Raw genomic sequence first — 576,716 nt, 5'->3', positions numbered from 1 at the left:
TTACATTCCAGATGATAACTTGCTAGCAATTCTTTGCATTAACCTGGGCTAATCAAAGTCCTTCCAAACATTAATCCTGTCAGTCCTCGGAATACTTCTGGGGGTGTAAATAGGAGTATCATCATGTAATAGAGAAGAAACAGAAGCTCAGGAATCACAGGAGTAATAATAATAATAAGAGGAATAGCTATAATTTATTGAACACTTATTATGTATCCATCCAGTATATATTTATCAAGGGGCCCATTACATCAGGAACTGGGCTGGGTGCTGGGGACAGAATGGCAGATTAAACAGAGCACAACCACCTAGAGCTTAGATCTGGGGGAAGGGCTGGGGAGGGACAGGGGAAATAAGCAAGTAAACGATCAAATCAATGTGTCATTGCAAACTGGGCAAGTGCTGGGACAGGAGCAGAAATCAAGTGGGACCCCCTTTGGGAGGTCAGGAAAGTAGCACTGGATCAGACCCAGGAAGAGCTGCCTCCCCACTTGACAGACAAGGAAACTGAGGCTCAGACAGGCAAAGGAAGTGGCTGAAGGTCACCCAGTTAGTGAGCAGAGGAGCCTGGATATCACTTTTGTTCCCCAGTGGTTGGCACCTGCTCTGTGTCCTGTCTGTGGGACTCCAGAGGACCCCTCTATGCCTACGCTGAGTGTCACTCGGGAGGGGGTGCAGAGTCAGGGTGGGCTCGGGCTCCTGACTCACTGCTCTGTTTCTTATGATCTAGCCAGGAGCTCTCCAGAGGCAGTTTAGGGACCCTGTGACCCACAAGGAGCCTCTGGGTGTCCGTGGAGAATTTCTCACACACCAGGTGCTTCTGACATGACTGCAAATTCTAGCCACTGTCATAAACAACTGCTTCACCACGGGCCTCTAGTCTGAGTAATAATTTACTTAGGAAGTTTAATCAAAGCCAGCCCTCATCTTGGGAATTCCCTGGTGGTGCAGTGGTTAGGACTCGGTGCTTCCACTGCAGGGGACACGGGTTCCATCTCTGGTTGGGGAACTAAGATCCCGCAAGCTGCATAGTGCAGCCAAAAAAAAAAACCCTAAACAAAACCAAAAACAACAACAAAAAAACCCCAGCCCTCATCTAATTAGATGGTTCATCAAAAGGAGCCCTGGCACAGATGTAGAGAACAAACGTATGGACACCAAAGGGGGAAGCGGTGTGTGTGTGTGTGTGTGTGTGTGTGTGTGTGTGTGTGTGATGAATTGGGAGATTGGGATTGATACATATAAACTAATATGTATAAAATGGATAACTAATAAGAATCTGCTATATAAAAAAATAAATTAAATAAAATTCAAAAAAAGAAAAAAGCAGCCCTGGTTTCCCGCTAGTCCTGGGGCCAGTTTTGTGTGTGTTTGAGAGTGGGTGGGGTGTCAGACTGTGTGGCTCCCAGATGGGAAATGTCCCCACCAGGAACCCTGGCTACCAGGATATGTGTGGCTGAGTAGCCCTTGTCCCTGGGATCCAGGAATCTCTGGGCTGTAAGCTTACAAACAGCATTTAACTCACCCCAAGTCTGTGTCTTAGTGCCCACACCAAGTGAGACCCAGTTCCTGAACAAAGAGTAGAGGCCAGCTTTCTCTCGGGCAGGTCAAAGTTGATTCAACTTATTTCTTTGTTTTTAAGCCTTTTTTTTTTATTGTGAACATTTCCAAACATACACAAAAGCAGAGAGGGGAACTGACATCCCAGCTTCAAGAACCATCTGTATTTTGCCAGACTATTATTTTTTTTCTAATTTTTAAATTTTATTCTTTTATACAGCAGGTTCTTATCAGTCATCCATTTTATACACATCAGTGTATACATGTCAATTCCAATTGCCCAGTTCGTCACACCACCATCCCCACCCCTCCGCGGCTTTCCCCCCTTGGTGTCCATACTTTTGTTCTCTACATCTGTGTCTCAATTTCTGTCCTGCAAACCAGTTCATCTGTACCATTTTTCTACGTTCCACATACATGCATTAATATACGATATTTGTTTTTCTCTTTCTGACTTACTTCACTCTGCATGACAGTCTCTAGATCCATCCACGTCTCAACAAATGACCCAATTTCATTCCTTTTTATGGCTGAGTAATATTCCATTGTATATATGTACCACAACTTCTTTATCCATTCGTCTGTCGATGGGCATTTAGGTTGCTTCCATGACCTGACTATTGTAAATAGTGCTACAATGAACATTGGGGTGCGTGTGTCTTTTTGAATTATGGTTTTCTCTGGGTATATGCCCAGTAGTGGGATTGCTGGGTCATAGGGTAATTCTATTTTTAGTTTTTTAAGGAACCTCCATACTGTTCTCCATAGTGGCTGTATCAATTTACATTCCCACCAACAGTGCAAGAGGGTTCCCTTTTCTCCACACCCTCTCCAGCATTTGTTGTTTATAGATTTTCTGATGATGCCCATTCTGCCTGGTGTGAGGTGATACCTCATTGTAGTTTTGATTTCCATTTCTCTAATAATTAGTGATGTTGAGCAGCTTTTCGTGTGCTTCTTGGCCACCTGTATGTCTTCTTTGGAGAAATGTCTATTTAGGTCAGCTGCCCATTTGTTGATTGGGTTGTTGGTTTCTTTAATATTGAGCTGCATGAGCTGTTCATATATTTTGGAGATTAATCCTTTGTCCGTTGATTTGTTTGCAAATATTTCCTCCCATTCTGAGGGTTGTCTTTTTGTCTTGCTTATGGTTTCCTTTGCTGTGCAAAAGCTTTGAAGTTTCATTAGGTCCCACTTGTTTATTTTTGTTTTTATTTCCATTACTCTAGGAGGTGGATCAAAAAAGATCTTGCTGTGATTTATGTCAAAGAGTGTTCTTCCTATGTTTTCCTCTAAGAGTTTTATAGTGTCCGGTCTTAAATTTAGGTCTCCAATCCATTTTGAGTTTATTTTTGTGTATGGTATTAGGGAGTGTTCTAATTTCACTCTTTTACATGTAGCTGTCCAGTTTTCCCATCACCACTTATTGAAGAGACTGTCTATTCTCCATTGTATATCCTTGCCTCCTTTGTCATAGATTAGTTGACCATAGGTGCATGGGTTTATCTCTGGGCTTTCTATCTTGTTCCATTGATCTGTGTTTCTGTTTTTGTGCCAGTACCATATTGTCTTAATTACTGTAGCTTTGTAGTATAGTCTGAAGTCAGGGAGTCTGATTCCTCCAGCTCCATTTTTTGCCCTCAAGACTGCTTTGGTTATTTGGGGTCTTTTGTGTCTCCATACAAATTTTAAGGTTTTTTGTTCTAGTTCCATAAAAAATGCCATTGGTAATTTGATAGGGATTGCATTGAATCTGTAGATTGCTTTGGGTAGTATACTCATTTTCACAATGTTGATTCTTCCAATCCAAGAACATGGTATATCTCTCCATCTGTTGGTACCATCTTTAATTTCTTTCATCAGTGTCTTATAGTTTTCTGCATACAGGTCTTTTGTCTCCCTAGGTAGGTTTATTCCTAGGTATTTTATTCCTTTTTTTGCAATGGTAAATGGGAGTTTTCCTTAATTTCTCTTTCAGATTTTTCATCATTAGTGTATAGGAATGCAAGAGATTTCTGTGCATTAATTTTGTATCCTGCAACTTTACCAAATTCATTGATTAGCTCTAGTAGTTTTCTGGTGGCACCTTTAGGATTCTCTATGTATAGTATCATGTCATCTGCAAACAGTGACAATTTTACTTCTTCTTTTCCAATTTGTATTCCTTTTATTTCTTTTTCTTCTCTGATTGCCATGGCTAGGACTTCCAAAACTATGTTGAATAATAGTGGTGAGAGTGGACATCCTTGTGTTCTTCTTTCAGTTTTTCACCCTTGAGAATGATGTTTGCTGTGAGTTTGTCACATATGGCCTTTATTATGTTGACGTAGGTTCCCTCTGTGCCCACTTTCTGGAGAGTTTTTATCATAATTGGGTGTTGAATTTTGTCAAAAGCTTTTTCTCCATCTATTGAGATGATTATATGGTTTTTATTCTTCAGTTTGTTAATATGGTGTATCACATTGATTGATTTGCTTATATTGAAGAATGCTTGCATCTCTGGGATAAATCCCACTTGATCGTGGTGTATGATCCTTTTAATGTGTTGTTGGATTCAGTTTGCTAGTATTTTGTTGAGGATTTTTGCATCTAAATTCATCAGTGATATTGGTCTGTAATTTTCTTGTTTTGTAGTATCTTTGTCTGGTTTTGGCATCAGAGTGAGGGTGGCCTCATAGAGTGAGTTTGGGAGTGTTCCTTCCTCTGCAATTTTTTGGAAGAGTTTGATAAGGATAGGTGTTAGCTCTTCTCTATATGTTTGATAGAATTCACCTGTGAAGCCATCTGGTCCTGGACTTTTGTTTGTTGGAAGAATTTTAATCACAGTTTCAATTTCATTACTTGTGATTGGTCTGTTCATATTTTCTATTTCTTCCTGGTTCAGTCTTGGAAGGTTATACCTTTCTAAGAATTTGTCCGTTTCTTCCAGGTTGTCCATTTTATTGCCATATAGTTGCTTGTAGTAATCTCTCATGATCCTTTGTGTTTCTGCAGTGTCAGTTGTTGCTTCTACTTTTTCATTTCTGATTCTATTGATTTGAGTCTTCTCCCTTTTTTTCTTGGTGAATCTGTCTAATGGTTTATCAATTTTGTTTATCTTCTCAAAGAACCAGCTTTTAGTTTTATTGATCTTTTCTTTAGTTTCCTTCATTTCTTTTTCATTTATTTCTGATCTGACGTTTATGATTTCTTTCTTTCTGCTAACTTTGGGTTTTGTTTGTTCTTCTTTCTCTAGTTCCTTTAGGTGTAAGGTTAGATTGTGTATTTGAGATTTTTCTTGTTTCTTGAGATAGGCTTGTGTAACTATAAACTTCCCTCTTAGAACTGCTTTTGCTGCATCCCATAGGTTTTGGATCGTCGTGTTTTCATTGTCATTTGTCTCTAGGTATTTTTTGATTTCCTCTTTGATTTCTTCAGTCATCTCTTGGTTATTTAGTAATGTACTGTTTAGCCTCCATGTGTTTGTGTTTTTTACATTTTTTCCCCTGTAATTCATTTCTAATCTCATAGCGTAGTGGTCACAAAAGATGCTTGATATGATTTCAATTTTCTTAAATTTACTGAGGCTTGATTTGTGACCCAGGATGTGATCTATCCCAGAGAATGTTCCATGCGCACTTGAGAAGAAAGTGTAATCTGCTGTTTTTGGATGGAATGTCCTATAAATATCAATTAAATCTATCTGGTCTATTGTGTCATTTAAAGCTTGTGTTTCCTTATTAATTTTCTGTTTGGATTATCTGTCCATTGGTGTATGTGAGGTGTTAAAGTCCCCCACTCTTACTGTGTTACTGTCGATTTCCTCTTTTATAGCTGTTAGCAGTTGCCTTATGTATTGTGGTGCTCCTATATTGGGTGCACATATATTTATAATTGTTATATCTTCTTGGATTGATCCCTTGATCCCCTGAGAGAGATATTATTCCCTCCCTGCCCCCCGCCGAGTCACAGACACCAGAGAGGCAAGTAATTCGCCCCTAAGTCAAATAGGTAGCAAGCAGCAGAACTGGGTTTTAAACCAAGCACTGCTGGCTCCAGAGTTATCCTTTTCCCTGCTTCCCATGCTGCCTCTAGAGGCAGAGGAAGATTGCATCCTCAGTGGGAAGGAATTTGGGGGGATGATTTATGGAGAAGGGCGCCCCAAGGCCAGGGTGAAAGCTCAATGAAAGATTGTACCTTCATTGTGATTAGCTGGAATAAATTCTGCTTCCCAAGATCATGTGAAATGGGGCTTAAACAAGGGAGAAAGAGATGGGAAAGGTGAAACACTGACCTCGTTTTATTCTTAAGTGTATATGTCTCTTTGTTTTATTCAGGGTCACATGAGAGCTGGGAGATGAATAGTGGGTCAGAATATGGGGCTTTACAACAAAATTTTCTCTGTGGATTAGCCATATTATTTGAGTCGTAAAGGACAGAAACTCACCTCTGATGGACTTAAGCAAAAATTATTTACTGGCTCAGTTAACAGAAAAGTTGACAGGTATAGTTTCAGGCACAGCTGGATCCAGAGGCCAAACAAATTGAGCATCACCAATACACCAGGCACCAAGGCAAGCTCTTTACACAAGCTCTTTGTGATACTCTTAACATCCTTCCAAGTAAGCATCATCATTTCCTATTCTACAGCTGAAGAAGCTGAGGCTCAGGAAGATTAAGTGACTTTCCCAAGGTTGATGCAACTAGAAAGTGGCAGAACCAAGACTTGAACCCACTTCTGCCTTGAATTTGCCTGATTTCGAGGCTGGATGGACCTCTTGCCACTAGGCAAATACTGGCTCCCTGACTGATGTAAGTCCCTGTGACTATACTAGAGGCACCACAAAAGCCCATGGCAAGGCTCGCTTAACAGATCTACATGTTCACCCCAAGGAGCTTCCTCCTAATCCAGTTTCCTTGCCCCCCCAGGCTATGGAAAGCACAGGCGTCCTCACTCCATCCATTTCCTAACCTCTGCTAACCATGGCAATTTTCATTATTCTTTAGGGGCATTACGTTCTGGGGGAAGCAAAGCAAAGCACCAGTTTGCCATGCTCATCTGGTGATTCACCTAACAATCATTAATCGAGCACCTACTGTATACCAGGCACCTGTACTAAGTGCTTTCTATGTTGTAACTCAGATCAGCCCCATGAGGGCTGATCATTGCCCCCATCTTACAGATGAGACAGAGAAGCCGGGAACTTGCCCGAGGTTGCACGGCTGGTAAATGGCAGAAACGCAATTCGAACCAGGGAGTCTGACTCCAGAGCCTGTGTATTCTTTTCAAAGAGCTGACAATCTAGTGAGAAAGATGGAGACGTGAAAAACGAGTGTGAAGGGGAAACTTCATCAACACAGGGATGGTGAAGCCAGCTGGGGTCTGGGCACGCTCTGCTGTGCTGTGAAGTAGATAAACAGAACATGGTGGGTATTGTCACAGATGGAGTTTCTGGGCACGCTATCAGTGAAAGATCAAGCTGCAGAACGACGCGCACAGCGTGAGACCACTTACGTAAAACTAAATACTCCGGTTGAGTATGTTTGCAAATGTACTGAAACAAATCTGGGGAAAACCACATCAAACAGTGCGGCTGGTTGTTAAGAGGATTTAAGGCTCACCTGCAATATTTTCAGTTTTTACAAGAAAAACGCATTCGTAATTTTATTTTGCTTTTTATTTTTTTTATTTATTTATTTTTGGCTGCACCGGGAGGCTTGTGGGATCTTAGTTCCCTGACCAGGAATTGAACCCGGGCCCTGGAAGTTAGAATTTGGAGTCCTCACCACTGGACAGCCAGGGAATTCCCACATTCTTTAGTTTATTATTTTTTAAAAATTTCTATTCAGATTCTCTGCCCATCTTCTTTTTCTTTCTTTCTTTTTTTTTTTTTGCGGTATGCAGGCCTCTCACTGTTGTGGCCTCTCCCGTTGCAGAGCACAGGCTCCGGACGCGCAGGCTCAGCGGCCATGGCTCACGGGCCTAGCCGCTCCGCGGCATGTGGGATCCTCCCGGACCGGGGCACGAACCCGTGTCCCCTGCATCGGCAGGTGGACTCACAACCACTGCGCCACCAGGGAAGCCCCTTTTTTAAAAAAATATTTATTTATTTATTTGGCTGTGTCAGGTCTTAGTTGCAGCACATGGGATCTTCACTGCAGCGTGCGGGCTTCTCTCTAGTTGTGGTGTGCAGGCTCCAGAGCGTGCAGGCTCAGTAGTTGCGGTGCACGGGCTCTCTGGTAGTGCCGTGTGGGCTCCAGAGCAGGCGGGCTCAGTAGTTGTGGCATGCAGGCTCTCTAGTTGTGGCACATGGGCTCTAGAGCGTGTGAGCTCAGTAGTTGCAAGGCACAGGCTTAGTTACCCCATGCCATGTGGGATCTTAGTTCCTCGATCAGGGAGCGAATCCGCGTCCCCTGCACTGGAAGGTAGATTCTTTTTTTTTTTTTTTTTTTAACATCTTTATTGGGGTATAATTGCTTTACAATGGTGTGTTAGTTTCTACTTTATAACAAAGTGAATCAATTATACATATACATATGTTCTCATATCTCTTCTCTCTTGCATCTCCCTCCCTCCCACCCTCCCTATCCCACCCCTCCAGGCGGTCACAAAGCACTGAGCTGATATCCCTGTGCTGTGCGGCTGCTTCCCACTAACTACCTGGAAGGTAGATTCTTAACCACTGGAGCACCAGGGAAGTCCCCCACGTTAACAATTTTAAAAGGACAAAAGACAACCTTCAGAATGGGAGAAAATATTTGCAAATGATGCAACCAACATAGAATTAATTTCCAAAATATACAAACAGCTCATACAGCTCAATATCAAAACAACAAACAACCCAATAAAAAATGGGCAGAAGATCTAAATAGACATTTCTCCAAAGAAGACATACAGATGACCAAAAGTCCCATGAAAAGATGCTCAACATCGCTAATTATTAGAGAAATGAAAATCAAAAGTACAATGAGGTATCACCTCACACTGGTCAGAATGGCCAGCATCAAAAAGTCTACAAATAGGGGCTTCCCTGGTGGCGCAGTGGTTGAGAGTCCGCCTGCCGATGCAGGGGACACGGGTTCGTGCCCCGGTCCGGGAAGATCCCGCATGCTGCGGAGCAGCTGGGCCCGTGAGCCATGGCCGCTGAGCCTGCGCGTCCGGAGCCTGTGCTCCGAAACGGGAGAGGCCACAGCAGTGAGAGGCCCGCGTACCGCAAAAAAAAAAACAAAAACCAAAAAACGTCTACAAATAATAAATGCTGGAGAGGGTGTGGGGAAAAGGAAACCCTCCGACATTGTTGGTGGGAATGTAAATTGGTACAGCCACTATGGAGAACAGTGTGGAGGTTCCTTAAAAACTAAAAATAGAGCTATCATATGATCCTGCCATCCCACTCCTGGGCATACATTCAGAGAAAACCATATTTCAAAAAGATACGGGGACTTCCCTGGTGGTGCAGTGGTTAAGAATCTGTCTGCCAATGCAGGGGACATGGGTTTGATCCCTGGTCTGGGAAGATCCCACATGCCGTGGAGCAACTAAGCCTGTGCGCCACAACTACTGAGCCTGAACTCTAGAGCCCGCGAGCTACAACTACTGAGCCCGTGTGCCACAACTACTGAAGCCCGCGTGCCCAGAGCCCGTGCTCCGCAACAAGAGAAGCCACCTCAATGAGAAGCCCACTCACTGCAATGAAGAGTAGCCCCCGCTTGCCACAACTAGAGAAAGCTCGCACACAGCACGAAGACCCAACACAGTCAAAAAAAATTAAAAATAAAAATAAGTAAATAAATAAATAATAGAAAAGATACATGCACCCCAATGTTCATAGCAGCACTACTTACAATAGCCAAGACATGGAAGCAAACTAAATGTCCATCAACAGATGAGTGGATAAAGAAGATGTGGTGCATATATACAATGGAATACTACTCAACCATTAAAAAGAACGAAATAATGTCATTTGTAGCAACACGGATGGAGCTAGAGATTATCATACTAAGTGAAGTTAAGTCAAACAGAGAAAAACGAATATTGTATATCACTTATAAGTGGAATCTAAAAAAAGATACAAATGAACTTATTTACAAAACAGAAACAGACTCATAGACATAGAAAACAAACTTATGGTTACCAAAGGGGAAAAGGTGGGGGGAAGGGATAAATTAGGAATCTGGGATTAATATATACACACTGTTATATATGAAATAGATAAACAACAAGGACCTACTGTATAGTACAGGGAGCTATACTCAATATTTTGTAAGAACCTATGTGGGAAAATAATCTGAAAAAGAATCTATATCTATATAACTGAATCACTTTGCTCTATACCTGAAACTAACACATTATAAATCAACTATACTTCAATAAAAAATTAATTAATTAAAATAATTTTAAAGGACAATCGACATAATATGTTATATATACTAAGAGAGAGGGGAAAACTCAGAATGCTATGGGTACCCAATCCAGTTAGGAGGAGGTGGTAATCAGGGAAGGCTTCCTGGAGAAAGGGACTCTGTGCTGGGTTTTGAAAAATGAGTAGGTCTTAACCAGTTAGAAGCCTGGATGAAAAGTGTTCCAAGCAGTGGGAGCAGCATGTGCAAAGGCCCAGAAGGGATATTAGACACAATGTCAGACAGGACCAGGCTAGCCCTTCTTAAAGTATACTGCTGAGGGTTAAAATGCAGATTTCCAGGCCTCACTACAGACTCTAGGGAGGCGGGTCTGGGAATCGGCTTTTTGACAGATGCTTTAGATACACTTTTTTTCGATATTCAAAAATCAATTGTGTTTCTATACATCGGCAATGAGAAAGATGAAAAGGAAATTAAGAAAACAATTCTACTTACAAAAGCACCATAAAGAATAAAATACTCAGGAGTAACTTTAACAATAGGGCAAGACACTGCTGAAAGTAACTGAAGACCCAAGCAGAAAGACATCCTATGTTCATGGATAATACTCCACCAAATTGATCCACAAACTCAGTGCAATCCCTACAAAACCACAGCTGGTTTCTTTTCAGACAAGCTGATCCTAAAGCTCATATGGAAGCTCGAGGGACCCAGAATAGCCAAAACAAGCTTGAAAAGTATTAAGCTGGAGGACTCATACTTGCGGATTTAAAAATTTACTACAAAGCTATAGTAAAAGCAGGGTGGTACTGGCACCAAGAGACATTTCTCCAGAAAAGATATGGAAATAACCAATAAGCACATGAAAAGATGCTCAACATCATTTAAGAAATAAAAATCAAAACCACCATGAGAGACACACTCACACACAGTAGGATTACTTTAATCAAAAACAATTATTGGAGAGGATGTGGAGAAACTGGAATCCTCTTACACTGCTGGTGGGAATGTAAGATGGAGCAGCCCCTGTGGCAAACAGGTGGGCAGCTCCTCAAAAAATTAAACACAGAATTACCATATGGTACAGCAATTCCATTTTTGGGGTAGATACACTAAAAAACGGAAAGCAGGGATTCAGACATATTTGTACATCCATGTTCACAGTTGCACTACTCACAATAGCCAAAAGGTGAAAGCAACTCGAATATCCATCAAGGGATGAATGGATAAAGATTACGTGGTATAGCCATACAATGGAAGAGTATTCAGCACAAAAAAAAAAGAAGAAGAAATTTAGTACTGATCCATGCTACAACATGGATGAACCTTGAAAACACAATAAACGAATGAAGCCAGACACAAAAGATCATTTAACTGTATAGTTCCATGTATATGAAATGTCTGAAACAGGTAAATCCATAAAGATGGGAAGTAGATTAGTGGTTGCCAAGGGATGGGAGGTATTGTGGGAAATGGGTATGAGGCCGCTGAGATGATAAAAAATATTCTAGGAAAAGATAGTGGTGATAGTTGCACAACTCTGAATATACTAAAGCCCACTGAATTGTACACTTTAAAAGGGTATGTGAATTATATCTCAATACAGTGTCCTTCCTTTCATTCTTCCTCCCGCCCTCCCTCTCTCCTTCTTTCTTTTTTAAATATCTGTGAGCCATCAGGAGAAAAGGGTCTGGAATTAAAGGCTAGAATAGAGATTTGGGGGTTCTTAATTTGGAGGTCAGAGGCCCCAGGGAGCCCTGTACAGCCCTGATATTTTGTCTCAATAGCGTCCTAAGAATAATCATAGTAAAGACTCTTTACTAACTGTAACTCTTATTTTTTGAGCATTTTACAAGTGCCAGGCATGGTGGTACCGGGCTTAATAAGTTATCTCTTTGCATTCTCACTTATTCCAGGGGGAAGTAAGTACTATTATTAGTCACATTTAGCAGAGGAAGTCACTGAGGCCAAGAAATGTCAAGTCACTGTCCAAGTGGTCAAGTCTACTTGACACCCACTCGGTCTGAGCTGAGCTAGGACTCGGACACTGGCGGTCTAAGTTGCGGTGGTGTCGTGTGTGCTCGCTAGGTGCTTGGTTCCATTTGAATTACGGTGATTAGCTCGAGAACTAAGGCGTGGGGGTGAGCACAGGGTGCGGAAACACTTACGCTCCAGTGAGAAGGAAGGCAGCGCTGGGTGAGGGCGTGGGATTCGCTGGGGGAAATTTAACAGCTGCATGTAGGTAAAATCCTTGCGCCGGCCTGTCAGTCGTTGGGGGCGCCTCCCAACTCCTTCCTCCGACAGCCTCAAAAGGACCCGGGTACCGCAGCAGGACGGAAGCGGCAAGGCTGAGATGGAAACCAGACACTCTCGCCGCGCGCAAGCGGCGTGCGCACGCGTGCGCCAGAGCGTGTGTGTACCCTCGACCGTTCGCGGGTTCGCCTACTTCCGTGACCGCGCGTGGAGCGTTAGCGGGAGTGGGGAGAGTAAATCATCGACACGGTGTGCGTGCGGGTGGAGGATGTGATTGGAATCGGGCGTGCCTGTGTCGTGAGTATAGTTCTATTTTTTAACTCTACAAGTGGTCGTGGAGAGCTCGCCCTGTGCCAGTCCCGTGCGGGGTGCCCGGGATACAGGGTGAGAAGGCAGTTGAGGACCTTGTCCTCCCTGCAGGAGCTGACACTAAGGGGAGGCAGAGTGTTGAGGGGAGAAATGGGAAACAAATCAAGGCAGGAAGAAACATTAACTTCCTGGGTACAGGTGTCTGGGTCTGGGAGATTGTGTGTGAGCGCGTGTGTATGTATGTGCGCGCACCTGTGACAGGTGAAACGGTGGTTCTGGAGCATCCACTGTCCAGGGTTCTGTCAGCGCCACGGAGTCGGAACCAGCAGCTGTGGATCTTGCCTTGGGGATGGGAGAGGCCGAGCCTTGAACCCGTCTTAAACCCCAGAGGTCTGGGCCCCGCGTCCAGCGACCACTCGCCTGGCAACTGCTCCTCCACGGCGGACTGGATGTGACCGTCCTTCTACACAGCACCCCCATGTCCGCCTTAGGGATCTGCCTTCTGAGCTCAGGCTGAGCCAGCTCCCCAAGACTCTCTGAAGGCCTCTGACTAAGCTAACATGGGGGCCGAGGGACACCACCTTCCGCATTTAACCTGTGAGGCGCACAGAGGGTCGGGGCCTGTCTGCATCACGTGGGGAGTCAGGGCGGATCTGTGGCTTGCACTCGGGCTCCTGTGTCCTCCACTCCGGGACTGCAGGGTGCGTCATTCTACTTTAGGGCCAGTAGGTGGCGCTAGAGGCCAGGGCTAGGCAGGCGGCCCTCAGGCCTTGGGGCTTTGGACTCGGGGGAAAGACCAGACAACACTGGGGCAGTCACAGGCCGCTTGCTGTGTGCCGGACAGGCGCTGTGCTGGGGCCCTTCGCGCATTCGCTTGTCTAACCCTCCTGTTATCTTGTTCCCCATCATCCCTTTTTACAGATGAGGAAACTGAGGCTCAGAGATTCCTTTTGAATAACTTTCCTATGGTCACTCAGCTTTGTACTGGCAGGACCATGGTCCAAGCCCAGTTCAGAGGACCAAGTACAGGTGGGGGAAGCAGGGGTTGAGAGGTGCCCCACGTCTTGCTGGGAGTGGGTTGGAGGCAGGCTATGAGCTGGTCTCTGATGCCAGCGGATGTGAGCTGAGGGGCAGAACTGCTTCTGGAGCAGAGGATGGGATCCTGGGAGGAGGGGTGGCGGGAAGGAGCAGCAGGGGGGCTGAAGCCAGGCCCAGCCTCCCCTTTCCTGGGCCTCCCTGGGTCTTACCACATCCCACCTTGGGGTCTTGGACTTGAGGGCAAGGGGCGGTGCTCAGCCTTCCCTGTGATTCCCACCCCATCCGCCGATCTCCCCGCCCAGATGTACCTGTGTACCCTGTTCACAACACAGCTCCCCGGGAAGCCTTCCTTGGCCACCGAGGCCCAAGAGTGCCTCTGCTCCTACCTGCTCCTGGAGGGGCGGTCCAGACACCGTCTCGTAACAAGCTCCGCCACGTCCTAACACACGGCCGGGGTGGCACCACGTCCTCCACGCCAGTCCCTAGAGTTTCACTGCTTGCGTTTCTAAATACACCCACCCAGTCTGCTCTACCTCAGTGAGAAGCACATGGGCTCCTTAGCTCAGGGATCCTGGCTCAGCTGCCCTCAACCTGCCCGCCCCCGCCCAGAGACCAGGACGGTGGCTCGACAGGTCCATAACCTCATCCTTTCGCCCTGCAAATTGCTCTTGAGCCCCCATCAGGGGCCAGGCACTGTCCTAAGCACTGGAGAGGGACAGTCAGCTCCCTTCCTCATGACAGAGGCAGACAAGAAGCATATGATACAAATTTCAGTCTGTGATTAAAAAATAAAACAGAGAGGGACTTCCCTGGTGGTGCAGTGGTTCAGAATCCGGCTGCTGATGCAGGGGACACCGGTTCGAGCCCTGTTCCAGGAAGATCCCACATGCCGCGGAGCAACTAACCCTGGGCGCCACAACTACTGAGCCCGTGTGCCACAACTGCTGAAGCCTGCGTGCCCTAGAGCCCGTGCTCCGCAACAAGAGAAGCTACCAAAATAAGAAGCCCGTGTGCCACAACTAGAGAAAGGCTGCCCGCAGCAACGAAGACCCAACGCAGCCAAAAATAAATAAATAAATTTATTTTTAAAACAAAATAAGTAAAACAGAGATATGCTAGGGTGACAGTGGGGTGGGAAGGCCTCTCTGGGGCGTGACTTTTGAGAAGAGACCTGGAGGAGGAGTCTTTTGAAGATCTTGGAAGGGGCTTCCAGACACAGGAAGAGCCAGTGCCTCAGTCCCAGGGTGACAGCATGGGGGTGGGTGCTGTCTGCAAGGGAAAGAAGGCAGGCGTGGCCGGAGCAGGCTGAGTTCAGAGAGGTGGGCAGGGCCATTTGGGCAGGGCGCGGTTTGGAGTTTATTCTAGAGTAGAGGACGCCCCCTGGAGGGTCGCCAGCAGGAGAGTGAGGTGCTCCGTTTAGCGTTAATCTCTCTGACTGCTGGTAGTTCCGTTGAAATCAACCTCCCGCCCCCACCTCCCGCTACAAGAAGTCTGAAGCTGAGAACCCTGGGGCAAAGCTGGTAGTCAGGGTGCCTGACCCGGGCCAGCCCAGAGTCTGCAGAGTTAATCCTCTGGGCCCCGAGTGGCCTCTGATTAGTAAGCCCTGCCACTCCTGGCTGATAAAGCCCCAGGCAGGCCTCTGGCTGGGAGAAGAGTGGAGAACTCAAAGCAGGCAGAGGAGGGGCACACTCCAGGAGCATCTTAGGCGGGCTTGCCTCTCCCGTCTTAGGTGGTGAGTTTCCTGGGTGAGAGGCTACGTACGCATTTGCCGCTTGCACAGCCCTGTCTCAGTCAGGGCCCCGTGTGCATTTGATGGGGCCCTGCTTAAAGAAGAGAAGGCAAAATTGGGTGCAGGGCTTCAGAAGGGGCCCTGGGTGGATGGGGGACCCTGGATAAGTCTCATTAGCTGCACGGTTGGCGTCCCCCTCTGATCTTCCATCAGGGGAGGAAGCCCCACATGCAGATGGGGAAGCCTGCTAGATATAGAGGGAGCAGAAGCATCTCTGTGGCAGGTTTCCTGACTCCCTGTCAGTTCTCTTTCCACTACCCCAACCCACCCAAAACACGGCTGCCCTTTCTCCTCACCTCAGGCCACAAGGGGGAGGGTAGCCCAGGGCATCGTGGAGATGGGTGGGCAGGTGGCTTCCTGGGGAGGGAAAGGGCTCATCTTGGGGCCGTGTCACTGTTGCGGACAGGGTCCTGTGTGGCCAGGACCCCCATCTGCCTGTCAGACGTTCCAAACCCGCACATCTGAACCAACTGGGTTCAGGGGCCCAAGGACCTCGCTGAGGATTAGAATCCCCAGGAACAGGTTAAAATGCATTTCCTGGGCCGAATCCAGACCTGCCGGGAGAGGCCCAGGACTCTTTCTACTGAACACACTTGCCAGGTTCTTCTTCAGCACAGCCAGCGCTGGGGACCACTGATTTGGCCATTGGCCCCGAGTCCTACGTGTGTCAGGTGGGGCCTCAACAGGGGTGACGAACAACAGAGGTGGTGAGAGAGAGAAAGAGAGAGAGAGAGTGTGAGTGTGTGTGTGTGTGTGTCTAGGGGAGGAGGCCAATTGTGCACACTTACAGCACGGCAGCCTCCGCTGTGGCCAGGATGGCAGTGGGCAAGGAGGACCAGGAGCCGGGCTTGGAAGCAATGGACTTTGCCTGGGCTTGAATCTTGCCTCTAGTGCTCAGAGTGGAACCATGTGGTGTTCTCTCTCTGCTCACCTCTGGACGGTTCATGAGACCCAGCACAACTATTAAAACAGTCATTATCCTTCTGGCCACCCTTTAGAGAACGTGTGCTGTGTGCCGACATCGTCTCATGGGGCTGGTGAGAGAGACTGTCGTTCCCAAGGACAGATGAGGAGGCTGGGGTCCTGAGAGGGCAGGGAGCTTGTCCGACATCACCCAGCTAGTAACCATCGAGACTAGAATTTGGGGCTTCCCTGGTGGTGCAGTGGTTAAGAATCCACCTGCCAATGCAGGGGACATGGGTTTGATCCCTGGTCCAAGAAGATCCCACGTGCCACGGAGCAAATAAGCCCGTGTGCCACAACTACTGAGCCTGCGCTCTAGAGCGCATGTGCCACAACTACTGAGCCCGCGCACCTAGAGCCCGTGCTCCGCAACAAGAGAAGCCACAGCAATGAGAAGCCCGCACACGGCAACAAAGAGTAGCCCCCGCTCGCCGCAACTAGAGAAAGCCTGCACACAGCAACGAAGACCCAACGCAGCCAAAAATAAATAAATTAATTAATTTTTAAAAAATGACTAGAATTTGAACCTAAGGCCATCTGATTCCAGGCCATTCTGTCCTGTTTGCACACTTTTCACCTCCGGTCTTTCTCTCCTCACCGACGTGCACCGAACACCTCCTATGTGCCAGGTGGAAGGGGAGTGTCATCCCTTCACCCCCACCCTGTCTCTGTGAGGGTCGAATCAGCTAGGGTGCATGGCTGGGCTCTGGAATGGCTCACCATGCCTCATTCACAGCCTGACTGGGCTGGGGAGGGCTGTCTCTGGCAGAGACGGTCTCAAAGTTCAGGGGGCATCAGGGTAACCTGGAGAACTTGTTAAAATGCAGATTGCCAGGCCTCACCCCCAGTGATTCTGATGTAGTTGGTCAGGGCAGGGCCTCGGACTGTGTATTTTTGACAACCACCCAGGCTCTCTGTGGCAGGTGGTTTGAAGGTCACACTTTAAGATTGTCACGCTGTACTAGAAAGACTAATGTCAGGAGAAAGGCATAGAATCTGATGGCCTAAGTCTCAGATGATGCAAGGTAAGACTTTCTTCATTGAAAAATAGACAAACCCATGTATACACAAGATTTTGCAGTTTCAGGGGGCTCCAGGATCCTTGAAGGTCAACCATGGGTCCTGGACCCCAACGTAAGAACTGCCCACTGCTCTAAATGCCAAGTCTAGGCTCTCAGGTCACCTCTGCCATGCAGCCTCCCCAGACAGCTTGACAAAATTGCTTCTCCCTTGTGCTCCCACACGCTTGGTGAGAACATAACTCCACTGGGATAGCTGTTTGCATATTTGCCTCCACTCCTGGACTGCGGGCTTGTGGGCATCATTTTCCTTCTCCCTCTGGGCACTTACTTTTGAGGTTGGGCAGAACCACGTGATTTACTGTAGCCAATAAAATGCTGGTGACACAAACTTTACAAGCAGGTGTGTGATTTGCCGTATACTCTCTGTCATCCTGCAAATGCACGTCACCCTGTGGAGGGTCTACCAGCTGCTGTCCTTGAGTGACTGGGTGAACAGAAACTCCTGCCCACCTGCACTGGACATGTAGCATGAGTGCAAACTAAGCCTTTGTTGCCCTAAGCACAGGGACATTTGTTATTGCAGCCTAACCTGGCTTGTCCTAACGGTGCTTTGAAGGCAGAGCCCCTCTTCGCCAAGCTTCGGGTCTCCGGTTCCTAGCACAGGCTGGCACAGAGTAGGTGCTCAAAAATCACAGCAGCTACTGTTTATTAAGAACTTGCTAAGTGCTGGGCACTGTTCACTGTTATCTCATTGAATGCTTTTCTCCCAGGCCAGCTGTGGCATGTAAAGTGTTCTACACAGTGCCTGGCATGTAGTAAGTGCTCTGTTAGCTATTATTTCTAATTATGATGCTTCTCTGCCTCGGATGAAAATTGTTTGGAAGAACAAATGAATGGAGAAGGGTGGAGTGAACTGGCAGCTGGGATAAGGTGTCTGAGGACACATTAGGGGCCAAAAAGGAAGTTTGGCTTTTTAGTTCTGTGTCCTCAACCAATATTGGTGGTCAGCTTCTGTCTGCTGAGACCCTACTGGGTGCCTGGTTCTGTGCAAGATGTATTGCACTCACTGGCTTATTTAATTCTTACTGGACCCCCATGACGGAGGTGTTGTTATTCATCCCCATTTTACAGATGAGGAAACTGAGGCTCAGGGAAGTCAAGGATCATTCCCAAAGGCTCACTCTAAGAAGAGGCAGAGCCAGGGGACAGGCTGACTCTAAAGCCTGGAATATGAACCTCTTATTACACGTGCTGCCCCTTCCTAGGGGAAAAAGAGGGGAGAGCAAGACGGTGGCTGAGCCCAGGTCCTGGGCTTCTAGTCCATTGCTCTTTTTCCTCTACAATTTCTCTCCTCTTACCCGAAAAGTGTGAAAGTGCACACGCATCCCCCCTCAAAAGAAAGCAAGCCAAGGAAACCCCCTAGTGGCTGTGGGCGGCCCCTCCCTGCCCAGTGCCGGCAGCAGCCCTCCCCATGCCAGCACAGACTCCATGTCACCACCGTGATTGGTAGACTAAACAGCTGGAGCAGAGCCGGCCTCCTCGCTCCCTCTCGCCAGGGCGGCCGGGGGGCTTTCAAAGACCGGCCTCGGCTGCTATCTCCCCCATCAGCTCCAGCAGCATTTAGCCACTTTCTTCAAACACCCAGCCAGAGCATGATGGTTAATGTCAAATCTGGCAGCAAGTCATAACCTATAGGGCTGAGACATTTATCATGGCCCTGGGGCCCCTGGGGACTTCAAAGGGGCCTGAGGGGTGGGAGTGGGGGGGGGAGGGGGCTCTGAACGGGGATTTTCCTCCACCCGGAGCCTCAGATCCCTCAGAGCTGGAGGGATCAAGGGGCTACCTCGGTTGGGCAGCCCAAATAATAATAACAATAATAATAAATATTAATGACTAATAATAGCTGTTCTGTATTGAGGGATTATTAATTACCTCCAGGGCACTTTACATGTCTCATTTAATGCCCATAGCCACCCTGTGGAGCATTTATTGTTATTTTAATCCTTGCTTTTAGAGATCAGGAAACGGGGCACAGAGAGGCTAAGCCACTTGCCTAAAGTCACACGAGTCATAAAGAAAATGACATCAACAACGATAATAATATGTCATTTATAGAGTGATTACTGTGTGCCAGGTGCTTTGTGTGTGACCTCATTTAATCCCGCAAGTTCTCTCTGAGATAAGCACTATTATTGTCATTTCAGAGGTGAGAAAATAGTCTGAGATGTGAGATGGCTTTCCCAAGGGGACACAACTGGTAAGTGGCAGAGCTGGGATTCAAAAGCAGACCTTCTGCTCCAAACCTGGCTCCCAACCATTGCACATTACGGGCCTCCGGGGGCTGGGGGCTGGGGGTGGCCGTCCTCCTCATCCTTGTCACCGCCTCTGTCAGGCATCCGGAAGCAGGAGAGCGGTCCTGCTGTCAGCTCCCGGGCCTGATGGGAATCCTTGGCGTATCGTGGCACCTTCCACCTGGGGGAGTTCGAGGCTCCCTGGGGGCAAGGTAGAGAAATGGAGGGGCCGGTGCTGTGCCTCCATCTAGCTGCCTGCCCAAATCTGGGGGTTGGGGGGGAGAGCCTCTTTCATGCAGGTGGTCCTCAAGGCTTTTTCTGGCTCTTGGCCGACAGTAGGGTAGTCCCAGCAGGTGTGGGAGAATGCTGTGGGGCTTAACACCCGCCCCCCCACCCCCCCCCTCCACCGGCTGGGATTCTGCCCCAAGTCAAATTCTAGTGCGGGGAGAGAGCTCTGCCTAAGGTGGGGATGAGCTTCCTTACAAAGCTCCCTGGGGCCAGTGCACAAATTGATCAAGCTCCACAAACACTATGTTATACCCACAAAGCCCAGCTATCCCAGCGCCGATGAGAAAGAGCAGAGTTGAATGGGTGTTTGAAGCAGGGAGCAAAAATGGTCCCTGCTCACAAGGATTAAACTCCCTCTATGAGGCCATATATGGCGAGTGTCCCACGAGAGAATGCTCCAGATGGCTTCCTGGAGGAGGTGATGTCTGGGCTGAGAAGAGATGGGGATAAGGTCTATGCAGAGGAGCAGGGCTAGTGTATTAGTCAGGATTCTCTAGAGAAACAGAACCAATAGGAGATATATATATATATATATATATATATATATATCTCCTTGGATGAGACCCACCTACATTATGGAGAGTAATCTGCTTTACTCAAAGTCTCTGATTTAAATATCAATCATATCTAAAAAATACTTTCACAGCAATATCTAGGCTGGTGTTTCACCAAACAACTGGGCACCACAGACTAGCCAAGTTGACATATAAAATTAACCATCAGAAAAGACAAAAATTATATGATTCCACTTATCTGAGGTCCCTAGAGTAGTCAAATTCACAGAGACAGAAAGCAGAATGGTGGTTACCAGGAGCTGAGGGCAGGGAGGAATGGGGAGTTCTTATTTAATAGGTATAGAGTTTCAGTTTGGAATAATGGAAAAGTTCTGGAGACGGACTGTGGTGAAGGTTGCACAACACTGTGAATGTGCTTAGTGGCACGGCATAGTTAAAATGGCAAATTTTATGGTATCTATATTCTCCCCCAATTAAAAACAAAATTAGCCATCACAGGCAGTGAGGGCCTGAGCAGCAAATGGTGATGGGGAAGCAAGGACCCTTGTGAATGAAGTGAACTCATTAATTTCTCACCCACCTGGTATTGAATGTTAAGCCTGCATGTGACAGCACTGTGCTAGGGCTGGAGAGACAGCAGTGAATGACAAAGTAACTCCTGCTACTATATGCTGCATGTGGTACCAGGCCCTTTACATTCTTTATCTCATCTCATGATCACAAACAGCCCATGAGGGAAGCATGTCAATGGTCCCATTTTAGAGAAGAGGAAGCTGAGGCTCAGAGAGGTGCTGTAACTTGCTCAAGGTCACACTATAACCCAGTGGTAGAGTGAGGGCTGAAATCCAGGTCTGTCCAACGACCAAGTCATTCATGGGGGCGCTGGCTGGAAAGGACACATAGAATCCTTTCTGCCCCAAGAAATTTGGTGGTGAAATAAAGGAGAAAGAGGAAGTGGTAGCTTGAAGGAGAAAAAGAACTGGGGAGGGTTTTCTTTGGAGAATGGGGAAAACTGGAGAATGTTTGTGGAGCTTGGGGTAAGAGCTTGCAGAGGGGGAGGGAGAAGGGGTAGGGTGGGTAGCTGAGGGGGGCACAGTTGAAAGGAAGATGGTAGTACATGAAGAAGCAGGGAAGTCTTGAAGAGAGGTGCGGGGCAGCGGCAGCCACTTTGGGCCAAGGCCTCTTCTCGGTCAAGTAGAAGCCCAGGGCTCCAGCACAGAGTGTGGGGGCAGGACAGGGCTGGGGTTGAGGAGAAGGGACCCAGGGAAGGGATGTGGGAGGAACAGGGTAGGAGCATGGGCTCCAGAGTCAGAGGAATATAGGCTCAGAGTTCAAGTCGCAGCTCTTGCTGCCCCAAACTCTCAACAGTGAATATCTCAGAGTAGAGAGGAGGGTGAGAGGCTCATGGGAAGAATTTCACTTTATATTTCTTACCCCTCAGTTGGAAAATTAGCAACACTTTGTGATCTGCAAAAATATTTCTGTTGTGAGAAAAAAAATTACTCAACTGTATTTCCTGCCTACTTCCAGGGCATGCAAACGGGATCATGGGTGAGAAGGTCCTTTCTGACATGTAAATTGTGAGAAAACAAATGAGAGAAAATATCAGCATTAACATTGGTAGAGCACTGTTTCAACACTGCAAAGAGGTTTCAGAGATTAAAATCAGACCCCACGCTTCCACCAAGCTGCTTAGTACACCTTTCAGTTCATTCAACAAATGTTTATTGAGCGCCTACTGTGTGCCAGGCCCTGTACTAGGTGCTGGCAATAGAGGAGTGAGCAAAGCAGAGGAAGCATCTGCGCCCATGAAACTTACATTTGATGGGAGGGAACAAACAAGCAAACAGATATCTACTAAGCTAGGGAGTACTAAATACTGTTAAAAATATAGGCGGGCACATAGTCAAAGAGGGTTCTATTTTAGATTGAGCAGTCAGGGAAGGCTTCCCTGAGGAGGTGATATTTGACCAGAGCCTTAAATGAAATGAGAGAGCTAAGCCAAGGGAATATCTTGGAGAGTAATCCAGGCAGAGAGAACCCCAAGGGCAAAGGTCTGGAGGTGGGAACTCACTAGGCAGACACCATTCATGCACCCGACCTCCAGCCACACTCTCATCCATCCACCCATCCACTCATCCATCCACCTACCTACTCACCTGTGTTTCCATTCTGTTTACCTGTCCATCCACCTATCTATCCATTCATCCATCCACCCACCAAACCACCCACCTATTCACCTGTCTATTCATTCTATTTACCTATCCTTCCATCCATCTATCTATCCATCCATCCATTCACCTCTCCCATCCATCCATCCATGTATCCGTCATCCATCCATCTATCCGTCCATCCACCCATCCATCCATACAACATGTACTGAGGATCTGTTACCAGTCAGTCATGGGGAGGCATAGGGGAGACTTCGTGAAGAATTAGATACCATCTCTACTGATATGGAGAGACAGGTGCAAACCATTAGTGTACGGGATGGCAGTTGAAAGGGCATCCTCCATCACTCACCATGCACTTTTGCTAAGGAAGCTCTCTCAGCGTTTCCCCACTTTCATAGTTTTAGGAAATCTTGCTTGGGTTTCACAGCTCAAGTCCCAGCCTCTTTCTCCATGAGGTTTCTGGTACTTCCTATTAAAATTCACCACCCCTTTTACTTTGGATCTTCATTCTGCACAATAATGCTCCATCCTCATTGGAGTTCCTTGTGTGAATTTGTGTCCCCACCACTGGTTCATGAACTCCTTAAGATCAGGGTAAAAACTAATCAATCGATAGGCTACCACTTACTGAATGCTTAACTACACATTTGGCATTGTGCAAAGCATATCTTTAATACACTATTTGTTATTCAAAACATACAGAAGGGGACCTGCCCTCATAGGAAGGACTTGTTATTATTAGTGCATTTTACAGATGAAGACTAACTGAGGCACCGAGAATTAAAGTGATTCATCCATGTCACAAGCTAGTAAGTGGCTGAGCTAGGACCTAAATCCTGGCCTTTCCAACTGCAAAGCCCGTATCTTAAATGCGCCACTTTACCGCCTTAGTCAACTCCTCTCCCCATCACACCCCTGCCTGTGCACTGAGAGAACAGAAGGAAGAAGTAAGTTCCTGGCTCTAGCAGCAGACTGCCTGGTTTGAATTGCACCTTCATTACTGGGATTCATGTTTTGTGACCTTGGCCCTGGTCAAGTCAATTCACCTCTCTGTGTTTCAGTGGTTTCATCTGTAAAATGGGGGTAATCTTATAGGTCTATTGTGGTGTAAAATGATGATTCATGTTTAAAAAAAAAGGTCGACAGGTACCTGGCACATGGTATAAGTTAGCCATGCATTTTGTCTAATACAGATCGTAACCTCAGTTCCCTCACAGTTTGGTTTCTTTGTTTTTTAGCAATTTGCCTGTCATATTTTATCATTCTTACTTTGCACTATTTGATGGAGACGGGCCCTAAGAGCACCAGATGCTTTGCCTTTGGAACTCTTCAACTAGGCCAGGAGCCTGCAAGAAGAGCAGCAGATTTGAACAGGACCGTGGAGTGACTCACCGGATGGGGGTGGTAGAGCAAGAGGTCCCCATCACCAGCCCTCACTGGGATGGGGACGTGGGCCGAGGGGGCTCAGGCGGCACTTATCTGCCCCTCCCAGGGATCCACGTCAGCCGGGCCTTCAGACCTTCCAGGGCCTCCCCGTAAATCACCCTGGATGATTTATAGGGAGACGCCCAGTCCGCTAATCCAATAAACAGGATAAGCAGGGTCCAGCTGGATTTATGGGCTGCCAGAAGGGCCTTTCGCCGAGGGAGACGTGTGCACTGTGACCCTTCTCCTGACCGCCGGCCTGAAGCACGCTGACGGGCAGGGGTCACACGGCCTGGGCTCTGGGCCTCACGCTGCTCCTTCAGCGGCTGCTGGTGATGTTGGGCGTTCCCGCTCTAGGCTCCAGGTCCCCGAGGCTCAGGTGTTCATCGGGCACTTGGCACATGTGCAGTCAGCATACAGGGAGCCTAAAGGCACTGTAAGCCAGGCCCTGATGTCCCATGGTCGGGGGGCGTGGTTTGGAGCACAGGGATGCGGCTTACAGGTGCCAGAGCCAGGCTGGCCTGTGTTCAGATGCTGGCCGGGATATTTCCTAACTTCTCTGAGCCTTAGTTCCCTCGTATGTACATTGGTAAATAATAGTAATACATTTTCCACAGAGATGTTATTATAATAATAGAATGCAGGGCTTCCCTGGTGGCGCAGTGGTTGAGAATCTGCCTGCTGATGCAGGGGACACGGGTTCGTGCCCCGGTCCGGGAAGATCCCACATGCCGCGGAGCAACTGGGCCCGTGAGCCATGGCCGCTGAGCCTGCGCGTCCGGAGCCTGTGCTCCGCAACAAGAGAGGCCGCGATAGTGAGACGCCCGCACACCACGATGAAGAGTGGCCCCCGCTTGCCGCAACTGGAGAAAGCCCTCGCACAGAAACGAAGACCCAACACAGCCAAAAATAAATTAATTAATTTTAAAATAATAATAAATAAATAATAGAATGCAGACCAAGTGCTCACACACCACCTGGCAATTAATAAAGGGTCCATAAGTATTAGCTAATCACAATTATATCTCATGGATACGTGCACTGGGAATATCACAGAGATCCTCATGCAGACAGGCTGGCCCAAGGGGGTGTGTTGCAGCTTTGCTGTGTTCATGTGAAACTGGAAGGAACCGTATGTCCTTCAAAGGGCAGAGGATGGGTAACCATGAGTGAGTAGCAGAAGTTAGATATGACAAAGGCAGACCCAATGCTCACATAGCAACATGGATGGATCTTGAAAGTAAAGTGAAAAAAGATACAGCAATGACACAGCACCCATATAGATTCAATACAACACCTATAAAAATCTCAACAGTATTTTTTACAGAAATAGAAAAGCCCATCCTCAAATTCATATGGAATTTCAAAGGATCCCAAATAGCCAAAAACAATCTTGAAAAAGAACAGGGACTTCCCTGGTGGCGCAGTGGTTAAGAATCCTCCTGCCAAGGCAGGGGACACGGGTTCGAGCCCTGGTCCGGGAAGATCCCACAAGCCGCGGAGCAACTAAGCCCGTGTGCCACAACTACTGAGCCTGCGCTCTAGAGCCCGTGAGCCACAACTACTGAAGCCCAGGTGCCTAGAGCCCATGCTCTGCAACAAGAGAAGCCACTACAATGAGAAGCCCGCGTACCGCAACAAAGAATAGCCCCCACTCCCCGCAACTAGAGGAAGCCCACGCACAGCAACGAAGACCCAACGCAGCCAAAAATAAATAAATAAATAAATTTATATATTAAAAAAAAAAAGAAGAACAAAGTTGGAGGTCTCGTACTTCTTGATTTCAGAACGTACAAAGCCACAGTAATCAAATCATTTGTGATACTGGCATAAAGATAGACATAGAAGCCAGTAGAATAGAAAAGAGATCCCAGAAATAAACCCTAACATATATGGTTAACTTATTTTCCAACATGCCAAGACCATTCAATGGGAAAAGGACAGTCTTTTCAACAAATGGTACTAGAAAAACTGGATAGCCACATGCAACAGAATGAAGTTGGACCCTTAGCTCCTACCATGTACAAAAATTAACTCAAAATGGATCAGAGACCTACACTTAAGAGCTAAAACTACAAAACTCTTAGAAGAATATACAGGGGGAAATCTTCATGGCAACTATTTTTAAAATATTACATAAAAAGTACAGGCTATGCACATACAAAAGAAGATAAATCAGACTTCATCAAAATTAAAAACTTTTGTACATCAAAGTACACTATCAAGAGAGTGAAAAGAAAGCCCACAGCGTGGAGAAAATATTTGCAAATTATATATCTGATAAGGGATTAATATCCAGAATATATAAAGAACTACAACTCACCAGTAAAAAGACAACCCAGTTGAAAGATGGGCAAAGGACCTGAATAGACATTTCTCCAAAGATGATATACAAATGGCTAATAAGCACTTAAAAACATGCTCAACATCATTAGTCATCAGAGAAATGCAAATCAAAACTACAATGAGTTACCACCCATACCCACTAGGATGGCTATTTTTAAAAAACCAACACCAAAACAGAACAAAACCAGGAAAATAACAAGTGTTAACAAAGATGTGGAGAAATCTGAACCCTTGTGCGTTGTTGGTGGGAATGTAAAATGGCCCAGCTACTGTGGAAAACTGTTGGCAATTCCTCAAAAACTTTAACATTGAATTCCAATTTGACTAGCAATTCCACTCCTAAATACATACCCAAATAATTGAAAACAGGAAGTGCAACAGATACTCGTACACCAATGTTCATAGCGGCATTATTCACAATAGCCAAAAGGTGGAAAGAAGGCAAATATCCATCAACAGATAAATGAATAAAAAAAATGTGGTGTATACATACAATGGAATATTATTCAGCCATAAAAAGGAAAGAAATTCTGATACATGCTACAACATGGGTGAACCTCGAAAACATTATGCTAAATGAAATAAACCAGACACAAAAGGACAAATATTGTATGATTCCACCTGTATGAGCTATCTAGAATAGGCAGGTAGAGAATTCATAGAGACAGAAAGTAACATAGTGGTTACCAGGGACAGGGTGAGGGGAAAGTGGGGGGATATTGCTCATGAGTACAGAGTTTCCTTGGGGTGATGGAAAAGTTTTGGAGATGGATAGTAGTGATGGCTACCCAACATCATGAATGCACTTAATATCACTGAATTGTACACTTATGTCACTGAATTGTACACTTTAAAACGGTTAAAATCGTAATTTTTAGCTTATTTCTCTTTTATCACATAAATATGCACACAGGCAAAATAACCATGTATATTTCATTTTAAAAAATGGGTAAATTAAACCAACAGAACATTTGCCTTTGTGTGTGTGTGTCTTGTGTGTGTGTGTGTATGTGTGTGTAGGATAGGAATGGGCAATGAGGATAAAAGGGAATAGAGAAAACTGGGGCTTCCCTGGTGGTGCAGTGGTTAAGAATCCGCCTGCCAATGCAGGGGACACGGGTTCGAGCCCTGGTCTGGGAAGATCCCACATGCCGCGGAGCAACTAAGCCCATGTGCCACAACTACTGAGCCTGCGTGCCACAACTGCTGAAGCCCGTGGGCCTGGAGCCCATGCTCTGCAACAAGAGAAGCCACCACAATGAGAAGCCTGTGCACTGCAGGGAAGGGTGGCCCTGCTCGCGGCAACTAGAGAAAGCCCGCGCACAGCAACGAGAAAGCCCGCACAGAGCAACGAAGACCCAACGCAGCCAAAAATAAATAAATAAATAAATAAATAAATTTTTAAAAAAAGAGGCCAACTGGCCGTCCATTAGGGAGATGCCTCGGTAAGAAGAGAAGATGGGGCCTCCCTGGTGGCGCAGTGGTTGAGAGTCCGCCTGCCGATGCAGGGGACACGGGTCGTGCCCCGGTCCAGGAAGATCCCACATGCCGCGGAGCGGCTGGCCCCGTGAGCCATGGCCGCTGCGTCTGCGCGTCCGGAGCCTGTGCTCCGCAACGGGAGAGGCCACAACAGTAAGAGGCCCGCATACAGAAAAAAAAAAAAAAAAAAAAAAAGAAGGGAAGATGGATTTTTGAGATATTCTTCAAACTGGAGGCCACGACCAAACAGGTTTAGGATTTAGGATCCAACCATAAAATTAATAACATAACCACTGAATACTAGTTGAATTAGTAACTGAATAAATGATCCCTTCAACTCCCATTTTCTATGGTTCTGAGTTGCTTGGTTGACCCCCAAAAGGCCTGTCATTGGGCCCCGAGATATGAAGGTCCCCAACACGTTACAGTCTCAGACTTGTTCTGGGGAAGGAGCGTTGGCTGGAAGTAACAACCTCAAGCATTTCCTTTCCTGCCATCATGGGTTTCAACAAATAGTTCCTGAGCGCTCACTATGTTCTGGGCTGAGCAACAGGCACTGAATTCTCACCACAGCCCTGTGAGAGGTTCTATAGTAGCTCTGATTCTAAGAAACTTCCTTCTGTCATCCTTTGTGGTCAGTGTGAGGGGGCCTTCGAATTCTCTCCTGAGGACCTCAGGAGATTTTCACTTGCATGAGTATTTCTGATGGAGGCTGAGCTTAGGAAGTTCTGGAAGAGAACTTGCCAAGTTCTCTGCAAGTTCTGAGGAAACCAAAAGGGGGTCTGGGGAGGCTGAGGAGAGGGCTGTGTGAGGAGGGTGTCCTTGGAGCAGAGTGGGGTGTGTGTGCATGTGTGTGTGTGTGTGTATGTGCGTGTGTGTGCATGTGTAGGCATGCGCACAGGCGCACTGGCCATGCTTGGAGCACCATGTCATTCAGTGACACAGTCTCCATTTCCAAAAATGGACTCCAGGTCACTCCAAACACATCCAGAATTCAACCCTGTGAAGCAGAACTGGTAAATAGCAACAAGAAGGTTAAATAAAGACAGCGGTGGGAATCATTTTTTGCGCTTTCCAAACACTGGCAACAACTCTTAACACTGCGGATGGATGGCAGGGTTCTAGTCTCCATGCATCCCTGTGCTTGCTTCCCTTCCGCCTACTCAGCGCTGAGTCCAAACCCACAGTCCCCAGAGTTACATGGGGCTCGTCTGCCACATTTTCTGGTCCCCAGGTTTGGACAAAGCTTCAGTGCATTTCTCCTTGATTCTTTTGACCAAATTTGTGGAGAGTTTTGTTTTTTTAACTTTGAAACAAACTGTAGCTCGGGGGAGAAAGGGTGTTGCTTAATTTCAAGCTCAGTTCTGTTTTTCTAAGATTTAGTTCTCTAAAAAGGTAAGATAAGGGACTTCCCTGGTGGCACAGTGGTTGGGAATCCGCCTGCCAATGCAAGGGACACGGGTTCAAGCCCTGGTCCGGGAAGATCCCACATGCCGCGGAGCAACTAAGCCCGTGTGCCACAACTACTGAGTCTGCTCTCTAGAGCCCGTGAGCCACAACTACTGAGCCCATGCGCTGCATCTACTGAAGCCCGCGTGCCTAGAGCCCGTGCTCCGCAACTAGAGAAGCCATCACAATGAGAAGCCCACGCACCGCAACAAACAGTAGCCCCCGCTCCCCGCAACTAGACAAAGCCCGCGCGCCACAACGAAGACCCAATGCAGCCAAAAATAATAAATAAAAAATAAATTAATTAAAAATTTAAAAAAAGTAAGATAAAACAAATATCTATTTACCACAACTAGGCTTTCTAATTAGCTCCCCTGTGCCCTCCGCTTAAATTCAAACCACCTGTCTCCATATAAAATCTCCCATAGGTTCCTCCACTAACACCCTTCTGAAGGAAGGGCCAGCCCACAGCTGGCAACCCCTGGCTTGTGGGCTGCAAGCCATGGAACGTGTGGGGCTGGGACAAAGGCATGTGCAGATGGAGTGTGGGATCCCGGCTGCTTGAGAAGGCTGCTTTGTTGAGGTTGCAGAAGTCACTGACAGGGAGAAAACATCTGGGGGACACAAAGGGCCTCAGGCCCAGAGCTGAGAGGTCCCAGAAACTTCGAAGCAATCTTGGCAGAAGATGTTCGGTGCTCAGAGGGAAAAGAATCCATTTCCACATTCTTCTGCCCTGGACGCCCACTAGATGTTTATACATCCCTGGGAGAGGTTATCTGCTTTTGACTTGAGGCAGGCCCCAAACCAGGCCTCCGATGGTTGGACCTGGGGGTTGTTGTGAAAGATGCCTGGGAGTGTGAGTGTGTGTGTGTGTGTGAGAGAGTGTGTGTGAGTGTGTGTGTGTGTGTTGGAGGGCGGGAGTTCAGAAGAGAGGCTCCTTGGAATCCAGAGACCCACAGAACCAGCTCGATGGCAGGCCCTTCTCCATCCACCCCTGCCAACAAATGAAGGGGTCTTCTCGTGGAGATGTCAATGTTTGGAGGGGCCCACCTCTGCCCTCGATTAGTTGTGTGACCTTGAAAAAGTCACTTTTCCTTGTCCTAGGCCTCATTTCCCCAACTCTGAAAAAAGCCTGTTGGGTGATGGACTTGAACTAGTGGTTCTTAGCATTTTGGAGACACTGGCCTTTTGGCAGTCTGATGTCAGAGTGTCTCTCTAGGAAGGACATTTTACAGGTGCAGATTCCAAATTTTACTTACACCTTCAGGGATTCTTAGGGCCCTGGAAGTCCCTCTGAGGACCGGCCATTAGAGCCCCCCGTGGTGGTCTCCAGGGTCCAAACACAGACTGCACATGGTTGGTGCTTGGGAAATGTCTATGGAATGAACAAATGATCCCTTCCAACTCTCACTTCCTATGAGTCTATGATTCTAAGTGCCTGGCCTTGATTTTGCTTAGTCACATTCTGCAGATGGAAACAAAGGTACGCAGGAAAGACTCTTGTCTGACTGTTAGAGGCACACACACATGCACACACGTACACACATGTCCTCCAACTGACATTCCTTTGCCATACATATTTTATCAAGCCCCTATGTGTGCTAGGCACCGGGGTTATGGTGATGAGAAGGATAGACCCCCGTCCCTGCCCTCAGTCTAGCCGTTCTGGGCAGAGCTCTGTGCTCGACCTGGATGCACAGCGAGGCACAGACACAGCCCTGCAGTCAGGGCCGCGTTAGGACTTCCGTGGGCCTTGAGCACTTCCGCCTTCATGAGCCCTTTCCTCCATCAAAAAATATTCTAAAGTACCACTGTGTTGGTATAAAGATGAATTCATTGTTTTATATGTTCATTATTAGTATTTTCATGTTTTTCTTCTCATTTAAAAAGATATTAAAACGTTTTTGTGGACCTTGACATGTATCGTGAGCTCTCAGTACTGTGCCTAGTGGATAAGTCGGCCCTGCCTGCAGCTCAGCTCTACCCACCAGATGATGCAACATCTCAGGCTGCCAAGCATGGGTTTCACAAAGAGAATCCATAAGATGTCAGGGGAGGAAGAGGTCAGGGAAGACTTCCGGAGGGAGATGGCTCTTAAACAGAGTCCTGGAGGGTAAGCAGGACTGAACTGATGAAGCAGAAGAGGCATCTGGACCGGGGAGAGATCAGAGAGGGCAAAGGCCTGGCAGGAGGACCATGCAGGCAGCAGAGGCGGCCAGAGTGCCAGTGCCCCTCAAAGCTGGACCTGGGGGGCGTTCAGGGTCTTGCCAACAGCCCCACCCTGACGTGCACCTCATGGCTCCCACTCCCACTTGTGGACTCTCAGAACGCTGAGGAGGATGAGATAACCCCCACCATAACCCCCGTTTACTGAGTGGGACCAGGTGCATGGAGCACTTCATCATTATCCCATTTTATAGATGAGAAAACCAAGGCTCAGGGCGTTAAGTACCTTGCCTGCAGTCAAACAGCCAGGAAGAGTCAGCTGGATTCACACAGGTCCATCTGACTCTAGAGCTCTAAGCTCTTACCCCTACATCATACTGTCTCTCCAAGAGGCTGAGGGAGACCCCCCCCCATCATCCCACAGATGGGCCAACTGAGGCCCAGGGAGGAGATATGATTGGCCTAACAGCACAAACAGAGTTGGGAATAGAATCTAGGGATCCTGGCTCCAGCCCAGGGGCCCTTCCCAGCGGCCAGGGAGATCAGTACCCTCTGAATGATTCCATTAGCATCATCAGCCTTCTTCATCCTCTCAGCTTAAAAAACACAAACTTGTTTCCACAACAGCCTTGCCCCTTCCTGGTAAGTCCTTCCTACCTGGCCTGTCCATGCGGGTTCCTGAAGACCCAGCTTCTGTAAGAGTCAGGCCGAGATCCTCCTTTCTCAAAAGTTTGTCCTCAGAAAGGGGAGCATCTTTTCTTGATGTTCCTCCACTCCCCGCCACAGGACAGAATAGGTTTCTCTGTGTCCCAAACCCACCCCTTCCATGCAAAAAGCACCTGCCCCTCAGGCTGCCTGTGCAGATGTTATCATGGGCCCGAGCTGATTCACTTTTGTGACAGCTCAGCGCCCTGGGCAGGAATGCAGTTCTGGGTGCCACAGTCTTCCAGGGGTAGAGACACACTGGAGTGTGTCCCCACATCCCAGGGTGGGGTGGCAGGAAGGCCAGGGGCCTCCATGCCATGTCCCCTGGGAGGAGGCGTAATTGCAGGAACTGGGCTGTAGAGTCTGGGGGTATAGAGCTGTCATCAGACCCTGGGAGAGCATCCTGTAGAAGGGTGATAAAAATTGGGGGTCCTCAGGGAGAATTTGGATTCTTAGTGGAACTGACGGGGTACAGGTCCATTCAGTTCAAGATGTTATCACAGTCAAGGCTGACCAAGGAGGAAGTGGGTTGTCTAGGGCAGTAATGAGCCCCCATGTACTGGTGATGTGGAAGCAGAGGCTAGGCAGAGATGCTGGGAGGAGATTCAGGTGCCAGATGGGAGATGCAGGAGTCCATGGCCTTATGGATTGGAGGGCTTTATGAAGCGTATGCCTCTTCTCATTTTCTAGTGAAGCAACATAGTTGAGTGGAAAGAAATACCTCAACCCTTGAAATCAGAGAGTCCCTGTTTAAATATCTGGTTTCTACTACTAAGAAACGCTTCACCTCTCTGTGACTCAGTTTCCTCTCTGTAAAATGGAGACAAACACAAGGGCTGTTGTGAGAGTTAAGTAAGAATGCATATAAAGGTCCTGGCAGGGACTTCCCTGCCAGGGAAGTGGCGCAGGGGTTAAGAATCTGCCTGCCACTGCAGGGGACATGGGCTCGAGCCCTGGTCCAGGAAGATCCCACATGCCACAGAGCAACCAAGCCCATGCACCACAACTACTGAGCCTGCGCTCTAGAGCCTGCGAGCCATAGCTACTGAGCCTGCGTGCCACAACTACTGAAAACCATGCACCTAGAGCCTGTGCTCCGCAACAAGAGAAGCCACCGCAATGAGAAGCCTGCGCACCACAAAAAAGAGGAGCCCTCGCTCACCGCAACTAGAGAAAGCCCGCACACAGCAACGAAGACCCAACACAGCCAAAAATAAATAAATAAATAAATAAATTAAAAGAAAAAGGTCCTGGCAATAAATGAGTTTCTCTTCCCATTTTACTGGGGGAGGGAACAGAGTTTGGAGCTGTTAAGTGACATACTTGGCCAAGGTTAAATGGCTGGTAGGGGCAATTGATTTAGAATGGGAACCCAGGTCTCTTCCAGAACAGTGGGCTGTGTCCTACCTGTTTAGGTCCTATTTATTGAGCACCTACAAATGCTTGAGCTGAATGGTGTTCCACTGAGTACCTGCTCTGTGACCAGGTACAATTATTATCCTTATTCCACAGATGAAGCTCAAATAATTTTGCCAGTTGCTCAAGATCTCACAAATGAAGAAGCAGCAGAGTTGCGGTGCCAATTAAAGTCTGACTCCCAAGCCCGACTCTTAATCGGGGGTTGGTAAACTACGGCCCATGGGCCAAATCCTCCCTACTTCCTGTTTTTATAAATAAAGTTTTATTGGAACACAGTCACATTCACTTGTTTACGTGTTGCCTGTGGCTGCTTTCACGGTACAATTGCAAGGGGAATCACTGACTCGCAAAGTCTGAAACATTTACTATCTGGCTATTAACCAGAAAACTTTGCCTAGCCCTACTCTTAACCACCATTTTATATAATAGTTTTTTCTTGAGAATTTAAAAGGAGAATCTGCTTAACACCAAGACACATTTTCAGGCAGGTCAGTAAGTATTTGACATGAATTCTGTGATAAACAGAGACTGAATTACCCTGGCTCTCCTTGCAAATTTCCTCCATCTCCCGCTAAGCAGATCTTCTTGGTCGAGGGGATGGGCTGAGTAAAACAAAGACAAAGGCATGTGTCAAACACATTAACAAGGCCCTGTGTTTTGCATCTGTATATTTTGATTTAATCAGGGGATTTTAATTGTTTTATTTAAAAATTTTTATTATTTAAAATGATTTAATTGTATTACTTTTTTTTTTTTTTGCAGTACGCGGGCCTCTCACTGTTGGGGCCCCTCCCGTTGCGGAGCACAGGCTCCGGATGCGCAGGCTCAGCGGCCACGGCTCTCGGGCCCAGCCGCTCTGCGGCATGCGGGATCCTCCTGGACCTGGGCACGAACCCGTGTCCCCTGCATCGGCAGGCAGGCTCTCAACCACTGCGCCACCAGGGAAGCCCTGTATTACTTCTTAATTGATGTTTACAGCTTATTATTAATGCTATTTATTATAAATGTCAGAACTGTATCTTTTCTCCTTTAAAGTATTTATTTGGCTGCTCCGCACGGCTTGCAGAATCTTAGTTCCCCGACCAGGGATTGAACCCGGGCCCTCGGCAGTGAAAGGGCGGAGTTCTAACCACTGGTCGGCCAGGGAATTCCCATCTTTTCTCCTTTTAAATATTACATGATTTCCATCGTGAACGTATAATATCTCAGGACGACTTCCTTCCCCAAGCGAACAAGTGGGGTTTTTAGCCACGGCCAGGGAGATAGTAGATTTCGATATGCCAGAATTAAAGAACAGAATCAGTAAACGAATAAAAATATCAATCTGAGCAGAAAGAGTACTGAATCAGGAGTCAAGAGACCTTGGTTCTAGACATAGCTCCATCCAATCAGCTGGGTGGTTTGGGTTTCTCATAAGCCCTCCTATGTCTCAGTTTCCCCTTATAAAATGGGGCTACTGGACCAGATGACTGCTAATGGCTCTTCCTAGTATAGCAGTGTATTCCCATTAAAAAAACGCACCAAAATAAAGCCTTTGGGGCAGTTCTGCCTAGAAGGAGAGGCTTCACAGAGATGACCATCGATCCCACAACAGGGTTCTCTATTCTGAACCTAGCAATCCCTTTGGGAGTAGGGGACAGTCGGCGTGCACCAGGCACCTTCCCAATCATTTCTGGTTTTGTCACAGGATCCAGGACTCTTTTATCAGAAGAAGGGGAATTTAGGTCTGATGAGGAAGGAGTTTCCCTGGTGGGGGCAGTGGGTCAGAAGACGCCAACAGTTGGAGGAGGGGGGGAGCTGAAGGAAGCGGTGACCCTGTCCTGTCATCTTCCCCTGTCCTCGGGATGGCTTGGGGAGCAGGACAGGACGGACATGTCATCGCTGTGAGGGGCGTGGATGTCCCCACCTTCCTGCTAATCCCTAATCATGATTACCCTCTCCCTAGGCAGGAATGAAAACCTTTTGGTCTTTATTTCATATCACTTTTTACAATTTTATAGGCAGAAAAGGAAATTTCACTGCTGTTTTAATTTGTCTCTATTTGATCAAGAAAAAGATCTTTTTCTTGTTTAGCTATTTGTAGTTTTACTTTTGTAAACAAAATTATTTGCAGCCTTTGCTTTAATTTTTTTCCTATTAGCAATATTTATCTTTTCTCTTTTGAGTTTTTGAGGTTACATACTTAATGTGTAAATGTATCCTTTGTTTTGTCAAGCTTTTAGAAAACCAACAAAACTGGGTGTAGTAGGAAAATGTTAATAGCCTCTTTACTTCCTCGGCAATTCTGAACTCCAGAGGAGTCCATTGATAATTAACATTTGCTGAGTAACTGCTGTTAGTTTTCTGTATTTATACAAACTAACTCAAATACATATATATGTATATATCTACTTTTTCATTTTTTTATGAGTAGAAACCTGCTATATCTTTTAATCTGAAAACTCTTTTTAAAAATTCTACATTGTAAACTGAACTAGCCCTGTCTTAGATTCCTATGCCTCTTGTGTATTTCACAAACTCTTTCTTGTCATCGTCACTACAAGAGTTAGTCAAGAATCATTAGGCCAGAGTTATAGATTAGAGAAACTGAGGCCCAGGGAGGAAACGTGATTTACCCAGATCCTTCAACAGTTCAATACTGGGGGGCTTCCCTGGTGGTCCAGTGGGTAAGGCTCTGCCCTCCCAATGCAGGGGGCCTGGGTTCAATCCTTGGTCAGGAACTAGATCCCACATACTGCAACTAAGACGCCCACGTGCCGCAACTAAGACCCGGAGCAGCCAAAATAAATAAATTTTAAAAGCCCCAAAAACAATTCAATAGTGGGACGAGAACCCCAGGATGAAACCCTCCTGATTCTGGAGGCAGACGCCTCTCTATGCAGAGTGAATCAGACCTTCTGTCCCGAGAGTCACCCTCCTGAGGGGCACAGGCTGGAGTTGGGAGTCAGAGAAAGTGTAGGTACTAAGAGAGTACATGACGGCAGAAGAATTCAAGCTACCCCCAAGGCTCTCCTCAATTCCTGACATGCTAGGTGACCTTGGGACGAGCGGTCGGCCCTCTCTGGGGTCCCAGTGCCCATCTACGAAATAAAGGCTTGGGCCTAATCAGAGGATTTCAAACTGTGCTCTTCGAAGCTGCAGGGAGCCTCCACAAGTTACTGTCCCTCAAAAGTGAACACGGGGAGCACGTTCTGGGATGCTCATCACAGCACCCGCTGTGTCGGTGAAAAGTTGGAAGCAACTGCAATGTCTTACATGCAACAGGTCATGCATGTGTTCATCCCTTCTTTCGTTCGTGGGACAGTTATTGAGTAACAACTGCCAGGCCCTGTTTTAGACACTGGGAATCACCGCTGAACAAGATAGACCAAGTCTCTACCCTCTTAGAGCTTACCCGAAAGGCCGGGCCACCCGACCGTGAGCTGAACCCCAGTAAGGTGTAACCAGATGTGTCCCTATGTCACAGCATGGATGGGTCTCCAGGCCACAGGGCTGAGTGCTAGAGGTGGTACCAAGACCTGGGTAGGCTGATTCCTTTGATATAAACCCCACCCCTTCTGGATATCTGGCTGTAGGTGGACAGATACATTAAAAGGTGCTGAGGAGGCTTTGCAGGGTGCATCTCCAAACGATGGTTTTGTTTCTGGAAAGAGAGGGGAGTAGTCCAGGATTGAGGGTACCTTGTGTCGGGCACTTTATCTGTATTTTTTAAACAAGGAAGACATTCAAATATTGTTTGCAATTAAATATATATACATATATATATGTGTGTGTGTATATATATATATATATATATATATAATGTCCAGAGAGAGGGAAGGACAAAAAGAAACTTACAAGTTTCAGTCTCACAGAGTCCTTCAAAATCTAACGTGTTCAGGCTCCACGCTCTACCCAAACCTAGTAAGTGTCTTGGTTTGGGGATCAGAGATTTTAAGTTAAACCAATGATGAATATTGCCGGGATCCAAGGCTAAGCCAGCTTCATCATCGAGGCAGCATCCACTGTGTTCAGTCCCAGCTGATTCTCCCTTAGCTACTTAAAAGCTCATCTTGGCATTGCTGGATGGGAAAGCCTCCCCCAAGATTTATTTTACAAGTGAGGAAACCTCTTTTCTTTTTTTTAAAATTTATTGAATATATTTGACCTATGACGTTATGTAAATTTAAGGTGTACAACATGTTAAATGATTTCTTATTTTGCCAAGGACTCGATTAACGGTAGAGCCCAGATTACAAAGCAGGAAGCCAGCCTGCCCTGCCTCCAGATCCTGGGCCCAATGCAGGGGGGAGGGGTGGGGTGGGATGGAGGGGGAGGCCATCCTCCAGACTCCCACTGGAAGCTCCAATGATGAGTCCTGGTGTCCAGCACATGCTGAAAGGAAGCCTTGTCAACATGGAAGGAGATCAAGGTGGCCAGGGGGTGCTGAAACCTCCTGTCGGGTCCAGCATCTCTGAGGAGATAGGGACACTTCGTACACTGCCCCTGTCCCCGCCCCCTCCTCGAGCTCTCTCCACTCGAATTCCGAGGGGCTTTGGAATCACTAGACTGTCTCCTGCTCCCAGGAAACCCCAGGCTTCAGTGGAGCCAGGCGACTGGCCATCCATCATCCTTATCTCCCGGCTCTGGCGGCCCCAGGTCCCTGGCCTGGATGGGCCCAGGGGGCCAGGAGGGCGGGGGGGAAGGATGGGGGCAGGGGGGCCTCGATCACAAGAAAAGCAGCTGTTCCCTGGGGGAACTTCAAAGTGCCTAGAGCTGAAATTTATGGGCAGAGTTGTTCACATTAGGGGCCAGAGGGCCATTCATCCTGTAAATATTTATTGAGCACCTACTGTGTGCCAGGCACTGGGCTGGGGGAATCTTATGGGCCCAAAGAGATTTTGTTGTTTGTTAGGTTAACATGTCTACCTCAGTGGACTAGGTTTGATGAATGAATCAGTTCATTAATTCATTAAGTATTTATTAAGCACCCACTGTGTGCTGGGGGTTGCTGGAAATCCAAGGCTGTTGGAACAGTTAAATAAATACGCCCCCCTACTGTGGGCAGGGTCTGAGATCCACTAATGCAGTTGTCCGGAGCTTCAGAGTCAGGCAGACGGGCAAGTTACTAAACCCTCCTTGGTCTTTGCTTTCTTAGCTGTAAAACCAGGGTAATAATCGCACCTATCCCATAGGGTTTGGGAGAGGAGGAACTGAAACAAGAAACTATAGGTCTAATTCTTAGCCTGAGCCTGGTAAACGGTCATCTTGTACCAAAGGTGGCTATTTTTGTGACTGCAAATGATCGGCACCACCATTTATTTATTACGTGTGTGTTGAGTGCCTGCCATGTGCTCGGCAGCTGCTGTCAGGGCAACTGGCAAGTTGGCTTGGGAGGGTTTGCCAGAGTCCCTACCTCTCCCCTGAGGTCTCTCATTGGCTGAGCCTTCGGGGTGTTAAAGAGGGGTTTATGTGGCCCAGAAGAGGCATTTGGACTTAACCCCTCAAATCCCTGTCACCCCAAGACTCTAAGGGCCCATGATCTTCCTTCCAGGCAGGGTCCTGGATGGGTACCTCCCTACCTTCCAGGCAGCCCATGAGGAAGCCCTTCCTGCTGCGGAGCTGAGATTTGCCTTGTGGAAATTTTCCCCATTAGCATCCCAGCTTTGTCTTCTGGGCCCTACCCCAGCTCTTTGAGCCTCAGTTTATTCATCTATAAAATGGGAATAGCAATAGTTCCTATCCTATAGGGTTACTGGGACGGTAAAATGAGATGAAGATGGTAAAGCACTTGGGACAACCTCTGCAAAATGAAATCCGTGATAAGGGGCAGCAAATAACAGCAAACAATAAAATAACGAGAGCATCTGGGAGTCAATGAAAAGAGGAGGTGGAGGAAGAGGAAGACGAAGGAGAAGAAAGGGAACCAGAGCTGTCCTTTCTGGGGTAGGAAGTCGTCCTCAGGAAACCTGAGTTTGGCAAAGGAGAGCACACACGATTCCCAAAGATGTTTCCCAGCTCACAAGGTCTGGTAAACACGGAAGGGAAGGCGCTTGGAGTTAGCGTTCTTCTCCACGCAAGGGGGGCAGTGATTCCACTTCCACTCACAGAAGAGCAAGTGAGGCCGCCGAAGGGGACTTGATTTCCCAGGGTCAGGGAACAGGGGGCACTGGGCATCCCCAGAGCTCGGTCTCCTCTCTCACTCCCCTCAAGAGAGCAGTGGAGGGGGGCTCTCCATGGACAGTGCTAGGGGCTGAATTGTGTCCTTGCCCTAAAATTCATAGGTTGAAATCCTAACCCCCAGCACTTCAAAATATGCCTTTATTTGGACACAGGGTCTTTAAAGAGGTAATCAAGTTAAAATGAGGTCACTGGGGGGGGTCCTCATCCAATACACCTGGTGTCCTCATGAGAAGGGGAAATTTGGACACAGAGTGATGCAGAGACAAGAGACAGGGAGAAGACAGCCATCCACGACACAGGAGAGAGGCCTGGAACAGAACCCTCACAGCCCTCGAAGGAACCAACCCCGCCTGCACCTTGATTTTGGACTTCCCGGCCTCCAGAACTGGGAGAACACATTTCTGTTGTTTAAGCCGCCAGTCTGCCGCACATTGTGCCAGCAGCCCTGTGGCAGTGTGTGGAGTGCCGCACGGAATGCTCTGAGGGCTTGCTTCCCTGCCTGTCCCAGGGGGGCGGCTCTTCTCCAGAACCCTGGGATGTTGGTCAGAAGGCGCGTGGCAGGCCCGGCAGTGTCTGACCACAAGGCCGTGGTCTTTGCATTGATCTTCCCTGTTCTCGTCGCTCCCTGAGAAGTGAAAACCCATTTTCCTGGTGCCTTCCGGTGATGACTGGATTAACCTCACCTGCTGCTGTCCTCTGCGAAGACCTGCCAGGCTTGCTCTGGTCTCCCTGGGACTGGGGATTTGTCAGAGATTCTTGGAATTACCAAGTCAGCTGCATCCACTTCCTCCTCTCTCTCTGATCTTTTCCCTCTTCCCTCCTTCCTTCTTCGGCACCCCTCCTCCTGGCCTGTGCTCACCCCACGCCCACCCACATCCCATCCCACGACTGCTTCCTCCTGATTCCCCATCCTCCAGGCCACCCTCACCTGGTGGCCCTCAGCAGAGCAAGGGGCAGTCCAGAACCCAAGGCTGCCCTGGAGACAGAGGCAGGAAAAGTCTAAACTCACTTCTTTCGAGCCGAGAAGAAGTTATCCAGAGCTGGTTTCTCCTCCCACCTTCCAGGAAGCCTCGTTCTTGTCCCTGGCCTGGATACATTATTATATTTTGCTTTAATTGCATTAAGGCAAATGACTATGTCACCCTGTGGTTTCGATCAGGTCAGGGATCTGATAATCGATCCTGGCACAGTCTAGACAGGAGTCACTTTGAAGCTGTTTTTAGCAGGATGAGAACAAACAATTTTTCCAAAGTGGTCACATTAGGCAACAGGCTGGTGGGTCATCTCTTTGGAAGGGAGTGTGCCCTGGCTCCAGGCAGCCTGCTGACTGATTCCAAGGCCCCTGGGGAGGAGACAGGACTGCACCCCCTGGGATGCAAGGAGCTTGAAGTAGAGATGCCACAGGCTTAGGCCTCCCTATATGTGAAATCTGGTCCAGGTGCCTCTTCCAGGAAGCCAATCCTGACTGACACCACCTGGCTCAGGGCACAAAGATAGCATAGTGCAGTGTGAGATGGCTGGCTGGAGAGATGGAAGAAAGATGGAATTCATACAGGGCACTGGTAGAGGTGGGACCACGTCCTGCAAAATTATTCTCTCTTCAACTCTCTTTCGATTCTTTGAAGTTCATCAAGAGGAAAGCCTCAGTGTGGTCTAGTCTGTCTCTAATATGGTTCTAATGTTTGCTGATCTCCCCTTTTAACAAGGAGAGCAGGCCTTGGTCTGCAGGGTGCTAAGATATAGCTAGATTTCAATAACACTGTTTTGTTATCGTTGTATTTATTTCCTACAGTCTCTTTCAAGCAGTACTGGTTTTCCCCCAACAGAAAGTGAACCATTGTTCAAGCACAGTAAGGTAGAGATCCTGAAGGTGGGAGCTGAAGGAGGACTTTGGGAGACAGTGCTGGGGGATCTTACGCACAGGACCCATGCCAGCTCTGCACTCGCTTGCTGTGTGACTGCAGACAAATTGCTTTGCTCTCTGAGCCTCGGTTTCTCTGTGTAAAATGGAGTTGATGATGTACTGCGTGGGGCCATAGTGAGGATTTTCTGAGAACGTAGGCATGTAAAGCACCAGTGTATGCATGGCGGGCGTGGGGTCTGCCCTCTGCCTGGTGGCCTTGTTCTTTACATGGGCCACTGCTCCCCTCAGCCAGTCTCAGAGCCTTTGCTGGTCCCACGGGTGAAACTGACGAGATTCCAGGTTCAGAGGAAACGAAAGGAGCTTGGAGGCCCGAGCTATGCCCTGGCTCCAGCTCCCTGGCCTTGGGCTTGCTCCATCCCTCCACTGGCCCACAGTTTCCCCACCTGTCAGCAGAGGCTCTGACCAAATGATTTTAAGACCCTTTGCTCTGACATAAGGATATTTTGGAGTTACAATGCCACAACAGAAGAATCTCTGTTTTAAACAAATATATCTTGTGGTCCTCCCTACTTGCAGACTTGGCCATGGACAAGTGGCATCGGCCTCACTTGAGAGCAGGTAGAAATGCAGATGCTCAGGCCCCACTCAGATCTCCTGAATCAGAATCTGCATTTTAGGACTTCCCTGGTGGCGCAGTGGTTAAGAATCTGCCTGCCAATGCAGGGGACACGGGTTTGAGCCCTGGTCTGGGAAGATCCCACATGCCGTGGAACAACTAAGCCCGTGTGCCACAACTACTGAGCCCACGTGCCACAACTACTGAAGCCCGCACACCTAGAGCCCGTGCTCCGCAACAAGAGAAGCCACCGCAATGAGAAGCCTGTGCACCGCAACGAGTAGGCCCCGCTCACCACAACTAGAGAAAGCCCGCGCACAGCAATGAAGACCCAACACAGCCAAAAATAAATAAAGAAATAAATAAATTAAAAAAAAAAAGAATCTGCATTTTAACAAGATGCCCAGTGCTTGAAAAGCACTGATTTATATCACCCAGTCTGAAATGAAGAGTTTTAAATGCTTTTACATCTTCAAATATATTTATATATATTTATACATTTCTCAGGGATTTTAAAAAACAATGAACATGTCATTTTTTTTCTGAAACAATAAAGGTGTTATGAAAATGGTAAATGAACCCAGGCCAGTTCAGAGACGAAATGATTTATGTAAATCTGGTGAACAGTTTTTCCCAGGAAATTTTCCTTCTGAGTAAGGTAGGGTCTCCCACTTTCCATAAGTTGGCCTCTTCCCAGCAAGTGTCTCCCTCATGCCTGATTCCTGGAAGGCTGTGTGTGCGTGTGTGTATGTGTGTGTGTGTGTGTGTGTGTGTGTGTGTGGTGTTGTGTGACTGTGTCTTGCAGCTGATCCACTGAGCAGGGACTTCAGCCAAGTCAGCAAAACCAGGATGGAAAAAAAACTAGATTCCTAAAGGCTTCAGGGTAAGCCTGGGGAGCTTGGGCAACCATCCCTCAGATAAACTGAAGCAGCATGTACTGTGGATTAGTCAGGCATCCTGGCTTTCCAGTTGGGCCCACCTCCTAGAGGGCTTCCTGCCTAACCCTCCTGTCCAGCTGGGGTTCTCTGTTTCTCCTCATCTCCAAAACAAAAGCCCCAAACACCATCCCATCCACTTCGGGAATTTATCCCAAAGAAGCGATCTCGAGGTAGGCAAAGATCTTCCTAAAAGAATGATCATCACATGCTGTTGATAAGAGTGAGAAGCCAGAAAAAAAATCCAAGTGTCCAAGAATAGGGGCCTGAGGTTACTTCATGATGTATTTCAATCCTGTGCCTGCCTGGGAGCAGGTCAGCAGTTATGGGCAGGAGTCGGCAGGTCTGGACTCGAGGGATAATTTAAGCAGTTTATTTAGCCTCTCCAAGCCTCACTTTCCTGAGCTGTAAAATGGGAGTGATAATAATACCAAATGCCTTCTCTTGTTTTGAGGATTAAATGAGGACATACACGGAAAACATTTAACACCACGCCTGGTGCACAGTAAGAACTTGGTAAATGGTTGTTTGCTGTGTGCCGGTTCAGATACAGACAAATGTTGGCGGTGAGTATTAATGACAAGGAAATATATATATGGCACAGTGAAAGTGAAAAAAACAGATTATAACTCAGCATGATCCATTTTGTAAACATATGTGTACATATTCACATTTAGCCTTGTATGTAATTGATAAACATGAAGTGGAGATGTAGTTGCTACAAGAACAGGAAATGTCCGGCCACTGGGGAACCCTTTCTCATTTCTCAGGCTCACTTCCATACTCTTTGCCTGAGAGTGCCAGGGAAAATCAGATTTGGACCTATCGTTGATAAGGACCATAATGAAAAAACAAAAGTGGTACCACTTGAGTGCTTTCTAACAGACAGGCACCTTCTAGGTGTACTACTAGCTCATTTATTCTTCACAACCACCTATGAAGCGATACTATTAATATTCTCATTTTACAGATAAGGAAACTGAGGCACAGAGGGGCTGAGTAGTAATCTGTCCAAGGTCTAACAGCCAAAAAGAGGTTAGAAGATCGTTTCAAACCTGGGCTCTAATTACTATGCTATCCCACCCCCCCGGCCTCTCATTGACAAAGAAGGAAACTAAGGCCCAGAGAAGCAGGACACTGGCCCAAGGCCACACAGCAAAGCAGTGTCAAAGGAGGAACTAGTACTAAGCCTCCTGAAGCTTTGAGGCTCCTCAGTGCCCCCTTCAGGCAGCCTGAGGATGCACTGGCTACCTGATTCCTCCAGGCTGTAGGAAGGGCACCTGCGCAGCTCATCGTTTGCACTCCTCTGCGTACAACCGGCTGCTATAAGGAAGTACAGGTCTTTGGCGAGCAAAGGAGATGACCCACAAACTGCCTGCACCTTCCCCTGAAGCCCTGCCTCCACCCTCCAAATCCCGTGTCACTTAAGGCAAATGTAATCCATATGGCTCTGATTCATTTACAGGTAAATCTGCAAGACACTGGGTTCTAAGTGCTGTTACTTACAAAGCCTTCAGAACCTGTTAAGTGAGATTCAGCTCCCCAACTCCTCCTCTCCACCCCTACCCCCAGTCCAGTCTTCCTCCCCTTCCCCCATCTGGACCAGAGTTCATACCAGCATCTGGCAGGGCTGAAAAGAAACTCACAAACTCAGACTTGGAAACTGTGTGTGGGGGCACAGGACCAGTTATTAGGATGTTCAGAGTAGCATTGTTTGTAATCCCAAAAGTTGGAAACAATGTATATGTCTATCCATGGAAGAATGGATGAATAAAGTGTGGCAAATTCATACAATGTGACACCACACAGCAGTAAAATGGACAATCTCACAAAAATACTGTTGAGGGAAAAAAACAAGCAAGTTGCAGATTAATTCATAATATGATACCAATTGTTCAAAATTTAAAAACACTGAAAAATCATTATATGCAAATATATAAACTACCTTGGTAAAGTTTATTTTTTAACCTGGTAGTGGGTACATGGATATTTGTTCTAGCATATATACATTTTTGTATAATTTTGAAAAGGTACATAATAAAATTTTCAATAAACCCCTAGATTTCACATCAGCAAAGGAAGTTAGCCTATGTGTTGAGTTCAACTCCCTCATTTCACAGAAGGGGAGAAGGAAATAATTTGATATTTGTTAACTACGTAACACTTACTAAATACTCACTTGTCAAGCACACCCTCATTTCATGTAAGTTCCAATCCCCTGCATGGTAGCATATGCTATTACTATTCTCATTTTACGGATGAGGCAGCTGAGGCTCAGCAACTTCCTCAAGGTCATGCAGCTTGTAAACCACAAGGCTGGAATACAAGTCGTGGCCTTCTGGCTCCCAAGGCTCACACACCAGACCACATGCTGTTGAGGCCAGCACTGCTTTTTTTTTTTTTTTTTTTACATCTTTATTGGAGTATAATTGCTCTACAATGGTGTGTTAGTTTCTGCTTTATAACAAAGTGAATCAGTTATACACATACATATGCTCCCATATCTCTTCCCTCTTGCGTCTCCCTCCCTCCCACCCTCCCTATCCCACCCCTCTAGGTGGTCACAAAGCACCGAACTGATCTCCCTGTGCTATGCGGCTGCTTCCCACTAGCTATTTTACGTTTGGTAGTGTATATATGTCCACGTCACTCTCTCACTTTGTCACAGCTTACCCTTCCCCCTCCCCATATCCTCAAGTCCATTCTCTAGTAGGTCTGTGTCTTTATTCCTGTCTTACCCCTAGGTTCTTCATGACATTTTTTTTCTTAGATTCCATATATATGTGTTAGCATACAGTATTTGTCTTTCTGTTTCTGACTTACTTCGCTCTGTATGACAGACTCTAGGTCCATCCACATCACTACAAATAACTCGATTTCGTTTCTTTTTATGGCTGAGTAATATTCCATTGTATATATGTGCCACATCTTCTTTATCCATTCATCCGATGATGGACACTTAGGTTGTTTCCATCTCCTGGCTATTGTAAATAGAGCTGCAATGAACATTTTGGTACATGACTCTTTTTGAATTATGGTTTTCTCAGGGTATATGCCCAGCAGTGGGATTGCTGGGTCATATGGTAGTTCTATTTGTAGTTTTTTAAGGAACCTCCATACCGTTCTCCATAGTAGCTGTACCAATTCACATTCCCACCAGCAGTGCAAGAGTGTTCCCTTTTCTCCACACCCTCTCCAGCATTTATTGTTTCTAGATTTTTAGATGGGACCTAATGAAACTTCAAAGCTTTTGCACAGCAAAGGAAACCATAAACAAGACCAAAAGACAACCCTCAGAATGGGAGAAAATATTTGCAAATGAAGCAACTGACAAAAGATCTCCAAAATTTATAAGCAGCTCATGCAGCTCAATATCAAAAAAACAAACAACCCAATCCAAAAATGGGCAGAAGACCTAAATAGACATTTCTCCAAAGAAGATATACAGACTGCCAACAAACACATGAAAGCATGCTCAACATCATTAATCATTAGAGAAATGCAAATCAAAACTACAATGAGATATCTCACACCGGTCAGAACGGCCATCATCAAAAAATCTAGAAACAGCACTGTTCTTTGATCTTACCCCACAAGTCTCTGAGTTAGGTTTATTACTGGTTTTAGAGGTGAGGAAACTGAAGCTCTGAGCAGTCATCTGCTAACGCTTGTTCAGGGAGTTACTCCACAGAGACCAGACAAGGGAGCTTCCTGACTCCTAGTCCAGTGTTCTTTCTCTATCAGGCTTTGTCTGGAAGACCTGGTGGGGGGGAAAGTATGGCTGTGTTTACCCTTACCTTCTACTCCTTAGAAGCTCTATGCAGTTCGAGTACTGCCAAGGGGAACGAAGCTCCCAAAGTCACCTTGGCCAGGTTTGGGGCACAAAGCTGTATAGAAGGGGAGGACCTGGTGAACCCTGGGTCTTGCAGCCAAAGAAGCCATCCTTAACTCCACTTTCATTCACAACCGGCATCCAATCTATCAGTCAGGTCCCTGCAGGAAACAGGTGGCACACTCAAACTGGGTGCTTTGAGGAGAGTTTAATAAAAGGACTATGCACAAATTTACAGGCAGGGTTAAGAAAAAACAACCACTTACAACGTGGTACTCTGGGGCTGGCAAGAGCAGGGAGTTGTCACCACTCAGGTCTGATGGGCAAAGGGAGGAGCCATTATCCACCCCTGAGGAGCAGCTTTTCTGCGTGGGCTGCCTGATTAGAGCTGTGCCCTTGGTAGAGGGCTCAGCCAAACCGAAAGGAGGCAGTCGAGGAAATATACCACAACCTCACACTTCTCCTTCCGTCAGATCCCTTGCCAGTATTCCTTTTGGCCAAACTCAGTGGGAAACTCCTTCGGCCAAACCCAACAGGAAACAGGACAAAGACTCTGGATGGAGTTCATACAGCTCAGTCTCCCAGGGCATAGAGCAGGGTGGGGAGAGCCAGAGACTGAATCCAGAGGGGCAGGCAGAAGAAAACAGAAAACACTGGCTTTCCTTCAGATAGACTCAGACTCTGGTGGTATACTGCATACCACCTCCATGGCTAGCCCCTAGTGTGAGCCATCATCACCCCTAGGCTGTATTTCTACAATAGACTCCTAGGTGATTGCCCAGCTTCTACAGTCTGTTCCTAACAGTCAGTGATTCTTGTAAATTACATGTCAAACCATGTCACTCCTCTGCTCAAAATCTTCAAGGGAAGAGCAAAAGCCAAAGTCCTTACAAAACCTCGCAAGTTCCTGCACAGTCTGTCATCTGTCCATCACCCCTTGACCTCATCTCCCTATTTTTCTCCAGTATTCACTCTGCTCCAGCCACATTGACCTTTCTCTTCTTTGATATACAAGGACAGTTCCTGCTTTAGGGCCGTTGCTGATCTCTCTGCCTGGAATGTTCTTTCCCCTCCATCCTTTACCTCCATCAAGTCTACTCAAGTGTCTCCTGCTCAATGAGACCTACTCTGACCCTCCTTTGTAAAACTGCAAACTGTCTCCCCCATCTCTCGCCCACTATCCCTGATCCCCATCAGCCTACTCTAGTTTCCTTTTCCCTATATCACTTGTCATCTTTTAACATGCCACATCATTTACTTATTTGATATTTTTCTTTTTTCTTTTTTCTTGCGGCTGCGCCAGGTCTTAGTTGTAGCACACAGGATCTTCATTGCAGCATGCTTAGTTGTGATATGTGTGATCTTTAGTTGCAACATGTGGGCTCTTAGTGGTGGCATGCGGACTTCTTAGTTGTGGCATGCAGACTCTCAGCACTTTGAGAGGTCGGGGTCTAGTTCCCCGACCAGGGATCGAACCTGGGCCCCTGGCACTGGGAGTGTGGAGTCTTACCCATTGGACCACCAGGGAAGTCCCCTACTTACCTGTTATATTTATTATCTGTATCTTCCCACTAGAACACAAGTTCTGCAAGCATAAGGCTCTGTTTTGTTCATCAGTGGATCTCCAGAACTTGGAATTTTGTAGGTGTTCAACACATACTTGTTGAATGTTGTTGAATGACTGAAATGGGGATGAGGAAAGATTAGGCTTGGAATTTTCCAGTTAGAAAAGGGTAGAGGATGGGTAGAGCCAGTGAGAAGATTAATGGGTCCTATATGAGGGAAAGGAAAAAAAAAGTCAACATGGAATTATTCATTACTATATACCTGTTAAAAGTTGTATCTTACCAACAGACATCAAAGGCCTGAACATTTTGTAGACCCTTTGTCCTAGCAATTCCATTTTCAAGAATTTGTACAAGGAAATTGTCATCATTTTTTGGTAAAAATGTAGTAATAATGAAATTCTTCACAGTGAAGTGAAGAATAATGAAAAATTGGAACCAAAGTAGCCATCTAACAATTGTGAACTGCCTAACTATGGTACAGCCATGGGTGGAATACTATGCGAACATTAAGTGCATTAATTGACCTGAATGATATTTATGATAATTGCTTAATGAGAAAAGCACATTATAAAACAGCATTACATTATAATCTTGTTTTTTTGCGGTACGCGGGCCTCTCACTGTTGTGGCCTCTCCCGTTGCGGAGCGCAGGCTGCGGACGCGCAGGCTCAGCGGCCATGGCTCTCGGGCCCAGCCGCTCCGCGGCATGTGGGATCTTCCCGGACCGGAGCACGAACCCGCATCCCCTGCATCGGCAGGCGAACTCTCAACCACTGCACCACCAGGGAAGCCCTAATCTTGTTTTTTATTAAAATATACAGCTGTCTCTTGAACAACATGGGTTTGAACTGTGCAGGTTCACTTACATGCAGATTTCTTTCACTAAATTTGTCCTATAGGACTACACAATCCATGGGTGGTTGAATCCTCGGATGTGGAATAGTGAATACTGAGGGCTAACTGTGAAGTTACACGCAAATTTTTGACTGCATGGAGGTCAGCACCCCTAGTCCCCGTGTTGTTCAAGGGCCAACTATATATGCATTTTAAAAGTTCGAGAAAGCTATAACCCAAAATATTAATGGCACTTATCTCTGGATGGGCACCATACAGGTATTTTATTTCTTTTGCCTCTATTTCCTAAATTTGCTTCAAGGAACTTAATTATTTTAAAAACTAAATTTATATTTTATAAATAGCAGTTATTTATGAGCTCTTGGACAAATAACTTGACTTCTCTGTGTAACAGTTTCCTCATTTGTTTGTTTGGGTTTTTGTTTGTTTGTTTTTGGCTGTGCCAGGCAGCTTGTGAGATCTTAGTTCCCTGATCAGGGATTGAACCCCGGCCCTTGGCAGTGAAAGCTCCGTGTCCTAACCATGGGACTGCCAGGGAATTCCCTTCCTCATTTTTTTTTGTTTTATATTTTTGTTTTTAACATCTTTATTGGAGTATAATTGCTTTACAATGGTGTGTTAGTTTCTGCTTTATAACAAAGTGAATCAGCTAAACATATACATATATCCCCATATCTCCTCCCTCTTGCGTCTCCCTCCCACCCTCCCTATCCCACCCCTCTAGGTGGACACAAAGCACAGAGCTGATCTCCCTGTGCTATGCAGCTGCTTCCCACTAGCTACCTATTTTACATTTGGTAGTGTATGTATGTCCATGCCACTCTCTCACTTCATCCCAGCTTACCCTTCCCCCCTCCATGTCCTCAAGTTCATTCTCTACATCTGCATCTTTATTCCTGTCCTGCCCCTGGGTTCTTCAGAACCACTTTTTTTTTTTTTTCAGATTCCCTATATATGTGTTAGCATACAGTATTTGTTTTCCTCTTTCTGATTTACTTCACTCTGTAGGACAGACTCTAGGTCCATCCGCCTCATTACAAATAACTCGATTTCGTTTCTTTTTATGGCTGAGTAATATTCCATTGTATATATGTGCCACGTCTTCTTTAACCATTCATCTGCTGCTGGACACTTAGGTTGCTTCCATGTCCTGGCTATTGTAAATAGTTCTGCAATGAACACTGTGGTACATGACTATTTTGAATTACGGTTTACTCAGGGTATATGCCCAGTAGTGGGATTGCTGGGTCATATGGTAGTTCTATTTTTAGTTTTTTAAGGAACCTCCATACTGTTCTCCATAGTTGCTGTATCAATTTACATTGCCATCAACAGTGCAAGAGGATTCCCTTTTCTCCACACCCTCTCCAGCATTTACTGTTTGCAGATTTTTTGGTGATGGCCATTCTGACTGGTGTGAAGTGATACCTCACTGTAGTTTTGATATGCATTTCTCTAATGATTAGTGATGTTGAGCATCCTTTCATGTGTTTGTTGGCAATCTGTATATCTTCTTTGGAGAAATGTCTATTTAGGTCTTCTGCCCATTTCTGGATTGGGTTGTTTGTTTTTTTGATATGAGCTGCATGAGCTGCTTGTAAATTTTGGAGATCAATCTTTTGTCAGTTGCTTCATTTGCAAATATTTTCTCCCATTCTGAGGGTTGTCTTTTCGTCTTGTTTATGGTTTCCTTTGCTGTGCAAAAGCTTTGAAGTTTCATTAGGTCCTATTTGTTTATTTTTGTTTGTATTTCCACTTCTTTAGGAGGTGGTCAAAAAGGATCTTGCTGTGATTTATGTCATAGAGTGTTCTGCCTATGTTTTCCTCTAAGAATTTCATAGTGTCTGGCCTTACATTTAGGTCTTTAATCCATTTTGAGTTTATTTTTGTGTATGGTGTTAGGAAGTGTTCTAATTTCATTCTTTTACATGTAGCCATCCAGTTTTCTCAGCACCACTTATTGAAGACGCTGTCTTTTCTCCATTGTATATTCTTGCCTCCTTCATCAAAAATAAGGTGACCATATGTGTGTGGGTTCATCTCTGGGCTTTCTATTCTGTTCCATTGATCTATATTTCTGTTTTTGTGCCAGTACCACACTGTCTTGATTACTGTAGCTTTGTAGTATAGTCTGAAGTCTGGGAGGCTGATTCCTCCAGCTCCGCTTTTCTTTCTCAAGATTGCTTTGGCTATTTGGGGCCTTTTGTGTTTGCATACAAATTGTGAAATGTTTTGTTCCAGTTCTGTGAAAAATGCCATTGGTAGTTTGATAGGGATTGCATTGAACCTGTAGATTGCTTTGGGTAGTATAGTCATTTTCACAATGTTGATTCTTCCAATCCAAGAACATGGTATATCTCACCATCTGTTTGTATCATCTTTAATTTCTTTCCCTTCCTCATTTTTGAAATGGAGTTAAAAACAGTTTCAAGTCCTTCCTATTTGATAAGAGCTGCTCTTAGATGTATACTGGAGAAATCGGCCAAAACTATAAGAGAAAAAAAAGAATTAAGAGATGTAAAAATTGAAAGAGATAAAGCTAGCACTATTTGCAGTGACTATATTTATTGACTTTGAAAAATCAAGCTCAAGCTATAAAAATTAATAACCATCTAGAAAATGCAATTTAAAAATATAGTACCATTCATAAATGGTAACAAAAACTACGACGTCTCTGGGAAGTAATGAATAACAAAGCCAAGATATCCCCTTCTGTAACCAAACAGAACACTATGAGGCCTTCCAGAGACAGACACCCCCTCCCCCATATCCTCTTCACTGAAGTGCCTAGATAATATAATATCTGATGTACATTTCCTGAGTTGTTTTACAGATGCTAAAACCACCACCAAACAAAGAAATTAACTACTTGATGACCAAGAACATGCAGCCCCCATACCTACTGGTGCCTAAGGATTGATAATGTTAACCTCTGTGACACCACCTTGTTACCTCACCATCAACCAATCAGAGAATTGTGCATGAGCTCATCACATACCCTGGGATTCCCCCTCCCTCGCCATACCTTTAAAAATGCTTTCCTGGAACCCATCAGGGAGCTTGGGTGTTTTGAGCACTAGCTGCCCTGGATTCCTTGCTTGGCGTCCTGCAATAAACACTGCACTTTCCTCATCACAACCCAGTTGGCTTTACTGTGCGCAGGTGAGCAGACCCAACTTTGGTTTGGTAGCACTTTCACCATTTCTATTCAACATTAAAATCGTTATTTTATCCATTGAAATAAGAAAAGAAAAATTAATAAAGGCATACAGCTTGGAAAAGGAGTAAAACTGTTTTTTTTCCACAGATGATATGATTACGCGTGGAAAAACATAAGAAATTTACAACAGAAACTATTAAGCTCAGGCACAAGGTCAATATTAAAAAAATTTAATTTTCACTGTATAGTAGCACAGACAATTTAAAAAATTAAGTAAAAAGTATTATTTATAATAGCTCCAAAACCCATAAAATTCTTAGAAATAAGTGTATCAAAAGATGTGTAAGACCTCTACACTAAAAGATACAAAATACTGATAAAAGAAATCAAAAAGACCTAAACAAAGGGAGAGTTATACCATGTTTATAGACTGGAGAGCTCAACATTGTTGAGATATTAATTTTCTCCAAATGTATGTATAGATTCAACACAATCTCAATCAAAGTTACAGCAGGATTTTTTTAAAGTACAAATTAAGTCTAAAATTTATATGGAAATGTAAGCAACCTCAAATATTCAAATCAATCTTGAAAAAGGTTGAAGGACTTATCCTACTTGATTTCAAGATTTAACTATAAAGACACAATAGTCAAGAATACATATACGGGGCTTCCCAGGTGGCGCAGTGGTTAAGAACCCGCCTGCCAATGCAGGGGACATGGGTTCTAGCCCTGGTCTGGGAAGATCCCACATGCCGCGGAGCAACTAAGCTCGTGTGCCACAACTACTAAGCCTGCACTCTAGATCCTGTGAGCCACAACTACTGGAGCCCACGTGCCACAATTACTGAAGCCCACACGCCTAGAGCCCATGCTCCACAACAAGAGAAGCCACTGCAATGAGGAGCCCGTGCACCACAACGAAGAGTAGCCCCCCAGTCGCCGCAACTAGAGAAAGCCTGTGTGCAGCAACGAAGACCCAACACAGCCAAAAATAAATTTAAAAAAATATAATAGATATACAGATCAATGAAACAGAACAGTGTCCAGAAATAGATCCACACATGTATATGGCCAACTGATTTTCAACAAAAGTTCCAAGGTAATTCAATGGGGAAAGAAAACACTTTTCAACATATTGTGCTGGAACAACTAGATTTTTGTGAGGAGAAAAAAAATGAATCTCAATCCCTACCTCATACTATACCCCCAAATCAATTCCAGATGAATCAAAGAACTACTTGCAAAAGCTAAAATTATAAAGGCTTTAGGAAAAAACAGGAGAATATTGTCAACCTTGGGGTAGACAAATATCTCTTGGAGTGATCTCAATAGGCAGGATTTATAAAGAGAATGAGAAGACAAGCCACAGACTAGGAGAAAATATTTGCAAAAGAGTTATCTGACAAAGAACTATTATCCACTCTGTTTCTCCAGCCCTAAGAAGAATGGCTAGGATATAATAAAAGGTTTCTTGTGGCTCAGAGTGTAATCTCACAATGATTGATGTGGAAACCGAGTCACAGAGAAATTGAGACTTAAAGATAACACAGCTCATGTGTAGTGGAGCCAGATTTTGAATGCTGCGTGAGACTTCAGAGCTGATAACCACGTGGCCAGTCCACCAGACCATGCTGGAGGTGGTTTTTTAATTACCACTCTACCTCTGCCCCACTTTGCTTGATACCTCAGAGAAAATAATACAGAGATGGCTTTTTCCAGCTGGACTTATCTGAAGCAGACAACCTACTCCTTCCAGGACAGGAAAGGGTACCCAGGACACAGACCTCTTCCCTGGAGAGAAGAAAGTACAGTCCTATGTACTGCTGGCCTATCTCAGAGGCCAGTAGTTGCCAAAAACAAACCAACCAGCTGATTTCCCTGGGCATGGAATGTTTCAACATCCTCTGTCCCACTTGCTCTGCTATATGTTAACTGCAGATCTGTGGCAAACTGCAGGGCACTCATTGGAGATGAAGTTGAGGCAGAGCATGGAGAGTGTGCTCTCTCTGAGTTTTCAAACAAGCAGATACAGGTAAACCACAGTGAAAGTGAAAAAGAAAGGGGCCCATTGGGGTGGCTTATGAGCAGCTGCTCAGTGAGCTCACAGGGGACCCACGGTGGGGTGCGCCTCCCTCATGCCTCAGAGCCCCTCTCTGCCTCTGGCCTGTGCCTGTCCCCTACTTTTAGCCAGTGGAAAGGATCTCAAGCTGGGAGGAACAGAGATCTTTCTTATGTTCTAGTGGGGCAAGGGAATTGAGTTCACTGCAGAGAAGTCAGCAGTGGGAGGCTCATGACTATTTCAGTGACCAGAATATCTCCACCCCAGGTAGAGGAAGGTGCTGTGGGAACGCAGGGTTTTAGCCGACTACTGAAGTGTTGGCTAAAGTGTTGTTTGTCTGTGGCTTTTCCCTTCTCTCCATCACAATCTGGGAACAGTACCTTGAAGCACTGTCCTTGATTAATAAAGTTTTCTGCCCTATGATGATCCCCTGGATGGAGGTGGTCAGAGGCAGGAGAGGGTGAGAATACTGTTCTTGATTATGAAAACCTATTTCCATTTTGTGTATCCCTGTATAATTTTAGTCTCCTAAATTGATCTATTATTTTTCACACTGTACTTTTGTAGAAAATAATTTTCCAGAAGACATATAACACTGTCCTTAAAGACCGATGTAATCCCTGTACATAATACATGTCATATATACACTTATAAATGTATATATAATGCTTAAGAATAAATCATTCTGAGTTTTTGAAAAAAAAAAAAATGAACTGTTATCCAAAACGTACAAAGAACACTTGAAACTCAACAATAAGAAAATGAACAACCTAGGACTTCCCTGGCGGTCCAGTGGTTAAGGCTCCACGCTTTCACTGCTGAGGGCCCGGGTTCAATCCCTGGGTAGGGAAGGAAGATCCTGCGTGGTGTGGCCAAAAAAAAAAAGGGCGGGGGGACTTCCCTGGTGGCGCAGTGGATAAGAATACACCTGCCAATGCAGGGGTCACGGGTTCCATCCCTGGTGGTCCGGGAAGATCCCACATGCTGCAGAGCAACTAAGCCCATGTGGCACAGCTACTGAAGCCTGCACGCCTAGAGCCTGTGCTCCTCAACAAGAGAAGCCCCCGCAATGAGAAGCCCACGCACCGCAAAGAAGAGTACCCCCTGCTCGCCGCAACTAGAGGAAGCCTGCATGCAGCAATGAAGACCCAACACAAGCAAAACTAAATAAATAAAATTTAAAAAATAAAAGGAAATGAACAACCTGATTAAAAAATGGGCCAAAGACATGAACATATACTTCAGCAAAGAAGTTATACAGATGGCAGATAAGCATATGAAAAAATGCTCACCATCATATGTCAGTAGGGAATTGGAAATTAAAGCAACAATAAGATACCATTACATACCTATTTCAATGGCCCAAATCCAAAACACTGACAATACCAAATGCTGGCAAGGATGTGAAGCAGAAGGAACTCCGATTCATTGTTGGTGAGAAAGCAAAATGGTACAGACACTTTGGAAGACAGTTTGGCAGTTTCCTATAAAACTAAACATGCTCTTACCATATGATCCAACAACTGTGCTCTCTGAGTCAAAAACCTATGTCCTCACAAAAATCTGCAGGGATATTTATAGCAGCTTTATTCATAATTGCCTAAACTTGGGAGCAACTAAGATGTCCTTCAGTAGATGAATGGATAAATAAACTGTGGTACCTCCAGACAATGCAATTAGTGCTGAAAAGAAACAAGCTATCAAGCCATAAAAAGACATGGAAGAAGCTTAAATGCACATTACTAAGTGAAAGAAGCAAATCCGAAAAGGCTACATACTGTATGATTCCAACTACATGACATTCTGGAGAAGGCAAAACTATGGAAAGAGTAAAATTACAGGTCAGTGGTTGTCAGGGGTTAGGGGGAGGGAGGGATGAACAGGCAGAGCACAGAGGATTTTCAGGGCGGTGAAACTATTCTGTACAAAATTATGGTGATACATGTCTTTATGCATTTGTCTAAATCAATAGAATGTACAATATCCAGAGTAAACCCTAAGGGAAACTATAGACTTTGGGTGATAATCATTAACGTGTCCGTGTAGGTTCATCAGTTGTAACAAATGTACCATTCTGGTAGGAGATGTTGATAGTGGGGAGGCTGTGCCTGTGTGGGAGCAGTACTCTCTGTACTTTCCACTGATGCTTTCAGCTCACTTTGCCGTGAGCCTAAAACTGCTCTTAATAAATAGTCTATTAAAAATTGATAAATTAGACTTCATCAAAAATATAAACTTCTCATCAAAAGACATCATGGATAAATGAAGAGATGAGGCAGATGGGAGAAAATACTTTCAATACATATACATCTGACAAAAGACTTGCAACCAAAATATAAAAAGAACTCCTACAACTCAATGATAAAAAGGCAATCAATCCAAATTAAAACAAAAAGGGCAAAAGACTTGAATAGACACCCTGCAAAGAGATATAGAAATGGCCAGGAAGCACATGAAAAGCTATTCAACATCATTAGACATAAAGGAAAAGCAAATTAAAGCCAACATAAGATACTACATATCAGAATGGCTAAAATTAAAAACATGGACAATATCAAGTGTTGGTGGAGCAACTGGAACTCTCTTACATTTCTAGTTGGAGTGTAAAATGGTAAAACCACTTTGGAAAACTCTCTGGCAGTTTCTTTTGAAGGTAAAATACACCTACACTCTGACCTAGCAATACCACTTCTAAGAATGAAATAAATACATATGTTAGAATATTATATTCATAGATAATGAATATATGTATATATAAATATATATACACACTTATTTTTATATATATATATATAAATACATACATACAAAAGGTTTGTATGTGAATGTTAACAGCAGTTTTATACACAATAGCCAAAAGCTAGAAACAGCTCTGATGTCTATAATTCGCTGAATGGATATACAATTTCTTACAATGTTATACTATTCAGCAATAAAAAAGAACAAATTACTAATATATGCAATGACACAAATAAATTCAAAAAACACACTGAGTGAAAGAAGCCAGCCATAAAATGTGTGATTCCATTTATATGAAGTTCTGGAATAGGAGAAGCTAACCTACAGCAATGAACATGAGAACGGTATTTGCTTTTTGCGGGGACTGAGTGGCCAGTGGCCAGAGGGAAATGTCTGGGGTGATGGAAGTGTTTTATATCTTTATTGTGGTAGTGTTACATGAGTGAGGATGTCCAAACTCATCCAACTATACATTTAAAGTCTGCACATTTTTTGTGTGTACATTATAACTCAATAAATATTATGTAAAGCTAAAAAGCACTCAACACACAGAAAAAGAATATAAATATATCAAAATTAAGGATTTTAAAATGGAGAATAACATAGATGTAGTAAAGAGATGACAGATTGAAGGACGATAAATTGCACTGTTAAAACCTAACAAGGGGCTTCCCTGGTGGTGCAGTGGTTGAGAGCCCGCCTGCCGATGCAGGGAACACGGGTTCGTGCCCCGGTCCGGGAAGATCCCACATGCCGCGGAGCAGCTGGGCCCGTGAGCCATGGCCGCTGAGCCTGCGCCTCCGGAGTCTGTGCTCCGCAACGGGAGAGGCCACAGCAGTGAGAGGCCCACGTACAGCAAAAAAAAAAAAAAAAAAAAAAACCTAACAGGAATAAAAAGGAGCTCTTGACAATTGACAAGAAAATGACCCTTAATAGAAAACTGGCCAAGGGTATGGGTTAGCAGTTCATAGTTCTTAGTTAAATCAGGGGTGCATATATATTATCTAACCATTCCATTCCCAGCTATAGATTCTAATGAAATTTTCACACAGGTCCATAAAGGACACGTGCTACTACATTGAAGGTGATATTGCTTGTGGGGCAGAGTTGAAGCCAATCTGGAGTCCATCAATTTGATGGTAAGGAGTTACATTAACTCTACCCTTTGTACCTAAAGTCTCACACATAAGCACACACACACATTTATTGAGGACATACTATATTCCAGTTATTGCATGTTACAGCAACTAATTTAGGCTTCGTAATAAGGAAGAACTACTGTCACCACTCCCCATTTGATAGAGAAACCGAGGCACAGAGAGGTTAGGTAAGGTTCCGAAGGTCACACAGCTTATCATTATAGAACCAAGATTCCAACCAAGCAAGCCTGAAGCCCACACCGCCTGCTCACTCTGCCTTTCTGTGCTTCCTCTGTGTGCGTGTGGAGGAGGACACTCAGAACTTGAGGCCTAAGGCCCAGGGCTATCTGCCAAGCAACACGAAAGCCCCTAAAAAAAGGTTAACCTGGAGCAAGCCGTATCTGTGCCTTCCGCCCCAATAAACATCCCACGAGCATTTCCTCAAATTCAGCCGTCGTCGCAGGGAGGGAGCCAGGTGGAGCCCACGTGGTTTTGACAGAACATCCATTCAAGTGGAGCTTTATTATAGTGGCACTGCTGGCGCAGTAAAATTTAAGGATCTGTCAGTTTATGATGAATTTTTATTTTTAAGGGTTTCAAGTAAGCAGTAAACATTCACTCCAGACTGAAATTCCCCCCATTTGACACCTGGAAGGGGCAGGGTGGGAGAGCAGGGGTGTGGGTGGTAGGGAATTGAGCAGGGAAGAGGTGAGAAGAGGCCGGGCACCGCGTCGGGGGAGACTATTCCCACCAATATCTCCAGGCAGGGGTGTGAGGGGCTTCGTGCCCCATAATGAGGGAGGCCGAATGCTACCCCAAAGGGAGCAGGGCTGCTCTCTTTGTGGCCCAATTCAGTTTTCCTTTCCTGCTTCCCAGCAAAGCAGGACCGTAATGGGCATTTAAGAACCACAATCCTTTGGGAACTCTGTGCAATCCGCTGCCAGAGGAAGGAAGGAAGTCGGCACGGTATGCACATAAAAATTACGGACATAATTTTTTTTAATGCATATATGTATAGAGAAAAGGGGCCAGGGCTTCCCTGGTGGTGCAGTGGTTAAGAATTTGCCTGCCAATGCAGTGGACACAGGTTCGATCCCTGGTCCAGGAAGATCCCACATGCCGTGGAGCAACTAAGCCCGTGCGCCACAACTACTGAGCCTGCGCTCTAGAGCCTGCGAGCCACAACTGCTGAGTCCATGTGCCACAACTACTGAAGCCTGCGCACCTGGAGCCCGTGCTCCACAACAAGAGAAGCCACCGCAATGAGAAGCCTGTGCACCGCAACAAACAGTAGCTCCGGCTCACTGCAACTAGAGAAACCCCCGTGCACAGCAATGAAGACCAAACGCAGCCAAAAATAAAACAAAAACTAAATTTATAAAAAGAAAAAAAAGGGGCCAACATTTTATAGGATTTTTTTTTTTTGCATTTTGGGTTTTTTTAAGAGATTTGTTGTAAACACGCATAGCTTTTGTGATCACCAAAAAGTCATTGCTAAACAAACAAAAAACAAACTACAGTGAACGTGCTACCAGCAGCTGTTGACCTTTTCTGTACTTTCACCCCGTGCCAGGCCCTGGGCAGCCCCTCTTTATCTGCTCTCCCATTTAATCTTCATCCTACCCTCTGCAGTGTTACTATTTTTAATCCCCATTTTATAAACAAGGAAACTGAAGTTTAGGGAGGCAAAGTACCTGGCTCAGGGATATACAGCTAGGAAGTGGAGTGGCTGAATCATGGGTATAGTTGACTGAAGTATAGTTGATTTACAACATCATGTAAACAGGGAAATCTTGTTGAAGACTTTTTTTTTCCCGGCCGTGCCCCACGGCTTGCGGGATCTGAGTTCGCTGACCAGGTTTTGAATCTGCGCCCTTGGCAGTGAAAGCAAGGAGTCCTAACCACTAGACCACCAGGGAACTCCCTGTTGAAGACTTTTTAAACAGCAGTTCAGCTCGACCCTGAGGTAGCATCTCATTCTCGTCTTTAGCAGCACCTAGGGGATTACCTCCAAGAGATGGAGGGCAAACCTGGGTCACTTGGTCTCCTCCTGAGGCCACTTCCCGCAGAGGAACCCTGTCTACCAGTTGTATGTACCCTCCTTACCTCTCCCACAGCTCCATTTGCCCAGAGACAGTTTGGCCTCCTCATGAGATAGAAGGATGTAGAATAAACGACACAGGAGAGAGTTGTTTAATGTGAACCCTCTGACACGGGGGCCAAAATTTCACACCAAAGTGTGTATGTCTGTGGGATGAGAGACTGGGACTGGGACTTTACCTTGGAAAAGGAAACAAAACACTGCAGAAATATGTTGAATTGAATTTTTGGTAATTGTGACTATGTGCTAATTCTTAGCAGGAGCAAAGAAATCAAGTGCTGCTTGTTTTAGCTCTGGTGGCACATTGTTTTCTAATCAAGTCATATGACAATGGCTTTCACTTTACTTTTGTCTCAGCGTGATTTATGAAGAAAATCATTAGTGTGAAAATATTCAAGGATTTTATCAATTTCCCAAAGGGTTTCTAGTCATCCTTTAATAGTCAAACTGTTCTCTTTTGAAACCCCTGGTGTCATTTCCTCTTTTACAATGTTAACGGGCCTAACTCTGCTGTGTCCCACTTTGTCAACGACATTGCAAGGATTTGAGCAGTTCAAGACCATTATTTTCACTGATTTTGTGAAATCCACATATCTCTATATATTTTAACAATATTTGCAATTTCACTCAATCTCCAAGTTGTACTATTATTTTGTGTCTTTATAAAGACCAGAGAGAAACAGTTGATGCAATGGGAGACAGAAATCTGTATTAAAGCGGCCTGTGGGGAAAGGTGACTCATTTTTGGAAGGATCAGTTCCATTAGTGAATTGTTTCATGTTTCAATGCACTATTGCTTCCTTCTGCAAACTTGTAACCCTAGGGACCTTGGATAATGAATATTCAAATAACAGGGGACTCCCTATGTATACACAGGGGACTCCTTATTAATTATATAGCATACTTTTAAGTATTAGGTATACACCCCTGTGTCTCAAAAATGCATCCACCCAGGCAGTTGTTGTGGGTAATGGTTTCTCTTTTGAGGTAACAGAGCACTAGTTCTGAGGGCTGAGGTCCATGCTTGCTGCCAGTGAGATGAATCACTTTGATGTGTCCCAGGAGATGGAGCCTGAAGTCAGTCTAGATGTTTCTGTGATGGGGAAGAGGATGGCCAAGGAACTGGGGTACCACACAGCATGGCCACCTGTGGCACCCCTCTGTCTTCTTCCCTGTGTCTATTCTCCACATTGGCAGAGAACCTTCTGCCTCTGGTTGGAGTATGTGGATGAGGATGCACTGGAGGATAAATAGGGACAAATGACAACAGCTCTCATTTACTGAGCACCTCAAGTGTGTCAGGTACTCTGCCGATATCATTTCTAATTTTAGCAGCAGTCCTATGAGATAGGTATTATAGTTGTATCATTTGGAATTCTCTGATTTAAAATGACAGAAAAACCAATCAGGACTAATTTAAGGAAATCAAAGAAACCTATCAGCTGTTGCTACACAATAAACTGCCCCCAAGTGCAATGCTTAAAATAATGAGCATTTATTATTGCTCATAAGTCTACAGGTCAGCTGGGTGGGTCTTCTGGTCCCTCTGGGCTCAGCTTCGGTGGTCAGCTCTGCTGATCTTGGCTGGGCTCTCTCATGCATTTCCAGCCAGCAGGCTGTGGGCTGGCCCAGGATGCCCTTGGCTGGGACAATGGGCTCTCCTCCATGTGTCTCTAGTCCTCCAGCAGACTAGCCCAAGGTGGTTCATAGGTCCAAGAGAGTGATTGTAAGTGCACAAGACCCCTGGAGGCCTAGGCTTGGAACTGGTCCACTGTCACTTCTGCCATGTTCTGCTGGCCAAAGCAAATCACAAGACCAACCCAGATCCAAGGAGTAAGGAAAAAGACTCCACCTCTTGGTGGGAATTACTTCAAAGCCATGTTACAAAAACGTGAATACAGAGTGGGGCGAGGAAGCGTGGCCATTTTTGTAAATAATCTTCCACAAAGCTTGTGTTGGTTTGTGTATCTGGAAAGTCAAAAGAATTTGGCTTCAGGCACAGCTTAATGTAGGCACTCAAATAATATCGCCATCTCTGCGCTTGGCCCTGCTCTGGGGGGTTGTTCCATTCTCAGATATGCATTTCCTTCATGATAGTAAAACAACAAAAGTCACTTCATATGGCACATTCTCACAGCTTTACACACACTGAAAAGAGACAGTGGCTGTCCCTCACAGCTGGACTCTCATTGGCTGGAATGGGTCGCGTGTACATCCCTGAACCCATCACTGGAGGGAGGGGTGAGGGAAGTGTGGGTAGCTGAGTCCCTGAGTGGAGGGTGCGGTTGCCTCCAAACCATATGGGCTGAGGGTGGAAGAGAAATGGTGCCCTACAGGTACCAGGTGGAAGGTGGAAGGTGGAAGATGGAAGGCTGCTGGGCAGCAAAAAGCACAGCTGTGCACTGTATTCATTACTTCTGTTTTATGGAGGAGAAAAGGGACGCTCAGAGAGGTTAAGTGCCTTGAGGGAGGTGATCCAATGTCAGAACAGGACTGTAATCCATGCATCCCAGAGCCTACATGCTTTCCCCAAGACCTAGCTGCCTTTCAATCTAGAGGGAGAAGATTCCTTAACCTGGGCTGCTGCTAACTCCACTCTCCAACTTTGGGTCATCTCTGCCCTGACCTCAGAAGGCAGCAGTCAGGATGAGGAGAGGGCTAGAGCCCATGTGATTTGGGGAACTGCTGAAGGCACTGAGTGGCTTGGAGAAGATATGGGGCTGAGCGCAGCCTCCAACATCACAGGGCCTTCCTAGGAGAAGCCCGGGCAGCTACAAAGGGCAGAGCTGAGGCCAGTGGGTGCAAACCACAAGGAGAGACATACAAGAAGAATGCAGGCACAGTGAGGACGCTCTTGGGGGGGGAGGGGGATAGAAGGGGGAGGGGGCCGGGACGAGGAAGAGGAAACAGGGAATAAGGACGGGGAGGGATGGGGAGAGAAGGAGCGAACAGGGGCCCACTGGGTACCCTGAGTTGCCCCATGATTCCAGGCATCTTGTGCATTGAATCCTTAAGGTCAACTCTGTGACATGGGATTCTCAGACGGTGACTGAGCTAAGTCAGGGGCAAAACCCAGACAGGAAGAGTCATCTGCTAATCCTCTGTCTCTGAGCCAGGAGACACTTCCTAAATTGCAGCCCAGATGGCTTCTAGGGAGCCTCAGTGACAAGAAAGCGTAGTGGTGAGACCATAGACTTTGCCTCTGTTAGAGTGGGTTTGAATCCTTCCCGGACACTCTCCAGCTGTGTAAGAGGGAACAAGCCGCTTCACTTCTCTGAGCCCCTGGTTCCTCATCTGAAAATGAGAATAATCCCAACCTCCCAGGGCTGCTGTGGGAACACAGTGAGCTAACGTGTGCCCACGTGGAGTGGAGCCCAGGGCACCTGGAGCCAGTGTGCATCTGCAACCCCTCGGGGGTCCTCCCCACTTCAGGCCCTGCACAGCGCCCCCTACTGATGCAGAAATGGGATCCAGCTGCCACTTTCAGGAAACCGAGGGGCCCTGAGGGGGCCCCCTCCCCAGCCCTCCTCTAGCCTTCTTCTCTGTCCTCCTCCTCACCTCCTTGTGCCCACGGATACACAGATCTCTTTCACCTCCAACTTCAAGAACCCAGCAGCTGATTTAGGAGTGTGCTCAGGGCCCAGAATGTAAATCGTTTCTCACCAGGAATGTGTAAACAACCCATAAAGCAAAGGATTTGGGCCCGGGTCACGTGGCCCAGCTGCTCATAAAACCACAGCATTGATCTCCACTCTCCAGCAAGCCTCTAAGCCACGGGAATGATGGAGGGGCTGCGTCTTAGAAACCTGTAATCTCCCACCATACATCTGAGGTGGCGTGTTTGAAGTCCCAGGATGAGTTATTTACATCATTTTTGCAATGTGTACTGAAAGGGCATTAGCCCAACTCCTGGCAATGGGGCTTTATGGGAACCTGGCTGCTTAAAAATATAGCGGGGTGTAAAAGGATCCCTCTGGCAAGTCACTCACAAGCCACAGTTTCTCTGGGCGGCCATGTAATCAAAGCCAGATCATCTGGCCTAGTCTTCTCCATGGCCGCTGTAGGACCACCTTCTCAATTTCTGCCACATCCTAGCACCACCTGATCTATTATTTACTTAATGGTGTTTACTTTCAATCGTTACCTTTTTACTTAGCTACATTCCAAACAATACCCATGAAATCATGCATTTGGTATCTGAGTTTTATTTTTTCCTCTTATACATTACAATATATTCATAACCTAAAATGACACACGTTCACTTTGTATCACGTATAATCGTCCAGCTCACCCACCAGTGTACCACAGGCGGGGAAACACTGACCTAGTCAAACACGTCCACTGTACAAATTGGGAAGCTGAGGCCCATAGATAAGGGTCACTATAGAAGGTCATAGATAATAGGTCACGGCTATTTAGGGGAAGAAATGAGAGCAAAAGAGGCTAATAATAACAGCTTCCTATTCACTGAGCATTTGCTATGCCCTCAGCACTGCACTGAACCTTTTACACATAATTCCTGATTTACATAACAACGAGATTGTGTCAGTCACTGTCCCAATTTTGCAGATGAGGGAGTTGAAGCCCAGAGAGGTTAAGTGTCTTGTCCAAGGCCACACAGCTAGTCAGTTGCTCAACCAGCCTTTTAACTCAGGTCTGCCTGACTTCAAAGGCTGGCTCTTAATCATCCAAGGGAAAGAGGGAGAGGCAAGAGGAAAGAAGAAATGGTGTATTTATTAAGTGCTAGCAACTTTTACATCTATTGCTGTGTTCTTCTCTGGTCACCCATTCAGTGTCCTTGTTCCATAAAGTCTTCACCATAGCCTAGAGTTGCCACAAAGAGGAGTGTCTCGCCCTCAAGGCCTTTGGGCAAAGGAACAGGTGTTTAGAATCCAAGGCCCCAGGGGTGGATGCCCTCCAACTCTCATCCTCTCCACAGAGGCCGCCACAGAGCTGTGGTTGTGGGTGCTTGCGCATGCTTGGGAAAGTTGGGCTTTGGCTCAGTCAGACCTAAGATCAAATCCTAGCACCTCTGCTCCCTAGTTAAGTAAACGGGGCAAGCCCCTCTACCTCTCTGAGTCTCAGGGCGCCGTGCATTCAATGGGAATAATGTTAACACCTACCTCATGGGATTTTACTGAAGGTGAAAGCACTGCTGTGTGTAAAGCGCTTAGCACAGTGCCTGGGACATGGCAAATATTCTTGAAAAAGAAAGCAGGGATCATATTGGGGGGGACAATGAGGAATGACCTCCATCTCCTCTGGGACCCGAGAGCCGATGTGCAGCAGGAAATGCAGCTGCAGCCACCACGTAGACCATAGTCAGGGTGCTGGACCAAGAGATGCTAAGGCATGGAGAAAAAGAGCACAGGCTGGGGAGTACAAAAGATGGGCCCGGCACCCAGCTCCACCACCAAGGAGCCAGTGTTTTGTGCCAGTCACAGGTTCTTGCCAAGCCTGTTTTCTCAACTGCGAAATAACGGTCAACTGGGTCTCAAGTTTAAATGACCATCTTTATGTTCATGGAAATGACTGAGTCCTTGGCTTATCAGGGCCGAAGATGCTATCCAAGGCCATCAGGACTAACCACTAATTTTACAAATTCGGGGACTCTTCATGCATGAGCACGCATACAAAGTGCTGTGTGTGTGTGAGGGATGGCACTCAGGGATCTGGGGCTCTGATCTTACCTCCGCCATTACTCTAGAAAGTGCTGGCTTTGTTAAATCTCAGTTTTCCCGGGTGTGAAATGGGCACATTCAAATCCTCTTTTCTTTTTTTAATTTTTTAAACTTTAAAAAAAATTTTTTTTAAACTTTATTTTTTTTTTTGGCTGTGCCACACAGCTTGTGGGATCTTAGTTCTCTGACCAGTTTTTGAACTCGGGCCCTCGGCAGTGAGAGCGTGGAGTCCTAACCACTGGACCACCAGGGAATTCCCCAAAGCCTCTTCTTAAAGAACTGTCTTGAGGGTTATATGGATGAAGTTTACAGAGCACTTTGTAAAGTGCCTGACATATGGTAAAGGCTTAATACACAAGCTACTGTTCCTTGTTTCTGAGAAACACATTTTCGTGGCCCAATTAGGGAAATAAAGAACTGGGTTCTTGAACAGAGGAAAGTAAAAACGTGGATTTCACCAAAAACATGGATGGTCAAATAAATACTAGCTGCAAGATTGGTTACACTTCCTTCATTCAACATACAGTTTTTTGAATACTAAGTGAAGGTGCAAGGTGCCTGGCACTGGGGCAAGAACCCTGAAGACACCGCCCCTGTCCCCAAGGAGCTCAACCCTCCCAACTAGACAGGAAGACATCGGGCAAGCAGCATACAGTTTGCACTGTTAATAACACTCTGTCAATGGGGGTGCTGGGAAAACATGAATAATTCCAACCAGTGGGATCCAGTAATCAGGAAGCAGCCTTTGAGTTGATCCTATAAGAATGGGAAGAATTTCCCTTTTTTAAAAAAACGGAAGATAAAAAAATAAATTGCCATTGTCCATGGCTACATGTCTAAATTCCACCCATCCTTCAAAAGTCACCTCCTCCCAAAAGCCTTCCCGGAGCACTCTTTAATGGAAGTGTCCCCTCCCCCCTCTTTTGAAATTCTATTTATCTGCCCAGCTCATTTGGCCCTTATCACCACTACTATTTGGTATTTATGTATTTCTGGGGCTCTTTAAGGAAAATTCCCTGAGGGCCTCTCTGGCACCCAGTGGGCACTCAATAACCGAACTGGACTGAATGGACATGTGTGTTCTAATGGCCAAATCAGGACACTGAGACAAAAGCCAGACTGAAGGTCCCTGGGCTACAGTTCTCTGCCTGTACACATCCCAGTCCCAGGCTCCTCCCAGAGTGGCTTGGGCTCTGCAACAACAAACAAGATACTTGAGCCTCGTCTCCCACCCTGCCCTGGACCTTCTCCATGCCCCACCTTGCCTTGATGATCAGAGCATCCCAGGCCCTCAGCCTCCCCTGGGCAAACCCCCAGAGCACATGGTCTTTGGGGGTGACAGAGAGGCCCTACCAAGCAGGCTCTTGCTTTTAGGTGGCGGCTTCCTGGCTGAGTTATTTAGGAGTGAAAGAAGGTGATGGGCACATTCTGCTGGGCATCTTATATATTCCTTCATTTCATCCCCACAGTTCTGTGAAATATCATTCCTTAGTTTCCAGGTGAGGGAATGGAGGAATTCAAGATCACCCAGTTAGTAGCAACCTGGAAATCTTCTATCACCACCCCACAAACCAACCCATTCCCTGTCCAGGCCATCTGCTGGGCGTTTCTCAAGCCCGTCCTTTTGTCTCTATGCTCACTGTCAGCCCCTGGTCCAAGTCACCATCTCCCCTCCCTGCTAAAGGGCACAGACTCAGTGGTTAAGAATCTTCCTGCCAATGCAGGGGACACGGGTTCGAGCCCTGATCCGGGAAGATCTCACATGCCACGGAACAACTAAGCCCGTGCGCCACAACTACTGAGCCCGTGCGCCACAACTACTGAGCCTGAGCTCTAGAGCCCGCGAGCCACAACTACTGAAGCCCGTGCGCCTAGAGCCCATGCTCTGCAACAAGAGAAGCCACCGCAATCAGAAGCCCACACACCACAACGATGAGTAGCCCCTGCTCGCCGCAACTAGAGAAAGCCTGTGCACGGCAACAAAGACCCAACGCAGCCAAAAATAATAAATAAATAAATAAAGGGCACAACCTCCCAACCGGTCACCCTGCCACCAGGCGGTCCTAATACTATAGCCAGTGACTTCTTGTTTTAAAAATCTTTTAAATATGATTTCTTTATGTGTATGCCCACAATACATACACACATACATATAAATACGTACACATAAAATTTTCTGTGAATACCTTAAAATGATCAGAAATATACTTCATTTAATCAGCACAGTTTTCCTTCTTTCCTTTATCGTTTGGCTCCTCTTTTTCCATCTCTTCCCCTCACCACAGCACCCCACACTCCATGTCAACAACCTAGTGTGTGTCCTGTGTTTTAATCTGCTCATTCAATCCTAAATAGAACTCATTCAATTCTAAGCATGTACCTGTATCCACATTTACATATACAGAGTTTGTCATTATTTCTTCTTTTTAAAAATGGGACCATATTATAGTTTTCTGCTCTTTGCCTTCTACACCCACCATTACTTCATAGACATCTATCTTTTCAAGTCAGCTAGCATAACTCTAATTTATTCTTTTTAATGGCTGCCTAATATTCTGTTCTGTGGATGGACGAGTTTATTCAGTTGTTGCCTTGTTGATGGTCATTCCCTGCGTCCAGCTTTTCTCCACTGGGAACAATGTTGCAGTAAGTGTCAGGTAGGGTTCTAAGAAGCCATGGCAGCTTAGCCTGTTTGAGCTGGAGGCTCAGTTTCTAAGATCAAATCCCTAAACTGGGGCTTCCCTGGTGGCGCAGTGGTTGAAAGTCCGCCTGCCGATGCAGGGGACACGGGTTCGTGCCCTGGTCCGGAAAGATCCCACATGCCGCGGAGCGGCTGGGCCCGTGAGCCATGGAGCTGGGCCTGCGCATCTGGAACCTGTGCTCCACAACAGGAGAGGCCACAGCAGTGAGAGGCCCGTGTACCGCAAAAAAAAAAAAAAAAAAAAAAAGCCCTAAACCGCACCACAGAATAGCCTGGTGAATTCACCAGCTGCGGTCTCACCAAGTCGTGCCCTCACCCCACTGCCTGCCATCCTGCACCTAGAGCTCCACCTTGCAGCCCCTGAGAGACTGTCCTTGGTACTGCAGCCACCAGAGTTGGACTCCCTGTTTGCCCCTGCACCCACAGAAAATGAAGGAAGCCTTGGGAATTTCCTGGTGGTCCAGTGGTTAGGACTTGTCACCAGGGGCCACTGCCAGGGGCCCAGGTTCGATCCCTGACTGGGGAACTACGATCCCACAAGCCACGCAGCACAGCCAAAAATTTAAAAAATTTTAAAAAGAAGTCTCACTGGGTGCATCTGATTGGTGGAAACCCGCTGGAATGGCCATACCCAAGCAGCAACTTTGAGATTCTTAAATTGGGGAGGTGGAACTCCAACTCCAACACAGGGATTTCCCCAAACGTCAGAGAAAGGCTATTCAAAAGGTGATGGGCAACTGTAAGTATGACAGCATCTACTGTAATATTCTTACACATAAGTCCTTCCTTATCAGGGTCTTTATTCCTATGGGGTAGATTCCCAAGAGTTGAACTGCTGCTTTCCAAACATCCATCACACTTCACATTTCCACCAGCAACATGTGGGAGTACCACTTTCCTTACGTCCACACCAGCAGTAGGTGTTACAGCTCTGACAGATGCAAAACTCTATCATATTGCTAGACTTATTTAGGTTTTCCTGACTACTTGCATATGTACATTTTTCATAACCTTTTTTGGCCATTTAATTTGCTCAGTCATTTTTTATCTAATCATCCCCTTTGCCCATTTTTCCATTGGGGTGTTCTCTACTTTCAATCTATATGCTGGATGTCTTCCATCTGCCCCTCCAGATCCAGGCTCTCTGACTTTATCCATTTGCTTGGGGCCTCGTACACCACAGGGACTATAAAGAGCTCCCAGTCCTCAGCTTCCAGTTGGGTTTGGCCAATGGGAGGCACAGCTGGAAGTCACTGGGCAGGAGGAAAGAGAGGTTGGGGTATTTATTCCCAAGCTCTGCCCCCTCCTCCCACTGGGCACAGGTCCTAGGTAGAAATGATTCCCTTCTGATACCAGCTCTTGTTCACCTCCCTGGGTGTGTTTCCTCAACCCTGCCCACCCCTTTCAAACAGTCCCTTTGTATTGTCCCTTCATGACATCTCCTTAAATGACTCAATTCTGGTGTGCCACCCACCTCCTACCAGGACCCTGATACAAGATAGGAATCCGTTCTCTGCTGTCAGTGTTACACTTCTTTTTTTCAAGTTCTATTTTTTTGCCTAATGACTTTTTTAGCATCTTTTGCCATACTAAAGATCGTGTGTGTGTGTATATATATATATATATATTTATATATATGATTTAATATATATTATATATAATATTACATTATATATATAAAATAATATTCTATTGTATGGCTATATCATATTTTATTTATCCATTTATCATTGAGGAACAGTTGGGTTGTATAGATTTTTTTTTTTTTTTTTTTTTTTGCGGTACGGGGGCCTCTCACTGTTGTGGCCTCTCCCATTGCAGAGCACAGGCTCTGGACGCGCAGGCTCAGCAGCCATGGCTCATGGGCCCAGCCGCTCCGTGACATGTGGGATCTTCCCGGACCGGGGCATGAACCCGTGTCCCCTGCATCAGCAGGCGGACTCTCAACCACTGCGCCACCAGGGAAGCCAGGTTGTATAGATTTTATATATATTATGTAATCATGTATCTTATATATAATATCATATATACCAAATATATATATGACATATATGACCATATATAAAGTCAAATTTAATTTTTAAATAAGATCTCTTTTCTTTTATAGCTTCTTGATTTTCAGCCTTGAAAGGTGAGGTCTTCCCTGCCTCTAGATCATGAGTTGGCAAAATTTTTTCTGTAAAAGGCCAAGTAGTATCTATTTCAGATTTTGTGGGTTGTACAGACTCTGTTGCAACTACCTGACACTGCCATTGTAGCAAGAATGCAACCATAGACAATATATCAACAAACATGTTCCAATGAAACATTATTTACAAAAACAGGCAGCAGCAATTCTGCTCCTAGGTATCTGCCCAAGAGAAATGAGAGCATAGGTCCACCAAAAACCTGTACATGAATGTTCATAGCAGCACTAATCATAACAGCCAAAAGGTGGAAACAACCCAACTGTCCATCAACTGATAAATGGATACATAGCCATACAATGGAATAGTATTCCTTTATAGAAGTCCTGATCCATGCTGCAACATGGGTGAACCTTGGAAACATTAGGCTCAAGGAAAGAAGTTAGACACAATAGGTCACATACTGTATGATTCCATTTCTGTGAAATATCCAGAACAGGCCAATCTATAGACAGAAAGTAGATTGGTGGTTGCTGAGGGCTGGGGGAGGATAGGAGATAGGGGGTTGATAGTTAATGGTTGTGGAGTTTCTTTTTCAGGTTATGAAAATGTTCTAAAATTGACTTTGGTAATGGTTGTACATATCTATGAATATACTAAAAATCAATGAACTGTACACTTTAATTTTACGGTATGTGAATTGTATCTCAATAAAGCCGTTATGAAAACAAAAACAAAAGTGAAAGGCAGCCATGGATTTGGTCCCTGGGCAGCAGCTAGCTGACCCCTGCTCTACTTTACACATGCAGTCTCCTAGAATCTCTAACAATATATTGTATTATTTTAATTCTTTCATTAAATTTTTTTCTTTTTCTTTTTTTTTTTTTTTTTTTTTGCGGTACGCGTGCCTCTCACTGTTGTGGCTTCTCCTGTTGCGGAGCACAGGCTCCAGACGCGCAGGCTCAGCGGCCATGGCTCACGGGCCCAGCCGCTCTGCGGCATGTGGGATCTTCCCGGACCGGGGCACGAACCCGCGTCCCCTGCATCAGCAGGCGGACTCTCAACCACTGCGCCACCAGGGAGGCCCTCATTAAATTTTTTGATCCACCTGAAATTCAGTATTTGATGGTGTACGATGAGTATTCATTTTAATTTATTCCAGCGGGCTACATTATTGGGCCTGCACCATTCGTGAAATAAACTATCCCTTCTTCTGCTGAAATGAGGTACCTCTTTTGTCCAATATTAACACCTACATCTTGGGATCTAATTCTGGATTATTTATCATGTTCCATGGATCTATTTGTCTATGCCTTTCCCAATATCAGACTGATCTGATTTTAGTGACTTTATTGCATGTTCTGGTTTCTGTAAAGGAAGTCTCCCCTCATGTTCTTTTCTTTCACACTTGACTTGCAGCCAGTGAGCTTATCACAATGGATATCACTCCCTGCTTAAAAGCCTTTAATGGATTTCCACTGCTCTTACAATTATAGCCCAAATCCTAACTCGCCCTTGAGTGCTGCGTGCTTGGCACTGCCTAGCTCTCCAGCTTCACTTGGCCGAGGACGCTTCACCTGGGACTCTGTACCATAACCATGCTAAAGTAATTCAAGTGCTCCTGTTTCCTCCTACCCCAGGGTCTTTGCACTGGCTGTTTCCTCTGCCTGGAATACTTTTCCATCTCTTTTGTCAACTCCTCTTCTTCTTTAACCTCAGTTTGATCATCATTCCTGGTCAGCCTATGCTGACCTCCCTAACCAGAACAAATGTCCCTCCCCATATTGTGAACCTATGCCATGCTGAACTTGTAACATTACATTTATTTATTGGACTAACTTCTGCTTCTTCCAGCCCCCCTGTGCCTTCCCAGTATTTCACACTGCGTCCTACACATAGTACTCCAAAAAAAAAAAAGAAGGCGTGAAATAAACAGGTAGAGACTGAACTCAGGCACCTCCCGCCTGGCTCTGAAACCCACCCTCTCCCCTTCCTCGGTGCTGTGTGCTGCCCTGAAGCAAGCCTGGGAGGGGATGTCAGGAGACCTGGGCTCTGGACTTAGCTCTGCCTCTCGTGGAGACAACACCCTAAATCTGTTTGCAAGGTGCTCTCCCCTTCCTTGCCTCTGGCTTGCAATCCTCACAGCCACCCTGGGAGGCGAGCGGTGTGGGGAGAGATTTCTCCTTGATTTTATTTTATTTATTTTATTTTTTAATTTCTTTTGGCCGCACCATGATGTCTGTGGGATCTTAGTTCCCCGACCAGGGATCGAATCCCGGCCCTTGGCAGTGAAAGCGCAGAGTCCTAACCACTGGACCACCACAGAATTCCCATCCTTGATTTTGCAGTAGAGATACCTGAAGTTGGGGATGAGGTGGCTAGCCCAGGGTCACACAGTCAGTCAGAGGCAGAGCCAAGAGCCCTGCTCTCTGGGTCCCCAAGCAAGTGTTCATCTTAGCAAAGACCCTTTCCTGAGTTGGGCCTCAGTTTGCCCGTTTGTAAAATGGAGACGAAGGATTTGGACTGAATGGTGTCAACGGTGTCACAAACCTCAAGCACCCAAGGTGTTGCCACACCTGAGTTCCACCTGTATGATTATTGACTTAAAATCTTTATTTAAAGGGCTTTTAAAAAAACTTTAAATTACCTTCATTTTTTAAAAAAAATTAATTAATTTATTTTTGGCTGTGTTGGGTCTTCATTTCTGTGCGAGGGCTTTCTCTAGTTGCGGCGAGTGGGGGCCACTCTTCATCGCGGTGTGCGGGGCCTCTCACTATCGCGGCCTCTCGCTGCGGAGCACAGGTTCCAGACGCACAGGCTCAGTAGTTGTGGCTCACGGGCCCCGTTGCTCTGCGGCACGTGGGATCTTCCCAGACCAGGGCTTGAACCCATGTCCCCTGCATTGGCAGGCAGATTCTCAACCACTGCGCCACCAGGGAAGCCCTACCTTCATTTTTAAATTTATTTTTTGGAAAAGAAACTTCTAAAAATAAGGAAAAGTTCTTTTATTACATCTGTTATTCCATTGTAACCGCCGGTCACATTTTATCTAAGACACATTTCAGTGAACATGTACGTATACAAGTCAGCCTGGCTCATCTGGGAGCTATCGACAGTCCTCTCGTCCCTCTGGCAGTGGAGGGTCTGTGCTGTGGGAGAAACTTGCTCAGTGTCTCTGGCAAGAGCACCAGGCCGGGTCCTGCCACATCAAGGTGGGGCGGGGGGCCGGCCAGGGGCCGTCTGAGGGAGGCATGGGGAGCACCGCTGTGAGCTGTCTGGCTGATGCCCATGTCGGAGCATACGTGCCTGCCGGGCGTGTCTGCCCACGTCAGCATTCATGTGTTTCTGTACACACACCGGCCCACACGCCCTCCTCCCCGGGCTCCCACCACAGCCCGTCCTTCCAAGGCCCGAGCTGGGGTCAGCTCATGTGACTGCCAGGGAGGGGTCTGCTTTCTCTCAGGCCCAGAGCTGTGGAGTGAGTGAGACAAGGGGGGCCACCAAGGCGGGCACCTCGGCCCCGCCAGATCGCCCGGAGGCCAGTAAGCAAAGCGGGCCCCTCAGGAGTTCTCGCAGGGACCAAGCCACCCTGGACCTAGAATTCTGGAAGGTTCCTGGTCTCACCCTCTCATCCTACCAGTGTGGAGATAGGCCCTGACAGGGGAGAAGACTTGCCAAAAACACTGAGCATGCGAGTGGCAGGCCCGGGCCTCGGGGTTCTCTCTGACTCTCTGTGCCTTCTCCACACACTCCCAGGGTTTCAGCCAAGCCCTGTCTGCTGCAAAGGTGACTCGAGGAGAAAACCAGTATTACAAAATAATTCAAAGAAAAGCTCATGTGTATTGAGCGCTCTACTCACTGGAGGGTAGGCACTGCTTTAAACACTTTACGTACATGAACACATTCAGTCCTCCAACAACTCTAAGAGGTAGTATGACACTATTATTATCCCATTTTCCAGATAAGGAAAGCAAGGCACAGAGAGGTTCATTAACTTGACCAGGGTTGCACAGCTGATGAGTTGGCTTCATGGCCAACATTCTTTGCTTCTACGTTAAGCAGAGAAGGGGCAGAGGCCTGTGGATAGAAAGACACCTTTCTTCATCTTACACTGAGTTGAGAATCACTGGAGCCCTTCTGCCGTTCCATGGTATGTTCTTGAAGCCTAAGCTTTGCCTGTGCTGCCTGGCCTCACTTCTCAGAGGAGGAGAGCAAGTTAAGGAGGCAGAGTTATATATGTGCTCAAAATCACACAGCTGTCCCCGGGTCCTCTCACCACTTGCCATCATTGTGCTGAACACTTTCCCTACTTTGCTTAATTTAATCTCCACAACAACTATATAAATATGAACTACGTTCTCCCCATTTTATGAATGGGGAAGTGGAGGCTCTAAGTGGTTAAGTAACTTGCCCAAGGGCACACAGCTAGTAAGAGGCTGAGGCAGTACTTGAACCCAGGTCCCTCTAATCTGAAGCCTGTGATCTTAACCACCAGTGTCTCCTGCCTCTCGTAACCATGTGCAAGGAGGGAAAGGCACAGACAATGCCCCATCTTACAGAGGAGGAAACAGGCAGCTGGCCTGGGAGCACACAGCCAGTGAGCACGGGAGCTGGGACTCAGAACTCCAGGTCCCTCCGACTCCTTGGCTAGTCCCCTTTCCTTTGTTCCTTCAGGAATACTCCAGAAACGGCCCCATCTCTATGTATGTCTGTGGTCAGCAATGCACTGTTGCCAGTGATGCTTTCCAAAGTAATTTCTCACTTATTATCCCACAAGTCCATGAAGGTCAGAATATGCTCCATTTCACAGATGGGCAATTAGAGGCCCAGAGAGGGAAACAGCCTTGCCCAAGACCTTGAACTAGGGTCCTTGACTCTAAGTCCAGTGAGGGAGGCCCTGGCCAAGGGGTCCGCCGGGCAGGCTCCAGCTAGCTGGTCTCTGCTCTGGCCAGAGGCAGGAAAATGAGGTTATGGTCTTATCAGGCTAATTGCCACCCTGAAGTCAAATCCTGCCACTCAGCTGGAACCTGCAGGAATGATCTCGGAGACAGGAGCTGTTATTGTCCAGATGAGGGGACGGGGGCAGGGAATGGGGCAAGCTGACCCTCTAAATTCCCCATGAAGCAGTTTGCTTTCTCAAAGGCCTCTGGAGAAAGACATTTCTCAGGCTTTCTCTTGGGCAGGAATGAAGCTTTCTACTGCTTTTGTGCACAGTTAGCCGAGACGCCGGCCATAGTAACAGAAACAGCATTAAGACCACGCGCTTCCTATAAATAGACAAAACAGGGCTGCAGTACACGCAAGTGGCGGCCGTTTCTCTCTGATGCACAGGAGTTGGTCACTGATAAGAGTTGAGTAACAGAGCTTGGAAAATGTTAGCACAGGGTGACCCTGCCCAGCTGGGGAAAGCCCTAAGGGCTGGTGTTGGTGGGCCATGGGTCGGGGCAGCGTAACCCTGGATGTTGAAAGGAGGGACTGAGAATCAGAAGGCAACAATGACACTCATGGAATAGCCAGCATGGATTTAGTGTGGCCAATGTTCCTGGCACCGTGGGCTTTATAAATGCAAAATGTTTGCATCTTGGGTGCCCCTCTTGCCTCATCCTAGAGGTGGCCCTGTTGGCAACTTACTTTCCCTGTCTGAACTCCAGTTCTGTCCTTATTATGGGGATGAGAACAGCAGCTCCTACCTCGGAGGGCTGTGAGGAGTGAGAAGAGGCAGAGAAAGGGCTTAGCACGGAACTGCCATGGTCAGCATTCACTATTTTAACACAGGGGAAGGTGCAGTTGCTGTGTGCTCAGCGATGAATAAGGCTGGGATGGGCTGAATGTTTGCGTCACCCTGCCCCCACCCCAAATTCATATATTGAAATCCTAATCCCCAATGTGGTGGTATTAGAAGGTGGGGCCTTTGGGAGGTGATTAGGTCATAAGGGTGGAGCCCTCATGAGAGGGATCAGTGCCCTTATAAAGAGACCCCAAAGAGCTGCGTCATGTGAGGCTACAGTGAAAAGTCAACACTCTGCAACCTGCAACCAGGAAGAAGTTTCTCACCAGAACCCGACCCTGCTGGCACCCTGATCTCAGACTTCTGGCCTCCAGAACTGTGAGAAATAAATTACTGTTGCTTATAAGTCACCCAATACTTTAGTACTTGGTTTTAGCAGCCTGAACGAACTAATAGAGAAACACACCCAATCCCTGACCTCATGCTGCTTACAGTAGACCAGGAAGACATCAGGGATAGACTGTGATAAGAGATGATGGGGGAGGAGGAGGGAGCCAAGGAAGACATATCAGTGAGATGAGAAAAAGAAAAATCCCCTTCCCCAAAGATGGTCCCTTAGAACCATGAAAAGTGTGTTGTTCTCACTCTGAAAATTACCAAAACCAGGATGACACCCTGCATCTCACGCTACTTATTTACCCCTCAAAACAATTTTGAGCTATCCTCATGGGATGAATAAAGAAACAGACTTAGAGAGGTGAAGTGATTTGCCTCAGGTCACACAGCTTGGGACTCAAACCCAGGCCTGCCTGATTCCTCTACAGCTTGACTCTGCCACTAGCTGGATGTGTGATCTCAGGCAAGTTACACCTCTTTTCTCAAGCCTCAGCCCGGTCCCGCTGCCCCACCCTTGCGCACGCGTGCACATACACACACACACACACACACACACACACACACACACACACACCATCAAGGTAGAAGGTGAGGGTCACATGAGGCCAAGGGTATGGGAGTGCTTTGGACATTGCAAGCTACAGTCCATGACTGAGCATTATTAGCGTAGGTGATGCAGAAAGCACCAAAGGGCCCCTTATCTGTGATGAGCACCCTGGGGGCCCCATTTCCTCCCACAGGATCTTCCTGTGAGTCAGGGTGCCGAGTATCCCCAGCCCTCTCTTACATCCGTCCTGCTCTTAGGAGTAAAAGCATATGGAAGCATTTTAATCAGCAGTTGTGACTACCAGCTCCCTGTGGGAAAAGTGTTCTTGGCTCCTGTTTAACAGATGAAGAAATTGAGGCACACACAGTAAGGTTAAGTCACTGCCCCAGGGGATACAGTTTGTGGGCGAGGGGGAACCTGGGAGCAGACAGCAGTCCCTAGACACCCCGTACTGCGATTTCCAAGTGGGTGAGATGCTCCTGGTCAGCAAGCCGGAGGGCAGCACTTGAAGGATGGGGACCAAGGTACTGCTCTGCTCTGGGGGTGAGGGGGGGAAGATAGGCCAGCTCCTTCCTTCCACCACCGCCCCCTTTTCTGGGGCTGGAGATTTCTTGGCCAAGCCAGCCCTTTCCCCACTATGTAAATACCCCAGGCCCTTTCAAGCTTCATTCTCACCTGCTTGTGAACACTTTAACCCCACACTTTGGTTGCTTTCTTATGGGGAAGAGGAGTCCGGGGCAGAGGGCCAGTCAGATTTAGGGATGGGTTCATGATGGAGGTGGCTGGGCATGGGCGGTTAGGTGATGAAAGAGACCCCCAATCTAGCCAGGCTGACACCCTCATTTTTTAAAACTGCTGGAACCCAGAAAGGGGTCTCACAGTAAGTCAGGGGCAAAACCTGGGCCTGAACCTGGGTGTCCTGAGCTCTAAGTCCAACAACCTTGCCCTCCCTTGCTTTGAGCTGTGACCTTCCGATGGCAAGAGCCTTAGGTATCAGTAGGAAAGAGGCACAGAAAAATACTTGTTGTACATGAATGAATGAATGAATGAATGGATACCGGTCCCTCCTCTAGGGGGAGTATGGGGGTGCAATGCTGACTCCTCTGTGGGACCCCACTTGGATAGGCAGGGCTTACCTCTCTAAAACCATCCCTCCTTCCCTTGGATTTTCACCAGGGTTCCTTCCTTTCCCCAGAGAGTCGTGCGCCACCTAGAGGAAGATGGGTGCCCAGCAGCCTCATCTCTTGGGGAGAGTGACGAGCACTTCTAAATTGGCCCCTACCTCCTTCCCAGTCTCTTACCTGATGCCAGGAGGCATCATTCTGGCCAGGCTCAGCTTCAGTAAACCTCTAATGAATGAGGACATTCTTGCAGCAGAAAGGACTTAAAGTAGAATAAGCCACATACGTTCCCACCTTGGTGTTTTCTACTCAGAGACTACTGTTAAGACCTTTCTCTTCCCCCTTTTGCACCTCCTCGGTTTCCTTACCTTTAAAAAAAAAAAAAATGCAGGGCTTCCCTGGTGGTGCAGTGGTTGAGAATCTGCCTGCCAATGCAGGGGACACGGGTTCGAACCCTGGTCTGGGAAGATCCCACATGCCGCGGAGCAACTAGGCCCGTGAGCCACAACTACTGAGCCTGCGTGTCTGGAGCCTGTGCTCCACAACAAGAGAGGCCGCGATAGTGAGAGGCCTACGCACCGCGATGAAGAGCGGCCCCCATTTGCCGCAACTAGAGAAAACCCTCGCACAGAAAGGAAGACCCAACACAGCCATAAATAAATAAATAATTAATTTTAAAAAATGCAGACAGGAGAAACAGCATCACATCTGTGGTGTTCCTTCTGCATAACTTGAATCTAATCATCAGATGAAACACAATTAAGGGACATTCTACAAAATAATTGGCCAGTAATCTTTGAAATTGTCAAGGTCGTGAGAGTCAGAAAGTCTGAGGGATTGCTCCAGGCTGAAGGAGACCGAGTAGATGCAACGACGATGCCACACCTGATTCTAGCGTGGTGCACAATCGCTGACAGGGTCTGAGGATTCTATGGCAGGAGCGTGTCAATGCAGTGATGGCTATATTATGGTTTGCAGGAGATGGTCCATGTTTGTTGGAGATAAACATGAAAGTGTTCAGGGGAGGTGGGGCATTATATCACCAACTTATTCTCAAGTGGTTCAGGGAAAAAAACATCTATGTACTTTACTCCCCCCCTTCCCATACACTTGAAATTGTTTCAATTTAAAATACATGTAGCATTAAAAATAAATCAAATTAATGTATTATAGAAAAAAATGCAGACAGTAATACCTCTTTCTTCAGATTGGAATGGTGGTGAAGTGGAAATCTGTAATCGTGATATCATTTATTGAGCTCTGACTAAGGGCTTTCCATACACCCCCCCATTTACTTCTCACCTCTCTGTCTGTGAAGTAGGTATCATCACCCCCATTTTCAGGTGGACACAGAGTACCCCACCCCTGTGGACACAGAGACTGAAATCATCAACAATCAAATACACATATAATCCCAAACTGACAGGGGCCATCACAGAAAGAAAGGTGCTATGACAGCAGGGTGACAGCAGGGCCTCTGGGGAGGAGACCATTGCGGGCACCAAGGAGGCAGGGGGGACACACTGGGACAGGCATGCGGCCGGCTTGCTGGAGGAGCTGGGAAAGCAGTAGCTTGAGGGTGGACGTGCCGGAGAACGGTGGGCAGGGGCAAGATCCCACGGGACCAAGGCCATTTTTAAGGAAACTGATCTTGACTCAACTGCCAAGGAAGCCACTGGTGGGCTGTGAGGAGAGATTTACATGTTTAAAAGACCACTCTGGTGCAGCTGTGGAAGATCAGAGGGGACAGGAGTGGAAGCAGATGGGTCCTTATCTCTCCCTCCCTGTTTTCTGGTCGAGTTCGGGTCTTATCTTGCTTTCTAGAGAGCTGCTTGAGGCCAGGGAAGGCATCTGTCTCGGAGGTTGCCGAGCCCAGGCTGTCTCTCTGAGGCCTGGCCGGAAGGCTCCGTCTCCGGGCCTCAGCTCTGTCCCTGGGGACGATCTGGGACACGTTCTGCTCTTGGCTCCCTGGGGCTCTGCGGCCCCAGCACGGGTGGAATGTTTGACAGAGGAGTCCACGTGTTCTCCAAACAGACCTTGATTCATGCTTCCAGGAGAAACTTACAAACAGACTTCTGCCGGCTGCATCCATCAGAGGACAGATGGGCTCTGTAAACAAAGGCCCATAGGCTGTCTCCAGCTTACAGGCAGACACCCTTCCCTGTGGGTCCCTGGCAGAGCCCTGCCCCACCCTGGCCGCTGGGGCCACACTCCATGCCAAGGCCCTCTCTAGAGCCACAAAGACATACTGCCCCTCACTGCCCCATTTTGCAGGTGAGAAAACAGAGGCTCAGAGATGTTAAGTCAGTAGCCCAAGGTCATGCAGTCAGCCCAGCTACTACAAGTACTCTACTGTGTTCTCCTACTACACTATACCAGTAATAAAAATAACAGCAACTAAAAAAAAGAGAGAAAAAGACACCCCCCCAACCCCCAAATTACAGCAATTCACATTTACTTATGAGTAGTCAGGTGCCAAGCACTGTTCCAAGTGCTTTATCAGATTAACTCATTTCATCCTCACAACAACCCTATGAGGTAAGGAGTCTTGTTTTCCCATTTTTCATATGGAGAAACCAAGGCAAAGAGAGGGTGGCCAGCTGACTGTCCAAAGTCATGCTGAGAGTCAGTAGGGGAGGTAGGACTTGAACCCAGGCACGGTGAGTCCAGAGCCCACAAGCTTCACCCCACCCACTGCTCCCCTGGCCTCCTGGGAGCTAAGGGCAGGCCCATTTTTCTCCCGCACTTCTGTCTCTGTTTAAGAAGTGAAGGCCCAAAGAGGGAAGTTTCTGTGTCCCAGCCACCTGGCTTCCATGGCAATGGGGCCTGGGGTCTGTGGGCTCTCCTTCTCAGAGGCCAGGATAGGAGCCGGGGGCCTGGTTCTACTCCCAGCAGTGCCACTGCCTTGCTGTGTGACCTGCACCAAGTCACATCCCCTCTCTGAGCCTCGGTTTCCCTATCTGCTCAATGGGAAAGACAATTCCAGCCGTTACCCACATTATAAAACAATAAGTGAAGGGTGGTGGGACGGGATGAGTTTCCTGGCCTGGATTCCTAGCCCATGAACGGAATATCCAAGCAGCTGTTCATTCTGGGGTTGAAAGCCCCAGGGGTGGGACTGGGTTGTGCCGCCTCCATTGTGAGACCCCCCACCTAGGGCTCCAGCCCAAATTGCCAGACAGAGACCTGAGAGGAGGGGCCCCCTCCCGGCGGGGGTGACCAGGAGCCAGCCGGCTGGCCATTTGTCCACAGATGGGTGTGCAGATAACAGGCGTCTGGAGATAAGGCAGGGCCTGCTTGCAGCCTAGGGGAGAGCCAGGCCGAGCCCCAGGGCGGCTGGGGCAGAGGGGGCTGGACCCTGGCCCTGAGGCCTGGGACAGACTCTCTCTCCCACCCCGGGAGCACAGGGCTAGTGCCCTCCACTCTTCTGGACCTGCCCCCGCCTCCCACCAAAACAAAACAGAATAAAGCAAACATATAAACAACCAGAAACATATACTTTTATCAGAAGTGCTGCACTTAGCCGGAAACAGCCCTGAGTTCCAGCCCAACCCTGCCACTGACTTCCTGGACAGCCTGCCTGCATCAAGTCGCTGGTGGACTCCAAGTCTTAGTTTCCTCATTCGGGCAGTGGGCACAGGGATGCTGCTCCCTCCTTCCTCACAAATACAGAAAAACACCAGTAACAATGAGCAGCTGACACCGTGCTAATGCTGTGAAGTGGGTACTGTTATTATCCCCACTTGACAGATGAAGAAAGGGAGGAGTGGAGTGTTAGGTCATGCAGTCTGTAAGTGGTGAAGTCAGGATTCCAATTTAGGCAAAATCCGATTCTAAATGCTTAAAATGTCACTGCTAATTTTATGAAAGGAACAAAGTAAATTGCAATTTGAGCCCATTTCACTTTAAAAATACACATATTTATATTCGTATATTCATAGACATTTTAGGGAAAATAAACCTGCAGATACTTACGGCATCAACCTCTGGAGCAGGGTTTTCAGCCTTGGCTCTATTGACATTACAGGCTGGATAATTCTTTGCCTAAGGGCTGTCCTGGGCACCGTAGGATGTTGGGCAGCATCCCTGGGCTCTATTCATTAGATGCCAGTAGTGGCAATACTTCCTCTCCCACCCCCCTAAAGCTGTGACAACCAAAAATGTCTCCAGACATTCCAAAACGTCCCCTGGGGAGCACCCCCCGCCCTACCCCATTGAAAACCACAGATCTAGAGGATGTAACTAAGAATGATGCTCACTTTCTAAGCCCTACACTAGAAATGTTGCCATGTGCCAGCACTACACCTTGGAATGAGAAGAAACACCAATAAAGGTGAAAAAAATAAAATCATTGGAGGATGGATGGATGGGTAGAAGGATAAATGAATGTGGCTCAAAGGAGCCAGATGAAAATCAGAGCCTAGGTGTTCTGGGGGAGCATTTTGAATCCAGTCAATCCCTGCGTTTTACAGAGAGGAAAGGGAGGCCCACTGAGGGAACGGGCTTGTCTGAATGCACAGAATGAGCTGCCGCAGCGGGAGACAAAAGGCTGGTGTGTTGACTCCTGGGCCAGTGCCCTCAACCCCAGAATGTGAACAAGCAAATGAGAGAACAGGCAAGTTGAGGGCAGAGCTGCCACCCAGCCTGATGCTTTCAGCTGATGGCTGGAACATTCCAGAGGCAAGTGACTCCACCTGTGACCTGGCCCCCATGGGGCCCTCATGTGCAGGGCAGACATGTGCACACACACAACAGCTTGTGCCAAGGGTCAAAAGACGGGGCGGGGGGGGGAGTCTGCTCCACGGCCCAGTGTGCGCACAGTGTGAACAGGAGACTGTGACAGACTGCGGTCACCCGAAGCCCCTGGAGACAGTGGGAGCCCTAGGGCTGCTGAGGGTGGGATGACCCCAGGGGGAAGCTGTGGCTACGGTTTTGAGAGGAGAACCTCTCCTAGAGATGGCCGTAGTGAGGGTGACAGCTCTCCTTCACTGAACACTTACTATGTGCCCACTGTGTCCCCAGGGTCCAGAGGCAGGATTCAAGCCTGGGTCCCTCTGGCTCCAGAGCCTGTGCTCTCAGCCTCGCTGCTCTCCTCCAGCGCAACCATTAGGAAGGAGGTGGCACCAGCACTCAGGACAACAACCAAGAGGCGCAAGCAACCCGAGTGTACGTGCATGGACAAATGGATAGCAAAATGTGGTCCATACATACAGTGGACTAGGATTCAGCCTTAGTAAGGAAGGAAATTCTTACACACGCCACAACATGGATGACCCCTGGGGACATCATGCTCAGTGAAATCAGTCAGTCACAGAACGACAGATTCTGTGTGATTCCTCTCATAGGAGGTATCTAGAGGAATCAAATTCGTAGAGACAGAAAGTAGAGTGGCGGTCACCAGGAGGAGGGGGGAGTGGGGCTGGTTCTTAAATGGGTGCAGAGTTTCAGTTCTGCAAAATGAACAGAGCTCTGGAAATGGGTTGCACAACAATGTGACCGTACTTAACGCGACTGAACTGTACATTCAGGAACGCTTACGATGGTAAGTTTTATGTTATGTGTGTTTAGCACAATTAAAAATACAAAGGACAAGGCAGAACATGGGTGAAAGACTCAGGATTCCCTCAGGGAAACAAAACCACTGTGATTTCTGGAACAAGGGGCTTTGTTATGGGGGAACAACAGAGGGAATGGGGATTCAGGAGAGACCCTGGTGGGTAAAAGGTACCCTGTGATCTGAGGAACCAGCAAAAGGGCCACCCTGGCAGGGCTGGAGGACGATGTGCCTGGGTGGCTGCATCTCTCTGGTCCACCCTGATCCTCTGGGTGGTGGGTCCCGGCCCCTGCCAGTCAGCTGGTAAGAGGAGGTGGTCGTGAAGAGAGTGAGGAGAAGCTGCCACCGGTGGGGCATCTGACCGTCACAACCTCGAGAGGGATGGCCTCTTTGCTTCCACCTTCTAGATCTCCACAAACTCCTCTTCTGGCCGACTCTAACCAGACACCCTACAGTGAAGGGCGTTTGGGGAAACAAAGTTCCCGCCTTGACGAAGGTGACCAAGAACAGATCACCGCATGGGGCGGTGGTGGAATAACGTACTAGACACACCATTAACTGAAAAAGACGGAGGAAAATATGCATGGCAGGCACATTATAATTATTTTTTTTATGATTATTTTTTAACTGTAGTAAAAGACACATAAACTTTACCATTTTAACCACTTCTAAGTGTACAATTCAGTAGCATGAAAGACATCCACAGTGTTGTGCAACCATCACCACTATCCTTCTCCAGAATTTTCTTATCATCCCAAACTGAAACTCTGAGCATATCATTTTTTCAGGACACACACACACGTGCACACACACACACTCGTGCACACACACACAGGCACCCCTTTACCTCTGTGTGCACAGAATCTCTCTGGAAATATACTCAAGAAACTCGCAGTGGTTATCTCTGGAGAGGGAGGCTGACAGGCACGGGTGGGAGGGAGATTTACTGTTAGAGACCATTTTCACGGTTCATTCTTTTGTACCATTTGAACATGTATTTTTATTCATTTTTCCTCCTGGAAGCTGCTCTCATCCCTTAATTCTGATTGAGTTTAGAAGGAAGGTATCCTCCCCCTTATCCAAGCAGATCAGAGAGCTGCGGTTGCCCGTCCCCACCCCCCTGCCCCCGGGAACACACAACCTCTGGTACAGTTTGGTGTGGAATAAAGATGGCTGGCCTGTGTGACTCACGGTGTGGCCTTAGGCCAGCCCTTTCCCTGCTGGGGCCTCAGTGTCCCCGTCTGTACAAGGAAAGGCTTGGAATCAATGGCGCCTAAGAGTCTGTGATGCTCGGGGATGTCTTGATTTAATCAAAGTTGCAGAATTCGCCTGGAGGCTGGGTCTCTGCACTAGGCGAGGAAGCAGAGATGCAGGGTGATAGGGGACTTGCCCATAACTACCTGGAAAGGCAGCAGTGGGAATGGAATGAGAAACAAGAGTTCCCAGTTACCTTTTGCTCAGAGACAGCCAGGGGCTGGCCCCAAACAAACTCAGCTTCAGTAATGGAAGCAGCAACTCCCATCAAACAATCATGGGACACTGCAGGCTTCCTTGTCACCCTCGTTTTATTTCTTCTCTTATATATGAAAATACATTCCTAACTATTAAAACAACAGATGCTCACTTTGTATGATATAAAATTGTCGAGTTTACCATACTTGGGGAAACACCGATCTGGTCAAATGCGATAACTGTACAGCGGGTATGTCTGGTGCCCTGGAGAGGGCAGCACAAGGTGTACACTCGGGACTTAGGCAGATTACCATTTCACCTTGCCCAGCACACGGTAAATGCTACCCAAGTGTTAGCCATTGCTATTACATGCTGTAAAATGAAATGATTACACACTGTAAAATGTGAAATAAAAAATGAACTTATATCTTGTGTTTAAAAACCAAGATGGATATCACCGATACTTAATTAGGCATAGAAAACCTCCAGAAAGATGCAAGGGACATTGAAAGATTCATGAGCTGCCTCTAGGGAAGGGGTTGGGGGTTGGGAATGTGCTGCACATTCTATACTTTAGAGAATGGCTTGACTCTTAAACCTTACAACTGTACAGCTTTTAAAATATAATTAATGGGCTGATTCCAGGCCAGAAGCAGGAAATGCACAATCTGAGCATGGAACGTCTTAAAATTAATACTACAGAGCAAGGAAGCTCTCAGAGAATACTGGGGTCATGCTAAACTGAAGAGGCTCCCACTGCCTAAAGACAGGAGGGAATAAAAAGGAGTATTAATAAGGATAAATAACTGCAATGAATCATTAAGAAACATAAACCAACCAACCAACAAATACCTCACTGGTCTCCTGTAGAGGATGCTGGGTTTGGCTAATGGCAAAAATGGACCCAATTCTTCACCCTTCCCTGAATCTATGGGGAATCTGCAGCTCCTTCTATTGGGAGGTGCAGTCTTTTTCTTTACCTTTGAAGTTGGGCTAAGTGACTTGCCTTAGCAATGGATGCTGGTGAACATGACCCAGCAGAGCGGTGAAATGTACTTGCATGGTTGGGCTTGCTCTTTAGCTCCTGCCCTCAACACGCAGACTTGTCCTGGGGTAGCCAACTGGCCGCAAGAGAATGAGTAACATGGAAAAGATCGGAGCCCAGCGGCAGCCTGTGGCCAAGCCCCATCTACTTCAACCAAACCCAGCTGCTCCAACCACATGAGAGAGAACCAGCGCCTGCCTTCTACACCACTGAGTCTGGGATGCTTTGTTAACTCAGCATTACTATGCATTAGGTGACTGATACAGATGTGATAATGGTATTGTAGTTTACTTTAACAGAAGACCCTACATTTTAGAGTTGAAAACTAAAATATTTTCAGATGAAAAAATGAATTCCTTTTCAGAGAAAAACTGTACTCTGTTGTCAGACCACATGTCAAACCGTGTGTCCCATCTTGAGTTTACTCAAGTCTCAGCGCCCCCGAGGCACGTGTCTTCTCTCCTGCAGTGATTCTAGGGGTCTGGAGTCCTGGAGGGTCAAAGTGAGGAAGGACTTTGGACTATGCTGTCTGTGTCCTCACTGGGGGAGTCTGTGGACTGTGGAGGTGAAGCGACTCGCCAAAGGTCACTGTGAGCTGAGACTCCCATCCTGGACTCCTTACACCTCGATTTTCCGGCCAGCTCTCGGCACCTCCTCCCCTTCCCAGACTCCGTCTCTGACTCAGCCCAGAAAAACCCAGAATTGCCAATGAGCACAAGGAAGTATCTTCCAGTCTTCACCCTCTGGCTGAGAAAAAAAAATCCCATGCAAAGGCCTGTCCAGATCCCGGAGGGCCTGGTGCAGACTCAGGACACCCCCAGTCCCAGGAAAGGGAGGGCTGGTTCTTAAGCCGAAGCCCCGCTGTCCCTCCCCCACCCCTCTGTTCCCTCCAAGCCCCACTGGGCCCCACCATCACAGGAACAGCAGCCCCGCCACCCCTGCTAGGCTTTTGATGCACAGGCTCACGTCAGTTGGGAAGTCATTCCAATTCTGCGTGACTGCAGGAGCCACATGACTCCCCACTCCCAGTTTTGTTGACGAGGATTACGGAGGCCTCCAGGGGCCTTCCAAAGTCTCCTGGGTGTCAGAGGCTGTCTAAGCACCTTCCGTGAGGGCCCAGGGCAGCTCGGCAGGAGCAAGCGCTTCACTGTCTGCGGCTGGGCAGTTTGGGCTTCACTGACTGTGCCTTCTGTGCTCTGAGTGTCCTCCCCCGACACCTGCACAGCTGATTTGCTCACATCCTATAGGTCTGTGTCTCAGAGCTGCCCTCCTACGAACCTTGAAAACATGATGCTAAGGGAAAGAAGCCAGACACAAAAGGCCACATGTCGTAGAATTCCACTTATATGAAACGTCCAGAAGAGGCAGATCCGTAGGAACGGAAAGTAGACCAGTAGCTGCCAGGGACTGTGGGGGAAGGAGGAAGGGGAAGTGAGTGCTGCCAGGTACAGGGTTTCCTTTCGGGGTGATGAAAGTGTGCTGGTATTAGACTGTGGTGATGCTCACACAACTCTGCAAATATACTAAAGCCCACTGAATTGTACACTTTGAAAGGGTGAATTGTATGATACACAAACTAGAACTCAAAGCAATTTTTCAAAAATGAAAATAGAAAAAAGAGTGTCCCTATGAAGGAGGCTTTCCTATTTGAAACTACAATCCCTCTTGGCCTCTCACACTTACCCTCATTCTGCTTTATTATTCTCTAACACATTTCCACCACTTGCCATGTTACCTATGTTTTTTCTTTTCTCTCTGCTCCACCAAAATTTCCATCCCTCAGCACTGTACCTGCAGGACCTCGAACAATGCTTGACATGCAGTCAATTGTTGGTGAGCTCACTAACCAGCCGAGTCCTGCACCAGGTTCCCCTCCCAGGTCCCTGAGAAATGATGCCCTTTAAGCATCTCGGAGCCAAAATGTTAGAGTGACTCTCCCTCTGTAACCCACCTGCCTCCCTCCCTCTCGTTCCTCCTGCCCAGTCCCATCCACCCTGTGAAGGAAGGCCCTGCTGCGAGACTTTTCTCCTTCCTGACCTCTGCATCCCTCACCTGGACGGCATGCCACCTAACCCTCTCCCTCCTCCGCACAGCACAGTGACCTGAGAGCAGGTGCAAGTCTGATCCACACAGCCCCTTCTCTAACCTCTTCTGTGACTCCCCACGGCTCTCAGGGTCAAAGCCTCAGGTTCACAGCCCTCTGTGACCCAGCTCCTGACACGCTCACCTCAACCAGTCTCCCTCTTGTCTACTGAACTCCGGCCTCACGAATGCCTTTTAGGCCTTTGAACTCAAAGCCCTCTCTCTTGCTGCTGGTCTCTGCACACTGTTCCCTCTGCCTGGAACACTTGTCCTGCCCCACCCTCTCCTTCAGGGCTCAGCTTAAGTGTGCCTTCCCCCGCGAAACTTTCTGAGCCCCGGTAGATTCAGCGACACCCAGGAAGCGCTGTGCACCCGCTTCTCTTTTTGTCTGTTTATTTATCTGTCCCACTCCTTACGACTGGGGGGTCTTGTCCAGTAAAGGGCCCTGCCAAGGCCTGCTGTATAGTAGGTGCTCATTAAACATTCCCATCAACAAACAGGGGAAGGAATGAATGCACCCTTTCTTCCAGGCCTTCCCTCATGCCATTCTTCCTGCCTATAGTCCCTCCTTCCTCCTTTCCCAATCCTGCCCACTTGGCCAGATGCAGTTGGAGTTCCACCTCCTCTGGGCTGGGGAAACCTTCCCTGATGACTCTAGCAGAAATGCAGCTCTCTCCCTCCTGCTTCCCACGGGCACTGGCGTGGCACACCCTGAGCATCGGGGCCACGCCTGCTCTGTCTTCCCCTTCACACTGCCAGCAATGTGAGGGAAGCAACTTGGCCATCCCCAGCCCCAGAGGCTCGGGGCTTAGGGAGGACACAGTTAAGGCGCTAAGTACAAAGGGTGGTTGGGAGACACAACGGAAGATGTTCAAGCAAGTGCACGTGCCACACAAGAGTCCACGTGTCACAGTCAGAGGGGCTCACAATCAGAATAGATATGACACCTGGCCTCCCAATGCATCACACCTGGCCTCCCAATGAAGGAATTTCATCAACGATTGTGTAATGCTCACTATCTGTCAGGCCCTGGCTGAATTCTTTATCACAGCATCTCATATAATCATCACAACTGCCTTATGCATTAGGTACTACTAATGTCCTCATTTTACATATGGAGAAAGTGAGATTCAGAGAGGTATAGTAACCTCTCCTGGGTCACACAGCAAGCAAATACCAAAGCAGAGATTCTTAATTTCTCTTAATGACTAAGGCATATACCACCTGGACAGCATTGGCCACAGATAAATATCCAGCCTCCACTTGCATCCCATTGTTGTCAGAGAGCTCACTACACACTAGGTCATTCTTTCATTTACTCTTTCAGTTAATAAGTATTTATTGAGCACCACTGTATTTGTCACTGGGGATGAGAGATGCACGAGTTATCTGCTCTCAAGGAGCTTACAGTCTACAAACTAGAAGCAGGTAGAGGACAATGAAAAGTAAAAATGACAGTGCTAAATTCTAAGCAGAATTAAAACAGGCTGAGGTGACTGGTTTCCCTGAGTGAAGAGTACTTGTTAGGGACTCAGAGGATAGGGCTTGAGTCTGTGTGACCTTGGATGGGTACCTCCATCCTCTCTGGGCCTCAGTTCCCCTATCTCAACCTGAAGGAGCTGGAACTTGTTCCCTAAGTGTTTCCCTGGCTTGAGATGTGAGTCCACACCTCCCCCTCAGAGGTCTGGTCCCATACAGGACTCTGGGAGGTGGGCAAAAGGAGGACTGGGAGGGCTTCCCTGGTGGCGCAGTGGTTGAGAGTCCGCCTGCCGATGCAGGGGACACGGGTTCGTGCCCCGGTCTGGGAGGATCCCACATGCCGTGGAGCGGCTGGGCCCGTGGGCCATGGCCGCTGGGCCTGCGCGTCCGGAGCCTGTGCTCCGCGGCGGGAGCGGCCGCAGCAGTGAGAGGCCCGCATACGGCAACAAAAAAAAAAAAAAAAAAAAAGGAGGACTGGGGGGCCACAGCTGCCGCCAACCCAGGGCCTCTGCTCCTGGGACCAGAAGCAGAGATGCAGGAAGGACCCCAGCCCTGATGTTAGCAATGCATTCTACCTCCTGCAGGCCCTGTTCCAGGGGGACCTTCCCCCAGAGTTGCCAATCCTATTCCACTTCCCTTAACAGCCCAAAGCTGAAAAGAAGCCGGCGAGAGGTTCTGCCCCTATCCGATGGGTAACCTCAGGCAGGCCCTTCACTTCTCTGGGCCTCAGTTTCCCCAACTCGGACCTTCCTCGCATCCAGGAAAGCCTCTCTCAGTGGGCCTCTGGGCGGCAGCAGGGTTGCCATGGTGACAGGCTGACTTGCATCCAGAGGCCTCTGCGCGGGTCACAGTACCCACCACGCAGGGTGATGGTGCCTCAGTGGGGCCCTTTATCAGGAGGGAGCTGGCAAGGGAGGCCTGGGGAGGGAACGCACTTTACCTACAGGAGCAGGCCCGGGTCGGATTGCGAGTCTGGTTAATGCCTCCCTGCATTAGGCCTGTCGCCCGCTGACAGGATTTTTTGTTTAATTGGAGGCATAAGAAAACAATAACATCTGTCGGCATGAGGAAAGCGGCAGGAGCTCCAGCAGGGAGAGCTCTCAAGGAGGTGGGGATGGGGGAGTCTGGGCTCTGCCACCCGGGCTGGGTGACCCTGGGCAAGTGGCTTCTCCGTGGGTCTCAGTCTTGCTCACTGGCAATGAGCAGGCTGGACCACAGCTGGCTGACTCCAAGTGTGGTCCAAAGAGCACCTGCATCAGGATTTCCCCAGGAGCCTGCTAAATTCAGATTCCCAGGCCTGGTCCCCCTACACTGACCCAGAGTCTCCCAGGGAGGAGGCCCGTGAACTACCAGGTCCTGAGTGTGACTTGGGAAGAACTGCAAGAACTCATGGGGCAAGAATTAGCACTGTGGTTCCTGTATGTCAGCACAGGGTCTGGCACACAGAAAAGGTTAGCTGTCCTTACGAGCTGAAAGTCAAAGGGATATGTACCAGAATGTTAATGGGTGGTAATTCCAGTAATTTCAAATATTTCCTTTTTTCTTTTTTTACTTTTCAACACTTTCTGATTTTTCTATACTGAACATGTATAGTAATGTAGCTGACAAAAATAATTATGGACCAAGGAGGTAAAAGAATTATATGCTGAGAACTATAAACATTGATAAAGGAAATTTAAGATGATTCGAAGAAATGGAAAGATACCCCACACTCTTGGATTGGAAGAATTAATATTGTTAAAATGGCCATACTACCCAAAGTGATCTACAGATTTAATGTGATCCGTATCAAATTATCCATGACATTTTTCACAGAACTAGAACAAATAATCCTAAAATTTATAAGAAACCACAAAAGACCCAGAATTGCCAAAGCAATCCTAAGGAAAAATAAGAATGCTGGAGGCACAACCCTCCCAGGCTTCAGACAATAATACAAAGCTACAGTAACCAAAACAGCGTGGTATTGGCACAAAAACAGATATATAGATCAGTGGAACAGAACAGACAGCCCAGAAATAAACCCACACACCTATGGTCAATTAATCTTTGCCAAAGGAGGCAAAAATATACAGTGCAAAAAAGACAGTCTCTTCAGCAAGTGGTGTTGGGAAAGTTGGACAGCTGCATGTAAATCAATGAAGTTAAAACACTCCCTCACACCATACACAAAAATAAGCTCAAAATGGCTTAAAGACCATAAAACTCCTAGAAGAGAACATAGGCAAAACATTCTCTGACATAAATCGTAGCAATGTTTTCTTAGATCAGTCTGTCAAGGCAATATAAATAAAAGCAAAAATAAATAAATGGGACCTAATCAAACTTATAAGCTTTTGCGCAGCAAAGGAAACTATAAACAAAATGAAAGACAACCTGTGGAATGGGAGAAAATATCTGCAAACGATGCAACCAACAAGAGCTCAATTTCCAAAATATACAAACAGTTCATACAGCTAAATATATAAAAAAATCCCAAACAACCCAATCAAAAAATGGGCAGAAGACCTGAATAGACATTTCTCCAAAGAAGACAGACAGATGACCAAGAATCACATGAAAAGATGCTCCACATCACTAATTATTAGAGAAATGCATATCAAAACTACAGTGAGGTATCACCTCACACTGGTCAGAATGGCCATCATCAAAAGGTCTACAAACAATAAATGCTGGAGAGGGTGTGGAGAAAAGGGAACCCTCCTACACTGTTGGTGGGGATGTAAATCGGTGCAGCCACTATGGAAGTTATGGAACAGTATGTAAGTTGCTTAAAAAACTAAAAATAGAACTACCATATGATCCAGCAATCCCACTCCTAGGCATATATCCAGAGAAAACCATAATTTGAAAATATACGTGTACCCCAGCATTCACTGCAGCACTATTTACAATAGCCGAGACATTGAAGCAACCTAAATGTCCATCAACAGAGGAATGGGTAAAGAAGATGTGGTACATATATACAATGGAATATTATTACTCAGCCATAAAAAAAGAATGAAATAATGCCATTTGCAGCAACATGGATGGACCTAGAGATTATCATACTAAGTGAAGTAAGTCAGAGAAAGACAAATATTGTGATATCACTTATATGTGGAATCTAAAGAAAATGATACAAATGAACTTATTTACAAAACACAAACAGATTTACAGACTTCAAAAACTTATGGCTACCAAAGGGGAAGTGGGGAAGGGATAAATTAGGAGTATGGGATAAACAGATACACACTACTTTATATAAAATAGAGAAACAATGAGGATTTGCTGAATAGCACAGGGAACTATATTCAATGTCTTGCAAAAACCTCTAAAGGAAAAATATTGGGAGAAAAAGAAGATAGATATATACTATATATATATAACCGAATCATTTTGCTGTACACCTAAAACTAACACAATATTGTAAATCAACTGTACTTCAATAAAAAAATAATTATGGGCCCATGAGCCATGGCCGCTGAGCCTGCGCGTCCGGAGCCTGCGCTCCGTAACAGGAGAGGCCACAACAGTGAGAGGCCCGCGTACCGCAAAAAAAAAAAAAAAAAAAATAATTATGGGGGCAAATGACATGGCTCTACGGTTTGGATTATAGTCAGTCTTGGTAGGTGCTCCTGTAATCGTATTTTTTTTTTCTTAATCGTAGGACTTTCAGATTGCAGGCTTACTAAAACAAATAAAATGACAGAACACAAATGTATGCACATGAAGGAATTCCCTGGCGGTCCAGTGGTTAGGACTTGGTGCTTTCACTGGCATGGCACAGGTTCAATCCCTGGTCAGGAAAGTAAGATCCCACAAGCCATGCAGTGTGGCCAAAAAATAGATAGATAGATAGATAGGTAGATAGATAGATAGATCTATATCTATATCTATATAGGCACATGAGAAGTTGTTATCTAGCCCTTCCCTATTCCTATCCCTGAGGTAACCAATGTTAACAGCCGATGGGGACCATTCCACACTGTTCCTCTGGTTCACACACAGACACGTACCCCCTGGCATAGGGTCTCTTTGGGATTTGTTTTGCTATTGTTCATTTTATGGAAATCAAATCATCTTATACACTAGCCTGCAACTTATTTTTCTCTCTTGATAATATTTCCTGGACATCCCTAGGAGAGAAAACCAGCTCTATTTCATTTCTTTTTAGATTCGCTCAGTAAATATTTAATTTTCTTACTTGCCTCTACAAATGGAAATAAAAGCTACTCTGAAACTTCACGGTTCCGGTTTTGAGCTTTGAGCTGGACCCATTCCATACTCATCCCCCTCATCCCCCTTGCAACACACACACACACACACACACACACACACACACACACACCTGCCTTCATTCCTCTCCATGTATTGTTGGTGAACGTGAAATCTCACCCCATGAACCCCTACCTCCTTCAAGAGCAGGAACTGGGTCTTAATCGCCTGGGCTCAACTCACATTATGAAGCCAGATCTTCCTTCTAAAGGAGCGTCTAAAACCAGTAACAGTCAAAGGCAGGAGTAGCCCCCAGACCAGCCCCACCTTCAAGCTCTGGATAAGAACTCTGCCGCTTTGGGGATAGGGCAGCTTTTGCTTTCACACCAATATTGACCAAAGCCTTTAAGCCAGAGTTGCAAATGGAGGCTACATCCGGCTGCAGATGGGTTGAGTTTGGCCCATCAGCATTAAAAGTGTGCTTTAAGTTAAAACCTTTGAAAATTGGGAAATTTCACATAATAACCTAGATTCTCTGCTTTTCTTGAAAACTCCAGGATTTGGCTGCTTTGGGCCTAAACTCCCAAATGGCTACAACGGGCCGACACCGAGCATCGCTGCCCCCTTAAGACAGGGCACTGCCCTCCAGCTCCATACAGCCCCACCTGAGCCACTCCAGTCAACTGCATCACCTGCCTGGCCTCCGCAGGCCTGTAACACTCTGCAGGCCCTTGGGGGGGATCCCTCACAGGTCTACCTGGGATAAGGACAGAAAGCCCAAGAGAACACTGGGAGCCCAGGAAAAAGTCCTTGCTATGGGCCTCTCTGGCCCTTTACTGGCTGAAATGTTTCAAGTCACCCCTGTGTGACAGCAAGTGACAACACAACAACAATTATTAACAGCTACCATTTCCTGAGTGCCCATTACATACTGGGCACCAGGCTAACCACTTTCAGGACCTCCTTTAATCCCCCCCAACAATCCTATCTAGGCATCATGGCCCCCATTTAACTGATGAAGAAACTGGGGCTCAGAGAGCTTAGGTAACTTGCCCAATTGACACCATTACCAAATGGCTGAGCTTGAATTCCAATCTAAGTCCAAAACCCAGGTACTTAGCCTGCACTGCCCCACTGCCTGGAGGAGCAGTGGTGACTCACTCATCTGCATGTTAACCTAAGGGAGAGGAGGTATGGGGGGCTGTGGCTCACACTGGCTTACCCTTCCACGTGGAGATAGCACATCAGAATGGTTTAAAGCAGGGCTTTGCTGTTAGACATGCACTCAAAGTCCAGCTCCTAGTAATAGTATTTACTAGCTGTGTAACCTAAGGCAAGTGACTAAACCTCTCTGAGCCTCAGCTTCCTAATGTACTTAGGATGACTGGAGGATTAGGATAGTACATTTACATGCTCTATCCATACTGTTCTTTGGTGGGCATAAGAAAGGGAGTCTGGCTAAAAAGTGAGCAAAAAGGGATAGAAGGATGTGGAATACTCAGAATCCAAAGAAAATCTGAAGAACCAGAGGAGCTCCAGGAATCAAAACAGCAAGGATAATAGAAAACCTTGTCAGGGAGCCACCATTGGAACACTTTTTCACCTCCATCCTTTATTTAGTGTCCTGGGAGATTGGCCCACCTTGGTTCACATTTCTACCTGTGTTACGCAAGGCTCCCTTGAAGCAGAGCTTGAGAAGTGGATTCTTGTGCGATGTATTTGTTGAGATAGTGCTGTCAGGAGAAGAGGAAGCCCACGACAGAACTAGGCAGGGGAAGAAGCTGGTCAGAGATGTGGTTTCAGGAGAAGTCTAGCCTCAGCTGATCCCAAGGGCAGTGCTGGAGCACGGATTACACCACAGGGTTTGTCCTCTCTTGAGGCCCAGAGAGGCTGGGTTTACCTTACGTTAGTCAGCCATTCACCACTGGCCACCCCAGGTGCAACCTCTCATCCGCTCCAAGTAATTCACCTAAGGCAATCCTGCCTCGGGACAAGGAAGCAGGTGTGAGCCATTAGCATCCAACCTTCACAGCACCTGGGAGACTCCCAGCCCAGAAAGGGAGTCCGAACAGGGCACCATGAGTGGTGCACATCCCATTACTGAATACTCCAACAGCCCACACGCAACAAGGGAGAGGCGACTACCTGAAAAGAAATCAGGACGCTGTTTGCAGAAGAAGAAATGAATACAGAAAGCTGAAAAAAACGAAAAAGAAAATTCACTACAAATGGTCAGCTCTGAGCCTGCCCTATGTATAATAAGCATCAAATTAAGGGTGACTATCATTGTAAGTGTAACAAGATATTAAAGTGGAAGTGGCAGCCGAGAGGCCAAGATATAACAGATGCCACTTCCCAGAGCAAGGTGTAAGCCCGTGGAACACAACTTACAGGGCAGACAAAAACTGGCTGTTCTCAATCCTCGCCCACATTGTGGGCAGGTTCTAAAGGACTGGAAGTAGTTGAGGTTGAGGGGAAAATTTCTGAAGAAAGCAGCTGACGTGCTGTGGGTCCCCCTCCCTGCAAAAGGAGTACCGGGGACACTTCCCCCTTCATCTCCAGATAGGAGACCAGTACTACGAGTAACTACTCTTAAAGCTCAAAACTACCTCCTACGTTTCGGTGGACACAATAGGCTGCTACTTGACCCCTGCCTGTTCCATTTAAAGGGCAACCTTTGCACTGGCCAATAGCTTTGACCGCGGAACACAGGTGCGGTGGCTGCCCTGGGTAGCTCACTCTCAGAATTTATCAGAGCAGGGCTTCCCTGGTGGCACAGTGGTTGAGAATCTGCCTGCCAATGCAGAGGACATGGGTTCGAGCCCTAGTCTGGGAAGATCTCACATGCTGTGGAGCAACTAAGCCCGTGAGCCACAACTACTGAGCCTGCGCTCCGGAGCCTGTGCTCCGCATCAAGAGAGGCCATGATAGTGAGAGGCCCGCGCACCGCGATGAAGAGTGGCCCCGCTTGCCGCAACTGGAGAAAGCCCTCGCACAGAAACGAAGACCCAACACAGCCAAAAATATATAAATAAATAATTATTTTAAAAACCATTTCTACTGAATATCTTTAAAAAAAAAATTTATCGGAGCAATGGCTCTGCCGTCTTGGGGGAGGGGGAGACTCACCAGCTAGAGAGAGAGAGCCAGCAGGGGCTTATTTCAGCGTCTGTCCCACAGGGATTCCTGGAGGGCAAGCAGACAGAGGTCTCGGGATGCCGCAGGCTGAGGAAGGCGAGCGGCCAGGCGATATAGAGATATATTCAGCTTGCCAAGGACCTGCAACGTGAGCAGCTTCAGAGATGGGGAGTGCGGAACGAGTCTCCAAAGGACCCACGGCAAGGCCCCATGAGGGAGTCTGCTGTAGACGCCTGCCCAGTCCACAGCGCCCAAACTCAGCTACCTCGACAGGACGCATCAAGTAAGAACTCTCTCCCGCGCTGCTCCAACCCTGGAGGGTTGGAAATCAAGCCTGTCAAATTCTGAGCGGAGGGGGAGATGCACACGGCGGAAGCTAAAGAGGCGAGGGACCAAATATGCTCCCTCACTGACTGCAGGCTTCCTACTGACTTGCGACCAACCCAGATTGGGGGCGGAGGCCGCGGGGAGAAGGCTCCATTTTGAGTCCAGTGTGAAGATGAGACGATTTGGGGGGCTGAACTGAGGCTATATTTAGTAACTGGAAATGGTTGTAGGACTTTTTGGGACCTAAAATGAACAGAAAACTCATCACTAGCCCCACAGAAAAAACAAAAAGGGACAGAGGGGGCAAAAATTCAGTTTCCTTCCATGTTAAAGCCTATATGTTCCGTGAGTTTCAATAATGGCTACCCGAGGAGAGGCATTGGAAACAACATTTCAGGTATGTGGCCTTGGCAGATTGGGGCTTGAATGTTAGGCCTGAAGGTCTCTTGAGAAAACCAGGCCCCATCATTTTGGGGTTTGGTGAGCCTGAGCCCAAGGTCGTCCTGCACTGTGAGACTTAGGTTCCAACCTGGGCTGAACAGCCCCAAATCTGCAGAATGCGTCTCCAAAGGGTTTAGTCCTTTAGACACATGTCACACTCCTCAGGTGAGAAAAGGGAGTGTCCTAACAGGCAAATGATGTCACCAAGGTCTCCAGGCTGGGGTGGAAGAGGCCTGCTGGCTCTGTAGGCTCCTGACCCTGGATTCTCAAATTCTGGCCATGACATCCTGGCTCCCACGGTGCTGCTCTGACATCACAGGCTGTCAGTGAGCTCTGTGGGTTGTGCCAGCTAGGCCAGGGTGCTGGGGTGACACACAGGGCTTCCCAGGGATGGACCAGGCATTCAAAAATGAAGCCAGAAGCCAAGTGAAGGACCTTCCAGGTCTCGTTCTGGAACCAGTGATCTGTCCAGAGCTGGAGGGCCTTAGAGACCATCCAGTCCCCCAGGACAGTTTACAGACTGGGAAACTGAAGCCAGTGTATGTCCAGGGACTTCAAGGGGCTCAGTCTGGCCCCAGCATGAACAGATCTGAGCCCTTGACCATCCTCTGGAGGGCACTGGGAGGAGAGGCATTGGAGGTGGAGAGGAAACTCCAGCCAAGGCACCAAGAAGGAGCAGTTAGGGCATGAGGGTGGGAAGGGGTGGACATAGGAATTGTTCCATTTGGCTTTAACCACAGGATGTGTGAGGGGGAGACAGGCTGTAGGGCAGGTGTGGACAGGTGCTGCTGAGGGCTGCCTTCCACTGTGAGGAGTCTGTACATTACCCTGCAGGCAAAGGAAAGTCCTGGGTGGGAGGGCGGGGGGGGGGGGCGGTGGCTGAGCAGAAGATGTAATAATAATGGCAAGTATTTGCTGAGTGTTTTCTATATTCTGGGCACTGTTCAAAGCACTTTAACGTGTATTACCTCACTTGATCCTCCCCTGACCCCGTGAGGTAGGTACAGATATCAAACATCCATCTAACAGGGGACTGAGGCACAGAGAGGCTAAGCCACTTCCCCACAGTTACCCTTGGTTGGAGTCAAGATGCCAACCCCAAAGGTCTGACTCAGCAGCTTGCTAAAGCTGGCACCACTGCCCAAGAATGTTTTAGGAGGAGCACCAGAGATGGCCAGAGATAGACTGGGGGTGGATGGCTGGGGTAGGGAACATGTGGAATCTTCTCTAGGAGCAAAGTCAGAATTACAGGGCCTGTGAGGACGACACAGAGTTTGCCAGATTTCCCGGGTTGGAAGAATCACAGAATGGAGTGGGAGATCCTTGAGTCAGCTGGTTTAACCTCCTCGTGTTTGCAGGTGGGGACACTGAGACTCAGAAAGGCAAGATGAGTTGCCCCAAGGACATGCTGCTGGCTGCCTACGCCAGGCTACATCCAGATGGCAGGACTGCAGTGCCAGGAACTGATATTCAAAGACATTAATTATGCTTTCTGGGGACAACATGATATGCTGTAAGAAAAGCCTTTAAAACAGGCATATCCTTTGATACTTTTAGGAATTTGTCATAATATGCATGCAAAGACATATGTAATAGAATGTCTTATTAATAATAATTATAATTATTATAAAAATTCCCAAGAATAGGGGGACTGGTTAAGTGATTTATGATATAACTGCCTGAATACTCTGAAGTCTTTAAAAAAAAATCATGTTGTAGGTTAAGAGTTCTTGACCTGGGTACATGAATGGGTCTCAGGGGACTGTGAACCTCCTAAAATTGTGGATGTGGTATGGGAATGTGGATTTTTCTGGGAAGTGGATCCACAGTTTGCTTAAGATTTTCAAAGGGATCTGTGACCAAAATAGGTGAAAAACTGGTATTACAGAAGAATACTGCAAAAACCTTGTATTTTTAAAGGTAGACAGCAGAGTATCAACAGTTATCAACTTATGGCCAACCTTATTTTCTCTCTACTCCCACTCAATTCCCCCTCCTGTACTATTTTGAAGGGAACCCCAGACATTTGACTCAGAAACTGCTCAGAATGTACCTCTAAAAGCGCTTTTTAAAAAAGAATAGGCACAATGTTATGGTCATATCTAAAATAAACAACCAGGGCTTCCTTGGTGGCGCAGTGGTTAAGAATTTGCCTGCCAATGCAGGGGACGCGGGTTTGAGCACTGGTCCGGGAAGATCCCATATGCCGCGGAGCAACGAAGCCATGCGCCACAGCTACTGAGCCTGTGCTCTAGAGCCCGTGGGCCACAACTACTGAGCCTGCATGCCACAACTACTGAAGCCCACGTGCCTAGGGCCCGTGCTCCTCAAGAAGAGAAGCCACCGCAATGAGAAGCCCGCACACCACAACGAAGAGTAGCCCCCGCTCGCAGCAACTAGAGAAAGCCCATGTGCAGCAACAAAGACCCAACGCAGCCAAAAAATAAATAAAATAAATTTTAAAAATAATAAAAATAAAAACCATTTAAAATAAACTAACAATAATTCTTTCTTATCAAATAAATGTCCAGTAATGTAAATAATATTCATTGACCAAAAAAAAAAAAAGATAGAAAAAGTGTTCACAACCCATCATCGCTAAGTGAGAAAAGTGAACAGGATAGACTCTATGGCCCATTTTGAAAACCATGCACGTCATAATGGTAACATAGTTATTTGGGAGTGGTAGAATTGTTTTCTTCTCTTTCCCAAGTTCTCTGTATTATTTTTTGAATTAAAAAATAAAAGGAAGAATAAGAGGCTAGACCTGTTTTTAAAAGTCTAAATCCCCCGATCCAGCATCCAAGTTTCAAGAGTTTATCCTGTTCCATCCTGGATGAGAAGACCCAGTGCCCTGGAGAAGTTCGGGGTGTAGGCCACAATTTCACAGGGAGGGGAGGCTGTGAAGGGAGAGAGGAGGGTCTGACTGACTTTCCCAGCCTTTTGAGAGGAAATGTAGAAGTGGAGGTTCTGGAACATCTCTCAAGCTCTGGTCCCTGATGTTCTGCCACCTCCATCCTCTTACCTTCCCACTTTTATCAAGCCTCACACGTTTGGGGCACTTTGCTGCTGGAGTTGACAGACCAAACGAAACAGAGGCGGGCGGCAGATAACCAGAGCCCTTTCTGGCCACACATAGGCCTGTTGGCTTGTTGGGCCTGGAAGAGAAGGCGTCTTGTTTCCCCAACACATTCCACAGTCATGTCCCCCAGGCTGCTTGGCCTCCTGGCCAGATGATCCCCGCAGCTTCCCAGGTCTTTCATGGTTGGGGACAAAAAAAGAATGAAAGACCTGACGTTAGGCTCCCCTTTCCAAAGCAAGAAGTCTCCGTTTTGCTGTGTGACCTTGGGCAAGTCTCTCCCCTCTCTGGGCCTAGGTTCCTGCATCTGGACAGGAAGATAGATAATTTCTGAGCCACCCATCCTTCCTCCCACCCACCCAACCCTTTCGTTCAGAAGTCTTACATTTATTAGAAACAGGAAGTAGACCCACCGCACCTCTAAATGTCAGCTTGGAATTTCATGGCTGCCTCAGGCCACAGTGTGAAGGCCAGTTGCTAAAACTTTTTTTGACAGAGTGCATAAGACACATCGTACTGCAAGACCCAGTACACACCCTTGAAATAAAAGTTTCATGTAATAACCCTTACCCTTCCTTTGTGAGATGCACTCTGATATTTTCTATTCTTTTTTTTTCTTTTTTCAAATTTCTGATTGCAATCCATTAAGGCATTTTCCCAATCCATGAAACAGACATGACTTGAACCTTGAAAAACACTGATTCATGCAACTATGCCCCCATTTCTGACAAGGTGGTACCAGTCCAGACAAATACAAATGGATTCTATATTTACTATCTTCAATTACTGGGCTTCCCAAACTTGGAATCTCAACAATTCCCAAACAATCCCTTGGAATGTTTTTAAAAATGCAGATTCTGATTCAGTAGCTCTGAGGTGAAGCTGAGATTTTGCATTTCTGACTAGCCCCTTAGGTGATCCCGACACAAAGTTAGATGAGGGATACCTCAGACATCTGCTTCATTGGTCCAACTATTCTTACCACAGGGATCATTTTTTTCCCTCATGTCTTTTCTTCCTCTCTCCCTCCCTCTTTTCTGCATCCTTTCATAAATGTGTTTGGAGAATCAACAGGTTAAAAAAAAAAATCAAACTCTGCCTCTTACCAGCTGGAGAACTTGAATAAGTTACTTAAATTCTCTGTGCCCCAGTTTCTTTATCTGCAAAATGGGAATTAAAACTGCACTTTTGGGCTTCCCTGGTGGCGCAGTGGTTGGGAGTCCGGTGCAGGGGACGCGGGTTCGTGCCCCGTTCCGGGAGGCTCCCGCGTGCCGTGGAGCGGCTGGGCCCCTGAGCCATGGCCGCTGGGCCTGCGCGTCCGGAGCCTGTGCTCCGAGGCGGGAGAGGCCACGGCGGTGGGAGGCCCGCGTACCGCAAAACAAACAAACAAACAAAAAAAAACCTGCACTTTTTTGATAAAGTACTTTTGAGATAATTGAGATAATCCATGTAAAGTATTTAATTCATTGCTTACCACGTTATGAATGCCAAATAAATGTTATTGTTTTTATTATTTTTGTTGCCAAAGTTGCATTAGAACTTTTTCTTATTGACTATCTCCTGTCATATGAGTAGGTTGTATATTTAGTTTGGAGTATGAATTCTTTTTTAACTATAGAATTATAATTATAAAATACAACGAGCAATACATTTGGAAAACTGAAGGAAAGCAAAAATATCATCCATAATTTCAATGATTCCACCAACAAAGATTATTTTAGGGTGTCTTCTTTCAGGTGCCTACTTGATGGTTCCGGTATTTAGCTGACACCTGAGTGCATCTTCTTCTTTTATAAAACCCAGTGAAATCACTCACTTTTTTTTTTTTTGGCTGCACTAAGCAGCATTCGGGATCTTAGTTCCCCGACCTGGGATCAAAACCGTGCCCTTTGCAGTGGAAACTTGGAGTCTTAACCACCGGACTGACAGGGATTTCTCCACTCACTTTCATTTAGGTGTTGGTTCATGCTATTTTTTTAAAATAAATAAATAAATTTATTTATTTACTTACGGCTGTGTTGGGTCTTCATTGCTGTGTGCGGGCTTTCTCTAGCTGCGGTGAGCGGGGGCTGCTCTTCGTTGCGGTGCGAGGGCTTCTCATTGCGGTGGCTTCTCTTGTTGCAGAGCACAGGCTCTAGGCGCGCAGGCTTCAGTAGTTGTGGCTCGCGGGCTCTAGAGCGCAGGCTCAGTAGATGTGGCACACGGGCTTAGTTGCTCCGCAGCATGTGGGATCTTCCCAGACCAGGGCTTGAACCCGTGTCCCTTGCATTGGCAGGTGGATTCTTAACCACTGTGCCACCAGGGAAGCCCCATGCTATTTGTTTTGTCTTAAAAATAAAGCCTTTCTTATTTTGAAAAAAAAAAATCCCAGTATGTTTAATTTTATACCCTCCTTTTTTTACTCACCATTAGATCATACTCACCTTTTCCCTAAAGATGGGTTCTAAAAGTGTAAATGGAAGTAGGTGCAAAGTATGACTTCTGGAATCAAGGACTGGATGCAAACCTCAAATCATTCCAATGAACTTGGCTGAGGTCTGACTCCATGCAATGCTTGACCTGGGGACGGACACACAATTTAGGACCATACAAACACTAAGACCTTCAGGCCTGGATGATCCTTGGGGAAGATCTGGGGACTGGAATCACATAATGAGGGGCACAGAGCTGAGATCAGAAAACATAGCCTTCCTTATGAAGGAGGCAGCAAGGGACTTAACTAAGATGGAGAATCTATTTTAGTTCTATTTTACTAATTTCGGTGATACTTTATTATAAAAATTCCATGTGCCAGCTCTCTTCCTAAAAGATTATTCCTTCAACCATATCTTCCTAAGCACCCACCATGTGATGGGGTTATATTGTATGATTAAGCTCTGGGTGATCATATCGCCAGAGGCATCTCCCCAGAACTGTCTGTAGTAAGCAAGTTACCATTCATTCACTCAACAAATATTTATTGAGTAATTTCTATGTGTAGGTACTATGCTAAGTGCTGGGGGTACATTGCTAAGTAGAACAATTTGGCTCCTCTCCTCATGGGGTTATAACCTCATGATGATGGATCATCTCTATAGATGCAACCTGTTGAACACCTGATGCTACTATTAAAACTGATGAACATGAACTCTGTGCAGCAGGAAGGATTCTTAGTATATAGTGTTTGTGGGTGAGGGAGTGAAACAGAGTTTCACTGTTTGGGTGGCAGGTTACATTCTTCTTTCATGAGAGTACATTATTGTTAAAGTACTGTTGGAGAACATTTTTCCAAAGAGGAGATGCAGACGGCCAACAGGCATATGAAAAGATGCTCAACATCACTAATCATCAAGAAAATGCAAATCGAAACCACAGTGAGATACCACCTCACACCTGTCAGAATGTCTGTTATCAGGAAGAACAAAAATAACAAATGTTGGAGAGGATGTGGAGAACAGGGAACCCTCGTACACTGTTGGTGGGAATATAAATTGGTGGAGCCACTGTGGAAAACAGGATAGAGGTTTCTCAAAATACTAAAAATAGAAGTACCATATGACCCAGCAATTCCATTCCTGGGTATATATCCAAAAAAAACAAAAACACTAATTCAGAAAGATACATGCGCCCCAATGTTCATAGCAGCATTATTTACCATTGCTAAGATACAAAAGCAACCTAAGTGTCCATTAACAGATGAATGGATAAAGAAGATGTGGTGTGTGTGTGTATATATATATATACACACACACACACATATGCAATGGAATACTACTCAGCCATAAAAAAGAATGAAAATTTGCCATTCACAGCAACATGGATGGACTTGGAGGGCATTATACTAAGTGAAATAAGTCAGAGAGAAAAAGATAAATACTGTATGATATCACTTATATGTGGAATCTAAAAAATACAACAAAGTAGTGAATACAACAAAAAAGAAGCAGACACATACAGAGAACAAACTAGTGGTTGAGGGGGGAAGGGCAGTATAAGAGTGGGGGAATGGGAGGTACAAATTATTGCGTTTAAGATGGGCTCAGGGATGTACTGTACAACATGGGGAATATAGCTGATATTTTGTAATAACTATAAATGGAAAGTAACCTTTAAAAATTGTATAAAAAAATTCAAAATTTAAAAATACTATTGGAGAAATAAAAGTATTTTTAGCATTTTAACTACACCCTTACCCACCCCCTAACACACACATCATTGTAGTAGTTAAAAACAAGCAAGGACTTTGGAGTCAAGGAGACCTGGCTCTGAATTCTGCTTCTCCAATGTCCTAGCTGAGTGGCCTTGGGCATTAACTCCGTATCTATAAAATGGAGTTAAGAGTGTTGCTCGGAGGATTCAATGAGAGTCTGTGTAAAGTGCATGGCATACAATAAAAGCTTAACACCACTGCCATTAACGTTGGTACACTGTGACAGAAGGAGAGGAGCCTGTCTCATGGTTTCAGGAAAGAATTGCACGTTTGTGTTTGTTTTGTTTTGTTTGGCCACACTGCACGGCACGCAGGACCTTAGTTCCCCGACCAGGGATTGAACCCGTGCCTCAGGCAGTGGTAGCTCAGCGTCTTAACCACTGGACCCCCAGGGAAGTCCCAAGAATTGCACATTTGTGAACTGCAGACACCCCACTATCCTGTTTCTGGAGCTGTCTGTGCAATTTTGCTGGAGTCTTCAAAAATCTACTCTGACTGTTCTGTTTGGTATAAGGTGGGGACCGCCCCACTCAGTTCCAATCCACAGTGATGGCTGGACTGCCTCAGGCAAGGACAACGCTAAACTAATATCAGGTAGAGCAAGCAGAAAGCTGTCAGATCAAGTGACAAGACATGGAGAAGAAACACACACATGTTTAAATGTCAAGAGTCCCAGTGACAAATATATCTGAGTTTATGCAATTACATTTTTTTTCCCTAGAGCAGAGAATGAAAAATAGAATGTTAGGGTTGGAAGTAACTTTAGAGATCATCTAATCCTACAGCTTTGTTTAACCAATGATTTCTTTCAGAGAATATTTTTTGGAGGTCCTACTGTGTGCCAGGTGTGTGCTGGGTGCTAAGGGTAGGACAGGGGAACACGAGAGCCTTATCCCCTTTGGGGGTCTATAGGATTCTGTGGAGAAAGCTACAGCCCAGGGAGCTTAAATAACTTGTTAGAATCAAGGAAATTTTGATTTTTCTTCCTATATTTTTCTATATCTTCTAAATTTTCCACAATAGACATTATTATATTTAACTGTGTGTATGTATTCACTTTGCTAGTCACACACAGCTAACAAGACAAAGAATTGATGTCAGTAAGTGGGTTACTCCTGAGTCTCTACCAGAGCGGTATAAGTCCTACTCTCAAAGCCTGGTGCCTGCATCAGAATCCGCTAATGAGCTTTACTGAAAATGCAGATCCCATGCCCACTCCTCCCCTACAGGGTTCCCTACGTTAGAAACCTGCTCAACAAGGGGACTGTGATACCCACTAAACTTTGAGAATGAATGCCTACTAGGATGATTCTCATGTAGCAAAGAAAGCAGCAATGATTTTTCTAAAAAATTGGCCCCAGGAATTTAATGAATTAAGTTCATGAAAACAAAGACATTTATCTCTTATTGGAATAAAGTCAACTCCTCCCGTTTTTTCCTCTAGTGCCACAGCTAATTGCATCCATTATGTGTTTTTAACGGGCGCTATAAATCAGTGTGCCCGTGGAGAGGGGGGAGAGGTACGAGGGAGGGGCAGTCTCCACGTCACAAAATGGAATACAAAACAAGCGGCACATTTCCTCGGAGCAAGCAGCCCAAAGCTCTCCTTTCTGTGCGCTTCTCCCTTCCCGAATGCTAGTCTCCTCTCCCAGCCACCCTGCTTGCCCTGAGTGGCCTGACAACATTTTGGGGTCCTACAAATCACAGCCCTGTCCTAGTTCTTGAGCAGGCAGCCTTTACACTGCCCAGCCTTAGGGTCCTCAGCATTTACAACCTCTCTCTTTTGCAGGTTATCATCCTCTGTCAGATCTGAAATTAAAACAACCAGAAACACGTCAGGTGAGTGGCTGGGAGAGACATTTGGCTGTTAGGAGAAATATTCCATTACATCTGACGCAAAACGTTAGGATGCCTCTGCCAGCACCCAGGTTCCCCTTCTCCGAGGGCAAGCTGATTACTGTGTGGCTCCAACCGATGTTTATCCTCTCTGGCTCCGTGGCGAACGCCATTGGAAAATCCTGGTTCACTTGATGCCTGGTCGCCTGGTACATTCAGATTCATCCAGTTAGGATACCCGGTTTAAGACAGAATGGATTTTGGCGAGCTCCATAGACTGATTGGGTTTTACACACATGCACAGAAAGATTTGATTTCCTCTGTGGAATTTATGGCAGGGGAAAAGAGGTAATTAAATTAATTTCTGCTCTGGTTTCTAGGCTTTTCTTTCTGTTCTTTCTCCTGCTACTTTTGTTGTTGTTGTTTAAAAAAAATAGGCTTGCATGGATGAAAATGAATTTAATAACTAGCAGCAGTTGGTTTAAGTTTGGGAGCTGGGTTCCACTGTGACGTTTTTCTTGTTCTTTGCTCCATGCTCTGAATGGTTTGGGGAAGCTAATGAGGACAATCTTGTGTCCTGTGGGGTGTGTGTGTGAGGTGACATGGCTGTCCACATGGCTAGGGAGAGATGTTCACACCAGGAAAGGTGGCCAAATCCAGGCTTTCTGGAAGGAAACCTGCTCTGATATTTGATAAGGAGATTAAACCAGAGTACACTTCCCCTTTCTCCAGTCACCACTCATGCCTCTTGCCTTTCTTTTCTGATTTCTGTTTTTTCCATCATTCAGTTATCTTCTCATCTCCCCACTCCACAGCAAGGTTCTGCTGCAGCAAGGGGAACGGTAGGGCAGAAAGAGGCTGAAACAGAGAACGGTGCTGGTAAGAAGATCGACAGTGACAGTGAAAATGATCAAGACTCAGTCAGACAAGTTTGCAGGTTCCTACTCCACTCACTCCTGCTTCCCAAGCCGAGGCCCATTGATTCATCCATGACTTTTAAAGGGAGGACTTCTCTCGCTAAAGAGACCCCTGAGAGATTTAGAAATTCAACGGAAACAAAACAAAACAAAACCACTAAGCACTTGACTTCTCTCCCAAAGGACCGGGGAGCCTGCCAATTCCCCAGCAATGCCAGTGCTAAGCATTTTCCTAGCATCAACATTAAATCCCCTTTTTGCTTTTCTCTTGTAAAGTGTGTTTACAATTGACCATTATGGGAAACATGACGGATGTAATCTGGCCCCGTTTAAAATAATAAGACTAATAATGATACCGTTTACTGCCCAGAGGCTCAGTTTCTGAATGCCTATATGCAGAAAGAAGAGTTGGGGAGTTGAAATATTCACCAGTAAGTGTAGTTAGCTGCTGATCTATATGCCCCAACCCAGTCCAGTGCCGAAACTCTTAGCACAGATTTCCCAAGATTAATACCTCGGCCTCCTAGCAACTTTGAAAGTCCATCTCCGGCTCTGGTCCTGGCAGGGGTGCAGGAGAATGTGCGGATCCCACCACTCGTTAGAGCAAGGCCCTTTTGGGTTGGGAGAAAGCAGGCCCAAGGAAGGAGGGCTACCCTCCTCTACCACCCTGGCCCCAAGTTGTAAGGGAGGATAGCAGAAAAGGAGCCCTCTATCCCCTCACCACTTCTGACTCATTCTACCTCACACCAGTTCTTAATCTCCCAGAATAGGCTAGGTTGATCCAGCTGGGTTTTCTCTACCGAAAGGTATTGCGTTTCTTCCAACCAACGCTATTGCGAATAGATCAGTCCCAGAAGGTGGTGGCTGAGGGCTCCACCAGCGGATGGGTTATGAGGCAGGTGGCCCCAGCAGAACAGACAGGTTGGAGTGAGTTGCCACACCACCTCGGATTCCCGCATTCCCACACACCAGGCTGCCGTTAGTGCGCAGAACTGCGTCGCTCCAACGCGCTCCTTTGCCTACTCTGGAGAAAGGAGCGCAACAGTTTTGAGTGAATCGCCAATGCCTCTCCCCGAGATAGCAGCGCTTAGACGGACAAGCAAGGAGCAGAGAGCCTGCCCTCCTCCCTGTGGGTACGCTGCCAGAGTGGCGCTTGATCCTTAGTAAAATTGAGTCGGAGAGACATGGCTCAGCCCTGTGTTTGCAGGAGAAAGCAGACTCGATGATTGCTGGTGAAGGCCCCATGCGTCCAGCTCTGCCTGGACTATGGACTCCCCAGCCTATGGGGGCTGCGGCGCCTGTCCTCAAGGACGAGTTCGCGACTCCAGCTTTTTCCCAGTCCTCAGCTGGGGTAGGCTGGCTGAAGGATTGAGGAAATTGGTGGAGTGGGTTGATTCCATCCTCCTGCCGAATTCAGATTGAACTGAAAGGAAAAAATTTCCCTGACCTGGGAAGCAACGGTCAGGCGGTGAAACTGACCTTCATGACACTGACCAGAGATAAACCTCTTGGCAAGGAACAGTTCGGCACACAATTGATCAATCAGTTGGGGACCAGCGGCTACATGCAACCCAGCACCACGAAACTTACCGGGGTGCACTTAACGAAAAAACCTGACATGCCTAAAGCAGACCGGTGCGCGACAGAACACTGCTAACCGACCACCTGAAACTAATGGCTGTGAGGCTGCCCTGAATGAAATTGCCTGAAAGGAAACTGACTGGGCGAAAGGAACCAGAATGAAATCCACCTGCCTGCTAACACGCCACTAAACCGCGGCAAGGGACTGCAGCACGGAAGCTGAAGAGGGCGGCAGGGTGGAGCCGGGAGGGGGCTCCTCTCCCGGAGCTCCGAGAACCTGACTGGTGCTGCTGCGGGGACTCGACAGGGACTGGGGAGGGGGGTTTGTCCAGTGCTTTTTAATTTACGACCGCCGCGCCCCAAGCCATCCCATAAATTTGGGGACCGTTTTCACCAAAGCTGTGAGTTACGATTTTTCAAATAAATACATTTTCCAATCAGACGGGGCTCTGTTTAGGTTGAACGCGTCCTGAAGCAGACATCTCTCTGCCCGGAAAATACACAGAGGAGGAAGCGGAGCCGGGACGAAGCTCAGACGACATAAAAACTTGTGTAAACACGTTGTCATTTACGGACTTCAGAAGAGAAAGGGAATGGGGGAGGAAAATGTTTAATTCTCCCTTGAATCCTCAGGTCCCAGAGCCGAGGGAAAATTTAATATTCTTTTTCCATAAGCTTGATTTGTGTTATGCATTATACAACGGGCAGCATCAGGTTTACCTTCAACAGATTTTGTAATTTTGAGGCTGTTACAAACCTAAGAACGTACAGGGTTGCACCCCTCACTGCCCCCCCCCCGCCGCCATGCACACATACCTACAATCTCTCTCTCTTAGGTTTTCTTTAGGAAAGAACATGGGGGAGATAAACCAGAAGGGATTATTTCAGCAGGAGGGTCTTCGATTTCTAGCTGTGTGCCCCATCCTCTAGGCCTGCTTGCCACCTTTAAAACAAGGGGGGCCGGGACTAGGAATCAGAGCTCCCCCCCCCACACTATCATTCACACATAATTCTGTGCACAGTTGCAGGAAGCTCAGGGATTCCCGAAGCTAAACGGTAGAGAATGGAATATCAGCTTGTGGCTTGGACCCTCTCTGGCTAGTCCACTCCTCATCCCAGGAAAGGGGGAAACAGGGGAAGACAGAGGCTGCCGTGGAGCCCAGGTCTCCACTAGGTGTCTGGGCTCTAGCTGCGTCTCTGCCACCCATTGGCTGTGGCCTTAGGGAAGCCCCTTCCCCTCCTCCCTAGGCCGGTTCCTCTGTAGGTCCTAACACGAAATCTCAGCCGACTTGCTACTCTCACATACTGGCGAAGGCAGGGAGGCCTCTCACCCCACGAGCTTCTAGGGGAAATCGACCCACTTTCTGTCTCTTCCCTGCCCTGTCCCCCAAACCCCCAGCCCCGCCCAGGCTTTCCCGGCCCCGGGGAGCAGGTTGGGCCAGATTGGAAAGTCCTAGACACTCTAGATACTGCAGAGAGATGTTTAAGGGATTTGCGCGCTCAAGCCGCGGGGTAAATGGCCCGCGGGCTGATTTATGGCGCGTTACTGCGCGACGCGATTCCCCAAGACAGCGAGAATATTTTACACCGCGCTAATATAAACAGGCGGCCGGCCGGGTCCTTTTTATGGAGTTCCTGTAATTACCCGGGCCCTGACAGCTCCTTGATTTACGGCCCTATTTAGATAAGGGGTCCGGTGCGGGGATTGCTGGTGGCGTCAAGGTCACGGGACGCGGCGGGAGAAGGTTTTGCGGTAGGCGCCGCGACACGGGTTCTCCCGGGCCTGCCAGTCCTGGGGGCGGGAGTGAGGGGAGGAGCGGGGCAGGCTGGAGAGGGACCCCGAGGCGTCCGAGGCTTGAGTACAGCCAGTCCACTGTACAGATGGGACAACTGAGTCCTGGAGGAGGCAGGAACTACACCCCCAAACCATACAGCAAAGGAAACGTGGGTGGGTGGGATCTGGAACTGGAATTCAGGTCTCTGGCAACATAATCCCTCCGCACCTGGCGATGCTCGGTCTCCCCCATCTCCAGCCTCCTGACAGTAGGGTTTTGTAGGGGCGGTGGGGAAAGAAGAGGACTCGATGCAGTCCGAAACGGGAGCGGTCAGATCAGAACAGAGCACTGCAAAGGGGATGCCTGGATTCCCTCCCTATCCAGGGCTATGTAGTCATGACTCATGTAACTCCATTTCTTCCCCTGTGGAATTCATATTCCTAAAAACAGAGCCACCATTTATCCAGGTTTACTGTCACTGTGCTAAGAGCTTCACCTATATAATTTCGCTTAATCTTAAACCAGCCCTCTGCGGCGGGTGTTACTGCACCCTAATTTACAGAGGAGGGAAACGAGGATGCGAAGGTTCACACAGGGCAGGATGCCAGTGCTGAGTTTCAGTCCTGGTGGGTGGGCGCGATTCTTCCGCGAGGCTCTCTTAAACACTCCCTTAATACAAAATTTTAACCTCTATGTGCTTAAGAGCCTGTAAAATGGGGTGAGGGTGCTGGCCCGACCTCACTAGCATAACTGGAGGAAGAAGCGTGCATTTACAAATGCTCGGAGCGCCAGACCTTGTGAAGGCGCAGTCCCCACAAGCACCTCGGGATGCGGGTCCGGAGGGGAGGTAGTGGGATTTGAGACTGGTAGATAGGACGCCCCGCCCCACCCCAGAGTCCCAGATTCCCGTTCCTTAGTCTGTTTTCGTGAGCCTGGGCAGGCTAGAGTCTTCAGGCCCCAGAGCCAAGTGCGAAGTCCCAGAGCTGGGAGAGAGGAACCAGAGGGGAGCCGTGCAACAGCCCTGAGCTGGGAATTACAGAACTCCATACTATCAGTCCCCGTTTTTCTGAAAATGGGGGAAACTGAGGCTCAGAGAGGGAAAGGAACACAGTGAGATGCTAGGTAGAGCCAGAACTCAAGGCACATCTCTTGCTTCTCAGCTTAGAAACATTTCGGCCAAACTCCTGGGACCCAGACCTCCCACACCATATAGCCTGGGAAGGAGCGAGAGAACATCGTTACTGGGTTCCCACTGTTGTTCCAAATGCACCTGAGCCACGCTGGACTTAAAAGCACATTGGGGTCTTCCAGAAGGCCGGGTCTGGAGCCTAGGCACCTCGTGTTCTACACAGGCCATCTCCCTGGCGTCCATCCCACTGGAGGCTTCCCAGCCTGGAGCCCCAGTGGTCCTCGAGGGCCAGGCTCCCACAGCAGGCACTGTTTGGAGGACTACTTAGACTCTGTGACTCTGGGTGGAGAGCAGTGCTTTCTGGGGCCCAGGGGACTGCCAGCACCCTGCTCTTTAACCACCCACGGGGGACTGTCGGGGGATCTGGGGGCCCTCAAGGCTGCTCATGGGACTGGGGTTCATCATCCAGTACCGATAATGCGTTCCCTACCACACTAAGCAGGCTGGCTATTTGGAGGGTCTCTATGGGCCCTGAGTGATCTGTGTAACCCTGGAAAACTCTTGGGACACGAGGGTGGGTGCTGGAGCTGTGAGTATGTGAGTATGTGGGTCACTGCACGTACCTGTCTATCCCATCCCGTGCTCCTCGTTCATGGGGGTGGGGTATGTGATACTGTGCATACTATTGTTTCAACTTCATCTCCAGGGCTTGTGATTGTGACTACTGTAGGTAAGACAGAATGGATTTCAACTTGTCTGAGTGTTTGGAATTTGTGTGCCTGTGTGTAATGGGCGAACATGTGAAAACTTCTACTTCTGAGCACCTGTGCATATACTGTAGTAATTGTGGCTGTGTACTTGTGTGTCTTTGTGGGAACTGAGAACACATGAAATGTGGAATGGGGTTTTCAGAAGTCTGTGCTGTGAATACAACTGTGGGACACTGTAAGAAACTGACACAAACTGGTTGGACCTGTGCACAAGTGTGACAGTAAAGAGTATGTGTCAAGCCCTGCAGCTGTGATATTTGTGTAGAATTGATGTTTTTCTGCTGTGATGGTATCTGTATGCATGCCTGCATGGAGGGTTGGGAGTGGCTCAGAGCTGTAACACATCTGAAGCGAGGTGTGTTCCCTGTGGGTGACAGAGAGATAATGTGTAAAATCCTAGGAATGCACGAATATTGAAATGCCGTGTGTCGCATGGGTGTAAATAGGTTACCGGGAGAATACACATATGTTGTGGCGTCTGCACGAATGCATGGACTTTCATGTATGCCCGTGATTTTTTGTGAGGCCGTGTACGTATATATGTGCATGTGTAATGGTGGGCCTGAGGGTCTGCCGGTGGAAATCCTGCCGGACTAGGACCACGGCTGGATGTGTGTCGAGGATTGAGGTCCTTTTCCACAGAGTAATTACTGTCTCTGCCCGCACACCGGCACTCCCGAGAGCCTCCAGGCCAGGAAGGCGCGGGACCCCGCGGAGCCGCGGCTCAACCGGGCGCCGGGTGCTCCCTCCCCGCGAGCCTCCGGCTCCGCGCTCGGCCCAACCCCAGCGCTGCTGGCGCCAGGCGCCCGGGAGAGCAGCGGGTTTCCAGCCGCCTCAGGCAGGAAACAAGGACCTCCCTCCCCCCACGCACCTCTAGGGCCCACAGCCCAGCCGAGCTCCCGCATGGAGAAACGGCTCTGGACTAAGCATTTGTTGGCTTCTCCCTCGCAGTGTCGTCGCCCCTCCGCCCGCCGCCATCTATTTATTCCCTGTACGGGAGGGGAAAACCGCATACCCACTGGCTACCCGACCCCCAAGGAAAACTGTTCATCTTCTCTGGGCCTCACTGTTCCCATCTGTAAAATGAGTTGACCTTTCTCCCCCTGCCTTTGGGCTGCTAAGTGTGCCAGGCACACAGCGGGGGTCAGTAAATACTTGTTGAAGAAATGGGTAAAGGAATGAATTTGCCCTCTAAAAAGAGCAGTCATGGGGGCTTCCCTCGTGGCGCAGTGGTTAAGAAATCCCCGCCAATGCAGGGGACACGGGTTTGAGCCCTGGTCTAGGAAGATCCCACATGCCGCAGAGCAACTACGCCCGTGCGCCACAACTGCTGAGCCTGTGCTCTAGAGCCCGTGAGCCACAGCAGCTGAGCCTGCGTGCCACAACAAGAGAAGCCACCGCAATGAGGAGCCCGGGCACCGCAACAAAGAGTAGCCCCCGCTGGCCGCAAGTAGAGAAAGCCCTCGTGCAACAACGAAAACCCAACACAGCCAAAAATAAAAATAAATTAAAAACAATAAAAAGAGCAGTCATGTATTTCTCTTCTCCTTTCACCCTCGCCTCCACATTGCTTTTGAGAGAAGGGCACATTCCCTCAGCTTCTCTATCTGTAAAATCTAGGTGAAGGCCTTTTTGCTCCATGATTCTAGATTCCTTTTCTTGGGCCCACGGGGAGGGGTGGCAGACGCTGTCCTGGACGTTGACAGGCCACGTAGGGAAGGGGCTTGGCTGGGAAAGGCTGGTGAGGATGGAGGGACCCAGGTATGAGGACATCAGCTGGGAAGATACCCATCGGGAGGTAAGACAGAGAACTCCAACCGCAAGCGCTGCCACCCTGGGATTCCCAGGTCCCAATGCCAGCCCAGAGAAAGGCCCCCGCGGACAGAATCCAACAAGCGTAAGGGCCTTAGCCGGGAGTGGGAATAGCGGACGTCTGCGCGGCCAGGACCGTGGCGTCTCTACGCCAGTGGGTGTGAGATGCCAGGTTTCTCCGGCTGCGTGAGCCTCTCAGAGAGTGTGGAGGTCGTGGTCTCCTCGGTGTGTGTTTACCGCCAAACGCTGACTTCTCGCAGTGTGGCCTTTGGCGCCGAGAATCGAACATTCTCAAGCTGTGATAACCTGCATGGGGTGGCCCAACGTAGCCGAGCTCCGGGCTCTCCGTTCAAGCCCCGCGGGAAGGAGGCTGCCCCTGCATCAGCCTGGCTGGCCTTTGGACTGGATCAGGCGCCCAGGAGGCAAGAAGAGTGGACCTCAAGCTCTGGAGCCCGGAGTAAACCAGTAAATGCCTGTGGGCTTGGAGCCCTCATCCCCCTACTCGCCACCCCTCTCATTCCACCTCCTGTCCCCTGCTTCTTCCCCAGTGGGTGGCCGCCTGCGCCGTAGAGGACAAGACTTGGCCAGTGTTGGCGGGTGCTCTACCGGGTGCAGGACCTGCTGCAGTCCCGCAGAATGGGCCGGTGACTAAGGACTGGGGGTGCTTAGGGAACAACATTGGGGGCCTATCTTGCCTCCAACAGCGGTCTCTCCTTTTCTGGCTCTGAGACCAAGTAGAGCAGATGCCGCTCAGGACTGGGAACCTCTGGAATTTCTATTTTGAATTCTGGAAGGTCTAGAAACAAGAACCTTTCTCCTTTTTTGCACCTCAGTTTCGTTATCTGTAAAATCTAGGTGAAGGCCTTTTCTCTCCATGATTCTAGATTCCTTTTCTTGGGCCCACGGGGAGGGGGTGACAGACGCCGTCCTGGGCGTTGACAGGCCTGTGTCTCAAGTACTAGCCCCCGTCTCCCCCACAGGTCGGGAACTGGGGGGGGGAGGGGCGGAGGCGGGGCCGCCTCCCTGTCCCCGCAGGCGGCCTGAGTCGAGTAGCGCTAGCTGAGCTTAAAACCAGGGACGGCCATCCCCCTTTCCTCCTCCCCGCCCCCCTGCCATTGGCTCCAGGGAGAGGTTGACATCAAAGCCCCAGGCTTATATAAGCCAGACCCTGAAGGGGAGGCCGCAGAAGGGTTAAACAGGTCTCTCGGCATCCTCGTCCTCGCCTGCAACAGAAGCCGGCCAGAAGACGGGCTGCGGGTGTCATCTTCAGCCTTGCCCCAGAATTTCTCCAGTGCCCACCAGAGCGCCGCCCCAGAGCCCACGGGTGGCCCCGGCTGTCTCTGGGGCGCATGGGGCGGCGCTAATCGGTCTGGCGGCGCAGGCCAGGGGCCGCTCCAACATGAACCTCGTGGGCAGCTATGCACACCATCACCACCATCACCATCATCACCACCCTCACCCCGCGCACCCCATGCTCCACGAGCCCTTCCTCTTCGGCCCTGCCTCGCGCTGTCACCAGGAGCGGCCCTACTTCCAGAGCTGGCTGCTGAGCCCCGCTGACGCTGCCCCGGACTTCCCCGCAGGCGGGCCACCGCCCGCAGCCGCTGCAGCCGCCGCCTCCTACGGTCCAGACGCCAGGGCCGGCCAGAGCCCCGGGCGGCTGGAGGCGCTCGGCGGCCGCCTGGGCCGGCGGAAAGGCTCAGGACCCAAGAAGGAGCGGAGACGCACAGAGAGCATTAACAGCGCGTTCGCCGAGCTGCGCGAGTGCATCCCCAATGTCCCGGCTGACACCAAGCTCTCCAAGATCAAGACTCTGCGCCTGGCCACCAGCTACATCGCCTACCTGATGGACGTGCTGGCCAAGGACGCACAGGCCGGCGACCCCGAGGCCTTCAAGGCCGAACTCAAGAAGGCGGATGGCGGTCGTGAGAGCAAGCGGAAAAGAGAGCTGGTAAGTCCGGGTCCCGTACACTCTAGCCAAGGGCGCGGGCGCGGTGAGCATCCGTAGGCCGAGTATGCAGGGGAAGGAGTCTGCGTTGCCGTTCATGCAATTTTGAGAGACTGTGGGGAGTTCTGAGATGGTTTAAATGTGGGATTGTGTGCATGGAGGGAGGCAGATTCATATTTGAATTCATCTGTAATGTGGATAGTGTTTGTAAGGCTGTGAATGAAGACAGAATCTTACAGTTTTCGGACAGGCTCATAGGATCCCTTCTAAGAATCCACTGGAAGCTTCAGACCCCGAGAAAATGCACACACCATATATTTCACTTCCAGTTTCAAGGGGTCCTGATTCATCCCTGGGATCTCCTGGAAGCCAGGTTAAGAATGCTGTAGGAGTTCGTTACTTTAATTTGCCTGAATGTGAATTGATGCATCTGGGCTCCGCTGCTGTTTTCAAAGGGCCTTTGCCAGAGAGGTTGGTCTACTTTCATCATTGTACAGATAGGGAAACTGAGGCCCAGAACGGGACAGGATGTGAAGGCCACCTACCCGAGGAGTTGTTTACTTGGATAAAACAAGTCAGTTTATTCCCTGGAGGAATAAACATCTGGAGGATATTTCACCGCTCCACTCCCCACGGCTGGTTCCTAGGGCCACCTTGATGGTTTTGTGTATAAACGCCGACAAGCAAGTCACTCACTTTTTTTGGCTTTGGAGATCGCAATCCCTACTCGGCTTTTTTCGATCCTCTCCAGTGAGGCGACACTTCTGGAGCTCAGTTTCGCTGGCGCAGGGCTCTGGGACCTCTGAAGCAGTGATTTCCAAGCTGAGGAACTGAACTAGTTTCTCTAGATTGGTGTGCTCAGGAACACCGCGCGTTGGAGACTAGAGAGCCTCCTGGGTTTTATCTGACCCGCAGGGGCTGTGGTAAACTAGGGAAGTCACCTGAGGAGACTGGGAAAGACCGTGGTCATCGAGTCTCTAAACTGCCGCCCTGGGCTGGAGGACATGCAGGCCCAGGCGACGCCCTCGTTGGAAGTAGTTATTGGGCGTCTCCCCACTCCCTGCACTTTGCCGCCTCCTTCAAGTAGCAGGGAAGGGGGATGCTAAGCCAGGTCGACTCCCCCGCTCATTCGTGTAGCCTTCTGAGTGCCCAGAGCCGGCTGCAGAGACCCAACCCTGTATCCAAGCCCAGGCGCTATAAACTAGGTTGGAAAGTGGGATGTGTGCGAGGAGCATGTCCACGAGCAAGGAAGCTGTTGATTCGCACCCCTCCCATTCCAACCCCTGCAGTCTCCCTTCGGCGCCATAAAGCCAAACCTAAGAGCATTCGTTCCACCAGCTGCAGAAAATTCTCACTACCAAACCCCCAGAAGCTGCCCAGCCCATCCCGGCCCCCCCAACCCCGCCCCGGGAACTCGGCACATAAAGGCAAATTTATGAGCCTGTTTGCCTATTTCACAAACAGAAATTCGTCACTTATTTAAAGGCTCCCAGTTACTGCTCCCAACACCTTTTACCCCACCCCCACTTTTACCCCACGCCTGGGCGAGCGGAGCAGAAACATTTAAACCTGTCTCTCTCGCCTCTTTTCTTGTGTGTGTCCTCTGGCAGCAGCAGCACGAAGGCTTTCCTCCTGCCCTGGGCCCAGGCGAGAAGAGGATTAAAGGGCGCACAGGTTGGCCGCAGCAAGTTTGGGCGCTGGAGTTAAACCAGTGAGCCGAGGCCTGCGCCGAGGACCCCGCCACGGCTGCTCGACCCCGGAGCCCTGGGAGCAGAGGAAGGCGGAGGCGAGTGCCAGGCTCTGGGTGCCAGGGGCTTATGGGGAGCATCCCGCCTGGCCTCTGCTGGGGCGCTGGCAGGTCGCTTGGCTGCATCTACACATTTGGATCGCACGTGCAATGTCATTTGAAATTGTTTTTAATACGTGAAGAGAAAGAGAAATATATATATAAAACCCCCACCCCTGCAACCGAGAGGGAGGCTCGTGGCTGCACGATTCGAAAAGGAAGGACTGCGGGACCCAAGCGCGCTAAGACGTACCCTTCCAACCCTTCTGGGGCGAGTTTAGAACCCCTAACGCCTTCCTCACTACCCTGTCTGCCTGTCTTTCTTGCCCCCCTGTCGGCTTCGCGTCAAAACCCTCCTCGAGCTCTCCTCCCTAATTAAAATGCAATAAGAGGAATCAATAGTTTTCTGCCAGGGAAAGAGAACCAAACCAGGAAGATGGAGGGCTGCCTTTGTTGTTGTCCTCCCTCAAACAGTGGTGTTTTTTATTTTATTTTATTTTTGTCGCTGCACTTCCTACTTAGTTCCAAGGGAAATGGCTCTTTCTTTACCTCTCTTTCCTTCCTTCTTGCGTTCTTTTGTTTTTTCTTCTTGCTTTTCTTCCTTTCTTTCTTTTTCTTCCTTTTCGTTCTTCCTTCCTTTGTAAATAAAAACTTTTCCCTTTGTTGAAAAGTTTTTATGTATTAAACTACCTACCATGCCTGCTGCGCTCAGGTGTTTGTTTATCCCCCGTCCTCACCCTTTTTCTACCTCAAATCTATATGACCACTCACTGCCCCCTCCCTTTGCAAAGCAGTATCTATGCTCTTGACTAATAAAACATTTTCTGAAATCAGCAGAAGCCTGTGTGGTATCTTGGCGAGTATCCCCACCCCGCTCCATCGTTTCTGCTAGTTAGAGCACCTCCTGTTCTACTTCTCTTTTGATAAATGCCAAGCCAAACTGCAAATCAAATCAAGGGAAGGGGGCAGATAAAGGACTCCTGGAACAAAGAGTAGAGTTCTCCTTAGAAGATAATGGAGGGGGGCGGGGACAGGATAGATTTAATGAACCCACAGAACAGAAGACTGGAAACGAATTAGATCCAGAGGGGATGAGCTAGGACTTTTGTGGGTCAGCATTTGGGCCTGTCTGTGGGTTAGTAGGCACATCGGTGTCTGCAGGCCACGGTTTGGGGTTATTGGGAAGGGGGTCTGTCACACAAACGAGGGACAACGCGAGGGCAGGGTAGCTCGGAACAGGGGAATGCCCTCGGGAATACTTTCGCGTATGTGAAATTCTGAAACTGCAGTTGCACGTGTCATGGTGCAGGAACTCACACGGAGCCCCGTGGCTGAGCGGGGGCCAACGAGGGGCTGCGGAGCACAGTCCCAGCACGCGGTAAGGACTCGGGAAGGCGCAGCAGCTATGATTTTATACATGAGTGAAAGAAGCGTGTGAGTGCTCACGGTCAAAGTGACGTTTAGGTTTCTCTCTAGCAACAAAGCACTCAAGTATCTGTGAGACTATATGGATTTTGTGCAAAGGGATGGGGGGGCGGTATGTGCAGGCTAATTCGGGCACTTAAGAAATGTGCGGAGAGCAGTTTCCGAGCCTCCACGTGTGCACCCATGGCTAGGTGTAGGGGTGAATAAAAGCGGGTGCATTTGTCAAGGTGCGGGTGCGTGCTGGGCTGAACTGGGGCGGGCAAATGCAGGCGTTTCTGTGTCCCTGAATAACAGCGTACGGACAACCAGTGTGGTTTGTGCGCAACCGTGTGCGAGGCTCTAGGCTAAGCGCTTTTATGTCTCCTAACAGCTCGCACGATCGTCCGAGGGAGCTCATGGTCTGCGGTGCCTGCACGGCCCCCGGAGCGCGCTGCGAGGCGTTAGGACGCGCGCGGGTCTCTCGGCGCTTTCTCGCTCCACATTCGGAGCTGGAGGCCCGGGCTTGGGGCCGAGAAAGGAGACCCTGCGCAGCTCCGGGGCCAGGCGTGCCCCAGGCGCCTCGTCCCGGCATCGGGGTGAATATGGGGCCCCATTAGTTTGGGCTGTAAACACCGTGGCAGTGCTGAGCGGCCACGCGGGCCTTTCCGGACGCGAGGGAGTTAATAAAAGGTGTTTTATGGGCGCGAGGAAACGGCGGCGGAGGTATGACCTTCTCTCTACTCTGACCCCCTACTTTTTCCTTTATTCCCTCTCGCCACCCGCCGCCAGATCAAACAGGCCCGCGATTTAACTAGGGCAACACCTCACGGTAATGAGCAGTCCTGGCACACCCCTCCCCCGGCCTCAGTACCCGGCCCGAGGCCCCAAGGCCTCCCTGGGAGGAGCAGAAAAGAAAAATCGACTTTTCCTTTTTTCATTTTCTTTCCAAGAGCTGGGAAGCTCCTAAGAAATCCGGAGAAAGAGACCCAGGGAGCAAGCCGACTGAGGTGTCCCAGCCCGGAGGGGACCTTTCCTAGATTTGAACCCAGGACTCCAGTTTAGTTTACAGACCATTCACTGGCTAAACACAGAGCACGCCGCCCGCGACTATTTTTAGCACCACGAAGTATCCCAAGCACGGGAAGAATGCGCACCCGGGTCTTGCTTTCTTGTAGCCCCGGCCAGTGAGAGGAGAGAGGGGTACCGAGGGGTACCGCCCGTGGCAGCCAGAGCCAAGTTTGGCATATAAACAGGCCTCCTCCGAAAACCCCATCCGGCCGGGCGCAAACCCTCTTGGAGAAGACGGCGGAGGAACCTAACATTCGGTCCCAGCCATGTCTGCTCCTGATCTCAGACCTAGCACCCAGAAGCTGAGACAGGGGGCCAGTGCCCATTGAGGGGTTCACCGGGATCTCTTCCCAGTTTCCCCAACACTTACTTCACCGCCTAGAACGCCCGTGCCACATTTCCAGCCCTCACTCCCCGACTGCAAAAGCCGAGCCCCCAGCACAGAACAGAGTTGCTCCCGGTTTCACAAACCAGTTTTCGCCAAGGGCTCCAGATTCGGGGTCCAGATCTTCTCCCGGCACCGGGCTCTAACTCCTTTCATCCGTCATTAGCTCTCCCTCCATGGAATAGTTTAAGAGCCTGCCTTTTACTTTCTTATTCTCTCCCAGGTTTCAACGCGGTTCGTCCGAAACCCACCTCCACCTGGCTGTGGCAGATGGTATCATTATTCATTTGAATTAAGGACATAACATTTTTTTTTAATCTGGGGGGTGGGGTAATGGAATGATCACTAACTTCAAAGCAAATTCCAGGAATTTGTCGTAAGGAAATACTAACTGATGTTACGAAGCTTTAACTAAAGGACTAGTCTACTAAAGAGTAAAAAGTATAAAGGGACCTCCAATGTGTTATAATTACAGAACTGTTTGAATAAATCCATCAGTGGGTTACTACTCAGCCCCTAGAAAAAATGTGGTAATTGATATGGAGAGTGTTCCTGATACAAGAGAGGGAAAACAAAACCCTCTCAGCTTACTAAAGCAGGCAGTGACCTGCTTTATGTAAAAATAAATACATAAATATCATTCATGGAGAAAAAGTGGAAGAATATACATCAAAACATTTACACCTCTACCTCTGAGTTGTGGGAATAAGGATAATTTTGACTTTTCCTCCTACTTAGCCATATCTATCTATCTATCTATCTATCTATACTACAATGAATAAGTATTACTTTTGCAATAAAAACTTAAGCTGAAATTTCCTTCTAATTTCTCCTGTGGCCAGTGTAGTTTCAGTACGCTGTTTATTCAACATGCATTAATTGAGTGCCCACCTTGTGCTCGGCACTGTGGGTATAAGTAATGAATAAGAAATAATCCTGATAATTACTATCAATTAATATACCATAGTAAATATTTGTCTTGAAGGGTTTATTATTCCTTCCACACAGTAAATGTAGTCTTTTTCTCACATTTAAAACCTATAATACATGAAATAATAACAACAGTTATATTTTATTAAGGAAATTTATTTAAGCCCTTAGCATGTATTATTTCATTCAAGCCTCACAAGGATTGTGCGAGGTTAATACTCAGGCAGCTGAGGCTCAGAGAGGTGAAGAACTTTGTTCAAGGTCATACATAGGAGGTAAAAGGCAGGCTGGGCTTGGATGAAAGGGCAGGTCTGGCTGCCTCCAGAGACTTGGCTTTTCCCCACATCTTGGAGCACCTCCAAGTTGTGTGTGTGTGTGTGTGTGTGTGTGTGTGTGTGTGTGTGTGTGTTTACAAATACAGCCTCTCTTAGTCTGATCTTTGGTCCCCAAAGTAAGTAGAGAAAGAAAGAAGGGGGTTTGTGAAGGGATCTGGGATGCCAACTCCAGCCTTCCCCTGGAACCCTCTTCCTCTGTCCTGGATCAGAGTGGATCCCATCTATAAAATGAGGAAGGGGTGGGCTTCTTAACCTCTAGGTTCTTTCCTAACTGTAAAACTGATTCTAGGAATATACTTTCTGCTGGTGAAAAACTCAGCACTTTATTCTTTGCACCAGCCTGTGATGTTTGTATAGTGCATTCACCTTTCCTTGGTACTTTCACTTCTTTGAGCACATTTTTCTCCTTATAAACTAGAAGGGAGAAGGGCAGGAATTATGCTCCCCATGGATGGAAGAAGACTCAGAGAGGGAAATGACCAGCTCAGGGTCACACAGCAGTCAAAGACTGAGTTGTCATTAGCTGGCAGTCAGCAGACTCCAGGCCCAGGGCTCTATTGGAAACGGCTCTGTATCCTTCTCTTCAGGCAACCAGCAGTGAAGCTTGTGGTCTTACTAAATCTTCAGAAAAGAAACGAAGCTAAGCAATCAGCCAGTCTCATTTTTAAATGAAAAGTGACTGCTAAGAAAAAATATGCAGGCTCTAAAGTATCTGAAACCAGCCTCCTGATTTAAATCTAATTTGTTTGAAAAAAAATTTTTTTTTCAGCCAAGAGAGTTTTTACAGCTGAGCGCTCCCAAACCCATAAAAACCAAGATTTATATGGGACTTCCCTGGTGGCTCAGTGGTTGGGAATCCTCCTGGAAATGCAGGGGACATGGGTTCAATCCCTGGTCTGGGAAGATCCCACATGCTGCGGGGCAACTAAACCCTTGTGCCACAACTACTGAGCCTGTGCTCTAGAGCCCATGAGCCACAACTACTGAGCCTGCGTGCCACAATTACTGAGCCCACGTGCCTAGAGCCCGTGCTCCACAACAAGAGAAGCCACTGCAATGAGAAGTCCACACACCACAACAAAGAGTAGCCCCCGCTCACTGCAACTAGAGAAAGCCCGTGCACAGCAATGAAGACCCAATGCAGACATAAATAAATAAATAAATTTATATTTTTAAAAAAAGAAGGTTTATATGGGAAAATGTGAGACTCTTAACAATATTACACAGCGTCTAATGTAAGCAGACATAGACACTATATAAAAGCTCCTACAAATGTTATTAAAACAAACAGAAATGCACATTTATCCCCACAGAATGAACAATGGAAGGCATCGGACTTTTGAGGAGTTCCAGAAGTCTATGTTCCCTGAATTGTTCAAAGCGTCCCATCACACTGGGACCTCAAAAATCCTTACCTACCATCCAAACATTTCCCTCATTTTACAGAAGGGGAAACTGCAGCCCACAGAGGGGAGGGACTTGCCCAAGGTCACATGGGGAGTTGTACTCTTCTTTCCCTCTTGTCTACTTAACCTCTCTCCTTCCAGTGCAGGGCATAGAACCTGTCAGTGGCCAGGAGACCCTGCACAAGTTACTGAACAATTCTGAGCCTCAGTTTCCTCATTTACAAAATGGCTGAGATCATTGCCCCAACTTCCTGGGGCCTGTGAGGGTCGAATGAGATAAGGCAACATGGTGTCCACGGCAGAGCTATTTTTATTATTTTATTTAATCCTTGCAATAGCCTTGTGAGGCACTGAGGATTTATTTTGGTTTGCTTGTTTGTTTGCTTTGGAAAGATCAGCACAGAGGTTGCAGTGACCTGCCCACGGGCACATAGCCAGTGAGTGGATCCCCGGTTCAAAGCTCTTTTATCCCACATCACTAAGACAAACCCAGGGGCAGGCAGGCTGAGGCAGCTGAGTTTCTGAAACTGTCCAAGGCAGCACTAAGTAGCATAGTGCTCTTAATATACGAATATAGTAGTATATTTCTCTTAATGCAAGCCACCAATGGGAGCCATGTGTGTAATTACAATTTTTCTAGTAGCACATCAAAATAAAGGGAAACAGGTGAATTTATTATTAAATTTAATATATCACATATTAAGTTTAATATATATTTAATATTAAACTTATTATTAATTTTTTATATATTTATTTAACTCAATATGCCTAAAATTTAGTCTCAACATGTAGTCAATATAAAAATTATTATTGAGGTATTTTACATTTTTTTTCATACTGAGTGAAATTGGGGTGTGTTTTATACATCTTAAAGCACATCTCAGTTTGGACCATATTTTAAACATGCAAAAGCCAGCACACATGGCTGGTGGCTATCATATTTGGACAGTGCAGGTCTAACAGATCACGTAGCAGGAATATTAAATATGGAGCTTTAGTTAGTCATATCAATAAGTAGCCACCATTTACTGAGCACTTCCTGTGTACCCGACAGCAGTGCTCAACCTATATGGACACATCTACTCATCCCAACAACCACAGAGGGTACGTGTGTAATTTATTCATGGTCACATGACTAATACGCGGCAGGCAGACCCAGACCTGGCTGTCTCCCAAACCTGCAGTTTTAGCCGCTGAGTTCCATGATTTCCAGGGACATCAGCAGGGCTGTAGGTGGGGCAGTGAGATATGGAGTGTCCTCTGGAGTGTCCCGCTCAGTGGTGGAACCTTGGGTTCCAGATCCAAGTCTCCCATGAGTCAGGTGACCTCAGACCAATTATCCTCTCGGGCCCCAGTTTTCTAACCTCTAAGATGGGCTAACAATACCTTTCCTCACCCCACTGAACTCTTGTCGGGCAAAAAGGGGGAAAGCTCTTTTGACAGTGTTTTGAAACAGAGAATATAGCATACGAGACGGGGTGAATGTCAACAAGGAGGTTGGGACTGGCCCGCAGGCCTGTACTCACAGACAGATGAGCTTGTTAGATGGGCTGTGTGGCACTGGGCAGGTTTCTTAACCTCTCTGAGCGTTTTTCTGTAAAAAGGAAAGCAGAATAGCTTGCAGAGACATTGTGAAGATCCAATCATGATTAAATAACAAGTGGTAAGCTCATAGGCTGGCCCAGAGTAGGAAGTGGTAAACATGAGCTGTTATCACTGCTGCTGTCATAGCATTTGGGGTTGGACTCCAGGGCCTGGTTAGGAAGCAACGGGGAATGGCAGGGAAGCTGAGCCAGCTCTGGCTCAGCGCAGTATTCTGGCAGTCCCAGGTGGGGTGTGCGAGGTGTTTGGGGGAGTGTGAGAACAGTTAGTGTGGTGGGAAAAGCACTAGGCCCACCGGTCAGGAGAAGGGGGTTCAGCCTGCTCTGTGACTTTGGGCACTTCCTGGCCCCCACTGAACCTTGTTGTCATCTGTAAAATGAGGGGTTGGGACCAGAGATCTAAGTCGCTTTCTGCTTTGACTGTCCAGATTTTTACAGTGGTATGAATCAAGGCATTCACCAAACACAGCAGCTTGTGAGGGGGACAGAAAATAGCCCTGAGCCTTCCTTCCCAGGTGGCCTGCGGTTGCCACTGACTAAGGGGAGGGCGCCACCTGGTGGCCACTCTCCCTCCTCTGAGTTCAATGTAGAGAATCAGCCAAGATTCTCTCCCCTATGCAGTGACCCTAGAGCCCCAGGGCACACTTTTTCTAACTTCCGTTGGCAGCTGATGAGAGCAGAGAGGGGACCCAGAAAGTTCACAGAGCCAGGAGTCCTGGGCATGAGGCTAACTCCCGAGGGACATTAGGGTTTTGCAATCCAAGATCCCCTAAAGTGCCTTGGGGCAGGGGTCTGTGTTTCCCTACTATGTAAAGTCTAAAATGCATCATATATGTATGGGGTTTTTTTTGCCTTTCTTTTTCTTTGGATAGGAGCTACTGAACAAAACATAATCTTCTCTTGGTACCTCGGAATCCTTCTGTCACTATTGCTTTGGGCTAATGGAATGCAGAGGGCTGTTTCCCCCTAAATACCCTAGACTGCTGGGATCCTGAGTTTTTCTAACTGCTTTTACTACTCTTCCATCTCCCCCACACAGCCAATATTCTACTTCCTTCTGGTGGTAGAGGTTGCATGATGCAATGGAGGGGTCAGACTGACATGGGTTCAAATTCTGGCTCATTATAAGGCCCTAGGTAAGCTATTTAACTTTTCTGAGCCTCAGTTACCCCATCTGAAAACTAGGGATGATAACAGCTTCTCCGCAGGTTTGTGTGAGGATTACAACCGTGCACATAAGTATTCTAGCCCAGTGTCCAGCACCTAGTAGGTGTTTAACAAATAAAAGCTACCATTGCTGCAGGTATGTCATCCTGACCACTTTTCCATGTTCAGCTTTGGAAATATTCCTGGATAGAAACATGAATAGTATGCATTTGAAGATGACATTAGCAACCACAAAGAAAACATCCTTATCATTGAAAATGTCAGGGCCTCCTTGGACTGTTTAAACTGGCTCAGTCAAGTTCAACTTCCCCTAGCTGAGCTGTGGCCTCTCCCGTTGCGGAGCACAGGCTCCGGACCATGGCTCACGGGCCCAGCCACTCTGCGGCACGTGGGATCTTCCCGGACCGGGGCACGAACCCATGTCCCCTGCATCGGCAGGCGGACTCCCAACCACTGTGCCACCAGGGAAGCCCAGTCCTCATTCTTTGGGCGGCGCTGAGCTTCATCAGATGATGTCACTCCAGGCGGTTGCTTGTTGACATGGCTGGGTCTGACCCCTGCTCCTCGGACTGCACTGCTCCTTGGGGCTTGGCCACTCTTGCACACCCCATCTCCTGAGCAGGCTGCTCAGAGGGGTCTGGCTGGGCACAGGTGTCCTCCCTCTGCTCACTTAGCAGAGTCTAACCTTGCTGATGGCCATGAGCCCTCAGGAAGTCTCATTAGCTGCCCCAGCTTAATTAAGCTCATTACATTTGCTAAACCTCACTGGCTTCTCCAAGACGGCAGAGCTCATTATGCTTGGCTCCTTCATCAGAACTCAGGGGCTCCAAGGCTTCCTCAGGGACCCTAGGATTTCAGCAGTGGAAGGACTGCCTTCCACCCCTGTCTAGGTATGAACTCCTCTGAAATTCCCAGCTCCTGGAGGGCAGAGTCCATTTCCAGATTCCCCCAGGTACCTGGCTCATGGCAGACACTCAAACATCTTCTTGACCACATTCTGCTGTTTGGTTTGATTTTTAATGATAGCAGATTTGGTGACTCCAAAGTACAAACTCCTCACTCCGGCATGTGGGGCTTTCTGCTCTGGACTGGACTTCCCCTCACCCTTGTCTCCTGTCAAACCTTCCATTTCCCTCGAGGGCCCGCTTAGGAGCCTCTTCTTCCAGGAAGCTCCCTTGATTTTCAGAAAGCCCTTTCCTTCCTGACCATTTCCCCCTTACTCTGAATAATATGGATACAGATATAGTATGGCTATACATGGAATTGGTAGATAGATATTTTGATATACCTACAGATACACCCATAGTCACAGATTCAGGAATGTGTGTGTATATACACATATACACATAAAAATACACACACACACACACACACATACAGTGTGTACAGTCGTCCCTCTGTATCCACAGGGGAATTGTTCCAGGATCCCTACAGATACCAAAATCCATGGATGTTCAGGTCCCTTATATAAAATGGCATGGCACAGTTGGCCCTTTGTATCCTCGATTTGGAACTTGTGGATATGGAGGGCCAAGGGTATACATACGACATATAAATATGCATATCCACACGCATATATATATTCATACAATATGCATACGTATATATGCATATCTGGTATTTCTAAACTGATAGGAACATCCTTCTATGTCATTAAATATTTTACAATTTTGACGTAAGTATAATACTTTTAAAACCAGTCACCTATTATTTGACAGTTCTTCACTGGTCTAAACAATGCTCCCATGAGACGCTAGCTTATCCAATTAGTAGGCAGCAGGACACAGTGGACTCTGGGGTCAGATAGACCTGTGTCTGATTCATCCCCACCCACCACTCTCTGGTGACCTTGGAAAAGCCATTTCACCCTTCTAAACTTCTGTTTCCTTATCTATCAAATAGAGAGAATAATAGTACTTCCAGTAAAGTGCTTATTGTTGGACCTGTCACATAGTTAAGTGCTCAGTGAAAAAACTGCACCAGTCTGGGAGGCAGAAGAGGAGGCTTTGCTTTCCCCACTGACCAGTGACTTTGTACATTCCTATTTTGTAGTGTGTGACAAAAACCCACGGAGGTAACAGGTGATAGCCCTTTATAACAGTTAAGTGCTGCCTTAATTTAAGACTATTATCGTTGTTGTTTTTACTTCTCTTACTGTTTTCTACAGGTTTTAGAAATATGTAACAAACTATGCGAGTGGAGAGTAAATGCTTTGAGAGCACTTTAAAAAAACTGCTTTGCTATTTTACAGTCTTGGTGAAGATGATTCATGCTCATTATAAACAATTTAGACAACACCAAGAAAGCACAAAGAAGAAAGGAGCATTGCAAATCCCACCAACCAGGACAGACCATGGTCCGACCACGGCCTTCTTTTCCTTGCTACCCCTGTGGTGCCCAGGGCGAACCGGGGCAGGCTTCTGCTCTTTAATAAATGTCTGTTGACCTCAACCAGATTGACTCGTTAACAGAGGCATGCTCCAGTTCTGTCCCTCTCCGCCAACCTCTGACAGTTTCATTAACCCCATTAAATCATGCAGGTGCCTTTACACCTCCTGGGCTTGTTAATCTCTGTTCAGCTCTGGTAAGTTAAAACCTGGCTGGAAAGTTGGATATACCTTGTTAACCTCCATTAAACATTATTAAACTTCCTAACTAGAGTCTTAGTGACTTCGAGGAATCCCTCATTGAAGTTTAGTGAATCCAGTTGATCAGGGCAAGGGGAACTGTTGCGGCTGCACTGCTTCAAACCGCGGTGCTCCTGAGTTCTTTGATGGTGGAGTTGACAAGTGTCCCTAGGGTCGGACGACCGTTGGACTCGCTCCCAGGAGTGCCTCCAGCTCCCACTGTTACTTGGGCAGTTCCTCAACCTCTCCGAGCGTGCATTTGCACCTCCATAAACCGGAGTTAATAACAGCTCCTTGATATGACGATGGATCAATGCATGTAAAACTAGTGACAGGTTGTCTGGCACGCACACTGCACTTGATGGCTGTTACTATATCAGGATGTGGAAGATCCTTACAAACTAAAAACCTGTTAAGTAAATGGAAGATTCAATTCCACACATTTGTTGTTTCCTCCTATATGCCAGGCACTGTGGTGGGAACTGTGGATTATTTTCATTCTGCTTTTTTTTTTTTCCAGATGGAAGATCATCTATTCCAATGATTTGTCTTAAAAGTGTCTTTGTGGCTGTGCATGTCACTGTATTTGCTCAGGCTCTGACCTTTCTGAGCTGCTTGAGGTTGAACGTAGCTCCTTTCCCTTCCTGGGCCTAAGGCGGTTGGACTCAGTGCCATCTAAACCTAGATGTGCAAATTCCCCAGGAGAATTTTCCCTGGGCCGCCCTTGAGGAGATTCTCATTAAGTAGGTCTTACTGGGGATTTCTAACCAGTATTCCTGATCAGGATGAAGCTGCTGGATTGGGAAACCTCTGGACCAGTTTAGTACTTCTCAACTGTAATGAGCTTAAGTCTTATTTGGGGAAATTTTAAAAATTCATATTCCTGGAATTCAGCCCCTGAGCTCTGCATACTGAGAATCTGGGATGGGGCCCAGGAATTGGCATTGTAACAGAGTTCGCAGGGGATTCTGATGGGGGTGGGAGGTGGCAAGTGCCACCTTTCAAAGAGGCTGGACCTCAGCTGATCTGATATTCAATATTCTCAAGGTCTATTTTGAAAAAAGGATGTCCGGTTCCTAGTGGAACTTCTGTCCTAATGGTACAGTAAGATATGGTTTCCTCCTTCCATCACAATCAATATCTGTGGATCCTCAAAGGAGGTCGACCCCAGCAGGGGCCGGCCAGTTTGGGGGAAGCTTGGCAACGAACCACCTCTCCTAGGTTCAGTGTGTGAGGGGTTCGAGGCAGCCCTCAGCAGTTACATATGAAAAAAAGGGAGGGCAGCAGACAGAAGAGTGAAAGGAACTACTTATGCTATACCTCAGATCAAGAGGCAACATGGTATGAAGACTAGACCTTCCTTTGCTTTCTAGAGGAAGATGACTCAGACATCCTTCAGCAACAAACCGTCACTGACTCTGTGGGCTCCCAGTGACAGTCAAGACGCCCCACTCTCCTCGCCCCCTAAAATGCCTCCTGAAAGGGCAACCTCCACATTATTTACATGGGAGCGGAATGGGAGAGGGTGAGGGTACTGAGGGGAAGAACCGTACTTTGTAAATTTCTGTTTATAATTTCAGAGCTAGCATGCAGTACTACTAGTCAACTAATATGAACAGAAATATTTACTGCATTTTCCCCCTTTCATGCTGCTGAGGACAGAGATGTGGAAAAGTGACACTAGTGACAGGTCTGAAATGAAAGACCTGTGTGTCTGAGGCTTGGCTGGCCAAGGGGCTTCATCCCAGAGGCCTCCGGGGCCTCCACCAATCAGCTCAGTCAGATAGCCCAGCATAAGCAGGCAACTTGCTGGGGCCTCTGACTTAGTAGCCGGCTGGCGGGCGAGGCAGGGCAGAGATTCTGCAGGTCTAACAAGCGTTCAGATGATGGACCAACTTTAAATACCAAGGCTCTACTGTAGGTGAAGAAATGCCGGCTCATACATTGCTAAATGTAAGTTTTTGAGACAGTTAAACACTGAGATATTTATGTAAAGGTCTGTACTTCCAGTTCCTCTTGAGAACTCGTGAGAACTGGCCACACAGGGCTGGCATTCCCACGTGGCAACAACAGGCTGGAGCTCAGCGGTGGCTGCCCTTAGAAGGGACCTAGATTTTCCATTTTACAGCTCCCCCGCCCCCCGGCCCCCAACAGGCATTTTAATTTGCAACCGTCCATCCAGTTTACTTAGAACTTTTATAGGTGGATAACTGAAGACCAGAGTGAAGCTCTGGGGCCAGGGTACCTGCTATGCTACACAGCACTCAGGCTCAAATCGGGCCGTCCAACCACAGCCAATCTCTCTGCACAGGAGTGAGTGGGAGGGCAGGGTCACACTTCTGTGAGCTGAACTCACATGGTGCGCACTGGGAGTGGAAGGGCGAGTGGAGGACAGATCGCTGTCCCCAGTCACTGTCCTACACAGCCAGGGGCCGAATGTTCAAGTGAAAGCATCTGAGCTCCATGTTGGACATTCAAAGGGTACAACAGAGTGTGTCTCTTGTTTCTCATTCAGATCGTTTATTAAGAGCGAAAGTCGGGCCATCCCATCTGTGTGATACTGCAACATGAAAAGTCACATACATACTAAGGAGACCCCACAGAATTGAGAGCCTTTCAACAGTACAGAGCCATAGATTACAAAATTGAAATACAAATGATCCCCCCAGTTTGGCAGGAAACATGTACAATATGAGGAAGCCTGGAATGGAAGGGCACTTGCTTTTCGATAAGGCAGTTACAAAATGGAAAAAAACCCCAAACCAACCCGCACCCCCAAAACACTCTGACGGGAATAACAGATAATAGACATGTGAAAACAGGGATCCTGTACAAGCCTCTGTCATTGGCAAAGATGTGTTCATTAAGTGAAAGCCACTGAAGGGTTTGCGTTTGAAGATGCGAGCTAGATGAAATGACTGATTGTAGACATTCCTACTCTAAGAAAAGGTCCCACCTTGCCCCCGGCTGGATTCCACCTCAAAAAATGGGATCAACTTTACACTTCCTAACCATAAACTTGAAAACAGTCTGTAATAAAGTGAAAGGAATACAAAGGCATCCCTAAAGCACCATGCTTCCCAGGGCATGATCTTGAGCTCACCTGTCCTTCAGTTCAACTGCCTCTCTCGCTAACAGGGATGGGGGCTGCAAACGGCAGGGCCACAGAGCTGTGTCTGTTCATGTCAGGGTCACCTGAGTGACCCACCTGAAAGGCAAGTGTATTTAGTGAGAATTTAGAGTCTAGGACACCACCACATTTCCCGCCAGGACTTTGGAACCTTGGTCTTAAATTATAGGCTCCTTCTGTTCTTCCCTCCCATTCATTTTGCAAAACTCAACTGACTGCCTTCCCAGTCCTGTCTCACAACCTTGAGCTCTACAGGTTGGTTCCCTGAGAGCCAGGCTGGCCTTGGGAACCTCTGCTCAGGGGCTAGGTCTCAAGGTTCTGAGGGCAGCTCACTGCAGACTGGGTGACAGCTATGCTGCAAGTTGGAAAGTGAACGAGCGCCAGAAGCGTCAGGAGGACAGAAGGCTAGTCCAGATGATGCCACAGCACTCGGGCAAGTCTTTTCAAATCTCAGTTTCCCCATCTCTAAAAATCAAGGACTGGGCAATGGCAACCTCAAAGGACTTTCCAGCTTGAAAATATGGCACTTCTCTGACACTGAGACATGTGGTTCTCCCAAGTTTCTAAGCTTTGTTTTCTCCATAAAAACAATGTGTGACGTACTTGCAGGAATCTTAAGGTACAAGCCCTCAGGGGCCCTATAACCTTTCAACTTCAGACAGAGCAATGATCATATTTTAAAATCTTCTAGCTAAAACTTTTCCTAAGTGATATGAGCATCAGTTTTCGTGAGGCAAGCACAAAACTAAGGCCTCCTCTGTCTTAAGGTATTTTTTTTAGCAGCCTGATGGCACTCCCTCCTACCCTGACCTCCTCCATCAGCTTTAGCAAGATCAAGGGAGTATAATGATGTTATACTTCGTCCCAGCAGGATGACGTTGGGTTACCTCAACATCTCCAATAAGGAACTAATACTCGGGGGGAAGGACAGCCAGGACACCAAAGTGTCTATATGCTAGCTGCTCCTTCCCCAGAGACAAACACTATGCCCTGGGACAGTGCAGCAATTAGGTCCTTGGCCAACTAACTTGGCCCCCATTAGGCAGAGACTAAGATGGAAATTCCAGAGAACATAGAAAAGCCAGAGGTTTACAAAGATAGAACAGCCTTCCCCAGGAGGTAGTGAGTTCTCTGTCCTCAGAGGTGTTTAAGCCCAGACTGCTCAAACCTTGGTGGGACGGTTGTAGGCAGAATGCCAGCACCTATGGGGAGACTGGACTGGATGACTTAAAGGTCCTTTCCCAACTTCTGGATCTTGTCATGGTAATGACTGAGAGCCTTCGGATGATTTCTGTGCAGCAACAACTCTGGGATCCATGGTCGGGCCCCTGAGTAACTTCCCTCTCCTACTTTCTCCTTTCTACCAGGCAGGTGCCCTCCAGGATATTAACAAAAAAGTCCCCACAAAATAAACAGCTGAAATGCCAAGGTAAGATGCAACATTCCAGCTGCAAACAATTATTAATATCTGCTCTCTGGAAGACTAGCTGTGACTATTTAGCTATGACAGGAACGTCTAACAACTTGGCGGCTGTATCACATAAATGAAATTCCTCTTCCTTTTACAGCAGCGGTCTTGAATCCTTTGGTTGCAATCTTTCAAGGGATTCAGCTATGATTTTTTTCACATGATGTTGCCAACCTAAGGGTTTGTTCGTTGAAATAAGAAGTTTGTCCGTTTGTTTTTTAAAAACCTTAAAATGAAGCAACACAAATGGCAAGATGTTGACAATTCCATGTGACACCCTTCAGGGCCTATGAAAGAATCACAGCAGGCTGGAAACTGAGGCAGGAGCTGTGCTGTTTAAGACAGTGCCAGTTCTGGATTGCACATTCCAGTTTTGCCCAGGAGCACCAAGAGGAGAGAAGGCAATGTTGCAACATTACAGGTGGAGAGACACACGAGTCCCTGACAGGTGGTATAAAAAACAGGCAGCCACGATGAGGACTGCTTTCCCCAAGCCCCACTGCTCCCCAAAGCCAGATCCGGTTGCTTTGGAGGGTCGGCCACCCCTGACAGGCAGAAGTCTCCTGCCCCAGATCAAGCCATGGGAGACTGCAGAAGAGGCTAAGGCAAGTGGCTCAGTGGTCTGATGAAAGAATAGATTTCTGCACACAAGGAAAATGTAAGTTCAGAGAGCTCTGCCTTCTCTCTCACCTGACATGCTTTCAACAGTTAAGACACCCATAACCTCCACTTTCCAAAGGACCTCTCCTTAGAGGAAAGACGGCTTGGGACTCGAGTATGCACAGCATCTGGCTGAGAGGGGAAAGTTTCCCCAAGCTTCACGTGGGAATGAAAGCACTCTTAAAGACACACTTGAACAGACGGAGCCTAACACCACAGCTTCTTGTATAGAAGCGTACTGCTGTCTCTCAACTGGGAACACAGATCTGCTATTGAAGAAACAGTGACAAGACCTACACATCCACAATTCTGGTTCAAACATCAGAAAGACACACTTTTTTTCTCAATAAGATGTGGACATTTCCAGAGAGCAGGTTACCAACACCTTAACCCCACCTGTCCCCAAACTCCAGCCTGATGAGAAAACACTCCCCTTGACAAAGGGGGTTTGGTGTTTGACACCTTCAAAGCCTTTCTAACTCAGCTTCTCAGGAAAAAAACCGACATAAGCCACATACTTTAGAGCCTTCCTGATGCTCACACATCAACAGCCTTCAGCTGTGAGTAGCGAGACACTCTCTAAATACCTATTGAATCTGTACAACTAAAAACACGCAGAGAGCACCCTCACGTGCCCAGGTGTATGAAAATAAGATCCCTTCATAGTCTAGAGTATGCTCTATGTACATTCATTTATACATATTTTAAAAGGCTGCAATCTGCTAGACATGCATCGTGAACACTGGTGAAACCTTGGCTACAGCGAACACACATCGTTTTATTTAGTGAGAGTGGTGGCCCTGTCCCCGTCCACGGAATGCATGTTCCACGGAACTGAGACCTTTGGCCACTCCACCACCATGCTTGGGGGCCAGGGGGTGGGGTTGTTCTGACTTCTCTGCGTGGATGCTCAGATTAAGCCGTCAGTGAGTCACTAAAATGCTCTGCCAGGCCAGGCTGTCCACTGCTGCTTTTATTTTATTTTATTTTTTTTTGCCGTACGCGGCCCTCTCACTGTTGTGGCCTCTCCCGTTGCGGAGCACCCGCTCCAGACGCGCAGGCTCAGTGGCCATGGCTCACGGGCCCAGCCGCTCCACAGCATGTGGGATCTTCCCGGACCGGGGCACGAACCCGTGTCCCCTGCATCGGCAGGCGGACTCTCAACCACTGCGCCACCAGGGAAGCCCTGCTTTTATTTTTTAAGGCTTAAGAAAGAACTCAGAATGAAAACTGAGTAAGAAAGTGATACCTTTGACCACAATATATGTCAAGATGGTCAGAAATTAGAATTCAAGTCCTTTCTTCTCTTTCCTTCCCACTCCCTGTCCACACCCTCTGCCCCCCAACACACTGACTAGAAAATTTTGCAAAAGCATACTTTTGGATATAAAGCTTTCTTTTCAAAGGATACTTTGGCTCTGATATAATTAGATAGAGGAATCTGAGTTTTTGAACATAAAAAAAATCAGGTAATTAATACTTAAAAAACTTTAGCAATCGTCCCCCCTAAAAGAGAGGCAAATTGCTCACAAAAATGAACATCGGATGGCACTGACCTGTGTTGCTCAAACCCATGATTTGTTGCTGACCTCCAAGGAGGTCAAAGCTGGTCAGACTTTCTATCCCAGAGCTGGACTTTGGAGCAGGAACCACATGGTCCTTGGCAGCTTTCTTGTGGTTGTGAATTAAGGATTAGTACTTCTGAGAACATGAGCCCCGCACCACTAAATATCTTCATTTGTCAGAGCATTTCTGGCACAGGAGAATGGCTGAAGTCACAATACATAACTTGACCGTGAAGCATGAGGCATGAAGGGGTGAACAAAGAGCCGTGGCTCCCGGGATGGGCTCTGCCTCAGTGTTTCTGGAACCTCCACAGATACAGCTTGGCACATGAGATTGCCCTGAAGTTCTCGTCTGACCTGAAATATCCTGTTGGTGCATCAGGATTTCCTCACACTCCGGAAGTTAAGTGGTGAGCAACAGAAACGGCAGAGGCCTCAATACCTGGAGGTGGGAAGCACAAGGCTGGCACTGTTAGTGACAGCTGGATTAACCAGCAAATCCTGACTGAGTGCCTACTGTGTGCAAAGCACAAAGCTGGCGAGGGACCAGTGTCAAATGGATTTGCTGATAAGCGACAAAGCCTGCAACCAAGAGGGGCGCCTATGTCCCCAGCAGACGGGTCTGCTCATGTACCTCCCCGCCAAGCCGTACCTCACTGCTGGTCCAGGGCTACACCTCACATGTGGCAGCATGGAATTACAAGATGACTACCAAAATATCTGTCATCCCACATTTCCAGTAGAACTGACTTAATGCTTTGCTGAATGTGGCAATACATTGTTTTTCTTTCATTCTTTTTCCGATCTTGTTTTTTTTTTTTAGTCCAGTAGTTGCCTTAAAGTCTGTGTATAAACATGCTGAATCATGAGAATGTAATCCTCCTGACCGAAAAGATTTACAGTATTCATCATTCAAACTTTTTTATTTACAATAAAATTTAACAGTCTTTACGGGCTTAAATGTAGCAGATATCACCTGTGCATTAAGCATTATACTTCATTTCTTGAAGATGTGCTTCATCATCACTCAAGCTGCTTGCCACCCTCTGATTTCTGGTCCAGTCTACTCTTGTTACTCTTCACCATGTAGATGAAGTAAGCGAGCGTCTCCTTTTCATTCACGGGTATGTTCCTGAAGTGTCGGCTGACAGTCTACATGGGGAGGAAAACCAGAGTCCATTAAACCACGTGAACCATGAGGGCCACAAATTCTAAGCTGTGCGAAAGAGGGAACAGCAAGTTGCTCCCAGAGCTATGGAAGGGGTTATGATTACTGCAGAACTTCCTGCAGCGCTACAGGATGCAGAATGCCCTTTCTTCCCGGGTTTAGGTGATTTGGTTTCCAGGCTTCCAAAAGCAACACTTTATTCCACAACACTCCTAAGGTGCAGTTCTGTTTCAGTGGCAGCCAACTGTCCACCATGGCACAGTCTCAAGGTCATCCTCATGGAGCAAGGGACTGGGACTGCAAGGGTTGACCAGCTGCTACCATAAACTCTCAGACCCAGGAAATGGGCAGAAAAGTGTCCTTTTAAAATTGTGTCAAATAAATACCCAATTGAACCCAAAAAAACCATCTAAATAGTACATAACTGCCTCTTGAAAGACACGAGATTTGAAGAAAAATTCATCATTTATTATGTATTCCTGATACTTTATTTCCAAGTCCTGAGAATGCAGGTCTCCTCTTGCCCCATCTCATCCCACCCCTCCCACCAGGGGTGGACACTGGCTAGGGTAATGTTATCTTGAAGTAGGAAAGGCTTGTGTGCTTCTATGGTTTATTTGGACGCTGGTGAAGGAGAGGTTTAAGGAAAAATGATGGATCGGCAAGAAAGCTCTAAAGGGAAGACCAAAAACCAACAGGGATGTGACCCCATAAGGAAATCTCTGGATGGACCGAGGGCACTGGTTCAGATAAAAAGGGAGTCAGAGAACGAAAACTACAGAGTGGTTGTCTCTGAATAGTAGGATTGCATTTTTCATCATTTCCCAAGTTTTCTACAATAGACAGAAAAACACATTTAGAAAAGAAGGATGAGAGGGTACCCACACAAATGCCAACAGGACGGAAGTATCAAGGCAAGGCTGTCAGTATATTAAAATAATGGCCAGTGGAGCACCTGCATCCCCATCCCACGCCCGGAACTGTGTTAGGGACTCAGGGCAGGAGAAAACGTTCTTAGGCTCCGTTCATTGTAATAAACACTTCCAATACCAACATCAGAGTAGAAGAAATCAAGGAAAACAACCAAAGAAAGAAAAATAGCTCCTACAGAACATGAGTAAAGGTTTGGGGATGATTAATCAGACACACCTCATGTGCAGAATGGAACATATCTAGAAAGAATCTTGCAAAACAAGATTCAAACAAATGAACAAACAAAAGAACACTCAGAACTTAGAATCAGGACTCTTGAGATTCCAAGCTACCAACTTGCTGTATGGTTTTAAGCAAGTCCTTTCCTTTCTCTGTGCCCTGGTTTCTTTTATGGAAATCAGGCCTTTCTAGGTCTAAAGCTGGGGGATTCTAAATTGTGCAAAAGAGGAAAGAGGAAGTTGCTTCCAGAGGTATGGAAGGGATTACGTATAGACACACATGGAGAATCAAGGTCACCATCAGAAGCACAACGCTGGCTCTCCCTCTTTAGAGCGCAATTTTGTCTACCTACTTCTGCTAACTGGGCCTTATTGAAGCCTGGTCTGGTCTGCAATTTGTAGTGCCGTTTATAACGTCGGAGAGTGTTCACCTGCAGCTGGAACAGATCAACCTAGAGAGAAGAGGAGAAACACATTATCCATCACCTGACCAGCCACGACTCACTGAGAGCCCACTGTGTGCCTAGCACTACGTTAGATAGGGGTGGGGATGGAGAGACTACAAAGAAGTCTTAGAAATGGTCCACCAAGGACTAATAACTGGCTGGAAGGACAGAAACAACAGTGGAAGCAGAGTTCTGGCGGGGGAGGGGTGGTCCCAGAAGGCTGATGGAGGTTGTGAAGCTTCCGCTAAGGAGAGGCAGGGTTTAGAGAGACAGTGAGGAAAAGAACTAGAGTAGGGAATGAGAGAGAAGGCCATGGGCTCGGAAAGCCATGAGAGGACATACGGGCTAGGGGTCAGAGGCTCTCATGATGGGTTTAAAAGGTGAGACTGGGTGGTAGCGTGTCTTGACAAGCAGAAGGAGAGAACCTAGGTGGAAGGGCGCTGCTCTAGGAAGATGGATCTGTGGTGGTTTGTGGGAAGACTGACTGGGGGTGGAGGGACAGCAGAGGGAGATGCTGCAGCAGTGGTCCAGAAATGAGATGGTGAAGTTGAGCTCTGCAGGGGTGCTGATGCTAGAGGGCATAGCAGGCATGGAGAGCAAAGGTAAAAGCAGACAGACATCCTGGAGGAAGACAGGCCAGAGCTCGGCACAGAGTAGATAGAGGGGCATGACGGAGGACAGTGGGAAGTACTGGTATTCTCAAATAGTTCTCCCCTAGGCTCAGCCTTCGGGTATTAGGATCCTTAACAGCCTTCCAGAGAAAGCTCAAAGCTACTGTAGCAAATGTACAAATCAGCAGGTTAGGGTCAGGGTCTCTGCAGATGACTGGGTAACAGAGGGGAAGGGACCCTCCCTTTTTTTTCTAACAAAGGAAGAGAGGAAAGCTGCACAGTCATGAAATATTGAAGGCCCAGAAAGTTGGGCTGCCTTTACCTGCCTCTAAAAGAGATGTTCTTGCTTCAGGCAGGTGGAGAGCACTTAAAAACAAAATGAATGATCAATATGAGGGACCAAAGTCCTTCTTTCTTTTCAAACATTCCTCAAACCTTTTTTTTTTTTTTTTGTGAAAAGCATTTAGAAAGTAAATACATCCATTTTTTCATAAAATAATAATAAAAATGCTAAAAGCATTAGAAAGATACTGTAAACCAATGCTAGAAAAGGGGACACAGGAAGGGGCAGAGGGAAAGGGCCATATTTTCAAAGGTCTCCTCCACATCTGCAGACAAAGGCCTGCCTACTCTTTCTATTCCTACACAGTCATTTTCACTCTGAGTGCTAACAGGCGGTTGCCTTATGAAATATTCATGCATCAAATATCCAGTGTACATTATAAACGGTTCTTCTTTTGCTGAGTCTTAAGTGAAAACAATCTAGATAGAAAGAAAATTCGATATTCCTCCCTGTAGCCTTGCTTAATAGACACTGGCACCTTGAAGGAAAGGCAGGCTTCTGGTTTGAGAAGCCTAGGGCTCATCATCTAGTGCGACGGTTCTCAGCAGGGGATGATCCTGCCCCCCAGAGGACACCTGCAATGTCTAGAGACACTAGGTGTGCCTGGCACCTAGTGGGTAGAAGCCAGGGATGCTGCTGAACATGCTACGATGCACAGGACAGCCCCACCACAAAGAATTATCTGCCCCAAATGTCAACAGTGCCAGGGTTGAGAAACCCTGGGCCAGTGTAACTGACCTTGGAATAGATCTTTGGGAACAAGCCTGGACCAGGAATCAGAGAGTGATAGAAAATCAGAGCTGGTGTGACCTGACAACTTACACCTTCATTTTGCAGACCAGAAAACAGAGGGGAAATGACTTCCCCCAATCCATATACACTCAGTCTCTAACTTTAAGGGCAAAAACAAAGTTTTTAAAAACTTGACATTGTGGTTGTATTTAGGTATTTCTCAGGGTTTTTTCTGAAGAAAGTCAGCACAGCCTACTGGAAAGGGCACTGGACTGGGGCTCCCAAACTGTGTGTGTGACTCTGAGTGTCTGTAAAATTGTGGGGCAGTCAGACCAGTTGATTTCTAAGCTTTCAGCTCTCAGATTCCATATTACTATGATTCTATTAGTCACTTTTCAAATACACCACAGCAACAAAGAGGAGACTAAAATTACTTCTTAGGCCAGGCCAGAGGTAAGGATCAGGTTAGAATCCATTCTCCCAGCTTTCTTAAGGTAAAGTTTTGGACCTTTACCTCAGGAATGTCAGTGTCATGCTCAGGAGAATCTCCACCATCGTCACTTGTCTTCCTCTTCCTTTTATTTCGTACACTCTGGATGAAATTTTTGTGGAAATCGCAAATATACAGGTGTCTTACCTGTTGGGAAGCAAATTAAAGTCAGAGTTGCCAATTCCATGGAAACAGCAACAGGTATCTGTCAAATTATGGGGATTTTCTCCCTTGCGAGGCATTGGAGACACCAAGGAAGAACAAGATGCAAGCCATCATTTCCACAAGTTTCCTACTGAATTGCACAATGAGAACCCCTCAAAGAGAACGCTAATATCACACCGGGCAGTGCGTTATAAACCAAGTCCCCCCTGAATGATAAATACAACAAATGGTATGGATACAGCAAAGGGCAAGGCCCTGCAGCTGAGCTAGCTAGAGTGGAGGTCCCTGACCAGAAGGGAGGATTTGCAGGTAGTAAGGAAGCATTCCAGATGGGAAAGGCCACGACTTAAGTTTCAAATGAGGCCGATGGAAGGCGTGAGTGAAGAGGCCCTGAGGAGACCATGTCACTTAGATGGAGGCAACTGCCTGTGCAGGAGCATCAGGAGAAATTTGGGGGTCAGGGGCATGAGAACAGCTTAGACTTTCCTTCAAACAAGACAGGGTCGCCCAAGGTTTTTGAAGCAGGGAGAGACGTGACATTTTCAGACCTGTAGGAGTTAGGAACTTATACCTCGCTGGAATGCACTGCCCCGGGAGCAGGAAAGCAGGAAAGCAGGCACTGTGGTAATGGTAGATGGGACAGCCTATATTTACATTGACAACAGTTACTATTGTACGATGACAACCCTCTGAAAAACTATTTCTGTGTATCTATTTATAATGCTTGCATCACCACACATCTAATCCACAAAGAGAAGTGGAAAGAGGTGCAGAAATTCTCACAAGGTGGAACCACATAAAAGAAGCTGGGGGACTTCCCTGGTGACGCAGTGGTTAAGAATCCGCCTGCCAATACAGGAGACACAGGTTTGATCCCTGGTCTGGGAAGATCCCACATGCCACGGAGCAACTAAGCCCGTGCGCCACAACTACTGAGCCTGCGCTCTAGAGTCCACGAGCCACAACTACTGAGCCTATGTGCCGCAACTACTGAGCCTGCGTGCTGCAACAACTGAAGCCCGCGCACCTAAAGCCTGTGCTCCGCAACAAGAGAAGCCACCATAATGAGAAGTCCATGCACGGCAACAGAGTAGTCCCTGCTCACCGCAACTAGAGAAAGCCCGCGCACAGCAACGAAGACCCAACGCAGCCCAAAATATATAAATACATAAATAAGAAACTTTAAAAAAAAAGAAGCTGGATACAACTGCTGCTTTTCTAATGCAGGCTGGAGGCTTATTATAATAGTAAGTGAAGGCGGCAACAGCAGCTAAGATGTGAAGAACGTGTTCTTATTAAGAATATAACTAGCAGGGTTGAATGGAGGATGACTGTAAATGACTTGGGGTTGGTGACACTGAACCAGATGTTGCGCAAATGTTCTTGAGAGACTTCTGAATTTGAGTTTATTCCTCAAATGCTTAAAGATAAAAGTAAGCTGATAGGAAACCAGCGTAATTAACTCAGGCCTTTTCACGGAGAAAATAATGAAAACTGTGTTTTATTCAGATGAATTAGCACTTTCATGTGGTTGGATTAGTGAGTCATGAGTAGTTTTAAGTTTACATTGTGAGGGTGTCTTGCAGATAGCAGGTAATCAATAATGCTGCTGCATCAACACAGCCACCTCCTTGCATCTAAAAGCAGCTTAGGCCAGTAAAAGCCACATTTACATATGGCAACAAATTGGAACATATTGCCAGATTCAACTCTGTCAAAGGACCTGCGGACACAGCACGTGTCACTGTCCCAAAGAATCTCACCTAGTTGATGTATAGACTACTGGATGTGCTTTTATGAGGAAAGAAAGCACACTCACAGCATACCCTACATACCTCACAGGAAGCTGGCCCTCATGTTAGCTAGTTTCACATGTAAGGTCTGAGAGACTAAGCTGTTCCTCAAATTCACAGAGTGACAGACTTGGAAAAAGAACAGGCAGAAGACGTGATTCCTAAAGCTGTGGCTGGGAGATTTCAAGTCAGGACACTAGAATAATGGAATCCTAGATGGAAGACAACTCAGCAATCACCAGTGTAACCCCGCTGGCTCCCATCTCATTTTCTATTGGGATAACCTGAAGCCACCTAGAGTGGAGAAATGACCTGGCCAAGGTCATCCAGACCTTCTAACCCCTGGCACATGTCCTTTCCTCCTGCAATGTTTTCCTTACTCTATTCTCCACTTCTACTTTTCTCCAGAAAAAAGCAGATGTATGTCAATTGGAGGGATGTTTGAAAGCATGTTATATCTTAATAAATCACAGAACACTGCCAATGTTTACATGAAAGGAGTTAAACTGCATGAGTAGGATTTAAGGTGCTATTATTTAAAAAGGTTCTCTGCTAGACCCCTTTACAAGATAAATAGTCATTATTCCTCCTTAACTGTTTTCAAGTACATATTGGTTTTCAGAAATTTCAGAGCCCAGTGGCCTTTACGGAACTGGGGGTGGAGAAAGGAGGGTGGTAGAAAAGGCTCTAGTGTTTTTTTTTCCTGTTTCACTTTCTGCAACAGCTAAAAATTCTTGTAACACAGCAGTTACTTAAAACTGAATTCCTGCCCAAGCCTGTGAGAATGAAATAGAATCCCTTTCAGAAGAAATGACTCCACAACACCACCTTCAAACAAACTGTGAGTGATTCTGCCTTGAAATCCTACTCCTTCAGAAGCATTACCTTTTGGGAACTCTAGTACCAGGCTCAGGCTGCCTCTCTTCTAGACAGCGTGTGTCAAACGGTCAACATAGCCCAACACAGGTTTTCCAGCGGGGTCACCGGGAAAATGGAGCCTCAGTTGCAGCAGCACAATTGTTCAGATGGTGGGTTTAAAAGAACTGGGAATTTCTTTTTTTTTAGTACTATAAAATATTATTATAAGCTGCTCAAGTAAAGGCTCCCAACAACCTAAACAGAAGGTGGGCAGTGTTTCCATGAGGATGAATTCATTACTGTCTTAGAATTAAGCATTTCATTTCCATACATGTCCTAATCCAGGCCACGACAGTGTCTAGCCGACAGTGTTTGCTTAGATGAATTCCTTTCATTCATTTATTCATTCATTGATAGAGATGTGTACTAAGAAAGCCATCAACTCACCCTCAACCACTTAAAAGTAGCATCTTTCCATTCAAGAGTTGCAAATATAATTGTTAACTTAAAAAAAATGGGGGTGAGAGTGAAGAGCGTAGAAGGAAGGGCAGGAAAGAATTTTTTTACTTATTAAACACTTAATCAAGGCTTATGCATGGGGCTTGGAAGTAAATCAGACAACGGATTCAAGAAATTAGCCAGCCTCTTAGGTGCTGTGTGACTTTGGCACTGTCACTTCCTATCTCTGGGCCTCATTTTCAGTTGTAAAATCAGATATGGAGAAGTGGGTGCCCTTTCAGTTTAACAAGCAATCTCTGATTTCCCCTCAAAGTGGAGAAATTTTGGTCCTAAAAGAGAATGGATGTTAACCACCTAATCTCCTAGCTGGTCTACCTGAATATTAAATACCCCTCTAACTTCCAATTCCTAATCACCAGGCAGCCACTTAAGGCTTGCAGCAACAGATGTCAAAACAAACAGTTCTTAACTGGTTGACAATACGCCCATCTTTAGAATAGCTAACTAGAAGTGGTGAAATCACACAGGAAAAGTTTTCTATTCAAATTAAAATTACCCACCTCCACCCTCCTGGGCATTTGTAAAGAAGTTAACCCTATAAAAATGGATTTTCTTCCTTTCCGTCACTTCGACTGCCAGAGCCACCTCCCGAGACCAGATCTTGGTCTTATTTCTGCCACATCCTTGAAAATCCCAGGTCCCCACAGCTGCCTGCTGAGCAGCGAGCTTGGTGACCCTCTGCAGAAGCTGAGGCCGCCCCAGACAGGGACGTAACTGCCACCTTTCTTTTTCTGAAGGAATAACACGGATCCGAGAAGGAGGGAGAAGTTGGAGAAGAGCTGGGTCCCTTCATCACCTCCTCCCTAATACCTGCTCCTCCGTGGGCGAACCAAATGAACCCACCTCTTCCTGCTCCCATGTCTGCACCAATAAAACGAGCTAAAAACTGGTATCAAATCTTCCCAGGCAGGAAGGGTCCTCGGAGCCCCCGCCGCTAACCTCCCGGATTTGGGCAGAGTCCTAGTTAGAGCCCACCAGTGCCGAGCGGCCTTTGCAAGCCCAACTCCTCAGTTTGCAGATAAAGGGCGGCGAGGCCCAGGGCGGGGAGGGCCCCCGAGTCCCGCCCGCAGCCCGGGGCAGCGGCCCGAGAGCTGCCCGGTGCGAGGGCCCAGCCGGGGGCGGGGGCGGACTCACGCTCTTGTCGATGTCCAGCTTGAGTTTCTTCTGCGAGATGCTCTTCTGCACCCTCTTGCTGAAGGAGGCGTTGCCCGCGGGCCGGACGCAGCGCTCGCCGTCCTCGATGAGGCAGCAGCTCTGGCCGTAGCCCGGGGCGGCGGCGGGGGCGGCGGGGGGCCCTTCCCGGCTGTCCTCCTCTGTGCTAAAGCCGTTCATCTCCCCGCCCCGGGCCGGCCCCTCTGGGGGAGGGTCCCCCGTAGGCCACTCCGCGGCCGCGCTCCCCGCGGGGCAGGTTGCCGAGGCCCCCGCACTCGAGGGTCCCAGAGTCCGTCTGCAGCCGAGGCGCTGCCCTGCCCCGCGACCGGGAGGCCCGGCTCCGCTCCGCCGCGCTCCCGCTCCTTCGGTCTCCGGCCCCGCGTCTCCGCCAAACCCCTTCCTCCCCGCTCGCGGCCCCGGGGTCGGCTCCTGCAGCTCGCAGGGCCCCGCCGGGAGTCACCCAGAGGCGCCTTCTGCCGGGGGCCCTTAACCGTTACCCTTCGGCGGGGACGTCCGAGAGGGCGTCCCAGGAAGCAGCCGCTCCCCGAGGACTCCAGGCCCGGGTTGGCAGGGGGTTCCAAGGGCCCCCGCCGGCTCCCGCCTTATTTCGGCTGCGGGGCAAACTCGCCTCCGGGCAGCTCCCCCGGGGTGGCGCGGCCTCCCCGCGCGGGGCCCGGCCTCGAACCCGCGGCGTCCGGGCCCCGGGGCGCGTCCGGCCCGCCCCACCCCTGCAGCCGCTCGGCTGCGCCCCGAGTCCCGCGGCAGCCCCTGGGCCGCCCGGCCGCCGCCCGGCCGCCGCCCGCCCAACGCTCCGCACCACAACAGTTCGCTCCCCCGCCCTCCGCGGGACAGCGGAAGTCCCGCCTCCGCGCGTCCATTGGCCGCGTTCGCACTCTGGGCGGGGCCGCCGCCGCCGCTGGCGCGTCCCATTGGGCGCCATCGCCGCCAGTCCCCGGCGCCTGGCTACTTCCTGGACTCTGCTGGGATGGGTTCAAAGTAGAGAAAGTGGAAGAGGGAAGAGTTCTCCGGGTGAGGGAGGGGAACCGGGCCGCAGACTCTCCGGGCCCGGGAATGGATGGTTAGCAGGGTCCCGGCTGCACGGAGGGCCCGACTCCGGGTACGGAGGATCACTTTCGGGGGACAGAAGTGCAGACGTGGGCGGGGACGCAGAGGGAGAGATACGCGGAGGGGCATGTGAGGGGGGACCTAAAGGGGATAGAGAAACTGTCATGAGAGGTTCAGGCAGGGTGAAACGGAAGGACCACGGCCAGAGGACCCGCAGACCTGCGGGGTAGAAATCGGATAGAAAGACAGTCGTGGCGGGAAAGACAGAGGGACGATCGGGACAGATAACGTGGAAAGACGTGCAGAAGAGGTGATGGGGGTCTGATGGCAGGTCTTGCAAGGTGGTCAGAAGCTTAGGGTGGCGGAGACCCCCCACTGTGGAGACTGGGACTGGCTTGGTCGGCGCGGAAAGAAAAGGAGAGAGGGAAGGGGACCCAAGGGGCTTGGGTGACCCTTCCGCTGGGAAGAATCGGAAGTCGGGATTAGGTCTGGAGGGTGGACTAGGTGAACCGTAGGGAAGAGGAGTCGCTGCGCAGGAGATGTAGAAAAGGCTGGGCCAATCTCGGCGTGGAGAAGGGCTTGTCGTACTTTGGGCCCTCCCTGGAGCTCTGTAAACTGTAGCTTCTAATGCTTTAAGCCTCCGGATTTATCCGCGAGGTGACCGCGCCCTGCGGAGGCCCAGAGCTTGGGGTTCGGCGCCCAGGACGTCAAACACACACTCAGTGCTGTAGGGAAATACTCTAATTTGGCACGCCTAGTCAGGCCACCTCTCCACTGGGTAGCCTGGGGACAAATGAGGGCCAAAGGCCCGAAGGGACTAGCCCAGGGTCATGCAGTCTTTTAGGGCTGGGCAGCATTTTCTCAGGGGGAGGGGCGTGGAGGGGACTGGGAGCGTTAGCTAAAAACGTGTACCTATTTTGATACTACTAGGTGGCATTGAAGAGGCTTCTGGTTTGTTTCTTGTTGAAAATGGGAAGCTACCAGTTTTCATGTTTAGAAGCAGATGTCCTATGATCTTCAGTTTTCCTCAGTGGCCTTAAACGTATTTGTACCCACTAGCCTAGTAATTTCTCACATGTGGGGCAGCCATTTCAGGAAATCGGCCTACCGGAGAATATTTTATACGCAACAGTGTTCATTATGGGATTATTTATAATAGGGAAAATTTTAAAAGAACCAAAAGTTTCACAAGGGAAGATCAACAACCTAACATCTAACATGGTTAGATGTTAACATGGTCCTAACATCTTCAGAATGAGATATTTTGCAGTCATTTGCATTCATAACATCAATGTAAACGTTTTCTATATAAAATAATTCACCACTGACTCTTTAACAAAGAGTTGATGAGTTGGAGAAGTGCTTTATTTACGTTAAGTTTAAGATACAGGATATAACATTGCGTATGGGATATGATGTGTGTACATCTATGTTTTTAAAAAAAGAAAAACAACTATTTGTGCCTAAGAAATACACCAAAGTACCAACAGTAATTATGATGGATATTTTCCTCCCTTTATTCTACCTTTGCATTTTCCCCAGTAAATATTTCTTGCCTTTACAGTAGGAAAACATAGAATAAAAAATTAATGGAAAAAAGGCAAGCTGAGTAAGATTCTTCCCTCAGAGTTCATATATTCAAAAATAAATTATTGAGCATATAATGTATACTCACTTCAGGCTTGGCCATACGAGGAAGATGAAATATAATCCTTGCTTTAAAAGAGGATATCTTCTAGCAGGGGAGCTCAGACATCAACACAGAAAACAGCTGGGTATCTGTACAAGGCAGTGTGGGATGTTGCTTTCAAACTTGATTAGTATGGATAAGAGCTCCTACATTTCCCACATATATTTTTTTCAAAATAGCATTTGCATCCAGCGCCAGTCTACTGCAGTACACACAGTTTCTTCAGCACCAGCTTCCCCTGGCACTACCCTTCTGGTGGGGGAGGGGCAGGGGGTCCTTTCTCCTGGGTCCTCTATCTCAGCCCCAGGAGTATTGTCTGCTCCTTACATCTGCTCTTCCTGTATTCTTTAGAGTTCTCTTTACTTCTTACTGGGCAATGCCTCATTACTACAGTCCCCTGTTACAATTAATAAATCTTTATATTAACCTTTCCCTGTTCAAATTACTGTGCGGTTTCTCTCCTAATTACCCCCAGCCTCTATGTATTTTCTTGGGGGCGGGGCACATGCTTTTAACCATCCTTTACATACAATTTCGTAGTCTTTCTTCAAGGAAAGCTTTCTCATAAGCTTTCCCCATGTTGTTATATAGGTTAGTTCCAAATAGTAACATTTGGAAAACATTCTGATCCCCTTGCTGGGGGAGTAAATCTGTAACTCCAGAGGGGAGATATAAATAAATATTCAGATATTGAAGGAATGAATACAGGAGAGAAGTTTCTGTGATCTTGTTCTGCTTTGTGTAGGATTTAAGATTCTTGAAATGGCCCAGAGAATCTGACTTGTTACATTTGTAACTTTAGGTAATTAATCTACAACATATGGTTAAGTGCTTAGAAAGATCTCGCTTTTTAGATTTGTAAGTCTGCCCTTATTGGACATTTAAAGTGTTTGAGAAAATCAGGCATATTAATTTTGTAACTGTAGTCTGAAATGTCTAAGGAAATTTGATTAATTAAGGCTGTAAGTCTGTTAAATGTTTGAGGACTGAAGCTACTAAATTTAAGAATTAATTTAATAGTAATCAGAACAAGTGAAAGTGATTGTCCTTATCTTCATACAAAAAATTACTAGACTTATAATGGAATAACAAGATTTGTAAGTTGAATTTAAAGCCTTTAGGAGAAGCTACATTTTTAAATGGGCAACTTGAGTCAGTAACTATAACATTCTTTTCCATACCCAAACCGACCCCCAGATATTTAAAATTGCAGGTTGATAACCCCCAGCTTTATAATTCTATCTGAGACCTCTCCTCTGAACTCCAGATAACAACATTCAGCTCTTTGCTTGGAATGTTCCAGAGGCATCACAGACTACGATGTTCAAGTTAAACTTCTCTGACACCCAAATTCATAAATTGCAACCTGCATCACCCGTGACTCTCCCTCCCTCTCACCCCACTCCAAGCCAACCCATCATCAAGGCACTTTCTTCTACTTCCAATAGATATTTAGAATCTGTCCTCTTTGCTTCATTTTCTGCAGCCAGCCGCCTAGCCCAGCCCACCATCATCTTTTGCCTGAAGTGTTTCACTGGCCTCTGAGCTGGTCACTAAGTCACTTGTTCTCTAGGGAGCATCTACACAAACCAGACCATGCCACACCCTCCTTAAGGCCCCTCACCAGCTTCCCAGTGCATTCTGACACTGCCCCCTGCCATCTCTTTGCCCTGCTCCCCGTGCCTCAGCTCTAATTATTCTTCTGTAAGTTCCTCAGAAAGGCCAAGCTCCTTCCTACCTCAAGGTCTCTGCACTGGCAGTTCCCTCTGACTGGAATGCTGTTCCACCTGCTCCTTTATGGCTGGCTCCATCCCTCAAGTCTTAATTTAAATGTCATCTCCCCAGAGAGATTAAGAGCAGTTGGTTTCCCGCGCCCATCTGTTCTCTGTTCAGTGTCTTTTCTTATTCGCATTCATCACAATATGCAATTAATCTCTTTTATTGTTATTCTTTTTGTTGTGTGACTGTCTCTCCCATTACAATATAAGCTCCATGAAGGCAGGGACCATGTCTGTATTATTTGCTGCTGTAGCTCGAGTGCATACAACACTAATTCTCCAATTCTGGTGGCTACCAGAGTAGGGACTCAGTCAACGTTTTTTCAATAAATTAAATATATTCAACGATACCAAGGTATTAAGTGAAAAAAGAAAAGATACAGAGCAGTATGTAGAGTATAAGTTCCATTTGTATTTCAAGAAAATTTTATACGCGCATTCATGCACATATGTATATGAAGGATACACAAACTAGTAATTGTGGTTGCCTCTATGGTGGAGACTGCAGGTCAAGGAAGGAAAGGCAGAAAGAATTTGAAGCTAATAATGCATTTTCCTATTTGAATATTTTACCATGTGACTATATTTCTTTTATAATAACGGTAAGAAAAATACTGTCTTTTGGTATTGTTAGTAGGCGATACAGAATACCAAAAAAGTAGGAAGAATCTCAAAATAAAGGACAGTCATCTAAATGGAATAAATTTAGCCTTATTTTCCTCATTCCACTGAGAACCTGTGAAAGATTCCTCTGGCTCTGGCCCTTGTCTGCAGCCTGGCACTTGACAGGTATCGTGGCTCTTGGCATCATGGATAAGAGCAAGGGCTCCTTACTCTGAAGCACTTGGTTTGAATCCCACCTCTGCCAATTTATTTGCTGTAGAAACATTGACAACTTAAACTATAAGAGCCTGAGTTTTCTTCATCTATAAAATGAGATAATAGTATTTCTCTTATAGGGCTTCTGTGAAAATCAAATGTGATAAATGTAAAGCACTTAGCACAATGTCTTGCATATAGTAAGTGCTCAGTAAGCGGTAGTTATTATTTCATATATTACATGATGACACCTCTAAGCTTCCCATTGAGTTCAGGTTTCTGCATGTGAGGGAGAGACATCAAAGGACAAGAAGGCAAGGTGGCACTGCTTATCTGCCAACTGTTCAGTCTCCGCATGGGTGGTCTCCATATCCATCTGCCTAGCAATGATTGGGAAAGTACTTGATTATTTTATTGCATCTTAATCTCATAAAATTGTGTGAATGGCAAAGTGAAAGTACCAACAGTAGCGATGTGACACATGTGCATATAAAGCAAGTGAGAATGGGAGAAAATGTCTGCAAATCATATATCTGATAAGGGACTTGTATACAGAATATATAAAGAACTCTTACAAGTCAATAATAAAAAGACAAGCCAATTAAAAAGTGGACAAAGGGTTTGAATAGGTATTTCTCCAAAGAGCGTATACAAATGGTCAATAAGCACATGAAAAGATGCTCAACATCACTAATCATTAGGGAAATGTAAATGAAAACCACAATGAGATATTACTTTACACAAACTAGGATGGCTACAGTCAATAAGACAGACAACAGCAAGTGTTGGTGAAGATCTGAAGAAATTGAAACCTGCATCTATTGCTAGGAGGGATGCAAAATGGTGACACCACTTTGGAAAAACAGTTTAGCAGCTACTCAAAATGTTAAACATAGAATTACCAGATGACCTAGCAATTCCACTTTTAGGTATCTACCCAAGAGAAATGAAGGGGTACATCTACACAAAAACCTGTACATGAATGTTCATAGCATTATTCACAATAGCCCCAAACATGGAAACAACCCAACTGTCTATCAACTGATGAATGGATAAACAAAATTCTATCGAGAATATGGAATATTATTCATCTACAAAAAGAAATCAAGTACTGATATATGCTGCAGTATGGATAAACCTTGAAAACATTATGCTAAGTGAAAGCCAAACACAAAAGGTCATATATTTCATGATTCTATTTATGTGAAATGTCCAGAAAAGGTAAATCCATAGACACAGTAAGATTAGCAGTTGCCAACGGCTGAGGGTCTTGGGGTCAGGGGGCCAGGGTGGGGAGTGAGCGCTAATGGGTACAGGGCTTCTTTCTAGGGGGACAGAAGTGTTCTGGAATTAGGAAGTGGTGATGGCTGCACAACCTCGTGAACATACTAAGAACATTGTATTATACACTTTAAATGGGTGTATTACAGCTCAATAAGGCTGTTTAAAAAAGTATGTGTATCATTAACTCTTTATAATTGATATAGAGATAGAAATAATTAGATTTCATGTGGAATCAAAAAATGGTACAAATGAACTTGTTTACAAAACAGAGTCACGGACGTATAAAACAAACTTGGACGGGTACTAGGAGGGAAGTGGGGGGAGGGATGAATTGGGAGATTGGGATTGACATATACACACTACTATATATAAAATAGATAACTGATGAGAACCTACTGTATAGTGCAGGGAACTCTACTCAATACTCTGTAATGACCTCTGTGGGAAAAAGAATCTAAAAAAGAGTGGATATATGTGTAATTATATATGTATATATTTGATTTTTGTATATATGTATAATTGATTCACTTTGCTGTACAGCAGAAGCTAACAACATTGTAAATCAACTCGACTCCAATAAAAATTTTTAAGAGATAACATTTTACTGACTTAAAACTGGAAAAAAAGAGAAATAACTAGATTTATTGAAAGGAATGAATCTTTAGCCTCCACTGGATGTTCTTAAGCCTGCTTTTTGATTTGTGAAGGAAAACAATCAAATTGAAGTTATATTAGTCAAGACTGGATATATATCATCAAAGATTGTGTCCAAAAATGCAAGTGTAATTGCAAGAGTTATACCATATTTTATCACCTAGCAACAGATGTGCTCTGTTGGCAGAATGCATTTGTTGTTTGACTTTTGAGATTAGTCACATTTTCAGAAATGAATTTATGTATGGATATAGGGGCCTGTGTATACTCTGTCATGGGGAAGGCAAAAATTCCCTTAGCCCTCTCCACTTCTTTCTTTAACGCCAGGTTACCAAGCAAGTTTCTAAGGAATAATTCAGCTGAGACTAGGAAACTGCATGTAATTATTTGCCTCACTGGAAAATTCTAATGCCCATGAAAAAAATCAAGTTTTGACTTACCTATCAATCTTCTGTGAGTGTGGTCAGGAAAAAGCCCTGGGAAGCTGTTTTATTTTGGCCCTCACTAAATATGCAACTAACAGTGACATAAATCATGAGTATTAATAAATCTCACAAAACAAAAATTCCAGAGATAGGTATTTGGTTCAACAATAGCTCAACAATTTCCAAAGTCCGAATCAGTTCTGCTAAGAGCTGGGGATAAAATGCTGAGCAGTGCAGAAAGCGCATTGCCCTCATGAAGTCCAGTGGAGGAGAAAGACATCAAACACCTAAATGAAGGGATAAAATGACTAATAATTAAAATAATACTCACTTGCTAATTTTGTGTTTGCAAATTTGCCTACTCACTAAAATGTACTTGTAACCTCAAAGCCGATACTTGCTGCACTTCTGAGGTCACTTCTGGACGTGTGCATGTGTAGAGCGGAGAAAAATTGGAGTCACCCACCACGCATGTTCCCAGCTGGGGTCAATTCAGCTCTCGCACTGTAAACAAAAGTCCTTCTTGCCATCTTATTCTGTGTTGCACTGTTTACATTTTTGTGCTTTAGTTGATGGCTTTGGTTTAAAATGCCCTGTAAGCATAGTGCTGAGGTACTGCCTAGCGTTCCTAAGCACAGAAAGCTGGGATGTGCCTGACGGAGAAAAGATATATGTTAGATAAGTTTCATTGAGGCATGAGTTATAGTGTTGTTGGCTGTGAGTTCAATGTGAATGGATTAATGATCTATATGAAATGAAGTGTCTTTAAACAGAAATGCACATAAAACAAGGTTATGTATTGATGGCTTGATGAAAATGTGGTGACCAGAGGCTGGCAGGAACCTAGTCCTGTGCTTCCCCTAGGAGCGATGGGTCTGTATTCGCTCATTTAGTGTCCGTGGTGACTTTAGAGAACAAAACTGCTGTGAATCACGAGAACGGACTGTGTTATTAGGATAAGTGTGAGGAGGGGGGCTACAGAGGTGCTGAGAATGAGTGAATGATGTGTGTGGGTCTGTTCTTGATAGAGAAGCCTCTTGGGTGAGGTGACAGTTGGGCTGAGACCCAAAGGGTGAAAAGAAACTGCAGAGCAGGTGGAGAACATTCCAAGCAGAGGGACCAGCGGGGTCTGGAGGTGGGAAAGCCTTGGCCTGTGTGGGCACCTAAGCCCTGTTAGGACGTGATGGAGAAGCAGGCAGGGGCCAGCTCCAAAGGACCTTTTGGGCCTGGCTAAAAAGTTTGGGTTTTATTCTAAAGGCCTGGGGTAAAGCTGCAACGTGTAAAATAGTGCAAACTGCAACCTGTAGGCAGTGCAGCGGGAATCAAGTTATTCTCTTCTCACCTGTCTGTGTCCTTGTTTGTTCTCATCACTAGGCTCTAGAGGTTGCAGGTGGTCCCTTATTTACCTGTCTTTTTCCAGGGCCGAGGACAGAGCTGGGATCAACCACTCTGGGCACAGAGCATGGACCACCACGAGCCCACAGTACATGTTTCAGTATGGTTTGTTGATTGAATTCTGCAGCTGTAGCTGTGAAGCAACCGTAGCGAGGACTCTCCTAGAACCTGGACAAATCTGGAATTTAGGCCTCTGCCTCCCAGGCTGACTGATAGGCCAGCGGTGGGGAAGCTGAGCTCTCAGCTCCAGCAAAGACAGACCCGCCATCCCCTTCTCCCCATCCCCAGGCAGGAGCTGGCAGGAGATCAGACGCTGCTTCAATTTCAAGTAGCTCATGAACGAAGGCTGTAAAGTTGCTAAGAAACCTGCTTTTTCTGAGGGCTCACCGTGTGTTCTTTTGTTTCTATGGCGTTGTGTGTGTGAGAGTGGGTGTGAAGTGTGCCCAGGGCTGTCAGCCTGCCAACCTGAATCAAGTCAGACTTGAAGGCAAGAGCCGCAGGCTGCCCTGAGCACCATTCGGGACGCCAGGTATTGCCAAGCTGGGCAGCCCAGGCATTGAGGGTGAACAAAAGAGGAGCCAGCTGCCTGAGGCCGGAGATTGGCAGAGCTGTGAGCAGCTGCAGGAAGGAAGCTTTGGATGCTGAGTCCTGGACCCACTTCACCAGAGGGCCAGAAGCTCGCGGGAGGGAGACACCAATAATAGAACCAGGAGGGGATCTCATCCCGTAGCTGAACTTGGAAAATAAATCCTTAACACAATCTGGGCCATTGCAAAATACTGGATGCAAGATTTGTGGAACTAGAAGATTCCGGGTTGACCGTTATCTAATTTGCTCCCCTTCTTCTCATGGTTGCAAGGAGAATCTGAGGCCCAGGGAGGGGAAGGGACTTTCTCAAGGGCACACAGCATATAGCAAACATGGTAGAACTCACTATAGGATCTGTGGGCTGAGAGTGGAGGAAAAAAAGGCCTGAAGTGTAATCTGAAACTAGATTATTCATCCATTTGTCCATTCATCAAATACTTATTGAATCCTAAGTGCCAGGAGCCCCGAAGTCCCAACCCCACCGCGAGAAGAGAAAAATGCAAACCTTTGAGCACACTGGCAAATTCTCTGAATCTGTTTCCCAATAAGTATGCCAACAACACAAAAGAGCTCCCACTGTGTGTCCGGCTAACCGCTTTTTTACCTTGGATTCTCCTCTCGCTTGCAGACTTGGGAGGATGAGGAACTAACATGGATGAGAAACGTGATCTTCTCCCGTCGCCCGCCTCAGCTGTCAGTGACTTTGAAGAGCACCTGAGGGCCAGTTGCGCTGGATTTGTTTCTCACTCTGCGGGCTCCAGGTGCCTAGTACATGCCTAGCACCTTGAGCAACTCATTCCTGGCTCTAGACGTCCGTCAAAGTCACAACTGACGCTCTCACTCTGCCCAAACCCTTTAATGGTTCCTGCTGCTTTTAAAATAAAGGTCAGTGGGGCTTCCCTGGTGGCGCAGTGGTTGAGAGTCCGCCTGCTGATGCAGGGTACAGGTTCGTGCCCCGGTCCGGGAAGATCCCACATGCCGCGGAGCGGCTAGGCCCGTGAGCCATGGTCGCTGAGCCTGCGCGTCCGGAGCCTGTGCTCCGCAACGGGAGAGGCCACAACAGTGAGAGCCCCGCGTACCGCAAAAAAAAAAAAAAAAAAAAATATATATATATATATATATATATATATATAAAAATATCAGAGACTCGGTAACACGGCCCGCAAGGCCTCGCAGGGCCTGGCTCGGTTTGCCCCTCCTTCTCGTCTCCTCTGTCTCTCCCGCTCTGCTCCAGCTCACTGACCTTCATACCTGTCATGCTCCCCCCACAGGGTCTTTGCCCAGGCTGCCCCTACACCTGGAATGTTCTTCCCTCCCTTTATTTCCTAGTAAAATCTTTTTAAAGAAACCATTAAACTGTTTAGAATTCATGGGTGGTAAAAGATTTTTCAAACAACAACAACAACGAACAACACGAGTTACAAAAGACAGTATCTACCTTCGTGTTCCAGGGCTCAAACCTGCCGCAGTGGCCAGCGATCACAGCCCCCTTTCTGTTAATCAGCCTTCTCCAAGCCGCGGTCCACAGCGCCCTCTAGTGGGCCCTGAACGACAGCACCAGGATAGCTTCTGTTCATGGCCTCCTGCAGCCCCACCCCAAGACTCAGCCACAGGAGCACAGGTGGCGCTGGAAGCATCATTAAAAAACTCACTTCACTGTGTAGAACTGGGACCTAGTTACCGGGCAGGATTTGCCCAAGATCTCACCGAGTCTGTTGCAGAGCTGGGCCAACCAGTGTTCTTTCCACTACATGGTATTACATAATCGAATACTCAGAAGCATCACAACGCTTTGGTAAGCAGGGACTTGTGACTCATGGGTGAACAGAAGACATGAGCTAAGCTTGTCTCATATTTTCACTGAAATCCTCCACTCGTGGGTGTGGTCTTTGGGTGTAAGACCCTTTGTGGGCTACCTCGCCTAAGTCTGTGAACTCCTTCTGTGCCTCCAACACGGGAACTCCTTCCTCCCTCAGGGCCTTTGCACTGCCTGTTCCCTTTGCCCGGAATGCTCCTCCACCAAACTGCCTCTTGGCTCGTACACCCTCCTCATATCATCCAGCTCTCACAGAGGCATTCCCTGACTATCCTACCTCACGTTGATCCCTACCCCAGTCTCTAAAATACCTTGTTTATATCCTTCATAGCCCTATTCACACCTGACATCATCGTGGTGAGTTGTTTGAGGTCTGCCTTCCTCTCTAGAACGATGGCTGTTGGGAATTTATTCTGGACCTAGCAGAGGCCCTGGGCACTGAGCGGGTGCTCGACGAATACACAGGGAACGATGGACTGGAGAATGGCGCAGGACAAGGAATTAGCCAGAGACCACATTAGAGAAAAGTCTGGAGGTTTACTCAACAACAGTCACAATCACAGTTGTACATGGTAAGTCAGGTCTTCACAAAGGCTCACTTTTCCAGGCAGGAGATGAGAGGTTGGCGGTCTCGAGCTTTCTCTATGGAATCCCAGGTCTGACTTCTCAAGTATTCCATGCTTGTAATCCCTTTGGGATCCACCTTCAGGCCTGTAACAGAGCAGGACCCTGACCTTGTTGGCTGGCGTGGCTGAATCAAAGCCATTTTGGGAGTGGATGTTAAGAGGACCTTGTCGCTTGGAATGTAGGTCCAACTCCCACCCCAAAGGTGACAGTGGGCCTTGGCTCAAGATCAAGTTTGAACAAACATATTACTTGGATTTTCACAAAAATGCATCAGTTGAAAGCAGAAAAGAATTCCAGGACAGAACTCACACCTTGCCCTTCTCCCACACTTAAAAATCTTCAGAAAACTTAATTAAAAATGCATTGCCTTCTAAGAATTACAAAGGATCACCCAATCTGTGCAAACAAGGGATCCCTGTGAAGCAAGGAGTCCAGATTTCTCAGTTACGACTGTAAAGTGCTTCGCCACTCTTTTGAAACTTCAGAGACGAAAAGTAGAGATGCACAGAAAGAAATATGGCGCCATCTTCAAGGACATCACCTATTTCTTAAGGAGAAAAAGAAATTCAGCAGGTGGCGAATATAATGTGGACTTTGGGAATCCACCAAGAACTACATCTTCGACAAGAACTGCTCTTTCTCCCCAGGTCCTAAGGTCGTATCTCCCATTAGATCCCTTTTGTGGATGTACTCCCTTCTGCCTCTGAGCTATTTCTTCCAAAAATAGGGAACTGATAGCTCCTGGACTGTTTTAAAAGTTGAAAGCTCCAACTGGAAGCACAAGGTGGAATGGCTTTTCCCACGTGTGCCTGCACACTTAGCCGCCTCCTCCAAGGCCTTGTACTGACAGTGAAGATGCTCTTTGCATTCCAAAATGTTTCTGGAGTCCCCCTTTGGAAAGGCTGCTGGTGGGCCGCACAGGCATGATACTTTCTAGCCACACCCTGTTTTGCGACCCCATGCTCAGAAGAAAGGCTCTAAAGGAAAAAGGGCCCACGTTCTCACACATCACCTGGCTGACAGCACCTCCACAAGCTCCTGGCTGTTTGACGGAGCATCAGCCAGGGTGGAGCAGGGACCTGGATCCTTGAGCCAGGTGGTTTTCCAAAATGAAGACAAAACAATGGATGGCTAGTATGTGCGATCAGTTGGCCAGTTAACAAATGGACTTCTCTCCTTCCTTCCTTGATTACAGGCTATGTCAAGTCTCGGCACCTACAGATGTGGGCTCAGCAATTACAAATGCCAGAGTGCTCAGAGGACCTGCCCATCCCTTGTTGAGGGTGCAAAACCAGACTCAAAAGGAGAACCAAAGGATGGAAAAGAGGACAACTGAGGACTGCTTGCTGCTGCTCCTGCTTCCCACATGCGTCCTGTCACCCACTTGGAGTGGGACCATTTGGAAACCTAGCCATTGCTCCGCCCTCCACCTGGGCGTGGGATTGGGGGCTGCAGGCGTGGCTTCCAAACAGGGCCCTCTCCCAGGGGCTGCTGAGGCCCTTCTTGGCCACAGATTAAATGAGCCATGCAGTTACCCTTTAAATTTGGGGTGTTATTTGCATAAAATGGAATAACTTCTGGCCTCTGGCCCTTGGGAGGCATTGCTGTCTCAGATCCTGCTCTAGGCCCAACGCCTCCTGCTTGAAATTAGACATTAAGAAACACACACTCATCCAACAGGAACTGCACACACCATCAAACATGTTTCCCCTCCCCCCAACCCTGCCCCTTTATGTCTAGCAAGGCACTAGGAAATGATTCAAGTTTAGGGATTGGCTGTACATTTGCATTTTTTCTTTTTAAAAGGCACAGTTTGTATTTTAATGATGCTGAATTACTCTCTGATGATGAATCCTAACTCAGTTCTCCCATATTGCGACACTCTTGTTATCCTAGATTCTGAAAGGGGTCTCATCTTCGACTCCTTCCTACAGAGGGCCACTTCTAAAGATATAGCGCTCCCTTGGAAAAGACACCAGGGATCGACAAGCAGGCTTTGTAAGCACGGGGCTGCCTCTCCTGCGGGCAGGTGGCCAGAGCAGGGCTTGTGCTGAGGCAGAAGTGGAAGTGACACTTTGCCCGCTGCACGCTTAATCGGGGTGGTGGTGGCCGGGAATGTTTACTTCCCTCCCCAGATAATTGACAGCCTTGAGATCAGCCAGCATCTCAAAGTCAGATTCGTGGCTCTGCTCCCAGATTTATGTCTCAGTTATTTCATTGGTAAATAACACAGTCGAGAGGCTCGACTCTAATTGGAATACTGATTCAAGGACTTCCTGGGCTAGCTGGCAGAAGCGGTGGGCTGTAGACTGCGATTTCCATTTCTGAATCAGTGGGTGGCAGGCTGGTTACAGAAACACTTCCTATTAGTTTGGGAGCCCTCTGGGAGGCTGACACATAATTAACAAAGCAAAAGGTAAACACAAAGGACCGGCATGGAGCTAGGTACACGTCTGTTCATGGGACACTGGGATCTGTTCTCCACTGCAGGTGTGACCATGGTGGCAGGTTGGCAGGGCTTTAGGTCTGGGCTGAGGACCGTGTCACACCAAGGCCTCCGGTATGAGCTGATGGACACAGGTCCCCTGCCCCCTCCCCCAGCACCACCAACTTTGGACTTCACAGATTGTCTCTAGGCTGGGGGCTGACTCGAATGTTTTACACTTGGCTGGCTAATCACAGCATCCTAGAAATCCATATTGGATGCTAGAATACCAGAATCCTATGTGGCATTTTAGTTTGTGATCACAGTACAGAGTTCTTTAAAAATTCTAGAATTCCATATGAGAACCAGAACCACAATGAGTCAGAGGCTAGGCATCTGCCCACGGTCCACCCTGGAGGCCTCCGGACCTCACACCTCTGTTCCTCTCCTGAGGCAGGCAATTGGCCGAGACAGAGTGAGAGAGAGAGAGAGAGAGGGGGGCGGGGGCGGGGGGGGGGAGATGGAAGCACTGATGAGGGAAATTCAGCCAGAATTTCTAGTTTGGAGGTTTTCTACTGGGCCCGTGCCACAGGCCCAAGGCCATCTGAAACACAGTCCTGAAAAGCTGGTGGCTGGGCTGTCCTTGTGCCCGAAGAACACTAAAATGGGCATTTCGAGTACCCTGAGAGCAAGGGGAGACATCCCGTCTGTCCACGGCTGCAAAGGAATATCTGCGGGTCGCGCTGCTGCCCCCAGGCCTGGCAGTTGGCCAATGGTCAGTATTGTACACTCGGAGGGCCCGAGGCACGGCTTTCGACTGACTGCATCTCCTGGGGCTGTGACAGACAACAGATGCTGGGCAGGCAAAAATTCAAAGGCTGAAACCAGTGGCCCCGAGAAAGACTTTTTCCTTTCTGCTGCAGATGGGTGGCACTGGTGCTAATAGCTGCCCCCCCTACAGACAGAATTTGCCTCTCTCTCTGCAGGACTGTCATGTATGAGCCACCTGAAGGCTAGGCAGCCTCAGAGGACTCATTTTAGGGTGGTCTAGGGCTGCCCTGGCAGTCCTCCTGCATAATGCTCAAGGGAACGTGGTGACAAAGTTGAAAAGGCTCTCCTGGATTTCCATGATGCCGCCAGGGGTGCAGCAGGCTCTGCTCTTGAGCGGGGCCTCTTGTGGGGTCTGCTCTCTATCCCGGCTCCACCACTCTGGGCCTGCAGGGCCAGGCAGACACCTGGCTCAGCTTCAAGCGCCCCCTCTGCCCTGGCCCGGCTGGTCAGCAGCTTTTATGTGACGGAGTCCGCAGAAGCCCTGCCTCTCTTGGGAGAGGGAGGCTGCAGTGAATGCCGGAGAGGACCCTGCCAGGCCTGCCATGGGAACGTGAAGGCTCAGTTGCTATTGAATTTTTCCAAGACTGTTGAGTTGGTATGTTCAAACAGCCACTGCTGAGTGGGAGAGGAGGGGTTGCAGGTGTTCATGAAGATCCTGTGGTCACGTTCACTGCAGTCCATGCAACTGCCGCTGACGGGGTGATACAGGGTCTGGTCCTGCAAAACAGGCAGGTTATCAGCCGGGCCACGCTGGGGAGGTGAACAAACAGCAGCAGCAGCAACAGCAAGGAGGCAGGGAGGCTCGCAGACCTGTCTGGCTCTCCTCTCGAGCACACAGTGGGCGCTGCCCGCCTCCCTTGCAGCTGGCCTTGTCACATGCCTAAGCTGTGCCCACTGGGATGCGGGCAGAAGTGATGCCTGCCACTTCCGGGTCGGGGCCCTAATCACTGCCCATCTCCAGTCAAATTTCATTGGCTTTCAAGGTGGTTTTTTTTAAGAAATGGGCTCAGCTGCCAACATTTAAGATTCCAGAGACTTAAAATAAACAGTTGAATTTCTGCTTTCTCCTGATGACTGGAGAGTCGGGCATGGTAGGTCTGTGGAACAAACACGTGAGGGAGGGGCTCTGGGGAGCAGGAATGAGGCATTACATTTTTTTTTTTTTTAAATCGAGCAGGCTTCCCTGTTCCCCCCACACCCTGTCTTACTTTGCGGTACTTCCACAGCTGGTTGCCCTTCATGCTGTGGCAGTCGTAGAGGGTGACGGGGCTGGTGTGGGAGATGGCATCGAAGCAGAACTTCTTGGTGTGCTGGGGGTCTCCAGGCCGGATGTCCTCTCTCCAGGTGAAGGTGAACACCTGTACACACAGGCACATCGTGAGATGGACGGCAAAGCTAGGGGACTCTCTTTTTTTGTAATCATGGGGAATTTTAAACACAGGAGTCCAGAAAAAAGTTTACTGACCACACCTGTCCCAGTGACCCAGTGACCCAGCTTCGAGGATTACCAACTCACGGAAAATCTTGTCACAGCTTTCCCTCACCATATCCCACCCACAACGTTATTCTGAAGCAAATCCTGGACACCCTACCACACCAGGTGTCATGACTTCAGTAAATGCCATGATAACAATGAAAAGTTATCACAGAATCTTCCATGTCATCAAATATCTTGAGTTCAAGTGTTCTCAGACTGCCTTATACCTCTCTTTTCACAGTCAGTCTGTTTGAATCAGGATCCAAACCAGGTTCACATATGGCATTTGGTCGATAAACTTTCTTTTCAGCAGCTTTACTGAACAATATTTGGCATGCGATAAATTGCCCACATTTAAGTGTACAGTTTGATACTTTTTTTTTCTTTTGCGGTACGCGGGCCTCTCACTGTTGTGGCCTCTCCCGTTGCGGAGCACAGGCTCTGGATGCGCAGGCTCAGCGGCCATGGCTCACGGGCCGAGCCGCTCCGCAGCATGTGGGATCTTCCCGGACCGGGGCACGAACCCATGTCCCCTGCATCGGCAGGCGGACTCTCAACCACTGCGCCACCAGGGAAGCCCCGTGTTTGATACATTTTGACATAGTTGACACCGTGAAACCATCATCATCATCAAGGTAGTGGATGTATCCATCACCCCAAAAGCACCCTCACGTGCCTCTGTAATCTTTTCCTCCTGTCCCTCTCCACTCCTCATGCCCCTAGGCAATCACTCCTCTGCTTCCCATCACTAGAGATTAGTTCACAATTTCTAGAATTTTATATAAAAGGAATCAGACAGTATGTATTTTTTTGTGACTTATTTCACTCAACACAGTTCTGTTGAGATTCATCCATGTTATAACAACATTTATTAGTAGTTCATTCCTTGTTATGGTCAAGTATTATTTCACTGCATGGTACTCAGTTTACCTGTTCTTGGACATTTGGGTTGTTTTCAGTTTTTGGTTATTTCAAATAGAGTTGCTATGAACACATGTGTACCAGCCATTGTATGGACGTATACATAATTTCTTCCCTCGTGGATAAATCCCTTGAAATGGGATGCCTGGATCCATGTGTAACTTTCTAAGAAATTGCCAAACTGGTTTCCAAAGTGGTTGTACCAGTCGCACTCCCACCAGCAGTGTGTGCCTGGTTCCAATTCATCTACATCCTTGCCAACCCTTGGTATGGTCAGTCTTTTTAATAGATTATCATTTTAATTTCCATTTCTCTAATAACTATGAACTTAAGCATGTTTGATGTGTTTATTTGCCACTGACATGCCTTCTTTGCTAAAAATGTCTGTACATACCTTTTGCCCATTTTTAAATTGCCTTGCTTATTTTCTTATTAAGTTTTGAGAAATTTTATACTCTAAATAAGTTCTTTATCAGATATACGCTTTGTAAACATTTTCTCTCTGTCTGTAGCTTGCTTTTCTATTTTCTCAACAGTATCTTTTAAAGAACAGAAGTTTTTCATTTTGAAGAAGTCCAATTTATCAATTTTTTTCTTTTATGAATTGTCTTTTGGTGTTGTATCTAAGAAATCATGGCTTGGGTTACCAAGGTCACAAACACTTTGCCTATGTTTTCTTTTAAAATATTTTGTTTTAGGTTTTATGTTTAGGTCAATGCTCCATTTTGAGTTAATTTTTGTATATAGTCTAAGGTATTTATTGAAAAAATTTTTTTGCATATGGATATGCACCACTTGTTGAAAAGATTATATTTTGTGCACTAAATTTCCTTTGAACATCTGCAAAAGTTGGTTGTCCACATACGTGTGGGTCTATTTTTGGACTCTCTATTCTGTTCCATTTATCTTTCTTTTTTTTTTTTTTGCGGTACGCGGGCCTCTCACTGTTGTGGCCTCTCCCGTTGCGAAGCACAGGCTCCGGATGCGCAGGCTCAGCAGCCATGGCTCACGGGCCCAGCCGCTCCGCGGCATGTGGGATCTTCCCAGACCGGGGCACGAACCCGTGTCCCCTGCATCGGCAGGTGGACTCTCAACCACTGCGCCACCAGGGAAGCCCATTTATCTTTCTTTATGTCACACCTTTAATTACTGACATTTTACGATACATCTTGAAATCAGTGTTAGTCTTTAACTTTGTACTTCTTTTGAAATTTTGTTTTGGCTATTCTATGTCCTGTCCATTTTCCATATGAATTTTAGAATCAGTTTTTCAATTTTTACAAAAAAGCCTACTACAATGTTAGGATTCTGTTGAATTTATATATTTCTTTGGATAGAATTGATATCAATTATTGAGTCTACCAACCTCTGAACACGGTATGTATCTTCATTTATTTAGAACTTCTTTAGTTTCTATCAGCAATATTTTGTAGTTTTCGGTACACAGGCTTTTCACATCTTTTGTCAGTTTCACACCTATTTCATATTTTTTGTCATTGTAAATGCTTGTTTTTAATTTTAACTTCTGATTCTTCATTATTAGTATATAGAGAAACTGACTTTTGTATCATGCAACTTTGCTAAACTCAGCTATTAGTTCTGGTAGCTTCTCTGTAGATTTTATTGAATTTTCTACATAGATGATCACATACTCTGCAAATAGAGACAGTTTTTGTTCTTTACTTCCCACCTGGATGAAATTATTTTTTTCTTGCCACAGGTTAGAACCTCCAGAACACTGTCAACTAGAAATGATAAGATTGGAATCCCTGTTTTGTTCCTGATCTTAGTGGGAAAGCATTCAGATTTTTACCATGAAATATGATGTTAGCTGTAGAATTTTTACAGATGCCCTTTATCAAGCTGAGGAAGTTCCTTTCTAGTCCTGGTTTGCTGAGAGTTTTTATTAGAAATGGATGTTAGATTTTGTCAAATGGTTTTTCTAGGTGTGCTGAGGTGATCATATGGTTTTCTTTTTCATTTTGTTAATGGTGAATCATATTGATTAATTTTCTAATGTTAAACCAACCATTCATTCCTGGGATAAATTACACTTAGCCATGATGTATTACCCTTTTCATATATTGTTGGATATAATTTTCTAAACTTTTGTTTAGAGCTTTTGCATTATGTTCATGAGGGATATTGCTCTGTGGTTTTCTTATAATGTTTTAGTCTGGTTTTGCTATTAAGGTAATGCTGGCCTCATAAAATGAGGTGGGACGTATTCCCTCCTTTTCCGGAAGAGTTTCTGTAGAATCAGTAACTTACCTTCTTTAAGCATTTGAGAGAATTCACCAGTAACTCTATCTGAGCCTGTAATTTTCTTTGTGGGAATATTTTCAACTACAATGTCAATTTCTTTGATAGAACCAGGGTGTTTTCCACTCGGGCTGGTGAGAACAGGCATTATTCCTGGCCCAGGTCAGTAAGAGGACCGTATCACACCCCCATCATCACTGGCTCAGGAAACCCAACGTGTGAGAGCCCCAGGACTTCTCCAGAACTCTTGGGAAGGACATGCCTTTCCACTGAGGGGCTGGCAGCCTATGCTGCTGGTGGTCACATCTGCCACCACGTGGGAAGACAGCCAGGTTAAGAATGGAGCCAACGGAGAGGGAAGCAGAGCTGAGACCCTAGAGAGATCCTGATGACATCATCTAGACTTTTCAGTGACACCAGCCGGTAACTCCCTCTTTCTGTTGATGGCCACTTGGGCTGGGTGTCTGTCATTTGTAACCAATAGTCCAGACTGACGTGCAGGGTTCCTCTTTCCAAGGTGCTCAGGAGGCTCTTATAATGCGTACCCTGGGCTGACCTGTGATTCATCTTTTTGGCCGTGCTATGTGAGATCTTAGCTCCCCAACCAGGATCGAACCCACGCCCCCTGAATTGGAAGCACGGAGTCCTTTTTAAAAATTTTTGGCTGCGTTGGGTCTTCTTTGCTGCGTGTGGGCTTTCTTTAGTTGCGGCAAGCGGGGGCTACTCTTCGTTGCGATGTGTGGGCTTCTCACTGTGGTGGCTTCTCTTGTTGCGGAGCATGGGCTCTAGGGTGCACGGGCTTCAGTAGCTGTGGCACGTGGGCTCAGTAGTTGTGGCGCGCGGGCTGAGTAGTTGTGGCTCGCGGGCTCTAGAGCACAGGCTCAGTGGCTGTGGTGCACGGGCTTAGTCGCTCCGCAGCATGTGGGATCTTCCTGGAGCAGGGATCGAACCCGTGTCCCCTGCACTGGCAGGTGGATTCTTAACCACTGCGCCACCAGGGAAGTCCCGAGACTCATCGTCGACCCGTGGCCTCTCCCTCCCAGTCCTGACCATGTGAGCACTGCAGGCCGCGATGGCACAGAGAGCCCGACTACTGGTCCTGAGGAGCGGCCCTTACCTGCATGTTGTTCCAGGCGGCCTCCCCTCGGCCCCGGACGCAGCTCTCCAGCCTCAGTGGGGAGCCCAGGGCCCCATGCTTCGTGTCTGCACACAGCCCTGTGCCCACATTGTGGATCTGGACAAGAAAGAAGCAAAGAGTGGACCAGTTAGCCACCTCGAGATACCTGCCTGGGCCCCTGCTGGGGTGGGGGGAGGGAAACAAGGCAGAGGCATCATATGGGCTGAGTGCTGAATTATCCTAATAAAGCTTGCCCTGGGTTGGTGGGTGGGCCCTGAGCCCCTCAATAAAGGAACACAGAGCTGCTCTGCTAAACCCTGCTTTGTCTTAGAGCACGCAGAGTCCTGGGGTGGTGGCGGGTGCCTGGAGGGGAGGGGCTGTTGAAAGGAGGATTCCCTGGCTCCTCTCCCAGAGAATTTGACCCAATAGGTCCAGGGATCAAATTTTTCCCTCATTCCAGGTGATCTAGAGACTATGCCTTGAAAACCACTCTAGAAAAGGTGTAGGGTCTTTGCTGTCAGACCTTGGAGACTGCCTTTTAGGGCGGGTGAATGGGAAGATCCAAAGAGCAACAGTGGTCTCACTAAGATGGGTGGGGGCGTGCGGGGAAGAGCGCCGTGGGAGCGTGGAGGCCCCGGCAATCGCGTGGCCAGCCAGCACGGACAGCAGGCAAAAGCCACCGTGCCAGGTGCTGGCACCACACCGTGCAGCTCCTACTTCACAGACGTGGCTCCTCGTTCGACTGACGGGTAGGGGGTGTCGGGGCTCAGAAAAGGTCAACTCCAATGTCCGGCTGCAGGGGTCTGACCACCCAGCTGCCGTGTTCTGCATCCACCACCGTGTCCGAGAGGAGGCCACGCTCCCCGGCGCTGCCCCCAGCCAGCGTTTGAGGGAGGCAGGCCCACCCCCGCGAGATGTGCACTCCTCTGGCAGATGATTTGGCCAGAAGACTGCCTGTTAACATGGCCAGACTTCAGTAGAGCCTCACTGCAGGCTGGGACCCTTCTTCCCCAGCTTCACGGTCTGACGGCTCTCCCCACCTCCCTGCTCAATTCTTTCCTCAAGTGTTGCCCCAGTAAGTCTCTTGCACGTCTAGTCCCATCTTGGTGTCTGCTTCTCGGAGGACCTGAACAAACACGGGGGAGAAAGCCAATAGAGTGGCAAAGAAATGAAGAGCTTCATGAGGGAAATCAAGATGACACCTTGTCTAGAAAACTCATGCTGGTGTTGGGCGGGGCTAGGCAGATGGCTTAGTTGGGAACGGTCCCTCTAAGTTGCTGTGTGAATCTGAACAAGTAACATCTGATGTTTCTGCCGGCCCAACGCGTGTCTCTCCACCTCTGGTAAAAATGCCCTGATTTTCCACAGGGCCACGGCTCCTGGCCCATCCCGTGGCCAGAGCATCCATCCTACCCTTGCTTCCCCCTTCTTCCAATGGCCACAGTGACTGGTGCAGGATCCAAGGATAAGATTTCAATCCTGGACCTTTGCTGGCTCCACTGGGAAAGAGGTCTTTACTTTCTGCTGGGTTGGGCCAAGCTTGGGATTTCTCAGCCTGAAGCTTCTGGGAGCCAGTCTTGCTACTTGTGGCATGAGGCCAACACAAAAGGAAGCACAGTTAAGCAGGAGAAAAAGAGACTGACATCATTTGAGCTCTCTGGATCCAGGTGTTCACAGCTGAAGCCACAGCTATCCAAGGTTCCTGGGAAGTCCTGTGTTTGGTTTAAAGCTCTGCTGTCACTGTCTTTAACTTTCTAGTAATTTTATCTGTGAAACCTGCAAGTGAAATCTGATGGGGCAATAGAGCATGCACGTGAGCAGAGGTGACACATGCTCTGTGAGCATCTGCCGTTCCTTTCTGCCAAGTTCACAGACAGCGACTGTGAGTCCCTGCAAGCACAGAATCCTGGGGTCCCACATGCAGGGGAGTTCAGCAGGACTCAAAGGGAGAACAGGGTGAGTGTGTCGTGGCTGTGACTCAGTGGGGGCGCTGGCATGTCCCAGCGGCCACGCCCTCCTTTCCAATCAGAACTGGCTTCAGCTGCACAAAGAGGAATGCTGGTCAAAGACACAGGAGGGACTGGGGAGCCCTATCATGTCCTTTCTGTGATGCTTCTCTGGATGAGCCAACTACTTCAGCAGAAGATAACAGCACAGAAGCAAAGGGAAGGAGGGGGGCAATCCACAGTTCCTTTCCCTTCAGTTCTTTCTCATTCATCAGTAAGCCCAAGGTAGAGACAGTTGATAGGACGTGTACATTATCAAGAAGTGAAATAAAAACAGCTGAGTTAGTTTTCTGCAGTGTTTCCACTGCTCTGGTAAAAAATACAAACGCATGGACAAGGTTTGAAATACAGACTGTGAAATTTCACCAACTGTGCACAAGTTAAATGCTCTCATTGCCTTTAAAACTGGCACTGCAGAATATAAAGATGAATGGTAAAATTCACACTAATCATTTAAAGTTTTAATTTTTCTCTACTTATAACATTCAAAAGCAAACAAACAAAAACACCACCACAAGGCTAAGAGACCACCGAAAGAAAGTAAAAAGTTTTATATTTTATACCTCTACTGGCACTTTTTAGATGACGATAAGTTTTTGTTTTTTTAAAAAAATTTTTTACTGAAATATAGTTGATTTACAATGCTGTGTTACCGGCACTTTTTTCTCTGACCTCTGGACCTGGGGTCTGCACGTGCATTTTGCACCGGGCCCCAATTATGTGGCTTGCCTGGCCCTTCAGACTCACCTCACCCCACGCTGCGGCCGGGGGCTCCACAGGGGGGTAGAATTTGGGCAGGTCCCAGGCGATCTTGGTCATAAACCACTTGAAACTCTTGCAGTTAAGGGAGCTGCGGAGCTTTTTCTGTGCAGTTACATCTCCAGCGGAGAGGTGGCGGTACTCGGGCCGGCGCTGGTAGATGTGCTCCGCGTACTCGTCCATCCACACCTCTGCCACTCGCTTCAGGTTCTGGACGGGATAGGCAGGGGCAAGGGTCAGGCTCTCCGAAGGGCCGAGGAGAAAAGTGGGTACAAAGAGTCCTGGAGGTGGAGGTCAACCTTTCTTATTTTATGCTGCATCAAGGACCACAGCCCCACCGTGTTTTTAAGTCTTCTATATTTCTATTTATTATTTATGCATGTTTTAAGGACTCTACAACTTACGGTTGAATAATAAACTGCTGCTGGTTTTCTTGCCCATCTTGCATCCCCTCTTTCTCTACAGATCGCCTCCCACTGATTTACCTTTGGGGACCCACCCCTGCCTCACTATTATCTCCTGTGGCTGAACGAAAGGCATGTGACCCAGCCTGGCCAATGGGAATATAGATAGCCCAGACATAGGGATTGGCCAGCAGTGGGCAAGTGACCTGGGCCAAGCCAATCAGAATCGAGAGGCATCAGTCCTGGATTTTTTTTTTTTTTTTTTTTTTGGTAACTATGGGGAAGAATTGCTGGGTAAGATCTGGTGGGTAAGATGCCGAGAGCTGCTGGGCCATTTGGAAAGCCTGTCCAAGGTTGAAGTCAACCCAGAATGAGGCAGAGCTGAGGGTTAGAACCGGGAACACATTGCTTCTTTTGGTTCCCGAATCCAGCCATGTCTGAAGCCAGAACTACCTCAGAGCTTTCCATTTACATGAGTCAGTAAATTCCCTTTCTGATTAACCCATTTGAGTTGGGTTTTGTCACATTCAACTAAGAGTGCTGCCCAAGTTGCCTGGTAAAAACGAATTATAATTTGCAACCAGAAGGTAAAATTCCCTCAGCAGCTGGAATTTTTAACAATCCTTTGAGGTGTTAAGGTTGCTACTTTGATTACAAAACACAAAGATAATCAATACAAAATGACAACCATATTACTGGCAAGTAGAGGCAGCAGCAGGTGAGGAAACATCCTGTTTGTGAGTAGACTTGGAGGAGAGGAAAAGTGAATTCTTCTGTGTAACTGTGATGAAAATCCCTCACTCCACCTGCAGTGTAGATCCCATCTGCGGAGAACCTCTTACTTTTCTTGGAAGAGCAAAGCATCACGGTTCAGGGGAAATTCCCTGCTCCCAACATCTTCCTCCAACCCCAGGCTGTTGCCAGGATACCTCCCCTGCTTTAATTCTCTAGGCTTTATCATATCATTTTCCCCCTACTGCAATCCAGATTTCCTTCTGAAGGGTAAAAGCAAGTTAGCACTTTAGGCTGTTATCAATCACTCACACCTTAGTGTAAATGACTGCCCTAGAAGCAGAAGGTAAGGCTGCGGCTGGCAAATGTTTTCTGTACAGGGCGAGACAGTAAATATTTTAGGCTTTGCAGACCATGTGGTCTCAACTCTGATGTAGCTATAAAGCAGCCCTAGACACTACGTAAGTGAATGGATGTGGCTGTCAAAAGTTATGGACACTGAAATTTGATTTTTTCATATGTCACAAAATATTATTATTATTTTGATTTTTTCCCCCCTCAGCTATTTAAAAATGTAAAAACCATTCTTAGCTTACGGGTCACACAAAAATAGTTTGCCAACTCCTGAGTAAGGAGGAAGGAAGCTCACAGGAGGAAGGCCCTGGTATCGAAGCCCAAATCCACCAACTCCTCACTTTTGCTGGCTCTGAGTTTGGGACTGGGAAACTACAAAATTTCCTTGCCACTGTCTCATTTTTTCTGAGTGCTGAAGAGGTCAACAGTGGGTCAGAAATCAGTTCAGGAACATTGTTATCCCCCTCAGGCCCCTGCAGGGCAGAGGCTGGGTTTAATTTAAAACTGTGCCCAGAGGAAGCTGAAGGCCTAAGGGGGGCCTGCACATCTGAAGAGTCTCCTTCTCCTGCCTTGCCACCCAGGTCCTCTGGCTCACTGTCTGATTTGCTCAAGCCACAGGGACGATGAGAGACCACCGTGGTTTCTTCTCCAACCACAGGCAAGGATGGCCAATCTGACCAAGGAAAGGTGTTGAAATTCACCAGGATTCTTTTTAAAGGATCAAATCAAATAATATTCTAATTTTAAATGATACTTGAATTACTATTTTAATGAATATTGCATTTTCCAGACATGGCTTAGCAAGTCATTTCTCCCAGATCTTGAACTTTTGTACAGTTACTGGGCCAAAGTAAGGGACTTTACGTTTATTTCTATTACCTCTCCCCTTGCTAGAGTCATGAAAAGGACTCTGGGATTTTAGCAGGCGGTGTGCTCCTCTTATCCCTACTCCTAACACCTTCCTAGTTCTGGGTCCCAGTCCTGTCTGAGGCCCCCCTGCTTTTCTTGAGTTTGGATCACAGAGAATTGTCCAGAATCTTGGAATAAGTCTCCAAACAAAAATCAACTTTTGTTTTGCCAAGTTTGAGTGGGTTTCTGTTACTGCCTTCCCAAAGACCCCTTGCCCAGAGGCAAAGACGAGAAGGATCTTAGCAAATTTAGTAAATAAATTAAGACTGGCTCCTTCTTCTTGAGGCAGGCAAGCTGGTGGCCAGTTCATCCTTCCTGAATTGCTGCTCCACTGCTCCCTGGTTATTTGTCCTTCTGGAATCTGTACACCTTTAGTAAGACTTTGGTTTCCCTCTTTATCTGGCTCTCTTGGGGCTTTTAGGATACCTCTCCTCAAATCTATCAGTATGATGTTCTAGGAGACAACACTCTAGAAGGATCTGGTTGTTAAAACACTGAACAAACATGTAAAATATGATCTGCAGCTAAGACAGGGTAGTTAGATATTGTAATAAAAAGTTAGGAGAGCTTGATTCAGGCACCTTTGGTCCTACCAACCTACATGGGCACTGCTCAGACTGAACTGGTTTAAAGTCAACAGGAGACTGATTCAGTCTGAATCAGGTGAAAAATCAGGTGAAAGAAGGAGTTAACATGTGAAAACACAGAATTCAGATAAGACATTGAAGTCACCTTTCCAGTCTTGCTAATATTGATGCTGACACTAATACTGCTAATGACAATAGCAGTCGCTATTTAAAGGACGACCACTCTGTGCCAGGCACTGGTCAGACCTAAGTGGGTTTGAATTATGGCTCTAGTTTCTTTGTGCCTCTACATTTCACTGTCCTCATCTCTAAAATGGGGATTAAAAACAAGTGAGAACTAAGTGAGGTAAGTATGTAAGATGCTTTGCACAATGCCTGGCTCAGGAAGTTTTTAATGTGTTACTACAGTTCATCTGTGGATCTATGAACAGGAGGTGGTGGTGTGTCTTTACCGGGCGAGTCTTATATCAATACGTGACAGCTCTGGATAGGGAAAGGATGCTTTTGGGAGTGGTCCTGCTCAGGGGTCAGAGGACTGTCCTAATGGTTCCACAGTCCCTAGTAGCTGGAAGAGTCGCAGTCTTGGGCTTACTGAGCGACTCTGCGGTTTTCCCGCGTGGCTCCTTCCTCTGGGGTTGCCAACGGTATTTCAGATGAAACGTGATTCCTGCCTCTCCTGCTGAACTAGACCTCGCACCCCACGTGAGAGGGCTGTCCCAAGCGCGGATGGCTGGTACGGCTGTCGTTGGAATCTTCGACCACTAGGGGGCATTGCTGGCTCTCTTTTTCCTCAACGCCGGTCCCCATAGCAACGCCGGTCCCCATAGCAGCCCCGGCCGCCTCCAGAGCCCAGCATCCCACCCTTGGATGGAGCCCGGGGAGACAGCTGCCTCTCTGAGCCTCTTGGTCTTTCTTGTAAGTCGCAGGACAAGGGCCCTTCCGAGACCCAGAGGCTACAATTCTGCACGTCGTTGATTGTCAGGTGATGGGGGAAGGGGAGGCAGTGGCCTGGGCAGAAGGAGGCTGTGTGGACTGAAGCCAAACAGGCTCGCGGCGGTGGGGTGGGGGGGTGGGCGCTGTCGGGAGGGGTCTTCACGGGTTGAGGTGGGGGGTCTCCAACAGGCAAATCTGTGTGGTGACCTTTCCAGATCCCACCAAACCTCCCTGCGGCTCTCTTTACCCTCTGGGGACCCTCCCACATCTTCGTTGTTCTTTTGGGGTCACCTTGATTTTTTTCAAGACCCTTAAGATTTTAAAATTTTGTTATTAAGGTTTAGTGAAATATTAATAACACAAAACAAAAACTTCTGGCTTACATTCCCGTTTGTAGATAGTGCCACTTTAATTCGACCAATGACTGATATAAACCATCTTAAGGCACTAAAACAGTGTGACACAGAATTTTTGGCATGAAAGTGGAGAGGCGGTGAGAAGAGAAAGACGCTAACATTTATTAACCATTGCTGTGCCAGGAGCTTTTAAGTGCCATCTCAGTCTTTCCCAAACACACCACTCCACCTGTATTAAATTTTACCCAACATGTTTCTTTAAATCATCCCTAGTCTAACTTTGTACCTACTTTAGCTTTATCCTAAGTAATAATGTCAGTGAAATCATGAATTTGCTACACTAATCCACATTAATTTCAACACATGGAAATAAAAATGTTGACCACCTAAAATCACCTTATTGGTCACACTTTGGGAAACTGCATTATCTCCTTAATTCTCCCGGCCATGCTAAGAGTTGGAAAAAAATGAGCTTCCTTGAAGCAAAGGAGTGAACAGAGCCTTAGAGCAACCCTTCCAAGGTCACAGAGCTAATAAGTGACTAAGCAGGGCTTTAAGTAAGTTCTTCTATGTTTATTTATGTTTGCCACACTGCAAGGCTTGTGGGATCTTAGTTCCCCAGCCAGGGCTTGAACCCATACCCTCAGCATTGAAAGTGCGGAGTCCCAACCACTGGACCGCCAGGGAATTTGCATAAGTAAGTTCTTTTAAACTGGATTTCACCTGGAGGGTGGGGGGAGGGGCACATCCTCACTCCTAGGGACCATTAGGCCTAGGGCATGGGGTGTCTCTGCTCTGCCGATGGTTGTAGGCCAACATCTCACCCCCTAGGAAAGCCACCACCTTACCCGGGCCAGGCTGACTCCGGCGGGGACCTTGTAGGGCACGTACTTCCTGTAGATATGGCCCACCCTGGAGCAGGGAATGTCCTCCATGCGGCCTCCACACATCCACACCTGCAGGGTGAGAAGTGAGAGAAGATGATATTTCTGCCTCCAATTCACGGCCTCCTCAAAGGCGAGCGTTCCTTCGTGCATTCATCGGAAGCATCAGCGTGGACTGTGTACCAAAGCCCCCATTCACAGAACTAGGGACGTAGGAAAACACAGCAGTGACAACAGCAGTAAAAACAGCTCACGGCATCGAGTGCTTACTCATGGCCAAACGCTACGATATGGGCTTCGCACGCACAGCTGCACAGAAGCTACGATATGGGCTTCGCACGCACAGCTGCACAGAAGTCTCGTCAGAAAACCCATAAAGTAGGTAGTAACGGAGCTCCATTTTACAGATGAAGAAACCGAGGCTCAGAGAAGCTAAGAAACTTCTCTAAGGTCACAGGGTTGGTACATGGTGGAGCCAGAATTCAGAGCCAGCTTGGGCTGACTCTAGAGTCTGAGCTCTGGACAAGTGTGAGAATTGTGAGGGGGTAGCGGGGGCTCTGTGGGAAAGACTGTGGTGATCACTTCGTGATGCTGTCCGCAGGTATGCCAGGGGACAAGGTGGCACACAGGCTGTGCATTTGCCGACTCTGGCATTAAATGCTGTTGTTTCCTTCTAGATCTTGCTGGGTCACCCTGAGCAGTCCCCTGCTTCCCTGCCCTGACTCTCCTGCAGGGTGGCTCATGGGCAAGGCTGCCTGTGGTGTGGCAGCTGAGGCTTCTTGTGTCTCCCTCCACAACCGGTATCACAGAGATCTCCTGAGTTGGAACCCTGGTCTGACAACAGTGTGGGAATCCTTAACAAGTACAATCAACCCACTGAGGGGCCCAGCCTAAACAGACCCCCTCTGGCAGTCCTGGGTTCAAATCCTGACTCAGCCACTATACAGCTTTGTGAGTTGGATCAAGGCACCTAACTTCTCTGAGTCTCAGTTTCCTCACTTGTAAAGGATTAAATGAGGCAGGCTCAGGGGATGCGGTATTGTAGGTAAGGTGCTTATTAGCACAGGACCTGGCACCCAGTCACAGCACTGTGAGATACTACAAATGATGGGTTCATACATTTGACTGATATTTATGGAGTGCCTGCTACATGCCACACATGCAGCTGGGCACATACAGCAGTGAATAAGTTGGCCAAGGCCCCTGCTCTCATGGAGGCGGTGTGTGGTGGCCAGACTCCGAGAAGCCCCCAATGATCCCTGCCTCCTGCTGTTTGCACCCTCCCAAATGAAGCACATGAGGACTGACCTGTGTAACCAACAGGATACTACAGAAATGACGAAGGACACTGTGGCTCCCACCTTGCTCCCTGGGATCACTTGCTTTGGGGCAGCCAGCTGCCATGTTGTGAGGACACTCAAGCAGCCCCATGGAGAGGTACAGGTGGTGAGGAGCTGAAGCCTCCTGCTAATAGTGCTAACCTTCCCACCACGTGAATGAGCCATCTTAGAAGTGGCTCCTCCAGGGACTTCCCTGCTGGTCCAGTGGCTAAGACTCTGTGCTCCCAATGCAGGGGGCCCACGTTCCATCCCTGGTCGGGGAACTAGATCCCGCATGCATGCTGCAACTAAGAGTTTGCATGCCGCAACTAAAGATCCCATGTGCTGCAACTAAGACCCAGTGAGACAAATAAATAAATAAATATATTTTAAAAAAGTCTCCTCCAGCCCCAGTCAAGCCTTCAGATGACCACAGCCCTGGCTGATACCCTGACTATAACCTCATGAAAGACCCAGGCAGAACTATTTTGCTAAGCCACGCACAAATCCCTGACCTGCACAAACTTTGAGATAATAACTGTCTATTACGGCTTTAAGATTATGTTTTCCTGTGGCAGTAGATAACTAATACAGGGACTTTCAGATGGTGATGTGTGATCTATGGAAGCCAAAGCAAGGTAACTGGATGGACTCACTGGATGGATGGATGGGATGCTGTGCTACCCCCACCTGTCAGGGAAAGCCTCACCTAGAAGGGAGTATTTGAGGCGAGACTTAAATGATGAGAAGGTAAAATAAAATAAAGATCTGAAGGGTGAGAGAGCAGGTGGAGAGAAGAGCGAGTGCAAAGGCCCTGGGGTAGGGAGCCAGAGGCCTGGAGCAGAGGTTGCAAAGACAGGAGTGAGGGGAGGTGAGGTCATAGAGGTGAGTGGGACAATCATAAGGGTCTCTTGCAGCAGAACTAGGAGTCTTCACTGCAAGTCTTCAGTGAGGGAGACAACACAATCCACCTCTCTTTTCCAAAGATGACTCTGTGGAGTGCAGGATGGCCTGTAGGGTACAGGATTGGGGGAGGGAAGGTCTAGGGGACTTTCGTAGATACAAAGCAGTCATGGCTTAGGGTCTGTGGGACTGTGGCGATGGTGGGACACGGCTGGATTTGGGACATTTATTATTAATTTCATTACTGTATTCCCTCATTTGTGGAGTGAAGAGCAGGAGTGGGAATATCTACAACCCCGATGCCGTGCAAAAGAGCCTTTTCCACCTTGAACTGCTTGACAGGATTCTGGGGACTCGGCTCCGTATCTTGATTAATTCAGGGGCTCTAGAAGGGCTCCTTGCACACTTGAGGGGCCTCACTCCCCCATCACTTCCCGCCAGCAACTGTCTCCTCCCCACCCCAGATGTACTCTGTCCTGGGCTTCCCACAGGGGATAGGCACGCGTGGGGCTGCAATTAGTGGAAATGCTGCCTGGAGAAATGCGATTATATTCTGATGTTGGGGGAGAAAAAAGCCATCGAGCCAGTCAATAGAACAGAACATTGGTCTTGAGATAATGGGCTCCTGATGGTAGATTAATGTCAAGGCCAAGCCAAGAAGTTTATTTTCAAAGCAGGAGACATTGATCAGGCGCCAGCATCCTGTAACAATAACTCTCCCTTTATACAAAGTGACTGATGTGGAAGCAATGTTTTTGTCTGGTGGATATTGCCCAGGTCGCCGCTGGGCTGCCCTTGCCTTTTGGAAGGCAGAGTAACACTGAGCAGGTGGAGGACACCTTACCCTGCTCTATTTGTGAATGTCTCCTGGGCAGCTGACTAGGCCGGTGTCCAGCTCTCTCGACTCCATATTAAACTCACATTAGCTAATGAGGCTGTGTCTCTGGCTCTGCTTGGCAGGGAACCTTCCTTTATGCAGACGGATTATCAATTTCCAAATCCTTCCCTGTGCTGTGACCTCGGGTTTCTTTGGCCCTGACCACGCTGGCCATCAGCCGGAAGGTTCCTGAGGGACTAGGGTTTACTCCACGGCTTCCCTGCCCTGGACATGACTCTCTGACGGCTGAGTCAGAACTCGAACTGCCTTTAGAGAGACGCACACCTGTTCAGCAAAAGCTGCTACCAAGCCCTGAGTCCTCTGGGAGCACCTGAGCCGTCTGAGAGGGGCCCAGCTCAGGGTATACTCAACCCTTCAGAACTCCCTCTGGCCCCCCAGAACACATCACACACAGCAGGCACCACCCCCGTGGTGGTTGCTGCTTACCTGGCAGGATCCCCAGACTGGAGGGGACTCTCCATCCCGGGACATGATAAAAGCTGGAGGCATGCAATTACAGCATGACTTGCCGTGGGCTGGGGAGCTGGGCAGATCTGGTCCTGGACTCCAGGTTCAGCTCATGGTCCATGTCACCTACCTGTGTACCTTCAGGCCCACCTCCCTCCCTTCACAGCTGAGGCAGCAGCCACCCAAGACCCACAGAAACCACAGCACTGTTTTCCTATCCCAACGCCACCAGTGCAGCCGTGTGACCTGGGGATGACGGTCACTGCTACCTTGCAAGGCTGCTGAGATGGACTGAGACAAGCTGTGAAGAGCGCTCAGCCTGACGCCTGGCCATAGCAAACCTGATTAATGTTAGTCATTTCTATTTGCGAAAGAACGAGAAATACCACCACCTTGAAATGATACAGTATTTGCCCTTCTGCCCAACACCATGGTATTTTTTTATCCTATGGCCTGATTTCCCAAATGGATAAAGTGAAGCTCAGAGACATGATAGAGTTTTTCAAACAGACTTCGTGGCAGAACCTGCAACTGACCAGGAGAATGACAGTGCCAGGCGGGTGGGGTACCGTCACGGGGCTTGGTTGCCTGAGGGTCTTCGCCTCTCCCCCAAGTAATACACCGGCAGAAGAGCCCAGCTGGTGGCAGAGAGAAGGGGAGCTGCAGAGCTGGCAGCAGCTTCAACCGTGTTTGGCCGGGACCCCATCATATATGGATGGGGACAAAGACAGGCCACTGAGATGACATCTTGCAGCCCCTCTCTGCTGTCAGCTTTCTTCCCTCCCTCCCCTCCACGCCCTTCCTAGTCTCCATCCCCACGGGGGGTGCAGCTGTCTGCTCCGGGAGCCTTGTTCCACCATAAGGAGTTTCCAAACACACCCTGCCATCTCGTTCCTTGGTGCTGTTTTCTCCTGTGGAACAGTCTTCTCCCTGGAAGCACCATGCCACTAGACAAGTACAAATCTAATTGTAAAAGCTTGCTCCCCATTCATTTTCATTGCTGCTTTGATTTACTTTATTAGCAAACTTCTTTTGTGTGATGACAGGCTTCATTACAGTGTCTATAAAAGACAATTAGTCGCTCTTACTTCCTAAACTGAGGAGGAAAGAAACGAGTGGTGATGAGCTTCAAGAAGACACAGTGGGCCCCGGTGAGTGCGTGGCAAAGGGGCCGTCCTGCTGAGCGGACCGCGAGTGAGCGGGGGTGGGGCGAAACCTCTCTCTCAAGGAAACTGCTGCCTGGAAACCAGTCAGTAATGGATGGGCACCGTACCTGCCCAGGGAGGGGAGAAGACACCAGTCAGCCATGGCTTTTGCTGCTGGCAGCTCGGCTGAGGACCCCGATGAAGTCCAAACCCTGTTCAGTTGCACTTGGGAGCTGCACCATTAATATGCAATTAAAAGAATAATCGCCACCAATTATCCTGCATTATCTCTGAGCTTAGGAAGAACACAGCGTAGCCGTGATGAGCTTGGTTCTGGCTCTTAAGCAAGTTTCATGAATCTGAAAGCCTCAGTTTCCTCACCTGCAGTATGGGATGTATTATTGTGCCTCCCTCCTAGGGTTGTGATGAGGCTGGAATGAGGTAATTCTGAAGCATAGACGACTCTGAGCAATCCTAATGGTGCTACCTGGGCACATGGTGGCTGGCGCTACTGGTGGTGGGCGCCACAAATATGCCACGCAGTTTCCCTTCAGGAAAGAAGGAATGGTGTTGGATCCATGTCTTCTGTAAGTTCATATGATTTTGAACATATTAGTTTGTTTTGAACAACAAGATACTGTTTCAGGAAGTCTCACCAGCATGAAAGGATCTCACTCATGTTAATTTTAGATGCTTATACTGGTTACAGGGTACAGTTGGTAAAAGAGCAGGAAAAAACCCAATTTTATTTTTCTTTTAAAAATCCATTTAAATTTACTTCTAGATTAATATATGATTTTATATAATATAGTATTAAGCATATGTGTAGCTAAATTAATAAATTGAATATCTGACTGTTTCAACAGTATCCTGGGGCTTCCCTGGTGGCACAGTAGTTAAGAAGCCGCCTGCCAATGCAGGGGACATGGGTTCGAGCTCTGGTCCGGGAGGATCCTACATGCCACGGAGCAACTAAGCCCGTGTGCCACAGCTACTGACCTGCGCTCTGGAGCCCGCGAGCCACAACTACTGAGCCCACATGCTGTAACTACTGAAGCCCGCGCACCTAGAGGCCGTGCTCGGCAACAAGAGAAGCTACCGCAATGAGCAGCCTGTGCACCACCAACGAAGAGTAGCCCCTGATCGCTGCAACTAGAGAAAGCTCGTGCGCAGCAACGAAGACGAAATGCAGCCAAAAATAAATAAATAAATTAATTAAATAAAGAAAAACAATACCCTGAGGTGTTTTTGTGTGTGTGTGTGCGGCACACGGGCCTCTCACTGTTGTGGCCTCTCCTGTTGCAGAGCACAGGCTCTGGACATGCAGGCTCAGCGGCCATGGCTCACGGGCCCAGCCGCTTCGTGGCATGTGGGATCTTCCCGGACCGGGGCACGAACCCGTGTCCCCTGCATCGACAGGCGGACTCTCAACCACTGCGCCACCAGGGAAGCCCTCCTGAGGTGTTTATAGTCAACTTGGCCAAAAAATGGGGGGTGGTTGCCTTACATTAGGGCTTTTTTTTTTCTTTAATAAATGAATTCACTTAAGTTGCAGGATCTGTTAGGTTTTGGTTCATATTTGAAATAGCACAATCTCCCAACCACCCAGTGAGGGAGGTACTGGCATGCCTCTTACACATGAGGAAAGCGAGGCCTAGCGAGGTCCAGTGCCTTCCCCAGGGCTCCTCAGCTCATAAGTGGCAGAGCCCAGAGTGGATTCCAGGGTGGGGGCCCCCAGAACTAGGCAGATCTGAGACTGCACCTTTGATCTTTCTAAAGCCTGGTCCTGACCCTATCATGGTCTTCCACAAAGACCCCTCTTGGCATTTGTATTATCTGCAGGACAAAGGGGGGGTTACCCTGGGCTTGCAGTCAAGGTCTCTGCCCCCTGCTCTGGTCACCTCCGATCCCCTCCACACCCCCTGGACACCACATGTGCATGCTGCTGAGAGCCAGCTGCAGTGCACTCACATTTCTGCTCTCTTGGGCACATGTGCTTTTCTTTCCATGAACAATGCAGCCCAGTACAAACATTCATTCGTTCATTCATTCATTCACACATAGCCTGGTCACTGGTCAGCCTTGCTCTAAAACCCTATTGGAAGAGATGGGGGCTTCCCTGGTGGCTCAGTGGTTAAGAATCTGCCTGCTAATGGAGGGGACACGGGTTCAAGCCCTGGTCTTCGAAGATCTCACATGTCGCGGAGCAACTGGGCCCGTGAGCCACAACTACTGAGCCTGCGCATCTGGAGCCTGTGTTCTGCAACGGGAGAGGCCGTGACAGTGAGAGGCCCGCACACCGCGATGAGGAGTGGCCCCCACTCGCCGCAACTGCAGAAAGCCCTCACACAGAAACGAAGACTCAACACAGCCAAAAAAATAAGTTAATTAATTTAAAAAAAAAAAGAAGAGATGGAACAGAAACTGGCAGCCAAGGGTGGACCAATGACATAGAGCCTTGAAAGTGGGGTGAAGGTGTTGGTACCTGTGGGCCAACCCTGCCAACCAACCTACCCATTACTCTATCTTTCCACACCCCAGCCTGAGCATCCACTCTGTACAAGACCTTACCTACTGATTACAGCCACGATTTTCAGTCTCGAGTGAGCATCAGAGTCACCCGGAGAGCTTGCTAAAACACAGACTGCTGGGTCCCACCCCTAGGATGTCTGACTCAGCAGGTCTCCGTGGGATCTGAGAATTTACATTTCTAACAAGTTCCCAGATGATGCTGGTGCTGCTGGGCTGGGGACCACACTTTGAGAACTAGTGCCTCCTGGATTAGTGACAGCCTCTCTCAGGACAGTGGTGCCTGCCAGTTCACACTGTGTCTCTAGACAGCCCTGTGAGTTTGGGGTTATTAGTGTCCCTTCAATGAGGAAGTAAAGGTTCAGCAGAAAGGGCAGGTGAACTGTCCCAGGTCTCACTCAGAGTTCATTCCAGAGCTGGGCCTGGAGCCAAGGTCTTTGGCCTCTGTCTTGCCGGCCTCAAAGCTCCTTCCACACCTGTCTTCCTGCAACTGCAGCCCATACACATCGACCACAATGCCAACGTCAACAGCTATCATAATTGATAATTTACAATATGCCAGGTGCTGAGCTAAGCTTTTAACACATTTTGATTAATAGTATGCTCACACCGACACTATGCAATAAGGATCATTCTATTGCCACTTTACAGATGAAGAAGTCCAGAGAGGTTAAGTCACTTTCCCAAGGTCACACAGCCACTAGCTGATGGAGTTTTCACCTGAACCCAGGTGGTTTGATTCCAAAGCCAATGTACTATCCCGCGCCGTTCTGCCTCCTTTTTTCTTTTTTTTTTGCGGTACGCGGGCCTCTCACTGTTGTGGCCTCTCCCGTTGCGGAGCACAGGCTCCGGACATGCAGGCTCAGCTGCCATGGCTCATGGGCCTAGCCGCTCCGCGGCATGTGGCATCTTCCCGGACCAGGGCACGAACCCGTGTCCCCTGCATCGGCAGGTGGACACTCAACCACGGCGCCACCAGGGAAGCCCCCTGCCTCCTTTTTTAACACGAAGGTTCTGATCCAAACAGCTACCACTCACTGACTGCCTTCTTTTTGTCTGTCTCCAGGCTAAACAAACGTTTTATACCATTTTATTTTTTATTTTTATTTTTGGCCTCGCCTTGTGGCATGTGGGATCCCTGACCAGGGATCGAACCTGTGCCCCTGCATTGAGAGCACGGAGTCTTAACCACTGGACTGCCGGGGAAGTCCCTACCATTTAGTTTTTATAACAAACCTCTGAAGAAGTTGTTATCTCCATTTTTAGCAATAAAAGACCGAGGCATGAAGAGATGGGCACGTGGCTGGTTAGGGAGCGATGTACCACAGGTGACCCTCGGGCTTCCGAGCCATCTTCCTGGAGGAATGGTGGGAGGGGCAGGTGCCCACAGACAGAGACACCCATGGAATTTCAAATGGCTGCTCAAAGTCAGGAGCAGAATGCCTTCCCTGTTCTTGGCAGACAGCTCTTAGAAAGTCTGGGTACATGTGGCTGGGAGGAAAATTCTACATGCGGCAGAGCAAGTTCCCAGCATCCTCGGATAACCCAGCGAAGGAAGGAGCTAGCGCCGGGTCCCCGGCAGCGACACTGCAGCTGGTCTGAGTCAGAGGGGGCTGGGAGCGGGTGGTGGAAGGGATGGGGAGAGGCGATGGCAGGCTGGCACTTGCGTGGGGGCCCCGAAGGCCCTCCTGGGTGGCAACTTAACCCCCTCAGGGCTGGTCCTGACTTCTGGGGCCTCCCTGTAGCAGTGGCCTCTCTCTAGGCTGCCCCCTCCCACCAGGTGGAATGAAATGAGCACTGGGCTTAGAGTCAGGACATCTGGGATTTAGCCCTGGCTCTGCCACCTTCCAGCTGAGGGACCCTGGCCCTGTCCCCTAAGAACCTGGGGCATCAGGTCACAACATCACTCCTCACCCGTTTCTGGTGTGCCTACTACTTTCTTTTCATGCACCCTATTTCACTCAACCACCCTGATGACACGTGAGTTCCAAGGAAGGAAAATCTGAGAGTTTCCTTTTTTTAAATCTGCCCACAGCAGTCTGGGGCTGGGTTGGCCTTTGGTAACTGTATCAGTGTTGGGCTGATGTGGTGGGCTTCCCTCTCGGAACAAGGCTCTCCCTCGTTCCCTCGTGTGGCTTTCTGTCACTCCCTTGCTCAAGCGGGCCTGCCCCAAGGGACCTTCTGAACGTCTCCATCTTCCTCTCCAAGGGCAGCAGGCTGCTGCCCTTGTCTCCTGGAACAGACCCTGCAGAGGTGCGCTTGGGGTCTCCATCCTTCCCTGGGGGTCTCCTCACCATGACTCCCTTCTCTGTAGACCTCACTTGGGGAAGAATCTCATCCCTGAACTTGCAAATGGCCCAAACGAAGCACTGGGATGTCTATGGGGCGGAGGAGGGGTGGGCCGGGAGGCTGAAGAAACAACAGTCTTCCCTTCTTCTCGGTTAAAAAAAATATTAATTTTTCTCCTGATTACAGAAGTGATATGTACTGATGATGAACGCATTCAATGTTACAGAAACAATGAAGCAGAAAGGGACAGCCACACTGTAGTCCTCCCACCCCCGATGCCCCAAGGGAAGGGAAGCTTCCGTGGCACCGTGGGTCAGAGTACATCAAGGCAAAGGATCAGTCTGAAGTCAGACAGCAGGGCTGAAATCCCTGTTCCAACCACGTGACATTGTGGAAGGATTTAACCCAAGACTCAGTTTCCTCATCTATAAAATGGGGGGGCACGGGGCCCCACGTTACTGCATGTGGGTGCTCAGTAAACTAGAAGGAGATTCTTCTCAGTTTTTTTTTGTTTGTTTGCATTTGTCATATTTTTAAGATTAAACACGAGACTATATATACATACATAAAAACAAAATTTTCACATCTTTTTTTAAAACTTAATTTTGGAGGCATCTAACTTCTTTTACATAATGTTTCACTGTTGGGATGTGCTTTAACTTATTTATTCCCTAAGGATGTACATTTAGGTCATTTTCAGTCTTCCCCTTTCGTAAGTAATGCTTCAACAGATAGCTCCTACCTCAATCTTTGCTCTATCTCTCTTGGCTCAACTCCTGGGCGTGAAATTTTGGGTAAAAGAATGTGCTTGCTTTGAAATGTAACGGATTCTGCCAAATTGCTAACAAAAGATATATCCACTTACATTGCGTCAAGGCCCACAGCTTTCTCACACCAGCTCAGCCACGTTGTCCCGTGGACACTTCTCCTCTCCTGGACCTCAAAGTTGAAGACATCCTAACTTTGGCCTCCTGGGGACACTGTGCAGGTCCCTTTTCTGCTGGTCCTGCCGCCACCACCTCTAATCCAACCACCCTCTCATCCACGTAAGGCCAAGGGCTTTCTACACAGCATCTTATTCGAGCCTTTCTTGGGTAGGAAGGCAAACTCTATCAGCACCATCTGGGATGTGAGGGCCAGAGAGATCAAGCAATTGGTCCAGGGTCTCCAGGTGGACAGAGAGCAGAGACGAGAAGCCAGTGCCCTGCCTTCTCACTGAGTACCTCTCCTGCCACATCGCCATCACCCAAAGATGCAGATGTAAGCCTGGGAAGGGCAGGATGAAGGAAGTTATATAAGATAGGAATTGATGCCACTAACAGTTATCTAAAACACCTATTCTGGGCCAGAAACTGGGGTATAGAGATGGACAAAACCCACTCCCTGCCTCGAGGAAGCTCAGAGTGCAGTGGGGGAGACAGGCCAACCCTTGGGTCCTGTCAGCAGGAGGTACTGGGTGCCATGCTGGGAGTGACATTCGGGTGGTCCCTAAGCATCACAGGGAGCTCAGGTAAGGCTGAGAGGACGCCATATAGATGAGCTGAACCCAGAAGGATGACTGTGGGTTGGCCAGACTAAGGAAGGGCATTTCAGGAAAAATGAACAGTGCGTGCCTTCAAAGATAGCCAGGCATGTGAGCCTGGGGCTTGTGAGCCGTTCTGTATGGCTGGGTCAGGTGGACATCGGTGGTTTGCCCCGCCCCGCCTCCATTCCCCCTTCTGCACACAATGCCTGGGCTTTCCTTTAGAGAGCCAGCTCATCCCACTTTCCCAGCTCCAGGATGGGCATGTGACCAATCAGACTCAGGCTGCAGTTGACAGATCAGAACATTGCTCAGGGAGGGGCAAGGGACCAGAAGGCCAATGAGACTCGACTTGGGAACTTACTACAGGAATGATGGGAAATAGAGACTCTTTTCCCACTGGGCTGCTGGGTATTTCCACAAGTGAAAACTTGCCTGAGAGGAAAGCCAACCCAGATGAAAGCAGAGCTGAGGGACTAAGCGAAATGGAGCCTAGATGAGATGGGTTAGTCCCTGGATCCAGCCGGGTCTGGAGGATCTACCCTGGAATTTCAGTTGTGTGGGCCAATCAATTCTGATTTTTTTGCTTAAGTCAGGCTGGGGTCAGATTGACCGGGATTTTGGTGACCTGTTACCAAGCGTCCAGACTAACGCAATGCAGAGGAGAGTGGAGAGAAAGCAAGGGGCGGTAAGCAGCTCATGGAGGTGGGTGTAGGCCAGGCTACAGGGTTAAAGATTTATCCGCCCACTAGAACTGGGAAGAGTGTAACTGCCAAGCAGGAGAACTCTCATATGTGACCGTGCCTTTTGGAAACAGAAGCTCTATTGGCTGAGAGAGAGAGGGGAAAAAAAAGAGTCAATGACTCTCCTAGAAATTTCAGAGCCTTCGGAACATCTTTTCTGGGGTTTTCCCATCGGGATAGATGGCCTGGTCTGAAATTGGAGCCAAATTATTAATCCATCAGCCCTGATGGCACGTATCAATTTGTCTTTTTTTTTTTAACGTATCAATTTATCTTAATTTCTGAAAATACACTCATGCCTTTCAGACCAGTCTCTCTTCTCTGTCACCAAGAAGAAAAGGGATCTCAGCAGAGATTAATCAGAGGGAATTTGGCCCTTCGTAAATGCCCTGCTCTGGCTGAAACAGAACACCCGGCATTCCAGGGAGGTGTTGCCGGCAGACGAACGGGCTCTCCTGTGCCCTCAGCGCTATGGGCAGGCCTTCCGCGGGGGGCCGGGAGACAGTGCACTGTCAGAGGGGCTGCCGCCGGCTCCAGGAACTCGCGCTCTCAAAGCCCGGAGAGAGAAAGCCCAGGGAGAAATGTCTCCCTTTCAGACCTGGGGGACTCCTCATTACACTGTCTCATCTCCTCTCCAGAGTGAAGGAGATAATTGGATCAAATGGCAACAGGAGCCAGCCTCCCTCCCCCTCCCGGATGAGAGACTTCCAATACGGCTTCATTACCGTGTCTTTTGTAAATAAACTGTGGTGGGAAAATGCCAATTGTTCTGCCATAATTGCCTGATAAGCATCATCAAATGGGTCTTTGAAACGCACAGACTGAAATTATTTTGGGTTTAGAAACTCCTTTGTGCTCATTTTTCTCCAATCACTCTTCTCCACGGAGGGAGTTTCTGAAGGGGAACTTCTTGACCAAGGAGGCTGGTTCTGGCCAGTATTACACCTGCTCTGAGTATTCAACCAACAATTATTTATTAAGTGCCTTCTCCCGGTCAGGCAACCCTTTTGGTTCTTGGGATACAACAGACAAAGATGGTTACCCTACTGAAGTTTACATTCTGGTGAGAACTAAGAACACTGATGTGCCCATTTCTGGGAACAAACTTAGTAGAAAACTTCATAAATTAAGTTTGTTTAATTGACAGATTGAGGAACTGTGAAGTTAAAACTCTTCTGATTCCTTGTATGTGATTCCACTGTAAGGATGTGACATTTGGAAAATTAGATTGCATGGGCTAGGGATACTAAATAAATGACATATGTGCCATCGCTCGCCAAACCTGCACCCAGGGCAGACATCACTAATCAATCACCACTCCTTTTCTGATAAGCTCAGACACAGCCTCGCAATACATATTAACACAGAACTGGGGCAGCTCCTACTGATGGATCAGAGTTGGCTGGGAGAGCAAACCTATTTCTGACTTAGGCTGTTACTAGTTCACTTCATTGAGAGGCTGCAGGATATCCTAGTAAGTTAACCCCAGGAGGAGGCAAAAGCTGAGAAGAAGAGTAAGAGATTACAGCCAACCTCTTAGGCTAGTTTTCCTCTCAAGTGCTCTCACGTCCCTGCAGAGGCCTATACAACATGGCGGGTGAGAGCATGGGCTTTGCAGTTGGGCAGACCTAGGTTCAGGTCCTGGTTCTGTTAGTGTCAACTGTGTGGGACCTGGGTCTGAGTTCCACCTGCCCCCCCTGTGAAATGTTTATAATAATGATACCACCCTCCTAGGGTTGCTTTGAGGATTAAATAAGCCAACACTTGTGAAGGGCTCCACACAGGGTACTGCCAGCTCTGATCATGGCTGCACTTGAGTTGCCGCACACCAGGGTGGATGCACAGTTGTTGACAGCTGGCATCCGCTCTGACTGATTGGTGCTTGTGTCATCATTGTTGTTAAATATTTTTAATATCACCCCTGGATTTTAATATTAGTTTTATTTAGGGGGCTGGCCCCCTTATGGGAGACAACTTCAGAAGTCTGAAGGTAAAATGGACATAGACTGCCTTTCAAATCAAAATAATGTTTCAGTAGAATTACAGGTTGTTTTCTTGCTAATCAAGAATTTATGTCCCCCAGTTCTGAACTGCTCACCCAGTGGCATACACAAGGACAATGACAATAATGAAAATAATTTTTAGGATATTTATTAAGTCATCCTAACAAGAATGGACTTATTTAATCCTCTCAACAACACTGTGAGAATTAAAGTATCATTAAACCCATTTTATGGAAGCAGAAACTGAGGCTCAGTGAGGCTAAGGATTCTTTGTCCAAGATCACACAGCTGGTATGAAGTAGCAGAGCTATGACCTGACCTAGGCAATCTAACCCCAGCGCCGAAACCTTAATTGCCGTGTGTGACAATGGTTCTTTGCATAAGAAGTTGATGCCCGACTTGGCAGGCATCCGGGTTCCTTGGCAGGCATATTCACAGGGCTCAGCCCAGTTATGCTGCTGGCCATCCCTCATGGGTTGGGGATATGCCTTACCAGGGGTTCTAGGGGTGTTAGAAGCAGGCCCTGGCTGACCACAGGGCCACAGGACAAGCTAACCTTCCCCTCAGAGGGACTAAGCCTCTGTTCTTCACTTGAGATCAATACAAAAATCCCACAAAAAGGGGAGGAATGGGGCCTCAGAAGTTTGCATAGTTAACTAGTAACCATCACCTCCTTTATCACCATTGTCAGAAGCTTCTACAGCACATGGGCCGGTCTAATAGGTTACAGTAAATATATTTTCACTGCCTCTTTAATAATTTCTACCAGTTATTAATTGGTTGTGTCCCCAGGTTGGGTGCTAACCACTTTCTAGCTATTATCTCATTTAATCTTCACAAAAGCTCTGTAAAGTAGGTAGTATGATTATTCTCTTAGATGAGGGAAGAAAGCTCAGAGAGGTAATCTAACTTGCCCAAAGTCACACAGCAACTGAGTGATGGAGTTGGGATTGGAACCCAGGCTTCTCTGACCCCACAACTCAAGCTCTTAGCCCCTGGTCTCTGTACATCAAACTCCAGCAGAGACAGATACAAAGGGAAGACTCGAGAGGGGTGGCCAGGAACCACTAAAGACAAGTTGGTTTCTGTGAGGCCAGGGGACCATTCTCAGAGCAGAGCTTCCTGCCGGCCCATGTGTCTTGTTCGGCCGTTGTGCTCTCTCTTCCCCTCTGCTGGTCGGCTGGTCATCTCAATGGGAGACACACCATCTCTGGGGAAGTGAGGCCTGTCTTATTCCAACACTGTCATCTGAGAAGGGACAATGCAAGGCAAACACCAGCCAGAGCTGTGGCTGAGGCCAGCCTTTGGCAACCTGAGGATCTCCATGCTGCCGCCTCCACTCCGCACCCCCTACCAACACCCACACAGCAAGCAGTGGCTGGCGGCTCCTGATTTGTTCACCAGGCTCAGACAGACGCTAAGCAGGCAGCCTGCCAGGACAGGCGCCACGGGCACCCTGCCAAGGACAAAGGGGCTTCCCGAGAGCTCACCTTGAATGAGATTTCATACTGCTCCCCTCCCCATATCTCCAAGCCTGGGTCGTACCCGCCCAGCTCCCAGAACCACTTCCGATCCACGGCGAACAGTCCGCCGGCCATCACAGGAGACCTGCGGGAAGAAGAACCTGGTGTGAAGACGCGGACGTCTTGGCCGTGTGCTCCTTGGGTATCCTGCTCTAGGGCACTGCTGTTCTCCCAGGGGTGATGCTCCCCGCTACTCTGTGAACACAGCTCACTTGTCCAGCAGGGGATCCAAAGCCCTTCTGAGTGAGGCCCCTGGCTTTCTTCCTTCTTGCCTATACTTCTTCATAAATGCTACATTTTAACCAATGGACCCAAAAATCCTTTACGTGGTTAACACCTAAGAATACTTGTGAAATGAAATCATAGTGCTTTTTCCCTGTGGGCCTTGTAGCTGTACCATATATATATGCATATCTATATCTAATCTCTAGTCTTCCCATTGATTAAATGATCTGAATCAGGTCTTTCCAAGCCTGTCTAGGCTGTAGAATGTCTTAGAGAGATGAAAACACATACAGCTTCCTGGGCCCAACCCCAGACCTACAAAACAGTCTCTGGGGGAATGGAGCTTAGGAGTCTGTGTTTTTGGGTAAGATTGTTTGATGATTCTCACTCTGTAATCCCAGCATAGATATTTTTTTTCTGCTGAGAGTTTATGGAAGAAGCCACAGTCACTGTTCTTTCAGTTAAACTGGGATAAGATTACCTCCGCTCATTCATTCTCTCATTCGTTTCTTCATCGAGTACCAGCTGAGAAGCAGATGCTGGAAGAATTTGGAGGTAAATCAGGGTCAGACAGAATCTTCAGGGGATGCCAGCATGGCAGGGCAGCCACCTCAGGAGAGGAGGACCCAGAAGACAGGTGGGGTGTAACAAGGGCCTCTGGGAGGCGCAGCCAGCGCTACGGGAAAGGAGGGAGCGTCTGCCTCCAGGTTTTCGGGGTGAGGAGGGAAGCTGGGGCAAGAGTCAAGGAAGGATGCTCAGAGGGTGGCATTCGAGGTGGCTAGGAACAAAGTGGGAGCTTGGGGGAGGGGAAGGCACCCAGGAGAAAGCACGAGCTCGGGGGCAGAGATGATCAAGTGGTGGGTGTGGCTTGCCCAAGTTCCCCACAGCGCCTCCCGTGGGGCCAGCACCTGGGAGGGGCCACCAGTGTTTTTTGTGCGAAAAGCTGAGTGGCTGTGGCCTTGTCTGACTCCCCTGGAAAACTCCAAACCCTCCAAGGAAAACCATTCTAGCAGCAACCTCCACGGCCCCTCCTGGCTTGGGGAACTGCACGCTCAGGGGAAGTGGACTGACTTGGAAAGAGGTGAGTTAACCCACACGCCTTGCGAGGCTTCCTGCAGTAGATGGGCCCTGATAGCACAGGAGGGGACCCTTTTAGAAAGGACTCCCTTGATCACTGACCGAGGCCTTGAATCTGCCAGGCGCTGTACTGAGCTAAATTACTACCAAAATGAATTTACTCCTCACATTGACCTCATGAGCCCGGATCAGAAACGGGGAAATCCTCACTGCAACCTCAGCTCTCCCCAAACCTGTGGTGGGGTCTGGGGTGAAGATTTTAGCCCCGGAACCCTGTGCTGCTGAGTATGGGAGCCATTGGCCACATGCAGCTTACTGACACTTGCATTGTGGCTGGTCTGAACTGAGAGGTGCTGGCAGTGTGGATTTCCCAGACTTAATGTGAAGAAAAGAACAGAAAAGATCTCATTCATAATTTGAAAGCGTTGGTCACATGTTAAAATGAGAATATTCTAGATATACTGGGTTAAATGAAATACATTACTAAAATGAATTTTATCTGCTTCCCTTTACCTTTTTTTAACGTGGCTATGAGGACATTCAGAAGTACATACGTGAGTTGCACAAGACTTCTATAGGACAGTGCTGATTTAACCTCTTTGAGCTGGTTTCCCCATCTACACAGGGACGTAGAGCTACACCTGCTAGCTCACACTGCTAGTACAGTTTTGAAAGTAACCAGTACTATAGGAAAGTAAGGTGTTAGTAGTATCAACTTTCTTCTGTCTTATGAAGGTTGTAGGGTTTCCGGTTTTTCTGGCCGGAGCCATGATGCTTGGAGGGCCAGAGAGTGCTTCTGGCTCGGTGCTTCAAGGTAAATCAAACCTAAGACTTTGCACAAAAACATCAGCCTGGATGGAAGCCAGCGGCAGGGGACGTGGTAGGATAGGTAGGATATTAGGTGTAAGGCATTTTGGATGCTTGAGGCTTCACCTCCAGAGGGAGGCCTCTCCTCTAGGCTGGTCTGTTTTCTGCTGTGTTCAACAGTAATAATAACAACAATTCTGAGCATCTAGTGTGTGCCACTCACCTCACCATCACCAGCTCTCACAAAGCCCTATTACTAGCCCTCTTATCACATGGAGAAATTGGAAATTCAGAAATGCTGTATGCTCTGCTCCAGGGCATGTAGTTAGTAAGTGGATGAGCTGCCACCAAAGCCTGTGTCTTTCAAATATCATGACACGGCTCTGTGCCTGCAGCGTGCCCACTTGCTGAGCACCATGGGGAGGTGTGCAGACAATGACCAGGATTTCTCAGTGGCCTGTTCCTGGGGTTTTGTCTGAGTGCAACACAGAAGAGAGACTTCTGGAAGGAACTGGAGGGTACAACGGATGGAGAGTCCCTCGGGAAGCATCTGGGTCAGTGGCTCTCAAACTTGGCCATATGTCAGCATCATCTGGGAACTGACGCCTGAATTCCCCACCCTGAGACTCCAGTGTAACTGGACTCAGGGGCAGCCTGGGTGGTTCTTCTTCTTTTTAAAAAATTTTTATTGGGGTACAGTTGGTTTACAATGTTGTGTTAGTTTCAGGTGTACAACAGAGTGAATCTGTTATACTTCTACTTATTCTTTGTTTTAAATAAACTCCCCAGATGATGGCAACATGCAGCCACGGTTGACAGTCCCTGCTCTAGGGCTGGGCCAACCCTTTTAATATCCAGACGAGGAGACTGAGACTGCAGACAAAACTAGCTGGGCCTCTGCTTCTAACCAGCTGCACGACCTGCACCCACCCCTCCCTCATCCTGCAACGAGGAGACTGAATGGGCCAAGACCCACCATTACGTACCTTTCAAATCTAGGGCCTATGAGTTGGCTTATGGCAAAGATTCAAACCATAAAAGGGGGTTCTGGTTACCCTAAAAATTCCATTTTCTGGAGCAGCCTGCCTAACCTCAGCCTCTGCTATGTGTCACCTTGGGCAAGTGTCGTTTCTTCTCTGAACCACAGGATCCCCATCAGTCAAGTGGAGAGAGTTCCACCAACACTCAAGGGCATGTTGTGAGAATCAAGCACAGTCATGTCAGCTGGAACTGCTTTGCCATGTCAGGCCAAATGTTACTTACTCCTGTTATTAGCATTCTTCTCCCAAGAATTCAGGACAACTGGGGGCTGACTCTGGGCCATACTGGGGTAGGACCTGGCTGCACGATGTGGTGTTGGCTAGACCATATCTGTGGCCTAAGAAGGGCTCTAATAGTAGTGTTTGACCATGTTTAGGATACAGGAGGTCAGGACCAGAGCACAAACGTCTGGCCTGCTGAGGAAGCACGGGGGATCCACTCACACCCTCCACTCTCAGCTCATGCTACTCTCTTGCCCCGGTCACCTTCCATTTCCTCAAGCAAGCCCACCTCTTCCTACCTCTGAGCCTTCCCTGGGGCTCACAGCATTAGGGGCCCCCCAGAAACCCTGGGTAAACTGCGCCCATGAAGATGGCTGAGCCGCCAACAGCCCCACTTTCTCAGATGGGGAGGGTGAGGCAGAGCGGCTGGACTTCACTGGGGCTAAGCCGCGGTTAGGCAGGGGTGGTAGACAGAATAATGGCCTCCCAAAGAAGCCAGTGTCCTAATTCCCGGGACCTGTGACTCTGCTGCCTTACACAGCAAAGGGCCTTTGCAAGGGTAACTAAGTGAAGGATCTTGAGATGGGGAGATTATCCTGGGTTACCTGGATAGGTCCAATGTAATCACAAGGGTCCTTATAAGTGAAGAAAGAGGCAGGGGGGTCAGAGTCAGAGAAGGAGACATGATGATGGAAGCAAGAGACTGGGAGAGGGAAGGGGGAGGGAGGTGCAGGGGGAGACAAGGAGAGGGAGGAGGGGAAGACTGGAAGATGTTATGTTGCTGGCTTTGAAGATGGAGGGAGCCATGAGGCAAAGAATGTGAGCAGCCTCTAGAAGACGGATAAGGAAAGGAAATGGATCCCTTCCTGGGGCACCGGGAGGAAATGCAGCACTGCCAACACTAAATCAGTCAGACCCTTTCAGACTTCTGACCTCCAGAACTTTAAGAGAATAAAGCTGTGTCGTTTTATTTTATCTATTTATTTATTGGCTGCGCCACATGGCATCTTAGTTCCCCGCCCAGGGATTGAGCCCGCGCCCCCTGTAGTGGAAGCGCGCAGCTCCAACCCCTGGACCACCAGGGAAGTCCCTGTGTTGTTTTGTTTTGTTTTTTTGCAGTACGCGAGCCTCTCACTGTTGTGGCCTCTCCCGTTGCGGAGCACAGGCTCCGGACGCGCAGGCTCAGCGGCACAGCCGCTCCACAGCACGAACCCGTGTCCCCTGCATCGGCAGGCAGACTCTCAACCACTGCACCACCAGGGAAGCCCCCCTGTGTTGTTTTAATAAGCCAGTAAGCTTGTGGTAATTTATTACTGCAGCGACAATTAGGAAACTAATCAGGAAACCAATACAGCTGGAGAGGCTGGACTTTGGCTTTGTACCCAGAGGTCTTTCCACACCTCTGGCAGGAGAGCTGGAGTGGCTCACGTGACAGCTGCAGGGATGGCGAGCCCACTGTGGGAGGAAAGACCCTTCTGGAGCTTGGGGTACCAGAGGGGCACTGGGCTCTGTTTCTGGCTTAGCCACTAGTCCACTGTGTCCCCAGGGAAGCCCCTCCCTGTCCTGGAGCCCAAGTCTCCTTATCTGCAAGGGGTTGGAGTCCGTTACCTGTAGGCTCCCACTAGCTCTGCCATTCCAGGATGCTACGGGTCCGGTCCACACACCCGCACCCCACACTTCCACCGTGGGACAAGCTATTTCCCTGATACTTCCAAGAGGGTGTAACTGATGGATGGGAAAGTCGGCTCCAGAGGCAGACAGGCCTGCAAGGCACTGAGCCTTTGCTGCTTCACAGCTGTGTGACCTGGACAGGCTGCTTAACCTCTTGGAGCCTTGGTGTCCCCATTTGGAAAACACGGATCATAATTTTTACTACATATGCTGTTGGAGGTTAAATAAGATCACCGCGTAGTGTGCTCGGCACTGCGCCTGGCACTTAGAAAGTATGCAATAAATGGTGGTGACAATGACAACGACAATGGTGATGATTACAACTGGGTGCTAGGCTTGCCACCCCGGGCTGGCAGTCCTCAGGGTGGGCAAGGAAGAGGTGATCAGTTTGGTGGTCCGTGAGCCAAGGCTCTGTGACGAGCTGGGAGGGACTGTGCTTCTGTTGGGGACGTCTGTCCTGGCTCCCCTGCACTGGACTTTTGGGGGAGGTGGCAATCCTGAGTTGTGTGTGTTGAGGAGGGCTCCCTGGGGTCAGCCACTGGGACCGGCCTGGGTCACTTGTACTTACTCAAATGGGTCGCTGGGGTCAGCTTTCTGCAGTTCTGGAGGGATCGGGATCCGTTTATAGTACATCTCCCAGTCAAAGGCGCCCCGCATGGCATCCCCCGCCTGCGTCTCATACCGGAAGTCGTCGTGGTCAATCACATCGATCATTGGGCACACAATGGTCTTGCGGTTCTGAGCAATGCGGTCTGAAGAAGCCAAGAGATGCCCATTAAGGAGGCCGGATGGGAGAGCAGCTACATGCATGACCCTGCTCTGCAACTTATTCACATTTTTAACATGTTTCCTGGGTGATTTCTCTGAACACTCGAGTTTGAGAATCTGTGAGGAAGAAAGTGCACAAGCTTTAAGCAAGATGGACCAGGGCTCCCAGCCCATCCTGCCGTCCACGAGAGGGCCCTGGGCCAGCTACATGAATGACATCTCAGCCTCAGCATTCTCCTCTGTGAAATGGGGAGAAGAGGGTCTGGTTGCAGGAGTACTGGATACAGTAATGCTTGAAGGTGTTGAGCACAGGTGTCTGTCATGCTCAGCATTGCTATGGAAAGAGATTAACTTCCTTCTGGGAGGGTCCCTGTTCTGGCCCTCCCCATTCCTAGTCCTAAACTTGACCTGTGGCTCAGCAGCCAGCACTCCAGCACTTGCCCCTCATGGCAGACTGCCTGTCCCTGAAGCTCCCCAACACCTCGTAGCTGCCATCAGAGAACAAATGGTCCTTGCAAGAGAGTCCAGCTCACATTTTCCAACAGTCAGAACTACTGAAGAGGGATCGGACTATCCCATGAGCTCCTCAGGACTGGAGGTGTGCAAGCAGGGCCTGGTGGACCTCTGCCCTGCAGGAATGCTGCAGGCAAGGTGACTCAAGATAGCAAACGGGGGTCTTAACCTAGATGGCTCTATGTCCCTTTCAAGCCAGGGAGAAGCTGATTGTATAAAATTCACTCTCTGCCCTTCAGTGCACTTCCTGCCAAGAAGCCCTGACTACAGCCAGGAGGTGCCACTGATTGGGGCAGATGATCTGCCATGAGGGGCAAGTGGGCTGTGCTTGGGCCAGGAGTCAAGTCCAAGTCTTGGAATGGGGAGCCTGGTAGGGCCAGGGTAGGCTGGCAGCTGCCTAGGGCCCAGGCTTCATCAAGCTATAGCAGATTTTTCTTGCAGGGGAGAAAGCAAAGTTTTGCCTTTTGCTAAACTGCAAGACACGATCCATAGGTGGGTCATGAAACTGTGCGTGTGTGTGTGTTTGTAGTGAAGCAAAAAAGAATGTCAGGGTGCATTCTAGGTGATGAGGGAAAGTAGTTTTGGGAAATATTTCAGTCATACTGCATCAGTGTGTACATTTGTGTACTGGATTGACATGTCTAATGTATTTCTGTGGCACATGGTCAAAAAACTGAGAAATGGTGCTTTTGTTGCTGTGTCCCCAAGTGTAGATCTGGGGCCACCAGTGCCAGAAGCACCGAGGGTGTGTTTAAAAACCCCCCTAGGGCTTGGGGTGGAGCCTGGATCTGCCTTGTGGACATGTTCCCTAGGGATTAAGGAAGCAGAAGAATCTTCCCAGGGAAAGATCTAGAAAAGGGCCACCCTTCCTGATAATTCATGGCCACATGAGGGATTTCCCTTCCAGAGAGGGTGTGTGTTGAGGACACAGTGCTCTGCTGGATGCTGGCTGATTGGGGGAGGTGTAAGGTCAAGGCGGTGGCATCAGAGGTAGCATTCCACGGTGCATGTCCAGGTGCAAACCCTGGTTTTGTCATCTATGAACAGTATAACCTTGGAAAAGGTTATCTGATGTCTCTGAACCTCTGTTTCCTGGCCAACAAAGTGGAGGAAGACAGCACCTACTTCCTGGGATCTCTGTGAAGGCCAAGTGGGACGATGGGGCCAAGATGCTTAGCCTAGCCTCGAACACGTGACGAGCCCTCTGCTGACATTCTTTGTGCCCAGGATCGCTGAAAGTAGCTCAGAAGCAGGAGCTGGAAGGGTGAGTATCCCCCTCATTCTCTCTGCCCTTCAGTCTTCTCATTTGCAATATGTGGATAATAAGGCCTGCCCTGTCCGCTTTACCAGTCACATTCAAATGTGGGCTGTGATCAAAAAAAGATAAGAGACTAGCAGAGGCATGATGATGACGACGACGACGACGATGATAATGATGATGGTGGTGATAGAGATGAAGAAAATGATGAACAACAGTGGCTTTCCTTTCAGGGGAGCTGAATCCCTTTCAGGCTCAGAAATGCCTACTCTCCAAAGAAGGCAGAGTGAACTGTGCATGTTCATGGTTTCAGAGACAAAAGCTATGATGGGCTCGGTCAGCTGTTCATATTAGCAGGGATAGACTTTTACATCTACACCAGTGGTTCACATTTCTATTGGAAAAAGGGAAAAAGAAGAGGAAGAATGTTTCTTCCATGTATGGTTGCAGATTATGAAAATTACCCTCATATATTTCCATAGAAACAGAGTTAAGGCTGTTAACACAAGGCTTAAGGCTTGTTAACCGCAAGCTCAGCTTCGTGTTCTACCACTTCAGTCTCTTTATGAGTCACTGAATGACCCCCCCCAAAACGCGATGTTCCTTCAAGACTATAAATTAGATGATTTATTCTTTTTTAAAATTAAAAACAAATATTTTATTTATTTGGCTGCAGTGGGTCTTAGTTGCGGCTCGCAGGATCTTTCCTCGCGGCATGCAGGATCTTTTGTCATGGCGCATGGGCTTCTCTAGTTGCAGCACATGGGTTCAGTAGTTGTGGCACGTGGGCTCTCTAGTTATGACATGTGGGCTTAGTTGCCCCATGGCAGGAGGGATCCTAGTTCCTGAACCAGGGATCAAACCCTCGTACCCTGCATTAGGAAGGCAGATTCTTAACCACTGGACCACCAGGGAAGCCCCAATTAGGTGATTTACAGTGAAGCCTTTTCTCTTTTTTGTTCTCTTTCAGTCATGAGAGGCAGATGTAGATCTCTTGGTTTAATTAGGTAAACAGTTTACCAGAAGATCTGGGTTATATCCTTTTCCTAACCCAGTGGGATCCTGGACCCTTGGGGTCAGAAGCATATCATCTGATAGTAATTAGAGTTTCATGCTGATCTGTGTTAGGAAACAAACTTGCTGGGTTACCCCATTAAACCGTGTGGGTCTTGCTTTCTGTCCTCACTTCTGAATGGGGGCCTAACCAGTGCTCCCCGAAGTATAGTCCCTGAACCAGCAGCACTGGCACCACCTGGAGGCTGTTAGGAATGCAGTTTCTAAGGCCCCGGCCCAGACCTCCTGAACCAACCACTGTGGAGCAGGGCTCAGCACTCTGTGTGTTAACAAGTCTTCTAGGTGATTCTGATACACACTCAAGTTTGCCCTAAACTCGAGTCCTCTTTGCTCCCTATGCTTTCTGTTACGGAGAGCATACCCATCCATTTTTGAGGCGATCACTTTTCTCTCTGGATTGACAGATCTTCCCCAATCTGCCTCCATCTCTGTCCCTCACCTGACTCCCAGCCCCAGTAGGACATTTCCTCTTCAGCGTCCACCTGTCAGCAGCAGCTCAATGCCTTCCTCAAAGCTCAGAGCCTAGGGATTCAGACCTGGTTCTTCAACCCGCCCTGAGGCACCTCAGTGCCCAGCAGCCAGGCCTCGTGTCTCCCTTCTGTCCACAAGCCTATGTGGACGACTCCTAGATCACGCTGCCCTCTGTCTGGAGCCCTTACCTGAGAGCTGTCAGAAACTCTCCAAAGAGGAAATGAATTTAGGGAGGCAGTGTGGAATCCTGAAAGAAGATATACTTTGGAACCAGAGAGATGGTGACTTTGACACTTATTGCCCAAGGGATCAAGTGAGTCACTCAAAATCTCTGAACTTCAGTCTCTTCTATTATAAAAAGGGGAGACTTTCGACCTGGCATGGTATTGTGAGGGCTGAAAATAAAGCTTACAACGTTCCCTGCTCACAGCAGCAGTGCAGTGAATGATAACTGTTCTAAGTTGGTATGATGGTGTTCCCTACAATTTGGCTCTTAGCAGTAGGCAGCCTTGGCTTGCTTTCCAATAACACCTGAAGTAACCTGGGAGAAGCAATCATGTCACTAGACACTAATGTGGTTTATGACTTTGGGCAAGTCACTTCCCCTCCCCGAGTCTCAGCTTCCTCCTCTGTAAAATGAAGGGACAGAACTTTTAAGGTTGCTCTGAGCACTCCTGAGGGCCTGATACCCTCGTGGCACCTGGCATTGTGCTGGGTGCATCTCAAGCAGGCAAGGGAAGCCTTGTAGCATAGATGACTCCCTGCAGAAAGCACGACTGGAGGCCAGTGGCTCACTCCAGGCCGCCTACCTCACCTTGCAAGCCTCCCTTACCAAGCAAGGGGGGGAGCCAGTTGACATTGGCTTCACAATGTGAGTCCAAGAATGTGATGACATCCCCAGTTGCTGCTGAGGCCCCCAGCATCCGGGTCCTTATCAGCCCTTCCCGTTTCTTGGTTCGGAGAATCCTCACGCTGGGAAAAAGGGCCATGTAGTCTTCAAGTGGCTTCTTCAGGTGCTCTGTGAGGGAGAGAGAAGAGGACAGATGGATAGATGGGTGAGTAATCATCCTTGTGACCCCTTCCTTACATGTGCACTGCACTTTACAGTTTAGATAGAGCTTTCCAGTGCACTGTCTCATTGGACCTTTCAGATAGGGTCAAGAAGGGCAGGAATAACCGCCTGTGTGTTGCAAAGGGGGAAACTGAAGTTTAAAGAGGTCCAGTGTTAGTGCCAGACCTGGAACATAGAGAGACCTTCTGTACGAGGGCGTTACCAGCTGTGGTTTATGTCTGGCTGGGACCCATTCCCTCATTTTCTAGCAACAGTACTCTGATTTTCTTTGGGAAACTGCCCCTCCCCTTCTCAGTCCTTCAGACTTGTGGGCTTGACTGCATCTCCAAGGGGGAGGAGCATGTGGCTTGGGCCTGACCAATCAGGGCATTCCATTTCCTTGGCCACAGTGACTGGTTCAGGGATGGACATGTGGCCTGAATTGGTCCAAACAATGAATCCTGAGAATTCTTTTTCAGAACTATTGAAAAATGAGGCCCTTTTTTCTTACTAGAGCTGCTAGGTTGGTTGGCCCTAAGTCTGGAGTTGCTTGTGACATCTTTAGCAAAATAAGGTGATGAGAGGTGGTGGGAAGATCTGCTGAGACTGAAGTCAACATGTAAAAAGAGAGTGAAAACATGGAGACAGACATTATCCTGATAACATTTTGATTCTCCAGATCCCCCTATGCCTGAAACAGAGGGACTCGCAGACGTTCTTATTACACATAACAACCAATTCCTCTTTTTGCTTATTCTAATGTAGGCTGGCTTCTGGCCCATGCCTGGAAAAGCTGTTATAAATAAATCTCAAAGACAGTCTCTTTCTACTAAAAGTGCCAGCCTTAACGTTAGTGTCTCTTGATTTTAATCAGGGTTACGGCCCTTTATGAAAACTCTAGTATGGCTACAAAAAAACCCTATAGTTTATATCCTACTTAATGGTGAAATATTGAATGTTTTTCTCCTAAGAGCAGGAGAAAGGCTGTCCACTTTCTCTCCACTTTAGTACTGTTCTAGAATTCCTAGCCAGTGCAACTGGTAAGACAAGGAAATAAAAGGCATAAAGATTGGAAAGAAAAAGGTAGCGGTATTTTTTTTTTTTTTTTTTTTTTTTTTGCGGTACGCGGGCCTCTCACTGTTGTGGCCTTCCCCGCTGCGGAGCACAGGCTCCGGACGCGCAGGCTCAGCGGCCATGGCTCACGGGCCCAGCCGCTCCGCGGCATGTGGGATCTTCCCGGACCGGGGCACAAACCCTCGTTCCCTGCATCGGCAGGCGGACTCTCAACCACTGGGCCACCAGGGAAGTCCCTGTAGCAGCATTTTTAATTGTAGATGACATGATTGTTTACACAGAAAATCTTAAGAAATCTACAAAGAAACTAGAACAGGAAAACTTTGCAAGATTTCAGGATACAGATCAGCATTTAAAAATCAACTGTATTTCTATAGACTAGCAAATAAGAAAGCTATTTGAAAATGCAATTAAAATGGTAAAAATACCATTTACAATTTAACAAAGTGAGTACAAAATATATACTGAAAACTACAAAACACTGTTGAAAGAAATGAACAACCAAAATAAGCAGTAAGATAGTCCATGTTCATGGATCAGATGACTTAACGTTGTTAAGATGGCAATACCTCCTACATAGATATACAGATTCAGTGTGATCAAAAAATCACAGATGGCTTCGTTGCAGAAATTGACAATTGACAAGGTGATCCTCAACTTTATGGAAATGCAAAGGATCAAGGAATCCAGGACAGCTAAAAAGTGCTTTTCTGTTTTTGCTTCTCTCTGAAATATTTGGGTTCTTTTTTTTACTTAATTAATTTATGGCTGCATTGGGTCTTTGTTGCTGCGTGTGGGCTTTCTCTAGTTGCAGCGAGTGGGGGGCCGCTCTTCATGTGGTGTGTGGGCTTCTTGCTGTGGTGGCTTCTCTTGTTGCAGAGCACAGGCTCTAGGCGCACAGGCTCCAGTAGTTGTGGCACGTGGGCTTAGTTGCTCAGAGGCATGTGGGATCTTCCCGGACTGGGGATCGAACCCGTGTCCCTGCATTGTCAGGCAGATTCTTAACCACTGCGCCACCAGGGAAGTCCCTAAAAACTGTTTTGATTACTTATATATGAACGTTCATAGGAACAGTATTCACAATAGCCAAATGGTGAAAATAACCCAAATTTCCATCACCTCATAAATAGATAAACAAAGATGGAATATATCCATACAATGGGATATTACTCAGCCAAAAAAGAAATGAAGTACTGATACATGCCACAATGTGGATGAACCTAGAAATCATCATATTAAGTAAAGGAGGCCAGACATAAAAGGTCACATATTATATCGTTCCATGTGTATGAAATTCCAGAGCACGTAAATCCAGAGACAGAAAGGAGATCAGCGATTACCATGAAATGGGGTGGAGGGGAATAGGGAGTGAGTACTTAATAAGTACGGGGTTTCCTTTTGGGGTGGTAAAGATATTTTGAAACTAGATAGAGGTGATGGTTGCACAACGTTATGAATGTACTAAATGCCAATGAATCGTATACTTTAACATCGCATCGTATATTTTAACATGGTTAACTTTATGTTATGTGAATTTTACCTCAATGTAAAAAAATGGGTAAAGGACATGAATAGGCACTTCTTGAAAGAAGGTATATGAATGGCCAATAAACTCATGAAAAGATGCTCAACATCATTAGTCACCAGGGAAATATAAATCAAAATCATAACGAGATACTACTTCACATTCACTAGGATGGCTATAATGAAAAAGTAAGATAATAAGTGTTGACAAGGATGTGGAGAAATAAGAATTCTCATACACTGTTGGTGGGAATGTAAAATGGTGCAGCCACTTTGGAAAACAGTCTGGCAGTTCCATAAATAGTTGAACACAGTTACCATACAATCCAGCAATTCTACTTCTAGGTGTATATCCAAGAGAAATGAAAATATACGTCCACATGAAAACATGTACACTCATGTTCATAGCAGCAATTTTCATAATATCCCCAAATTGAAAATCAAATCATCCAAATACACATCAACAGATGAATGGATAAATAAAATGTAGTATATCCATACAGCGGAAGTACTATTCAGCAATGAAAAACAATGAGCTTTTGCAATAATATGAATGAGGCTGCTGGGTTAAAGAAGTCAGACAGTTCTGCTCTGAATTCACTCCATCAGGAGTTAGAGCTGGAAGGGCCCTCCTAATTCAGTGGCTGTGGCTGAATCACCTGGTGAGCTGGCTGCAAATACAGCTGCTTGGGCATCCTCTCAGGCGACTGTGATTTGGTAAATTGAAGGAAGCATCAGCATCTTTGGTTTTACTTGACCCACAGGTAATTCTGATGTACAGCTAGACCTGGAAAGCACTGGAGTAGTTCAGTCTCTTCATTTTATAGACAGAAAGCTCAAGTCCAGAGAAGGGAAGGTGCAACAAATAACAGTAGAGCCAGAGCCCCTTGACTGCCTGATCCAGAACCCAGTGAACCTTTTATTTTTCTAACCTGTATAGAAATGAACCATTTTCACTGGTAAGGCAGATTATGACTTGCAAAGGAGCTTCACATATTTTATCTCCCTTGATTCATAAAATCATACTCTGCATTACAGTTCTCCCCATTTGACAGATGAGAAAACTGATGCTCAAAGAAGCTAAGAAACTTGCCCAAGGTCATACAGCCAGTAAGTTGCTGGGTTCTCTGTAGAAACATGAGGCTTTCCCCTCTCTAGTTGTGTTTTCCCTATCTCTCATAATCATATACTATTGGCACAATTTTTGCCACTTCTGCCTACCTCACTACAATTTACTTAAGATTTTCTTTTTTAAATCAACTCACTTAAAAAAATATATTTATTTATTTATTTTGGCTGCACTGGGTCTTAGTTGTGGCATGAGGGATCTTTAGTCGTGGCATGTGGACTCTTAGTTGCAGTATGCATGTAGGATCTAGTTCCCCAACCTGGGATTGAACTGGGCCCCCTGCATTGGAGTGCGGAGTCTTACTCACTGGACCACTAGGCAAGTCCCAGCTCACTTTTTTTCAATTAAAAATTTATTTTAAAAGGAAGCGTTAAAAACTATAAGTGGAAAATCGGTACCATTTGTGATAAAGAGCTAATAAATTAAAAAACCCAAACAAATAAGAATAAAGCGATGTTGCTAGATTTTAGCCAGATCTTCCTGCCTCCCTCTTTGTCAAGAAGGGAGATATGGGCAACCAGCTGAGACTTTCCATCTGAGGTAATCAGAGGAAATGAAAGAGAGCTGAAAAGAGGAAGCATTCTCTCCCCATGAGTCAATGTTACTTAATGCAAAGTCTCTGGGCCACCTGAGATCATCTTAGGTACCGCTTAATCACTTTTGAGCTGGTGCACTTGGGGAAGCACTGCTCCAGACACTTGATTTAAAGTCTCCAGAAACTTAAAGAGTGGAGATGAGGTGTGTTTTGTGTTGTGTTGGCTGGCACCTTGCAAGTCGGAGCAATTAAAAGATATACAGAGGAAAGATTAACTCCATATACAACCTGAGGCTGGAAGGCTGAAAAATACTCCAGGTTGCCTCTTGCTTGCTTGCAAAGATTAATATGGCTTCTCCGGCCCTTTCCCACTTCTCTTTGGAACAGCGGCTCTGTAGAGAGCAGAAATCAATTTGCCCTAATTGAAGGACTAAATCGTTCCAAAATAGACTTTCTTGGGCAGTGAGACAAGATAGCAAGAGGCATGATCACGCTCCAGATAGGCTGCTGTTCGGGCAGGAACACTATCTTTAAAGAAAAGAAAAAAAAATCCACAGTCATTGTCTTGTGACGAGCGCTTCTTCTTGGCTGGGTTCAACTGGTAGGTCATTAACACGAGGATGAGATAATCTCCTGTACCACACCACTACTCCCAACAGAGGGAGATATATGCCCCTGTCCGGCTCTAATCATTGAGGGCCCTGCTCGGGCAGAGCCCCATCGCTAAATCACCCCAAACGCAGATGGCCGCAGTCATTACAGATGGACCAATTAAGGCCTTTTGACAGCCTGTGGCAAAGTCGGCGCAATTATTTAGGGGCAATTATGCTCCTCCTGTCCTTATTAGAAAGAACATTTACACAAAATCAAGACTGTTGCCTTATTTTACCACGCTGTCTTCTTGGATGAGGGCAGTCCGTAAAGTCATAGAATTTTAGAGCTGGAAGGGGCTTTAGATGAAGATGATGACGGTTCTGATCATGACAATTACAGGGAACAATTCCTGAGGCCCTGCTCACACACGGAGCTCTCTACTGTATACACATAATCTCTGTTGCCTACACCACCACTACAAATGGGGTACTATGGCCCCCTTTAATACAAAAAGACACCATGAGGCTCAGAGCAGGTGGTGTCACCTGCCCAAGGAGCACAGTTCATAAATGATGGAGCCAAGGTCTAAATCCCATCCCTGCCTGACTGTAAGAGAGCACCAAATCCCATCTCTGCCTCACTTCCGTCAGACCCTCCATTCTACCCAGAGAGGGACGGCTAGGACCAGAAGTTAAATGTCTTGCCCAGAATCATACAGTGAGTCTGTGGCTCGGCAGTTTTCCACGCTGGGACTTCCCCCCACCTTCATAAGCCCTAGGGCAGGGATGGCAAACAGGCTTCATGGAAGTGCCTGTGCTCACAGGTGTGTAATGGATAGCTAAAGCAATGTTAAGAAAGACTCTGAGGCTATACCTGGCTCAGCGTGCAAATGCCAGGGCTGAGAGATGTCTGCCCTGAAGCAGCAGGAAGGCAGCTGTCCTAATGCCGCAGACACATCATTCCCATTGCAGGGGTTGCTCTGATGGCACAGCAATACAGAATTGCTCTCGCCCTTATTATCCCTAATCTCAAGAGGAGCCAGAGCCATCCAATGGGGGCGGTGAGGCTGATCCTGAAGGGGAGCCCCCATCAGGGTAAGGCTCTACGCAGGTGTTCAAAGAGCACTTACCAGAGTGCTCACAGGTGGATTCTGGGTGCCCTGCCCACACCCCTTCAGCATTTTGTCCTCTGCCTGCCTGCCTCCCACCCGCCGGCACCTGCCGCTGCCTGGGGCTCGGCATCCACGTGGTAGACCTCGACTGAGGGCCGTCGTGTGTGTGCACAACCGCCCCGGCTCCCTCGCCCCTCAGGCGGGATAACCCCGAGCACGTGCTCTGTGCTGGCTCCCAGTGGGGTCACCGTGGCTGCCTGCCGTGGTGCCCGACATAGGCACCCTTCCTGGTTGTCTCCCCTTCCTCTTCTCACTTCCCCACTCTCTTGCTTCTGTTTCCTGAAATCTCCTCTCAGACTAACTCCTTGCACTCAAATCCTGTCTCAGGATCTGCTTCAGGAAACCCAAACCAAGACAGTGTCCAAGTGGCAGTCATGGGTTAGAGGATCTGCAAGGCTGAGGGTGTGATCCCTTGAAGGTGATGACTTTGGATCAGCAACACGATGATGTTTGGAACCGTTATTTCTGTAAATAACGGTCATCATGTGTTTAGTACGCTCCCTCCCAGGCATGAATCCAAGCACCCGACATGCATTTATGCATTGCATCTTCACAAACACTCCATGAGGCAGGTTGGTATCCCTTTTTTACTAATGAGGAAACTGGGGCACTGGGAGGATTAATAACTTTGCCCAGGTCTACACAGTAAGTGGCAGGTCTTGGATTTAAACTCAGGCAATCTGGCTCCAGAGTCTGTAGGCTTCTTTGTTAAACTTCTTTAAAAAAAATTAAGAATCATTTCACACATATTTTTTAAAAAGTAGAATAGAATAACGAAGCCCCAAGGATCCATCACTCAGCTTTGGGAACTGTCACTGCTGGCCTCTCCCGTTTCATCCCCGCCCCTGCCCACTGGATGATATTGGCACTGATGGACTTTGTGCCTGTAAGCATCGTGCCATTAGAGGGGGGAAGCCTGGGGGGTTAACATGGAAGGATATTACAGCTTCCTCTGGACTAGCTGTCCCTCTCCTAGGAACACGCCCAGTGAGTTATCCCAACGTTGGGCACCCAGTATCTTCTCAGGAAATTCTTGCTGATTATCTCATTGGACTCCCTGCAATCACCAATTCTGGGCAGGTATCATCAGTTCTGGTGTTACTGGAGAGGAAACTGAGGCTCAGGAAAGGGAAGGCCTTGCCTTAAGTCTCTCAACTACTGAGGTATGAGTGAGGACCAGAACCCAAGGCCTGTGCTTCCTTGGTCCTCCTTGTATATCCCACCTGAAAATGCACATACTTCCCCAGGAACTGCAGCCTCCCTGGTTCCTGTGTTTAATGGAGCCTTTCCTTCCTGTCTGCTCTGAAGGGCACTTAGGACTCGGAGGATGGTTCTCCCTGGTGGGCTGTGCACCAGGAGTTGCACTCAGAGGAGTTGCTGAGAGTTGAACTGTGTCCTCCCCAAAAGGTATGCTGAAGTCCTAGTGCCTAGGAATGTGGTCTTACTTGGAAATAGCATCTTTACAGCTGTAATCAAGTTGAGATGAGGTCATACTGATTTAGGGTGGGCCCTAATCCAATAGCTGGTATTCTTTATAAGAAGAAGAAATTTGGACGCACAAGGAGAAGCCACTGACCACAGAGGCAGAGACTGGAGTGATGCTTCTACACGCCAAGAAACACCAAGCATTGCTAGGGAGAGGCGAGGAGGGATTCTTTCCTAGAACCTGCAGAGAGAGCATGGCCCTGCCGACACCCTGATCTCAGACTTCTAGGCTCCAGGACTGTGAGGGATTAAACTTCTGTTGTTTTAATCCATTGGTCTGTGGTGCCTCGTTGCAGCAGCCTGAGGACGCTGAGACAGAAGAGAGGTTCTCATACACTGGCATTGAAACAGTGACACAGCAAGAACATGGCCCCGGTTCTGGCCACTGCTGTCTCTTGTCTGGACCACTGTGGTCTGTGGCCAACCAAAAGAGCCACGACTGCTGTCCCCGCATCCACTCTGTCTCTCTTCAGTCTGCACGCAGCAGTCCAGGGGGCCTCTTGGAAGAGAAGAGGACTGCACCGTGGCACCCTTCCGATCTCTTGCTTAAAACCTTTCCACGGTTTCCGTGGCTCTCGGAAGAAGGTCCAAAATCCTTCCCAAGGATGACAAGCTGCATATAGTGGGTCCTGCCCCCTCTTCAGCCTCATCTTGCCCTTCCCTTCCTTCCTGCCCACTCCATGTCATCTTCTTTCAGGCGTCCAAAGGCCCCATGATGACCCATCCCTTCTGCCTCAGCGTCTGTAACCAAGCCGGCCCTTCTACCTGGACTGCTGAGGTCTAAGCCTCTTCACATATCCCCCCAGTTAACTCCTGCTCAGCCTTCAGATCTTGGTTCACACCTCCGACTCCTCACTAAAGCCTTTCCTGACCTCCCAGACCACAGCAGGTCCCTAGGGCAAATGGCCACAGAAGCCTTGGACCTTGCCCTTCATGCCGCTCAGCTTGGATCACGGTTCCATACCCATGGACTGACTCAGTTTGCTTCCCTCCACTCTAGGCTGTAGGAGGGAGAGCTCTGTAACTGCTCTGCTTGCCAGTGTAGCCTTCGTGCCTAGTGGGGGGCCAGAGGCGTCTGCAATCCCAGCTGAATCCACATGCCTTCCTCCTCCATCGTTTCATTTGATTTGATTTGATGTGATTTCCCTGTGAAGGAAGCAGGTCACGGCTCATCATCCTCACTGCAAGATGAGGGAAGTCAAGTTCAGAAGACGTTTCTGGTCCAAGGTTACACAGCCAGCCAGGTAAGTGGTGAAGACAGGGCTCAAATCCAGTTCAGTCTGTTCAAGAATCTCTGCTCTACTGCTGTGTGTAATCAAATTAATTCCCAAGTAGAGTCCAGAGTCTGAGCCTTGCACAGACTCCTGCTGAGGGGCACCAAAAATAAAGGAGCTCTGTGTGTCTCCAGAGCTGGCAGGACACCAAGCATATGGGAGAGGGCCCCGTGGATGGGACCCCAAGGGAAGAGGAGGAGGGGGAAGGAGAGGGGAAGGAGAGAGAGGGGGAAGAAGGGGAGGGGGGAAGTAAGGAACAAGTCACAAACCAGACAAATCCCTGTTGGTTCTCTGGCCTCAGGGGTGTTGTCAATGGTGCAGAGTTCGCAGCGGGAAGGGCTGCCTTCCGCACGCCTGGGCTGGCTTCTGGGACTTCTAGGTGTTCTGGGTCTTGTCACATCTCAGCTCTGCTGGGCTTCTGGCTATTAAAGTGTCATAGCTCATCTGTTTCCAGGATTGATTTATTCACTTGTAAGTCTTAGTCACTGTATTCTAAGGCACTGCCAATCCATTTGGAGGTGGGCAGGGTTCACAACAGCAGGCAAAACCCTTTGTCCTATTTTGATACTCAGGTGCTTCTAGCCAAAGGACAGTTGTTAACATAACAACTTATCTTTATCATCCCTCTTATCTTTATCGTCACCGTCAGTGTCATGGTTTCTGCTGGGTGCTTACCGTGTGCCTAGGCCCAGTGTTAAGCACTGTTACCTACACACATTGTCTCGTTTCATTCTTACAACTCTCTAAGGCAGGCAGTGTGAACTATCTTAGACAAGGGGAAACTGAGGCCTAGAAAAGTTCTATGCCAATCTATGTTCAGACGGCTAGGAGGTAACAGCCAGGAATCAGACCAGGTGTTTCTGATGCCAAAGCGGGCATTATTAACCATGAAACTACACCACCCCTCGAAGTCCCTGGTCTCTCCACTCTGCCAGGTGGGTACCAGTTTCCAATCCCACAACCTCAACTCTATCTCCTACCCTTTGGGGTGTCCAGGGCTTTCACTTGCTTGGAAAACTTGCAGACAGGTTAAATATAAATAGCAGGAAAATTGAAAAGAGAGGTCAGGAAGGAAAGCTATGTTTGCACCAGGATGGGTTTTTGGCAGGGGAAACGTACAGGTATTTAGGCATCATTTATTGTTTGGGAAAGGAAAGCAGACGAGCCCTTCAGGAGAGACATCCTTTTTCTGGCCCAGAGTCCCAGGAGGAAAGGGGCCTCTGAATTCAGCTAGAAGGCCATTTACATTCTCCTTTGACACGGGTCCTCTTATAACACATTCTAAGGCATTAACAGACACTTTTGATGTGTGTTTTTGAAAAAACAACCATTTCTTTCTTTTTTCCCTTCCCTCTTCCCCTCCTCCCCCGCTTCTTGATAATAGCTTTATTGAGATATAATTCACATACCATACAATTTACCCACTTAAAAAGCATACAATTCACTATCAAGGACCCATTTCTTGCACTGCTGAAAGTAGCGAACCAACCATCCCTTAGTGAAGGTCTTTCTGCCAGGGAGAATTCAGTTCAATTTAATCAAGAAAGCATTTACTGCACTCCTGCTGTGTGTCAGGAACTCTGCCGGGCACATTCCTTTCTGTTGATCTAACAGGGTGGTTTTCAAAGTGTGATCCCCAGACCAGTTGCAACAGCATCATCTGGGAACTTATGAGAAATGCCAATTCTTAGGCCTCACTCCAGACCGACAGAATCAGAGGAGTGGGGCTGTCGATCTGGAATTTAATGAGCTCTCCAAGTGATTCTGAAGCGTGTAAACATTTGAGGGACACTGGTCCAACGTAATGCAGACGGTGACCTCAGAGAAATAAACCTAGGCAGTTGTGATCATACAGCTGCCCCCTGCACCTGAGGGTTCTGCATCTGGGGATGCAACCAACCACGGATTGAAAATCTTCAGAAAAAAAATCCAGAATGCTCCAAAAAGCAAAACTTGAATTTGCTGTGTCGTGGCAAATATTTACAATAGCATTACATCGTATTAGGTATTATAAGTAATCCAGAGACGACTTAAAGCGTTCGGATGAGCGTAGGTTATATGCAAGTACTACGCCATTTTATATAAGGGACTTGAGCATCCAGGGATTTTGGTATCTGTAAGGGCAGGGGGTGGTGGTGATGGTGCTCGAACCAATCTTCCCATGGATACTAAGGGATGACTGTTTTAGGATCTCTAAGTGATTCGAAACAGAATCCCATGTTTCCTGCTAGAACAACAGAAACACTAAAGCTCTCCAAGGAATCCAGAACAATTTCCTGACCCTATAGCAAAACTGCGAAGGGGATGGGTGTCCTCTCATCCTCCTCCTCAGACTCACAGTGGTCCCCACCTGGCCTGGACTCCCCTTCACCTCCCACCAGGACCCTCCTCTCACCTTCAAGTGAGAAAAGATCTGACAAACGAATGCACCTCCTGAGAGGCTCACAGCAAGGCTTCTCAAACCACAGCCCTAAGAATCCCTAGGGGAACTGGTTTTCACACACTTACCTGGGCAGCCTCGGAGATTCTGATTCCCTATGTCAGGGAACAGTGCCTTCAAATCTTTTGACTATGACCCATAAACAGAAGTACATTTTACATCATGAGCTGGTACACATATACATAACTGAAATACAAGGTGTGATGCACCCGGATATGTTTTTTCTATTCTATCCTCTTGTATTTCACTTTTGTTAAAAAGCTGGTCATGACCCCAGAAACTGATTTCATGACATTGCAATGAGTCTACTACACTGTGAAAAACCCTGACCTAGGGCACAGTCTGGAACCTACACCATTAGAAAAAGATGCCCCACTTGACCCTGAGGTCCTTGGCCATGGCCCCTGACCCGAGGCTAGTGCTCTTTGCACAACACCCCATTGTTGTTAATTGTTATTGTTATTGGGCTTCTGAGAATGTACAAAAATGTAGCCAGGGTCCAGTTCTATAAGCAAGATTGTAATTGCCCTGCTTACCTTGATAGGTCATTACTAGAATTCCTGTGTGTTGATTTGAGACCTCTGGAACACCACATGGGTAGAGAAGAAAGTCATCACTCCCAAATGGCCACTTTCCTTCTACCAGAAACTTCAGAGAGCATATTTTAGGTGTCTTTCCTTTCACCCTAAGAGCTGCCAGGAAGTTGTGCGTATGGGGGCTTTTGCATCTATGGGCCTATTGTCTCAAGCAGCTGGAAAAGATCAAGGATACAGCAGATTTAAGGGAACTGGGCCTAAACCCTTTACCAAAAGCCAACATAGCGCCAACATCTGGCTGACTCACCTTCTGATTCAGGGGTTTCAACCTTATCCTACTCAATGTCCCTTTATGTGACAGTTGTTCTGTATGGTCCCCTTTAATATCTTAAAATAAAATTCATAAATAATACAAGGTGCTTAACACCCAATTGGGGAAAATTCTATATAATGCCCCAACTGTGATATAAACAAGAAATAATAAAGTAACATGTTTTTCAATACGTAAATGCTTGGAATTGCTACAAGAAGATAAAGAAGTAGCCAAATACTTGTACTTACAGGTGTCATATACTGAACACATATTGGTTCACCTTACAGACCAGCACAGGTAAGTGGGTTGGCAACTCAGGTACCATGAGCAGCACTGCTGTTGATGTAATTTCCTAAAACACTGGATAACTCCTGGTGGCATGCCAACCCCCCCAAGCAAATCTTCCCTTGACATACATGTGTTCCTAGAAAAGTCAGCACCGTGGCCTACCTGGGGAGGGGAGAGAATTCACTTTGGGGAGGTGTGTGTGTAAGCTGTTCCGAGTGGTAGTGGGTAAGAGGGGAGGAGAAGTCGGGTGAAATGCATGTGGGCACGTTCCAGTAACAAAATGGATTTCTGGGGGGAACCTTTGGGAGGAGGAGAGGGGAACCAGTAGGCTGGGCGTTGTGTGGCGGGAAAAGTCAGAGCAAAACGCATACGTGATGTAAACCCCTCCTCTGCCGCTTCCATCAAGTGTTCAGTAAAGTCTAAAGCCCTCCAGTTTTGTGCACATGGACTCTTCCGGGTGCTCTCCATCCAGAGTGGAAACAGAGTGAGTCCCTGAGCAGAAGCCAGAAGCCAAGGAGGCAGCAGACTAGTACAAACTGTACTAGGCACCAGGGGCTGTCCCAGGTACTTGGCTGGCTCATCCCACACACATCTTTCACTGCCACCCTATGAGGGGTAACTCTATTTTACAGATGTAGAAACTGAGACTCAAGAAGGGTCTGTCACCGCCCATGATCACACAACTAGTGGTGGTTTCTCTGAAATCAAGCCCTAATGTGTCTCTTTTCACCATCCCTTACAATCAGTGGCCTCTTGGTCTGATGGCTTAGATTAACTTGTTAGGTTTACAGGCAAACCTCGTTTTATTGCATTTCACTTTACTGAGCTTCGCAGATACTGCGTGTTTTACAAAATTGAAGGTTTGTGGCAACTCTATGTCAAGCAAGTCTGTCGGCGCCGTTTTTCCAACAGCTCACTTCGTGTCTCTCTGTCACATTTTGGTAATTCTTGCAGTATTTCAAACTTTTTCATTTTTCATATTTTTTACTGTGATCTATGAGCAGTGATGTTACTACTATGACTCACTGAAGGCTCAGATGACGGTTAGCATTTTTTAGCAATAACGTACTTTTGAAATTAAGGTATGTACATTGTTTTCTTTAGACACACTGCTATTGTACACCTATTAGATTGCAGTGTAGTGTAAATATAACTTTTACATGCACTGGGAAACCAAAAAAATTCATGTGTCTCACTTTTTTTTTTTAAATTAATTAATTAATTTGTTTGTGGCTGTGTTGGGTCTTCGTTTCTGTGCGAGGGCTTTCTCTAGTTGTGGCAAGTGGGGGCCACTCTTCATCGCGGTGCGCGGGCCTCTCACTATCGCAGCCTCTCTTGTTGCGGAGCACAGGCTCAGTAATTGTGGCTCACAGGCCCGGTTGCTCCGCGGCACGTGAGATCCTCCCAGACCAGGGCTCGAATCCGCGTCCGCTGCATTGGCAGGCAGATTCTCAACCACTGCGCCACCAGGGAAGCCCCCATGTGTCTCACTTCTGAACCTGTAGTACCTCTGAGATCTGCCTGTATTTCTCTGGCACTTTTCTGAGAATGAATGGGAATTTGACCTCCAACCTAGAGACAAACTGTACACCTTCCCCGAACAGTTGCTTTGAAACCACGAGCCCCTCTGTTCCTTGGTATCACATTACCCCACTCCTCAGGGCACAGGTATTTGGCCTGAACATGCTTTTGGTGATTTCAAGACTGAATTACACTCCTTCCTCAAGCAATCACATCCACCAGCCAGCTCCCAGAAATAGAAAGCACTTCATCACACAAATTAACTCCTCTCCCCTCTTTCACAGAAGATGAGTAATCTATTAAAAAAGAGATGCTATTATCTAAACAGGCAGCCTTATCTCCACTTTTAATTTCAACTAAATGCATTGGTCCCTTTTCAGTGGGTGGGTAGGGCCATAAATCTGTTTAATAATCAGATGACAAATAAAAACATACCAGAAACTACCACCATCAAGCTAATCACAGCGTCCCCTGTTTTCTGAAAGCCACTCCCTACCAATCAGCTACAAATGAGAAGACAAGGCTGGGTCCCTTGGACGTGGCCACCCCCACTTTTTCGCCCAGTTGGAGCCCATCCAGGGGAGCAGATTCATGGGCAATTCCAGTTGCGTGTTCTTGGTAGCTGCTCTTAAATTATGTCAGGTTGTCAGGTGCTGGAGAGCAACATGTGTTTAATTTAGGATGCCAGCTTCCATGCCTATCGTTCAAGGTGTTATTAAAAAAGAAAAAAGAATTCTCCACTTTAGCAACAGTGTCAGCCTGTCAGTTTCATATTTGTTAAAGGGCAAAAGTATTCCCCTGGGGGAGATTTTCCTGCTCAGTGCGCGGGAAGAGAAAGCTTTCCTTACCACCCTCTCTAACTACTGCTCCCTATCCCCCCAAATCCCAACCCAACCTCTGGAAACCTCTGCTTTTTGGAGTCCTGAGACCTCATCCGGGCCTCTTCGCTCTCTGCTTCCTAACTGGTTAGCACCGGAGGAGGAACCGTGGTATCTTCAGCTATTCACAGAAACTTCCACATCAGGAACTAACCTGGGCACAGAGGTCATCTTGGCCTCTAATCCCTTACCTCTCCTCCCATCCACACTGTTGCTACAACACAGGTCTACTGATGTCATCTGGTGACATTTCAGGCCTCCCAGCAATATCCAGAGCTCACCTTTCCAGATCTATCTCCCATCTCAACCCTGCACCCAATCCTCTCTCTGCAGACACCACTTGACTAATGTTCTTGCCTTTGTTCCTTTACTCTTGCAAATCTCACAGCTCAGAGCATCCTTCTCTGCTTCTCTGTCCCATGGAATCCTATGCTTCCCTCCAGGATCAGCTCAAAGTGCTCCTGAATCAGCAATCGTGCGAACGATGCTCTCCTGATGCCACTGAGTGTAGCACGTGCTCTGCTTTCCATGCACGTTCGGGTTCAGGACTTGTGTCTCTCTGCCTAGCAGCAAGCTTCTTGAGGGCAGGACTGAGTGTGATTTATTTTCCCATCCCTCACAGCACCTGCCATGTGGCAGGTGCTAACAGATGTCTGGTGAGTGGTCCTGGCTTGATATATTTTCCTTTTCATTTGCTGCTTTTATTTTTTAAAATCCATCACCATGACATGGCTCAACATGTCACCCAAGGGAAGACATCAAGCATGTTCAGGGGGCACTGCCATCTAGGTATTCACTTGTGAGTCTCTAAGCACAGGAGGTAGCATCAGGAAGCAAAAGTCAACTTCACAGCTGATGTTTATCAGTGAACTAACCACTCATGAAATTCCTACTCAAATATCACTCCCCACTTAATGAAAGGATATATCTTTGCCCATCATATCCAAGTCTGTTTGTGAGATGGCTGTGTTTCAGATGTGACCATCCTTCAGTATAACACAAACTGATTACAAGGTGCTATAGAGGGAGCAGCAAATGCAAAGGCCCTGAGGCAGTCATTAACAATGGTTAATGTTTAAGGCCGTTTCCTGTAGGTGGACACTTGCACAGAATCTTACAGCATGCCTCAACAATTCAGACAGACCGCAGGGAAAGAAACACCACAACTGATACAGGTAGACTTCATTTTTGGATGTAAAGTGTTCTGAATGTTTTATCTTTTTCTTTCTAAAATGGAGAAGTCTTTACTAATTTTTTGTGATCCTAAATATGATGCATTTGTTGTAAAAATAAAAGTTTTTTTAACCATCATGGAGGAAGGTAACATCTGAGTGAAAAGCCACTCTGGTCTCATCCACTAGAGACGGTCATTCTTAATAGTTTGGTGTACTGCTCACCCAATTTTCCAGTGTTTTTGTGCTTATTTATCTATTTCTTCTGAAACCTGCTTTCCCCCCCCCCCCATTTAACAATATGTCATAGTCGTCTCTCTATATCAGACATGTAGATCTATCATGACCTTTTTCCTACCATCTCTCTTGATCTACCAATTAACCCAGGTGAGGGGAACAGCGCCATTTTGCCTGACATGGAGACTAAGGTTGGGAGAGATGGAGTACTTTGCCCAAAGTCAACAACTGGTAGACTAGAAGACCAGGCTCTCTGCCTCTGTAGCTCATGTCCTGTCTCTGACACTATGCTGTCTGCCTTCAGAAGAAAGGACTCGATCCAGAAGAAAAAGTTTGCAGAGAGCGAGTTCAGCTCAAAGTAAGGAAAGAGATTTCTAATAATAAGAGCTGTCCAGTAAAGGAATGAGATAGCTCATAAGACAGTGAGCTGTCCATAACTGGAAGAATTCAGAGGCTGAACTTATAATGCAAACCGTAGAAAAGACTCAAACGTTGGAGAAAGATGGCATGGCCTTGAAGGCCCCCTCCAGCCCTGGGACTGTGTGATTCTACGGTTCCAAGATGACATACCTGTTAATACAACCTGCCTGTCCATACAAAAGCCTCTAAGACTGCTGAAGATCCAGCTCTGAGGACCTAATCCTTTAACCCAGTGGCTCCTTCTGAGATGCGTTTAGTAATCAGCACAGAGAGAATGTGGTTTTCTTTCCATAAGCTCTAGCCTATCTTATCTGCCCCTGTAATTGTCTCCCTGCCCCAGTGGAGTAACTTGTACTTTCAATGTTGTTGTTGTTGTTTAAATTGAACTAGATATTTTTAATCAATTAATTGACTTGTATGTCCCTATTACAGAAGATAATCTTGATTTTACCCTCAGATCAGTAAAGGTCTCATTAAGAATTTATTTCTCACCAACAACAATCCTTTTAAGAAGTACAAATTAAAGTAAAACATGTTCTCAAAGGAGAATCTGAACCTCAGGGAAAAAAAAATCAACCAATTTATTTCTGGCAAATTTCAAACATATACAAAAATATCCACAAAAATCTAATGAACTCTCTCTTTGTCTCCATTACCCAGTTTCAACAATGACGAGCTCATAGTCAATCTTATTTCATTTAAACCCAAACTCTCAAAATCAACCACTGGCAAAGTTGCTTGAACCTAATATTAGACACAATATGATTTCATTCATTAAATTTTTCATATGAATTCTCTAAACATCACTGTTGTATTTTTTTTAGTGTGTCAAGGGCTAGAAAACACATGGAATACTGCCTTCAAGGGAACTCTACAGGGTGGGTATGTATGAGGCAACATGGGCTCGGGGTTTTGTCTATTCTGAATCCAGAGCAGCACTGGACAGATTTTTCCAGTCCTCTGGTTGTGTATGAGCTGCTCGATGCACGTATGTGATTTGTTAGCCTGTGCTCAAATACACACACACACACACACACACACACACACACACACACACACCCCTCTAACGCTTACTGCTGGGCAGAACAGAAGGAGCTGCCCATATCTGGGATATCATAAGCTTAAGACCAAAGAGAAAGCACTGGCCTAGGACTGCTGTGGTGAGAGGCTCTCAGCCCTGGTGAGGCATCTTGTTCCCATGCAGAAACCCAGACAGCCGTCTGGGTTGCAAAGCCATGGACATCAGGCATCCCCCAGGAGCCAGGTGGTATGGTCTGCGGCATGACAACAACAGCCCCTGGCTCCTCAGTGCCTTTTCTATCTGGGTCTGTCACAGGCCTGCCTCTCCCCCACCGGTGGCCCCGTTCCTGTGGGTTACCATTGCCTTCCTCTAGGCATGGGAGCGCATTTAAAAAAGTGTACGACACGTGCTCATTTTGCAAATCAGATATGTGAAAATAAATGAAATATCACCAATTAACCCACTGTCTTGGTGGCCTCTTTTAATATTTTACGTCTGTTGGGGCTTCCGTGTCCTCTTAGTAGAAAATCCCTGTGGTCCAGAACACCATTCCTCCATATTCCTTATTGCACAGTTCAGCACAAAATAACATTTAACTGAGCCTCCATTATCTGCCAGGGAGGGCGTGAGCAGATCAGAAGCCAAGACAACCAAGCTCAGGCCCCAGGTCTATCAAGGAAGATATTTTTGCTACAAGAATAACATCAACAGCTGACACACAGTGAGAGTGATTCTGTGCAAGATAGGGTGCCAAGCATCCTACAAGTATTATCTCATTTAACACCCACAGCAATCCTACAAGGTGGGACTGTCATCTCCATTTTACAGATGAGAAAACTGAGGCTTGGAGAGTTGAGGATTTTATATACTGCTAGTAAGTGGCAGAGCAGGGACTTGAATCCAGGTCCGTGTGACTCCAGAGCATGTGCTCCTAACCACCGTGCCTTCCTTTAATAGTGGAAACACGTGCAAAGATTAGCAGCAGCACCGAGGACTGGATTAATGTTGGGGAGGGGACCAAGGGGAGTGGAGGTCTCCCAAGCAGAGTTTCAAAGGAATCATTAGGGTGGTGAGGTGGGGAAAGACATTCTAGGTAGAAAGAAACCATGCAAAGGAAACAGAGCCTTAGACAGTCAAGTATATCCAGATAACTATACAGAGTCCACTGTCTTCTCCAGTGAAAAATCTTGTTAATAAACAGTGAAGAAGTAATGCATGATTTCTTTCAATTGAAAGGGATATTTCTTAAGTATGTATGAGTATCAAATAGAGGCTTTGCTAAGAAACAAAAATTTAGCTTATAAAGGCTTAAGACATAAACCCTCCTCCCACCCCGCCCCTCCCCCGAACCCTGGAAAGGGAACATGCTAAAATCTCTTGAACCTTGCAGGAAATAAATTGCCGGGTCAACCACTTTCTTTCCTTTAAGACAGTATTATTTTTTAATTAAATGAGAAATAATACACATATTCTCCTTGCTAAAAAAACCCCCAAAACTACAGATACAAGAGGGTAAAGTGTCTTTAGTTTCTTTTGCTATGACCCTTGATCCTACTTCACTTCCCTGCCTCACAGGTAATGGCTGTTAGCGGTTTGGAGTATGTCCTTCCATGCCTTTTTCTAATGTGTTTACTCAAACATATGCATACACATTGAAAACATAAAGTATTGCTTTTGTTTGTGTGTGCATTTATAAATAAATGGTTCTGAAGCTTGCTTTTTTTTACACTTTATAGTACATGTTAGAGTTCTGTTTATGTCATTTGGATCCCGTGCCTTGTTTTTAATAGCTGCCTCATGTTCCATATTAGTGATACATCACAGTTTATGCTCCTTCCTCTACTGATGGGCACTTAGGTTGTTTCTAATTTGGTGCTATTACAAACAGTGCTACAGTGAGCATCCTCGTATGTGCCTCGTGGTACAGACGTGATGACTATTTCTCTAGGACAGACACCAAAAAATGGAATTCCTGCATTATAGGATGTGCACATTAAAACTTTTGGGGTACTTCCAAATTTCCCTCCAAAGTGGAATTCCCAATTTTTGTCCCCCCGGCAGTTCCTGTTTAGAATGGTGAGACTCTTGGGAAGGAGGGTGGGGTGGAGGGAGGAGAGAGGAGAGAGGGTATATTTTAAATGGCGTATTGGATATAATAAAATAATTTAGAAAAATAGCTTCTGTTTTCATAATACAGATTAGATAAAGTGGGGCTGGACAACATCTTTTTTGGGGGTGATACATAAAAGACATGATCTCAAAGAGTGGGCCAGGCCCTGCTCCTCCAAGAGTCTCTGGTGAGAGAGGTGAGGAAGGAGATGACTTGCATATTTTTTTAAAGGGAAGTAAATATTCAAAAAATGAAAGAAAAAGAAAAGAAAAACAACCCAGAACCTTGTTAGGACTTGGGTGTGTGTGGGGGTCGGTCACTGAATAACCGCTGGGAAGAACAGAACAGGGGAGGGGGACTAAGCTCTCCCTCCGCGGGCTGCTCCTGGCCTCCGGGGAGACCTTCGTCTTAGGAGGTAAGTCTGGTCACCAACCAAACCACGGGGCTGGGCCTGAATTCCCCAGAGGCGGGGCTGCCCCACCGACCTCATAAATCTTTCCTAGGGTCAGATACTGCCGCTCAGCTGGTCTGACTGAAGAAGGTTGTCTAACCTGGCCGGCCCAGAACTTCAGGGGTGAAAGCTGCCTCTGGGGACAGCGGTAGTTAGGGAGGCGTGTTTCCGTGGCTTTTGATGCGTTAATGGTATATGAAGGAGGAGACAAGCCTTCAGAACAGAGCCCGGCTCTGCTCCGAAGTGTGCACCAATTAAGATGATTACTGGTTTCCTTACAACACAAATACTAATGGCCTGTCACGCTCTGGCACATTCTTCTTGGTAACCTTCAACTCCGAATGATTAATAAGGCTTTGGTGGCAAGGCTCATACACACAGGCAGAAAACAAAGCCGGGGGAATTCAACTCTGATGACTGCACATCCAACGAGGCAGAGGCTTGTGGAAACAAGTTCTGAAGGACCAGGACTGTTGGGGAGGGCATGGCCACCATCAAAGGGGACAGTGTCCTGGGAATGCTCTGAGGAATTAGAATTAGGACTAGCTGTGGGACCCCACAAAGGTCGCTTTCCTCACTTTTTTGTTACATGGGGATAGTAACCCTTTTCCTGCTGGCCAGGCAGGATTGTTTACATAAGAGCGTGCTTAAAGATGCAGAGAATGGAAACATCATCATTACTGGCAGTCGTGAAAATGAAAGGGGACACACAGATGGGAGTGGGAGTACATACAGCACAGTGGTTAAGAGCCAGGCTCCAAAGCAGGCAGACCTAGGTCAAATGTCTTGCTTTTCTACAGACCAGCACTGCCAAGTCACTTAAATTTCTCTAAGCCTCCGTTTCCTCATCTGAGAAGTGGGGATAATATATAACCTCCTCTCTTACGGTGTTAGGATGAAACGAGATCACATATACGAGTGCTCAGCAAGCCCTGGGTCTGGGACAGACTGAGTAGTAACACTGCTAGCCATAGTTACTATTACTGTGGTTACACCAAAAGCCAGGAAAAAGAGCTTCTACTTTGGAGACACCAAGGAAACCCCATTTCCCCAATTTACATCTTCTAAAGACACCCCCTCCACACACACAACACTTCAAATTCCATTTTTTCTATTTTATCAAGGCCAGAGGGCACCTGACTGTCCTAAATCCAACTCCTTCCCAGGGTTCTGTGAGTTTCATCTCAGGAGAAAAATGGTAAAGACTGTTTTCCATTTAGCCTTTTCAGAAAGATGAACTGCTAGGTAGAGGTACCAACAACTCACTGATGCTTTTGGTCTAATATTCAGTATTTACTGAGAATATAATCAGAGGAAGCTCCCCCAAACAGTTTTATTCCCCTGTTCACCTTATGTAAAGCATTGTACAAAAGGGTCTCAAAACCTTCTCTTCCAACCCAGTCACTGCCCCAAATCCTAAATTCTGGAGCACCCTGGGCCCCACGTAAGTCCCCACCTCAGCTCACAGTGGGAGCAGACCCTACAGAATGTTTAAAGGGCCCCAGGATGGAGACAAGAGGGGGCCCACGTGCTTCCAGGGCCAGGAAGCTGAGGGATGTGTGTGACATGGACCAGGTGGAAACCCACAAACCCAGCTGGGGTCACATGGGAATGTGGGCCCAGAGATGATATCAGGAGAACCGGAGTACCAGATTTTTAGTGGAATTCTCCTAACTTCTAAATATTCTCAATTCAATCAGGTTTAAACAATTATTTTGAAGGTCAAACAAGCAGGTCTATGGGGCTGTATCCAGCACCTTGAAAGGAACATAAACTCTTCAAAGCTAGAAGTTTATGACCTAGAGCAAAGGAGCAGTAATTTACCAAATGGGGTTCTCTAAAGACCAAAGGAGTTTAACGGATCAGAAAAGAGAGACAATAAAAACCACAGGTAATTCCACCACCCGGGCCACTATTACCACTTGGATCTATACACTTCCAAGCACTGGGGGAAAAAACATACGGTTACATATGTTTTGCTTGGTTTTTATATTGCATAGGAACAGGCCCAGATGTACACACCGATTTGCAGCCTTTGTTCTCCCGTGCTTACCCTTATAGTGCAATCACCTTTGCATCCTGTCCTCCTTGGGCCACTCTCTTACACCAAGCCCTCTTCCCGGTCAAAATGTGCTCACTCGGCAGTTTTTCTGGCATGAACTGAGCCAAGGTTTCTCAAATTTAAGTGATGAACAATACCTCTTAAAAGAAAAATATTACGGAGACCTCTTCCATAAACATACCCAAGGATTTATCTGAGAAATACTAACCAAGGAAACCAAGGTTTCTGACTTCCAAGTGTGAATTTTCCCAGCAAAGTGACTCTACAGTTGCTGAAATAATAGTTTAAAAGATTAAAAATCAAAAGGAAAAAGGAAATTAAATAAAACCTGCCTAACTCTTGGATCCACTGAACCCCAGCTTCAGAAACACTGGTATCAGGCACAACAAGGGGTGCCTTGGAACAAGAGGCCCTTGTGAGTTCAGCCTCTGAAGCTCCTCTTGATCTGGGACCACCCCTGCCGGCCCTTCCTCCCTATAGACCCCATGGCTGGGAAACCACAGAGGTCACTGGTTTTCACTTGTGGGCCCTAGAGTTGAACCCAGGTTCTCATCCCACCTTCATGGGGTAGAAGCCATACTTTAAATTATTTTAATTAATATAATTAAAACATTTTAAAATTTTCAATTAAAAACTTTCTAATTAAAAACATGTTCACATCAGGCTCTTGGGTAAAATTTCTTTTGAAAAAAGTTTTCCGTGGTAACTAGACTTGCGGTGGAGATTACTCTGTATTGCATATAGACGCGGAACTAGAACGCTGTACACCTGAAACTTATTTAATTTAAAAAAAGTTTCATTATTGAAGAAAGAAAAAAATTTGGAAAATCATAGATACAGGCCATTCTCCTCACTTTATAGGGGGTGAAACTATGACCCAGAGAGGGGCAGGGCTCGCTGGGTGACTAGTGAGTCAGCGACAGTCGGGCCTGAGGAATTGTTTCCCCACGGGCTGGGCTCCCTCCCTCGGCCCCATGCCCTGGATTCCCCTCCCAGACCCTTTCTCCCCCTCATCCGTGAACCCTCACACCATTCCTGCCTGCCTGATCTCCCTGTTCTCCCTAAAAGAAGCATCAGGTACTTCAAGTTTCAAGGGTTCCCCATGTATTTCCTCTCACGTGCAGATGGGAAGGCACAAAGCTCAAGGGACAATCTGGGCAATCTGGGGGCGTCTCCACACCGAACACTGGCATCATCCCAGAGATGTGCGCAGCTGCGGGGTCTCCAGCACGTGTGAGAGAAGGGGTTGGCACACTCAGCAAGTCTTATAAGTGCAGACGTAATCTTCTTAGCTGGAGATACCTTTATGCTTCTGCTAAAAGATGAAATGAATTCAGAGTCCATTCCTGTTCTAAACATCAGAACAGAGGCTTTCGGGAGACGAGGTCTCCCTCAGTCCTGCAGCTGAACGCCTGAAGGCGGCCCTGGGTCTTTGATGGGAGGAAGGGGAAGGGGCTGAGAGGCAGGGTGGACCTTAGTGTGGACCCAGTTCTGGGCCTGAGTGAGTCTGGCCTTGAACTTGCTGTGTGACCTCAGACCACACATTTATCCTTTCTGGGCCTCAATTTCCTCATCTCTAAAATGTGACTACTCCCATGTAGCCAACATTGCTGGATTACAATGAGAGCGGAAATGGGGGATAGCGTCTGGAGTCAACGTGACCTGTTTGTCGCTTACCCTCTGCATTTCAGTGACCTCATCTGCAAAATGGGAGCAAACCAACTTATTCATGCTGGGAGAGGAGTGAACGGATCAGAGGTTCTCACTTAAAAAGAAAAGTCAGGATACCCCCAAATCAACTCTTGGACATTCAACAGCAGCTGCAGCCCCAAACACATCATTTTAAAGCAGGTGCTCACATAGCCAACAAGGTTTCTGGCAGACCCACCCCCATTGTGCCCTTGTCCTTCAGGGGCTCACTCTCCAGCTGGAGGGGCAGGTGCCAGGCCTGGAACAGGAGGGACCAGACACTGAGGGTCCATCCTGCAGGCTTGGCATGCAAGCTTCAGGACCCCGGGGAGGGGAATCCAGCCTGGGCTAGAGCATCAGAGAAGCCTTCTTGGAGGCAGCAGGGCCTGATCACCCTGGACTTGGAAGGTGAGGAGGAATTGGAGGAGGCAGAAAGGAAGTGATGAGGAGGAGAGAGGGGGGTCCTGGGGGGTGTAAGGTTGGACAGGTAGGTTGGGCTCTGGGCCTCGCTCTCCTGGCCATGTTGGATCTTGCCCTGTGAGGGCAGACATGTGACCCTGACCTGCAGCCCCCAGCCCGCCTCTGTCCCAGCCCAGCCATACAGAGTGCCAGACAGAGAGCATGTGCTCAGTACATCTCAAAGGGGCGCCCTACGTCTATCACGCACACGTCCTAATTCAGCACGATCCACTGACAGCACCACAACAAATCGACAATCTGGTTGGGGAGACGAGAATGAGACAAGCCAAAACAACGCCCAAGTTATCAGATGGACTTGAAGTTGAAATGATAACACTCATGACTGACGACGTTCATGAAGTGACAGGACCACATGGATACACCCAGGGTCAGGCACGATACCCACGGCCGGAGCTCTCAAGGGCTGTGATGCCACCATTTGTTCTCCCACTCAGGAAAGCATGGGGGTGGCAGATGTGTGAGTGCCATTATTATAGGGATATACTGGATGCAAAGCTGTGTGCTTTCTCAGAGGTCCCTAGCTGTCTCCCCTCCCCTCCCCTTCTCTCTTTCACACTCTCTCCCAATCCCCCGCCCCATCCACATCAGGTCACATGGCGACTTAGTTGAAACTCATAAATCAAAGCAGGGAGTGGAATCTGGCTTTCTGAACAGCTGCCAAGGGGCTGGAAGTTAGTTTGAATTTGGCCCCATGGGAAACAGGAGATGAGAGACAGCCAAGTAGAAAAATATCCCCACCTTCCCTTTCATCCACAGACTACACCAAGATGTTGCTCCTTGTTTGCAACCCATGGGAGAGGTCCCCCTAGGGAGAGCACACCCGCTGATGCTGGAGGTCACTGTGCAGTGGAAGCCTCTGCTGTAATGGCCTCTCCTTTCTTGCCCCATTTCCTCCCTTTATCCTTACTCTCACTGCCTTGGGCTTGCAACACCTTATCCATAGCTTAGGTTCTGTTTTCTAGAGGACAGTGGCTAAGTAAGGCAAAGAATAACCATATATTTGCTTTACTTTGTAAAATAAAAGTACGTCACTCACAAACATCGGTGCTTTAAGAGCTGTCAATAACAAAATGACTTGTGTGCAACACACCTTATCATACATCCCAACCCATGGTGTCCCAATACAAGAGAAGAGAATGAGAGGAGACAGAGAGCACTGGTGGGTTTTGATTCAAATACTCAAGGGCGCTCTCGTTATCTGTTAATTCCACAGACATTTCACCATGTCGCTAGGTGCCTGGCATTGCACAGGGTACCAGGGATGCAGAGGTACCTAAGACATGGTCCACGTCCTCAGGGAGTAAGGGAGACATATAAACGGTAGGTGCTGTGTGACAGCTGAGTGATTCAGGAGCGGGGCAGACAGGAGGTAAGGACCCTCCCTGACTTGTCTGAGGATGGGAGATGGGGGAAGAGATCGGCTCACAGCGCTTGGTCCTGAAGGGTGAACAGTTTGCTAGGAGGACAAGGTGAGCGGGAAGAAGGGCCTCTTACACTCTGAACTCCCACTACCTGCTGCCCATTCTCTGCGGGCAGCGCAGACTTCATCTGCCTCTAGACCCCAGCTCCTCACGGCAGGGACCGTGTCATGTGGTTTATCAGGATATCCCTAAAGTCCCACTGGAGACCTGGCTTGCAGCAGGGACCCAGCGGAGACCGTGGAGCCATGGAGAGGCACAGATATCCTGGCTCAGTGATCTCCAGCTCTCCCTTCCAGCCAGCGCGCCCGAGGGACACTGCTCACTGCAGCCTAGGGCCACCGCAATCCCCCGCAGCCAGGTTCCCTCCAGGGAGCAGGTGGAGGGGGGGGAAGTGAGAAAAGGCCTTTCGGCAACTTGGTTCCACTTCTCTGGGTGGGGTGGAAAGTGCTTCTCCCATGAGAACCTTGGCCCGGGATTTGGTTAATGATTAAATCATGTGTGGTAGGATTATATAATATCTAAAAAAGGTCACTGCTACCCCTTTTTACTCTCAACTGCTGCTTCGCTCTCTTCACCATCACCACCTCCCCTTCCCCAAACAAAGCAAAACTAAAACCACCATGGCCCACACCACCCCTGGAGACGGAGGCCATAACCAACATCGGAAAACAAGAATTCTCGGCAAAGCCAGGGTCCTGGCACAGAAATGATACCTTTGGAAGAACATGTGCTGAGTGAGTCCTCACAGCCCTCACCGCTCCCCAGAGCTAAACCCAAGCCTGGGCTTGGGGACTGACTGGGCAGTTACCAGACAGGAGGGGGCGGGTCAGAGCCGGTGAGGGTCCCTGGATCCAAGCATCACTCTTCATATGATGCCGAGCTTATGACAAAAGAAAATTCCGTTCTTTTAAAAAAGTTTACTTTTTTGCCTGCCTGCACTGGGGGCCCTGTGAAATTTCTTCCCCGCTATAACTATGTCCTAATATAAAACCTTGGTGTGATCAAAGGCTTCTTCAGCCCAAAATTGTGAACACAATTTCTTAAGCTGCTATGGAAGTTTGGCCCCTTGACATATCCAGAAAATAATGAGAGCGCAGCTGTGGTGGCTGACGTGACGTGTTCAGGCACTTGGCAGGGCTCAGAGCTCCCCATCACCGTACTTGGTGGCCAATCCATCATTCACACACCTGCTGGTGTCTCTGCCATTCAACTCGGGCTTTACCCAATGGACACCAGCCATGGACAAGGCTTCATAGCATTACGTGCCACTAAACAGGTGTCTGCACAAACAGACGTGTAATTGGCATAACTGAAAAAAAATGACATGTGTCAGTGACAGGTCCAAGGCCAATTCCATTCTGCTGCCTGAATGACAGACAAGGCCTCTGCGGGCAGGCAGCATCATGGCGGAAAGCAGTGGTAAGGACCAGGGGCCCGCCCAGCCCAGAGAAGCTCCCAGCTCTACACTTACCAGCTGTGTGATCTTGGGCAAGTCACTCCCCCTCTCCCAGCCTCAGGGTTTGCACTTGAGAAATGGGGATCACACTATCCCCACCTCATAGGCCTGCTGTGAAAAATTATGGAGAAGTGAGTGCAAACCACTTAACACTGAGCGTGGCACATAGAAAGCACTCAATCGAAGGCCAGTCTCCTTAGGTGAACATCCCTATAGAGGGAACTTTGTGTCCACCTGGGGAGGGGCTGTCAGCACCCAGAGTTGTTCCTACCAGAGCTGCTGCGTTGAGTTCAGGGTGCTTAAGAGTGGTCTGAGCCCAGGGCTGGCAGAACAAGCCTTCCCACTGTGAGCCCTGCCAGGTGCGCGTGCTGGGTACAGAGTCAGGCCAGGAACGGCTGGTCTCAGAAATTCAGGCATCCGCTGAGCAAGTTAGATGGCAGGTGTTTTACAAATGTTCTCCAAATGAATCAATGGGCTTTGGAGCCATAAAACTGCCTGTGTATCCTTGTGCACGGCACTTAGCCTCTCTGAGTCTCCATTACATCCCTAAAACTGTGCTAATAATATCTTCCTTCCAGGGTTGTTGGGAAGCTAGTACAGTCCTGTAAGTAAAATGCCTAACATAAAGTAAGTGTTCCGTAAATGGGAACTACTAAATTGCACCGTGAACTTGCAGTGGGAACCAGAAAATAAATGAGTCATAACTGAAGGGAAAACTATTCTATTTAGACGTGTAACCTTGGACAAGTCACTTCACTTTATTAAGGTTCGGCTGTCTCATCTGTAAAATGGAAGCAGTCAGACGTCTTAACCCACAGGCTTGCTGTGAGGATCAGGCAAGCTACCCCAAGTGGAAACTTTGTAAACTCTAAAGTGGTAAACAGATGCTGGCGGCTGAGCAGCGCCAAGAAGGACCTTGGGCTAAAGAGAAATTGAAATGCCCAGCCCAAAGGATGCCAAGGGCAAGGTGTATACACAGTAAACCATGGGTACAATGGCCTTTCTTATTTGTTTCCTAAGTGGGATATTTTTCCTGACTACAAAAATACTGCACTGTAGACAATCTGGAAAACATGAAAGTGCAGAGGAAAGCACAGAAATCTCCTGTGATGCCATTGTCTAGAAATAACCACAGGAACTGGGTCATGTTTCAGTGTCGTGTAGCCACAGGTGAACCACGAGCGAGTGTACACAAGGCAGCGTACTGGAGTGGTCCAAGGGCAGACCTGAAGGTCAGCTTCAGGTTCAAACTCCAGTCCCACCTCCCACCAGATGTGTGACCCCAGAGAAGACTCCTTACTTCTCTAAGCCTGTTTCCTTGTACATAAAATGGGGATAACATTAATGTAACTTTCTTTGTAGAACAGTTAGATAAGATAATAGGATTAAACAAGATCATGCATGTTAAATGCTTAGCACAGTGCTCATCACATTCTAAGAACTCGATAAATGTAGCTATTATTACAATTATTACTATACATACATATACACTCACAAAATTTTTATTTACAAAATGGATCTTTTTGGTAACAATCACGTCATCAAATTTTCTTCTGCAACAGTAGTTCTCCAAGTGTGGACTCACGGCCATCGGGATCAGTCTTCCTTGGGAACTTGCTAGAAGTACAAATTCTCAGCCAGACGTTGACCTACTGAACAGAAACCCTGAACAGGGGGCCCAGCCGACGAGGTTTCAACAAGCCCTCCTGGTGATCCTGATGATCACTCCAGTTTGAGAACCATTGATTTCAGCGGCTTCACAGCATTTTCTACCACGATGTATTTAATCAGCTGCCTCTTTTCAGACAGTTAGGCTATTTGCCAGTGGGGCGCTGAAATGGGCTGTACAGGCTCATGAGACGCAAGTGTAAATATTCTCAACTCTATGTTATTTCGGTAGCTCGAAATCAGCTACAGGAGGAGTTTTCACACCCCAGAAATCAGCAAATGCTACAAAAATTAGGGCTCCCCACCTCCACCCCAGCTGGTTATCTTTTCCCAGCACACTACTGGCTAGTCCCATACGGTTTTGCTATGTGAATAACACTACAGTGAACATACAGGTCCATACATCTACTTGCACATCTTTGATTGTTTCCTCAGAAAAACTTCTAGAGATGGAACCGCTAGATCAAAGGATTTTTAAAAAAAATAAATTTATTTACTTATTCTTGGCTGCGTTGGGTCTTCGTTGCTGCATGCGGGCTTTCTCTAGTTGCGGCAAACGGGGGCTACTCTTCATTGCAGTGCGCGGGCTTCTCATTGCGGTGGCTTCTCTTGTTGCAGAGCACGGGCTCTAGGCGCACAGACTTCAGTAGTTGTGGCATGCGAGCTCAGTAGTTGTGGTTCGTGGCTCTAGAGCGCAGGCTCAGTAGCTGTGGTGCACGGGCTTAGTTGCTCCGCAGCACGTGGGATCCTCCCGGACCAGGGCTTGAGCCCGTGTCCCCTGCATTGGCAGGCGGATTCTTAACCACTGTGCCACCAGGGATGCCCAAAGGATGTTCTTAAGGAGTTTTGATTCACACTGTCAGCTTACACTCCCACCAGCTTCCCCTGCATGGGTTACAGTGGACTTTTGAGCTGTGGACTGTGGACCCAGGATCCTGCACCAGCCCTGGCCATGCTGAAGAACGGGGCAAATCCTGACATTTTGTACGAAGCTCCACCTTCCACCCTCCCCTCCTCCACCTCCTGCTCTGTGGGGGTGAATGTTAACTGTTCTTTCACACACGGCTGTCTAGAGGGGCACTATCCGATAGAATTTTCTGTGATGTTGTGTCTGTGCTGTCCTACGTGGCAGCCACTAGTCATGTGAGGCTGTTGAACACCTGAAGTGTGTCTTGTGCGGCTGAAAAACTGAATTTTTACTTTTATTGAATTTTAATTAATTTAAATTTAAATAGTAGTCTAGTGGCTACCGCATTAGCACAGATCTAGGGATTCAGGAGGGACTGTGACTTATGGTTCTTTTATAATTGATGATCATGGTGACCTGAGATCCTGCATAATTTGCACCAGCTCTGGTTTCAAACATTCTGTTCCCACTGACCCAGAAACATTGACATGCTCGTTCTTAAATGTCTGGAAATTCTGATATTTCAGGATTTAAATTACAATCTCCCGGATTGTATTTCCTGTGTGGACCCCTTTGTTAGATTATGTCCCAGTAGGGGATGGACCCCTTTGTCAGATTATGTCCCAGTAGGGAATGGGAAATATTGAGCTCCCAGCTCAGCAGAGAAGCACAGTTGTTCACTCAAAGGGCAGTCTCCCCATAATCACTACTATCAATCTATTGCTGACAGACCATCTTGCCCCTGTGCTTTTGCTTATGCTGTTCCCTTAGACCAGGAACCCCCTTCATTAGGCAATGATACCTCCTCTAGGAAGCCCTCCCTGATTATTCCCATTTAGAATTAAATGTGAATTTAAGTGGCCCTCTGTGAGGCCACTAAACATGGTGCCCATGATCATGGCTTAGGCGAGAGCTTTGAGTCACCCACATAGGACCTATTTACCCCCCGTTTTAGATAAAATTCTAATAACTTTAATAACTGGATTTCTGATTCCAAAGCTGATTTGAAATAGCAAATTAGAAGGGGGAAAGACTCCTAGGGACAGACACACTGGAAGTGACAAGAAGTAAAAATCACCTAAGAGTCACGCAACAAGGAAGAAGATTTAGAAAAACATATAAATACCAAACCTGGGTTTCTGAAAGCAGAGCCATTGGGTCATTTTGTGCAAGGGCAAATACTTTTCCAGACCTCAGCTGTTCTTAAGGGAAATGCTGTATCTAATAACTGATACTCATTAAGACAACTATAAAGCATCAAATTCTAACTTTAAAATCTAAGGAAGAAGTGAGGAAAGTCATCCTAAAGTTCTAGGATTTAAAGCTTGACAGGATGTGAGAAGTCATCCATACTTTATAGATGCAGACACTGAAGCCCAAAGAGAAATGCAATTTGCTCAAGGTCACAAAGCTATTTACTGGCAGGGCTGGAACCAAAGCTGGTCTATTTGTTCCATATCAATACCTGGAAAAGTCACTTGATGAACTTTTTACTCCATAATGCCACTGAATTGATGAGACATTTATGGAGGAAAAAATGATGTATCTTCCCCACCCACGCCCACACGAAGATATTTTCTCTTGTCACTGATGATTAACACTGGGAAAGGCTACCTCTCTATATGGAAACAGGTGTCAAAATCAAGAATAAGACAAGAGTTGGCATTTATATCTTCGTGACAAACATGGTATGAATAGCACGACTTGGGGGTGATATAATATTTGAAAGAGCATTCCCTAATTGGGGTGGTTAATATCCAAATTGGTATTACACACGGGTAATGTGATCGAAGTCTGTAACGAAAATGAAATCCCTCAACACACGGCTGTCCATCAAGATGCAAATGACAGAAGAGAAATAAACCACTGATGATACACAAATGATTTCAATGCTCCGTGCATCACCAGACATTTATTTGGGGCTTGGGCCGTGGAGAAAGAATAATACGGTTGATCTAAGGCAGTTATAAACCACCACTGATAGATAAACACACATCTTCTCGCTCTATGCAGGAGCAGGAGGTATTCAGAACAAGGTGGTTCATACAGACAGACAGCTCTTTAAATGATACCTTGCAATTACATTACAGCCTTGCAGTAGATAATAAACCTTCAATGTGTTGAATAATTTAAAATTTTCCAGTGGCATGAAGGTTGAAGGGAAAGAAAATCACACTTTGCTTTAGAGGAGGAAAATTCCTCAGCAAATCAAATGTGGGAATTCAGGCAGAAAAACGTCTAGTTTTTCATTCATTTTCGTGATAGGTGGATATTCCATCCCAGGTCAACCTGCCCCCTGATTTTCAAAGTCAAGGAGTCAAGAGTGAATGAATCTATAAGAAATAAAATAGGAAAATATAAAGCACAAAATCCTTCCATGCTATTCCTACCGTCATAGATGAAATAATACTTAATAGCATAGTATTCTGGATCCAAATAAACTTGAGTTTGGACCCTGACTCTGCCATTTGCTTGCTGTGTGAACTGAATCTTTCTCTCAATCTTATCATCTGTAATATCAGGACAAAAATGCCAATCTCCTAGGACTCAGTGAGATCATGAATTAGCACTTCCTGGCTCATATTAAGTGTTAATAAAGACTGGCATCTACTATTGTTCTCATACATTATTATTACTAATAATGAAGTTTAAGTTTTGGGGTCCATAAGCTGCAGACACAAAGGGGGATGAAGGAAAAAGAAGGAACAGATGAACACAACAGAGTTTCATAATCAAGGAATATTATGGCGTCCAGGTTAATGCTTATGGTATGGTCAACCCACGGTTACCCTGAGCCAGCCACTGTTCTAAGCCCTCCACGAGCAATATCTCAATTAATCTGCACAACTGTTTAAGGAAGTAGCCCAGTTTTACTCATTGATGCACAGAGAGGTTGAGTACTAGTTCAATGTCACCCTACTGTCTGACTCTAAACCTAGGATGCTTAGAACCCAAGGATTCAAAGCCCAAACAACTTAAAGTTTTGCATCTAGTTTTTTCAAAAATAATTTGCACATGCATAATTTTACACTGTATCTACAGGGGAGTTGGTGGCCATAAAATTTGGTTCCTGGTACTGCCAAGGTGGGCTTGGGTAATTAAGTCAGCTACAGACCCTGGCGAGCATCCAAAGAAATTGTCAAAAGGGAAAATGCCTTTGTTAGATGACTAAAACTGTTGTCCAGTCTTGTTGAAAGAGTGCAGTGTATATGCTGTGTTAGCAATTAGCTAAAATGTTAAAATGGGGTGGATATTTGACTGCACTAGTTGGGCCTGAAATGTATTCAAGGATGAGCTTTGGCTCACATATTAAGTCAGTGAAGGAAAACAAAAGGACAAACCAGGTGTCTATACCTGCTGCTGCAGCCTTGCCCTTTGAGCACAATGGATGGTCTTGCTGACCGAGAACAGTCTGGACCGAGGGCTGTGATTGTGTGCCTGACCTCTGGAGGCGCCAGACAGCTGTGGGGACTGCACCCCGCCAGCCACAGGCGCACCCTGATTGGCCATGAACCAGTCACCTGACTGAAGTACCCAGTGGGCCTCCCTTCCTCTGCTCTAAAATGTAGAGGCTGGGTGAAGATGCCAGAAAGCAGGGCAGAGACTCCCTGAACTCTGAAGTCGTGCTGCCTGGGAACACTAACCTCTCTTCCATCAGTGGAAAGCCTTGATTTCTTCTAGATTTAAAAATAGACTGTGTGTGTGGGTAACTTGCAAAGCCTGAACTCGAGGTTTTACATGTGGAGAGCTTGCTGAGAGATAGGATCCGCAGGAGTGTGGAAGAAATATTTAAAAATAAAGGTTGAAATGTGAATAGAACCGGAGTGCCTGTTCTTGAACTCACTCTACCACGTTTTTTTAGGAATTTATTTTGCAGTGGGAGGCAGTTGTGGGTAGGGATACAAACAGGGTCTTCAGAAACCTGGAGGGAGTCATGGGAAGATCAGGGCAGAGGGAGACTCCGGTGATGGGTGTGGTGAGGAGAAGTATAATTCAACATGAGGAAACGCTTTCCTAAGAGCTGTCCAGTTAATCATGACATAGCAGGACAGACGTGGAACAGGTGCACAGAGGTAGCTCTCAGAATTACTGACCCGGCCTTACGGGTCACTCCAGCACACATAAGCAGGTGAGTACCCTGAGCTGAAAGAACCCAAACCCGGCTGTCTCGACTTGAGTCTTTCTATTTCTAAGGCCATGAAAGTGGTTAGAAGTGAGCTCATATGGAGAAAGCGCTTTTGGGGGCAAAAATGTTCACTGGTAAGTTTTAAATGTCCCAGGAAAGATCAAAATCCATGTGCTGGAAAGCAGGGCTTTTAAGCCAGGTACCCCCAAATTGGAGATGTTGGTCTACCCCAGAATAGATAGGACAGCAGTGGAGAAGGCAGGGTGCTTCTGACTGAGGACCAGGAAAGGACCCAAGCACATTCTCACATCAAAAAACATTTTATTGGACATTTCAGGAGGAATTTATTCCACGTCTGGTGAATTTAGAGTTATGGGCTTGGTTGGGGCCTCAAACAGGTGATTATGGTAATTTAGAGAGAAAGTGCCAAGCGTTCCAGCTTGAAAACAATCGTGCCTCCTTGTATTGATAGAGGGATGAATACTCTCCAAAGTGCCTTCCCATCTATTATCTCATTTGGTCCTTACAACAGGCCAGAGATGTAGGTTGTGGCTCTCCTGCGGGGCTGTGAATGAGAGTTTTCCCCTCTCTGGGCTTCAGTTTCCTTACAGTGCTCCCAGGACTGCCTGGATCAGAATCCCCAGAGAGCTGGTTATAATGCAGATTCCCAGCCTCCACCCAGACAACAGAACCTGGACTCATGCTGGGGTGGAGCCTGGGAATCTGCATGCTAAACATACTTTCCAGGTGATCCTTATGTGCACGAGAATTTGAGAACCCCTGCTCTAATATTTCATAACTCCTCAGCAGTGAGATCCTGTCATATGAAACACACACACTCAGCAACTAACAAAATCCTGAAAAAGTATAAAATTCTGATGAGTGGGGAGAAAACAGTCTAGTGTTGGCTGAGTGCATGTGATCATCCAGATAATAACAGCCTCTCAAGGATGTAATTAGTGCCCTCGAAACTGGAGTACGACTGTTTAATAATTTAAGTGAGGTCATCAGGATTAATGAAGAGCGGTTGAAATTAAATGTGGGACCATAAATCCGCACAGGCCTGTTACAGTGAGGCAATTATTTATGACAAGGCATCCTGAAAAACAGGGGTCTGACTGAGGCTGAAGGCATCTTAACTTAGCTCCTCCGATAAGAGCCATGCAGTTTTGCACTTAAGGTAATCCAGGGTCTACATCCAGAGATATCACCATCCAACTGTATCACAAAGCATTTATTTGTGATATACGGTCTTCTATTCCTATAATCCAGTGTTTTCCAAGTCTGAGCAGCATTTCAACTCTATCAAAGTAATCTGAGATGCCTGTTGAGAATGAAGATTCTTGGGGCCCACCCCAGAACCACCGAATCGGAATCTCTGTGAGTGGGCCCTGGTAAGCTGCAATTTAACAAGCTCCTCAGTTGGTGCTGATAGGGATAAGAGTTAAGAAGCCCTACGTGAACTGAGCTGGAACCGGAGACCGTGTGGGACACACTCCCGGCGTGGACTGCCTGCCTTTGAGGTCACTTTCTCCTTGGCCACCTGACTGGAAGGTTCTCCTCAGGGTTCTTGCCTTCTGTGGAAATCAGCATCCTCCTCTATGTCTTTATGGCACTTTTCAGCTCTTTAGGCTCTTCCACATTTCTAGTTTCATCTAATCCCTGTAACGAGACTCTTGAGGTAGATGGGGTAGCTGAGCGCTCACCGCCCTGTGGACAGTCATGATAACCCCCATCACCACAACAGTGTCACCGGTGAGCACCGTTACTGAACGCCGACCGTTACTGAATGCAAACCGTGGGCTGGGCCCTGCGCTATATCTCTAGTGCATTACCTCACTTAATCTTCACCTGACCTGTGAAAGGGAGGATGGTAGTTATGGCTTGTGGGTTGGGAGTGACGGAAACCCACCCGCAATGAATTTACCCAAGAGGACGGTGCATTGGCTCATGGGAGGGGAAAGGACAGGGGCGGAACTGGCCTGGAGTTAGGTCAGGCTCAGCTGGCATCACAGGCTGGCACCTTGGATGAATCACCGTGGCCATGGGGTTGGGACAGCACTGGCCAGGTGGGCTGGAGCCTCCTTCATGGTTGGGTGGTATTACTGACCGGCTGTCCCTTCAAGATCACAAGGAATGAGTGGTAGGTGAGGAGCAGTCCACCAAACTGACTATGCCACCCTGTCTTCCTTCAGCTGGAAAGGGTGGGAGATGGGGGCGATAGGGTTCTGCGTCTACGACAAAGAATGCTGAGAGTCAACTCTGCTCGGGAGGAAGGTCTATTTACAGGTCATCTTCATTCACTCATGAGTTAAAAGTACTGATTGCTTCTTCTGTCATAAGGAAGCAGAAACATGTTTTCTGGGAAAGGTCAGGGCTGGTCTTTCCTCCTGCCTGGTTAAAACAGATCTGCTGGCTGCTGTGGAGGTTTCTGGGAAGGTAATTTTTAGTTTGAGCTTTCCGTTAACGGAGACTGGAGTGCAGTTATTATTTAGAATATTCCAGACCATATATTCTGACAGCACACAGAAAAGAAAAATTAAAAGTTTCTGAGAAGACTGGGCAGAAAACAGCCTTATAATTCCACCTGTTTTCACCCTCACTACATATTATTAGCAATGCCCAATAAATCCCGTTCATTAATTGGCACAGTAGACGGTGGGAGTTATTGGTTATTTTGAGATTCCCGGTTGCTCATAAACAATGTGGGCATCTCTGAAGAGGTCTGCATTCATGAAGCTAACAAATAAATATATATATTTTTATCATTCTGGGAGGAATGAGTAGTTTGGTCTTTCAGGAGAAGGACCTGAGTGTATACGAGGATCCCAAAGGTTGAAAAAGGCAGTCTGCATCTGTTAATACATTACGGGACCCAACGTCCCTAAATAGTACAAGAGGAAAGAGTGTTACTATGGTCTTCACATGCCTGTTTCTTTGTTCTGTACAATGATGCAAGAATTACATTTTCATGAGATTTTTCTATTTCAGATAGGAAAGCAGGAGAATAAAAAGAGAGAAAAGAGAAATGAAAACTTCAATGCCCACGAACACTATATTGATTAACAGGGCTGCAATCTTCTCCTTTTAACTTTTTCAATGAATAAGAGATGTATAAATGTCTGGATCTGGCCTTCCTGATCTTCAGAACTGTCAAGCATTGCCTGTTTTTGGCTATGAAAACTGGTAACATTTTAAGCCTCCGGTGTTTACAGATCTGAAGGTGCCTCTGGATTCAAATCAAACCAAAATTGGCTCTGGAGCTGTGGCTGCCTGATAAAGACGTGACTGAACCTTTCCGGGACTGGAAGTTTTGCAAGGAAATTGGGAAGAATTCCTGAAGTATTGATATCTTTTGCCAATGAGTCATTTCACAGCTGCCCATGGGTCTGGTGTTGGTTAGTAGGTTAGAGCTGATGCCTACTTTTTGGCCAATGTGCTTCATTAACCTGCTAGAACCAATATTATTTAGAGGAGCTGGCTAATATTTATGTAACCAAGCAGGACCCTATGGGGCCTTCCCAGGACAGACCCCCCCCGATACACCCCCATGTCCTCCACCTGCCTCTTCTTTGTAGAAAAGCTTTAGTCTCCCAGGCCCCCCACCTGAGTCTCAAAAGGCTGGCTCAGGATTTAATGATTAGGAAATGCGAAGATGCAGAAACTAACAATACTTGTTGGTCTGGGAAACTGGTAACAATTGAGACTATAAATCAGCCCCAGAGTCACTGAACTCTCAGGTCCCTGAAAGATACAAATAAAGGCCTGACACACATTCCTAAGTTATTTTTACAGGAAGCAGACCTCTACCAGAAAACTGCTGACCGCAAGCACAGAGACCTCAGACCGGGTGAAACCAGAACAGGGGTGACGCTTGAAGCTTCATCTTGATGCCAACCCATCCAAGAATTGTGTATGAGCTGATCATGCACCCTGCAGTCCCCTCCTTCACACTGCCTTCAAAATCTTTATCTCCTAACCAGCAAGTTGGAGATGGTCTTAGGACATTAGTCCACCATCTTCCCAGGTTGCTGGCCCCTGAATAAAGAGACTTTTCATTTCCTGCCAACACTTGTCTCCTGAGTATTGGCCTTTTGAGCGGCAAGCAGCTCAACTTGAGCTGGGTACCAGCCCTGTCCAGTTACACTGATTGTGCATGAAAACAGCAGAGCATACTTCCTTAGACGTATGGATGTATATCAGATGTCATGACTGAGCATTTCATATCTTTACCTAGCAGTTTTGTTGTTGTTTTTACCTAAAAGTTGTTTTATTTAGGGGGTGGGATATGGAGAGGAGGTGAATTCCTTGTACTTGGGTTTGAATTTTCTACTAAATGTGAATTTTCCCATTAGGCAAATGTTGGCTAAGAGGCTCCCAATAAAACTAAGTATAATATGTTTAAATTGCTTACAACGGTGTCTGGCACATGGTAAGTGCTATCTAGGTGTTACACAGCATTATTATTATTGCTATTACTGCTTCTTTCCCTCTATGAGGCAGACAAAACCAGCTCCTTCAGCTCCCCACTTACTGAGCTAAAAGAAGGATGGGAACAGGACTTGGATGGTTTGCACTCGATCAAGTGAGATACTAAGGGACCTCCTTCTTTTATTTCAGCCTCAAATCTCATTTCCCTCTAGGCCCTGAGTAAATAGCAATTCACGTCAGACCTAAGCTGGCAGAAAGGCCCAGGAGCTTTCTGAAGAAAGACTATGACAGAAGGGGGGCAGCTCTGTGGCCCTCTCCCTGGGGACCTTATTCCAAGGACCTCCAGTCACCTGCTTCATTGGGTTTTGCTTCCCCCCATTTAGTTTTTAAGGGAACACTAAAACAGTGGAGAAGGTTAGACTTTAATCCTCACAAGAAAATCAGGAGAGGATCAGCAATTTAGCAGAGTTTTGCTGCACCAAGTTTTTAAAATATAGAAGGCTTGCCTACTGTATAGAAGCATCACCTTTCTGAAAATATAATGCAGCTATTTTCCACTACAGAAACGATTCTTTCTCAAACATCAGAGCTTTTGATGCTTCAGATGCAATCTGAGCGATTTATTTGAATTTTTTTTTTTTTGCTATCCCAGTAAATCATTTATATAGTGCTTGATTCACAAAATCCTGGGTTTTTTTTTTTTAAGATGCACAAAATATACCATAAGCATATCGACTCTTGCATGCTGTGTTCTTGCCAGATAGCCACCAAAAGGTTTATAGATTTCCCCCATTATAAACTAATTGATATTCTGTAACAGCTTTAATCTTCTTAGCAGTTCTCTCCTTTGGAGTCTGAGGGGAGAAGCATTCAGGATGTTATATGAAAGGAGAAGAGAATCAAGAAACCTGTGGATTTTCTTAGTGATAAGACACCCTAGAGACTGGGCTGATACATAGGAAGTGTGATTCTTAAGGTTACGGAACCCATCGTGCGGAAGATGGATCCCTCTCGTCAAATGGGATGATTAACCAGGAGGAGACTCCTCTAAGGGCAGGTAAGCAGTTTAGGACACCCCCCATCGATCTCTCAGAGCCTCAGTTTTGTCATCTGTAAGATGGAACTGTTTCCCCTGCCTTCACGTTCCAAAGAAGGAACAATATTTCATTTCTGGGATGGCCAGGAGAGGGGACACAGGGCAGGCCAAAGTATGAATGCTCATGCTGCCCACACAGCCTGCTAATTTATGCTTTCCCTGCTGTGGTGAACTCACCGGTACAGGCTCTGCCCTGCCAGGGAGGCCCACAGCTCCTCGCTGCTCAGCCTGTTCCTGCATCAGTCAGTTCAGGAGCAAAGTGGTAGGGACAGATCCGTGTTGTGCTCTCTGGATCAGCCTCTCCAACAATACACCTAATATTCTGGAGTCATGTGAATCCTGTCTCTATCTCACAATTGACTCAGAGGAGGAGAGATGTGATAGTCATTTCACAATGACAAGGGGGAAATGACTGTAGAAAACTTAGTGGAAGAAACCTGGATACAAAGTTAAATATAACTGGATGTCCACTGCACAAAGCGTAATGTAAAGGGTCTAAATGTAGATTCACATTATGGATTATTGTCTAGCTAGTAAATAACAGATGAGTTAGCACTATACCTACTGACCTGAGGGATGTCTGTGATACATTAACAGGGAAAAAAAAGAAGAGCAATATATACAGTATGATCCCATTAAAAGGGGAGCAAAAACATGTAAAGATTAGGGGCAAAAGTTCTAGAATCAGAATGCATGGTTTTGAATCAAAGTTCTGCCTCATTGTCCTAAGTAGACTGGCCATTTACTTAACCCCTCTGTATCTCAGTTTTCTCATCTGTAAAATGGGGATAAAATATTACCTTTATTAAGTAGAAAAAGGAGGTTTGAGATCATTGAGTCCAGTGGTTTTCATACTGGGAATGACAGAAGCCACAACAGTGCTGAGGTGATGAATGGGTAAATGCACTGAGCACGAATGCTCAGTAAGTATTAGCTCTTGTTACTACACGTTAGTGTTATGATGCAGAGTGGTCTAGAAGGATACACACCAGACTGTTGACATGAGTTGCTTCAGTTGGCCTGCAACTAGAGGGGGATTGGGAGGGTATGAAAGAGAAAATGGAAATGAACAGACACTGGGAACCAAAGGACATGTTCAGAGGGCAGATTAGATGCTCAATAGCAAATGTCACAGGGAAGTGCAAATCCAAACAACAATGAGAAACCACTACACACCTATTTCAATGGCAAAAATCCAAAACGCTGACAATACCAAATGCTGACAAGGATGTGGCGCAACAGGAACTCTCATTCATTGCTGGTGGGAATGCACAATGGCATAGTCACTTTGGAAGACAGTTTGGAAGTTTCTTGCACAAGTAAACATACTCTTATCATATGATCCAGCAACTGCCACCTTCCTTGGTATTTACCTAAGTGAGCTGAAGACTTACGTCCACACAAAAACCTGTACGTTGATGTTTAGAGCAGCTTTATTCATAATTGCCCAAACTTGGAAGCTACCAGGATGCCCTTCAGTAGGTGAATAGATAAATAAATGGTGGTGCATTCAGACAATGGAATAGTATTCAGCACTAAAAAGAAATGAGCTACAAGTTATAAAAAGACATGGTGGAACATTAAATGCATATTACTAAGTGAAAGAAGCTGATCTGAAAAGACTGCATGCTGTCTGATTCCAATTTTATTAGACATTCTAGAAAAGGCAAAACTACTGAGACAGTAAAAAGGTTAGTGGGTGCCAGGGGTTAGGAGGGAGGGAGAGATGAATAGGCAGAGCACAGAGGATTCTTAGGGCAGTAAACTACTCCATATGATGCTATAATGGTAGACACATGTCACTATGCATTTGTCCAAACCCACAGAATATATAACACCAAGCGTGCACCTTAATATAAACTATGGATTTGGGGCGATAATGATGGGCTGCTGTAGGTTCATCCATTGTAACAAATGTACCCCTCTGATGCAGGTGCAGGACACTGATGAGGGAGTGGGTGTGGGGGGATATGTGCAGGGGGTGGAGGGGTGGATGGGAACTCTCTGTGCTTTCAGCTTAATTTTGCTGTGAACCTGAAACTGCTCTAAAAAATAAGGCCTATTAAAAAAAAAACACACACTGGGAAAGGGGAGAACCCTAAATGTTAACAGTAATTGCCTCCAGGTGATGAGGTGATGGATGGCTCTTTCTGCGCTTTCCACATTTCCGTCTTGACTCCTAGCCTGTGCTCATGATGTTCCCTCTGCCTGGAACATTCTTCTCCCTTCCCTACCCCAAGGAGAAGTATCTGCTTATCCTTAGGATCGAGTTCAGCTGCAATTTTTTCTGGGAAGTCTTCCCTGATCTTCTCCGTGCTCGACAGCACCTGGACCTCCACCAAGGGGCACATACTCCATGGTCTTATGATTGCCCCTTACCTTGTATGTTTGCCCTGCTGGATGTGAGCCTTAGAAGAGAAGTCTATTTTATTCCCGTTGTAGCCCCAGCACCTGCTGCAGCGACGGGCACAGAGTCATTTCATGAATATGAATGAAATCGGGACAAATGTAGGGAAAAACAAAATCAGCAGCACAAAACTCAAGGTGAAGAGAACCCAAACAATACAGTGAAAGTGGGGAATGGCCATCCCAACAGTTGTGGTGGTCCTGGAAGCAAACTAAGGCTTTGAGAGAGATGACAAGAAACGAGGAATAGATGCTGATGGGCTCGTGTCAAGAGTGGTACGTTGCAATGCAAATCAGGTCAGGGCAAACGGATCTCCTTGACGTGTCTCCAGGACTGGCATGGTGTGACAGCGCAGGTCAGAGTTAATAAGCCCATCATAGAAGGAAGACCTGGGACCTTGGTCTCAATGGTGAGAGCCTCTACCATGTGTACTAATGGGCCCTGCAATGTCCATACTCCCTCCAGCACCAATCACTGCCAACAATCTGTTGATAGCTCCACAAACGCTTGCTTGCTTAAGAACCTCCTTTCAGGGAACCCTTCCATGTGTATGCTTTTGTTTGTTTGCTGATGGGGAGCTGCGTTGGGGGAAATGATGTCAGTGAGATCATATCATAGCCTTTCGTTTCTGCACCTCATCATTCCAGGTGGCCCACAGTTCATCCAAAGACAATAATCCCATCCAGGTCTACATATCCTATTATTTTTGGAAAACCAATATTGTTTGGAAATGGGGAGGGGAAGGAGAATAGAAAGAAACGAATGAACAAAGACCCCTCTTGATTTTCCTAATAAAGATCTCCTATCTGGGCAGTGTAATCTGGAGGCAGGTCTGCCACCCTACACGCTCACCTTTCTCCCACTAGTGCAAAAACACCTCTATGTCCTCCTCATCCTCAAGCCAAGCCCCCATATTTGAAGAGCTTTTGGAGGCCCCTGGAAAACTCCGCAGTGCTCTGTTTGCAAGCAGGGCCAGGATTATTCCAGGGCCAACGTTTGCCTTCACTCTAGTCCCCAGTGCTGCCTGCACAAAGCTCTGGATCTTATTTTAAGAATTCATCTGCTCCAATTTTGTCTCCTACCCGAGGTCTCGACCCTCAGCCAAATTAAAATTAGTTGCCCTGAGGATCCTAGAAGAGACTCATTTCAGAGGAAAATGCCTTCTTCCAGGCAGCGCCAATCAAGCCTGTAGTTAGCATCTATGAATTTCAACTCTGAGAACTGCCTCTGCTCACGTGGCCCAGAGGAATCCGTCTTTCACGGTGGCCCATATTTGCCGTACTTGAGACAGGCCTCTCTAGAATTCTGAAGTTCTTTCTCTCAAATCTCATTTTTAAAACAATCACTGCTAAGTTTTTCTTCCAAAGCTGCCTTGAGAATTTCTTCTTGAAACAAGAAGAATGATTGCTTTTCTGAAGAACGCAGGTTGCAAAATCTGACAGCTAATGTGCAGGCAGGACTGAGGGGCAAGAGGTAAGAGTTCTCCTCTGCATTCCATGCCCGATTCACTGAGAAAAAAGGGCAACAGTCAGGGACCTCAGTTCTCATTCCTGTCTGTGAAATGGGACAGTATTCATTCTCTTCTCTATCTTATTAGGGTTTGGGGGCGGTACTGCATTGGGTTAATGTTTTTGCTCTCTGGAGAAATAGATGTTACTTGGTGAATGTCATTCGTATATAATTTACCTTTTCTTTCTCAAGGCTGTTACAGTCTTTTCTTATTGGGGGAGGGGGGATCACGTTATTTTCATCACTGAGTACAACACTGAGGAAATTGGGATATTGGAGCATAAACCGTTATGGTCCAGGATTGGTTGTGTTTGATAATGAGCTCTCTTTAGCAAGAAGTTTGCTCTTTAGTACAATGGAAAATGATGTATTGAGAAGCATCCTGGGGGGCAGAAAACAGTAATGTGCTTCTGCAGATGTTTCACATTAACAGCTAAGACGAGGGGACAGGCTGTACTGGGAGCGCAGAGAGGGGATTCTTGTCTCTTCTCTGCAACCAGCTGGCCATGCGCTCTTAGTTAAGCTTGTCCACTGCTCCAGGACTCAGGTTTCCCATCTGTACAATGAGTAGGCTGTTACATCTGCAATTTTCACACATTTTTAAGCAGTGGAGTTCCTCTTAGTGAACAATTTTCCAGAAACCAAATATGGACCATGCCAGGAGAGGTATGTGAACCCCACCTGCACCTGTGAGGTTCTTCACAGCCCTCACAGTGCTCCCTGACGCATTCCTGGGCCCCCTACTGCTCAGAGGCACATGTTCAAAGCCAGTAGCCTTGGATGACCTTGAAACTCTTTTCTAACCCAACAAGGAGAGCTGCTGTTTCTAATCTGGATGATGCCGGGTTCACTCTCCCTCTGGAGGACTAATGCCTTGTGATGCTCAGAGATGGATCCTGCCAAGTGTTATGGGTCTGCCCCATGTTTCAGAAAACAGGCGACAGGGACCTGAACCTGAAACCCAAAGACGTGGGCCAGCGCCGGTCACCAAAGGAACCTCTGTGTCTTCCACAGCCACATCTATCTCGCTGACTGAAGACGACCCTGTTGCGAGTGATGGTTTTCCCCGTGTGGGGATACAGCTGTAGCTGCCATATATTTTCCCTTCTTCTCTGCCCCCCTCATTCATTCATTCACTAATTCACAAACATTTATTAACCACAAATGGTCTAATGAGGAAGCCTGATAATGAACAGGTCAGCAAACAGCCCTGTGACCCTACGTGGAGAAGGGAGCACAGCGGCAGGGGCGGGGGACCGAAGTGAAGATGAAGAGGAGCCCGGCGCTTCCAGGATGTCCTGGCCGAGGGAAGAACACGAGAAGACCCCAAGGCAGGATGGAGCCTGGCGTGCTCCAGAACAGAAGGCCCTGCGGCGGCTGGTACACGAAGAAGGAGAGCAAAGTGCAGAGGGCAGTCCGCACGGCTGTGGCTCTCAAGAACCTGAGGGAAGGCTCGGGCGCTCACCCCGAGCAGCAGGGGCTGTGTCTGCGCAGCACAGTAAACGGACGTCAGTTAATGACTTGAGCAATATGCTCATTTATATTCATTTTCACCACCTGGCTGAGAGCCCGTGGCCTGCGGGTAGTGGGCCCAAACTGGGGGAAGGATGAGGTTGGGAGAGGAGGAGGGGTAAAGGACGAAAGGCAGGAAAGGCAACGGTAGAGCACGGGTCTGGGGCTCTGAGTCCACGGGTCTGGGTGTTCTGCTGACTGGCTGTGTGAGTCTGGGCCAGTCACCTGACCCCAACTCCTTGTCGGAGACGCAGAGACCCCAGGGCCTCCCTCAGAGGCTGTCGTCAAGAATAAATGAGATAATGTATGGGCCTGGCACATAGAAATGGTCCCCGGAATGGTGAATGGATGGGGAGACAGTTTAGGCGGAAGGTGGGACAATAGCACATTTTTTTAGTGCTTTACAATTTGCAAAGCCCTTTCACCCACGGAAAGGGGGAGACCATACCTCCATGTCTGTACATTTATCCCTGACACCCCCTCCAACAAACTAGCCGTAAATAATGTTAATAGTAATAATGATAATACCAAGCTTAAATGTTTATTTCTAATGTTCACTTTGTGCATTGTACTGTCCTAACTATTTGACATGTATTAACCCACTTAATAGTCATATTAAGAGGTAGATTCCCTTTTACAGATGAGGGAACTGAAGCACAGAGAGATTAAGTGACTGCGTCAAGGTCACAGAGCTAATAAGTGACAGGGCCAGGATCAAAGAGGTAATTATTGCTAAAGAATGGTGCTACAGACACAAGGAGACACACCCACAGGTGACTTCACAGACCTCACTTCAGGGACACAAATAAATCTCATATAATGGATGCTATTGTAACCATGGCGGAAGTACTAAGGGAACAGAGGAAACGAGCTCTGATCATTTAGTTGTCAAACATGTATTAAGCACCTACTATATGCCTGAGGAGTTGAGGATATGTAGTGAACAAGACTGATGGGGTAGTCCCAGCTCTCAGAATGTGGAATCTGGTAGAGGAAACATACAACAGGCCAATGTTTACACACACAATGCTCACATGTTACACTTATTTATATTTTAATTCTGATGTGATAAGAGCAAAGAAGGAAAAGTAAAGGGTCCCATGACAATGAGTGTATGTCAAGAGTTAGGGGAGAGGGCTTCCCTGGTGGCGCAGTGGTTAAGAATCCGCCTGCCAATGCAGGGGACACGCGTTCGAGCCCTGTTCCAGGAAGGTCCCACATGCCGCGGAGCAACTAAGCCCGTGCACCACAACTACTGAGCCTGCGCTCTACAGCCTGCGAGCCAGTTACTGAAGCCTGGGCACCCAGAGCCCGTGCTCCATAAAAAGAGAAGCCACTGCAATGAGAAGCCCGCACACTGCAATGAAGAGTTGCCCCCACTCACTGCAACTAGAGAAAGCCTGCGTGCAGCAACGAAGACCCAATGCAGCCAAAAATAAATAAATAAAATAATTTTAAAAAAAAAGAGTTACGGCGAGAATTAGAGGCTGAGTTCAAAATGTGTGTGTATGTATATGTGTGTACACACACACCCCGCCGCGTAAGTGGGGTGTAGTACTAAAACGGGGCAGCAAGCAGCTCAGCTTTGATTATTCTGGAGTGTACTTAGATTCCCTCTCTTCACTACTTATTAGTGCCTCTACAAGAAAGTGAGAGAGGAAAGGGCTTCTCTTGATTTTCCTGCAAGTGGTGAAAGCTCTGATACAAAGAATAAGCTCGAGACCATTGGCTGGAGGGCAAATTCTTCTTGGATTTCATTTCTGGCTCCACCTCTGTGTCTCTTAAACCCATGGGTAAGGCCCATAGCGAAGAGGCTCTGCAGTGTGGTCTAGTGGTTAAGATCACGTGCGTGGGGTCAGACAGATGTGACTTGGTCACCACATCACCATCTAAGAGCTGTGTGACCAAGGGCAAGTCACTTAATCTCTCTGAGCCTCAGTTTCTGCATCTGTAAAGTGGTGTGGCAGACACTGTAGGTGGGCTGTCCTGATACCTTCTCTAATCCACTTCTTTTCCTATTTCTACTAAAGAGGCCAAAAATCAGAACACTCACGTTCCCAGCCACCCTTGCAGATATGGGCGCCCAAATGTCAGAGTTCTGGCCAAAAGTCTCTGGGGAGACTTTCCTGAATAAGAAGGCAGTCTTCCAAGGAAGAGGCTTTGTTCTCTTTGCCCTTCCTCCTTCTTCCTGCCTGGAAGGTAGAATTCCCAGAGGTACAGCAGCCATTTTGTAACCATGAGGATGAGGAAGTGGGAAAAGAGAAGAAGTCTGGTTCTCCAATGATAGACTCGAGCAGCTGTACCAATCCTGGATCTCATTATCAAATGAATGAATAAATGAATAAACCCCTTACTTGTTTGAGCTATTATTTAAAGTTCTCTATTATTTGCAGTTTAATGCACTTCTACGTTGATACAAATGGGATAAAAACAGAACCTATTTCATGGGTCGTTGTGAGGACTAAGTAAGATAACTTGTGTTCAGTGCCAGGCTCATGGCCTCAAGTATCAGTACATGGTGGCCCATATGCTGGCGCTGCTGAAGATGGGAAAACCTACCACCCCTTTGGCAAGTCACTGAACGGAGTATGGAGGGTGGGAAGCTGGGTGAAATGGGCCCTACCTCGGTCACTGAAGTCGTCCACCAGGACAATCTCGGCGATCAGCTCCGGGGGCGAGCGGTTCAGCACGCTGTGAACAGTGCGGAGAAGGGAGGACCAGCCCTCGTTGTGGAAGGGGATGATGATGCTGGTGTTGGGGAGCGTCTCCAGGTAGCGTTTGCTGTTGCAGCTAGAGGGAGACACGGGGGGACAGGGAGAGGACAGGTTCAGCTCTCATGTTGCCAGGAGAACTCATGCACGTGGTTCAGTTAACTGCAATTCCTACTTCCTCTCCAGGCTTCAGGCAATGAGTGAAAGCTGGGGACATCATGGTCACTTCACAACTTTCTTCTACTTGGCATCCCAAAGTCCTGCCTCTAATCCCTGCACACAGAGTGCACAGGGATATACACACACACACATGACCCCCCCACCCAGCTCTGTACACGAGCAGTTACAGAACAACAAACCCCAACAGTGACGGAGCAGCACCGGGGTTTGGTGCTTTACATGCACTAACTTGTTTATGCCTCAATTGTGATAGGAACATGGTTGTCCATCCTCATGATTCCATGTAGAAGATAGCCCTTCAGTAACACTCTTGTCTCTCTCCCCACCCCTTGCACATTCCTCTCTACGGAGGAGAAACCATGTGTCCTTAAACCTGGAAGAATAAACTGGGCTTCACTGGCTTGGCCCCTCTTCTCTCCCTCCCTGGGCTCTGTGGGCAGAGGGCACATTTTCTCCTTTGCTTTCCACCAGCCCCATGGTAAGCTTGGGGGCAGAAGGCCCTGTTCCTGTGGGCCTTTAATATCATGGTAATACCCCAGAGAATTAACATAGTTACTTAGTATCAGCAAATATTTAGCTGGTGTTCAAACTTCCCTGATGTTTTTGTGTCTGGTTTGTTTAAATCTGCATCAAGACAAGGCCCACATTACTGCTTTTAGCTGATGCATCTCCTAGGTCTCTTTTCCCCTTACCATTTGTTTAAGAAACTGGGTCATTTGTTCTATAGTATTTCCCACAGTCTGCATTTTGCTTCCTGCATTGATGTGGTGTCTCTCAACATGTTCCTCTGTCTGCCCCACTTTGCCTCCTGTAAACTGGTAGTTAGATCTAGAGGCTTGACCTAATTCGATGAGATATTCTGGCAGCCTCTTTATAGGTGCTGGTGTCAGCATTCCTTGGGAAACACATAATGTCCAGTTGTCTTTCCTTTTGTGATGTTGGTGGCCAAAGATGATTTGCATCTAAATCCTTTATTTCATGAGGGGTTTGCAAAATGGTGATTTCTAAAGCTATCATTCTTTCTTTACTAGCTGGAATACTTCCATGGAGAAAAACTTTACCATGTCAACTATTTGGCTACACTGAAATATAGGAAAGATAGGCTAAGTTCTTGATTCTTAATTTACCGATTTTCAGAAGGACCTGGTTCCCTAGCATCCTCCAAAGATGGCCAATTATTTGTTTTCATTATGAACTCATAATTTTTAACATAATTAATATGTTTCAATTCAACGCTAGTATTATTCTTCTTGGTTCCCAAATAAGCCTATTTTTAGCCCAAGGCGGTCTTCTCAAGTTGGCTCCTAGTCCTTTGCACATGGTCACAGAGTACTGACAGCTTCTTTGTTTTCTGACAAAAGGTATCAAAAGATTCTCCAGGCTCAACTTGTATGTTTCCTGCTCTAACCTGGAATCAACCATTCTGCCAAGGAACCCTGGCTCTTTAATATTATCAACATAACCATTTGGATGCTGCAATATGGGCACTAAGTGCATTCATTACTATTATGTTGGTTATGGCTTCTACGCCTTTACGGTGGTCAGCACTACAAATATATTTTAATAGATGAGTTTATGCTAAAATTTCATATATATATACAATTTCATAAACATAAAATTACAGAGTTTTACTAAACCTTAATTTTATATTGTATCTCTTTTTTATTGAGATATAATTCACATACCATAAAATTCAACATAAAATTCACCCTTTTAAAGTGTATAACTCAGTCATTTTTAGTATATCCACAAAGTTGTACAACCATCACCACTATCTAATTCCAGAACATTTTCATCACCCCCCAAAAGAAACTTCATATCTATTAGCAGTCACTACCCATTATCCACTGCCCCCAGTCCCTGGAAATCACTAATTTGTTTTCTGTTCCCATGGATTTTCCTATCCTAGACATTTTATACAAATGGAATCATATAACATGTAGCCTTTGTGTCTGGGTTCTTTCACTTAAGCATAATATTTTCAAGGTTCATTCATGTTGTAGCATGCATCAGTACCTCATCCTTTTTCATGGCTGAATAATATTCCACTGTACAAATACAACACATTTTATTTATTCATTCATCAACTGATGGACATTTGGGTTGTTTCTACCTTTTGGCTATTATGAATAATGCTGCTGTGAAAATTCATGCACAAGTTTTGGGGTAGACATATGTTTTCAATTCTCTTTGGTATATATCAAGGAGTAGAATTGCAGGCCATAAAGTAACTCCATGTTTAACTTTTTTTTTTTTTTACGGTATGCAGTCCTCTCACTGTTGTGGCCTCTCCCATTGTGGAGCAAAGGTTCCAGATGCGCAGGCTCAGAGGCCATGGCTCATGGGCCTAGCCGCTCCGTGGCATGTGGGATCTTCCCAGACTGGGGCACGAACCCGTGTCCCCTGCATCGGCAGGCGGACTCTCAACCACTGCGCCACCAGGAAAGCCCCCATGTTTAACTTTTTAAGGAACTGCCAACTGTTTCCAAAGTGACAGCACCATTTTACATTCCTACCAACTATGTATGAGGGTTCCAATATCTTCACATGCTCACCAACTCTTGTTATTGTCCATCTTTTTGATTATAGCCATTCTAGTGGGTGTGAAGTGGTATCTCATTATAGTTTGGCTTGCATATTCCTAATGATGAATGATGTTGAGCTTATTTTCATGTGCTTATAGGCTATTTGTATAACTTCCTTGGAGAAATGACTAGTAAATATGTATTTCATTTTCATATTGTTCCTTGCTGGTGTACAGAGATATAATAGATTTTTTATATTGAGCCTGTGTCTTGCAACCTTGCTGAACTTATTAGTTCTAATGACATTTTTTTGGTGTGGATTCCTTAGGATTTTCTATACACAAGACAGTGTCATCTGCAAATAGATAGTTTTACTTCTTTCTTTTGAATCTAGATGCCATTTATTTCTTCTTCTTGTCTAACTGTCTAGAAACTCCAGTACAATGTTGAATAGAAGTGGCAAGAGCAGACATCCTTGTTTTGCTCCTGACCGTAGAAGGGAAAGCTTTCAATCTTTCACCATTAAATACAATGTTAATGTGCGTTTTTCATCAATGCTCTTTATCAGGTTGAGGGAACTCCCTTCTATTCTCAGTTTGTTGAATGTTTTTATCATGAAGAAGTGTTGGATCTTGTCAAATGCTTTTTCTGCATCTACTGATATAATCATATGGGTTTTGTTCTTTATCCTATTAATATAATGTATTACATTTATTGATTTTCATATATTGAACCAACCTTGCATTCCTGGGATAAATCCTATTTGGTCATGGTGTATAATCCTCCTTATATGTTGCCAAATTTGGTTTGCTAGCATTTTGCTGAGGATTTTTGCAGCTATATTCATAAGGGATATTGGTCTGTAGTTTTCTCTTCTTGTTAGGTTTTTGTCTGGTTTTACATATTCTAACTCTTTTGCTAAAAATCTAGGTTCTTAACATTAACAGTTGCTTGTTTTTTTCCTATAACAGTTTCAGAAAAGCAATATTAATATTATTTCTAACAATATGATTACAGAAAATTTAAGATTCCTTTTGTTCTTCATTTCTTTTCATCTTTGGGGTATATTTCAACAGAGATATTAGGGATTTTCCCAGGGCCCAGAAAAGGGGAGCTGAGGACCAGGCAGGCCAAGAGGGAATAACAAAGCTGCCCACCTTGGGACTTCCCTGGTGACGCAGTGGTTAAGAATCCGCCTGCCAATGCAAGGGACACAGGTTCGAGCCCTGGTCTGAGAAGATTCCACATGTGCAGAGCAACTAAGCCCGTGCGCCACAACTACTGAGCCCACGTGCCACAACTACTGGAGCCCGCGCACCTAGAGCCTTTGCTCCGCAACAAGAGAAGCCACCACAATGAGAAGCCTGCGCAACGCAACTAAGAGTAGCTCCTGCTCGCGGCAACTAGAGAAAGACCGCGTGCAGCAACGAACACCCAATACAGCCAAAAATAATATATAAAATTAAATATTTAAAAATATATAATATATGTGATAAAATCATTAGAGGAATGTTAATTGCAGAATCTCGATGGTGGGAATCTCGATGAGTGTTCTGTGTGCAATTCATTCAAGTTTTCTTTGACAATTTTCAGAAAGAAATGGTGGGAGGAAAAAAACAGGTCAGGGTCCACGGACTCCTTAGCTTTAAATTCTACCTCTGCTAGCAGCACCAAGGGAAGCTGGGGGGTAGGATAGGGCAGGAATGAACCCATGGTGTCTGGCTGTGAGCCCAGTTACAGCTGCACGGACCGAGTGCCCCTAATTCTGGCAGTCCAGTATTGATGGACAGACAGGTCAGTCTCTCTCTTTCCCCTTCTTTCATGTCCCCTCTTGCTCCTGCATCTGGCTGGGCTGCTTTTATCCAGGCCCCACCTCCGGGCCCTCCTCCGCCCCTTCCCCCACCTCTCTAACCCCTTTGATCATTTCAGCCAGTCTTCTGGGGGAGCCTTTGCCAACTTCATTATGTCGACCTTTACAAATGAACGAAAGCACCTCTTCTCAAAAATCCCTTTCCCTTAATTTGGCTGCATCCTCTGTGGAAAAGAAAGACAGGTAATATCTCATTTTCTACAAGAGTTCCTGCCTTCCATCCAATTTTGCAGGAGGCTCACTCGTTGCGGCAGGGTTGGAGGGGGGGTTAGCTGTAATAAATTGCCTGGAGTCCATGGGGTGAAATACAACAGCGTTATTATGGCGCAGAGAGCCCTGGCTCTCTTGAACCCCAGAGCTGGGGCCCACAGCCTGCAGCTAGATACACAAACACCATCATGTACTAAGGGAAGCAGACGATGCGACAACAGACTAAATTCACTTCTAGATTAACCCAATCCTGGATTTAAAAATTATTCAGAACTTAAATAAAAGGCTCAGCCTTGATCATGTGCTTCTGGGGAGGCGAGGAGGGTCTACTCTTTTTCTCCCTCCTCTAACCATCCACTCATTTATTTACAAAATAAACACAAAATGGCACTTCAACTTTTGCCACAGGCACTAGTCATTAGTTTGGTCCCAGCTTAGGCTACTGGTTCAAATAAAAAATTGTGTGCCGTGCTCAAATGAATCTCTCCAGTATCCAGCAGGAAACTTGGCTCCACAGACTCGCCCCCAGGCACCTCCCTGTTGGGAGACCGTGTGAAAAGCCCCATTTCTCCTCCTCTTATTAGGCCTCAGATCGCAGCAGAGGAGGCCTGGGGGTGGCAGGGAGGAAGAGAGAAGGCCACCACCCACCCCAGTGACACCCCCATCTTAGCGTCACCTTTAAGACCTGTCTGCATGCTGTGCCTTAAGATCTCAACACTGGACAGCAGAGTATGCTCAGTCCTTGTATGCGTGATAAACGCAAAGCATCCCTTTGCCCGATGCCTTCAGAGTGTGGTCTCCGGGACAGGGCAACTGGGGCACTGCTCCCAATGCAAAGAGGCTGGGTTTGGCTACGACCAGACAATAATAACCTCCTCCTTCCCCAGTTCATCGTGCCTGATGGTTTATAGCACACTCTCCCTTTTTTCTAAGCTGCACCAACCCCTGGGAGGGAGACAAACCTGGGAGTGCTAACCCCATTCTCCACATGAGGAAATGGAGCCCCTAGTGGAAAGTGACTTGGATCCAAGCCTCAAATCTAGAGAGTATTTACTTAAAATAATGCTTATAATATTTTTCTTGATGACAAAAGTGGTTAATTGCTCACTATGAAAGGCTGGAAAACACAGAAAGGCTAAAAGACAACTGCTAATGACTTCAACATCTTGACACCGGAGGCTGGCCTCCGTGAAACATTTAGGGTATGTCTTCCTCCAAGCTCTTCTATGAACAAATATTTGTTTCTACAACACGGCACATGGCACACTGACTTGATGGCCTCCCAGTGTCCATGGGTCCCCAGATACAGAGTGGGGTCCAGAGACACTTAGAAGGGGCCTTGCGGGGGCAGGGACGGGCAGAGCGATGCCCTCACAGAAGGTCAAAGCAGGGACACATGACATTTCCACCACATGACATCAACCTTGGTGCCCCCCTGGCTCAGTATTTCTGGCCCCAGGAGACACCATAAAGGAAGAGGCAACTGTGGTATTTCAAACCTTACGACTATGAGCTGAGTGCAAAACATCCCACCGCTTGCCCAAGCACTTCCCTTGTTATCTGGTTCACAGTCTGATGAGGTCCCAACCTCAACAGGACAGAGTTGAGTTAGATGTTCACGGCGTGAGGACCAAGAGGCACGGTCAGGGGTGCTTCTTGACACACTTCGAAGTGGTGAAAAGAGTAGAAACAGAGTGAATGTTCATCAATGGGGAAAGATTAAATAAATGATGAAAAATTCGAACTACAGAGTACTGATAGCAGTTAAAAAATAAGCTGGAAGATGACAATGATTATAACAGAATATATCTGTTAAGGATTTCTACTATGTTGGGCATAATAAGCACTTTGTAAGCACTTTCTATGCATTAAGTCATTTAATTGTCACAATGCTCTTATGAGGTAGGGACTATCTTACGCCCATTACAATGAGGCGCAAACAAAGCAGAGAGGTCAAATAACTTGCCTTAGGTCAAACAGCTGGTAAGAGCTGGAGCCTGGATGAAACCCACCTGTCCTGTATACATAAATATTTTTATAGAGGTAATGTACTATTAATTATACAAGCAAAAAGAAGAATGAATAGATAAAAAAACAAAAACTGAGGGAACTAGGTAGGAGTCTGAAATCCTGGCTTCTGGTTTCTGCTCTGCCATGCAACATTCCAAGTCCCATCTTCTTGCCGTACCCCGGGTTCCCCTTATGTTGATAAGGGAGCTGGACAAAGGGCAAGTCTGGCGTGCCTGCTCTGTATTCCTTCTCCTTCTTTTGGTAAGAGCATCCTGATTCTCCTTGGGGAATCTCCCAGCCCTCAATTTCACAGGGTTTGCCGGAGGTCCTTGCCTTGCATTGAGGGTGGGCAAGAGAGCCTGGCTCAGCCAGAGCATCGCAGCTCCACAGCCCCTGTGGTTGGTTCAGGGATGGGCACCTGTAAATCAGAGTAAATCTTGGCTGAGACAGCTGGGAGAGAGGGAAGCTCTTTTTTGCTGAAAATGAACGTGGGAGGATAGAAGTCTGATCTGCCTGGGGCCACCATACAGACTGTTTCCTATCTTAAAATGAAGTTAGCAGAACAGAAAACAGAGCCAAGAGTTGGAGAAAGAGGTTCCTGCTGGCATCACTTAGGGACCTGGATCCAGCTCTGGCAGAAGCCATCGCCTACTCCTGGCCTTTTCAGTTATGTGAGTCAATACATTGTCTTTTCTTCAGTCAGTTTGAGTTAGGTTTCTGTCACTTGTAACTATTAAGGATTTTGCTGATATAACTGGATCATCTCTAAGCCCCATCAGTCACATGAATCTGTTTTGGAACTAAGGATGGCTTTTGAAGGACTGAGGCAGAAACTTCCCAGGTGCTCCCTCTGACCTGAAGGGGGCAGCCTCTCTCATGCTGCAGGAAGAGAACTTTGATCATTCACTGACTAGGAGAAAGTGGCCTGGGCTGAGGGCTGAGGTGGGGGGTGGGAGGCAGTAGGAGGACTCACTGGGGATTGAGCAGTTGAATATTCCCTAAAGGATTCTGAGCCCTTGGGCATAAAGATGAATCGAATATACTGGCCCTTAACATGTACCCTCAGGGTTTAATGCTGGAGCACTAGAATAAGAAAGAAAAGAAGTCAAAATCAAAGGGAAGCATTTCAAAAATTTTCTCTCCAAGTCAACCTTGAAAAAGAACAATCCAGTCATTTTGAAGGGAATATAAAAAAAAAAATTTAATTCCCTAACATGGGACACTATCCACAGACCAAATTGAAATGCAAGTCCAGGGACTTCCCTTGTGGTCTAGTGGATAAGACTCCCTGCTCCAATGCAGGGGGCCCGGGTTCGATCCCTGGTCGGGGGAGCTAGATCCCGCATGCATACTGCAACTAAGAGTTCGCATGCTGCAACTAAGGGTCTGCATGCCACAACTAAATAGCCCGCATGCTGCAACTAAGAGTCTGCATGCCTCAACTAAGGAGCCTGCATGCTGCAACTAAGGAGCCCACATGCCGCAACTAAGACCCAGCGCAGCCAAAATAAATAAATATATTTTTTTAAAAGAAGTGCAAGTCCATGAACACACCCAATATTGTATGTGCCTAAGGGAGCAAGAGTGCTCTGGGCCTGGGTTCAAATCCCGACTGTGCTACTCTGCAGCTGTGAGACCTGGGGCAGCTTTCCATCCTTTGCTGAGACTCAGTTTGCTCATCTGTGAAGTGGGGATGGTAACACCAGGAGGATGACAGGAGAACTAGGTGAGAATGGACAATTAAAACAGCCACAAGGAGGGAGAAGTAGCTAGCTCCAGCCTTGCAGACAGGTAAATGTGGAGGAGAACTCATAGCAAAGAGAATGTTCCTGATTTCAATCCTCTTGGAATCAGGGATGGCCATCCCAGGAAAGGGCAAGGGGCTTCAGTAAGGGTACTTTCCAAGGTGGAAACTGTGGTAAGGGAAGGGACATGAGCTGAAGAGACCCTCAGATCCGGATTCAAATCTCACCTTTGTCACTTAGAAGTGTGTCACTTGCGGAAGGTCACAGCCTCCCTAAGCCTCAGGTTCCATGTGGGTAAAACGGGGATATAACTCTTTCCTATTAAGGCTGTCCCAAGGAATAAATGACATACCATATGTGAATGTACCTGGTATAGCACCTGGCTCAGACATGTGAGTTTCCACCTCCCCGAGGCCACGGTGTAGGTCATTTTCCAGCAAATGGTTTAAGTTCAAAATTCTGAAATTCTCCCCTCTGTATTTTATATAAAGGACAGTTCCTTATAATACAACATTCTCAGGAAGACTATGTCTTATGGGCTCTGGAGTCCCCAAGAAGCTTAGTGGAAGTTATAAATAGCTCCAGACTCTGGAACAAAAGGAAGAAACTGGATCTTAGTGGGCAGAGTGTGAAAAACTCCTGCCCTTCACCCTCATCATCCCTCCAGATGCAGGTTTGGGCCCTCTCCTGACATACCCGACAGCAAGCCTTTTCTCTACAGCTGAGGCTCGGCTCCCCAGCCCTTCTCTCCCGCTCTGTGGGGGATGAGACAGGCGTGGGTTTCTCTTTAACACAGTCTGGCTGGAACCAGAGGAGCCGGAAAATTAGTGTGACAGCATGTGCTGAGGCTGACATCTTTTTGAAGGTCCTTTTCCATTTAGGGGAGCCTTTGCTGCACCCACCTGCTCTTCCCTCCTCTCAACAGGCAGTTAAGAGAATAACAAAGTGTATTAGTATTAATTATGCACCTCTGCACCACCAGTTCATCCCGTTTTGTGCCCCCTAACCTGTACCAGAGACTTCCGGTACGAGCAGTATTTAAAGGATCTTGGTTTGTGCAGTCTTTGCCTCTCCCTTTGAACTCACATTTTGGAAAGCCCTTTGCTCAGATCATATCTAGTTTTGAGAATGGTGTAAAAACCACAACAACAACAGCAAAAATTTTTAAAGCACACAGCAAAATCCAACAGTTTCTTCACATGGCTGTCCCACATGATAAAACTGGTCCTTCTGCAGACGTAACATGCAACGTGTTCCCTGTGCTCAAACTTTAAACACAGGCTGACAGCAGGAAGGAGGAACTCTGGTTAATCAATACGGTAGGTGAGGTCAAGAGGCCTGGAATTATCAGCATGAAATAACCACCGTAAGGACCACACCTCCCGTTAGATGCCAGATGCCAGGCCAACAAGGTTAGGAGGAAATGGGCTTTAATATCAAGATTCTTCATGATTCATGACAAGAGGAGAAAAGAAGAAACTAAAATGTAAAGAAACATGTTCAAGGATGTTTTTGCCAGTGTTTCCAGAATGGAAACAACCTGTATGCCTGTCAACAGAGCAATGGTTGAATTTATGAGATTCCTGTGTAACATTATACAGCTATTAGAAATGTCTTAGAAAAGTGACCATAATATAAGCAAAAAAAACCTACCTGTAGAATAAAATACATATGGTATGACCACATTTTTGTGGGGGAAAAAAACCCCAAACCAAAAAACCCCAAACCTCTTGCTATGTCTCCATATGTTGCATAAACAAAGGAAAAGTCTACAGAATGCTAAACTGATACCATTCACTACCTGGGCAGATTCAGGGTTGCAGGTGGCTGGCTGGGTGGGGGCACTATTGATTTTGTCCCTCAAAAAGATGTGGAGAAGGAGGCTTACAATCGGGAGGGAGTTATGTTCTAGTCTATGTCACATTGCTCCTAAGCTGAGCTGCTTCGCTTTTCTTATCATCATTCTGCCTGTGATACCATCTTAATGAAGGGGGAGAATTGATAATTGTCTTTATCTTCTAGTCATTATTCTCTTTTTCCTTAAACCCTTTCGAGGGCAATACCACTTAGAAATCAAACTCACCTCTGTAACCAATTTTACTGAGGGCGATTTATCTGCTCCTGGACAAGCATATGTTACCTTCAGCAGCGGGAGTGAAAGGCAACTCAAGCAGTGTCTGGGCTGTGTCCATTTATCTAGCCAACCCTGCTCGCTACGCCTGGCCCAAGAACCTTCATGCACAAAGGATTCGAATGTAAAAATGTCTGCTTCCTTCCCTGTGAGGAATGGGTCTCGGTCTTGTGTGATGCAGCAGAAGGAGCACAGGCTGGGGTCCAGGTGTGAGTCTCCTTTGCCTTCTACAGGCTGTGTGAACTGGAGCAAAGAACTCAGCTTCCCCGAGGTTTAGTGTATGCATCTGTAAAATGGAGCTAGTAATCCCTGTTAGACACAAACGATTTCAGAGAGGCCAGAATCACAAAAGAGTTGTGACAGAGTTTTTGTAAATGAGAAAATGATGTTGAGACATAAAGGAAAGAAAAACGTCGTCACACCAAACCTCAAAGTGGGAACAAGTGAGCTGAGGCTGTGTAGTGCTCAGCACGATGCCTGGCACAAGCACTAGATAAATGGCAGGTGTTGTTATTATTCATGGAGAACACAGCACCCATTTCAAGAAGACTTAGAAAACGTATCTGTTTGCAGAAATGATAAAAGAACACAAACCACACAACAGCTCATGTGGATGTCGAGTGCTTTTCACCCAGCATAAATCATATGGGATACATGCCCGTTTGATTTTCAGTTGACAGGCAGCCATTTTTATGTATAAGCCATTTATCTCCGTAATTTCACCAAAAGGCTGAATTCACTGAAATCTGTTTTAAAAATTACAAGAAAAGGAGTCAATTTGAGAAAGTTTATTGGCTGCCATTTCATTTTAAGGCTTATGAGCACCTTTAAATCCCAATATTAGGTCTGATGGATCAATAACTGCTGTCTTAGAAGAAACACTATTGCTCAGAAGAGAGAAATTTAATTTCAGAGGAGAGCCGACTGAAGTTTCCTGTAGAACCAGTGATGCTACAAAGAAACCTGGACTTTCTCCTTTCCCAGCTCACAAATCATTCAGGCTACAGCCTCCTTCTGCCCCCTGCCCCTCCCTACACAACTGCCTTGCTAACAACCTGCCAAACTAGGGAGTCTGGATCTCTCTCATCCTGAGGATCTCTGGGGCGCTAATCTTACACTCAAGCACTCCATTACAGGAGTGTCAAGTGAGCTTACTCCACCATACAAATCAAGATAAAAAGGGTAAGAACTGCTAATACATACTAAATGTATCTTCCAAGCCTGTCACTGTTGTACAGAGGGTCTGACATACCTCCTGGCACTGTGGGGGTGGGGGGTGGGAGATGGGTGGGCACAGACTCCAGCCATTCACTCCCATTGTAGATGGCAGAAGGTGTGCACCACCCTCACTTTGACCTGAATGTGGCACACAAACTATCATCCTGCACACCACACCACAGACCACAGCTGATCCTGGGTCATTTTTAGATTTACTGTCTGTTATGCCTCAGACATTTTTTGCTACTCAAGGAAAGTGAGTTAATTAAAACCACAATATAATGTATAATATAATCAAAAAAGGATCCCACCACCATTTCCATTTTTCACAACACAAATGGCATCATTTATTCAACCGCCTACTTGACATCATCGTTTGGATGTTTTTAGAACATCTTAACCTTGACTGAAATACAAATCTTGATTTCCCCCAAGCCTGCTCTTCCCAAAGTCTTCGTTTCTGTAATGGCAACCCCATCTCCCCAGTCGCTCTTGCCAAAAACCTTGGCGTTATCCTTGATTCCTTTCTTTTTCTCATATCTATACTGTCTGTAAGTAAATTCTGTAGTCTCCATCTTCAAAGTATATCTAGAATGCGGCCACTGGTAATCTCTACTCCCACCGTGGTCTGAGTCTGTAATATACCCCTAACTATTCTCCCTGTCTCTACCCTTGGCCACCTCAGTCTATTCTAACATAGCAACCAAAGGGATCCTTCGAAAGTGAAAATCGGATCATGGCGCTCTCTGCTCAAAACCCTCCAGGGATTCCCATCTTACTCACTTTGGTAAAAGCCAAAGCCCCACCATGACCCTGACACTCCTCCAGCCTTGCTTCTCATCTCTCCTCCTGGCTCACTGGGTACCACAGCCAAGCATGATGGTCTCAGGGCCTTTGTACTTGTTTCCTCTGCCTGCAGGGCTCTTCCCCCAGTTAACTGCCTTGTTAGGCCCCTCACTTCTTCATTTCTCTGTTCACATGTCATCTTATCAGCAAAGCATTCCCTGACCACTGATATAAAATACACCTTATTCCCATCACTTTTTTTTTTTTTTTGGCCGTGCCCCACGGCATGTGGGATCTTAGTTCCCCAACCAGGGATCGAACCTGCGCCCCCCTACAGTGGAAGTATGGAGTCTTAATCACTGGACCGCCAGGGAAGCCTCTCCCATCACTTTTTCTACTTCTTACTTTGCTTCTTTCTTTCCCTACATCACTGGAAAATAAATATATTGATTTGTTTGTTTATGACCTCCCCAGCCCAGTAGAATGTAAGCTCTAGGAGGGAAGGAAATTTTGCCCATTTTGTTCATTGCTGTTTTCCCAGGGACTAGCCTACACTAGTAGGCTAGGAAGTAATAAACACACATGGTAGGCACCCAATAAGTATTTGCTTAATTAATGAGTGAATGACTTGCAGAGAAACTTTCAACTGACTAATAGGCTTGAGATCTCTTCAAGGCAGGGACTGACATTTGATCATTTTAGTATAAATGAGTAGGAGGAGGCTGCATTTTGGTGGGCAACAGATTGGGGATGGAGGAATGAGAAAGGAGCCCTTAACACACATACACGGTTGCCTTAAATTCCTGATTTAATTAACTCTGAATACATTCATGAGGTGTCCATGCAGCAGGAGCCCAAGAACACAGACAGCAGCTCTGCCAACAGCTTCCTTTGGTCCCCTGGGGTCCCATGAATGCACAACTGGTGATGCCTTCTGGGCCAGAAAAACTCAATTCTTTTACATCCCAGGCCTTTCCTGCTTGAGCTTTCATCACCATTCCAGAAGATTCCCGGTCTGTTTCTGCAGATATTTATAAACATCAGGCTTTCCTGGTTCTCAACCCCCAGCAACACCAAGGCCACACTATCATGGGAGGAAGGTGGTGGTCCCTCAATAGGTTCTCAGCCTCTAGCTCTTCTGGGTCCAGGGAGCGATTCCCCTTCAGTGCTCTCCCTCTTCCTGATTCCCTACCCTTTTATCCGGATGTTGTGGATACTGCAATGCTTAGCAAACCACGATAACAAATCCATTTCCAACTGGATTCTATTATTTCTAATAGGTTTTTGGTGGAGTCTTTAGGGTTTTCTGTATATAAAATCATGTCATTTACAAATAGTGACCATTTTACTTCTTCCTTTCCATTTTGGATGCCTTTAATTTCTTTTCCTTGCCTAATTGCTCTATCTAGGATTTCAATGCTATGTTGAATAAGAGTGGCGAGAAGGGGTATCCTTGTCTAGTTCCCGATTTTAGAGATAGCTTTTAACTTTTCATTACTGAGTATGATATTAGTTGGGTGTTTGTCACATATGACCTTTATTATGTTGAGATACATCCCTTCTACACCCACTTTATTGAGAGCTTTTATCATAAATGGGTGTTGAATGTTACCAAATGCTTTTTCTGTATCTACTGAGATGAACATATGGTTTTTATCCTTCATTTTATTAATGTGGTGTGTATCACGTTGACTGATTTGTGGATGTTGAACCATCCTCAAATCCCTGGAATAAATTCCACTTGATCACGGTTGTATGATCTTTTTGACATATTGCTGAATTTGGTTTGCTAATATTTTGTTGAGGATTTTTGCATCTCTGTTCATCAGAGATATTGGCCTGTAATCTTCTTTTTTGTGTTGTCTTTGTCTGGTTTTGGTATCGGGGTAATGCTGGCTTCTTCACAATGAGTTGGAATATACTCCATCCTCTTTAACTTTTTGGAAGAGTTGTGTAGAATTTGTATTATTTCCTAAATTTTTGTAGAATTCACCAAGGAATCTATTTGGGCCCAGAGTTTTCTTTGTGGGAAGGTTCTTAATATAATTTCAATTTCTTTACTAGATATAGGGCTATTTAAATGAATCATTTCTTCTTGAGTAAGTTTTGGGAGTTTGTATCTTTTAAGGAATTTGTCATTTCATCTAAGTTGTTGAATTTATAGGAATAAAGTTGTTCAGAATATTATTTTATTATTCTCAACAGTAATAGAATCTGTGGTTATGTCACCTCTCTCATTCTTGATATTGATAATTTGTGTCTTCTCTCTTTTTTTTCTTTATCAGGCTGCTAAGACATCAATTTAATTGACCACCTCAAAGAACCAGCTTTTGGGTTCATTGATTTTTCTCTATTCGTTTTCTATTCTCTATTTCACTGATCTCTGCTTTGATCTTTTTAAAAATTTCCTTTCTTCTGTTTATTTTGGATTAACTTACTCTTTCTAGTTTTTAAAGTAGACGCTGATGTCATTAATTTGAGACCATTCTTCTTTTCCAATATAGGCATTTAATGCTACAAAATTTCCCCTTACATGCTGCTTTAGTGACATCCCACAAATTCTGACATATTCTATTTCCATTATCATTCATACTTTCTAATTTTCCTTTTGATTTCTTCTTTGACCCATCTGTTATTCCTGAGTTACGTAGTTCCCAAACATCTGGAAATTTTAAGACACTATTCTATTATTGGTTTCTAAATTTAATTCCACTGTGGTCAGAGAACATAATTTGTATCACCTGAATCCTTTTAAATTTATGGAGACTTGTTTTCTGGCCCAGAATATAGTTTATCTTGGTAAATGTTATGTACGCACTTGAAAAGATTGTATATTCTGCTGTTACTGAGTGGAGTGTTCCACAAATGTCAACTGGGTCACACTGGTTGACAGTGCTGTTCAACTCTACTATATCCTTGCTGATTTTCTGTCTACTTCTTGTATCAATTATTGAGAGAGAGAGGTGTTGAAATTTCATAATTGTGGCTATGTCTATTTCTCCTTGCAGTTCTATGAGTTTTTGCTTCATGTATTTTAAAACTCTCTTATTAGTTGCTTAACCATTTAAGATTGCTATGTCCTCTTGATGAATGATCCCTTTATCATGAAATGACCTTCTTTATCCCTGGTAATCGTCTTTGTCCTGAAATCTATTTGACTGATATTAATATATAGTCACTCCAGTTTTTCTTTTGACTAATGTTAGCACAGAAGATCTTTTCTATCCTTTCACTTCTAATTTATTTGTATCTTTATCTTTAAAGTGTGTTTCTTGCAGGCAGTATGTAGTTGGATCTTGCTTTCTTAACTAATCGGACAAGCTGCTTTTCCACTAAAGTAATTACTGTGATTATTTAATGTGATTATTGATATGGTTAGGTTAAAGTCCATCATCTTGGTACTTGCTTTCAACTTCTCCTTTCTGATCTTTGTTCTTTTTTCCCTCCTTTTCTGCCTTCTTTTGGATTAACCGAATATTTTTCATGATTCCATTTTATCTCCTTTGTTGGCTTATTAGCTACAACTCTTTGTTTTGTCATTTGAGTGCTCCTTTTAGGGTTTATAGTATATACTTTTATTTATTTTTATTTTTATTATTTTTATTTTTTTTTGCAGTATGCGGGCCTCTCACTGTTGTGGCCTCTCCCGTTGTGGAGCACAGGCTCCGGACGCGCAGGCTCAGCGGCCATGGCTCACGGGCCCAGCCGCTCCGCAGCATGTGGGATCCTCCCGGACCGGGGCACAAACCCGCATCCCCTGCATCGGCAGGCAGACTCTCAACCACTGCGCCACCAGGGAAGCCCATACTTTTATATACTTTTAACTTTTAAAGTCTAATTTCAAATGACATTATACCACTTCGTAAGTAGGAGAACCTTACTATGTTACAGTTCTCCCCTCTAACCTTTATGGTGGGATGTATTTTACTTTTATCTATGCTTTAAATGCAAGGATATGTTATTATTTTGGGTTACACAGTCAGATATCTTTTTGAAAGTTTTAAACAGTAAGAAAAAATTATATGTATTTACCCACATAGTTACTATTTCCAGTGATCTTCATTCTTTGAGAAGGAAGATCCCTTGCTGCTTTTGTAGCCTGTTGGGGATGTAAAGGCACTCAACAGAATCCAGGCCTTATAAATTCTTATAAATTCTTTTGAGGAAATTGAGCTTATAAATTCTTTTGAGGAAATTGAGCACATACCATAAAGTAACCATGTTAATTTAACAAAAAGGAAAAATCAAGAAGGAACATGGAACCAAGAATCTGGTAGACTCGGGCCTTTTCTTGTGACAAAGATGCCATTCAGGTTCATTCATTACTGGAAGCTATATTCATGGACTGGAGAAAGCAGGTCAGGATTGTAGGCTGCTTTCACCCCCACCATGGATAATCTTTGCACGGAAGAAGCTGATCATCCAACGGAGGGGTGTGCCCAGGAACTTTTAGACCCAGGCAACTTCCAGCAGTTGGGACTCTGCTGCTACCAGCTCTGTGCCCTGGAGGGGGCCTCCATGTGTGGCTGCCACGCAGCCCAGCAGGGCCCCTGGGGAGAAGAAAAGTGGGCCAGCCCACCAGCCATCCTTGTTCCTGTTCCCTTGGCAGGAGGGGCTGAGGGCAGGCCTGCTCAGAGCCAGCTGGCCACCTCCCACATGCAAACCCAGCAAGTGGGGCCGGACCACCTAGTCTCCACTCTCCGTGGCTGCACGCTCCCTGGTGCAGCTTCTGGAGGAAGCAAATGCAGCTGGCACAAACAAACAGCCCCTTGGTCCTGTCCTTGACAGGCTGCTGCCAAAATTCAGTTTGAAGGAGTAGAAGGCAAATATAGACCTCAGCTCCTGCCAGAGAAGCTGTTTAAGCTAAAAGCAACAGGAGGGACTGAGTGGCTTGACTGCTCTAACTTCTTCACACATTTCTGCTGTCAAACTGCAGGAAAGATTCTCCCACCCCACTTTCCCTGGAAAAAAAGAAAAGCTCTTCAAGACATCTGTCAACTCATTTAGGAAAAGTCAGCTTCCCAATGGGATAATCCATGTGAGACAGTTTCTTGCAATTGAGTAAGCAATTTGAGTTTTTATCTTATCAAAATAAGTGCTGGGGGCTTCCCTGGTGGCGCAGTGGTTGAGAATCTGCCTGCCAATGCAGGGGACGCGGGTTCGAGCCCTGGTCTGGGAAGATCCCACATGCCGCGGAGCAACTAAGCCTGTGAGCCACAACTACTGAGCCTGCGCGTCTGGAGCCTGTGTTCCGCAACGGGACAGGCCGCGATAGAGAGAGGCCCGCGCACCGCGATGAAGAGTGGCCCCCGCTTGCCACAACTAGAGAAAGCCCTCGCACAGAAACGAAGACCCAACACAGCCATAAATAAATAAATAAATAAATTTTTTAAAAAAGATAATAAGTGCTGCTATTTGCCAATGTGGACTAATACAGATTAAATAGAGTTGATTCTTAACTTTCAGGTATTATAATAGGATATTCTGGATAAGATTCCATTTTCCCTTGGTTTGGATCTTTCATATTTTTATTTCCTCTTTTTCACACCATTGTCGTTCTGCTTTCTTCTTTCCCTTCTTGATGTTTCCTTTCCTGTTCTTCACACTGGTCTATCTTATACCAATCATGCCTTAACCCTCCTTTCCCTCCTTTCCTGTTGATATTTTTTCTTCCTCCTGCTGCCCTTCCTCTTGCCTGCTCATCACTGCTCTCCTTCTCCTCTTCAGCTCAGCTTCAACGCTGATTTGCCCTGTGACCCTACAGGATGGAGTGTGCTTAGTTGCATGCTTTTCTTTTCAATCAATCCCAGAACACTTTGCTTTTACAGAGACCTGCCCAACCAGGAAATTTCTCTGAATTCAGTGTCTTTGGCTTTTCTCAATAGCTCTTCTTAACTTCTGCCTAGAATTCCATTTGTTGAAAGGTGCCAGTTGTATAGGTGCCAAATATTTGAGGTCTTGTTATGTAATCAGAAACGGATATTTTAAATCAGGGAATTTTAGCAGTGCTCTAGTGCTTAAATGAGTCTTAATGAATACATATTCAAGACTTAAAGCAAAAAAACAAAACTTTCATATGAAAAAATTAACAACAAACTATGGCAAATGTGAAATGGATGTTTATAGATGTTCATATTAAATTGCTTCTTATCAGAGAAATGTAAACAATTTTCTTAGCTCTGCAAAATTCCACTGTAGCCCCTTCCGTCAAATTGTAAAGTAAAGCAGCTTAATGATTTTATAAAATCCATCTTTACCGTTAAAAAAAAAAAGTCAGCTTCCACAACGGGATTCTAAAAAAGGGTGGGTGTCAGGAGCGTTGGATTTAGCGACATCTTTTGCCATAACTTGGATACTGGTTGGGTGGGTGGGCTGGTAATACAGGAGAGCCTTAGGCTCAATTCACATCCACCCAGAACTGGGCCTCCTTCCCTTAAACCCAAACCCTGAACCTCTCTGCCAGGTTGGTGAAGCCTATCATCACTTCTCAGAACAGTGTGTACAATGAATAAAATAAAATAGATGAGCTTGTAAAGGAAACCAGTTAGACTGAAATACTGTTATCAAAATAATAAAAGAATTTGAAATAGAGTCATAAATGTGCTTCTTCATTAACACATTAAATGACAAGATCTAGTGGAAGTTCTAAAAACTACCTTCATTCCAAAACAGTGATGAGTATCTGTGACATTTCAAGATATCTGTAAAGTGATGGGAAAGTAAATGATTTCTTTTGGTGAACATATCATAGGTGCTTCGTTGTCTACAGTCATAACTGAAGGGAACACCAGATTTCAGTGACAGGTTCATGAAAAGAAAAATGCAATGTTGTTCTCATCCAAGTTTACAGACCCTCCTGAATTCTATTCACAGACCTATCTGTGGGTCCAAGGACGCCTTGATTATGAAGACCTTTCTTCTTCTGGGCTGTCGGGAGAGAGCACTGCACTGGGAGACAAAAGGGTTTGTTCCCCGCCCCTGGCTCTCCCTCTAACAGCTGGGAGACTCGCCCCTTTAGTTGTTAAGGCAAAGCACCGTCTTGCTTAGTCCTCTCCCGCAGAGGCTGGTGTCGGGTGGGGGTGTCCCCTGGGGTTCCAAAGCACCCTGTGCCTATTCCCTCACTGGTTCTCACCTGTGGGGTAATGACCTGCTCCTGCCATCCACCCCCTGCTCTTGCCCAAAGCAGCAATAATGGCTCATTTATCATTGTGTTCCTGGTATTCAGCACAGGAGACCATGAATATACATTTACTGGATGAACAGATGAATGAATGGATGAAAGCATCTCTCTCTCACTGTAAAAATATTCCTTATTTCACACGAGCAGTTCTCAACCCTGGCTATATGCGAGAATCACGTACTGAGATTTCAGAAGATCCTCAGACCCAGGCTATCCCTCCAGAGATTCAGACTCCAGTGGCTGGGGTAGGGCCCCAGCTTTTGTATTTTTTAAAACCACCCCAGGTATAGCCAGAGTTGAGAACCTAGAGAACCACAGAGCAGTAGCTGAGGTAAGAGAATAATGCTCCCAGATGAAACTTCTTTCCCAGACTTAGAAAGATGAAATTAGTGCAGAATTCTGAACTCTGCGAGGGGCTAAACATATAAATTGAGTTTCTGACCCTCAGAGTCGGGTCACGGTTCTGAATCCAACAACATCAGTAATATCTGAACTACATTCTCAGACTTAGGTGAAAAAAATCCCGGGCTTGACAGTGAAGACCATGAAACGAAGAGCGAATGCCCGAGCAAGCCCTGCAAGGCCCTCGCTCCCTCCCCTCACTGCAAGAAATCCTTGCGAACTGGGCCCTGTCCTGGGCAAGCAGCACACCTTCCGGCTGGGGATTCCTAGCTGTGTGCTTTCCTCATCTACAAAGTGGAGATGATAATAAAAACGCCAACCTCAAAGTACTACTGCAGGAACTGAAAGATGTAAGCGGGCAGAAAGCATTTTGTAAGTAGCCACACATGCTATCAAGATTCTTTATTATTACATTCTACCAACTGAGTCCTTATAGGTGGAAAGACCTTATGACTTAGGGATTCTAGGTCAGACTCCCTGCATGTAAATTCTAGCACCACCTCTTACCAGCTGTATCATCTCACGGTTAACTATTTAACTTTTTTTTTTTGGCCTCAATTCCTTATCTGTAAAATGGTGATAATAAAGGTACCTATCTCATAGGGTTTTTGGAAGGTTTGGCTGAATTAATGTACTTAAAGTACCCTTGGTTCTGGGGCTGGTAGATGCAAACTATTACATTTAGAATGGATAAACAAGGTCCTACTGTAGAGCACAGGGAACTCTATTCAATATCCTGTGATAAACCTAATGGAAAAGAATATGAAAAAAGAATGTATATATAAAACTTCAGCTTTGCATCGGAATCCCCTGGAGGGCTTGTTAAAACATGGACGGCCGGGCCCCTGTACAGAGCTTTTGATTCAGTAGACCTGGGCTGAGATCCAGCAGTTTGCATGTTTAACAAGCTCTTAGGTGATGCTGCTGTTGCTGGCCTGGGAACCACACTCTGAGAACAGCTGGCTTAGAATAATGATTGGCATACAGTAAGTACCTAATAAGTGTTAGCTGTTATTATCTTTTCCCGGCTTCTAAAGCTGTTATTATCTTTTCCCGGCTTCTAATTTCTTAGTCCCTGAGCGAAACAGTTTATGCTCCACTTCTACTCAGTACTGTCTTCGTGAAGAAACAATTTTGAAATCTTCTGCTTGCAGTGGTTCCCAAAGTGTGACCCCACAAACATCATGCGGGAGCTTACTTGTAATGAAGTTCTTGGGCCCCGACCCAGATCTACTGAATCAGGGATTATTGGCGTGAGGATCAAGGTCCTGTGTTCGAACTAACAGCCCTCCAGGTGATTCTAATGCACAGCAACTTTAAGAGATACCCCTCTGCTAGAAAATCACAATGACCACTACAGTACTCCTATTAAAAAGGGGAGGCAGGATGGCTTAAGATCCAGAGTATAGTTTTTGGTTGAACTGCAGCTGAAGAACTGGCTCAGCTTCTTAGTGTGGCCCTACATGAGTTACAATACCCCTCTAAGCCTCAGTTTCCTCATCTGTAAAAATGGGCATCATCACAGGACCTACATCACAAGGACCTGAGACAATGCAAATGAAGTGCCTGACACGCTACCTGTTCAAAGAATGTTAGCTGCCACTGTTATCTTTATAATCATTATGATATGTCCTCTCTCAAAGTGAGTTGAGATAGCTTATAACCAACATATAGATGTACAGGTGCACAGGATAGCTAAAATAAAGATTAAAAAAATAAAAATGTCACACACAGAAGGTGGAGAAAGGGAGGGTTGAAATGGCTGCTGCAACTGTCTTGCAAATTGAGGTCTGGACTTCCCTGTGGGCTAGAGTCAAAAAAGGAAATACAGAGGTCATGGTTTCCGCTGGTTGAAAAGAGGAAGGAGACCAGCTCTTTTGGAGAGACAATACTGTCCCTCGGCCACACCAGTTCTAAATTCTAGGAGAATCTGATCACACGAACCTGTGCACGAAGGCCCTGGGTAACAGGAGGAAATCTCCAGCAGTGCTTCATGTACCTTTTTCTTTAATTAATTCTCAACAAGAGCCCAGGGCAAAATCCTTAGATCCCAGAAGATGAGAGATGTTACACTCACTTTGGGTGCCGAATATCAGGGAGAGAGCGATTCAGGGAGATTTTATCACTGACGTAAATGTTAAATCCATTTTCTCGGTATGCCTGATCCACTCTCTCAGCATCGGTCATGGGGAAGGGCCTCCCTTGTTCTCCGTTTCCTAGGAGCAAAGAGCAAAGTCAGTGTTGCCAATTAAATGGAGTGGGGAAGGGAAGATGAAAAATATGGTTAAATCACCAAGATAGAACTTTACACTTGATATACAGTGTTCCTCCAGATTTTGCAGGGCTAAAGAGGTGAGGGGATTGAGACTCAGCCATGGGCGTATCACGCACTTCAGACCTGTTCTCATGTAATGTCCCCAGCAAAGCTGTCAGGGTAGGCATACGAGTCCTCATTCTATAGACAGATAAACCAGGACGCAGAAAGGCTATAAAACCAGGTCTCTGGGCTCCAAAGCCCATGCTTCCCCCACTCTGCCAGGAGCCCCAAACATCCCTGACCCTGAAGTCTGATCACCTGGACGGGAGGCCAGGTCACTTGCCTATAAGCTGATCAACCTTGGGCCAGTACTACCTCTCTGAACTGTAGCTTGTTCCTGTCTGGTACCCACACCACGCTGAGAAAGTCAAATGAGAGGTTGCATACATGAAAGCTTTCTGTAAACTATAAACCCTATTAACCATGTGAGGAAATACTATGATTACTCTCCAGGCAAGGCAAGCTTTATATATAAATCAAAATTGCCACAAATGATAAAAGATGTTTTGATTTTTTTTAAGCCAGCAAACAAATTAAGATTTGCCTAGCCTAGGCCTGGATTGCCTGAAAAGTGTTGTTTTGAGCAATGGATTTGGGTGGATCCAGTACCAGTTTTCCTCTCTCTTTACAATCCATCTGGGGAAAGAGTCCCTGATGCTCTAGGAAATTACTCTGGGTTCCCAGGGTGCAGATGGTACGTGGGGATGTCCCCCAACCCCTGCAATAATAGCCCAAGCATCTGCCATTGGCAAGGGTCTGGAAGAAAGGGTAATAAAAGTCAGCTGATTCAACATCACCTCATCTTCTGGAGCCCACGGACTGAGCAACACCCCGTTTACTTTGCAAAGTAAATGTTGAAACATCAGCTTGATGAGAAAGTGCAAGCAAAGAGGGGAGCCCAGGGGTGGTGTCTACTCCAATCCAGCCCGACAAGAGAGAGGACTCCGCCACCCGTAACTTGCATTGCTCTGTGATAAGACACTGCCGGCCAGTGCCCAGCACAGATCCTGCAAGGGACACAAATGCAACAGGCAGAAAAAGAAGAGCAGAAGCATCTGTTCGGGCGGGGAGGGAAGCTTCGGGAAGGCAGTGCAGGGGAGTGACTCAGAGTTCAGGCCCTGGAGCTGGGCAGAGTGGAGTTTGAAGCCCGCCCTGCTGCTCCCAGCTGTGTCATCTCAGGAGCGCCTTCAGCCTTTCTACGTCTTGAGTTTTGCCTTTTGTATTCCCTGGGATGAGAAGGTTCAATGTGATGATTAAGGAGGGAACTCAGGGCAAGATGCCTGGCACACAGTGAGTGCTCAACACATGCTGGTTATTATTACTCTCAATAATGTCGCCACTGCTTACTCTTTTCTGGCTAGTTAGCCCAATGTTCCAATAATTCCGGTATAACTGCCTGGAAAATTAGCTCTTTTCAAATGTTTCCTTTCTTAAGGAAACATTTTAAATCATGTTTAAAATTTTAAAAAAATTTTAAAACATTTTAAATCCCCTTCATTTTAAATCACTGGCATATAGAAAAATGCATGTCCTATCTTCGCTTTCCCTGACCATCAGTTGTTACATCAGCTCTATTCAGAGCCTTACTGTCATCTGGTTTTGTCATAGTATAACTTAAAAAAAAAAAAATCAATAGTGGTGGGTACCTCTAACTGAGATAAAAATGAATAAAATACAATCCCTTATATTTCTAAGGTGCTTTCCAGTACTGTAAATTGTACTTTACTTGTCACCTTCACGACAACACCCTGAGGTTATCAAAGTAGGAAGCATGAGCCCCACTGACAGAGGGGGAAACCGAGGCTCCAGGAGATGGAATTTATCTGATGGTCACATGGCTGGTAGGTGGTATCTGAGCTGCTCTCCTGGCTCCTAGCCCAGGCTCTCTCTCGAGATGACTCGCCACAGAAATTATGTGGCGAGTCACCCCACCCCTTCCCAACTCTGCAGTGTAACAGGAACAGTTCCAAAGGCTAATTAGGCAAAGAAAACTTCAGCTTAAGCCCACTAGATTCATTCAACCTTGTGGCTATGGTGCTGCGTAGGGATCAACTCAGCCCTCTAGACCTGAGTTCAACTCCCAAGCCTGCCTCTTTCTCACTGTGTGACTATAGGCAAATTACCCCACCTCTCTGAGCTCCAGGTCTCTTCTCATCAAATGCGCTACAAAGGTTGGTGAGGAGTTTCACCAACAAAAGTGTGGACCTTGGGCCTCGTTCATCATACATGTTCAATAAGTGTTGGCTCTTATGATTACTACTCCTCATTTTAGTGGTAAAATATCTTCGAGGAGGGAGACATTTTCTATCACCATAGAGGTAGAAGGGCAAAGTCCCGAAGGCAGTGGATCTGGTGGTGTGAGTGGAGAAAGGGGTCAGCTAACAGGTGAAGCGGGGGATCCCAGGAACCAGGGGAAGGATGACGGCAAACGGACAGGGAGTCAACAGGAGGTCCAGATAACCCCGTTAAACACACACATTCACGCACACACACACACATGCGCGTGTGCAAACACTCTCCAGGGGACCGTCCAAGGATGCTCTGCTCTCGTACCTACACGCTGAGCATCCCTCTTGATGGCTTCTTTGTCGTGCCAGTCCTTCAGCTTCTGCCCATCTCCCAAGAAAAAGGTCTTCTTTTGCTGATTGTGTGAGCCCTTAAAAAAAGACAAAAACTGTGAAATAGAAGAAAAGGGGAAATAAGTTTAATAACAGAGACCCAGAAATTACACTGCCTAAGGGAGCTTTCAGTATTGATTGAATGTCTGTCATCATTGGTTCATTTATTAATTTCCTCAGCATAGCTTTGTTAGTCCTGCTCCGTGCCAGCCAGGTGTGCAAAGTTCAGAAAGATGACACACTGTGTCCACCGTCCTGGAACTTACAAACCCACGGCAGAGAAAACAGATGGACAGATATTCCTTCCATGGAAGAGAGAAAGAGGTAGGTGTGATGCTGTCCAACAGAAATATAACGTGAGCCACCTAGGTGAGCTGCATATGTAACTTTACATTTTCTAGTATTCACATTTAAAATTTTTTTTTTTTTTTGTGGTATGCGGGCCTCCCACTGTTGTGGCCTCTCCCATTGCGGAGCACAGGCTCCGGACACACAGGCCCAGCGGCCATAGCTCACGGGCCCAGCCGCTCCGCGGCATGTGGGATCCTCCCGGACCGGGGCACGAACCTGCGTCCCCTGCATCGGCAGGCGGACTCTCAACCACTGCACCACCAGGGAAGCCCTAAAAATTTTTTTTAAAACAGGTGAAGTGAGGGACTTCCCTGGTGGTCCAGTGGTTAAGACTCTGTGCTCCCAATGCAGGGCGCCCGGGTTTGATTCCTGGTCAGGGAACTAGATCCCGCATGAAGAAACTAAAGATCCCACGTGCCGCAACCAAGACCCGGCACAACCAAATTAAAAAAAAAAAGGTGAAGTGAGTTTTGATAATATATTTCATTTAGCTCCATATACTCCATCTAAAGTATTATCATTTCAACACACAGTGGAAAAAAGTGTTGAGGTATTCTACGTTCTTTTTTTTTTTTGTACTAAATCTTCAAAATCCAGTGTGTGTATTTCACACTTGTGTTCATCTCAGTTCAGCCTCATTCCAAGTGCTCAAGAGCCATAGGTGGTTAGTGGCTCCATACTAGACAGGGCAGAAGCAGTGAATTTTGGGTGAGAGGTCTGGAGAAAGTGCTAGAGGACTTCGCTTCTGCCTGGGAGAACTGGGGAAGGTTTTATGGACATGGGTGCCTTTGGATTGGGCGAAATGAGAGGCAGGCAGAGCACATGGCCTGGGCAGAGACTTCCAGGTGCAGGTGGAGCACGGCAGAGCTGGGCTGGGCCCAAGGAGCACAGAGCACAGGAAGAGAAGTCGGGTCTTGGTCATCTCTGCAGTCCCAAAGAAGGCCCAGTCCCAAAGAGGGGGAACAGTTGTCAAATGTGTGTGGAAGGTCTGAACAAGCACTTAGATGGCTGAAAGAAAACAGGAATATATAGTAGCCAGGGGCTGGCAGAGGAAGGCATTTATTTTGTGTTCCGGAAGGTGAGCCCATGCTGGTGGGCCAATTAGGAAGCAGTTCCCCTAATTAAAGGAGGCCGCATTCCAGTGTCTGGGGTCATCAGAAGGTGTCAGATGCTTTCCCACGCCAAGAGTCGAGTCTAAGGACTTGGCCCCAGGGCTCAGTAAGAGTCTTCCCAAGGTAACACTGCTCCACACGGCTGTTTAAATACCTGTGTTCACCTACATGAGAACAGCTTTCCACCTCATCTTGCCCATTAAAAACCCCAGACACCTGTCCTTGTCACTGTGGCATGCAGAGTCCACTAGTCCTATTTCCTATATAATTAACTAGGCCCTGAATGCATGGTGTGCTGGAACATTAGCACTAACAAGAAGCCACTGGAATAAAATCATCCCCACGCCTGTTTATTAAGGCTCCGGCTGATTCTCGCGTTAGCAGATTTTCCACAACGGCTCTAATGATAATGACAATCCTTGGCATTCCCTCTCCTTACAGACCCCTCTGAGTTGCAAGAAGAAAACTCTGAAAGTGGGCCTGCCAGATGTTGTGGTCAGAGAGGGAAAGAAAACTGCAAAAACAAAGGCCACGTGCCTGCAAACAGTTCTCGGGGGCTTAGAAATCACAGGAGCTGAGCTGGAAGTTCCTTCAGCAGGTTTCAACTGTGGTGAGCTACATTTCTACAGGAGACCCTTCAGTGCTGCCTTGGGAAGGTGGAGGCTGAGAGTAAGAGCTTGACTCCCCTCCTTCAATCAGACCTGCAATGCACCTGTCTGTTCTTTATACCAGGGTTCCATGTGCGATTTCATTTTTAAAAGGACCTCTGCTAAAAACAAACTGACAATCAAATCTCCAAACAAGTGAACACATATACTTGGAAACTGAACTGAGGACACTGCCCTATTTCACAGGCAGGGAAACTGAATCTTGGAATGGGTCAGGGACCTACCTGAAGTAAGTATTCTACCTCTAGATGTCAGGATTGGTCTGTCAAGAGCTGGTTAGCAATCTTTCCTCCAGCCCTCCCTCCCAATTCCTTCTCCCTCTTCTGCTACCCAAAGACTGGGAACTTCCACTGACGACATTAGGTCACTAGTGGACCTAAAGAGGTTCTGCAAAGCGCGGCTGCCTTAATGGAAGGAACCAATCTAAAGTGGTTCTCAAAACGTGAACCAGGAGCATCCACACCAGTTGGGAACTTGTTAGAAATGCAGATTCCCGAGCCCTGCCCAGGAAGTAGCAGCAGCAACTCTGGGGGTGGGGCCTGGCAATCTGGGTTTTAATAAGTCCTCCAAGAGACTGTGATGCACACTCCCGTTTGAGAACTACTGGTCTAGAACGAAGGAGGCCATAATCCTGCCTCCTCTGTGCCAGTCAGGCTACACCTGGGCTACTGTATCCAAGCTGGGCAGATATTCATCATCAATGGTCACAAAAACCTTAGATGTGATCACTGGCAAACACAATCTGGTGGCTTCTGAGGATCTTTTTTTTTTTTTTTAACTGCCAGCATGAAAAAAATGGAGGGATTTCTTATTGTTTTATCAAGATTCATTGGCTTCTCCTGAAAACTCAAAAGACATGTCAGTGCTCTGACCGAGCTGGGCCAGCACATGGCTCTCCACTTTGCCACAGTCCCCCGCCATTACTTAGTGCATTTCACCTGGCTCTCATCTCTCACTTGTCTTACTTTCCTGGCCCCAGGGAGTTTGCAACAGGCTGCCACATACAGGTATGTATGAGGAAGATTAGAAACTGTGTTGTAGGAGGACTGGGAGATGGGAAGCCGTGCGGGACACAGGAGCATCTGTCTTGTTCTCTGAGGCCCTGAGGCTAGCGTGAGTGCCAAGGGCAGAAATTACTGAATGACTGAGGGATTAGTTTAAGATAGAGAAGAAATTCTAAAAGTTGGACTGGTATTAGGGTGAAACAGGGGCACTTGGAAGAAGATAGAGGAGGCCAGGAACAGGATGCTCGCCTGTTCATCAGGATGTGAAGGAGGGGGCCCAAGTGCGGGGTTAGGGCTAGCACTTCTCGAACTTTCCTGTGCAGTACAATCACGTGGGGATCTTGTTAAACATGGATTCTGACATAGGAGGTCTGGGGCTGGGCCTAAGACTCTGCATTTCTGAAAATCTCCCAGGGGATGGCTGATGCTGCTGATCTGCGAAAAACACTTTGAGTAGCAAGGGTGAGGCGACCTTTACAAGGACATTTCAAGAGTCTAAGAGTCCAGAAAGGACACTGTTTCCTCCATATGTTTGTGAAAGTCTTCTCACACTGCTGGGAACAGGGCACGGGGTTGAATCCCACAGTTGTGACCGCATAGAGGTAAACTCCCTTGAGTGAACAGTGAATTGCTGAACCAACAGGGTAGAGAATTAAGATTCCAAAATTCTGGGAGTTTCACACTTAACAGCTTCTACCACCTCATTGCCTTTGCCTTAATGATGCATGTCCCTCTGGAATGATCTGCAGTGGTCTGGAATGATCATTTAGGTGGTCTCAGTAGTTCTTATTTTCTCCCTAAACTAAGAGGACTTCGGAGCTTGCTGCCATAGGGACTTCTGCATGTCTAAACATGTCACTAGGGGGGTCCTCAAATAACCAAGCTACGCAGCTGCTCAGAAACAATTAGTCCACCTGTCTCCCATCTTACAGGTGGGGAAACTGATGTCCAAAGAGGCCAAGCTACCCAACCAAGGCCACATAAGCAGGCCAGAGAATAAGAGCTATGTTCTTTGACTCCCACGCTGGGTTTTAGTGGAGAGAGCCCTTGTAGTGTGGCCTTGGACAAGCTACAAGAGTCACAGGCACCTCAATTTTCCTGCCTGGAAAATAGAGACAGCACTACCTGCCCAAAAGGTACTTTCAGATCAACCAAGAAAAATCACAAACTGTGTTATCGGGAGCACTTTCAGAGTTTACACATCAATGTGGGTACAAACTCCTTTAGGATTTTAAGAATCTACTGTAAATTGACATCTCATCAAATCACCTTGATACAGGACTCAAATTTTACTATACAAGTTAAAAAGATTTCCAATAATAGGTCTGAGCTTTTGGTCAGAAAAGGAGTTGGTTTTGATACTAAAACCACTGAGCATTCAGAGCCCAAAGGGCCCTTAGAATCCTATCCAGAAACCTTTATGAAAATTTTGATCAGGAGTCTCTGACATCCACCCATGGAAACCCCACAGATACATCATTCCAACTATTGCCAAATATTTATCGAGATCTACTCTGTGCCAGGCACTGGGGATACAGGCATGACAACACAGATCCCTTGTAGATGCTAATGGCTTTATAGCCAGATCAGTCTCTCTCAAAGGATGGTTCTTGGGAGACCTGAGCTCTCATTATAGATACAAATGCCTGGACCCCACCCCGAACCTATGAAATCAACATATCTGGGCATAGGAGGCCAGGAAGATGTCTTTAAACACATTCCCCATGTGATTCACAATAAAGGTGGAAAACCACTTGTCAAAATCCAGCTGTCTCGCTTGCAGATATGAAATCTGCAGCTAACAGAGTAGAAGAGACTTGCCCAAAATCCCATAGTTTGTCAGCCCCAAAGACCAAACCAGATCTGGCTGTTCTCTCCCTGGGTTAGACTGTGAGCTCCTTGAAGGCAGGGGCACATCTGTTTTGAGCTGTCACTGTGTGTTCCTAGGTCAATACCTTAGGCCCTCAGTAAATATCAGGTGAATGACTGAATGAATGATTGTTCATTAATGGGGCAGGAAGTCTAGTTGGATGATTCAGAGCATTCTGATTCCAGAGACGGAAAAACTTAGGTTTTACTTCCTGGGCAGGTGGACCCCAGTTTCCTTGACTGATAAATAGGGAAAACTATCAGAATAACCTGCAGGTTAACCTGCACCTGAGGGGATGAACTGAACTCATCTATACAACGCATCAAGCTCAGTGTCTGGCACAAAGTTAGGCCCCTTCGGTAAAGGAGTGCAACTATTAATACGTTATTTTTGGAGAAGGATTATGATCTGGTGTATGTGATGGTCATGTTTGGGGGAAAAGGAGAGAGATGGGAATCTAATAATAAAACTGGGAGCCCTGCAGAAGGACCTATTGAACACCTGAGCCAATTCAACTGGCTATTGCTGTAACAGGATTTAGAGAGTTTCCTCATTAACAGCAGGTTATGTGCCCACGTGGAAATTCGCTGTTCTTGAGGAAAGAAGAAAGTCCTTAGTTAATAGTGGCATTGTACAACAGAAACAAACGCCACAGACCTTTCGCAACAAGAAAAACATGAACAATGCTTCTCAAAAGACAGCGATTCTTATGCAATGGCAATCACTTCATGTTATGCAAAAAAGGATGTCTGGGTTTCAATACAGAGGTAATTTTAAGTTTCTTTAATTCTGCAGACTCACAGATTTGTCTATAAAAGCCGTGATTATTTTCCTTCAGCAACCATCTTCTGCTACTTTCCTTCCCCTCTGTTCCCAGATGTCCTTTTGCTACAGGAAGCAGAGAGGCTGGAAAGGAGCACAGGGCAAGGGAGGTGAGGGAGAGTGTAGGGAGAAGGCTGGCAGAATGATGGTGGAAATCACATTAAACAGTAAATTGGAAATGGATTCTGACTGGCTGCTCTAAATAACTGCTTCTGGTATCTGCATGCTTTTACTTAACATTCCACTGAAAGAATCAATTAGTGTTCACACACACACACACACACACACACACACACAAATGGAATTTTAATCTTTTGTTTAATCACTATTTAGCATGCCTGGCATCCTTTGGAGGGAAGGAAGAAAGGTGGTGAAGTGAGCCAACTGTATTCTGCCCAAGGAGAAAGGTCTGTTAAAGCACATACTCTAATCCCAGCGCTGCCGACTCGGCAACTACCGCTCAGAGAGGACACTTGTGTCTCTGGCTGAGCTGTCTAGTGTCTTCAAAACAATGGAAAAAGGGCTGTATGTTCAAAAATGGCAATGCGGAAAGGAAAACTGAGCAGGGCATCTGCTTCATCCAGGGTCCGAGGACTATAACGGATTAGATTCAGTAATTTTAGGATAGCTTCCCTGCCCCCAACCCTCCTGTCAAATAACCCTACAAAGGCGCTGGAATGATTTTGCTTTGAGGCTTAAATGACTCCATGCAATTCCAAACATTTGTTTATCTGCTAAGTAGATTATTCTAATAACCTTCATACACACACACTCACACACACAGACAACACAGCAAAGCATTCTCTTCAAGGTTGTCTTCAAGGTTATCCTTCAAAGAGGGTCAGGGAGGACTTAATTTAGCCAAAAGCATAAAGTTACTTTAATTTAAGCAAGGGAGTTTGGACAACTGATACATGTACTTTCTTCATGAGTTTTGAGGACATAAGCTGAACTGTTTTATTTCTTCATTCACCTCATAAAAGAGGATGACTCCACTAAGGAATTAAGGACCTACTATGTCCAAAGAGCTGTGGAGGAAATAAAGAAAAATAAGATAATTCTTAGCCTCAACAAACAGCATGGATATAAGAAAGGAAAAAACACACAACACTGTGTGTGCCTTGAAAGTTGTACAGATGAATTCTAAAGGTATTTACAAGAGCCAAAGGTTAAATTCTACTTAAGACCATCAGGGAAAAATTCCTGCAGAAGCAAGGTCTTTGACAGCTGCCTGAAAGGATGGGTAGGATTTTGACTGGTAGCCACGGGGGGATGGAGCCCAGCTGGAGGGGAAGCATGTGCAAAGAGATGGAGGTTAGAAAGTAAGGGACCTGTTTCCTTAGTGGCAAGGAGACTGATTTGGCTGGGGTGAGTGGGATGCAACAGAGAGTCAGGAACAAGGAGGCCAGGAAGTCTGGACCAGAATCTGAGGGCCTTATATTTGAGCTGTTTGGCAGGTGGGAGCCACAAAAGGTCTTTGAGCAAGGAACAGGCTGGAGTAGAGGTCCAAGAACAAAATGTTACTACCTATCCACCTGTAATTAATCTCAGAGTCCCCCTCTTCCTGGGATAGATGCAGAGAGAAACATGATTTTGTTTTCATTCAGAAGCAACGTACCCTCATTGTAGGCTGAGGCTCACTCTCCACCATTCCAGAAGTCAGACTGAAATGAGCTGACCTAAGCCCAGCCCTCACCTGGCAGGCCGCTGTTCTGAGAAAACCTACCTTCCAATACAACCAGGACCAAGCAGTATGAGAAAACAATTGCCCCTAAAGGGCACTGTTTATGAATGGACAGAGACACTATAACCCAGCAACCACAAGACTGACGAAGTCGGCCGGGCCCACGTCAGGCAAGTCCTGCTGTTCCACCCAGTAATCAGGCGTGTCAATTTTCCTCGCTCCAATAACTCTGTGGTCTCAACACCAGGATGTTGGCATCTGAAATCTGGGCGGGGCTCCATTCCCTAAGAGGGTAAGGTCATTCACAAATAGGAGCCCTTGTTTAAAAAGGCTGACGCTGTGCTTCCAAGGGCAGAAGCAACCCACTAGTCCAATTCACCCTTTTGTTTTGTACAGATGGATCTAGAAAAGGTCATTTGCTACATACGGTGTGAAAGCTCATTAAAAGACTTTTTAAACAGAGAGAGAAAAAGAGCCAAGATGTTTGTAATACCTACTATCTAAAGGGCAAATGGAGCCTTCAGTAGCTTTTTTCTTTCATTCTAAAAGAATGATTGCAACTTGTACCATTTTCTTCAGAGGAAGTTTCCAAAGGGTTTATCACTGGAATAACAAACAAAACAACAACAACACTGATCATTTGACAATGTTCATTTGGGTGTCTCACCCATCCATTGGTCCATCCACGTACACGTTTAATGAATACAAGCACATGCCAGGCCCTGTGCTAGGTATAAAGAATACACTGGTGAGCGAGACAGATAAGGGCCCTGCTCTCATAGAGCTTATAGTAGTGTGTGTGGCAGAAGGGAATGTAGACTTTAATCCAGAACCACAAATAAATTTAAATAGTTACAGTGGCCTGTGCAGAAAAGAAGGATAACATGGTGCAAAGAGAGTCCCTTTCTTTCAGATCAGATCAGATCAGATCAGCAGGGTCTTATCCAGACAGAAAAGTCAGGAAAGCCTTCCCTGAGGAAACGGATGGAGTATGATTAGAATAAACTCAGCAGAGAGAGGAGAACAGAGCATTTCAGACAGAGGGTGAAGTGAGGATGTGCAAAGGCCCATATTTGGCTGGGCAAATATGAAACCGGAGGGACTAAAAGAAGAGCAGGGTGTGTGTTGCACAGAGAAGGAGGGGAAGCCTGGTGGGGATGAGAGGTGGGCAGGGATGAGAATTTTGTCTTTCCCCAGAAGCATTTGGAAACGAAGTATTTTATAGAAGGAAGTGGCAAGATCAGATTGCATTTGGAAAGCTCTCTTATAGCTACTGGCGAAAGGATTAGGAGGCCAAGAGGAAGGGTGGAACACAGGGAGGAGGCTATCATCACAGTGGTATAGGCAGAGATGACGCCAGTTTAGGCAGGAAGGTAGAAGCTGGGATGGACATAAACATTTTTTATTTTAAATAGAGTCACGAGGGTCCTGCAAGTCTGCAGTCAAGAAATGCAGCCTCAGGACTTGGACACTTGGGTGATAAGTTCATCTTGAAGGTCCATAGGCCCAAGATGACATGGATGCAGGTGGGGCTGACCTGGGGCCTGAGCCCAGATCTCCCCTCACCCAGCCTGGTGTTCGCTTCATTACACGTTATTTTCAAGTTTTAATCCTGTTCATAGACAGCAAGTCAGGAAATCAGACCTAATAGAACTGTATCATATATATAGTTAAAGCTTCAGGAATTCAGTGACACATGGTCCAAAAGAAAGAGAAAGAAATCCTAACTAGGGAGGCTGGTGATCCTCCTGTCCCCACACTCAGCGAGCCTGTATCCTGGATGATGTCCCCAGGGGCCTAGTTCCCTCTGGCCTCTGGTACTGTGAGCGCTTTGGTGCCGAGTAAGCCTACTCTTGGAAGATAAGTATTTTCATTACCTCAGAAGGCATCGTGATGACTTCAACCAGAGAAACAGTCATCAGTTTTAATGCTGGAGGAAAAACTGCCTCAGTTGGGCTTTTGAGAGGTGGTTTGTCTTTATATTCCATGGGTGATTGTCAAGGGTGATTCTGATTTTACGTTATTTTCACCTTAAGTGGTAAGTTTATTATAACCTAACCCTTTCGAAAGATGAGACTTTACTATATCATTATTGTCATTACATCCACTTTGTAGATGACAAAACTGAGGCCTGGAGAGAAAATCGATATGAAAGTGTTCCGCAAACTGCCAACCACCCCATGCGTGTAATCATCACAGCTAGGAGTTCCTACCACACGTCGGCCCGCTGCTCCCCACATCTCCGTGCCTGGAAAGATTTGGGGAGCACAGTCGGCTCTCAGGAAAGCACGACTTGCAGAAGTGAACCATCCTTCTGTGCCTTGTTCACGAGGAGTCTTGAACAACCGCAGGCAGCCTGATAAAAAGTGCTCTTCTCAGACGCTCGGCGAACAGAGCATTAACAGAGGGTCATTACATTGCTCTGCAGAGCAGATGCGGACGGGTCAGGAGAAAGGCAGGCAGAATTGGTAAGCTGAGCAGAAGGCAAGTTCAAACCTTTCCAGGGACCAAAAAACAGCTGCAAACACATCCCCTTAGCTGGGGAATTAGGGCTGAGCCCCCAGGTAACAGAATAGTTGCTCTATTAATAGTAATAATTACAGTTATAATCCCCTACATTCTGAAGACAGCAAAACAAAGTCTATAAAAGCACTTGCTTTGGAGTCAGAAACACCTAGGCTTGTGTCACGGTTCTACACTCACTAGCTGTGCGACCTTAGGCGAATTACACTGTTCTTCCAAGCCGTGGTTCCTCGATTGTAAAAGGCAGGATATTAACAGTATCTAACATAAAGGTTATTGTGAGAAGTAAAGCTCTTAGCAGTGTTTGGTATTTAGGAAGCACTTAAAATCATAGCTACCATGATTAGTTATTATTTCGATAGCACTTTGCAATTTACAAAGCATTTTTTACATATATCATCCCATTTCTTCCTCACAATCACACTAGAATAAAGGCAGGCATCACCAACCTATTGTAATACTTTACCTTATGGGTCCCAGACTCCAAGAGTCCTTCTCAACACTGTGAGAAGTGGCCCTTACCAGTTAACCAGTGTTGGCCAGAGGACAGGACCCATCTACCACGCCTGCCTTAAGCTGGAAGAGTGAATTCCCAAGTACACCTGGTAGGTTGACTGCTTCAGGCTCTCTTGCTGCTCGCAAAGGTTCCCCAAGCAGGAGGAAGTGGAGAAGCAGAAAGTGACAGATGGCTGGCCTCTCCTCTGGTACTGGCCTCCCCTCATCCACAACTGTTAGGGCCTTCTGTTCCAGGTCTCAGAGTCACAGAATCTAGACGCTGAGTGGGAGGTTAGATGCTACCTCCTCTGATGGTCCACTGGACCCAGTAACCCTTTCTTTGTTACGGCACATGGATGGTCCCTGAGCCTGGCTTGGGCGCTTAGAGAATGGGAAGCTCTCTTCCTCCATACAGGTGACTCCAGTTATTAGAAAATTCCTTCTGGGCTCCCAGAATTCTTTGGGCTCCTTCCTGGCCCCCAAGGAAAGTCTCTGACTGGACTATGATCCTGGCCTCCTCGACCTGCCATCATGGAACCTCTGAAATACTTTCCTCTTCTCCATTTCTCCTGGGGTGTAAGCCACAAAGGACTCTCTCAAAGTCCCTGAGCAGTTCCCCCACCTCCCACCTCCCCTACCCCCATCCTACTCTCACTCTGGCATCCTTGTTCTTAAATAACGATCTCTTACTCGTACAGTGCCCCAGGCAGGATTCATAAGCTGTAACCACAATGGCACAAAGGATGGTTTCCTCAGAATACACCACTCTGCTATGAAAGTAGCCTCTCCTGCAGAAATGAATCCAAACCCTCAGGCAAACCTTCCCTGACCTCCCTGACTAGATCACAGTCCCTGAGTGTGCCCCTGTAGCATCCTTATGGCTCCCTTGTGATTTCACATTCATTCAGGTGCCTATTTCATTACTGCCTATCTCTCCTTAAACTGTGAGGTCCATGAGGGTAGGAGATAGCAATTTTTGTTGACCAAATGAATGAGGAGACATCTTTTATCTTTTCTAGATGAAAGAAGGTCATCCATGATTAGGCATGTCAAATATAGTCACAAGGATATAATACCATAAGGGGTTCTGAGGATTAACTTTATCCTCTGACTAAATGGCTTCAGGTCAACTTAACGGGCTATGAAAACTAAAGAGAGCTGGCTCACCTGATCCTAAAACGATCTGTAAAAGATGCCACCAACTTTGAACTCTGTCACCTTTTTCCCCCTTTCATTTTGTGAAATACAATTCATATTTTATAGCAAGATGAGAAAAATTTAAACATAAAAAGGCTTCTCTGCCCTTTGGCCTCCCCTCACTGTGTATTGTGTATCTGCACTGTGCATTGTGTATCTTCATTGTGCATCGACCAAACCTCCCCCATCTGCAGGAATACCTGCTCAACCATAAAGAGCAACATTCTCCTACCATCAACAAGACAACTCCTTAAAAGATAACATTCCTTCCTGATTTTGTACAGGGGTCACACGACCCACCAGGATGACGCTTAGATCTAGATTATGTAAACTGTCAATAACACATCATTTGATACACAGCCCTCTGTCTCAGAAACGTTATATAACGGTGCCTTGATTTCTAACTGGCAGAACAGTTCTCAGAGCTTTCTGAGATGCTCTTCCCGGTATAATCCTCAAATTTGGCTCGAAAAAAATTTTCCAATTCTTTCTTAGATTGACTGATTAATTTTTCGTCAACAATTTTCAAGTTGTTTCCTTTCTGGATTCCTACCCTTTAGGTTGTGGCAGACATTGGTGTTTATCCCCCATCAGCTGTTCTCTTTTTCTTCCACAGTACCAGAAATTTCAGCTGGTAATATGACTTCTCAGAATAAAGATGATATTTCCCAGACATCCTTGCAGCTAGGTGTGGCCCAACTGGGTTCTATCCAAAGAGATGTGGGTGCGGGTGTTGTGTGGCAGTCCACGGAACCTACCTGAAGACATCACTGGTGTGCACCCTTTCCTTCTTTACTTCTTCTATCTTGCTGTCTAGAATGCAAATGCCACCATATTGGATCACGAGATGGAGGTCCATGGCCTAGGGATGGTGAAGCTCCTTGTGGGAAGAAGCCTAGGTTCCTGAGGATTTTATGAAGCAGAACTGTCATACCAGCCCTGGGATGCAAACCTCCAGACTTTTAAGTGAGAGAAAAATAAACTTCTTTTGTGTTTAAGCCATTCAAATCTAATCTTAGCTGATACAAGCTTCTTTTCTTGAGGCCTGAAATCCTGAGAAGCAACTTGGGTGTGGTGGAGAGGACCCTGAAGGAGGATCCAGAAGATCCAGGTTTCAAACTCCTGTCTCTGCATTTATGAACAGTGAGCAGCAGACAGGTCCCCTGTCTTTCTAGGTCCCATTTTTTGACTGCAGAATGGAGGTCAAACAATGTCTGTCCATGACATGATTATCTACATTAAAAAATCCTAAGGAATCTACAAAAGCACTAGTAGAACTGGTGAGTTCAGCAATGTCACAGGATACAAAGTTGTCACATGAAAATCAATTGTATTTCTAAATATCAGCAACGAAATGTTGGAAATGGAAATAAAAATATCATTTACAATGGCATCAAAAATTCTAAATACTGAAGGGATAAATTTAACGAAACTATGCAAGGCCTAGTCACTGAAAACTACAAAACACTGCTGAGAGAAATCAAGGATCTAAATAAACAGAGACATATATCATGTTTATGGATCAGAAGACCTGATATTGTTAAGATGTCAATCTTCTCAAAATTGATCTAGAGACTCAATGCAATCTTTATAAAACTAACATGCAAGGGATCTAGAAGAATATGCCAAAACAATTTAGAAAAAGAGGAACGAAGTTGGAGAACTTAATACGTCCTAATTGCAAGGCCTGCTCAAGGGCTACAGTGACCAAGAGAGTGTGCTACTAGAGCAAGGGAAGACATGTGATCAATGGGAATGGGGTGGAGAGTCCAGGTATATAATCAGCTGATTATGAGCAAAGGTGCTAAGGAAATGCAATGGGGAAAGGATGCTCTTATCAACAAATGGTGTCAAAAAATTAGGTATCACGTGCCAAAAAATAAACCTCAACCCTTATACCTCACGGCATACACAAAAATTAACTCAAAATGGGTAACAGACCTACACGTAAGAGCCAAACTATAATATTTGTAGAAGAAAATATGTGAGCAAATTTTAGTGGCCTAAGTTTAGGCAAAGGTCTCTCAAATAGGACACAAAAAGTGTAAAATATGGGTAGGTTGGAATCCATTGCCAGTAAAAGCCTTTGTTCTTCAAAGGGCAAGCCACGGGCTGGGAGAATATATTTGCAAAACAGGCATTTGATAAAGGACTTATATTCAGAATGCATAAAGGACTCTTACAGCTCAACATCATTAGTTATTAGGGAAATGCAAGTCAAAACCACAAGGAGATATCACTTTACACCTACCAGGAGAGCCATAATTAAAAAAATGGAAAATAACAAGTGTTGGTAAAGAAACTGGAACCCTCATGCATTGCTAGTGGAAATGTAAAATGGTGCAGCCTCTGTGGAAGAGTTTTGTGGTTTCTCAAAAGTTTAAACGAAGTATCATATGAACTAGCAATTCCACTCCTAGGTATGTATCTGAAAGAACTGAAAGCAGGGACTCAAACAGATATTTGTTATGCCAACATTCACAACAGCATTGTTCATAACAATCAAAAGGTAGAAATAACTCGTGTCGCTCAACAGATAAAAGGATTAAACAAAATGCGGAACATACATACAATGGAATAGTTATTATTCAGCCAGAAAAAGAATAACATTTTGAAATATGCTATAACAAGGAGGGACATCAAAAATATTATGCTGAGTGAAATAAGCCAGACATAGAAGGACACATATGATTCCACTTATATGAGGTGCCAACTAAAAATTGGCACTTGCCATCTGCCTCTACAAAGATGAAGTCCCTAGCCACTGCAGCCACTGACCTTCAACACACCCTGAAAGCGGTTCAGGGTGGAGATCAGGAGTGAGGCACTTGGTTCTCTGGGAAAAAATGGCAGAATAGGTCTTCAGGTAGATATTTTCAGGAGAAGACTTTACAAGCCTAATTCTTGCATCTCCTTGTATCTAGAATAGCACTAAAATAATTAATGGAGACATCTGCTTCTCGTGACCAGCGCTACCTTCTGCAAACGTGTGTGCTTGATTGCATGTACCCCCCTTCACCCAAATCACATATATACTGACTCCCCCCACCCCCACCCCGCCAACCTCTTTGGAGCAGTTTCTCGGAGCAACCTGAAATGCTATCTCCCAGGCTATAGTCCTTATTTTACCCCAGATAAAACTTAACTCACAACTCTCACGCTGTGGTTTTTTTTTTTTTTTAGTCAACAGAGAGACCTAGAATAGGCAAACTCACAGAGACAGAAAGCAGAAGAGAGGTAATGGTGGGGGGTGGGAAGGGGGAGTTATTGTGTAAATGGAGTCATTGTTGGGGATGATAAAAAAGTTTTGGGCGTAGTTGTAATGGTTACAGAGCTCTGTGAATCTACTTAATGCCCCTGAATTGTACCCTTCTGAACGGTTAAAATGATAAATATTATGTTATGTATTAACACAATAAAAAAAATTATACCTCCCTCCTCCATGCACCCCTGCCCTGCCTCACCCACAAAAAGTAATCCTTCCAATTTTCAAACCTTACATATTCTAATGCTCTCTTGGAGATACATTAGATGTATATTAACATATTAAAGGCTCTGTGAAGTCTCACAAAAAGGAAAGCTGCCTCACTGTTTAATCCAATATTTCACAAATTTATCTGATGAGAAGTTCCCACCACCACCCCCTTCAGCTAGAGAATGATTAATATCCTCGGGAACCCATGGACCTTAGTTTGCAATGCTATGCTACTAATGACAGGGTTTATGAGGGAGAACACAACAGGGTTCCTCCCCTGTGCAATCAGTTTTCTGGGCTTTTCTTTAAAGCACATAGACATGGAACAACTACAAAAGATTTCAAGTTGACATACTGATTTGGAGGGAAGGAAATAAAGTTTACGATAATATCAGATTCTTCTAAAAGAAAGCTTCAGTCAAGTGCGGAAGCATCTGCCATCCATCCATTTACTCATCTAACCATTCATTCATCTATTCATCTAATGATCATTTCTTGTGCAACTACTATTTGTTGGCCTTGGGTTAGGTGCTTCAGGAAGTAACATAAAAGAAATGTTTTTTGTCTACATCAAAGGCCAAATTTGACACCATTTCATTCTAAAAATTGCTACTGGAACCTGGGAAAAGAATTATTCTCCCAAAATAATTGTTCTGGGAACAGTTCTGCAGAGAGCACTGGGGCTGGGCATTGAAGGATGAGTATAATGTGGGCTGGTGAAGTACCACAGAAGCAAAGGTGATCAGGTTGCCCAGAATGTTTCCTCTTTTGCCTTCTACTCACACAGAAGACTGCAGACTGTTTTAGACGCCTGGCTTCTTATAACTCTGGTTAATGGACCACTGTACATTTTCCAGATGGTTTCTCACACATAAATTTCTCCAAAAACCTTTGCTTAGCTTGAGAAACAATGGAGTTGAAGTCGGGAGGGGGTTCTTGTTCTTTTTGTCTAGAGAATTTAATAAGATTTCTCAGGATGCCTGTGGTAGACAGATTGAAAGAGTGGCCCCAATCCTCCAGCCCTCCCTGTGTCCATACCCTTTGCAGTGGGATCCTCTGGCTCCTCCCACCGAGAGATGGAGTCTGTTTCCCCAGCTTCTGAATCTGGGCAGGCTCGGTGACTTGCTGTGGACAAAAGGAGGAGGCAGAAGTGACAGCGTGCCAGTTTTGAGCCCAAGCCTCTAAGACCTGCACTCTTCCACCCTCGTGTTTGTTCATCTGTCTCCTCAAAGGGAACAAGCCCAGGCTAGTATATGCTAGAAGGAGGGGAGGGGCAGGTGGAAGAGGAACCATGTGAAGAACAACCGAGGTTATACCAGACTAGCTGACAGCCAGCCAACCCCCAAAGATATGAGAGCCCAGCAAGGCCAGCAGAGCCACCCAGCCCACCACGGCTGGTCCGAGATGCATGAGACAGCCCAGCCGTGACCACAGAAACTGCCCAACTGACCTGTAGACCTGTACGCAATAACACATGATTGCTGTCTGAAGCCCCTGAGCTTCGGGGTCGTTTGTCATGTAGTATTGTTTGTGGTCATAGAGCGATAAAATGACTTTAGAGAGGATTCAGAAGATTCAGTTCAGTTCTGTGTTTGCATCCAAGGCACCAAACAGAAATATAACTTGCAATCCTGCCACCCTGCCTTATTTTTAAAAGATCCCAATTATACCTGTCTTACAACGCTCAGTTCAAATACCACATCCTCAAGAAACCCTAATTCTACCCCCTTCCACTTACACAATAATCTTCCCTCCCACTGACCTCTCACTGTGCCCACTCTACCCTTCTCCCTTTGGAAGTTAGCCCTTAAGGTCTCAAATTACAGCCATTTGCATACACGTCATTCCTCTCTACTGGGTCCTAAACCAGTGCTTTCAAACTATCTGTGATGAAGAACCGCTTCGTTTTAATTTCTAATTCATCGCGAAGCAAACCATCTGTGGCAGGCAGGATTCTAAGAATGCCTTCCAATCACCCTCATCCTCTTACACTCCCCTCCCCTTTGAGTGTGGGTAGAACCTGCGAACGTGATGAGATATTACTCTACTGATTATGTTATGTGGCAAAAGGAGATTATTCAGCTCGACATAATCTAGCCACACAAAAAAGAAGAGTTTTCTCCATCTGGCAGTACAAGAAGTCAAAGTGACTCAAAGAGTGAGAAGAATTTGATGTGACATTGCTGGCTTTGAAGATCCAGGGGCCATGTGTGTGGTTTCTAGGAGCAGAGAGCAATCCCTGGCTGACAGCCAGCAAGGAAATGGGGACCCCAACCTACAACCACAAGGAAGTGAATCTGCCAACAAGCCGAATGAGCCTGGCAGTGGATTCTTCCTCAGAGCCTCTAGACAAGAGCCCAGACTGGCGACACCCTGATTTCAGCCTTGTTAGACCCTGAGTAGAGAACCCGGTTGAGTAAACTTGGAGTCATGACTTACAAAACTTTGAGCCAAAGAATGTGCATTGCTTTAATACAGTAAGCTTTAATAAAACAAGTTTGTGTTCATTGTTACACAGCAACAGAAAACAAATACATCCCCATATAAAGTGGCTGATTATATTTTCCAAAAGTGGCTGCAACAAAACCTTATGTCCCACATGTTCTTCTAGAACCTTTCCACAAGCGCATTACGAGATGGGATCTAGATCCCCTCCCTCTGAAGTCCGGTAGAACTTTGTGAATCCTTCAAGCAATGTGACTTCTGAGACTAGATCATAACAAGGTCATGCACTTCCACCCAGCTCCCTTAGGACACTGGCCAGTGGAACCCAGCCATGCTGCTCAGAAGAAGCATCCTCGTGGAAAGGTGACCAAGGCAGCAGCCTGCCAGCTCTATGAGTGAGCCATGTTGGAGGTGGACCCATGGGCCCCGGTGCAGCCACCCTGCAGGCACTGTGTGGAGAAGAGGTGACCTGAGCTGTCCACCCCTGCTCAAACTGTAGATCTGTGAGCAAATAAATAACAGTTGTTGTTTTAATCTACTAAGGGTTGGGGCGGTTTGTAAAGCAGCAATAGTAGCTTGAATGAGTACGCAGCTGGCGCCTGTAACTCACCACGAGTTTGACAACACGTGAACTGATCCATATCTATTCAACAAAGCATGTCCACTGAGCACGCACTTGGCTGTCGTGGCAAAGTCCAACTGCCATAAAAGTTTCTAAATGCTTGTCTTCAATTTCTGTGTTTATTCCACTGTGTACTGGCGCCATTCTGCAGGCTACACTTGGGGAGGCCTGGCTGTAAAAGATCTCTGGGCCACACCCATTCTTATTCTTTTCTACATCCTCCCAAATGCCTGGTAAAATTCCTGGAAATAGCAGGAATTCGGTAAAGGTTTATGGACTGAATAGAACATTCAAAGAAAGCCAAGGCTGGAAGCTCAACTCACTCATTTTATAGATGGTAATGTGGTGGTCCAGAGAGATGAAGGGATATACTCAGGGTCATGGGATGAAAAAGTGGCAGAGCCACAGAATTCCTGAAACCTTCTAGTGTAGGCTTTGCCAACTCAACTGCCTGCAGGTGAAGAGGGGTGGCCAGGTGTAAGATAATACAGAGGATGGAGGCTGGTGAAAAGTTGCCAAGTGATGGTCAGCGAAAACAGATGCTCAGTTTGTAAAAGAGTCTGGAAAATTCAAATTTCTGGAGACTATTTCTTGATTTTTAACATACTATCTGGATAAACAAATATGTTTGCACGCTAGATTTGGTCCAGTGGGCCACCAACTTGCAATTCCTGAGCACCTCTAATTTATAAGTAAGGAAACTGAGGTCCTGAGAGGTTAAAGATTTAACTAAGAATATACGGGAAGAGATAGCAAGGCCATTTTATGACTTGTCTAGGAACTTGGTGATGATGATGATTAGAATTACCAACACTTATTGAACACCTACCATGTGCACGGCACTATGGCAGGCACTTAGACCTACGATCTCATTTAATCCTTTTGACAGTCCTAGAAAGTAGGCACAAGTATTCCCCCTTTCTACAGATTCAACAAGAGACTCAGAGAAGCTAAGTAGTTCGCCAAAATCATAGTGTAAACAAGCAGTGGGTCTACATTCTTAACCACACTTTTACAAGGTGAATGAGTCTTCTCCCACCTCATACCATTTCACCGTCCCCTTAGCATCTGGCCTATCAAAGCCCCAGGTTCAGATTTACCTAGAAGAGCTGCAAAATCCACCTGTTAACATTTCTCTATCATTTCAACCCATCTAAGGGTGACCTGTTTGCTGTCCCCCAGAGTCTGAGCGACACTCAGCCGGTGCACAGCTCAGCCTTCCCAGGTGCTGACTCCCCAGAGGGGTAGGGGGCATCTGCAGCTATGCAGTGAAGCAGCAGCTTGTACCTCAGGGCTAGGACGCCCCAGCTTCTTTGCTAAACAGAAGGGAAGCATAGGATTGGGGAGGTGGGAGGGGCCTGAGAGAAATCATTTAGATCTGTTATTCCCAAACTGCATTCAATGGATCCCTTAGAGATGCAGCAAACAGGAGCTGGGGGCGGGGGACCCTGGGCAAGAAGGGATCAGATTTCTTCTTCATCCTACATTCATTAGGCTTCCAAGTAAGATTATATGACAAGTGTTCTACTGCTAAAATACAAGTTTGAAAACCAGTGATCTAAGCCAACCCTTCATTGCATTTTTAAAAGACAAACCCTATAATTTGATTTGCAATTATAAAAATAATAAAGGCACATGGTGAAAGATTCAAAAACTCAAAAGGGTATACAATGAAAAATAAAAATCTCTTCCCACTTCCAACCCCTAGACCCACTCCCTAGAGAATAGCACTATTAATCATTTACTGAGTATTCCTTCCAGAAATTTTTTTTGAATTTTATATATTTTTTTATACAGCAGGTTCTTATTAGTCATCCATTTTTTACACATCAGTGTATACATGTCAATCCCAATCACCCAATTCATCCCACCACCATCCCCACCCCCCCGCGGCTTTCCCCCCTTGGTGTCCATACGTTTGTTCTCTACATCTGTGTCTCTATTTCTGCCCTGCAAACCGGTTCATCTGCACCGTTTTTCTAGGTTCCACATATATACGTTAATATACGATATTTGTTTTTCTCTTTCTGACTTACTTCACTCTGTATGACAGTCTATAGATTCATCCACGTCTCTAAACATGAGCCAATTTCATTCCTTTTTATGGCTGAGTAATATTCCATTGTATATATGGACCACATCTTCTTTATCTGTTCATCTGTTGATGGGCATTTAGGTTGCTTCCATGGCCTGGCTATAGTAAATAGCACAGCAATGAACATTGTGGTGCATGTGTCTTCTTTGTGTGTGTGTGTGTGTGTGTGTGTGTGTGTGTGTGTGTGTGTGTGTCTTCTTCAATTATGGTTTTCTCTGGGTATATGCCCAGTAGTGGGATTGCTGGGTCATAGGGTAATTCTATTTTTAGTTTTTTAAGGAACCTCCATACTGTTCTCCATAGTGGCTGTATCAATTTACATTCCCACCAACAGTGCCAGAGGGTTCCCTTTTCTCCACACCCTCTCCAGCATTTGTTGTTTGTAGATATTCTGATGATGCCCATTCTAACTGGTGTGAGGTGATACCACATTGTAGTTTTGATTTGCATTTCTCTAATAATTAGTGATGTTGAGCAGCTTTTCATGTGCTTCTTGGCCATCTGCAGGTCCTCTTTGGAGAAATGTCTATTGAGGTCTTCTGCCCATTTGTTGATTGGGTTGTTTGTTTAATATTGAGCTGCATGAGCTGTTTATATATTTTGGAGATTAATCCTTTGCCCATTGATTCGTTTCCAAATATATTTTCCCATTCTGAGGGTTGTCTTTTCAGCTTGCCTGTAGTTTCCCTTGATTTGCAGAAGCTTTGAAGTTTTATTAGGTCCCATGTGTTTATTTTTGTTTTCATTTCCATTACTCTAGGAGGTGGATCAGAAAAGATCTTGCTGTGATTTATGTCAAAGAGTGTTCTGCCTATGTTTTCCTCTAAGAGTTTTATAGTGTCCAGTCTTACATTTAGGTCTCTAATCCATTTTAAGTTTATTTTTGTGTATGGTGTTAGGGAGTGTTCCAATTTCATTCTTTTACATGTAGCTGTCCAGTTTTCCCATCACCACTTATTGAAGAGACTGTCTTTTCTCCACTGTATATCCTTGCCTCCTTTGTAATAGATTAGTTGACCATAGGTGTGTGGGTTTATCTCTGGGTTTTCTATCCTGTTCTACTGATCTATATTTCTGTTTTTCTGCCAGTACCATACTGTCTTGATTACTGTAGCTTTGTAGTATAATCTGAAGTCAGAGAGTCTGATTCCTCCAGCTCCATTTATTTCCCTCTAGACTGCTTTGGCTATTCAGGGTCTTTTGTGTCTCCATACAAATTTTAAGATTTTCTGTTCTAGTTACGTAAAAAATGCCATTGATAATTTGATAGAGATTGCATTGAATTTGTAGATTGCTTTGGGTAGTACAGTCATTTTCACAACACTGATTCTTCCAATCCAGGAACATGGTATATCTCTCCATCTGTTGGTATCATCTTTAATTTCTTTCAACAGTGTCTTATAGTTTTCTGCATATAGGTCTTTTGTCTCCCTAGGTAGGTTTATTCCTAGGTATTTTATTCTTTTTGTTGCAACGGCAAATGGGAGTGTTTCCTTAATTTCTCTTTCAGATTTTTCATCATTAGTGTATAGGAATGCAAGAGATTTCTGTGCATTAGTTTTGTATCCTGCTACTTTACCAAATTAATTGATTAGCTCTAGTAGTTTTCTGGTGGCATCTTTAGGATTCTCTATGTATAGTATCATGTCATCTGCAAACAGTGACAGTTTTACTTCTTCTTTCCAATCTGTATTCCTTTTATTTCTTTTTCTTCTCTGATTGCCATGGCTAGGACTTCCAAAACTATGTTGAATAACAGTGGCAAGAGTGGACATCCTTGTCTTGCTCCTGATCTTAGAGGAAATGCTTTCAGTTTTTCACCATTGAGAATGATGTTTGCTGTGGGTTTGTCATATATGGCCTTTATTACGTTGAGGTAGGTTCCCTCTATGCCCATTTTCTGGAGAGTTTTTTTTTTATCATAAATGGGTGTTGAATTTTGTCAAAAGCTTTTTTCTGCATCTGTTGAGATGATCATATGGCTTTTATTCTTTAACTTGTTAATATGGTGTATCACACTGATTGATTTGCGTATATCGAAGAATCCTTGCATCCCTGGGATAAATCCCACTTGATCATGCTGTATGATCCTTTTAATGTGTTGTTGGATCCTGTTTGCTAGTATTTTGTTGAGGATTTTTGCATCTATATTCATCAGTGATATTGGTCTGTAATTTTCTTGTTTTGTAGTATCTTTGTCTGGTTTTGGCATCAGAGTGAGGGTGGCCTCATAGAGTGAGTTTGGGAGTGTTCCTTCCTCTGCAATTTTTTGGAAGAGTTTGATAAGGATGGGTGTTAGCTCTTCTCTATATGTTTGATAGAATTCACCTGTGAAGCCATCTGGTCCTGGATTTTTGTTTGTTGGAAGATTTTTAAATCACAGTTTCAATTTCATTAGTTGAGATTTGTCTGTTCATATTTTCTATTTCTTCTTGGTTCAGTCTTGGAAGGCTATACCTTTCTAAGAATTTGTCCATTTCTTCCAGGTTGTCCATTTTATTGGCATAGAGTTGCTTGTAGTAGTCTCTTAGGATGCTTTGTATTTCTGCGGTGTTTGTTGTAACTTCTCCTTTTTCATTTCTAATTTTACTGATATGAGTCCTCTCCCTCTTTTTCTTGATGAGTCTGGCTAATGGTTTATCAATTTTGTTTATCTTCTCAAAGAACCAGCTTTTAGTTTTATTGATCTTTGCTATTGTTTTCTTTGTTTCTATTTCATTTATTTCTGCTCCAATCTTTATGATTTCTTTCCTTCTGCTAACTTTGGGTTTTGTTTTTGTTTTTGTTTTTTTGTGGTACGCGGGCCTCTCACTGTTGTGGCCTCTCCCATTGCTCCAGACGCGCAGGCCCAGCGGCCATGGCTCACGGGACTAGCCGCTCCGCGGCACGTGGGATCTTCCCAGACCAGGGCACGAACCCATGTCCCCTGCATCGGCAGGCGGACTCCCAACCACTGCGCCACCAGGGAAGCCCTAACTTTGGGTTTTGTTTATTCTTCTTTCTCTAGTTCCTTTAGGTGTAAGGTTAGATTGTGTATTTGAGATTTTTCTTGTTTCTTCAGGTATGCCTGTATAGCTATAAACTTCCCTCTTAGAACTGCTTTTGCTGCATCCCATAGGTTTTGGATCGTCATGTTTTCATTGTTATTTGTCTCTAGGTATTTTTTGATTTCTTCAGCGATCTCTTGGTTATTTCATAACGTGTTGCTCAGCCTCCTTGTGTTTGTGTTTTTTATGTTTTTTTCCCTGTAACTGATTTCAAATCTCATAGCATTGTGGTCAGAAAAGATGCTTGGTATGACTTCAATTTTCTTAAATTTACTGAGGCTTGATTTGTGACCCAAGCTGTGATCTATCCTGGAGAATGTTCTGTGCGCACTTGAGAAGAAAGTGTAATCTGCTGTTTTGGGATGGAATGTCCTATAAATATCAATTAAATCTATCTGGTCTATCGTGTCATTTATAGCTTGTGTATCCTTGTCAATTTTCTGTTTGGATGATCTGTCCACTGGTGCAAGTGAGAGGTTAAGGTCCCCCGCTGTTATTTTGTTACTGTCGATTTCCTCTTTTATAGCTGTTAGCAGTTGCCTTATGTATTGAGGTGCTCCTATGTTGGGTGCATATATATTTATAATTGTTATATCTTCTTCTTGGATTGATCCCTTGATCATTATGTAGTGTCCTTCCTTGTCTCTTGTAACATTCTTTATTTTAAAGTCTCTTTTATCTGATATGAGTATTGCTACTCCAGCTTTCTTTTGGTTTCCATTTGCATGGAATATCTTTTTCCATCCCCTCACTTTAGGTCTGAATATGTCCCTAGGCCTGAAGTGGATCTCTTGTAGACATCATATATATGGGTCTTGTTTGTATCCATTCAGCAAGCCTGTGTCTTTTGGTTGGAGCATTTAATCCATTCACATTTAAGGTAATTATCAATATGTATGTTCCTATGACCATTTTCTTAATTGTTTTGGGCTTGTTTTTGTAGGTCCTTTTCTTCTCTTGTGTTTCCCACTTAGAGAAGTTCCTTTAGCATTTGTTGTAAAGCTGGTTTGGTGGTGCTGAATTCTCTTAGCTTTTGCTTGTCTGTAAAGCTTTTGATTTCTCCATCGAATCTGAATGAGATCCTTGATGGGTAGAGTAATCTTGGTTGTAGGGTCTTCCCTTTCATCACTTTAAGTATATCATGCCACTCCTTTCTGGCTTATAGAGTTTCTGCTGAGAAATCAGCTGTTAACCTTATGGGAGTTCCCTTGTATATTATTTGTCATTTTTCCCTTGCTGCTTTCAATAATTCTTCTTTGTCTTTAATTTTTGCCAATTTGATTACTATGTGTCTCGGCATGTTTCTCCTTGGGTTTACCCTGTATGGGACTCTCTGTGGTTCCTGGACTTGGGTGGCTATTTCCTTTCCCATGTTAGGGAAGTTTTCGACTATAATCTCTTCAAATATTTTTTCAGTTCCTTTCTCTCTCTCTTCTCCTTCTGGGACCCCTATAATGCGAATGTTGTTGCGTTTAATGTTGTCCCAGAGGTCTCTTAGGCTGTCTTCATTTCTTTTCATTCTTTCTTCTTTACTCTGTTCCGCAGCAGTGAATTCCACCATTCTGTCTTCCGGGTCACTTATCCGTTCTTCTGCCTCAGTTATTCTGCTATTGATTCCTTCTAGTGTAGTTTTCATTTCTGTTATTGTGTTGTTCATCTCTGTTTGTTCTTTAGTTCTTCTAGATCTTTGTTAAACATTTCTTGCATCTTCTCGATCTTTGCCTCCATTCTTTTTCCAAGGTCCTGGATCATCTTCACTATCATTATTCTGACTTCTTTTTCTGGAAGGTTCCCTATCTCCACTTTGTTGTTTTTCTGGGGTTTTATCTTGTTCCTTCATCTGGTACATAGCCCTCTGCCTTTTCATCTTTTCTATCTTCCTGTGAATGTGGTTTTTGTTCCACAGGCTGCAGGATTGTAGTACTTCTTGCTTCTGCTGTCTGCCCTCTCCCTTCCAGAATTTTTAATAAGGAAACTGAGCCGCTGAGGTTGGTTTGTCTGAGAGTATTCATCCAGGGCTATCCTGGACATTAAGCTCCTGGCATTTCTCTGTTCCTTTGTAACTTTCAAAAGTATTAAATGTTTCCCCAAATTGCAAACTCTCTCCCTAAACCACCTGCAGCTTCAGAAACCATACATTATGCATCTTCTGCCCTCATTCACTGAACAGGAAAATTTCATGTCTTTTTCATGTGACTATTTCCCCACGGTCTTTGTTTCACATGATGGAGAAATAACCAGAATCACGTTGTCAACTGGCCAGTGTTCAAGCCTAAAAAAGTGCACGTTCAGCAAGCCATTGGGGCTGCTGGACTGGAACTCAGGCTTGAATCGAAGTCCTAAAAGGGGCAACATCTCCATATCCTCGGCCTCAAGAGTTCTGTCAAGAGCCTCACTGCCTATCTGGGTACACTGCCAACCTCTCCACTGGTCTCCTGGCCCTCAGGCAGCCGCCCACATTTCCCAACCTTCCTGTCTGCTTCCTGTGCCTCAGTGTTTCCCCTGGCAATGCCCATCTGTGGCCCCCTTTCCCATCTGCCTCCCATCCTGGACTCATCTCCAAGCTGAGCCCATTTCCTTCCTGATAGTAAAGAGTGTATTGGAAGACAGAGCACTCAGAGCCTCTTTCTCTCCTAGAGAAGACCCAGAGGGCCAATGTTTATTGGGCTTCCTATGTGCCAGGCTATGCTAGGCAATTTACAAGTCTTATTTTCACAAGTCTGGAAGGTGACACTATTATCATCATCCCATTTTACAGATGAGGAAACTAATTAGGAAGTGGCAGCTGAGATAGGGACACGGAGCTGGCTAACCCAAAGCTCAGGAGGGACTTCTTCAAGTTCCTAAAGCTGGGAGTTGCCTTTGACCCTGAGGCCTCTGACATCACGTCTGCCCAATACACTGCCCACATCATGTTCCTGAAGGGGATAAAACACCCACTGCAACTCTGGCAGACTACCAGCAATTCCCCTCTCCCTGTTATCCAACAGCCCAGCTCCTTCTCAAGGCTCCTGAAGTGGACTCTGAGCATGAGAGAAGTCCATGGACCTGTGAAGAAACTGATTCTACTTGACTTGCCAGTGGAGGTGCAGACCCTTGCTGTTGCCTAGTTACCCATCTGGAGCTTAAGCCACTGCCGATCACGCCCCTATTTACCTTCATTAATCAGATTGGTATGGCTCCCTCTGGAGTGGGGCTCAGCCCTCCCTGTGCCCCTGGGATAAACAAGGAGGTTGGGAGACCCTTCTTGATGAAATGACTGAAGTACTGTGGGGCAGGCAGCCCTGGAGGCCAATGTGGATGGGAAGATGGCCACAGAGGGGCCACTGGGAACCAGGGTGGGAAAAGAGAGGCTGGTTGTGGACAGCATTCACTTGTCAAGAAATTTCAGCTATCACTCAGAAGGCAGAAACACGCTGCCAGGCAGGGCATAATTATAAGATGTATATTTGGGCTATTCAAAAGGAAGGCGTGACATATATGTGGAACCTAGAAAAATAGTACAGATGAACCGGTTTGGAGGGCAGAAACAGAGACACAGATGTAGAGAAGAAACGTTTGGACACCAAGGGGGGAAAGTGGCAGGGGTGGTGGTGGTGGGATGAATTGGGAGATTAGGATTGACATGTATACACTGATGTGTATAAAATAGATAACTAATAAGAACCTGCTGTATAAAAAAAAATGAAATAAAATTCAAAAATTAAAAAAAAAAAAGAAAAAAAAGGCATGAGACCTGAGAAAATAGCTGTCTCAGATTGGAAGGTCCCCATTTCATTTCTCATGCTTCTAAAAATTACACGAGAAGGAGGCAGAGTGGGCGGGGCAGTCTCTCTGTCTTCACCCCACAGAGGGCTGGTTTTCTAAGAACACGCTCTGTCGGCTGACCTGAATGTGCCGTGGACCCTACCTGCATCTCTGGCTTTCAACTCTTCCTTCCCTCTCTTGGTGTGGGTTTTAGTTTCCTAAAGGAGTCACAGATGACTGGACATGTGGCACTTATGGGGCCAGTGTCTGAAATATATCAGGGCTCAAAGAATGCAAAGTTTATAGATGGATTAACTTGAGCTTCCTCGCCAGATAGACATAAACACAAGACAGACAGACAGACACACCCATACATGCCCTTGGACTTGGAAAGCCTGAATGTAGCAAAATTATCCAAAGAAACCCATGACTCCATCGTTAACCCCACATGAAGTACTATCTACGTTACATATAGCCCCGCCCTCATTTACAGGATTTAAACATTTGTCCAGGCTACTGTTTCTCCAATCAAGTCCACTTTCTCTCTCCTCTCTCTCTCTCTTCTTTTTTAAGACACAGAGTGAGCAACAACAAGCTCCTCCCAGCAGCTTAATCCCAACTGGTCACTTCTTGATGCAGGAGCTGTGATTTCACATGGGACCCTTAATGACGAGGCCTCAGTTTCTTCACCTGTAAAGCGGGGAGGGTAACAGCTGCCCACGCTACTCCATCAGCATATGGAGGCTCAAAGGAGACCACAGACACGAAAGCATTTTGTGACTATGAAGGGCCACATGCGTGGAAGCAGTCCTCACCATCTTCTGAGCTGGGTCACCCACGAAACCAGTGCAGATATCGCTCTGCCCATCCACTTCTTATCTGTAAAAAGCCTGCTGAGTCATCCTCCAGTCTGGCCCTGCCCTTGTTCTTCAGCAGAATGATGCTGAGTTCGGGTAACTCTATAACTGGTTATCCAGTCCCACAATTAGACTGGAGCTAGATAAAAGTCTGGCATGAGGAATACATACTGTCCTGTTCCAACTTCAGGATTCACCACAGGAAATAGATGAGTGGATAAAGGCCAAAAGACGTGAAACACAAGTTTTATTAGGCAGCAGAGCTTCTGGGGGCTCCAGTTTTGAACCAGATAAATGACAAGAGCCCTCCCAGAAAAAGTGTCAAATATGTTCTGAGAGTTGGGATCACTTGATCCCCACCAGGAGTCTCAGCCAAGCCACCTGGATTTGGGGATCAATCTGGCCCTTGGAAGGAGAAAGAGTAGGATTGCTGGGCTCCAGATGTGGGGACTCAGCATCCTCATGTTGGTCAGGTACTTGGACTTCGTATACTAGTTTCAGAGCCCAGACTTCTTCCTTCAGACAAGGGCCCACCTTCATCTGGGTTGTCTCCCTTGGGTCTTCTGACCCAGAGCCCAGTTCCCCCTGCCCTCTGCCAATCCAGCCCTGAGCTCCCTCCCAGACTCTCTAAGGCAGATGTCGTGTTTGCTTTCACCTTGCCAGCCTCCCTCCCTGGTACCGGTGTCCTCCCACCAGCCTGTATCCACCACTGTCACAGGGCTGGAGGCGGCCTGGCGCGGGCTGTGGAAGCCTACCCGGTTCAGCCTGTAGAGTCTGCTGGTCCTGGCCACATCCAGCTTGGCCTTGCTCCAGTTCTCACACTGTCACATTTCTGTCCTGGATGCTGGCTGCTTTTAGTGCCCTTCCAATCCCACCTAGAGGAGGAAGCACATCCTAATGGACCAAGTGGCTCTGGCATATTACAGATCCTGCTCTCAGACCGCCAAACAGATCGATAGGCTTGTTGGCTTTTTAAAATTATGTATTCACAGAATCCTGTAAGAGAGCTAACATTGTTGGGACGTAGGATAAAAGTTCCCGGAAAGGAACAATAATAGCTAACATTTATTGAGTTTAATAGTTTTTAAGCCCCTGCTTAAAAACCTTCAGTGGCTTCCCACACCTCTTAAGATGAAACCAAACTCCTTAACAGCTGTATGAGGTTCTACATGGCCTGGCCTCTGCCCACCTCTCCAGTCCCTCCTCCACATGCTTCCCTGGGTCTCAGAGATCCAGTCACTTTCCTAAGTTCCTCGAAGGTACCTCCCCATTTTTCCTACCATGAGACCTTTGCATGTGGTATTTCCTCAAGGACACCTGTCACACCCTGTTCCTGCTCCACCAAACAAACTTCACATTTCTGCTCAGATGCCATTTTGTCTAGGAAGTCTTCCCTGACTTCTCAGCCTAGGTTTCTGGCAAACACCGCACGGTCCTATCCTTCAGAGCAATAAGTTAGTAAGGAAACCTTCATTTAGGGTGATTATTTAATTCATGCATATCTGTTCCTGGGCTATAAGCTCCATGAGGGCAGGAGCTCACTGTACACCTGGCTTGCTAACACCTAGCACAGCAGCAGACATACAGAGGTGCTCAATAAATGTTAGTGGGATAAACAGAATGAGTGGATGGATGATGGGTGCATACTATGTGCTAGTCTCTTGAATAATTCCCTCTCAATGCATTACCTCATTTTATCCTCAAAACAACCCTAGGAGGTGGGTGCAAGTATGATCTGCAAGTTGCAGACAGTAGCCAGGATTTTACAAGGGTTTAGTAACTTGCCCAAAGCCAAAGATGTAGCAAGTGGTAAACCCAGGTGTGTAGGTCCCCAAGGCTTGTACTCTTTGCTTTGTGCAAGTTGATCCCCATCCAGGCAGTAGAGGACATCTCCAACAGTTATTTGCTCCCTTTGCTTTAGAGTACAAACTCTGCCAGTGGGGTGGACACAGAGGAAGAGAGAGTTTTCTTCTCTCCACATGCCTGGATCTGAGCCACAAAAAGATGAGAGCACCTCAGATTCTTTATATTTTCCCAAATGAATTTTAGCCAAGTTCCCTGAGAACCTCTCAATAATTCCATCTCCCCCCGACTTCCCTCTCTCTTCTGGACGCTCTTGAGACCAAGGCCGGAGTATAACTTGTGAGTGAGAAATAAATCTCTGTGCTGTTTCGACACTGATGTTTCAGGGTTGATCTGTTATATCACCTAACATTACCAGTAAGAATGCATGTCCAAAATCACACATTAACATGCTTCCTTGAGTAGATTTTCCTGAATGGAATTGCTACTGGAATATGCAAGCTATTGGCCTGAACTTGTCTGCTCTATTATCTCTTCCCCAGAGATGCTGTCATCTGGTACTCCCTAATTCCAATGTGATGTTTAGTCTGAAGTGAAGCCAACCCTCTCATAAGCAGTAAAGTGCTTGGACCTTGCTTGGTCAGCCTTTTCAGCCCCTCTGGGAGTGTAGGCTTGTATGCAGGCTCGTAAGAGTCTGGAGCTCCAGGAGTGGGGTGGCCCTGTAACACTATAGTGTTCGGTGGACTGCAGTGTGAATGGACTGTACTGTTCCCAACATCTGAAATGACGTCATGGGCAAACTCCTCAGGAGGAACCTGTTCCCTCACAAGGTGCTTGGTTAACTTCGCTTTGGTGACGAGGTCTGCTAATTGCATTACTGCATGTACCATTTGACCTTGCTAATAACTGCTCAAGCTGCAAACTTACTACAAAAGTCACCATGTTATACGCAATTATTTGGCTCTGTGCAAAAATGTTAATTTCATGCTTTGTAAACACATCTCTTGTAAAAGACCAACCTGCCTATAAAAATTGCTTTTGACATCCCCAAGATAACCTTTAGGGGAACGAAAAGGGGGAAAAAAAGAGGGATATTCTCTTAGTTCATGTCTACAACGTTCCTTCTCATGAGCCTTTTTTTTTTTTAATGACAAAAGAGAAGTGTTGACAGGAAGGTTCACCAAAGACGTAGAGAAATACTCAAATCAATGAAGACTAACTTCTGAGGATGCTAAAATCCTTGCAGGTTCATTGTGCACTTTCAATCAGGTGGAAGGAGTTTGGGAAGCCTGGGAAAGTCACAAGCTACAGGCTGACTGACCTTAGCATCTTAGAGTTAGAGGGCCCTGAGCAATGGTCTGAACAGCTCATTCTGCTGGCGAGGAGAAGGAGGCCCAGAGACGTGATGTCCTGCCAGGCTCCCACCGAGGTCAATGCGGGGGTCAAAAATCCAAGCCCAGGCCCCTGACTCCCTGGTAGTGTGCGCTCCAGCAAGACGTGGCCCTAGGGCAGAGAGAAAATCTAAAGAGTTTTTTTTTATAGTTAAGGATAGTGGCTCCAATATTTCTCTTCCCCAGTGATTTCTTACAGTGCTGTGTGTTCCCTGACATACCCCCAAGAAGCCAGCTGAAGGAGCAGACGGCACAGTTCAATTCAAGAAGCATTTCCTCAACAGCTACTAGCTGTGCTTCCCAAACAGCGACTTGACTTTGTCTTAAATATTCATCTTGCGTCTCAAACCTTACTTTCCACTCTATAATATGGATGTCTTATTTTAACTTTATTTTAATATAAGATTATTGTGTTTCTGTCCTCTCTTCTCCAAAGAGTGTGAGTAAACCTGATGCTTCTGGAAGGCATGCCTTGTTTCTCCAACGTAAACTCACTATATGGAAGCCCATACACAGGCAAAGACCCAATTAACTACAATGTTAGTGGGTGTCGATATCTACAGTGGACCGAAAGGCCAGGCAAAGGGCTGTGGGGATACAAGCAAAGGGGACATTGATTACAACTTGGAGCAAGGTTCTTCAGACTGATGAATACGTTGTTGTTGTTGTTTAAAATGATAGTCCTTAAATTTATGTTCCCTGCTTGTAGATTTTTTGTGTGTGTTTTTTGTTTTTTGACTGTAGATTATTTGAAAAAGAGAAAAGTACACACACACACAAATTTAAACCCCCTATAGGAAACTCAGTAAAGGGTATACCAGATCTCTTTGAAATATTTTTACAGCTGCCTGTGAAATCTACAATTATCTCAAAATTTAAAAAAATTAATTAAAAAAATCCTTCATAATCCCACCAGCCAATAAGAACCACCGTTAATAATTTTGTGGTTACCCTTTTTATCTTGTTTCAATGCATGTGTCTGAAATCTGAAGACCTAATTGGAGGTCTGGAACCTGCTTTCTTCACCTATCACTGTGTCAAGAGAAATTTCCTGTTATTAAAAGTTCTTTGAAAGTGTTTTCAAAGGGTGCATTATATTCTAATACATGGATGAATCATATCCCCTGCTGGACGTTTAATTGCTTCCAATTTTCTACTATTAAAATTTTCTCATGTTATATGTATTTTACTACAACAAAAAACTATTTTCAGTTTCAATAAACATCCTCTACATCTCACATTTCTGATTACCTCCTCAGGCTGGACTCCCAAAAGGAAAATTCCCAGATCATTTTTTTAAGGTTCTTGTTGCACAATAACAAAGTTCTTCCCTGTTGGGAGTGGAGGGAGGTGGGCAACATTTTTTTTTTTTTTCCAGAAATAAGGTTGAAAAATTTCTCAAGAGGTAAACTCCAGGGGACTTCAAAGTGCCTTACTGGTGATTCTCAAATGCAGGGCCATCTGGGAGCTGAGTACAAGGGTCCAGGAAACCCACAAACCCACCTGCGTGCAAAGTGGGGCGGGTGCCTCAAACAGCTGTCATGCTTTCCTCACATCTCAATGCAAAATGGTCTTTGAAGAGAGATGCACTAAACCAGGACATATGAGACTGTCTTTTGTAAAAGGAGGTTGTTCACTCTTCTCCTAGGAGGGTAATAACTTGGGAAATATACATAAACCATTGCTGCTAGGATATAAACAGCATGAAATTATCCCAACTTGGAGCCATTAAAGATGCACATTGTGAATTTAGAATCAAAACACTCTATAAATTCATAGCAAATCTGCACATTGAAAAATCAGCTTGCACACTGTAAAAGCAGTTGTTGGTTTAAAGCCTCTTTTTTGCAAGCGCTCTTGACTATATTTGCTGGATGGGCACGAGGTGTGAGGGTGGTGGGTTTTGCTTGGGGAAGGCCTTGGAGGCATCAGGAAAACGAGGCAGCTCCAAGGTCCCTGCCAGGTCTGACGTTCTCGATGACTGGTTTTACCATTTGTTCTGGAAGGGATGAGTCTAAAGACTGCCTGAGACCCTGCTGATTGTTTTCATACTTGGGGGACTGGGACAAGAAACAAAAGACTTGACAAGATTTCGTATATCGTTCCCTAAATTTAAGTATTGCCAACGAGGGAAGAACATGTCAGGTTTAGAAAACTCACTGAGAACTCCTTCTCTCGAGAAATAATGCTTGCTGGTGATTCAGCATCTCCCACGGAGAGAGAGAAGAAACTCTGCTTCACTTCGGAATGAGGTCAGGGAGGGAGGTGTGAGCAGAGGCCCCCTTGGCCGTCTCTCCAGCCCACGGGAGGGCAGAAGAAAGCCTCTTCTTTTCACAGTCAACACGTGGGCCCGTAGCATTTGGCTAAGTGTCCCTACGAACAGCCAAGTGGGGGTCTGTACTGCTCAGAAATGGAATTCATTTCCCCCGAGGAAGGCTGAGACAAGTGTTTGTTTAGCCTCATCCTAGACAGAGACTAAAGGGTCAAGGGGGACAGCCCAAAGGCCTTCTGACTTACCTCTGTCCCTTAGAATCCTAACATTTCCACCTCCCTTCCTTTTAAAAATATTGTCAACCTATTCATTTGAACAATGTCAACAGAAAAGTTGTAAGAATTAGTAAAAAGAACACCAGTACACCCTTCACTTATGTTTACCAATTATTAATATTTTACCGCATTTGCTCACCAACCATTTATGCATTTTTTGCTGAATCATGTGAAGGTAAACCGCAGATGTCATGACACTTGACCACTAAGTACTTCAGCATGCAATCTCTCAAGCAAAAGAACATTCTCACATAACCACAGTTCCACCGCCACACTGATATAAACTATGGCCTCACATACACTCTACATTCAAATTTCCCCATTGTCCCCCAATTTCTTTTTATTTATTTTTTACAGACACATAATTCATATAACAGAAAATTCACACTTTTAAAGTGTACAGTTCAGTGGGTTTTAATATTCTCACAAAGTTGTGCCATCTTTACCACTATCTAATTCTAGATCATTTTCATCACCCCAAAAAGAAACTCTGTACCGTTAATTGGTCCCTCTCTATCTCTCCCTCCCTATCGGCCCTTAGACCACTAATCTATGTCCCATCTCTATGGACTTGCCTATTCTGGACATTTTATATACATGGAATCATAGAATAAGTGGTCTTTTGTGTCTGACTTCTTTCAGTTAGCATAAAGGTGTAGCATGGCTCAGCAGTCCATTCCTTTTTACAGCTGAATAATATTCCATAGTAAGGATGCACCAAATTTTGTACATCCATTCATAATTTGACAGGCATGTGCGTTGTTTCCACCTTTTGTCTACTATGAATAATGCTGCTATGAACATTCATGTACAGGTTTTTGTGTGAACATATGTTTCATTTCTTTTAGGTATATATCTGGGAGAGGAATTGCCGGGTCATATGGTAACTCTATGTTTAACTTCTGGAGGAACTGCAGACTACTTTCCAAAGCAGCTGTACCATTTTAGTCTCACCAGCATTGAATAAAAGTTCTAATTTCTCTACATCCTCACCAACACTTGCCATTGTCTGTCTCCAAACCGCTTGTATAGGTATCTTTTTCTCAAACCAAGATAGAATCACGGTTTTGCATCGTATTTACTTCCCATGTCTTTTTCATTTTCTTGAATCTGGGCCAATCCCCAACCTCCTTTTGCCTTTCCCAGTGTTAACATTAAAATAAAGGAATAAAAACAGAGCCTAGTCCAGAGAAGGCCTTCATCCCTGATTCTGGTGGATCCCACTGCACCTGTCTCTTACCCATTGCACTGACAGCCTGGGGCGCTGAGCATGCAGCCTTCGGGGAGGTAACCACCCCAGCCTGCTAAGACTTCTGGCTGGGAGCCCAGCTCAGTGCCAAGCAGAATGATCTGGTGCCTGTTAACTGGGAAATGTTTCTGTTCGGCATCAACAAGGAGCTCAGGGAAAGGGCAGCAAGTCAGGCTGAGGTGGAGGACGGCGCATCTTCAGGGCCCTGGGGGATCTGGGACACCTGCACAGCTGGGCTGCCTCGAGTTTTGAAGTTAACTGGGGCCGCTGAACTACAACAGGGGCTGGCTCTGGAGAGGGACACCCGCAAGCCCCACCACAGTAATGAGCTCTGACATGCTGCACATCACAGACTAGCCAATTAAATACTCCACAGCTTCTCCAGCAGGAGTGAAGACTTGGAGCACTGAGCTGAGGGGAAGGAATCAGGGAACCTGGGAACAGGTCTTGGCTTAGCTTCGGAATCCCTGCACGATGCTGGCAGGTAAATCAACCTCTCTGGGGCCCTCCCTAATCTATAAGGTGGGAGGAGAAGAACACATGTGAGGTGTCTTTCATCTCTAGGAGCTAAATGCAATCCAGCTACAGCCTGTGCTGTCACACTACTACCAGTAACTCACGTGAACTATCTCTTCACATTTCTGTAGCATGTCATGGCTCTTCCAGGTATGTTATCTTACTTGTCCCCGTAGACGGTAGAAGGGGGTCAAGTTATCCCCATTTTGCAGATGCAGGCTCACAGATCTGGGGTGACCTCATTCATTCTTGAACAATAATCACGAGGGGTCCACCACGTGCCAGGTGCCATGTCGGGCTCTGAGGGCACCACATCGAGCCAGGTAGGGGGTAATCTCCCATCCTGAGCTTTCAGTTGTGCAGGAGAGACAAACAATTAAATAAGCAATAACAAAATGTGAACATTGCTAAGCTGAGGGAACCGCAGAGTCCACGCAGGGCCCCTAACCTGGGCTTGTGATTTACCTCAGGTGTTGTTCACAGAGGGCATGACTCTGAGTCCAGGGCTTTCTGGTCTACCAAGGTGGAGGGAGCCACATGCCTCAGGTTGGAAGAATAAAACTCTTGCCAGGGCCCTACTTGGCCTGTGGGAGAAGGGCAACAGAACACTTTTTCCCTAGGCACTGAACACAGAGCTGAGGAATGGGCGAACTCCGGTGCCCAAGGGCCTCAACTCCTGAAGAGCCCAGAGGTCAGGGATTTTAGGTTCTGAGTAAACTCCCTGAGGTCCCTGACTGCACCAGCAGCATGTGACACTGCCGGACAGCGCCGAGAGCCAGGTCCTTCTCCTTCTGGGCCTTCGTTTCCCAGGTCCCCAACTTGTGACATGCTCAGGTTGAACTAATGCTTGCTCTTTAGGGCAAATCTATAAGGACCCTTCAAAACTTCATCTCTTCCTTTTTTCCATCAAAAACCAAAGACAAGGCATGAGTTGGTGTGTTTCAATGGTGCCTCATAAAATAAAATTAACAGTGTTGGGGATCCTTACTGACCTCTGAAGTCAAATTCGTTAAGGCTGATTGGCTGGATGCGGCTGCTTAATAATGGGTCACCCCCTCCACCCCACCTCACATTCCAGTGCAGTTAATGGGGCCATCCCGTAACTCATCCTATGAGACAGAGAGGGGAGAGAGCAACCGGTGTCTATTTTCTGCAGAAGCTGGTTCATAAAGCAGTATTTATACATTCCCTTTAACCTGATACTGCATAAGATCTATTACCACTTAATTAAACTGTAACCTTTTTTTTACATTGACTTCTGGTGGTGATCAGCATCTAAACTTACAGATCCACAAGGCCGCACTGACTTGGTGAAGAAGCTAAATATTCACTCAAAAGAGCAATGAACCGTGCAGAACCATCAACAGCAGTCAATAAAGGCTTCATGTTAAACAGAATTTAAAGAGATGGTATTTGCTACTTTCCTCCCTTGAGAAACATATGCCTTTAAAACTTATTTTCCACCCTTGAATTCCCAGTGACTAGAGTGGTTTTGACAATTTTCGGATTTGTTGAAAAGGAACGATTAGAAAACTTCGTTAGAGGCATTTGCTTTCGTCTAAAAGGGTGTGCGTCCTGGATCCTGCCACTGTCACGAAGGGAAAAGAGACAGGAGACTAATTAAGTAACAAAGGCTCAGCCAGAAACCTCCGTTTCGGAGGCATAATCTCCTTTGCCAGGCGAGGGGCAGCTGACAGGCTACACGCTCACTCCAGCCTCCTCGGCTTAATCCTCCCTCCTCAGCAAGAAGCGTTCCGACAGTGTCTGGAATAATAATGTAATTATGGACAGCTAAAACACCTCATCCATGAAGGACGAGAATTTGGAGTCTTTCAAATATGGGAAAAAGAATCAAAAGACCAAACAGTGGCTCTTTTTTGGGCAGGAGTGGTTAGAACTGTCTCTCTTTCTCTTTTTTTTTTTTTTCCCAACTAAAGTACATATGCTTCTCAGAGGGAAAGTACTGCTTATGACCAAGGTCTGATGGCTAGTTAGGTCACAGTGGCCTCTGCACTCGCTCAAAACACAAACCCCAAATCCTCAAGTATCTTTCCCTCACCAAAAAGCCTATTTTTTGTGTGTTTGTTTCCTCCTTTCACAGTTCTTTCTTGGGTCTAGATTATAAAGTCCTCTCTGTTCTGAAGGAAAAGATGCACGATTAATGGGTAGGGACTGTGTTTTATGATTTTTCTATTCCCTAGATTTAGAACAGTGACTGTTACACAGAGGTGCTACATATATGTTTGCTGATACTTCATGTTAAGTTCAATGTAACTTGGCTAATTTCAATTTGAAACAATACCATCTTGCAGAATATTTTGAGTGCAGGGGCTTATACAATGTGTACATATTGTAAAAACCAAAAGCCAAAACCAGAGCCATGATTTTCAAAGAGCAGCCAGAGATGCTTAGGGGTTCAACAGAGTGGGCTCAGGGGTAGTGTCTGAGAGGCAGAGGGGAAGAGGCTCCTGGGCTGCTGCCCCCATCCCATGTCCACTTCATTAAAAACAGGTCACTTCTACCTGTTTTCTATGCTAGACTTTCACATAAAACATCCCTTGAAGAAAAATGTCCCAAACTGGACATTCACATAGTCTCAAAGTATTTCCCTACAAGAGACTCATTAATTGCAAAGGGGAAAATAGTAATTTACCCTAGAGGAACCTGGCCTACATGATCTTAACATCACTGGTAATAAGACATCCTGTACCTCTGATACGATGCCCCAAGAAAAGCACATGTCACTTCTGTGGTACTTTTGCTCAAATGCATCAAACTAATCATGAGAAAACATCAGACAAACCCAAACTGGGGGACATTCTACAAAATAATTGGCTATTCTTTTCAAAAGTGTCAAGGTCACGAAAAACAAAAAGACTGAGGAAACGCCACAGATTGGAGGAGACTAAGGAGATGTGACAGCTAAATGTAATGTGGGATCTGGAAACAGAAAAAAGGACATTAGTGGGCAAGGTTCAAATAAGGTCTATAGATTGGTTTATACTGTTTCATGGTCTAGATAAGTGTACTATGGTTGTGAAAGATGTTAACATTCGGGGAAGCTGGGTGAAGGGTACAAAGGATTATTTTTGCAACTTTTTTTGGGTAAATCTAAAATTATTTCAAAATAAAAAGTAAAACAAAAAAGGTTTCTGAACTAAATAAAGTCTAAAAAACTACCATCCAAGAGAAATAACAATTGCACTTTTGGATTGTCATCAAATATGACAGAGGCAGGCCTCACTGGGGAACAACAATTATTCAGCTTCATGATAAAAACTATGAGTTTTGAATAGTCATGAACAGCCAGGGCACTGGTGGTCAGAGTCCCAAAGCCTTCACCAATCTCTTCCCAGTATGGGTCCACACTGAACAAGTCCCATAGCACTTGGATTTATTTTATAGAAAAATAACAGAACTCCGGTCTTGCCAAGTCTATGAATTTAGGTATATGTGTGAATTTCAATGTTATTCATTTTTAAAAGTTTGACTGTCTGGTCTCTCCTGGCAATGCTCAATTATTCCTGAGACCAAGCAGTGATGAAGAACAGCTCAAGACAATACACACTGAAGAAGCAAAAAGCAGCTTAGAGGTACTGGTGAAGAGGCAAAGAGCCTAAGTAGCCTCTGAATGCATTAGAGGTCTACTTCTCCCTAAAGGCACATGGACATGAATGGGAGAAATGGATAGGTAGGGAGGGAAGATGAACTCCAGCTAGCAACTGAATCAACTCAGGTTTCTTCTGAAAAACTCCTAAGAATTTAGCCTTCTATTCCATAATGTACTCACAGTTATTTTCATATAAGTATTGTCATCCCCCCGATCTCCACCACTACTAAATCATGTCCAGCAAAGAAGGGTCATGTTTATTCTGTGGATTCTCATACGTACTGACATATACCCTAACTTCTGGAAGCGTGGAGCAAAATGGCTTAGAAAACGTTTATTTATGTTCATGTATCAGCATCTTCTGTTGGTACAAAGAAGTGTTTTACGAAATACACCTTTTACAGATTTAAATCTTAAAAGCACAAAACATATCTGTAAAATCCACTCATCCACAAAACCTCACTCCCTAATAATGCCAGAGAAATGAAGCACTGCTCTGCTAGGAAGCTGTGTTAAGACCCTAGGAAATCTGTATTGTACACATATTAGTTACTCATGGGAAAATAAAGCTTGCCCTTTCTTTTTCTATTATGAAAGGTATGGGTTTGGCAAATGTCCCAATGGTCCTTTTATTTTTTTAAGAGTATATGTGAATTGCTTATAACATATTACCTGTTTTTGAAGGGCTATTAAAATTCTGTATTTGGCCCTTTTTTCTTGGAAAGCCCGATTCTTATCCATAGTGTTTTTTGGTCCTAAGCACACTTAATGAACATTAAAATATCTGCTGTTTTAAATACAAAAGCAGGCAACTGCCCTCCCAATCTTCATTCCTTTGCTTTTGTAGAAGCTACACGCTGACCTTGGGGAACCAGCCCTCCCCCACTGTCAGTGCATGAGGTTTAGGGAGCTGGCCTCCCCCTCAGTTCCACGAGTGACGACTTGACTCATATACCAGAGTATGGTTTCCTCCTGACTACGAACAAAGGTTTAGAGATAAGTCATAAACCAGAGTGGACACAGGAGGTTGGCTCAGGGACTATGAGTACAAGGATCGGGAAAGGGCCTTTCTCCTGCTGCTGGAGCTGTCAAAGGCCTCCTGCCGCCATGAGGGGCGTGAGCCAGTCTGAGGAGAAGCAACCAGCATCAAGCATAGATTACTGAAGACACTGAAGCCCCAGGATTCAGCCACGCCTGAAGGCAGTGCATCCCTAGTCTTTTCAGTTACATAATCCAATAAATTCCCTTTTTCGCTTAAGCCAGTTTGAGAAGAGTTTCTGTCACTTGCAACTCAGAGTCCTAATACAAACATGCTTTAAAAAATAGAAAACATTAGGAAGGCAGAGATGAAGTGAGGTTTGCTAACCTCTAAAATTCAACTTAAAGATTTAGCGTCAGGCAGCTTCACTCAGATAAAAGTACAATCATAAGGGCAAGAAAGCATAAAGAAGTCAACAAAACATTGGTTTTGAAGTCAGCAGACAGGATTCAAAACTGACTCTGTAAGTGGCCAGATGAGAGGCTTTGGGCATTTGCTGAACCTCTCTGGGCCTCAGTTTCTACACATATAAAATGGGAGTGACAACTTCACAGGGTTAGTGTAAAAACCACAAAGAGGTGAAATAGCAAAGCATTGCCCAGTCAAATACGATCATTTCTTTCCTCTGCTAGGGTGCAAGATAAGATGGGCGGGGATGGTGTGAGCAGCTGGGTTTGGGGAGACAGCTGTTGAAGCCCACATAGAAGTGTTAACATCAAAAACATCAGTGGCTGACTATTAAACAAGGGCAGAAACCAAGCCACCTCATCCAAACAGTGTGACAGTGTTTGAAGACAAATACGAGAACCAGATCATCACAAACCCTCCCTCTCTCATGGGACTGTTTACTCCTAACATTTAAGAACACAATTACGTTCAGCTAATGGAACTTCTAAGGGCTTACCTGGTACCTGGCTGGTTCTTGTGACCCACAAGGAAAACCTCACTCACTTGGTGATATGAAATAATAAGTAGATGAAAGACATGAGTTAAAAAAGGAAAATAGATTAAATGAGACAACAGTCAAAGAAAAGAGGTCTCAAACTAGAGGTCTAAGGTCACCTCCAATCTACAATACAAGGGACCACACACAGTGCTTTTTAAAGACAAAACCATATGTTGACAACCACCAGAAATCCAGAAAGTTCTCTGAAAGATCCAAATGTCCAGCTTCTCTTACGTAACCGGAAGACCTGGCAACCCAGCATAGCCGCTCTTGACAGCAGCTAAGCAACCAGCAGAGGCCCCACTAGAGGGGGTGTGTTCCACACTCTCCCCAACCTGCCCCACTCCCTTGCACAGCCAGGCATCATTCATGCAAGGAGCCTTCAGAACCCCTTCAGGAATCTGCATTTGTTACCCATGAAAAACAAGTAGCTCAGAGACCTCAGGGAGCCATCATAAGGCTCTTCCTCTGTCAACCGACCCACTCCAGAGGCAAAGGTTACTAAGAAATGAAGGCTTTGGTGGCGGTGGATGCACAACTCTGTGGCTATACTAAAGCCACTAAAACATACACTTTAAAATGGCAAACTTTATGGTATGGTATGCTATGGTAAATTTATTAAATTATACCCTAGTACAGCTGTTATTTTAAAAAAGAAGAAGAAACAAAGGTTTCCTGTAGGGCAAGGTCTTGACTAGACTGTAACACTGACAAGGCCTAGCCTTGGTAACCTCCCAGGTTCCCTTTTAGTGGCTCTTTCCTGCCTGTGGAAAAGGAACCTGGTTTTCAGCCAGTAACAAGAGTAGGAAAGTATGAGAAGGTAGAAGGCACATTGGATCTGTAGTCTGGAAGCCCTGCTCTGTCATTTCCTGGCTGTGTGGGGCAATTTGCCTCTCTGGGCATCAGTGTCACTACTATCAAATAAGGATGATTTATAATCCTTGATCTGTTTAGATCAAGGGTAGTTTAGACCAACAGTAGAGAAAAGAGATGAGAAAGCATTTTTGTAGATTGTAAAGGGTCACGCCAGGTGTAACAAATACAGGCCAGGACACCAGCATCTCTGTCCTATGCCCGTGATAGACTAGTTAATTAATCATGAACATCTCATGGTAGCAAGCACTGCAGCTGCTTATCTAAGAGCCTTTTTCCCCTTATGCCATGCTGGCAGAGCCCTAATTTTGTTATAGTTACCATATTTCCTTCATATAATTGAGGAATCTATCTTGGTGAGTCTGGGCCAATCTTGGTGGTCCCATTTTCCTTACTAAGGATTGGTTCAAGGATAGAACCAATTGAGGGAGTCTGTTGGGGTTAGAGGCAGGGGTTGGGGAAGGATTTCCTCACTGATTAAAAGGTGACAGGCAGAAAACACTCTCTTCTCTGCTCCTGGCAGGAGCTCCTGTAGGAATCTTGTATCTCTGAGGGGAAAAAAAACAGACATACTGAGGCTGAAAGAAAAGAAAGATGGAAAGAAACACGTCTCTGATGACATCTTTGAGCTGTTAAACTAACTAGCTCTGAAGCAGCCTGAACCCTGGACTCCTTGTTATTGCAATATATTAAACCCTCTTACTGTTTCAGTTATTTTGAATTGACCTGTTACTTGCAGCCGAAAGCACCCTAACTTATAAACCTGGAGAGCTGTGATGTGGTCTTAGACTCCTTCTTAAACATAAGGCTTCAGAAAGTCATTATCAACCAATGAGAATCACCATCTGACATAAAAATGTATTTGTCTTCCTAGGGTTATGGACATTTTTCAAAGAGGCATTGATGCCAGTAAATAATTCCTGACTGGATGTTATCCCGTTTAGTTAATAAAAGTTGTCTGAAGACAGAAAAAAAACACTCCACAGAAATTTTACTAACAAAAGGGCTGCATAAAACAAATACCTCCAGGTAAATATTTCTTCTGCCAACAGGAACAATTCCCTGCATAACCTCAACATTTATGAGCATCTACTATGTCTCTCAGAGGCACTGGAGGAATTAACGTGATGAAGAAAGATGGCAGTAGAGGTGGCACGGTTCTTCCACTATCTCTGAATCCCCACATAATTGCACAAAGCAAATAGATAACAAAACCCATGGAACAACAATTACAACCAGATTAGCTCACAAGGCATCCCCATGAACCCTAAAATACAAATAGGTGAGTGAGAACAAGACACCAATAAGCACTAGTCTTACATGTTATTGGTGTCTGTACAGGGGGATAAAAAGAAGCAATGGGAGCAGTGGCTGCTAGTCCTAGAGAGGATACCATACAGCCAATGGGCATTCACTGGGGAAGCACAATACATCAGTGTGAGAACAGCAGCTAAAACTTGGAGGGTTCTTGCCCAGTCTAGTAACAGATGAGTACAGGAGGGCCACAGTAAGCAGGTCTGATAGGGCTGGAGCAGCCCAGCCCCTATGAACTCTTGAAGCTGATCTGCCAGGGCAGATCAACATCTGCACTGAGGAGAAACTGCTGAGTGAAGTCCAAATTGAACAGGACAGGAACGATGGAGATAGAGGAAAGAGGAGTTTCAGATACAAGTGGGAGAAGGAAACAGAGCCAGGAAATCTAAGAAAGCAAGCCACCATATTTTTGCTTATCTATTTATTTATTTTTATTTTACTTAGGCCTTATGATAAACCTATGAGATGTGGGTGGTATTAACTATCCCCATTTTATTTATTTGCTTGTTTATTTATTTATTTATTTTTGGCCACACCATGCACCATGCGGGATCTTAGTTCCCTGACCAGGGATCAAATCCATGCCCCTGCAGTGGAAGTGCAGAGTCTTAACCACTGGACTGCCAGGGAAGTCAAGCCACCATATTTTTTAAACATTACACACCAAAAAAAGAGAGAGAGAGACAGGGAGAGAGAGGGAGGGAGAACAGGAAGCTCCATGAAGTTAGAAAAGCTTTCCTAAACCCCACCTTTTTATGAAAGTTCAAGAAAATAAATTTCACCAAAAAATGAACAACGGCAAAGTACTGATGTCAAATCTTATGCTAAATTATTATCTGAAAAAGAACAGGAAGAAGGATAGTATTCCTATGAGCAATGAAAGCATGCTTGAAAGACATGCTCATAAAATAGGTCAAAACTGTAACCTAGTATTTCAAAACAAGCTTGAAAGACATTAACAAAATGCTCCAAGATATGAAAGAATAACATAAATTAGAATTAGAAAGACTCAGAAATGAGGTAACAAACCAGAAAAGAATTAGCAATAAAAGAAGAAATCATTTCAGAAATGAACACTAAACTAGAAGAAACAAAGAACAAACAAAAAAACCCCGTATCAGTTAATGCCTCCAATAGGTAAAAAGAATAAAAATTTTAAGTCAAGAAGAAATTTTTTAAAAAGAATAAGGAGAAAGTGAAAAATAATGAAGATAAGCAAAAAAGATCTAGCATATATATAAGAGGAGTCTCTGAAGAAGAAAACCACAAGATAACAGAAAAAATACTAAAACTGTAATTCAAGAAAAATTTCCTAAAATTTAAGAAAAAAGATTTGAAAGTACATATTGAAAAAGCAAATTGCATAACTAAGAATTTCAATCCAGGACAACCGATACTAAGGCATAATCCAATAAATTTACTGAGAGAACAGAAGGAAGAAAGGGGTGGGGAGGGAGTATACTTTTGGGTGCCTAAAAAAAAGGGGCAAGGTACTCATAAGGCAAAGGAAATTAGATTATCACCAGACTTTCTGACAGTAACACTCTGTGTCAGAAGAAACTGGAATTAACATATTCAAGGCACTCAAGGAAAGAAAATGTGAACCAAGAATTTTATACCTAGCAAAACTAGGTATAAAAACTAGCAAAACATTTGTGGCACAAATGTTATCAACATTTAAGAACTCAAGAAATATTGTTCTTGTTCCCATGAGCCCTTTCTAAGGAATCTAATAGAAAACATGCTTCAGACAACCAATCTGACTAGAGAGGTATCAACATACGGGCTGATGGTGAACATTAAATACATAGCTACCTGCAGAACTAAGATAAAGTGAGAGTGAAGGGGGAAAGGGTAGTATAATACAGATAAAGGACAACTATTTAAAAAATGGTGTGAGGGGCTTCCCTGGTGGCGCAGTGGTTGAGAGTCCGCCTGCCAATGCAGGGGACACGGGTTTGTGCCCCGGTCCGGGAAGATCCCACATGCCACGGAGCAGCTAGGCCCGTGAGCCATGGCCACTGAGCCTGCGCGTCCGTAGCCTGTGCTCTGCAACGGGGAGGCCACAACAGTGAGAGGCCCGCGTACCACACACACAAAAAAAGTGAGGTGAGAATGGGGAGTGTATATGCAAAAAAGATTTTTTAGTGTTTTGAGTAATCATATATATATATATATATATATATTTTGTGTGTGTGTGTGTGCTACTCGGGCCTCTTACTGTTGTGGCCACTCCCGTTGCAGAGCACAGGCTACGGACGCGCAGGCTCAGTGGCCATGGCTCACGGGCCTAGCTGCTCCGTGGCATGTGGGATCTTCCCGGACCGGGGCACGAACCCGTGTCCCCTGCATCGGCAGGCGGACTCTCAACCACTGCGCCACCAGGGAAGCCCAAGAGTAATCATATTTTAGTAATATTATTATTCTGATATTGCTGTGTATATAATGTGAGATGAGAAAAAAGAGTCTTATTCTACTATCTCTTATATTATTGAAAGCCTGGGTTTTTGATATAAAGAAAGGAGATAACAGGGCTTCCCTGGTGGCGTAGTGGTTGAGAGTCCGCCTGCCGATGCAGGGGACACGGGTTCGTGCCCCGGTCCGGGAAGATCCCACATGCCGCGGAGTGGCTGGGGCCCGTGAGCCATGGCCACTGAGCCTGCGCGTCCGGAGCCTGTGCTCCGCAACGGGAGAGGCCGCAACGGGAGAGGCACGTACCGGAAAAAAAAAAAAAAAAAAAAAAAAGAAAGGAGATAACAGATGTAGTAGAGAAAAAGAAGAAGAAAAAATACCTCTAGAATCTTGAATTTAAATTAAACATATATTTCCAATGTCATTGGGTATTTTATCATTAAATGTAAATAAAATATAAATATAAACTTATTTATAATCTTCCACCGCTGTCCAATGAAAAGGTCAGGAGCAAGTCCAGTGGCAAAGAGCATCTCTAGTCTCCATATAATGGTCTTAAAATATCATTCCCCACTAAAAGAAATCAAAGGGCTTCTTTGAGAAATGACTGATTCTAGGTCCAAGCGAGGAAATGTGCCAGATGAATCTGAAACATCATTATATAGCAGAGAGAAAGGAAGCTATCAAAGATTAGTGCGGCATGCCATAGGACTCGGGATCCAACTTGAAGAGACTTCCAACGAATAAATGAAGAAGAAATGATAGAATCAGAATACCAAGAGACTTTATGTGCTTCCTGACAAAGAAGCATAATATCACCTGTATTCTTGCCAGAGGGATCAACATCAGTCTGACTGAGGCTCTGGATCCAGCTGTTGATTTGCAGAAAATAAAGAAAACTGATAAGCATGATAACTTGAGCCACGAATGTGCAATCAGCAAAATCTAGACTGTTGGAAACTTGACCAGCCAGGGTTCTTAATAGATAAATTATAAGTAAAAGAAAGGACTGGAGTGGAAACCTGTAGATTAAAACAGACTATAAAAACATCATGTTTAAAAATGGGTAATACTAAACTGCTAGGGATGCACAGTGGTGTGATGAATCTATTTTTTAAATGAAGGGAAGTGACTGATGTAAAAGTAAGGTTACTATTAGGGAGCGAAAGGGAATGATGATTGAATTGGGCACAAGAAGGGTTTCTGGAGGGACTGGCAATGTTCTATTTTCTGGCAGGTGGTCACTGCAAGGAAAGTCACCATAATAATTCATTAAGTTTGAAGTTGTTTTGTGTGGTTTTCCGTATCTTGTATTTTACTTTGTATTAAAAAGACTTTCTAAAAGATAGGGATGGGAAGGAGAAGAGAAAGTCTCCATTTCTTTTCTTCTTTTTTTTGGCCATGCTGCACGGCTTGTGGGATCTCAGTTCCCCAACCAGGGACTGAACCAGGATCACGGCAGTAGAAACACTGAATCCTAACCACTAGACCACCAAGGAACTCCCAAGGCTCCATTTCTATACCTTTCCCTTGACATGAGTTGAGAGACAAGGAGTATTCCAGACACAGGACACAGATTAAGCAAAGGCAAGGAGGTAGAAATGTGGCAAATTCTGGCAACAGGAAATGGTCCTGTTTGGCTGCCCGATGGCTCTACACAGAGAACAGTATGAAATAAAACCGAGAATTATAAGTTGAGGGCATACTGTGGAAGATTCATCATGCCGGGACCAGATATCTGTACTTAATTAGTCTTAGGCAGAGGAGAAAGGATAAATGTTTCTGAACAAGGACTGACTCCTAGATTGAGCAAGCCTGGTGGTCATTTCTCACTCCAACCCCGTCCTCCTTCCTAACAAAGCTCTGATTTTTTTGTCCAGTTATCCATCCTGCAGGTTTTTGTTTCTACAGGTGATAGCTGGAGCTACAGCAGCCATCTTGAGACAATGAGGAACTTTAACCTCAGGAGAACATGCCGAGTATGGCAAAGCAGAAAGATGGCAGGAATACAAATCTCAGATAATGTTGCTGAGCCACTGAATTAATTAATCTCACAGTTGTCCTTCTGCTAGGGTTCTTGTTATGTGAGATAATGAATCTCCATATCATTATGTGCAGCTGAAAGCAGCCCAAATTATAAGTGTTAAGGGGAAATCATAAAAAAGCCCACTCCAAGAAATACCTTTAAACAGTCCCCATGCTCTTAGTGGTCCAGAGGACTCATGACCCATTGGTTGCCCTGAACAATCAATTTCCCATTTCTGCAGAAACACACAGAAGGTTCCAGCAGCCAGCTTAAGTTTACCACTTAATCACACAAGTCTAGCTGGTGTCAAGCTCTTAAAGGAGCTGATCCCAGGGAATGGGGAGAAAAATGAAAAGGAAATAAAGTTGAACGGTTGCCTGCAGAGAACACCAGCTGTGCGTTATTGATTTCCATGTAATCTCCATTTGTCTCCCTGGAATTTCTTCATCATATCTCTGGCACAGGGTCACAGAGAGGCGTGATGCTGCTCATGCCTGGAGTTTGATCAGGAAAAAAACATTCCCTTATATGCCCTTGAAGGCCAAGGGGGCCAAGATGAGTGCTCTGGTGGAGAGCAAGAGAGAGAAGATTTTCCTTGCCTTGCCCCAGTGGCAAAGCTCAGGCCACAGGCCACTGAAACCAAGGTGGAAGTTTAGCCTATTGGCTACCTACCCTATTAGGAGTCTGATCTCTCAAGGTGGTGAGCCCCTAGGATCTAGGAGTTTATGCCCATCCTGGGTGTTTTTAATCCATCGGCTGTTCAGGGCAGGTGTCTTAGCCCTGACAATAGCTGGTATATGGGGTTCCTCCACTGACATATCCATCCCCAAAACCACACAGTGAAACAAGTTATTCGAAGGATCTGGACTTGGGGTGACCGGTGATGGGGAAAGATTAAACAAGAGTAGAAGAAGATGGAAGGGCAGGGTGAATTGTACCCTGTTGTCATTTCAAAGTGCCGCCCCTTTCACTGGTTTGACGCTCTATGTTGTAGACTGAATGTTCTATGGTATTAATATGAGAGTGTCCATTTGCCTGGTGTGTCCCTGTCCACGGGGATGGAGCCATAAGCTCAAGGGACAGAGGGAGCACCTAGGACAGTTGTGCTTAAAGTGCAGTCCCCACTCCAGGAGCAGCAGCATCCCCTAGAAAGTGACGAGAAATGCAAATTCCCAGGCCCTACCAGCCCCGCCCGACTGAATCACAACTCTAGGAGTGGGTCCCAGAAATATGTGTTTGAACAAGCCCTCCAGGTGACTTTCATGTACAGGAAGACCAGACCAACAACCTTATTATGCAGGGAGGTAAAGGGGGGGCCCAGGGACTTGAAATGACTTATTACTTAGGGTCCTGTGGCTGAAAAGCAGCAGAGGCTAAACTAGTCTGACTCCCAGTCTAGAGCCTTTCCCACAGCATCAGAAAAGAAAGTAAAGCTGTGCCGCCGCAAAGCCGCTGCAAGCTATTTCAAAGCCATGCTCAGCCGCTCCCAGTGCTTCTGCATACCTCCCGACAGCTTCTCTGGAGCTCTAATTTGGGACAATAAGACCAGGGCACCCTACCCGCTTCTGCCTCCTCTATGTGGCCGGCAGCAGAGGACAGTGCCCCCGTTCACCCAGTGACGGAAGCCAGAGATCCCAACAACTGTGGTCCAGAATAACTAAAGCAGGAGCTGGAAGCAGACTGCCTGGGTGCAAACCTCAGCTACGCGACTTGTTCTCTGTCACTGTGGGCAAGTTCTCACCTTTCTGAGCCAGTTTCCCAGCTGTTAACGTGAGGACAGCGTATTTACAGGGACAACGCCTGTGGTGAGGCTGAGATGAGATAACCTGTGTTGGGTGCTAAGCACTGCGCCTGGCACACAGCTAAGTAATCCATGCGTGTCAGCTGTCACTGCCCTCCTCAGCATCACCTTGCCCCTCCTCCCCATGTCCCCCTAACAACCAAGTCACGCTGACTGCACCTCTTTGACTGTTCCCACATCTGGCCTCTTCTCTGTCTTTGCATGTCCATCCCCACTGCCACACTATGTTCTGGTCCTCATCTCGTGCCCCTGTCTCCTGGCCTCCAGTCCCCCTTCTAGTCTGTTCTCTGGGCTTACAGTCCAGTGAGCTTTCTAGATTGCAAAGATGAGCTGCTCATTCTTCCTCGTGAGCTTCCCAAGTCCCCACATCTTCAGGGTCGAGTTCTAGCTCCTGGGCAGAACCCACAAGGCCCCTGGGGATCAGCATCCCATCTTTATCTTACACCTGGGTTCCCCCCAAGTTGACCACATGCTCCACACCTAAATACTTTTTGGACACAAAAACTGTGGACTTTTCACACCACTGTGCTCTGTTCCCTCAGCCAGGAATGCTCAACCATCTGCCTGGCAAATCCACACTCATCTTTCCAGACGTAGCCCAGAGCTGGCACCTCCTTAAAGTCTTGTTCTCAGGCAGAAGGCATTGTCCCTGTTTTGTGCCCCCTCTGGCTGCTGTACCTGCTTCTCTCACAGTACCTGTTCCATTTTACTGGACATGTTTCCACATCTGCCACCCTTGCTGTCTGCTGGACTGTCACTCTTTCCTGAGCACTCTCCCTGGCATAGAAAAGGCATTCTAAACTTATTTATTAAATGGGTAAGTGCTAGACTCCCCCAGTCTCACCAGTCCCAGCGCTGCTCTCTGGGATCACAGAACAAACCTGCTCTTGTAGTCCCCAAGAAAGCCTCTGAGGGGTTGAAATCCATCTCTTGATGAAGCAGGTTGGAATAATTCACGATACAAATGTGGCTGTGATCATGCAATACGTAAAGCAGGCCATATGCATGATATCTAACTATTGTCATCTATCCATCACCAGGCAGCCATTCAGTGCCCAGGATGGTCAAAGCCCCCGTCTAGGAGAAAATGAGCCTTCTCACCCCTAGCTGGTGTGGAATGTGGCAATGGAAACTAAGAGCTTGCTATCACGGTCCTGCACTGGGCTGGAGATGTGGCTTCTGGTTCCCGGCACTGCCACTAGCTTGCTGGGCAAACGCCTTCCGTCCTTGGGTCGCTGATCCTTGTCTGTAAAACGAGGGCTGTGGACTAGAAGCTCCCTAAGTACCCTTTAGAGCTCAGAAATCAAGCATTTCAGAAACTTAAATGCCACTAATTCGAAGAGAGCAGGGATGACTCTCGCTTTCCACCCTCACTCCCTCCTGAGCACTTGGCAGTTCACGGAAGGGACAGATGGGAGATACTGTATTCGTTGAACAAATGACTTGCCTCCTCCTGTTTTCACCCAGGTACCCTTTAACTTAGGCCCTGTGCCATGAGGACCCAAGTGTTCCTGGAGTCGGCCGTGCTTTCCCATATAAACAACTTCTCCTCGCTTTGGGATTTAACCAAAGGAGGCAATATTCCTTATGGTTAATAGTGCACAACCCAGAATCAGACAACCTGGGCTCGACTGCTGGTTCTGTCATATAGGAGCTGCGTGACCTTGAGCAAATTGCTTAACTGCTCTGTGTCTCGGTTTTCTCATCTGTAAAACAGGGCCAATAACAGTTCTACCTTATGGGGTCATCGTGAGGATTAAAATAGTTAATACAATTAATTCCTTAAATAGGGTCTGCCTCAGAGTGAGCACTAGACAAAAATTATTATGTTTTCTCAAACTTCCTTTGGGAAAAGAGTACTGCTGTCTAAAGGCATTTCAAGAGTGGCACTAATTCAAGAGGGTTCCAACCTCGTGACCTAATTACCTCCCAAAGGCCCCACCTCCAAATACCATCACATTGGTTCTCTTTCTATGTGAGGATACAACGAGATGTCGGCAGTTTGCAATGTGGATCCTCACCAGAACCAGACGATGCTGGAACCCTGATCTCAGACTTCCAACCTCCAGAACTGTGAGAAAAAATTTCTGTTGCTTATAAGCCACCCAGTCTTTGGTACTTTGTTATAGCAGCCTGAACTAAGACACATAACAACAACAATAACAAAATGTGAATGGATAGATACTAAAATATAAGTGTGGTTATCTCTGAGTGATCATAATCACTGGGGATTATCTTTTTGAGTTTGAGCTTATCTGTATTTTGCAGCATTCTACAACATCCTCCCTCTACCCTCAAATGTCTCTCTCCACAATCCAAGAACTCTGCGCTGGCTAAGCCTGCAGCTCTGCTCCCCAGCTCTGGCCCAGCATTCCAAGGAATTGCCAAACTCCAAGCTCAGACTCCTCAGGAATGGGCTGGGGTGGGGCTTCTCCACAGGAGCCTCATCTAACTGGCAAACACACATTCTTTTCATGGGCATGTCCAGAAAGAGCCGCAGTCAAAAGTGAGAATGACACGTGTCTGAAATAGACCATCCCTCAGGCAGAACTCTGTGGGGCTCAGATTCTTGGCAGGAGCCCTCCTCAAAGTAACATCTCCAGCCGTATACTGAACATTTAAGCTCTGCTCTGCCCAGGAAAGCTGTGCTAAATGTATTCTGATCATTATCTTATTTGATCTTCACAACCTTGCAAGGTCGGTATTCTTCCCCCAAATCATGGGTGAGGACACCTGAGGCTCTGCCGTATCTGGCTCTGGTCACGTAGCTAGGAGGTAGCCAAAGGGACACAACCCCAAGTCTAACTCTGCTGCACACAGTGAAACAGCATCTTCTCAATGGTTTAGTAGACCTCGGTGTACCTGGCCTTGAATTTCCCTTTCCTCATCCATGGAGCTGGACTCTTGTCAACACTTGAGATTCCTAAATAAAATGCTGACAGCTACCACTTTCACAACTTCTCAGACTCTGTTCCCCACCCACAAAATAGGATTGTTTTCAATTAATCCATGAGCATTTATTCTGTGTGCTAGGGAGGCTCACATTCAACCCAGAAATGGTCCATGTCCTTAAAAAAACTATCAGAAATGGTCCATGTCCTTAAGCATCCTAACATCTCATTGTAGATACAAGACCAACAGACTGAGAGGTCCCCAAAATTGTGTCCAGCTGACCCTTACTGAGTAGTCGACCCAGTGATTAGGGTCTCACTAACACTTCGGCAGGAAGGGCTACCATTCATTGGACCTACCACATACCAAGTGCTCTATGTACTTCCTCTCTTCTAAAACTTATCTTAACCCTGGGAGATGTTCCTCACCATGTTATAGGTGAGGAAACTGGGGCTAAGTTGAGAGACTTGCCCAAGGTCACCCAGAACCAGGACTTGCCCTGTAGCATCTATCACACTCAGTTGCACTTGAGGGTTTTTTTGGGGTCTGTCATCCCGTCAACCTGTAGGCCCAAAACAATAGGGACACATCTTGTTTAGAATCGTGTCCCTCATTGACCTAGTCCTGTACCTCATACACCTAAGTGTAAGCTTGCATATGGATGTGCATACACACACACACAAAGGCAATACTAAAAGGGAAGGAGTCAAGGTAACTCAATAAGGAGCTCTGGATTCAGCTAGATCTGGGTTTGAACAAAAGCTTTTCCACGTCCTAAGTGTCTGTCCTTTAAATAATTCAGTCTTCTCTGAGCTTCCATTTCCTCGCCTATTATATGGGGATTCCAACAAACTCACCTCCTGGGGAGAGTATGAGGAATGAACAAGAGTCAGGGGTATCTATCTCTGAGCAAAAGATCTGGCATGTAGTAATTGCTTATTAAAGTAGACATCTATTTCTCCAAGGCCGGAAACAGAAGTGCCCAATTAAATGAGACACCTGGAACTCCAGGTGTTCTGTTCGCCCAGTAGAATATGAGCTCGTTGAGGGCAGGGAAGAAACGTTTACATCTACAACCCCAGCAGGAGCCAATAAATGGTGTTCCACAGGTGGCTGGTGATGACAGAGACATTTCCTGCTCAGGATGGTGACTCTGAGCTGGGCAAGGAGAGGGGTCCTGAGCCAGACTCACCTCTATAGTGGGGATGAAGCCAGCCCCTACCCTGCAGAGTTCTAATGAGACAGAAGTGAAACAGCCTTGGAAAGCCTTCCCCACCTGACACTATGAGAAGAGGAGGACATGGTGACATGGGGGAAAGTGGGCAGAGAGGCTGGGAAGGCCTTGAAAGGGAGGCCAAAGACAGGCACGAAGAGGGAGGGCTTTGCAGCCATACAGTCTAGGGTTCAAGTCCCAGCTCTGACATTTATCAGCCTTGAACCTTCACCTCACTGGGCCTCAGCTGCCTCATCTCTACAAGGAGGCAAACCAACAGAGCCACGCCCTAAGGTGTGCTGAGCTCCTGGTACACAGTAAGAGCTCAATAAATGGTAAGGTACATTATGGAGGATACACTTTTTTTTCTGAAGGTAAAAGTCTCCTCAGACAATAACAGAGCCAAACAGGAATTCAGCTTAGTGCAACTGAAACAAAAACAGGAGAGCCGAAACCGTTTCCTGATGATGACTATTTATGAGGCCAATTCCAGCTTCTGAGAGCTAATGAACCCCCCACGGCAGCCTCTGCGCAGCTCTGAGTCCAGAGCACAGGGACGCACCCTCCCCCGAGTTCCTGGAAGCACAGCAGCCACTTGCGGTACCCCATCAGCATTAAATAATCACGGCAATGATCCTAATAATGATCGGGGTAGAGGGTGGGAGGCTGGGGAGAAAGAGAAGGTGCAGGTGGGGAGGAATAACACTTAAGCTATTTTGCTTCCTCAAGACAAACTTCTGCCTGAAATAGATTAATTCAATCTGCATATTAATGTGGTTTACTAATTAATGACTAAAAAATGCTTTCAACAGGGAAAATGCGACGTGGATGCTTAAAAAAATAACATCCAGGAGTCACAGCGTAAGTATGGAAAGGAAATAAGCTGGCCTCTTTTTTCTTTTCTAACATTTAAAATTTTACAGTTGAAGGAAATGTAGGGCAATTAGGAAAACTCACTTAAAGCACAGAAACATAAAATAGGAAAGCCTGGTGTGAGGGGACGTCGTTTGTGTTCCTGCAGAACCTTCTCGCTTACCACAAGGGCTTGTGACTGCAAGCCTACTTTCTGTTTTGCCTCCTAGACCCTGAATTTCCTGAGGGCAGAGGCCCCATCTTCCGTCCCTTCCTATTTCTGGTCCCCAGTGCTGCGCCAGGCACGTAGGGGGTAGTCAATAGTGTCACGAAACACATGAATGACCCCAAAAGAGGAGGGGAAGGGTTGCGCACAGTGATTCCCTCCTGAGAGTACAGTATGGAAAAGAGAAAAAAAGGAGTAACTTTACTGTGGAGAAATCTGACAAACCATACCTCAGCCAGGTGGTCAGTCAACATCAGCAGTGATAAATCACATGGATAGTATGTACCCTTGATATACGTGATGAAAATAGCACTTTAGGTCTCTGTGGTCTTCCTTTCAAAAACCTGTAACTCTCGTCTAAACATCAGAAAGACATCAGACAAATTCCAGTAGATTTTACGAAAATCCCCAATCAGGACTCCTAGAAACTGTGAAGGTCATCAGAAACAAGGAAAGTCTGAGAAACTATCGCAGCCAAGAGGAGCCTAAGTAGACACGGATATTTAATGTAACGTCGTATCCTAGAGGGATTTTACAGAGGGAGAAACGGGCCTAGGAGGAGAGACCCCCAAGGTCTTGGAGACCCTCCAGGTGGATAGACTCTCAGAAGCATGCTGATGTATTAAAGAATGATGGACCTGGTATTCCTTTTCATACACAGTGAATATCTTGATTTTTTTTTTTTTTTTAATTTGCAACTTAGATGAGACTTCCTCCCTCCTCTGACAGCCCTCAACTTCTATTGCCCAAAAGTCCTGTAAAATTTGGATGGCAAGCACCCCATGGGAATCAGGAAACTCAATGGGCTGGAAGAACGGTCCTCAGAGCTCCTTCAGATCACATCTTCCCATTGAGCACAAGAAAAACTGAGGCCCGAAGTAGGAGACAGTGTCTCGCCTATTGCTACTGCGATACGTTGCTGCCACACTTAACTCATGCTTTCTCACTTGCAATATTCCAAACGCTCTGCACTACCTGGATGTGAAGAACCAGTTTAGGGCCATGGAGGAATTCCGGCCAAATCCTAGCTCTATCTCTGCCAACCTCAAGGCAGTTAAGGGCAACCATGTGGAAAATGGTTTGGTACTTAGCAACACATCTTTTGCCCCAGCCCCAGGTCCCTGCCAAGCAGAAAGCCCAGGCCTGGCAGGCTGAGGCCTGAGACACAAGGACAGCATCCAATTGGGGTGTATGGAAAGGGCACATCTCGGCCTGGCTGGCAGGCCACACTCCCCTGTGTGGCCCCATCCGTCAGCCACCCACAGGGATCTAATTTTTCAGCTCGGCATACGGTACATTTTCTAAATGTGACCCTGTTTCTGTTATGAGAATCAAAGTGCTCCAACCACAAGATCATAAATACCAAAAGTGATGGCTAATGGCAGTGGCAGTTTGCAAAATGCCAAATGGCAGTGAGAAGCGGACGCCATAAATTACGGTCCAACTCCTCCATTCTCACGTAGGTGTTTTGTGGGTTTTTAATGATAAGATCTGCTTTCAAGTGGACTTACAGGGGCTCCCCATGAATTCAGACAGAGCTTTTAAAAATACTTCTAACAGATGCTAAAAAGAAAACTAGAAGAGCCTACCACTTCAAACATAAAAACAAGTTTATTAAAAATGCTTTATGGGGCTTCCCTGGTGGCACAGTGGTTGAGGGTCCGCCTGCCGATGCAGGGGACATGGGTTCATGCCCCGGTCTGGGAAGATCCCACATGCCGCAGAGCGGCTGGGCCCATAAGCCATGGCCGCTGAGCCTGCGCGTCCATAGCCTGTGCTCCGCAACGGGAGAGGCCACAGCAGTGAGAGGCCCGCGTACCGCAGAAAAAAAAAAAAAAAGCTTTATAATGGCCAAAATATGGAAAGTGGCTCATTTGAAGATGGAGACATTTAGTGTGAAAGTGGTAATGATGATTACAATAACTGTAATGACAACAGCTAAGATGTATTGGGTGATGCAATGGGCTAAGCATCCTACGTGGATTATTTTATTGAATTCTCACAAGAGCTTCATGTGGTTGGTCTATGGCTGTCCTTATTTTACACACGTGATAATTCAGGTTCCAAGAGATTAAGCTATTTGTCCCAGGTCATGCAGCAAGCTGGTGAGTGACAGACTGGAGCTGTGAACACACGGGGTCTAGCTTTAGAGCTCGGGATCCAGAGGGCCCTGCCAGTCCCGTTCCAGCCACAGCAGACCTAAGACGGAGCACACTGAGGGCTCCCAAACCTCAACACACATCACTGTGCACTCAGAGAGGCCTGGGACTACGTAAATGTCAAACTGTGGGACCCTGTCATCAGCACAACAAACAAAAGGGCAAACATTTAGAAAACACAACGGATCCCTATTTTCATGCAACTGTGAACTTCTAGGCCTGACTTTGTAGCCTCCGTGCCTTGATCAATAAAATGAGGGTGATACGACCTTCTGGCAGTTAGGAAAATTTGGTGAGATCACATATGTGAAAAGCTTCTTGAAAACCCCAAGGCACTGTACAAACGGTGTTGTTAATGAAAACACAGAAATAAAATGGATCAAGTCAAGCGTTAACATGCCTCCTCTCCTGTCCCCTTTACGGAGGCAGAGACTGGGGCTCAGAGAGATGAGATAACTTGCTCAGGGTCTCGGAATTGAGAGGCAGAGGCTCGGCCACAAGAGAGCATCTGGAGGGCTATTTGTTCCTCCCATTCTCACTGCCACCCTCAGTCCCCAACACACACACACACACACACACACACACACACACACACACACACGGCCCAGGGCTCCAGAAAACACAGTCTAAGACCTCCTGAGGAAGTCACCCCCACAGGTCCCCCCAGAGCTGGAGCTCAAATCAGTGTTCCTATCTCCAGGAGGTAGTTCCTCAAAGAGCACAGCCTGAGGACAGGTGTCACTGCGGTGTCAGAAACAGCCCATCTGTTCTGCCCTAAGCAGTGTGTACAGCTGCCGCTGTGGCCCGTGACCCGGGGGTGGAACCTGCAGACCCATCATTAAGACCAAGAGGTCCCCCCCATTTCACGCTTATTTGGTTTATGCGCAGCTGGTCAGGGACATTTCTGATGAGCATGGGGAGAGAAGCAGGCCTGTGCTGGGCTGTGAGGGGACTGTGGCCCAGTGCCACTGCCAGCTGTCTAAGGACATGTCTCCAGGCTCTGTGTCCTTCCACAAATTTCATTCCTTTGGGAACTGTCCCACTTTTTCACAAAATTCTTTGCATTAAACCATTTCCCTCAGGGCCTGTTTCCTCTAGTTTCTGACTTTCATAAAGCTGTAGAAAGGGAAGTTACAGAGTCGTAGAATCTCACCTCAGAGGATCTTAGATGCTAAAGCTTGTCTACCTCAACCTCCCACCCCCACCCCTTCCTCCCATCTGGCAGTTAGGTCCCCTCTAAAGCATTCCTGCCAAAGGGTAATCCAGCCTCTGCTTGAATACCTCCAAGGACGGGGAACACACTACCTTATGAGGCAGCTTGTTCCATATTCTGAATAATGTAGTGAGAGGTTGACAGCATGGACCCTGCCCAGGTCTAATGACAAGGCAAAATGAAAACACAGGGACCCTTGTTCAAAAATTAAGAATTTCAAGGTGGCAAGAGCAGAGCAATGAACCAAGTGCAGGGCCCTTCTAAGCACAGGGCCCTGGACAACTGCACTGGTCACAGCCCATGTGGCCTGATTCTAATGGCCGATTCCAAGGGTTCGGATCCCACTTACTAACCAGGACTAGCCTCACGTGTAAAATGAAGGTAATGCTATCTATTTCATAAACTTGTTTCTGAGGATGATATGAGTCACGATGTGAAGTGCTTAGAACAAAACCTGGCACAAAGTAAACGCCATCATTTTTGTGCCCAAGACGCAACTACAGAAAGAAAAAGAAGTCCATGTGGCATTGTCCAAGCTAGCACTTTTGATATCTGCACACGGCGCTTACAGCCTTGTAAGCCTTCCCTTTACCTGGAGCAGAGTTTCTGGCTCTTGCCACCACTGCCAGCCACTAAGGGCACAGGTAGGAACAATCACAGCCACCATCATGGACAGATGCAGTTTTGTGGGACCTGATGTTTGTGTTTTGCGGGGTGAGGATAGGGATGAGGAGAGGCTCTTTAAGAGAAAGAACACGAAATGAAGACAGGCACATGACATATTTTTTATATGTTGCTAGATGTAGTCCCAACTCAATTTTCTCACTGCAGGATCCTAAAAATGCCTGTGGTCACCCCCATACCACAGACCAGGAGGGGGGGTCAGATTTGAGAGAGGAAGCGGTCTTAATTGGGTGTGGTTAAACCATCTCGCTTTTGCAAATTTTAAGAGAACATATGACCATGGAACATGTTGCTAGGCCCCTCCCAGGGCCGTGGAGGGGAGAGGCCGTGAAGCTTCACGGTAAACCTGATGCTGGTACCATGGCTCATGATGTCTGCATAAGATATTCAGTAGAAAAGTAAACTCCCTAAGGAGCGAGGCACAGTCCCAGGTCCTGTTGATTCCGACCCTTAAATGTCTGTCTCTTGAAGGTGTCTACTCCTCTCCATCGTCCCCTGCCTGGGCTTCACGGCTCCCAGATGGCTCCTCCACTGGCACCCTGGTCCCCTCCTGGCCAGTCTCCACATAGCAGCTGCAGCAATCCATGCAGAATTAAAGCCTGACCATGTAAATCCTACAAGGGCTTCTCACTGACATTGGGATACAATCTTAACTCCTCACCACGGAGCACATCTTCCTTCCAAGACCCCCACCCACCCTTTCTGGTCCCAAACCTCACTGTTCAACCCTGCAAGGTCAAGCCCCAGTCAGACAAGCAGGATGCTCTGTCTGGAATCCTCTCCTCATCCCATACTCCAACCTGGCTAACCTCATCCTTTGATATTCGCTTAAATGGTACTTCTCCCAAGAAGCTTTCCCAGGGCCCCCCAAAGCATAAACAAATCTGAGTTTGGCACCTGTGTGCCCACACTGCACCCTCCACGTGACCCACAAAAGCGCTTCTGTCACCTTCTTGCCATTACAGTACTTAACAACCTGGCTCTCAACGAGGCTGAACGTGGCACGAGGGAGGGCCCTGCCTACCCGGTATCCTCGGTGCTAGCACAGTATCAGAAGCATGGTTAGGTGTGCGACACCATGCGCTGTTGAATGAGTAAGCATCTCAGAATGCCAAAAACAGAGGGCCACGGTGCCACGAGCACCGGGGTGGCGCTCTGAAGAGCCACAGCCCCATCTCAGCGCTGCCACATAACCCACTGGACAACCCAGGGCAACAGCCAAGCCTCCACGCCTTGGGGCCACACACTGTGTTCAGAGACCAGAGCCTTGGCTCCGCCAGGGCCGCCAGCAGAGAGCCGGCCTCTCCTTGCAGAGATGGCACAGTGAGGCCGTGTCCTTTCTGCTGAGTCTCCTCGGCACAGAAATCTTACAGGAGCAGCCTGACTTCAGAGCCCTTCATTTATTATTCATTTACTTCCTTGTAACACTGCTGCTGCAGCACGCAAAGGACACAGCCCTGGAATGGACTTCCCACCTACCTGCACGCTAGCACTGATTCACCCCAGCCAAGGCACATGGCTTCTGAGTTGTCTATTTTCGACAGCCCAACAATCCTGGGATTTGCAAAGAGCCAACCGGGAGACAAGACATCCTCTCTCCCATTAATAATGCTCTTTAAACACTCCACACATTTTCATATTTATCATTTCCTCTAAAATATCTTATATACATAACATTCCTCTGAGGGATGGAGCTCAGGGTTTACTAGCTTCATTTTATAGATGAGGAAACTGAGGCTCAGGAAGGCTGAGTAACTTGTCCAAGGTCAGACAGCTCCTAAGTGGCAGAGCCCATGAGAACCCAAGGGGCAACTGACTCCACAGCCCACACTCTACCGCACAGTATTCTCCCTTCTGCATTCTAAAGATATTTTTAGGAATGATTTTTAATATCCAGAACATATCTACAAATTAATTTTTGTTCCCCAAGACAAATAAGCTTGAAAAATAGGAAAAAAATGTGAAAGGAAGTTGAAGCTGCTTCACACTGTATAAAATTAACCATGTATCCAGTACAAGTCCCACCCTCTAGCCATGGTGCACTCCTTTCTAGTGTTCAAGCAAGCCAGCTCTCTGTGGCCTCAGGGCCCCGTCCTTGCTGTTTATTCCACCTAAAACTCTTCTCCTGGCTTCTTTCCAGACTTCAGGTCACAGCTTGACCATCACTTCTTCATAGAAACTTCCTTGAACCCTCTCCCTGACTCTCCTACACCAATCTGTTTATTTCCTCACAGCACCCATCACCATTGTGTTATTAATGTTTTTCGCTTGTTTATCATCTGTTTCTTCCACTAGAATGCAAGCTTCCTGAAGGCAGGGAGTGGTTTTTGCACCAGTGCACTCCCATCCCATAGAACTATGCCTTGTGCACTGAATAAATCAATAAATCTTATTGGCATTTGACCACTGTTATAGCCCACAGTAGCTCATTTATAATAACCAAATTACATACAATAGCCAAATAATCTTCAAACAATCAAATATAGGAAGAAGGACAGGTAACAGCCTTCTATTTTTATTAAGGATAAAAATAAGAGGCCCAGAGAAATGAAGCAGCTTGTCTGAAGCCATACAGCAATGAAAGATGGAGCTAGACCTTGAACCCACCAGTGATCTGGCTTTCTAATACTGTCACATTTTATAAAAATCTGCTTAAAATATTTTTCCTTCAGTTTCTTCCCACTGCCTTAAAGATTCTCACAGGTCACTGTGCTGTTTGCTGAGCCGTCTGGCTCTCCCTCCCATGAGGGCAGAGAGCCACCCATGCCTGCAGCATTTCTTTGAGCTGACATACTGCAAGGGAATGTGAATTAACCGGCTCTCTGGAGTGAAGTTAATCCACAACCCAAAGTATGCAGAATCCTGTGCAGAAAACCTGATGGACACGAAAACCTGGGTTTCTAGGATTCTGGAATGCAAAGGCAAGCATGCAAGTATCAAAGGACTTATCTGTAACCGAGAGAGCTAAAACGTGTACACGGAAGAGATATGCTATCAATAAGGCTGCTACCAAAACCATGACCTAGAAAACACGGGCATGACTTTGAGACGACAGACCAAGGTACTGCCCCATCATGGCCTCGTTCCTCCCAAGAGAGTGGGCTTCACTCTCATTCTAATATGCCCATGGTGAAAAATAAAACCCAAAATTAAATTAATCAAAACCCAAACTTTAGGGCTTCCCTGGTGGCACAGTGGTTGAGAGTCCGCCTGCCGATGCAGGGGACACGGGTTCATGCCCCGGTCCAGGAAGATCCCACATGCCGCAGGGCGGCTGGGCCCATGAGCCATGGCCGCTGAGCCTGCGCGTCCGGAGCCTGTGCTCCACAACAGGAGAGGCCACAACAGTGAGAGGGCTGCGTACCGCTAAAAAAAAAAAACCAAACTTTACAGCTAATAGGAAAAGGAAAGTCATCTCTCGCCCTCTATACAATGGAAAAGCTGAGGCTGTTCAATTTCAAAGTTATCTAACCTAGTGATTCCTTGACTTCTGATTTCAATGGACTTGAAAAGATTCCCCCCCAACACCAAAATGTTGGGAAGAGACCTAGTGTTGTCAGCTTTGTGTTCTGTTCAATAAATACATTCAAACAAACCAAGGAGACAAACAACCTATCGTCTGCTACCGTTTCAGAAAATAAAGGACATATTATACCAAGTTGGAATGATATCCACTTGGGATAAGTAACACAATAAGCTCTTTGATAAAACTCACTGTTCTCTTCCCATTTTTTCTTTAATTTTACCTTGGACTGGTGAAAATTTCAACAACTGGAACAAGTCTGTGGACCAGTGACTGGGAATTACAGATCCAACCCATCCTCCTCATCTACAAATAAGGAGACGGCAACCCCAAGGTTCACAAAGCTGGTTAGCAATAGGCCCTCAGGAAGAACAGTATGAGAGTATATAATAAGGGGCTGACTCTAGATGTGGTGGAGTACAGGTATTTTAATCAAACTAAAACAAACCTCAACTCTGTTGGCTTAGGTGATTTAGTAAAAGGGAAAGATGTAAAGCCCAGGGCTTCATTAGATGGTCTTAATAACACAGTGTACAGACTACCATATGGGAAAAATAAACCCCTCCCTCCCTTGGTTTTCTGGTGTTTACCAAAGGAAAGGAAAACAAAAACTGACATAAATGCAATTAATCCCACAGAAGAAACAGTTTCTAACAACCACAACATAAAATGTTTGAGGCCCAACTTTCATTTCCAGAAGTATGGTAGACTGGATACTCTGATAAAGCACTACCTAAAAACAACCAAAAAAGCAGAATAAAAATGTAATAAAGGAAACAAAATCATATATTTTTAAATGTATTGGTAAGTTTGCAAGAAAGTAAGAAATAATCAGAAACCAAAAGCCAAACGAAAATAGGAAGCCAGAAGCAAGGAGAAGTGAAACTGGCTTTTGTCTGAGGGCATTTACTAAAACAGGTTAACACCAGTGTTGATTTGCACATGCTCCTACAACACAGGACACAGAGGACAAAGCCAGAGTCCACACCAGGTGGGGAGTTGTATAGGGATCCACTCTATACCAGCAATCACATAGAGCTAGGACTCCCTACATCACCCAGAGGACTGGCTCAAATTTCGGCAATGAGTAAATGGGGTGGGAAAGAATCTCTCTTGAGAATTTGTTGCCACAAGCCAACCCTCATACAAGTTTGTGGTCCATAATCAGAGTATCTGGGAGGTATGAAAACTTCAAACTGAGAATTTAGTGTAAAATGATCCCACCATGTATGTGGCACGACCAAATGCCAATCCTTCCTGGAGGAACACACCTTCAGAGAATTCCCACAGAAAAAGTTCCACGAAATATGAGTCCATGGTAAAACAAACGAACATACAAAATGTATAAAGAAATGAGGTACTAGAAAAGCAGTGAAAAAAAACACACAGCAAAATCAGACCTGCCAAAAAAACCCTTCAGTGATCAGAAAAAGAATGTGTTTAACATGCTTTAATAAATAAAAAGGATTTAAAATATGAAAAAATAATAAGAGACTATGAAAAAGAACAAGTAGATTTGAAAAATATCTAAATACAACTTTTAGAACTATACTACTAGGAAAAAAAAAGAAAAACCCTCAGTAGGTAGGTAAAACCGTAGCCTAACTAGCTCAAATAGCTGATTAACTAGAAGAGAACTCCAAGATAATTATTCAGAATGCAGTACTGAGGGAAAAAAAAAAAAAAGGAAGGGAACCCTCATCCACTGTTGGTAGGAACGTAAACTGATACAGCCACTATGGAAAACAGTATGGAGGTTCCTCAAAAAACCAAAAATAGAACTACCATACGACCCAGCAATCCCACTACTGGGCATATACCCAGAGAAAACCATAATTCAAAAAAACACATGCACCCCAATACTCATAGCAGCACTATTTACAATAGCCAGGACATGGAAGCAACCTAAATGTCCATCAATGGAGGAATGAATAAAGAAGATACATATATTCAATGGAATATTACTCAGCCATAAAAATGAATGAAATTGGGTCATTTGTAGACGTGGATGGACCTAGAGAGTGTCATACAGAGTGAAGTAAGTCAGAAAGAAAAACGCAAATATCGTATAATAACGCATATATGTGGAATCTAGAAAAATGGTACAGATGATCTTATTTGCAAAGCAGAAATAGAGACACAGACGTAGAGAACAAATGTATGGATACCAAGGGGGAAAGGGTGGGGCGGGAGGAACTGGGAAACTGGGACTGACACATATACATTATTGATGCTATGTATAAAATAGACAATCGATGGGAACATACTGTATAGCACCAGGAATTCTACCTAATGCAGTGTGGTAACCTAAATGGGAGGGAAGTCCAAAAGGGAGGGGATATCTGCATGTGTATACCCGATTCATTTTATTGTGCAATGGAGGCTAACACAACATTGTAAAGCAACCATATTCCAATAACAATTAATAAAAAAACAAAAAGGAATACTTGAGGGAAGCTAAGAGACATGGAAGATATGGTGGAAAGTTCTTAAAAATGTCTAAAGTTACAGTAGGAAAGGAAAGCGAAAATGGGACAATGGAAATATTGAAGAGATGATGGCTGAGAAATTTCCTACTGATAAAAGACAATAATCCAAGATTCTGAAAGACTAATCCCAAGCAGGATTTAAAAAAATACACTAATACCAAAGCCAGACAAAAACATTGAAAGAAAACTACACAAAAATTCCCTCTTCAAAACAGTTATTAAAATTCTAAATATAATTTTAGCAAATCAAATCAAACAATATATTAAAAGAATAATAAATCATGACCAGTGGAGTTTATCCCAGGAAAGCAAGGTTGGTTTAGCATTCAAAATCTGTCAATATAATCCACATATTAACAGATTAAAAAAGAAATACCAAATAATCATTTCAATAAATACAGAAAAAGCTGTTGACAAAATTCAACATCTACTCCTGATTAAAACAAAAAATCTTTCAAGAAACTAGAAAGGAACTTTCTCAATCTGATAAAGGCCATTTACAAAAAAGCTACAGTTAGCATCACATATAATGTCACCATTAAGACTAAATACTTTCACCCAAAGATCAGAAACAAGACAAGGATATCCACTCTCACAGCTTTTATTCAACACTGTACTGGAGCTTCTAGCCAGTGCAATAAGGCAAGAAAAAGATACAAAGTCACCTAGATTGAAAAGATTTGCAAAAGACATGATTGCCTATGTAGAAAAACTGATGTAATGTACACAAAAGGCTATTACAACTAATAAGTGAGTTTAGCAAGTTTGCAAGAGACAATATATTAAAAAACAAATCGGGGACTTCCCTGGTGGTACAGTGGTTAAGAATCCACCTGTCAGTGCAGGGGACATGGGTTCAATCCCTTTTCCAGGAAGATCCCACATGCTGCGGAGCAACTAAGCCCGTGAGCCACAACTGCTGAGCCTGCACTCTAGAGCCTGTGAGCCACAACTACTGAGCCCATGTGCCACAGCTACTGAAGCCTGCGCATCTAGAGCCCATGCTACGCAACAAAAGAAGGCACTGCAATGAGAAGCCTGAGCACCGCAATGAAGAGCAGCCCCCACTCTCCGCAACTAGAGAAACGCTGCATGAGGCAACGAAAACCCAATGCAGCCAAAAATAATAAAAATAACTTAAAAAACAAACAAAAAAATTGTATTTTAAAATATTAGCAATGAACAAGAAACTGAAATTTTTGCAATAACATTCATGACAAAATCCAAAATTATCAAATCCGCTAGATAAATCTGAAAAAGATGTAAAGACCACAAACAACAAAATATTGCTAAGGTAAATAAAAAACTCTATCAAAAAAGCTATGCAATATACAAAAGAATAACTATTGATGAGATGTCCATTTTTCTAAAACTGACCAATGGATTCAATGTAATCCTAATAAACATCCCAGCAGGCTCTTTTACAGTAATTGGTAAACTGATTCTAAGACTCATCTGGAAATGCAAAGCACCTGGAATAGCCAAAACAACTTTGGAAAAGCATGAAGTTGGATAACTAACACCCGATTTCAAGACATACTATAAAGTGACAGTAATCCAGACAGTGTGGTACTGGCATAAAGAAAAACAAATAAATCAATGAAACACAATAGAGGGTACAGATATAGACGCACAGATATATGAACAACCGATTTCTGACAGAGGTGCAAAGGCAATTAAGTGGAGAAATGACAGTATACTCAACTAATAATACTAGAACAACTGGATACCAATATATAAGAGGAGGGGCAGGGAGGGGGGATGGGGATGAGAAGGAAGAGGATGAGGAGGACTTTGATCCATACTTCATGCTACATACAATAATTAACTCAAAATGGATCACAGCTCTAAATTTAAGACCTAAAATTATAAAGCTTCTAGAAGAAAACATAAGAAAAAAACTTTGTGACTTTGGGTTAGGCAAATATTTCTAGATATGACACCAAAAACATGATATATAAAGGAACAAACTGATAAATCAAACTATATCAAAATTTAAAATTTCTGCCACTGTTAACAGAATAAAAACACAAGCCACAGACTAGAGTAAATACTGCAAACCATGTATCTGACAAAGGACTTGTATCCAGAATATAAAGAACTCTCAAAATTCAATAACGGGAAACCAAACAACCCAATTTTTAAAGAACGGGCAAAAGATTTAAACAAACCCATTACAAAGAAGATACACACAGGGTAGAGAAGCACATGAAAAGATGCTCAGCATCACTGGTCATCAGAGAAATACAAATCAAAACCACAATGAGATACTACTACACACCTATTAGAATGGCTAAAATTGAAAAGACTGATAACACTAAGTGTTGATAGTGATGTGGAGTTGGTAAAATTCTCAAACACTGCTGCTGAGAACTTAAAATGGTACCACCACAACTTTTAGAAAGTTAAATAGAGCAGATCCTCAGTATCTGTTGGGAATTGGTTTCAGGATTCCGTGAGGATACCAAAATCCATGGATGCTCAAGTTCCTTATGTAAAATAAAATGATATAGTAGCCTCCCATTTACTTTTGTTTTTAATGTTTTCTTAAACACCTTTACTGGATTACAATTGCTTTAGATTATTGTGTTAGTTGCTGCTGTATAAAAAAGTGCATCAGCTATATGTATACACATACCCCCATATCGCCTCCCTCTTGCATCTCCCTCACACCCTCCCTATTCCACCCCTCTAGGTGGTAACAAAGCACTGAGCTGATCTCCCTGTGCTATGTGGCTGCTTCCCACTAGCTATCTATTTTACATTTGGTACTGTATATATGTCCATGCCACTCTCTCACTTCATCTCAGCTTACCCTTCCCCCTCCCCATGTCCTCAAGTCCATACCCCACGTCTGTGTCTTTATTCCTGTCCTGACCCTAGGTTCATCAGAACCATTTCTTTTTTTTAGATTCCATATATATGTTAGCATAGGGTATTTGTTTTTCTCTTTCTGACTTACTTCACTCTGTATGACAGACTATAGGTCCATCCACCTCACTACAAATAATTTCGTTTCTTTATATGGCTAAGTAATATTCCATTGTATATATGTGCCACATCTTCTTTATCCATTCATCTGTCAGTGGACACTTAGGTTGCTTCCATGTCCTGACTATTGTAAACAGAGCTGCAATGAACATTGTGGTATGTGACTTTTTAAATTATGGTTGTCTCAGGGTATATGCCTAGTAGTGGGATTGCTGGGTCACATGGTAGTTCTACTTTTAGTTTTTGGGGGAACCTCCATACTGTCCTCCAAAGGGGCTGTATCAACTTACATTCCCATCAACAGTGCAAAAGGGTTCCCTTTTCTCCACACACTCACCAGAATTTATTGTTTGTAGATTTTTTGATGATGGCCATTCTGACTGGTGTGAGGTGATACCTCACTGTAGTTTTGCTTTGCATTTTTCTAATGATTAGTGATGTTAAGCATCCTTTCATGTGTTTGTGGGCAATCTGTATATCTTCTCTGGAGACATGTCTATTTAGGTCTTCTGCCCATTTTTGGATTGGGTTGTTTGTTTTTTTTGTTACTGAGCTGCATGAGCTGCTTGCATATTTTGCAAATTAATCCTTTGTCAGCTGCTTCGTTTGCAAATATTTTTTCCCATTCTGAGGGTTGTCTTTTCGTCTTGTTTATGGTTTCTTTTGCTGTGCAAAAGCTTTTAAGTTTCATTAGGTCCCATTTGTTTATTTTAGTTTTTATTTCCATTTCTCTAAGAGGTGGGTCAAAAAGGATATTGCTGTGATTTATGTCATAGAGTGTTCCGCCTATGTTTTCCTATAAGAGCTTTATAGTGTCTGGCCTTACATTTAGGTCTTTAATCCATTTTGAGCTTATTTTGGGTATAGTGTTAGGGAGTGTTCTAATTTCATTCTTTTACACATAGCTGTCCAGTTTTAGTATTAGGGAGGGTTCTAATTTCATTCTTTTACACATAGCTGTCCAGTTTTGCTGTTAGGGAGTGTTCTAATTCCATTCTTTTACATGTAGTTGTCCAGTTTTCCCAGCACCACTTATTGAAGAGGGTGTCTTTTCTCCATTGTATATTCTTGCCTGCTTTATCAAAGATAAGGTGACCATATGTGTATGGGCTTATCTCTGGGGTTTCTATCCAGTTCCATTAATCTATATTTCTGTTTTGGGGCCAGTACCATACTGTCTTGATTACTGGAGCTTTGTAGTATAGTCTGAAGTCCAGGCGCCTGATTCCTCCAGCTCCATTTTTCTTTCTCAGGATTGCTTTGGCTATTCGGGGTCTTTTGTGTTTCCATTCAAATTGTGAAATTTTTTGTTCTAGTTCTGTGGAAAATGCCAGTGGTAGTTTGATAGGGATTGCACTGAATCTGTAGATTGCTTTGGGTAGTACAGTCATCTTCACAATGTTGATTCTTCCAATCCAAGAACATTGTATATCTCTCCAACTGCTGGTATCATCTTTAATTTCTTTCATCAGTGTCCTATAGTTTTCTGCAAACAGGCCTTTTGTCTCCTTAGGTAGGTTTATTCCTAGGTATTTTATTCGTTTTGTTGCCATGGTAAATGGGAGTGTTTCCTTAATTTCTCTTTCAGATTTTTCATCATTAGTGTATAGGAATGCGTGCAAGAGATTTCTGTGCATTAATTTTGTATCCCGCTTCTTTACCAAATTCATTGATTAGCTCTAGTAGTTTTCTGGTAGCATCTTTAGGATTCTCTATGTATAGTATCAAGTCATCTGCAAACAGTGACAGTTTTACTTCTTCTTTTCCAATTTGTATTCCTTTTACTTCTTTTTCTTCTCTGACTGCTGTGGCTAAAGCTTCCAAAACTATGTTGAATAATAGTGGTGAGAGTGGGCAACCTTGTCTTGTTCCTAATCTTAGTGGAAGTGGTTCCAGTTTTTCACCATTGAGAACGATGTTGGCTGTAGTTTTGTCATACATGGCCTTTATTATGTTGAGGTAAGTTCTATGTCTACCTTCTGGAGAGTTTTTATCATAAATGGGTGTTGAATTTTGTCAAAACCTTTTTCTGCATCTATTGAGATGATCATATGGTTTTTATCCTTCGATTTGTTAATATGGTGTATCACACTGATTGATTTGCGTATATTGAAGAATCCTTGCATTCCTGAGGTAAACCCCACTTGATCATGGTGTATGACCCTTTTAATGTGCTGTTGGATTCTGTTTGCTAGTATTTTGTTGAGGATTTTTGCATCTATGTTCATCAGTGATATTGGCCTGTGGTTTTCTTTGTGACATCTTTGTCTGGTTTTGGTATCAGGGTGATGGTGGCCTCAGAGAATGAGTTTGGGAGTGTTTCTCCCTCTGCTATATTTTGGAGGAGTTTGAGAAGGACAGGTGTTAGCTCTTCTCTAAATGTTTGATAGAATTCGCCTGTGAAGCCATCTAGTCCTGGGCTTTTGTTTGTTGGAAGATGTTTCATCAGAGTCTCAATTTCAGTGCTTGTGATTAGTCTCCTTATATTTTCTATTTCTTCCTGGTCCAATCTTGGAAGGTTGTGCTTTTCTAGGAATTTGTCCATTTCTTCCAGCCTGTCCATTTTATTGCCATATACTTGCTTGTAGTAATCTCTCAGGCTCCTTTGTATTTCTGCAGTGTCAGTTGTTACTTCTCCTTTTTCATTTCTAATTCTGTTGATTTGACTCTTCTCCCTTTTTTTCTTGATGAGTCTGGCTAATGCTTTATCAATTTTGTTTATTTTCTCAAAGAACCAGCTTTTAGTTTTATTGATCTTTGCTATTGTTTCCTTCATTTATTTTTCATTTATTTCTGATCTGATCTTTATGATTTCTTTCCTTCTGCTAACATTGGGGGGTTTTCGTTCTTCTTTCTCTAACTGCTTTAGGTGTAAGGTCAGGTTGTTATTTGAGATGTTTCTTGTTTCTTGAGGTAGGATTGTGTTGCTATAAACTTCCCTCTTAGAACTGCTTTTGCTTCATCCCATAGCTTTTGGGTTGTCGTGTTTTCACTGTCATTTGTTTCTAGGTATTTTTTGATTCCCTCTTTGATTTCTTCAGTAATCTCTTGGTTATTAAGTACTGTATCGTTTAGCCTCCATGTGTCTGTGTTTTTTACAGATTTTTCCTGTTATTGATATCTAGTATCATAGCATTGTGGTCGGAAAAGATACTTGATACAATTTCAATTTTACTAAGTTTACCAAGGCTTGATTTGTGACCCAAGATATGATCTATCCTGGAGAATGTTACATGAACACTTGAGAAGAATGTGTATTCTGTCGTTTTTGGATGGAATGTCCTATAAATGTTAATTAAATCTATCTGGTCTGTTGCATCATTGAAAGCTTCTGTTTCCTTATTTATTTTCATTTTGGATGATCTGTCCATTGGTGAAAGTGGGGTGTTAAAGTCCCCTACTATGAATGTGTTACTATCAATTTCCCCTTTTATGGCTGTTAGTATTTGCCTTATGTATTGAGGTGCTCCTATGTTGGGTGCGTAAATATTTACAATTGTTATATCTTCTTCTTGGATCGATCCCTTGATCATTATGTAGTGTCCTTCTTTGTCTCTTGTAATAGTCTTTATTTTAAAGTCTATTTTGTCTGATATGAGAATTGCTACTCCAGCTCTCTTTTGATTTCCATTTGCATGGAATATCTTTTTCCATCCCCTCACTTTCAGTCTGTATGTGTCCCTAGGTCTGAAGTGGGTCTCTTGTGGACAGCATATATACAGGTCTTGTTTTTGTATCCATTCAGCCAGTCTATGTCTTTTGGTTGGAGCATTTAATCCATTTACATTTAAGGTAGTTATCGATATGTATTTTCCTATTACCATTTTCTTAATTGTTTTGGGTTTGTTACTGTAGGTCTTTTCCTTCTCCTGTGTTTCCTGCCTAGAGAAGTTCCTTTAGCATTTGTTGTAAAGCTGGTTTGGGGCGGGGGTGGAATTCTCTTAGCTTTTGCTTGTCTGTAAAGGTTTTAATTTCTCCAGTTGAATCTAAATGAGATCCTTGCTGGGTGGAGTAATCTTGGTTGTAGGTTTTTCCCTTTCATCACTTTAAATATGTCCTGCCACTCCCTTCTGGCTTGCAGAGTTTCTGCCAAAAGATCAGCTGTTAACCCTTTGGGGATTCCCTTGTATGTTATTTGTTGCTTTTCCCTTGCTGCTTTTAATATTTTTTCTTTGTTTTTTTTTTTTGCGGTATGCGGGCCTCTCACTGTTGTGGCCTCTTCCGTCGCGGAGCACAGGTTCTGGACACGCAGGCTCAGTGGCCATGGCTCATGGGCCTAGCCGCTCCACGGCATGTGGCATCTTCCCAGACTGGGGCATGAACCTGTGTCCCCTGCATTGGCAGGCAGACTCTCAACCACTGTGCCACCGGGGAAGCCCTGTATTTTACTTTTGATAGTTCGATTACTATGTGCCTTGGAGTGTTTCTCCTTGGATTTATCCTGTGTGGGACTCTCTGCGCTTCTTGGACTTGATTGACTATTTCCTTTCCCATATTAGGGAAGTTTTCAACTATAATCTCTTCAAGTATTTTCTCAGTCCCTTTCTTTTTCTCTTCTTCTTCTGGGACCCCTATAATTCGAATGCTGGTGCATTTAATGTTGTCCCAGAGGTCTCTGAGACTTCCCTCAATTCTTTTCATTCTTTTTTCTTTATTCTGCTCTGCAGTAGTTATTTCCACTATTTATCTTCCAGGTCAATTATCCATTCTTCTGCCTCAGTTATTCTGCTATTGATTTCTTCTGGAGAATTTTTAATTTCATTTATTGTGTTGTTCATAATTGTTTGCTCTTTAGTTCTTCTAGGTCCTCGTTAAACATTTCTTGTATTTTCTCCATTTTATTTCCAAGATTTTGGAACATCTTTACTATCATTACTCTGAATTCTTTTTCAGGTAGACTGCCTATTTCCTCTTCATTTGTTTGGTCTGGTGGATTTTTACCTTGCTCCTTCATCTACTGTGTGTTTCTCTGTCTTCTCAGTTTGCTTAACTTACTGTGTTTGGGGTCTCCTTTTCGCAGGCTGCAGGTTCATCATTCCCGTTGTTTTTGGTGTCTTCTCCCAGTGGGTAAGGTTGGTTCAGTGGGTTGTGTGGGCTTCCTGGTGGAGGGGACTGGTGCCTGTGTTCTGGTGGATGAGGCTGGATGTTGTCTTTCTGGTGGGCAGGACTGGTGTGTTTTGGGGTGTCTGTGACCTTATTATGATTTTAGGCAGCCTCTCTGCTAATGGGTGGGGTTGTGTTCCTGTCTTGCTAGTTGTCTGACATAGGGTGTCCAGCACTGGAGCTTGCTGGCCTTTGAGTGGAGCTGGATTTTAACATTGAGACGGAGATCCCTGGGAGATCTCTCGCCAATTAATATTACATGGGGCGAGGAGGTCTCTGGTAGTCCAATGTCGTGAACTCGGTTCTCCCACCTCAGAGGCTCAGGCCTGACACCCGGCCAGAGCACCAAGACCCTGTCAGATGCACAGCTCAGAAGAAAAGGGAGAAAAAAAAGAAAGAAAGAAAACAAAAAATAAAATAAAGTTATTAAAATAAAAAAAATTTTTTAATATTTTTTAAAAGAGTAATAAAAAAAAAAAAGAAGAGAGCAACCAAACCAATAAACATACCCACCAATGATAACAAGCGCTAAAAGCTAAACTAAGATAAATATAAAAATCAGTAACTAGTCTGTTGCATACAGCAAACCCCAAGTCTACAGCTGCTCCCAAAGTCCACCACCTCAATTTTGGGATGATTCGTTGTCTATTCAGTTATTCCACAGATGCAGAGTACACCAAGTTGATTGTGGAGATTTAATCCTCTGCTCCTGAGGCTGCTGGGAGAAATTTCCCTTTCTCTTCCTTGTTTGCACAGCTCCCGGGGTTCACCTTTGGATCTGGCCCCACCTCTGTGTGTAGGTCACCTGAGGGCGTCTGTTCTTCGCTCAGGATGGGGTTAAAGTAGCAGCTGATTCGGGGGCTCTGGTTCACTCAGGCCGGGGGTGAGGGAGGGGTACGGAATGCAGGGCGAGCCTGTGGCAGCAGAGGCTGGTGTGACGTTGCAACAGCCTGAGGCGCACCATGTGTTCTCCCGGGAAAGTTGTCCCTGGATCACGAGACCCTGGCAGTGGCGGGCTGCCCAGGCTCCTGGGAGGGGAGGTGTGGATAGTGACCTGTGCTTGCACACAGGCTTCTTGGTGGCTGCAGCAGCAGCCTTAGCATCTCATGCCCGTCTCTGGTGTCCGTGCTGATAGCCATGGCTCGCGCCCGTCTCTGGAGCTCGTTTAGGCAGTGCTCTGAATCCCCTCTCCTCGCGCACCCTGAAACAATGGTCTCTTGCCTCTTAGGCAGGTCCAGACTTTTTCCTGGACTCCCTCCCGGCTAGCTGTGGTGCACTAGCCCCTTCAGGCTGTGTTCAGGCAGCCAACCCCAGTCCTCTCCCTGGGATCCAAACTTCGAAGCCCGAGCCTCAGCTCCCAGCCCCCGCTCGCCCCAGTGGGCGAGCAGACAAGCCTCTCGGGCTGGTGAGTGCTGGTCGGCACCGATTCTATGTGCGGGAATCTCTCCGCTTTGCCCTCCGCACCCCTGTTGCTGTGCTCCGTGGCTCCGAAGCTTCCACCTTCTCCCCCGCCCCCACCCCCCACCCCCGCCGTCTCCTCCAGTGAAGGGGCTTCCTAGTGTATGGAAACCTTTCCTCCTTCACAGTTCGATCCCAGAGGTGCAGGTCCCATCCCTATTCTTTTTTCTCGTTTTTTCTTTTTTCTTTTGCCCTACCCAGGTATGTGGGGGGTTTCTTGCCTTCTGGGAAGTCTGAGGTCTTCCGCCGGCATTCAGTAGGTGTTCTGCAGGAGTTGTTCCACATGTAGATCTATTTTTGATGTATTCGTGGGAAGCAAGGTAATCTCCATGTCTTACTCCTCTGCCATCTTGAAGGTCCTGAGCCCTCCCATATACTTTAAATCATCTCTAGATTACTTATAATACCTAATACTACATAAATGCTATGTAAATATTTGCTGGCCCATGTCAAATTCAAATTTTGCTTTTTGGAACTTGCTGGAATTTAAAAAAAAATTGTTTTCAATCCAGTTGGTTGAATCCACAGATGTGGAACCCGTGGATATGGGGGGCCAACAGTATACACCTAACATATAATCCAGCCATTCCACTCCTACGGATTTACCTAAGAGAAATAAAAGCATATGCCTATAGAAAGACTTGAACATCAATGTTCACAAAAACTTTATACTAGCCCCAAAGTGGAAATAACCCAAATATCCACCAAGTAAATGGATAAATAAACAGTGGCATGTCCATACAAAGGAATATCACCAACCAATAAGAAGGAACAAACTATTATATATGCTACAACAAGGATGAATCTCAAAATAACTATGCTGAGTGAAAGAAGTCAGCTTAAAAAAAAAAAGTATACACTGTGTGACTCCATTTGTGTAAAATTCTATAAAATACAAATTAGCCTATAGTGATAGAAAGTAGATCAGTGGTTGCCTGGGGAACATAGGAGAATGGAAAGGACAGGATGGAAGGGTTACAAGCATAAAGGGACATAGGAAACTTTGGGGGATGATGGATATGTTCATCATCTTGATGTGGTGATGGTTTCATGAGTATATACACAGGTCAAAACTTACCAAATTACACACTTTAAACATGTGCAATTTACTCTATGCCAATTATACCTCAATAAAGCTGTTTCTAAAAATCTACGTCATAGTGAAACTGCAGAACATCAAAAAGAGACAAAATCTTAAAAGTAGCCAGAGAAAAGACAGACTTAATGTAAAGGAATAATCATTATATTGAAACAGGAGGGAAGGGGGCAGGGCACAACCTTTAACAGAATGATATAGCCATAGTACACGATGAAAACTAGTGAGAAACAATTGGATCCCAGATAGCCGTGAATCTTCTGCCATCTTGGACCCAGTTGGTTCTCACTAGTTTTCACCGTGTACTATGGCTATATCATTCTTTTAAAGGTTGTGCCCTGCCCCCTTCCCTCCTGTTTCAATATGACCCCTGACTTCTCAACAGCTGTAACAGAATCCAGAAGTCAGTAGAATAATGTATTGAATATATAATGGTAGACAACTGTCAAACTAGAATTGTATACCCAGCAAGGACAGGCGCAAAATAAAGAAGTTCTCAAGCAAAACCTAGAGTTTGCTATCAAGAGACCCTCACTCAAAGAAATTTAAAAGAATATGCTTCAGGTAGAAGCAAAGTGATTCCATTTGGAAGGTTTGTGTGAAACCGTAAGAGTACAGTCTTATGGAATTAAAAATAATAACTAAGATACATGACAACAATAGCTTGTAAGTCAGAAGAGGGGGTGATCAAAGCTGAGGGGTTCACTAAGATCCTTGTATCGGCTGGAAGAAGAGTAAATATATTGATTAATTTTAGACTCAAAATACAGGTTAAAATTCTTGGTTTACTACTCGAAGTGTAGAAACAGAATACTGAACTCTCTTAGTTGAAGACAAGAAAAAAGTAAAATGAGAAAAAAATCCAAAATAAGCCAAGAAAGGGCAGGGGGAAAAGAAAACATGAAAAGGTGAGACAATAAGAAAGCCCAGAAGAAGATGGCAGTAATAATTCTCCACTAAAATGTGAACTTCTTGTGGACAGAGGCTGTGCTATGTTATCCACTGTATCTTCAGCACCTATCATAGTGTCTGGCTCATATTAGACACTTTGATAAATATCAAATGACTGAGAGTTTGCCGAATGAGTAAATGTTTGGATGAATGGATGGTTGTGGTACATATTTGGTCTTTGTCTCAGGTTCCTGGCACAAAGCTCCTAAAACCCTTGGAATTTCCAGTCATAGGAGTGTCCTCTGTCATTCATAAGAAGCCCTTCTGAGGATACCTGAGCTTATGGTAAAGAGGATGCTTAGGGTGGGACCCCCCCAGGTAGCCCTGGGATGGGACTGGTCATTAGAAAGACCACCCACGGACCTCTGGGAAGGGGAAAGGGGCTGCTGCAGATTAATGTCTATAAAAACTCTTGAATAAGGAGATCTGATGAGCTTCTGGGGGTTGGTAAACATGAGAGGAGGGTGGCACACCCTGGTTCCTCTCAGGACCCTTCTGGACCTCACCCTTCATCTGGGTGTTCATCTGTACCCTTTATAATATCCTTTATAATCAACTGGTAAACATAAGTAAATGTTTCTCTGAGTTCTGTGAGCTGCTCTACCAAATTAATTGAACCCGAGGAAGGGGTCGTGGGAACCTCTGATTTATAGCTAGATAGTCAGAGGCACAGGTGACAACCTGGACTTGTGACTGGCATCTGAAGTGGGGTAGTCTTGTGGGACTGAGCCCTTAACCTGTGGCATCTGACACTAACTCTAGGTAGAAAAGTGTCAGAATTGAGTTAAATTTGTAGGACATTCAGTGCCACTAAGAATTGGAGAATTGCTTGGTGGTGTTGGACAAAACCCATCAGAATGGTAAATGAATGAATATGGTTAACTGAATGAATACAGAAATGTATGAATAATATAAAGCTTCATTTGGGCCAGACGTTTCAGCCTTCTCCAGGCACCCAGGCACCACTTCATTTATCAGAATTAGGCAACAAATTACTGACAGGACAAATGGAGTTTCTCTCTTTTCCCTGGCCACTGTCTGGGAGCAATGAAGTATGCAAGATACAGATGGACAAAGAAGGAGGAGGCAGCAAGGGCCTGGGACAAATTAATCCCAGATTACAGAAAAGTTGATAGAATAAAAATCACGGGGCTTCCCTGGTGGTGCAGTGGTTAAGAATATGCCTGCCAATGCAGGGGACATGGGTTCGAGCCCTGGTCCAGGAAGATCCCACATGCTACAGAGTAACTAAGCCCATGCACCACACCTACTAAGCCTGCACTCTAGAGCCTGCGAGCCACAACTACTGAAGCAAGTGCGCCTAGAGCCTGTGCTCCGCGACAAGAGAAGCCACCGCAATGAGAAGCCCAAGCACCGCAACAAAGAGTAGCCCCCGCTCTCCGCAACTAGAGAAAGCCCGCGTGCAGCAACGAAGACCCAATGCAGCCAAGAATAAATAATTAATTAATTAATTTTAAAAAAATTCATGTATGGATGGGAGATAGCTTCCAGTTTTGAATTATGTAATTATCCCTTCCTGTCCATTTCTATAGCTAATGCCCTAGTTGGGGCCCTCAATACCTACAGTAGGGACCACAAGGTCCTCAACTGCTTTCTGTACCTCTTCTACATCCTTGTCCATCTAGACTTCATCCCATCAAGATACACAGCCACCATGAAATCACTACCCACCACCCTCCTGCTCAAATGATTCAATGGATCACAACTGCCTTCCAGAATCAAATTCATACATCTTAGCCTGATTTTCAAGGCCTTTTAAGAACTGATTTTCAACACCCTTTCTCTCACCATTCTCCTTGAAGAATACTAGGCTTTAGTCAATAGATCCCATGACCATTCTCACCTCTGAGTCCTGGCTTACACTGTTCCCTTCAAGCATTCCCCTTCTGCCACCTTTGTTACTGAGGCTGGGTACATTCTTCAAGGCCCAAATCAAATGTTAACTCTTCCATGGTGCTTCCTGGTACAGAGCCAAAAATAAATTTTTTCACTTCTTACTCTATAACACCCTGTTTATAACACTCTTAGGATTCTTAACACACCCTATCTTATGCTCTATTTGGGAGGCAATTTAGTCTAAAGGTTACGTACATGGACTTTGGAGTCAGACAGACTTGGCATTGAATCCAGGTCTGCCATATCCTATCTGTATGAACTAAGGAAGTTACTTAACTTTTCTAAGCCTCAGTTTCTTCATCTGCAAAGTGGGGAAAATCTGTATCAGAGGACTATTCTGAAGATTGAATGAGATCATGCCAGTAAAGCCATAGCTTATAACAATAATTATTATCAAAACACATGTGTCATACCATCTCTGCCATGGATGTGAGTCTCCTGACAAGAGTATCCATGTTTGATGATGTTTCTACCTTTCTTTCTATCTCCTCTAGTACCTAGTACGGTGTTTTTCTTCAAATTATGCAAAATAATTTCCAAATCAAGAATTAATGTGATATTAAATATGCTTTCATTCATGTTGGTACCACATTAAGATTCTACAGAATTCTTAAGGTTTGTCACATTTGTTAAATATTCAATGTCTTTCTTATCCCTGGAAACCCCATATGCTCCAGATTTTACTAGATGATACTGACACCTTTTTAGGAAAACAAAAAGGCACAGTCATGGGCTGGGAGAATATATTCACAAAACATATATCAGACAAGAGACTTGTATTACAGAATATATATAAAAAAAACTCTTAAAACTCAATAGGACAACCCAATTAAAAATCGACAAAAGATTTTAATAGACATTTCACAAAAGATACAAAATGGCCAATAAACACATGAAGAGATGCTCTTCATGAGAGCATGTAAATTACATATGAGAAATGTAAATTTCATTTCTTCACACCCATAAGGACAGCTAAAATTGAAGACTGACCATTCCAATTCCAAGTGCCATCAAGGATGCTGAGCAACAAGAACTCTATCATACAGTGATGGTGGGAATGCAAAATGGGACAAGTACTTTGGAAAACAATTTGGTAGTTTTTTAACAAATTAAACACACACCTACCATACCACCCAGCCATTCTGTTGTTTTGTAGGTATTTTCTCAAGAAAACAAAAATATATATCCACACAGACTAGCGCACAAATGTTCAAAAGAGTTAGATTTGTAACAGCCAAAAGCTAGAAACACCTCAAATGTCTCTCAACAGGTGAATGGGATGAATCTCGGTATCATCATGCTTAGTAAAAAAAAAAAAAAAAGCAGGCAAAAAGGAACACAAACTGTGTAGTCCTTCTACATAAATTTCTAGAAAATGCAAGCTCATCTAGAGAAACAGAAAGCAGGTCAGTGATTGTGTGGAGACAAGAGGGAGAGATAGGTTACAAAGAGGCACAAAGAGCCTTTTGGCGGATGATAGGAATGCTTATTATGACTGTGATGATCTTTTCACAGGTTTATACATATGTTAAAACTGATCAAGTTACACACTTTTAAAGTGTGCAGTTCACTGTACTTCAAATATACCTCAACAAAGCTGTATGAAAAAAAGTACTGATACTTTAAAAAAAAACTTAACGACAACAACAACAAAATAAAGCAAGTGAGCCATTCACGGGCGAAGGGAGCAAAGCCTCAAGTTGGTCTGAAAGCTGCTCCTGAAAGTGCCCTCTCAGCATAAAATAGAGGCAGGAAGTGAGGCAGACAGGCCTCGAATTGCAGTGGGGAGCGCCATAAATGTGGTTTGGATATGACTGGCTCTTTGAGGCTGGCTTCGTGGCAAAGCTAATTTATTCAGTGCCCAAGTCCCTGGCAGTCCAGTACTTCGAGCCTGAGACAGATGTCAGGTTGCATTCCTGTGGGCTTTCTTCTTTTCCTGCGTGTGTTTCAGAAAAGACTTCTGAGTGCCCTGACGCCTTCACCCAAAAGCAGAGTTATAATGGAGATTTCAGGCATGGATGGAGGCCTAAAGACACAAATCCTGAGAGGTCGAGTTTTCACGCGGCTCCACGCACAAACGTGCAGACTGAGCACAGCACAACCCCAGGGGGCGCCATTCATAGTCGCTGTGAAGCAGGTGGTGCCTCTGGAGGGTGCAGGACCAGGAATGAAAGTGGCCCTGGGAGGCTGGATTCCCTGCTCCAGCCCTACTCCCAGGAAGTATTTGCCTTCCTAGTGCTCTCTTCATTGAACAGTATTTTAAGAGAAAAGCTTAAAAGTGAAATGTCAGTAGAATAGGCAAGTCAGGAAACTGCACTCATGACCATGCCCATTCACCCTGCTTCGCCCAGTTCTAGCCCTCAACTGTTATTACCCTGCACTGGGTCTCTCTGGAAGCCCCTGAACCTCCAGGTGTCCTGTTTCCCCATCTGCTGGAAGCAGAGATAATCCTTACCCCACCTCACCCCCGACTCAGTTCACACCCATCCGCCCCCCAAAGACTGAAGCGTACATAACCCTGAGAATCCTGGAACTGAGGGGTCAAACTGGCAGGCCACAGCCGAGACCCAGCAGGCACAGATGGCTTTATTTGGCTCGTGCAATATTTAAAACGCAAAGTCCACCTAAAAAAAATCCAGAAGTCTGTCTTTTCTTGAAAAACCCGAAGAACAGGCGCCACATTCCCAAGCCATCAGCTGGAGCTGAGGAATGAACAACTTGCCCACAGCCTCCATCAGAGAACCCTTCCCTCACTGAGCTCCCTGGGTGGCCTGGGTGCCTTTGGGTCTGCTCTCCAGTCAGCAAGAAGGGGACTTGCACTTCATCTAGTCCGGACCAGCCCTCACCCAAGATATCCTGTGACAGGCCCGTAAGACGGCCCCAGCCTGGAACATTTCACTTGATGAGAAAACTCATTACCTTTGAGGACACTCACTGGCAGGATTCCACTGCTGGAAAGTTCTTCCCTGTCCTCCAGTGGAAGGCCTTTCCCACCCTCAGGTCCAGGTTCTCCCTTGCCTTTCATGCCCTCTCCCTGCCATCCCAGCACTTCAGGCATTTGCAGCCTCTGGTTCTTCTATGAAAACCTGAACATCCAGTTTCTTTAGTCCTTCCTCACTCCCTGGCGTCCCCAGGGCTTTCCTCTGAACACGCTCCACTTTATCTGTTCCATGTAGAGCTGGTGAAGCCTTCCTCCCCATTTTGTCCTAATGAGCTGATGGAATGAATTACAAACACATGTTGCTACAGTGGCTTCTCTCTAGCGAGCTTTAAAGAGAGGCAGCCTCACTGGGTACTATAAGCAACAGTAAATATGTCCTCTCAGTTTACTCGCAGCATCTCCATATGGATAAAAATAGACCTTGTGGCACCAGGCAGGATAATTCATACTCTCTACAAATCATCTCTGAAACAGAAAAATGAAACATCAGGGATTTCCTACGTTTTAAAAAATTACATACATCTCGGACTGAAAGTAACTGTTTCGAATTTTAAAAATAAGTAGCCCATATTCTGAGGTAGGTGCTTTTTATGGAAAGGAAATAAAAACATGCCAAGGTTTCCTAGTTCAGATCTAAGGTTAGAACAGGGACAAAAGACAAAATTCTCTCTCCTGTGCTTCCCATGGCTTTCTTGAAGATCAACATTTTGGGAGTGAAAAAAGTGCTGGACCCTTACTTTATCTCACAAAAATGTGTGTGTGAAAGAGAGAGAGAGAAAGAAAGAGAGGGAGGGATGTGGTGGAACTGAGATCTTGCAGAAGTCACTTACTATCTATCTCAGGACCTCACTTTCCTGTCTTGTGAAATGCAAGGCTTGGACCAGATGGCTGAGAGGACCTCAAATCTGCATCAGAACCACCTGCATGTGTGCTTTTTGTTAAACACGCAGATTCCTGGCACACCCACAGGAACCTGCATCCGTGCTGGGGTGGGGTCAGGAAGCCGGCATCTGAGAAGCGCCCAGGTGGTGGTGTACCCCCAGGCCTCTCATCCAGCGGTCACATTCTAAGTCCACTCTTCACTCTGTTATCTGGAACGCACTCTGTGGCAGGAGGCACGCTGGGGCCCGGGTTGACAGTCCACAAGTCATACAGGCACAGCTCTCAAGGAACTCACGCACTGGTAGGGGGTAGGCGAGGTGAGAGGAAACTGCCACGGAAAGGAACTGTCCTGGGATACGGACGGGGCCATGACTTCCCCAAGCACAGGGTGCCAGGGGAACCCACCCAGACTGAGGGAAGGCAGGGTGGTCAGGGAAGGCTTGCTGGGGGAGGAGACGTCTCAGCGGAGACCCGAAGCACGTGGGGGACCAGGCCAGGGGAATTCCCACTGGGCAGCATGTCCGAGGCCTGTGGACCAGGTGGAGAATGTGTGTCTGGGGACAGTGGGTGGACTACGCTGGACCCAAGGGAGTTGGAGGGGGAGCAGGAGATGGTGACTGGAGAAGCTGACAGGGCCAGGTCATACAGAGCCTGGGCCACCACACCAAGAACTCGAGATTTTGTCCTAAAGGCTGTGGGAAGCCGTGGGAGGGCTCTGAGCAGGGCAGGAACATGACCAGACTTGTACATCATCAGAAAGATCACCCTGGCTGCTGTGTGTAGAATACACTGCAGGAAGAAAGAAGAAGAGGCTGGAATAAATAAGGCTTCTGTTCATGGTTATAAAGGCTCAGTGCCAGAGGTGGCCAGAGAAGTGAATGTCAGAACAGTTGGGGGCCAGGACTCTTCGGAAAAATCCCAGGCTTTGTCTTCTTATCCCAGGTCCCACTAGTATGATCACTCTTCCTTTTGGAGAAACTTAGGGCAGGGAGAGTAGGACCCTCTCTACACGTCCACCTGCCTAATTCTGTCTGGGCTGCTTGCTTCTCTCAGGCTTAGAAAGAGAGATGGAACCTACCAGCTGGTCTCATCAAAGAAGCAAAAGCAAGAAGGTTCCAGAAATGGCTCAGAAGAGAAACATCCCTGATTCGAATAAATACAATCCCAATAATAATTTACTTGTGCGTAGTACTCTACAGTTTATAATACTTTTGATCACCCTACCTTTTTGGAGGCTCCCGGCACTCCGGGAAAAAACAGGTACTCCCATTTTACAGAGGAGTAAAGTGAGGCCTGGAGGGCTTTGAGCGACTAGTGCAAGGTCACAGAGGGAGCTGGAAACAGAGCAGAGGCTAGAAATTCATCCCACGGCTCTTTACTTCTATTGATCCTTGAGCCCACGGGGACTGTAATTAAATAAAATATCTCTCTTCAGCACTGGAGACAGCAAACTGGAGAATTCAATGAAAACGATTTGCCCAGGGTGGAAGTGTTTTATCTTGAAGTCCTGGGAGGGCTTTTGAAATGAGAGAGGGACCTACAAGGTGGGGAGGGAGAAGATGCCGAGAGCATGGTAAGAAATGGCATCGCTGGCTGCAAAACGCCTGCTCCAAGAAGACTAAATGTGCAGCCCTGGCCCTTCTCTGCTCTCGGGACTGGGACAGTCCTGCTCCTGATCAAACGGGAGGGGCCAGGGAAAAGGGAGTTGGCAGGAGGAGTAAAGGGGACAAATCCCATGGAATGCTTCCCTTTCTTCTACCTCACCCTAACATTTCTATCCAGGGCAAGACAGGTAAATTAACACTGTACAGTTTATTTGTAGAAAGGAAAACAGGCTCCAAACGTCAACTATCGCTAAAACATTAATAGCAATTTTTGAGCCCTTACAAAGTGCCAGGCACAGCCCTGTTTATATAGTCTCACAATGAATCTTTAGCGTGAGTCTGTGACGTTGGTAACTATTATCTCCATTTTACAGGCGGGAAAATTGGGGCTCAAAAAGGTCAAGCATCTTCCTTGAGGTTCCACACAACTATAAAAAATGACAGAGCCAAGATTCAAATCCAGGCTTTTGTGACGCTGAACCTGTGTTCCGCTTGAGGAGGGGGTGATATCTGAGGGAGAGGTCCCCTAACCAGGTTTGTTTTGATGACGGGGCAGGGGAATGTGCTAACTCTGTATGTGGGGGAACTTTCACTGATTTCATTTCATTTAGAAGGCAAGCTGGAACTCTCTCCATCTCCTTTCTCTTCTACCTGTTTTCTTGGGATAAGAAAGAGAGGGAACAGATATGCCAGCAGACAGGACTGGGATGCCGAAGGGTTAAAGAGCACAGATACCAGCTCCACGGAGAAAAGGCAGCAGAACCTCCAATCCCCTCAGCCCTCAGTGCCCCCTACCACCACTGCCTCCCTGCCCCTGACACACACCCTGTGAGCAGAAAGGGTGGGGTGATAACCTCATTTTCCACAGGGGTCACAGAACATACAAGTCTTGGACTCCATCAGCATCACTGGGATGGAGAACGGGACTTGAGGCTGGGCCACTGTAGCTCACAAAGGTTGGGAAGGAGAGGAGTGGGGGCAGGGAGGTCTGCCAGACAGACCAAAAGGGTGGAAAAGCGACCCAGTGAAAGGAGGAAGAGGTAGGAAATTGGGGTTGCTCAGCCTCCAGGAGGCCTAGGGGTGATCTATTTATCATCCTAGGTGTTCCATGGCTGCTGGAGTGACTTTTATGGGCAAACGGCCCAACAGGCCTCTGAGTACATGGGAAAGAAACTAGATAAGAGATAAAAGGTTTTGCCCTTACAATTAAAGCATGACCACCTGGTGCTGGGCAGAGGAAAGAATTTCTCATGCATGAGGACAGGAGAGGGGAATTTTTCTCTTTCAGATGTCAACAAAATTTAGAAAGGGAAAATCTGCCAGGGTCTACTCAGAAGTAAAAAGCAGCTGCCTGGACATGAACATGAAAATATGAATGTAGCTGCCAATAGGCAGGCCTTCTAATACAAATATCATGTTGTTATCCAACCTACCTGGGACATAATTTAATAAGCAAGTGATGATGGACATCCCAAACTACACTGAGGGATGCCAGTTCTATGTTCTTTGAAAGGATGGTAGATTTTCAATGAGTAACGTCTTTCATTACTAAGCCTAGGAAGTTACATTTTATTATCATAAATTTAAAATTTTCAAATTAATAACATTTCCTTACTGTGAAGTTAACCAATGAGGACAAACGAGGTTGTTTTGATCAATATAAATAATCTGACCTCAGGAGTTAGAGACAATAGCTTGCAGCTTACACCTGCCTCAAAGTACCGTTTCTCTATTTTGCTTTAGTTGCCCAATGTTGAGAAAACTTTTCTGATGTAATGGACAGTAGATGCATTTTTTTTTTAATGCAACCTGCCCTATAACATCAGGATTCTCTTCAATCAAACAGATGTGGAAAAATAAGCTGGTAATCTTCGACATGTAAAAATGTAGTATAAAACACAGATGAGAGACTTCCCTGGTGGCACAGTGGTTAAGAATCCACCTGCCAATGCAGGGGACACGGGTTCGAGCCCTGGTCCGGGAAGATCCCACATGCCGCGGAGCAACTAAGCCCATGCGCCACAACTACTGAGCCCACGTGCCACAACTACTGAAGCCCGCGTGCCTAGAGCCCGCGCTCCACAACAAGAGAAGCCACCGCAATGAGAAGCCCGCGCACCACAACAAAGAGCAGCCCCGGCTCGCCACAACTAGAGAAAGCCCATGCACAGCAACCAAGACCTAACGCAGCCAAAAAAAAAACCACAGATGAGTGGTTTTAAATTTTTTCCTTATTATTACAGCTTTAAAAAGAATTAACACAATTTGAAACAATGTTTACAGAATCCGAAGTGCCCAATTGGACTTGCACAGTTTGTGAAGTACTGGCTGGGATGATGTCTGAGATCCTCCCAGCTCTGGCCCTTGCCTCCTCACCATTACATCTTAAACTGAAAAGTATGAGAACCCCCGTGGCAGAAGGAGGCCTGAAGCAAAGGGGCTTTACACCAAGTGCTCCCCGCTTTCCCATTTCAGAGGGGAAAGTGAAGAGGGGAAGGAGAGAAGACTGGACTTCTCAGGTAAATCTGTATCTACCTAGAGCCAGAAAAACCACCAGCTGAAAAAGATAAAAGGGATTCAGAGCACAGAGCAGAGAGGGCCCTACCCGGTCCTCCCTCTGCTGCAAGGCCACAACCTTAGTCCTGATAACTCAGTAGCTTCTGGTAAAAAGAATTCCAGATCCCCACCCCCCACCCCGAACAAGCAATTCAAATACTCCGGAGAGTGGTAACTATACCTCCAGCAGCCATGTGTATAGACAGCAGATCTGCATAATGCACGCCACGGCACGCTCATTCTTTTTTAACCGTGACATTATTCTTTTGCTGTCTATTTTAGGGAAAAGAAAAATCACTGGTATATCCTGTATCTAGAACAACGAAAGGGTTGGGATGATGAAGAGAAAGAAGAAAAGGGAGAGGTGGTGACCTCCACATCCCTGGAGCTATTCAAGCCAAGACTAGACGACTACCTTTGAAGGCTGCTGCAGAGAGGACTCCTCCCTGGGGTGAGACGTCGTACTAAATGATTCCTAAGGTTCCCTTCCAACTCAAACTCTGTTTCCAAAAATAAAAGCAACCCTTAAAAGCAATTTTTTTAAATCACGAGTTATACGTCTACACAACACTAACTCTACCAACTACAGTATAATGGCATTTACCACGCATTTTTCCCACATGTATTTTCCCAGGTAATCATGGCCACGGTCCTGAGTCACAGCGAATGCTGTCATTATCCCCATTTTAGAGGTGGGACGGGGCTCTGAGTTTAAGTAATTGCTCTGGGGTCAGACAGCGGGAGAGCAGAACCCTGACAGCCCCTCGCTGACATTTCTCCTCCTCCCCCTCCTCCTCTTTCCTCAGCCTCTCCCCTTTTCGTCTCATGGTTGGTACAGTTTAACAGGGAGAAAATGGAGGAGAGACACTGAGAAGGAGCCTCCAGTACAGGTAACTGCCTGACGCCCCTCCCATCACTTCGTGCCACCAGATGATTCAGAGGAGACTCACTCAGAGCCTCGGCAGGTAATGAATATATTGAGATGTGCAATAATCTTTCTAAAAATTGATGCATGCACATCCGAATTTTAAAAAGAGAAAATTAGTCCCTTTTTTTAAGGTTACAAAAAAGGAAGCGTTTTAGTCTAAAGTGAGAAAATGAAAGGAGGAAGACTTTTTTATCAAAGTAGGTTCTGCCCTTCTCTCAGGGGCGGGGTGCGGGGGGGGCGGTGTGAGTGCGCACTGCTTCTGAGTCACAGTGAATGGAGCATTTGGATAAATTCCATAACGAACAGGCACAGAAGACAAATGCCAATTCGTTAAAGAAGAAAAAAGATTAATTCTAAAAGATAAGTCCCCTAGGTTGGGTATCGGGTTTGAACTTTCAAAAAGAGAACCACCTGGTTCTTGATTTTGTTTGGAGGCTGTTTTGATCCTCAGAATTAAGACTGAAACTGATTTTTCTCTAGAATGTTTCAGCAAAGAGGGTGTGCGTGGCTGGGGGGCGGGGGTGGGGAGTAACTCCCATCAAACAGCCTTTCTGGATTCCAAGAGCTTAAAGCAGCCGCAAGTCCTCAAACGGCTGGGAGAGAATGAAGAGTCCCAAAGCCTAGCACCTGAGTTTTATGGGTTTCAAAACACCCTCTCCATCTTCTTGCTGATGGAGAACCCTGGAGAGGAGGGGTTGCCAAGCCCTTCCAGTAAAAGAGGCCCTTGGAGCCCAGAAAGTTTAATAATTGGCTCAAGGACACACAGCACAGACTTATATGCTGACCTATATCCAATACAGTGCTCACTGCTTCCCAACAGGGAAAGCACTTCCAAAGAAAGTCGCCAACTCAAGTTCAGCTTCCTAAAACCCAGCTTGGCCACTACCTGGCCCTCCTCCTACTTAGAGGAGGGAACAGGCATGTATCCCTCTCGAAGCATTCACTCTCTCACGGAAATAAAGCAGAAACTGGAAATGGCAGAATCAGTCACTTAAGCCCTGGTGGCATGTTCAGCCTGGACAAGTTGTTTTTCCATTCAAATTCGTGATGTCTGCACATGAAGAGTGGGTGGCTGTAGTCACCACTTGCGTCTCTCATCTCAACCCTTTATAACAAACTAATGGGAAGAACTTGAGGACAGCATAGCTGTGTGTTTGACTCCGAGCTGATAATGACAGCAGTGGTAGCTAATGCTTACCCCATGCCAGGCCTTGCGTGGAGAACATTAAATAGTTGTATATGCATTTTACAGATCAGGTAACTGAGACACAGAAAGGTTAAAGTCGCTTGCTTGAGGCTCTGAAAGTTTAAAGTAGGGGAGCTGGGATTTAAACCTACAGGGCCAGGCTTCCCTGGTGGCGCAGTGGTTAAGAATCCGCCTGCCAATGCAGGCGACACGGTTTCGAGCCCTGGTCCTGGAAGATACTACATGCCGCAGATCAACTAAGCTCGTGTGCCACAACTACTGAGCCTGTGCTCTAGAGCCTGCAAGCTATAACAACTGAGCCCACGTGCCACAACTACTGAAGCCCATGCGCCTAGAGCCCGTGCTCCGCAACAAGAGAAGCCACCGCAATGAGAAGCCTGCACACTGCAACGAAGAGTAGCCCCAGCTCGCCACAACTAGAGAAAGCCTGCATGCAGCAACGCAGACCCAACGCAGCCAAAAATAAGTAAATAAAATAAATTAAAAATAAACCTACAGGACCTGTGGTCTTAACCCCCTGCTGCTTACCAGCTGTGTGATCTTGCATAAGTTACTTAATTTCTCTAAATCGTATCCTTGTCATCTGTAAAATGGGGGTTATAACAGTGACACCATAAGGCAGTTCAAAGCAATAAACGAAGTAACATAAATGAAGCACCTGGCATCAGGACTGCTTCGTTTCACAATTCTATGGAATGCTGTTCACAAATGGAGATGTGCTATAAGGCTGTCCTGCTTGGCACAGTGCCTGTCACGGGGAAAGCACCAAATGCTACCATCAGTATTCATTATCACGTACAATGGTGCCAACAATCATGGTCAAAAACCTAGGGAGTTACTACCCGTGAAGGCCCAGCCCAGGTGTCACCTGCTCCAAAGAGCTCTCCTTTGCTATCCATTTTGATTTGGTTTGCCGTGGAGTTCGGTTCTTATGACCAGTTTCAGAGCACGTCTTACTTCCCTAAACAGATGTAAACTTCTAGAGGACAGACGTTGATCCATGCCTTGGTTCCCTTCAACCACCTACAGTGCCAAGCACACAGTAGGGCCTTCAGGAACTGTATGATGGTTTCCTTCAAAACGTGGGGTCTAATTCTTCTCTCTTTGCATGTAGGCCGAACTTAGTGACTCATTTCTAACTAAGAGAATAAAGTGTCAGTGACAACGTGCGACTTCAGAGACTAGGTCATAGAAGTTTGTGGCTTCCTGCTTGCTCTCTCTCTCAGATCACCTGCTCTGGGGGAAGCTCGCTGCTATGCAATAAGGACACCCAAGCTTCCCTATGGAGAGGTCCAGGAGTTGAGGAACTGAGGCCTCCCACCAACAGCCAGGTGAGTGAGCCACCTTAGCAGCAGACTCCTCAGGCCCAGTCAAAATTTCAGGGGACTGCAGCCATCACCTTGATTGCAATCTCGTGAGAGACTGACCATGAGCCAGAGCCACCCAGCTAAGCCCAAATTCCTGACCCACAGAAGCCGTTTGGTAATCAATATTGTGTTAAGCCACCACACTTTGGGATAATTTGTTATATGGTAATATAAAACCAAAACAGGAACCACATGGTGAGTTTAACAGCAAGCAGACAACAGGAAAGTCACAGTTTTAGGGTAGAAGGAGTAATCCTCATACTTGGATGAGAGCTTCACTGTTATTAAACTCAAAGAGAAATCAGACAGGAGACCCAGGTAGGCAGGTTTTTGCTCAGTAATCACCACAAGGAAGTAGAGGGGGTAGGTGTGGATGACTCAAGGTAAGGCTGGCTGACCAGCTGAGCACTTCACTCCCTCAGGCTGACCAGATCAGGGCTCCAGCTCCATCCCCGCCTGGTCCTTCCCCAGCCCCAGGGCACATTCCAGCTACAAAGCCCTCCTCAAAGTTCCCCCAAAGGGATCAAGCCCCTCTTCCTGCCCTCTTGCCTTCCCACCTGGGGGACGGTGTGGGGGGTACATGTCCTCCCCCCTAGCATCCCTTTCCCCTTTTACACTTTTATTTCTATTCACCAAATTTTTAAAAAATATCTTCATTGGAGTATAATTGCTTTACAATGGTGTTAGTTTCTGCTGTATAACAAAGTGAATCAGCTATACATATACATATATCCCCATATCCCCTCCCTCTTGCGTCTCCCTCCCACCCTCCCTATGCCACCCCTCTAGGTGGTCACAAAGCACTGAGTTGGTCTCCCTGTGCTATGCAGCTGCTTCCCACTAGCTATCTATTTTACATTTGGTAGTGTATATATGTCCATGCCATTCTCTCACTTTGTCCCAACTTACCCTTCCCCTTCCCGTGTCCTCAGGTCCATTCTCTATGCCTGCATCTTTATTCCTGTCCTGCCCCTAGGTTCTTCAGAACCTTTTTTTTTTTTTTTTAGATTCCATATATATATGTTAGCATACGATATTTGTATTTCTCTTTCTGACTTACTTCACTCTGTATGACAGACTCTAGGTCCATCCACCTCACTACAAATAATTTTGTTTCTTTTAATGGCTGAGTAATATTCCATTGTATATATGTGCCACATTTTCTTTATCCATTCATCTGTCGATGGACACTTAGGTTGCTTCCATTGTCCTGGCTATTGTAAATAGAGCTGCAATGAACATTGTGATACATGACTCTTTTTGAATTATGGTTTTCTGAGGGTATATGCCCAGGAGTGGGATTGCTGGGTCGTATGGTAGTTCTATTTTTAGTTTTTTAAAGAACCTGCATACTGTTCTCTATAGTGGCTGTACCGATGTAAATTCCCACCAACAGTGCAAGAGGGTTCTCTTTTCTCCACATCTTCTCCAGCATTTTTTTTAACATCTCTATTGTAGTATAATTGCTTTACAATGGTGTGTTAGTTTCTGCTTCACAACAAAATGAATCAGTTATATATATACATATGTCCCCATATCTCTTCCCGTTTGCGTCTCCCTCCCTCCCACCCTCCCTATCCCACCCCTCCAGGCGGTCACAGAGCACCGAAGCATTTTTTTGTTTGTAGATTGTCTGATGATGCCCATTCTGACTGGTGTGAGGTGATACCTCACTGCAGTTTTGATCTGCATTTCTCTAATGATTAGTGATGTTCAGCATCCTTTCATGTGTTCGTTGGCAATCTGTATATCTTCTCTGGAGACATGTCTATTTAGGTCTTCTGCCCATTTCTGGATTAGGCTGTTTGTTTTTTTTGATATTGAGCTGCATGAGCTGCTTATAAATTTTGGAGATTAATCCTTTGTCAGTTGCTTCATTTGCAAATATTTTCTCCCATTCTGAGGGTTGTCTTTTCATCTTGTTTATGGTTTCCTTTGCTGTGCAAAAACATTTAAGTTTTATTAGGTCCCATCTGTTTATTTTTGTTTTTATTTCCCTTACTCTAGAAGGTGGGTCAAAAAGGATCTTGCTGTGATTTATGTCATAGAGTGTTCTGCCTATGTTTTCCTCTAAGAGTTTTACAGTGTCTGGCCTTACATTTAGGTCTTTAATCCATTTTGAGTTTATTTTTATATATGGTGTTAGGGAGTGTTCTAATTTCATTCTTTTACATGTAACTGTCCGGTTTTCTCACCACCACTTATTGAAGAGGCTGTCTTTTCTCCACTGTATATTTTTGCCTCCTTTATCAAAAATAAGGTGACCATATGTGCGTGGGTTTATCTCTGGGCTTTCTATCCTGTTCTATTGATCTATATTTCTGTTTTGGTGCCAGTACCATACTGTCTTGATTACTGTAGCTTTCTAGTATAGTCTGAAGTCTGGGAGCCTGATTCCTCCAGCTCCGTTTTTCTTTCTCAAGATTGCTTTGGCTATTCAGGGTCATTTGTGTTTCCACACAAGTTGTGAAATGTTTTGTTCTAGTTCTGTGAAAAATGCCATTGGTAGTTTGATAGGGATTGCACTGAATCTGTATATTGCTTTGGGTAGTATAGTCATTTTCACAATGTTGATTCTTCCAATCCAAGAACATGGTATATCTCTCCATCTGTTTATATCGTCTTTAATTTCTTTCATCAGTGTCTTATAGTTTTCTGCATACAGGTCTTTTGTCTCCTTAGGTAGGTTTATTCCTAGGTATTTTATTCTTTTTGTTGCAAAGGTAAACGGGAGTGTTTCTCTAATTTCTCATTCAGATTTTTCATCTTTAGTGTATAGGAATGTAAGAGATTTCTGTGCATTTTTTATCCTGCTACTTTACCAAATTCATTGATTAGCTCTAGTAGTTTTCTCGTGGCATGTTTAGGATTCTCTATGTATAGTATCAAGTCATCTGCAAACAGTGACAGTTTTACTTCTTCTTTTCCAATTTGGATTCCTTTATTTCTTTTTCTTCTCTGATTGCTGTGGCTAAAACTTCCAAAACTATGTTGAATAATAGTGGTGAGAGTGGGCAACCTTGTCTCGTTCCTGATCTTGGTGGAAATGGTTTCAGTTTTTCACCACTGAGGACAATGTTGGCTATGGGTTTGTCAAATATGGCCTTTATTATGTTGAGGTAAGTTCCCTCTATGCCTACTTTCTGGAGGGTTTTTATCATAAATGGGTGTTGAATTTTGTCAAAAGCTTTTTCTGCATCTATTGAGATAATCATATGGTTTTTCTCCTTCAATTTGTTAATATGGTGTGCCACATTGACTGATTTGCGTATATTGAAGAATCCTTGTATTCCTGGGATAAACCCCACTTGATCATGATGTATGATCCTTTTAATGTGCTGTTGAATTCTGTTTGTTAGTATTTTGTTGAGGATTTTTGCATCTATGTTCATCAGTGATATTGGCCTATAGTTTTCTTTTTTTGTGGCATCTTTGTCTGGTTTTGGTATCAGGGTCGTGGTGGCCTCGTAGGATGAGTCTGGGAGTGTTCCTCCCTCTGCTATATTTTAGAAGAGTTTGAGGAGGATAGGTGTTAGCTCTTCTCTAAATGTTTGACAGACTTCGCCTGTGAAGCCATCTGGTCCTGGACTTTTGTTTGTTGGAAGTTTTTTATTCACTGTTTCAATTTCAGTGCTTGTGATTCATCTGTTTATATTTTCTATTTATTCTTGGTTCAGTCTTGGAAGGTTGTGCTTTTCTAAGAATTTGTCCATTTCTTCCAGGTTGTCCATTTTATTGGCATATAGTTGCTTGTAGTAATCTCTCATGATTCTTTGTACTTCTTCAGTGTCAGTTGTTACTTTTCCTTTTCCATTTCTAATTCTGTTGATTTGAGTCTTCTCCCTTTTTTTCTTTTTCTTTTTTTTTTTTTTTTTTTGCGGTATGCGGGCCTCTCACTGTTGTTGGCCTCTCCCATTGCGGAGCACAGGCTCCGGACGCACAGGCTCAGAGGCCATGGCTCACGGGTCCAGCCGCTCCGCGGTATGTGGGATCTTCCCAGACCGGGGCATGAACCCGTGTCCTCTGCATCGGCAGGCGGACTCTCAACCACTGCACCACCAGGGAAGCCCCTCCCTTTTTTTCTTGATGAGTCTGACTAGTGGTTTATCAATTTTGTTTATCTTCTCAAAGAACCAGCTTTTAGTTTTATTGATCTTTGCTATCATTTTCTTCATTTCTTTTTCATCTATTTCTGATCTGATCTTTATGATTTCTTTCCTTCAGCTAACTTTGAAGTTTTTTTGTTCTTCTCTAATTGCTTTAGGTGTAAGGTTAGGTTATTTATTTGAGATGTTTCTTGTTTCTTGAGGTAGGATTGTATTGCTATAAAGTTCCATCTTAGAACTGCTTTTTTTTTTTTGCGGTACGCGGGCCTCACTGTTGTGGCCTCTCCCGTTGTGGAGCACAGGCTCCAGACATGCTGGCTCAGCAGCCATGGCTCACGGGCCCAGCTGCTCCGCGGCATGTGGGATCTTCCCAGACCGGGACACAAACCCGTGTCCCCTGCATCGGCAGGCGGATTCTCAACCACTGCGCCACCAGGGAAGCCCCTAGAACTGCTTTTGATGCATCCCGTAGGTTTTGGGTTGTCGTGTTTTCATTGTCATTTGCTTCTTGGTATTTTTTGACTTCCTCTTTGATTTCTTCAGTGATCTCTTGGTTATTTAGTAGTGTATTGTTTAGCCTCCATGTGTTTGTATTTTTTAGAGATTTTTTCCTGTAATTGATATCTAGTCTCAGCGTTGTGGTCGGAAAAGATACTTGATGTGATTTCAATTTTCTTAAATTTACCAAGGCTTGATTTGTGACCCAAGGTATGGTCTATCCTGGAGTATGTTCCATGAGCACTTGAGAAGAAAGTGTAATTTGCTGTTTTTGCATGGAATGTCCTATAAATATCAATTAATTCCATCTTGTTTAATGTAACATTTAAAGGTTGTGTTTCCTTATTTATTTTCATTTTGGATGATCTGTCCATTGTATTCACCAAATTTTAAAAAATGTTTTATTGTGAAATAATTTCAAACTTACAGAGAAGACGCAAGAAAAGCACAATGAATCTTTCAACCATGTTTGCTGTCACCATTTTCCACCTTCCTGTTATCTTTCTTTCCCCCTCTCTGCCATCTATCTGTATCTATAATTTTTTTCGGAAACATTTGAGAGAAAGTTGAAGACATAATAATCCTCGAGTCCTAACTTCTTTGGTGTGTATTTCCTGTGACTAAGGACATAAAAATCAGGAAATTTAACACTGAAACAACACTCTTATCTACAGTCAATACCCAAATTTTGCCAATTGATCTGATGTAATGTCCTTCATGCTATTTTTTTTTCTGGTTCAGGATCCAATCCAAGATTGTTCATTCATTTTCTCACTGATCAAATATGTCATATGCCAGCCACTGGGTAAAGCACAGGGGATAAAATAATGAGGGGGAAAACAGACACAGCCACTGTCCTCATGGCGCTTATAGAATAGTTTACTAGGGAGACATACTAATCAAATAATCACACTAACAGTAAGTCTGTGTAATCACAAACTAAGACATGTGCTTTAAAGTAAAAAAGCCTTGGGCTTCCCTGTTGGCGCAGTGGTTGAGAGTCCGCCTGCCGACGCAGGGAACGCGGGTTCATGCCCGGGTCCGGGAAGATCCCACATGCCGCGGAGCGGCTAGGCCCTGGCCGCTGAGCCTGTGCGTCCGGAGCCTGTGCTCCGCAACGGGAGAGGCCACAACAGTGAGAGGCCCGCGTACCGAAAAAAAAAAAAAAAAAAAAAGCCTCGACTGGCGTGAGGGTTGGTGGGTGTGCATGTGGTGCTGGGGGTGTTGGATCAGAAAGCTCCCCTGAGGTTGGGACACCTGAGCTGAGATCTAAAGGGTGGGGCAGCATTAACCAAGCCGTTTGCACGCATGCAGGCATGGGGTGTGTGTGTGGTAGGGTAACTGGCAGAGCGCCCATGCGATGAGAAAGACTCTGTGCAGGAGAATGCACGGCTTGTTGCAGGTCAGTAGAATGGAGGGCGGAGGGGGAAGGTAATGTGGGGAGGGACCTGGAGTGGAGTTTAGTCTGTATCTCAGAACAACAGGAAGCTACTGATGGGTCCCCAGGAGAGCCACTGGCACGATTCATATTTCCAGAAGACCACTCTGGCTGCTGCTTAGAGAAAGGTAGTGAAAATAATATGGGTCAACAATCCCTTAGCCTTGATTTCAGAATCCAAAAGCTTTTTTTGGAACTCATTTAATGACAAAACCTGACCTGAACAGACATAAGGCTACTTATAGTCTTTATTTATTCACTTAGTGTGAATATTCTCACAGTTTTGCCACAGGGAAAAAAATGTGTTATGATTATAGGGGGCAACCATAGACCCTGCTGGGGCTATTACACAATGCAGTGTGTGCGCTGTATTAACTTTCCTAATTCAGAAAGATTCTTATGCCACCCGACAACTTATTGCCTCTCAACTTCAAATTCACCTTCTTTGACAGCTGTGCGAAGATGGATCTGGGCCCTTTAAACATTTTTCCCTTGCCAGATAACATGATATTAACAGTGATCAGCAGATGCTAGAGAGACACTGCAGAAGGAAGTGTTTTCTGTTTCTCTGTTTTTCATCCTGGTTTTGGTGTATTTGCCAGGCAGGCAGCATGGATGACTTCTCCGGTCCAGGCTCCTGTAGCAAGCACACCTTCTCCATCGTCCAGCTTCAGTGACCAGCAGCATCCAGCTGCTGGCAGCTTCCCCCTAACACCTACTCTCTTGGGCGGTTTGGTAGCTAAATGTGTTCCATGAGACACCTCACCAAGAACAGCTTACCCCACCACAAACAGCTTTCTCCAGCACATTTCACTGGAGTGGCACCAGAGCTACTTCCCTGCCATTCAGTAAGCACAGTTGTTCCCTCCCCAACAAAGTCAAGATCTCCGCCCTCTTCCTTAAGAGCTCTATCTCAGCCCAGGAGGGATATCTTCCTTAGGAATTCTATCTTAACGGGAGTCGGGGTTGTGCTTCTTGCTGTTCTATCTCTGCCCGAGGGCTAGTGGCTGCTCCTGTATCTGCTATTCCCACATTCTTTAGAACATATTTAGAGCTCTCTTCACTTCGTAATAGCCAATCCTTCATTACTCCAATCTCCTGTCACAGTTAATAGTTCTTTATACTCAAAGTTCCATGTCCAGATTACTGGGTGGTTTCTCTCTCCTGATAGAACCCTGACGAACATAACTGAATCCTAAAATACGCCTCATACAGAGGGGTTAGGCTAAGGGATTCTGGATCTGACATAATAACAGCATCTATGTACCACTTTTTATATGCCAGGCACTATTGCAAGTGCTTTGTGTACGTGAACTAATTTAATCCTGATTTAAATTAAAATTTTAACATAGGAGACAGATTCAATAACTTTCCCAAAGTCTCACAGCTAGTAAAGAACAGAACCGGGATTCAAACCCAGACAAACCTGTGGCCTTATAAGCCTGCGGTTGAGGTGGGGAGGGAGCGAGGAGAGAGGGGGCAGCACAGAGATCAGCTCAAAGGCTACTGTGCATCCTCTATCATGCCTTCAGGGCCCCGTGCCCACTCCACCAACTGCTCACAACCCTGCCCTGGAACTGTGTGCCTAGAGGTCCAGCAGGTCCTTAAGGGCACAAGAACAGAGACCATGTCCTTTCCTCCTGGAATGTCAAGTGCTTAGCAGAGAGCCCTCCTGGGCACATTCAGGATTCAGTCAAAATCTGCTGGATCAATGACATGTTGAATGAAATAGAACTATAGGCCCCAAAGCCAGCTGAACCACAGGTTGAGCTTTCTGGGTCTCATCCCGTGCTTGGAGTGCTCAGGCCCCGCAAGTGCTGTCCTGGGAGCTCCTCTGTCCCACCTGGCCTCACGTGCAGACATCTGACAGCAGTTGACAAAATGACTTCTTAGGTCTTTTTCAACTCTAGACCTCCAGACTCGTCAGAGAGCAAGTCTGATCACATGATTTCTTTGCCCGACACCCTTTACGTCTCTGGGAACCGCCATGTGGAGTCCAGCCCATGGACCTGGCCTCACCAACACCCCAGCCTCTCCCAGGCCCACTCCTGGCTCTACTCCTTAGGGGCCAGCAACATGAACCTGGGAGACCCTGCACACGCCGCATGGTTTTCCCCACTCTGGGTTTTTGACTGTGCTTCCCCTCTGCTGGGAATCCCTATGCTCCCCACCCCTCCCCAGCCCTGCCCCTGCCTTCAAAGACTTAGGTCAGGAGTTCCTCCTTCTGGAAGCCTTCCCTGCTCCCACCGCCCCCCCTCCATCCATCTGGGCTAACTGGCTCTCCTGTGTGCTCACATATAACCCCGTACCTGCGGCCACCAGAGGGAGATCCCACTGGATCCTGAGTGGCTCGGCTGGCGCGTGGAGCCAAGTGTGGTGGTGAAAGCTCAGACCCTGCAGGCCAACCACAGCTCCATCAGTGACCAGCTGTGTGACTTGGGGTGCAATATTTCATCTCCTTGGTGCCGAGTGCCCTCATCTACAAAATGGGGATATTTATAGCGTGTTTGCCACTGGATTGCTATGAAGATTAAGAACAATAATGTATGTAAGGTGCTTAAGACTGTGTCTGGCCAAAGCAGCCTGCAGAGGAGTTACCATGATGAGTGTCTGAAGCTCAGGGGCTGACAGTCACGCAGCTTGGTGGCCTCACTACCTGGCACGGCATCTGGTCCACAGCAGGGTGCAGTGTGCGGACGAATGGATTCATTCTCCCTCCACTCCCATAGCCTCCAACCTGCTGCCCCGGCCTCCGGTGCCTCCTGCGTTGCCACTTCCACCTTTCTGAGGCACACCTCGGATCAGGCCATCATCTGTGCAAACTCTATCCCCGGCTTCCCTGTGTCCTGAGGACCAGCCTCCCAATCAGAGCCCCCATGACACAGCCCTCACTCCCTGCAGTGACTCTCTAAAGGGCATCCAAAGGTGCAATGACTCTGCCACCTGAGAGACCCCAATCCCAGTATGGGTGCTTTGCTAAATTCCTAACCTTCCTCAGGGCCACCTTATAAGTCACTGCCTTTCAGAAGTCCTTCCTGACCTCTTCCTCCTGGCATTGCCTGGCTGACCCCTCCCTCAGTACTTAGGCTGCTCTGCCTGTGCGCCACATCACTGTGAACTTGACTGTGTACCCTGTAGACTAGGAGCTCTCTGAAGGCAGGGGCTGTTTTCTGTGCCTATCACATAGTAATGACCCCCGCCCCAAATCAACTGAGGTGGGACCCAGAACAAAAACAAATTGTTGAAACCACTGTAGTGGGAGCTCAAAAACAAAGAGACAATGCAGTTAAGTAAAAGGCAGAATGTAACATGTGTTTACTCATTGGTATTCAAGGCTAATAGCTAAGTGTTAAAAAAAAAATTTGAAAGTGGTTGATCTCTTAACAAGGAGAATAGCTTTAGCTAAAGAATACATATGTGCAGGGTAATAAGCTAATCCTCCACAGGAAGTGAGGATTTTTCCCATGAATTAAAAAGGAATTGAAGTAGCTGGAAGAGATTAAGACAATTATCCCTGCCTTTGCCAACAGTGTTTTGTCCATCTCCACACAAACACAACATACAAACATACTCATGCACACACATAAAACAATCTGATGAGAAAATGGTCCATGCATTCATTTCCTAGGGCTGCCAGAAAAAATTACCACAAACTACGTGGCTTAAAAAAAGAAATTTACTGTCTCACAGTTCTGGAGGCTACAAGTTCAGAAGTGAGGTGTTGGCAAGGCCAGCCTCCCTCCAAAGCCTCTGGGGGAGGATGCGCCTTTGCCTCTTCCAGCTGCTGGACGCCCCAGGCCTCCTGGTTTACACAGCACAGCTTCCATCTCTGCCTCAGACTTCACATGGCCGTCTTCCTTCACTGTGTCCCTCCTCTTACAAAGACACCAGTCAGTCACACATGATTAAGTCACACAAGACCATGCTACTCTAGCATGTCTTCATCTTAACCAAATACATCGGCAATGACCAAGTATGGTCACATTCTGAGGGCCTGGCGTTAGAACTTCAACGTATCTTTTCAGGGGGGGACACGATTCAACCCACAGCAGTCCATTCATCCATGGGAGATGTGGTCCTTGGAGAAAGACCCGCCCAAGGTCGCACAGCAAGTGAAGGCATTTCCTCCACCAGGAAAACACCAGAACATGGGGTCAGCAAACCAGGGCCTGCCAACCAGTCTGCCGCATGATTCTGCAGATAAAGTTTTACTGGCACAGGGCATGCCCATTCATTTATGTATTGTCTCTGCTGCTTTCACACTACAATGACAGGGCTGGGGAGCTGCAGCAGAGATCATATGGCCTGCAAAGCCTAAAATATTCTCTGGGCTACAAGAATACATAAAATACACTGGCCACGTTTGGGGGTGGAATTTCTAGAGACAGGAGGAAGCCTAGGCCCAAATGGCAGCTCTCTGGGACCCCTTCTCTCCAGCTGGAAGCCCTCTCAGCTGTCCTGCTAGGAAAGCTCCTTCAATATAACTTCCCTCTGCCTAGAGAAATGGCAAAACATAGCACTACAATATTCGTGCCACTGAAGCTGTACATACTAAATTCTATAAGCATTTCCGAGAGACAGAGATTAGTTCTAACAGGAAGGTCAAAGAAGACTTTCTGGGAAGGGAAAGACTTGAGAGGAGCCTGCAAAGATGAGTAGTGGACTCTCAAGAAATCCTTTAGGCCACACTGAGCCACAGCATATTACCTAGGACTCTGCTCAGCTAAAGGAAATGAGTTCCCCATCACTGGAGGTGTTCAAGCCAACAATGGCTGACCATTTGGCAGGGATGCAGTTGAGGGAGACAGGGCAAGATGAAAGAGTCCCTCGGAATTGTGGATTCCACAGTGGTAGGCGGATGGCTTCTTCAGTCTCATATCTCATCATATTTGCTCAGAGAGACACACACAGCAGAGGGGAGACACCTAGGAAGGGAGTGGGGGTGGAGGGAGAGAGAGACACACACAGAGAAAAGAGAGGGCTGAGAATCAGAAGGGGTGAAAGAAGCGAACACACACCCAAAGCCAAAGAGAGCCCACACAAACCACGGAGGGAGGAAATCCACACCAGGGCCTTTTGCCACCTTAACTGCTACAGAGGAAAAACAGAGAGAGCAAAACCATGACAATTAGTTAAAACTAATGAAATGTCCCTTTACTACCTCTGGCTTGGCACCTGGCAGCCTTCTTAATGTGCCCCATTGTTCCCTGGCAGGGCTCTTGGCTGCCTCTCCCGCTGCCAGGGGAGGGGAAGAGCAGCGGCCCAGCCAGGATCCAGGCTGGGGAGGGAGGCTCGGAGAGGCACACCCCAGACACACAGGGATGACCCCGCGGGGAGACCCTACCGCCCTCCCCAGTGGGAAAGTGAACACACCAGATGGCAAGATCTGGCAACTGCCCAAAGTGAGGCGCGCAGGAAGTTTCAGGTCTCAAAGCTGACGAGGCCCATTAACTTGTACTCTGCTCACATGCCAGGAAGGTATTATCCCCACTTTACAGATGAGGAAATGGAGGTCAAATGACTTGCCACGGGCATCAATAAAACGTGGTAGTTAAGAGGCAGTTAAGCAAAGTTTGAGAGTCAGAAATCTGAGTCTGAGTCTCACCACTCACTTGTTTGCTCTGCAGGCCCGAGAGGTTACTTAACGCTTCCTGAGCCCCCGTTTTCCCATCTGCAAAATGACCACAGTAAGAGCACTTATAACAGTGGAGAAATGAGATGGGCCCCAGGCACAGAAGGCAGCAAGAGTGCAATGATTAATGCAGGCTATTGGTACCTCTCTGGTGCCAGGGCGGAAAGAGTGATGGAAGTCTCAGCCCAGCACTGGCCACCACGCCAACTGTGCCCTGTCCTCCCACACCCCACTGCCGTACCAGCAGCCACCTGGAACCTCTAAGGGAAGGTTCCAGTAGGGAAGGGGATGGAGCTGCAGCCACTCCTGCCCTGGCAAAGGGCTCTGTCCTCAGAGACCTGGGTGGCTACATTCAGCTGAACTGCCTTCACACAGGCTCTTTTCCAGAAATGCCCTCCGGATGCCTTTGAGGGCCCCCCAGCCCCCCACAAAAGGCATGTGCCGTTTCTGCTGGGAAAGCCATCTTCCCTCTCATTTCACAGACTCCTAACACTCCCCCTGTAACAGGAGTGTACATACTGGGGGTCCCCGACATGCCAAGGAGCACAGGCAGAAAACAAAGTAGACTCTGTGCTTACGTCGTTGCTAATGAACCTACACGCCCCTGACACAGTTGGAACAAACTATATTAGACAGGGTGGACCTCAGATTCAGAACCCCTAGAGACACAGAGAGGCAAGGCAAATGGTTCTTAGTCTCACATAGAGCAGGAATCATCCAGATATAAACTTAAGTGAGTCTGTTCAAGAGCCTAAGGCTTATATTTTACATTTCCAAGTAACCACCTTTTCCCCCCTGGAAAGTGCATTAGACTTACAGTCAGAAGGACCAGCCTCAGCTTACTGGCTCTGTAACTTGTCCTGTCACTTATGCTCTTTGAACCTCGGTTGGCTCATCTGTCAAGTGACAAACTGGACACAGGTTATAAAGCAGGGCTCCCAAACTCAAATGTCCCCAGAGGCCAGCACAGTTACAGGAAAGGGTGAGGAACCCAGGTTTGAGATCACAAAGTGTGGCAGGGGCCACGGCCGACTCAAGAGCCGGAGCCTGTCTAGATGGGGCAGCTGCTACACAGATCCAGCCACTTTCTGTGATGCTGTAACCCGGGCCCAGCTGCTAGACCTTTCCATTTTCCCCCAAAAGCCAGAAAAGATAATTTTTTAAAATGTGAGATATTCCAATGTTTAGGTACGGACAACAACTTACTAACATTTAAAAATAAAGACATCCAACCATTTTTGGGCCAGCATTGGATGAACCACACAAAACATGTCTCTGGGCTACATGTGACCCACAGGCCACCAGTTTGCAACCTCCAATAAAATACCATATAAGGTTGTTGTTTTTTTTTTAAGTAATACAAACGTCAAATAAAGTAATAAAAGAAGTTATCTGAAGGAGACAGCCATTAAGGTTTATTACCAATAAAATAACCAGGAGTTCAAACTATAGCCCCTGGTGCCCCAAAAACAGTCACTAATTTTTCAGTAAAGTTAGGTGCTGAATTTAGAAACTGGTTATTTCACAGATGCATGCACACAGGTATGCGTTTGAACTGTCAGCAGCTGACTGATCAATACTCAGGAGGAGGCATGCAAAAATAACAGTTTTCAGTTGAGCACATACAATGTGCTTTAGCAGCAGGAAGTAATTTTCACACACTCCCCCGCCAAGATGTTTCCAACCTGTCTCCCTTCAGGAAACCACCTTCCTCCAAAGCCCCGCCAGCCCCCTCTGCTCAGCAGCCCTGGCCTCTCCCTCTTCCAGGAGGCTGACATTTGTAACAGGGCAAGACCAGCCCAAACATACAGCCCCAGTTAACTGGGAAGCTGCCCAGGAGTGAGGCTCCCAGGCGGCCCGTGGGACCTGCTGCAATACTGCATTGAGGCATTCGGCTCATAGAAGAGCATTCCAGAGCCAACACAATGGATCCAAGAACCAGGCTCGTGGGGCTCTCAGTGATAACCTCCCACGTCCGTCCGGGGAAGAGGGTGGACTCACCCAAGGTCAGAGGATGGCAAGGCAGCAGGAGGAAACCTCGGGCTGTGAGCTCGGCTCTGCTCGAGGGAGACACCTGGGCTGGAACCCTATTTCCATCACTTCCCAGCTGTGTGGCCCCGGATACGTCATGGAACCTCTCTGCTCATTTTCTTACCTTTAATGTAATTTAATCATCACCATGACACGACGAAGGAATGCTGATTGTGCTCATTTTAGGAGAAGGCAGAGCTGGGCCTGGGAATCAGGGATCCAGTTCCCAATCACACACTCTCTCCAACTCAAGGGAGAGGCCCCTAGGGTCTCCATAATGTGACCCTTCCTGGGAAGGCCCTGAGTTCAATACCTGCCCCCTCTGTGGGCATCTCACCTTTGCCCCCACAGCAAGGAAGGCAAAGGACCCATCTGAGAAAGGCAACAGATCACCGGCACCAGCGGAAAGCAAAGCTTTAGGGCCCCAGAGAGTCCCTGTGGCCCACTGCGGAGGGATCTGCAAAAGGCACGGCCCATCCCAGATGCCAATCCCAGACTCCGAGCTGTTTGCATTTGACACGGTGCAACTATTAACAGGCACCAGAATCCCCCGGGGAGAGCTGGCTGGCAACTTGGGGAAGCTGCAGCTAAACATACTCCCCAGGAATAGATGTTCCAAGTGCTCCTGGGGGGAAAGGAGTAAGCACCTGGGGAGGAAGGCGAGGTTTGCCTCCTGGGGGTGCTGACAAGCTGGGGACATGGGCGGAGAGGAGAGATTTCCCTGCTGGATTCTCAATAGGATCTGTTGAATACATGGCTCCTTGACCCACCCCAGACTGGCCCAAGCAGTCTCCTTGGGCACGGGTCCTGGAGCCTCCACCGTTACCAGGCTCCTCATGGACGCCGAAGCGCCCCGCAGCTCCAGAAGAACCATTCCCTGAGGCCAGGCTTCCTGCACTCGGCCAGCAGTCACCGAGCACCCACACATCACTCACTCACTCACCTGCTCCTTCAGTCCCTCAGCAAATACTTTGGGCAATCAAGAGAGGGTGACTGGGATGGAGGTTCCTTCAGGAGCAGACAGGCTGGACAGATCAAAAACGATGACTACACTGCATGTTTTCATAAGGGGCTCTGGACCCCTGAGGAGAGACCGCTACCCCAGGCTGCCCCAGCAGGGGTGAGTCAGGTTTAGCGGCAAGATGGCAGGGAAGAAGGGTGTCAGAGGCAAGGGAGCAGCATGTGTGGAGGTCCAGAGGCTCACAGAACACGCAGACGGGGCAGGGAGGGAGAAGCAGAAAGAAAGACAGGACCATGCCTTCCTGGAAAGGCCTCTGGTCTAAATGGGCAGAGAAAGCCAGGGGCTCAGGGGAACTAAAGCAGGGTGAGAGACCCCTGGGGGCTAGAGTGACCAAAGAATACTTCCTGGAAGCGGCAAAGAATATTGCCTAGAAGGATGCAGAGGATTTGTGTTCTCTCCTCGGGGAGGAAGTAGGTGGGCACCCCCAATGATTGATTCAGATTCCAAAGAGTCAGGGAGTGGGGTACAAAGAGCAGCCTGTGCCATGAGGCCAACCACCTATCCTCCACCTTCCAGACAGAGACAATATAAGCATCCCTCCCTACCTCCGCCACAGGGAGGCCAAGAAGAATGGATCCCTACTCTAAGCCAGGCACTGCCACACTCACTGAGTGCTTTCTGTACCAGGCCTGGTACTCAGGGTCTCACCCACAGTGACTCATCCAACCCTCAGAATGCCCACCCCCATAGAGTTAACATTATGCCTTTACAGGCCAAGAATTCTAGGCACAGAGGTCAAGTGACTCGCCCAAGGCCAGAGACCTGAACCAGGCAGTGTAGCTCCAAAGCCAAAGCCCTACACGTTGCTCCACAGTGTCTCAATCTAGTGAGATTGGGGAGTCCTTATGCCAATGGGGCTTCGGCAGGGGTGGGGTGAAGGTTCCTCTTCAAGGTCAACAAATGACCTTGTGGGCTCACCGAGGAAGTTCAGTCTTAGAGCAATGGTCACTCCCCTCTGTGTAGACATCTGGGCCCCCATGGCAGCCTCGCAGGAGGGGTGGAGGGGCGGTGTGGAAAGCAGGGTCTTTCTCCTGCCTCAGCGCTGGGTCAGAGACTCACAGGCTCAAACACCAGCTCCACAACCACACGCTGTGCATCCTTGGGCCATCCTTGGGCAAATACCTGTACCTCTGTGAGCTTCCACTCCCTCACTGGCTCCCACCTGTCTATAATTGTGAGTATTTAACAAGACATACAGGTAAAGGGCTTATGAGTCCAATGCCTAGCAGAATAAGTGCTAAATAAATGGTAGCTGCTATTAATTATTATTGACATTACCATCTTATCATCTACATCATCATCTTTCTTGTTAGTGTCATTTCATACTGTGGCTTTTATCATCTAGGAAATCTGAAGACCATTCAGCATCTGAAGCTCAGAATTCTCCCAAAACCAAAGAGAAGGAAGAAATGGGCCTGCTTTTCCCCTTCCCTCTCCTATCTATACTCAGCAGAGGGCAGCAAACAGGAACCATCCAAAGATAAGAGAGAGGAGAGAGACACATGGAGAGAAAGCTACACACTCATAAATACACACCCACCCACCACAGCAAGTGGAATTGTTTAGCTTCCTCTAGCTTCCAAAGTATGAACACTCCGCCTCCTCCAGCTAAGAAGGGCCAGGCAGAAAAAAAGTCGAAGCTGAAGAGACAGAAGTTCTTTTTCAGCTTGAGACAAATTTTCAATGAACTGCCTTTGAATGGGGGGTGTGGGAGTGGGGGAGAGGGACAGCTCTCAGAACACCTGTGAGGGGAAAGGAAGGTGGCAGCAGAACTCATAAGATCAAATAAAAGCAGCTTTTAACTGCTCCTTATCTTAACCCTCCACTTACCCTGTGCTGGAAGCATTTGCGCCCGGGCTTTCCCCAGGAGGTCACTGAGGCCCACAGAGTGAATCATCTCAGCCAGGGGGTGGCAGAGCTGGGATGAGAATACGGACCTCCAGACTGCAGGTTCAGTAACTAAAACTGAGTCCAAGATGGCAGAGAGCTTTTATCTCAAGGCCCGGGTCTGATGCCCCGCAGTGACTGCCCGGGACACTGTGTCAGCAGGATTCTGGAGTGGACATTTGTTGGCTTCATCCCTAGATTTCATTTCCCCTCCTCCCCATGACAGCATCCAGATTTTTCTCCTGGAAACTGCTCTTCCTATGATTTGGGTGGCCTGACCTCACCCCTAGCTGCAGGGTGGGTTAGGTCAATCAGCACAGCTAATCCTGCTGACAAGTGTGAATGGTTAGATCCACGTTGGGCCAATAACACCTAAGGAGTCTTGCTACAGTTTATAGGAAACAAGTTTCCACTCTCTTATAAAGAAGCTACCAGAAGAAGCAGACTCTCTCCTGTAGGATCTGGGTGTGGATACGAGGTGAGAAAGAGCTACAACCATTTCTTGCTACCCTGGGGGCTCAGTCTACGATGTGAACCTCTAGATCATACCACACCTGAAGTCTACTGCAGTTACAGGAGTTAATATATTCCCTTACTCAGTTCAGCCTACGTGGCGTAATTCCTTCTGTTAACTGCAACTGAGAGAATCTGAGGTGGCTCTTAGACTCAGATTGGCTGTGTCTGCCACGGGGAGCAGTAATGGTGCCACATGCTATGCATCCTTTTAATTCCTCTATTGCCCTGCTGGATCCCATTGCCACCTTAAAATTTAATACATTTCACTTGCTTTAAAACTGTAAAAATTCGGAAAGAAAATTTACAAAAATAGATCTGCAAAAAAGCCCGGTAAGTTCCAGCAGATAATCAGTCTCAATACGTACTGGCCTCCAAAACTGGGAGTGATAATCTTGGCTCATGAGGGATATAATCATAGAGAAGCATCAAATATTAGGATGTGAAGGGAAAAAGCATGCATGGTGAAACAGAGCAAGAACCTGGAGAAGAACTGGGCTCTGGTCTGCCTCCCTCCCTCTGAGAACTGATTTCCCCTCTCCTGGGCCTCAGTTTCCGTATCTACTACATGAGGGGCTTGGACTAGATAACTTTTGTAGCACCGTTCCTGCTCTGACACGCATAGATCCTATAGCAAACACGCTTTGACTGTCTTCCAAGTGCCAAGGCTTAAGCTATGTGCTAGAAGAGGATGCGGTTTCTACTCTAAGACATTTCTGGGAGGAGAGGCCACGATGCACTCCTTAGCCACAGGAACTCAGGCATGTATAGGCTACCTCCTTTCTTGGGCATGAGGACAATGGTTCTCTGAGAAGCAGGAATCAAATTATTTAAGTCTTCCTGGGGGCATCGGGGGCATCAGCTCTTCCCTTGCTGGCTCTGACACATACATGACATACAGTCAGATATATGCACAATACAGAGCCCACTGCAAACACCTTGTGAGCATTTAGCTGCCACGGGACACATTTCTGGCTGCCAAGTTTGCCTCAGAGTGTCTTTTACTGATGAGATCCTGATGCCATCTCTGTGTAAGAGCTGACTGCGGACAAGGTACAATTAGCAAGCAAGATGGTTATCCTTTAAATGGGCCTTTGCTTTTACCTTCCTGATTCCATTCTTTGTTATCATGTCACTGGAACCAACAGATTAAAGGCGAACACAGCCTGAGAGGAGGCATTAGAGTACCAACATATCCCTAAGTAGCGGTCTCATCACAAGGTAGATATGGCGGCCTGTTTAAACACACTTCTGCTATCCAGGCCTTTCCAACACAAGCTTCCAAACCCACAGAACCCCAGGATGCTGGAGCTGGGTAAGTCCTAGCAAAGTATCTATCCCCTACACTGAAATAAGATTCAGCATGCCATTAACTCCACTTGAGTAGCAGTGTTGAGAAACAGTCAGAGGCCAAGTCTGGGCTTCGAGGGAAAGTGACTGATGAGCAGCGTCTGCCCTGGCCAGGGGAGGGGAAGCACGCTTCTGACACACATTTACCTTGCTCCTTCTGAATCTAAGCTCTCACTTCACAGGTGGAGAATCTAAGGCCCAGAGGGCTTAAACCACTTTCCTGAGGTCACACAGTGCGTTCAGGGCAAGAGATTAATAAACTAAAACCCAGGCCTCTGTTCCCAGACCTTTATCAGTTGGGCTCCCTAGGAAACTGCAAGCCTAGGATGAAAAAAGAATGCAGGAAGTCGGATTTGCTCAGGTAAATCAACAACCCTTCCCCAGTGGCATCAGATTTCAGTTGGGCAAAGCAGACAGAGAAGTGATTAGCAATCTAAAGTATCCCAACCCCTCTGTAGAAAATTAAACAAATCATTCCATGGCTACATTTCTGTGGTACTCAACTTTCTGATGGGTCAGGCTCTGCCACCAGGAATAATAAAAAAATGGGGCGGGGGGAGGGAAGTATTGATTTCTGGATGTTCTAAGAATAAAGTTCAGCTCTGAAACAATGAGAAAAACTCTTGATATTTGAAAATTAAAGTCGTTGGTATTCCATTATCCCACCAATTTCTATTGCATGCTTGCTATTATCCAATGAAGTCATTTCCACAAGAGATTATGGCTCAGAAATGGGGAGGCACTGCGTCACATTTCTTTAACACGGGTTTTTAATAGCCGGTTCCCAAGCCTGGAATATGAAACAGATCAGAGAATTAAACCAAGCTGTTAAGCAGATTGGGACTAGAAATGAGAGGCAACCCCCAAATTAAAAAGAAGGTGGCTGCAAGACTGGCTTTTCTTGCTTGGTTTTGCTACTTTCCAAGAAGCCAGCTGTCCGACCAGAGGAATGCTCACATCCTTGAAGCTTTATGTGTCCTTTACAAGTCAGCTGCCCTACCCAGCTCCAGTAGTACACTAAGCATAAACTAGCATAAGTTACATAGACTTACGTTCTAGCAGACGATAAACCCTCTGAACTTAAAACCCTGTATTCTTTAATCCAGTGGAGAAATCACGGAGTTAAAGGACTACAACAGTGAGTATGTTACCAGCAAGGAAACTTCTCTCAAATCCACAAGGAATATAGTTTTCATCTGGATAAAATCCTGTTGTCCGACTTCCCTCCAGAGCCTCTGCAGTTATTTCTACTCGAAAGATCAATGAGGTGCTCTGGGATATTCTCAACAATTACAGGAGTGACAAGCTGAGCTCAGAACTGGTCAGCCCTGTCGAAAGAAGCTCTGTGTGCTGGAGATGCCAGATTCCCCAGATAGCAGCCTGATGTGGTACGTGCACGTTCCAGCGCTCTGGGATGAGGGATGGAACACCAGCACTCTGAGAAGTCAGCCTCCTCCCTTGAGGCCAGCTGACATTCAAAAGGACTCGAGGCGAAGCCTAGTGCTATGCATCTGCAGGAGAGTGAAACAAAAAGGGGCTGTGTGGAAATTTGGCAGGGTGTTCCTGAAAGGCAGCAGATGAATGCTGAATCCTATGGCACCTAGAAGAGCTGATCGTTGGGGAAATAGCTCCATTCTACTGCTCCCAGGAGGCTAAGATATTTTCTTTAAAGCAAGGATCATCAGTTGGCACCCCCTACCACCACCACCAAACCCTTTTACCACTTCTTTCTCCTCTTCCCCTTCATGATATTCCAGAGAAAAAGAAATGAACAAGAACTAGACCTTCCCAGATGAGCCTCTCTGTCCATTTCAGTTAAGGGCTCCGAGCAGTGCCCAGCTGTTGCTCCCCTCTCTCTCTGCCCAAAAGGCTGCCTTACTCCATCAATCCCCTCTTGTGCAAGTGACTAATTTACTTTGAAAGCTCAGGCTAAACTGGCAGTTAACCTTGACCTTCTCTCTACACATCTGGGTCTATAGAAAATGAAAATCAGGATTTCTCTGGCATCCACAGCAAATGAAATACGAGGGCTTTCTCCAGGCAGAGGCAGAATGTCAGGAGCTATTTCAGAACTGGCTACAGCTATTCCAAAGCAGAGTCTGCACTTGGGCAGCACAATGCCCCCTTGATCTGGGGCTGTGTCCAGTAAGGAGTCCTCACAGCTAGGGATGCTACAAGGGGCTCCTGCCTCAGGAAAGGAAAAAGAAGTGGCCATTGTCCTCCACATTGGTTCACTGACGGTATCACAGAAAGCTGGAGGTGGACCAGTAAACACATTTTACAGATGGAGAAAGGGAGGCTCAGAGAGGGAGATGGGAGGTGATCAAGGACACACACAGCAAGTTAATAGTAAAGCTGAGGACAGAACCCTGAACTCCTGACCCTGATGCTAGTACAGGGTGGGAACAGATTTCATGAAGGAAAACCCCATATAGATACAGAATTTAAGAGAGAGGTGTCGAAGTCAGCTGTCAGGGTTTGAACCAGGGGTTTAGGAAAGGAGTTGGGGCCTTACTTTCCAAACAGTAGATCTACCAAAAGGATTAACCAGGTCCTCCAGGATGGTTTGCAACAATTACCAGAATGACAGGCTGCCTTCAAACTGGTCAGCCCTGTCGCAAAGAGCCCTCTGTACTCAAGACAGCAGCCTGATCCTGGGAAGAGAAAGGAAAACCATCCAAAGTCAGCCTCTTCCCTTATCCGGCCTACCATCAGTCAAGTTCAACCCTGATGCACAACTTACCCACTTTCCACGGGACCGAGCAAATCCCACAAGAGAACCTGAAATGTCCCACTGTGTGAAACAGTTCATGCATATATAGCCTCACTGGCACCTAGGAGCTAGGACAGTAGGAGTGATGTGACAGAGCTTTTGCTAGCAGTCTACATGTACTCCTCTCTCTCTCTCTCTCTCTCTCTCTCTCTCTCTCTCTCTCTCTCTCTCTCTCTCTCTCTCAAACACACACACACAAATGTACATAGGTGAGTTCAGAGGAGGCAAAAATAATCAAGATTTCAGTCTTGGCTGCAAGAAACACAACACCTAATCAGCCTGGACAAGTTCAGAAGGGGTCATGGGTACTCTGAGAAGGGACAGGGGAAGCATCTGATGTTCCATCCTCAGAGCACTGGGCACAAATAGCCTCTGGGGAATTTGAGGGTTCTCCCACCACAGCCCCCACTTCTGGATTCCCAGAAAGTCAAAGGCAGCAGGCCCCTCAAAGACCAGAGCTCCACCACCATCTCCCAGGGCCTGAAGCTCCAAGGAGAGCGTGATCCTTGCATCCGCCGAGGAATCCACAGGATCTGGGAAAGAAAGACGGCTGGGAAAGAAGGAGGGTGGAGAGGAAGAAGGCCCAGGTGTCTCTCTGGGCAGATGGGTAAACAAGAAAAGGAGCTGACCTGAGTAGGAAACATCGCGATCAGCAGGTGGGGGGAAAAGCGGAAAAGACCTGGACACCAAATAGAAGGACCAACATCTCCAGAAGAAGTCATCCTGGGATACAGGGCTGTAGGATCCTCCAAAAGAGAGGGATGCTGGAAGAGGTGAGGGGACACCACACAGGGACAGAAAAGAGGATGGTAACCTATGGTAAGAAACAGACCATCACACTGGGCATCAGTTGGTTCGGTTTCTGAATAGCGTAGGACAAGTCCTATCCTTCCCTGAGCCTCAATTTTCCCACCTAAAACAATGGGAAGAACCGAGGAGTCTCTGGACCTGACTCTAATGAGGCAGACAGGGGCCGATGAAGGAAGGAACCGAAGGCCAGATGTGAATTCAGGAAGAGCGTGTTTCCAACTGCATGGCAACTGGGGGACTCACCTGTCCGGCCGCCAGGGCCACCGCTGCTCCGGATCCCCCGGGTGTGCCGTCGGGCTGCCGCTCGCGGTACAGCGCCCAGAGCCCCACGTTGGGCAGAAGGACCAGGGCCGCCAGCACCAGCGCCAACGCCTGCAGAAGCCGCTTCTCCTTCCGCCTCATCGGGGCCGGTCAGCCCCGCCGCGCCCCGCCGGCCCCGCCGCGCCGCCCCCAGCTCCGCGCGTCCGCCCGTCCGCCCGGCGGCGGCAGTACCTCAGCGAAGAGAAGCTACCGCGGCGCCGGCCCCGCTCCAACTCCGCGGCACTTCCGCCGTTTGCAGGCCGGGGAGCCGGACTCCGCCACCGCGCCGCCACCGCGGGGGGGTGGGCGCCGCCAACACCGCCGTCCCCTAGTCCTGCCGAGCCGCGCGTCCCACCCCGCCTCCTCGGGGTCGGCTGCCGAGAGCCATACGCCGCGAGCCGCGGCCTTCTCGCTGCTCTTTCTGCTCCGCCTGGACGCGGCGAGGGCCCAGTGCAGACCGCTCCCCCCTCTCGAGCCGTGATGGTGCGGCCCACTCCTCCGCTGCTCCCCCGCCCGCGGGAGCTTTGCGAAAGTCGGGAGTTGGCAAGTTGGGTGCTAACTGGTGTGGGCTGGGACGCGCTCCCAGGGACCCCCAAAGTCCCGCCCGGCCACTTCGGCTCCGGACTCCAGCCGAGAGTTTTCGGGCTCCCCAGGGATATGCAAATCGTGCTGGAGCCCGGCCGGACACTCCGCACCAGGGAGTAGCTCTGTGACACAGAGCGTCGGTCCAGAGGACCTGCGGACCTCCTTTGCCCCCCCGGGCCTCGGCGTTCCCAGGCGGGAAAAGGAGCCGCGGCTGCGCTGCACGCGCGAGGTTTTGTGGGGCGGGCCCTGGTTTTCTTCCCTCCGAGTTCCTGGCAGTAGGTGTGAATGCCCTCTGTAAACTAGGGGGTGCTGTACCCCCACACCCCGCCACCTGTCTGTTGTCCCTGCCAACCGGCGGGGAGGTACCCGGAACTTCTCTACAGGACTTTTTCTCACGCGAATACAGCCTCCCTGGAGTTGGAATGCCCTCCAGTCCTACGTGTGCCTCTGGTCACTCAGCTCACGGAGCCCTTTCTCGAAATCTTTTGTCGGTTCCTATCTCCTCTTCAGCTACTCGGCAAACTGTGCCAGGCACCGGGATGAAATGAAAACAGACTCGAGCCCTGACATCTGGGAGCAGAAACATTAAACACATAATCGCATTAGACAAGCGCATGTGTCTATAACCGTGGTGAGGGTTCTGAGGAAGTCGGGCCGTCTGGGCTCTGCGGACGGACCGCTAAAGGGCCCGCCTCCGATGGCGATGCCTGTGGCTCCTACAGTGGCCTTCACTTAATTGCTTCCTCTCTGATGCTGAGGGACGACGCGCCCTCTTGGTTGCCTGCCTTTTTGCCATCCCCACATGCGTTCTCTTGATTCTTTTGGGTCTCCAGCCCAGCCGCTGACCCCCATGCCTGGCTAGCTGCTAGCCCCCCAGCCTTGGACCAGCATCCTGACGAGTCCTGCTTCCCAGTTCTTCCAGCTCCAGGGTGGGCAATGGAGATTCAGTTTTCTGCAATCATAGCTCGGATCTTGACATCTGCTACGAAACCTTCAAAACTCCCATCTTTGGACTTCCCTGGTGGCGCAGTGGTTAAGAATCCGCCTGCCAATGCAGGGGACACAGGTTCGACCCCTGGTCCAGAAAGATCCCACATGCTGCAGAGCAACTAACCCCATGAGGCACAACTGCTGAGCCTGAGCCCTAGAGCCCGTGAGCCACAACTACTGAGACCGTGTGCCACAACTACTGAAGCCCCCCGCACCTAGAGCCCATGCTCCGCATCAAAAGAAGCCACCGCGATGAGGAGCCCGGGCACCACAGTGAAGAGTAGCCCCCACTCCCCGCAACTAGAGAAAGCCTGCGTGCAAGGAAGACCCAACACAGACATTAATTAATTAATTAATTAATTTTTAAAAAACCCAACTCCCATCACCTAGGCTAGAGCTGATCAAACATTCTCTCCTGCTTTCTGCCCTGCCAGTTGCTGGCTGTTTTCCTTCATGTGCTGTGGACCACACAGCTCCTTCCACCCAGAAAGCCTGCTCTTCTCCATCTCTGTCGGTGGAAACCTGGTCCATCCTTCTATGTCTAGTTGAACAGCCACCTCCTCCATGAAGTCCTCCAAAACTCCTCCTCAGGGGGCTGCTGTCTTTGGATTTGTCACAGTAGTGCTTACCTTTTACTGAAATACTTACTCTGTGCCAGGCACCATGTTAAACCCTTGGCAAGCGTTACCTCTTTTAATGCTCACAGTTACTCTGTGAGGTAAGTGCTTTTCTTAACCTTGTTTGCAAGTGAGATTCAGATTAAAGAAAGCTGCAGCCAGAATGCTCCTGGTTTAACAAAGATCAGGTAAGACCATCCCTCTGCTCAAATCCCTCCAATGGCTTCGCATCTTCCACTGGATTCCTAGAAGGAACTACAAGGTCCTACAAGGCTATTTATGAACAGACCTCACCCTTTACTCTCTTCATTGTGCCCCAGCCCACTGGCCTTCTTCCTGTTCCTCAGAGCACACCACGCACATTCCTGCATCTTGGCCTTTGCACTTGCTATTACCGCTGCCTAGAATACCCACTCTTCCATCCCTAGATCCTAGCCCTATGCCTTTTTAAATTCTTTTATTGCGGTAAAAATACCATTTTAACCATTCATTGGCATTAAGTACTTTCACATTGTGCAGGCATCACTTCTCTCCATTTCTAGAACTTTTTCATCTTCCCAACCTGAAACTCTGTACCCGTTTAACACTAACTCCCCAATTCCCACACCCCCCTCCATTCCCCTCAACCCCTGGTAACCACCCACCATGCTGTTTTCTGTCTTTACGAATTTGACTATTGTAGGTACTCCATATAAGTGGAATCATACAATATTTGACCTTTTGTGTCTGGCTTATTTCACTTTGCATAATGTTTTCAAGATTCATCCATGTTGTAGCATGTGTCAGAATTTCACTCTTCTTTAAGATTGAATAATATTCCATTGTATATATATACGTATTTTGCTTATCCATTCATCCATGGATGCACATTTGGATTATTTTCACCTTTTTGGCTATGGTGAATAATACTGCACTGAATAGCCTGCGGTTTTTATCCTGCAGTTGCTGTAGTGTTTCTGTAATTGAATTTCCATCCGGTCTCTTTGACAAAAGTGGAAGTTTATAGAGGGAAACACAATGTGGCAACACTTTTATGCACCTCCACAGCACCACACACAGTGCTAGAAACGATAGCTAGAGTGATCCGTTTACAAACACGAGGCTTGCTCTGCTCCTGGGAACTGGCCTATGACTTCCCTTCAAGTTAGAATAGTCGATGTATCTTTACCACAACCCATGAGGCCCTCAGTGATCTGGCCTGACTTCTAGATTGTGCCCTCTCTCCTTCCCTTCTAATTACACTGATTTTACTGCTATATTCCTCAAATGCACCAGGTTGGTAATGGTCTCAGGGCCTTTGCAGATTTGCTGTGCCATTGCATCTCTTCCTCTAAACCTTTGCGTGCTTCTCTCCCTGCCACCTCTCAGGAACCAAATCAAATGTTCTTTAGAGAGAGCTTCCCTCACCAGCTGATCTGTCAATAAAATACCAGAGATCACCACCATCATCTCCTTTTGCTTGATTTTTCTTCAGAACAGGTATCATTTTTGGTTTCCCTCTCTGGAATGTGAGCTCCAAGCAAGGAGGAACTTTGTAATTTTTTGTCTTCTGCATTATGCCCTGCCTCTGCTAGCACACACTTCTCTTTTTGTGAATCAGAAAACTGGTGCTCCTTCTAGGTTGAGGAATTTGAAAAAAGGGTGCCCACCTCCCCCTGGGCCAAAGCAGAGCTAGCGGCGCCAGCACACATGTATTTCAGCTCCTACTTCTGCTCTACCGTATGAAGCTAAGCTGTGGCTCCTTCTAGGCCTGGAACACAGTAGGTGCTAAATAATTACCAGTTGAGCGAAGTATAGCAGCTGAGGTCATGTATGGGAAAATCTTCCGTGTCTCTCTCCTCCCCACCCCTTCCAGCTCCCAGGAGGATCCTGCACAAAATTGGATTTGAGCTGTTTCTTATGTCTTACCTGAGTGACTTGTTGATCAAAGCTGCACACCAGCCGGTTCAGTCCTCAACAGAAACTCTAGCCCGTGAACCCAGCTTTAATCTCAGGGGTGCACTGGGCATGTGGTGGTGGGGCCCAGGGGTGGGTGTGAGGGATCCTCTCAGTGCTGTATCTCATGCACCAAGACAATACCATTGGAGACATGTGAGCAGCACGTGAGCTCAGGCTGTTTTCCTGGGAAAACTGATCTAGTCATCAACTGAAATTGAACAAGAAATGTTGCTTTCATACCCAGACAAAAGTGTAATTCGAAAGGATACATGCATCCCTATGTTCATAACAGCACTATTCACAATAGCCACGACATGGAAACAACCTCAATGTCTATAGACAGAGGAATGGATAAAGAAGATGCGGCACATATACACAATGGAATATTACTCAGCCATAAAAATAGAATGAAATAATGCCATTTGCAGCAACATGGATGGACCTAGAGAGTATCATACTAAGTGAAGTAAGAAAGACACAAATACCATATATCACTTATAGGTGGAATCTAAAATATGACACAAATGAACACATCTACAAGACAGAAACAGACTCACAGACAAAGACAACAGACTTGTCTTGTGTCTTGTGGTTGCCGGGGGTAGGGGGTGGGGGAGGGATGGATTGGGAGTTTGGGATTAGCAGATGTAAGCTAGTATATATAGGATGGATAAACAACTAGGTCCTATTGTACAGCACAGGGAACTATATTCAATATCCTGTGATAAACCACAATGGAAAAGAATATGACAAAGAATATATGTGTATAACTGAGTCACTTTGCTGCACAGCAGAAATTAACACAACATTGTAAATCAACTGCATTTCAATAAAAGTTTTAAAAAATAAAATAAAATAAATTTTAATAATAAAATAAAATAAAAAGAAATGTTGCTTTCAGAATGAGCCGTCCTAGGCCTATTGTGGGCATTGAATGAGATAATTCGCATAAAGGGCTTACCGCAGATGCTGGCCTAATGTAACTGGTAACTGTGGGTGAAGTAAAAGTCCAGCACCCATAAGAGCACCGAGGAGGGATGAACAGGATTTCAGCTGCATGGCAAAAACCTCCACCTCTGGCCCGAGCCTCTCCGACCTCATCTGTCACGCTCCTTGTCACTCCCTCCAAGCCAGCCACACCCACCTTCTTCCTGGTCATTGAATGCGTTATGCTCATTCCAGACCCAAGGCCTCTCTGCCAGGAACGCTGTTTCCCCAGATCTTCCTCCACTGTTGCTCTCTCTCAGCTTTCAGATCTCAGCTTAAACATCCTCTCCTCACAGAGACCCTCCCTGACCACCCACCCAAAGTGCTCTCTTCTGTACTTTCCATTTTGCTGTGTTCTCTTCATAATGCATATCCCTCTCGGTCATAGTTTTATGTATTTGCTTGTTGACTTGTTTATTATTGAGCTCCTCCAAATAGAAGGTCAGCTGCATGGGGCTGAGATCTCAACTGATCATTCTTGCTCTGTCCCCACGTCCTGGAACATACGTGCCTGGCACATAGGAAGTGTTTAATGCATACTTTTGATGAATGGTAAGTATCTCCTCTCTTCCCCCATCTTCCCATCCTTACTTCCTTTTCTTTTCCTTTATTTTTATGATCTGCTTACTGTCTTGCTCATTCTTCAGTTTTCCACTTGTCATGAGTAACAGGCAGAACTTTCAGTCTCCCCAGGACATCCTTCAGCAAGAAGGGCCAATTGGAAGAGAGGCAACAAGACAGGTGCAGGCCATCAGCCTTCCTGATGGGGATAGGAAAACCTTTCCTACTAGATGTCCTTACCTTGGCTTTCTCAGTGTGGTTGGCCCCGTTTGTCAGGGGCTCTACCCTCTGGCTGGTCTGGCCTAGGCCTGAGCTGAGGGGGTGTGAAAGCGGAATGGATCAGCAAGTCAGGAGGTGTTGGCCTGATAATCAGTCTACCTCTAACACTGTTTAACCTTGGCCAAGTCCCTTAGCTACTCTGAGCCTCAGTTTCCTCATACGTTAAACGAGGATAATCGTGACTCTGTAATGAAATAATTTCCGAGCTGGTGAAAGAGAGGTCAACTTGACTCTAAGGAAAAGCCAAGAAACTATGAGTGTTGGACTTCTGTGTGTGTGCAAGCCTGAAGCTTTGCTTCTGCTCTTCTTGGAGATTGTCAAGCTTGTCATACACGCTTAGAGAAGCCTGCCTGAGTTCCCTGAACAGACTAAGCTCCCCTTAGCAGTGCCTTTCCTAAACAGTCACAGTGTTTCCAGTTACAGGGTGACTGTTTGATATGTGTCCTCCACTGGACTATGTCCTCCGCTGCACTGTGAGCACCACTGGCAGAGATCATCTTGTTTTTGTTCGTTTGTTTGTTTTCCTCCCCAGCATATCCTCAATGCCTGATACAGTACCTGGCCCAATATAGGTTCTCAACAAACATTTGGGAAACGAATCACTCACCTCTTTAAAACCTGCACTCAGGAAACTCATTCACACTGGTGTCAGTGACCCACATTGCTCTACCAGGCTGATCATTTAACAAGGTTCAAACTTCTAAATATAGAGCAAGAGAACCCAAGTCCTGGAGCTGAAATTTCCCCACGTGGCTCTGATAAGCCGGGATCAGTCCAGATTTTGCCCTTCCCTTCCTGTGCAGCTTCAGACCTGTCACTCCAATTCTCTGAGCATCACTTTTATCATTAATGGATCCAGGAATGTATGTGGTAACAGGAATTGGAGCTGTCTAGATAAATATAGAATATGGTTGCATTAAATAAAGCCTTTGAACCAGATGCTTGTTGAGGTCTTTTTTAATTCTAAAATTCTGGGATTCAATCTTGCAAGGTAGGTTGCAAAAAGGGGAGCCAGACATGGTGGTTCAGTCCAGTGTGTGCATTTAGCAGCATTTCAGCTCCTGGTTTGAAGAAAAAGAAAGGGTTTGCAGGATGCCTATTTGAAATGACCTCTAGACAGAAAATTGCCTGTCTCTCGCTTGGAGTCTACTTTGTCATTTCCACAGTGAGATGCCAATTAAACCTATCCTGCCAACTATAAAGGAATGCTATTGAATCAAGACAGTCGAGGCAGAAGGTGCCTCAGGTAGAATACAACGATTTGAAAGAGCAAACAGAGAAGGCCATATGTCTCAAAGAGCCAATATACTACGTCGTTGGATGGGTACATCTCAGAGTATTAGTCAGAAGGGTCAGATGCACATATCAGACGTAGAGGGAGCCACCCTCCTCCTGGCACTGCCGCTAAAATAAATATCAGGGCTTCCTGTTTAATTACTTTTCATTTTTGCATAAAAGAAGAAAGTTTTACAAAATACAAACAGAGAGGTGGTAGGGTGCAGTGGAAAGGGACTTCCTAGAAGTCTGAGGCTCATGGAGAAGTGTCATTGTCTGGGGGCACTTCTGTAATATAAAGGGTTGGGTACTCTATAATCCAGTGGTCTTAACTTTGGCTGCACATGGAATCACCTGGGGACCTTTTAAAACTCTGGATGCCCACCCGGCACCCCAGACCAGTTAAGTCAGAACCTCTGGAGGTAGGACTCAGCCATTCCTAGGTGATTCCAAGCTTGAGCGAACTACTGCTCCGTGGGTTTCAGCTCGAAAACCCTTTTCACGGTTTCCTTTGGTCTAAGGGGCATGTCATTGGATGCTCCACTAGGTGGCATCTTCCAGCAAACTTCAGTGGGTCCGGAGAGGTCTCGTCCTAGTCTAACTGCAAGGAATGAATTCGGAAAGCAAGACTTGGTGGTCTTTACTGGCGACATCTACACTCTTGATGAGTGGCTGAACTTGTTTGTTAACAACTTGCTGGTGAGCGCTGGAGCCACAGAATGTTAAATTTCATCCCTGCTAGGAAGCTGAGGCGTGGAGAGGGCGCAGCTTCCTCCCTTACTACCGGGCTCACTCATTCACCAGTGCACCCTGGTCTCTTCCCCCAATCAGTCTAACAGGAACACCACCGCCCTCCACTCCCCACCCGCACCTCCCACCCTCGCTCAGAAGTCCTCAATGAGTCCCGTTATGGGCAGTAGTGAACATCTGTTGTTCTTTTTTAAATTTATTTTTGGCTGCATTGGGTCTTCCTTGCTGCGTGCAGGCTTTCTCTAGTTGCAGCGAGCAGAGGCTACTTTTTGTTGCAATGCGCGGGCTTCTCATTGCGGTGGCTTCTCTTGGTGCGGAGCATGGGCTTTATACGCGAGTTGTGGCACGGGGCTCCGTAGTTGTGGTTTGCAGGCTCTGTAGTTGTGGCACAGGGGCTTAGTTGCTCCACGGCATGTGGGATCTTCCCGTACCAGGGCTCGAACCCGTGTCCCCTGCATTGGCACGGGGATTCTTAACCACTGCGCCACCAGGGAAGTCCCAACATCTGTTCTTTTAATCTGGTCAGTTAACAACACCCTGATTATTCTTTGGGGATTTACCTTCCTTCATCTCTGCTGGGAGGTTGGATCAGAGCTGACTCCACCCTCAGCTTCTGGCTGAGCCAATCACAGTACGCTCTCTGCTCCTGCTACAGTGATTGGTCCAGGGATGGATACCTGACCTACCCAAGGCAAAATATAATAGAACAATCGCATTTGAACTCTGTAGCTTTTATCAGGATGTAGTGGTCCCTTCCAGACCCACCATGAGGAGGGGACTGGATGTCTTACCCTTGTTCCTCGCTGCCCCAGGGATGCTATATAGCATACATCAGTGGGCTTCCCTGCCTTCTGTCTTCCTGTTGGGGTTAGCCCTTGCGGAGCCAGGGCAGGATACCAAAAAGAGGGAGCAGAGTCAGGTCAGGGTGTTTCTTTTCCCAGCTTCCTTACTGGGATGGTGTCACAGGCTGGCTGCGTCCACCACTAAAGACCACAGCTGCTGTCAGGCAGGCCTCCCTCTCTGGATTCTGAGAACTGCCCTCCCCTCCCTCTTCAGGCCAGGGCTGGGCAGCACACCACTGATTCTAGCCCCAGGGTACTGCACTGTTCTTTGTTGTTACCCTATACCCTTCCCATTGTCCTCTTAGTAAACGTGCCTCACATTTCCCAGCGTGGGAGAACTATGCATTTTCTGCTGAGACCCTGACTGAATCAAGTGGAGAAGCTTCCAGAGAACCTGAGAACAGCACCAACACAGAGGAAAGTGGAGCTGAGAGATCACCCAGTTACCCAAGCCAACCCGTGATGTCATCCCTGCCTCCACTCTAGCTCACCTCCCACATTCAAACAATTAACTAATAATGCTGATTTTATTGCCTAATACATTTTACATGTATCCCTTTCCCTCTAGGCCTACTGTATGAGACATATTTCAGGTGCCTGCAAGAAGAATCCCTGATCAAAACTGTCTACCTCGGGCTTCCCTGGTGGCGCAGTGGTTGAGAGTCCACCTGCCGATGCAGGGGACGCGGGTTCGTGCCCCGGTCTGGGAAGATCCCACATGCTGCCGAGCGGCTGGGCCTGTAAGCCATGGCCGCTGAGCCTGCGCGTCCAGAGCCTGTGCTCCGGAACGGGAGAGGCCGCAACGGTGAGAGGCCCGCATACTGCAAAACAAAACAAAAAAACTGTCTACCGCAAACGGCCAAATTCTCTACCTTGTGGACCCTCATCTATGGGCTGGCCCTTGGCCTATGATTTACCTGACCCGGATCAAAAGGATGAGCAGAGCCACTCAGATTCTGTCTCAGAAATTGGAATCAAGTGGCACAGAGGGAAGAAGGCAGTTGGTCGTGGTCCCTGAATGTGAAAGTTCAGGGGGCATCAGGGTGGAGATTACTTTTTGGGCACACACAAGGAGAAGTTACGGGGAAGCAGAAACCATCAATAACACAGGAAATGCATTAGTTAAGAAAAAGACAGTGGAGCAGAGGTGCAAGGAATAGAGATGCTAAGAGAGTTAATTATGAAAAATAACTGCCCTGGCTCCTGTTTTCCTAGTTCAAGTCCTTGTTTCTGGGGTGCCTGCCCGGATCCGGATCCCTGCCCTAGGGCTTCTGTGGGGTTTCCTGTTGTATAACTTTTCCTTGAAGTTATGAGCGAGCTTCTGTCCCTTATGATCAAAGGAGGCTTGGCCTTGATACCCTAGTCTCAGAGTCCAAGTTAAAGCCTTTATCATCTGCCACTTGAATTGTCACAGTGGTCTCCTAACTCCTCCACCGCTTCAGTCCTGCATCTCTTAAGGCCCATCCTCCCCACCCTAGTGACTATTCTGGTACACAGACTTGCCGTGTTGCTTCCTGCTGGCGATCTCCCCATCGCCTTCACAGTACAGTTCACGTTGCTGGCCTTGAACTCTGTGCAAAACTGCTGGTAGTTCCTTACCTTAACCCTGTGGTCTCTCACCCCCATGCCCTTGCTCATGCTGTTCCTTCTTCTAGGCTGCCCTTCACATCCTTCTCTCCGGATGCATTCTCAGCTGGCTTGACTGTCATCTGCTCTTCCCTCACCTCCTTACTGACTCCTTCCTCCTGCCACCCAGTGGAGCTAAGAGCCCATACTACTAGGTTAATTTTCCCCACACTACTTGTGTAATTTCTATTTTAGCATTTACATATTGATAAAGATGATGGGGATGCTGTTAGCTAACTTTGATGGAGCTCTTCTTACATACCAAACTCTAAGTTAGCATTTGACAAACATCCTCTCTTTTAATCCTCACCAAAACCCTCTGAGGTAGGTTTGATTATTATTCCTATTTTCCAGAAGAGAACACTGAAGCAGAGAGGTGAAGTGACCTGCCTAAGTAGGAAGGGGTAGACTCAAGTCTACTGTTCATTTCTTTGCTTTTTAACAGGAGCTTTATTGAGATATAATTCACATGCCATTCATTTCATTCACCCATTTCAAGTGTCCAGTTCAATGGATTTTAGTACAGTCACAGAGCTGTGCGTAGCCACCATCACAATCAGCTTTAGAGTGTTTTCATCACCCCAAGAAGAAACTCAGACCCATTAATTAGTCATTTTTTGCTGCTACTCTTAGCAGCTGGCATGGTGCCCAGCACGTGGTATCTGTTCAACCAGCACTCTTTGAAGAATGGATGGCTCTTCTACGTAAGAGGATGGTGGAAAGTGCAGAGAGCCTGTTTGTGCAATGCCCTTTGCATTTCAACATCAATCTAGGGATTTGCCTGATTCTTCAGTTTATTTGGTTTATGCTGTTTCTCTCTAGTAAGAACCACTGCTTATTATCCTTTATGTGCCAAACCATACACTGAGTGATTTGCCTATGTTATCTCATTAATACCCATAACAACACTTGGGAATAGGTATTATTGTATCCATAATAGAGAGGAGAAAGCCAAGGCTTGGGATTTTATCAATCTGCCTAAAGTCATACAACTTGTAATCACCACCATCTTAACATTAAGTAATCTACTACCACCTGTAATTGAACCATGTCTGGGTACCATGTTAAGTTCTTTATGTCCATCACCCATTTTTGTCATTTAGTCATTCATTCAATTGTTATTTATTGAGAGCCCACTACTTGCCACGCACTATGACAAGTGCTAGAGTTTCAGTGGTGGGCAAACAGATTAATCATGGTCTCCTGGGGCTCACGGTCCAGCGGTAGAAAAGGCATTGTAAAAAAGGAACATACAAATAACAATTGTATTTGGTGGGAGGAAGGAGAAAGGTTCTCAATGGCTGTTGGGGGCAGAACTGATATCTTAATAGTGTTGGAATCCAGTCCAACAGTCTTAGGCCATTCTAATGGGATATTTGTCTTGCCAATGTCTCTCTGGGCAGTGCCTGTCCCTGTAGGAGGTCTGCAGTAAACAGGTCCCTGCCACTTACCCTGGGAGGCATAAATGCATGGGCATATACACACACACACACACACACACACACACACACACAGCCCATACCCCCAGCTGCAGGGAGAGCTAGGAGAGAGCCAATGCAGTCAGCTTTGCAAAGGCTCTCTGTCCTCAGCTGGGGGATGTGAGTTTCAAGAGCACTTTCTATACACTGTGCTGCACTTTGCTTTTATCATGTAAGTGATCCTGGAGATCTTGCCATAAAAATACAGAGAGATTGTCCCATTCTTTTTTTCCAGTTGCAAAGTACTCCACAGTGTGTGAATAAACCAAGGTTCAACAGTTCCCCAAATCTCAAAAGGAGATTTGAAGTTGTTTTCAATTTGGGGCTATTAATGTCATAATGAATAACCTTGTGCCTACCTTGTTCTGTAGCGTGGAGGTGAATCTTCAGAGGAAATCCCTAGAAGTAGGATTTGCTGGGTCAAAGGGTAAATGCATCTGTAGTTTTGAAGGATATTACTAAATTCCCCACCATAGGGGTCCAATCTTTTTGCACTCCCATCAGCAGTGTATGAGAGCACCTGAATCTTCACAGCCTAGGTGTACATAATATTTTTTTTAAAGTACTCATTCTATATAAAAACCTACACTCCCAACTTCTCTTAAAAACTGCAAGATCTGGCAGCACTGGACCTGTCTTCCTACATGGTCATAACAAACCGGGGCTGAGTGGTCACTGAGGCCAAGTTGACACTACAGTCCTTGTGGGTCTTAGGAGTTTCAACTCCTGATTTGGTCCAGCCCCATCATGATGAAGATGAGTTCCACAAGTTCCTAGAGAAAACTGGGGACTAGAACCCAGCTCTCCAACCTCCCAGTCTATTACACCATGTGGCCCCCAAAGTAAGTAAAAGAGGGGTGAGTAGCAAGGGAGGGTAAGCATATAAAAGCACTGACAATTCAGCATTAAAATGGAATTTTTTTTAGCATTTACTTAGCTTAGTAAATATATCACGCCACTCTGTAGTTGATTAAACTGTGACTAATCCACGCAGAGCAGAGTGACAAATTGGTGTCTGTTTCTTCTGAGCAATGAAAATGAGGGCTGATGTCACAGCAGAAGGATTCAGGTTATATACTATTCATTCCCTCATTCATCAAATGCAAACTGTGTGCCATCCCTTGATCCAGGCACTGAGGGTTCAAAGGTGAACAAACATTTAAATACAGGGATCTGAACAGACAACTATGTAAAAAGTTGATATAAATTGTTAAGTGTTTTATTGGAGCAATGTACAGGCTGCCATGAGAGCCCAGAGGAGGGAACCTCTCATTTTTCTCAGGGTCCCATGGGAGAGGTCACCGGGAGGTGATGTTTGGGTGGATCTTGAAGGCTGTGTAGGGGTTTGCTAAGAAAAAGAAGGAACATCAGAAAGAACTTCTTGAAGATAAACAATGTTCAAGGACAAGATTCCTCCTCAGAAAGTAGCAGAAAACCAGTTCAAAAAAGATGTGGGTACAGCAGAAACTAATACAACATTGCAAAGCAATTATACTCCAATAAAGATATTTTTTAAAAAGATGTGGGTGATAAACAAATAAAGAGAAAAAGAAGGAAAGAGCATATATCTGGAAAAGACAAAATCTCCAGTTTGAAGAGATACATGCTTCCCAATGTTCATAGCAGCACTATTTACAATAGCCAAGACATGGAAGCAACCTAAATGTCCATCAACAGATGAATGGATAAAGAAGATGTGGTATATATATGTATTTATTGGAATATCACTCATCTGTAAAAGAGAACGAAATAATGTCATTTGCAGCAACATGGATGGGCCTAGAGATTATCATACTAAGTGAAGTAAATTAGAGAAAGACAAATATCATATCTCTTATACGTGGAATCTAAAAATATAAGTGAATGTATTTACAGAACGGAAATAGACTTAGAAAACAAACTTATGGTTTCAAAAGGGGAAAGGAGAGGGGAGGGAGGGATAAATTAAAAGTTTAGGATTAACATATACACACTACTATATATAAAATAGATAAACGGTAAGGACCTACTGCATAGCACAGGGAATTATACTCAGTATCTTGTAATAACCTATAATGGAAAAGAATCTGAAGAATATATATATATGTAAAACTGAATCACTCTGCTACACACCTGAAACTGACACAATGTTGTAATCAACTATACTTCAATAAAAATAAAATTTTTTTAAAAGAAAAAGGAAAGAAATTTATGCCTTATTTAGCTGAAAAGTCAAGGGTAGTTTGCCTTCAGGCACAGCAAGATCCAGGTATTTAAAGGATGTCATCAAGTCCCAGAAACTTTCTCAAGTCTGCTTCATCTTTATATGCTCTTTGCCCTCAGGCAGCTTCCTCTCTCCAGGTGACAGGGTGCCTGCTGGTAGCTCCAGGTTTACATTATCTTGACAGCTAGGAATGCCAGGGGAAGCTGACTTCTTTTTTCAAATAGCTTCACTAAAAATCCCAGGACTGAGTCTCACTGGCTCACCCCTGCCCCAAAGGAAAAACAGAGGAAGGATAGACAGATGCAGGCTGGGCAAGACCCCCAGATCTCGAAGCAGTGGAGGATGGGGAGGGCAACTGTCTCATGAGGGGTGGAGGAGCCTCCAGATAGTTGAGTTGGATATACTTCGCTGTCTCAGAGACCAGAAAACAAGCACTCAAGCTTTCTAGACTACAAAGATTGAGGAAGGAGGAGCAGGAATTGGAATGCAAGTCTCTTAGGACAAACGACTTCTTCATTTTATTGAGGAGGGAATTAAGGCTCAGAAAAGGGAAGTGACTTGTCCACAGTCACACAACGAGATGGTGGCGGAGTACAGGAGGAATCCTGGCGCCCTGAGTCCCAGGACCTTTATGTGGTGAGCAGTCACACATCTGAGTATGCATCAAGGTCTTGGAGAGGGATGTACACATTTCCAGGAACCCCTGGGATCACTCACCTTGTGGCAGACGCCACAGCCTACTAGCACAGGTGGTACTGTCTATCCCAGATATATGCCTAATATTTGACCCTGGGCCTCATAATATCATTGCAACAGGCTCCTGGGCCCCAGGGCACCAAATGGCTCAAGGATATTGTTATAGGCTGAATTGCATGCTCCCCAAATTCATATGTTGAAGCCCTGACCCCCCCAGTACTTCAGAATCTATATTTGGAGACAGGGCCTTTCAAGAGGTAATTAAGTTAAAATGAGGCCCTTAGGGTAAGTCCAAATCCAGTGTGACTGGTGTCCTTCTAAGAAGAGAAAAAGTGGATATTAAGAGAGACACCAGGGATGGGTGCACAGAGGAATAGCCATGTGAGGACACAGCGAGAAGGTGGTCATCTGCAAGCCAAGGAGAGAGGCCTCAGCAGAAACCAAACCTACCAACACCTTGATCTTGGACTTCTAGCCTCCAGAAGAAGATAACTTTCTGTGTTTAAAGTACCCATCTGTGGTACTTTGTTATGTCAGCCCCAAGAAACGAATACAGACACCAAGTGCTACAGAGAGCAGTTAAGAGTAGGGACAATCGAGACAAACAGAAACTAAGGGAACAAGAAGGGGTGGGGATGAGGGCAACTGAGGGTGAAAATGGGACAGGGAAGGGGGAGGAGTTTGAATGTTGTGGGAACAGAGATACTCAAGCCATAAAATTCAGTCAACATCCAGTTTTCTATAGTAATCACCCAGTTTGTATGAATGTTTAAAATTTTTATTTTCAGCAATGAGGTGTGCATATGGTCATAAAATTAAACAGTTCAGAGAACTTATAATAAACAGCAGCTGCCTTCTCCCCCCAACACCACCCCCCACCCATGTCCTATTCCCCAGAGACCAACCTTTATTAAACTGTTCCTGCTTTTAGCCTTGGCTAACATTTATTGAGTGTGTGCCATGTGTGTGTCAAGCCCTGTGCTAATCCTTTTATGTACATTGTTTCCCTAAGTGCTCATCATAACCCCATGAGGTAGGTACCATCATTATGCCCATTTTACAGATGGGAAAACTAAGGTGTAGAGAAGTTAAGTGATCTGTCCAAGGTCACACAGTTGGTAAGCAACAGAAATGGAATTTCATCTCGGGATGTTAGATCCGGACACCTGAGGGCTCCTAATCGTCGTCCTCTGGTTGTTTCTGTCAAAGCTTTATTACCTGTGCTCCTTGATTTATCAACTCTAGACAGTATCTATTGATTTCTTAATTAGGATTAATGTGATTAATGTGATTTATGAGGATTTAGCTCACTTACCCCTTCTGCCTTCTGCCTACAAATCTTCGATAGACATGTTGCAATATTTAGTTCTCTTGTGGGTACCTTTGGGGCTTTAAATAATACTCATTAACCTTAATCCTTCAATCCCAATCTCTACAAACATTTGTTGATGGGCTGTGTGGGGTCACCTGCGAGTTGGGTGATGGAAAGTCCATCCCAAATTTTGCTTGGATCCATTCCCATCCGCTGTAGCACCCAGCAGGTACTTGATAAATATCTGTGCAATAGAATAAATGCAGGGAAACTTAGTACCAAAGGTGGGAGGTGACCAGGCAATCTCAGCCAGGGGAAGGACATGATAATTGCAGCCTGCAATGTCAGCCTGACTTCTTTGGAGACACAGTCTCCCACTGAGGAGGGAACAAGGAACTATAAAATGGAAATTGAAGGAGAATCGCTACAGAGCCGCTGTCAGGAAGCACTTCCCGCGTGGGAGACAGCAATGACCTCGCTGCAAGGTTGTCTGGGCTGACACACCTGGGCCTCTCCTGCCAGCTTGCGGGAGGCCACCAGGGCACTCACACAGGCCTTTGGCCATCTGCCCCTTGTGGGAAACATGGGGTTTGCTGCTAGCACCAGTTCCACAGTGGGCTTTCCGAAAGGGGTGTCAGGGGTTACAGCCTGGGGAGGCTTCTCCCATAGACTGGAGACTCTGGGCCCGCATACCTGTGAAGAGCCCAACAGGTGATGCTAAAGGCCACCTGCCGTAGGGCCTTTGATGCTCTCCTTCTGCCTGTAGCACCCCCTCCCAGTTAGCCTAGCTAATTCTTACTCATCTTTTGCACCTCAGGACAGGGGATGCGGTCTAAAGGAAGCTTTCCAGATCCCCCCAGCTGGGTCACATCCCGTATTACATATCCTTTAAGTATTTTCCCTCCCTAGCACTTAGCACAGTTGTAATTTTACATTTACTAGAGCCATTACTTGTATAAAGTCGTCCTCACCCACTAGATTGGGACCATCTCTGCTCACTACTGTATCCCCAGCACCTTGCACAGCACCCAGGACACAGTAGGTACTCAGTAAGCATTTCTTGAATGAATGAATGAAAGAGTGAATGAACGAGTCTTAAACTCCTTAAGTCAAATGGTTCATTTATGGGAGGTTTAGCTTCCTCAAAATCCAGCATCTTTCTTGCTCCTAGAAAAAAGAGGATGAAGCTTTCAGACACTAACCACCCCTGTTCAGTCTCATGATTTGCCTTCTGAAAATGCAACGACTCTCCAATAACTCCCATTGACTCCTGGGGGGCATCCTCCCAACCTCCCGAATACACACACATTTCCTTTCTCTCCGTTGCTCCTGCCCTCTTCTGGCCTCTTCACTTTCACCTCCTACTTCAGTGATTCTCAGCCCTGGCTGCGGCTGACTGACCAGGGAACGGTATTAGACATTCAGATGCTTGAGTTTCTGATTCAGGGACAGTAGTCTCCTCACTGGTCTCTCAGGGCTCCAGGTTTGGGGTCCTCAATCCACTCACCACGAAGCAGCCTGCCAGAGAGATCTTTCTAGAATGAAAGCCTAATTATGCTATGCTTCTGCTTAAAACTCCCTCCTGCTTCCCACTGCATTCAGGACAAACTCCAAACTTTCGGAGAGCCTCCCAAGCCCCTGTTCCCCAGGCTTACCTCCTTGTTGGCCTAAGGGCCTAAACAGGCTGGGCCATAGTCTTTCCTTCCTCTAAGTCTCGGCACAACTGCTGCCCTGTCCAGTGTTAGAGAAAAATTTATTCTGACACTTGTTAAACTGATAAGGAAGACTGTATTCAGCACTATTGCAGTAGGGGTGTTGCAGCAGGGGAGAGAGGTAGGGCTCAACTCACGATACAGCAGGCAGCTGGGAATTTATAAGCAATGAGCAGAGCAAAGGGGTCAATGGATGGAAAATTAGTAAGAGGAGGCGGCAAGGGTAGGGGGATTCTTGCTAACCTGGCCTAACGGGATTCTCACTAAAGTCAGGCCAAGGGCTTAGACATCAAGGGTGAGGGATGAGGAATTTGATCAGATCTCAAGGGTGACTTGGCTGGAGTCTTTGCTAAGACTGGGCTGGGTGGACCAAAGACAGGATGGGGGCCAAGGTCACGGGGCCTGACGAAAGTTTGGTCAAGGAGAGAGCCTTTGTCACCAGCAACATTTCACTGCTCTCTGTTCCGTGTCTGACAATGCCTGCTTCTCCAAGTTTCCGAAGAGCTGCCTCTCAGAAGTCTTATCCGACACTCCTCCACGGGACACCACTCTCCACCTGTCTGGTGTGAGCATTTATTACATCTTGATCTGTTTACTAGCCTGCTCCTGAGTTTGACTGTGAGCAACTTGAGGGCACAGACGGTATCTTGAATCTCCAGTGCCTAACAGTGTTGGGCCCTCAGTAAATATTTGCTGAATGAATACAGCTCGATGAACACAACTCTCACGGATCACTACTCTGCTCTGAAACGATCAACGGCTCTGCTTGGCCTGCATCAGTGGTTCTTAGCCTTCAGTGAGCGTCAGAATCATCAGCAGGGCTTGTTAAGCACAGAGTGCTGGGTCCCCCTCCAGAGCCTCTGATTCAGTAGGTCAGACTGGGGCCCAAGAATTGGCATGTCTAACGGCAGGTGAAGCTGCTGCTGCTAGTCAAGGGGGGGGCTTCGCTAATCACTGACCTACAGGATTGGAGCTGATATCATCCCCAAGTGAGGTGCATCACACTCTTTTTAAAATCCAAAGATAGGAAGATTGAATAAGCAAATTTCAGGGGAGGCGTGAAGCAGATATGATCTCATGATCTAGTGACCTCCTTCCCTGCCTGAAGTATAAGATTCTCTTTTTCCCTCTCCCTCTCTCTCGTTTGCAGGCTGGAGTGATAGCTCAAGATTTCACTTCCTTGTCCCGTGCTTCATCTGCCGTGGGAGGGCCTGCCTTCCAGCCCCCTCTGCCGGGCCCGGTGCCAGGCTGAGAGAGGGGACTGCAGCCCCCAGGATGCTGACTGGCATACTAATGCAGGGTACCTCTCCCATCTCAGCCCCCACGATCGGCTCTTGCTGCAAATGGATTCAGGGGGCAGAGACAGCTGGATAGGGCTCGTGACCTGAGCAGGCTGCCCACAATGACTCTACCCAGCCCCAGGGGGGCCAGGGTGCTACTGCTTGCAGGGCACGTGGACAGAGCTGGGATGTGCAGCCTGTGGTCCTCACACGTGTGTGTGAGGCTTTCGGAGGGTGGGGCAGAGTCAAGTGTGGAAGAGAAAGGGGGCCATGCCAGGAGCCAGGGCTGGGGGCCAGCTCTCCCCACATTGCCAAGTGCCAGGGAGGAGCTCCTTCAAAGGTTAAATTTGAATTTGCCCTTCCAGGTCACAATGAAAGAATATTTGTCAAGACAGGAAGTTAGAACATGTTTGTTCGTTTTGTTTTGTTTTGTTTTGTTTTTACAGTTTGTTACCTTAATTTCTATCGTCTAACTATTCAGGCATGTGCTATGTGGGCCTCCATTTATACCCTTGCTCAGGCCCTGCAAACGTTTGGGATGGGCCTGACTGCGGGAGTGACAGGGTAAGGTGAGCAGCCTGTGGAAGTAGAACTGTTCCCCAGGGCCAGAATCATCACCTGGAAGCCCCAGGTACTCCTGCCTTCCTTGGGACTGGCCCGTACCCCTCAGAAGCACCTGGAGAGATTTCACCCTGGAGGTGTGGGTGAAAACAGGTTCCACACTTAAATGACAACAACCTTGTCTGCTCACTGAGATCAAGGAAGGGGCCTGGACCTGGGAGGTTTAGATCTGGCGTTCCCATCAAGTTGGCAGATGCTGGGCAGGGGTGCAGAGTCAGACAAACCTCAACACTGCCACTTCCCAGATATATTTCCTTGGGCAAGTCACCGCTCTAAACATGTTTTCTTGCTTGTTAAATGGAGGTAGCTGTAGTGCCTACACACAGAGGGATTACGTCAAAGCCTTTAGTGCGGGTGGGTACTTAGTATTAGCTGTTATTTGGGATTTCCTGGTTTAGTCCATCCCTATTTGATGTGGCTTCCTCCCCAGTCAACCCCACCATTGGCAGAGTTTGACAAGTTGAAAAAGTTTGTCCTCTGGGTTCCTGGCTTTCCCTTTGGACATTCTTTGTGTGTGGGCACCGCCCTGAATTCATTTTAGCGGCCCGCAATGCTCATCTTACAGATCAGGCATTCTTATCAATGCAGAGCTTTAGGTTCCTGCCTCAGAGATTCTGATTCACCAGGTCAGGGCTGGGTCCAGGAATCTGCATTTTAATGAGCTCTGCATATGATTCTCAGAAAAGAGGCATCTCTTGGAGAAACACTGTGATTGAGAAAGTAGACTGAAAGGCCAAACCAAGAGCAGCCTCTGGGAGACAGGTTCCTGTTCAATTTGAAGCACTTTTCTAAGAGTCAAAGCTGCCCAAGCATGGAATCAGCTGCCCTAAGAAGTGAGCCCCCGTCAAGAAAGGTGTGCAAGAAAATGCCAGATAAATACCTGACAGAGTTAGACAAGGACTCAAACCTTAGCACAGGAATTGGAGTTTATGGCCGTGAAAATCTCTGAGATTCCATCTTCTTTTTCATGTCAGGAAGTGCTCTGTTAGTCCTTCATACCGTGTCACCATGCTCCCTTTCCCAGGGCAATCTGGGTTCGAGTCTCATGCTCGAGAATGGAAGGAATGCGTTTGTGTCCTGGACAGGAAGCTGGCGAGGAAGTTCATTCCAGGCTGCCCCACTCAACTGTGCCAACAGAGGGACCCCTCATCTCGACTTCTGGGCAGGAAAGCCCTGTCTCCGGCCTCTTGTACCCCCTGACCCCCCGCCTCTCCCCCTTCTCCATCCCCACACGTGGTTTAGAAAAGGAGCTGGATGCCAGGGAGGCTGTGGAGGCAGTCTGAGACTGTGCTCAGGAGAGGACTTGGAGACGCCGAGCTGCAGTGACTGTGCCTAACGCCGCGTGTAATCACCGCCATGTGTCTCTGCCAAGAAATCATGTGCGCTTCAGTGCGGCCCCCGGAAACTCGCCCGTCAGGACCCCCTGAGCCGAAGACAAATGGACAAGTTATGAGAGTGATGAATTCTGCTGTCCTTCTGTTGTCAGACGCCCCTTGCAGCAAAGCAGCTCAGCTGGGGACAAGGGCAGAGGGCACCCCCAGCAGTCAAGTTCTGGGGGACTGGGGTGTGTGGTCACCCCCCAAGTACATTCTCTCGAAGAAGGGCCTAGCCAGTCATTTGTTTGAGCAGATGGGTTGACGTGTCATTTCTTAAGGAGCTGAGACAGTAGTCGGGGGAGTGGGAGAGCAGGAGGTTCTTTTATCTGCTCATCTGGCCACCAACTGGCAATGAGAGGCCCACACCCCACCTGTGTCTGGCCCTAGCCTAGCTCCCCAGATGTCTAAACCTGGCTAGCTCTCTTCTCACCAGTGTTCTAGAAGCCAGCAGAAAGTATTCCCCCAACCTGAGCTCCGCAGGTGTCCTTGGAGACATAATACCTCTGAGCCAAAGGTGAGCATTTCCTCCTGGGACAGGGCCGCTCTCCCCATTCAAGGGCACTGAATCTGTCTCTTCAGGCCCCTGACACCTTTGAAAAACTGTTGTAGGAATGATGGCCACATATTGCACACCTACTATGTGCCACAGTGCAACGAAGGGTGCCACATGCATAACCTCAACTGTTCCTAAACATAAAACTATTAGCTCCTTGTTGCAGATGACAAAAGTAAAGCACAGGATAGTTACGTGACTTGCCCAGGTCTGTGTGACTTTAAAATCCACAGTCATTTGGGTTGGCAGGGAGAATGACAGTGAATAAGCATGTGGACTCCGGATCAGACCCCTGTGGACGAATCAAGGCTCTGGCTCCTACTAGTTATCAGGAGGGTTACTTTAACCTCTCTAAACCTTAATTTTTCTCTCTGTAAAATGGGAATAGTAATAATAATACCTACTTATTTGTATTTGTGGTGGGCAGAATAATGGTCCCCCAAAGGTGTCCATATCCTAATCCCTAGAGCCTGTGAATATGTTACCTTACATGACAAAAGGGATTTTTGCAGGTGTGATAAAGTTAAGGACCCGGACATGGGGGCACTATCCTGCATTATCTAGGTGGGCTCCATATGATTTCAAGGGTCCTTCCAGGAGGAAGGCAGGAATGTTAGAATCAGAGAGGGCGAGAGAGAGATTTGAAGATGCTGTGCTGCTGGCTTTGAAGATGGTGGGAGGGGCCATGCAGGCAGTCTTTAGAAACTGGAAAAGGCAAGGAAACAGATTCCCTTCTAGAGCCTCCAGAAGGAACACAGCTCTGCTGACACCTCCATTCTAGCCCAGTGACAGCCATTTCAGATTTCTGATATCCAGGACTGTGTTGTGTGTTTTAAACCACTAAGTTTGTGGTAGCTCGTTAATGCAGCAATAGGAAATTAATAAAATATTACTATGAGTTTAAAAAATTAGTAAAACAGGGCTTTCCTGGTGGCGCAGTGGTTAAGAATCCGCCTGCCAATGCAGGGGACATGGGTTCAAGTCCTGGTCCAGGAAGATCCCACATGCTGTGGAGGAACTAAGCCTGTGAGCCACAACTACTGAGCCTGCGCTCTACAGTGCGTGTGCCACAACTACTGAAGCCTGTGCGCCTAGAGCCTGTGCTCTGCAACAAGGGAAGCCACCGCAATGAGAAGCCTGCGCACCGCAAAGAAGAGTAGCCCCTGCTCGCCACAACTAGAGAAAGCCTGCCCGCAGCAACAAAGACCCAATGCAGCCAAAAATAAATAAATACATAAATTAAAAAAAGAAAGTTAAGGACTAGTAATAACCAATTAGAAAATGTAAAAGAAAAAGTATTCTATTCATAATAGCAAATCTATATGAAATTGGGATTAAAAAAAATTAGTAAAACGACAGATACATGGGGTTGGTTTTATAAAAGTTCCCTGTAAATGCCGCCTCCTGGTTTTACTGTAAGCTTCTTAGTATCTTACACATCATTGTATTCCAAACATAATTTGTTATAACGCTTGGCACATAATAGGTGCTTTTAATATTTGGTGGACGAATGGTGATTGAATTCACTAAAAAGCGGGGTTGGGGGCAATTCCTGGAAATGCTGGTAAAGACCAGAGTTCTGCATATGGAGTATGAGAGATAACTATGACAGTGATTGAAGTGGTCCCAAATTTCACTCTGGTTAAGGTATTGATGGCTCTGATTCAGATCCTGATGGCTCTCTGCACAGAGTGACACATTAAATAATTAGCAGTCTTTACCAAGGATTTTACTAGGTATACCTTGATACAGAGAAGAGAGCAGCTCCAGACTCATGTTCTACAGGAAGTCCTCACTCTAGCACATTGTGATAGGTGTTCGTTGGAACTCTTGGTTACATGTGGTAGGAATCCAAGTCAAATGTACCCAAGAAATAAACAAACAAATTCAGTAACCAAAAATGTAAAAACCAAACACGACCTGAATTTATTGGCTAACATAACTGAAAAACTCTAGAAGTAGGTCTAACTTCAGGTACTGTTGGATTCAGGCATTTGAATGATGTCATCAGGATTTGTTCTCACTACCTCTTAGCTTTGCTTTGCTTTGTGTTGACTTCATTTTCAGGCAGGCTCTGCCGCTGTGTAGACCCCAGAAAATCGAGACTTGCATGTTACCAGCTTAGCAACCTCCAGAAAAAGAGCCTCTCCTTCTCAGCAGCTGTAGCAAAAGTCTTGGGATGGATTCGGATTGCTCCAACTTGAATCAGATGCCCATTCCTGAACCAATTATTGTAGCCAGGGAGCCAGAACATTCTGTGGTTAGACCTAGGTCACGTGCTGACCATGGAGATGAGACAATGTCACTAGAGCCACAAGGACTGAGAGTAAGAGAGGAGTGGTCCCCAAAGGAGATGGAGGAACTGTTAGCAGAGAATGGGAGCTGATGTTGGGCAGGTACAAACTACAGAACTTTCTTTCCCAAGATCATGTAGAGGATAGGAGGTAGAAAGAGTATTAAAACCCAGCCTCTTGAATCTCAAAGAAATCTGGTTCTTAAGTCAAATAGGCTAGAGTGTGAGGGCTGGATCTGCAGATAAAACTCTCAAGCTTCACTGGATTTCCCAGAAAAGTAATGAGGAGTATGGGGGTGGAGAGCTGCAGAAACAGACACTTCCTGTTCTGATGAGAAACTCAGACTCTCAGAATTGGAAGGCCACCAAGTCTAACCTTTCCCTTCTCTTTACAACATCCTCTTCAGGTGGCTGGACAGCCTCTGCCTGGGTGCCACCAGGGACAGGAAACACACTCCTATTTTGAGGCAGTCATTTTTTGATACTTCTGACCATTAAAAATAAATATCCCTATTTTGAATCCAAGCTGTCTTCCTGTAGCTTCTGTCTTCTTGTCCTGGGAGTCACAGAGAACAAGTCAAACTCCTTTGGTATGGCCCAGAATAAAAAAGCATAGAGACTGAAGGTCAGAAGAACATGGTTCTGATGCAGGTCCTCTAGTAGGAAAGCGAGGAAAATGTGATCAAATGCAAGCACAAATGTGAAAATACTTTGCATGTCACAGATCATCGTCATCATCTGTAGGCACTAAAGGTATTATCTGAATTTATTCCTTTTTTTTTGCTCACGGGCCCAGCCGCTCCGCGGCATGTGGGATCTTCCCGGACCGGGGCACGAACCCGTGTCCCCTGCATCGGCAGGCGGACTCTCAACCACTGCGCCACCAGGGAAGCCCTGAATTTATTCTTATAATAAGTATTTGAGATAAATACTATTATTATTTCCATTACATAGATGAGAAAACTGATGCCACCAGAGCTTAAGTCACATGTCCCAGGTCACACAGCTAATTTAAGCGGCAGAGTTGGGATGTGGATTCCAGTTCTGACTCTGCCACTTCAATTACTGTGGTTCCCACATGTTTCTCCTTATGCAACACATCACCTACAAGAAAGGTGCGACAGCGGGCATTGCTTTAATTGATTCAGCCTAAAGGCTCTTGAGTTGCTGGGTACATTTAGTTCTTCACTCTTTCATAAGGTTGCTGAGCAGTTCTTGGCTTCCCTGTCCTCTTTGTGGGATAGAGAAAGCCATTGAACGTGCAAGCGTCAGCCAAGAGCAGCCCCCCAGCCAAAGGCCCCCTCGTAGCCAAATGTCCTGTGGAAGATGTTTTCCCAAACAAATCCTTCCCTCATCCCTGGTTCAGAGATTAACCCACAGGCAGCACTCCAGATAGAGAGAAAAACGAAGGAGAAGGAAATGCATATTACAAGAGCATAAAAAGGACCAAGATCTGTTTACTCAGATTGGGAAACAGATTCCAGGAACAATGTGTCTGCTCCAGTGTAATTATCCTGAAAATAGTCGGCATTTTACTCAGCTCCAAAACTCATAAAGAGGCTTCAGAGAGACGGATGCTCTGGGGGTTGTGTTATCAAAAGAGACTTAAGAGGTAAGGTTTCTAGATCAAACTCAGCTCTTAACTGAATCAGCAAAAAAATAAAAAATAAATAAAAAGGGAGTTTTATGAAACAGGAGGATATATTTTGGATATGCAGATTGAAAAGAAAGGGTAGAAACTGACCCAGATACCTGGCAGAATATCTCTGCACTGCTGGCTAGTATTAGTGAGAGTGGAAAGAAATGAAGTTATTGGAATTATAAACCCCTAGCTTGGAAGAAACATGGAGCTTCCATCTGTTCTATCTTTTTCACATTTGATTCAACTTATTTTTTCAATAAATAATGATTAAGGCACTGTGTTAAGCTCTGGAGATGCAATAGAGAAGATAACACAGTCCTTCCTTCAAGGAGCTTACCATCCCCAAGTGCATCCCAGGGTTAGAGGCTCAAGCCCCTACCAGCCCAACTTAGCGGAAAGTGTCAATTCCCTACCACCACCCAACCCCATACTCCTCTTTATTTTTCTGGGAAGTCCCATGGGGCTTAGTAGTTTAGTAACAGAGTCAACCTTCACATTTCAGCCTATTTGACCTTAGAACTGATAAGCTTGGGATTTAGGAGGCTGGATTCCAGTCCTTTTTCTGCCTCCTATTCTCTATGTGATTTTGGGAAAGAAAATTCTATTCCTACATGGAAGGGAACGGAGCCTTGGGGAAGACTTTCCTCCGCTTGATTCCCAGTCCCCACGATATGTTTAAATCTTGATCCTTCCATCCACAAGCTGTGTGCCCGTGAGCAAGTTGTTTAACCCCACTGTTCTCAGCGTCATCATATGTAAATAGGACTATGTTTTTGTTAAGATAAATGCATGTGAAATGTTTACAATAGTGGCAGTTATATAATAAACATTCGACAGACATGAACTATTATTAGAGCACTGTGGACAATCTTTCAAAGTATGGATCACCATTTATTATAAATTATTTATATGTTTAAGTGGCTCTTACATTTATATCTGTCTCTCCCGTTAGACTGTAAACTCTATATGGGCTGTTTTACTTACTGTTATATTCTCAGTGTCCACCTCGGTGACTGGCATATAATAGGAGCTCAATAAATACTTGTTTAATGGGTTAATCAATGAATGCATTTCTTCCCCAGTCCATCTCAGATTGCAGAGGAAAGAAGAATCTGATGGACTGCCAGAGCATCTGATCCCCGAGGTTTTCTCAAACAAGTTTAAACAGCTGTTTGTGCTAGAGGCCACCATAAAAAGCATTCTTAAAAGTGAGAGGGAAAGAACAGCAGTAATGGAGAGATCTACGGCCCAGCTGGGCTCCTGGATCTGTGGCTGCAGCTAGACTCAGGGGATAGAAAGGGGAAGGGTGGGAAGGTAGAGGCAGGGGCTGAGGAAGGGAAGCAGAGGCATAATTTTGAATCAGAGACAGAGAAAGATACTCAGAGAGACAGAGACAGTCATCCAGAAAAGCCCTCCATTGTTGACAGAGACAAAGACAGAGTAGGAGAAGGAAAGGAGGGAAGACAAGTGTTTGAACGGGCAGCTAATTCCCCAAATCCCTGAGGGGTTTCGAGAGATAGAGAGTAATTCAGGCTTCAGCCTTGGCTGGTTGATTTACCACCAGCGACAGTTGGACCACACTGGAGCTGAGAACATGAGGCGGCTGTGTGGCCCCAAACTTCTCGAAGCCATGCCCGGGACTTCCTGGGAGAACAAGATGGTGAGCAGGTTAAAGGATGGAGGAGCTACCTGCTCTAATGGGACGTGAACAGTTCTCGGGGGCAGGGAAATCACGGTATGGAGGACTTAGAATGCCTCTTTAATTACTCTCACGTCTAATTGGGAGCCACACAGGAGGTTCTGACTCAAAAGACTGATCCATCCTCCCTCCCACCCTCCCACCTTTCCTTCCTCCCTCCCTCCCTTCCTTCCTTCCTTCCTTCCTTCTTTCCTTTCTGATTTACTGAGCCTCCAGAAAGTACTAGGCCATCAGGAATGCAAAGATTAAATAAGACACGATTCTTAACTTTTTTTTTTTTTTTTTGCGGTACGCGGGCCTCTCACTGTTGTGGCCTCTCCCGTTGCGGAGCACAGACTCCAGACGCGCAGGCTCAGCGGCCATGGCTCACGGGCCCAGCCGCTCCGCGGCATGTGGGATCTTCCCGGACCGGGGCACGAACCCGTGTCCCCTGCATCGGCAGGCGGACTCTCAACCACTGCGCCACCAGGGAAGCCCACGATTCTTAACTTTTAAAGAGCTCTCAGTGGTATAGCATAAAGAGAAGAAAAGCAGGGAGCAGAATAAAAGTTACAGTGAAAGACCATTTATATACTCAATTTTTAATTTTTTTATTTGTTCATGATACATGTTGTTTAACACATACTTACAGCTGAAAATGTAAAACAGATTTGGCAGAGGTAATCCAAATTTCTGACTGAGGTTGCTGGGAGATGAGGTGGAGAGAAAATGAAATCATCTTTAGATGAGCAATATGTTGCTTATTTTATTTTTAAGAAATTTGACAAATATTTTTTGAATTGTCATTTTTAGATGGTGGATACTTGGTTATTTGGTATATGCTGTTCTTTTATAATTCTCAGTTAGAAAAAAAGCTCAAGAAATTGAATACTTGATTGTAATTCTGTGATACAAGCCATTTTTCTATTTTTCTTCTTCCACATTAATCCCAGAAGAGGGAAGCAGCAGGGATGATCAGAGGTAAAACATAATCATTCTCTTTCATACCCCCAGTCCATCTATCCTCCAGTCCATATTTTCAGGAACAAATTCTCCAGGACCGAATCAAATAAGCTACTCCATGCAAAGTAAGATAAAATAATACTCATTCCATGAAATATTTGCACCTTTTCTAGAGACTTCCAGAAGTTAGGAACTAGGACACCCTAGTTTGCAGGGAAACGATACAATGAAAAGAGCACAGACTTTGGAGCCCAAGAGAGCTGGAACAGGGTCCCCTAGGTAGCTGTCTGACCTTGGGAAAATTACTACGTCTCTCTGAACTTTAGTCCCCTCATGTGTAAAATGGGTACAATAATACCTCCCAAGGTTGTTGTGAGGTTTAAATGACCACCTGGAAGTTAAGTGTCTAGTAAACCCAGTATGTTTATCTAGAAACCATTAGATTCTTAGCACATGTTAGTCCCTTCTTTCTGACAGGTAGAATTTCCTCAGTGACATCTGAAATATGGCTCCAAGGGCCAACTTAGTAAATGGCCATAGTTGCCAGGACTTCCTCTGTCTTAAAAAAAATCTTCCCTCATGGAGAAAACAGAATCATAAGTGGCAGAGATGGTGTAGACACTGGGCCTAAACAAGTCATGGGCTTAGGAGAAGGCAGGAGTTCAAGGATCATAGAACAACAGATCTGGAAGTGACATCGCTGGTTCTCAGGCAGTAGTTCCAAAACCTCTCTGTGCATCACCTGGGAAGGTTGTAAATCACACAGATTCTTGAGCCTCAGATCAGGATGCTTGAGAATGGGACTCAGGAATCTATTTTTCTGAGAAAATTCCCCCTAAAATGCAAATTTAAAAAAAGGACATATCTTTTTAATCCATCCAATCTCAAAAAAATTTTTTGATAATGTCAGATGTTGGTAAGGGTATGGGGAAATATGTGCTCTAACCACTGCTTGTGGGTGCAGCCACTTTGGAGGGTAATTCAGATTGTACAAACCCTGATGCCCTGTGATCCAAGTCATGGGACTCTGCACAAAAAGGAGGGTCCAAGGATGCTTGTTGTAGGATTGTTTCAAATAGTGAAAAGTTGGGAACAAACTAAAGTTCATCAGAGAGGTATGTCTGAATAAACTGTGATAGATCTGTATCTTGCAAGTTAACAAGAATGAGATGAATTTCTAAATACTGATTGAGAAAGACCCCCAAGAAGTACTGTGTTCAAAAAAAACAAGGTGCAACATCATCATACAGTGTGACTTTTGTGTAAAAACAGAAACAAGGAAGTAGGTGATACTATATACATTCGATGGCTACCATTATGTTTATAGATATATAGAAAAAGATCTGGAAGATACATACTGATCTGATACCTAGAAGGACTGGGGGATGGTGGAAAAGGATATTTTAGCTTTATATATTATGTCTTAACTTTTTACCAGGAGAACGTAAGTCTAAATTCAGGCTGCTATAACAAAATAGAATAGAATGGGTAGCTTATAAACAACAAAATTTATTCTCACAGTTCTGGAGGCTCAGAGTGTGAGGTCAGGGTGCCAGTATCTTTGAGTTCTGATGAGAACCTCTTCTGGGGTGCATCTGCCCATTTCTTGTTGTATCCCTACATGGCAGAAGGAGCTAGCTACCTGTCTGGCCTCTTCTCACAAAGGCACTAATCCCATTCATGAGGGCTCCACCCTCATAATGACCTAAATAACTCTCAAAGATCTCACCTCTAAATACCATCACATTGGGATTAGGATTCCAGCAAATAAATTGTGTGTGTGTGGGACACAGACATTCAGTTCTTTGCAATATTGATTCATTACTTAAGTAGATAGCTTTGAAAGAGCTATACTGAGCCATAATTGTCATATGATAAATTGCTCATAGTGGACTTCCCTGGTGGCACAGTGGTTGAGAGTCTGCCTGCCGATGCAGGGGACATGGGTTCGTGCCCCGGTCCGGGAAGATCCCACATGCCGCGGAGCGGCTGGGCCTGTGAGCCATGGCCGCTGAGCCTGTGCATCCAGAGCCTGTGCTCCGCAACGGGAGAGGCCACAACAGTGAGAGGCCCGTGTACCGCAAAAAAAAAAAAAAAATTGCTCATAGTTAATCTGATAAGTTTGGGCACACGTACACACGTGTGAAACCATCATTATAATCCAAATCATGAACGTGTTAGTCACACTGAAAAGTTTCCTCATGTGACAAAGTTCTGTCCAATGACACAAACAGACATACAGGAAGAAAAGACCTCTTCTTTGTTGAGTGTTGTTTCTACCAATGATGCCTGGAATAGTGTCAGCCAACGTGTGACACAGAGAAAGCATAGTTCACTTTGGAACAAAACCAAAATGCATGAGGATGGCAGATGGGAAAAGTGGGAAGAACCTGGGTTCTTAATTAACTTGCCCTGGAACTACCCTACTTTGGAACTTCTGGTTATAAAGCAGAATAAAGTGTTCTTTATTGTTTAAGCCTATTTGAGTTGGGTGTTCTGTTACTTAGAGCCAAAAAAGCACCCAAAGAGATGTGCTTTGAGAATTAAGGGAGGGTTGGTGTCCTTACCTTAGAAAGGAGAAAATCAGAAATCCAGAGCAAAGGTCATGAGGCAGTCAGAGATGCCTAGCAGAGCAAAGAACTGCTCAAGTTAGGACGTGACATGGGACAGCCAGGAGAGATGGCTAGAACATTTAACCATTCCTCCTGGGTACCCATAACATCACTTGGGAAGATGTGCAGTGGACTTCCTGAAGGCAAGGTAGAAGGGAGCTTGGACTATGGTTATTGGGCATCGAAGAGAAGTGGGACCCCAGACAATTATGGAGCTGGAGGCATCTGGGTTACCCTCAAACACCCTGACTCCCAGTTTCCCCACCTGTTAAAAGCGTATAATAGTTTCCTCCATGACTACCTACAGGGTTATTGTGAGAATGAAGGACAATCTGAGACAAGACAGGAAGGGCTGCAAAAATCAAACACACAACCCAAATGTTCATCTCTACCTTTCGCTTTCTACATGTCAGAGCAAATCTATTGAACCAAGTTGTCTGGATATCTCTGAGAAACTGCTATGTACAGTTTAGGAGCCTTGGCTACAAGCAAGCCAGAAGTTTTTCAAAAAGACAGATCTTTCCTTAGACCCACTGGCAACATGTCAGTGAACTTTCTTTCTGTGTTTGGGCATGTGGAGAAGAATGTAATCAGAGAGTATCTGGACGTGTTTGCAGTGTGCCTGTGTGTGTGTGTGTGTGTGTGTGTGTGTGTGTGTGTTTGCATGTACAGGGATAGCAGAGTGCAGCCGAAGCACAGTCAGAATCAGGCAGACTTGAGTGCGAGTCCAAACTCTATTATTTCCCAGCTCCCTGACCTTGAAGACATTCTTTAACCTCTCTGAGCCTCAAGTTCTTCACAAGTAAAATGGGGCTGCTGTGACTTGAAAGCTGAACTTTAAAGTGCTCTGCAGGAACATTAAAAGGATCATACACCATGATTAAGTGGGGTTTATCCCAGGAATGCAAGGATTCTTCAATATACGCAAATCAATCAGTGTGATACACCATATTAACAAATTGAAGGAGAAAAACCATATGATCATCTCAATAGATGCAGAAAAAACTTTTGACAAAATTCAACACCCACTTATAATAAAAACTCTCCAGAAAGTAGGTATAGAGGGAACTTACCTCAACATAATAGAGGCCATATATGACAAACCCACAGCCAACGTCGCTCTCAATGGTGAAAAGCTGAAATCATTTCCACTAAGATCAGGAATAAGACAAGGTTGCCCACTCTCACCACTATTATTCAACATAGTTTTGCAAGTTTTAGCCACAGCAATCAGAGATGAAAAAGAAATAAAAGGAATCCAAATCAGAAAAGAAGTAAAGCTGTCCCTGTTTGCAGATACATGATACTATACACAGATAATCCTAAAGATGCTACCAGAAAACTACTAGAGATAATCAATGAATTTGGTAAAGTAGCAGGATACAAAATTAATGCACAGAAATCTCTTGCATTCCTATATACTAATGATGAAAAATCTGAAAGAGAAATTAAGGAAACACTCCCATTTACCATTGCAACAAAAAGAATAAAATACCTAGGAATAAACCTACCTAAGGAGACAAAAGACCTGTACGCAGAAAACTGTAAGACACTGATGAAAGAAATTAAAGGTGATACAAAGAGATGGAGAGATATACCATGTTCTTGGAGAAAAGGCAGTCTCTTCAATAAGTGGTGCTGGGAAAACTGGACAGCTACATGTAAAAGAATGAAAATTAAAACACTCCTTAACACCATATATAAAAATAAATTCAAAATGGATTAAAGACCTAAACGTAAGGCCAGACACTATAAAACTCTTAGAGGAAAACATAGGCAGAACACTCTATGACATAAATCACAGCAATATCCTTTGTGACCCACCTCCTAGAGAAATGGAAATAAAAACAAAAATATACAAATGGGACCTAATGAAACTTAAAACCTTTTGCATAGCAAAGGAAACCATAAACAAGATGAAAAGACAACCCTCAGAATGGGAGAAAATATTTGCAAATGAAGCAACTGACAAAGGATTAATCTCCAAAATATACAAGCAGCTCATGCAGCTCAATATGAAAAAAACATATTATACCCAATCCAAAAATGGGCAGAAGACCTAATTAGACATTTCTCCAAAGAAGATATACAGATTGCCAACAAACACATGAAAAGATGCTCAACATCACTAATATTAGAGAAATGCAAATCAAAACTACAATGAGGTATCACCTTACACCGGTCAGAATGGCCATCATCAAAAAATCTACAAACAATAAATGCTGGAGAGGGCGTGGAGAAAAGGGAACCCTCTTGCACTGTTGGTGGGAATGTAAACTGATACAGCCACTATGGAGAACAGTATGGAGCTTCCTTAAAAAACTAAAAATAGAACTACCATACGACCCAGCAATCCCACTACTGGGCATATACCCTGAGAAAACCATAATTCAAAAAGAGTCATGTACCACAATGGAGATGCTGCACGGAGACCCTCTGCACCCCTGTGAACATGGCTCTGTGAGTGGCGCAGAGCGTGCAGGCCGCAGTCTGCAGCCTGCATGCCATCTCTGCGCCCAATGCGCCCTGCCCGCCACGGCCCTGGGGACTGCGAGCGCACGCCATCAGGGCACAGCACACTGGACTGGCTCTGCTGTCGGGTCATAAATTCACAGACACACATGAATGGTTAACAACAGAAAACGGTGTTGGAACAGTGGGAATCAGCAATTTTGCACAGGAAGCTTTGGGAGATGTTGTTTACTGTAGTCTGCCTGAAGTTGGGACAAAATTGAACAAACAAGAGGAATTTGGTGCTTTGGAAACTGTGAAAGCTGATAGTGAACTCTATTCTCCTCTATCAGGAGAAGTAACTGAAATTAATGAAGTTCTAGCAGAAAATCCAGGACTTGTCAACAAATCTTGTTATGAGGATGGTTGGCAGATCAAGATGACACTCAGACCTAGATGAACTAATGAGTTCATATGAGAAAGCATATGAGAAATACATAAAATCTATTGAGGAGTGAAAATGGAACCCCTAACTAGTTTAAAACAACTTAAAAAAAAAGAGTCATGTACCACAATGTTCATTGCAGCACTATTTACAATAGCCAGGACATGGAAGCAATCTAAGTGTCCATTGACAGATGAAAGGATAAAGAAGATGTGGCACATATATACAATGGAATATTACTCAGCCACAAAAAGAAACAAAATTGAGTTATCTGTAATGAGGTGGATGGACCTAGACTCTGTCATACAGATGAAGTAAGTCAGAAAGAGAAAAACAAATACCGTATGGTAACATATATATACGGAATCTAAAAAAAAAAAAATTTATGAAGAACCTAGGGGCAGGACAGGAATAAAGACGCAGACGTGGAGAATGGACTTGAGGACACAGGGAGGGGGAAGGGTAAGCTGTGACGAAGTGAGAGAGTGGCATGGACATATATACACTACCAAACATAAAATAGCTAGCTAGTGGGAAGCAGCCGCATAGCACAGGGAGATCAGCTCGGTGCTTTGTGTCCACCTAGAGGGGTGGGATAGGGAGGGTGGGAGGGAAACGCAAGAGGGAGGGGATATGGGGATATATGTATATGTGTAGCTCGTTCACTTTGTTATACAGCTGAAACTAACACAACGATGTAAAGCAATTATACTCCAATAAAGATGTTAAAAAAAATAAAGTACTCTGCAGACATAAGAGTGTATCTGAGATGTGTATGAATGAACCTGCATATGTTATGTGTCTTTCAGTTTGTGTGTGTCAGAGCGGGGAGGGGAGTGGATATGAATAATGTGTGTAGGAGGTAGACAGGTAGGTGTGTATATTTATATATATGGGTGGTATATCTGATTGTGTGTTTAGTTAATGTGTGAGAGGGAGGGAGAGAGGGAGGATGGAAGAGTAAGGGATCAGTAAGAAAGGAAAGGCTGGAGGAAGGAAATTAGGAAGGAAAGCAGGAAACCAGACAATGTGAGACCAGATCTTGCTGTTCTTTCCGGAAGCCTCTGCCAGCTCCAAGGATGCAGACTGGAATTGGTTCAGAAACCTCAGGGACTCTCTCTGGAGCCAGTCCATCTGCTGGCTTCTTTCTTCCAGGATCACCTCTCAGCACTTAGAGACATTTCCCAGGAGGCTGGGACTGAGGAAGTGTATGTTCCGAGTGGCAAGGTGCATCTCCTTGGTTCTCCAATAGGTAGGGGGCTACTCTGTCTCTGGGTGCTTTGCCTCATCTGCACCTGAGCCCCTGGGTCACCCCTAAAACCAGGCTCACCTCTGCTTGCTGCCCACAATTTCCACATCAGCCTGCTTCTCACTGCCTCCCTTCCTCTGAGCTCTCCCATTCCTCCAGGCCACACTGCTCATGGCCACCAGGCTTGCACTCATAAGATATAGGGTGCCCCATTGCCCTCTGCCTAGAAAGCTGTTCACGGCTCTGGGCGTGACCTGTCCCTCTGATTTTTCAAGCTGGGCTCAAATATCCCCTCCTCAGGGCTTCCCTGGTGGCACAGTGGTCGAGAGTCCGCCTGCCAATGCAGGGGACACGGGTTCGTGCCCCGGTCCGGGAGAATCCCACATGCCGTGGAGCGGCTGGGCCCGTTAGCCGTGGCTGCTGAGCCTGCGCGTCTGGAGCCTGTGCTCCGCAACGGGAGAGGCCACAACAGTGAGAGGCCCGCGTACCGCAAAAAAAAAAAAAAAAATCCCCTCCTCAGGGAGGTGTGCTCTGACCTGTCAGCCTACAGCAACACTCTTCTCCTCCTTGAACTATCCATAAAAAAATATTCTATAGCACTCTTAGTGGTGAAAAATAACACACCCACAGCAAAGTACAAGAACATAGGTATAAAAAGCATGGTGGGTGGTTATAAACAGAACACCCATGTAACCGCCAGCCCCATTAAGAAATAAACTATTGCCTGCACCCTAGAAAGAGGCTCTCCTGCATCCCTGAATGGCGCCTCCCAGGCACACTCCCTTCTTCCTTCCTTAAGGTAACCACTACCTTGACCTTTTGGTAATCCCATCTGTGCTATTAAGCTATTGTCTCCGGTGCTTTAAATCAAAATTCTAATCTCTGCTTTGTGATGTTAAGGCTGGGACCTTGCAAGCCACTTTGCTCACCACCAGCTCAGTTCCTCTTAGAAGCTGCCAACAGGGGGGGCATGAGAAGGAGAGAGCCGGCCTGGAGAAGGGTAAAAGGACTTGCTTTTTCCTCTTTGCTTTCTGTACCTGTCAGCGTCACCACAGCAAAGGCAGTTGAAATATAAAAGCAGGCAATTGCCTTCCCAGTCTTCATTCTTTTGCTTTTCTAGAACCTACACCCTGATCTTGGGGAACCAGCCTTATTTAGGTGAGGTGAGGACACAGGAGAATTGGGGAGTTTTAAGTTAGATGTCAGCCATACAGAGACACATAATGGCCTTTGTGTGTTGTTGACATGGAGCAAAGTTTGAGACCTCTTATTAAAGCCCAGGTTCCTCGTCTGTGAAACAGGAACGAGCCGTTCTCACTAACTGTTGTATGAAGTGAGATCACATGCGTAAGGGCCGATCACATCACGCATGCTAAGTGGTCATAAAATGAGAACTCCTGTTAATGCTGTTATCGTGGCTGCGAGTGGGCCCTGTCCCCGTGGGAGGGCTCCTTCAGCAAGCCCAGTCGTTGGGAGGAAGAAGCAAGTCACTTGGATCCAGGGCCTTTGGGCGGTGAGCTTTGGGTGGGTGACTGGTGGGAGCAATGACCAGCCTGAGACATAATCAGAAGCAGGTGAGGAAATCGACACTCAGGAAGAGAGAGAGACTACGCAGCAGAGCGAGGGTGAGGAAAGAGGCCCAGACAGTCCTCGCTGCCCAGGACCTCCGACCACTCACTGTCTCCCCAGCATCAGCCAAAATCTTCTCTAAGAAAATCCCCCTACCCTTTCCCTGGGGACCTGCAACGTGCTTTCAGCCATCTCCATGGAGTACCTGAGCTAATTCTCAAGACCTACTTACAATTCACTTTACTGGAATTCTATCAGAGTGCCAGCCAGCAGTGCTCCTGATAAGCCACTCAAATCAAGCAGAGGCCAGTGAGGCCTCACCTGGTGATGCTGTCTCACTCTCTATCGGTGATTCCCCAGGTGACCTTGGGAAGCCTGATAACCCCACAGAGCCGTACCTGAGCCTGCAGAGTCCGGTCAAAGCCCTGCGGAGACTGGGCAGAGCAGCATGAGATTGGCAGGGGAAATGGCTGTGCTCTTTGCTTTTTCACTCTTGGAAGTTTCTGTTGCTGTGCAGACCACAAAAACCGGCCGTAAATGCCCAGGCAGAACTGGGCCTTCTGGCAGTTCGCTTGGAGTGACTGACCTGAGCAGGCCTAAAAGCCGGAGCTGTGTGGGGAGAGTCCCCGCGTGGCTGTAACTTGAGGGCCAGTGTTGTCCAAAGGCCAACCCATAGTGGCCAATGGCATCCTGTGCGTCTTTGGAATGATTATGGATCGATAAAGCCTCGATTGCTCCCTTGCCTGGAGAGCTGCACTGCATTTATCAGGTAAATGAAATGGTCCATCAAGAACAATAACAATTTACACTCAGCAAACAGTTATTTAACCACATGTTGATTTCATCAAGGCTGGTCACGGTTATCATCATAATAACAGTGTGTGCTTCCCATTTTCCTGCCTAAGAGTGAAAGGTTTGAGAGTACAGTCCTTGTTTGATGCACTGACATTGAATTTTGAGCTATTAGCTTGTCTCTAGGAGGAAGAAAGGAAAAACGGTTGGGCAAGAGTTGGATTCAAAGGACTTAATGCCATTATTCTGATTAATTACTTAATTAATTAGCCGAACATTTGTAAGTACCTACAATGTACCAAGCACTGTGCTAGATGCAAAGGGTATAGCAGTTGGACAAGATAGGCTCAGTGTATACATTTTCTATTACCATGTAACAATTCAGCAGCTTAAAATAAAACACAAATTTAGCAGCTTAAAATAAAACACATTTGTGATCTCAGAGTTTCTGGGGGTCAGGAATCTGGGCATAGCTTAGCTCGGTCATCTATGAGGTTGCAATCAAGATGTCAGTCAGGGCTGGGATCTCATCTGAAGGTTTAACTGGGAAAGAATCCATTTCCAAGCTCATGTAGTTGTTAGCTGGGCTGAGGTCCTTGCAGGCTAAGACTAAGAGCCATAGTGCCTAGCTAGTTGTTGGCTGGAAGTCAACCTCAGTGCCCTGCCATGTGGCCCTCCCCAACATAGCCACTTGGTTCATCAAAGCCAGCAAGAGAGGGAGTTTCCAAGCATGACAGACATGACAGTTTTATGTAACTTTATGTGATAGAATTGATATCCTATCACCTTTGCCAGATTGTATGGGTTAGAAGCAAGTCACAGGTTCTGCCCAGACTCAAGGGGGTGGTGTGAGTTTAGGAGATGAGGATAATTAGGGACAATCTTAGAGTCTGTACACTACACGTAGTCTCTGCTGTGGCTCAGCTTACGGGGAAGATAGGCATAAAATAGAATCACTGTGAAGTGCGGTTCAGACTGAGAGAGGGAGAACTCAGGTGATACCGCCCTCACTCAGTCTAATGAAGGCATATTTAAGCTGGGACTTGAGGTATGAGAAGGAATTGCTCAAATCGATTGTGGGGTAGGTGTGGGGAGGGAGCATGTGAGTGTGTGAAGCACAGAGGATTGCAGGCTGAGGAATTCTAAACTTACAAACTCTTAGAGCAAAAGAGAGACAGTGATTATCTAGTCTACTGGCTCTCAATCCTGGACACACTGGAATCACCTGAAGAGTTTTATAAACCACTCATGTCCAAGTCCCATGCCAGAGGCTCCGATGAATTGGTCTCAGGTGAGCTAGAAACTGGGCTTTTTAAAACCTCCCTAGGTGATTCTAATGTGCAGCCAAGGTTGAGACCCCTGCTAGTCCAGTCCCTTCAATTTTATAGATAAGGAACTTGAAGCTCAGAAGGAAATGGATTTGGTCAAGGTTTGGCACAGCTACCAATCGGCAAACCCCAGGTGATGAGTGGGGAGGATACGGAGCTAGGAGGTAGGGTTCCTGCCACAAACAGGACTCTGTCCACTTCTCTCTCTAGGATTCAGTTTCCCCATCTGTGAAATGAGAAGGGCCAGATGATCTCCAGAGCCCCTTCAAACGCTGACGGTGCTCTGATTCTATTTGACTGAGCATCAGCTCCATATCAGCCGCTGATGTGGGACAGGCATCCATCTGTCTCCACTCTGGGCTGTGTTTTTGGAAGCCTGGAGTCAGTGATGTTGTGGATCGTGGCCAAGACCCTTCTCTGAGTGAAGCTGCCTGATGGACTGGATGTTCCCAAACAAGCCCTCTTAGTGGAGACAAGCTTGTCTGCTGAAGCATGAGAAGCTCACCCAGGAGGAAGCTGCTCTGGCTGGGTTTAATCTGCGGTGTGTTTATTAGGATTAGGGTTTTAATTAAAATTGACATTTCAAAGACTACCTGTGAGGGAGCCCGGCTTTAATGAAAAGCACATCATGGTGATATAGGTAACCTCCCACTCGGTCAGGCAGGTTTTTCTGTGGAACTGAGGCAAGGGCACCGAGCTCTCTCCTCCTCTGGCTAAATCAGCTCACTACCTGTGGGTGTCAATGGACCTGGCTGCTGGTGGAGAAGGGAGGGAAAGGGCATGGAGCTCATCAAGAAGCAAGTGGCCTGGTGTCCTTCCTCAGCCCTCAGTGACCTTGCCTGGGATGAGGCAGAGCTGAGTTAGGGTGTGGCCTGGAGGAAGCCACAGGGCATAAACCAGGACATGGGTGTCCCCAGAATCACAGTTCATGAGTGACAGTCAAGACTGGAACTAAAGCCCACCTGTTCCCCCAATCCAGATTCAGGGATCTTTTCTGTGGTTCCAGGCTGCCAGGACCATAGGGAGTGAGCATTGATCAGGAACATTAGAGGGCACACAGTTGGACATGGGGGCTGGCCCAGATCATCACTGAATTTTCTCCCCTAAAATTAATAATCAGCTCATTCGCTAAACATTTATTATTCATCAGGCATCCTGCCAAGCGTTTATTTCCAGACATTATTCATTCAGTTTACAAACATGAGCCAGATGCTAGGTATACGGCAGAAAACAAGACAGACAAGGCCCTTGCCACACAACCATCCTCATAGGTGGTGACGAGCCTTCCCATTTTATAGATGAGCAAACCGAGGCCCAGAGGGGTTAAGAAACTCACCAGAGTCACAGAGCTGGTAAGCGGCAGAGCTGAGGTTTGAACCCCAGTCTGTCTTCACCACGTCAGCATTTGGCCTTTCCTTGCAGCCACCGGCCCAGCCCCCTGAATTTATTCACACAGTGGTGAGGTCTGGTCCTCTTTATTCCCAAAGCCAGACTCCCCCACAGGGTCTGCCCAGTTCCCTTTACCAGCCAAATGTCACCGCCTTGCCTCACTGCAGTCTAAAGGCAAACTTTCCAGATTCTCTTCTCCTCCTGCCAGAGTATCTCTGCATGTCATTCAAGGTGCAGTGAAAAACCACGCCTTTTCACCACTCCCCTTAGCATTTGTTTCTTCTGCCCAAGTCTCCTTCCCTTCCCTTTTCCAACCTCAGAATGTCTAGTCGTCCTTCAAGACCCAGGTCAACTGCCCCCTCCTCTGGAAGGCCTCCCCTCCTTCTTTGAAGCAGAGATTGTCCTCAGGGCTCCCCAACACCCACCTCCTCCTGAGCATTTTTCATGAGTGTCTTGGTGTATTCATGTACCTGTCTGTCTCTCTCACTTGCCTGTGAATTCTTGGGGGTCAGGGCCAGCCCTGTGGCCCTTATTCTTAGTGTACCCATAGTTGCTGGAACACCCTAAGTGCTCAGTAAACGTCTGTGAAATGAAGACACGAGAACAGCATGGCCTCTGTCTCTTCCGGTTTACATCCCAGCTACAGAACTCCCTTCAGTCCAGCTCTGTCCTCACTCTATCCCAGCCGCTGACTGTGGGTTTAGGCCTTAGATGCTTCATTAACTAATAATAATGAGTCACTGTACTAGCTTCAGGAGCATTGTAGATGATACAGTGTCAGGAGAAGGCAGTGGGATGTGGAATGTCAATGAGGCTGGCGTGGTTCCTGAAACAGAAAATGCCATGTGCAATCTCTGTCTCTGGTACAGCTCCCATACACCAGGCCTCACATGCTAACTTGGAATAATTCCATTATTCCATCCCAGTTCTAATTCTAGGCTGATTGTAGGGACTGCAAATGAGTGCCATGTGTCAGGTGTGGCAGGTTAACTAATGGGCTCCTCAAAGATATCCATGGCCTAATCCCCAGAGCCTATGACTGTGTTAACCTCACACAACAAAAGGAACTCTGCAGATGTGATTAAGCTAAGGATCTTGAGATGAAGAGATTATCCTGGATTATCTGGGTAGTGGGCCTTCAGTATGATCACAAGGGTCCTTATAAGAGGCAGAGGCAGAGAAGATGGTGTGATGATGGAAGCACACATTGACATGATGTGATCTGAAGATGGATGGAGGGGCCACAAGCCAAGAAATAGGAGTGGGACACTAAAAGTTGAAAAAGGCAAGGAAAGGGACTTCCCTGGTGGTCCAGGGGTTAAGACTCTGTGCTTCCACTGCAGGGGGTGTGGGTTCGATCCCTGGCCTGGGAACTAAGATCCTGCATGCGGTACAACGTGGCCAAAAAAAAAAGCAAGGAAAGAGGCTCTCTCCTCAGAGACTCCAGAAGGAACCTGCCCTGCCAATTCCTTGACGTTAGCCCACCGAAACTGATTTCAGATTTCTGACCCCGGCAACTATAAGGGAATAAATGTGTGTTGTTTTAAGCCACAAAGTTTAGGTAATTTGTTACGGCAGCCCTAGGAAACTAATATATGAGGCAACTCCCTCTTCTGGAGAAGCTGACAGAAAGCTGTACTCTTGGGCTTCCCTGGTGGCACAGTGGTTAAGAATCTGCCTGCCAATGCAGGGTATATGGGTTCGAGCCCTGGTCCGGGAAGATCCCACATGCTGCGGAGCAACTAAGCCCGTGCGCCACAACTACTGAGCCTGCACTCGAGAGCCCGTGAGCCACAACTACTGAGCCCACGTGCCACAACTACTGAAGCCCACGTGCCTAGAGCCCGTGCTCCGCAACAAGAGAAGCCACCGCAATGAGAAGTCTGCGCACCGCAAGGAAGAGTAGCCCCCGCTCGCAGCAACTAGAGAATGCCCGTGCGCAGCAACAAAGACGCAACACAGCCAAAAATAAATAAATTTTAAAAATTAAAAAAAAAAAAAGAAAGCTGTATTCTTTTTCTGGATGAAACCTCAGAGTCATTAACACAATACATCTGGCAATCACTAACAACAGATCTGAGTTGGAAAGGGGAGCTGGAGCCCCTTTGTTTTGAACTGGGCCAAATGCCTCCTTCAACAGTTAGGGAAACGGAAGCCCAGAGCAATGAAGTCTTTCCCAGGGACGTGCAACCCATTAGTGGCAGGACTGCCTTCTGCATGCCAAGATTTTTTCCCCTGTGTCAGCTCTTAAAAACCTAGGTTGGTAGCAGAAGCATCAATGGTGCTGCAACATTCTAGCTTAGACTGAGCTCTCCTACAGGAACCATGATTTTTTCCCTGCAGTCAGGGCTCCATAAAGAAATGGTCTTGCTGGGGCCTTTCTCTGGTGCTACTCACTGCCCCTCCTGGAAGCCCAGGATCCACAGCACAAACTGGGTGAGTTCCCTAGAGCCTCATGACAAGTTTTACCAAGGACCGGCCTCTCTGGACAGATTTATTCATAGATGGTCTCGATGGAGATTCCAGGCACTACGCTAATGACTCACCTGGGGAACCATTCTGCTTTGCTAAATCTCTCCCTCAGGAAATCGGAGCTTGTGAAATGAGAGTCCTTAGGGGAGATGGCTGTTACCTGAGAGGCAGAGATACTGAGACATTAGCCTCCCAGCAGGTGGGTTCGGTTACAGCCTCATGTGAAAAGATTGCTTATCTACCCAAATTTATTAGCCAAGCGTTCCCTAGGGGCCCAGCTGTGGCCCATCAGGTCATCAAAAGACCCTCAGAGGCTCCCCACTGCTTTCCCAACAAAGTTTTGCTCACCTGGACGCTCCCAACTCTCCCTGATTGGGCTGCATCCTTTCTTTCCAGCCTTATTTTCCTCTAATGCTATAGTCAGGTCCACTGTTCACTAAGAAGAGCAGTGGGAAAATGGCTAGCCCATCAGTGGCAGGGCTGAGGCCAGAGCAAGAATGCTGAAGTCCCACCCATGCTTTTTATCCTGCTTCCCAACAAGGAACAGAGCAGGAGGCATAATGTTGATGACATACGGAATCCCCAATTCAGAGTGTACTCTTGATTCTTATGATTGTAAAATCCCATCTAGACAAGTCTCATGGTTTGGCTTCATATGTGCCGTAGGCTAAATGTAGAGAAAGGATTTTTCATGATGAGCTGGGAAACCCGGGTTTTGTTCCTGTCCCTGCCCTAAACAGACTGTGTGACCTTGGGCAGTCCCTCTGCCCCCTGCTCAGTCCACTTCCATTCTGTACAGTCAACAGGCTGGACTACATGATCTTTATAGTCCTTCCAGGAAGACACTTCTGTTTTTTCCCAACAGCCTGGAAAAACTCTAAACTAGTAAAGAAGAATTTTCCCGGGGTTGGTGGAAACTGGCCTGGCCTGGTGAGAAAAGGCCAAATCCAAAAGTTTGGCTCAGCAGTAGGAAGGGATGGCTGGCAGGGTTGCAGACGGGACTGGAAAGAAAAAAGCAGAACTGTGGATCCTGGCAGAGTGTGAAGTCAGCTAATAGAGCAGACCATTCCCTCACAAAGTTTCAGTGAGCCCTATTCTGCACCAGATACCATGTGAGGTGTTGGGGATACAGCCACAGGCCAGATGGAAAGGCTCTTGGTCTCAAATAGGAACTTAGAGTCAATAAGGGTGAGTAGGGGGAGGCAGGCAAACAGGCAATGACAATACAAAGGGAAGGGGTGGGGGGATGTGCAGGAACAGAAAAAGCATGCCTGTCGTGGTACAGGAGGGGTCAGACAAGGGTGCCCAAAGAATGCCACCCTTAAGCTGAGGGATCTGGTCATTTGTGAGGGAAGAAGACAGGAAGGGTGTTCCAGGCAGAGGTTCAGTCTAGGCAGAAAATGCCCAAGTCCTGGAGGTCAGCAAATAGCTAGAGTGATGAACAGAGAAGGAGAGTGCAGAATGAGGTCTGGAGCACAGGCAGCTGCTTTGTAGCCAGTGAGGAAAATGGAACAGGGGTAAATGGGAATCCATGCCTATGTCTGGATAATAAGCATAGTCTGTACCCTGCAGCCTGAGCAGAGGGCCCAAGGCCAGGATCCTCAAGGGAAAAAACTGAGTGAGGGTGCAGTTGCTGAAAAGCTGAGGGTTGAATGAGGGGAGAAAGCTAACATGAGGAAAGAGAAACAACAGTGTGTTGTGGGAGAGAAGGGAATAAATCCTCACTGACAACTTGCTATGAAGTTGGGGCTTAGCCTCAGTTTTTCATCTAAAAAAAATGGGGCTACCTCCAGGACTATGGTGAGGGTTAAATGAGATAATATACATTATCTGTTTAGCGTGCAGCCTGAAACGCTGAGTGGTTAATGAATTGTAGCTACCTTTATTGCTACTGCATGTTAATTCATTCAACAACTGTTTATCAAGTGCCGGCTACATGACAGGCACTGTTCTAAGTGCTGGGATACATCCATGAACAAAACAGACAAAAATCACTGTTCTTGCAGGGTTACTTATTAGTGCTTATTCTTTTCATAGTCACAACCCTGTGAGGAGGGTCTTATTACCCTTATTTTATAGATGAGGACTGGACACTAGGCTAAGCAACTAGTCCCAAGATCAGGAAGCTAGCCAGTGGCAGAGGCAGGATTTGAACCCAAGTCTCTGTGATGATATACACAAGGCTCCCTCCACTACCCCACCCTACCGCTATACAAAAGGCAACATAGAATTAATTACTGCCTGTACGGTATCAATTATATTTTCAACACAGATTTTTCTGTGATGGTCTGGCTTTTAAACCCTCTGTTCCCATCGGTCCTGTAAATCATGCATACCCGTCAGACTATGACTGGTATGGGGGCGGGAAGATGCTATTGCTTTATTCATTGGACCTACATGAACTTCAGGGAAAGTAGAGGACCTTATAGCTGGAGTAGAGGGGAAGGTTTCCTGGAGAAGGCTGGACCTGCAGCCACAGGCAGGAAAAGGACAGGTGAGGGAGTAAAAACAGTTTAAACAATAATCCAGAGGGAGGGAGTGCACGGTGTGTGTTTGTGTGTGCAGGAATGATATATATGTGTGCATGTGTTGACTGCCTTAACAAACATTAATTGAGCACCTAACATGTCAGGTACTGAAGTAGGCACTGGGAATCACAGCAAAGAAGGTGTGCTATGTCCCTGCCCTCATGTTGCTTACAGAGAGAGAGAGAGAGAGAGAGAGAGTGTGTGTGAGTGTGTGTGTGTGTGTGCGTGCATGCGTGTAGGGTAAAGTGAAGGATGGGGATGGAACATGTTGGGAAATGCACATGAAGATAAGGGCATTCATCCCAACAGAGACTGCTTTCTTTGAATTTTTGCTCCCCCAGCTGTGCTTCTTGATTTATTTCTCCACCCACCCACCCCGACACACACACACTTTTGCCAACTGGAGGAAAGGCACAGGCTCCTGGAAGCTGCCCATGGACTCAGGAAGTCCCAGATGCCAGAGTGGGGCTGTGCTGAGAGTGTGGTGCCTTGGCTCAGCCTTGCAGGCTGGTGTTCCCTTTTGGTGCGGGCCTTTTATCTTCTAGCTCAGTGCAGACAATCTATGCTAATCCAGTCTTCTGGGACCAAATGAAACAGCCGGCATTTAAAGGGCTCGAGCTCTCTTTCCTGATTACCAAGCGACCTACATAATCACTCTCACCCCAGCCTTCCTGGGAGGGCACTACCATTGACAAAGCCCAATCAGGCACTCTCTCTGCTGGGAACTGGCTATGATTTCTTCTGAGCTTGCCAAGCAGAGAGGAGACTAGGGTAGCAGGAGCCTGGCCAAGGATTCCCGAGGCCTTGTTCTTGCCTCAGATCTGCAATTAACTCCTGCGTGACTCTGGGAATGTCTGTTCCCACCACCACCATCCCCTGGGCCTGTTTCCCCATTTGTAACATGAGGGGGTTAAACCAGACCATCTCAGAGGTCCCTCCCCTGCTCCAAAATTCTAGGTCATTCATGATAGCAGATCACACTTACTACTCCAGACTTCAAAAGTTTCCAGGGACTTTTGGGGAACCCACATGATGGGTATGAAGCTTAGCATGACAGTTAATAGCATAGGGGTTTGTGTGTGTATAGATATATGCTGATTTGAACATTTGCAAGACATATTATGCGAAAAAAATCAAGTTGCAGAGTGGTTTCTATAGTATGATACCACACAGGTATATTACACACATGCTTGTACAAGCACACACATGCATAGAATATTCTAATATCTCTGGAAGGATACATAAGAGCCATGTGAGCTTGGAGGAAGGGAACAGGGTGTCTAGGGAGAAGATTTAAATTTCACTTTTTGTATTTCTTGATTTTTTTAAACCATGTGCATTGCTGCTTCGAAAATTAATAAACGGTTTTAAAAATAAAGCATGGACTTTGCTGTCAATTCACTTATTCACTTAACAAATATTTACTGAATATCAGTTAGGTGGCAGAGACTGATATAGAAGGTGGTGAGTAAGACAGTCCCTGCCCCAATGAAGCCCACATTCTAGATTGATAATAGCCCAATCAAGTGTGTAATATAATGCCAGGTAGCAATAAGGAGCATGAAATATACAAGACAGACTTGAATATGAAGCCTGGCTTTTCACCACAAATTGTTTGACCTTGAGTAGGTTGCTTCACCTGTTGATCCTCAGTTTCCTCATCTATAAAATGGCAGCAATAGTGCTCCATGGTTTTTTGTGTGTGAAAATAAAATGGAGTGAATAGCACTACCTGGGACATAATAGGTGTTTGGTAAATGTTGGTTATCATTTTGGTTACTATTACTGGGGGAAGGGTTTGGAGGGGAGTGGACATGGCCAAGAGCTGTGTAGGGTGGGGATGGGCAGACACCTGGGAGACAGAGCAGGTGGGCGAGATAGGAAGAAGTGCACAAACTGGGCTCACTGAGGGTGGGACGATACAGAAGGAGAGGGGGTGTGAGGGACCCAGCCCACAAGACAGAAGTGGGCTTGCAGCCTTAACCAGCAGGGAGCCCCACGTAGCTCCCCCAAGGTGCCTGGTCTAGCCAGGAAATGACATGCAGGTTGGTGGGGGGAGTCCATTCATTTCATTCTCAGTGCCCAGGGACAGAGCCATTTGGGTTTCTTGGCAGGGTTGGGTCTCTGAGTGGCAGGTATCTCCATGTTAGGCTTACAGGCTGTTGGGAGGGTCCACTGAGAGCTTCCACCCCATCCCGTGGTGATGCCTGACTCCTTACTATTAGAGTAGCTCACCATACACAGGGTAGATGAGAAGGTCTGGGTGACATTGTGTCTGAAGATCTTTGCCAAGAATATAGATGCAACCTAGGAACAGAAAGAGAGGGTTTCCTCAGGGGTTCCCAAGCTGGCCAGCCTTCAGACTCTCCTGAGGTTCCAGTACAGATTCCTGAGCCTTAGTCTCCGAGGGCTGACTCAGTGACACAGGGTGGGGTCTCACTAATGTCTCCTTGGAAGCCACACTGCCACACCCAAACCAATGACAGGTGCTTCTCAGGTAATGGGCTGGAAGCTTCTTCTTTGCACCCCAGCCTGACATTAGGCCAGAGTCAAACTCCAGGATCGTCTGTGATAGAAAAAACACAGCCACTTGTTCAGTGACTTAAAGCTTGTTGGGTGCCTGTGCATGAGCACTTATGTGTGTGCATGCAGGCATACACACGTGTTTGTATACGTGTGTGCATGCCATGCATGTGCATCTGTGTCTATGAGTGTGTGGTACATCGAAATAAGGGAACAGGAAGGGACCGCAGGTCCAGTGGAGGGAGAAAGCCAGAGAAGTGAAGTGTGTGCTTCCCAAGAGAAAATGAAATTCAAAGAGAAAATCACTGCCCTGGGGGACTCTGTGCATCTCACCTGCTTTTAGTGAATCTCATTCAGTGAAGCTTTTTATGCAAATCCACACAAACAAATTCTGGGCCCTGCTTGGAGTCCTGGGAGGGCGGGTTCCATTTCAGGAGCCATGGCAGGGAGGTGAATCTAGCAGGAGGCCCCTCCTGAAAGCTGAAGATAAGAGGCTGGCCATGGCCCATGGGGCTCATTTGACAGTTCCCAGTGATAGCTTCTTAGCCACACATGAAATATGTATCTATGGCTTTTGGACACAAACTCAAAATGTCAAATTTTTTCAAATTATTTTTGAGCAGCAAAATCCCCCTTTGCCTAAAGGAGGTTTTAAATAGAGTCCTGACATAGAAAAGAGAAAACGGCAAGCTGCTCTAGTTCAAGTATGGAAATGGGGATGGGGACACAGTGCCCCTCCCACTCAGGTTATGCCCACCCCCCTCACTCAGGCCACACCTCAGGCAACAGAGGTCTCAACCCAGATTAAAAACCCTTTGGCTCCCTCACTTTCCCCAATTCACAGGTAGAAAACCCTCCTGACTCCCTGCTGCTGTGCCCACAACGCTTCGTACTCAAAAGGGACCTGCTGCCTACCACCTGGGGCTCACCGTGTCCTAAGCTGGAGGACCAGTTCTTTCTGGAAAGAGGAACCTTAAAGAGACTCTGGCCAGCAACTTGGGAAATGACTCACTGGCTCCTCGGTTCCTCGTTCTGTGACTTTGCTTCACTGCCGAGGGTATATAGGCTCTGAGGTCAGGTTTGAATCCTTGCTCTGCTACTGAAAGCTGTGTGATCTTGACCAAGTCACGTAACCTCTCTGAGCCTGTTTCCGCTTCCATAAAATGCACATAGTTCCTCCATCATAGGTTTGTGAAAGGAGTAAAGGAGCTATTATAAATATCAGGGGTAGCAAAGGCACAGGCCTACATGGCCCAGGAAAGTAATTGAGATGAGAGGTCACTGAGCAGTGCATAGTCCTGAAGGGGAAGCTGCCACTCGGCTCCACCTGATTGTTCCCCTGTGGGAAGGAGAGCCCAGGGAATGGATTTTCCTAATTCTCCAGGAAAAAACCAGAAATTCAGCTCTTCATGTAAAAAATCCCAATTTTTAGAACTTGGCAACTAATTCAAAGTTTTTAAACACTGTGGGTCAAATAAAACACATCTGGAGGGCCAGGAGCTTGTAATCATAGATACCAAGGGACAAAAAGTAGCACGTAGGAGTCGCTCACTAAGCTCCACGAACCAGCACACCTGCTCTACCTTCTCCCCTTTCCTTTCTGTCCTGACCATCCCATCACCTGGTAAGCTCTGAGTTTTCCTTCTGAGGATAAAGAGAGATTTGCAAGCTCATCCCGCTGAGCCTGCATCTCCAGACAGCAGGTCCTGCCCATCCCATGCTCTGGTTTATTTCTACTCAGACACTTCCCTCCCGCCCCCGTGAGACAGGCCTGGGACCTGGGACCTTTGCTGGGACCTGAGACCCTTTGCTGCAGTGCTGCAGTGCTTGCACATGGACACACCTCTCCTCAAGCAACAAAATACAAGGAAACTATATGGGACTAAAAATAACTGTGTGCATTGCAGTTGGGCAAATTCTGCACCCAAAAGATACAAAGAGACCAAAAAACCCAACTGCCACTTTTGAAGAGCCTGGAGCAAAAACAGGGTGTCAGGAGCAAAAGCACAGAAGCATGCCCCCTGCACACAACACCACCTAAGGGGTGAGCAAAACACCTAAGCTATCCCTCTGGCCCTACCCCTGGACGCACCCCTATCCTCACCCCATATAAGAAACAAGCTTGCCCCGCCCCCACTCAGGGAGCGAGCAAGCAAGGGAACCTGTTGTTTGTTATTGCTCCCCGCTGCTGCTGCAGCAGGGGCCCCAACAAAGCCTTGCCTGAATTTCTTGTCTGGCCTCTAGTCAATTTCTATTGATTGGGGAAAGCCAAGAACTGTGGTCGGTAACACCTGGATGAACTGGCAACTCTCTACAGGTGGTTAAAGGCAGCTTGTCAGCTTCCAACTGTTATGTGGTGCGTGCGTGTGTCCAGAGGGAACCTTCAAAGGTGCCATCTCTGCTTCCTGCCTCTGAAATTCAAAGCTGGCTTCTCAAGGAGTGAAGGATCTTTGCTCTGGGCACCTAGCCCTGTTGTAGCAGGATTAATCATGCTCTCCAAGAGGAACTCTCCAAGGCTATGGTGATGTCCTTGGACAGTCACATCTGGAGTTGTTCTGGCTGCCTTTCACATCCCGTGTGTGTGTGTGTGTGTGTGTGTGTGTGTGTGTGTGTGTGTGTGTGTTTATGTGTGGCAGGGTTAGGGGCACAGAGAGATTGTACTTTCTTTTATTTTCTTAATTTCCTTCCTTCTCTTGTTCCACCCTCTCTCCTTCCTTCTCCTGTTTTGTTTCTTTATTTTTCACAAAAGTTACTAGGCTTTTGTACAAATGATGCATACTCACTGAAAAAAATTTAACTCAGAAAAGTTCAAAGAATGTAATAAAAAAGCAAAAACAAAACACTTCGCTTCTCAGAAAAATCTGGTAACAATTCCGTGAGTATCTTCCCAGAGGTCTCTTTATACGTAGATAAACTGGCATAAAAATGAGTGTTTAATTTTATGTAGTTGGGCTCATAACATATCTGTGCAGTTGTGCAATATGCTTTTTTCTCTCAAACAGCATGTCCAGGGATGTCTTTTCCTGGCAGTGTATTCAGATCTGCACCATGGCTGTGGCTGCAGAAGATACCATGGATGCTCCATAAATTACTTATCAGATCCCCTCTTGGGAAGACACACAAATTCCCCGTCAAGGTCCCCAGAACTTCTCTGGACCCAGAACGCACGATCCCACACCTGGACACTGGGGCAGCCTCCTCTTTAGTATTCTGTTTCCAGGCCTTCCGGTGACAATGTGTCCCCACACAGCAGCCAGGGCTGGCTTGTAATCATGCCCAACAGATTATGTCACTCCTCCGCTTACGACCCTTGAATCTCTTCCCTTCACTCTTAGAATAAATTCCAACCCCCTTACCATAGCCTAAGAAGAATGGTATTTCCATGATGAGGCCCTACCTCTGTCTTTCTCTGGCTTCCTCTGCTGCCAGTCCAAGATCATTCACTCTTACTTCAGAACCTCTGCACTCACAGTTCTCCCAGATCTTTGCTAACTAGCTTTTCCACCACTTAGGTTTCAGCTCAGAGATCTCCTTCCTAATCCCCGCCCCCACCCCCAATAAATGCTTATCCCTTTGCCCCTGCCAGTTGTTGTCCTAGTACTCTGCTTTTTATTTTCTTTGCAAAAGTTATCACTATGTGAAATTGTCTCACTGACTTGTTTCCATGGTTATTTGCCCACAAGGGCAGGGACCTAGACTGGGGACCCAGTGATGCTGAGTCATCCTTTGTTGAATAAACAAGCCTACCACCCAGCCTGTGCAAAACACCAACACTCTTTTTATTATTACTTTTTACTGGAGTATAGTTGCTTTACAATATTGTGTTAGTTTCTACTGTACAGCAAAGTGAATCAGCTATACGTATACATATATCCCCTCTTTTTTGGATTTCCTTTCCATTTAGGTCACCACAGAGCACTGAGTAGAGTTCCCTGTGCTATAGAGTAGGTTTTCATTAATTATCTATTTTATACATAGTGTCAATTGTGTATACAAGTCAATCCCAATCTCCCAATTCATCCCACCCCAGCCCCCAACACCAACACTCTTAAAATCCCTATGCCCCAGTTCCAGGGGTTTTCCTGCATCTCTCCCTTAAAATATCTCTGGTTTTCAAAGTGAGCTTGAGTGTGTCTCTCTGCTCCTTGGCCCCAAAAGAGCCCAACCCAGAGTTCCAGCCCCTTCCCATCTTTATCTCCCCCACGTCTCATCACGAAACTTACTCTTCAGCCAAATGGGGTTCTTGACATCTTCATACACACCTCCCCCTGCCAGGCCTCCTCCGGCTCCTGGTCTCGCTCTCCTGCTCTTGCCATCTGGCCTCTGCTGCCCAAACTTTATCCACCCTTAGTCCAGCTAAAATATATCACTACCCCCCGGGGAACGTGTCCTGTCTTTGGCCACATGAATGATTGCTTCTCTCTTCTGTATTCACGTTGACACTTTATCTTTCCCATCCTCGAGACATTAGCACTTTATGCCTCCAATGTTGCCATTTCTATCCCTAGCTTGATCTTTCCTACTAGATTATGAATTCCTTGCCAGCAGAGACTATGGCTTGTTTACCTTTTCATAACAGTTAACATCACGAAAGTGCTTTATGTAGGTTAGCTCTTTTAAGCTTCACTCAGAGTTGGGAACTGTAAGTAACCTTGTTTAACAGATAAGGAGGTGCTGAAACTTGCTAAAGGTTACACATTGAGGGCTTCCCTGGTGGCGCAGTGGTTGAGAGTCCGCCTGCCGATGCAGGGGACACGGGTTCGTGCCCCGGTCCGGGAAGATCCCACATGCCGCGGAGCGGCTGGGCCCGTGAGCCATGGCCACTGAGCCTGCGCGTCTGGAGCCTGTGCTCCGCAACGGGAGAGGCCACAACAGTGAAAGGCCCGCGTGCCGCAAAAAAAAAAGGCTTGGCCGTGGAGCCAAAGTTCACCTTGGCACCTGGGGGCAAAAACCCCTTTCAGCTGTTTTCCTTCTCTCTGTGTAGTAGCTGCCCGCCTGCACTCAGCTGCCAAACCCCCAGGTCTTTGAAGTGGAGGATCTGCAGAGATACTGTTAGCCTTGACAAAAACAAATCACAGGACTGATTGCTCAAATCGAAATCTGAGTGTCAGCCTGCAGGGCTCCACATCATTACTCACCGATGATTCAAGAGTCAGGCTCCGGGAGCCAGGAGGGGCTGGGGTGATTTCTATTACATTGTTGCACTGAAGTGTTTCTCTAAATTATGCCCATGCCTCCATCTCTCCCTCCTTATCCAGCTGGGAACACACTGGGCAACTTCTCTGTTTGTTTCTGTGAACCCCTGCACTGCTTCCCTCCCTATTCCTTTTCTCTCCCATAAGCTCTCTCCTCTTTCCCAAAGCTTACTGATCTCTCAATGAAAAACATTCCTGACAAAATGTGTGACCCGAGCAAGCCCTTTGCCCTGCACCCTGAGTAGCTATTTCTGCAGCTTCTATAAATGAGCTTAGAACACTAATAAGGAGGTGGTGGCCCAGAGAGGGCATGGAATCTGCCTAAAGTCACACAGCAAGTGGATGGCTGGTATTGAACCTATACAAAAGGACAGAGTATCAGTGAACCCTGAGTACCCAACACCCAGCCTCAATAAGTAGCAACTCATGGCCAATCGCATTTCATTACTCTGACCTACTTCTCCACTCCCAGATTACTTAGAAGGAATAGTTTCCTATGGTGCCCTTGCCTGGGTTTGTGGTTGAACAGAATAATGAAAGAAAAGTTGGTTTTGGTGTGTGTGTGTGGGGGGGTGGTCTTTCACCTTCCTGGGCCTCCTTCCTTTCCTTCACCCCTCTGGCTACCTAAATCCCACATCCTATTTGGTCCTCTGCTTGTTGCTACCCTTTTCATTCTCTCCTGGTGGCCAGCTGAATCCCTGCCGAGGGACTGGGGGCTCAAAATGCTCTTTTAGATCATTGAAATTTAGGAGAGGTCTCCAGAAAAGCAACTCTTTCAAGCCCCAGAAGAAAACCAAGCCTGTTGGGAAGGATTTTCAGACCTAGATTGTGTTGAGAGAGAGACATCTGTTCCTTCTTTCCTGGGTCACAAAAAACCATGGAGTTTTTAACCTTTTATCGCGAAAATTTCAAACCTATACAAACGTATAGTGAATATTAATGAACCCTCATGCGCTCATCACCCAGCCTCAACAATTAGCAACTCATAGCCAGTCTTCTTTCATTACTCTTAGCCACTTCCCCTCTCCCAGATTACTTTGAAGGAAAACTCAGAAATCATACCTTTTTTGTTTGTTTGTTTTTGCGGTACGCGGGCCTCTCACTGCTGTGGTGTCTCCCCTTGCGGAGCACAGGCTCCGGATGCTCAGGCTCAGCGGCCATGGCTCACGGGCCCAGCCGCTCCGCAGCATGTGAGATCTTCCTGGACCGGGGCACGAACCTGTGTCCCCTGCATCGGCAGGCGGACTCTCAACCACTGCGCCACCAGGGAAGCCCCAGAAATCATACCTTTTTATATATTGTTATAAATGAGCCAAAGATGGCCTCTGTGTATTGATTCCTAGGTTTATTTCTTCACTGACGGTTCAGACCCATTAACTTAAAAGCCAAACCCTGGAGGGGTGGGATAGGGAGGGTGGGAGGGAGGGAGACGCAAGAGGGAAGAGATATGGGAACGTATGTGTATATATAACTGATTCATTTTGTTGTAAAGCAGAAACTAACACACCATTGTAAGGCAATTATACTCCAATAAAGATGTTAAAAAATAATAAAATAAAACTGTTAAAAAAAAAAAAGCCAAACCCAAATTTTTACACATCCAATTGTTTTCAAAACATCGCAAACAAGCAGATTTTTAGGCACTTAGAGACTGCTTCGCACACCCTGGAAACCTCACCCAGCACCTCCTGACCATTGATAAGATGGGGCCTTGTAGTTATGAGACCCCAAGCTGCCCTCCAAGTTCCCTGACCCAGAGACTCCCCACCACAACGAAGAGCGACAAACAGACATCATCTAGACACCTACACCCTCTCTCTGATCCCCGTCTCCCCTGAGTGTACCCTTGTCCCCTCCCTGCCCTAAGCTCTGGATGGTCTCATGTTATGATGGACTTCCCCTCTCATGCAACTGTCCAAGCATCATTCAGTAAAGCCTGTTGCACATTAATGCTTCATATGGTCCTATGTTTTTCCTTGATCATTACCCCAATCCCTCGAACTCCCTACAATTATTTCATCTGTAAAAATTTCAGTATGTATTTCTAAAAATAAGAACTCTGAAAAACTACAAGTGCCCATCAATACATGATTGGATTAAGAAGATGTGATATGGGAGCTATATATCTATATACACATACAAATGGAATATTACTCAGCCATAAAAAAGAATGAAATACTGCCATTTGCAGCAACGTGGATGAACATAGAGAATATTATGCTTAATAGAAATAAGTCAGACAGAGAAAGACAAATACTATATCACTTAAATGTGGAATCTAAAAAATAATACAAATGAACGTATACACAAAACAGAAACAGATTCACCTATATAGAAAACAAGCTTGTGGTTACCAAAGGGGAGAGGGAAGAGGGGAGGGACAAATTTAGGGTATGGGATTAACAGATATAAAGTACTGTATATAAAACAGATAAACAACAAAGATATACCACATAGCACAGGGAATTATACCGATTATCTTATAAAATTATAATGGAATATAGTTTGCAAAAACACTGAATCACTATGCCGTACACCTGAAACTAACACAATATTGTAAATCAACTATACTTCAATAAAAAGTAAAATAAAATTACAATATCTTACCATGTCTAAAATTTAATAACATTTCCTTAATATTATTAAATTTTCAGTCAGTGTTCCTGTTTCCAATTGCCTCATAATGTTTTTTTTTTTCTTTGTTTATTTGGATTTGGATCCAAATAAACTCTACATATTTGGTTTGGTTGAAATGTCACTTAGGCCTCTTTAATCTATTGCTACTCACTCTCTCTCTGCCTTGCAATTTGTTTGAGGAAGAAACGAAATTGTCTTGTAGAGTAGCTCACAGAGAAGTGAACTTTAAGATTGCATCCTCATTGTGTTGTTTAACATGCTCTCCTATTCTCTGTAGTTAGATCTAGAGGCTTGATCTGATTCAGTTTCAATTTTTTTCAGCAAAACTGTTTCCTAGGTGGTGCTGTGTTCTTCCACTGGGAGGTTCATAATGTCTGATTGACTTGCTTGTGATGTTAGCTGTTGCTGCCCATTGCCAGATTCATTAGTTCATTAGGGATTTCAAAGCAGTAATATTCTTCTTCATTTATTAGGTGGAACATTTCTAGAGAGAGAAATGTCTCCCCATTTATTATTAGGTTTCCAGTGATATATTTTGAAAAGAGAATGCAGAATAAATGCTTGATTCTTTCCATTTCTTCACGAATTTTCAATTTGCAAAAGTTGATTATCTTGCATTTTCTGTGCCATTCAATTAGTCTTATTTTGTTTTAATATCATAATGAATTCATGAATTTAAACATACTGAATGTTTCAATCCTTTGCAGTTATTGTCCTTACTGATGCTCAAATTATCCCATATTTGACTAGTGGGAACATCTTCTTCAAGTTGATTATGGAGTTCTTTTGACATGTCCTTGTAGTTGTCAATAGTCTCCTTGTTATCGAGAATAAGATGTTCTAGGCTCATCTTGTACATTTTCTTTTTATTACACCTGACCTGAATCAGCCACTTCTCCAAGAACCCCTAGTTCCTATTGGTGGGAAATGATATTTCAAGACAGTAATATAGTTATTAAGGGAGCTCACTGACACTGGTTATTATTTTTAGGTCTTTTTAGTAGACAGGGCTTGATAATTATTTTAAGGGTAAAGTATGTCATGTGTTCAATAGCAACTCTTTCTATTTAAGTTCAGTACTTTAGGAATTTTTTATTTAACTTTTAAAAATCTTCTATCTGTATCTCCTTTCTCCTAAGATGAGAATCCAGGTTCTCAATGACAATGACAATGATAGCATCAGAGTATCACTGAATTATTCATTTTCTTTATCACACAATACAGTCTGAAAATAACAACACCACAGTACCATCACCAATGTGATGTGATTACTGAAAAGACTTATGATCTTTTCTTGCAAATATTTTTGTCCTTAGAGTACATGCTTTTTAGGATGTACAGTCAAATTATTGTGTTTTGAAGTCACTTGGAATATTTCTGTATGTGTGATTATGCCAACAAATACATACATAATTAAGTCCATTTAATTGTTTTATTTCTGTTTTTTGAGGTATAATTTTCACAGTGACATTCTCAGATCTTAAAGTTTTTACATTATAAATGATTTTACAGTTTGATGACCTTTGACAAATGCATATACCCATGTAACTCACAGCCCAATCAGGATATAGATTGTCCACAGCCCAGAAAGCTCCTTGTGAAATAATAAATATATATATTTGTCTCTGCCTCCAAGTTCTGATTAAGAACTCCTAAATCTCTTCTGAAAAGGGATGTTAGGAACATCTTTTGTTCTAATATTTGGTCTTTGACCCCAGTTCCTGACACAAAGATTCTAAATCCCTTGGAATTTTCTGGACAATAGGAGCATTCTTTGTTCTAATGAGGTGACTCTTGGTGGGATCCTGGATGGCGGCTGGTCACCAGAAAGAACTAGTAATGATTAGAAGCTTGGTAATTTCAGCCCCAGGCCCCATTCTCCGGAGAGGGGAGAGGGGCTGGAAATTCAGTCAGTAATTGATTACACCTACGTCATGAAGCCTCCATAAAAATTCCAAAAGTATGGGATTCAGAAAGCTTCCAGGCTGATGAACACATCCTGCGCCAGGGGGATGGCACACCCCAACTCCACAGGGACAGAAGCTCCTGTGCTTCTGAATCTCACACTTTGTGTCTCTTCATTTGGCTATTCATCTTGTATTACATCCTTTATAATAAACTGGTAAACATAAGTGAGTGTTTCCCTGAGTTCTGTGAGCCATTCTAACAAATTATTAAACCCAAGGAGGGGTCATGGGAACTCCATTTATAGCCATTCTGTCAGAAGTACAGGTGACAACATAGGACTTGAACTTGGCATCTGAAATGGAGGCAGCCTTGCGGGACTGAGCCCTTAACTTGTGGGATCATCTGATACTAACTCTAGGTAGGTAGTATCAGAAATGAATGGAATTGTAGGACATCCCGCTCGTGTTGGAGAATTAGTCCATGTGGGGAAAACCCCACACATCTTGTTTCAGAAGTACTGTGAGTGGGAGAATAAAAGAAAACACAGTGCATTTTTCCTAGTCACTATCAGCCTTTACCCCACCTGATACCCCACCCCAAAGTAGCCACCCCTCTGATATCTTTCACCATAGATCAGTTTGCCTGTGGAATTGTATATAAATGGATTTATAGTATGAACTCTTTTGTGTTTGACTCCTTTCACTCAGCATAATGTTTTTGAGATTCATTCATGTTGTGTGTATCAGTAGTTTGTTCTGTTGTATTGTATTCCATTGACGAATACTCATCATTAGTTTATCCAAGCTCCTATTGATGGACAGTTAAACTGCTCCCATTTTGGTTATTATAAATAAAGCTGCATCCAGGACATTCTTGCACATAGTCTTTTTCTGAGCAGTCTTATGTAAATTCCCAAGAGTGGAATTGCTGGGAGGTATATATTTACCCTTATAAGAAGCTGCCAGACCATTTTCCCAAGTGGTTGACCAGTTTTACAGTGCTGTCAGCAATACACATCCTTGCCAACATTTGAAGTTGTCCATCTTTTCAATTTTACCTTTTTGAAGGATTTGTACTTGTATCTCATTATGGTTTTAATTTGCATTTCCCTAACGACTAATAACATAAAGCACTTTTTCAGTTGTTTATTTGTCATTTGTATATCTTCTTTTGGAAAGTGTCTGTCCAATTGTTTTGCCATTAAAAAAATGGAATTGTCTTGGTTATTGTTATATGAGTTCTTTATATATTCTAGATGAAAAGCCTTTGTCAGACTTATGTAATTGTGAATAGTTTTTCCTAGTTGTGGCTTACATTTTCATTCTCTTAATTGATGTCTTTTGATAAGCAAAGTTTTTGATTTTGGGGAAGATAAATTTATCAATATTTTATGGTTAGTACTTTCTGTGTCCTAGCCAAGGAATCTTTGCCTACCCCAGCCTTCTTATGCTTAATAATGCATGACATATCCTTTCACATTTATTTACTTTCAATCTTACCTGTGCTTTTATATTTAAAGAGCATTTCTTGATGACAGCCTGTACTTGGGTCTTGCCTTTTTATACAGTCTGAAAATGTCTGCCTTTGAACTGGAGTGTTCAGTCTATTTAATGTGAAGTCATATAATTATTGATATGGTGAGCTTTATGTCTACAATCTTGCTATTTGCTTTATATTTGTTCATATGTTCTTTCTTCCTTTTTGCCTTCTTTCCTGCATTCTTTTTTGTATTCTATTTTTTGTATTCCATTTTATCTCCTCTGTTGGCTTTTTAGACTTCCCTGTTTTATATCTAATGGCTGATTTATGGAAACAGTATGCATCCTTAACCTATCATAGTCTACTTAGAGTTAATATTGTATTAACTCACATGTAGTATAAAAAATTTACAACAGTACATTTCCATTTACTCCCTACCCATCCTTTCTGTTACTATGATACATTTTACTTCCACATGTTATAAACGCCACAATACATTACTGCTTTTGCTTTAAAACACCCATTATATTTTCAAAAATTAAGAAACAAGGAGGGAAAAACCTTTTATATCTCCCTACATATTTACTATTTTCATCTCTCCATTTCTTCAGCTAGATTCATGTTTCACCTGAAGAACTTTACTATATCTTGCAGTGCAGATCTTCTGATGACAAATCCTTCCAGCTTTTGTTCTGAAAATGTCTTTATTTTGCTTTTATTTTTGAAGGTTATTTCCCTGAATATAAAATTCTAGTTTGTCAGGGTGGTTTTTCCCCCTTTATCTCAGCACTTTGAATATGTCTTTATATTTTTTCCTGCCTCACATTATTTGTAATAAAAAGTGGGTGGTTTTCCATTTTTCTCTACCATATACTTGTCTTTTGGCCTTAGCTACTTTTAAGGTGTTCTTTGGTTTAAGCAATTTGTCTATAACGTAGCTTATCTATTCCGTGTTTATCCCGCTTGAGGTTCATTGAGTTCTTTGAAGGAAACTGGAATTTTTCAACAAATTTGGGGAAAATAAATTGACCAGTATATCTTCAAATATTTTTTCTTTTCCATTCTCAATCTCCTCTACTTCTGGAATCCCAATTACACATGTGGTAGACTGCTTGATATTATGCCAGCAGTCAGTGAGGCTCTGTTCATTTTTTTAAAAACCTTTTCCTCTCTGTGCTTCATTTTGAATTGATTCTCTTGTCATATATATTCAAGTGCATTGACCTTTTCTCCTGCAGTGCTAAATCTTCTGTTTTGTCCCACTGAAATTTTCATTTCCTATATTATACTTTTCAGTTCTAGAATTTCCAGTTTTATAGTTGCCATTTGTCTACTGATATTCCTCTATAGGTTCACCCATTATATTTATATTTTCCTTGAAATCTTTAAAATGTATTCATAATAGACATTTTAAAGATATTATCTACTAATTACAATATCTGTGTCACCTATGGATCTGTTTCTCTTGATTACTATTAATTATTTTTCCTGGTTATGGTCTCCTTTTCTTTTCTTGTTTCTTCACAGGTTTCATAATTTTTGATTGTACGATAGGTATTGTGGATGATATGTTGTTGAGTCTGGGATTTGGTGGTGTCTTCTTTAAAGAGTTTTGAATTTTTTTTCTGGCAGGCACTTAATTTACTAGTGGGCCAGCTCTATCATTTGAAGTCTTGTTTTTAAGCTTCATTAAGGTATGTCTAGAGTAGTCTTTACTCTGGAGCTATAACAGCCCTACACTGTAAGGCGTGGCTTTTCCAGTATCACGGCTGAATGTTTAGAGTGTTCAGCAGGTCCCTCTGCTCTGGATGATCAGATCTCATATGTATCCCAGAGCTGTGACTTTTGGAATCTGCATTCAGCTCACAGTTCCTCTGTAGCTGTTCTCTGCCAGGCTTTCCAGAATCTAGTCTTGTGTGCCTACTCTTTACATTTGGCTAAAGACTTAAGGTGACTTAAGGGCACCCTATGCAGATTTCACAACTCTTTCTATACACAAGTCCTTCGTATCTGGTACCCAGTCTTGCAGTTCCAACTGCCTCAGTAGCCTTGAACTCTAATATCTGACCCCTCATCTCAAGCAAAACTTCTGTGCTCTGCTTGCAATCCACCTCCCTGTGTTGCATGGTCTGGAGCAGGACCTCCAAGCAGAGAGCCAGGGAAATTTCTCTTATGGATTACAGTCCTCTACTGCCTGCTGTGAAACATCTAAAAACAGTAGTTACTGTATATGCTTTCCCATGGTGGAAGGGCTGGTCCAGTCCCAGTTACTCTGTCGTCTGAAACAGAGGTCATATATTTTTATTTTTTGGAGTTTCTTTTTATAATTTTATTTTATAATTATATAGAATATTTGCAAGATTCCAAATCGAATCTACAAAATAAGATTTATTCATAGAAGTCTAGCTCATATTCCTATACCTTCCACCTTACTCACCCCATTTCCTTATATATAACAATTAAAAATAATATTAAGGGTTTATTTTCTATTCTTTCTTTTGTTAACATAAGCTGTGTGTGTGTGTGTGTGTGTGTGTGTGTGTGTATGTGTTGTATTCACCCCTTATTTAAATAAGTAGTAGCAGTATACTCTACATATTGATACTTTCCTCCATTTTGCTTTTTTTCATGTAACTATGTATCCTGATGATCACTCCATACTAGTATAAAGAGATACTGCTCATTCCTTCATTACAGTTGCATAGTTCTCAATTGTAAGAGTGACTAACGTGTCCTGGTTTGCCTAGGACTCTCCTGGTGTTAGCACTGAAAGTTCCATGTGTCCCAAACCAGGTTGGTTGGTTGCCCTGTCATTGTATGAGTGTACTGTAATTTATGTAATCGTTGTTGTTTCCAATCTTTCACTGCTACAAGCAGTTCTCAGTGAATAGCCTTGTGTATATATCTTTTCATGTTTTGCCAGTGTATATTTGAGTTATATTTTTAGAAATGGGATTGCTGGTTCAAAGGTAAATGTGTAAGTTTTCCAGATATTGTCAAATTCTCCTCCATAGGGATTGTACAATATGCATTTCCACCAGCAAAGCTTGAGATCCTGTTTCTCCAGAGATGCACCCACAGAGAATGTCAAACTTTTATTTTTTCCAGTTGAATATCAGGTGAGAAATTATACCTCAGTATAGTTTTAATTTACATTTCTCTTATGAGCAAATTTGAGCATCTTTCAAAATAAGAGCCACTTGCACTTCTTTCTCTGTGGACCGTTGGTACAATCCTCTAGCCTATTTTTCTATAGGCTTATAGGTTTTTTCTTCTCTAATTTTAGAAGTTCTTTTATATAATAGATACATGAACTCTTTGCAATGTAAGTTGCAAATATTATTCCCAGTTTGTTGTTTATCTTTTCACTTTGCATATAACAACTTTTGCTGTGCCCAAAATTTTTTAGAATGTAATCAATTTAGCTATATTTTCCCTGTTAAGTCATAGGAATGATTTCCCCATTCCCAGACTACAGAAGAATTCAACAATGTTTTTTCTTCTTTAGTGCTTGTATGGTTTGCTTTATTACCTTTACATTTCTGATCTATTTGGGATTTATCCTGATGTGTGACAGGAATGGATGCAATTTTATCTTTTTCTATATGGCTCTCCAATGATCTGAATATAATTTAAAAGTCTATCATTTTTCCTCTGATTTGAGCTGTTGTCTTTATCGCATATTAAATTTGCATACGAATGGGTCTTTCTCTGACTTTCCTGTTCTGTTTCATTTTAATTATAGAGGCTTCATAGCATGTTTTAGTATTTAGTAGGGTTAAGCCCCTGCTCTTTGTTCTTCTTTTTCAGGATTTTCTCACTATTATTTGTTGTTCTTCCAAATGAACTTTATAATCAACTTGTTTAGCTGCAGGAATAATCTGAAGATATTTTTATTGGGACTACCAAGTTTTTATACATTAACTTTAGGGAGAATTGTCATCTTTATGACACTGAGTCTTCCTAGTCAAAAACACAGTATCAAGTGACATTTCTGATTACATTTCAGATTAAGGAGTTGAAATTCTCTGTATGATCATGTGGCTGGGGACCACTGGGTTTCACAAGTCTTCCTGAGCCCAGCCCATGCCACCTCTTCCAAGAAGCCTGTCTTCTTTTCTAGGGAAATGATCTCTCCATTCTCTACAGATATCTTGTGATTCACATGAACATTTTCGACTATAGCTCCTACCTTTACATATGTATACCCCATTTCCCCTTCTGGGCTAAGAGCTCTCTGGGAACTGGGTATGTATTATATATTTATTTGTTTTTTTGGCTGTCTTGGGTCTTCGTTTCTGTGCGAGGGCTTTCTCTAGTTGCCGCAAGCGGGGGCCACTCTTCATCACGGTGTGCGGGCCTCTCACTATCGCGGCCTCTCTTGTTGCAGAGCACAGGCTCCAGACGTGCAGGCTCAGTAGTTGTGGCTCATGGGCCTAGTTGCCCCGCGGCATGTGGGATCTTCCCAGACCAGGGCTTGAACCCATGTCCCCTGCATTGGCAGGCAGATTCTCAACCACTGCGCCACCAGGGAAGCCCTGGGTATGTATTATAAATCACAGGTATACTGATAAAAGCTAAGCTAAGGCAAGAGACTCTGAGCTGGGTGTATCACATCAGTTACTTCATAGCCTTTCCCGGGGGTCACCAGCTAGCATCTAGCAAGACAAATCTAGCCCATGTGTTTGACCTGCTTGGAAATTTTTAAAATTTTGAATTAGTTGCCAACATTGAAAAATTGTAAGATTTTCACATAAAAATACAGGTTTTCAGATTTTCTAAAAGTAATGGAAGTTCCTGGCAACAACCATCTGGAGCTGAGTATCTGCTGTCCCTTTAGACCAGGCAGGCACACCACAGTTTTCCCCCTACCTCTTCATTTCCATTATCTGTCTAGGCCCTGGAAGCATTTGAGTCAGTAGTTCGTCTCCTTAAAACCACTGGAAAATGGAAAGAGTGAAATCTCTGTCTGGCCCTGGCACACAGTGGGTACTCAGCAGATATTTGTGGAATGAATGAATCCCTGTTTGCTGATCAGGTTCTGAGAGCTTCCCTGACTTAGCAAAGGTCACATGACCAGAGGGTGGCCAAGGAAGAGATTTAAAAGGAGGATCTACTTTGCTGCACGGCCCAGCGGTGTCTGACAGCCATCCAAGTGCTGGCCCACACGTTCTTTCTCACCTATTAGCTGGTTAATGGCCGCAGACTTGGTCCCAAGCCCTTAACCAACTTGGTTGTTCTCAGATGGAACATTAGTTAGTAACTGCCTCATTAACACAGACAGGAGGGAGGGAGGCCTGAAACCTTAGAGGAGAAATGGGCCCTGGTGACCTTTTAGCTTCATAGAGTTAGGTTTGAGTCTCTTTCTTTTTCTTTCTCTTTCCACATAGCTCCCCTAGGCCTCATCAAATCTGCTGACAGCGAGCACCCTGGGGGAGAGTTGCAGAAAGGCAGGGCGAGGGGGAGCCTGTCTCCTCTGCTCAGGGGTTTCCTTGCCTCTTTAAAGGGAAGAGCAGAGGGCTTCAAGTTGTCCAGGCCTTAGGCCTCCCAACCCCCCAGGACATGGGAGCTTTACCAGTAAATTGCCTTAAAAAAGAACAGCTAATTATTATTTTTTCCATTCAACAAACAGGTATTGAGCAGTTTTCTGTACCAGCCACTGTGCTAGCAGTAAAGGCCTTGGAGAACTCAGTAGACATGGTCCTCATTCTAGTAGCAGAAACTGAAAAATAAGCCTGTGAGAAAAATGCATTTTTTTAAACTTTTTATCTTATACTGGAGTATAGTTGATTAACAATGTTGTGATAGTTTCAGGTGTGCCACAAAGTATTTCAGTTACACATATACATGTGTCTATTCTTTTTCAGATTCTTTTCCCATTTAGGTTGTCACATAATATTGAGCAGAGCTCCCTGTGCTATACGGTAGGTCCTTGTTGGTTATCCATTTTAAATAGAGCAGTGTGTACATGTCAATCCCACACTCTCTAACTATCCCTTCTCCCCATCCTCGCCCCTGCGCCCCACCCCCCAACCATAAATTTGTTCTCCAAGTCTGTGAGTCTGTTTCTGTTTTGCAGATAAGTTCGTTTGTACCATTTCTTCTTAGATTCCTCATATAAGCTCTCTTTCTCTTGGAAAAATGCATTCTAACAGGACAGGATGGGTATGGGAATACCTAGTAGGAGTGCCTCATGCAGGGATGGTCAGGAAGGGCTTCCGTGAGGGTGCCACCCTCCAGCTGAGTCCTAAATGACGAGGAGTGAGCTAGGGGAGGAGGGAGAGGGGATGGAATGTGGGAGGACCCAGAGGCGGGTCTGAAGAGCAGGAGGAAGCTCGGTAGACTGGGGCATGTGGACAAGGGGCCCAGCAGAAGGCAGTCAGAGGAGGGTCGAGCAGCTAACACTGGAATTGAGGTGAGCACTTGCTATCTGCTGCGGTAAACACTTCTCCGCGTAACAGGATGTTGAGGGAACTTGTCCTTTCCCCTTGAACTGACGCCTAGAGTTCAGAGTAGAGAATCCAGAAGTGCTGCTTTCTCCCTGTTCTGATGAGGACTGCCAGCAGCAGTGTCCAGACTCCCGCCCCCCAGGGCCCACTGGAAGGCAGCAGACTAGTCCAGCCACCCCCCACCAGCCCCGCATTCCCCTTCTGGTGTGTAATCGAAAACCAAGGAGAGGGGCAGAATTGCGGCCTCGGCCTCGTGGGGAGCAGTGCTCCCGTGAGAGCTCCCCCAGCTCCCCCTCCCTTGTACCACACACCCCAGAGGCCAGTCAAAGGGTGGAGGGTGGGAGGACTCCCAGGGAATCCCTCCTGCAGTATGGGGGCGGTCCTGCAAGAAGGCGAGACTTACAGGTCACTCTGGTGGACAGAGTTTCACAGGTGGACATTTGCTGAGCGGCAGAGTCTACGCCATCGTGAACGTGGTGAGCCAGTGTGGGTGCACTCAGCCTGGGTCCCCGGATTCTGGGGGCGGTCATGAACATGGACACTGGTGCTGAGGAAGGCAGGGAAGACAGCTGGAGCAGCCTGGCCCAACTGAGTGATGAGGGGGGTTCAGGACACCTACCCCCATAGAGAGCACCTTGGTATGCTAAACATTTTAGGCCGAAGGAGTTTGAGAAGACAGCAGAAGCAGGAAGGTCACTCTGACCCCATCCTCCCTCCCCTGAGATGGGTCACAAGGCACTCATATGAGAGCCCTTCTCCTCTCAGGGCGCCCCGAGTCCCTCACCTGCTGGCTGCAGCCCCTCGCGGAAGCGCTGCTACAGTTTACAACGGACAAGGTGCTGAGTGCTCGTGGCAATTTAGCTGTTTGCCACTGACCTGGCCTCTGCCTGCCTGCACCCTGAGGAAAGGGGCATCCTCATCTCTGAAGACAAAGGATCATGGAGAAGAATCCAAACGCACTGGCCTTGCTAAGTTTCCTCCAGTTCCCTACACTGGCTTCGTACTACTTGACCTGCCATATTCCTCCAGGATGTCCACTCTTTATCAAACCTAGCATGAAAAGATGCGGGTTTAGGGCTTCCCTGGTGGCGCAGTGGTTGAGAGTCCACCTGCCGATGCAGGGGACACGGGTTTGTGCCCCGGTCTGGGAGGATCCCACATGCTGTGGAGCGGCTGGGCCCGTGAGCCATGGCAGCTGGGTCTGCGCGTCCGGAGCCTGTGCTCCGCAACGGGAGAGGCCACAACAATGAGAGGCCTGCGTACCGTAAAAAATAAATAAATATATAAAATTTTAAAAAGATGCGGGTTTAATCATTTCCTCAGGTCTTCATTTCCTTTGGAAGGCTTGCGTGTAAAACTTACTTAGATATATATGTATGCTTTTCTCCTCTTAATTTGGCTGTCAGTTTAATTTTCAGACCCAGTCGGGGACCTTAAAAGGGTTGAGGAAAAATCTTCCCTCCCCTACAGTGAGTAGGGAGCTGGTGTGTAGTAGTGCTTAAGGACCCAAAGGCCTGGGTCCTGCAGCTCCATGTGAAGGAGCCTGGAGACTTCCTTCGCATGGCAGGGCCTGAGGCTGGCAAGAGAGGAGAAGGGCCATCATGGCCCTGGCAGGGCTGAGGAAGAGTAGGCTGCTGCTCTCTGGGGGGTCTGCAGAGCTGCCGTTGAGTGAAGTTAAATACCACCCTAAGAAACGAAGACGCACCACCACAACAAGGACCACCACATCCGCAGAGGCCACCAGCACCTCGTGGAAAGTCGCTGACCCTCTGGGAGGCCAGGGACACTTCCCCCCACCCCCAGGAGGTCAGATGGGTGACACATCAGCTACCCACCTTGGACACTAGATGTCAGAGGAGGAAGGAAAGACCCAGACTCAGAGAGGGAGGGAGGTGCAGGGAGGAGGGGGCATGAATGAGCAGGCCAAGCCCCTGCCCACTTCTGGTCCTGTTTCTTGAGCCATCGGTCCAACCCACACTAGGAGGAAGGAAGAAATGGGCTTTAAATGACCAGAATGTTTGGCATCTGCTGAAGTGATCATCATCAAGTGGGTAAGATGATGGAGCTGACTGGGTACAACTAGAGGCAGAAATAGAAGGAAAAAAAGCCATTTCGTGTTAATGGCCCAATATGTCAGTTACTTGTCCGTTGTATCAAGGAATTTTCCAAACAATCATATAAGGCAGTTACTGTTATTATTGCAGTTTTTGAGGAGAGGGAACCAAGGATCCGGGAGAGGAAGGAACTTAAAACCACACAGCTAACAGGTAGCTGGGCTGGGAGTTGAACTCTCACTGTTGGGCTCTAAAGCCAATTCTCTAAATAGCACTGTCCCCAGAGGGGAGCCCCAGCCGGCACTCCATGCCAGCGTCTCCCCTCCCAGCTGCTCTCGGAGTGAACCCAGTGAGGGGACCTCAGCACCTGCCCAGACATCTTATCGTATTTTCAGATGGCTGTTGAAATAACAACTTAGGTTTTTAAAGGTTTTTACGGTTAACACGCACTATAGTCATTCCATAAGCATTTATGAGGCTGCTACCACTCACTGTGCTGAGCACCCCTTAGCTTCTCTGAGAGGAGGGCCCAGCAGGCAATTCTTTTCAACTGTCTTCTGCATATGAGGGAAGGGGAACACAGAAAGACTATGACTTGCCTAAGGTCACAGAGACCTGGGACCACCACCACCACCCAGCATTTCCTGAGCGCTCAGTACGTGTCAGGCACTGCGCTAAGTGCTCGACATGGTCCTATGGGGCTTGAGGATTCCTCCTGTCCAGTACTCTTTTCACTGCCCCAGCTGGCTTCCCCCATTCCCACTCCTGATCCCCGCTTTCCTGCATGGAGCCAATGCTTCTCTGGCCAAAGGACTGATTTCCTGGCTTGGGAAAGGCCCTGTAACAGGGAGTCTGCGAGTCTCAGAGAAAAGCAGAGAATTTGGCTTCCTTCCCCGGTGCTAGCTAATCATACCAACTGACCTGCTGCAGGAGAAGAGAAGGCGCTGGTAGTTCAAAGCATGGGCCCTTGATTAATTTCTCATCCTCTATAAATAAGTGAATAAAGGCACATTCTGCACGCACTGCTTCGATGCCTCCTATGGGCCTTTTATTGCTCTCTACACCTTGTTACTCACTGGCCTTGGGACGTCAGACTTACTTCCAGCCAGACTGTCAAACTCCTTAGCTTGGCAGGTGTGCCCCTTATTCACCCCCTACACCCAACCTAGGCTCCTGCTCACCTGACTTCTCTCTGGACTCACCAGTTGCCTACACTGCCCTGCTTTTCTGGCAGTCCATCATGACAGAGCAGCTAAGCATGTCGGCTTGTATGGGTTCAAATCCCAGCTCTGTCACTTCTTGGCTTTGTGACCATATGGGTAAATTATTTAACTTCTGCAGTCCTCGGTTTCTTGATATATAGAATAGGGATGATGAAAATAGTGTGTATCCTGGAATTAACATCCTAGTTGGGAATCAGACACTAAATAGGCAGACAGTCACACATACAAGAATTTCAGTCAGTGATGAGTGGCGTGATGGAGAGTGAGAGAGTGAGGCCAAGAAGGGCTTCTCTGAAGAGGTGACCTTTGAGCTAAGACATTAAGGATGAGAAAGAGCTGATTCAAAGAGGATCTGAGGGCAGTTGGTTCCAGGTAGAGAAGGAACAGGGAGTGTGACTCTGGGCAGTTCTCTGAGGGCTGGGGAGGGGTTGGCTGGAGGGGTCCCTGGTGCTAGGGGATGGGTGGGAAGGTGGGCCAGGCCTCTCACAAGGCACATATTAAGGGGAGATGGGGTCTGAAAGGCTGGGTTAAGTGGCTAAAGCCCAGGGGTGAGAGAAGAGAAAAGAGACATTGGTGGGGGACTCTGATGCCATCATGAGGCCCATACTCAAGTCTCTAGAGCCTGGCTCTTTGAGCGCCTTCCAGCCTCCTGGGCCAGTGAGGAGTGGAGAGGAGGTGGCAGGTCCTGCTTTCGTCACCACAGGTCCCCCATCTTCTCTTCCCCTTTCCTAAAGTGAAACACTGTCCAGAGAAGGTCTGGTGTCAGCCATGTACACAGCGGTATGTGGGCTCTCCAAACAAGGCAACACAAAAGGCACTGACTTGCCGCTTTGGCCAGTAGTGAGGGTGTAAATACTCCCACCATGGCTGATTTTTTTTGTGCTTCCAGCATAATGTGTGATTGTGGAGTTGGGAGGTGAGACACAAGATCGGCTCCCATGTGCAGGTGGGCACTGGCTCCAGCTCACCCCTGCATTCACACCCAACGAACAATGAGCAGGGTTTAGGAAGCACTTACCATGTGTCAGGCCCAGTGGTAAGCACTTTATATATACTAACCCACAGCAACTCTATGAGGCAGGAGCTGTTAATATTCCCATTACACAGATGAGAAATGCAGTCACAGATGAGCTTGGTAACCTGCCCAAAGTCACACAGGCAATGCTGGAGCTGAGATTAAACTGCAGTATAACTTATAGGGAAGTGAGCGAATCCCAAGCACACTGCTCAGTGGAGTTTTAGGTATGTATACCATATGTAAGCAGATCATGACAGGGAACATTTCCCGTCCCAGCTGGCTCTTTTTATCACTCTTGTCTTTGATACTCTCCCTCCAGGATAACCACCATTTTTTATTTTTATCACCATAGATTTGCTTTGTCTGTGCTTGAATTTTTTTTTCTTTTTTTTTTTTCTGGCTGTGCCATGCAGCAGTGGGATCTTAGTACCCCAACCAGGGATCGAACCCGTGTCCCCTGCAGTGGAAGAGCAGAATCCTAACCACTGGACCGCCAGGGAAGTCCCCAGTCTGTGCTTGAATTTTATGCAACTGGAATCATTCATTACATAATCTTTTTGTGTCTTGGCTTGTTTCTCTCCAATGTCATTGCTTCATCCATGTCGTTGCGTGTTTCAGAAGTTTGTTCTTTTGAACTGTCGTATGCTTTTCTGCAGTGTGTGAGTAGGTACGATGTATCTATCCATTCTCCTGTGGATGGTCTTTGGGCTTGTTTCTGCAGTGTGTGCTCATAATCACTATGACATAGTGCCACTCAAGTATGGATGCACTCCCTGACTCTTCCTGTCTCTGGGGGATTTGCAGGATTAGCATGTGGGTTGAGTGGTATCACAGGATGTATTACTTTCTGATTGCAGCTATAACAAATCACCACAAACTTAGTGTCTTAATGCAACACAGAGTTATTACTTTACAGTTCTGGAGGTCAGGAGTCTAAAATAGGCTGGCAGCTATGGTTCTTCTGGAGACTGTAGGGGGACAATCCCTTGCTTTGCCTTTTCCAACCTCTGGAGGCTGCCTGGGTCCATCTCTGCTTCTGTCATCACATCTCCTCTTACTCTGACCCTCCTGCCTCCCTCTCATAAGGACCCTTGTGATTACATTGGACCTATCCAGATAACCCAGGATAATCTCCCCATCTCAAGATCCTAACTTAATCACATCTGCAAAGTCTTGCCATGTCAGGTAGCATATTCACAGGTTCTGGGGTTAGGACATGGACATATTTGGGGGGCCATTATTGTGCCTCACACATTGGACTCTCCTGATGTAACGGTAAGACCCTGGTGTGGGAATCAGGAACCCAGGGTCCTGGTCTGGCCCCTGGGTTGACTTACTGTGGGTAGTAAGTCTGACTTACTGGGCTTTTGACAGACATATTGAATAAAACAAAGGGCTAGGATTTGATCCATTTCACAGGCGCCTCCCAGCCTCCACGTTCTAGGACTCAATACATAAGCTTTAGGCTTGGGGCTCTATCTAGCCATTCCTTCCCACCCCCAGGGCAAAGGGAGCACACCTTCTGAGAAGATCTGGTAGGCCTCCAGCAGATTCCCCACTGTCCCTTCCTTCCCCTTCCTTTCTATAATGTGACCCCTGGGCCTTTTATCCAGAATGACTCTGAAAGCCTGCTATTGATTTTCTTGTCACTTCAGGTCATACACTCCCACCCGTCATCTTCCTTTAAGTGAAAGTTTGAAAACGCAATTTGGAAAAAAAAAAAAAAAAAGATCACCCACGTGATTTCAGGGGCTGGGCTGATGGAGCAGCCCTTCCAGGAGGCTGGGTGTGAAGTGCTTGGAGGAAGTAATAGAGACGCCCTTAAAGACTCCGTTCTGACATGAGCTGAGCTGTTCCTTCATTTTCAGTTGACGGCTGTTCTGGTCGTGGGCTCCCAGCAGTTACTGAAAAGAGAAAGTGGGAGAGCAAATCATTTTCATGATTGCCATACAGGAAGCCTACTTTGCTGAAAGTGAACCACCCGCCTGTTGGGTCTTCATATTTTCTACTAGCCAAGTATTTGATCTTTCCTAGCTGGCACCTTGTGGCTGATCATCTCCTCCATCTCTTCTCTCATTGATACAGTCATTAGTGAGCATCTACTTTTTCTGCTTTGCATGGTAACTAGGGCATATGCTTTAAAGTCAGATGGTCATTCCTTCAATAAATGTTTACTGGATGCCTACTTTATGCTGGGCACTTAACCAGGCACTGGGGACAAAATGACAAGCAAAACGGATATGGGGCCTGTCACCAAGGAGCTTATACTGATGGAGGAGACAGAAGGGAACTGCATAATCCCACAATATATTGAATTACAAAATGTGGCAAATGCCATGAACCAAAAGTCAGGGAAGCTATGAGAGCAAATTCCAAGAGGGCATGAACTAGTTTAAGGGTTAGGAGAGGCTGCACTGGGTGGAAAATGGGGGCATAATGGAGACAAAGGAATCTGTTCAGATGAAGCCCTGAGGCAGAAGGAAGCTGGGTAAGTTTGAGGACTTTGGAGGAGTGTAGACGGTGAAGGGTGAGGGAAGGAGAGCAACACATAATGGGGAGTTTTGAATTTATTAATGCTGTAATAAAGTCTGTAAACTGGTTGACTTTCAGTGTCCTAATCCATAAAATGAGTATAGAAATACCTTCCTTGCAGAGTGGCTTTGAGGATTCACTGGGATAAAATATGCCATTTTAAGATAAAGTGCTTAGCCCAGAACTTGGTCTATTGCAATCCTGGAATAAATGGCAGCAACTAGTTTTATGACTGGGCAAGGTGCACCGCTGCTGGGAGCTGGGGACAGAAATGAATCAGCTTTGGTCCTTGCCTTCAAGCAGCTTCTAACATCGCTGAGGGGATCAGCAATATCTAGTCTGCAAGTGTGCCATAGCTTCTCCGCCGACAGGGCTCAGAGGAGGGAAGGCTGACTCCAGTGGGGAGTAAGGGAAGGCTGCTTGAGGGGGAGGCATCTAGATGCCCAACACATAATTCTGGTCAGGCGGGAAAGCAAAGGAAAGAGAGGACCATCTTCACCTCCCTGGGAGCATCTGGGATGTGGAGAGGGAAACAGCTGCATTTCCTTCCCTCCTGCCGAAGTGAAGGAACTCAGAGGTGCTGCTTCTCTTATTAATCCAGCTGTGAGCATTTTTTAGACCATCGTGAGCCCCTGAGGAATGAGGTGCAGAGCCTCTGAACAACATCATTAAAATGCTTCCCAAGATGAAACTCAAGCCGAGCAGGTGAGAATCTAACGGCAGAACCAGCACCAAGCGATGTAGCTCGGAATGCAAGGCAGGGAATGATTCCTGTCTAGCTCTGTGCCAACAGTCTTGGACAAGTCCCCTCACCTATGGGTCTTGGTTTTCTCACCTGTAAAATGAAATGATTGTTGTAGATGATGACATTTGTTCTTCTGACATTCTATGTCTCCAAAAGGCTACATTATTGCTTTGGTAAGATTCTGGGGACTATTTCTATCAAGAACAAAGGGGAAAATGGAGGCAACTCCCCAGTAATTCTCACTGCCTCTCAACACATTTGTACTGGAAAATCCACACATTTGCAACCTAAGTGAGTTTGGGAGCCTAAAATATATCTGGCAAGCTAAATAATTTCCTCACTTCATTTTCCTAATCTAGTCCTAGCATTGATATTTCTAAGCAATATGTGACCACAAGCGAGTCACTTAACCTTTCCAAGTATCTGTTTCCCCTTCTTAAAATGCAGACCTCCGACTGAATCATCTCCTTGGGCCCCTTCAGCTCTCATTTTCTCTGTCTTTTTCATTCATGGCTTTGATCCTTGTGCAGGTCAGTTATCTCTAGCAACAAGTGAGATGTGGAAAAAGAAACTCAGGTGGTCTACCATCTCCCTGAACCTCAGTGTTGTGATCTGAATAAAGTTAACATGTTTAAGGGTGTCTTTTCTAGACCAGCAGGGTAGCAAAGTAGTTATAAGCATGGGCTTTCAGGCAGGCAGTCTGGAATCAAATCTGGTCTCTATCACTTACTACCTGTGTGGCCTTGAGCAAGTGCCAATCAACATGAAGCATGGATAGTTCTATTTAGGCAGAAAAGCAAGAAGTCTCAGTTTCCTTATCTGTAAAATGGGACTGAAGATAATGCCTGCTGCTTACAGTCATTGTGAGGAATAAATACACAGTGCTTTCCAAATTTCTATCATACAGTAAGATAAAACATAGTTTCTCTGATAAATGGGCAAATGACGCTTGGTCCTAAGATTAGGGACACGTGGAGCAGTGGGGATTGAGGCCAAATGGGTCAGTTTACTGCAGCTGACTGTTAACACTGTAGGTCTCAGTGTTGCCAGATCTGATTTTTTTCTTTTTCAAGAGAAACCAGAAATCTGGATTTTTATGTGAGATTGCCTAATCTTAAAATACTGGCTCACATTTATTTTTTTAAACATGCAAATAAGACATGGCTGCTGCCAGGATGTGGCCCACAGTTCTTCAGTTGGTAACCTCAGTTTGTAACCATTAAGTGCTCAATGAATGATGGGGAAAACCCCGGTCATCTTAGTTAGCACTCTCAAGCACTCTCAACCACCCAATTTTACAGATATGGAAACTGAGGCCAAGGCTAAGAAAAGTGAAATGACTTGCCCAATGTTGCATGGCTTTATTATGTTAAAGATGGGACTCTAACTCAGGTCTTTTGACACTTAGTTTGGTGCCCTTTTGCCAAGTCACAGGAATCCTTCTAGAAACTCACAGCCTGGATGGTGAGCTGCCCTGGAGCCACAATCCTTGCTTTCCCCCCATGTCTTTTCCTGCAGTGCTTACAGATAACTGTGTTTTGAGATGATACACATCATCTGTGCATAACACCCACAGTCCAACAGTGGCTCAGACCGGGGCAGGGGTGATTCCGAGTGTTCGCAGCTATTCCCCTCACTCCATGCCTCCCGTCTCTGCCCACTTTCCCTGAGATCAGCTACAAAATGAGTTTTAGCTGGAATGTATCTTTTTAAAAGGTTACAGGACAAAATAATCCTTGATGCAATATAATTATAAAATATAATCTCATTTGTGGTTAAATCCTCGAGCTTCAGGACATTTTAAGCTAAAAATGGATAGTTTTATTTTTAATAAAAACAAGATTAGCAAATGAAAATCTACTATAATTCCTATTAGAAAGCTCTAAAGCATTGCTGCCTCTGATTGAGCTTCCAGACGCCCTCCCCACCATCCACATCCCCTGATGCATCCTCCTCTCTGGGGAGCCTGATAGATGTACCCACATTGCCTTCTGAAACCTCCCTCTTGGGCCCCAGTTCTCAACCTTCATTTCCTTCACTTTAAATTCTAGTGCAAACCAGCTCAGCCCTCCATCAGCACCCCTCGGCTCTGACAGGCTCTCTGCCCATCGGGAAGTCCGCTCTGCTCCATTCTAAGAGTCTTGTTAGGGGTGACTGGGACGTGTACCATTGGCAAATCGCTTCCGGAAACGAGTTTCCCACTTTGAAGGGAGATGGAGCAGGGAAAATCCCGCTGGGGGACTGGCATGGTTTATCAGCCTTCGTCCCAACTCTGTGTTCTTAACAGGGGTTTTCATAATCTCCTTTCCCTCAGTTGCTTCCTCTCAAAGGTATTTGCATTTAAACAAGAGTTTGCTCCCCTGCTGATTATTTTCCCCCTCTTTGATTCCATTGCAAAAGCAGCCAGAGTTGCCCGGGCGTGCTGGTGTCTGGATGGGCTGCATGGTAACAGCTGGGTGTAAACTTCGCCTCTTCCTTTTGCAGGTACGGTTGGCAGAGTAAGCACATTTAGGAGAAATTTCCAGGAAGTGAAAAGGGAACTATTTGTCACCTCTGAGTCTCCTGGGCCTGCTTCAAAAGCCTCTGGTAACATTTCTCAGAGAGAAATATTACCCTCTAGGTAATATTTTAAAACATTACCCTCTAGGTAACATTTTAAAGCCAAGAGCACATGATTCTACCCAGGGAGAATGGTGCAAAGAGCAGGAAAAAAGCGTTCCAGTGTCTCCTTGACACTGACCCATGGCATGACCTTGAGCAGACAGGTGATCTCTCGTTAACTTGGGTGCTCTTACACTGTGCTGGGTGGAGGAGAAGCCTCTGAGGCTGAACTCCAAGACCCTCTTCCCTGTGGGGCTTAGCTCACCTTGCATTTAGCAGAGTTCAGCATATTAAACACACAAGCTTTGGTGTCAGACATAGCTGGATCCAAAACCCAGATGCATTCCACACACACTTGTGACTTTAGACAAATAGCTTAACTGTTTGAAGCCTCGGCTTCACCGTGGGGTAAAGTTGGGCTGTAGTAGATGGGATTGTTGTTCTTGATTCTTCACACCCTCGGTCTTCCATGTGACCTTGCAGGGCACACACATGCACAGGAATATATTTTCTTACCTTATGGATGTTGGGCTTCGCCATATAACTTGCTTGGGCCAATGGAACGATAAGGACTTGGTGTGAGCAGAGGCCATAAATGTGCTTCCAAGGTTTGGCTTGGTTCTTGCATCTATGACCTACCATGGAAAGAACACGAACATTATAGTGTCTTGTCTAAGGAAAATGAGGACACAGGTGGAACAGACTAGAGACCATCAACAGCCTGGAGACTACCTATGGCTTGAAGCTGAGCCCCTCCCAAACTGGCCTGTAGACTCAGAAACTAGAACATGAAATGCTCTTTAATATAAACCGTTGGGTTTTGAGGGGTAGTTTGTTATGCACAAACTACCATGGTTGTGGCCATAGCTGACTGATACAGAGAAGTTACAATACTGAGGATTAACTGAGAATATGCATGTGTTACCTGGCTGCCGTATACCACTGCTTTGTTCAGTCTGCACTACTCCCAAAGAACTCAACTTCAAACACATGTGTAAGTGCGTACAAACGTATAGATGATCTAAAGAGCAAGTCAATATTTTTTCTTACCATCATAGTTTTTCCTCCTCTTAATGCAGTGCCAAGTAGACAGCGAGCTTTCAATAAATGGTGACCATGATGAAAATGATGATAACTCTGGCGAGGGCAATCTCTGTGCACTTTAGTTGGGGTGCACTTGGCATTGTACCCCAGGAATCTTCTTGGTAGACTCTTCTAGCTTGTTTCTTAAACACCCGAACTCATGGATATCTGTTTCATTTGCAGCTCTTGGTCTGACCTTAAGAGTAATAATAATCCATAACTTCTAAGGAGCATTTTAGAGCTTATGAAATGAGTTACAATTCATTCATTCAGCATTCATTTAATGAAATTTTATTTTTAAAATGCCCACTAGATGCAGGCATTGCCTAAAGTGCTGGGAAAACAGCAGTGACCAAGACTGGGGAAGTCTGTGCCCTCATGGGACTTGTGTTCCAGGCAGGAAGGACCACACAACTGAACAATTAATTAACTCAATATTCTAAACAAATATTTAAAAGTACATATTTTACGAGCAAATAATTAAATAAGAGCTTAATTAAACAGACTGTGGTAAGTACAACAGAGAAAATAGAACAGGATTGAGTGACAGGGAAGGATTGAGGGCACTTTTTAGATGGGTTATCAGGGCCAGTGACTGCAAAGAGAATAGGTACCCAGGAGTCCAGGTGTTTAGCTAGAGTATGGAGGTGACATATTTTACCTTGGAATCTTATAACAACCTTGCCAGGTACCTATTCTTATTTCTCTCACCCCTCCTCTCCTTTTTTCCAGTGAGGAACCCATGGCTCAGAGAAATCAGATACCATGCCTCACGTAGCAGAGGAAGGAACTGGGACTTAAAATCAGTTGTTTGGAGGTTACCCAGAAGGCACCGGGCAGCAGAAGACCTCAGATGAGGATGTCAGGAATCCAGGTGATTGCCTCGCCCACCCTAACCCCCAGCTCCCATGTTGGGGATATGACCATCTTTAAGGCAGTGTCATTGATGACCCCCGACCCACCTGCCCAGTGTTACCAGCCAATACACCCAGCAGGAGGAAGGCAATCCTCACCAGTCCTTCCCTAAGAGAGACAGCTGGGTGCCTGGAGCAGCACACACTGCCTGGTCCACTGTGGCAGCCAAAGATGCCAGCTGTCACCTGGCAGCCTTTGGATGATGCAGTGATTCAGGGGAGCGCCATTGCTAACTCAATCACACCTCCCTGCCGCAGGTGGCAGCCACAGACCCACAGCATGAGCACTGAGGGAGGGCCTTCACTTCCAGATGCAGAACCAGTGATGCGCGGGGGCGCCAGGCAGTCTGGTTCCCACGTGCAGCCTAGCACACATGCTCTTCTCAGCCTTTGGCTTCTGAGCTCAGGATTCCATAGATATAATGTCTCTGAGTTTACCACCACTCGAAATTAATCAGTAGTACCTGCTGTCTAAAATTTTCCTTATGGAAAAATGGAGGCACAGAGCAGGCAATGACTTACTCATAGTCATTTGCAATTCTGAGTTCTGGCTAGACTAGGGACCCTTCTAAGTCTTGGTCTTCAACCAAGTGTTGAGAATCTGCTATGTGCCGGGTGCTGTACTAAATGCTGATGAGCTCACGTCTTCTGAGAAAGAAAGAAACATGAACAGTTATGGGTGTTATTTACCTTAGAAGTGATGTGATAGGAATAGGTGTGGGTGACCTCTGGGGGTCCCCAAAGTAGGGAATCTACACTTCTGCAGTGGCAGAGAGGGGAGGCCGGTGGGTGGGGTCTTGAAGGTCTAACGCAAAGGTCATGCTTGAGCTTTCTCCTGCTCTTTCCAGTAAAAGATATTCAGATTTTCCATTTGCATAAACTCATTTTATTAAAAGTAAAAAAATTCACTTATCTATTTTTAGCTTCAGTTTTGTTTAAGTTTGAATATGTAGTTATGAAGAAAGTGTTATCATCAAAGCTGTGTGAATTTTAGCAGATCCTCAAGCCTCTCTGTGCCTCAGTTTCTTCAAAGGGGGCTTGGGAAGACTGAATGAGTTAAAATATACACAGTGGTTAGAACGAGGCCTTACACTATATGCTGTGATTCTTGCCTTCCTTCCCAGAGGACACCATTAGGTGGAAATTGGGTATGAATGAGCCACGGCAGCAATCCAGACGCCTGCAGTTTCCGAATCCTGCCCCTGAAAGCTGCAGGAGCCACGTCCAGCCTCAGTGAGCTGGGGTCTGTGGACGCAGCCTATGCCATGGTTAACCTGCAGCGCTGCTGTGAGGATTGCTGTGGGATATCGTTTGGGTATAGGAACGTGAGGCTTATTATTTCTCAAAAGACAACCACGTGGCCTGTGGGTTTGTTTTTGTTGGCCACAGGCCAACATTTATTTCGTTTGCTAAAACACGCAAACAAACAAAAGGTCCACACTGCAAAGCACTGAGAGGCGAGACGCATGTTTAGGCAAATCAGGAGACAGTAACAATCCATCACAGCCAGTTTCAAAGCCTGCTGCGCTTGTGACTGGGCTTGGGGAGGCTCTGCACAGAAACTCCATGCTTAATTGGGTCTCAGGTCTTTGGTATTTGCTGGCATCACATGGGAGGGACTGGCAAAGACAGGAACAAGTTAGCTGTGATTGGAAGTTTGGATTTCAGAACGGAGCAGTAGCTGGGAACTTAGAGCTGAAATCTCACTCCCAAGGAGGCTCTAGTGCACTAAAAACCCACCAAGAAACATCTGGGGTGGGAGGATCAACAGCCAGTTGATCCCAGGTATTGGGGGTGGCTGCATACAAGGTGATATGGGAAGCAACCCGTGTTTGTCTGGCACTCAGGATACAGAGCGTCTCCAAGTTCTCACAGCCTGAGGGAGGCAGGAGGAAGCTCACTATCTGGGATATGCCAAGGCGAAATGAGCTCGAAACTCAGTTGTGGTGCCCACTGGAGCACAGTGGACGCTGCAGCTGCTCTGTCTCTGTGCCTTCAAGGATGTCACTGTTCCTCCCCCTTCCCCAGGATTTTGTCTGCCAGAGGAGTCCCCCACCTACAGCTACCCTTCAAAACCCTGCTTTGGACTTGCTAGATGAATCATGTCACTGCTCAAACACCTTCAACAACTGCCCCAAACATACAGAATAGAGTCCAAACCCTAAACTCAGCACCCAAGGCGGCTTACCCTGATATGGCCCATAAGTGCCACTGCTTCCTCTATTCCATGTTTTAACCACAGCATACATGCTCACTGCAAATGAACCCCTATTTACTATCTCTGGGCCTTTGCTGATGCTATTTCCTCTGCCTGAAGGCCTTCCTTGCTCTTTCCTCATCCTAATCATGTCACTTATTAGACAAGAGTTTATTTGCTTGGTGTGTCTATTATGTGGCAGAGACTATTCTGATGCTGTTTGAAATGGCCAGACTGCAAAAAAGGCCACAAATTCTTCCCCTCCTTGAATCCACGTCCCCTCACCTATAACCCTGTGTGCCCTCCCGTTCTGACTCTGGGTTCAGCCATGTGATTAGTTTTGGCCAATGGGATATTACCAAATGTGATGCAAGCAAAGGCCTGAAAAGTGCCTGTACTCTTTTTGTTTCTCTTGGAAACCTTCTGCTTCTGTGTGAATGAGCCGGGGCTAGCCCGCTGGAAGCTGAGAGACCTTGTGAATCAGAAATGATGGCTCAACCAAGGGCCCTAGACCAGTCAGCCCCAAGCAGACCGTGTGTCTGTTCACAGATGCATGAGTGAGCCCAAACTGCCAACCACAAAATCCTGTACTAAATAAATAGTCGTTGTTTTAAGTAACACTTTTCAGGTGGTTTCTTAAACACAATAGATACCTAATGCAGTCATCGATGGGTCTTATCAGTCTAATCTCTTACCCCTTCTGTTGGTGCTAGCAACCTGCTTTTATAGTGATAAACATCCTCCTCCATTCTAAGTTAGATGCTTCTGGTGAAGTTAGTCTACCTGCTCCTCTGACTGCAGGACTGTCGATCAGTGTATCTCTGGCCACCACGATGGGCACATGGCTCAAATGGTCTAATAAGCCTCAGATCTGGGATTTCTGTTGAAATTCCTGAAACAATAATGCTCTTTTTCCAGCAGGGTGGCTAAGCCAGGAGAAGGTCAGCCTCGAGTGCTCACACAGCTCCCACAGAAAAGAGAAGGACCAAGAGACGGAGAGCAAGTCCTGCCGACACGGGTCCCTGGATCAGCCTGTGCCTACAGTTCCATCTCTCCCTGGGTTTTTTTTTGGTTACATAAGACAGAAAAAAAAAAAAATCCTCTACTTCTGTTTAAGCCAGTATGAGTGGGATCTCTGTCATTTATAGCCCCAAATTTCTGACTGATGCATTCCTCAAATGCTACCTTCTCCAAAAAAACTTTACTTCATCTCCTGGCAAGAACGGAGGTTCCTAAAGATTTTTGCACATAGTCAAGAACACTAACTTCAAGTCGGACAGACTTGACCTACAGTGATCACAGGGCTTGCATTAGAGACGGGCACGTGACCCATGACAGACCAGTGGGTGTCATTTCTGGGACTTTTACTAGAACTGTTAAGGAAGAGAAGTTCTTTCTCTATTGACATTGCCAGACTAGAAGAATGAAGCCAGGAGTTTGTAGCCTCCATCTTGCAACCAAGAGGAAAATCCTGTCTGGGGTGACGGCAACACAGAGGGAAAGGAAAAGCCAAGGCAGGAGATGGACAGTGTCATCTTTGAGCCCCTCTATCCAGCTGAACTTGAAGACCAACTTACCCCTAGACCTTTTAGTTACTTGAGCCAATATCTTCCCTTTTTTATTTAAGCTGGTCATAGTTGGGTTTCTGTCACCGAAAGAGTCCTAAAGAACCTCTCTCAGCCTCAGGTTTGTCCTCTGCTAAATAAGGTTTAACAGTACCCCTCCCACACATGTAAGATGTCTAGCACAGCGCTGGCCCAGAGTGGGAGCTCCACACTGGTAATGGTCCTCCTTCCTCTGAGCTCTGGGAGTGAGGGTAGTATCCCCCTCTCTCTGCAAGCAGCAGCTTCTCCTCTGTTGGCCAGCTGATTGGAAATTGCCCAGAAGGCCAACAGCCTTCTTTCTTTGTTGCAAATGGTATCATTTCATCTGGGTGGATGCAGGAGCTCAGTGGAGTGTATATTTGTCCCTGATCTCTGGTTTTTGATTGCCACCCGGCATGTGCCCAGCAGGCAGCCTGCTGTGTTCTACATACCACAGCCAGATGATAAATCTTTGATTTTTGCTCTTCTCTGCTTCTTGGGAATAATGGGTCCATAATGAATTGCATCCACAAGAATAGCTGTAATTGTAACAGTGCCACAGAGATGGAGCTGGCAGATCAGCCTGTCCCACGAAATGTGCCTACTTTGTTCCAATCACTTTCTTTGAAATGGCTACCAACTTTGTTTTTCCATCTCAAACTTTTAATAAGCAGTGGGTTTTCTGTGGAAAGAGGAGAATGAAAGCTATATATCTGGGAGGTTTTATTCTTGGTTTGTTTATTTTATTCCCTTGTCTGCACAATTTCCCTTAGAATTTGGTCTCGGGGGTAGGGGGGAAACCTTTGGCTCCCAAATATCTTAGCCATGCTGGCATTGTGTCAAAGAATTGACACCTCCCTGATATCTAGAGATGCGGAATCACTTGTACACTATCTGAGGTGTTGATAACTGGTATTCTTACGGAAATCTCAGAGGAGATCTCAAAGATTGCAATGTGCACAGATCTCAATCTCAAAGAGATGAGTGGTTGCGGGGTGGGGTGCAGGGCTGCAAAGATTGGTAAAGAGGGGACGCCCCTGTCTATCCTGGGCTGTTTCCTGACAGCATGTCTTCTTGGAAGTTCACAGCCATCTTGACTCTCTGAGATGCTGGGGTCCAAACGGAACCAAATGATGAGCAGTAAAGAGCCAGGATGGTAAATATGACTTTCTAACGTTCAACTGGAATTGTAGGTAAACATAAGAAGAATCAGTATTAATTATATTTAGCAGCTATTAGTACTGTATACTTGCTATATGCCAGGCCAAGTACTCAGTATCAATTTTATCATTTAATCCTTACAACAACCCAGTAAGTTAGGTACTATTATTGCCCTGATATTTTAGTCAAGAAAACTGGAAGTTGAAAAGAAAAATGGCTTGACCCAGGGCAGAGGCTGAGTTTTGACCTCATAACCCACCTTTAAGCTACTATGTTAGGCCTAGTGAACGTGCTCAAGACTGCATTCTAGGGGACTTCCCTGGCGGTCCAGCGGTTTAGACGCGGCACTTCCACTGTAGGGGGCACGGGTTCGATCCCTGGTCGGGGCAGGGGGAGAAAAAAAGACTGCATTCTAGAAGACCCAGGAAGGTCAACCTCCAGCTCACTGGGTGACTTAGGGCAAGCAAAATTTCTCATCTTGGTTTTGAATTCTCCAGTTAAATTAGTGGATCGGCTCTAAATCCTCCAATGGGCCAGGTAGCCTTGGTTCAGGGGTCGGCCCCCTATCATTGGATGTAAGCTTGAGTCATAGCCAGGGAAGTCCACGGCAACAAAGTCACAGAGGGGATTCAATCACGGGACGGCGAGATGGGTCACCATGACCTTTACGGTTTTCTCTCCTATGAGAGTCTGATGCCAATATGTTTTTTCATCTATTTTTAAATCTAAGAGGCCAGCATTTGTGTTCCCTGAAGCTCGGCCATGCCGATTGCAAGGCAGTTCTATTTGCCTGCTGTATTTTGCTCTGGTGGCTCAGCAGGAGGCGGGGAGGAGGTGCCCATCCACTCAGCCCTCCTTCTGAAGCCTTTGCTTGGCTAAGCATGGGAGACTGGGTGGGAGGGCACCAAGATAATTGCTCAGAATACGTTTGCTGCTGGTGCTCCCGTTGTCTCTGCAGGCACCACATTTCCCCATCCCTAGCAGGGTTCTCACTGGGTTGAACGCTGAATGCCCATTAGGGAAGCTTGTCACTTTCTCATTTGCGGGAAATGACCGACACAGAAGGGCAGGTACCACTTAAAATGTCAAGGCAGCAGTGCAACTGGCAGGTAAATTTCTGTGTAAAAATCCTCTTTCTGCTTTAGAGCAAGGAGATTATGTAAGATTCTTTGACAGCCGTCAGACAGGAGGACTGCCTTCAGCCAGAGAGGAAGAGGTAAACAATCTCAGGAATCCAGCCAGCTCTTTCGCCAGTTGAAGATTCCAGTGCGGGCTGCCTCCACACTCACACTTCCAGTCTTCGTACAAGGCACCCTGTTCCCCTCCCAAAGCCCCTTTCCATGTCCACCGTTGATCAACACCTCCACTATCACTACCTCTCTTCCACCTCCCCTGCCATGTCCTTTTGGAATAATGTCCTAACTTATCTTCCTTCCTCTAACTTCTCTGTATGACAATCCATTCTGTAGGGAGCTGCCATTTGAAGACTACTGAAGGGGAATTCTGAGCAGCAGCTTCCCAGCATATGAAATTTCCAAGGCTTCTTGAGTGTTTACAGAAAACAAACAACACCTCTACTGCCCAATCTCCAAGCCTAACACTTTTTGTGTGCTTACTACATGATGCCAGGAACTATGCTAGGCACTTCATGCATTAATTTGTCTTTCACAACAGCCCTGTGAGGTGGGTATTAACAGCTTCATATTACAGCTGAGTAAACTGAGGCTGAGAATTAAACAACCTGCCTAAGATCTCCCAGTTTTTAAGTGCCTAACCCAGATCTAAACTGAAGTGGTCTGCATTTCCCCCCTCTTTTATTACTACTTTTAATAGACTTTACTTTTTCGAGTAGTTTTAGGCTTATAGAAAAATGGGAGTGCCAAGTATAGAGAGTTCCCATATGCCCCATTATCTTTGTCCCTCCCCCAACAGTTTCGCCTATTATTAGCATCTTGCATTGGTGTGGTACATTTGATGAGCTAATATTGATACATGGTTACTAACTATAGTCCATAGTTTACCTCAGGGTTCACTCTTGGTGTTGTACATTCTATGGGTTTTGACAAACACATAATGACATGTATCCACTATTACAGTATCAAAAGGATAGTTTCACTGCCCTAAGAATCCCCTGCACTCCACCCATTTATTCTCCCCCACCCAACTCTTGGCAATTACTGATATTTTTACTGTCTCCAACTGCAGACCCAGCTGCCCAGAGGCCCTCGGTAGTTTCTAGCTTCTTTCACTCCCTGGAACAATCATGCAGGGCAGGATTCAACAAAGCCGGACCCCACCATCGCCAGCATTGGTGGGAAGGGCTTCTTCCCCTGATTAGGCCTGGTTCTCATTGGGCTTGTGGGTAAAAACTCAGGATCTGTTTGCCTGTCTCCACAGACTCGGCAGGTGGCTCGGGGTGGAGAGATGGGACTGAGAGTTTCATCAGCAGAGTCAGAGAATTCAGCACATGGGGCAGGTGATGGAATGTGGCAGCAAAGGGCTGTTGGCTCATGGGCTCGCTCATGCTGTGATGGGGTAGCTAATGCTTATTGTACCTGCCTGTGGCAAACATACCTGTAGCCTGTCCTTCAGAAAAGTGCCCCCCCCAACCAATTATGTAGTGCAGCTTTTCAAATCTTTAGTATGCATGTGGATTTCCTGGGCATCTTGTTAAAATGCAGATTCTAATTCAGTAGGTCTCAGGCGAGGCCTGATAGTCTGCATTTCTAGCAAGTTCCCAGGTGATGCTGAGAGTAGCAAGGATGTAGGAAACAGAAAATGAATTTATATTGGGCTCATTGCCTGTTTTGTCATTGGGCTTTCTACCTAATTTCCTTAAAACTCTGATTATTTCTTATGCTTCAGAGAAACACTTGTACCTGGCTGAGTTCGATCCTAAGTTCCACCATTAAATAGGGACATTTACAATCTCAGTGTGCTCAGATGAAGGCACCTGGGATGGATAATGAGGCCAATTATTCAATAACCAATGTAGTCTTTCAGTAAATATCTTTCAAGCTCCTAGAATGTGCTAGACACTGTCCTCTTGGGACTTTGGGCTAGCAGCCAAAGGCAACAAAACTAAGCAAACAATCAAAGTAATTTCAAGTTGTGATAAATTCATGGAAGGACATTAACAAGGGCCTAAGCTGGAGACTAACGAAGGGGAAGGGAGTATCTTAGAATAAGTGGTTGTACAGGTTTCCTGTTGCTGATATAACAAATCAATGCAAACAGTGGCTGGAAACAACACAAATGTACTCTCTTACGGTTATGGATGTGAAGTTCTAAATCAGTCTCACAGAGCTAAGGTCAAGGTGTCTGGGGGCTGCTTTCCTTCTGGAGGTGCTAGGGGAGAATGTTTCCTTGCCTTACCAGCTTCTAGAGGTTACCCACCTTCCTTGGCTCAGGACCCTTTCCTGGAAACAGGCCAACCTCTGTGTGGGCCCACCAAAATAATCCAGGATAATCTCCCCATCTCAAGATCCTTAATCAGGGAATTCCCTGGTGCTCCAATGGTTAGGACCCTGCGCTTTCACTGTCGAGGGCCCAGGTTCAATCCCTGGTTGGGGAACTAAGACCCTGCAAGCCACTCAGCGTGGCCAAAAAAAAAAAAAGATCCTTAATCACACCTGCAAAGTCCCTTTTGTCGTGTCAGGTAACGTGTTGACGGGTTCCAGGGATTGGGATGTGGACATCTTGTGTGGGGTGGGGGGAGTAAGCATTATTCTGCCTACCACGGGGTCAAGAAAGCCTCCCTGGGGAAATAACATTCAAGCTAAAGACTGAGCACAAGTCAGAAATGAGAAGAGTAGAAGGAACAGCTTTCTGGATGGAGCCAACAGCGAGGGCAAAGACCCTGAGGAGAGAGCTTTTTAAGTCCAAGCACTGGAGAGAGCCCTGGGGTGTGGGAGCACAGGGAGTAGACAGGATGAGGGCGTAGCAGATGGCAGGGGTTGGGCCTGTGGGCCCCGCGGGCTATTATGAGGGCTTTGGATTTTACTCCAAGTGTGGTCAGGAGCCACTGGAAAGTCGAAGCCTGCTGCTAACGTGATCTGATTCGTGTCCGAAGGAGTGATGGTTTCTCAGCTGCAGCCCACGCTTGCCTTGTAGAAATGTGCCACACAGCCCAGTGTGCCCAGCTCTTCTGACTTCTCAGGCAAAGTTGGAAATCTGGATACTTTTAATGTCAAACTCCCTATTTTATATTACTGACAATATACTGGAAAATTTAAAAAACACACCTACAAGTAAGGTTTGGCTGAGACCTGCCAGGCCACCATCTCTGAAGAAGTTCTGCTACCTACTCACTGCGTGACCTGGAGTGAAATATGGAAACTTCGGGGCTTCAGGTTCCCAGTCTGTACAGTGGAGAGAATACTGGTGGCTATTACAGAGGGTTGAATGGATTCAAAGTCTATTAATGAGAGAATCCATATAAAATACTTAGTACCGTGCCTGGAAGCTTTCAGTATATCCGTACCCATGTATGTATGTTTTTTAATTTGAGGGGATTAGATGAAGGTTTGAAAGAGATGACCTTTAAAATTGCTTCTGGCTCTGAGATTCTAGGATGATAAAAGAGTCCTGAGTTGCCTTCCTTCACCTGGATTTAATTTCCTTACCCAGTATGCTTCACACAGAATGCATGGTTGCTAAGATGACAGCAGGCTCCAAGACAACTATGCTTGACAGCAAAAACCACCGTGGTCAGGAAAAAGGCCCCTGCTGCTGACTACACACAGTACCAAGGAGTAAGAGCCCCAGCAATCAAGCCCCAGTATCTGCTCAATTTTCTCAAGAGTTTTGGAATTAACACTGCCTGAGCTTCTGAAACTCCAAATGTGGCTCCTTTTTTCTTTTTTTTTAAATTGAAGTATAGTTGATTTACACTATTGTGTTAGGTTTAGGTGTACAGCATAGTGATTCAGTATTTTTCAAATTATATTCCATTAAAATGTATTACAAGATAATGGGTATAATTCCCTGTGCTATACAGTATATCTCTGTTGCTTATCTATTTTCTATATAGTAGTTTGTACCTGTTAATCCCATACCCTTAATTTGTCCCTTCCTCCTTCTCTCTCCCCTTTGGTAACCACAAGTTTGTTTTCTATATAGTTGAGTCTGTTTTCTGTTTTGCATATACATTCATTTGTATTATTTTTTAGATTCCACATGGAAGTGATATCATACAGTATTTGTCTTTCTCTGTCTGACTTATTTCACTAAGCATAATATTCTCTAGGTCCATCCATGTGGCTGTAAATGGCAGTATTTCCTTTTCTATGGCTGAGTAACATTCTATTTTATATATATATATATATGCCATATCGTCTTAATCCAATTGTCTGTTGATGGGCACCTGGGATTCTGGGTGCCCTTCTTTCTACTCAGGGGAGTAAAATCTGGGGAGGGTATAGGCGAGTACAGGTCACTGTCTCTAGACAGGTGAACCTGAAGATTGAAGGCTTTTGCTCAGGAGGGCCTCCTCCCAGGACCACATCAAATATCTCCCCACCCTCAGGACTGTACCCAGAAAGGCACAGAGCAGAGTCAGGGCAAGCCTGATGCCAGGCAGAGCTCCAGGGAGGAGCGCTGGTCACCAGAGGATGTGGCAGGTTTGAATTTTATCAGTAAGATCAATGTTTGTAAATGGCAATGACAAATAAATTGCACAGCTTCTTGGAATACTATCCAAGGACACTTCAGCGTACATTTACACACTCACACAGAACTTTAATTTCTTTACCAAGTTTCACCAGCAGCTTGGAGTTGGGAAGATAAAGAGCCATGCCTGATCACCAACACATCTCTCGCTAATTGAACTTCCCCAACAGGAGGCTGCAGTCACAGTGGTAGGCTGGGAGGTCTACCTGAATCTCTGAATCACAAATTTTAGTGTCTCTAGGGTGGGTAAAATGCTCCAACTGTGCCACTTTAGGGGGACCATGTGAGGGAACTGCCCAGCACTGTACAGATGGAGGGCACAGATTCTGACAGTACTCAGGTCCTGGGCTGCAGTTCTTTTGCCTCAGCCTGGTGTTCAAGGCTGTTTGTTAAGGCTCTTTGTTTGCAAGCCCAGACTGACTCAGGCTAACGGCTAACTCAGGCCCAAAGGGGGCCTAATGGAAGACTGTGGGGCTGACAGAGTAAAAAACAAAACAAAACAAGAAAGGGCTGAGACCTTGGACAGGGCCGGCAAAGGCAGCTCTGAGATCCAGGGCAGAAATGAACATGAACTCACTCCCTGGGGACACCATCTGGTGAGTTGGTGCAATGGTTTTCAGTCTCTGTGTCATTCTGCTCATGGATTGAAATCCCTGAGAGACTCTTATGGTGTAGGGTCATCTCTCTCCTGCCCAGTGTGTGTCGGGACTGACAGGCCCGCCAGTCTGCATGCTATGGGGAAGCAGGTTTCCCCAAAGAAATATTGATGTACTGCTACCAGAAAAAAAAGGACGAAGGCAGGCAGAGACAGCAGCTGTCTGCACAAAGGCCCTGCATGAAGAGGTTCCAGCCACCCTACTGGCCTACTTCCCAAGACTCCCAGCACATGCTGTCCCCTCTTTTTTACCATATTCCCCATTTCTTCTGGTTTGTGTCCTGCTCACCCTGGGATGCCCTTCCTGCCTACCTCTGCATGTTCCCCAAGCCCATATCATGGAAAGGGAACCTCTTCCTGGTCTCTGCCTGTTGTGCATCAGGGTTTGGGTTCAACTGGCTGTGGGTTAAGAAATAGGCTCTACTGGGGAAATGGAAAACTTACATAGCTAGTGCTTCCATACCCCACAGAGAGAAGCCACTGAGGGGCCCACAGCTAAGGTGTGATTTCCAGCAGGGAAAAATTGCCCCCTGCTCTTCTCCCATCTATAGGGCAAAAGTGAGAAAACAACCTTGGTAGAGGAACACACAGGCTACTTTGTGCCATTAGTCCAAACGTGGGGTGCCAACCACTTATAGGAATAGTCTGGGATACTAGCTACCCTGCACTTGAACTTGGGGTCCATAGAAAGTTAGAGTTCTCCTTACCAGATGAAGGAAACCATCAGTTCTGTGGGGAGCTGAGTTTGGGTGCAGCCCCTTTGGTTGTGCAAATGGGGAGTGATCCTGGTCCTAATTAGCTTGTTTCTAGGCAACACACGTACCCAACTCCAAAGCCACTCCTTTTATAGTTCTTTCACAGGTCCACACTCTTAACTTCCAAACCCCACAAACTAGACAGCTCTCATTTCTCTAAACCCTTTGATGAGGTTGCCTTGAGGATTTGTCCTCTTTTTCCTGTTTCCATCTTTACTCATCCCTGCCCAGGCTCACTCCCTTGATTTTAAATGTCCATATCCCTGTCTCCTCTACCAAACTGTCATCTCTTCAAGGGCCTCTGCCATATGTCTCTTATCTTTGCATTCCTGTCACTAATTGGAAGCTTGACCCAAAGAATCCCTCCATACAAATATAGGGTTGACAAACAAATGGTTTCAACTGCAAGATAGAAAACTACTCAGATATGAGATGAAGATGGATCATTCAGAGCAGCTCCCTGGAAACACAAGGCAGTGGCATGAATGACAACACCACCAGGAATGGACTAATGGGGAGAAAGCCCGTATGGCATTGTGGGGGGCGGGTGGTAGAGCTGGTGTTGGTAAAAACGTTGATTCCTTCGACAAATATTTTTTGAGCATCTACCACACCTCAGGCACCAGGAAAATCTGTGGAATACACCAGTGAATAAGGCATTTAGGGTCCCCACCATGATAGAGGTAAACGTACATTCTTCAACTTCCTCTAAACCCTGAGAGTGAATTTTCTTTGCTTCGCTAAATTCTTAATACTCCAAGATAAACTGGGCTCTACTTAGATCCATATTTACTGGTGCATGGCATTGAATCAGAGGGGAAACTGGACCAAAAATTCCCTGTATTTGTTAAGAATTTTAAAAAGAAAGAAAAGAAAAAAGAACTCCCTCCCCCTCTCTCCCTCTCTCTCTCTCCTTTTATCCCCATACGTTCAAATGGTCACAGGCAAGCTGAGTCAAGATTTGGCCTGCTCAGCCCTATTATTATGCCAGAGACACAGCAGGGGGTGGCATTGTTTTGACAAACTTAAATGGCTTCAAAACCCAAATGGCTTAAATGTAAAATGCTGTCTCTGTGAGCTGTCACTCAGAAATCGCTCCAAGCATTGATCTGGGGAGAGTGAGGATGAATCAATGGTTGGATAGGGAGAGGCCTGCCTTTCAAGTCCATGCTTCTCTTTCTTGCTATCTCTGGCCTTGGAGAGGGATGGGGGAGAGAAGGCATTGGGTTATTTTGAAAACCTTGCCTTAATCACAAGGAATAAACCTTAGAGATTTAAAAGTACAGGACCCTCATTCTACAGATACTATGAATGAGGAGCCTTACTACTGACTTTCCTGGTCAGTTCCCCACTCACCTCACCTTTTACGCTCACTGGGATTAAGGAGCCCAGAAGGAGAGGAAGCTCCTTTTCCTCCTGGGTCACTGACATATATAGAGGGAAAAACTGAGGGTTATACAAATGTCTGAAACAACTCAATTGGTTAGTTTAGGAATATGGTTCCTGTGTGACAGACAAATGCACATCTAAGTCACAGCTGTTTGAATGAAGACCAAGAACTGCAGTTGATTGAATGATTATACTGTTTAAAAGCCTAGACTTAGGGACTTCCCTGGCGGTCCAGTGGTTAAGACTTCGCCGGGGGGGTGTGGGTTCGATCCCGGGTTGGGGAGCTAAGGTTCCACATGGCTCGGGGCCAAAACACCAAAACATCAAACAGAAGCAATGTTGTAACAAATTCAATAAAGACTTTAAAAATGGACCACATCAAAAAATCTTAAAAAAAAAAAAAAGCCTAGACTTAGCCTTCATGTCTCAGGCTCAGGACCGGCTCCTCTAGAATAGCTTTCTGTGCCCCACTCAGCCAGAATTTGGCACTTCGTCTATACACCCACCCCACTTATGCTTCTGAAAAAGCACTTGCTGAAGCAACTGAGGTTGTTTGCAAGCACTGTCCATTGTTTGTTAGTCTATCTCCTTGTGGACAAAGAGACCATCTTATTCTTTTCTATATCCTTAGCACTTAGTAAGTATTCAGTAAATGTCTCAAGAATGAAGGAACAAACACCTGATTACATGCACCCCATATTATGGTAGTTATGAGAGAAAGAGATGGAAGGGGGTTGCCTAGTTCTGAGAGTTAGAAGGGAACAGGAAGATTGAAAACGGGAAAAAGAAAAAGGAGAAGATAATAAAAGAGAGGGACAGGGGCTTCCCTGGTGGCACAGCGGTTGAGAGTCCGCCTGCCGATGCAGGGGACACGGGTTCGTGCCCCGGTCCGGGAAGATCCCACATGCTGCGGAGCGGCTGGGCCCGTGAGCCATGGCCGCTGAGCCTGCGCGTCCGGAGCCTGTGCTCCGCAACGGGAGAGGCGAGGCCACAACAGTGAGAGGCCCGCGAACCGAAAAAAAAGAGAGGGACAGAAGGTAAGGTTCCAGGAGGGAGACACAAACTTAGAAGGCAGGAGCTCAGTGGCTTTGAGTCAGATTCCAGGAAAACATTGATCAGATCCTGCTGTTCCCTGGGGTTTATGGCTGAGAGTGGATTCCTGTTATCGCTTCTCTCTGAAGTGCTAATTAGAAGATTAGCCATTGTTCAGAGCTCTTTGGCCACTCTTTATCTTCCCCAGTTGCACTCTGAAGGGGACAGCTTCAGGAGAACTAATTTTCTGTACTGCAGCCTAAAAGCCAGAATACTATGGGAGCTGGATGAAACCAGATTTGAGCTGGCTCACGGGGGTCTTCTTTGTCTCTCTGGTTGAAAGCAATGTTTTTTGCATCTACTCTGATCATCCACAGAACTGGATTTCATAATCCCTACCCAACCACATCTGTCACAAAAACAAAAAAACAAAAAAGAACTGCAGAGAAAGGCAGAGGATGATAAAGGGAGTTTTGGGGTCCCTATCTCCCATTTATTGAACTCTGACTGTGTGCCAGGCACCAGCCTCAGCAAGTTACATGAATCGTCTCACTTAATCCTCACCTGTGGGGTAGGGAATTTTATTATTCCCATTTACAGATGAGGGAACTGAAGCTGAGAATAAATAACTTGCCCAAGATCAGATATCTGCTCCCCATTACAGCCCAGATTTGAGACTAGGATGGTCTGACTCCAGAACCCACTCCCTTCACCATGATGTTGCTGAACTCCACCCACCAGGAGGCACACAACCACTGGTGGGTATGGCATGATGGTGGTGGTGGTGATGGTGATGACACATGGAAGCTAAGCTGTTATTACTGAGGGTTTATTTTCTGCCCATCATTGTTACTAAGTGATTGTACATACATGGTCCTATTGAAACCTCCTGACAACCCAGTGAGGTAGGTTTTATGATTTATTTGTAGATGAGAAACTTGAAGCCCATAGAGATTTAGACTCACCCACGGCTGCCCAGTGAACTGTGCAGCAGCAGAGCTCAGAATTGAGACCAGGGCTTCCCTGGTGGCGCAGTGGTTGGGAGTCCGCCTGCCGATGCAGGGGGCGCGGGTTCATGCCCCGGTCCGGGAGGATCCCGCGTGTCGCTGGGCCTGCGTGTCCGGGGCCTGTGCTCCGCGGCGGGGGAGGCCACAGCGGTGAGAGGCCCGCGTACCGCAAAAAAAACCCACAAAAAAAACACAAAAAAGAATTGAGACCAAGTCTACCTGGCTCTAACAATGATGCTAAGGCTTGGAAGGATTAAACCAGAGGATTTCTTCACTGACTGGACTTCACTCTGACTCACAGAATCTTCCTGGAGAAAGGGATCTTTTAATTCGCCCCTCTGCCTTTGGGTAGATAAACCACTATTTTCTGCTTCTGATAGTTGCAATGGGGTCAGAGAGTTTTAAGGGGCTTGTTCAAGGTCACAGCTTGTTTGACATCATCTCAAGTCCCCCCCCCCCCGCCTCCACCCCACCAAGACCGTTAGGTGATTAAGGATTGTCTGCACCATCTCCCTATGTTCTCTTGGCCTCTCCATTTCATTCCCCCACCTGGTGGGGGAACAACAACAGTTTATTTCTTGCATATGCTACATGCTCATTTTGGGTTGGCAAAACCCAAAATGAGCATGTAGCATATGCAAGAAATAAACTGTTGGCTCTCTGCTATCAGAGAGCCTGTAATCTTGCAGGTACGCAGAATGATGGAGGAGCCACCATCTCAACTTGAAGCTTCAGGGTTCACCTTAGTGACAGAAGAGGGCACGGAGAACTGCACACAAGCTCTTAAATACACTGCTCACATTTCATTGACCCAATGTCCATTTGATGTTCCTGGGGTCCTGGGCACCTTACTACTCCTCTTGCCTTTGCTGCCTTTTTTGAATCCTTTTATCTCACTAGAATTTATCTTGCTGTGTCCCTCCTGACCCTGCCAGGTGGCTAAAGTCAATTTGATCAAACTCATTTGCACTAAAGCATTAATGGCTTATTATAGCAATCCTTCCGGATAAGTGCTGCATTTTAAAACACCTCATTTAAATCTTGGACCAATTCTGTACACTGCAGCATAGTGGCAGGCATCTGAGAGATGTTTTGGTAAGGTTTTCTTTCTGGTTAGGCAAATCACTTGACCTGCACATGAAGGCAAGCCTCCCCAGCATTTACCACTTCAGACAGATCTTTCCTGGCAGAGCTTCAGTTGCCAAAATGGGGATGGGGATTTTTTTGCCTGCAAGGAGGCAGTTGGGCCTGTCTCAGCATGAAGATCAGCCTAATTTCAGAAATCTAATCCGGGGAGGCAGAGGCTGTCAGGCAGCCAGCAAAATTAATGAGAAAATTGGAGTAAACACGATGTGTGTCTCATCGACTTGGGTTAGGAGAAGGTGACTTGGTGCCAGTCTGCAGAGTCAGGCTCTCCGAGGTGTGTATATGTGGTCTATGTGCCTCTTTGGAAGTGCTATGCTCTCCGAGCTAATGAATTCAAAGGCACGGATAAGGGCTTAGAAGAGAATGCCTATACCTGGATAGCTTCTGGAGAACCTTTCATTTACTTGAATCACATCTTAGATCTGCCCTCTGTGATCAAATTAATGAGGAGTAGCACACACACAAAGCCTCTCAGTGTCAGATAAAAAAGGCATCATGCTCAATAGGAATGGCAAGAGGGAAAAAGCAATAAGAGATTGAAGAGCTTCTGTGATTCCCTGCCTGAGTACAAGCTTCACAAAGTGGGGTTTCTTCTTTTCTCTTCACTGGGAGATGCGAACATCAGGAATGAGAAAAAGTTGCCATTTGACTGAGTTCCTTGTAATGGGGTGATTCTTTTATAAAGGACGTACACAGGAGGAGCTGCCATTACCTGACAACCTGTTTGCTTTAATCGATCAAATATTTTTATTCCTGGCTCATTCCTTTGAGGGGAAATTTGCTTGGCAGAAAACAGGTACAAGAAGGGTAAGGGGACCTAGTCCATGGGTCTGTGCTCATGGGAGGAGAGAGTCAGGGACAAGGGGAGCTTAGGGTGAGAGGGGTTCAGATTGTCTTAATGACTCTAGGGTTTTTGGTGACCTGGAAGGTCATGTGTTATACTTTTAATATTTATTTTAGAGGAACTATAGCATAGTGCAAGGTTGCAAAAGCAATGCCCACAGGGAGAAAACAGGTAACATAAACAAATAAATTGATTCATGTAGGAAACTCAACAGGCCAAGCCCAAGACAAACAGTACTGACCCTCAATGTCTGGGATATAACAGGTACTGTGTTGAGTGGCAAAGCACTTGGACTGTCAGGGATCAACCTCTGGAGACTAGTTGAAAGTACACTCTATTGAATCAGAAAAACCTGTATTAGAATTCCAGTTTTCCCTCTTATTGGTTTTGTGACCTTGGGAAAATTATTTAGCCTCATAAATTGAAAACAGGAAGTTAAAAAGCAGCATGAGGGCCTTCCCTGGTGGCACAGAGGTTAAGGATCCACCTGCCAATGCAGGGGACGCTGGTTCAATCCCTGGTCCAGGAAGATCCCACATGCCACGGAGCAACTAAGCCCGTGCACCACAGCTACTGAAGCCCGTGCTTTGCAACAAGAGAAGCCACCGCAATGAGAAGCCTGCGCACCGCAACGAAGAGTAGCCTCCGCAACTAGAGAAAGCCCGCATGCAGCAAAAAAAAAAAAAAAAAAAAAAAGCACAAGAAGGATGAGCTCTATATTGGTCAGTTTAGGCTAAGATACACTGTTGTAACAAACATCCACCATTATGGGTTGAATTGTGTCTCCCTAAAAATCATATGTTAAAGTCCTACTCCCTAGTGCTCAGAATGTAACCTTATAAGAAAGTAGGGTCATTACATATATAATTAGTTAAGATGAGGTCATTATGGTGGGCCCTAATCAAATATGACTGGTGTCCTTATTAAAAGGAAGACATTTCGACACAGATATGTACACTTGCAGGATGCCAGGTGAAGATGAAGGCAGTAATCAGGGAGATGCTTCTATAAGCCAAGGAATGCCCAAGATCAGTAGTAAACCACCAGAATCTAGCAGAGAGGCATGAAACAGATTCTCCTTCACAGGCCTCAGAAGGGACCAGGCCACATCAACAACTTGAACTTGAACCTCTAACCTCCAGAACTATGAGACAGTAAATTCTGGTGTTAAGCCACCCAGTTTGTGGTACTTTGTTACAGCAGTACTAGTAAACTAATATATCCACTGAGTTCCAATGGCTTGAAACAACCGTTTATTTCTTGCATATGCTACATGCCCATTTTGGGTTGGCAGGGGGCTCTGCTATCAGAGAGCCTGTAATCTTGCAGGTACCCAGAATGATGGAGGAGCCACCATCTCAACTTGAAGCTTCAGGGTTCACCTTAGTGATGGAAGAGGGCATGGAGAATGGCACACAAGCTCTTAAATACACTGCTCACATTTCATGGACCAAACCAAGTCATATGACCATGCCTAATATCAAGGGGGGAAGGAAGTATAATTGTCCCATGTATTTAGAAGGAGAAGAGAACCAGGTGATGGGCGTGAGTAATGTCTATCACAATTATTTAAGAATATCTGCGTAGAAAAAAACAATTGGGTAGAAATTTACCAAAAAGCACTGATTGATGTTAGCATGCTTGAATTATAATATTTTTCTAAATTTAAAAAAATTTTTCACAAAGGATATATGTATATTACCTTAAGAATCAGGAGAAAAAAACCTTTTACTTTTAAAAATAAAATAAAGGTCATACCACTTACCAATGGTTAATAAATGAATGGACAAGTTAATAAGTGGATGGATCAAAAACAAAAACTCAACTCTAAATTTCTCACTTTTACACCTGAAACTAACACAACATTGTAAATCAACTATACTCCAATAAAATTTTTTTAAAAAAGAATATTCAACTTTTAAACAAAAGGTAAATTTCTCACTTTTCTTTTCTATAAAAGGAATGGGATGAGGTCACCATTATGTGTAGTGAAATTTCCTTATTGAAAAGGCTTTTTATATAAGATGGACATGAACACCACCAAGTTGAGTTTATTTTTGCCTAGAAATCTGCTGATAGAGTAGATAACTTTAACAGTGACATTCCCATTTACCACGTTTACATTCATGAGACACATTTCCATAAGGAAGACTGAGGCAGATGATCATGGGGAGGGAATATTTATTCAAGGGAATATAGTCTGTGGGCCTGGAGGAAAGGAAGGTAGATGAAGGATGAAAGATGGTGTCTTAGGGCAGATGGTGTCTCAGGGCAGGTGACAGTGTGCTTGCATGTGATTTATTAAGGGAGCGCTCCAAGGAGAAACTGGTGAGGGAGTGTGGGCAGTAAAACATGATGAGGAAGAGGCCAGGCAAAGGTATGATTTCAGGCTCAATACGAGCCTGATCCCAGGGGGATCTCTGGAATGTAATTGACACCTTAGAGTTGGCCCTGACTTGCGGCAAGAGAGCTGGGTTTTTAGGCTCCTGCCCTAGTTGGTCACTGGCTCTCAGGCACTTCTGGCTCTCTGAAAGTGAGGGCAGAGCAAATCCGACAGCCTGAGGCAGGCCTCTGCAGAAAGTAGCAGGTGTGATTCATCAGAAACAGAGCACACAGAAGCTGGCCGAGGGACCACAGAAATGGTGAAGGGGATCTGAGGACTCTGGGTGGTACACTGACATTGCCCGCTATGGATGGAGACTCCCTGCAGACAGAGGTCCTGGCACTTCAGATAACTTGGGCTTCACAGACTGTGTATGGATGGGGCTTAAGTAATAGCCCGTGGGAAAGAACTTTAGTCAAGACAGACAACATGGCTCTTAACCTGCTCCTTGCTGGCAGTTGGAGGAGGGACTCATGTGGCTTTTGGCCACAGATACCTCCGTCAGCTATCATTGGGAAGGATTGATAGATGGTTTCAAATCTGCATGAGTGGCTGGGGGGAAGTGTGCATTGTACTGACCGTGTAGGAATTTTTGACATACATGAGGAATGAAAAATGACAGTGTTGTTGGGTGGGGCCGGTGCCCTTATGAAGATGTGACGGAGGGGGAAACCCCCTTGCCCTCTCTTACTATCATCTCCACTGGAATCCAGCCTGCCTGCTTCTCCCTCTCCCTCCCTCTCTCCTGCTAAGGGCTAGAAGGCCATAATTCAAAGTTTCCCGAGGCCTGCATGAGAGGAAGCGCAGGGAAAAGACTTGAAGAGAATTGACCTGGGTTCAAAACCTGACTCTGTCACTTACCCTCAATCTCAAGTTCCTTAAATATAAAATAGGGAGTGATAACACCTATACCGATTAGGACTATACTGAAGTTAGAGGGGATTGCAACCTTTCTGAGTCTTAATTTCTCCATCTATACAAAATATAATGTAATAAAATGAATGATAAACGATGATGATGATGACGATACTGGTGATCACTCTTACCTCTCAGAACTGATGTTGCGGGAGGGAGGAGGGGTGTGTTAAAGTACTAAATATAGCAGTGTGCTGTAAATAGGTTATTGTCCCTGGCCCATCCCGGGTGCCCCTCCACCCCTAAGTCTCCTTAAAGGGAAGAAGAATGGGTCTTGCCACTCTTGCCACTACTGACCAGGATATTTTTCATATAGACTTGAAGCCCATTTGAAGTGCTGCATCTTGTATTTTCTAATAGAAATCCTACTCTTTTCCTTCCAGCCATTGTGAGCTTTGTGACCATGGCTGTCTCTGGGTAAGGAGACACAGGGCCCTCCAGAGGGTGAGAAAGCCCATCAGGCCAGGCCTGCTGGGCCCAGGTGGAATAACTATGAACGAGGTAATGTCGAGGGCTTTCTCTTTCTCCTGGTAAATGCCCTGGACGAACCTGGATCTGTTTAATTTCTAGGCCAGAAGCACAAATTGAATTCTGTACCATATGCATTTGTTGTCTCTCCCTTTTCTGCAAGAATCTAGATGGGGATTAACGGGCTCACTCTAACAGGGAGAGACGTAAGGAGTGCCATGGAGTCCTCTGTGTTTACAGCGCTTGAAAGGATGGAGCTCTAACAAGTCTAATTTAATCTTGGCTCAAGTGAAGGTATGGTGAATTCCAGGCCAGGAAGAATAAACTGGCATGCCATAGAACATTAAAGATAATTTAATTCAACTCCTTCTCTCAGAAGATAAGGAACCTGAGGCTCAGGGGGTGGAGAAGGAGCACTGGTGTGCCCACAGCCACAAACCAAACTACTGCTGGCTGGGACAGGGGCCAGCGCTCTGGGCGCTGTCATTCATTTCTGTGCTGTTGTCATGATTTTTGTCATATCTACACACCATCTGTACATTTATTAACATTGTTTCTTTAATAATTGAACTGACTTTACTTTTTACTCCTAAATAAATTAATTTTGAAAGGAAACTGGTGCAAAGGGAAAGCAAGGATCGTTTGCCACAAATAAAAGGCAACCATAAAAATAAATGCTATGAAACAAAGCAATACAAATTTTAGCAAGTTACCGCTATATGTGAAGAGACCACTCATTCTTTCTTTTAAAAGGGAGAGTCACAATGTTAAAGAGAATTTAAAAGGGAATACCTTTTAAATAGGAGAGGACTCTTTTTTTTTTTTGGTTGCGCCGCACCGTGGCTTGCAGGATCTTAGTTCCCTGACCAGGGATTAAACCCGGGGCCTTGGCAGTGAAAGCGCAGGGTCCTAACCACTGGACCGCCAGGGAATTCGCAGGACAGGATGTTTTTTAATGTGCTGTGGACCACTTAAAATCCTCTCTCATATGATGAGTGACTAAGTGTATCAGGAAAGAAAATGGGTGTGAAAGTTTCTAAGGAAGTCTAATACTTTACCTAGGTTAGAACTCCAATTGTCATTTGCCTTGAGCAAGTTACTTAATCTCTTTCTGCCTCAGTTTCCTCACTCATAAAACGGGAATAAAAGTATGTGTGTGCCATGGGATTGTTGCAAGTATTAAATTAGACAGTATATATAAAGCCTTAGAACACTACTTGGCACAGAGCAAGCACGTGATAGCAGCAGGTATTACTGTAATTATCATTATTAAAACTTAAGTGGTATTTACTGTCTAGCAGGATTACAAACTTTATTTGTAAAGGTTTACATAGTAAATACTTTGCCTCTACAGTCTGTGTGGTCTCTGTTGCAACCACTCATCTCTGGCACAGCAGAGAAAAAGCAGCCATAGGTAGTACATAAACAAATGGGCATGGCTGTGCTCCAATAGAACTCTATTTACAAAAATAGTCAGCAGGCTATACAGGTTCTGCTAGAGGCTCATAGGTATGGAAAACAAAAACAGGTCAACTTATTCCATGCAAATGGAAATCAAAAGAAAGCTGGAGTAGCAATTCTCACATCAGACAAAATAGACTTCAAAATAAAGACTATTATTACAAGAGACAAAGAAGGACACTACATAATGATCAAGGGATCAATCCAAGAAGAAGATATAACAATTGTAAATATTTATGCACCCAACATAGGAGCACCTCAATACATAAGGCAAATGCTAAGAGCCATAAAAGGGGAAACTGACAGTAACACAATCATAGTAGGGGACTTTAACACCCCACTTTCACCAATGGACAGATCATCCAAAATGAAAATAAATAAGGAAACACAAGCTTTAAATGATACATTAAACAAGAAGGACTTGATTGATATTTATAGGACATTCCATCCCAAAACCAACAGAATACACTTTCTTCTCAACTGCTCATGAAACATTCTCCAGGATAGATCGTATCTTGGGTCACAAATCTAGCCTTAGTAAATTTAAGAAAATTGAAATCGTATCAAGTATCTTTTCTGACCACAATGCTATGAGACTAGATATCAATTACAGGAAAAATCTGTAAAAAATACAAACACATGGAGGCTAAACAATACACTACTAAATAACCAAGAGATCACTGAAGAAATCAAGAGGAAATCAAAAAATACCTAGAAGTAAATGACAATGAAAACACGACAACCCAAAACTTATGGGATGCAGCAAAAGCAGTTCTAAGAGGGAAGTTTATAGAAATACAATCCTACCTCAAGAAACAAGAAACATCTTAAAAAATAAACAACCTAACCTTACACCTAAAGCAATTAGAGAAAGAAGAACACAAAACCCCCAAAGTTAGCAGAAGGAAAGAAATCATAAAGATCAGATGAGAAATAAATGAAAAATAAATGAAGGAAACAATAGCAAAGATCAATAAAACTAAAAGCTGGTTCTTTGAGAAGATAAACAAAATTGATAAACCATTAGCCAGATTCATCAAGAAAAAAAGGGAGAGGACTCATATCAATAGAATTAGAAACGAAAACGGAGAAGTAACAACTGACACTGCAGAAATACAAAGGATCATGAGAGATTACTACAAGCAACTCTATGCCAATAAAATGGACAACCTGGAAGAAATGGACAAATTCTTACAAATGCACAACCTTCCGAGACTGAACCAGGAAGAAATAGAAAATATGAACAGTCCTATCACAAGCACTGAAATTGAAACTGTGATTAAAAATCTTTCAACAAACAAAAGCCCAGGACCAGATGGATTCACAGGTGAATTCTATCAAACATTCAGAGAAGAGCTAACACCTATCCTTCTCAAACTCTCCCAAAATATAGCAGAGGGAGGAACGCTCCCAAACTCCTTCTACGAGGCCACCATCACCCTGATACCAAAACCAGACAAAGATGTCACAAAGAAAACCACAGGCCAATATCATTGATGAACATAGATGCAAAAATCCTCAACAAAATACTAGCAAACAGAATCCAACAGCACATTAAAAGGATCATACACCATGATCAAGTGGGGTTTATCCCAGGAGCAAGGATTCTTCAATATACACAAATCAATCAATGTGATAAACCATATAAACAAATCGAAGTAGAAAATCTATAGGATCATCTCAATAGATGCAGAATAACATTCGACAAAATTCAACACCCATTTATGATAAAAAACCCTCCAGAAAGAAGGCATAGAGGGAACTTACCTCAACATAATAAAGGCCATATATGACAAACCCAGAGCCAACATCACTCTCAATGGTGAAAAACTGAAAGCATTTCCTCTAAGATCAGGAACAAGACAAGGTTGTCCACTCTCACCACTGTTATTCAACACAGTTTTGGAATTTTTAACCACAGCAATCAGAGAAGAAAAAGAAATAAAAGGAATCCAAATTAGAAAAGAAGAAGTGAAGCTGTCACTGTTTGCAGATGACATGATACTGTACATAGAGAATCCTAAAGATGCTACCAGAAAACTACTAGATCTAATCAATGAATTTGGTAAAGTAGCAGGATACAAAATTAATGCACAGAAATCTCTTGCATTCCTATACACTAAAGATGAAAAATCTGAAAGAGAAATCAAGGAAACACTCCCATTTACCACTGCAACAAAAAGAATAAAATACCTAGGAATGAACCTACCTAAGGAGACAAAAAGACCTGTATGCAGAAAACTATAAAACAATGATGAAAGAAATTAAAGATGATACAAACAGATGGAGTGATATACCATGTTCTTGGATTGGAAGAATCAACACTGTGAAAATGACTATACTACCCAAAGCAATCTACAGATGCAATGCAATCCCTATCAAACTATCACTGGCATTTTTCACAGAACTAGAACAAAAAATTTCACAATTCGTATGCAAACACAAAAGACCCCGAAGAGCCAAAGCAATCTTGAGAAAGAAAAACAGAGCTGGAGGAATCAGGCTCCTCGACTTCAGACTATACTAGAAAGCTACAGTAATCAAGACAGTATGGTACTGGCACAAAAACAGAAATATAGATCAACGGAACAGGATAGAAAGCCCAAAGATAAACCCATACACATATGGTCACCTTATTTTTGATAAAGGAGGCAAGAATATACAATAGAGAAAAGACAGCCTCTTCAATAAGTGGTGCTGGGAAAACTGGAGAGCTACATGTAAAAGAATGAAATTAGAACATTCCCTAACACCATACACAAAAATAAACTCAAAATGGATTAAAGACCTAAATGTAAGGCCAGAAACTATAATACTCTTAGAGGAAAACATAGGCAGAATGCTGTATGACATAAATCACAGCAATATCCTTTTTGACCCACCTCCTAGAGAAATGGAAATAAAAGCAAAAATAAACAAATGGGACCTAATGAAACTTAAAATCTTTTGCACAGCAAAGGAAAACATAAACAAGACGAAAAGACAACCCTCAGAATGGGAGAAAGTATTTGCAAATGAAGCAACTGACAAAGGATTAATCTCCAAAACATACAAGCAGCTCATGCAGCTCAATATTAATAAAACAAACAACGCAATCCAAAAATGGGCAGAAGACCTAAACAGACATTTCTCCAAAGAAGATATACAGATTGCCAACAAACACATGAAAGGATGCTCAACATCACTAATCATTAGAGAAATGCAAATCAAAACTACAATGACGTATCATCTCACACCAGTCAGAATGGCCATCATCAAAACATCCACAAACAAAAAATGCTGGAGAGGGTGTGGCGAAAGGGAACCCTCTTGCACTGCTGGTGGGAATGTAAATTGATACAGCCGCTATGGAGAACAGTATGGAGGTTCCTTACAAAACTAAAAATAGAACTACCATACGACCCAGCAATCCCACTACTGGGCATATACCTGGAGAAAAGCATAATTCAAAGAGTCATGTACCACAATGTTCATTGCAGCACTATTTACAATAGCCAGGACAATGGAAGCAACCTAAGTGTCCATCGACAGATGAATGGGTAAAGAAGATGTGGCACATATATACAATGGAATATTACTCAGCTGTAAAAAACAGAATTGAGTTATTTATAGTGAGGTGGATGGACCTAGAGTCTGTCATACAGAGTGAAGTAAGTCAGAAAGAGAAAAACAAATACCGTATGCTAACACATATATATGGAATCTAAAAAAAAAATGGTTCTGAAGAATCTAGGGGCAGGACAGGAATAAAGACGCAGACATAGAGAATGGACTTGAGGACACGGGGTGGGAGAAGGGTAAGCTGGGACGAAGTGAGAGAGTGGCAAGGACACATATACACTACCAAATGTAAAATAGATAGCTAGTGGGAAGCAGCCGCATAGCACAGGGAGATCAGCTCGGTGCTTTGTGACCACCTAGAGGGGTGGGATAGGGAGGGTGGAAGGGAGGCACAAGAGGGAGGAGATATGGGGATATATGTATATGTATAGCTGATTCACTTTGTTATAAAGCAGAAACTAACACAGCATTGTAAAGCAATTATACTCCAATAAAGATGTTAAAAACAAAACCCAAAAAACAGGCCAACTGCTTTTGGACGATTTTGAATAAAATATCTATCCACACAAGGTAGCATTCTATCTCATATCATAGCCCAAATCTCAATTTTTGAAGTCATCCTCATACACCTGAAATGTAGGTTTTTTCTTACTACCTGCCATCATCTTAACTGCTCCCCAAACGGCCAGGGGACTGGACAGCCACTGAACTTGAGCTAGGATCAAAGTTAAAAGCAGAGGTTTGGGAGTCAGAATGACTTTAGTTTGTCGCCTACCCTGCAAGGGGTGTCATTTTCTTTTACACAGGAGGAAATTGCAGCTCAGCGTGGTATAGTTATTTGCCCAATGTCACACAGCCAGCAGACTGACATCTATTCCACAAACATGAAATTTGGCTCTAATTCAGAAATCCCAGGGCCAGCTGCATGTCATCATGAGGCTTCCATTTCCTGTTTCGAACCTCCATGATAAGGGAGGGGAGAGCTTGTGAAGGATTAATACAGCATTGGAAATGATGCTGATGGCTTAGGGCATGATTGTAACCTGGGGAGGAGGGAGAATATAGTCCTCAGAGACCATAAGATAGAGTGGAAAGTGCACGGAGCCGGACATGCCCCCTCTCTCACAACCCTAGTTGTGTACGTGGGCAGTTCTTCCTACCTCTCTGTGCCTCACTTCCCCCAAATGTAATAATAAGCGGCAGCATTTACGAGTACACAGGGCACAGTGCTTTCCAATACCTCTATCTCATTTTCTCCTTTCAACAACCCTGAGATTTTTATCCCCATTGCACAGATGAGTAAGGTGAGGCTCAAAAAGTTTGTTTCAATTGCCCAGGGTCACAGAACTAGAAATAGTGCAGCTGGGATTTGAATGCTAGTCTGTCTGGTTGCAAGTTTTTCCAGTGCAAAATATTCCTCACTGGAGTCTACATCCTCTCTGCGGTGAGTCTGCAAATGAGGAGGATGTACATGGATGCTCTATAATTCTAGAATCAGAGCTAACTCAGGTTGCACTCTTAGCATGTGCTCGGCACTGTGCAAAGCCAGTCCTGCCAAATGACCTTACCAACGGGGGGTGTGGTGGTGGGGGGTGGGGGCTAATAACATCCTCTTTCTGCAGATTTGGAAACTGAGGTTCATAGACTTTACGAAACTTGTCCAAGGTCACTCATCTACTAAGAGGCAAGGGTAGGCTTTGAATTCAGGTCAAACTCACTCCCAAGCCCATGATCTTAATAGAGTTTATCGTTCAACCCAGGACACTTTGGCCCTATTAATAATTACGCCAGGATAGCAGGCAGAAACAGGGATGTGTGGTCATCCCAGCTCCTGGCCACTGTGCTCTCCGCATCCCTCAGGACCACCATGAATCATGATGACATGGAGAGGAAATCTACTACAGCTGGCAGCACCACCATTCTAACCATTACAATGAGCACTTACATTGATCTTAGGAAGCATTTTGGGAAAGAGGTCGAGTCCTGTGGAAATAAGGCATTTGGGGTTTGGTGCTTGAGATTTTTGGAAGGGGGGGCCTCTAGAGCTGCTACAAGAAGTAGTCAAAGACCAGCTGGCACCCTCCCCTGACAGACCCCCGTTTCCCTTAACTCTCTGACTGCAGGCACTGGGTGAAAAAGAGAGGTTAAAAGAGTGCTCCAAGGAAATGGAGATGATAAACGACTTTAGATTTGCTATGATAAGAAGACCAAGGAATTTCTTAGATTCAGAAAAGAGACCAGACCATCATCAGGCTAATGCTTGAAACCACAGATACCTCTAACTCAAGGCTAGTATCACATGGGGTCAGTGCTTGGAGCTGTCTCAACTGGACACTTGGAGGCATGCTGGGGAGAATTTTCTGCATCAGAATTCCCAGAATTCTACCCTAAAGGCCTTACCTCTTTGGGTAAACATTTCATTCCTCTAGGAGTCCAGTTTTAAAAATAAACAACCTTAGAACCATTTGAGTTCATTATCAGTCATAAACATGGTGGAACTTATTACATACCAGATTTCCTTTTGAATTTGACTGTTGGCTGGGACGTAAGAAAGGTAAGTTGTGATAGAGAAATGGGCACAGGGGAAGCTTTAGGACATGGGATTTTGCCAAAGGAGTTTACCTTAGTGTGGGGTCCTGGGCAGCCAGGAGGCAGCAAAAAAGGTTTTGACTAAGTGGTGCTCAGCAAAGCAAGAGTGTTGGGGGAGAAGATGGCACTAGAGGGGTAAAGTCTATCACTGCAGCCTTGACCACGCAAAGCTCCAGGGCAATGAATCCACAGAGAATGGCGAGGTCATGGGAGTCAAAGTGGTAAAAGGCAAAGAGGCCAGGGAACTCGGACCCTGGGTGGCGGGGGAGACTGCTAATGTGGGACGCCAGGAAAGTTAGTCACCCTGTGATGGCTCATCTACCAGGCATGAAGCTTGGCTGAAAATGAAATAATCTCTGCGGTCTTTCAGCTTTAATACTAAATGCGATTCTAGATGGCGTGACTAAGTGAATCTTGCTGTGCCTAAGTGGGTGGCTTAGAGCTAAGAGGCTCTTGACTGGAGTGCAGGCATGACCCAAACCACGAATCTCTCCCCTCCACGTTATCCCTTCTCCTCACCTTAATTCTCTTGATGACCAAGGGAGCTTTTAACTTCTCCTTGTCCTAGTCTTCTTTTCAAGCTATGGGGAGAGGGCAGAAAAGAAGGGCCAGTAAGAGGGAAGGGTGGCTGGGCAAAGGCTTCTGATGGGCCCTATCTGCCAGGGTCCCACCTTGGCTAAGAGGGAACTGAGAAAAGTCAAGATCCTTGACTACCAACTGCAGCAAAGAGAAAACCTTACCTGGAGATGGCCCAGGGACTGACCACAAAGTCTGGGAAAACACACTGGAAAATGTCAGCTAAGACATTTAGCTTCTCAGTGCTTTGCTTTTTCATCTTTAATGAGGAGTCAGGGGCGGAGTAATGTTTAATGGACATCTACTCTCACAGGGACTGGCTGGGTGCTTTACGTGTTATCCCATTTAATCCTCACAACGACCCTTCAAGGGAAATATTATCTTCATTTTACAGAGGAAGAAACAGCAGCTTAGGGCAGATAAATCATTTGCCCAAGTTTATACAGCTGAGAAGTAGCAGAGCTGGGATGCACACCAGGTCTAAGGTCCAAGGCTGGTCCACCAGGATGATTTCACTGTCCCTTCAGGTCACCGAACAGGCTCTGGTGTAGGAGGGGGAGGGGGCAGACAGCCTGAGCCCAAATCTCATTTACAAGCCTGTCATTTAGGGCAAGTTACTTAACCTCTCTGAGCCTTAGTTTCCTCATCTATATACTGGAGGATTAGGATAGTTCATACCTCTTAGATTTGTTGTAAGGATTAAATGAGATGAAGTGTGTAATGGGTTTACTGGCCTGAGGCAAATGCTACATAATTTTTAGCTATTATTATTATTAATATTGTCCTTAAATTGTATGCAAACCAACACATAAATAAATCTGTGGTTCACTCGGATTCTACGCTGGGTGGGATCTTCTGATAAATCCCTGCTGGATTCAAGTGCCATATGTGAAAGCAGCCCCATCCACACGCAAAAAAAACACAAACATTTTGATGTTTAGATGGTTCACAAGGAGCTTTCACAATATTTCAACTAACATTTCAGCACAACTAATCCATGAGGTAGGGAACACAGATAAGGTAAGACTTGAGTCACACAGCTGGAGGTGAAACTAAAGCTTTTTTTTTTTTAACTCCTAAGCCCAGAGCTTTTATATGCTATGTCATGGAGAATGCAAACGAATTCTCTTAGAGCCTTCAGGTATATGCATGCATGTACATCTGGACAGATAGATGGCTATATTGATGAGGAAGGAGGAAAGAGTGAGCCCTGGAACATCCCAGATCCAGGGAGGGATACATTCAAGCTAGGCTCACCTCTCCCCTCTGAGAATTTGGCTTCTGGATTTAAACTTGGAGTCACTACCCCACTCTGTGTAATTCTGCCTCTCGGCTGTGTCTACCTGGACCAGGCCAGGTTCACTCCTTCCCCTCAGCCTTTCCCCAGGACCTGGTATCCATCAAACCCCACTGGGGACTTGTTCAAATGTTTTCACCCTGATATGCCGCCTTCCAAAAGCTTACTGGATATGGGCTGCGGCGGATCTACAGGAGCAGCTTGGCTTGGTGTTGGGCACGAGGCTTTAGGAGGCAATAACAAACATGTTTCCATGTCCCAGCTGGGCCTGCTTGGCCACCCAGGTATTTCCCTCCCAGGGTCTGTGTTAAGCCCTTGGCTGTGGGAGGCAGAGCAGCAGCGAGCCTTCCTGTCCGTTCTGCAGCGCCACAGCGGCCCCTCGTGGCTATCAACAGAACTAAGGCACTCCTGTCTGGTCGGGTTTTCTGCCTTTTTTTCCGTTTAGATGTATTGAGACCTACTGCGTGTCAGCCACGGTTCTAGACACCCTGGACATATCAGTGAACAAAACAAAGTCCTCTCCCTCATAAGGTTTAAGCTTTCTTGTGTGAGTTGGGGGTGGGAGACAGAAAATATACGTGCATATATGTGTAAATGTATGTTGGATGTTCAGAAGAACTATACGAAAAATAAAGCAGGGAGGAGGGTTAGGGAGGGGGAGGAGGATAGCCCTTTTCAATAAGGTACAAAGCCTCACTGATATGGTGACATCTAAGAGGGACTTGAGAGAGATGAGGGAGGGAATCCAGGTACATGCAACATCAAGGATTAAAGGCCTTGAAGTGAGAAAGCACCTGGCCGTTTTAGGAATAACAAGGTGGCCAGTTTGGCTGGAACAGACTGAGTGGGGGAAGAGCAGCAGGAGATGCTGTCTGAGAGGTGTGGGACCAGATCCCACAAGGTACTGGGCCTCCAAGTGTGGCCCCTCCCCATCCCCCCTCCCCCGCCCAGCAGCATCAGCGTCACCTGGGAACTTGCGAGAAATGCAAATCATAGGGCCCCGCCCCAGACCTACTGAGTCAGAAACTCTGCGCACGGGTTCCAGCAGTCTGTGTTTGAACAAGCCTTCCGGCTGAGCCAGATGCTGTCGCAGTGTGAGAACCACTGATGCGAGGCCAACTGGGCCATCTCAGGAACTCTTTTACTCTGAGATGAGAAGCCATTAGAAGTTTTGGGGCAGAGGAGTGACATGATCTGACATAAAAGAACAAAACCACACTTGTGCCCTCTGGTCCTGCCCCCAGAGGTTCTAATTTGATTAGAGTGATATGGGCTGGGCATTGACATTTCTGAAACTTTTCCAGGTGATTCTAATGTGCAGTCAAGACTGAGGTCCCTCTGGCTTCTGGGTCGAGAATAGGCTGCAGGGGGTCAAGGGAAGACGCAGGAAGCTAAGCTGGGAGGCTACTGATGTAATACGGCTGAGTTGGGAGGGTATTGCTGTAATACAGGCGAGGAATGAAGGGAGCTTAGACCAGAGCAGCAGCAGTGGAGGAAATAGATCCAGATTCTGGATCTATTCTGAAGGTCGAACTATCAAGACTTTCTCATAGATTTGATACAGGGTGTAAGAGAAAGTGAAAAGTCAGGATGACTCTCAGGTTTTTACCCTGAGCAACTGGAAGGACGCAGTTTCCATGTGCTGGAAGGACACGGTTTCCATTTGCTAAGGTGGGGCAGACGAAGTGAGGAAGAGGTTTCCCCGTGGAGGGGGATCAGGAATCTGATTTTGAACATGCTGACTTGGAAATGTCTATGTGAGATTCAAATGGAGATGCTGACTCGGTTCAGGGGAGATGTCCGGGCTGGACATCTAAGTGTGTGAGCTGTCGGTGATGGTGTTTAAGGTACAAAGGCTGGCTGAGATTACTTAGGGAGGGAGCGTAGATGGAAAAGAGAAGTTCAGAGGAGACCTAGGGGCGCTCCAATGTCAGAAGGAAGTAGGAAGAGAACCAAGAGACAGTGGTGTCCCAAGAACCCAAGTGGTAAAGTGTTTCAAGAGAAAGGTGCTGCTCAACTGTCACAAACGGCTGACCAGGCAAGTAATGTGAGGATTGAGAATGACCTCCGGGTTTAGCAGCACTGAGGTCACGGGGGACCACACCGACTGAGAACAGTGTCAGTGGAGGGGTTGGGAGAAGGGCAGAGGCCTGTTTGTGGAATGGGAGGAGAGGAACTGGAGACACAGGACCAACAATTCCTTTATGAAATTTTGCTGTAAAGGGAAGGTGTTGGAGGAAGATACAGTCTAGAAAGGTCTTTTTTTTTTTAATATGAGAGAAGTAACAACATGTTTCTATCTTTGTTGGGAAAGCTCCTCCAGCTCAGGGAAAGATTAGTAGATATTTTAATAGCAACAACATACATTAAGCACATTTTTATGCTCCTGGCACTGTTTAATGTTGCACATGAATTATTCTCCTCACAACATAACATTTTCTCCTCACCACAATCCTATGAGACGTTTCTATTATTATCCCCAATTTACAGCCAAGGAGTCTGAGCTCTGAGAAACGAACTAATGTTCCCAAAGACACACAGCCAGTAAGAGGGAAGAGCAGAGGTTCCATCCTGGAATTGCCTCCAGAGCTAGAGCCCTTGACCCCTGCTCTGCAAGGCCCAGCTGTTGACCTTCCTGCATGTGGGCCACCCTATAAAATCCCTGCATTTTGGGTGCTCAACTAGAAGGGAAGAAATGACTCAAAACGGTACCAAAGAAACCAACAATTAATTAGAAGTAATCATGCCTACAGCGCTGTTATAAAGTCTCCCAGGTATAACTGGGAGGAAAGCTTTCAGTTATCGTTCCCTTTACACTGTCACGCCCAACACGATGTTGCTGTTTACTGCCTGGAACGTCCTGGGCGCACAAGCTGGCTTTGCTCGTCCTGTTGTACCTGTCTGCAAGGCACAGTCTCACAGGTTCCATTAAACACGTTTCTGTTCTTTGTGCCAGCCTTGATGCTCAGATGTACTGCCTACCTCTTCCTCATAGAGCACCCCTCTGCACTAGGCTGGGTGACCTCCCCAGCTCAGTGTCCACTGGTGGACACTGCTGTAACAGTCCATATCCTTGGTAGAAGCAAAAGGAAATAGTATCTGTATTGGGTTGAACAGTGTCCCCCCCACCAAAGTTTATGTCTACTTGGAACCTTAGGAACGTGAGTTTATTTGGAAATAGTCTTTGAAGGTGTAACTAGTTGAGTTCATGCTAGATTAGGCTGAGCCCTACTCCACTGACTGTTGTCCTTATAAGAAGAGAAAACAGAGACACAGACCCTCAGGGAGAAGGCCATGTGATGACTGAGGCAGAGATTGCAGTGATGCAGCTACAAGCCCAGGAACACTGAGGATTGCTGGCAACACCAGAAGCTGGGAAGAAGCAAGGAAGGATTCTTCCATAGATCCTTCAGAGACAGCATGGCCCTGATGACCTTGATTTCAGACTTGAGTTTCCAGAACTGTGAGAGAATAAATTCCTGTTGTCTTAAGCCACCACATTTGTGGTAATTTGTCGTGGCAGCTTGAGGAAACTAATACAGTACCCATTGGTCAAAACTTGGCAGTACTCCTGTGAAGGATTATGTGGTGTCCCCACGTGCTATGCAATTAGTGCAGCACTGCATTGATATCACCATTAAGAATGCATTAAGGAGAGGCACAGAATGATACATCTGGGAGGATCCTTGGAGACAATGTAGTTCAGCCAGCTTCTTTGAAAGATGTGGAAGATAAAGTCCAAGAAGGGCAAGAGGATTGTCCAAGGTCACATGGCTATTTAATTGCTGGGCTCATATCTGTTTGGTTTACATTGCATCCCCTGTAACCTAGAACCCTGCCTTGTACCTAGCAGGTGCTCAATAAACATTTGTTGAATGAATGAATGGAACCCAAATGCCTGATCATGTTCTCATGTTCTCAAGATCAAAATCAACACTACTTTGTTTAAATTGGCAATTCTTTTTCCCAAAATGCTAAGATTAATACCTACCAGCTATGAATTGATTTTTATTGTTGAAAATGTCAAGGCTTCTTGGAGATCCAGCCAGAGAAAATTTCTAAAACTGAAGCATAATGCCTCATAGGTTTTCCTTTACTACCTAAGAAGGACTTTCCTGTTCCATTGGACATTCATCTTCAGTAAATGGCTGTTTCATAAAAATGGTGCCACCTAAATTTGCTAATATTATACCAACCCATTGACTCTAGTTATGTTTAGCTTCGGGCCTTGGAGATAAATTCCTCACCGGTTGTTCACAAGCATAAAGGCAATATGACTAAGAGCCACCATTTACAGGTAACTACAGTATGTCAGATATTCGGATATTTGTTAGGCACTCTGCTACATTATCACCTGTCTTCACAGTAAAGATTGATAACATCTTTCAAAGTATTGACTGTACCTGTGTTGTCCAATAAGGCAGCCACCAGCCTTGGAAGGAGCTCTTTTTGGAGGTCTGACGTTAGCAGAGACAGGCTGATGGCTTGGTGAACTCACAGGAGGATGCTCTTCTGGGTTTTAAAACTTATAAGAACTTATCTTACAGATAAAGTTTATCAAGTGTGCAAAGAAGTATGTCCAGAGATATTTTTTAGGAAACTGTTCGTGAGAGAAAAAGATTGGAAACATCTAAAAAGTCCAACAACAGGGGTTGGTTAAAGGGTACATTCCATTAATAGGATGCCAGAAAGCCACTCAAAGGAAGGAGGCAGATCTATAGGTATTCCTATGGACAAACGTCTAAGACATAAGGTCTGAACAGTACAGTCCCATTTGTGTAAAATAAATACAATGATATAAAATACATAGAGACAGGAAGGTGGGATGTTATTGTCTTATTTGTGTAAGATAAAGACAATTATGTAGAGTATATATAGAAAGAGAGGAAGGGAGGGAAAAGATTTCTGGAAGAATGTATAAAATACTGTTCATATATGGGGAGTATAACTAGGGATCGGGGGCGGGAAGCAAAGGAAAGATTTTTGAACCTAAAACCTTTCTATACTGTTCATATTTTTAAACAATGTGCATATATTAAACTTATTTAAAACCCAGTTGTTTAAAAATAAGAAAAATGGAGGGTGTATGACTTGCTATTAATACCCTTGGGGTCTACAAAGAGACCACAAAGAAACCATGCAAGCTTATTTCCGCATGGATGCTCAGGAAGTAAGGAAATGTTGGCTCTTAGCAGAATTTATACTGATACATGCAAGCTCAGGTTAATAACATGCTCAGAATAGATAGGCTAGGGACAGTGTCACTGGACACATTCAAAACAGAGTCTGGCCAAGCTGTTAGAGGAAAGATATTCCAGAGCACAAATGTTGGACAGATGGATGGTGGAAGATGTTTCCCGAAATGTTGCTAAGTCTCAAAAGGATACAGAAAAATGAAATATGTGGAATGAGTTCTTAATTCATAAGGGGCCACTTTTTTCCTGAAGGAAACATTCATTTCCAAATTCTTTTGCCTGCTTTAGTGGGCTAATATGTGAGCCAGCAGATATTAAGCTGTAAAATTACAGAGTGATCCTAATATTTCCTGACTGCGTTGTCTGTGCCAGGCGTTTTAGCTCTCACAATCATCTGTGAGGTGGGGCATTCACAAATAGGTAAACCAATATTCAAAGAAGTTAAGTAACCTGTCCAAGGTCACTTGGTGAGTAGGTGATGGAGCCCCCCTTTGAGCTTCCTGCCTGCTAAGCTATGTGCATCTCAGCCTTCCAGGCGGAGTGGCTTGCACAGGCATCACCTTATTCTGCAGGAGAGGAAGCTAAGGTCCATGGGGGAAGAGACTTGCTGAAGGCCAGGGTCCATCCTGGTAGTGGCCAAGGCAGGCCTGAAACTCAGGCATCTGCTCCCAGTGCATGTTCATCCACTTAAACTTTTCCTTTAGCTCTTGGGTATATGGCGGGTATTTCAGATAATGTCGAACCAAATTAAATCAGGCTCTTATATATACCGTATTGTAAGAGGCCTCCAAGAATGAGGCTCCTTTCTGAAACCCACACTTTCCCAAACTTGAACATCCTCTTCTCGATTTTTGCACTGTCCCTATGGCCCTGAGCGTCACCTGTCAATTCCATACTTTGTGGAAGGTTGATAACTGTGGCATCACTTATCTTAACTTCATTTAAACCAAAAATATGTGTGAAAGCATAGGTTTAGTGGTTTTCTTCTAACACATATTTTGAAGGGTAATGCTGATCGTGTTACTCCCCTCTTTAAAAGAAGCATTTAATTTGTTTTTAGAATGAAGTCTCAGATTCCTAGCCTGGGCTTATGGGAGGAGGGGTCTGCAGTCTGGTTCCCTGACACTACAGCATCATCAGGAGACTTGCTGGTCTTAATTTTTCTGCTCAAATGCACCTTTGTCTCACCATTCACACCCTCTGAACATGCTTTTCCATCTGCCTGGAACATTCTTCCCCTGAGCAATTTGTAGGAATCAGCTTAAAGGCCATTTCCTTGGGGAGGTGCTTCCCAAGCCCCAGGGTAGGCCTTTGAGATTCTTGTCGCACTTGTACTTCCTTGGTCACTGTAATCTTTCCCAGCAGATTGTGGGCTCCAAGAGGGCAGGAATCACATTTCTCTTGTTTATCACTCTGGGCAGAGTTCTTAGTGGCCAGCCTGCAGGTACTGTGTGTCTTACTTGTTGATTAAATAAATGAAAGAAGAGAAAAAAAAAAAAAACCTATGCAATATACATAAAAGATCTCAGGAAGTATAAAAGTTCTACACATCTGTGATTTCAGAGTTTATCACTATTTTATACCCAAGTATGTAATGTAAGCTTGTAATGATATTCCAAGTTATTGACAAAAGGCTCTGCTCAGTGTGCTGCCAGAGAAAGTGGCACTGAAATTCATTTGAAAACTATTTCCATTAAAACAGTCAAATTGAAAAAAATCTTCTTACAACGGGAACATTAACTATCTGAAAAAAACAAAACACTTAGCAAAATACCTATTGATGCCAGAAAAACAAAGCATTACTCTACTTTGAATTAACAAAAGCTGTATTTATGAATTTTTATATTACACATGGGTACATTTCATTTTCCTCCATCTTACTCAGTATCCAGGAGGTTCACGGGTAATAAAACAAATGAATTTCTTCTCCATTAGCCTGTCACCACCACTTTCAAATGGCTCCTTGCCCATACACTCCAATATTTTTCTCATAATAAGTGGTAAAGCCTTCAGCCTTCTCATTTATCTTAACCACGTCCTTTGTGTTCCAGAAAAGATAAGTAGTATATTACCTTCCGTCTACATCAAGGAAGGAGGTAAACTGAGGCAAAGATTCTAAATTATTTCTTTAAGTTTACATAATTAAACAGTATTCACCCATCCATCTATATCAGTGATGCAACAAATATTTAGTGATTGTCAATTTAGAGGTGCCAAGCTCTGTTTAGTTGCTGATAATATAATAGGAAATAAAGTAATGTCCCTATTTTCATGTAGCTGATATTGTAGGTGGGGAAAATAATATAATAAACAAGTAAATAAATAATAAATAACCAATATCTAATAGAGTGATAGACTGAATTTGTGTTCCCCCAAATTCATATGCTGAAATCTAATCCCCAGTGTTACAGTATTAGGGGGTGGGGGTCTTTGGGAGGTGATTAGGTCATGGGGGTGGGCCCTCATGAATGAGATTAGTGCCCTTATAAAAGAGACCCTGGAGAGCTCTCTCACCCTTTTCCACCACGTGAGGACACAGCAAGAAGACAGCCATCTGCAAGCCAGGATGCTGGTTCTCACCATACACCAAATCTGCTGGCACCTTGATCTTGGACTTCCCAGCCTCTTGAACTGTGAGAGAGAAATTTCCGTTTTTTAATCCACCCAGTCGATGGTATTCTGTTACAGTAGCCCCAGTGGACTAAGACAAATAGTGACAAGTACTATGGTAAAATTAACAGTTATTATTAGAGTTATTTAGCCCTGACTCTAACCCCAACCCTGGGGGCACCTACTGTTGTATGGTCAGGGAGGCCCCTCTGAAATGGTGACAGCTTAGCTGAGATCTGAATGCCAAGAAGAAACCAGTGAAGGGAACATCTGGGGGAAGATATTCTAGGCAGAAGAAACCAGTGAAGGGAACATCTGGGGGAAGATATTCTAGGCAGAGGGAAGAACAAGACCAAAGGTTTTGAGGTGGGAGCAAGCTTGGTGTGTTTGGGGAACAGCAAGGAGGTCAGGGTGGCTGGGAGGTATAGTGAGGTGGGTGGTAGGTGATGAGCGTGGACACAGGAAGGAGCAGCTCATAGGGAGTCTTATAGGCTATGGTGGGGAGTATGGATTTTCTTCTAGAATTTTCTTCTAGTGACAGGAGACACTATAGAACATAAGCAGGAGATGACATGCTTTTGAAAGTTCACTCTGGTTGCACTGCTGAGAATGGATCACCTGGGGACAATAGTGGGGAACATCAAATAGTACAAGCAAGAGATGATGGTGTCGTGAAACAGGATGACATCAATGGAGGAAGAGAGTAGTGGATGGATTAGATATATGGTTTTTGAAGCAAAACAAGAGAACTTGCTGATCTATTGGACACTGAGAGTAAGGTAAATTGAGTCCAGGATGAAACTGATTTTTGTCTTGAGCAAATGACTAGATGGTGGTGCCATTTACTGAGAGAAGATGGTGGAGGTAGAAACTGATGTATGCTTTTGTTATCAGGTTAGGGAATCAAAAATTCTGTTTCAGATATATTAATTTTGAGATGCCTTTTAGAGGTGCCTGGCCAAATGGTGATGGCAAGTAGGGAGGTGTTAGATCCACAGGTCTGGAAGAGAGCATTTAGAGCTGGAAATATCAATTTGGAGTCACCAGTGTGAAGATGGTATTTAAAACTTTTTAAAAGTTTTAAATTTAAAAGTCAGTGATGTCTCCAAGGAAGAGAGTGCTGTTGGAAAAGGGGCAGCCACACCTCCTGAGCCCTCACCCCCAAGTCCCACATTAACCAATGTGGTCATATACTACAACACAACAGTTTTGTCCCCCCTCCCATCCCATTAAACAAACATTTACTGTCTCTTCTATACAAAAGGTGTTACCCTAAGGAATAAGGGGCTACAAATACAGGTGACTAGTACATGATGCCATCTCTCAAGTTGCTCATAAACTTGTAAGGAAGGAGTAACTATAATATAAAAGGTAGAATGTTACTGTATTTCCAAGAGAGTGGAGGGGTCTTAAAAGGTAAACTTGGGAAGATAGGCTGGGAGCAGATCATGGAGGGTCAAGAAATTGGATTTTTTTTTTTTTTTTTACTGCTAAGACAGCAGGGCACCATTGAAGATTTCTGAGTTCCATGACCAGATTAACACCTTTCCTTCACTGTCCAAGGCTTATTCATCCTCCTGGCCTGGCTCAAATCTCACCCCATCCACAAGGTATTGCCCACCCTCTGCTACCACTCACTTTTCATCTTTAACTCCTTAAGCTTTTATTATCTAGTGCTAATCCATTTAGCACTTGATGCCACACTGTCTCTTTCAGATGGTTTATTTGTAGGAACATCTTACTTTTTCAACAGGTCTATAAATTCCTTCTAAGCAGCATTCGATTATGTTTCTGTCTCTGGCTCAGGACAGAAACATAATAAGCCCTCAAGCAATGCCTGCTGCTGCTAGTGTCACTTCTTCAGGGGATTCTTCTCTGACCTCTGATGAGATCGGATTCCTTTGTTCCAAGCTCTCAGAGAATCATTTTCTAGCACACTCCTCAGTTTTTAATTATCTACCCTGTGTGTGACTTTTTGAATAGGATCTGTCTTCCCATAGGCTGTCAGTTCCCAAAGAGCAGGGACCACCTCTGATTTTACTCATGATAGTGTCCCTAGTTTATGTGCAATGAACATCTGTTGAAAAATTGAATAGGCATAGCCTTAGGTGTTCAAAGGGTCAAGGGACTTGAGCAGAGTAGACTCAGGCATGGTCCAACTGTCTGTAATTTCTGAAAGAGCAATGAAATTCACATGGCAAAACTACCCCTCAGTGGGAGTTCCTCCTGATAAACTTCCCTTCTGCTTAGGGACAAACTCTTTCCCAGGGCGTGGCTCTTCTATTGTAAGGAGGCCCCCTTGAAGGCTGTTTTATCATCACTCAGGACACTTGAGTCCTCCTTCTCACACGGCTAAACAGGAGGCAAAGCGGAGTGTTTCCAGCTGTCAGGAAGAAGCAGCATGCTGGCAGCAGCCTCGATCATCCAGGCAGATGGAGCAACATATGTATATTTACATATACATTTCCTAATCAATAGGTTCCAGTGAAAACATGAAAACTCAAGGACATGACTGGAATTTAAGGGGCTCTGAAGGAGTTTGATTCCTTAAAGAAAATTAGGACAATCGAGTTGTGTTTTGTTTTTTTTGGCTACAGGTGATTTCAGGACAAAACGAATAGTACTACTGAATGATCAAACTTCCCTCCCTAAATTGGTAAATCTCCTCTTCCAAATTAGGCACTGCTAGCATTTCTTCTAAGAAGCACATTTCTGGGGACAGCCAAAAAGAGCTTTGAAATCTTTTAACCTTATTCCCGGCCCCTGCCTGCTTCTCTGACATTCTCCCCTCATAGCCACACAGGCTTATTTCTTCTCTTTCTCCAATAGGCCAACCTTGTTGTCCCCTAGGAGCTTTGTTATTGCTTGCTCACAGCAGGTGGCCAGTACGTATCTGATAATGAATAAATAGGTTAAGATAAGCCAATTATGCCCCAGCAGAATCCCATAACTTGTCTGTCTGCTGTTTGAGCCACGTGTATTGGAGACTACATAAGTGATGGCTTGAAGATTTAACCTAAGATTTAATGCTTCTGATTCTTGCTTTGTTCATGCATGTGTGGACTGAAAAAATGCACAACCTAAAAGCTGAGAATTATGTTTTATTCGGCAGACATACTGAGGACTTAAGCCTGGGAAGCGGCCTTTCAGATAGTTCTGAGGGACTGTTCTGAAGAGGTAAGGGAGTAGCCAGGATATACATGAATTTTTGCAACAAAAAACAGGTAGTCAGAACAACAAAAGATTAGTTAATTAAAGAAAAACCAGACATCTCAAGTTAATGAACTTAATACTTCTCTATGTATGGGAAGATGTAAGAGCCTGGGCTCATCGAAACCATTCCTTTGATGTACACCTTAACTATCTAGGCCGGTATCCTGTTTTTCTCCATCCTGAATCCCCTCAGGGTGCACAGTCAGGGTGGCTGTAGTGGCTGATGGCTTGATGGCTGCAACATCCTTTGTTTACTGATATGGTACACAACATTCTTCATCCATACATGTGAGTATCTTCAAGGAACATGGTTTGCAACTATATCCACCACACAACCACATTTTGCTCCTGTAATTCAAGTGAAGTTGACCTTGTTGCACATTACCAGTTGCCTACAACTTCCATTCTTCACTTTCTTAATAATAAAACACTTTGCTACAATATGTCCAGTGAAAAAATATACAATTTCATCTTCCCAAGCTTTCTTACAGTTACTGCAGGTAGTCATGTAACCTAGTTCTGGAAGCTGTATAGTGGAAGTCAGGTGAGGCTTCTGGAAAGCTATCGCCTTCCTGATAAAAAGGTACAGACTTTGTCTACTGCAAAAAAAAAAAAAAAAAAAAGAATGTATCTCTATAGAAGACTTCAGACAAATGAAATACACTCCATTGAACATTTAATACATTACATTCAAGTACAACTTTTTTTAAAAAAAGGACAAAATTTTAATGTAAGTATTCATTAACATGGTAACCATTTAAACATCATCTAAACCATATTAAACAACTCATTTACTCTTATGAAATGTGTTGAGAATCTAGGAGTTTATGCATAAGGCTTAGCACTTTTTTGTGTGTGTGTGTGTGGTACGCGGGCCTCTCACTGTTGTGGCCTCTCCCGTTGCGGAGCACAGGCTCCGGACGCACAGGCTCAGCAGCCAGGGCTCACGGGTCCAGCCGCTCCGCGGCATGTGGGATCTTCCCGGACCGGGGCACGAACCCGTGTCCCCTGCATTGGCAGGCGGACTCTCAACCGCTGCGCACCAGGGAAGCCCAAGGCTTAGCACTTTTAACATTGCTGGCGTAGGGGACAAAAGACTGTGTTCTCTTAATAGTGATTCAGGAAATCTGGTATACTTGTGTTACCGTAGCTGATGTGAGGAGGCAAGGCTAGCACCCATGACTGGCCGGGCCCTGGAAAACAAGCATTCACGCTCCCATGCTGCTCTGTGACACAGAATACAAACTCTGATTTAGGTTGAAACTACATGCAGGGCGTGGAGAGGACTGTGCCAAGGGGTTCACTGTGGCTGGAGGACAAAAGGGAAGCTGGGTATTTCGACTTTAAAATACGTGGTAAGCGAGGTGAAGAAGCCGGGAGCCTCCTCACAACCATTCCAGGTCAGCGACTCCCAAGATATTTATATCAAGGTAGTTGGTAGGAAATATAAACACTCACTGGGCCAGACTCAAGAACTAAACTATCAGAACAGATGCGACTTTGAGGACAGGCTTATCAAACTGCCTATAAACTAATCGCGGTATCAGCTCAAAAGGTGCCTGTCTGTCTGATTTCAGCTGGTAAGGAATCTCTAAAAATGTTCACATGTCTATTTTTGGTAAATTTATTTCACAAAGCCACCATTTCATTTCATAAGGACAGTAAGGTTCATTAAATCACACTACAAGACAGAATTTGTAAATGAGATGACATAACTATTTCAAACACAGTTTGTTGAGTAAAGGCATTTTCACTAACCATAAAATCTAGCAAGACAGAAGGATAATTACACTACCACTATTGTCAAAAGACTGTTACTGGAGTTTAAGTTCAAAAGGTTAAGGATTTTACAAAAAGACAGCATGGGTATTAATAATATATGAAGAGTATTTGATTAGCTACAGAAAATGTTAGTGAGTGTGGTTTTCTTCCTCTGAACAACTAGATTTAGAAAGTAATACCAGCTCCACTTAAATTTTGACCTACTTTAATTCCTTATCAGTGGCACCTTAACCTGGAATACTCAAAGTAATCCAGTTACTTTGACCACCAAATTAAGTCACCGTTACATTTCTAAAGTGATTTATCTAGGATACACTGGAGTAGCCTATACTTGTTATATAGTATTGTGCAAACTTATTTTTTTCCCAATATTTCTTGTATTTTTCCAAAGCCCTGTTTCTCAAGACTTTGATCATTAAATATGTCTACATTAAGGTCCCAAATGCCCATGTCTGTTATGAGAACATGTGGGGTAAATCCATTCTCTTTAATGTGACAAGCTATATTCTAAAAATGACCCCAAACCTGCTATATTGGGACAGGTTGCAAGGTGCTATCTAAAGATCTGAGGGACATTCAGGGGACAGACCTCAGACAAGGGATTTAAAAATTTTTTACATTTTCAAGAGAAACATTCTGGGAAGGGAAAAAGTGTTCTATAATCTAGGGCATGTTCAAGAGCCCTTGCTCTCATAGCCAAATGTATGAAAACAGTGTTCTTTAAAGAAATACAGGTCTATGAGCCAAGACAAGCTTTGGCTAAATGACGGGTAGCTTTTGTTTGGCTCTGGAGGTTTCCATGGAAACAGCCTGAGAGACAGAAAAGGCAGCATTATCATTATCTGTAATGCCATCTGATAAAACTGCACATCGATTCATTCATGCTATCCAGAGCAGATATATTACTTCTGATAAGCCTTCACAAAGGAGAAAGGAGTTCTATCTGGTCACACTTCGAATTTCCTGCCTTCCTCCATTTGAAATTAAAATCCTGATAAAAACCTCCCCCAAACATTTCTCTCAGGAACCTCTGTTCAAGTAATGCTTCAGTAATCAGAAGCCAAATGAAGAAACATGAAGCACATGGAGCTCCACTGCCAAGTTCTTAAAATTATATGACGCCAAGCTTACTGTAGCTGAAGAAATTATTTTGAAGAGTATGTACAATTCCATTATATCAGATCTCAGCCAGGCAAGAAATACTGTCCTAAGTGTTTATTATACACAGTTGAATCAGGTGGCATCCCTCATAATTTTTCTCCCTCTTTATATCTAGATCATCTGTATGTGTGTATATATATATCCATCTGTATTAGTATCTATATATTTAGTATAGTAACATACACCACACACCATTATCTAATCTTATTTCAGGTTAGTGCTTCTCAGAAAGGCCACAAAAGCAGCCCTAGCTCAAAATTCTACACCTGAAGTACACAAAAATAAAAACCTCAACAATAAAATATAAACAAGACAAACAAGATAAGGAGGCATGCAACCTTTAGCACCATATTAAAGACCACGGAGGGCAAGAGTGTTGACAGAGGTCTAAAGAGGAATTCAGCTGTGGGTTTTCTCCTGGAATGGGATCCCAAACACAGAACTATCTCATAGAGTCCAGTACTTTTAAACAGGGAAAGCCTGAGAAATTCTATGAACAGAAATGCCAAAATCCATTAATTTACCAGACACAGATGATTTGACATTGTTTCTTATTCTAAAAACAATGAAGACATTATTCTTTAGGAACGAACTGTTCACTTTTGGAGAACAGTTGGGAAATCACTGCCGGCTCAATGAGCTAAATGATGCCTCAGTAAGTTAAAAAGACATGATACACCCCCACAAGTTCCAATTTACTCATGGAAAGTAGCTTACTAATGAGCAGTTAGCTCCCCGGTATCTGTATAACGATACAGACATGGGCTACACTGGAGACATTCAACCTAGCATATACAACTGTATGCTCCACCAGCAAGACATCTGAAAAACACCCACACCTCTATGCATAGCATTGGTGTGGGAATCCAAATCACAAAGTTTCAGCTTGGTCCTTTCCATAAAAAGGGACTCAAAGTCTAGGGAAGCATTTATTCAGAAATGGGCTGAAGATTCTTTTGGTTTAAAGGTGGCAGGTAAGAAGTTAGAAGGCCAGAAATGTCTTTAGATATCATCCAGTGCAAATCCCTCATCTTGTTAGTGGGAAAACTGAGGCCTAAAGTGTCAGCCCTAACAATGGAAGAACCATGACCAGAAGAGAAGCCATGTAATTCTGCGTGTGGTACTTTCCCCATTAGGCTGATGTCTCAGGTCCCTTTAAATCTCAACATGTGTCATTTAATCAAGCTCACGGTAAATGACTGAGAAAAATCAGATAGGGAAAACACTGAATTTTTAGAAAGATTTTGGTAACAATTCATGTCCTGATGTGCTTAATATGAGCAAGGGGTTAAGTCCTACTTATCTTTTGGTAAAAATGTTATTTCCTGCATGAAACAGGTTCCTTTTCTGAGAGCCATTTTTGTAGGTACTGGGGTAGCTCACAGCTGGCAGCTTTCAAATGCCCCATCTTTGTAGTTAGAGTTCAATTCAGCAGATCCTGTATCATCAGGCGGGCTGAAATGATTGCTGTCTTGAGAATCTGTATCAATACTTTTGGTCTCTGACTGAAGGTGGACAGAAACCTGAACTGCTATCTCCTGGCCTTGTTCACTCAGGGAACCATCATCCGAATCTCCTCCTGGTGAAATACTCCGGCCCATCTCTGGGTTAATGACAAAGATGCCATCCTGAGCATTCAAGGCAGGTCTCTCTTTAATTCTTTCTCCCATGTCATCAGGGTCATCCACTCGCACAGCCTCAAACATCTCCTCTACAAAGGCCCGACAGTTTAGAATAAGAGGTGGCAGAGGGACGCTTCTTGCCAGTTCTTCAATATAACGAGCAAACTCCATGGTTTTAAACTGTGTGACTTTGGCGAGCTCCAGAGTCTTGGCTGAGGTGATGATGGGGATGCGTTTTGCGATCTCAAAGGCCTTCTGAAGTTTCTCTGCCCCTTCAGTTCGGAAGAATTCATTGATGGCTTTCTCAGTTTTACGAAGATGGCTGCTCATCATGCACAGCCGTGTGACATTCAAGATGAGAGTGATTGTAAAGGCAATCAAGCAAACAACCATGTAGTAGACACTCATGTCTCCCGAGGTGAAGATAACACGCAGGGTGACCGAGTAGGAGGCACGGATCGGAGAGGTGATAAAACATGTATAGAGCCCACGGTCAGCAAAGGCTATGTTGGTGATATTCAGGAAGTTATCAGAAACCAACCATTTTCCACCTGATAACCCAACAGAAATAAAAAATTACAGTATAAAGAATACTATTACTAAATATACCAACTGCCTTATCAATATTCCACCTCTTCATGAGTACTTTAAATCAACTCTTCTATTAGGCTCTGCTATTTCCTTAAAAGATGTAAGAAAGGCCAGACTTTTTATGTTCAGAGTCAGAATTTAAACAGCCTGGAACTTAATAAAGGGAATCAAGATCTTCCTGACACTAATGATTATAATAACTACCTTTTCACTGCTAGATGTAAGAAGCCTTTCAGGGAGACAGGTGTGTCGACATAATGCTAAATGACTAAACTTAAAAAGAAATATTTACGTGTGTGTGTGTGTCTATATCACAGTCTCTACCTAGGCTTTCTCATAAATAGAAGGATGTGCCTCAGAAATATAAAACAATGGTTATTTATAATGGGTTATGAGTAATTTTTACTTCCTTTTAAACTGTTTACTTTCAATAATGAACTTATTTAAGATAAAAACTATTTTTAAAAAACCCTACCAATTTAATGAATTTCTTCAATTACTAAGTGGCTAATCTGGCATGCCTTGCACATGTTAATTTGTCTTGTTAGAAAAGGTTGGTTGATGATAGTATCTTGTTTTTCTGGCAGGAGTAAATGAAGCACAAGCCAAAAGATATGTTTCACAAGCAAGGCTAAATGACCAGCTTGGGAGAGAGAAAAAAGTTGCCCTTAAGATGCCTACGCTTGTTTTAAACCTAAAACATGCTGCCTCTCTTCCATACATGAAGGTATCTTCATTCAGGGAACGCGTATACAAAAGCACATGAGTATGAAAAACAAAGCACACTGACCACCCACCGTGATTCGACATCCTTTAATAACTTGGAAAAAAAAAAAACAACTTGGCTCTGCCTGCACAATTCTCACCGTTGTGGTAAGTTCTCAGTGTACTCTGTGCTTTAACTATGAAAGCCATTCAAAGATGGGATAGATGTGCGGTGTAGGTATGAGTTCCAATGCCTAGAGGTGGTGTCCCAGAGGAGGATGGGTGACTGCTTGTTAAGCACCATTTCAATGTCTAATCTTCCAGATCTCTTTCATCCCTGAGATTCTATGGTTCAGGATTATTTGGGTGGCACATCAATTAGTAAGTACTGTGGATTGTGCCCATTCTTATCATCATCAAAATTTATCTAAATTCTAGTTATATTTTTACTAAAGTAAAAAGAGGAAAACATGTAGTTATGAATATAGTCATTATTTTATAAACTTCTGTTCTGTAAACTTGGAGCTATGAAAAGGATACCCTGTGAATCCACGGTATGATGAACTACATAGACTCCATTCATCAACCACTATAACCACAATCTAAACTCTCTAGCTTACTTGCTGATAATAGCTCAAGATTTATGAACCTTAGACTAGACTAATATGCTCTTTAAACTCTCCTCACTTGAGATTCATAAAATTTAATATAATTGTCCAGAGCTGCTGCTGAAAGCATCAATGACAGATGTTAGTGGTTTTCAAAGTAAGGGCAAAATAGGAAAATAAAACTGTCATTCCACTTGGCTGGTCTCATCCTGACCTAAGCTTTGTCTATACAGTCGGTCCGTAATAATCACATTGATTAACTCACATCTTAAATGGGTTTGTTAGGACCCTAGAGCCAAACGAGATAAGAGTCTAGTTCAGTGGATCCAAACAGGGAACCCCAAATCATGTTCAAAATACCACTCTAGAGATTCTGCTTTCTGGGTACCACTGTAGAGATTCTGATTTAATAGGTCTATATTCTTAAGAAGCTCTGTTCTTTCTAACATTCAAACTCTTCAATCCCTTGGTGGCCAGTTACTCAGTTTGCATAAGGTTAAAATGTTTAGCGTATACTTTAGAAGGAAGCACCATCTGTCTCCTTTTCTGTTTTCCACTCTAATATGAATAGCCAAATATCCTTATATTCCAAGAGATTAGACTATCTTTCTAGCAAAAAATATAAAGCGGCCTTTTCCGAAAAGTGTAGCTTGTGAGGATCCCAGAATTTAATCTTTATCCCATTGATATTTCATGGAGATTTCTTCCTAAGGTGTTTTAACACAAGTAGTCTTCAAAAAAAAAATCTTTCTAACAGAACACTAATTAAAGGAAATAGTATTCTGATTAAGATGTGTTTACGGGTTCATAAACAGCATAATCAAATAAAAACCTGTCAAAAAGTAGACCTTGGTCACATTATTATGATGTTTGTGTGATTTTTTAAGACTGACAAAAAAAAAAATACAAGGGAAACTCTCCTGTTTTCAAGTAAATTAAGGTATAGAATAGAAAGGGCTTATAGAGTTCCTCCTCAGTGCCCTTCTGATTCTGAGGGACTTAAAGTTTTATGCACAGATCTTTATAACTATTTTTAAAAACATCCTGGATTTCCTCCAACATTTTTAGTAACTCATTTCTGGACAAAACACTTTTATTTATGACTCTAAGTCTAACCCAAATCCTTCTTGCTGTATTCACACAGGGCCAGCACTCTGTACTACTCACATTACAGTCTAGGTGAATGGTGCCCCTGGAGTTGGGCAGTGCGTAGCCCGCACAGCTGTATGCAGCAACCCTGATGGAGTCTACCTTGAATGAAGAAGGAAACCAGCTCACTAAGAGGAGAGAAAATAGCTCACCATCATTATGTGAACACCTTTTAAATTTATAACTATTCTCTATTTATTTTCTTCTGGTTAAGTAATTACCATTATTTTGCTTTTTCTGATAGGTATAATACTCCAGGCCTTCCAAAGTTTTAACTATTTACTGTAGTACCTCATCTTAGAGATTTCTTGTTGAATATGCCTTAAAACGAAGAAGAAAGAAGTAATAGGAAATGAGTAACCTTGATTAATTATACTCTGGCATAGTTACCTCTGCCTCTGTTATCCAGCTGCTGTCCTTTTGAGTTGCACCAATAGACACCTTCATAGTGGTCGACTGTGAGAAGACACTCAATTGAAACACTAGTTCCCTCTCTGGCTATGATGACATCATCACCTGAGTGGGAATCTGCTGAGAGTTCAAAACTTGGGAGAAATGATGCATTGGAAGAACTATGATTTGCTCCCAGCGGGGTCATTTGGTTGAAGCCTACATCTTCCAAAGCAAAAGCAGCTGGCACAGTAACACTCACCACTAAAGTGAATAAACAACAATGTGGCTTCATGGGAAAATGGGAGAAAATCTTGTTTAGAGTTGGAGAACTGAAAAGCTTCTATATTATAACAAGAGCACGGTGGGTCACTGATTGCTTGGTATTGGAGTTTTCAAAAAAAATGGTAGATCCAGGTATATTTTGAAGTCTTCAAGATTAAAAGAGATGAGTGGAGACCAACCTAAAAGAAAGCCAGATATAAAGTTTAACCAGGAAAGACTCAGAGTAGGGTGAAACTCTATGTACTAAAAATAAACAGATGTGAAACTGATTAGAATAATTGGCATCAACATTAGGGAGTGAAACAGAGAGAACACCACCTAAAAATCCCAACGGAATCGGTTGAAAGAGCACTGAATTGGGAAACGGCAGACCTAGATTCTGGTATTAGCTTTGCTACTAACTAGCTGTAGGTCCTTGGCAAGTAGCTGGGCTTGTTCTCTCATGTGTCAAATGAGGGACTGGATGAGACAATCTCTAAGGGCCCTTCTAGTTCTGAAATGCTGTGATTCTATTTCACTCTGACAAACTCCAAGCAACAGGGAGCCAATGAAGGTTAAAATATTTAGCTTAATGATCTTTTATTCCAACCTGCACCATTACCAAATGCTGTTATATCAATAATTTAAATCAACTGGTACATTATAATCATAACCATGGAGCTCAAAATTTGAGTAATTCAAGTACACAGACATATAAGATATAAATAATACAGGGCTACCTGAAGTAGTGTTTTTGTTTTAACATTAGAAAGAAAACTGCACTACTACATGTACATAAATAGTTACTGACTTCTGAGGCTATAGAACCTCCCTCTTGGGCAAGAATGTTAGACAAAAGAATTTTCCTTTAATAATTTCTTCAATATCAAGAAACAAAATTCAGTATATTTAAGTTTGTAAGAATACCAGATTTCTAGCTCAAAGTCTATAAAATTAGCTAAGGGAGGAACTGACACCTTAAATGTCTAGATGGTAGAAATACAGATGTAAACTACAGGGAAAGATTGTCAGACACATTTAAAAGAAGAGTAAAATATCATAAATAAAAGCAAAATGACATCCCAGTCTAAGAATCTATGTGATTATGATGAACTTCCTGGTAATTTGATTCCTCTTTTAAAATCAGACTCTTTTAAAAAAAATTTAATTATTTAATTTATTTATTTTTGGCTGCGTTGGGTCTTCGTTGCTGCACGCGGGCTTTCTCTAGTTGCGGTGAGTGGGGGCTACTCTTCGTTGCGGTGCGCGGGCTTCAGTAGTTGTGGCACGTGGGCTCAGTAGTTGTGTCTCATGGGCTCCAGAGCGCAGGCTCAGTAGTTGTGGCCCACGGGCTTAGTTGCTCTGCGGCATGTGGGATCTTCCCAGACCAGGGCTCGAACCTGTGTCCCCTGCGTTGGCAGGAGGATTCTTAACCACTGTGCCACCAGGGAAGCCCCTAAAATCACTGACTCTTAAAGAAATATTTCAAATTCTATTTCTATAAAATATGGGATGAAACACCTAGCTTTATTTCTTATGAGGGCCCAAAATAATTAGTTTTGGAAATGACATTTACTCCCCTGTATACTCACGTGAAAGCTGCTTGATCATACAACATAAAAATCAATTGATCATTGTATTTTGCCATTAAACTACTCAAAGTCTAAATTACATTAAGTTGTAAATATCATTTAATCTTCATTAGACCTTGAAAGGATGGTTGGATGATGACAATAATTTTCTCTTTCAAATTTAAGTATGGACTATTTAGAGTAAAACAAAGAACTTCAGAGTTTGCTATACATAAATAGTAAACACATGCGCTTGTTTCCATTTCTTTCCAAAACCCCACTAAAATGACACTAAAGGAAAGAAAGCACTTAGGCACTGCAGGGGATTATAGAAGTGATCTGGTCTAACCTCTTCACTGTGACTTGCTCTTTAAGAGCATACTATAAGTTAGCAGGAGAATCCTGGTCTCTATTAGGAAGGAGTGGAGGGTGGAAACAATAGAAATAACATTTATTAAATGACTGAAGTAAGCCAGGCACTGTGCTAGGGCTTGATATATGTAAGCTCCCAACTTTTTCACTACAATTGGCAGATGTGATTTTTGTCCTTTATTCTAGACTCGTGGTTCTCAACAGTGACAGGAAATGAGTATGCTGAAAAAGCGCTCCAAGTTTTCCCCAGGACTTCCATAACAAGTACCTGTGGCTTCATCCAAGGTGGCATTTCCCAAATTTCATTCATTTCTTCTACCGTTATGATTTTTTTTTGCTATATCCATGAACCATATTATTATTAGTTATGCTTTTCTTTAAAAAACTCATTTTTCTTTCATATATTTATGTTAAAAGGAAAGTCTGTATCACATCTGTAGATAAAAGTAACTGTACACATAAGCACAATGCAAACAGTCATGTTATTAACTTCTAGAGATACTGCCATCTGTTGAAGGCTCTGAGCTAGAGGCCTGCTCTCTTTGTGGAGAAAACAAAAACAAAACAAAACAGCTCTTTCCTGGCTGGAACCATGGAGAGTGCAGAAGAGAAGAAAAAGAAGGTTCCTGCTGTGCCAGAAACCCTTAAGAAAAAGTGAATTTCACAGAGCTTAAGATCAAGTGCCTGAGGAAGAAATTTGCCCAAAAGATGCTTCGAAAGGCACGGAGGAAGTTGATCTATGAAAAAGCTAAGCACTATCACAGGGAATACCGGCAGATATACAGAACTGAAATTCGAACGGCTGGGATGGCAAGAAAAGCTGGCAACTTCCACGTACCCGCGGAACCCAAATTGGCATTTGTCATCAGGATCAGAGGTATCAATGGTGTGAGCCCAAAGGTTCGAAAGGTGTTGCAGCTTCTTCGCCTCCGTCAGATTTTCAATGGCACCTTTGTGAAGCACGAGGAGGCTTCAATTAACATGCTGAGAATCGTGGAACCATACATTGATCGCATGGGGGTACCCAAACCTGAAGTCAGTAAATGAACTGATCTACAAGCGTGGTTATGGCAAAAGCAACAAGAAGCGAATTGCCCTGACGGATAACGTGTTGATTGCTCAATCTCTTGGCAAATACGGTATTATCTGCATGGAGGATCTGATTCATGAGATCTATACTGTTGGAAAACGTTTCAAAGAAGCGAACAACTTCCTGTGGCCCTTCAAATTGTCTTCTCCACGAGGTGGAATGAAGAAAAAGACCACCCATTTTGTAGAAGGTGGAGATGCTGGCAACAGGGAAGACCAGATCGACAGGCTTATTAGAAGGATGAACTAAGGTATCTACCACGATTATTTTTGTAATCTGGTCAGTTAATAAACAGTGACTGCTTTCAAACTGAAAAAAAACAAAACAAACCTCCCAGAACTCCACTTTATTCGAATACCACCTCATTTCTTATTCTGCCACTCCTTTGCTCCCCACCGCTTCTTACTACAGAGTTTAGAACCTACTATTTTAGACCAGAGGTATACATTTTAATCTATTCAACTGTGTCTACTGAGCACCTACTTTGTGCCAACCTACTCTACCACAGACACCACCTCTGCCTTCACGGAGCTCAGTCAGGTAGAGGACATAGACACTAAGTACATACAAAATACACTAAATGCTACCCAAGGGAAAGTACAGGATACTACAGGAGCACCCAACATGGAGAGCTAACCATGTCGCAGAAAGCCTCCCTGAGAAAGTAAGGTGTGCAATAGGACCTGAGGATAAATGGGAATCAAGAATGCAAGAGGGCCATCTAGGTAAAGGGATGGGGGCAGGGAAAAAGCAGAGGGGTCACTGGTTAGAAGGTGTTCAGGAAAAAGAGCTACAAGTTGTGGCCAGAGAGTAATGGGTCTGATTCCTGATTCTGGAGGGGAGCAGTTTCGACCAACAGCAAAACTGGAGGTAGACTTTGGGAACTGGAGTGGCAGGTTGAAGTGAGTGAAAGAGATAATTGTCCAAGGTGAAGCAGTCAAAGAACCGAGAGGCTCAAAAGTGGGGTACCTCATGTAAGGGGGTGTTAATGTCCCCCCAGGATCAAGGCAGCTAAGGTAGAAGACACTGGAAATAGAAGAAATGGACTCACTCTCCCTGCTCTGAGATCAGGAGCTTCAGGGGAATGAACAGCTTCCATGTGACAGCCTCCACGTGACAGGGCTGTAGGGCAATAGTGTCCTGGCAGTGTTACTGCTGTATGGAATCCCTTCTTCATGCAGCTTCCCTGAGCCTCCTCTCAAGGCCTGGCTCTTCCTCCCATATGGATCCAGAGTATACCTGGATGCAGGATGGCTATTCCCTGACCCCTGCAGCCCTCCCCATTACACTATTCACCTGGCTCTAGTATATGCTGCTCTGTACTACCAGGCAGTCTACACCATCTCACCTATGAGCCCTTTAAGCACAGGGACTGTATTTTTTTGATGCTATGTTTCGTAACTCGCACATGTTCAATAAATACTTACTGATAGAGAATAGTTTGAATATAATCAAGTATGTTATGGATCTTTGTAAACTGAAGAATGGTATACAACAGGGATCATAATTATTCAGGCCCACATGCATTTACTAGCACTTGTTATATTCTCTGAGACAAAAAGAACCAATGTTGTAATCTCGAAAGATCCTAAAGGCATAATGCCTAAATGCATTCCTTGAACCAACCACTAACCCTCAAAGTCTTCATTTACCATCTAGTCCTAGGAGATAATGGTGGCAATAAAAGATTACCAAGTCCAGAGTTTCCAAGCCAGGCTGAATATCACAATCACCTAGAGAACTTGTTAAAAATATAGATTACTGGGTTCCACCCCAGACCTACTGACCTGGTGAATAAGAACCTCTGCATTTGGACCTTGGAATTCATGGTTTTTAATTAGCTCCCTGGGTGATTCTGAGGCAGAGGGTCCATGGACTAGCAACCACTAATATACTTCCTCATTTCCTCTACAACAGCCCTGCTCCAGACTGTCTGAACACTTCCAATACGAGAGAACTATTACTCAGATTACATTCTGGATTGTTTACCCTGGAACATCATACTTGCTGGCCTCTGATAAAGCCAGCGTAGTAGAGAAGTTCAGAGTACAGACTCTGGAACCAGGTTTCCTGGGCTCGAATCCTGGCTCTGACTCTAACCAGCCTTACGACTTTTGTTAATGATTTAATCTCTCTGTGCCTCAGTCCCCCCATCTTTAAAACAGGGGAAATAATAGCATCTATTTTCACAGGACTATTGCAAGGTCTGAATGAGACAGTATATAAAAAACACAGAGTCTGGTAATAGTAATCACTGAATAAGCTCTAGATATTATTATTGTTGATGGTCCTTTCAGGTGCTAAAATCTACACCTTATAGCAAAGCCATTATTTAAGATAAATAAAACACTTTTACTTGGAATACCATGCAACCATTTAAAAATCATGGAGGAGGGAGGGGAAACACCACTAGGTAATTTCAGTCTTTAAATTTCACACTCTTTTTCTCATTGCAAATAAATATTTTACAATGATAATGGATCAAACAGGAACTGTAAACTGACCTTGGAGCCCAACCATTATATTACATTGTTTTTAATGTGTCCTGAGCTTGTGGTAGAGAGCTTTTGTTGTGATCTACCTAGCCCGTGTTTCCCTTTTTGGAGCCCTGCCTTCTTAGGCCCAGGAGGAAGTCAACCCACTGGCTAAGAAGAATCTTGTTCTTGGAATTTGGATTGAGACACTGTGGGTTAGGGCCATCTGAGGAAGAGAAGCCTTATAGGGAGCTGAGGTAATCAGGTTAGAGAAAGGACAACAGGGGTGGAGAAGGGAAAGAGAGAGGAGACAGGAGATAGGGGCTGCTGGTGGTGGAAAGAGCTGCAGAGGGGAAGAGAAAGAGGGACTCACACATGCTGCTCCGGCTCCTGATAGAATTCTACTTCCTGGCTTCAATATGACTTTTTTTTTTTTTGGCAGTACGCGGGCCTCTCACTGCTGTGGCCTCTCCCATTGCGGAGCACAGGCTCCGGACGCGCAGGCCCAGCAGCCATGGCTCATGGGCCCAGTCGCTCCGCGGCATGTGGGATCCTCCTGGACCCGGACACGAACCCGTGTCCCCTGCATCAGCAGGCAGACTCTCAACCACTGCGCCACCAGGGAAGCCCTTATTTTTTTTTTGAGAAATAAACATCTTGGAGATATGGGGATATATGTATAGTTGATTCACTTTGTTATACAGCAGAGACTAACACACTATTGTAAAGCAATTATACTCCAATAAAGATGTTAAAAAAAGAAATAAACATCTTTATCTAATTTTATTCAAAATTAAAACCACAAAAATGAAGGCTGACTGTGCAAACAATGAAGGAAATGGAGAAACGGTCAGGTGGGAGAAAAAAGACTGAGTTCAGCAAAACCTGGAAGGCAGAGGCAGAGACAGCTAACTATATACAAGAGAAGTACTGAAGAGAAGTGTAATTGTGCTGTGAAAACAAAAGAGAAAGGAGGACTTCATGAATTTTAGAAATGCAACTCACTTAAAAGTTTGGGACTTTGCATAATATCATGCCTGCTATTCTCAATGGAGCAGCTGACATTTGGAGGCTAAGAAGAAAGAGTTCAAAAAGGAAAATCAAAGTGCCACCTTCCTGTAAACAGTTAAAAAGGGCTATGCTATGCTTGTGATTGAAGTTACTTGGTAGAATGTTTTATTACCTTTCTTCAGCATGAATAGGATAACTGAAAAGTGTGATATTTAAGTTTAATCTAACTCCTTTTTCATCTTTCAGGTACACTAAAATGTTAGCTTTTCTAGGATCATGAATAATCAGAAATGTAGATGATTTTACCCTCCAGAATCATTCTGGATATTGGCTATATCATTAAAAAAGAAAAAGAAAGAAAAGCGCCTAAGCTATCATCCCTAACAGATTGCCTTGTTGCTGTTCCTGCCAAATTCTGAGAGAAGAAATATTTCCATTCTCTTCCAATTTTCAACAGAAGTAAATAAGGAAGTAATGTGGCTAACTTCCATTCTTGTGGCTCAATATTAAGTTGGCTGAGGAAACAGCTGTTTGCAGAAATAGTTCTGGGATAATTCAAAGGAAGGAAAAACACTGATGCCCAGATGGTATTGGTTTTTGCTCCAAGTATACTGGGATATTAACGGTTCATTCTCCATAGTTAACTGCGTTCAAGGCTGTATTTACAGCTTATCCACTCTCCTCAGCCTGCACTGTTACACTTGAAAAATGGAGAAGATCCCTACACGAGGCACACAAATGGTCAGAGTGGCATTCTGAATTGGCAAAGGGGAGAAAAAAAATGAAGAACAGGCTGTTAGCACTCCTCTATCCTTTCAGAGAATAAATGTAAAGCTGTTGTGCTTATACTCGACCACTGCTATAGATAACATAAAAAGGTTAGTAATACACAAACAGAAATCATCATTTTGAGGGCCATTTTCCAAAAAGTTTCTGAATAGCCCTTATGCTCCCAACAGCATCTTAGAGCCATCACACACCTCATCACTGGCCTTTGGGCACTTGGCTCAAATGTCAGCATATTTTCTGGTACACTGAGGAACACCTTCTGTATTTGCTGAAGTTGTGCTTCAAACCATGGTTAGTTGTTATGCCCTTGACTTTGATCATTTTTGCCATAAGCATTTGCTTATGAAGCTACACAAAGACATAGATATGACAAGCTTAGACTTATGATCTCCTTGCCCATTTTTTTCTCTATAGTCTGAACCTCCCCCTGCCCCCGCACCCTCCCAGTATCTCAAACTCAGTATAACTAAAAAAGAACTCCTCACTCTCATGCTCAGATCTACCTGTCCAGTATATACATAGTTCAAACGATAGCCACACAATACAATTCTTCCAGTTTTGCAAGATCAAAGTTACAGTGTCATCATGGCTATGTGGTCAGGAACATGGATTCTGGCGTTAGAGTGCCTGATGTGGGACTTCCCTGGTGGTGCAGTGGTTAAGAATCCGCTTGCCAATGCAGGGGACACCGGTTCGAGCCCAGGTCCGGGAGGATATCACGTGCCTCGGAGCAACTAAGCCCGTGCACCGCAACTACTGAGCCTGCACTCCAGAGCCTGCGAGCCACAACTACTGAAGCCTGCGTGCCTAGAGCCCGTGCTCCGCAACAAGAGAAGCCACCGCAATGAGAAGCCCGTGCACTGCAACGAAGAGTAGCCCCGCTCACTGCAACTACAGAAAGCCCGCGCGCAGCAACAAAGACCCAACACAGCCAAAAATAAATAAATAAAATAAATTTATTAAGAAAATAAAGATGCAGATTTCTTGGGCATCTGCATCTTTGCCGTGCATGTAGTTTTAATGACTTACAAATCAAGCCCATGTATCTTTTGATTTTCAAAACCTTACTGTAATTCAGCGATTCTCAAAGTGTGGTGCAGGGGCCTCTGGGGGTCCCTGAGACTTTTTCAAAATGAGTTTCGTGTTAATACTAGAAAATTATTTGCTCTTTTCTCTCTCATTCTCACACAATATGGTGCAGTTTTCCAGAGGCTACATAATGAATGCTATCACAAGAGACTGAATGCAGAAGGAGATATGAGAATCTAGTTGTCTTCTATTAAGCCAGATACTAAAAAAAAACTTGTAACAATGTAAAACAATGCCATTCTTTCCAATAATTTTCTTTTGGAAAATATTCTTCATAGAAATGCTATTTATGTTAACATGTAATGAATGTATCATTTTAAATAAATTAACAATTTTTGAAAAGCTGTTTTGATATATAAAATGGCATACTGAGGAACTCTGGGAGAGGGAGGGTGTCAGGGAGTGCTGGGTGAGGGTGGGTGTGAGGGAACTCTGGGCAAGGGAAGGGGTGAGGGGGAAAAAAGGCATATTGATAGTTATAAGCACACAAACAAAAACTCTCTGACGTTCCCAATAAGTTTTAAAAGTGTCAAGGGATACTAAGACCAAAAAGTTTGAACACTTTCTATTATAATTATTATCAGCAGTATTTTAAGGATAAGACAGTTAAGTGGCTTGCCAAGATTCTATTCTTAAACCTCCAATTTTATGCATTTCCATTACAACAAAAAATCAGAGGAAAACACCTATTTTATACTTAAAGTGTTCTTGTTTTTTTTGGGAATAGGCATTTTTAACATGCTCCCAGGCGATACTGATGCCCCTAAATTTAGAGAAGCACCATCAAAGCAAAGGAAACCATCTGAAGAGTTTTAGCAAGTGACAATTATGTATAGACATTAAAATGGTCATTCTGAAAGCATTAAATGGAGTTGGAAGACGTTGGTTCTTAAAAGGCCAGGTGCCTTCACCTCTCTGGGACTTAGTTTTTCACATCTCTACAGGGAGGGTGTCTCTAATGCTTTTCTGGCCGTCATTTTGGGTTTCATGCATTCCACTGTCCAAGGGCAAGTGAAGAGGTGCATCTTTCTGATGAAGGGTCAGGAGTAACCTAAAGTCATAAATCACAGCATGTCACTCTTGGGCACAGAAACCTTCAGTGCTTTTCCACTGCTTTCCAAATAAAAGTCAAAACCCTTCTCCTGGCTCACAGCCCCTACAAGGGTTGGCCAGTTTAAGTCTCTGGTCTCATCTTCCTCTTTTTGCTCCACGCACAGTAGCCTTTTTCCTCTTCCTTGGCCTGGCTCGGTTTGTTCCCACAAGAAGGCGTTTGCACTTGCTATTCCTTCTGCTTCTAATACTCTTCACCAGATCTTCAAAAGGTTTACTCCCTCGCTTCGTTCCGTCACTTTATTCTGCTTAATTTTCTTTAAAACACTCACTACCGTCTTAGATAATCGTGTTTGTTTGTTGACCTGTTTATAGTCGGTCTCCTCCGCTAGGCTGTCAACTACTTGTGAGCAAAGCCACAGTCGCTCGTAAACCAGTATGTCGCAAACGCCCAGAGAAGTGCCTGGCAGGTATGTGGAGCTCCGTAAATATACGACGGCCGAACTCCTGCAGCCCAGGCCAGGCTTGCAAAAGGGTAGCGGATACCCCATCCTCCTTCACGTTGTACCCCAACCCACCGCTCAAACCCACGACCCGGCACCGCTGGTAACCCACCCCCACCCCGCCCCAGCCCTAGACCACGACCGCGAACTAGCCCTCACTCACCAGACCCTCGCCAAGCTCCTTCCGGCTGGACCGGCTGCTTGACCCGGAAGTTCTCTCAGGTAGGCAAGGCCTTCTCCGTCCTGAAGGAGGACTTCCGGGGCAGTAGGGAGTGGCTTCTCTGCGGCTGTGGTGGCGGTGCGGATGGCGGCGGGCTGGGTACGGGGCTTCCTGGGGGGAGGCAGGCCGGGTGCGGGGTCTCGGGGTCGCCGCGGAAGGGGAGGAAGCGGCCTGGGGCTGGGGGGCGGGCGCCTCGCGGTGGACGCTGAGGCTACGGAAGTGCTCTGGTTATTGAAGCGCTCCGCTTGCGTGAGGGATTCTCGTCAGCGTCGGAGAACTTAGGAGCACAGGTTTACACCAGAACACCGGTTTGGCACCTGTTCTTGTAATTAGGAAGAAGGGAGAACGGATTTTGTACATCTCGAGACAAATCGTTATATTAGTGAAAATAGTAATGCTCCCTCCAGACAACCACCAGGTACTAACAGCAGCTTTTACTCGTGAGGGGTTACGTGCCAGGCTCCGTTCCGAACCCCTCACATCCACCGGGTCGTTTCGTCTTTCCAGGAATCCTGGCAAGTAGGTAGTACTCTCCTCCTTTTACAGATGAAGAAACGGAGACGCAGATAGGTGAACTGACTTCTCACAGTCACTCAAGTACAGAGTTGGAAGAGTGTCAGCCTAACTACATATTATATATAGTATATAATGTGTATGTTACATGCATATTACCGTGTGTTGTAACTTGGAGGCAGCATAAGGAGAGCAAAAAAATATTCCATCAATGTTTCAGCTACACGAAACATTGATGGAACTTTGTGCAAGAACTGTGTAGCCTTTCCTATTTGGCCTCTGGAGTAAGTAGGGCAGAAATAGTGTCTTAAATTAGTTCTCAGTCTCCAGAGCTTGGCATGCAACAGGTAGTCAAAAAAAATGTTTGCAAGTAAATGAATGAGTGTTTCACAGTTGGTTTTTATGTTTATGGATGGTTGTATCTAGATTGTTTTTTTCTATGTGTTTCGGAAACGTATGTATATCATATAACATATGGCCTAGGATCCAGGATGTTATATAAATGTACCTTTCTAGCCTTACACCTCCCCATCATTCTCTTTGCCATATTAACTACTCCTGGTATCTGTCTGTATTCCACGCTGTCATACCTCAGACCTTTGAGATTTCCCCTGTGTTGTTTACACACCCTTGAATTCTCTCATTGGCATCTTCATCTGTCAGAATCCTAAGTGCCCTTTAAGGCAGGTATTACAAGTTCAGATGCCTAGAGGGGCTAATCAGGTAACATAAACAAGTCAAGTGAATTTCGGTGGAGATTACGGGGAACTAGAGAGCACTACCCTACCCTGTCTAAAAGATCCCCAGCAAATATTTGGCATGAGCTAGTTATTAACAAGTCGAATGTGGGCCCAGTGTCGCCAGATCTTTCAGTTTTACAAGGGAAGTTGGAAATTTCTATTTGTAAACAAACTCTGATTTTTAAATGTTACCAATTAGTATAGAAAAAAGTTTAAGCACTGTGCAGGCCAAACAAAAAAATCTGTAGGCTGGATTTGGGACTCAAAATCCCAGTTTGTGATCACTATTTTATGCTTTTTTCAAGTATTTAAAGTTCATGAGTGTTATTTCCTGATCCTAGGATACTTTTCCTTGCTCTCTGTTCTTTTAACATTTTGTGTGTACCTCAGTTATAGTGCTACTTCCAGGCTGCCTTAGTTGTTAGTATGTCTCTTTTTTAGTATGTTAGAAATGTTTTGGTGGCATTGATGGATTGGGTCTAATTTTGTGGTTAGTATATATTGGTAAAAACATGTGCTTATACATACCGAGGTCTGGGTGTATGTGTGTGTCTATGTATGTGTGGGATACGTTTATTTCTCCCCTGGTAATACTTGGTTATCCTGGAAACCAGCATCTCCTCCTTGTAAAAACACCAATAATATCTTGACTTTAACTGTCAAAGAGCCGTACTTCTGGAAGGAATTGAATTTGTTAACATTGCTGTTCAAAAGCTGGTCTGATGTAAATCTTATTCTGGTAGCTTAAATTTCATAATCTTCTCTCTGAAAAATTGAGGTAGGAATGATTAATGAGTAATAAGATTTTTTTAAAATGTCAAAAAAGGAAAAGTTGATAAATTGAAATTAAAAACTTTTGCTCTGTGAAAAGCTCTATGAAGAGGATGAAAAGATAAGCTACAAACTGGGATAAAATGTTTACAAACCACATATCTGACAAAGGACTTGAATCTAGAATATAAAAAGAGCTCTCAAAACTTAACAGTAGGGCTTCCCTGGTGGCGCAGTGGTTGAGAGCCCGCCTGCCGATGCAGGGGACACGGGTTCATGCCCCGGTCCGGGAGGATCCCACATGCCGCGGAGTGGCTGGCCCCGTGAGCCATGGCCGCTGAGCCTGCGCATCCAGAGCCTGTGCTCTGCAACGGGAGAGGCCACAACAGTGAGAGGCCCGCGTACCGCAAACAAAACAAAACAAAACTTAACAGTAAAAAAAAAAATCCAATTAGAAAATGAGCAAAAGACAAAAAAAGCTGTTTCACTGAAGAGGATATACAGATGGCAAATAAACACATGAAAAGATGTTCAATATCATTAGCCATTAGAGAAATGCAGCTTAAAGCTTAAAGCCATATTAAGCTGTCATAGTGCACCTATATCAGAATGGTTCACATAAAAAATAACACTGCCAAATGCTGGTGAGAATGAAGAGAAACTTGATTACTCATACATTGCTGGTGGGAATGTAAAATGGTACGGCTACTTTGGAAAAGAGTATGGCAGCTTCTTATAAAATTAAGCAAGTACTATCGATTGCACTCTGGTCATTTATTCCAGGGAAATGAAAGCTTATATTCCCATAAAAACCTGTGTATAAATGTTCATAGCCATTTTATTCGTAATAGCCCTAAACTGGAAACAGCCCAGACATCCTTCAACAGGTAAATGGTGAAACAGCTGAGATACATCCATACCGAAGAACACTGCTCAGCAATAAAAAGGGAGAAACTAGTGGTACAACAACTTGGATGAATCTTGAGGGACTTATGCTGAGTGAAAAAAGTAAATCTCAATAGGTTACATACTGTGTGATTGCATTTATATAACATGTTGAAATGACAAAATTATAGAGATGGAGAATATCAGTGGTTGCTGTGGGTTAGGAGGAGGGTGGGACATGGCTAAAAATAGATAACACAAGGGATCCTTGTAACTGAATTATTCTGTATCCTGACTTTGGTAATTGAATTATTCTGTATCCTGACTGTGGTAATCCTATTCTGTATCACATGAATTTGTGCATGTGATAAAATTTCATAGAACTAATTAAACGCACACAAATGAATGCATGTAAAACTGGTGAAATCTGAGTAATGTTGGGGGATTGTATCTTATCAGCATCCTGGTTGTGATATGCTATAGTTACACAAATTGTTCCCTTGGGGGAAACTAGATGAAGGGTATATTAGATCTCTCTGTACTATTTCTTACACCTGCATGTGACTCGATAATCTCCACAAGTTTATTCAAGTAACTTTTACCAAAAACAAGCTTATATAATTAATTTTTGGGGGTTGGGGGGCTTTTATTTTACCAGGCAATGATCTAATCATGTCGGATAAAGGTGATATTGAGACTGAAGTGATAACTGAAGCAACTTCCATCCTTGAAGATGAGAACTGTGAGCCAACCAAGAATTTTGAGTCAGTTGACCAAAGTGCCAAGTCAGAGAGTAAATCAGAACCTGTAGCTTCTACTCGAAAAAGACCAGAGTCCAAACCTTCCAGTGACCTTGAGACTTCAGACGTTCTCCCTGTTCAAACATCACAGGCTGCAGGCAAAGTAAAGTATCTATTAAAACATTGAGATTAAAAAGTATTAGGGCTAAAAGGAATACGGAATCAATACCAAATTGGGATTGCACCTATTTCTTTCTTTTTATAACCATAAAACAATTCTCTCAGTTCTATAAATGCTTTTATGAGTGGTTGCCTTTGCTATGTGGTGCTTACATTGCAGGTAACATACATCTGTCAGTCAAGCAATACACTTTTTGAGCCAACTAATATGTATCTGTTCACCCATACTTTTGGCCAATAATTAGCTACCTTGTATATACACTCTTATTTTCCTCTAATTTTTCCATTTTTCTTTGCCTTTGTTTTTCTGGCTACTGGGAAAAATAGGAGACTGTTTCCAAAGATGTACCCCACACCGGATGGGGCTATTGGGGAAGTTGGGGAAAGTCCTTGCTCTCCTCAGCCTCAGCTACAGTAGCCACAGTAGGTAAGGTCATCAGTCATTTTATTCATTTTTGTGTGCATTTTGCTACAGATCTGTGTTCAAAACGACTTTGTTAATCATTCTTCTTCCATGATTACTCAAAGGCTTTATAGTTTGAAGATACATTAGTAATGATGGGCTGATTTATACTGCCACTAGAATTGGTAACGTATTTCATTAGAAGGTTGACATTTAGGAATTAATATAAAACTATTCATTGGTGATAATAAATCAATTTTTTTCCTTTAGTAAGGATACACTCCCAAAGATGAGTTATATATGGTCAAAATAACATGTCTTCTGGTTGTAATGAATTTTAAAATCTGTGGTTTTAATTTTCAGCTTGTTTCTTCAGTTTTGGTGACTAGTAGCAAATAAATTCAAATATAAAAATGTTATTTTTTCTCATTAGGACAAGGTATTTCAAATGTCATTGAGAAGGCAGAGACTTCCCTTGGAATCCCTAGTCCCAGTGAAATTTCATCTGAAGTCCAGTATGCAACAGGTCAGTATATGGAAACATTAAGGCCTAGAATTATAAACTGAAATGGAATAGTTAAGCTCATTTTTTTCAGTAGATGTTTTTTGACTGTCTGATATTCAGGGCATCATGGGGCTGATGAGAAATGGGATTTGGAATCTTTGGCTTTAACCACTCAGGTGTCTCTTTACTTTCCTCATCTATGAAATTGGGTGATATTTTATATTGCAGAGGACTGTTACAAACATTAAATAAGTAAAGCCATGAATGTAGATTGTAAAAATTGCCTCGCTTTGTGCTTGGCACAATTGAGTAAGAGCCCAGTAAGAGTTAGCTGAATTTGAATCTACTGTGGCATGAAAAAATGTTTTAATGTGTTAGTTTTGGTGCTGTTCCATGGTTCATTTTTTTAAGCCTTTTTTCTCTGTGCTTCGGTTTGGATAGTTTTTGTTGTGGCTCCAGGTTTACTGATCTTTTCTTCTGCTGTGTCTAATGCTGTTAAGTCCATTCAGTGACTTTTAAATTTTAGATATATTTTTCAACTCTAAAAATTCCATTTGTTTCTTTTTTTGTCTTCCATTTCTCACCTCCTTATGTATATATTTTAGTGTCCCTGACTGTCATCTCTGTCATTTGAATCTGTTTCTAGTGACCATTTTTTTTTTCTTGCTTAGAGATAACATTTTCATTTCATTGATTGGATGCTGCACATTAGAAATGTTACCTTGCTGAGTGGATTTTGTAGTCCTTTAAAGGGTGTGAGTTTTGTTTGGAAGGCAGTTAAGATATTTGTAGCTTAGATTGATCTTTTGGTCTCGATTTTAAACTTCTTGAGCGTGATTTCTAGAGTAGCCGTTATTGTTAAGTGCTAGTTTAGATCAACTACCAAGTCTCTGACCCTTCTGAGGTCGCTACCTAATTTCCAGGTGTTTAACTAGGTCTCTCTACTTGATTGGTTGGAAGTCAAATGTCTCTCAGCCTAGCATGAGCTTTGGGCATTGTTTAGTTTACAGCTCCATGGCAGTTCTTTGCCCAGTATCGTGGAGTTTTCCAGTGCAGGAACAGCTTAGTATTCAGCCAAAGACTCAAGGGCACTCCTGTGTAGATAGTTGGAACTCTTTACCTCTGTATCTCCCTCCTCTCCAGTACAGGCATACTTTGGAGATATTGTGGATTCAGTTTCAGACCACTGCAATAAAGTGAATATCACAAAAAACGAGTCTCACAAATTCTTTTTTGGGTTTTCCAGTGCATATAAAAATTTATACTATATTGTAGGCTATTAAATGTACAGTAGCATTATGTCAAAAAGAATAATGTATATACCTTAATTAAAAAATACCTCATTGCTGAAAAATACTGACCATTATCTGACAGCGGAGGATTGCACAAACCTTCAGTTTGTAAAAAAAAAAAGCAATATCTGCAGAGCACAATAAAGTGCTTGTGCTTCATGCACAAGGTATGAGGTATGCTTGTACTCTGACCTGCAAATTCCAGGTGCTTCAGCTTTCCTAGATTCCAGTCTCTGTCTCTTCTACTTAATAAGACTGCCATGCTCTGCTTGGGTTTCCCCTCCCTGTGCTGTGGTCTGGAAAGCAAGCCAATCATAGAGTTCTCATCATTTGTTTCTCTTCTCTCCTGAACCATAGTACAGTATGGTCTGTAGTCCAATGTCTGGAGATAATTGTTTCTTATATTTGTCCAGTTTTCTAGATGCTATGGTAGAAGGGCAAGTCTGACACCAGATAATCCATCATAGTTGGAAGCAGAAGTCCTCCCTACAATAGATTATTTGTTGATCTCCTGTAAGAGATTTTAGTGTTAATAAAATAGAACAGATTTTAAACAAATCTTTGTAATGCATGTCTGAATCCTGTGAAGAAGCATAATTTTCCAGGATAAAGTTTAAAGTAGACTGGATTTTTAAAAAGTCACATTTATTGAGTTATAATTTACGTAAAGTTCACTCTTTTTAGATACAATGATCCCTTGATATCCATGGGGGGATTGGTTCCCGGAGCCCCCCCCATGGATTCCAAAATCCTCAGATGCTCAAGTTCTTTATACAAAATGAGTATTCACGGGTTCAGCATCCATAGAACAGAGGGCCAACTGTATATAGTTTTACATATTTTAACAAACATACTGTCCTGTTTATGCTATGTAATCACAGTCCATTGTGATTATACAGATATAGAATATTTCTTATTTTTGTATAGACAAGACTTGAGAATATTTTCATTCCTCCCCCCCCAAAAAAAAAATCCCCTCATGCCCCTTTGTAGTCATTCCCCTCCACCTATTCTTAGCTCTTGGCAACCACTGATCTGTTTTCTGACCCTGTGGTTTTACCTGTGCAGAAGATCATATGAATGGAATCACACAGTATATAGTCTGTTATATATGTCATAGGTTGTTCAAAAGACTGGATTTTGTTTTTGAAATGAAAATGAAAAACTGCCTTAACTTTTATTTTAAAATAGGCAAATGGTTTAAAATAATAAAACAAAAAGTACTAAGGCCTTGTGTGTTGGAAATAAAGTCTAATTTTTAAAAATTCATATAGATGCTAATAAAGCAAAACTATTTACGGACTGTCTCTTCATATTTACACATCCCTTCCCCACTATAGGAGAGACAAGTGCCAAAGAGAATGAAAACTCCTCTCCAATGAGTGGACCATTTGGGGTATTCTCTACCATCTCTACTGCTGTTCAGAGCACAGTGAGTAAAAATTGCAAGGTGGCCTGCTTCCTTCCATGATTATAATGGGTTTTTGTCTCTTTCTCTTTCTTTTCCTTGAAAAGTCATGGGGACTGATTCCTCTTATGGGAGTTCAAATTGCTGAAGATCATTCACTTTGATCTTAGGGTAAAGTGAGAGCTAACTTGAAAACTTAAAAGAAGTAAAAGAGGGAGCAGGAAATGCAGAGTAATGGAGAGGCAATGTACCTAATATTTTATGGACTAAGTTCTTAGTTTGGTGGCCCTAGAAAAACATCTCTACTTTACAAAAATATTTTTGTCATAATTATATCTTTTAGGCAAAGGGAAAATGAGATGTTTATGATAAATACTTATAAAACTATAGATGATTAGAAACATTTTTGAAAGGATTAAATAGGAAGCTTAATATCTTTCCTACATGAGGATAGATAGCTAGTACTTTTTTATTTTAACTTTTGTGTGGTTTTTTTTGTGTTTTTTTTTTTTGCGGTACACGGGCCTCTCACTGCCGTGGCCTCTCCCATTGCGGAGCACAGCTCCGGATGCACAGGCCCAGTGGCCATGGCTCACGGGCCCAGCCGCTCTGCGGCATGTGGGATCCTCCCGGACCGGGGCACGAACCTGCGTCCCCTGCATCGGCAGGCGGACTCCCAACCACTGCACCACCAGGGAAGCCCTTAATTTTAACTTTTTATTGAAGTATAATCTGTATACAGACGAGTGAAATCATAAGTGTTCAGTTTTAATTTTCACGACATGAGCACATTCAGACTAAGAAACAGAAGGGTGGTATATCAGATGTCTCCCCTGTGCTGTCTCCCAGTCTTCTGTGCCTCCCCCTCTTGCCGTCTAAGATAACCACAATCCAGTCTTCTGCCATCATAGATTAATTTTCCCTGCTATATGAACAAAATCATACAGAATGTACTCTAGTGTATCTAGTTTTTTTCACTCATTATGTTTATATAATTTATCCACAGTATAGTTTGTGTGGTGTATTCCATTTTCTTTGTTGTATTCCATCGAGTGACTATGTAACATTTACTCATTCCAGGGTTGGTAAGTATTGGGGTAATTTCCAGCTTTTAGGTTTTATAATAGTACTGCTATGGGTGTTCTTGTATGTCTTTTGATGAACCTCTACACATTTTTTTTGAATATTTAACCATGCGTGGAGTTGCTGGGTCATAGGATATTCACATGTTTAGCTATAGTAGATACTGACAAATAACATTCCAAAGTGGGTATACTGCTTTACATTCCCACAAGCACTGTATGATTGTTTTAGTTGCTCCTTGTTCTAGCCAGTGGTTGCTATTGTTAGCCACTATTTTATGAAATGAAAACATGCAGGTGTCTTTTTTCAGTATTATTGTAATGAGGTTGCATGTGTTTCCTAGGGAAAGAGTGTTATCAGTGGGGGTTTGGATGCCTTAGAATTCATTGGGAAAAAGACAATGGATGTAATAGCAGAAGGGGATCCTGGATTTAAAAGAACCAAGGGTCTGATGAACCGGACTTCCACACTGTCTCAGGTACTGTTTGCATTCCTGTCTGTATTTTGATCTGTATTTTTGCCTTTGGTAATTTGGGACCTTCTTATTATTTCCTTTTGAGGAGTTTTCAGTGTTTTTTGTTTTTTGTTTTGTTTTGTTTTGTTTTGTTTTTGGTAAGGGGATACACAGCTCTAATGCTTAGAAAAATGCCCAGTTCTTTTTTTTTCCTCCTCTTTCCTTTCTACAGGAGCCTCTTGTCAGTGCAATATAAGATGCCAAGCCCTTTCAGGGTTGTTATTAGATTAATGGTAAAACCACTGTCAGAGAAACACCCGGTTCCTGGGGTGTTATTTACCCTGTCTAGGAGCAAATTATGTGATCATATTTTCCCTGCAGCTCCTGAGCCTATCCGATTTGAATCACAATTCCAAGAATGAAAGGGCAGTGTTACCCGTCTCAGTTTGCTTCCCTTGACTTTCAGAACTCACCCTTAAGCTCTTGTTACTTGTTGCAGTGTAATGCCTTGATCTCTTTCAGGTTTTAAGAGAGGCGAAGGAGAAAGAAGAGCAATGGACCACCAATGAGGTTACCATGGAAACGGACAAGAAAACTCATTATGGGCTACTCTTTGATGAATTTCAAGGCCTTTCACATCTAGAAGCTCTGGAAATGCTCTCCCGAGAAAGTGAAATAAAGGTAATTCCAAACCAAAAATTTCAACTGGAGTAGTCTTTAAGCAGAAGCACACTGCATAGTTTCTTTTCCTTTTGTGCAGTTGGAGGATGAAATGTATGTCAGGTAGAGGCTTGAGACTCTCTGAAAATACTATACCAAAATAAACAAAAAAACTAATTTTTGAACTAATTGCTAGAAATTGAATGAGTCAAGTGTTGTTTCTCTAAATTTAAACAAAAATGGACAGATTGGGCTTCCCTGGTGGCGCAGTGGTTGGGAGTCCGCCTGCTGATGCAGGGGACACAGCTTCGTGCCCCGGCCCAGGAAGATCCCACATGCCGCAGAGTGGCTGGGCCTGTGAGCCATGGCCGTTGAGCTTGTGCGTCCAGAGCCTGTGCTCCGCAATGGGAGAGGCCACAGCAGTGAGAGGCCCGCGTACCGCAAAAAAAAAAAAAAAAAAAAAAAGGACAGGTTAACAAAGAGGTCTTAATAGCATATCTATTATTTTTCCTTCATCTTGTTCTTTTTTTTTCTTTTTATAAGTTTCTTTGGCTTAAGCTGCCAGTTTGGATACAGTTACCTGTTAGCATTTAATTAATTCAAGACTATTCCATTTCCTCCTAATTTCTAAGCTGTTGTTAAGCACTAATAATTTCCAGACATTTCTGCTTATATTATTTTTGGAAGCACAATTCTCCGTACCTTTCTTTGATGACCTGCCTCTTGTATTAAGGTTCTTGAGGAAGAGCTTGTGAACTCATACTTTTAATTTTAATATGATCCATAGCCTCTTCATTTGAGAATGTTTTTCTTTTTCTCTCATACTCCCACTTACTATTTTATATCAATTCAGGTGAAATCTATTCTTAATTCTCTAAGTGGAGAAGAATTGGAGACTCTAAAATGTGAGTTGGAGCAACTCAAAGAAGCATTTTCCCTAGCAGAGTTCTGTGAGGAAGAGGAGGAAGAGAAGAAAGGTAACATGGAAATCCAGCATCTGAGTGGGAGGGATGTAGTGTGTTTATATGCAGTGATTGTCCTTGAAATAAATCTCTCCAATTAAATTAACTCTTTTTTTAAAATTAAAGTGTAGTTGATTCACAGTATTGTGTTAGTTTCAGGTGTATAGCAAAGTAATTCAATTATATACATATATTTTTCAGATTGTTTTCCATTATAGGTTATTACAAGATATTGAATATAATTCCCTGTGCTATACAGTAAATCCTTGTTGCTTATCTGTTTTATGTATAGTAGTTTGTATCTGTTAATCCCATATTCCTAATTTATCCCCCCTTCCCCTTTCCCCTTTGGTAACCATAAGTTTGTTTTCTGTGTCTGTGAGTCTGTTTCTGTTTTGTATATAGATTCATGTGTACTATTTTTTTTAAGATTCCACATAAAAGTGCTATCATACAGTATTTGTGTTTGCCTCTCTGACTTCACTTAGTATGATAATCTCTAGGTCCATCCATGTTGGTGCAAATGGCAATATTTCATTCTTTTTATGGCTGAGTAGTAGTCCCTTCTGTGTATATATACCACATCTTCTGAAACCAATTGTCTGGTTATGTAATATCTTGCTAAATGGTATCTTACTCTATGTAAAAGAGTCCTGATATGAAATGGTCTTTGAATATGAGTTTTTAAAGCTGTCTTGAGGTATTGAGAAGGCAATAAGCATGGTGGATAAAAGGATGGGTTTTGGAGTTAGACCTGGGTTCTAAATCAAGATCTGCCATTTATTAAGCCATGCAACTTTGTGAAATTACTTAACCCTGAGTGTCTGCTTCCTCAGCTGGTGAGTAGAGGTAGCTAATTCCTCTCAGTTTGTTATAAGGACTAAATGAAATATTATGTTTAATGTGTGGCTCATAGTAAACACTAAACAAATGGTGGCTATTATTTTCATTATTAGGATGGCGTAAGTAAATAAATAAAGATCTGCATTTTCAAAGTCTCACTTAGCAGGAAACCTATAAATTAATTTTGATTTGCTTAAGTTGATCCATTGTTCTTAACTAAGCCCTGGTGTGACAATCCCTGGTTATTTATGAACTTAATTAAGGTTATTTGTACATAGTGCCTAACAGGATTTGTTTAATTTAGTTGACATCTGGCTTCACATAGTGATCAGAAATCCTGATCTTTAAATACCATTCAGAGGACTCTAAGGGAATTTCTAAACAGATGGATTTGTGTCTATAATATTTTTATTCCCTGTTTGCCTGAGATCAGGATTCTGCAAAGATAGCAGTGGAGTGCTGCATGCCACCCTTCCCAATGGCCCTCTGCAGTGATTTTGGTTGAGAATGCAACACTGACCTTGGTATTTAATTATATCTCAATGAAGTTTTTTTTAAAAAAGTGGTAGCAGAGGGGAGAGAAAACCACAGAACCTAGTTCTGGTGATGTTGATCATCTTCAGTTTCTATCAGCATCCTTAGCCCTTGTCCCTCTATCTTATATACTCAATGCCTTCACTTTTTTAGGAGACTTCCAGCTTGAGGTGCCAGCCTCTCTCCTGAGTCCCTCCAAAGCACTAACCCTGTCTCCCTTCCATCCTTACATGCTTTATTCTAATGCAACAACTGCTTTTTATGCTCAAGTCTCTGGGGAGTACACGACAAGGATCTCCATTTTTTCCCCCTGTATTTTATTTTACCTTATTATTTTTTTAAATATTAATTTGTTTTATTTTTTAGATTCCACACATAAGTGATAACATAGTTTTTGTCTTTCTCTATCTGACTTATTTCTCTAAGCATAATACCCTCCAGATCTATACATGTTGCAAATGCAAACATTTTTTGATCAACGCTTAGCAGTAAAAGGTTTTTGAGCACTTAGACCCAATATGTGTATATTTGAATGTGTATAAATTATACACATATACTACCATAGTAATATATTATTTACATTCTAAAGTACATCCTAAAAAAGTACTTCTTGAAGAATGAGATAAATGACTACAAGTAAAAGTTGCATTTTTTTCCTCCTGCACTCAATTTTTTGTGAACCCTTTGAGGTGATTGCATCCCACTTGGATTCAGATCCATCCCTTGTCTCACATAATTTAGAGCTTAACTGGGAAAGCAAAATGCCTTCCTGAGAGTCAGGTGTTTAGTAGAATATGATTTAGGAGTTGTTTACATGAGTTATATAGGTCACAGTTGTATCATTTAGTGAGATCGGCTTTTCCCAAACTATGTTATACCTGGGATCACTAAACCTTTTGAATTCTCTGCCTTGAATGCCAAGAGAGGACAGAAGAGCAGATGGAGAGAGAAGAACCAAGACAGATTTTTTTCCTAAGGATTCTGGGGAGAAAGCATGTATGAAGCAGTAGTAATTTGCCTTGGTAACCATGAACTGGTGTCTAAGAAATACATAGATTGTAAGTGCTAAGAGATTTCTGTGTACAGGATTTCTGTCTGTAGTCTTTGGTGGAGAGAAAACTTGGGCTGGGCTTCAAAGAGGAGATTGGATAGGATTTAGATGAATAGAGAGGAAAAGAGCCATTTCCTGTCATTTGTTTGGATGTGTTGATTGTTTTTGATCTTGACTCACCTGTTTGTTTGCATGTTTCTCAGGTATTAAGTATTCCATGTTCCACATCATCGCTCATCAAGCTTATTCCAAAGCTTCCTTACTATCCTTCCAACATTCTGGAATCCTCTTCCTTTCTTATTACCTACCCTTATTCTTATCTGGATCCTGGAATATTGCCTCAGGCTTCCTGCCTCCCTTCATGTTTCTCTTTTTATTTCATTCCCACCAGGAGCTAAAGTGATCTTTCTAAAATTTTAATTGGACTTACCTGTCTCTGTATAAAACTATTCAGCAGCTCCTCATTCTCTTAATAAAAGTTTGAATTCTTCACCATGGTTTATGATGGCCTTTATTATCTGGATCCTGCTTACTTTCCTAGCTTCATTCTATCCCTCTTCTCTTTCTTCCATTAGGACACTCCCAACCATGTTAAACTTCTTGCCACGCTTTCTTTCACCTCTGGATCTTTGTACTTGTTTTCTCTGCCTGAAGCTCTTCCATTCTCCTGGCTAACTTGTACTTGTTTTTTATGTCCCAGCTTAAATCCATTTCTTTGGAAGCACATGCCTCTTACCCACTTAGTACTCTGCTTTCATCACTTTTCCATTCATACTTCTAGGATGTAATCCAAAGAGCATAGGCTGTGGACTGGGGGTGGGAAGCCCAAGGTTTGACTCCTTATTTGTTATGAGATTTGGGGATATAAATTAACCTCTTCAAGCCCTAGTTTCTTCATCTCGAAAATGGGATAATGATGCATTTTTTTTAGAAGACTATTGGAAGAATTCATCAGTAAAATATACATAAAAGGATTCTGTAAGCACTAAAGCACCTTGCTCATATAATTTGCTTCTGCTGTTTTTACTGCTACAGCTGCTACTATCATTCTTCTTCTCTCTCCCTGCAATGATCCTCACCAGTCTTTCTGCAGTGTTTTATGTGGGACTTGTTTTTCTAGGGGATGAAGACTTTACCAAAGAGATAACAGAGGTATTTTCCCAGCTGCATGTCTCCTCCAAACCGGAGAAACTTACTAGGGTAAGTTTTCCTTCTTGCTGATTTTCAATTTTTTACATATATATTTAGTGGATAAAGAATGTAAGGTTGTAAATTCCTGGCAAGGATGTCACCAAAACCGAGGGTATATTCTGAGTTCCATACCTCCTGTCTCCCTCTTGGCCTTGCAGGTTAGTGTGCTAAACTCACACTGCACCCCCTTACCCCCAGCCCCCCAACACATCTGCCATCCTCACCTGTTTCCATTTGGAATGCTTTGCTTGTCTGAAAGCTTAAGTTAGGCCATAGCATTGGTCAGTTAAAGTTGGCAGCAGTCATCAGCCATCATGATACCAATGGGCTAGTTCTCTATTGTGGGCTCACTGTTCTCAGGGCTCTGAGTGATTCCGAGATGATGGGATGTGGCCCCTGCCTTTAGGTAGCTGGAGTTTGCCATTTCCCAGAGCCCAGTAACTCACATAATGACCACTTAGCTTGTGGAAATGAGAGAGTCCATGGCCTGAGCCCTGGTCTTTGGTAGTGATGCCTGAGCTGTCTTCAGTCAAAGCTCAGAGTGGGTCGGGAGATACTGTTTCCAGGGTAGTACCCACCTAGCATATACACCAGTGCCAGCTCTTGGGACAGTATTCTCTGGGTCTTGGGCTGCTTGCTGCCTCTTCACCCTCTTCTCGAGAAATATCTTAGAATCGGTTAGCAGCAGCACACATTGCTTCCTGGCCAGGGAGAGCTGATAGCCATTGTATAGTCATCAGAGTCACCTCTTGCGTACCCCATGGTAAGGAATAGGATGCTTCAGGGAAGTTACCCTGCTCTCCCATGCCCACTAAAAACACTGCATTCTCCAAGAAAGCTTTTCAGAACCTTGCGTCAGCAGCTCCTCTCCCTCATCTTGTCTGTAGCACTTTATGGCACTTTCTAGCTTGTGTTATAGTGTTTTTTGTTTTGGAAGTAATAGCAAACTTAGAAAAAAGTTGCAAGAAAAGTACAAACAACATTCATATAGCTTTTATGCAGATACACCTATTAACATTTCACTGCATTTGCTTCATCATTTGTGCTTGCAAATATGTTCTCTTTCCCTCTTCCTATCCCTTCCTCTCCACCTCCCCCATAGACACACACACACAAGTTATTACTATTATTGGGACTTTTTTTTTTTTTTTGGCCATACCGTGTGGCATGCGGGATCTTTAGTTCCCCAACCACGGATAGAACCCATGCCCTCCTGCACTGGATGTGTGGTGTCTTAACCACTGGACCACCAGGGAAGTCCCTGGGACTATTTTTTGAGAGTAAGATGTAAGCATTATAGCCCTGTACTCCTAAATATTTCAATATGTATCTCCTAAGAATATGGATATTCCCTTCTATAACCATACGAATTATCAACTGCAATAAATTTAACATTGATACCATACTTTATTTAATCTGTTGTCCACATTCTAGTTTTGTCAATTGACCTGATAATGTCCTTCATATCCAACTTTTTCCTCTAATGTTGGAGCCAGTACATGATTGCGAATTGTATTTAGTTGTCACGTACTTTGTCTCTTTTAATCTATATTTGCTTTGTTTTGTTTTTTTGTTTGTTTTAGTCTCTTTTAATCTGGAAGAGTTCCTTAGCTTTTCTTTGTCTTTTATGATTTTGACATTTTTGAGAAATACAAGCCCCTTCCCCCTTTATAAAGGTAGAGTATTCCTCATTTGAGTGTTGTCTGGTGTTTTCTCATGATTAAAATCAGGTTATGCATTCTTGTAAGTGATGTTGTATCCTGCACAGGGTACCATATCTAGAGGCACACGATGTCCAATTGTCCCTTATTGGTGATGTGTTGTCTGATTTCTCACTGTATAGTTATGATTTTGTTCCTTTGCTGCTAATGAGCTTTCTGTGGGGAGACATTTTAAGACTATACAAATATCCTGCTCCTCATAATTTAGCATCCTAGATTTAGCAACTATTCATGATTCTTGCTGCACCAGTCTTTACTGTGATGGTTGCTGAATGATGATTTGTTTCAATCCCAGTACATGCTCCACATTTACCAGTGAGCTCTCGGCATTCTACTTAGAATTAAGAGCTCTCCCTTCTCACCTTATCTCTTTATTATCTGTTTGTTATTGATATGGTCTCATGGGTTTCTATTTTTTCCCCCATTGCTTTGTAATTCATTACTGTCCTTAATTATTTTGCTGTTCAAATTGTCCTTCAAGCTGACTCCTGTGTGACATGCCCCCGTTATTTGAATATTTCCTTATTTTCTGGCATAACGAGATCTTGTACCTTCCATATTTCTCTCCAGAATGAACCTTTTCTTCAAGGAGCCATGGTTCCTTTTTGATATTACAGGACAAAACCTGGATGCTAGGTGTGCTCATCGCTTGGGGTATCTTTGCTTCTAGGCCCTGTTGGCCTAGGAAATGTATTCAAGTACACATACGTGCACCTGTGTGTGTGTGTGTGTGTGTGTGTGTGTGTGTGTGTGTGTCCATGTATATGCTCACATACATATTTTAGAGATCATGAGTTCACACTGATAACTCCAGTTTCAGTCCATTCTTACAGGTTCTTCCTTGCCTCTCCCCATTATACATTTGTATCTCTTTTTCACAGTAAGAACTCTGTCTCCCAACAACATTACTGCATTTCCTAATTTCCCTAGTCCTGTAATGCATCTGAAATGTTTCCCTTGCTTTGCCCATACTACTATAAAACCAAACTATAAAAAAAATTACGTTATATTTATTGTCTCCCCATGTTAATTTAATTTCATCTTTGAATATATAGAATATTAATATGTTTTCAAAAGTCAAAACTGTACAAAAAATATATTCAGAAGTGTCACTTCCTCTCAATTCCCACCCACTTCACTCTTCCCTCTCCTTTTAGATACTAAACTTTCTTGTTTTCCAGCATATCCTTCCTGTGTTTCTTTTTTAGATAAGCAGATATATATTTAAAGACAAGCAGATATATTTTCTTATCTCCTTCTTATATAAAAGTTAACATACTATTGATATATGTATTCTTCAGCACTTTATTCACTTAACTGTGTGCAAACGTATTTTCATAAAATTATCATTGGTTTTTGTTTGTTTGTTTTGTTTTGTTTTGCGGTACGCAGGCCTCTCACTGTTGTGGCGTCTCCCGTTGTGGAGCACAGGCTCTGGACGCGCAGGCTCAGCGGCCATGGCTCACGGGCCCAGCTGCTCTGCAGCATGTGGGACCTTCCCAGACCGGGGCACGAACCCGCGTCCCGTGCATTGGCAGGCGGACTGTCAACCACTGTGCCACCAGGGAAGCCCCTGTTTGTTTTTAAATGTGTGTATCTTACCTCCCATTCTAAAACTTAAATTTCTTCAAGACTGGCTCTGTGCTTTATCAGTTCTTAAAATCCCAGCTTTGCCATCTTTTACTTTCTGTGTGGTCTTAAGCAAGTTGCTTAACCTCTCTGTGCCTCAGCTTCTCTGTCTGTGAGGTAGGGATAATGTAGGGTTCCTGTGAGGATTTAATGTGTTAATACACACAGAGCTCTTAAAAGTGCCTGGCCCGTAGTAAATACTCACTGTTTATGGTCCTAAAGAAGCTAGGTCAGTATGTTATACATTTAGATGTTCGATAAACATATATACAATAAACCTTTATTTTCCTAGGTGCTAGGGAAACAGTAATGAAAGAGACATAGTTTCTCTGCTCAAATAGATCATCATAATAAATAAATTGTTTTTAAAAAGTAACCCCTTACCTATCTGGTAGTCCTAATCATTCTCTAAAAGTAGTCTTTGTATTGTTTATATTTTGGGTGTTGAGACTTAAGATGTAGAATGATTAAGGATCAGGGCCTGATTATTTCCCAGAATTTATATGAGAGTCTGTATGATGCAGGGGAAAAGCAGTGAAGCAAAAGTCTGAGAACACAGTTCTGATTCTTATTGTGACTCTCACATGTGATGTAGGCAAATCTCATTTGTTCTCCAGGCCTCATTTTTTTCAGCTGGAAAAAAAAATAAGTTGTTGGAGAAGCTAAGCTCAAAGGTGCCTTTTAATTCCAAAGTCTCTAGATCTCGTCAGTGGGACGTTCCAGACTGAATTCTGGGTGTGGAGGGCGGCTAGCATTGGTTTTGTTTTGTTTTGTTTGTTTTTTTTGTTTTTGCTGTACACGGGCCTCTCACTGTTGTGGCCTCTCCCGTTGTGGAGCACAGGCTCCGGACGCTCAGGCTCAGCTGCCATGGCTCACGGGCCCAGCTGCTCCGTGGCACGTGGGATCCTCCCGGACCGGGGCACGAACCCGCCTCCCCTGAATCAGCAGGCAGACTCTCAACCACTGTGCCACCAGGGAAGCCCTTGGTTTGGTTATTTTTTAATTTATTTAATTTATTTTTGGCTGCGTTGGGTCTTTGTCGCTGTGTGTAGGCTTTCTCTAGTTGCGGCGAGCAGGGGCTCATCTTCGTTGCAGTGTGTGGGCTTCTCATTGCAGTGGCTTCTCTTATATGGAGCACAGGCTCTAGGTGCGTGGGCTTCAGTAGTTGTGGCACGCAGGCTCAGTAGTTGTGGCTCGTGGGCTGTAGAGCGCAGGCTCAGTAGTTGGGGCACACGGGCTTAGTTGCTCTGCGTCATGTGTGATCTTCCCAGACCAGGGATCGAACCTGTGTCCCCTGCATTGGCAGGCAAATTCTTAACCATTGCGCCACCAGGGAAGTCCCAAGCATTGATATTTTTTGAAAGGGATGATAAATTACATTGAGTTGGCACAATAGGTTATAATAACTTAATATATTTATTAGGTTATTTTGAGTATGTATTATGCCTACTAAAATATCTCCAAGTAAGTTAAATTTATAGTATCAGATTTCTTTTTGTTTTATGTGGCCTTATATCTCTCTATTTTTCTTCTTTTTTCCATCTCACATAAATCAATGTCTGTTTTTTGTCTGGGTTCATAGGTTGTGCTCTAGCTCATTCATGTTGTACCCTTGGGTGTAGCCCCACTTATTGATCCTTAAAGGCTCAGCCCCAATACTATGTCTGTAATAAAGCCTGTGATTCTCTCAGTTTTCAGTTGGAATGACTCTCAACGTCTTCTCTGGATTCCTATTGCCTGGTTACAGCTCTGAACACATTCTGTGTATATAAAGTTACTCAAGTGGGAGACTTAATTTAATGACAGTAAACATTTCATTAGAAACCAGGACTCTTCTCAGTTGCAAATGACAGAAACTCAAGTCAGACTGGCTTAAGAAAAAGGCACATTTATTAGCTCATGGAACTAGAAAACTAAGGGGCAACACTGGCTTCAGGCATGGCTCTCCACCCAGAAACTTGTCCATTCTCCATCTCTTGACTCTGCTTTCTTCTGTTCATTCTTAGGGATGCTTTTCCACATGATGGTAAGATGATTACTGGCAGCTTCAGGAGACTTTTTCCAGTTGAGTAACTCCAACAGAAAGAGGACTTCCCTTTCCCAGTAATTTTATGAGATGTCCTGAGGCTGATGCCCATTGACCTAGCTTGGGTCACTTTTCCATCCATGAACTAATTACTGTATAGACAGGGGGATTAATTTCTTGGTAGCTAAACCTGAATCATTTGCCAACCCTTGGAGTCAGAGGATGAAAGTAACCCCATCCAAACCACATGAACTGAGAAAAATCTAGAACTTACTACCAAAAGAAAGGAGATATATATGCCAACTAGGTAAAAACAGTAGATATCTCTCAACGCTATAGGGAACATCTGGGTGCACTAATCCAAATAAGATACTACCACTGTTCTGTAATAATGTAGTTTATTTAGGAGATAACACATAGTTAATTCCAGTGTATTTTGGTAAGTACTAAGTTGAAGGTGTACTTGGGGGACTGTGGACGTACAGAAAAGGGTTGTTGAGGTGCCCAATCTCCTGGGATGCCTTTGAAAGTTACTTGGAGCAGACAGTGTTTGGGTGGAGGATTGAAAAAAAATTGAGTTGCCTTGATTTAGGGAAAAAAAAATGGAAATGACACTTTGGACTAAGGGAATACCATGAACAAAGAACAGGCATATTACAGGTCATTATTACCAGATCATAAAGTGGGAAGTGGTAAGAGATGAAGCTAGAGAAGTAGGTAGAGTAGGTCATGGGCATTTTTTAGATCATGTCAAAGAGCATGATCTAGTGGATGGAGAGCCATTGAAGAAAAGCAGAGTGATCAGCTATGGGCTTAGATAGATCACTGGTACCATTATGGAAGATGGATTTAAGAGGAGCCATATCAGAAGCAGGGAGACCAATCAGAGTGCTCTTGCCATAGAGTAGATTTGAACTTAAGTGGTGGTAATAGAGAGGAAGAGCAAGGTGGAGAAATACATACGGTAAAATCAGACTATCTTGGTGATTGGAAAGGAAGAATCTAGGATGGCTCGTGTATTTTGGCTTGGATGACTGGTATATGGTGGTTCTTCTAAAGCTCAAGGGAATAAGAGAGGATGAAAAATTTAGGGATAGGGAGAGAAAGATGATGAATTTAAATTTTGCACATGTTATATGTGAGACAGATGCCTATAGGATATCCTGATGTGTATGTCCAGAAGGGAGTTGGAATATGTTGTTTTCAGAAGTTAGTGCTGGAAATAAGGATTCAGGAGTCAGCAGCAGGTAGGGAATAGTTTAAATTACTGAAATAGGATCGATGGAGAGGGGAGGGAGTAGGGTGAGATAAGTAGAGAGCCAAGGCTGGTATTTGGGACTAAGAAGGGGTATGGGGGACTTCCTAGAGTGATGGGAAAGTTCTGTATCCTGATCTGGGTCACAGTTACACAGGCATATACACATGTAACCTGTCATGCTCTGAAGATTTGCGCACTTTACTGTGTGTAAGGTACACCTCAGTTTAAAAAAAGCCAAAGGATTAGAGGGAATGTGTGGTCACAAATGTTAAGTGTTGTAAGGAGATCTAGTAAGTTAAGTTCTGAAAAGCTAGATGGTATGTTTATTTGGGTGAGAACAAGAACACTGACTTCCATGATGCTAAAATGTTCCTGGTGGGTGCACAGTAATCTTGGTGAGCTGAATCGAATTGCTGATGGACTGTACAGTCATCCCTTGATATCCTCAGAGGTATCCTGGTTCCAGGGCCCCCTGTTGATACCAAAATTGAGGGATGCTCAAGTCCCTGATATAAAATGGTGTGGTATTTGCATATAACCTACATACATCCTCTGGTATATGTTAAATCACCTCTTGATTGCTTATAATACCTAATACAGTGTAAATGCTGTGCAAATAGTTGTACATACAATGTAAATGCTATTTAAGTTGCCAGCACTTGGCAAATTTAGGTTTTGCTTTTTGGAACTTTTTGGATTTTTTTTTTTTTCCGAATATTTTCAAACTGTGGTTGGTTGAATCTGAAGATGTGGAAGCTGTGTAGATGGAGGGCCAACTATAATCTTTTTCTTATTTAGGCAAGAAATACAGCCTGTGAATGGATCAGGACATCTCTGGCCAAACCATTAGAAGAGAAGGAAGAAGGAAAAAAACAGTTGGAAGCAGAAAAAATTGAGCAAATCAATAACAATTCAATAGAGGTAATGAAAACAACTAAGGCTTTTTTTTTTTCAATGTGGTATCGCAATTAGGGACGTAAGCACCTATTTTGTTGTACTGCTATCCATAATTTCTACCTTGTGATCCAAGATCGCAACATCTTAGTTCTAGACTATAGGATGCAAGGAGTGAAGAAAAAGAGACATAGGGTGCATGTATGTGGCGTCATGAGAAGGTTCCCAGAAGCTGCACATGACACTTTTTATTCAAATCTTTTGGCTAAAACTTAGTCACATGGTCACACCTGACTTCAGGGGAGCCTCTGTTTTTATAGCTATGAGCCCAGTTATAAAATTATATAGCTACTATGGAAGAAGAGGAGGTTTATTGAAGGGCAGCTGTTAGTCTCTGTTGCTTTCAAGCTATCGTATACTTCAGTATGGGAGAAGCAGGGTGGTGTCATTTCCTCTTGTATTTAAAAAAACAATGCTCTGTGTTGTTATGCTTTGTTTTGTTTTTCCGTCCAGGATATCCATGCATTTGCAATCAGGAGCCTAGCAGAACTGACTGCCTGCTCAATTGAACTGTTTCACAAAACAGCGGCTCTGGTTCTGCATGGCAGGAAGCAGGAAGTAACAGCCATAGAAAGGAGCAGAGCCCTTTCCCAGTAAGTGTAATGAGTATCCCTCTAAATGATACAGTTTGCTGAAAGAGTTTTCTTAGTTTCTTTCCAAAGTTTTAGAAACTTTCCTCTCAGTAAGATGCTGTTCACATTGCACCATTCACATCTTAGAGGTTTGTTCATTTTGGGTTTTAGTTAATAAGTAGCCAAGGGTGTTGTTTATTTTCATTGAGCCATAAATCTATATTATAAATCTGCCCTTTTTTATTAACCAACTCATACTCGGAAAACTAGTTTTTTTTTTCAGATCACTGACCTTAATTGAAGTAGAATTTTGCATAAGTGAAAACAGAAAATAGTTCTAATAACCTCAGTTCTTAATAACAGTTGTTGGTTATTGAGTGCTAATTATACGCCAGGTGCCATGCTAAGGGATTTATGTGTATCATTTCTAATCTTTAAAAACAACCCTCAAGATAAATAATCAGTCCAGCTTTAAAAATGAGGAAACACAAACATAAGAGAAGTTAAGTAAATTATGCCCAGGTTGTGCAGACTGGGATTTAAACCCAGGTCTATCTAAGTTTCAAACCGTATTTTTCCAGTATATTGCTGGTTTTGAACAAAAATTTGAAAAATGATAGAATGTAGGTAGTCACAGGAGGAAAAAAAACCCTACTGTTTTCTAAATAAATCTCCTAATTAAATAATGAGAATTTTCATTGGAGGAAAAAACATGAGTGAGAGTGTCTAGTGTGTTAGGATTGGAAGGGACCCTTGATGTTCTCTCGGCCATTTCTTCACCTACGGTTTCACTGCCCCTCTACAACATCCCGTAAGGAGGGGCCTAGTTTTGTCTTAAACATCCTTAGGATGAGGGATTCACAATCCCAAAGCAGACTATTCTTTGGAAAAATAGCTATTTCTACTGCATGGAATGTTCTTCCAGTCATGGCTCTTTCCTTCACTGAATTTCCTTTACTTCTTAGAGGATCCTTTTTCACCACCCTATCTAATACTATCTTCTACCATTTTCTCATTCTTTTTTTCTTTTCTCTAACTCTAATTCACTATTACATTGATCAGTTTAACCTCCTCAAGGGTAGGATTTTTATTTTGTTTTATTTTTCAATTTATTTTTTAATAAAAAAATGTCTTATAAAATTTTTGAAGGTTACCTTCCATTCATAGTCATTACAAAATATTGGTTATATTCCCCATGTTGTTATTACAAAATATTGGCTATATTCCCCATCCTTGAGCTTGTCTTACACCCAGTAGTTTGTACCTCCCACTTCCCCACCCCTATATTGCCCCTCCCTCCATCTCCCCACTGGTAACCACTAGTTTGTTCTCCATATCTGTGAGTCTGCTTCTTTTTTGGTATACTCACTAGTTTGTTGTATTTTTTAGATTCCTCATATAAGTGATTTCATACAGTATTTGTCTTTCTCTGTCTGACTTATTTCACTTAGCATAAATGCCCTCCAAGTCCGTCCATGTTGCTGCAGATGGCAAAATTTCGTTGTCTTTTATGGCTGAGTAGTATTCCATTGTGTATATATACCACATCTTCTTTATCCATTCATCTGTTGATGGACACTTAGGTTACTTCCATATCTTGGCGATTGTGAATAATGCTGCTGTGAACATTGGAGCGCATGTATCTTTTCGAATTAGTGTTTTTGTTTTTTTGATATATACCCAGGAGTGGAATTCCTGGGTCATATGGTAGTTCTATTTTTAGTTTTTTGAGAAACCTCCATACTACTTTTCACAATGGCTGCACCAATTTACATTCCCACCAACAGTGTACAAGGGTTCCCTTTTTTCCATATCCTCACCAACATTTGTTATTTGTGTTCTTTTTGTTGATAGCCATTCTGACAGGTGTGAGATGATATCTCGTGTGTTTTTTTGTTTGTTTTTTCAATTTTTATTGGTGTATAGTTGATTTACAATGTTGTGCTAGTTTCAGCTGTACAGCAAAGTAAATCAGTTATACATATACATACATCCATTCTTTTTTTTGGAGATTATTTTCCCATGTAGGCTATTGCAGAGTATTGAGTAGAGTTCCCTGTGCTATACAGCAGGTTATTATTAGTTATCTATTTTATATATAGTAGTGTGTATTCACCAGTCCCAACCTCCCAGTTTATCGCTCCACCCCCACCACCCCCCCGCTCCACATCCCCTGGTAACCATAAGTTTGTTTTCTACATCCATGACTCTACTTCTGTTTTGTAAATAAGTTCATTTTTACTCTTTTTTTTTTAAGATTCCACATATAAGCGATATTATATAATATTTGTCATTCTGTGTCTGACTTACTTCACTCAGTATGACGATCTGTAGGTCCATCCATGTTGCTGCCTCATGTGGCTTTGATTTGCATTTCCCTGTTACATTTTAGAATTCTTTACTTGCTTTCATATCACCATCTAGTACATATTATATATATAAATATATGTATACTTTTGTGTGTGTATAAATGTATACATATATAACTATAAACATATACAAACATCCATCTCTTTCTATATTTATAGTATCCCTGTCAATCAGCAAGTAAGTTAGTATTCATGAAAACTGGTGCTTTGCTTGTTTACTAATATATCCCCAGTGCTCAGAAGTACCTGGTACATAGAAGCCTTTCAGTAAGTATTTGTTGAATGAGTGAATAAATATTTAATTTAACTATATTTCTAAATGGAATGTAGGATCTTTTAAGTACGACCATGTCTCCTTAAAATGTATCTTAGTTATTTCCTTTGATTTAATTTGAAAGCATAGTATTTTCTAGAGAATTTTGTAGAAAAGTATTTCTCTAAGGACTGAACCTTCTCTTCCTATAACATGGGTCCCCATATATGTAGTTGAACATATATGGGGACCTAGGACCTGTTGGAACATATATGGGGACCTAGGACCTGTTTCTTCTTTTTTCCCTTCTTTCCTAGGATGACAGTTGTGTTGTGTAAAGAGTTGTCCTCTCTGTCTAAAGAGTTCACCACCTGCCTAACAACTGCTGGGGTAAGAATTCATGATTTTTATTGAGCTAATGTCTGTTTTGTTTTGTTTTTAGAACAGCTTTATTAAGATATAGTTTACATATCATAAAATTTTTCCCATTTAAGTGTACGTTTCAATGGTTTTTAATATATTTACAGAGCCATGCAACAGTCACCAAAATCTAATTTTAGATCGTTTTCATCATCTCCCAGAAAACCTCATACCATTGGCAGTCACTTACCATTCCCTTCCCCTCCACATTCTTCTAGCCTTAAGCAACACTAATCTACTTTCTGTCTATAAATTTGCCTATTCTGGGCATCTAATATAAATGGGATCATACAATATTATGGTATTTTGTGTCTGTTTTCTTTCACTTAGCATAATGTTTTTGACGTTCATCCACATTGTATCAGTATTTCCTTTTATTACCTAATAACATTCTATCATATGGATATATACCACATTTATCTATTCATCAGTTGATAGACATTTGGATTGTTTACTCTTCTTGGTTGTAATGAATAATGTTACTATGAGCATGCATGTATGTTTTTATTTCTCTTGGGTGGATAGCTAGGCGTGGAATTTCTGGGTCATATGGGTAATATGGACCATTAAGGAACTGTCAGACTGTTTTCCAGAGTAGTTGCACCATTTTACACCCCTGCCAGCAATGTATGAGAGTTCCAGTTTCTCCACATCCTTGTTGACACTTGCTGTTGTCTGGTTTTGTGTTTTTGTTTTTGTTTTTTAAACTTTTACCAGACCTAGTAGGTATGAAGTGTTATCTCATTATGGGTTTTATTTGCATTTCCCTGATGGCTGATGATGTTGAGCATCTTTTCACATGCTTGTTAGCCATTTGTATGTCTTCTATAGAGAAGTGTCTTTTCCAGTCCTTTGCCTATTTTTAAATTGGGTTGTCTTTTTATTATTATTTTATAAATTGGGTTTTTTATTTTATAATTTATTCTGATTTTAATTATTTGTGTTTTTATTATTTACTATTTATTATTGAGTTATAGAAGTTCTTTATTTTCTCTGGATACAAGTTCCTTACCAGATATATGATATGCACATATTTTCTCCCAGTCCATGGGCGGTCCTTTCACTTTCTTGATAGTGAATAGTGATAGAGTCCAACTTGTCAATATTCTCTTTTATCACTTGTTCTTTTGGTATTGTATCTAAAGAATCATTGCCTCACCCAAGATCATGAGGATTTACTCATGTTTTTTTCTAAGAGTCTTATGTTGCAGCTCTTATGTTTACGTTTATTATATATTTTGAGTTAATTTTTGTGTATGGTGTGAGGTAGGGGCCCAACATTTTTTTTTTCATGTGGATATCCAGTTGTCCCAGCACCATTTGTTGAAAAGTTTCTCCTTGTTGAATTGTCTTGGCCCTTTTTGCCTAAAATCAATTGACCATAGTCATAGGGATTTGTTTCTGGGCTCTTATTTCAGTTCCATTGATCTGTGGTATCCTATGCCAGTGCCATACTGTCTTGATTTCTGTAGCTTTGTAGTAAGTTTTGAAATCAAGAAGTGTAAGTCTTCCAACTTTCTTCTTCTTTTTCAAGATTTTTTTGTCTATTGGGGGCCCTATGCATTTCCATATGAATTTTAGGATCAGTTTGTCTATGTCTAACTGAATTTTGCAACTCGTTGTTCTTTTTTATACAGTCTTCAGTATATTTTGTGCTGCTCGCTCTCGAGACCTGTACTGAGAATGTAGACCTTGATAAGATAAAAATCCCAAAGTTGGATTCTAGTTTAAAGGGGCAGCACCTTACTTAGACTATGGCAACTCTCATAGTTTGCAGTTGCCAGCCAGTAGGAGAGTTGTAATTAAAGCTAAAGTTTTTTTGTTTTGTTTTAAGGAATTGTAAAAATTTACTGAGGGTGTGTGAACTATGGAAGATGATTCAGACATCAGTAATCATGAATTGGCATAAAATCAAGGGCATTTTAAATGGACAGATAAAAATCACTTTGTAGTACACCAAACTCATACATACAGAAAACAGATAGGTGGTTGCCAGAGGCAAAGGTGGGGGCTGGGTGAAATGGGTGAAGGGGATCAAAAGGTACAAACTTCCAGTTATAAAATAAATAATGTACAGCATGTACAGCATTGGGGATGTCATGTACGTCATGATACCTATAGTTAATAATACTGTATTGCATATTTGAAAGTTGCTAAGACAGTAGGTCTTAAAAGTTGTCATCACGAGAAAAAAAATTACTTCACTGTGTATAATGATGGATGTTGACTGGTCTTATTATCATCATTTTGCCATGTATGCAGATAGTAAATCATTAGTTTGTACATATGCAATTAGTATAGTGTTGTATGTCAGTTATACCTCAATTAAAAAAAATCAGCTTGTAGTTAAGGGTATAAGGGTCAGTGTGGCAGCAAAGTTATTCTGGGCCCTTAAATTTATTTTAGTTAAGAGCATGGCCCAAATTAATTCTTCTCACTTTGAGTTTAGATTTTTCCTATAAGGGATAATTCTGTGATATAGTTTCTCTTTTCCTCATAGTATTTTCTTTAAAAGAGCTTCTGGGTTTCCTGAAGTTAATCTTATGAGGCTAAAGTTTTCCATGTGTTTCATAAAGATACTTTAACCCAGCAAGTCAACTCTAAGGTGCTAACACATGCAAGTATTAAATTTGCATTATTTGTCTCCACATTTTCCAAACAGCCCATCTTAAAAACGAGTTGAGTATTTTGAGCGCATGTTTCATATCTGTATATTTTGTTTTAAAATTTTTCTAAAGTTTTTGTGGTCAGATATACCATTTCTATCTCCCTTCCAAAATGAATATACTTTTTAAAGTTAGTAAAAACTACAAAGGCAGGGCTTCCCTGGTGGCACAGTGGTTGAGAGTCTGCCTGCCAATGCAGGGGACACGGGTTCGTGCCCTGGTCCGGGAAGATCCCACATGCCGTGGAGCGGCTGGGCCCATGAGCCATGGCTGCTGAGCCTGCGCGTCCGGAGCCTGTGCTCCGCAACGGGAGAGGCCACAACAGTGAGAGGCCCGCGTACCGAAAAACAAAAACAAACAAAAAAAAAACTACAAAGGCACACACTCTCAATTTGGATAGAAGGAAATTTAAAGCCCTTCTTGAGTCTGATCCAGCCTTTGTCTATGCTTATATTTATATTTGGGTATGTGTGGGTGTGTTTCAAAGTGGAATCATACTTTATTTATTTTTTGAATTCTATTTAATGTATTTTTTTCTACAGCAGGTTCTTATTATTTATCCATTTTATACATATTAGTGTATACATGTCAATCCCAATCTCCCAGTTCATCACACCACCACCGCCCACGTCTTTCCCCCCTTGGTGTCCATACATTTGTTGTCTACATCTGTGTCTCAATTTCTGCCCTACAAACCGGTTCATCTGTACCATTTTTCTAGGTTCCACATATATTCATTAATATACGATATTTGTTTTTCTCTTCCGGACTTACTTCACTCTGTATGACAGTCTCTAGATTCATCCACGTCCCTACAAATGACCCAATTTAGTTCCTTTTTATGGCTGAGTATTATTCCATTGTATATATATATATACCACATCTTCTTTATCCATTCGTCTGTTGATGGGCACTTAGGTTGCTTCCATGACCTGGCTATTGTAAATAGTGCTGCAATGAACATTGGGGTGCATGACTCTTTTTGAATTATGGTTTTCCTGGGTATATGCCCAGTAGCAGGATTGCTAGGTCATATGGTAATTCTATTTTTAGTTTTTTAACGAACCTCCATCCTGTTCTGCATAGTGGCTGTATCAATTTACATTCCCACCAACAGTGCAAGAGGGTTCCCTTTTCTCCACACCCTCTAGCATTTGTTGTTTGTAGATTTTCTGATGATGCCCATTCTGACTAGTGTGAGGTGATAAGTCATTGTAGTTTTGATTTGCATTTCTCTAATAATCAGTGATATTGAGCAGCTTTTCATGTGCTTCTTTGCTATCTATATGTCTTCTTTGGAGAAATGTCTATTTAGGTCTTCTGCCCATTTTTGGATTGGGTTGTTTTTTTTTTCTTAATATTGACCTACATGAGCTGTTTATATATTTGGGAGATTAATCCTTTGTCCATTGATTCATTTGCAAATATTTTCTCCCATTCTGAGGGCTGTCTTTTCGTCTTGTTTGTAGTTTTCTTTGCAAAAGCTTTTAAGTTTCATTAGGTCCCATTTGTTTATTTTTGTTTTTATTTCCATTACTCTAGGAGGTGGATCAAAACAGATCTTGCTGTGATTTATGTCAAAGAGTGTTCTTCCTATGTTTTCCTCTAAGAGTTTTATAGTGTCTGGTCTTACATTTAGGTCTCTAATCCATTTTGAGTTTATTTTTGTGTGTGGTGTTAGGGAGTGTTCTACTTTCATTGTTTTACATGTAGCTGTCCAGTTTTCCCAGCACCACTTATAGAGGAGGCTGTCTTTTCTCCATTGTATATTCTTGCCTCCTTTATCAAAGATAAGGTGGCCATATGTGTGTGTGGGTTTATCTCTGGGCTTTCTATCCTGTTCCATTGATCTATATTTCTGTTTTTGTGTCAGTACCATATAGTCTTGATTACTGTAGCTTTGTAGTATAGTCTGAAGTCAGGGAGTGTGATTCCCCCAGCTCTGATTTTTTTCCCTCAAGAGTGCTTTGGCTATTCGGGGTCTTTTGTGTCTCCATACAAATTTTAAGATTTTTTGTTCTACTTCTGTAAAAAATGCCATTGCTAATTTGATAAGGATCGCATTGAATCAGTAAATTGTTTTGGGTAGTATAAGCATTTTCACAATATTGATTCTTCTAGTCCAAGAACATGGTATACATCTCCATCTGTTTGTATCATCTTTAATTTCTTACATCAGTGTCTTATAGTTTTCTGCATACAGGTCTTTTGTCTCCCTAGGTAGGTTTATTCCTAGGTATTTTATTCTTTCTGTTGCAGTGGTAAATGGGAGTGTTTCCTTAATTTTCTTTCAGATTTTTCATCATTAGTGTATAGAAATGCAAGAGATTTCTGTGCATTAATTTTGTATCCTGCAACTTTACCAAATTGATTGATTAGCTCTAATAGTTTTCTGGTGGCATCTTTAGGATTCTCTATGTATAGTATCACGTCATCTGCAAAGAGTGACAGTTTTACTTCTTCTTTTCCAATTTATATTCCTTTTATTTCTTTTTCTTCTCTGATTGCCGTGGCTAGGACTTCCAAAGCTATGTTGAATAATAGTGGTGAGTGTGGACATTCTTGTCTTGTTCCTCATCTTAGAGGAAATGCTTTCAGTTTTCCACCATTGAGGATGACGTTTGCTGTTGTTTTGTCATATATGGCCTTTATTATGTTGAGGTAGATTCTCTCTATGCCCGCTTTCTGGAGAGCTTTTGTCATAAATGGGTGTTGAATTTTGTGAAAAGCTTTTTTTACATCTATTGAGATGATCATATGGTTTTTATTCTTCAGTTTGTTAATATAGTGTATTGCATTGATCTGTTTGCATATATTGAAGAATCCTTGCATCCCTGGGATAAATCCCACTTGATCATGGTGTATGATATTTTTAATATGTTGTTGGTTTCTGTTTACTAGTATTTTGTTGAGGATTTTTGCATCTATATTTATCAGTGATATTGGTCTGTAATTTTCTTGTTTTGTAGTATCTTTGTCTGGTTTTGGTATCAGGGTGATGGTGGCCTCATAGAATGAGTTCCTTCCTCTGCAATTTTTTGGAATAGGTTGAGAAGGATGGGTGGTAGCTCTTCTCTAAATGTTTGATAGAGTTCACCTGTGAAGCCATCTGGTCCTGGATTTTTGTTTGTTGGAAGATTTTTAATCACACTTTCAATTTCATTACTTGTGATTGGTCTGTTCATATTTTCTATTTCCTCCTGGTTCAGTCTTGGAAGATTATACCTTTCTAAGAATTTGTCCATTTCTTCCAGGTTGTCCATTTTATTGGCATAGAGTTGCTTGTAGTAGTCTCTTAGGGTGCTTTGTATTTCTGCGGTGTCTGTTGTAACTTCTCCTTTTTCATTTCTAAGTTTATTGATTTGAGTCCTCTCCCTCTCTTTCTTGATGAGTCTGGCTCATGTTTATCAATTTTGTTTATCTTCTCAAAGAACCAGCTTTTAGTTTTATTGATCTTTGCTATTGTTTTCTTTGTTTCTATTTCATTTATTTCTACTCTGATCTTTATGATTTCTTTCCTTCTGTTAACTTTGGGTTTTGTTTGTTCTTCTTTCTCTAGTTCCTTTAGGTGTAAGTTTAGATTATTTACTTGAGATTTTTCTTGTTTCTTGAGGCTTGTATTGCTGTAAACTTCCCTCTTAGAACTACTTTTGCTGCATGCTATATAGGTTTTGGATTGTCATGTTTTCATTGTCACTTGTCTCTAGGTATTTTTTGATTTCCTCTTTGATTTCTCCAGTGATCTCTTGGTTATTTAGTAATGTATTGTTCAGCCTCCATGTGTTTGTGTTTTTTACTTTTTTTTCCGTGTAATTGATTTCTAATCTCATAGCATTGTGGTCAGAAAAGATGCTTGATATGATTTAAATTTTCTTAAATTTACTGAGGCTTGATTTCTGACCCAAGATGTGATCTATCCTGGAGAATGTTCTGTGCGCACTTGAGAAGAAAGTGTAATCTGCTGTTTTAGGAATGAATGTCCTATAAATATCAATTAAATCTATTTGGTTTCTTGTATCATTTAAAGCTTGTGTATCCTTATTAATTTTCTGTTTGGATGATCTGTCCATTGGTGTAAGTGAGGTGTTAAAAGTCCCCCACTATTACTGTGTTACTGTTGATTTCCTCTTTTATAGCTGTTAGAAGTTGCCTTATGTATTGAGGTGCTCCTATGTTGGGTGCATATATATTTATAATTGTTATATCTTCTTCTTGAATTGATCCCTTGATCATTATGTAGTGTCCTTCCTTGTCTCTTGTAACATTCTTTATTTTAAAGTCTATTTTATCTGATATGAATATCGCTACTCCAGCTTTCTTTTGATTTCCATTTGCATGGAATATTTTTTTCCATCCCCTCACTTTCAGTCTGTATGTGTCCCTAGGTCTGAAGTGGGTCTCTTGTAGACAGCATATACATGGGTTTTGTTTTTGTATCCATTCAGCCAGCCTGTGTCTTTTGGTAGGAGCATTTGATCCATTCACACATTTAAGGTAATTATCCATATGTATGTTCCTATTACCATTTTCTTAATTGTTTTGGGTTTGTTTTTGTAGGTCCTTTTCTTCTCTTGTGTTTCCCACTTAGAGAAGTTCCTTTAGCATTTGTTGCAGAGCTGGTTTGATGGTGCTGAATTCTCTTAGCTTTTGCTTGTCTGTTCAGCTTTTGATTTCTCCATCGAATCTGAATGAGATCTTTGCCGGGTAGAGTAATCTTGGTTGTACGTTCTTCCCTTTCATCACTTTCAATATCTCATGCCACTCCCTTTTGGCTTGTAGAGTTTCTGCTGAGAAATCAGCTGTTAACCTTATGGGAGTTCCCTTGTATGTTATTTGTCATTTTTCCCTTGCTGCTTTCAATAATTTTTCTTTGTCTTAATTTTTGCCCATTTGATTACTATGTGTCTCGGCATGTTTCTTCTTGGATTTATCCTGTATGGGACTCTCTGCACTTCCTGGACTTGGGTGGCTATTTCCTTTCCCATGTTAGGGAAGTTTTCAACTATAATCTCTTAAAATATTTTCTTGGGTCCTTTCTCTCTCTCTTCTCCTTCTGGGACCCCTATAATGTGAGTGTTGTTGTTCTTAATGTTGTCCCAGAGGTCTCTTAGGCTGTCTTCATTCCTTTTCATTTTTTTTTCTTTATTCTGTTCCGCAGCAGTGAATTCCACCATTCTGTCTTCCTGGTCACTTATTCGTTCTTCTGCCTCAGTTATTCTGCTATTGATTCCTTCTAGTGTATTTTTCATTTGTTATTATATTGTTCACCTCTGTTTGTTTGTTCTTTAATTCTTCTAGGTCTTTGTTAAACATTTCTTGCATCTTCTGTATCTTTGCCTCCATTCTTTTTCCGAGGTCCTGGATCATCTTCACTATCATATTCTGAATGTTTTTTCTGGAAGGTTGCCTATCTCCACTTCATTTAGTTGTTCTTCTGGGGTTTTTTCTTGTTCCTTCATCTGGTACATAGCCCTCTGACTTTTCATCTTTTCTATCTTTCTGTGAATGTGGTTTTTGCTCCACAGTATGGTAGTTCTTCTTGCTTCTGCTGTCTGCCCTCTGGTGGATGAGGCTATCTAAGAGGGCTGTGCACGTTTCCTGATGGGAGGGACTGGTGGTGGGCAGAGCTCAGTAAAACTTTCATCCGCTTGTCTGCTGATGGGTGGGGCTGGGTTCCCTCCCTGTTGGTTGTTTGGCCTGAGGCAACCCAACACTGGAGCCTACCCGGGCTCTGTGGGGGGGCTAATGGCGGGTTCTGGGAGGGCTCACGCCAAGGAGTACTTCCCAGAACTTCTGCTGCCAGTGTCTTTGTCCTCACAGTGAGACACAGCCACCCCCGTTTCTGCAGGAGACCCTCCAACACTAGGAGGTAGGTCTGGTTCAGTCTCCCCTGGGGTCACTGCTCCTTCCGCTGGGTCCTGATGCACACACTACTTTGTGTCTGCCCTCCAGGAGTGGAGTCTCTGTTTCCCCCAGTTCTGTCCTGCAGTCAAATCCTGCTAGCCTTCAATGTGTGATTCTCTAGGAATTCCTCTTCCCGTTGCCAGACTCCCAGGTTGGGAAGCCTGACGTGGGGCTCAGAACCTTCACTCCAGTGGGTGGACTTCTGTGGTTACATGTTCTCTGGTTTGTGAGTCACCCACCCAGCAGTTATGGGATTTGATTTTATTGTGATGCGCCCCTCCTACCATCTCATTGTGGCTTCTCCTTTGTCTTTGGATGTAGGGTATCTTTTTTGGTGAGTTCCAGTGTCTTCCTGTCGATGATTGTTCAGCAGTTAGTTGTGATTCCAGTGCTCTCGCAGGAGGGAGTGAGAGCATGTCCTTCTACTCCGCCATCTTGAACCAATCATCATATTTTACCTATTGTTTTTTAATGTGCTATGCTCGCTTAACACATTATCCTTTGTTCTAGGTCAAGGAAAAGGCAGACGTCCTTAATCCGTTAATCACTGCAGTATTTCTAGAGGTTAGTAGTACTAATTGTTTTTTAAGTCTGTAACTTCTAGGGCATTATGTATTAATAACTCTTTAAGTTTTCATTTTTTGTTTTTTTCACTAGTTTAGTGTGTTGATGCAGATATGACCAAAATGGTGTATATTTTATCATATTTCCTGTTCATTAATTATAAACCATAAAGATGAAGGTGCCAGGTAAAGTGCAGTGGAAGAAGCAGTAGGCTGTCATTACTTAGTACTACCCCTTTGTAATTAATGGACAATTCTCATTAATGAAACATCTTCTGGAGACTAGCTAGTAAACATGATGCGCTGAGAATTACAAATAGGCTAGCACTGCTCCTTAAAGGAGTAAGGTTTATGCAGAGGAGATTAGTTACAAAACAAAACAAAAGAAAACAAAACATTTTGTCATTTTCTTGCGCAGAAATTTGCTTTATTATGTCAAAAAGCTACCTGTGTTTACATAATCCGCGTCAGTTCATTAGATTTAAGAAGGTAGGTAGTTAAAGTCCATGGATGGATTATATTGCTGCCATGTATGATGCTTTCTGGATTCCATGATTTAAGAACTCTATCTTAGGACTTCCTTGGTGGCGCAGTGGTTAAGAATCCACCTGCCAATGCAGGGGACACAGGTCTGAGCCCTGGTCCAATGCAGGGAACGTGGGTTCGAGCCGTGGTCCGGGAAGCAGAGCAACTAATAAGCCTGTGCACCACAATTACTGAGCTGCGCTCTAGAGCCCGCGAGCCACAACTACTGAGCCTGTGTGCCGCAACTACTGAAGCCTGCATGCCTAGAACCCATGTTACACAACAAGAAAAGCCACCGCAATGAGAAGCCCGCACACCGCAATGAAGAGTAGCCCCTGCTCGCCGCAACTAGAGAAAGCCCACGTGCAGCAATGAAGACCCAACGCAGCCAAAAATAAATAAATAAATTTATATTGATAAAAAGAGAAAACCACAGAAGGCAGAAAAAGTGAAAGATAAAAAAAAAAACGAACTATCTTGTAAATTAGTTGTGCAAAAATTTAGATGTTTGATGATTTGTTTAAAACATATTTATCTAAGTCTGAGGGGAGAAAATATATTTGATAATCAGTTAGGTTTTAAATATGAATTGAAAAAAATTTTTTGCCACCAGAGTGTTACTTCTTTAGTTTTAGATTCTTTTAAAATTACCGATGAAGAAATGCCTTTCATTCCTTAACTGCATAGTTTTCCTTTAATAGTCAGGGAAATTATTCTGATCACTTAAGCAATTTAAAAAAATAAGTGTATGATTTAGTAGATGGCAGAGTGGTAGAGATGAAAGAAGTTTGCAAACCAGGAGCCCAGTCCTGTCCTAGGTCTCCCCTGATTTGCACTATGACCATGGACCAGGGGTTTACCTTCTTGGCAATCTTGTTATCTTTATATACAAAATAAGAGATTTAACTAGATGTGCTGTGAGGTCTCTTTTGGCTGCAAAACTTGGTATCAAACGTCACACTGAAGTTTAAAAAGGGGTTCTTGCCATTGATAAATCAAAACAAGGTAAGCTCACTTGATATGGTTACCCTTTTGTTATTCTGAGTTGGTTGTTCTTGCTTACAGATTTGAAACACTCTTGTCCTTGAAATTATACATTTTTATTTTAAGGTAATGAACTCTTATGCTTCTGGAAAGTCAGAACTTGTCAGATATAAATGAAGTCTGGCAAACTCTGAGCATAATGATTCCAAGTTTTTCATATGTCTCTTGTAGTAGACAGAAACATATCTGTACTTTATCATCTTTAAAAGCAGTATTCCTTCTTTATCTTTGTGAGCACCTGTTGCATGTTCACTGATTACGTTGAGTCCATGGAAGAAGAACAATCACAATGGACTAGAAATCCTATTGATGTAGGATTCATAGCCTTCTGAAATCCTCTTTGAGTAATTGACTAAAATGCTGTGACAGGATCTACCCATTCAATCAAGGAATAAATAAGCTTTGAATGCCATATTTGAGCAAGATGCCAAAGAATGGCTATCATTCTAATGGGCAAGTTGGACAAAAATGGTGACATTCTTTTTTGGTGCTGTCATATCATTTTAAGAGCTAGATCAAAAAAACAAGCAAACAAACAAACAAAAAAAAGAGCTAGATCATTCTTTCCCCTATAAGTTTAGTGAAATGGTTAAGTATGTATTCTGCTACAGATATAGTTAGATTGTAAAAATTAATTTGTTTTTTTGTTGTCTTATATTTTCTCTTTTAAGTGACTGCAGTATTTTCTTTTTCTTATTTTTCAATCCTTATCCTTATAGGCATCAAACAGTGCTTCCTACATTCAGGATGCCTTTCAGCTACTTTTACCTGTGCTGGAGATCTCTCTTATTGAGAACAAGACTGAATTACCAGAGGCATGAGCTACAGGTCCAGAGGCCTTTGTCAGGACACTGAAGAACAGAGAAGATTCTACATGAGACTTGTGATGGCCAAGAAATGCCACTCTTTTCTGGGTACCCCTGGAGAAGTGAGGGAGAAAGGTTATTTTAATATATAAAAATCCAGGCAGGAGAGCATGTTTAAGGAAGTTTGTGGCCTTCAGTGCTTGGTTGAAGTTTTCAGGTCCTCACACTGCTCTTCCCAGTTGTTATAATTAATAAATTATTTGAAAAGAAGTTTTATAGAAAGTTAAAAAATAATAGCTCATAAGGTTAAGGGGACACTCAGGCAAAAATATTGGTCTTTCTTTGACAAGATGCAAAACACTAAAAATTTTGCAGTGGCTGTAATTTTGCAGTCCATGGATGTAATTGGTTGTTAAGCAAGAGGAAAAGGAATTCAGTATTCTGGAATTCATGTGCTTGATCTATTAATGCCATTTTCTTTCTCCTCTCTATAATAAAATCTGTGACTTTAAGGAAACTGAGTATATATAAACTCTGTAATGATTACCCTTTGTTACATGAATTCTTGGAATTGGTTAGAAAGTTTCATCTCCTCTTTAATTCTCAGTAGATATTTGGCATTGAAGAGAAGCTTATAGAATATACTTAGAGCCACATGAATGAACTATAGCAAGGTGCCCTTTGGCTTCAAATTGCTTTCCCACCGCAAGATGACAAGCTTCAAGTTGTAGTTGACCCCCCTTTACGGGATTCATGACCAATAAATGCAATTTAGAGAAACAGTTTCATGTTTGCAGATATTCTGAGTCTCCAGGATGTTTTTCATGCATACCCGATATGCAGGATAAATTCTGTAATTGCCAACTCCAAAGGAGTGTTGAAGCTCTTTCAATGATGGGGATTTTGTTGTTTGAATATTGTTGAAGTGGACTGTAGAGTCCCATAGAAACGATGTTTATGTATAACAGGATTAAGACAGTTTATTTTTCCTCATTCTTTTTTGTTTCTTTTAATGTATTCTTTAGCATGTTTATAAATATAACTTTTATCTTTCATATCTTAAGCCTTCTTTTGCTTTGTTCAACAATCTAAAAGACTTATAGGTTATCTTCTTCCTGAAAGCTATTTTGGTATCCACTCTTTTAAAAAAAAATTCTCCAACTTTGTGGTTTTTAATGATTCAGGTAACTTTTGTGAGCTCTGCCCCTTATCTTTTAAAACCTTTAAATAAAATATAATAATCGTGTCAGTTGATCCTTTTATTTACTTTTGCAAATGTGAGCCCTGATATCTTCTCAGACCACAGAAATAGCAAAGCGAACCTATAACAGGTTGATATCAAGACTATTTCTATGTGATCACCTTATTTGGGGTAGGGGGCAGTTTGTTAGCAAGGAGGAAAATAGGTAGATTTGGACTAAAAAGATACACCAACATCACTAAAATGTTACTCTGCTTATATTCTGTTCTAACATGATGAGAAAAGGTTTTGAATATTTCTTTTTATAGAAACATTTAACCCTTCCCAAAGTGAGTAATTCTGTAATTTCAGAAAAACAGTTGTGTTGTGGTAAGTAAAGCTGGTGTCCCCAGCCCTAATTTGTGCCTCAGACCCAGTTTCTGTGTCTGAACCTGGATCCCTGAGGGTGGTATTTCTTGAGTAAGGTTTAGAAACTGGCCACACTACCTACTACCTGTTCAGATTCTCATATAAGGGCAGTTTGCAGTTTTTACTCTTTGATCTGGAAACACATCTAAGGTTTTTCTTTTAAGAAGAGGGGTATAGATGTGGGGGATAGAACAGTGACTTTTTCTGCCTTTCCAGATTGCAGCCCTCAGTTTCACCTGTTTTAGATTAGATCTTACAAAAGGCCATTGTGAGTCACTGCCTCTTCTTTCTCTTTCATCCCTCTCATCAGGTTTGCCCACCCACTCACATGTGTTTTAGTGGATTTAGGAGACCACCAATGAAATGATGAAAGGACCAATGAATTCTGAGTAACAGTTACCTACCTTTCACCTAGAATATGATGAAAAAGAATGAAAGTTCTTTGATTCAGTAGAGTAAGGGAAGTAAGAGCATAAACATTCATTGATAGGTGGAATAGGTAGATTCAGGGGACTCATTGGAACCTGTTGGATTATGGTGATGGTTTTTGGATGATGCATGCTTCATTATTCCATTTGGGGTGAGTACATGATGTAGTTTCTTGATGATACCTACTCTTCTGGTGCTACTTCCTTTAAATTTTTTGGTACCTAAAATTTACTGCTGTGTCATAGTATGTGCTACCTCCCCTTCCCAATTCACTTAACACCTTGATAGGTTAAATGTTCAGTTTTTACTGGATTAAATGTTTCTCTTCCTACTGTTGGGACCTTTAAAGGCTGTGATTAAAAGAGACTTTATTAATTTGATCTAAAAGAAATAGAAATTTCCATGAACTAATTCTTGTTCCTTTTTCCTTTATACAGTACCTTGGAAACATGTTAAGGACAAGCTATTTTTTCCTTACTTGATTTTGATAGGTGGTTTTTTTTTGTTTTATTTTTTAAGGTTAGACGCCTAGATTGACAGGTCTCTGAAATGTGAATTTGTAATTCATATCGGCGGCATTACCACAAATCTGAAATCAGGGCTGATGTGCAAATGTAAATTTTCCAGTCCTACAATCAGGAAACAAGATTTTGCGGGTTCCTCTGCTTGAATGAGGACCCTCTTTTTTGAATTTGTTTTTATACAAAGACTTATTTCAGGGAGAGATGTTTTATAAGTAGTTGCTATTGATGCCATCAGTTGAGAAACAGACATTTTTCTACACTTTTAGATGTTTTCCGAATTTAAAGGCGAGTATACTCTTCAGGATGGAAAAACCCAGATAAAATTGTACCCACAGTGGGCTCTCAGTAAGCATGATATTTCTTCATAAATGTCAAAGGTTGAAATCGCTTATTATGTCTTTGCAATGTGAAGCTCATTTTCATAAATGATTTAGAATGAAGCATTTGAGAAATGAGGAAGTTCTAAAAATAACAAACCTCTTAATTAATGTGTCATCGAGTTCTCTGGCTAATACATGAGGAGAATTTGGAAAACTCGCCCATTAGTGTCACTTTTCAACCACAACCTGTTCCTCACGTACCAACCAGTCACTCGTTCCTCCCTGTTTTACTTGTGACCCTTGTTATTACATCCTTTCTTGTCATTACATCATCTGCCCAAATCCCAAAGTCCCTTCATGTCTATCACTTCCCCAATCAACTCTTCAGGGAAATTGTTTTATAAATCAGAATATTGTCTGAACTAGCATGTCCTTTAGGCTAAAGGTAAAGGAAGGCTGCAGTGACTGATCACCCTCACACATGAATGTTGAATTTTCTAGACGTCTAAGTTTCTGACTGGCTTACTCTTGTAAGGGGCAGATACAGAGACTACAAATAGAATTGAATCATCATCTGTGTCTTCTTGTCAGCCCCACATTTTTTTCCTTCTGTGCGCACGGGCCATTGCTACGCTCTTAAGCTAGTTCTAAAGAAGAAGTCATTTTCCCCATCACAACTGTACATGCACCAGTATGCTTAATATTTTAAAACATGTTTTTAAAGTTGGAATGGGAGTATTTTTCCACAGTGTCTACCAGCCAGTCTCAGTTGGGTAACTGGTGCACTGACTCGGCAATTTCAGCCAAACCTGTTTAAGCCTGAATTGTCTACATAGTAATTGTAGCTGTTTATGTCAGAACTGAAGGCCTTCTCTTAAGTGTTTAGTACAACCTGATCTTCCTTTACTTCTTCCAGGCATATCATTGAGAGTAATGAGAACTGCATGTTTAGCATGTATGTCGAAGCAAAAGTTTCAAAGTAAGAATTGAATATTCTTAGGCATTTAGTGCATTCAGTAAATCAGCAAATATTAAGTACCTTTTTTCTGTATTTGTCTTGCTCACTATTGAGTTCCCAGCTTTTGGCACTGGGTCTGGCACGTGGCAGGAAATATTTGTTGTCTGGCTGAAAGAAAGAAGGAAGAAAAAGGAGGGGAGTGGGAGGGAAAAAGAAAAGTAAAAGAGGAAAGTTTGCTTAGTGCTTTGCTGCTAGTAGAGGATATGGAGCTGGAAGGGATTTCGAGCATGTAAGGTGAAAACCCCTCATTTCACAGCTGGGGACATTGAGGCCTCATAGGAAAAAGTGACCCCCAAAGTCACATGGCTGGCTGATAGCAAGCTCAGGGTAGACCTGAATCTGGGTCTTTGAATCCCGGCCTAGTCTCTCCATTGCACCAGAGCCTCCCTGGGGTTGTGCACACATTTACTGAGATGTTATGCCAGACACTGGGTTAAGGGCTGGGGGAACAGACTGCAGAATGTGTGGCCTCTGTCCTGTAGGAGCTCACGTGGGTGCCACTGTCTGAGCAATCTCTGCATGGTAGCTGTGAAGCCCTCCGAGAAAGGGAGTGAGGCAGCTGCTCTCCTGTAATGGATTGTGGCTGAGCTGGATGGACTCGTCCCAAATCTGATTGTGATTGTTGGGCAGGTCACATTGCAAATGTTTGCAGATGCATCCTCAAAACCCTCAAATTGCTACTTCTGTTTTGGTGCTTTGTGTCTTGAGAGGCCAATTTCTGCTGTGTATAGAACTATAGAATGATCTGTTGTTCATCAGCTACCAATAGTTACAAGAGGACACTAACACATGTGGAGCCCACTGACTACCAGGCACCACGGAAGACACATAACTTTGTAAATCCTCGTAACTGCTCTGTCAGGCAGGGCACTGCCTCCCCCAGTTCATGGGCCTGCAGGATGGTGTAGAAGTGAGAAGCAAAGACAGATTCAAAATTGAATCTGACTTCCCTCATTTTCCAGACCTGTGATCATGAGCAAGTGTCTTAATCCCTTAAGTTGTAGTTTGGTAATCTGTAAAATTGATCTCATAATAGCACTCGTATATTATAAAGTCATTGATAGGATTAAGTAAAATAATCTGTGTAAAGTGCTTAGAATAGTGCCTGCCACATAGCAGTGGGAACTAATGCTTAGTAAATACTATGTGCCAGGTGCTGTTCTGAACATTTTGTGTGTATTCACTTAATCCTCATGAGATAGGAACTATTAGTATGCCTATCTACAGATGGAAAAACTGAGGCACAGGAAGGTCACAAATAATTTGCCCGAGGTCACATACCCAACAAGTGGTAGAGTCAGGATTCAAACCCAGGCAGCTTGGTACCAGACTTACTGTTTTTAACCATTACATTACACGGCCACCACAGGTGGTTGATAAAGAAACCTTAACTATCAGCTGTTTTATTATGATTATGAAACAGATTCAGAGTTAAGTAACTCGCATGAGACTTCACTGTAAAAGGCAGAGCCCCTGCAGTGTGAGCTCACGTTGTCTGGCTCCCAAACTCACGTTTGTTCTATTTTATTTCTTTTAGGAGAAAGGCTTGAAGGCACCTGTCTAGTGATAAGTGTCTGTAGGGGAGCATCTGGGCAGATTATCCAAAGCTACTGGGAGTTGGCATAGAAAGGATGGTGTAGTGACAAGTCATGTTTGCAGCAGGAGGAACAAAGATCTTGGTGAATCTGCATCAATTAGGGATCAAAGAGGAAAGAGGAGTATATGAATGTTCACAGCAGCTTTATTTGTAACATCCCCAAACTGGAAACTACGAAGATGTCCTTCAGTGGGTGAATGCACCCACACCATGGGTTACTACTCCGCAATTAAAAGGAACAAACTGTTGATACATGTAAGAACTTGGATGAATCCAAAGGAATTATGCTGAGTGAAAAAATCCAATCCCCCAAAACTGCATAAGGTATATAATTCCATTTATATAACATGGAAGTGACAAAATTACAGAAATGGAGAACAGATGAATAGTTGCCAGGGGTTAGGAATGGGGATGGGGAGGAGGTAGCTAGGTAGGTGTGGGGTTTTTTTTAAGCTTTTATTATTATTATTTTAAAATTATTTTTGGCTGCATTGGGTCTTCTTTGCTGCATGCGGGCTTTCTCTCGTTGTGGCGAGCTGGGGCTACTCTTCATTGCAGTGTGCAGGCTTCTCATTGCAGTGGCTTCTCTTGTTGCGGAGCACAGACTCTAGGCATGCGGGTTGTGGCACATGGACTCAGTAGTTGTGGCACATGGGCTCAGTAGTTGCAGCGTGCAGGCTCTAGGGTGCATGGGCTTTCAGTAGTTGTGGTGCGTGGGCTCAGCAGTTGTGGCTCGAGGGCTCTAGGGCACAGGTTCAGTAGTGTGGCACATGGGCTTAGTTGCTCCGCTGCATGTGGGATCTTCCCGGAACCGGGATCCAATCCATGTCCCCTGCATTGGCAGGCGTATTCTTAACCACTGCACCACCAGGGAAGTCTGGTAGGTGTGGTTTTAAAAGAACAACACATCATCCTTGTGGTGATGGAGTAACTTGGCTGCGCTGGTGGCCACAAAGACCTACTCATGTGATAAAGTGTATAGAACTAAATGCACACATACACACACACACACACACACACACACACAATGAGTACAAGGAAAACTGAGGACTCTGAATGACAGGTGGATTGTATCAATGTCAATATCCTTGTGAAATTTTATTTTAGTTTTGTAAGATGTTACCATTGGGGGAAATGGGTAAAGGGAACACGGAATCTCTGTTTCTTATAATTGCATGTGAATCTATAATTATCTCAATACCTATTTAAGTTTAAAAAAAAGCAAGGAGGAGGGCTTTGGGCCAAGGGAGCCAAAGAGTCAAGAAATGTTGCCCACTTCCTGGGTTTAACAAAGGCCTAAGGGGCCTCTCTTTCAGGTGACCGTCCCTATCACAGGTGTTCGGAAGCAGGAATGGTGGCAAGTGCAGCTCCGTCTGGCTCCTCTTCATAAACAGGTACTTGGGGAGCAGGTTCCAAAGTGGAAGGGGTTTGAGAAATTTTCTTGGGTGATTCTAATCCATTGTTGTTCACTGAAATCCACCAACTCAATGGAAAAGATGTTTATGGAATTCTTTTTCCAGCATCATTAAAGCCAAATTCTGCATCAAACAGGTGAAAGAAGCATTATAAATTAAATAAAAGCCATTTATAAATAAAGGTTTTGACAGGACCTACCCAGGACAACTGGGTTCTAATGCTGGTTTAGTCTCTAACTCACAGGATTTATACGGAGACACTTTCAATGCATTAATCTTGCTAATGATAATAGCTACTGTTAACTGAGTGGTTACTATGTGCCAGGCCAGTGTGCCAAAGGTTTTAAGTACATCATCCCATTTATTTTCACAACAGCCTAACAAAGCTGGAACTGTTCTGATGGCCTGCAGAGGTTAAGACATTAGCCTGAGGTCACACGGTGTGTGGTGGGAGAGCAGACTCACCACCACCCTCGGCCTGCCTTCATAGCCACTGCACTGACTGCTGCTTGGTTCTCGGCTGTGGAAAGAGGAGATTGGACCATTGGGTCTGGATTCTCCATGCCTCCAGTGGATGCTGAGCCAATTAGCTAATTCTGACCTGAACTTATCAGGGGGCAGTAAAGACATAATTTAAGAAGTGCCAATCTTGCCTTACAGGGAAGAAGATAAGCCTGGGCAGGTTGAGGGACAGAGAGGGTAACAGGATTTTTCATCCTTCAAAGGGATGAGACTTACTTAGGACTTCCTGTTATATCCCAATTGAATGTGAAAAATAAGCCCTTTCTCTCCAATAGACTTAGGGTCTCTAAAGAGTCCTGATGGTTGAATGCATATTATAGCCTGTCTCCTTTGATTACCTAAAAGACAGGCAATGGGAAGATAAAATATCTGTGTGCTGGCTCATTCAAGTTCACATTACGCCCTCCCAGAAAAGCAACTGCTGCTGTTAATACACTGTAGGAAGGGAATCAGGACAGGATGGCTGTCGGCCAAGGTGAAAGAGAGATACCAAGATCCAATGGGAGAGAAGAGACAATACACAATAGCGCAAACAAGCTGAGGGGTTTTCTTCTGCATCTTGAAGTTCCTTGGGGTTTAAGGAGACCACCTTTGGGTGGTTTTTGGTTCTTCTATATCTTCAGGGTTGGCATGGCTTAAAAAGGGGGCTGCTCAAATGAAATTGGGGTGAGAGAACACTGCTACCTAGAGTGGGCGGACCCATCAGCTGTCAGCGGCCATTTAAAATCCACTTCGGCTTGCAATCCTTACCCCGCTCACTTCCCCTGCGGAGGCAGAACAGCAAGATGTTTAAGAGCCAGGGTGAGCTCTGGAACCAGACAGCCAGAAAATGTGCTCCCTGTGGGTTTTTTCTCGGGCCCACTCAGCTTCCCCAGGAGAGAGAAGAATCTCATACAGCCAGATGAGATCAGGCCAGACTATCTCAGCTGATGAAGATTATTTTGAGGTGTGAAGGCTTTCCTAATCCTCTCACAACCCCCAGGTGGGCTCTGCCTTCTCCGTCCACGTGAAGACGTTGCCCCTGGTGTGAATCGTGACAGCCTTGATTGTGGTTGGAGGGCATCAGGGGCTACTGCTCTGGAGGGGCTCCCCACCAGTGCAGTCACCTGACTGCCTGCAGCGCAGTGGTTAGACTACAGGCTCTGGGCTCAAATTGACCTGGATTCAAATTCTGTCTAAGCTACTTCCAGCTATGTTTCCTTAGGCATCATAAACTAACCACAACTTCCTTGCCTGTGAAATGAAATAAAATGAGCACATTCCTTATGTTTAGATTTGCCCAGGGTAACTTAATTTGTGGGCTCCAGTGCAAAATGAAAATGCAGGGTTCCTTGTTCAAAAAGCAAGAATGAGCTTTTCACCTTCTTCCGTGGTTCCTCTGTCCACCTGCCATGGAGTTTTTTATTTGCTATTGAATGTTGTGCTCTCTCAGGCACCAGGATACTTGGCGGGCTAGCGCAGACCCTCACAGGAGCCTGGGGCCCAACCCTGACAAAAAGCGAGCTGGGCCATGCGTTGGCCGAGGCTCCAAGCCCCCAGCACATGTTCCACTGTCTATCTAACTTTGCTAACAAGAGCTAAATTCAAATATAAAATTATTAAGCATTTCACGATGGTAACCCCAGAGCATTAAACCCCCAAGCATCGGCCCTTGTGAGTGTAGGCCTTGTGTGATTGTACTGGTTACACACCCGTGAAGCTGGCCCTGTATGTGCTTTAGCCTGGTCTCTGGTCTTTAGTAAGGCCTCAGTAAGTGGTCAGGAGAGAGAGCCCAGCTTTGTCCACAGCTTACCTTAGGAATCCCTGAACTTAAGCCCTCACTTGAGCTTTGCATTTCCTGGTTCATGGGAGAGTCAGGGAAGGTGTTATTACCACCTTTGTACAAATGGGGAAACTGAGGCCCAGAGAAAGGATAGGACTTGGCCATGTTCACCATGCAGGTGGTAACAGAATCAGAAGTGAATGGTGATCTCCAAATTGTCAGTCAATGTTGAGCCTCTCACTTTCAGCTCCCCCTCTGGCCTCTTACCTGGGATTGTGAGTGGCAACAGCTCATACAGCTTCCATCAGGAGCACGACCCTTGCCCCAGCTCCTACTAGCTTTCTGCACAAACCCTAGCTCAGTGCCAGCCCACTCCAGAAAGATTTCCCTGCCAAGGACCTAACCATGGTATGTTTTTTTTTTCCTATGCACATTCACCCCAAATTTAGTTATATGTAGTTTTATTTCCTGTGCTTTTTATATTACCAAACGAGCATATTTGTGGCTTATTAAATATTTTTAACCTTATGTATAATAGCTTCATAATATTCTATTTTAGGGAAACTCCATAATTTATTTGACAAATCCTCTATTGTTAGACACTCAGATTGTTTCAAATTATTTTTCAATTACTGAGGGGATGTACAAGTTCTAAACTGGGGACAATCACAGTACTGGTTCGTGGTTCATTGTGCTGATTAAATAAATTAATATAGGAATAGCATTTAGGAAATGAAACAAATAAGTATTGTATATGTGTTAGCTAAGGTTATTCTGTTAGGTCTATTATTTTTATAATACTGTAGTTGCTACCATTTTATACATATCTTTAAACACATAAGTGGCTATTTCCTGGGTCAGAGGGGAGAGAATTGTGAAGGCTGGCATAAAATATGTCCACAATTTATGGAGGGTGTGCCTTGCCACTGACAAGGGAGATCAAGGGGGGCAAGAGGTGGGGTGGGATTGAGCCCCAGGCTTTGGCTGGAAACATCTGTCATGATCTGACTGTGATGCCTTAGGATGTTTGGACGAGTTTGTTCACCTCAGGGCTGAAAAGAGGAAGCGTAGAAAGTGTGAAGACTTTTGAGAGGCTCCAGGAAGTATCTGTTAGCCCTGCCCAGAGACCAGTTTGCCCTCCAGCTCCAGATTGGTAAGTGGATATTTCCTCTGTTCTCTTGGCTCCCGCTATGACTAGTGAATTTGGGCCTTGGATACAAAGGCGTTGAGATAAAATTGGGTAGGACCATTGAGTCTTAGATAGCCAAAGATCTGCAATATTAGACTGTCACTTCAGGTCAGCACTGGGTAGAGGAGCAGGGAATTAACAGCTGTCTTTGTGGTTGGCCTGCCCCCATGCACCTCCTCTGCCTGCTGTCTTCCATCATGGAGCTGTGACTTTGTAACTTAAAGATAATTTGTCTTTAGGATGTCCCTTATACAACACAAATAACCAGGGGAGTTATGTATTTCATAGAAGGATAGAATCATAGAATTTCAGAGGTGAAAGGGAGCAAATTCCATCTGGTATTCTTCTAGAGCAGGAATTCTCAAACATTCAGTTGTCAGAATCCTACCTCAGAATTACCTGGGAGCTTGTTAAAAAGGTAGATTCCTGGGCCCACACTCAAGAGTCGGATTCAGTGGGTGTTGAGTGGGTCCCAGGAATTTTCCCCTTTAAGAATAACCCCAGATAATTCATGCTGATACAGGTGGGCTACACTCTGAGGAACTCTATTCTATAATATCCCTAGCAGGTTGGTTGCCTCTAGTGTTGGGGAGCTCACCACCTCAGAAGACAGGCTATTCCATTTTAGAACAGTTCTGACCATAGAAAGTTCTGTCTTATGTGGAGCTGGAATCTGCCTCTGTGTAAATTCCACACACTGGTCCTAATTCTATCCATTAGGGCCATGCAGAGAAACTCCAATTCCTCCAGCCTTCTATGGGCAGGGGGACTTGAGAAATATGCACCCATAAGAGTTTGTGAGTCAAAGGTGCATTGTAAGGGAGCCCCTAGGTCTCTAAGCTGGCTGGGCTTTGAGAAACTCATTTCCCCTTCTCACTGGGGTGGATGTCTCCTCCCAAACCCAGGTGGAGGTGTCCCCAAATCAGAGGGCAGACTCCCTGGGGAGGAGGAAAGGTGACCTTGGGCAGCTCAAGGGGCTGCGAAAATCAGTTCCTGTGATCTCAGGGGATGGTGGAGGTGGGGCGCATGCCTGGCCAGGTGTGCTCGAGGGGAGTTCCACGACTTGGGTTCCAGCCCAGCTCTGCCTCTAAGCCCCCAACAGATTCTCAGCAAGTCCCTGCCCCCTTGGGCCTCAGTTTTCACATCTACACAACCATCCTTTCCAGTCCTCTGCAGTCTGAAATCCCATCTTTAAAGCCTGGCGCTCTCTGATCTGGCCTTGTCTTTGCTACTCTGGCAGGTTGTCTGGTGAGGGTGGCAGGAGGGGAGGTGTCAGTGTTCTCAGGAGAGAATCTCGAGACCAAGTCTGAGAAGGGGCACAGTCGCCGTGGCTCTCGTGGGTGCAGGGTGGGGATGAGTCATGAAAAACGGAGGGGTGGACCTTAGTGGCCATTGTCTCTGGAGGCTGTGCTCCCAGGGCTGGAGGCCCCCTCCCTGTGGGGCTCTGTCTGAGGAGGGGAGCCCTCCAGCTGGAGGCTGGCTCGGGGAGACAGAGAATAGGAAAACAAGGAGGGTCAAAGGGTCCTTATTCTACACCCCACCCTACCTCTCCGCCTGACCCACCTCCTTCTTTTGTTGGGAGATAATCTGAGGTTTTAGGCAAAGAGAACTCTGTGGGAGCACTGACTCTCCGTGGGTTCTTGGGACGTTCCTCTCACCTCCCTGGGCCTCTGTTTCCTCATCTGTCCAATGGGCTAGCAGTGCTGACCTCATAGGGCTGCCCATCATAGAAGACAACATCCATAAACCCCCCCTGTAAACTGGTACATGCCAGGAAGATGCCAGCTGCTGTCAGTCTATTTGTTCTCAGCTTGGTGTGCACAAAAGCAAGAAATCTCACTTAAGATGGATTTTGTCCTGCTCACCTGGGATTTTTTTCTCTGTATCCTGGGCATGACCTTCCGGGGACCTGGTGGGAGAAGGGGCCATCTTAACAGGAAAACTCTCCCCAGAGTTGCCGAGGTCTGACTAGGATTTAGAGAAAAACAATGGCTACCAAGAAATCTGGAGCCCCAGACCAACAACTCTGGGGTGAGAGGCCATGGCAGCCATGAGCAGAAACGGCCGCTGGGGAACATGCATGTGTAGGTTGTTAAAGTGTGAATGGCTGAGCTCGGGCGTGCTACGTGCACACATATCATCCGTGGACACTCACTTGTCATTACATACACCAGGTGCCTAGTATCCCTTCCCACAGCCCACACAGACCCAAAGGCTGACCCCAAAGTGTCCCCCAAAGGCAGAGGCTGCAGGTCATTCCTGGGGAGGCACTTGACTAGGGCCACCAGTCAACGCTGATGGGGGGAGCTGGGCTGTTTCTCTCAACTGTCATGTTCTACTTGGTCGGGGAAGAACCCCTGGACCGGGAGGGAGAAATCCGAGATTCTAGTTCACCCATGGCACCAATTTCCTTACATGTTTTTAGAGATGCCACTTACCTTCTCTGGATCTCAGTTAACTTCTCTGTGAAATGGGTCCACAATCCCTTCTGAAAATGGCAGTAGGGCTCAAATGGAATATTCAATATGGAAGTGCTTTGAGAAAGCTGAAAAACCTGCACACATGCAAGGAGGAGGGGAAGGGGAGAGATGGGCAAGGGAGGAACAGACCCTGATGATTTTAGGTCACACCGTCAAGCCAGCCTCTCACCTGAGCATGTTTTCTCTTCACCACCCTCTCCAGGGTTTGGCAGAGATGATGACAAAGAGAAGGAGCAGGGCTTCCCTGGTGGCGCAGCAGTTGAGAGTCCGCCTGCCGATGCAGGGGACACGGGTTCGTGTCCCGGTCCGGGAAGATCCCACATGCTGCGGAACGGCTGGGCCCGTGAGCCATGGCCGCTGAGCCTGCGTGTCCGGAGCCTGTGCTCCGCAACGGGAGAGGCCACAACAGTGAGAGGACCGCGCACCGCAAAAAAAGAGAGAAGGAGCTGCAGAAAGAGAAGGGGAAGCTGAAGCGTACACCCTGTGAGGAGCAGCAGAAGAAGGCTGAGCAGGTGGCGAGGCTCCTGTGCCCTCTCTGTGTCAGAACAGTTAGGAAATGAGACTTGCCAGGGTCACAGCTCATGTGGAGACTCTCTGGGGTGACTGTGCTGTCCCGGTTTGAGCTGCTCCTGGCAGGCAGATATCCTGGGATGAGGGAGGCTGGTTCTGCTCAGGCATAGAGGACCCAGGAAGGAAGCTGTTGGCCAACTGGAAAGTGACTTCAGCACTTGGTGAATGGACCAATCAATGTCACATGGCTATAAACATGGATTCAAAGACCTCATACAAATTACTGAGTAGGGCTGAGAGGCTGGGGAAAAGGGGCTGTGGGCTTCATAGGGCATGCTTAGAGGATGCTGGCGCTGTGCCTAGACTGAGGAACTCTGCTCCTGATTCCTCTCCAGCCTCACCTTGGCTGGTCAGGGGAATGGTCCCAGCTGCATCTAAGGGTCATTTGTCTAAGTCCCGTGTCCAAGGAACAGCGTTCCCAAATAACATTCTCCTTCTCCTCTGGTAATTTACCTTCCGAACAAACTTCTCTTTGAAGCCTGTGTAGAAGCAGATTAATGGATGCAGCTGCCTTCTGCCTTGGGCAGCTCCTGGAAAAGTTTTAAAGTAGGAACAGTTTGATGCTGCCCCATCATTTTTCTCTGGTTGCTTCTTCCTCCTCTTTCCTCCCTGTGAAGCCTCTCAGTGCTGGGGTGGTAGTGGTGGTAGGGGTGGGAGTGGAGGTTCTCCTTCCTTACACCTTTACCATACTCTCTGGAAAGAATCTGATAGCAGCCATTCATAGTTTAAGGTCAGAGACTTTGAGAAGCTAGTGTCAGAATTTGGACTAAAATCTGTATCTCTCTGTTGTGTGTACCCTCCCCTGGTCTTTACTGTCCCAGGATGTCTTTTTTCCCCCTACTATGCCACGGGCATAGTGCTTAGAGCTGTTCTCAATTATTTAATGTCACCCTCCAAACAACGCAGTAGGTCTGTAGTATCATTCTAAATTACAGATGAGAAAACAGGGTTAAGGAGCTCAAGAGACTTGCCCAAAGTTAATACAGCTGTGGGATGGGTGGGTGTCGGGAGGAGAGCTTCACATATGACTGTGTTTGACCATATTGCCTATCCACACATGAAACGTGAAAGCCCGACCCCATCCACTTAAAGGTTCACTGTCTCTCCCTCAGGATCTCCCCAGTCCCATCAACCTAACACGAATGAGCTACAATTAGGTCAGGGCATCTTGGAATGAACTTGGCTGGACCAGAATCCTGTGGCATAAGTAGAGAGGAGGGTAGGGTAGAAGGATCCTTGCTGGCCCCAGGGGCAGGAGAGAGGGGCTTTGTTTCCAGCCCTGCCACTGAGCAGGTGGGGTACCTTGAGTACATCTCTTACTGTGTTCATGGTTTAGTTTCTGCAACTGTAGCTCTAGAAATAAAAACTCACCAGGAAGTAAAACTTAGGTTTCCAGGATATTTGGCTCCATCTTCTGGACAGTACCAATCACTGCAACTTTTGCAGTGTGGTCATCCACTGTGGACATCAGGTAATGCTGAGTCTTCTAGGAAACTTCTGGTCACTGTGGGGATTAGGGGTGCCTGGGGCAGAACCAGAGCTGACCTGAAAGTCCAGGGAATTTCTGTGGCCTCTGGGTCACACTGGCCCTCTGCTGCTAGGGGCTGGGCAGAAATTCAGGGAGGGAGAAGCCCCAGTGCCAGAGTAGGAGGGACACTGGAGGCCATGGAGTCTAGCCCCACCAAAGGACAGGCAGGGACACTGAGGCCTGGGGAGAAGTAGGGCCTCACTCCAGGCTACACACATAGGTCTCCTGATACCCAAATCCACTAGCCTGCTGTCTGCCTAGCTGCCTAGCAGCCCCCTTCTCCAAGGATTCCATCCCAGCTGGTCACTTCTTCTCATCCTCCTGAGACAGGACCATCTGCTTAATAAGCACGCTGCTCCATCCACTTGCTCCCATGACAGCCCACCCTCTCCTGGTCCCAGCTCCAGCCCTGACTGGGTGGGGCGTCCTTCCACCTCTCCAAGCCAGGGCTTTCCTGGAGGAGTTGGGGGCATGGAAGGAAGAGGGAGGCAGAGACCTGCTTCTCCTCCAGCTCTGCCTCTCCTCCACTTCCAGCCCAGCCTCTCAACCTCAGTTTCCCCATCTGACACACAACCAACCACTACACCAGATTCCTGAGAAGATTAAGTGGATAGTTGGTGTGAAGGTGCTTTGTGAATTCTTGAGCCCTCTAAGAAAGTATTAAATTTCCAGATCTATGAGTCCTCCCTAAGCCACACAGGACCCCAGGTGCTAATTGGAACCCAATTAGCCCACAGGCTATGGGACCCTCCTCAGAGGAGGGAGATGAACCGTTCTTCTAATCTCATGGCTTCAGGATCTGGGGCTTCCTTGCAGAGTCTAGGGTTGAACTCCCCCCTCCCACCCAGATTCTGCTTATTTCTGGAAGATGAGTGAGTCCCAGTCTAAGAGAGTTTCTTAGAGGCACTCCCACTGACCCAGAAGCTAGCCTTTGAAAGCCCAGGAGCTGTAACGGGAGAGGCAGAGGAGGATCAGTTTGCCCGGTGTCTTCCCTTCCCTTGTCTGGACATAAGGTCCATGGCCTCTAGTTTAGATGAGTGAGGGCCAGAGAAGCAGCTGAGGAAG

General features: G+C 45.3%; 5 protein-coding genes and 2 pseudogenes across 17 annotated transcripts; 4 read left to right on the top strand and 3 right to left on the bottom strand.

Annotated features, from left to right (window-relative positions):
* The first annotated feature begins 116,958 nt into the window (after positions 1 to 116,958).
* HAND1 (heart and neural crest derivatives expressed 1) lies at positions 116,959 to 119,864 on the top strand. Its single transcript, XM_089909598.1, has 2 exons — positions 116,959 to 117,617; positions 119,228 to 119,864. The coding sequence occupies exons 1-2, from the start codon at positions 117,066 to 117,068 to the stop codon at positions 119,327 to 119,329; spliced, it is 654 nt and encodes a 217-aa protein (XP_089765724.1). The 5' UTR covers positions 116,959 to 117,065; the 3' UTR covers positions 119,330 to 119,864.
* A 13,562-nt stretch (positions 119,865 to 133,426) lies between these two features.
* On the bottom strand, positions 133,427 to 147,375 carry SAP30L (SAP30 like). 2 transcript variants are annotated; one of them, XM_030762813.2, is made up of 4 exons: positions 146,557 to 147,370; positions 142,112 to 142,234; positions 139,819 to 139,917; positions 133,427 to 138,298 (listed from the first exon to the last, which is right to left on the bottom strand). In XM_030762813.2, the coding sequence occupies exons 1-4, from the start codon at positions 146,752 to 146,754 to the stop codon at positions 138,170 to 138,172; spliced, it is 549 nt and encodes a 182-aa protein (XP_030618673.1). In that variant the 5' UTR covers positions 146,755 to 147,370; the 3' UTR covers positions 133,427 to 138,169. The 2 variants fall into 2 exon arrangements, with proteins under 2 accessions (XP_030618673.1, XP_089765723.1); XM_089909597.1 differs by lacking the exon at positions 142,112 to 142,234 and having other exon boundaries at positions 146,557 to 147,375.
* An 11,230-nt stretch (positions 147,376 to 158,605) lies between these two features.
* Positions 158,606 to 386,354, bottom strand: GALNT10 (polypeptide N-acetylgalactosaminyltransferase 10). 7 transcript variants are annotated; one of them, XM_089909593.1, is made up of 13 exons: positions 386,106 to 386,354; positions 290,250 to 290,336; positions 273,946 to 274,048; positions 271,153 to 271,291; positions 248,731 to 248,897; positions 200,952 to 201,137; positions 196,604 to 196,787; positions 190,961 to 191,078; positions 175,637 to 175,744; positions 170,502 to 170,723; positions 167,749 to 167,865; positions 163,180 to 163,329; positions 158,606 to 159,262 (listed from the first exon to the last, which is right to left on the bottom strand). In XM_089909593.1, exons 1-13 carry the CDS (start codon positions 386,262 to 386,264, stop codon positions 159,257 to 159,259), a joined length of 1,746 nt encoding a protein of 581 aa, XP_089765719.1. In that variant the 5' UTR covers positions 386,265 to 386,354; the 3' UTR covers positions 158,606 to 159,256. The 7 variants fall into 7 exon arrangements, with proteins under 7 accessions (XP_089765719.1, XP_022445915.1, XP_022445916.1 ...); XM_022590207.2 differs by having other exon boundaries at positions 158,606 to 162,688; positions 386,106 to 386,353; XM_022590208.2 differs by lacking the exon at positions 290,250 to 290,336 and having other exon boundaries at positions 158,606 to 162,688; positions 273,946 to 274,066; positions 386,106 to 386,351.
* An 18,797-nt stretch (positions 386,355 to 405,151) lies between these two features.
* On the bottom strand, positions 405,152 to 523,799 carry MFAP3 (microfibril associated protein 3). Of its 6 annotated transcripts, none has more exons than XR_016392830.1 (6): positions 523,707 to 523,754; positions 502,014 to 502,130; positions 462,669 to 462,897; positions 462,135 to 462,253; positions 457,480 to 457,644; positions 405,152 to 414,162 (listed from the first exon to the last, which is right to left on the bottom strand). XR_016392830.1 is itself a non-coding variant. In XM_022590204.3 (3 exons), the coding sequence occupies exons 2-3, from the start codon at positions 513,623 to 513,625 to the stop codon at positions 509,645 to 509,647; spliced, it is 1,089 nt and encodes a 362-aa protein (XP_022445912.1). In that variant the 5' UTR covers positions 513,626 to 513,794; positions 523,707 to 523,799; the 3' UTR covers positions 505,198 to 509,644. The 6 variants fall into 6 exon arrangements, 1 of the variants encoding a protein (XP_022445912.1); XR_002646920.2 differs by lacking the exon at positions 405,152 to 414,162 and adding an exon at positions 492,951 to 493,012 and having other exon boundaries at positions 444,274 to 457,644; XR_016392831.1 differs by lacking the exon at positions 405,152 to 414,162 and adding an exon at positions 444,274 to 451,992.
* On the top strand, positions 419,484 to 420,503 carry LOC111183131 (glycine cleavage system H protein, mitochondrial pseudogene; annotated as a pseudogene).
* Positions 516,094 to 516,947, top strand: LOC111183130 (large ribosomal subunit protein uL30 pseudogene; annotated as a pseudogene).
* A 123-nt stretch (positions 523,800 to 523,922) lies between the features above and the next one.
* On the top strand, positions 523,923 to 561,934 carry FAM114A2 (family with sequence similarity 114 member A2). Its single transcript, XM_089909596.1, is given in 15 exon segments — positions 523,923 to 524,181; positions 527,331 to 527,575; positions 527,920 to 528,019; positions 528,429 to 528,521; positions 531,133 to 531,224; positions 532,627 to 532,761; positions 533,260 to 533,418; positions 534,251 to 534,374; positions 537,908 to 537,987; positions 545,411 to 545,533; positions 546,020 to 546,159; positions 549,078 to 549,150; positions 558,261 to 558,314; positions 560,602 to 560,688; positions 560,690 to 561,934. Coding segments are annotated over 14 exon segments (1,539 nt in total). The 5' UTR covers positions 523,923 to 524,181; positions 527,331 to 527,344; the 3' UTR covers positions 560,738 to 561,934.
* The last annotated feature ends 14,782 nt before the right edge of the window (positions 561,935 to 576,716 follow it).

Source organism: Delphinapterus leucas, chromosome 3, assembly GCF_059928025.1.
Source record: "Delphinapterus leucas isolate spDelLeu-1000000601 "Yukka" chromosome 3, BTC_Dleu_Yukka2, whole genome shotgun sequence".
Taxonomy (NCBI): Eukaryota; Metazoa; Chordata; class Mammalia; order Artiodactyla; family Monodontidae; genus Delphinapterus; species Delphinapterus leucas.
The sequence above is the reverse complement of the archived record's forward strand: the minus strand, read 5'-3'. Positions and strand labels throughout refer to the sequence as shown.

Coding starts and splice junctions, on each gene's coding strand:
- HAND1 (XM_089909598.1), top strand. CDS start 117,066: ATGAACCTCGTGGGCAGCTATGCACACCATCACCACCATCACCATCAT. Junction 117,618..119,227: donor GCAAGCGGAAAAGAGAGCTG/GTAAGTCCGGGT, acceptor CTCTGGCAGCAG/CAGCACGAAGGCTTTCCTCC.
- SAP30L (XM_030762813.2), bottom strand. CDS start 146,754: ATGAACGGCTTTAGCACAGAGGAGGACAGCCGGGAAGGGCCCCCCGCC. Junction 142,235..146,556: donor AGCTGGACATCGACAAGAGC/GTGAGTCCGCCC, acceptor GCTTCCCAACAG/GTAAGACACCTGTATATTTG. Junction 138,299..139,818: donor ATAAGGCCCAGTTAGCAGAA/GTAGGTAGACAA, acceptor CTCCCCATGTAG/ACTGTCAGCCGACACTTCAG.
- GALNT10 (XM_022590207.2), bottom strand. CDS start 386,264: ATGAGGCGGAAGGAGAAGCGGCTTCTGCAGGCGTTGGCGCTGGTGCTG. Junction 248,898..271,152: donor CCTGATATTCGGCACCCAAA/GTGAGTGTAACA, acceptor GTCTCCCTCTAG/CTGCAACAGCAAACGCTACC. Junction 201,138..248,730: donor GGACGACTTCAGTGACCGAG/GTAGGGCCCATT, acceptor TCTCCCTCACAG/AGCACCTGAAGAAGCCACTT.
- MFAP3 (XM_022590204.3), bottom strand. CDS start 513,625: ATGAAGCCACATTGTTGTTTATTCACTTTAGTGGTGAGTGTTACTGTG. Junction 510,439..513,330: donor GCTGGATAACAGAGGCAGAG/GTAACTATGCCA, acceptor TTGGGTTATCAG/GTGGAAAATGGTTGGTTTCT.